The sequence below is a fragment of the Balaenoptera musculus genome, chromosome 12 (assembly GCF_009873245.2).
Source record: "Balaenoptera musculus isolate JJ_BM4_2016_0621 chromosome 12, mBalMus1.pri.v3, whole genome shotgun sequence".
Taxonomy (NCBI): Eukaryota; Metazoa; Chordata; class Mammalia; order Artiodactyla; family Balaenopteridae; genus Balaenoptera; species Balaenoptera musculus.
This window is the reverse complement of record NC_045796.1, coordinates 73681461-74258176: the sequence shown is the minus strand read 5'-3', so window position 1 is coordinate 74258176 and position 576716 is coordinate 73681461. Positions and strand designations below refer to the sequence as shown.

Sequence of the window (576716 nt, the reverse complement as noted above, 5' to 3'; positions counted from 1 at the left end):
TAATCTTTTTAAATATCCTTCAGAAATGTTTTATAGTTTTCTATACACAAGTTTTACCTATATATATATTGTTAGATTTATTCCTAAACATTGTACTTGATATTTTAAATTGTTATTGTAAATAGTGTCTTTCATAGTTATTCTAATTGTTTGTTTCTGGTTTATAGAAGTATAATCAACTTTTGTATTGATCTTATGTTCAGTTGCCTTGCTCAACTCTCCTATTATTAAACTTTGTTTACTCAATTTGGGGGGGATTTCAAGTAGACAATCATATCATCTGAAAGTGATAGGTTTTTTCTCCTTTCTTATCCTTACAACTTTTAATTCATTCCTTCTTCTGTAGAACTGGTTAGAAATTCCTATACAATGTTGAGTAGAAGTGGTGATGTGTTGTTGAAATAAAAAGTTTAAAAATTTAAGAGGAAAATAAAGATGAATATCTTTCTAACCTTAGAAAGTGGTAGAAAGTGGTTTCCTAAACCATCACAAAACACTTAATAGGAAAGGAAAGATTAAAAATGTGATATTATTTATAATTAAAAACTCCTATGAGTCAATAATAAAAATACAAGAAGAAATGAACAATATGCAAAATATCTGAATAGGCATTTTATAGAACAGAAAACATGTATCACTAAAAAGCATATGAGGAGAGGCTCAATTAACTAGTTATCAGGGAAATTTTTAAAAAGTGCAGGAAAGTTATCTTACAATGGGCAAGAACTAAAAAGTTAGCAAAACCAAGTACTGCAGAGATTGTAGAGCAATAGGCTCTTATACATTGTTAATAGGATATAACTTGGAATAATCACTTTGGAAAACAATTTACCATTATTTTATACAGTTGAATATTTTCATACTCAATACACCAGCAATTCCACTCCCAGGTATTTACCCAAGAGAAGTTTAGCAAATGTGTACCAGAAAACAGCTAGCAGTACTGTTAATGACAGCACACATCTGGAAACACCCTGATGCCCATTAATAGGAGTTTGAAAAAACTGCAGCATAATCACAGAAATATTAAATATCAATGAAAATTAATGAACCAAACTACATGTAACACATGGATAAATCTTATTGTGATAATATGAATGGAAGAAGCAACTTGCAGAAGATACATATATTATGATACTCTTTTTATAAAAATCAGAAAGAAGCAAAACTAAACAAAATACTTTTCAGGACAACATATGCATGTAATAACTTTTCTTAAGGCAAGGTAAGGATAAACATAAAATTAAAAATAATGGCCACTCCAATGGCAGAGCAAAAATATGGAATAGGGAAGAGCATTTGACATAAATACACTACTATGCGTAAAATAGATAGCTAGTGGGAAACTGCTGTATAGCACAGGGAGCTCAGCTCGATGCTGTGTGATGACCTAGATGGGTGGGATGTGTGGGGGGAGGGAGGTCCAAGGGGGGGGGATATATGTATACATATAGCTGATTCACTTCATTGTACAGCAGAAACTAACACAACATTGTAAAGCAATTATACTCCAATAAAAACAATGTATATTAGATTCCAGTTCTTGAATTGGGCAATGGATTCATATAATTTCATCATATTTTTAATGAATATGTAAAATAAATGAAAGCCATGAATAAGCAATGATGGCAGTATGTCATGAATCAAAGATTATGATTAGTCCTATTTGGGGCCCTAAGGTAAAAAAATAAATGATAATAATTACAGCAGAAACAACAACAACAAACAAACAAACAAAAAAATAAAATTAATTCCATTTACAAGTTGCATCCTGCCGAACTGGTGGGAAATTTAAGCTCAAGTATTTGGATGATTCCCCAAACCACTGCCCTGCAAAAGTCCAGCAGTCTTATTATCAAGAACAAAAGCGTTGGGAAGACCCTTCCACTCTCACAGCCACTATGGTTATTACTGAGATGCCCACTGTCCAAGTTAGCTCCATGTTGTTCTTTTATCTCTATGACATGCTTTCTAGTCTATAAGCAATTTTTTCTTAAACCATGTGACACAATCCTTCCTAGAGGCAAGGCAGTACAAAGGTTTTACTACCTTCTAGGAAGTGAGCAACAGAAAAAGAAAAAAAAATACAGAGGAAAAATAACAAATTAATATCTCAAAAATTACTCCAGGGATCACTAAAAAGAAAATGTATTCTCTATTACATTTACTCGTCTGTGAGACATACTTTGGTAAGACTATACTTTCTCTCATTTCAGATTTTCCAGGTCAGGCATATTGCATTTTTCTGAATAAATTAAGAAGATTCCCACTTGTTATGCTACTAAACATTTGCTTTGCCTCTAAGCCCAACTCTTTGGTGACTGAACTTGAGGAAAAATTTAATTACAATTTTATGTGTAACCTTGTTTACTTCCAGAACCAGAAACTGTTGCAATAAATGAGAAAATGAGTAAAGGCATAGAAAACAAATTAAGAAAACTGCCCTATCAAGTGGGAAACAGGCCCTTCAGCAAACTGTTCTTATTGCTTTTTGTTCCTATTTATCTAAACATAGAGTTTATTAGCATTGTATTGCCAAATGAAGCAGCTGAGACTAGTTCAAGTTTATTACTAATATTATCATTCATTAATAATAAATTCATAAGTCAAATAAGTTTTTTGTAATATCTGCATGATCCAAACTGTGACCTACATTATAGCTATTTAACAAAGGATGATCTTGGGTCAACTTGCTAAAAATCAACACTGTGCTTGCCTTTATAACAGAACTTCATTCTCTCACCCTGGTATGTTTTTCTTACACCGATTAATGAGCGCTTCTATTTTTGTCTTTTCCATATTTAACTTGCAAAGAGAAAAAAAACATCTAAGGTGATACATCTGAGTGTCAGGTAGAGAAGAGTTGCTGAGCAGAAAGAAAGAGGTTGTGAGCTGAGGATTAAATTTGCAGGCCAGCTGCGGAAAGATAAAGGTCTAAGCTACAAGAACAGAATTTTCCCATTACAGGAGGAAGAGGGAGAGGAGAAAATAGGGAGAGGACTGCTTTCCAAGATATGATCTTGTGAAAACCTTCCTTCATTTACCCAAGTGTAAGACATCAATTTTCTAGCCCAGGACAGAACATGAATAAAATATAAAGATTTCCTTCTGTCTTCTATATAGACACTACCCCCCCTGCCCTTTTTATTATTGTAGCTCTCAAGCTGACAAATGAAAACTAAAGAGTAAATGTGGATCAAAAGGCATTTCTTGGATTAAAGCTACTCTTGAAACCTTTTAATAAACATAAGCACATGGCATATGTTTTTTAAAACTTTGTAGGTAACTATCATTTTTCATAGATGTGGCCTATGAGAAGACATAATATAACCTAATGATATATTAATGATACTATATTATTAATAATTATTTAATAGTTGCATATTTATATAGGCTTGGCCTGTGAGAAGACATAATATAATCTAATGATATAACATATTAATAATACTATATATTAATAACTATATAATAATTGTTTATTATATATTATTAATAATATTATATTCATATTATATAATAATATATTATTAATATAATATATAATGTTTAGTGTCAGTCTTCATATTTATAGAATTACTGCCCTGACCTTTTATGCCATTTCCAATGGTGTTTAATTACTTGGAATAACTAAAAAGGAAGAAAAGCAAATCCTAAAAATTGAGCAGTTATGTGTCTCAAGTTGTTTCACGTGCATGCATGCCCAAGCCTCTCCTTTCAGTAGTAACAGATCACTTTTAAATCTGTCAATAAACTTTTTTTTTTAAATTGAGGTAGAGGTGATCTACAATATTAGTTTCAGGTGTACAACAGTGATTCAAAATTTTTACTTGTGGTTTCTTTTTTATGTCCACCAACACATATGCGAGGTCCATGAGGTTTTGCCTCATTTGCCATGCATCTCGTAAATGTAAGAGAGGCCTCCAGAGCTCCAAGTGTTCCTGGTCAAACTCTCCTGTCCCAGCGACAACACTACCTGTCTAAGCAGCGCAAATGGCCTACAGCACTGATCCCGAGAAGGAAGCTATGATTAGAACTCAATACACATTTTCCCGTAACTCACAGCGCCTCATAACCTTGTTTACCTTGGGCTCTGCTAGACGCCCCAAATTCCAAGATCATCCTTCATCACCCACACTTATCCCCTCATACAACTCTGTCTATTCCCTAATCCAAAATCTTCTTCAACCTCCCAAACTTTTGCACTGTACTCTCTGAAATTCACTCTTCTAATTCTCCTCCAGATCTTTCAACTCTTCTTTAGATATTAATTCCAACTTCTTCATCTATCAGAAACTTAGCTATTCCCTGAATATGCTGTCTTCTCTGTAGCCCCAAGTCGCTGCTTTTCCTTCTCATATCCCTTGTGGTACCACAGGCCTGGAGACAGAATTGGTGTCTGTTCCTCATGGCTGCTTCTAGAAAATTTTTTTCTTCCTTCCTTTCATAAAAACCACAGACCTATGAGTCACAGCCCATCAGACTGTACCCCAGGGTACCATTCTATAGTGGTACAGTCGGTGATGCTGTGGTCACCACCAGCCTTTGGATCCCTCTGCCTCATTTGTTTTCCAAGCCACCATTACTTCCGTCATCATTCTTAGTGAGTTCAATATTCATGTCGATATCCACTCAATACCCTGACCTCTCATTCACTGACTTCCTTATCTCCAACAATTTATTTTTTTTCCTCTCCACTTTAGCAACCCAATCCTAAGGTTATGTTTTAGAAACTTTCATTAATAATTGCTCACTGCATCACTTAGAAAATCTTCATTCAAACAGCCTGCTCTCTACCAATTTCTGTTTTTCCAGATCATGTATTTTAGTACCCTAACTCCAAAGATGTCTGGATAGCGAGTCCACTGGCACAATTTTTAAAATCCTCTTATTCCCTTTATATTTTCACTTCTCTCATCTTGGATTCCATAAAACATCACTAATCGCTCCATTGCATGTACTCCCAACTCTCTTCCCCTCATCTCCTTCTCTGGCATTCTTTCCCGGAAAAGGGAAACAAAGTATCAGTGCCAGTGAAATCCAACTCCACGCTAGCTCTGCATCTGCTCTCTAACAGACGAACTTGGTTGCAGCAAAATACACAATCATTACTAAAATACTTTTCAATTTATGATCCAGATCACGTGCACAGAAGGGATAGTTCTCTGGTGGTAAAAAATATTCTGTATCTTGATCAAATTTGTGGTTACAGAGATGTATAAATATGTCAAAATTCATTGAGCTCTAACACTAAAGATACATACATTTCACTGTATACAAACTATACTTCCATCTAAAAAATAACTTTATTAAAATTATTTGGAAGCAGATTCCTTCTAGGCAAATATATCCACACTAACTGAAATTCAGAGGTCAGCTTATTATGCTGAGTTCTGTTGAGAAACTCTTCTTTCCTATGTTTTTTAATTACTGTAGTAAAAGAAATCAGAAAACCCTGTCTGTTAAATCATGTTCAAAGCCATTTTTAGGTCAGATAAGCTCACAATTGAAAATCCAGGAAAAGATAACATTAACTTTTTATTCAACATAAATATTAAAATGACATATATTCATGTATATAAAGGTACGCATGTATATACAAGTATATAATTTGATTATTTTTATGCAGTTTTTGCATTTTAGGTTTGAGAAAATTAAAAAAAAATTCTAGCTAAAACCATTTAAAATTAATTCAATCAATTCCTCAAGTATATTCTTATGGTGACATCAGATTGAGACCAATATTTGACGTCCCAGACCTGGTGCCCCTGATGAGCTTTAGGTAATAATATGAGTTCATAGAAGCTTCTTAAATCACAAAAGAACTACTGGACTGTTAAGTATATTTTACTACATTTCAATTCTTAATGTAACTGTTGCTCTCTATATAGTGCAAAAGGCAATTCCTTTAAAAAAAATTTCCATTAACCAGAATATTCTGTTTTTCAGGAATTCTGGTTAAAGAAAGAAGATAGCATAACATTAAAGAACTTTAGAAGTATGAACATTATTATTAATGACAGTTTACTTCAGTTGCAAAACAAAACGAGTATCTATGTTTACTAAGGGCTTTAGCTGGAAGCTTTGTGACTTGAGCTGTAATCCTAGCAGCTGTCTCTGGCTGAACAAGCTGTCTTCATGTGAGCCTGCTCTCCAAGTGAGCCATCGCAGTGGTTCAGGAATTGGTGGTGATGAATCACTATTGACCATTTTCCAAGAGATTCCCTATTGGAATTACACGTAGGACTCTACGTGACTTTGCTTTCTTTCTCTCTTAGCCTCCCTTTCCTTCAAGTGACTTTCTCCCAAATCCAAGTCCCTGCCCATTAAATGCCATAGGTGAGTTCATGACTGTCTTTGCAATTAAGGGAAAATATCACTTGGTAATATGACTCCATTATTTCTTCTGTGTTTGCAGACAGTGCTGCCCCGCACAGCTGTGGGTTCATCGAGAACTGCTATGTATGTGACCGGTCTCTTTCTCATCCTGGAGCCTGTGTTAGCGTCTGATGCTACACACGCCCAAAGCAAGGTATGTGTGGAAAGGGTGAACCAGCAGGGAGAGAGATTTGATGCCTCTGCCTTCATGGGAATCCTTCCTTCCTGACTCACAGGCAGCCAGTAACTTCAGGAGTACTTAGAGGATGTCCAAATGCCCTAATGCAGTGCTCCACCATGTCTGCCCTCTTCTAAAGCAAACTATCCCTCGAAATAATCTCTTTTCTTCCCCTCACATCTTGATTACAGTCAGGGCCCCAGGTTCTGAGCACAATTAACTAGATAAATCCTTGTAAAGTCGAATAATTGTTAGGCTCGGACTTCAAAGCACTACTTATGAAAACTGAATCCTAATTAGTAGAAAAGTGTCAAGGGTAAGGTACATATTTCTTAGCACAAGCCTCTTGGTTCCATGCCTATTCTGGATCCCAGCTAAGGAGTTTCCCCATTTTTGCCTCCATTCTGCTGACTTACCAAAAGAATAAGGTTCAGTGACGTAAAAGCCCATTTAGAAACTTGCCAATCAGTATTACAATGGGTTGAGAGTTGGTGTTTGGGGGGGGGGAAAACGGGTGGTTTAAAGACATTTTCATTTGTTTGCATGATATTATTGTTGAGCAGGGATGCTCTGGGTGTCTGCATTGCTTCAGCCTTCTAGTTTTTAAAATACCAAAAACTTGGTATTTGTAAAGAGTCACTGCCCTAAGCCCCTTCAAGGACTTCCTGTTCTCCCTGGCCCCTGTCTGAGGCCCCTCAAACTCCCTAGGGTCCAGCAATTTGAGGGTTAACGTGTGGGATGTCACAGTAGGGGGCCTCGGACGCCCTGCTCCAGCACTGGGATGGGTGTCTATTCTAACCGGTCGGTGCCCACAGGGCATCAGTTTATTGTTAATGTCAGGTGATGAGACCTTATAACTATATCCTTTTTTTTTTTTTTTCCTGCTAATCATCTGTGCATATAGAGTCAACTCTGAGTTAGCTATATCAATGGCCAACTGATAGTTTAAAATACAGGAAACCACATAAAATGCTTTTCCAGTTTATTCTGGAATGTGTTTTGTCATTTTCAGCAAGTTCAAATTCTTAACTATACTTTTATGCTAGTATCAAAAGTCAGTAATACAAAGTAAGTTATTATTTCCCAAATATTACAGATAAATAGCACCCAAGGGAAAGGGAGGGAATAAACAAGTACTATTGGGCACTTTTCTACGCCTGGCTTTGTTATCTCATTAAATTCTTATGAAATCCCTCTAGCAATCACTATTTCCTTTTCTCAGATGGGCAACTGAACGCTCCAAGTCGTATCTAACATGCCACAGCTCTCTCAGCACTAGCACAAAGATAAGCTATTTTGTGCTCTCCAAAAAAATGTGAGAAGCATGAGCGTGCCCATTTTATTTTGGGAAACCTAGACTCGGAAAGCTTAAGTAGCTTGCTCAGGACTACACACTAAATGGGGAACGGATCTTAGGTGAGAATTGAGGTTTTTATATTCCACATCCTGGGAATATGGTCTTGGCAGTATCAAAACTGTACTATTTGAAAAACAGATTCTTTTCAGGCTAGCTCTCCTACTTCAAGATACCTCTCGGCTGCAGCAGGGTTCCTGTGTGCTTTCTCTACCCTCCATCCCCTCAGCAACAGTCCCCACCAGAGCCCATCAGAGCTTTATTGTATGCGCCCACTTCAGAGACTGCCCATCTCTCAGGGCTGTGGGTCAGCACACACGACACACTCACACTCACACACACACACACACACACACACACACACACACACACACACGCTCCCCTTTCCTCACTTCAGCAGGATTTTGATTAGCTGGGATTTTAAAGGATCTCAGAACCTTTCCTTGTCTTAGGACAAGGCATCATTTTCTGTTGCTCACAGCCTCCCCACGGCAGAGAGGAGAGTTTAATGTTTGCAGCTCTGAGAGAGGAACCCTGATCTTACCATTATGCAAACTCTCATTCTTCCCCTTGTCCGGGTAAACAAATTAATCTAATCATGAAAGGACGGGCTAAATAAGAAGAGGCGGAGGGAGAAAGAGAAGGTGGAGGTGGAGAAAGACAGAGTTGAGGATGGGAAAAGGCAAAAAGAAAGACTCCAAACAGAGATCGCCATGGAAGAAGAAAGAATGTTTCCCAGCGTAAAGGACCCTTCTTTCAGAAGAAAACTACTTCTGGCTGCAAAATAAGCTGCCTACTGTTAGACTCTTTACCTCTGTCCAGTCTCCAGGGCTCCTATCCAAATTAATTTCATTCTTTTGTCAGGGTCCTCTCCTCTCTAGCTACCCGTCTCCATAGGTCCTCTTTGAAGGAGCGCTGGGCACTGCAGCATTAATATCCTTCTTCCCGGCCGCCTTGGGTTCTTAAGACCAATCTCTCACAGAAGCAGCTTATCCAGGGACTTTGGGAGTGAGACCTAATTAGCAAGGGCCATCCTCAATACTATAGAGAAAGCCCCAAACAAATGAAAATGCCAAGCCTGTTTTAAATAAAGACCTGTTCCTGTAACTGTTCATTCCACAATTACCATGTTATGTAGCTTTGGCAATGAATCTCCCTACTTATATTTTTCTGTAGAAAATCTGCTTTTTAGGAAGCACTTACACATGCCATGATTTAGTAAATAAAATTTGTCTGAGATGCAAACCAGTTATTTAGCTAGAATCCCCAAAACAACAGAACCATCTAGAGTGTTAACTCCAGAGGACATAATTGAGATTACCTAGTCAACCTTTGCATTTTTAGGTGATAAAACTGAGGCATCAAAGGCCTGAAGGAATCTCCCTGCTGCCTGACACAGTTAGTTACTGGTGATGCTAAGAGTAGAAATCAGATCTGAGTTCTGGTCCAATGATCTGATCCCCCTCATTGTAAAATTTAAAGATAGATAAAGCCAGAAAAGGTTTATATTTAGAACAATGTGAAACAATCTTACATTTATAATAAGCTCACAAGCATAAACATGTGACCACTTTTCAAATTCTGGTTCTCTTTCCCTTCCACCACGCAGGCTTTTTATTAAGAAATACAAGCTATTCTTCATGTAAATTTAGCAAACCTTGAAAAGGAAATGTGCTGACTCAGAAATCATATACAATGTGCTTTATAGTCAAGTCTGCATGTTTGGAGTTATCCATTCTTCTAACTTATCTTGACATTTTTCTCTTCCATTACTATGGATAATTGTGTGTTGGCTAAACTAAAAAAAAAAAAAACAACTTATGACAACTTTTTAAAACGTTGTTTTTACAGTTTCCCCAAAATATCCATTGGCACTTAATCATGGCCCCATGCATCTCCTCGCTTAATTTTCTTCATTCCAGATTTGAACTTGGCTGTAACCCCATACTACCTTGCTTCTTCTACTTTGTTCGTACTTCATCCCCTTTCACTTTTACTGAATTTTTTTCTGCCAAATACTCCCAAAATGTGAGTGCTCTCCAAGGCTGTGCTCTTAACCCCTCTGGGCAACAACCATTTCATCTTGTTTCTTAGCTTCGTCCCTTTGAAAATAAATCATCACCTTTATGTATTCCTCTTCCCCAAATTCAGTTCTCCATAATTACCCATGGTCCCTTCTCCTTTGTCACATATATGGTTAGTTACACAATCTGAACACTCTGCCTTCCATTTAATTTCAACTGAAGTCAACTTAAATATTTTCTACCCATATTTTGTGTAAAGCTCTGTGCTAGGCTCTATGTGGCATAAAAAATGAGCAAGTTGTATTCCCTCCCCAAGGTTAACCAGGCATGTGCTCTTCAGAAAGGTAAACTGGAGTTGATATAGTGTCTCCAGAGGTATTTATGAGGAGTAAGTGAAGTAGTGTATGTAGTCCTTAGTGGATATTACCTGATACTACATAACTTTTAATATTATTGAGAAATCATTTCTCTGATCCTCTCCAGCCCTAAAACGCTAAGACAAAAATATATATTGATAGAATACAGGGCTAGATGTGTTCAGAGCAATAGGAAACCTAGCAGACACCATTTTACACAAGTGATTCAACATCACCAGTAATGAGATATCATTTACCTCTTGATATGATGACTGAGAAGGGCACATCACTTTTGTGATTTTCTTGCCATAAATATATAACCTGAATCAAATTATGAGAAAACATTAGACAAAAGCAAAAAAAAAAAAAAAAAACCCAAACATTCTACAAAATAACTGTGCAGACTCTTCAAAAGTGTCAAGGTCATGAAAAACAAAGACTGGGGAGCTGTCTCTGGTTGGAGAAAATTAAAGCATGCCAGATAAGGACTAGATAAAGGACATTAGTGGGACAATGGTTGGAATCTCAGTAAAGTCGGTAGAGTAGTTAATGGCATTGGGTAATGCTAATTTCCTGGTTCTCATCATTATGCTGTGGCTATTTAAGTTATTGTGATTTGGGGAAGCTGGGTGAACAGTGAACAGAATTCTTTGTACTATTTTTGTAATTTTGTTGCAAGTATGAAATGATTTCAAAATGAAAGGTTTTTGCTAAAAAAAAAAATAGGAGCAATATAAAATACAGGTGTAAGGTAAAGGAAAGAGAGAATTCTTCCTCAATTTATGGGTCAAAGGGAGGCGAGGTGGATAGCAGAAGGATTCTGGAAAATGGAAGCATCTGAGCTGAGATTTGAGGCCACAGATATGGAGGAATGGTATTCTAAGCAAAGAAGGGCAGAATTACAAGCATCAAAAAAAGCAAAAAGCAAGGTCTATTTTGGATATAAGTAATCATGCTCCTTCAGAATTCAGTGTCTTTGAGAGGGAAGTAGTGCACAACAGCAGCCAAACTAGAATGTTCCTGTGTCTCTGTAGTCAGTTGAATAATGTGCCTCCCCTCAAAAATGTCCGTATCTCAATCCCCATAACCTGTGAATATGTTAGTATACATGGTGTAAAAGACTGCTGATGTGGTCAAGTTAAGGAGCTTGAGATGGGGAGAGGAACCTGGATTATCTGGGTGGGCTCAATATAATCACAAGGGACCTTACAAGAAGGAGAAAAGAAGACAAAGGCAGGAGGAGGAGTAGGGACAAAGGAAGCAGAGGTTGGAGTGAGATGCTTTGAAGATGGAAGAAGAGGCTGTGAGCCAGGGATGCAGATGGCCTCTTGAAACTGGAGAAGACAAGGAAACAGATTCCCCCCGATTCTTCCAGAAGGAATGTAGCCCTCTAGCATCTTTATTTTAGACTTCTGGCCTCTAGAACTGTACGAAAATAAATCTGTCCTGGTTTAGCCACTAAGTTTGTGCTCATTTGTTAAAGCAGCAATAGGAAACTAATACTCTCTACTGCCTTACTTTAGGCCATTTCAGTTCCCCCTCCATCTGGACTCCTCCTGTGGTCTCCTACCTGTTCCCTCTGCTTCTCCTCCATCCCTCCCTTCTACAAGATAATGTCAGATTTACATTTTTCAAGCCCTGGACTGATTATGTCATTTCTCAAAGGAAGCTCTCAAGGGTCCCCACTACCTTCTAAAAAACACCCATACTTACTATCCTGGCATTTAAGAATTTGGCCCCAACATACATTTTCAACTCTCTCTGTATTTCTCTGCAGCATTAAGTTTTCACCCAGGCAAATGGATTTAGTCAGTCTCCAAAGCTCTCCTCCTGTATTTCAGAATGCCAGTTTTGAAGGTCCAGGTGATGTCATCATTCTCCATATCCTAGCCCACAGTGATTTCTCTCTCCACTGAACTTCTACAGTCTTTATTGACTCTACTCTGAGACCCTCATGCCATCGGTTCTTAGTGTCCAGACCCAAAGTAAAGGGCCCCCAGCACTCACAAACAGCCTCAATGTTTGAGAACTGAAACATGGAAAAATCCCAGTGAATGGATTGATTGCCATTTGAAGACATGATTCAGGATTTTATAAATATATGTGAATCTGGGAGGCCGATTTAGTAAACACTCAAGTCAGTGAAGATGTATCAAATAGAATTCTGGAAGCAAGAATAAAACTAATAAAGAAAAAAAGATCTAGACACCTGCTCTAATGGTGCTACAGCTCTGTGGTCATGTTTTCTGGGTTCAAATCCTGGATCTATTGCTGGGCAGTTTTATTCCCATCGCTGAGACCACTACTGATTAAAATAACTGACTCTCCTCACTCAGGATGTTATCATAAGCAAACCTTCTAATTATACAATTTGGTTTCACACATAGGTCTTCCTACCAAGACAGGATCTACTGGCATGAACAATGGTCCCCATTATAAATTTCTAAATTGTCATTCAGGTTCATACATCAGTCTCTTGTGAATCTAGTTATTAAGTCAATCACTTAGGCTAAGTCCAAAATTACATAAGGAGCTGAAGCAATTTCCTGTATTGCTCCGGCCAATGACAGTAACTTTACATGATCTGCATCTGAGTTATTTAGACTGGTTGTCTGTAATGATCAAAGCCACCAGATCACTGCTCAGTTTTTCACTGTAATTTGCATAGGTAGCCTCCTGGCGCACCTGGCATTGTCCCTGGAAGTGCTGGGCAGCTGCTTCATGGAAACGAGTAACAGCTGCGAAGCTTAACTCATTTCATGTTTTAGTAAGATGACAACAACATGATATGCAAACAGCAGACAGGAAACTCCTTTTGGACAATGCTTGTTGAAAATGCAGAACAGCAAAGAGCCATGCAATACAGTTGTGTGCTTTAAACACCAGAGATAGAAGCCAGAGACACCCTCAGAGGAACTTGGTGGTCTACAGTTTCATAGTGTTGCCAAGAGTACACTACCTTAGCACATACCTTGAATCCCCTAAATCTTGTGCCTAAATGAAACAGAAGAGAATTAAGAAGCACTTCAGTCTGATTGATGATTCCCTTCGTTTTCTGGTATTAACAGTTCCATTAATTAATGTGCCCATGAACACTTCTTGATGGATCCCCTCTGTATTCTTTTTACTGAAATTCCCTCTTTGGTAAATGATTATAGAATCACAGAAAGTCCCAAAACAAAACACATGTATCTAGCAAAAAATATTTTTTGGACGATCCCATGCTTATTTGCATAATTTCTCCTTACACTATAAGTAGTATGCCACTGCAAATTAGTCCAACCAATCATGAGATCAAACTCGTAAAAACTCAGTCTTTAGAAAGCAGACTACTCAATTCAGAAAGACTCAGATTACCAGAAATTCAGAGGCAGTGGAGGTGACAAATGTGACAAGCTCTCTAGCTGACCTTTAAGTGGTTTTGATGAAGAAAAGGGCAGCTCACTTGAGTAGGAGAAAGAAGTGCTCCCCTTAGTGAAAATATTTGGCAAGCACTGGGCAAGCACCTGTCAGAGGGCCTGCACTTCGGCTAGCTTTGGATTTGAAAGCAAAGGTCTCTGTTTAAATCCAAATATCCCAGCCATGGCAATACCTCCCCACATACCAGCCAGATCCTTCCAAAATCCGATCTAAAACTCTCTCTGATCAACTATGATAAGTTATTTAGTTGCTTAAAAATCACCAGCGGATTCCCATGGTCAGGATTCTAACATGGAATCCTAACACTTTCTTAATGTGGTCTTTCATCCTTTGACCTTGACGGATATTTTCTTCTTTCTCATTCTTTAAAAGCTTTGTTTAGTAAAGTTTTTCCAATTATAAAAGTAATAGGTGTTTATTATAGGCACATTGAAATACAAAGAAGTATAAATATTAAAATAAAAATCAAGAACCCAAAATAACCACTATTATTCATATTTCATTTTATTTCCTGGCACTTGTTTTTTTACTCCGTGGATACATGTTCTTCCCAGGCCCCTCTCTTTCTCCTTTTGTTCTTTTCTATATTAGACCTTTACTCTAAGCATATTTTCATGAATATTTTCACCCCTACTACTTAGGAATTCATTAGAAAGGGATCATAATAAAACCATTTTAGTCTATGTTATTAAAGATAGCTAGCTTATAAGAGTGTGATACTTTTTATGTTAGCCAACATTTCCCACTGTTTTCTTATCTTTTTTCTTCTCCCATTTATTCAAGGACAACTACTGCCTTGGGATATGGTTGTTAGAACAAAATCCAGGGGAAAAAAAAAGTCTAATTCTTGACTCTTGAGCTTCAAACACCCAAATCTTTGAGGACCTCATTACATAAGCTTATAACCATAAAGTTTGGATCTAGAAGATTCATAGGACAACCAACTTGTCCTGGCTTGCCCAAGACTATTCTGGTTTAAAAAAGGAAAGTCTCATGTCCTGAGAATACCCTCAGTCCCAGGCAAATCAGGACAGCTGGTCACCCTAGCAAGAGCCAGTTTTATTGCTTCTTGTTTAGCTAAATATTCCATAGCATTGGAGGGAAAGAGTCTTGGAAAGCAAGAGTCCCTGAGGTGGGACTCTGTGACTTACTGGGAGTCAAGCCCTGGAAGGACTGATAGGATGGCAGGTGGGTTAGGGAATTTGAGAGGAGAACCTGTCTTCTGTTCTTTCTTTAGTAATGTCCAGAAAGCAGCCAGTGGGCCAGAAATAGAGAGGAAAAAATTCTGCTTATCTGCATTTTTTCCCCTGAGAAACTGGAACTAAGAAAGAAAGTACGAAGAGAACTGTAGAGGAAATGGCAGCTTAGGGAAATGGGAAAGGGCACTGACCAGAGACAGTAACCACAGCACAGCTGGTGGCCCTGCAGAGGGTAGGCGACCAGGCCAGTCAACACAACAATGCTGTTGCCTCCAACTATATCCGGCAGCCCGCCCCCCGCCCGGGGCTAATGAGAGGGCCCTTGAAATGACTGGCCATGGGTCCCCAGAGCACAGTTGAAAAGCCATTGCCCTAGTTGAAGTCCCTCATTTTACAGATAAAGAAACAGAGTCCCAGAGGAATACAAACTATAGTCAAGATCATTCACTTAGTAGTAGAGTCAGAACTAAAAACCAAGATTCTAAACTGGTCACGGTCATTAATTATTTGAAATACTATAACCATTCTTGGACCTATTTTATGGGTATAAATAGAAATGTTTCCAAAGTGTAGGGTCTTGAGATTTTACCCTATTTACAAACTAACAAATGGGCCTGTTGCTATTTCATAGATGCTGACAAAACACACAAGACCCCTGGGTCAGAAGCAAAGGACTTCATTACTCACGGCAAAAGCAGCGGCCAGAGCCCCGCAGCCACTTGCTTCAGGTCTCCCTTCTCTCCGGGTTACACGGGGGCAAGACAAAGGGCTCAGGATGGATGCCTGCAAACAAAATGGGTTGTGTTTAGAGGACAGAAACGCTGAGCTTGGGGATTCACTGCCTTTGTGGGAAGCAGAAGCAACCTGGCCTTGCTTTTCGGGAAGACAGTACAGTAAATCCCCTACATACGAACCTTTAAGTTGCGAACTTTCAAAGATGCAAACATGCATCTGGTTCCAGCAAGGAACCAGAACCTTTGCCATCTACGTCAGGCATGAGTGAAATTGCAGCTTGCCTTCCATCTCCTATTGCTGACGATCCTTCGGCTCTACCATCTCCCACCTCCTCTCCCTCCTCCCACCTCCTCTCCCTCCTCCAGTCAGTAACTCTTCTTGCCTGTTCACTCGATGCCAGCCCCTGTATGCCAGCTGTTGTACGGTACTATTGTACTTTTCAAGGTACTGTACTGTAAGAGTAAAAATGTTTTATTTTTTTTATGTATTGCTTGTGTGAAAAGTATTATAAACCTATTACAGCACTGTATAGCTGATTGTGTTAGTTGGGTACCTAGGCTAACTTTGTCAGACTTAACAAACAAATTGGACTTAACAAACGTGCTCTCAGAACGGAACTCGTTCATACGTAGGGGACTTACTGTACCCGATATCTCAAGATTGCTTGCTGCAAACACAAGTCTGATAAGTGGTCTAGTAAAGAGTGGTAAGTGCCTTGCATTCTTGTCCCACCCAGCGAGAATGTGCAGGGACGCTCAGGGCTCATGGCGGACTGCCCCTCCCAGTAACTATCCTTTAAACCAGATGGAGAAACAAACCAAATTGGTTTTATGGCATCATATTGCCCATCAGTTTTCCCAGTCCTTCCAAAGCCTGAGATTTGACTTACCACGTTATAGGAAATACAATGTTTTCCAAACACTGTGGTACTTTCTAAACACTTTATGTACTTCTATAACTACTTATTCTACATATCGGTGTTAAAGTATGGCTGTTACATGAGTGACATTCCAAATACGTAACATGGGCACCAATCAGAACAGAAGCGGGCTGTGAACAAGTATACTGCCTGATCTTACCAGCTGCTAAATTCTACTGAGAACTCACGCTCGTGCTTGACTTCGAATACAGGAAGTCGAACACCAAGAATTTGCTGGAGTACATAAAAAATGGACAGACATATGAATGCATGTAAGTGATGAGGCAGACATGCGAATGCACGTAAGTGATGAGGCAGACATGCGAATGCACGTAAGTGATGAGGCAGACATGTGAATGCACGTTAGTGATGAGGCAGACATGTGAATGCACGTTAGTGATGAGGCAGACATGTGAATGCATGTTAGCGATCACAGTCCTGGTCTGTTTGATCTAATTCAATTGGAAGTCAACCCAGAAAATAACTTTATGGATCCCTAAAATCCTGCTATTATACTCCCCATTTTCAAATGAATATGAAGAAACCTGTTTGCATAGAAATGAGCTTGTTTGGAAGGCCAGGGTAAAGGATGGCTTCAGCTAAAAGGAATTTTCTAGGGAGCAGCTGTTTGAGAAAGGTCAAGGAATTCTTTCAATTAAAAAAAGAAGGAAAAATAATTTTAGGGGATGTTTTTGTAGTCTTATGAGTGACTAAGGCTCTGGGGACGACACCGTGGCACTTCACATGCTTCTCTGACATATTGTCAATGGAGTCTGTCTCTCCAGGAGGTAAGATATAATTGACAGTGTGAAAAATTTCCCAAAGATATTAGGTAATTTTCGCACTCATTTGGAAGAAATGCTAAGGCTCATGCATGGCTCACAGCCACTCAATCAGCTGCTGGCAATCCCAGAAACATCTCAAGGAGAAAGTTCTTGCTTACTTTCCTCTCATCCTCTTAAGGAAAATTATTTTATGATTTGTTTCTTGGGAGTTCCCCTCAACAACATCTTCCTCACAGCTTCAGAACATCCCGATGAGAAAGGCACAAATGACCTCGCCTGGTGAGTGGAAAAAAACAAAGTACAAAAATGAAGTGCTGTGAGATTCATGAAGTTCCAGTTGTGTGGGAGGATGATGTATGAACACTGATCTGCAGAGCTATGTTAATTTCAATTATCTGGACAATTTCTCCTGTCTCTACTTCACAGACCTGGAACCACTGAGTCAGCAGAGTGAGAGGCAAGAAACAAAGTGTGTCTCAGATCTTCACTATACCCTTGTTACCACTGCATCACCAGTCCTAAAATAAGGAAAAGCAATTTACATTGGGGTGCATGTATCCTTTTGAACCTTGAATGGATAAGAAGATGTGGTACATATATACCATGGAATATTACTCAGCCATTAAAAAGAATGAAATAATATCATTTGCAGCAACATGGATGGATCTAGAGATTATTATACTAAGTGAGGTCAGTCAGAGAGAAAGACAAATATCCTATGAGATTGCTTATATGTGGAACCTAAAAAAAAAAAAAGGATACATACAAATGAACTTATTTACAAAACAGACTCACTGACTTAGAGAACAAACTTATGGTTACTAGAGGGGAAGGGTAGAGGGGAGGGATACATTGGGAGTTTGGAACTGACATGTACACACTGCTATATTTAAAGTAGATAACCAACAAGGACCTACTGTATAGCACAGGGATCTCTGCTCAATACTCTGTAATAACCTAAATGGGAAAAGAATTTGAAAAAGTATAGATACATGTATATGTATAATTAAGTCACTTTGCTGTACACCTGAAACTAACACAACATTGTTAATCAACTATACTCCAATATAAGATAAAAATTAAAACAATAAAACAATAAATAAATAAATAAAATAAAAAAGAAAAGCACATTCACCAAGGGATGGGCACCACATGAGGCATTTTCACACACTGTAACATTTTATCCCCACAACAACCCTATGGGGTGATGTTTTATTTCTATTCTGCAGATCAGAACCCAAAAGAACACATCATACTTTCTGAACTCTTCAGAATTGTATAGCCAGAAAAGCTGAAAGGGAATTATTAATTCAGCATGCATATTTGCGCTTTTCAGTTTAGAACTGGTTTTACATTAAATTACATGTGGCGGCATAAAGGCAGAAGAAGTGAGACGGTAATCTGTTTAGTTTTTTTTTTTTAACACCTTTGTTAGTTTCTGCTTTATAACAAAGTGAATCAGCTATACATAGACATATATCCCCATATCTCCTCCCTCTTGTGTCTCCCTCCCACCCTCCCTATCCACCCCTCTAGGTGGTCACAAAGCACCGAGCTGATCTCCCTGTGCTATGTGGCTGCTTCCCACTAGCTATCTATTCTTTTTAGTATTGATGAGTTCTAAAGATCTTAACCAGCCCTGGTCAACTGCAAAATATGGTGATATTTTAGTTTCTGCGGCTGCCATAACAAATCATCACAAACTTCAGGGCCTAAGACCACAGATACTTATTCTACCACAGTTCTGGAGGCCAGAAGTCTGAAATCAAGGTGTCAGAGGGGCTGCATTCTTCCAAAGGCTCTAGGAGAGAATCCTTCCCTACCTCTTCCAGGAAGCCCTTGTGGCTCCAGGTGTTCCTTGGCTTGTGGTTGCATCACTCCCATCTCTGCTTCCATCTTCACATAGCCTTCTCCTCTTTGTCTGTGTCTTCTCTTCCGTCTCTTATAAGGATACTTTTCATGGGATTTAGGGACCATCCAGATAGTCCAGGATGATCTCATCTCGAGATCCTTAATAAGGTCACACTCATAGGTTCTAGGGGGCAGGACTTGGACATATCTTCTGGAGATTCACCATTCAACCCACTACAGGTAGGGTTAGACAAGATAACTTAAAAGTCTCCTGTTCTTGTATTAATAGCATTTCAAATAACTTATAAAAACAATCTGAAAATACAATAAGCCATGTAAACAAAAAGTCCATGAGGACAAAGGTTGTGTGTTTTCCTGCTTTGCTTTGCTTTTCTCTGCTGATCCCAAATGCCTCGCACATACTAGATGCTCAGTGAACAGAGCTGAATGAAGGGGTTCGCAGGTCATATACGAATGTGTAATGGGGTGGGGGTCATTCTAGAAGAGGGAGCATTTGAGCTAGCCTTCACCGATGAGTTGCTCACTGCTTCTGAATAAAGCGATGAAGCAAGATGGCATCTCAATTCTCAATGCCCAGACTGAAAGAATAACTACAAAGACCTGGGTAGGTAGAGGTTGGAAAGTTTGTACCTAAGAGATGAAGCCAGAAGTCAAAATTTTAAAGCCCAGAGAGGTATGGTAGAAATCAGCATTGTGATCCTCTCCTGTGGGTAGACTGTAGTATGATTCTTTCAAGTGAAGATACCAAAATAAGGTGTGATACCGTGTGCAGGTTAATTTTTGCAGATTAAGACCCCAACCAGAGGTTGTGAGAGCCCTTTTGAGCAGGAGCGCTCAAGAATTAGGAAGCATCAAGACCCCAGTCAGGAGGACTGGAGCCCAGGGCTAGGATGCATTCTTAACATGGTACAACTATAGTTGTATAAAGAAACTTGCATGGAATCCCTGTTTTGCATACTGGAGAAATACAGGAGTTAAGAGAAGTCTGTGACTTAGTGGGCATGCATCCCTACAAGTTACTACACATATGCCACTAGGATGGGGGTTGTATTATTTTACGGACTGTCCTGCCCAGGATCTTAGCTTAGGAAATGATGGGGCTGAGCCCTCAGAAGATGATTCTCCATGTCAGCAGCTAGACTGGACAAGGAAATAACTGACACATTTGGCAAATGAAAATATGGAAAGAAGTACACTCCAGTCAGAGAAAACACATGATAAAATGCACAGAACCAGGGAAAGACAAAACTTGTTTGAAAAGTGGTAGGTAATGCATGGCCAGCAGTTTGGAAACAAAAACTGTAAAGTCCTGTAGGGGGCCAGTTGTGGATAGGGAAATGAAAACTAACATTTACTTACATACTTCATGTCATTTAATTTTATGGCAACCTTTCAGAGTTCCCTCAAAGAGTAAGAAACTAAAGTTATTTGGGTTAGGTAACTTGCTAGGCTTAATCAATGGAGCAGATGGGATTCCAATCCAGGGCTGTCTTCAAATAACAGACACTCTCCATGGGATGTGAGACTAGACCTGCATTTTCCCTTCAGAAATTGAAAAAGACCCCCCAGAAGTGATGAACACGATGAACAGCACAATACTGCACATGTGTATGTTTTAAAGAAGAGGAAAGGACACCAGAGATAGGTACATCTGTTAGGAGATAAATGCAATGATCCAGGTACAAGAAGATAAGTCCTGGGCTTCCCTGGTGGTGCAGTGGTTAAGAATCCACCTGTCAAGGCAGGGGACACGGGTTCGAGCCCTGGTCCGGGAAGATCCCACATGCCTTGGAGCAACTAGGCCCGTACACCACAACTACTGAGCCCGTGTGCCACAACCATTGAAGTCCACGCCTAGAGCCCGTGCTCTGCAACAAGAAGCCACTGCAATGAGAAGCCCGTGCACAGCAACAAAGACTAGCCCCCGCTCACCGCAACTAGAGAAAGCCCGCGCGTAGCAACAAAGACCCAATGCAGCCAAAAATAAATAAATAAATAAATAAATAAAAGAAAATGCATGGTATTAAAAAAAAATTTAAAAAAAAGAAGTCCTGCACGAAGATAACAACAGGAATAACATACAAAGTTATACTGGCTGAAGTCAATACTGTACTTGTACCAGAAGTCCAAGTGATACATCTAAGCAGGTAGACTTTAACTTTAAAAAAAGAAATTTACTTTAATGGCCTTAGGAGAGGAGATGGAAGAAAAGAGAAGGCACTTAAAAGGACTCCAGACATTTAAGCCTCATTCTTGTTTTGGAAAAAGTCACTGCTTGATTTTTTCCTCTTACTGAACAGAGAAAGACTTTAAAATATTAGAGAATTCAACATTTTAAATTTCAAATTTCATGAAAGTCATTAAGTAATTCCCCTACCTCCCAAATATCAGAAAATCCAACGTTTTTAATTTCAGATTTCATGAGGGTCATTTATTAAGTAATTCTCCTGCTTCCCAAAATGGTTTGATGATTTATGAATGACACAGAGATAGTAACGTTTTCAAATGAAAGGTGCTATATCAATTGAAAATACTTACACTATCTTCATCTATTGAAATAAAGCATAGCAGTGGGGTGTTCTGTAATTCAGAAATGTGGATTTTAATTTAAAAATGGAAATCTGTTTTTATAACTTTATTCTTCTAATGTCAAGTGTAGAGAGGGATAAAGATGGCAGGCAGCTGGTGAGCAGCTTGTAGTTCATTTGACTCAAATTTTTTAATCATTAAAAAAGGAATGAGGAATCTCACTGAGTGAAGCCCAAATGTGGACCTGACCCAGAAGATAGCAAAGCCCAACAAGAAGGAAGAAAACGTTGGTTGGAACGATGAATATGGGGGTCAGACTTTTCTGAGTTTGAATCTCAGCTCTGCTACTTAGTACAGTGTATCCTCAACTATTTCCCTCCGTCTTATATTCCCTTATCTGTAAATTGAAGACAGTTATTCCTATCCCAGAGAGTTGCTTTAAGAATTAAACATCATAATATATATAAAATGCTTAGCAAAGTGCTGGGCTCATTTGAAGAGGTTAACAATGGGCACTGTTATGGTTAAGTGAGACTGTTTTCTCTTTCATTGTGTTGCTGTCCTTGGAGATGCAGGATATCTGCAGAAGCTGGCAATCACACTCTTACTGGGATACCTGTAAGCAGGTTTTCTCTTTTCTAAAGCAATCAATACAACATCCTCCAACCCATGCACCAGTAACTTTCTTTTTTCATTTGTTTCATAGACTGCAACTTCCAGTAACTCATTGTAGCTGGGAGTAAAAATTAGCAGGTGCATGGATTGCATCTGGCATGTGCTGACCACATGAGGAAGGAGCAGAAAAGACAGGAAGAGCTGTGGGAATGGTAGATTCTGGAGGTTTTTCACACATGAAATTTGGCAAGAGAAAACTACAGATGGATTCAAATTAACAGGAGTAATTTCTCTCCACGTATCACAGAAGCACGCAGAAGAAGCAGGAACAGGTTCTTTGCCAGCCAGGCAGATCCGCAGCAGGTAAATGACAAGCAGGTGTGCAGATCACATGCCCTCTGAGAGCCAAGGAGATTCCTCTGAGTCTCAGGTGAATGGTGAGGGGGGCCAAGGGAAGCCTCCACTGGTGTTGGAATGAAAATGCTCCTCACTCAAAGATAAGAATGCAGAGAAAGAACAAGCTGAGGTCCGTAAAAGAATCTTCAAGATTAGAAAAAAGAAATACCGCCCAACTGATAAGTGAGCAAAAGATCTGGACATCTCACCAAAGAAGATATACAGACTGTAAATAAGCACTTGGAAAGATGCTCAACATCACATGTCATTAGGGAGATGAAAATGAAAACAAACAAAATACCACTACATAGCTCTGAGAATGGCTAAAATAAAAATTTTTAAAAACCGACAATACTAACTGCCGGTGAGGATTGGAGCAAAGAACACTCATTCATTGCTGGTGGGAATTCAAGAATGCTACAGCCACTTTGGAGGACAGTTTGGCAGTTTCTTACAAAGCTAAACAGAGTCTTACCATACAATATAGTAATCACACTCTTAGGTGTCCTAGGTAATCATATTCCCAACTGATCTGAAAACTTATGCCCACATGAAAACCTGTACATGAATGATTACAGTAGCTTTATTCAAACTGCCAAAAACTAGAGGCAACCAAGATGTCCTTCAATAGATAAATGGATAAACAAATTGGGGTATAATTATTTGGCGATAAAATATGGAATATTATTCAGTGATACAAGAAATGAGCTATCAAACCATGCAAAGACAAAGAAGGTCTTAAGTGCATATTGCTAAGTGAAAGAAGCCATTCTGAAAAGGTTACATACTATAGGATTCCATTCATATGGCATTAACTATAGAAATTGTAAACAGATCAGTGGTTGCCAAGAATTCAGGGGCTTGGGAAAGGGTTGAATAGATGAAGCACAGGGGATTTTTAAGGTGGTAGAACTACTCTGTATAATATTATAATGGTGGATACATGACATCATGCATTTGTCAAAACTCATATAGAATTCTACAGTACAAAGAGTGAACCATAGTATATACAATTAAAAAAATATTTTAGAAGGTTGTGGAATCCCAGGATGAAATTCAGACTGTGACAAAAGAATCTAACTGTATTACAAATATATAAACAACCTTACTGAAGGAAGTGGGGAAAAATATGCTAAGTAACTCTGAAAGTGAGGGACTTCCTTCACTTGGAAGGTGTTAAGAATCCACCTTCCAATCCAGGGGACACAGGTTTGCTCCCTGGTGGGGGAACTAAGATCCCACATGCCACGGGGCAACTAAGCCCGCGTGCTGCAATTACTGAGCCCACGAAACTAGAGAGAAGGCCGTGCGCCACAAGGAAAGATCCCACATGCTGCAGTGAAGATCCCGCATGCTGCAACTAAGACCCGACACAGCCAAAAATAAATAAATAAATAAACGACAAATAAATATTAAAGAAAAAAGTGGATTCTGTAAGACGAAAGGCAAAGGAGACTTCACATAAGCACTGTGTTCTAGGTGATAAAATTGCTTCCCATGAGAATTCTGGTGAACAATTCTGAAACCACTATAATGTCAACTGAAACTGACCAATTAGGTAAATGAATTAAGTACGTTAAGTAAAAGCAGATGGTGGGAGTCTGGTATCTCACTGTTGGAGTAACAGATTACAGACAAGCAAGGGGCGAAGTCTAGAATGATTCACGAGGTAAGAGATTAAAGTTGAAGTCATCAGTATGAACTCATGTCCAGATTGATATAGATACACATGGATATGAATATATATATATAAAATATATGCAGATACAGATATAGACATGTGCATGGGGTTAGTATGCACACATTCACTTCTTTGTTCTCTCAGCTGAGAGGGCCTAGAAGCAACAACACCTTAGTAACAATGAGCACACCTAGTGCCCAGATCTTGTTTTCTATTACCATTCTTGAGAAATGTCTGATTCTAGGACTGAGACAAGAAATAAACAAAATGAGCTTGGAGTACTTTGTACTGCCAGAAAGTAAAGAACTGCTCACTCCTCCGTCCCCCCCACCAATCACAGAAGAAAGTCAAAAAGACACAGGAGGCAACTGGAAGAATTCCCAAAGGTGGAAAATTTGAGCAACGAAATAAGTAGTATTGAATTATAACCCAAAGTATGAAAGAAACAGTCGTGAGTCATACTGATGCAAATAAGTGACTGAGTGAATGAATAATGAATGGAGGAGAAAGACTAATTTCCCATGCAGAAGAATTCCATATAATCTACATAAATACTCTTCCTTCAAGGAGAGGCAGCAGAACTCCCCACTCCTTAAGTGTGGGCTGTGCATAGCGGTGTCCTTCTGAAGAGGACATTCTGGAAAGGGGAGGGAGAATAATTTCACTGGAAGAACTTGACAAACATTACCTCAGCCAGGTGATCAAGGTGAATATCAACAGTAATAAGCCATAGTGATAGTATGTATCCTGGATACATTATAATCAGAATGGCACTTTCTCCCTAAAACCATTAACCCCAGTCTAATCATGAAAAATATATCAGACAAATCTCAACTGAGGGACATGCTGCAAAATACCTGACCAGAACTCTTCAAATCTGTCAAAGGCATCAAAAATGTTAAAAAAAAAAAAAAACACACAAAAAAACTGAGAAACTGGTACAGCCAACAAGAGTCTAAGGAGATGTGATAATTAAATGTAATGTGGTACCCCTAGGCAGGGTCCTGCCTTGAGTTAGGCATTTAGCCCCTCCTAGATTTCTAAACTTTGGAGTTAGGTTTCAGGGAACCTTCTGTAGTGCACCAAACACCCAACCTTTGTGCCTCAGGCTCTTTGGGCTGCCAACTGTGGGGGATCTTGCACTCTGCCCTCTCTGCCTGGGATCTGGAGAAACAGAGTTCATGTCTTGGCATTCCCCCGACCCCATCACATACACCAAACACGTTGGTCCAGTGTTTACTGCCCTCAGCCCCTTTTATTTGTCAACTCAGAGTTTGGAGTATTTCCCAGTTTCCTCAAAGACAAGTTTGCTATTTCTCCTTCTCTTTTTTTTTTTTTTTTTAAAGTTGGTTTTGACATAGAGAGAGGGACAGAAAGATCTTTATTCTAACATCTTTAACCAGTAAGTCCAGTATTACTGTAATTTCAGAGAAGAGTAAGCATTAAAGTTAACTGCAACACTCAGCACTCTTTCCCATCCTTCCCACGATCCTGTATTACTTTCACATTTTAAGACCAAGTAGATTGCAATGGTACTTTGAGGCATCTTTTTGAACTTTAAGGCAGTCTTAACAGTAATGTCCTATATACATTTTAGTATAACAGCAACTGCTGAGCTATAAGAAAAAAAGCCATCTATGTTCCTTATAATATTTTGCCAAACTTCTGGTTAGCAGCAAGGAATTCTAACAGATTGACGTGTGATTTCTTCAAGATTCTACCTAGACTTTGAAGACTTTGTAATATTTCCCATATGTACGTGTTTGTATTGCTCCGGATAGTACTTTTCCATTTAGTTATACCTCACCGTGTGTGACGTATTACGCTTCAGAAACCAGTTAAATTTGACTTTTAAACTTTTCTTGAAAATAGCACATAAGCTTGATATTGCCATCACATTTTTCCCCAAAATTGTTTTCATTTTATATTTACAGCAGTTATCTGCTAAAGATGCTTAGGAAAATAAGAACAGTAATCAAGATTTTTTTTTTTTTTTTTTTAATTTGGCCTCACCGTGAGGCATGCGGGATCTTAGTTCCCCAACCAGGGATCGAACCCGTGCCCCCTGAAGTGGAAGCGCGGAGTCTTAACCACTAGACCACCAGGGAAGCCCCAGGATTTTTTTGTTTTTTGTTTTTTAAGAAAGGTATACAGGCATGGGCTCAAATACATCAGCCCTCTGTAAAAAAGATTTAAGTGAAAAGAGAAGATGTGAGATCTTCCTATGACTTTCTACCTATTCCCAAATCTTCGATCACCTTAAATAAGTAAAGATAGTTCTATGTTAGCCTCCCTCACAATATTTGGGCAGCTAACACTGCTGTCAGAACAGCGCTGGCTACAGAAACCTCCAGAGGGGAAGGGAGAGTGTGTCCTGTGTAGATGGCACAAGATTGCATGCTTTCCTTGGGGGGAGGACAGCATGTCGCCCAGGCATCTGCCCAGAGGTTTCTGTCCAGCAGAGTAGCCTTTACTAGTGTCATTGTCTTGGTCTCTGTGTTCCTCCTCCTTCTCCTTCTTCATTGGAATTTTATTTATTTGAAAGACTTTTCAACTTCAGAGGGAGTATTATTTTAGCAGTGTTTAGCTTTAAGATTTCCATTTCATCTATACTATATCATAGTATGTATGGTCAAGTGGTCAAGATGCCGCCAGGATCCAGAGATGGTGATTTGAGCTCAAGGCCCAGAGCCACCCATTCCCAATGGGTCCCTGCAGGGGAGCCTCTCACCTGTGTGCCTCACTTTCCTCCTGCTTCAGAGGAAGAGGAAGATAATAGCATCGACCTCACAGAGTGAGTGAAAGGATTACATGAATTAATGTCAAGTCCCTGGCACCCAGTAAGCTTCTAATAAAAGCTGGCTATTACAATTGTAATTATAGGTTTCTTCTCAATTGTCGTATCCTTTTAATTTTCAAGCTTTCCAATTTTACCATTTTATCTTCTTTTACATAGGGTTTAAATTTTTTCTTATTTTATGGAATTGTAATCTTTTATTCTATTCTTTCAAAGTTTTAGGGTTTTTTTTAGTTCTTTTTGTTCGTTTTCTAAATTTCATCAATATAGTTTACTTTAGGGGCTTCCCTGGTGGCGCAGTGGTTGAGAATCTGCCTGCCAGTGCAGGGGACACGGGTTCGAGCCCTGGTCTGGGAAGATCCCACATGCCGCGGAGCAACTGGGCCCGTGAGCCACAACTACTGAGCCTGCGCGTCCGGAGCCTGTGCTCCGCAACAAGAGAGGCTGCGAGAGTGAGAGGCCCACGCACCACGATTTAGAGTGGCCCCCACTTGCCGCAACTAGAGAACGCCCTAGCACAGAAACGAAGACCCAGCACAGCCATAAATAAATATAAATAAATAAATAAATAAATAAAATTAAAAAAAAAAAAGAAGTCCACTCTTCAATGTCTGTCTGTTTAAAAAAAAAATATATATATATATATATATATAGTTTACTTTAATTCTTTCACGGTTGCATTTATTTTATTCCTGAGCCTTTATCATTTTTTTTTCCTTTTATATTTTTGCTTCTCTCTTTTTTGAACACTTTTAATTTCTAAGCTTCTGGGGGTTCTTTCTAACTTGTCTTTGTTTTAACTATATTTTATTTAATCATTTATATTGCAATCTTTTAAATATTTTTTGTTTTTCTTTATTTTATTCTTTCTGTCCTTCACCCTTTAGTCTCAATTTCCGCTCTTCTCAACCTTCTGTCTCTGCAAGCCAATCAGTCCCTAAGGCCTTCCGTATCTGATGTGGGTTCTTTAACTTCCTTCGTTGTTAGTTTCACACAGGCCCAGGAACGTGGGGTACGGAGGGTCATGGAGCAGGCACCCAACAGTGGGAACAATTAGTACTTATTTCCTTCCAGCCATCCCCCAGCTGTCCCTTGGGCTCTCATTAATGGAGCTCAAGCTCCCTTCAATGTTGTTCCAAAAAAAATTACACAATGGGTAATTTGGGAGACCCATAGGCTAAAAATCCTCCCTAGGACCATGACAAATTTTACAGATATGGTACATTTAGATTGCTTGAATAATTTCTGTTTCCTCTTATTTAAAAATTACTTTTCTTATTATAAAGGTAATAGATACTCAAAAAGATTTTTGGAAAATTCAAGAGTGTATTAAAAAAAAAACTAAAATTATCTACAATCCCACTAGCCAGAGATTATCACCTTTATACATTAATGTATTTCTGGAACTTCCCTGGTGGTCCAGTGGTTAAGACTCCACGCTCCCAATGCAGGGGGCCCAGGTTTGATCCCTGGTCGGAACTCGATCCTGCCTGCTGCAACTAAGACCCAGTGCAGCCAAATAAATATTTTTAAAAAGACATTAATGTATTTCTTTCCTTCAGACTTTTCTGATCTATATATACTTATACTTTTCCTTTAGGATTAGAGATACATCATATGTAGTAATGTAGTCTGCATTTTTCCACTACCAATATATGATTATTTTCAAAAAATAATTTTTAATGGCTCCTTACATACCACCAAATAGATACACCATATTTAAACATGCCTCCAAGTTGGTGTTACTTATCCTCATGCACAATCCAGTCTCTTTATGAGAAGCTAAGTACCCTTGGCCCATAGTCTGTCACATGTACAATACAGGGGAAGTAGCCTAGATGCACTTTTCAGAGCCAGATTACATACAGCTTAACTCTAGTAAATTAGAAACTAGATTCTCTTGGGTCTCTGGACTTGGAATCATAAACTTGAGTGGCCATAAGGAACCAGTAGGTGCCATAAATACATGGCCTGGTCTAGGCATAGTGGCAACAATTGGGAGTTATAAGGACTGTGGCCTAAAATCCAGGCCTGGTCTTCTCATTTTCTCAAGAGAAGCTAGAAATCCAAAATTTTAAATGTATTATCTGATTGTGAAGAATTGACAGCTGATGGAAAGTTTTAAGAAACATTGTGCAGGCCAATGCTATGCAAGCAAAACCAAACTGTCTGAGAGGCTGGCTCCGTCCTTGGGCCACAAGTCTGAGGCCTCCACACGAGCTGGATTCTCATGGAAGGAGCCAAATTAAGAACTGGAAAATTGGATAGTTTTTAAATCACAAAATCTGATTGACATTTAGTGCACAGCGATAACTTTGGTCTCATGCAACCATCTGTTTCAACCAGACATGTACAAAGGGTGGTTTCCACCTTTACTAAACAGATCCAGGAACACATCTATACATAAATGTCCACATGGTGAGCCCAGAAGCATTTGTGAGTCTGTGACGCACTCCTGCCTTGAGAAAAAAGTTTATATTAAGGGTACTGGGGGTGGGGGAGCGGGTCTCCTTTCTCTTGCTCTAATATCAGTGCAAATGCTACTCCTGACACAGGTGAGGAGCAAGGGAACAATGGCTTTCAGAGAGGTCTGAATCTGCCTAAGGATATGACTGCATAGCTCCTTAGAAGAAGAGTTGGAGGGGAAGAGTTTCAGAGGAATCACAGGATTCAGGGGAGATGCGATGAACTAAGGTTCACATTCCCACCTACTTCCACCGGCCCTGGTTGGCAAGGCTTTGGGACTATGTCAAAATTCCAGTACTTCCAACTGGCAAGAGGGCCTAGATATGATTCAGGGCCTAGATAAGACAAGGTCATGGAGAAATAAAAGTGGTTTACAGAGTGGTTTCTTCAAGGGCAGCTGAAGCATGGCAAACTCAGACTTGGTTGGGGTCGGGGGTCAACAATTATTCATTCAGCAAGTTTTCACCAAGTGCTTATAATATGCCAGGCCCTTCACTAGACATGGGAATTCAACTGAATATTATAGATACGATTCCTTTATAATCTGGAGATGAAGGTAATAGAGAAGGAGGCAGATAATTATAACAGGGTGTAATAAAGCTACAATAGGGAAAGTGCAAGATATGATCGAAAGACATGGAAAAATACCTAACCCAAACGGGAGTTATCACCTGATCGGAAGGATCACCTGAAAGACCTGTGGAATTAGTTAGGATTGTGTATGTTTCTGTGGTAAGGGTCGGAAACTGTTCCGTATAAAGGGAAATGCACGTGAAAATATGCAGACACCAAAGAGAGCCTGATGCCTTAGAAGAACTGAAAGAAAGAAAAAATAAAAAGCTGAAAAATGGCTGGAGAATTGAGTTCCAGGGGTCAAGGAATGAGAGCTATCTAAGCAGATCCAACATGGTTGGGCACATGAAGAGGAATCTTGGTAGTAGTTATGGATTTAAGTGAGTGTTCAATCACAGCTATTCTTTGACCCGTGGAAGTGCAGGGAGCAGGAATCTACCCACAGAAAGAGGAACGGGCTAGAACCTGGCACAGGGCCAAGAGCCACCCAGGTGGGCGTGGGTTGGGGTTGGTGAGAAAGGATCGAAGCAAAAGCTCTGTCGCACGAATTGGTCAGAATGGCTATTGAGGGCTCACTGCGGGTATAGGTCAATAGCATCACGACTAGGTGTGGATGTGACCGTGTAATTAGGATTGGTTCAGGACTGAGCTGACTAGGGAGCTTGGAGCCTGGATTGGAAGACATTAATTAGTGGTCCTCCCGTGGGGAAGAAACAGGAATTAACGAGTTGCTAGTCTAGAAGTGTCCTCCCCTCTGAGACCTTAGTTGAACTTGTTTTTTAAACATTTTTAATAAAAATTAAACAGACTTTCAGGTTCTGGAAGAGGACCTGTTTGAAATTACTTACACTTTAAGAAAGCCCAGATATACTATGTAAGCGATACTTTAGAGATTCTATTATGGAAAAATATTAGTTCAGCTGAGGCATTATGGGGGATAAAATCTCCATGTGGCAAAAGACCTTAAATAAACAAACAAGAAAGGCACACACGAAACCAACGGATAATTTCAGGCCTCAATTCTTCATGATGAAAGAGATTTTTCAATGCTTACATTACACATTCATTAATTAGAAGCACATTAGTAGCTGAGAATTGAAGTGAGCTTATACTAGACAGATGGTGTAAGCCCAATAGCATGAACTCATGCTACAGAAATGAAAATGTGTCTTTGTAAACAACCAGTAGGCATTAATCTCAAATTGCACAAACCAGTAACACAATGTGGAACTTTTTTATGTAAGCCAAGTAAAACAGTAAAATCAGGATTCACCTCTTCTCTAAACAAAAATGAAAAAGTGAACTGTGTGTCAGAGGCTGTTCTTTTTTGTATACATATGCCCAACAGTATTTTTAACAGTTATCTGTGAACGAATATTTGATGTCATCATACTCTCACCCTTAATGGAGATTTAATGGAAATATTTAATAGCATTTGTAAAGTATCATATCTCATGGTGTTCCTTCAATGCCTCCATGAGGTAAGTATTACTTAAAGCTTAGAGTAGATAAGTAAATGATCCAAGATGATGGAACTAGAACTCATGTCCAGATCTTATAAGTCTAAATACAATATTATTTTCAGACTACACATTGATATATTCTTTTATCTCTAGTGAGTAGGAATTTTCATTCCAAAGAACTGTTTCCTTTCTTTTTCCTCTTTTTAAAAATTTTCATCTTTGGTCTTTATTTTTTTCAAATTCAAACATTACACCACAAAATTTTTTCCTCCAGCTGTACATTACTGTGCTCATTTGACTCAAACAAACATGTATTAAGGGCCAACCATGCTACTGGCACTGTGCAGGGACCAATACACAGGACACCTGCCCCTACTCTCATTTTGTTAATGTTACAAGAACATATTGAGACAAATATGCACTGTCACACGATATACCTACAAAAAGTTGGCTTGTAGTGATAAGGATGAATTAATTCAAGTAACACAGCTAGTTGTCCCTCCCAACAGGTAGGATCTGGGGAAACCAAATTGAGTCAGTACATTAGGTTTGAACTTGCCTTGGTCACAGGATGTGACAACAGAGCTACCAGAATCTTAGGTGGAAATGTGAAACAGAGATGAGCAGACTATTTGATTGAGTCATGCTGTCATGTTAAAAGGGTATGGAGAGTCAACTAAACATATTTGAGCAAAAAAGATGAGGAAAAACTGATAGAACTGCAAGGAGAAAATAGTTGAAATATCACCACTATTATAATTGGAGACTTCAAACCTTTGTATCAGTAATGGACAGACCCAGCAGGCAGGAAATCAGTAAGGACATAGTTGAAATCAACTATCAGCATCATCAGTCAACTAGATCTAATTGACATCTATAGAATACACCATCCAGTAACAGCAGAACACACACTCTTCTGAAGCTCACATGGAACACTCACCAAGACAGACCACATTTTGAGCCATAAAACACACCTTAACAAATTTAAAAGAATAAAAATCATACAGTGTGTGTTCTCAGACCACAATGGAATTAAACTAGAAATCAACAACAGAAAGATAGCTGAAAAATCCCCAAATACTTAGAGATTATACAACACATTTTTTAAAAATCTCAAGAGAAATTTAAAAAAATATTTTAAAGTAAATGAAAATAAAAACACAACTAATCAATTTGTGGAATACAATAAAAGAGTGCTTAGTGGGAAATGTATACTATTGAATGCATATTTTGAAAAAGAAGAAAGATCTAAAATCAATAATGGAAGCTCTCACCTTAGGAAACTATAAAAAGAGGAGTAAATTAAATCCAAAGTAAGCACAAGAAAAGAAATAATAAAAATTGGAGCAGAAATCAATGAAATTGAAAATAGGAAATCAATAGAGAAAATCAACAAAACCAAAGCTGGATCTTTGAAAAGATCAATAAAATTGATAAGTCTCTGGCCAGGCTAGCTAAGGGGAAAAAAAGAGAGAGGGAAGACACAATTTGCTAATATCATAAGTGAAAGAGGGAACGTCACTACAGATCCCATGAGCATTAAAAGGATAATAAACTAATATTATGAACAACACTATGCCCATAAACTTGACAACCTAGATGAAACTGACCAATTCTTCGAAAGACATATCTGCCAAAACTCACACAAGAAGAAACAAACTATCTAATAGGCCTGTATCTGTTAAAGAAACTGAACCAATAATCAATAACCTTCCAAAGCAGAAAGCACCAAGTCCATATAGGTTCACTAGTGAATTCTACCAAACACTTAAGGAAGAAATTATTCTCTAAAATCTCTTCCAGAAGATAGAAGTAGAGGGAATTATTCCTAACTCATTCTATGAGGCTAGCTAACTCCAATACCAAAACCAGACAAAGACACTATGAGAAAACTATAGGCCAATATCTCTCATGAACATAGATCCTCAACAAAATCCTCAACAAAATATCAGCAAATAAAATTCAACAATATACTAAAAAATATATACACTATAATCAGATAAGATTTATTCCAGGTGTGCAAGGCTGGTTCAACAGTCAAAAACCAATTAATGTAATCTATCACATCAACCAGCTAAAGAAAAGTCATATGACTATTTCAATAGATGTAGAAGTATTTGCCAAAATCCAACACCCATTCATGATAAAAACTGTCAGCAAACTAGAATGGAAGGGAACTTTCTGAACTTGATAAAAATCATCTACAAAAACCTACAGCAAATGTTAGACTTAACATTAGAACTTTTCCTGCTAATATCAGAAGGCAGAGATGTCCTCCTCACCACTGCTTTTCAACATCACACTGGAAGTCCTAGCTAGTACAATCAGACAAGAAAAGGAAATAAAAGGTATACATATTGGGAAGGAATAAATAAAACTGTCTTTATTCACAGATAGCACTTGTCTATGTAGAAAATCTGAAAGAAGTGTCAAAAAAAAACCCTCTTGGAAGTAATAAGTCATTACAGCAAGGTTGCAAGATATGAGATTAATATACAAATGTCAATTACTTTCCTATATACTAGCAACAAACAATTGAAATTTGAAATAAAAAAAAATACCATTTACATGAACACTCCCACAGAATGATATACTTAGTTATAAATATAACAAAATATGTACAAAATCTATATAAGGAAAACTACAAAACTCTGAAGAAAGGAATCAAAAAACAACTAAATAAATGGAAAAATATTCCATGTTCATGGACAGGAAGACTCAATATTGTTAAGATGTCATTTCTTCCCAACTCTATCCACAGATTCAATATAATCCCTATCAAAATCCAGCAACTTATTTTGTGGATATCAACAAACTGATTCTAAGGTTTATAGGAAGAAGCAAAAGACCCAGAATACCCAACACAGTATTGAAGAACAAAGTCAGAGGACTACCATTACCCAACTTCAAGACTTACTGTAAAGCTACAGTAATCATGATAGTGTGGTATTGGTGAATAGACAAATAAACCAATGGAACAGAGTAGAGCTCCCCCAAAAAACTCCACAAAATACAGTCAACTGATTTTTGACAAAGGAGCAAAGGCAATTCAATGGAGAAAGGAGTCTTTTCAACAAATGGTGATGGACCAACTAGACTTCCACAAGCAAAATAAATGATCTAGACACAAACTTTACACCCTTCACAAAAATTAACTCAAAATGTATTGTACACCTAAATGTGAAATGCAAAACTATAAAACACCTACAAGATAACTTAGGAGAAAATCTTTATGATCTTCGGTTTGGTGCCTTGTTAGATATAATACAAAAGACATGATCCATGAAAGAAAGAATAAGCTAGACTTCTGTACAACTTCTGCTATGTGAAAGGCACTGTCAAGAGAATGGAAAGACAAGGCACAGACTGGGAGAATATCACTGCAAAAAGACATACCTGATAAGACCCCATTATCCAAAGTATACAAAGAACTTTTAAAACTCAACAATAAGAAAATGAATAACCTGCTTTTTAAAATGGATATGAATAGACATCTCACCAAAGAAGATATACAGATAGCAAATAAGAAAATGAAAAGATGCTCAAAAGCATTCATCATTAGGGAACTGCAAATTAAAGCAACAATGAGATACTGCTCTACATCTAACAGAATGGCTAAAATTCAAAACACTGAAAACACCAAAGGCTGACAAGGATATGGAGCAACAGAAACTCTCATTCACTGCTGATGGGAATGCAAAATGGTAGAGCCACTTCAGAGAACAATTTGAAGTTTCTTACAAAATTAAACATACTCTTACCATATGATCCAACAATTGCACTCCTTGGTATTACCCAAAGGAGTTGAAAACTTATGTCCACACAAAAACCTGCACATGGATATTTACAGCAGCTTTATTCAGAATTGCCAAAACCTGGAAGCAACCAAGATATCCTTTAGTAGGTGAATGGATAAACCGTTGTATCCCATAAAATGGAGCATATTTCAGAATCTGAAAGAAATGAGGTATCGAGTCATGATAAAACGTGGAGGAATCCTAAATGCATAATGCTAAGTGAAAGTGGCCAATCTGAGAAGACTACATACTGTATGATTCCAACTATACGACATTCTGTAAAAGGCAAAACTATGGATACAGTAAAAAGATCAGTTGTTGCCAGGGGTAATCAGGGAGGTGAGAATAAACTGATTGAGCACAGGGGATCTTTAGGGCAGTGCACTATTCTGTATGATACTACAATGGTATCTCCAGGTGTCTACACATTTGTGGAGACCCATAATGTACAATACCAAGAATGAACCCTAATGTAAACTATGGACTTCAGGCAATTATGATGTTTCAGTGTTGGTGCATGGATTGTAACGAATGTACCACTCTGGCGGGCACGCTGATGGTTGGGGAGGCTACATATGTGAGGGGAGAAGAGGTATATGGGAATTCTGCGTACCCTTTACTTAATTTTACTGTACATCTAAAACTCTCTCTCTAAAAAAAAAGAGACTACTTAAAAAGAGAGAGGGAGGTGAATAAAGTGATAGGTCCTCGAGGATTCCCTGACAACCAAGACACGGTCACAACTTCAGTATATAGTCCATCTCCCGCCTGGAGAGGCATAGGTTTGCAGAAAAGATGTCAAGGACATTGACCAGACTCTTAAATTATATGACATGAAAAGAGACTCTCTGTATCAAAAAGAGCAGTAGATTTGGAGTCAAGAGACCTAGTCTACCACTGCATAACTCTGACCTTGATGAGCCACTGAGTTTCAGTTTCCTTGTCCTTGTAAAGATTATTATGAGGATCAAGTGAGTTAGGATCTGTGAAAGTCCTCAAAAATACAAATAGTCATTCTTTTTTTTTTTTAATTTTTGAATTTTATTTTATTTTTTATACAGCAGGTTCTTATTAGTCATCCATTTTATACACATCAGTGTATACATGTCAATCCCAATCTCCCAATTCATCACACCACCAACCCCATCCCCTGCTGCTTTCCCCCCTTGGTGTCCATACGTTTGTTCTCTACATCTGTGTCTCTATTTCTACCCTGCAAACTGGTTCATCAGTACCATTTTTCTAGGTTCCATATATATGTGTTAATACACGATATTTGTTTTTCTCCTTCTGACTTACTTCACTCTGTATGACAGTCTCTAGATCCATCCACATCTCAACAAATGACCCAATTTCGTTCTTTTTTATGGCTGAGCAATGTTCCATTGTATATATGTACCACATCTTCTTTACCCATTCATCTGTCGATGGGCATTTAGCTTGCTTCCATGACCTGGCTATTGTAAATACTGCTGCAATGAACATTGGGGTGCATGTGTTTTTTTGAATTATGGATTTCTCTGGGTATAAGCCCAGTAGTGGGATTGCTGGATCAAATGGTAATTCTATTTTTAGTTTTTTAAGGAACCTCCATACTGTTTTCCATAGTGGCTGTATCAATTTACATTCCCACCAACAGTGCAAGAGGGTTCCCTTTTCTCCACACCCTCTCCAGCATTTGTTGCTTTTAGATTTTCTGATGATGCCCATTCTAACTGGTGTGAGCTGATACCTCATTGTAGTTTTGATTTGCATTTCTCTAATAATTAGTGATGTTGAGCATCTTTTCATGTGCTTCTTGGCCATCTGTATGTCTTCTTTGGAGAAATGTCTATTTAGGTCTTCTGCCCATTTTTGGATTGGGTTGTTTGTTTCTTTAATATTGAGCTGAATGAGCTGTTTATATATTTTGGAGATTAATCCTTTGTCCATTGATTTGTTTGCAAATATTTTCTCCCATTCTGAGGGTTGTCTTTTCATCTTGTTTATGGTTTCCTTTGCTGTGCAAAAGCTTTGAAGTTTCATTAGGTCCCATTTGTTTATTTTTGTTTTTATTTCTATTACTCTAGGAGGTGGATCAGAAAAGATCTTGCTGTGATTTATGTCAAAGAGTGTTCTTCCTATGTTTTCCTCTAAGAGTTTTATAGTGTCTGGTCTTACATTTAGGTCTCGAATCCATTTTGAGTTTATTTTTGTATATGGTGCTAGGGAGTGCTCTAATTTCATCTTTTACATGTAGCTGTCCAGTTTTCCCAGTACCACTTATTGAAGAGACTGTCTTTTCTCCATTGTATATCCTTGCCTCCTTTGTCATAGATTAGTTGATCATAGGTGCGTGGGTTTACCTCTGGGCTTTCTATCTTGTTCCATTGATCTATGTTTCTGTTTTTGTGCCAGTACCATATTGTCTTGATTACTGTAGTTTTGTAGTATAGTCTGAAGTCAGGGAGTCTGATTCCTCCAGCTCCGTTTTTTTCCCTCAAGACTGCTTTGGCTATTCTGGGTCTTTTGTGTCTCCATACAAATTTTAAGAGTTTTTTGTTCCAGTTCCATAAAAAATGCCATTGGTAATCTGATACGGATTGCATTGAATCTGTAGATTGCTTTGGGTAGTATAGTCACTTTCACAATATTGATTCTTCCAATCCAAGAACATGGTATATCTCTCCATCTGTTGGTATCATCTTTAATTTCTTTCATCAGTGTCTTATAGTTTTCTGCATACAAGTCTTTTGTCTCCCTAGGTAGGTTTATTCCTAGGTACTTTATTCTTTTTGTTGCAATGGTAAATGGGAGTGTTTCCTTAATTTCTATTTCAGATATTTCAACATTAGTGTATAGGAATGCAAGAGATTTCTGTGCATTGATTTTGTATCCTGCAACTTTACCAAATTCATTAATTAGCTCTAGTAGTTTTCTGGTGGCATCTTTAGGATTCTCTATGTATAGTATCATGTCATCTGCAAACAGTGACAGTTTTACTTCTTCTTTTCCAATTTGCATTCCTTTTATTTCTTTTTCTTCTCTGATTGCCGTGGCTAGGACTTCCAAAACTATGTTGAATAATAGTGGTGAGAGTGGACATCCTTGTCTCATTCCTGATCTCAGAGGAAATGCTTTGAGTTTTTCACCATTGAGAATGATGTTTGCTGTGGGTTTGTCGTATATGGGCTTTAGGATGTTGAGGTAGGTTCCCTCTATGCCCACTTTCTGGAGAGTTTTTAGCATAAATGGGTGTTGACTTTTGTCAGAAGCTTTTTCTGCATCTATTGAGATGATCATATGGTTTTTCTTCTTCAGTTTGTTAATATGGTGTATCACATTGCTTGATTTGCATATATTGAAGCATCCTTGCATCCCTGGGATAAATCCCACTTGATCGTGGTGTATGATCCTTTTAATGTGTTGTTGGATTCTGTTTGCTAGTATTTTGTTGAGGATTTTTGCATCTATATTCATCAGCGATATTGGTCTGTAATTTTCTTTTTTTTTTTTGTATCTTTGTCTGGTTTTGGTATCAGGGTGATGGTGGCCTCATAGAATGAGTTTGGGAGTGTTCCTTCCTCTGCAATTGTTTGGAAGAGTTTGAGAAGGATGGGTGTTAGCTCTTCTCTAAATGTTTGATAGAATTCACCTGTGAAGCCATCTGGTCCTGGACTTTTGTTTGTTGGAAGATTTTTAATCACAGTTTCAATTTCATTACTTGTGATTGGTCTGTTCATATTTTCTGTTTCTTCCTGGTTCAGTCTTGGAAGGTTATACCTTTCTAAGAACGTGTCCATTTCTTCCAGGTTGTCCATTTTATTGGCATAGAGTTGCTTGTAGTAGTCTCTTTAGGATGCTTTGTATTTCTGCGTTGTCTGTTGTAACTTCTCCTTTTTCATTTCTGATTTTATTGATTTGAGTCCTCTCCCTCTTTTTCTTGAAGAGCCTGGCTAATGGTTTATCAATTTTGTTTATCTTCTCAAAGAACCATCTTTTAGTTTTATTGATCTTTGCTATTGTTTTCTTGGTTTCTATTTCATTTATTTCTGCTCTGATACTTACAATTTCTTTCCTTCTGCTAACTTTGGGCTTTGTTCTTCTTTCTCTAGTTCCTTTAGGTGTAAGGTTAGATTGTTTATTTGAGATTTTTCTTGTTTCTTGAGGTAGGCTTGTATATTCTACTCCGCCATCTTGGTTCAGGCTCCTGTACCCAAATGGTCAATCTTATGGAAGATTGAAACCACAGACAGATACAGTGCAAACCTGGCTGAAACAACCCAAGTCCGCCAGGAAAAGAGGCTTAAATGCCCAGGTTGCAGGACAGGATATTGGGAGCACGAGTCAACTAGCTCTGATGAGTGAGTACTTATGGAGAAGTTGGAAATGGAAGAAGTCAATAGTGACCTCAGGATTTCTACTGGCGGTCCAGGAGAAAAAAACATGCAGTGTCCCTCAGACACAGGACAAGTTAGGAGCAGTTTTTCAGGGAAAATGGTGAGTTAGCCTCCAAGTGGAAACATCCACGGAATAATTCAAAATGTTCAACAGCGACTCAGAAGAGAGACTGAGGCCGTAGATACAGAGTCAGATGCCAACTGCTTCAAGCTGACGGGTGGAGACACAAGCCCCAGTGAGCTCTGGAGGCAGAGCACAGGGAGCACAGCAGAGGCCTGGGAATGAAGATCTCGATGGCTGACTCTGCCCAAACGGCTCCGCAGTGTCCAAGAGAGGTCGTGGGTTGTAAGCTGAAGTCACCAGACATCCATCCTCCAAGCACTGCCCTTGAAATCCTCCTCCTCCAATTCAAACCTGAGGTAACTAATCAAATGAGACAAAAACTTCCAGAGATTTGTTCTTTTACTGCACTAACCATCTCTCTCCTCCAGGCTGTTCTCCAAAGTCTTCACTGAATACTTTAATAAGCTTTTACTAGCTGTCACCTCCATATGTATCTGCCAAGGGAAGTCTTCCTGTGTGTGGTATCTAACAAGCTGGACGCTTTAGCAGGTATTGAAATAGGGCCTGAGGACATGACAACTTGTGATAACTGCTCCGGAACTCTTACAGGCAAACATCCCAAGGCTTTTTTCAGGTTATTTTTCTTTTTAAGTCCTGGACCACTGACCTCATTAGCTCCAAGGCTCTCAGCACTGTGGGAGCTCCATTCCTTTCCTTCCATTGTCAGAGCCAACAATAGCCCTGTCCTCTCTGGTCCAATTGTGTCTTAGGTTTCCTGTCATGGCTACATTCATAACCCTTCACATTTCAAGGACAATGGAGATCCAAAATTTGACCACTCAGAGAGAAGTTTGGATTTTCTTTTATTACTGATTCTTGTTCCCTTATAACTCTGATAATTTACAGTCATTCTTTGAGCTAACACGGCTTTTGGGTTTGGTTTGGTTTTTTGGGCCCTTGGCCTGAGCAAACGAACCGAGCAGTGCATTTCATCCATGTGCTTCATCCCCCTGCAGTCAGGCTCACATCTCAATGCCAGCTGTCCTGTGCCTCCTGAGAGAAGATGGGCACAAGACAGGGAGACTCAGAGGGATGGGAATCAAGCACCCCTGGAACACAACAAGGCATCAACAGGGGGGCCTTAGTTCAATGTAGTCCAAGTGTACAAACTTGGGAAATGTGCTTGTCCACAGAAATAAATACCAGTTCCCCAGCGACACCCCTACACTTCCTGTCAACTAAAAAGAGCCCCCAAAAGAGGCCAAAAAGCATCGTGTAAAATATTATCTTTATTTTAAGTGATTCAGAGCCTTTTTTCACTTTTCAAACATCGGCTCATTATCCCAGCACATTTAATAATTTCCTGCGTGTAGAGTTGTACTAGGCATTTTACAAAGCTAATTAAACAGACACAGTGCCTAACCTCTAGGCGTTTATAATTTAAGGAAGATGATGCCAGTGGAGACGGAGGAACTAATTCAGGACATAAAGAGAACTGAACGAGGCCCACACAACCGTGTAGATGAACTACAAAAGTTAATGTGTTATTGGGTGTCTCCCGGCGGTGATAGGACTAAACTAAGTTACTAAAGTTCCTTAAGACTATTATTTCTCTTTTCAATCCTGTATACTCACTAGCTAAGCCAACAAAAGTGCATAACAGACAATACATTCCTGTCCTTCCGTTTTGTAGCATGAGCTCCCCAGAAGTAGACGGACACCTTTGAAGACAGGCCCCGCCCCTTCCTTAACACAGGCCTATTTCTTTGCTGACTCAGCTTTAGTCTGTTCTGATGATTCCAACCTGGGATCCTTTCCGTCTTCTCTAGACCTTCTTCCCACAATAATCTGCCCGCCCAAAGAGGACAAGGCCCAGCTTTTTCCACCTCATTCCCAATCATGCACCTATTTCAGACACGTAATTAATAACTGGGCACAGTAAGTAAGGTCAATGAAAGGGCTGGGGTCACCAATTCACATCAGGGGTCCCCAAACCCCCAGAGAACCAAGAATTGTATTTGGACAGAGCAGGTTGGAATAACTTTGCAAAGTAGGTTAAGAAAAAGAATGCATTAGACCCAGGGCCTGACCAAGAGTTTAAGAGCCCAGGGTAAAATTCTTGTTACTGCTTTGTAGGAAAGCAGAGTTACATTTTCTATGAACAGTGGTCAGTTCTATTGTGAAGGCGTTGGTCCCTTTAAAGTGGCAGAGGGCAGTGTCTGAAGCTGTTGCTAGGAGTAAGCCAGCAGGGCCAGGCAAAGACTACATGGGACCAAAGCGCCAGATGGCCCGTGTGGTCACTGGTCCACAGTCAGCCCTGACTGGCACTGATACATGCATAGTAGAGTCTGCGCGTCCCTTCAGATCCAGCGCTCTACTGCTTCTGCGCCTCTGTGGGCAATGGGCATCTTTGGCGGGGCTGGGAACCCCTCATCAGGGTTCAGCCCTCAGTCCTGCCCTCTGAGCCACGCCACCCTCTCAGGCACTGCCACAGAGCACAATGCAAGTCCCTGCTCTTTCTAGGACCTCTGCCCAGAATCCAAGAACTCTCTTCTATCCTCTTTTTTGCATCTTCTCAAAGACCCAATCCTCTCTAAGCTGTAGACCTCCAAAACGCCTTGTGAATCTCTTCAACGGGTTTCAGCTTCCCAAAAATCCAGAAGGTGTGTGGCTTGCAGGAAACTTTGGCTTTTGGCTCAGAAACTAAACCATCCCTGAGATAAGAAGGCCCCAAAGCTCTGGCTACTTGCTTAAAATAGGGAAAGGGAAAAAATATAGGAAGAAGAAGTATGTTGCCCAGGAGGTATGACTGGTGTCGTGCAGACACAAAGAGCAGGGGTCTACCTCTGCAGAAGGCCTAGAGATGGGGCAGAAAAATGATCTTAAGATGAGTCTTCAGGTACATAAAATTTACATTTGATCTTCAAGAATATATACTTTGCAAATCAGGGAAAACCTGCATAAATTTTTTTTCTGATGTATAAATTTCACTGAAGGTGGTCCACAAATGTAGCAGAAACCACATTTTTTTTTTCACTATGTGGCAGATTTCCTAGTGATGACAATAACAGTGACAATTAAAATGAAAACACAGAATGTCATGAGCTCCTAAAAATTTTCTGACATCCAAGTATATATATTTTTTAGGTTTGCCTGGAGGGACTGTGGAGATCAAGTTTGTCCTTATTTTCCACTCGCCTTACTCCTCATGCCTAATTGGAACATGCATGGAGACTGACATGAGTTTGAGTGATTGAGTGAAATCAGACATATTGAACTTCCCAGGTCTAGTAATTAATACCTTGTCATATAGGAAGACAGTGGTGCACTCAAGGGGAAAAGCCTAGGAGTAATTATACAGTGGCCAGGTTAGGGCTTAGTAAGTGACACTGACTTATTGGCCCTGAGCTTCTGACATTGCCTGTCAAGATTGATTTATAACAGAAATGACTCATCTGCACTTCTCAGCCTCAGATCAAGTGTGTGTCCTTCGCTCAGGGAAGTCTAACTTTCTTTGGCAGACGGATGGAGTCAAAGTCTAAGTAACCTGATGATAAATCACATGGAAGCCATTGCTTATTACCTGATTCTCAGATAACCCATTCCACGTTCTATGCTGTCATTTGACTAGTCCCTACGCCTTTATAGAGGATCAATACAAAGACTGCCCTGAACTAAATTACAATATTTCTCGGAGGCAGCATGGGGGGAACAGCGTTATTTGTACAACAGAACACTGGAAAGAAGGAAAAAGAGGAGGAAGGAAGGAAGAAGGAAACACATATTGAGCATCTTTAAGGTACAGCTAGGCTCTTTCTCTTATAGTTATGTATGTTTTTACAAGTCTGCATGATCCAATCAAAGGGCCAGACCACCAAGTATAATCTGCCATGGACAGAATTACCCAGACTGACAGTACCCAAAGCTTGGACAAAAAGGGATGATTTCAAACATCTGGGAGTCTGTGGAGACCCCATGCCACTGGTAAACAAGAAATTGAAATCCAGTAAATGCTGCAAAGTTGGAAAACAACAAAATTTGTGTGGCCAATCTATGCCTCCTTGTTCTACTATGTCCCAGCTGGCAGACCTAAGATCAGGTCTTAACATCTCTCAGCCTCTGTTGCCTCATCTCAAAAACAGACAATTAAATGGCACAATGTGAACATCAAAAAGACAAATAACCCAATTAAAAACGGGCAAAGGATTTGAATACACGTTTCTCCAAAGGAGAATACAAAGGAGTATCCGAAGGAGATACACAAATGGCCAATAAGCACATGGAAAGATGCTCAACAATATTAACAGTCAGGGAAATGCAAATCAAAATCACAATGAGATGCCACTTGACACCCACTAAGATGACTATAAAAAAAAGAGGGAGACAGAAATGGGAAGCCCCATCCAATGCTGGTGAGAATGTAAAATGGTGCAGCCACTGTGGAAAACAGTCTGCCAGTTCCTCAAAGGGGTAAAAAGAGTTACCATAAAACCCAGCATCCCACTCCTAGACATATAACCAAGAGAAATAAAAATATATGTCCACACAAACATAAGTACATGAATATTCATAGCAGCATTATTCATACTTGTTAAGAAGTGGAAATAACCCAAATGTCCATCAATTGATGAATGGATGAAACAAAAAAAGTAGTATATCCTTACAATAAAATAGTATTAAGCAATAAAAAATAATAAATCAACGAATAAATGGCATAGTGTGTGTATAAAGTCCCTACTAGAGTGCTTGATAGATATTGGTTGCTCAATAAAAATGTTGGTTCTCCTCACCACCATCACTAGGATGAAGGGACTCAGCAGAAGCAGGTTGGGAGAACAAGAGAGAGTCCACACTTGGAAGCCAAGAGCTATAGTCTGAAACTCACCCAACTAGGAAGTTCAGTGGTTTAAAAACTAAAACACATTTTTCATTATATTTTCTAGGCCAAAGAGATTTCTACCTTATGTAAAATTAAGACTAATTTCATTTTTCAAAAATTTAATTACACATTCTAAACCTTCATAAACTCCATTAAACCAGTGTTTAGAATACATATTGGGTTAAGTCATACTTCATTTCCTGGTATTTTAAATGTTATTCGTGACTTGATTTTACTCTGTTTTCTGCATAGCACTCCATTTTAATTTTTTTTGAAAGGGGAAAAGAAGTCAGTACTTTATATAACAAAGTCGAGCTTATAGAAAACAGCTCAGTCTTCAAAATACAGGATGAGACTTAATTCAATTTTGGCCAGGTAGCATCCAGTCGCTTCCCAGAACAAAATGCAGAAACGATGGAAAAAAACCCTATCACTGACGTGAATTTCTGAAATAGTGTCTTGAGTTAGTCAGGATCTCAGAAGCACTCCTCAGTTAAAACAGTAATTTTCATGGCCATGGAGTTACTGAGTTTCAGAATATCTGTACAGCCTAAAGGATAGGAAGTAGCTATCAAAACCAAAGAACCTACACAGGTTAGGGCACCGAAGATAATTACCAAACAGTAGAGGCAATAAATCTCCTCTCAATTCTGTATCTGGTCTCAAAAGCCTAAAATGGGGGTGGGAGAAATCTTGGGTCTGCTAGGATTCCTTTACTGTTTGCATGAAAACCTAATTAAAAAAAAATCTCCAGCCTGTCCATACCTTCTCAGGGGCCTCCGTGTCTCCAAGAGCCCGGACATTTGGGGTGGGGTTGATGAGAGGAGAACAGGAAGAATGCAGGAGGGCTACTCTGAGGTCGTAGATGCCTTAGAAGTGGAGACTTTGGAATCAAACTCATCCGAAAAGGATGTTAAGAAATTGTTAGTCCAATGTTTCTGAACAGAATCTAAAGCACCAGGGATTTAGTGTTGGTGTAGGATTTTCTAGGTAAGATAGAAGGAGATACCCCCAGATAGACCACTGGGCTTACACTCAGCCAGGTCACTGTCACCACAGGCACTGTCCTCCTGGCTGCCACCATCATGTGACCAGAAAGTATAACCCCAGGGGCGCAGTGTGAACACCTGGGGGCTATGCCCTTCAGATCTCTCAGCTGCAGGTGATGAGGACCCTGCCCTTGGAGGCCAGGAGGGCAGTGACATTTGATAACAGTCCCCAAGGTAAGAACGGAGACAAACATCTGCCGGAAGTACAGAATTAAGTTTCCCCAGCCCTAATAGTGAGGAGAGAGGTGTTTTAGGGGTGACCTAATTTTAGTATCTCACTTAATTCTCTCCCAGAAATGTCCTTCTTTGCTCACACCATGGGATCCCCCCACATGAAATACACACTGGCAAAGAAATCAGGGGCTCTGGATTCTCTCCTTGGTTCTCTCTCTACACTTTTTTCTATATACTTTTAAAAAGTCATTTAAGCTGTGGCTTAGTTTCCATATCTGCCATCAGTGTACATCAGTTCATTGACATTCATGACAAAAAGACATCTGACCTAGAAATAAGGTACTAAAATTAGCTCTCAAATTCTACTTTGGGTCCTTAACCAGTTTATCTAAAATGACCTCATTAATAAAAAAACAACATAATATTATGCTGTTCTATAACATACTGTAAAATACATATATGGTGTGAACATCACGTGTATATTACCCAGTGAAAGCTCAGCCTAGATATCAAATCAAGAATGCAAAGACCAGGGTGGTCTTCTGGTGTTCTATTCAGGAAATCTGTTACCAAAAGCAGCTACCACTTTTAATGGTCTTTAAGGACAGCACCTAACTAAATAGTTCTGTGTTTGCCCATCGGTTTAGGAGGATTTTCAGTTGCCCGATACTGTCTATAAAGGGACAGAATTGTGATGGTGGCATATGGTTGTGTTTGTCTCAAGTAAACTGCATGCACGATGGTGGTCAGAATATGCTAAAGGACAGAGAGCTGGGACTTGATTGGGCTTATACAGCTGGTTGTATGTTCTATTTTGTGCTGGCTTTCTAATTAATATCTATTTCATAAATATCTCTATTATGGCAGAATTTGATCCGAGACCTGTGTCTTTTATGAGCTGTACCAAGGCTGGGGGGGATTATTTACCTTCATCAACTTCAGACTTCTCCAGTGTCTGTCATTATCGACCAAAAAGAACTGAAAAATTTTTGTGTGACCAATTCGCTTGTAATATGCAGCTAGTAAGAATATTACAAGTAAGATTATTAGAAAAGACTTCATTTTCATCAAGGAAGCCTTGAATTTTATTTGATAACCCAATGTCTATAAATTCTTTGTATCAGAATAAGAATTCAAATAAGAACTCTTAGGTGTCATTCAGGGGTACGTGCTTCTTCTCCCCCTTACCTCCTTTATACTTTCGAAGGAAGAGATCCAACAAATATTTATCAGACAATTACTAAGTGCAGGGTTCTATGCTGGGCACTACCAAGGGTACCATTACATGTAGCTTGTGATTTGTGAGCATAAGTAACTTCCGTGAAATTGTGGGTAAGACGGAAGTAAGACGGGGCTGTGAGTCAGGAGACCCAGGCTCTAGTCCCAACAAGCCCACCAGCACTTCCTTGGGCAAGCCAACCAACTTCTCTGAACTTCACCTTTCCATCTGACAGCAAATGGGAGGGACTACGTGGCCTCTCTAGTTTCTTGCCTTGTAACTTCTTTAATTCTATGATCAAGGTCCATGAACTTATTACTACGCTGCACCAGGCACTTTACCAGTTCTTAGGATTACAAAGGTTTGGGATTACAAAGATGAAGAAGATATGGTCCCTCCCCTACACAGCACATATAATAGTAGGAAAAACAAAGGGAATTCATCATGATAATACTATTATCCTTGTTTACACAATATTATTGTTATCACCCCCATTTTCATTGAGAAATATCCAAAGAACTTAAACCAACACTGCTGCTTTTCCAGAAACAATCGGTGAGTGTTATAAATAGGAAGATCATCTAAGGCTATAGGAGAGACAAAAACCATCATAGTTGGTTCAAGTAATTTTGACTCAGGCTATAAGGCTGGACTTTGATGTCACTCCCTTCTCATCAAGTATTGTTTAAGGAATATAAAAAGGCTTTGCCTAAAAACCCAAGCCCTGATATTTCTCCTGAAATTCCTACCATTAGGGTCACTTTTCGGCAACATATCCATAATTTTACCTGAAAGGGATACTGCACTCAGTCATTAGGAGCCTTTACTGACAACATTATGGATAAGCTTATCAAACATACAAGATAGGTAAGTTTTATCAACCTGGGAAAAGGATAAATAAACCTCTTTTCAGCTCTTCTCCTTCCAAATACCTCCATCAGGATGTCCCACCAGAACCTTCAGGTCAATATTTTAAAACCCAAGTTACCCTTCCCACCAGATCCTACTTTCTATCCCACCGCTCCAAACCAACCTTCTCTACCCGATGTCTCTCTATTAATGTCGCCATTTTTTTCCTTAGTCACGTTAACTCAGAACCTTAAAACCAGCTTTGATCCCTTCTTTTTAGTCCTTACTGCTCAAACCTTGTGGATGCACTGTTTGCCATGTTTCTCTTTTGAAAATTGTGGTAAAATACATGTCACATAAAATTTACCACCTTAACCATTTTCAAGCATACAGTTCAGTAGTGTTAAGCACATGCACACTTATTTTTGCAATCAACCTCCATAACTCTTCTCATCTTGGAAGACTGAAACTCTAAACCCTTTAAACAACTCTCCATTTTCCCTCCCCCTCAGCCCTGGCAGTCACCGTTCTACCTTCTGTCTCTATGGTTTTGACTACTCTCTACGTCAGTCATATAACTTCAGTCACGCAATGTGTGTCTTTCTTGTGATTAGCTTGCTTCACTTAGCATAATGGTCTCAAGGTTTACCCACGTTGAAGAACGTCTAAGAATTTCCTTCCTTTTTAAAGCTGAAAAAATGTTCCATTGCACATATAAACCACATTTGTTTAGCCCTTCATCCAACAACGGACACCTGAGTCGCTTCCACGCTTCGTGTATTGTGAATAGTGCTGCTATGAACAGGGGTGTACAAATATCTCTTCAAGACCTCGCTTTCAATTCTTTTGGGTATATACCCAGAAGTGGTATTGCTGAATTGTATGGTAATTCTAGTTTTAATTTTTTAAGGCGCCACCATACTGTTTTCCATAGTTGGCCGTGTCTCTTGCCTCTGCAGCCCCACTATCACCATCCTCATTCAACCTCACCATCTGTCCCTGCACAATAGAAGAAGCCTCCAAACTCTTCTCCTGTTCCCATCCGTTGAGCATACTACTGCCAGACTCATTTTCCTTCAAGTGCAGTTCTGATGTCATTTCTCTGCTAAAACAATAACAACTACAAAACTTCAGTGGCCCTATTACCTGCCAATTGAAGCACTCTTTGATCAGATTTCCAAGGGCAGTCAAAATATGGCCTCACCATGCTCCTACGAGGCCATGCTTCAGCATGTCCTTTCCTCTTTCACTGCCCATGTTCTCTGCCTTCCGGTCAACATCTGCTCCACCTGCTGAAACATCCTCACCCCTTAGAAATGATTTTACTTGGCACTTGCACTAAATAGTTAAAATGCCTCTACCAAATCTGAGTGCCTATCAGCCTAGGATTCATCTACGTAGCTCCCGTGTATCCATGTACCAGAAACACTCACTACATTCCACATTTCATAGGCAGTGTCTTCTCCACCACACTGAAAACCTTAAGGACAGGAAAGGGGTCTATTTTATTTGCTGCAAAACCCCCAGGGCTCTACAATGTTGGGCATTTGATAAACAGAGAAGAACTGATGGCTGTTTCCTAAATATGGACTCTTCTCTCTCTCTTGAAATTTCAACACTTTTAGAACTGAATCAGGTTTATCAACGAGCCCTCTGAAGATGCTCTGAGGGCTCTTTATTTAGGGCCTAAATTAACCAGTTTGACTGTCTGTGTTGATCAGACCAAAGAGATAATAGCTAAATAACTGCTTCCCTTGAGCAATATAGAATCAGTCATCACTGGATTTCATATTGGACTTTCTGCAATTAGTTCGTTTTCCCTTAATGATGGTCATTGTCTTCCAAATGCTCTATGCTCAGAAATAAATTATGATTATCTAATATTCCCTGAGACTCATGGAAATAGATTCGAGGAATATTATTCAGTAGGCAGAGTATTATTAACTCAGTGAGAAGTTTATAAGTTATCTCCTTTTTAATTGGTTTGCTTTATTATTCTTTTCCTGCTCTATTGGACAGAATACAATAAAAAGAATCACGACTTTTGCCAAGGAAAGACAACATAAAAATAAGTTAAAACAGGAGGCAACACGACACGCATGGTACAATTTTAAACTAAAATTATAATACATAATAAAACTCAAAATGAGTTGCAGCTGGGGTTTAAAAACTTCCCTGTATCATTGGAGAGAAAATTGACTAATAAACAATCTCCCCCATACTAACAAATCAGTGTACATATGCAAATAAAATTAATCCACTCTATAAAAGGCTGAAACGAAATCCATAAAACGTGTAGGACGTTTTTTTTTTTTCCAGAACGACTGGAGGAGAGAATCAGAGGAGGGCAATTCCCGTTGAGTTTGGGGGACGGAGGACCAGAAGAGGCGGATGAGATCAGCAAGCTAGGGAGAGGAAGGCAAGGCAAAGACAGCAAGTGGGACCCAAGGCGAGCAACCCAAAGGCCTGCCGGAGACTGAACGGAAGATGAGAACGAAGAAGGTAGTTGAGAGAACACAGTGAGGAGAGAGGTTCCTGCTAATGAGTCACACCATGTAGCTCTTTGGTTAGGGAATTCTACATTTCTCTGACGGCGCCTGACACATCTTACCAGGCCAGACGCAGCATCTTAAAGGAGCCCGAACCAGGCTGTACAGACCTGTCTTTTACCTCCTATTCGATTATAAGCTCCTCGAAGCCAGAATCTGTCCTTGACTCGTGTTTGTACACAGCACAAATATGCAAGCATTTGCACACCATAAAGCGCTTGGTGCATGTTTAAGACATTAATATGTGAAGTACCACAATATCCCAGAGCCCACCTTGAATTATTAATTCAGATTAGTCTGTGATCGGTAACCTAGGTCTTCATATACTCCAACTTGCCTGGGATAGTTCTAGTTAACACCTGCTGTCCCCGCAGAGCTCTCCCTTTCACTCTCAAAAGTGTCCATGTTTGGAAGATAAATTTTATGGTAATTCTAGTTATAACATAGCCTGAAAGTTGATTTCTAGAATTCCCTGTCACCTTGTTTACTGGCCACTGTCTCTTTCCGATCAAAACAGAAAATAGACTATGCAAACTAACATTGCAAATACTGGGACTCTGGATTACAGGTAAACGAATTTAGTTACCGTTATTCTGACATTAGCAATGTTTTCTAGAGAAACAGTTTTCTAAACTCAATGAATATGTATCGCTACTTAGTGATTTCTATTATCAATTTTTTCCAGTGTGAATGTATAGCAGAAAGGTTACTACCTTCAACTTTTTGGGATATCAGTATAATACATTCTTAAATACGGAGCCACAGCCATATTGAAAATAAGCTACCTTCGTGTATGTGTGTGTACACATATTTACTTGTGGAAATAGAAACATATATATATATATATATTTTTAATCAGTCATCAATTTTATACACATCACTGTATACATGTCAATCCCAATCGTCCAATTCAGCACACCCCATCCCCACCCCACCGCAGTTTTCCTCCCTTGGTGTCCATACGTTTGTTCTCTACATCTCTGTCTCAACTTCTGCCCTGCAAACCGGCTCATCTGTACCATTTTTCTAGGTTCCACATACATGCGTTAATATACGATACTTGTTTTTCTCTTTCTGACTAACTTCACGCTGTATGACAGTCTCTAGATCCATCCACGTCTCAACAAATGACTCAATTTCGTTCCTTTTTATGGCTGAGTAATATTCCATTGTATATATGTACCACAACTTCTTTACCCATTCATCTGTTGATGGGCATTTAGCTTGCTTCCATGACCTGGCTATTGTAAATAGTGCTGCAATGAACATTTGGGTGCATGTGTCTTTTTGAATTACGGTTTGCTCTGGGTATATGCCCAGTAGTGGGATTGCTGGGTCATATGGTAATTCTATTTTTAGTTTTTTAAGGAACCTCCATATTGTTCTCCATAGTGGCTGTATCAATTTACATTCCCACCAACAGTGCAAGAGGGTTCCCTTTTCTCCACATCCTCTCCAGCATTTGTTGTTTGTAGATTTTCTGATGATGCCCATTCTAACTTGTGTGAGGTGATACCTCATTGTAGTTTTGATTTGCATTTCTCTAATAATTAGTGATGTTGAGCATCTTTTCATCTGCTTCGTGGCCGTCTGTATGTCTTCTTTGGAGAAATGTCTATTTAGGTCTTCTGCCCATTTTTGGATTGGGTTGTTTGTTTCTTTAATATTGAGCTGAATGAGCTGTTTATATATTTTGGAGATTAATCCTTTGTCCGTGGATTCGTTTGCAAATATCTTCTCCCATTCTGAGGGTTGTCTTTATGTCTTGTTTATGGTTTCCTTTGCTGTACAAAAGCTTTGAAGTTTCATTAGGTCCCATTTATTTTTATTTTTATTTGCATTACTCTAGGAGGTAGATCAAAAAAGATCTTGCTGTGATTTATGTCAAAGAGTGTTCTTCCTATGTTTTCCTCTAAGAGTTTTATAGTGTCCAGTCTTACATTTAGGTCTCGAATCCATTTTGAGCTTATTTTTGTGTATGGTGTTAGGGAGTTTTCTAATTTCATTCTTTTACATGCAGCTGTCCAGTTTTCCCAGCACCACTTATTGAAGAGACTGTCTTTTCTCCATTGTATATTTTTGCCTCCTTTGTCATAGATTAGTTGACCATAGGTGCATGGGTCTATCTCTGGGCTTTCTATCTTGTTCCATTGATCTATGTTTCTGTTTTTGTGCCAGTACCATATTGTCTTGATTACTGTAGCTTTGTAGTACAGTCTGAAGTCAGGGAGTCTGATTCTTCCAGCTCCGTTTTTTTTCCCTCAAGACTGCTTTGGCTATTCTGGGTCTTTTGTGTCTCCATACAAATTTTAAGATGATTTGTTCTAGTTTCGTAAAAAATGCCATTGGTAATTTGATAGGGATTGCTTTGAATCTGTAGATTACTTTGGGTAGTATAGTCATTTTCACAATATTGATTCTTCCAATCCAAGAACATGGTATATCTCCCCATCTGTTGGTATCATCTTTAATTTCTTTCATCAGTGTCTTATAGTTTTCTGCATACAGGTCTTTTGTCTCCTTAGGCAGGTTTATTCCTAGGTATTTTATTCTTTTTGTTGCAATGGTAAATGGGAGTGTTTCCATAATTTCTCTTTCAGATTTTTCATCATTAGTGTGTAGGAATGCAAGAGATTTCCATGCATTAATTTTGTATCCTGCAACTTTACCAAATTCATTAATTAGCTCTAGTAGTTTTCGGGTGGCAGTTTTAGGATTCTCTATGTAAAGTATCATGTCATCTGCAAACAGTGACAGTTTTACTTCTTCTTTTCCAATTTGTATTCCTTTTATTTCTTTTTCTTCTCTGATTGCCGTGGCTAGGACTTCCAAAACTATGTTGAATAATAGTGGTGAGAGTGGACATCCTTGTCTCGTTCCTGATCTTAGAGGAAATGCTTTCACTTTTTCACCATTGAGAATGATGTTTGCTGTGGGTTTGTCCTATATGGCCTTTATTATGTTGAGGTAGGTTCCCTCTATGCCCACTTTCTGGAGAGTTTTTAGCATAAATGGGTGTTGAATTTTGTCAAAAGCTTTTTCTGCATCTATTGAGATGATCATATGGTTTTTATTCTTCAATTTGTTAATATGGTGTATCACATTGATTGATTTGCGTATATTGAAGAATCCTTGCATCCCTGGGATAAATCCCATTTGATCGTGGTGTATGATCCTTTTAGTGTGTTGTTGGATTCCGTTTGCTAGTATTTTGTTGAGGATCTTTGCATCTATATTCATCAGTGATATTGGTCTGTAATTTTCTTTTTTTGTAGTGTCTTTGTCTCGTTTTGGTATCAGGGTGATGGTGGCCTAATAGAATGAGTTTGGGAGTGTTCCTTCCTCTGCAATTTTTTTTTTGAAGAGTTTGAGAAGGATGGGTGTTAGCCCTTCTTTAAATGTTTGATAGAATTCACCTGTGAAGCCATCTGGTCCTGGACTTTTGTTTGTTGGAAGATTTTTAATCACAGTAGAAACATATTTTGATGCTCCCAGAAACTTGAGACTTTGCATCATGGTTGTTTTACTTGGCAATGACTCCATTGTCAGATTTTTTTAAAAAGTATGGAAGTTCCTCAAAAAATAAAAAACCTAGTTACCATATGACCCTGCAATTCCACTCCTGGGCATATATCTGGAGAAAACTATAAATCGAAAAGATACATGCACCCCAATGTTCATTGCAGCACTATTTACAATAGCCAAGACATGGAAGCAATCTAAATGTCTATCAACAGATAGATGGATAAAGAAGATGTGGTATATATATACACAATGGAATGTTAGTCAGCCATTAAAAAGAATGAAATAATGCCATTTGCAGCAACATGGATGGACCTAGAAATTATCATACTAAGTGAAGTAAGCCAGACAGAGAAGACAAATAATCATATGATAATGCTTAAATGTGGAATATAAAAAATATATATAAAGAACTTATTTACAAAACAAAAAGAGACTCACAGACTTAGAAAACAAATTTATGGTTACCAAAGGGGAAGGTAGGGGGAGGGATAAATTAGGAGTTTGGGATTAACATGTACACACTACTATATATAAACTAATCAACAAGGACCTTCTATATAGCACAGGGAACTATACTCAATATTTTATAATAACCTATAAGGGAAAAGAATCTGAAAAAGAATATATATGTGTGTGTGTGTATATATACATAACAACTGAATCACTGTACTGTACACCTGAAACTAGCACGGCGTTATAAATCAACTATACGTCAATTAAAAAGATAAGGGGTAGTTTTTGTCATTTTAAAACATTTTTAAAAATTGCCTTTAAAAATACCCTCTTCAGGGCTGCTGCAAGCATATGCCATGTGATTTGTAAGAATGAGAAAAAAAAAAATCACCTCTCTGGATGGATCAAGTGGAAAAAGGACCCTCTTTCCCCAGCTGCATGGGGGGGCTGAATCAGGTTGGATTTCACAGCTAGCTCACCCCTGCGAAGAGAGTGGTGGTCCTGACTGTAAAACTAATTTCTCCCACTTTACAAAATAGATGCAGCCACATAAAGGTTGCCTGTGAAGTAAATCTCTGTATCTTACATCCAATTTTTTTCATTAAAACATTTTAAAGGTGTCTACCTGAGAGAAAAAAAAGAGCCAGCTTCATAACGTGTGTATGTGTGCAGAGGTGACCGGGGGATTCCCCTTCACAAGGCAGGAAAGCCATCGAAATCTCCAAGTTTAAAGAAATGTAACAAACATTTGGTAAGATCTGACATCTACAATTCAAATGAGCAAAAACACCTATGAATTAAAAATAGCTAGTGTGCTTTGATTTTCAGGATTTTCTGCCAAAGACCAAAAGATTAAGGGAATAGACCAAACTGAGCTTAAAAGTTTCTGGTTTTTAATTAAACCTCTAAAATACTAGAAAATGCAAACATGCTGGTCCCTTCTATGAATCTCAGATCCATCTTCTCAGCAGCTGTCAAAGGAAGGCTGTTAAAATCACCGTCATCAGTCAGAAAGAGAAAAACAAATACAGTATGCTAACACATATATACGGAATCTACGGAAAAAAAAAAAGGTCATGAAGAACCTAGGGGTAAGATGGGAATAAAGACACAGACCTACTAGAGAATGGACTTGAGGATATGGGGAGGGGGAAGGGTAAGATGTGACAAAGAGAGAGAGTGGCATGGACATATATACACTACCAAACGTAAAATAGATAGCTAGTGGGAAGCAGCCGCATAGCACAGGGAGATCAGCTCGGTGCTTTGTGACCACCTAGAGGGGTGGGATAGGGAGGGTGGGAGGGAGACGCAAGAGGGAGGAGATATGGGAACATATGTATATGTATGACTGATTCACTTTGTTATAAGGCAGAAACTAACACACCATTGTAAAGCAATTATACTCCAATAAAGATGTTTAAAAAAAAAATTAAAAATCAAATCAAATCAAATCACCATCATCATCATCATGAAAAATATTAATTAATCGATTGCAAGATTGAAGAGAAACAAAAACAAATACATGAGAGACTGTGGCTCAGAATGTGGTAGAAAGAAGCGGAGGAAAGAGATGTAGCGCACTGCCTACAATCCACACAGTGGTCCCAGACGCAGTGGAGCTGAATGCGCACCAAAACTCCACGGCGGAGGAGACCCCAAAATTCTAAAAGCAAGTCCGGGTAAAGTACACGCAATCGCTTCCCTGATTTACAGCCTATGTAGGCGTCCGTTTCCGTGCATCCTGTGCCTGGATGAGGAGACATCCCGATAGCTTTCCATTATTACCTCACGCTGTAATGGCAACATAAAAATAAAACTGCCAGACGGGCTTTAGCATAGGTGTTTAACTGGAATGGTGCTGCGTCAATGGTATCTTTATATGTTCTGAACAGATCTGTCTGCTCTTTATTTTCACTGTCACAATGTCCTCCAAATCTAAATAAATGTCTAAAATGGTATTATTTTATCAAAAGGCTTGCAGTTTCCTAGAGTAAGGGAAAACCATTCCAGATCTTGCTGCACCATTTTTACTGACTGGGAAACCAAATAACATCCCTGGCACTTAACTCTGAGAAGTTGAATCTAGAGAATGCAGCCCCTTCAAGAGTCATCGCTGGTTGAATTAGAAAGAAATCACATCATTAATTGTTCTTATCACCGGATTTTCTTTCGGTATCTGACTTTTCTGTACACATTCAACTTGAGATTTATTTACTCAACAGTATTTGGAATGGATTTGTTTAAGAAAAAATAAATAGACAGATTATTTAGAATAGGAAGTCCCAATCACTCTCCATTAAAGATTTTTTTAACATTTTTTTCTTTTGATACTCTTTTTAATTGAAGTATAGTTGATTTACAACGTTGTGTTAATTTCTGCTATACAGCAAAGTGATTCAGTTACCCAAGGTTCTTTTAACATCTTAATGTATCTTACAGGTGACATTTACACTTTGTGTGTAGAGGCCGGTGCCTTTGGTGTCTCTCCTCTTCATTGTAGTACTTTGAGACCTTATAACATGTTGAAGTGTAGCTTTTCTTCCCCATCCCCACATCTGCTATCATTTGGACAGCCACTGTGCTAAAACCTATTGATTCATCTGCTTTTTTCCCCAAAACTATTTCTTTTCAATTCATAAACTTCAAGTTAAAACTAAGCTCCCAGCCCTTCAGGCCACGCAATGGCTCAGCAGCCAGTCTGGGCACTGGTTCTGTTCCTTGTGATGTTTGAGACACACTCTAGGTGGCTTGGACCTGTTCCCACACAGTCACTGAAAAGAGCACGTCCTCAGAAACATTGGTAGCAACGATTAGAGGCCGTCAAGAGTGCCTTTAAGAGGACAGGAAAGGGAAGTTATAGCGCACAAATAAAGTACTAAAATAAACTTTACTGGGAAACCTAGTGTCTCTGTGAGGAGGCTTGCACACAGAGTGGGGCAAATGAGTTGAAAGGGAAGAGGAGTCACGCAGACACTGCTCTGTGCTCGGAACCTGCGAGTGTAGCCCCGTCACTGCTCCTTAGAGGGACCAAGGGCACCCACACTCTGGGTCTAGAGCAGTACAACCACACTTCAGCTAGCAGACCCTCTGAAGAGAAACACCTTCCTACCAAAGGAGTCTGTTAAGACAAAAACCAAACAAAAAAATAGCCTTATTTATGAAACATAATCTTGGCTTTCATCTTTGGGCTCAGGATGCACATCCTGTCAGGATGAACGTGCAAAACCAACATGTCACTCACTGAGCACAGAATCGATGTTTTCAGTCTGTTTTCATTTTTTAAAAAGAAGTATATGTGTTCGGTTGCTCATTAAACCAAAAGTTCTTTAAGGAGGGCAACTCAGTGTTCATGATTGCTACATTGTGTGCAGATGAATGAATGAAGGCATAAACGACCTTTTCTAAAAGCTAGAGTGATTGACAGGTGATGGCTAAAAGTGCAGACTGGTACTAAAATAGCACCAATCACAGAATGCATACTCTGTAATAATGCTGCACTAAAGGTTCGACACAGGAGTCCGTGAAATCCCCACAATGACCCTGTGAGGTAGCTCCATAGCTAGCCCTGTTTTTCAGGTGAGATCATTAAGGCTCAAAGAAGTTAATCACCTGCCCATTTCATATAGTCAGTAAGGGCAGAGCTGTGATGACCACTGAGGTCTGTCTGATGTCAGAGCCTGAGCCACAGGCTTCATGAAAGTTTGAAAATGCAAAAACAAACCTCCTCCTTAGAAAAGTAATCATTCAAAGGTGCTTAGAAAACTCTGGATGTTTGCATGTCACCACTTAATTGTTATTTAATTTAATCTACTTTCTAAAGGGATTGGAGGCAAATTCCTGAGTACACGCTATACATACACAGATACATGTAGATATATATGTAATGGCAGCTAACAGCTTCTACAATGAATGCGTGGGAAGCAAAGCTGACGAGGACAGAGGCCTCGCTGGAGAGTGGTCCCAGACAGCACGTCATGGCAAATGACACAGACCCCTTAGTGTTGATCCAATCCTCCCTTCCCCGGAAAATACAGTGAAGTGCAAAGGCATGAAAAGCCCAAGCTGGGAGCCAATTCGTCTGGGTCCAAATCTGTGCAGTTTAATGCCAGTTTGTTAGTTTCTCCCGGTCTCAATTTCTTCATCTTTGAAAAAAAGGAAAAGATAATCATCATAGTAGTTTCCTTGAAGAGTTGTAAACGAGAGAATCCTATAAATAAAGTTCCTTGCACAGTCCTAGTACATAGGCACTCGAAGGAAGGAGTTTTTATAGCAAGAAATGCTATGAACATAATCATTGAGTAAAAGCAAGAAGACGTGTTTTCCTATACATACTCCCTCAAAAGCAAACGCTCAAATGACAAAGCTCAATCCAAGGAATGCTTCTTGATGTGCTTGAAATCTTGCATTAGTGCTCTCTAAGAACACGTTATAGCCACCAGAAGCAGAAGGGCAGGGAAACAGTGAAAGGTTCCTTCAGGAATAATGTCACTGATGCTGATGGAGCGTTAAGGCACTTATTAGGTGTTCCTTTGGAAGACGTTAGGAAAGATTGAGAATAACAACAACAGCAATGAAGGATGACCAGATTCACTGACTCCTGTGAGCAAAATGGCCAGGCACTTCCTGAGCCTATTTGAAAGGCTGAGACAGCCAGTTCAACAGAGGATCAATTTGTATCCAGTAGCCAATAAGTAGATAATTACATAAATATATGGTTTATGTTTGCCATCATGTTCTGGGGTTTCTCAGTAAATTTGGTTTACTAGTACAAGGATAAACAATCTTTAATGAAACCAAGGTTTCTTGACAAACTGCACAACTCATAAAAGGATCCCGGGAGAAAAGGTCGGTCTCCTCTCCTGAATATCCATGCATTTGTGCGATGGTTTTGTTTGTTTGTTTTTCTTACTAGGAATGCTCTTTTAGTGAATAATGTGTCATTTATCATCTCAAAGTCATATGCTTTACAAGCAACCCGTTATCTCTCCTTTATTAGTTTCTTAATCGTATTCTCTTGTTGTGGAGACTTTGGCATTGAACTGTATCAGAAACCGTTAAGTTGGTCTGAACGTCACAGGAGGTGAGGTTAATTCCACTCCTAAATGACTGCTTTGGACGGTCCAAGACACGAAACACAACTAGAAGCATATCTGATGTCACTAACCTTAGACACAGGGCATCTAATACCATTCATTAAGTAGAATTAAAATAGAAATCCAACAATGAGAACATAACAAGGAACACTGTGTAAACTGACTTTTTGAAGTATATCCTTCCCCCGATGCACATATTTGGCTCCCATTAATTTTCATGGACATAACTTGCTCATATATTAGCTGAAGGATTTCACCGGCATCTGTGTAAACTGGCTGCATAAGGAAAAAGGTGCCCACAAAGAAAAAGTGAGGCAGCTGCCAAAGAATGCCTGGATAATAAAGTCTAAAGGCATTACAGTTAATTCAATGTAAGATGTTGGGGAAAAAAATGAATGAAGAATTATTATGAAATTAAGCAAAGTGGTTTTTTTTGTTTTTTTTGTTTTTTAAAGACAGTATCTAGGAAAATAATGTTGAGGTCAAGCCATGTGTATCCTTGGCTGCTTTCCCACTCAAAAGCCAGTGCTTCTGGGGGCTTCCCTGGTGGCGCAGTGGTTGAGAATCTGCCTGCCAATGCAGGGGACACAGGTTCGAGCCCTGGTCTGGGAAGATCCCACATGCCGCGGAGCAACTAGGCCCGTGAGCCACAACTACTGAGCCTGCGCGTCTGGAGCCTGTGCTCCGCAACAAGAGAGGCCGCGATAGTGAGAGGACCGCGCACCGCGATGAAGAGTGGCCCCCGCTCGCCGAAACTGGAGAAAGCCCTTGCACAGAAACGAAGACCCAACGCAGCCAAAAATAAAATAAATAAATAATTAAAAAAAAAAAAAAAAAAAAGCCAGTGCTCCCATGCATACGAACTGTGAGCTAAAGGTAAATAATGTCTTATTCTCCAGCACGGATCTACCACACAAAAGGCACAAGGCAGATACTTGTCGAACTGAAATGGACTATCCATTGTTTCCGAAATGCTGTCCAAACTTTCACATGTCTGGACCTCAGCTCACATTGATCCCTGTGCCTGGAGCATCCTCTCACACCATCAGCCCCAATTCTTCAGTTGCTAAATTTCCAGCCAGCTCTTAAAGACCCTATCAAATGCTGGGAGGTTCTTGTGAACGCTGAGAGATCAGCATAGTCTCCAAATCCCATTACACTCTTAAACCCTACTGAAGACCTCAAAGAGGTTTTGTTTAAATGAATTATACCTAACAATAATTACCATATTAGAAATGAAAACTGAAACAACTTTTAAACATTTGTTAATTCATTAAACTAATAATAAACTCAGTACATACTGGCATAAATAATACACTTATGAAAAATAACTGTATTTACCCCCTCAAATCGTGAATAAATTGGCACTGTTTTACATTTTGCAAATCTCTTTAAGCTGGATTCTTACATCTGCTTTGCAGTTAATATGTTACAGTATATCATCTTGATGGAAACATCTGAACAAAAAACAGCCTCACATAATATGCAGTTGGGAAAGGGAGGAGTATTTTGGCAGTCTTCTCAGATAATTGTGGATATTATTTATTGATACTACACCAAAACTCTACAAGTCATCTTTCTTAAATGTTAGTTGCAATGTGGAATCGGAAACAATATTAATGAACTTTTCATACTCTTACATTTATTGCTCTATTCTGCACTTTGAATAAATCTTTTTACTCATGGACAATTTTTTAACATCATATATTGGTTATTTGGAAAATACTGATTCACTGAGTTATGCAGATCTTCCAAATGTTATATTCAATTATAAAATATTTTTAAAAATCACATTAATATCACTTCCAATTTCATCAGAAAAGCCTTCAACTATTGAGAAGTTGTCAGGTTCATGGTAGAAAATAAAGTTTTCCAAAATTCTAATTTTCACTTGAAAGCTGAAGTTTTATCCTTGGCAACAAATACTGTCAGTTGTTTCCTTTGAAACCATCAGCTCGCTTAATTCATTTTGAGAAAATGGCTGCCAAATACCCATGTCTAAATAATCAGTTTAGCTGCCAATCATTTCTTCTAGTAAAACCGCTGTGCCACAGGAAAAGCAACTAACTTAGCTCACAACAAAAACAACTGCTTTTCCTCGAGATGACCGTTATACCTCAGTATTCCACAGAAACTCCCATTTCATCACATAGGATGTTAAAAACACATGTATTCAAGGATCAAGACTTCATAAAATTAATCATTTTTACTGCTTAGTCAAGGACGTTCTTAATTGAAAATGGTATTCTGTTTTCCCGTGAGTGTCTGGCAGTTAAGGAACAGTGTGACTTGCGACATGGTTGGGAGCCGCTGCCTTGATTTCTACTAAGGTGCCAATGGTTTTATCCACCATTGCTTTTGTTCCATCACTGGATCAAAATAGAAATACAGTGAAAGAGACAAATAACAATTTAGTATTGTTTTGAAATGGTTTTAACCACACAAATCCCCTAAAAGAATCTTGGGGAACCCCAGGAGCCTGTGGTCACATTTTAAGAAAAACTGTGAGAGAGCAAAACAGACTTCAATAACCAGCCTTAAGCAAATTACTTAAACTTATCTGTAAATTGAGGATAATAAATCCTGGCACACTGGGTTATTGTGAGAATGATATACTGTAACATATGTAAAGCACCCTATGGTGCCTGTCACGAAGTCAGTACTGTATTAATTTTATTCTCCTTTTAGGTCCCTCGTGTGTACTTTGTACCCCCAGTACTTACTATGTTTAGATAACAGCTTATAAAAATGTCATCTTTTGTTTTATTTCCCTATTAGATTGTAAACTCCTGACTGCACTTTACTCAAATTTTCTATCCTATATAATGGGTCACTGGCCCTTTTGAGAACCTGATGTACCGGTAAGGCCTCTCTATCCCCCCAAAATGTACACAGACACACACATACACAATCTTGCATAAAACGGCAAACTTGAAGACCACCTGAAGTGAATCTATGTTTCCCCCAAGGAAGAGTTTCAAGGTTGATCCTTGAAACACCTGCTTCAAAATCAACCTAAAACATTATTAAAATAACAATTCCTAGGCCCCTCCCAGAGCTACAAAATCTGGACCTCTGCTAGTCAAGCTAAGAATCTGCATTTTAATAGTTCTTCAGGTGTTTCCTATAAGCTTTCAAGTTAGATTTCAAACGGAAACCCATGGAGCCTGGATTAAGAAACCCTACTCCATAGTACCTACTACATAGTTGATACTCAGTAAGTACAAATTAATCTGAGTAGACACTGTACTCTGGAAGTCAATGACATGGCTAGAGGATCACTAAAATTTAGAAAAGTGCACCCAGTTCCCATCTGTTACAAACCCTCACTGATCTTCACAATTTCTTGGGGATTTTGTTTTGTTTGTTTTTTAAAAAACAAACTTTTGCTCAGGGTCTTCTAGAGGGTATGATTCAGAAGTCATGGAGTGGGGTCTGAGTTTTCTCCAGTAATTCTGATTATCATGCCAGGTTTAACAATCACTTTGGGGGAGTCAAGTTGGCATACTAGGAGGACGCAGAATTCACGTCTCCGCACAACTAGGGCACCTACCAGGCACGGGTTGGGGACACAGACACCTAAGAGAATGGGAGGAACCCCCAGAGACCGCTTGCGGGATCTTGATTCCCAGACTGGAGGTCGGGTCCGAGCTCCTGTGGACTGAGCTCTGACTCCAAATGGCTGGACAAACCGAGAACCTCAGACCCCAGGGAATATCAATCGGAGTGAGGCCTCCTGGAGGTCCTCATCTTGGCACCAAGACCCAGCTAGAGCCAACTGCCTGCAAACTCCAGCGCTGGACATCTCAGGCCAAACAACCAGTAAGACAGTAATACAGCACCATCCATCAAAAAAAAAAAAAAATGAAATGACGAAAAATATGTTACAGACAAAGAGGTAAGGTAAAAACTTACAAGACCAAATAAATGAAGATGAAATAGGCAACATATCTGAAAGAGAATTCAGAGTAATGAAAGTAAAGATGATCCGAAATCTCGGAAACAGAATGGAGAAAATACAAGAAACATTTAACAAGGATCTAGAAGAACTAAAGAGCAAACAAACAGTGATGAACAACACAATTATTGAAATTAAAAATACTCTAGAAGGAAACAATAACAGAATAACTGAGACAGAAGAATGGATAAGTGAGCTGGAAGACAAAACAGTGGAAATAATTGCCAGGGAGCAGAATAAAGAAAAAAGAATGAAAAGAATTAAGGACAGTCTCAGAGATCTCTGGGACAACATTAAATGCACCAACATTCGAATTATAGGAGTCCCAGAAGAAGAGAAAAAGAAAGCGTGTGAGAAAATAGATTTGAAGAGATTATAGTCGAAAACTTTCCCTAACATGGGAAAGGAAACAGTCAATCAAGTCCAGGCAGCACAGAGTCCCATACAGGATAAACCCAAGGAGAAACATGCCAAGACACATACTAATCATACTATCAAAAATTAAATAGAAAGAAAAAATATGAAAAACAGCAAGGGAAAAACAACAAATAACATACAAGGGAATCCCCATAAGGTTAACAGCTGATCTTTCAGCAGAAACTCTGCAAGACAGAAGGGAGTGGCAGGACATATTTAAAGTGATGAAAGAGAAAAACCTACAACCAAGATTACTCTACCCAGCAAGCATTTCATTCAGATTCAATGGAGCATTAAAACTTTTACAGACAAGCAAAAGTTAAGAGAATTCAGCACCACCAAACCAGCTTTACAACAAATGCTAAAGGAACTTCTCTAGGCAGGAAACACAAGAGAAGGAAAAGACCTACATTAACAAACCCAAAACAATTAAAATGGTAATAGGAACATACTTATCGATAACTACCTTAAATGTAAATGGATTAAATGCTCCAACCAAAAGACACAGACTGGCTGAATGGATACAAAAACAAGACCCGTATATATGCTGTCTACAAGAGACCCACTTCAGACCTAGGGACACATACAGACTGAGAGTGAGGGGAGGGAAAAAGATATTCCATGCAAATGGAAATCAAAAGAAAGCTGCAGTAGCAATTCTCATATCAGACAAAATAGACTTTAAAATAAAGACTATTACAGGAGACAAAGAAGGACACTACATAATGATCAAGGGATCAATCCAAGAAGAAGATATAACAATTGCAAATACTTATGCACCCAACATAAGAGCACCTCAATACATAAGGCAAATGCTAACAGCCACAAAAGAGGAAATTGACAGTAACACAACAATACTTGGGGACTTTAACACCCCACTTTCACCAAAGGACGGATCATCCAAAATGAAAATAACTAAGGAAACACAAGCTTTAAATGACACATTAAACAAGATGGATTTAATTGATATTTATAGGACATTCCATCCAAAAACAACAGAATACACTTTCTTCTCAAGTGCTCATGGAACATCCTCCAGGATAGACCATATCTTCAGTCACAAATCAAGCCTTGGTAAATTTAAGAATACTGAAATCATATCAAATATCTTTTCTGACCACAATGCTATGAGACTAGTTATCAATTACAGGAAAAACACTGTAAAAAATACAAACACATGGAGGCTAAAAAATATGCTACTAAACAACCAAGAGATCACTGAAGAAATCACAAGAAATCAAAAATTACCCAGAAACAAATGACGATGAAAACACGATGACCCAAAACCTACGGGATGCAGCAAAAGCAGTTCTAAGAGGGAAGTTTATAGCAATACAGTCCTACCTCAAGAAACAAGAAACATCTCAAATAAACAAGTTAACCTTACACCTAAAGCAATCAGAGAAAGAAGAACAAAAAAACCCCCAAAGTTAGCAGAAGGAAAGAAATCGTAAAGATCAGTTCAGAAATAATTGAAAAAGAAATGAAGGAAATAATACCAAAGATCAATAAAACTAAAAGCTGGTTCTTTGAGAAGATAAACAAAATTGATAAACCATTAGCCAGAATCATCAAGAAAAAAAGGGAGAAGACTCAAATCAAGAGAATTAGAAATGAAAAAGGAGAAGTAACAACTGACACTGCAGAAATACAAAGGATCATGAGAGATTACTACAAGCAACTCTATGCCAATAAAATGGACAACCTGGAAGAAATGGACAAATTCTTAGAAAAGCACAACCTTCTGAGACTGAACTAGGAAGAAATAAAAAATACAAACAGACCAATCACAAGCACTGAAATTGAAACTGTGATTAAAAATCTTCCAACAAACAAAAGCCCAGGACCAGATGGCTTCACAGGCGAATTCTATCAAGCGTTTACAGAAGAGCTAACACCTATCCTTCTCAAACTCTTCCAAAATATAGCAGAGGGAGGAACTCTCCCAAACTCATTCTATGAGGCCAACATCACCCTGATACCGAAACCAGACAAAGATGTCCCAAAAAAGAAAACTACAGGCCAATATCACTGATGAATATAGATGCAAAAATCCTCAACAAAATACTAGCAAACAGAATCCAACAGCACATTAAAAGGATCATATGCCATGATCAAGTGGAGTTTATCCCAGGAATGCAAGGATTCTTCAATATACACAGATCAATCAATGTGATACACCATATTAAAAAATTGAAGGATAAAAACCATATGATCATCTCAATAGATGCAGAAAAAGCTTTTGACAAAATTCAACACCATTTATGATAAAAACTCTCCAGAAGGTAGCATGGAGGGAACCTATGTCAACATAATAAAGGCCATATATGACAAACCCACAGCCAACATCATTCTCAATGGTAAAAACTGAAACCATTTCCTCTAAGATCAGGAACAAGACAATGTTGCCCACTCTCACCACTATTATTCAACATAGCTTTGGAAGTTTTAGCCACAGCAATCAGAGAAGAAAAAGAGATAAAAGGAATCCAAATTAGTAAAGAAGAAGTAAAGCTGTCACTGTTTGCAGGTGACACGATACTATACATAGAGAATCCTAAAGATGCCACCAGAAAACTACTAGAGCTAATCAATGAATTTGGTAGAGTAGCAGGATACAAAATTAATGCACAGAAGTCTCTTGCATTCCTATACACTAATGATGAAAAATCTGAAAGTGAAATTAAGAAAACACTCTCATCTACCATTGCAACAAAAAGAAGAAAATACCTAGGAATAAACCTACCTAAGGAGACGAAAGACCTGTATGCAGAAAACTATAAGACACTGATGAAAGAAATTAAAGACGATGCAAACAGACGGAGATATATAGCATGTTCTTGGATTGGAAGACTCAACATTGTGAAATTGACTATACTACCCAAAGGAATCTACAGATTCAGTGCAATCCCTATCAAACTACCAATGGCATTTTTCACAGAACTAGAACAAAAATTTCACAATTTGTATGGAAACACCAAAGACCCCAAATAGCCAAAACAATGTCGAGAAAGAAAAACGGAGCTGGAGGAATCAGGCTCCCTGACTTCAGAATATACTACAAAACTACAGTAATCAAGACAGTATGGTACTGGCACAAAAACAGAAATATAGATCAATGGAACAGGATATGAAAGCCCAGAGATAAACCCACGCACATACGGTCACCTTATCTTTGATAAAGGAGGCAAGAGTATACACTGGAGAAAGGACAGCCTCTTCAATAAGTGATGCTGGGAAAACTGGACAGCTACATGAAAAAGAATGAAATTAGAACACTCCCTAACACCATACACAAAAATAAACCCAAACTGGATTAAAGACCTAAGTGTAAGGCCAGACACTATCAAACTCTTAGAGGAAAACATAGGCAGAACACTCTATGACATAAATCACAGCAAGATCCTTTTTGACTCAGCTCCTAGAGAAATGGAAATAAAAACACAAACAAACAAATGGGACCTAATGAAACTTACTTTTGCACAGCAAAGGAAACCATAAACAAGATGAAAAGACAACCCTCAGAATGGGAGAAAATATTTGCCAGCGAAGCAACTGACAAAGGATTAATCTCAAAAATATACAAGCAGCTCATGCAGTTCAATACCAGGAAAACAAACAACCCAATCCAAAAATGGGCAGAAGACCTAAATAGACATTTCTCCAAAGAAGATATACAGATTACCAACAAACACATGAAAGGATGCTCAACATCACTAATCATTAGAGAAATGCAAATCCAAACTGCAATGAGATATCATCTCACACCAGTCAGAACGGCCATCATCAAAAAAGCTACAAACAACAAATGCTGCAGAGGGTGTGGAGAAAAGGGGACCCTCTTGCACTGTTGGTGGGGATGTAAATTGATACAGTCACTATGGAGAGCAGTAAGGAGGTTCCTTAAAAAGCTAAAAATAGAACTACCAGATCACCCAGCAATCCCACTACTGGGCATATACCCTGAGGAAACCATAATTCAAGAAGAGTCATGTGGGCTTCCTTGGTGGCACAGTGGTTAAGAATCTGCCTGCCAATGCAGGGGACACAGTTTCGAGCCCTGGTCTGGGAAGATCCCACGTGCCACAGAGCAACTAAGCCCATGCATCACAACTACTGAGCCTGTGCTCTAGAGCCTGCAAGCCACAACTACAGCAGTCACCGCAGTGAAGCCCGTGCACCGCAACGAAGAGTAGCCCCTGCGCGCCGCAACTAGAGAAAGGCCGTGTGCAGCAATGAAGACCCAACGCAGCCACAAATAATAAATTAAAAAAATTAATTTATTAAAAAAAAAAAAGTCATGTACCACAATGTGCATTGCAGCACTATTTACAATAGCCAGGACATGGAAGCAACCTAAGTGTCCATCAACAGATCAATGGATAAAGAAGATGTGGCACATATATACAATGGAATATTACTCAGCCATAAAAAGAAACAAAATTGAGTTATTTGTAGTGAGGTGGATGGACCTAGAGTCTGTCATACAGAGTGAAGTCAGTCAGAAAGAGAAAAATAAATACCATATGCTAACACATATATATGGAATCTAAAAAAAAAAGAAAAATGGTTATGAAGAACCTAGGGGCAGGACAGGAATAAAGATGCAGACATAGAAAATGGACTTGAGGACATGGAGAGGGGGAAGGGTAAGCTGGGACGAAGTGAGAGAGTGGCATGGACATATATACACTACCAAATGTAAAATAGATAGCTAGTGGGAAGCAGCCGCATAGCACAGGGAGATCAGCTCGGTGCTTTGTGACCACCTAGAGGGGTGGGATAGGGAGGGTGGGAGGGAGACGCAAGAGGGAGGGGATATGGGGATATATGTATATGTATAGCTTATTCACTATGTTATAAAGCAGAAACTAACAGACCCTTGTAAAGCAATTATACTCCAATAAAGATGTTAAAAAAAAAAAGAAGAAGAAGACATGGCACATATATACAATGGAATATTACTCAGCCATAAAGAGAAATGAAATTGAATTCTTTGTAGTGAGGTGGATGGACCTAGAGTCTGTCATACAGAGTGAAGTAAGTCAGAAAGAGGAAAACAAATACCGTATGCTAACACATATATATGGAATCTAAAAAAAAAAAAAGGTTCTCATGAACCTAGGGGCAGGACAGGAATACAGACACAGACATAGAGAATGGACTTGAGGACATGGCGGAGGGAGGGGTAAGCTGGGATGAAGTGAGAGAGTGGCATGGACTTATATACACTACCAAATGTAAAATAGATAGCTAGTGGGAAGCAGCCGCATAGCACAGGGAGATCAGCTCCGTGCTCTGTGACCACCTAGAGGGGTGGGATAGGGAGGGTGGGAGGCAGGCTCAAGAGGGAGGGGATATGGGGATATATGTGTGCATATGGCTGATTCACTTTGTTATACAGCAGAAACTAGTACAACATTGTAAAGCAATTATACTCCAATAAAGATGTTAAAAAAAAAATCACTTTGTGCTCCTCTGAATGCACAAAGTTTGCTTTGCTAAAAAACACATGAGATACCTACCTCTACAGGATTTAGAGGATTTAAATGTTTAATAAATCCAGGACTCAATTTCCTTGTCAAAATTTTTTCTTTGCATTTGTAAATCATAAGGTCACTCGAGAGTAGTGGCTCTCAAACTTTTCTGCACATTGGAATAACCTAGGGAGGTTTTACATCTCCAGACCAGACCCCAATCTAATTAAACCACAATCTCCAGGGATGGACATAGGCATCAGTATTTATTTAAAACTCCTTGAATGAGCCCATGTGCAGCCAAAGTTTGAAAACGATTGCTCCAGAATTTACGGTCAGAGCCAGAAGGAATTGAAATGTGTTTCTCTCACCTCCTCCCACCAACCCCACCACCATAGTAAGTCCTTCTTCCTGTTATTTTGGATATAAAACAGAAAGAAGGAAGCTGAAGATTAGGTAAAGGAGGTGGGGGAGAAAGGTGAAGCTAGGATAAAGTAGATGGATCAGTACTGATATTTACTACTTTGTGAGTGTCTACTATGTGCTATAGATGGACACACATACATAAGCACACACAATTTTTTTCTGAACTATGTAAGATTATATTGCAATGCCTCTTTACCCACAAATACTGTAGTGTACGTTTCTTTAAAACAAGGGCTAGCCACCTATTAGAATGTCCGAAATCCAAAACACTGACAATACCAAGTGCTGATGAGGATGTGGGGCAACAGAAACTTCTCTTATTGCTGATGGGAATGCAAAATGGTACGGTCACTTTGGAAGACAGTTTCTTGTAAAGCTAAACACACTCTTACCATACAATCCAGCAACTGTACTGCTAAGTATGTACTCAAAGGAGCTGAAAACCTATGTCTACACAAAAACCTACACATGGATGTTGATAGCAGCTTTATTCATAATTGCCAAAACTTGGATGCAACCAAGATGTTCTTTAGTAGGTGAGTGGATAAATGAACTGTGGTACATCCAGACAATGGAACATTATACAGCGCTAAGAAGAAATGAGCTATTGAGCCATGAAAAGACATGGAGCAACCTTAAATGCATATTACTAAGCGAAAGAAGCCCATCTGAAGAGACTATATACTGAATGATTCCAACTATATGACTATTCTGGAAAAGGAAAAACTATGGGTAAAGTAAAAGTATCACAACACTAAGAATGGACCCTAACGTACACTATGAACTTTGGGTGGAAATAATGTTTAAATGTAGATTCATTGATTGTAACAAGTGTACCACGGTGGTGTGGGCTGTCTACAGTGGAGAAGGTTGTACGTGTGTAGGGACAGGAAGTATATGGGAACTCTGTGATTTCTGCTCAATTTTTCTGTGAACCTAAAATTATTCTAAAAAAATAATTTTTTTAAAAGGGCAAAGGCATTCTTTTATTTAAGCACAGTTCAATTATCAAAATTAAGAACTTATTCACAGGACTTCCCTGGTGGCGCAGTGGTTGATTCCATGCTCCCAGTGCAGGGGGCCTGGGTTTGATCCCTGATCAGGGAACTGGATCCCACATACATGCCGCAACTAAGAGTCCGCATGCCACAACTAAGGAGCCCATGTGCCACAACTAAGGAGGCAGTGAGCTGCAACTAAGGAGCAGCGAGCCACAACTAAGGAGTCTGCCTGCTGCGACTAAGACCTGGTGCAACCAAGTAAATAAATATTAAAAATATATATATTTCTAAAAAAAAGAAATTATTCACACAAATCTCTTACCTAATCTGCAGAATTTAGTCAAATTTCACTAATTATTCTACTAATGTCCTTGATAGCAAAAGAAAAAAGTCATTTTTTCCCATCCAGGGCCACACACTACATTTAGTTGCCATATATCTTTATCTTCTTACAGTTCCTCAATCTTTCTCTGTCCTCCATGACCCTGGCATTCAAGAAGTTCACAGGTCCTGAATTTGGTCTGCCTGATGTTTCCTCATGAGTAGATTTAGGTTATGCAGTTTTTGGAGAAATGTTATGTCCTTCTCAGTACATGATGATGAGAGGCACATGACACCTGTCTCATTATTAGTGATGTTTACTTTGATCACCTAGTTGAGGGGGCTCCTGCCAGTGTAAATCTATGTTTTTCTCCTTGTAATTAATAAATATATTCTGGGGAGCTACTCTGAGGCAACATAAATACCCTCTTTCTTGTCAAGTTTTCACCTACTAGTTTTAGGTTGCTTTCTTGATTCTTGCCTGCAAGTATTATTACTGTGGTGGTTGCCAAATGATGATGTGTCTACTTTTTAATGCCTGTTAAGTTTTCCCTTTTCTTTCAGCAATATCAGATATTTCTGTTATTCTGGAAGTGCCATAATATTAACATAGCAGTGGCACTGCTTAATTGCATTCTCAGAGTTGATCAGATTCCAATCAGTCTAATTGGGTTGGTGTCATTCAGTACCTTCTGGGGCTTCCCTAATAGGGCTGCCATCAAATAGATACCCGGAACATTGCTGGTTGGCATGTCTCTTCTGAGTTCACTAAAGATTTTCAACTGCTGTTTGACAGAATTAAGAACCTTGTAAACTCCCCAAATTTTCCTGAGTTTCAAAGTCCTTATCTCAGGAAAACAGTGAATTCCTGAGGTCCTTGAAGTGGTCATTGGTCCCCAGAAAGTCTTTAGACTAGCCACAGCTGTCATTTCTGAGGTTCGACTTATTGCACTTCATTTTATTGCGCTTTGCAGGTACCACATTTTTTTTTTTTTTTTTTTTACAAAATGAAGCTTGGTAGCAACTCTGCTTGGAGCAAGTCTATCAGTGCCATTTTTCCAACAGCATTTGCTCACTTTGTGTCTTTGTGCCACTTTTGATAATTCTTGCAATATTTCAAACTTTTGCATCATTAGTATAGTTGTTACGGTGATCTGTGATCAGTGATCTTTGATGTTCCTACTGTAACTGTTTTGGGGCATCACAAACTACCCCCATATAAGACAGTGAACTTAATCGACAAGTGTTGTGTGTGTTCTGACTGCTCCACCGACTGGCCGTTCCCCCGTCTGTCTCCATCTCCTCAGGTCTCCCTACTCCTGAGATGCAATATTGAAATTAGGCCAATTACTAGTTCTATAATGACCTCTAAGTGTTCAAGTGAAGGGACGGTCATATGTCTCTCACTTTAAATCAAAAGCTAGAAACGATTAAGCTGAATGAGGAAGGCATGTTGAAAGCTGAGGTAGGCTGAAAGCTAGTCCTCCTGCACCAAAGAGTTAGCCAAGTTGTGAATGCAAAGGAGAAGTTCTTGAAGGAAATCAAAAGAGCTACTCCAGGGAACACATGAATGTTAAGAAAGCAAAACAGCCTTATTGCTGATATGGGGGAAGTTTTCATGGTCTGAATAGAAGATCAAACCAGCCACAACATTCCCTGAAGCCAAAGCCTAATCCAGAGCAAGGTCCTAACTCTCTTCAATTCTATGAAAGCTGAGAGAGGTGAGGAAGCTGCAGAAGAGAAGTTTAAAGCTAGCAGAGGTTGGTTCAGGAGGTTTAAGGAAAGCCTTAACATAAAGTCTTCATAACATAAATGTGCCAGGTGAAACAGCAAGTACTGATGTAGAAGCTTCAGCAAGTTACAAAGAAGATCTAGCTAAAATAGTTGACAAAGATGGCTACACTAAACAGATTTTTCAGTGTAGACAAAACAGCCTTACATTGGAAGAAAATGCCATCTCAGATTTTCATAGCTAGAGAGGAGAAGTCAATGCCTGGCTTCAAAGCTTCAAAGGATAGTCTGACTCTCTTGTTAGGGGCTAATGCAGCTGCTGACTTTAGGTTGGAGGCAGTGCTCATTAACCATTCAAAAAATGCCAGCGTCCTTAAGAATTATGCTAAATCTACTCCATCTGTGCTCCATAAATGGAACAAAACCTGTATGACAGCACATATGTTTACAACATGGTTTACTGAATATTTTAAACCCACTGTTGACACCTACTGCTCAGAAAAAAGATTCCTATCAAAATATGACTGCTTATTGCCAATGTACCTGGTCACCCAAGAGCTCTGATGGAGCTCTACCATGAGATTCATGTTGTTTTCATGCCTGCTAACACAACATCCATTCTGTAGTCCACGGATCAAGGAGCCATTTCGACTTTCAAGTATTATTTAAGAAATGCATTTCCTAAGGTTATAGCTGCCATAGATAGTGATTCCTCTGATGTCCCTGGTCAAAGTAAATTGAACACCTTCCGGAAAGAAGTCAACATTCTAGATGCCATAAGAACACGGGAACAGGTCAAAATATCAGTATTAACAGGAGTTTGGAAGAAGTTAATTCCAGCCCTCATGAATGACTTTGAGAGGTTCAAGACTTCAGTGAAGGAAGTAATTGCAGCTGTGGTAGAAATAGCAAGAGAACTATTCAACAGAATTAGAAGCAGAGCCTGAAGATGTGACTGAGTTGCTGCCATCTCATGATAAAACTTTAATGGATGAAGAATTGTTTCTTATGGATGAGAAAAGAAAGTGGCATCATGAGATGGAATCTACTCCTGGTGAAGATGCTGAGAAGACTGTTAAAATGACAACAAAAGATTCAGAATACGACATAAACTTAGTTGATAAAGCAGCAGCAGGGTTTGAGAAGACTGACTCCAATTTTGAAAGAAGTTCTATTGTGGGTAAAATGCTATCAAACAGCACTGCATGCTACAGAGAAATTGTTCATAACAGGAAGAGTCCATCAATGTGACAAACTTCACTGTGGTCTTATTTTAAGAAACTGCCACAGCCACCCCAGCCTTCAGCAGCCACTGCCCTGATGATCAGTCAGCAGCCATCAACACTGGGGCACGACCCTCCACCAGCAAAAAGATTACAACTCACTTAAGGCTCAGAAAATAGTTAGCATTTTTTTTTTTTTTTTTACCAATAAAGTGTTTTATAATTAAGGTATTTACTTTCTTTTAGACATAATGCTATTGAACACTTAATAGAGTATAGTGTCAACATAACTTTTATACGCACTGAGAAACCAAAAAGTTTGTGTGATCTGCTTTATTGCAATATTCATTTTATTGTGGTGGTCTGGAACGGAACCAGCAATATCTCCAAGACTGACTCTTTTTGCTTTTAAGCCTATTGACTGGATTTTTGACCCTTTAGATGATTCATTTTTCAGTTTCAGGATTTCCATTTGATATTTTTTATAATATTTATTTTCCTGATAATATTTACTACCTTTTAATTCATTAAATGAGCACATTCTTGATACACTTGAACATAGGTTTAATTGGCTGCTTTAAAATCCTTATCTACTAATTCCAACATCTGGGTAATCTTAGAGTCAGTCTTTGGTGATTGACTTTCAGGAGAAAGATCAAATTTTCTTGTTTCTTCATATGTCAAGTACTTTTGGATTTTATCTTGAACACTGTGAGTGATATACTACACAAACTCTGGATACTGTTATGTTCCTTTGAAGAGTATTAATTTTGTTGTCAGTGAAGTTGGTTGAACTCAAACTGAAAACTCTTGTCTCTTCTATGATGAGCAGCAGCTCAAATCTCACTTCAGTTCCTTTAGCCATAGCTGAACTACTTGGAACCTGCCCCACATATGCATGGTCATGGACCAGCAAGAAACTTGGGCAGAGTTTATGCACAGAATTTTGGGTTCCCCCTCTCTGGCTCTTTTCTTCCTAATATTTCTTCACTTTCCAGTAGCTGTGGTTTCTCTAAATACTGTCCTCTATTTCATTCAACAAGTAAGATTATAAGAGGTACTTTTTTGTTGTTTACGGGTTCTCCCACAAGGCTAACTGGAACCTGAGGCAAAATGCAAAAGATCTCACAAAATGATATTTCTTTCTCCCAGTGTCACCTCCTCTTCAGTATTTGCCTGCTTTTATTCAATTTCCAGTGCCTTTAGGTAGTTATTTTTCATATTTTGTCTAGAATTTTTAGTTATCCATGGAAGTGTTGGTCCAAAATATTTGGCGGTTACCAAAGGCAGAATCAATCCATCTCAATGAATTCTGCAGTTATTTGAGATAATGAATTCCTCTTTATCAAAAAACAGTTACATTTAACTTTGTCTCCTTTTCCTTCATTCATTTATCCCTTCACTTGATTAACAGATACTTTGTGTAAGGCACTGTGTTGAGTGTGGTCATGGATTCAAAAAAGAAGGCATAGCTCCCATCTTCAAAAAATTTGAAATCTAATTGGAAAGGTGAGACATAAACTCATGAAAGTTACATCATACATAACACTGCATGTGATCTAGTACCAAATGAGTGTTATCAGTGAGGGTCTTTTTTACTCAAAATGTTGTATATGGATCAGCTGCATTGGTTACCCCTGGGAGCTTTTCAGAAATTTGGAATCTTTGGTCCCACACCCCACACCGGCTGAATCAGAATCTGCATGTTTACAAGATCCCCACATGACTCCTAACAGCATTAAAGTTTGAGAGGTACTATTCTAGAAGTTCAGAAGAGGGGACTCTTTGCAGGAAGTTTTGGGGAGATTTCATATAGTATATGAGATTTCAGGCTCTGTATGGTCTGAGAAGCCAGAAAATAGCATTTTAGGTGGAGTACAAGATGGGAAGGAGTTCAAATTGATGAGCAGTTAAAGATGATTCTGGGGAAAAAATTTGAAACATACTAACTAGCCTGCTTTCATCTGCAAATTAGAGAAAACCTGACCCAAAGAAACTTACAAATTAGGGGCATCTATCATCTCACATAACTAGAAATGTGAAGGTAGGTCAGTTTGGGGGATGGCTAATTCAGTAGTTCAGCAATGTCATGAGAAAAATAGGTTCTAAAGTAGACAATCTGAATAGGCCTATATCTATTAAAGAAATTTAATTATTAATTAATAACAGTGCTTTCGAAATAGGAAGCACTAGGTCCAGATGGGTTCACTAATGAATTCTGCTAAACATTTAAGGAAAAAATTATACCAACACTTTGCAATCTATTTCAGAAGATACAAACAGAGGGAATACTTCCTAACTCATTCTATGAGGCCAGCGTTACTCAGACAAAGGCATTGCAAGAAAATAAATTAGAGGCCAATATCTCTCATGAACACAGAAGCAAAAATTCTCAACAAAACATAAGCAAATTGAATTCAACAATGTATGAAAAGAATTATGCACCATGACCAAGTAGGATTTATCCCAACTAAGGCAAGGCTGGTTTAACACTCAAAATTCAATTAATGTAATCTATCACACCACCCGCCTAAAGAAGAAAAAAAATCATATGATTTTATCAATAGATGCAGAAAAAGCATTTGACAAAATCCAACACCCATTCATCATAGAAGCACTCAGTAAACTAGGACTAGAAGGTAACTTCTTCATCTTGATAAAGAATATCTATAAGAAAACCTACAACCGACATCAGGCTTAATGGTAAGAAACTTGAAGCTTTCTCACTAAAATCAGGTACAAGGCAAGGATGACCTCTCTCACAATTCCTTTCAACATCATACTGGAAGTCCTAGCTATGCAATAAGACGAGGAAAGGAAATACAAGGTATACACACTAGGAAAAAAGAAGTAAAACCAGTTTTGTTTGCAGGTGACATAACTATGTAGAAGACCTGAAAGGATCAACAACAACAAACTCCAGAACTACTAAGCAATTATAGCAAGGTTGCAGGATATGAGCTTAATATATAAAGGTCAATCGCTTTCCTATATACCAAAAATGAACAAGTGGAATTTGAAATTAAAAACACAATGCCATTTACATTACCAACCACCAAAATGAAATATTTCACTATAAATCTAATAAAATATGTACAAAATCTATCTACAATGGAGCAAAGATAGTCTTTTCAACAAATGGTGCTCGAACAACTGGACGTTCACATGCAAAAAAATGAATCTAGAAAGAGACTTTACACCTTCCACAAAATTAACACAAAATGGATTACAGATCCAAATGTAAAATACAAAACTGTAAAACTCTTAGAAGATAACATAGGAGAAAATCGAGATGATCTTGAATATGGCAACGATTTTTTGATACAATACCAAAAGCACAATCCATGAAAGAAAGAATCTATAAGCTGGACTTCAAGAGAATGAAAAGACGAGAAACAAACTGGGAGAAAATATTTGCAAAAGGCAAATCTGACAAAGGACTGTTATCCAAAATATACAAGGACCTCTTAAAACTCAACGATAAAAATCAAGACAACAGGATTTTAAAAAATAGACCAAAGACCTTAACAGACACTTTGCCAAAGATATACAGATGGCAAATAAGCATATTTTAAAATGCTCCCTTATGTACTATAGATGGTAACAAACTATGTTTTTTATTTTAAGGTTTATAATCTTCTCTCAGGTGTTGATATTAGTAAAAAATCTCTAGAATATATTCCATGGTCTTTAAATCTGGGTTCTTGTTCTAGTGAAACGTGTGTATCAGTAAACTCAGCGTATGTGAAACACCAAATATATATGATGAATTAACATTCCTGAGGAAGATGATGTGTGCAACTTCACGGTAGAAACTCGAGCCAGATTCATTGACTACGTAGGTATTCAGTAAAGATTTGAATGAGTTCTGAGAAAAAAAAAAAAAAGCCCCCCACCATAAGTCATCAGGAATATGCAAATTAAATACAATAACATTGTGATATCACTACATACCTATTAGTGAGGGGGGGAAAAAAAACCTTCTCAGAAGCCCTTGGTAGATTTTCCTTCATTGGCCAGAGCTTTGTCACATGCACACATATAAGCCAATTACCTGGGAAAGTGAATGAGACCACTATAATTGGCTTAGAGCAATCAAGAGTTACCTCCTTGGTTGGGAAGAGCCCAGCCATTCTTGAAGGAGGTGCTCCTAGGAGGAAGGTGAACAAAAATCAGGGTTCTATTTTCAAAGAAGGGGAATGGCTGTTGATCAAATCTAAAGTGCCAGCCGCCTTCCAACTTCCTGTCCTTGTTGAGCCCTTCTCTGTAATCAGCCTCCTTTATTTGAAGAAAAGAGTGCTTTAAGAATATACTACAGCCAATAAATCATGGATAAACATATAGAAAAATGAAGAACATGATTCACGGTACTGCTCACCTGACCCATAAGAAACCCTTTTCTACCCCACATTTTAACAGACTTTCTCGATTTTACTTTCAAGAGCGTCAGCATCATCAAAACCCTAAACTATGCCAAGTTAATAAGTTTAAAATTCAGGCCCTTTTTCACCAGTTCGCATTTGCTTTTCTGATACAAAGAATAACACAAGATTTATTGAGTGACATCTGGTTAATTAAATGTCTATTTCTTCCCGCCTGTTAAAGGGATCATAACACAGAAAGACAACATTGGGGGAATAATTAAAGTGCAACCAAAGAGCAGACTAACCTTGTAACTCACTGTAATTAAAAATAAAATGAGAGCAATATGCTGAGAGAATTGCCCGTTTTTATCAGCACACGTGTCTGTACATGTGAAACCTTATACTGGAAGTCTCCACTTTGCTTTCTTCCATTTTTGTGTGCAACTTAAAAATTCCACTTTCCACTGACGTCTCTTTGGCAAACCTTTTTACATTCAACCTTCAGGGAAACTCACCTCTTAAAAGACCAGAAGGTACCTTCTACCTGCTCCTACACAGGCACAATGACCCCACGTGTCACCAGTAAAGGAGCAATAATGGGGTCAGCCTGGAAAGGGCAGTGATCCCAGGCTGTACAACCCTTCAAACAGCTATGAGCAAGTTTGCAGGTGACAGCCTAAAAGTGACCTCTTAATAAGAATAGACTAGTATGAGACGTTCAGGTAAATCTCCTCCATACATTAATAACTACATACTTTGTGCGTTCTTTGTTTCTAAGGGAAGAAATTACCCTCCTTATATTTCCAAAAAGCCTATAGACCAAATATCAGAGGAGATATACCCCAAAAATGTGTCCCAAAAACTTTGCCTTAGAGAAAAGGGAAATGTAATTTTAAAGAGATTAGAGAGATCTCACTCCTTCATCCCCAATCAGAGGCTGTCATAGCTCTGTTCCAAAGTGGGGTGCAGACAGATATGGAGAACAAACCAGAGGTTACCAGTGGGGGGGGGAGGGGTAGTATATGGGTGGGAGAGAGGGAGGTACAAACTACTGGGTGTAAGATAGGCTCAAGGATGTACTGTACAACACGGGGAGTATAGCCAATATTTTGTTAATAACTGTAAGTGGAAAGTAACCTTTAAAAATTGTATAAAAATATTTAAAAATTAAAAAAAAACAGAAAAAAACTGGGGTATAGATCCACAGCTCAACACACTATATTTGAGTCTTGACTCTACCATTTTCTAAATATGGGGTACTAACCACATCATTTACCCTCTCACAGAATCACTTCCCTCATCATGATAATGATAATTATATGCTAATTGTACCTAACTATATATTGTGAGGATTAAATGGGAAAACATATGCTAAATGCTTGCCTCCTAGTAATGGCATCTATTATTATTCCCTTCCATTTAGCCAAAACTATGATATAGTGTTAGGGGCTCAACTGCCTCTCCCAAATTCATATGTCGAATTTCCGACACCCAATACCTTAGAATGTGATCGTATTTGGATGTAGGACCTTTAAAGAGGGAATTATGGTTAAATGAGGTCATATGATATGACCAATCCCATATGACTGGTGTTTTTTACAAGAAGAAAGAGACACCAGGGATGTGCATACACAGAGAAAAACCACATAGGACACAGAGAGAAGACAGTCATCTGGAAGCCAAGGAGAGAAAACCCGGGAGAAACCAACCCTGCTAACACCTTGATCTTGGACTTCTAATCTGCAAACCTGTGAGAAAATCACCTTCTGTTATTTAAGCCACTCAGTCCGAGGTATTTTTATTATGGCAGCTGTAGCAAAGCAATATACATAGTATAGAAAAAAATCTCAGATCCTACCACTAATCACACACACACACAAAAAATCACTTGCATTTTTTTCTTTATATTAACATCCTAAGGAATGAAAAATTTAAAAACCCAAGAGGTACAGACACTTGTGTCATTGTTTTGTTTTGTAAGTAAACTGAGTTTAGCAATGGCCTGGAAATAAGGAGTCGGGCTCTAATCTGATTCCTTCAATGAGTCCCCAGGGTTTGTGGAGTGGCACTTGACTTCTCTGGACCAGAGTTTCCTGAAAACATTGGATGAGAGAAGCCAGATCATAAGACTTTGAGTCTCTCCTTTATGTCATTCACTGACCAAATGGTGACTTACAGATATCTTTGGAAGAAGAGAAAGTTCAACTTATTAAGACATCCTCAACTAAAAGACTTTTGTTTCTGCCCATGATTATGTTTAAACGTTACTTCTTTAAATTTTAGTTATTCTTCCAAGTTCATGTCATATCCACTATATCCATGAAGGCTTTCCCAATCTTACCATTTCTATCTTCTTCCTGGGAACTCCCACAGGGCATTGCTTTCATTTCTCTAGCATCATCAAGTTCAACTTAGCATCGTAGTGTCTTCTGTCCCAGCCTTGACTCTCCCTCACTCCCCAAAGCAGAGTGATAAGCTACTCTTGACCCGCTTCTATTTTATATGTAATTATTGCTCCTTGAGTGCAAGAAGTAGTCCTACTCCTGTTATGCCCTGCAGCAGCCAGCATGGCGCCCTCCAACATAGTGAACACACAATCAGTGATGTTGAAGTGAACTGGGTTAAATTAAAATGAAAGAGTTTTCTTTAATGAAAATATTTGCCATGATGAGGATTCACTGTATTATAAATACGTTTCTACATCATTAACATGTCACCTTAAAGGTAAAATTATAACAGAATAAACACACACTGGGGTTAGAGGGTAGAATATCTGAAGGGAGAAAATATTACCAAAACATTTAAAAGAATCATTTTCTTTCAGAATTTCCAAGAAAAATTTTGTTGAAACCTTACATTTCTCCTGTTTGGTGACTCCAGTTGAAATAACGGTTGTGTAAATGTTTTGTAAAAGGTAAATCATTATGCAAACATCATATTTTGGAAATATTTCATATTAATGTTATACAGAACATCATTTTCTTGACTTGGAGCCATAAAACAGAGATTTCACTATGGAGGATAAAGAGATAAAATCTATTTTTGTACTTAGCCAACTTGACAGATTTATGGCACATCAATAAGGAGTATTTTATGACTTTTTTTAAAGCAAAGATGAACCACACCTTGTAAAAGATTCAGTTTTTAATATCTGGAAAGGGCACATCAGTATTTTTATTTTTGTAATGTTTTTATGCTTCCCAAGGTGATGACTACAAGATCAGTAATAGACACATAATCACTCAGCCTGAAAATTGCACTAGTTTTATCTGGTCAATTAGTTCTTGGTTATCCATACCTTTGTAGCCAGTGAACCTGCTTATTCCAAAAATCCTCCATGTTAAGGAATGGAATAGGTTTCAATAGTGTATCAAATGTTTCAAGAATATACCACAAACAAAATAACCTTTCTAAATGTCCCTACATGATCCCCTAGCTTCTCCCTTTAATCCATTTCACCTACTCCTATCTGATTTTACTTAGTCTATCCCAAGCAGTTTCCTTCTCAAAGCCTCTCTGCAAGGATGTTTGGGTTTCTAAGTACCCCTTCCACCCTAAATACCGTGAGATGACAAAAACTAGGCAGTAGCTGTGTCCCCAGCAAAAATGAATATTGACACAGAGAGCACTGGATGTACCTCTAGGACCCCTTTGGAAAGTATGTGGCCACTTATAATTTCCTAAAACATTCCACCCATCTGGGAATAGCTTGACTTGGATGAAGTGGTTACTAATTACAGCAACAGGCAATGAGCCACATTCTTTATGCAAGTTTTGTGGGATTATCTCATACTATCATAGTCTCACCTTACACTACCTATTGTATTGATACTTTACATTCATTGTGATTTTTAGAAGTCTTCTTTGGTCTTTACAATGGTTTTCTTGAGTTTGTTAATATTAGTCCTCCATCTCTCTGCAATAAAAGTAGCTTCGCATTCTGCTTCTAGCAGTTACAGCACCCAGAGCAAGGTTCACATTGGAAAACGTGATCAATTCTTCCAAAAGCACTGTAGACCTTCCCAGAAGTACAGTCATTATTTCAGTTGCTTCCATCTAATGATACTGGAAATTTTTATATGTTGCATTAGCATTTTTCAAAAAAATCCCAGATTTATTTTACCCCAGAAAGACATTAAGCTGTTTCTGCATTCAAACAATTCTTAATGCCAAAGTTCAGTATATCCCAAACCTATCTCAATTTATAATTTAATTCCCTAAATATCACTCACCTTGGTTTTCGTTACTCACAAAGGGTAAAACTTCATTTGTGCAACTTCAGGAAATATTCTTTTATAAAAAAATCTTTTTTGGCAACCAAGTAATAAGTATAGCTAAAGCTTCCCAAGGAGGTTCTATTGTATACGAAAACAAGATTTGTACATCTGTAATCTGAGTTTGGACTTCTGACTTAACTACATCATTATAACTTGGGGATTCTGTATTATTGTTGCTGTTATTGAACTTTTTCTGGGACACTCAGATGTACAATTAAAATATATGTGATGGAAGAACCAAATTTATAAATGGCTGTTGGAGAATGATGACCTAAAAAGGAAAACAGGCATAGTCATTTCTGGAAAATGAGGTGGAGTGGGGTGAACTCCTGTCTTTAAAAACTACAGTTGACCCTTGAACAATACCAGGTTAGGGCCACCAACCCTCTATGTAGTCAAAAATCCACACATAACGTACAGTCAGCGCTCCATATCACCGGTTCCACATTCTTGGATTCAGCCAACCATCAATCGTGTAGTACTGTAGTATTTACCACTGAAGAAAACCTGAGAACTAGACCCATGAAGTTCAAACCCACGTTGTTCAAGGGTCAACTGTAGTATATTTTAAAAGATGTTAAATATTAGGAAGTTCTAGAATCCATTTCACTAACGATTATAAGAATAATAGGCTAGATTGTTTAGACTGTCAAACCCAACTGAGGGTATGGCCACGTCGCATTGAAAGTCAGATGTACACATCCCCGGATACAGGGAGAGCTGGAAGTTCAGGGACAAGTGGACGGGCAATTCCCAAGTTCACAGGTAAGTTCAAGTTCAAAAGTAACCAGCAATGCCAACCACAAAAGAATGGATCTGATAGAAATAAGTTGTGGTGGAAATTTTAAGAAGCAGTGGTTATCTCAGGTGCGGATTAAACTTGATTATCATTGCAAAGACCAATAGCCTAAAATAAGTTAATTTCCACTGGAACTGCCCTAGCTCATGTCCTCTCCATCAGTTTCTCTGCAAAATGCTTTTCAGTTTTGTGTCACTGTCTTCTGATCACCCTTCCTCCACAATGCTTCTCTAGTGATATTTTCAGTGATATGCCAACAACAGGGTGGCAGGAATGGTCCACCCAGTTGCAGGCACTAAGGTGAGCAAGTCCATTGAGAGTAAAACGATAATAAAACTAAAAATGAGTCTTTTTAACATCTCTAGGAGTCAGTGCGTCTAAATAATGTCAGTGACAAACTACTCCTCCCACCCAAAAAAAAAAATTTTTTTTTCCTCACTCTAAGTTCTAAACAATTGCTGTGATCACTGGTGAGTTTCAGTATTATCTACTTGAGCTTCAAATTAGCACATTTTTATTGCATATCTTTTAATAAACATTTCTTACATGGAAATTAATTCAGAGAATTCCCAATTATACTGTCAACACCCTAAATGTGTTTATCACCTGAGTAAATCTGTAATGATTCAATACTGTTGAAGCTCACTTCAGGAGCAGTTTATATCCCAGTCCCTATGGTACTACACGTTCTCACATTTAAAGACAGGCAGTCCTTACTTTGCATGATACCGTGGGACTAAAAAACAACCATGCAAGCAGAAACCATGCAAAGCAGTCTTCATAATCAATGAGGAAAAGTATGCTTCTTTAAAACTTTTTGGTTGGCACATTAAAAGCTCTTACTGTGGGCTATAAACAAATAGCAAAATGAAAAATAGCAAAATTGATGCTTATTTAGTATGCTGTAATTTAAAACAGCGGAAACACCATGAAATAAAGGTGTTTTATTTATTTGTTTAAAAACGTGGGACTTCCCTGGTGGGGCAGTGGTTAAGAATCCGCCTGCCAAGGCAGGGGACACTGGTTTGAGCCCTGGTCCAGGAAGATTCCACATGCCACGGAGCAATGAAGCCTGTGCGCCACAACTACTGAGCCTGCGCTCTACAGCCCGTGCTCTGTAACAAGAGAAGCCGCCACAATGAGAAGCCCGTGCACCGGAATGAAGAGTAGCCCCTGCTCGCCGCAACTAGAGAAAGCCCGCATGCAGCAACGAAGACCCAGTGCAGCCAAAAATAAATAAATAAATTTATTTAAAAAAAATTTTTAAATAAAAAAATAAAAATATCAAAAATAGTTTGAACGGCATTCTCCTTCTTGTCCTAGAACTTATGATCTGGAATGAGCATTTTTGTCTATACCTTGACAAATGGTTATACTTCTTAAGTTTGGATAAGCTTCCAACATTTTTTCCTTTGCTTTTTCAATGTCATGAAATATCTCCAAGAGTTCCTTTAATGTGTAGATTTTGCTGGCGCCACTTCCTCGGGGACAGCTTTATATTTTTCATCACAACCACTTGCCTCATTAATGTCAGTAAATTCACCTTCACTGAATTCCTCTGGCTGTGTATCTAGAGTCTCAAATGATGCAGTGTCAACATTCGCATGGTCGGCTATTTCTTCTATAAACTCCACTCAGGTTAGATTTGGATTTCACTTCCAGCATTATCACTTTCGTTTCTTTCTAGCACTTTCATCTCTGTCGGCCGATTTCTCCTTTTGATTATCCACCTTTGTAAATGTCATGTGGATTATCACTGGGCAACAAGGATGCAGCATGACTACACACTTCACTGTCTGTGCATGAACTGACTTACATTCACAGTAATCAATGACCAAAGACTTTTAAAGAAGTCACTGATTGGTCACTGACCATGATCCGCATCTATTATTTATGCTGTGATTTGTGAGCTGAAGAGCCCGCACTGTAAGTCTGTACTTCATGCAATTCCGCATAGTTAATAAACTAAACTTGCAACTGAAGTTTGAACCCTGTTGTTGAGGGACTGGTGTTATTTAACTAAGCTGTGGTAACTGAAATTTGTGTCCAGGGAACTGTGCAAAGCAAGAATTACCTATAGTAGATTCTCAACAATGATAGATAGTACAGTGATTATAAAGATGAATAAACAAAACTTGTGTTACTTGAATTTTGTCATTCTGTGTGACCAGCTGATATTTTTGTGTTTAATATTTCAAACAGTGAAAGGGGTGCAAAAATAGTTGCTGTTTAGTGAGTGTAAATTTTAGTTCATACATTCTTTACTAAATTTGAATACTTAATTGAAATTTATTCTTTTTAGATTCTTGACTTTTTAAAAATAAAGAATAAAAAATAAGTCATTAATTACTATTACTGAAAATAGCTTTGTCACATACAGGAGGAATGTGTTTAAGAATGATGCACTCTGTGTGTCAAATATGCTAGGCGTGCAGCTGGATCTTTCTGAAAGGCAGATCTGATCTTACGACTCCCCCGATCAAAAATTTTCACTATCTTTTCATCACCTACATCAGTAATTCTATTTTTTTTTAAAGGAATTCCTTTGTTTTTATTATTTATTTATTTATTCATTTATTTTTTGGCTGTGTTGGGTGTCTTCGTTTCTGTGCGAGGGCTTTCTCTAGTTGCGGCAAGTGCGCGGGCCTCTCACTATCGCGGCCTCTCGTTGTGGGGCACAGGCTCCAGACGCGCAGGCTCAGTAGTTGTGGCTCACGGGCCTAGTTACTCCACGGCATGTGGGATCTTCCCAGACCAGGGCTCGAACCCGTGTCCCCTGCATTAGCAGGCAGACTCTCAACCACTGCGTCACCAGGGAAGCCCCTACATCAGTAATTCTTAAGTGTCACCTGTGAAACTTTTCAAAAACACAGATGCCCTGGTTCCATGCACATAGATTCCAATGCAGTAGATCTAGGCAAGAGCCCATAGGTGATTCACTCAGGTGCTGATCCACTGACCCAGGTCTAGCTCTGAGTTTCTTAGCATGAAAAATAAGGGCTCTTAAGATCTGGAACCTGCTTCTACAAACACATCTCCTCACATTTTACAACTTATAATTGCTTCTAGCTCCTGAATTAGCCATGTGTCTTTGTACATATTTGTTCCAACTTCAAGGACTGCAAGTCCTCCAATGCCATGCCTAGGTCTACTTGGAAAACCCTCATTCCTGTTAACTCAAAGCTCAGGTGTTTCAGGCGTTTTTCACAGAACTAGAACAAATAATTTTAAAATTTGTATGGAAACACCAAAGACCCCCAATAGCCAAAACAATCTTGTGGAAGAAGAACAGAGTTGGAGGAATCATGCTCCCTGACTTCAGACTATACTACAAGGCTACAGTCATCAAAACACGTATGGTACTGGCACAAAAACAGACACATAGATCAGTGGAACAGAATAGAGAGCCCAGAAATAAATCCACACACTTATGGTTAGTTAATCTGGGACAAAGTAGGCAAGAATATACAATGGGGAAAAGACAGGCTCTTCAATAAATGGTGCTGGGAAAACTGGACAGATGAATGGGGAAGAATGAAATTAGAACATTCTCTAATACCATACACAAAAATAAACTTAAAATGGATTAAAGACCAAAATGTAAGACCGGATACTATTAAACTCTTAGAGGAAAACATAGAATACTCCTTGACATGAACTATAGCAATATATATTTTTTTGGATCTGTCTCCTAAGGTAAAGGAAACAAAAGGAAAAATACACAAATGGGACTTAAAAGCTTTTGCACAGCAAAGGAAACCATCGGCAAAACAAAAAGGCAACCTACTGAATGGGAGAAATTATTTGCAAATAATATGCCCAATAAGGGGTTAGTATCCAAAATACATAAACAGCTCATACAACTCAATATCAAAAAAACAACCATCCTGATTTAAAAATGGGCTGAAGACCTGAATAGGCATTTCTCCAAAGAAGATACACAGATGGCCAACAGGCACATGAAAAGATGCTCAATATCGCTAATCATCAGAGAAATGCAAATCAAAACCACAATGAGATATCACCTAACACCTGTCAGAATGGCTATCATCAAAAAGTCTATAAATAATAATGTTGGCAAGGATGTGGAGAAAAGGGGACCCTCCCACACTGTTGGTGGGAATGTAAATTGATACAGCCACAGTGGAAAACAATATGGAGGTTCCTCAAAAAACTAAAAATAGAACTACCGTATAATCCAGCAATTCCACTCCTGGGTATGTATCCAAAGAAAACAAAAACATTACTTCAAAAAGATTTTACATGTACCCCAGTGTTCACAGCAGCATTATTTACAATAGCCAAAATATGGAAGCAACTCAAGTGTCCACCAACAGATGAATGGATAAAGATGTGGTATATACACAATGGAATACTACTCAACCATAAGAAAGAAGGAAATTCTGCCATTTGCAATAACATGGATGGACCTGGAGGGTACTACGCTTAGTGAAATAAGTCAGACAGAGAAAGACAAATACTATATGTTATCACTTACATGTGGAATCTAAAAATAAAACAAACAAATGAATATAACAAAACAAAAACACTCACAGATGTAAGGAACAAACTAGTGGTTACCAGTGGGGAGAGGGGCAAAATAGAGGTAGGGTATGAAAAGGTACAAACAACTATGTATAAAATAAGCAAGCTACAAGGATATATTGTACAGCACAGGTAATAGAGCCAATATTTTATAATAACTTTAAATGGAGTATAATGTATAAAAATTTTGAATCACACACAAAAAAGAATAAATGATTAACCTCCAAGATAAAGAAGGGCAGATCGTTGTGGTCATTGCTTAGGGTGGAAAAGCCAAGGGTACATACCAATGCAGAGTGACCCAAGTAACAGAAAACTCAAGCCCAACAACTTTGGACAAAAGTGAAACAAAGAAAGGACTTAATGTACGTGTCTTTATGGAGCTTCCTCCCAGAGAGTCATCAGACAGCTCCAGGCTTACAGCCCCACAGCTTCAAGTTCAGGGCGAAGAAAGCATCACAGGAGCCAGAGAAGAAAGGAGTTCATGGTCAGGTTTGGGTCACGTGGCCACCGTGGTCCGGCGGTCAGGAGCACTGCCACCCACGTTTCATGGACTGAGTTGGGGAGGGTGAAGGAGATCAGGAGTTATTACCAGGAGGAAGGACAGACGCTGAGCAGACACGAAGAATAAGCGCCACCTCAGACAGAGCCCAGAAATGAGGACTGGGCATTCAGAAGTGAGGAGGAAAGGTTAGAAAGTCAGATGTACGGGTCTAGAGCCCAGGAAGGTCTCTGAAAGCCGACCTGATCTGACTGTCGCTGCGTCACCACCACGCCACCTGGAAAAGGAGCTGGGCAGCGTCAGGCACACGTCACCTCAGTCTGTCTTTCCTTCGGTGATTATTAGATTTATAGCCCAGCAGTAAGATGACAGATTAAATCGACGATTCTCAAACACTTCCCTCAAACTATCATGAGCACTCTGGAATTTGGGCTGGGTTGTAGACTAGGAGGCCGGCAGTGTATTTCGGAGCAGCCTGCTGCAAAACTAAAATTTATTTGAAGTCCCATGCTTTTTCTTAAAAAAATGTTAACTTTGAATTTTATTCCATAGAATATCCATGTAATTTTGAAAGTGTTTTCAATAACTGACCTCTGAAAATTTCAAGTTATTTCAAATAAAAGTGACACTCCTAAATAACTTACCATTTCATTCACTTTTGCACATGGCTACTTATCCCTTGACTAAATATACTCGTGTTCAAGAAGCATGGGACTGGGCTTCCCTGGTGGCGCAGTGGTTGAGAATCTGCCTGCTAATGCAGAGGACATGGGTTCGAGCCCTGGTCTGGGAAGATCCCACATGCCGCGGAGCAACAAGGCCCGTGAGCCACAACTACTGAGCCTGCGCGTCTGGAGCCTGTGCTCCGCAACTAGAGAGGCCGCGATAGTGAGAGGCCCGCGCACCGCGATGAAGAGTGGCCCCCGCTTGCCGCAACTGGAGAAAGCCCTCGCACAGAAACGAAGACCCAACAAAGCAAAAAAAAAAAAAAAAAAAAAAAAAAAATAAAAAAAAAAAAAAAAACCAAAAAAAAAAAAAAAAAAAAAAAAAAGCATGGGACTAAGTAGGTCCCACACACCGTTTCCAACTCTATTATTCTCAGGTAGCTGTTTCTGGCAGTGACGTCCATCTATTAAAACTCCATTAGCAATTAATTTTAATGATAATTACCATCTACTGAGTAGCTTCTACATCCAAAGCAGTTTTACGTATTTTCTCATTTAATCCTCTCAGTAACTCTGAAAAGCAAATTATCCCCAAACACATGATGGTAGTGAAAGTCACAAAAGGTCACTAAATCACCCAAAGTTGCAGAGTCACATACCAGGATTGCAACACAGGGCTCTCTGGCTCTAAAACCTGTGTCTTTTCCACCGTGTCTCCCTTGCCCTCCTTTTACATTGCTTCTTTATGCTTCAGGAACGTCAACCTCAGTTATGAAACAATCCACAAGTTCAAGCAGAAAACAAAATAACTAATATCATTATCCTACACACCCTGAGGCCTTCAGTTGGGCAGTATTTACAAAAGCAGAGCAGTAGACCTGTAATCAGGAGTCTTAGGTTCTGTTGTCAATTCCACCTGCAACAAACTAGGGGGTTTTGGAAAAGTCACCTCACCTGGACCTAAGAATCTGCAAAATGAGAGTGAGACTTGGTCGCTGCTGCAGTTCTTCCAACTCCAATATGCTATCATTTCAACACAAATTGCTCAAGACTCAGTTGCTTATGTGTAGACTGAGTGTCATACGCTACTGACTGCAACAGGCCCTCCAAGGGGGACCAGAAAGATGCAGTTATAGACACACTTTCACAGGCAGTATCAGGTGAATGCTAGCTCCAGCCTCAACTTCTGAGAAAGTAATAATAACACTATGATGATGATGAAAACTACTACTTATTTATTGCTAATTATGTCCCAGTAACTGTTCTGATGTGATTATTATCTCATTTAGCCTTCACAACAACCCTATGAAGTCAGTCCCATTATTATTCCCATTTTACAGGTGAAGAAACTGAGGCTCAGCAAGTTTAAGTAACTGCCCAGGATCAAATATACAATTTATGGCAAGTCTACAAGTAAACTCAGCTATTCAGACTCTGTGGTCTGATTCCAGATTATCGTGAAAGACTGCCTCTCTCCTGACCAGGCTGCTCTCATCGAGAAATACTCACTTGAAAAGCTTCTTGGAAAAGAAAGTAAGATCTCATCACTAACGCTGTACCACAGATTGAATTTAAAATGCAGAGTGTTTTATGCTGCCAGCAGATACACACCGGAGTTGACAGGGTCCGTTAATGTCCATTTGGCTTTGTTAACCTTGTCAGAGTCTTTGTAGATGGCAATAGTCAGGTCTGGGAGGAAGACTGCCCCAGTGGGAAGGAGCCTGCTTGGGGCCAGGAGGCAAACACCTTATACAGGAGGATTCACTGCATGGCAACCATTTAAAGGCTGATGGTAAGACAGGCCATTCTTATTAATCAACACCACTTAGATGTGCATAATCATTGGCTTTCAAGTTTAAGTAGAAAATACTAAACTTGCTTTATGTTCATTCTCCAGTGCTTCCCCAAATCAGCTGAGCAGATAGGGGTTTGTTTTGTTTTTTGTTTGTTTTTTTTTTTTGTGCTCAGAGCCTCCTTTGGGACCAGTGTTCCATGAACACATTTGGAAAATTCTGCTCCATGGAAGACAGCAAGTTTTGGCCAATGGTCCCCGCCAAAAAAGAACCAGTGCAAAAGAGAGTTCTTAGCTCCTGATGCTATTCATGTGAGGGCCCTGCTGCCCCAGGGAGCTGGAGCACCAAAGAGGAGGCAGCTCCACACTGTACATCACTCACACCAGGGGCAGAACAGAAATGCCTTCACCAAGCTGTAAAAATAACCGCTACAATAACAACACAGACAGAGAGAATGGACTTGAGGACACGGGGAGGGGGAAGGGGAAGCTGGGACGAAGTGAGAGAGTGGCAAGGACTTATATATACTACCAAATGTAAAATAGCTAGCTAGTGGGAAGCAGCCGCATAGCACAGGGAGATCAGCTCAGTGGTTTGTGACCACCTAGAGGGGTGGGATAGGGAGGGTGCGAGGGAGGGAGACGCAAGAGGGAGGAGATATGGGGATATATGTATATGTATAGCTGATTCACTTTGTTATACAGAAGAAACTAACCCACCATTGTAAAGCAATTATACTCCAATAAAGATGTTAAAAAAAAAAACAAACTGCTACTTACTGAGTCACTTTGTTGTACAGCAGAAATTAAACACAACATTGTAAATCAACTAGACTTCAATAAAATTTAAAAAAATAATCGCTACTTTTACAGATAAGACACTATGATAAGTACTTTGTATATATTTTTAAGTTTGAGCATTTATATCATTTATAACTGTATGAAAGATAATTTTTGGAAAGAGAACACTTGCTGGTAACCCATACAACTTCAAGAAGACTTTTTTTTTTAAGATTTTTTTTTGACGTGGACCATTTTTAAAGTCTTTATTGAATTTGTTACAACATTGCTTCTGTTTTATGTTTTGGTTTTTTGGCCATGAGGCATGTGGGATCTTAGCTCCCCGACCAGGGATCGAACCCGCACCCCCTGCGTTGGAAGGCGAAGTCTTAACCACTGTCCTGCCAGGGAAGTCCCTAGAGGACTCTTTTCCTAAGTAGAATTATTTGATTAAAATTTGGAGGAAGGGAATCAGAGATTGATATCAGGTCATGTCCTTACCATGTTCTCCTTAAAAGAATTGTTGCAAACATTCAGCCCAAGAAAGGAACCTGATATCTTTAATTTTTATCTTCCTTTTTTTTTTTTTTTTTAGTAATTTCAGATTTCAATTCAAACATGTAACTCATTTTTGCCACTGAATTCTTTAAGAACCTCTGTCAAGAAGGAAATCTTGATTAGGTAAGTGAACCTCAGATATTTAGAGTCCTTGGAAGAAAGGTTACCAAAAAAAGAGGGAAAATGAAAGATGGTCCCTTTAAGAAATGAACAAAGAAGGAAGATAGGGTCCCAACTACAAGCAGCAAACTGAAGGAAATAGCTGGCTTCAGAATGTTAATGCCATCACTGCAAATTAGTTTCAATATAAGTAATTAATCAACTTTTGTCACTTTTTGTGATACATTGTGAACATTCCATGCGAGGTCCATCCTTCACTGTACTACTTCAAGTTTAAAAGCCTGAGGCTTTTAGAACTCGCCTGATGACATTGGCAAGGCGCTTTCTATAGGCTAATGAACTTGCCAAGAATATCAAGCTAACAAAAGATACAATGGTACCATGTTTCAGTTTTCAAGAACTTTTCCATGCTCATTTCAGGCGCCCTCTACACTTTGGCCCTTTCTGCTCAAGTACCACCCAGCTCACTGGAAGGACCAGCTGTTAATTTCACCGTGAGCGCCATCCCTCCTGGGACCAGTGACGAGGGGAAATGGTGACAACACGTTATGTAAATTTCCCTTTGTGTAACCTCTCCTTCTAGAATCTTTCAGCGCATTACCAGGAAAAGATAACTCCACACTCACTGAGATTAAATTAAGTCTCTAAGGAAAGGGCCACCGTTGGACTGGAGCAAATGTAACAGATTTCAGCGGGGATTCCTTTGTCTGCCAGTCACACGACCCACAGAAGCATTGGGGGGATCTGGAATATTGCGTTCAGGCTTTAAACTACTCCTGCTACTAAACTGCTGCCTTTTCCCTTAAAGCTTAAATTACCAATACATCAACACAGAAGAACCTACACTCGCAGGCTGCAACTGCCGTGCATAGGGATGAATGGATTTCCTAGGTCTTGCACCTAACCTAGCACGATAGAGTCTCACCAGGGGGGTAGTTTCAAATTCAATTTATTAGTATTTCCTTTATACGTGTAATTGTGCCCATTATGGAAGATAAAGAAAAATAAAAAGGAGTAAAACTATCACTCATAATATACCAGTCTTAACATCGTTGTTTCTTTGGAAACAACAACTTGTTTGTTTTCTCCTAAACTTGCATTTCACTATCACACTTCCATGGCGCATAAGCACCGTTGAGATTTTAAGTGAACCCTGACCAAATGTACTTACTGACTGTGCCAGGGTCCCCTCTCCTCCGAGACCTCATACCCAGTGAGAGCCAATGAGTTGCCCCACTAGTGTGGAAATAGGACTTGGGGCCCCACGGGAGGCACGATTTTGAGTTTCCTCACCGTCAAGCAGGGCAGACAGAGGGGTGAGGAGTAGCAACCAGAGAAAGTGGAGCTGAAGTACCTGCTCTCTCTCCTCTGCTCTCCAATTCTGTCACCGCTTCTTTGCCCAGACACGGCCTTCCTCCCCTTGCCCAGGGTGGTCCCAGCCCCAGCTGGGCATCCTCTGCTCCCCTGAAGGGCCCTCAGGGCCACACACTACTTGCAAGCCAATCACTCAATTAGCCAAGGCTCTGCCCTTGTGGTCGGCCCAGGCGGGTCTCCAAGGCCACTCGACTCACATGGGAAGCTCTGTACAAATGAGTCCTAAAATCCTTCCTTCCTTCACAGCAGTCTCTCAGAGATTTATCTTGTCACCAAGAGGAAAACATAAACCTTTCTGCTGTCACTGGGGTACTCCCAGTGCGGCTGCCTTTACCGCACTTCTCAGAAAGTAAACTGTGTGAAAAATAAAGTTTCTGTCCTAACACAGGCTTTAACATCAGATGGGTTTAAATTCTTCAAGAGACTAACTTAAAAGTGAACTGTTTGAACACGAACGAGCAGTATCTGAAAGGAGAAACTTAAATGATGAATAAACATGGGAACATAGGTTCTACCTCATTAATCAAAGGAATGCCAAACAAAGGATAAATATTTGTTTATCTAACTAGAAAAAATGTTTTTAAATTGTATATTTGATGTCAGCATTGGCTAGGATCGGGGGAGATCTGCTGGTCATACATACACTACGGGGGGGGGGGGAGTTTGATAAAAACAATTTCCCAAATACAAATTTGGGAATTTGTATTAAGAGTGGAAACTACACACACCCACACACACACACACACACACACACGACACATCATCAAAATGAGTGTCGGGACAATTCATAATGGTGGACCAAGAAGATGTGACATCAATTGCCCCCCTCAAAGAGAGCCACTGGTGGTCTGATGCTGGCCTACAACTGTTTACACAAATAAAAACATGCATCAAGATTTTAAACGTAGAAACGACACCCAATCTGACCCAGTGATTCTACTTGTGACCCTAAGGATGTAATTAGTAGTATGCATGAAGATTTATACTCTCACAGTTGACAACAACAAAAACTGGAAAAATATTGGACGATAAGGTAGTTATAAAATATGATATAGTCAACTCAGCAGAATGTTCTGCAGCCATTAACAAGATGTTGGAGAAAGGTTTGCAAACACGGAAAAAATCTAGTTACAAAGCAATACACACAATGTAAACCCATTTTTGTGAAAAAATGTATTTGTGGAAACATGAACATCTAGAAATGGGTCTGGAGAAGAGACAACAGTGGTTATCTTGGAGTGAGGTGGGATGGAATCAAGGCTAGCAGGGCGGCATGTAATTAAGGGTGAGGGTCTGGGACACATGCTTGGTGCATATTCTAACTCTGCCACTGTGGGAACTGTAGTGACTTGTTTATAGATTCCTTATCTGTAAAATGGGGATAAAGCTACTTTTTAGGGTTTGGGAAAGGATTAAGTGAGACGATGCCAGGAAAGTACAAAGTATAATACCTGATAAAAATAAATACCGATAGAATTGTAATTTTTTATGTGCAATTTCCAATTTTCTATGATGAACATGTATTTCTTTTATAATTAAATAGTCATTGCCAAAAAACTGTAAACAAATATAGAATTCTAATTAATGACATACATGCTTAATTACTCAGGAGGGCAGTATACTGATATCCACAATTTATTTTGAAATGTATCAAAAAATAAGTTGGATTGAAGGTGGGTATACAGATATTTACTGTAAAATTCTTCCAACTTTGTTATGTTTGAAAATGTTCATAATAAAATGTTGAGAAAAGGGTATTTCATCTTACATGCATTCTCTTTTTATTTACATAAGTGAAACACTCATTTTAACAAAGCATATAATAAAGACATATATAGAGAAATACTAATAATCTCCCCAGCATATTCCTCACCAATTCCATCCTCCTCTAAAGGTACTTCTGGTATCCTTCCACATCTTTATGCTCATAAATTTAAAGGAAGTTCTTTATTAGGATCATACTGTTCACATTACTTGGCAACCTGTGTCTTTTACACTTAGAAAAATAACTTTTAGGGGATGTAATAGACAGCATAAGGAATATGATCAATAATGTTGTAATAACTTTGTATGGGGACAGATGGTTACTAGACTTATCATGGTGATTTCATAATGTATGCAAATGTCAAATCACTATGTAGCACACCTAAAACTAACATAGTACATCAACTATATTTCAATTAAAAAGTAACTTTTATTTAAAAAATGATATCTACCTCTTACTAATGAATGTTTAAGTCACAAATAAATTTTCTTTAAAGATAAGATAGCAGTGAGAACATGGCTTCCTCACATATTTGATTTTTATTATACTTAAGATTTTAGAACTCTTCATAGCAAAATACTTGGTTTTTAAATTGTTTCTTTTCATATTAAAATACCACATAACTGGGTATCTGTGGGTTCCACCGTCCTGCTAGGGCTTCCTACCCACCTTCTCCTTCAGGTCCTGCACCCACTCACCTCATCCCATCTGCCGTGGCAATACCACTGCCATTACAGCTGATGCCATTTTCTGGAGCCACCCCTCCAGCCCAAGTTACAGAGAAAAACTTATCTGAGAGTCACATGCCTCTGAATATGCATAACCACGATTCATATTCACATTCGTACACACAATGTGGAGAAAACAAAACAAACAAGAGCAGTAAAACTGCATTAATATAATTTGAGTAATGAATTGTTGCATCCACCCCACAGAAGCAGAATGAACCCTACCCAAAATTTTGTTGGGATATCGAGACTGGTGATTCCATACACGGACAAAGAGGATTTCTAGGAAACATGAAAGAGGGAATACAACTGCCCAAAGTTTTAATTATTTTGCATTGTCCTTGAGTTGATAATTTGTGGAGGAAAAAACTGGACAAAATTAAAGGACCCTGTGTCCAAACATAAGAGTTCCAGGGCCTTTTGGTATTTAACCAGATGCTCAAATCTAGATGTGAGATGAATACAATTTATAAGCATGTACATCAGAAACGTGTAAAGAAAAAAAAAAAAGCAAAAGTTAGCTTTATTCTTTAAGGCATGAATACTTCACCAAAATCACCAAAAATACTGATGAATTTGCCTGAAAATACTGTAAGAGAATCAGCTTTCCATGATCCATGAAAAGAACCTATTGAGATTTTGATTGGAATTGCATTGAATCTATAGATCAACTGGAGAAGAAATGATATCTCTGCAATAATGAATCTCCTTACCCATGAACACATTTAATCTCTTCATTTAGGTCTTCTTTTAATGCATCATTCATAGTTTTCCTTATATATTACAGATATATCATTTTATAGTTTTCCCTAGAGATCTTACATATATTTTATTAGATTAATTCCTGAGTACTTGATATTTTCTGCCAGGTATTTTCCAGGTATTTGTTGCTGGTGTAAAGAGAGGCAGTTGGCTTTTATACTACAAACTTATACCTATCCACCTTGTTCAACTCTCTTATTATTTCTAATAAATTGTCTGTAGATTCTTTTGGTTTTCTACAAAAATGATCACATAATCATTTAATCTAATTTAATTAGATCACAGAATCTGCTAATAAGGACATTTTTATTTTAAAAAAAATACAATTTAACCACAAAAAGGAGCATACGTGAGTTGCATAGAATATCCCTGAAAAAATATTCAAGCAACTGGTGACACTGGTTGCTAATCTAGGCATTAAATAATTTTATACCTCATGTTCTTTCTGAATTTTGAGCCATTTTACATATTACCTATTGCAAATAACTAAAATAGGTTTTTTTCCCCCCAAAACAATACAACCTTTAAGGCAGTTAAAATATGACTGAAGAGCTAGGCAAGTTATAGGCTCTCTGGGCCTCAGTTTCCCATGTGCCAAGTGCCCTCACTTGGACTACATCCAAAGTTACAAATTCAAGTCCCTTGACTTAAATCTGGCCTGCAGACATGTTATGTTAGGCGTTCACAGTGGATTTTTGGATTTTGGTTTATCTAGTTGCCAACATTAAAAAAAAAAAACCCACCAGGTTTCAATTATAAGTTCAGGCTTCCAATGCTCTCATAACACCTGGCAACCCCAGAGCTGAACACTGGCTCTTCCCTGCAGACAGGGCGGGTGTGGGCTGTATGGTTTGCCAGAGTCCACCCAGCGGGCTTTAGTCATTTCCATGCTCGCCTGTCTAGGTCCTTGCGGCCACCTGACTTTAGCATTCATTCATTCGGCTGCACTGGATCTTTAGTTGCGGCACACGGGATCTTCAGTTGCAGCATGCAGGATTTAGTTCCCCGACCAGGGATGGAACCCAGGCCCCCTGCACTGGAGCACAGAGGCTTAACCACTGTGCCACCAGGGAAGTCCCTGGCTTTTCAACTTCTTGAGGACAGGTCCCTGGACCCTTCCTGTTGTGGCATATTACTATCTATGCTCTGAGACACTATACCCATAAAGTGTGTGTATGTTTCAGTTAGCTTGTAAGGTAGATACCATTTAAGGGAACAACAGCCAACTGGTAAATGACTTTTTTAAGAGGAAAATTATTAATGACTGTATTAATAAAGTGTGTAGTGAGATGGAAAATTTACTTATCTTACAATTCAGATTTGTAAAAAAAAAAAAAAAATACGGGCCTATAATTTTTTCTATAATTGAACTTGCTCATGAGAATCATCCATTGAGTTGCAGGGAGGGAACAAATGATTCGGTCCCGTTCAATAATGTCGATTCAGCAATGTGATGTGTCCATAAGGAACTCAGACTTGGCTTATGTAAGTCAGGAAAATAAAGTCTTTCAGTGCTCTTTCCTCCTCTGCTCCAAAATGATGTTTGGGTGTGTGGGCAAAGGAGTGTAGCTAGACAACCTCATGGCCTTACTCAAGGAGGGAGACCTGGCCCCCTGCCCATATACTTGACTATGAGCTGTCTGTAGAGGCTGCTAAGGGGAGGTTGGTCTGGTCTTGCCTCCCCCGGCATTCTGTTGTCCGTTGCTAATGTCAGGGATTGAGAAAGAACAGATCATGAGAGTGCCAATTAGGACAAAGCTCTATGATTTTTCCTGCTGAATCAGCCTCACCTTAGCTCTCACTAGCATGTCACCGCCCAAGTCTGGCCGCAATTTCCATTAGTCCCCTGTCCAAGGTACTCCACAGCCGTGAATGATTCAATGCCCCTTGAAATGCAAGCTCCCTCTGGATGACTCTTCAGCCAGATCCTTGCTACTCTGAGATCCCATCCACACACAGGCGAAGTGGAGACTCAAATGCCAAGGTCTCCCTCTGCTGGGAGGGCAAGTCTCGCTTTGATTCAGGTGCTTAGTGTGCTACTGGGTAGGTGGTTGTTTCTAGACCTTTTCAGTAACAGAGATAGGGAAAATATATATATTTTTAAAGATAAAATATATCACGATTTTATACTGGTCTCTCCAATTCAATTCTTTCTTTAAAATTTTTAAAATTTATTTTTAGCTGCATTGGGTCTTTGTTGCTGCACGTGGGCTTTCTCTAGTTGCGGTGAGCAGGGGCTACTCTTCGTTGCGGTGCAGGGGCTTCTCATTGCGGTGGCCTCTCTTGTTGCGGAGCACGGGCTCTAGGCGCACACAGGCTTCAGTAGTTGTGTCATGTGGGCTCAGTAGTTGTGGCTCACGGGCTCTAGAGCGCAGGCTCAGTGGTTGTGGCGCATGGGCTTAGTTGCTCCGCGGCATGTGGGATCTTCCCGGACCAGGGCTTGAACCTGTGTCCCCTGCATTGGCAGGCAGATTCTTAATAACTGCACCACCAGGGAAGTCCCAAGTCTATTTTCTTAAGTCTATACACCATACTTTATAGTTAAGTCTCCACTGATATTTAAGATGTAGTTAATTATTAGAAGACTGTTTTAATAGTTTTTAATAGAAAAGCCATAAGACATGTAAGGTAAATTATAAGATAGGCTTTTATGCTTAAGTAAAATGTAAGTATTTACTACAATTCGATTGAGTCTGATAGCAACTTTCAGCTTCTTCTCAATAAGAACCTAGCAAAGATCCTTAACTATGCAAAGGTTGTCAACCTTGACATATAAAGATTTGCCTGGGGAATTTGTTTAAAAATACAGATTTCTTGCAAATCAAAACCACAATGAGGAATAACCTCACACTGGTCAGAATGACCATCATCAAAAAGTCTATAAATAACAAATGCTGGAGAGAGTGTGGAGAAAAGGGAACCCTCCTACACTGTTGACGAGAATGTAAATTGGTGCAGTGACTATGGAGAATAGTATGGAGGTTCCTTAAAAAACTAAGAATAAGAATTACTGTATGATCCAGCAATCCCACTGCTGGGCATATATCTGGAGAAAACTCTAACTCCAAAAGATACATGCATCCCAATGTTCACAGAGACACTATTTACAGTAGCCAAGACATGGAAGCAACCTAAGTGTCCATCGACAGATGAATGGATAAAGAAGATGTGGTATATATATATATACAATTGAATACTACTCAGCCATAAAAAAGAACAAATAATGCCATTTGCAGCAACATGGATGGACCTAGAGAATTTCATACTAAGTGAAGTCAGACAAATATTATATGACATCACTTATATGTGTGATCTAAAAAATAATACAAATGAATCTATATACAAAACAGAAATAGACTCAAAGATATAGAAAACAAACTTACGGTTACCCAAGGGTAAAGGGAGGGGAGGAGGGATAAATTAGGATTATGAGGTTAACAGATACAAACTACTATACATGAAATAGATAAGCAACAAGGACCTACTGTATAGCACAGGGAACCATATTTAGTACCTTGTAATAACCTGTAATGGAAAATAATCTAAAAAATATATAACTGAATCACTTTATTGTACACCTGAAACTAATACAATATTGTAAGTCAACTAAACTTCAATTTAAAAAAACACAGATTTCTTGTCCTGATCACCAGAAACTCCAATTCATTAGGTTCAGAGGGGGACCCAGTAATCAGCTTTATTAACAGCTCTGACCTTCCATCCCCCAAGGCACACAAACACACACATACACAAATGTACACACACCATCTCCACCTGCACCAGCACTACCACCTATACACACCAGGAGATTCTGACACTGATGTAGACTGGTCCAGTCTTTCAGAAACATTGAAACAAAGGGATTACCTCTTTAATCTCACCTGGGCCCATCTCACTCTATGCCCCCAACCTTGGCCAACAAGAGAAAAGATGAGCTCATACTAAAAGGGTCTCTTTTTCTATAGATGGGGTTTCAGCCTGGCTCACTGGCTGTTGTATCATTATGAGAAACAGCCTGGTCATTTAAGCACATATGCTAGAGAAAAATTTCCATCCTCCCAGTTTCCAGCATACTTGATGTGGGAACTCAGCAGACTTTTCTTATAAATATAGAGTAACTGCTCTGCAGTTGCTTCCAATGTCATAGAGTATCTATACCAATCTCTACTCCCTTAGGTCCTTCCCAAAATAGGCAAACAAACATATAGCTAGACTTTGCCCCTCCATGATTCAGGATCCATGGGCAAATACAGATGGTCTAAGGCAGCACTGTCCAACAGAACTTTCTATGATGGTATTCTATATTTGCATTGTCCAATATGGTAGCCACTAGCCACATGTAGCTATTGAGTTCTTGAAATGTGGCTAGTATAAATGCAGACTTAATTTTTTTATTTTACTTAATTCTAATTAATTTAAATTTAAATGGTCACATATGGCTAGTGGCTACTTTATTGATCAGTTCATATCTAAGATCAGTCAGTCATAGGCTTCATACAAAAAATAAAGATTAGGGGCTTCCCTGGTGACGCAGTGGTTAGGAATCTGCCTGCCAATGCAGGGGACACGGGTTCGAGCCCTGGTCTGGGAAGATCCCACATGCTGCGGAACAGCTGCGCCCGTGAGCCACAACTACTGAGCCTGCGCGACTGGAGCCTGTGCTCCGCAACAAGAGAGGCCGCGACAGTGAGAGGCCCGCGCACCGCGATGAAGAGTGGCCCCCGCTTGCCACAACTAGAGAAAGCCCTCGCACAGAAACGAAGACCCAACACAGACACAAATAAATAAATAAATAAAAATAAAATAAATTTAAAAGAACAAGGCATTACAATGCTGGTTGAAAGGCCTGCTGTATAGGGCCTCACTGTAGGGCAATCAAGTGGAGATACAACTCTTTCATGGAGATACCACCAAAATACCTCAGTTTCTGAGTTTCCTAGGAGAGGAATCCTTCTATCCCCACCTTGGGGTAGGAGTCTGGCTGCTGGTACTCTCAGGTTAGATGTTGGAAGGGCACTAGAGGCCTCCTGTTAGACATGCAGAGTTACTTGTATTTCCACTGCTTTCCATCCAGAACCAAATCACTGCCCTCCTCTGTGCTTGGTACCCACAACTCCAAAAACCATTTCTGAAATTTCTCCAAGAAACGCATCTCTCAACTGTCATTAGGATACAGGAGGGGTAGTCATATAACTTCTCAGAATGAAGGCAGGGCTTGGAGTTAACTGCTCTTTAAACTGCTGTTAACAGACCTCTTGTTTTCAGCCTCCTGATTCTCCTCCACCCTGTGCAATACCTGATGCTCCTAATTTCTAAGAACTCCTGGAATTTGGCAGGGTCAACCCGCCAGCTTCTCATTGGTAACCTCCCCCAACTCCACACACCCCCTCCTTTAGAGGCAACCTAAATGCAAAGTGGGTGCGTGAATGTTCAACCATCTTCATATTATTATTACACAGTTTGCAGTTTCAGATATTTCCTGACTGGCTCAAAGGTAAAGTTGAACACCCATAATTTTGCTGCTGTCGTTACGGTTCTTGTTTTGTTAGCGACTTTTGAGAGGAGAATCGGTCAGAGACATTTTACTTTTACTTCCCATCGTGTAAGAGCATCAGTAGTCTTCTCAGTATAGGAAAGTTTCTTATTTTTTTAAGAGGATAGAAAGTTGTTCTCTTCTAATCAGAAGAATCCTGTCATATTAGTATTTCTTCATATTCTCAGCATGAGTTCTCACCTAAATGACTTATTGATTTCCTTCGTTATATGCCTAATACGTAGAAAGTAAGAAAAGCTATGGCAAGAAATCAAAAAAGCAAAGTTCTTTTCGTCTGTGGCTGTTCCTTCAACGATTTGGGCTTTATATATTCTCTCCATTAGCGGAGAGAAGGGGAGAGAGAGAGAAGAGAGAGGCCGAGTTAACATACAAAGCCAAAACTTTTAAGGAGATGATTGCCAAGAGAAGCTAATATCTACATATAAGAGTGGGCGCTTTCAACCCAAAGTTTTCTTTTTGGAACACCAAGGAGAAAAGGGAAAATAATGAGGAAATAATCACGCTAGAATTTAATGAGACAGGTACCAAACTTCGCCGGGCTGTTTATCTCACAATATTTTCGATGCTATATTCTAAGAACAGAATAGCCATCTTCCCCTGAGTAAGCAGAAGCCTATGTGACGCAAAGGTCTCTCAGTCACGCCCTGCCGCCACCACGCTTCTAATTGCGCTCAGAACCACTTCTCTCCCCGTTTGGCTGCCATTCATCAGAAGCCCCTCCCACTCTCCCTTTGTCTGAAAAAGCTCTCACCTTGTGAGTCCTGTTGAGAGGCCGAGCTCTCTCCCATGATCCAGACTCAGCCTGTCAGATTCTCACTTTCCCAAGCCAAGGGTGCTGGCATTTGACCAAATCAGGCGCACCTGCTCCAGCTAGCAAGCTACGGGAGCCAGGATCACGGAGGGAGGGGAGGCCGCTCCTGCAGCCCTGGCAGCGTGCTGAGCTCTGGGCCAGCAGGGCCCACTTTGCAACCTAAGTGCGGCCCCTAACACTCTACAGCTGGGCTGACCGGGCCTCACAGCCATGGAGCCTGAGCCAGACTTCAGGCAGCTCTCTCCAGGACCCACTATCCTTTCAGTGAACTGCCTTTCTGCTCAAGTCAGCTGGAACTAAGACTCTGATACGTGCAAGTTTCATATTTGGATTGTTGAAATAACTGAGGGGGGGCTTCCCTGGTGGCGCAGTGGTTGGGAATCCGCCTGCCAATGCAGTAGACACGGGTTCGAGCCCTGGTCTGGGAAGATGCCACATGCCGCAGAGCAACTAAGCCCGTGCGCCACAACTACTGAAGTCCGCACGCCTAGAGCCCGTGCTCCGCAACAAGAGAAGCCACAGCAATGAGAAGCCTGCGCACCAAAACGAAAGGTAGCCCCCACTCGCCGCAACTAGAGAAAGCACACGCACAGCAACGAAGACCCAAAGCAGCCAAAAATTTAAAAAACAAGTAAATAATTAAAAAGAAATAACTGAGAACTGAAGGTGCAAATCTTGATCTAAGAAATGACAACAAATCCTATAGACAGGTGGGCATCTCAATCTATTTTAAAACTACAGACAGGTAGGTGTTTCTTTTGGTATCACAATTTTCTTATCAGTTTGAATAATTTAAGCCTGTGTTTTCAGAGTTCTACTCCAAAAAAAAAATGGCTAATATTCCTCTAATCTTGCAGATTTGAGATCAGACTTTAGGTTCTTGTTGGGACACGTGAGAACCAAAATGAGTGAGCCAGCTAGCCTCCCTCATCATCGTGAGCACCTAGACCCAGCCCTCAGACACCAGTGTGCTTTCGGACCTCCTGAGTCTGTACACCTGCCTTCAAAATGCACATTCAGGCCAGCGAGCGAGCACGGGTACTCCAGCAGGTAGCTAATAGCTGTGGGAATCCTATCTGAGCCCTCTCTTAATTAGGCAAAGCTAATGAGAGCCAGTGCCTTTTTTTAAGCAGTATCCAGATGGTGGTTTTAGGTTATCATTACTATAATTAAAGGTAGTGTAAGCTTCAGGGAATTAGAGGTTAAATTCCTGAGAGAACCTTATTTTCTACTCAGGATTTTAAGTAAGCAACTCAAAAAAGGAGAGGGAGGCAAAGGAGAAATTTTTTTCAGTAATAAATAGCTGTTTTATAGAAGTTTAAATAAAATATTGAGAATTAACACAGTGCAACCAACACTTCCGGGGGCAGGGGGTGGGCGGTGGCGTCGATGGTACCACATTAGGGGCTGAAGAGAATCTAGAGATGAATAGGGCTTCGGCCCCATCTTTACCTCAGACTGACAACCTGGGTGGGAGTCAGTGGAAAAGTGGAAGAGGGATGTGAAAACAAGAAGATACATAAGTATGATAAAGGCAGAAGGTCATGAACCAAAAGAGGGGTGGCAGGAAAAATATTTTTTGTTTTTTTAAAATTTATTTATTTTTGGCTGCTTTGGGTCTTCGTTGCCACGTGCGGGCTTTCTCTAGTTGTGGTGAGTGGGGGCTACTCTTCGTTGCGGTGCGCGGGCTTCTCATTGCAGTGGCTTCTCTTGTTGCAGAGCATGGGCTCGAGGTGCGCGGACTTCAGTAGTTGTGGCTCGTGGGCTCTAGAGCACAAGCTCAGTAGTTGTGGCACAAGGGCTTAGTTGCTCCGCAGCATGTGGGATCTTCCCGGACCAGGGCTTGAACCCGTGTCCCCTGCACTGGCAGGAGGATTCTTAACCACTGCGCCACCAGGGAAGTCCCCTTTTCACTTGTTTTTAATTGTTTCTATTTCTCATTCCCAATCAAATGTGCCACCAGGGCTCTCCACACACTAAGGCTGAAGTGCACATCATTTTGGGGGATGAGTGGATCGGTCTAGATTTAAAAAGGCACAGCCACGCTATGATTTGTTTTTTTCAAATTTCCAGCTTTCAGACACAAAAACCCCCGGCTTTCAATTGCAAGAGCTAGAGATGAAAGAGAAAGCATTTTTCCAGAAATCTCAAAGATAAGCTTTGAAATACCCATTGGCGCGGCACAGAGGACTGAATTGTAGAGTTTTAACTGCAAACAGAGTAGAGGGATGGTAGGAAAAGGGCAGGGATTTGAGGAAAGCCCATCCTGAGGCTGGAGGAGGAAATGTAGGCAAGAAAGGGAAGAGCCAGAGAATTGAGACGGCTCCGTCTTGGGCACCTGTGGGCTGAAAGCCCGGGGTGGGGAGGGAGGATTCGGAAACAGATAGGTTGAGAACCTCAGAATGCAGGAGGCTTGAGCGTCACTCCCTTCCAGAACTCACCAAGTGGTCACCCTGGGCAGTAGGGTAGAAATGGGAACAACTTGTGTCTAAGCTGACAGCATCTGAGATATACCCCCATCCTCTCCTCCAGCACAAAGTGAAAACAAACCAGAAGATCTCTGGAATCCTTTCAGAGGGGCATGAAGACCTCTGCGAATAAACGACACAATCCTTCTCTCTGTGTTAGGGGTCCTCGAGCCTGAGAATGCTGTGTCGTGGGGAACGGGGACCCTCAGCAGAGGCTGCAAGTCCAGGGGACGACGGGGTCACCGAGCAGCCCTGGTGGGAGCAGAGCTGAGAGACAAGACGGTGGGAAGAGAACAGATGGCCAGCAACTCCAGCCAGAGGTACCTCCAGAACAGACACAGTGAGACTTCCCAGAAGGCCAACCGGGCACACCTACCTGCCTGCCCTGTGCCATGAGGTTCCCGTGCCGCGCAGCCCCCGCCGGAGCTCCTTCCTGGGTGCTGGAAGGAAGAAGGGAGGACACGTAAGCGGCTACACCAACCCTGATAGGGGGGGTGAACCAACAATGACTGAATTTAAGTCCTGATTTAATTAGTGATTGAGGAAACCTGAAGTGGCAAAATCATGTGTTTTCTATAGGTGATTGGTGGCTGATGAGTTCCTTAGATTCATTTCTGGGAAGCTACTTCTATTTCTACCCACGAGGCTGTGTGCACACAGGGCTCAGAAAACAAAGGTACACACCGAATGCAGTGGGGAAATGGAAGGAAGAAGACATTGTATTAAGTTGGAGGGCAGATTAGGCCAGTATTTATAACAGGATTTTTAAAAAACTGTGCCTTAATGAATTTATGGGCTTTTGACAAGTAGAAATGAGGTGGAGGCATTCCAGATGGCAGAAAAGAGATGGATCAAAGTCTAGGAAATGGGAGGAGGTGGGAAATGCTCAGGAAAAAATGATGGTCCAGTTTGGCTGGAACCTAAGCTCCTCTTTAAAAATTCCACACATGCTCTGCCAGAGCCCTGTGCTTTGTGCCTCAGTGACGGGAAGCATTTTGTAAACATCTCCGGTATGAAATATATTCGGAGCTGAGTGATGCCTGGAAACATACGCCCGTTCCTTAGGAGGCCTGTTGCCTCTGTCTGCTTCCTCTTCCTTCCTGCACACGTAGTAAACAGACTTGTCACCAAATGATGCCTCTAGTGGGAAATACTCTTCTCTCCTGCTCTGTGTGCAGCCCTAGCCCACAGGGAAGGGATCTTCCATTCGTATTTCATCCTTTCATCAGATGCTCGGAAAGCTTTCACCATTCTGCCTGTCCTTACTCCTTGGATGGAGGCATGGCTACTACAGTGGAAGGTGGTGGTTCGTTGGTTGTGAGGTGGCGGTCCAGGCATTTTTATTTTGACAAATCTCCAATGGCGATCCAGATCTCCTCTTTTCCTTTCTACACTTTCCTTGCCTCCCATCCATTCCTTCATAGAAATTTAGAACACTACCTGGTACATATTTGGTGTCTATTAACGATTTGTTGAATGAATGAATGAATGAATGAATGAATGAGTTGACAGGCACACCACCCATTTTTCAGACTGCAGCATGCGATGGAATCAGCAGGAGGGCTGGTTAAAATCTAGATTGCAGGAATTCCCTGGCGGTCCAGTGGTTAGGACTCCGCGCTTTCACTGCCGAGGGCGCGGGTTCCATCCCTGGTCGGGAACGAAGATCCCACAAGCCTTGTGGGGCGGCCAAAAAAGAAAAAAATATATATAGATTTCTGGGTCCACCTGAAGAGTTTCTGATTCAGTGGGCCTGGAGCAGGGGCTGAGAACAACCCCCTTCCCCCCAGCCCGCTAACCCCTGCCAGGTGATGCCCATTGCTGTTGGTAGGGGGAGGGGGTACACTTTGAGAACCACTGGTCTATATATAGATCAATACGGAAATCCCCTGAATACTTTGACCATAACCCGAAACTGATTGGTACCTTTGAATGTTTTGTCTACCATATTCCTGGAAGCTTTTAGAAAAAGATGTTTCCCTATGTTTTCTTACGTAAGTTATGAGAGCAACTTAATAGCATAAATTATAGCCATTGAAAACTGTTTCTGGAAGACATGGAATTTTGATTAAGAATTCCAGGAATTAGAGACCTCTGAATAAAATGTTATCTTTTTCCCATTCAGGGGTTGATGTTTTAATGATGCAGTAAAATTTTTAAAGCCATAGGACTGCTATTAGTTTATCTTGCACTGGCCGTCTTTAATTTCACAACAAAGCAAAAATCAGGCCACCCTTTCTGGAGTGATTGAGAGTTGGATAAAGAGGAGTGTTTCTGTCCACTACCTGGAGGAGAATCCACTTTAAGAATCTGGGACTGCCCTATTGTCTTTTTACCCCTACAGGGAAAACGAAACGAAACCACATTGTTTTCACATTATGTCAAGTACCCATAAGAGGCCAGGTTTTTGCCTTGTTTTCCAGGCCCTTGTAAAAAGTCCAGAATTGCTTAAATAAGAAAATCTTCTGTAAGAAAAAAAAGTTTTTTTGTTTTTTTTTTTTTAACTTTTAAACTCTAATGTTTAATAATCACGTCGGGCCATAGCTCTCCTTGGGAAGATTATTCTTGAACTTTCCTAACCTGTATTTCTAATTCTATTAGTTATCTTCAGAGTCAAAGACATCCAAATTTTGTTGGATCACTGTAAATAAAAAGGATATACTTTATAATGGTTTACCATGTGGATTCTCACTGCTCAGAAATTTAAATGGTCAAATGCCCTTGTTCCTGCAAGCTCCCTGACAGCCATTAATTCCAATTACACCTAACTAAACATAGATTTTAGAATTCAGATACACAATATTTGAGCTACAAAGGCATGGCTTTTTCTCTCTCAGAGCCAGGCTACACATGAAATTCCCAATAAAATGTCTGACACAGCTCTGAACAACACAGCTCCTAAAATTTATCTGCAAGTCTGGTTTTTATAGTCCTACAGTGGACAGAAATGAGGCTCCTAAGGGCAGAAAATATCATTTGTCTGCAGAAGTGTTCATTGATCTGGCCTTTTTATTAAAACTCTCACTTATTTAGGTTAACATAACTTCTTCCAGACTGAGACTTCAGCTTCAGATTTCTTTTCCTTGCTGTATTTTATAAGACATGCAAAATTAAATACGCCTATATGTAATTATTATTATTTGTAATTGCAGGTTGTATTTTGCATGTTGATTGCTCCCTGCTGCCCCTGTGTTCCATGAGGATATGTAATTTTACCTTATACTCTAATTACACTTTAGAGAATTTTCCATTTATCTGCCAATGGGTTACTTTATCAAAAGGCAGGCAGGCATAGATATCAGAGGCCTTCACAGCAATAGCAAAAACAGAGCTTGATTAAATCACTTTTAGGAAAGGAAAACTAACCCTGTTTTCACATAATTTGGTAGAAATTCATAACTCGGTCTCCCAAGTGAATGGAGGCTAGCAGAGGCGGGTGGAAGTCAGGAGAGGGGACAGACACAGAGCTCAGGCTTGAGAGTGGAGAGCATCAGAACGGATGAGGGTCAAGACAGACACGGAAGATGCTGGCAAGTGAGTAACAGGACCAAGAATAGCAGAACACGGCTGCAAGTTTGGGAAGCAAGGGTGTAGGATGAATGGGATGGCCGGGGAAGTAAGGGTACCAGGTGAGCATGCAGAGGGGGCCTGGCAGACTTATCAGGGGAGTAGGAGGGTGTGAAATGGGCAGATCTATGTAGAAGGTAAGTATCAATAAATCAAAGTTAGAGTCAGAGACTGGCAGCTAAGGCTACGCATGTAAAACTAACGGAGATGCAAGAAACTGAAGATGGAAACAGAACAATCTATTTTGACTCTCCTAATGAGCCTTAATTAACAGCTCTGGGTGAAAACCTCCCGTGACAGAACCCAGAAGCCTCTAGAGCAGCTTGAAGAAACTGTCAGGATGCAGATCAGCTGTTAACTGAATACGTAGCTTGAGTTTCCTTTAGCCAGTTGTTTTCCATTGTGTGGGTAAATGATCAAAGGTGTGAATCTGAATCATCAGCAAGTAAACCGGATGCAAAAAAAAAAGCTAGGAATTGTATTTATGTTACTAGCAGCAACCTTCCTTAGGGAGGGTTAAAATTAATATTTCAGGAGATCTCATTACTAAGTGTTTAGAACCATCTCTGCATAAAATTTTGAATTCCTCAGGCAAGGAAGTAGGTTAGATGTAGAAAAACCCACCAGCTGCCCTGTAAGTCGTATTCACCTGTCGTTTTCAAAGATGAATGAAGGTGGAATTGAAGCCTTAAGTCAGTGGCCCTCACCCAGATGGCATATTAGAATTATAGAGGAAGATTCTGATCTGTCCAGGGTAGAGCATGAGCGTCAGTATTTCTTAGAAACTCCCCTGGTGAATAGAAGGGCTGGGAACTACTGCTGCGTGGAAGAGACCTCAGTGAGAAGAACACAACTCTACGTGCCACGATATTAAAGCATGTCCTAGGAGGTAGCCAGGATTTCCCAGGACCTCATGCAACCTTTGATTTTACTTCTTTGTACAAAAGAAGGCATATGGTGACTTTGGCCAATATCAAGAACATGGCTCACCTCCTGAGGTCACTATGACTCTTTCTTTCAAGAAAAAGAAATATGAGAACTTGTTGCTTAATCATGCTTTGTGACTATATCTGATAAGTTTCAATCGTTTTGTAGGCCAGTATTGATGGAAGCTGTTGCACCTCTGCTCATTACGAGATGTACAGCCTAATTCCTCCTCCCAGTTTCTGAGTGTGTATCCAGTGATTTGATGTAACAGAAAGGGGAGAAATGTCTATATTTCCAATAGATAAATGTAGCAGTGGGATGTTTTCACCAAGGCAATGGTTAAGAAGTAAAGAAATGGTTTCATACCCAAGATAAATAGATATTACAACAGAAGAATGCTTTATAAAAAGTAACATTGGGAAAGGGAGGCAACACAAACTTTTGCAGACTCAAGAAAGTCATTTTGAGCCAAAAACAGAGCTACCAAATGATCTAGCAATCCCACTCCTGGGCATATATCTGGAAAGAAATGAAAACTCTAATTTGAGAAGAGTTCAAATGCACTCCAATGTTCATAGCAGCACAATTTACAATAGCCAAGACATGGAAATAAGCCAACTGCCCATCAGCAGATGATTGGTTTAAAAAGATGTGGCATATATATATATATATATATAATATAAAGATGTGGCATTATATATATATATATATATATATATATATAATGGAATATTACTCAGTCACTTAAAAGAATGAAATATTACAATTTGCAGCAACATGGGTGGACTTAGAGAATATCATATGAAGTGAAGTCAGACAAAGACAAATATTATATGACATCACTTATATGTGGAATCTAAAAAGCAATACAGATGAATCTATAGACAAAACAGAAACAGACTCACAGACATAGAAGACAAACTTGTGGTTACCAAAGGGGAAAAGGAAGAGTGAGGGGCAAATTAGGGGCTGGAATTAACAGGTACAAACTACTATACATAAAATAGATAAGCAACAAGGATTTACTGTATAGCACAGGGAACTATATTCAATACCTTGTAATAACCTAGAATGGAAAATAATCTGAAAAAATACAAATATTATATACGGAAAACTGAATCACTTTGCTATACACCTGAAACGAATACAATATTGTAAATCGACTATACTTTGATTTTAAAAAAATTCACTTTGACATAGCAACAATGTCTAACAAAAAATTAGAAAATGTTGGTTAATAAAACATAAGTTTATAAATATGGCTAGAAACTCGACTAACTTTGAGATCATGTGTGCATATTAATTGGTTGATGAACACTAGCCATGACCTACAAATTTAAGTGGAAATAAAAATCCTGTCAAGGATTGGATAAAAAGAAATCTTTAAGTCCTATGAAACACTATATGCATATGAGGAGAGTAGTAGCATAATGTCAGCAGGAATGTTATTCATTTTGATTTCTGAGTTAAATTGTCTCCAGGTTCCAAGGTTACATACCAAAGGGATATAGTATTCAAACTTTTCTAAGGTGTAAAACCCTCCATCTAATAAAAAATCCTCCAAGAAAACACAATGAATAAAAGCCTGCCCTGATTGAAACTGAGCTCTGGGTATAGAGCTCCACGTTTAACTTCCTTTCGGCCCCTTTGAGCCCTCGTCCACCAACCTGAAACCAGACTTTTACTTCCATCTCTCCCTCTCATAGATTGAATTCTTTACTATGAGGTTCTTTGGTTTGATTAAGTAAAGCTCCACTAAATCCTCCTAGAATCAGAAGGAGGAAATAATTTCCTTTTAAGCTGGGACCCCTGCTACCCGAGATATTAAAACAACTATATTATTATTTGGCAACAAGATTGGGATACTATTTAAAAAGAAAAGTGCTGAAGAGCAGGCAGTAGAAATCTAATTTCAAGTGTCTCGGTAAGAAAGTCTACACTGAAATTTGAATGAACTCAGTGCAAAAGGACTTGTGCAGAAAACAAGGGAGGACAAAAAGGAAGGGAAATAACCACGTGCCAGACAGTGTGCTAGCCGGTTACATGCACCAGCTGACTTAACGCCACTGCAAGAGCAGTTACTATCTCCTTCACACAGATGAGGAAATGGATGCTTAGAGAAATTCAGCAATTTGCCCAAGTTCTCACAATTGGTAAGTGGCAGACCTGGAATTTGAATCCAGGAATATCTCACTCCCATGCCCTTCTTCCCCACCGTATTGGCAAACAAGGGGCCTCCTGGGAATCATATTTTGAAATCTATTTTGAACTCAAAACCTAGTGACAACATGGGGAACATAGCCAATATTTTACAATATAATAACTGTAAATGAAATATAACCTTTAAAAATTGTGAATCACTATATCGTAACTTATATAATATTGTACATCAACTATATTGCAATAAGAAAAAAGATTTTTAAAGAAATTTATATCTAGTGAAATTCAAGTATGAACCAGGTGGTCTACCTACAATTAAAGAAAATGATTGAATTATTAAAGAAACACTTCACAACAATCATCCTGCCTCCTGGGATTCATATGGTAAAAATATTTCATCCAATATTAAAGTAAATAAATGAGAGAGAAAAATCCAGCCAGAATGATATCTTAAGATGTAAAATAGGGTCACAACCTATAGAATGGAGGATCTATTGCTAGAAGAAAACAAAGGAATCAAATGTCTCCTGCCCCTTGTAGTTCCCGATGGTATTAAGGACAAGACAAGAAATGGGTCTAGTTTGTTGGTACATGGGGTCCAAGGAAGGACATAGGCCAGGATGCTTCTTCATTGTGGTAACAAATTCCTAAAGAGAAAATCTGAAGCTGTAGCCTAAAAAGGGTGATAAAGTTAAATCGGGATAACAAAGCAAAAAATGATATACCAATTGATGGGCAAGAGATTAAAATGTAGAACAAGGTATGAAGGGGAGCAGTGGGAGTGGGGTGTGTGCATTTGTGGACCAGGTATGTCCTGCTTCACCAAAGCCCCTGCTCTAGGAGTTATTCCCAGTCACAGCCTGGTGATAAAAGGGCTAGGAGGCCCCAGCCACAGGTGGCAGTGCTTATTGAGTGTGATTCTCCCAAGCAACATAATTGTTCCAGGGACCATGATGGTGGGGGAGGGTGAGAGGCAATCATATTCTTCTTGTAGAAATGGGGATGCTGAGAGCCTCAGTCTGCTGTAAGACAAAGAGAAAGGAGAGCACCTGAGCGAGGAAGTACTGGAAAGTCCATAAACCGATTGCGAGCTCCCCAACACTGACCCAGGGCCTGCTCTTTCTAAGGACCAGTTGTTCAGCATTTTCAGGACTTCCATGAGGCTTCTCTGTAGCCTTAATAATCACACTTTTAAAAACTGAGATAGTCTGAGGAGGTGTCTTAGTCCATTCAGCCTGCTATAACAAAATACCACAGACTAGGTGGCTTATAAACAACAGAAATTTACTTCTTACAGTTCTGGATGCTGGAAGCCCCAGGTCAGGGTGGCAGCATGGTCTGGTGAGGGCCCTCTTCTGGCCAGGTCGCAGACTTCTTGCCGTGTTCTCACATAACAGAAGGGACTAGGGAGCTCTGTGGGATCTCTTTTATAAGGGCACTAATCCCATTCGTGTGGGCTCCACCCTCATGACCTAATCAGCTCCCAAAGGCCCCACCTCCTAATACCATTACATTGGGCATTAAGATTTCAGCATATGAATTTGGGGGGGGACACAAACATTCAGACCAAATAAAATAGCAGTGACTAAAGTGAGTGGCCTGGGTGTATTACAGAGATGGAATTCTAAGGCCCTTAGATGTTTCCATGCTCCTGGCACTCAACTGATAAGGCAAGCTTGGGTTGGGAGAAACATTTCACTCTCTTTCCTTTTTTACACCAAGAAAGGTAACATGCGGTTGCACGAATCCATTGCTTTGGAACATCCCTCACCTTTGGTTATCTAGGCTGCTTAGATGGTCCCTACTCCTGCCTTTGGATGAAAGAGGCTAAAGGGAAAGCCTTTAGATAGATAGGTCATCCAGTCTCCCTGAAGTGGGAGCCCCAGAAGGAATCTGTAGAAAATATTTGCCTGGAGGACTCTTATACCTAGGAATTCCTACAGTGATGAGTTCTTTGCACATCCAATTACACAAAATGTTTTCAAATGAGACAGGTTCACCTTGTCTCAATATTCAAGGCCAAGAGCATCTGAAGATAAAAAGACCCAACAAATTGAAGTTGTTAGAAAAATATTTTTAAAATAATAAGCATGATAAGTTAAAAGAGGAATTCTTAAGGAAAAGATTAGAATATAATACTCTCCATAAAAATCCTGAAACAATTCTCAAAAATAATTCAAATGGGAAGGTACAATTGAAGGGCTTTTAGGGCAGGTTAGTCATGAAAGGCAGAGAGCAACCATCCCTAAAAGAGAGCTTGCTGTACACCAAGGAAGGGGCAAGAGAAACACAGTCAGCCTATATGAGCCAAGGAAAGGCCACAGGCAGTCAGAGAAATTAAAGAAGCACCCAGTTTGTATTTTGATCTTGTTTCAGCATTGTAGGACATAAATATTTCCTTCATGGAGCATAAAATAAGGGAGTTGGAAGACAAAATCTTGATTTTTTTGGTAAAGTCATTTGACATCGAAATGTCAGAGTTTTTATTTATGTGGATATGAATTTGAATAAGTGCATTGGTGTTCTATTGCTTCTGTAACAAATTACCACAAATTTAGTTGCTTAAAACAGCATATATTTATTACCTGACAGTTCTGTAGGTCAGAAGTCCAGTACAGGCTTCATCAACTGAAATCAGGTGTCAGCAGGGCTTGTATTCCTTTCCGGAGGCTCTACGGGAGAATCTGTTTTGTTGACTCTTCCAGCTTCTAGAGGCTGCCAGCACACCTTGGCTCACAGCCCCTTCTTCTGTTTTCAAAGCCAGAAACATCCCATCTCTGTGACCCGTTTTCTATGACCACATCTCTAGGAAAGGGTCTTTGATTTTAAGGACTCATGAGATTAGACTGGGCTCACCTCCCCATTTCTAGGTCCTTAGCCTTAATCACATCTGCAAAAGTCCCTTTTGCTATGGAAGGTCACATAGACAAAGGTTCCCGGAATCAGGCATGGACATCTTTGGGGAGCCATTATTCTGCCTGGATCTTCTGCACAATGAGCTAAGCCCACAGGTATCTTCAAGTTGTCCAGACACCATCAGATGCCTAAGCCTTCTCCCCAAATTGATGAGGCATTTTCCTTTCCCCTTGTAATTCATAACTTCTAATGTCCTTCAAGCTGTGTTCTTTAATTTACTAAAGGAAATGGTGCCTTCTCCCTTTCACTGAATAAAATTTCACTCAGTATACAGTTGATATATTTGCTGTTCCTTGTACTCAATTAAAATATTGCACTTAAGAATTTGGTTTTTTGTCCTTTGTTGATCTGTAAACACAACTGCTATATCAGACACTCTCCCAGAAACAAGTGCTGTATATTTAACTCTCTTCAGATGATTTCCACACCATTTCTGCATCATGGAGATAGAGGATTTTATTGATGCTTTTATCATTTAACAAGCACATGGTAAAACAAGTATATATTTTATAGACAGAAAACAACAGATACGTGGTTTTTTTCAAGTCAAGCTATCAAAGCACATCAAATTAGGTGAAGTTGGAGAAAAGAACTTTCCAAAGCAAGTCACTAAAAATGTCCTTTAAAAACCATTTTTGTCATGTCTAAAATACAATTTTCCACACACATGCTTTTTCAGAAACTCACTTGCTGCTTAAAATGAGGTACCCCATTGATTATCACCTTAAGTTCTCTACTCGGCAGAGAAAGGTCACAGATGCCATAGGAGATTGGAGCTGGAAGGAAACTCTGAAATCTAGTTTCTCCGTTTTACAGATGAGGAAACTGAGGCTCCATAAGGTGAAAAGAATGAAAGCATAAGAATCACATTGGTTTTACGGGTTGGATTTCCTGTGAACATGATTCAGAATTAGGACGGAAAGGGAAAGATACACTCCCAGGCTTCCAACTGACAACACTTTTTGTTTGTTTGTTTGTTTTATTGAAGCATAGTTGATTTACAATGTTGCGTTAGTTTCTGGTGTACAGCAAAGTGATTCAGTTGTACATCCATATATTCTTTTTCATATTCTTTTCCATTATGGTTTATTACAGGATATCGAATAGTTCCCTAATCTATACAGTAGGACCTTATTGTTTATCCACCCTATATACAATAGCTTGCATCTACTAACCCCAAACTCTCAATCCATCCTTCCCTTATTCCCCTCCCCCTCGGTAACCACAAGTCTGTTCCCTATGTCTGTGAGTCTGTTTCTGTTTCCTGGATAAGTTCATTTGTGCCAAATGACAACACTCTCGTCCACAGCTTAACCTTGAGAATGGGTGATGGCCACACGCCAGTGGAGAAGGCAGAGGATCGAGGGGTGTCACTCACGCTGGGGGGCTGAGCACAGCGACAGTAAATGAGAGCCTGTACGAGGTCCTGAGGCCAACCATAGTTCAGCATTGTTTCCCCCAAAGAGTCTAAGCTTCAGTTAAATCTTTTCAACCACTGCTTGCTTGATTTTTAATAAATAGGCAAGCTGATCATCTTTCTTCCGAGAATTTTATTTCTGGTGCTAAAACGAATTGAAATCAGCATGCTATGTCATTGTACCTTTTCACCTGAGCATAGAAACATGCAGGAGCAAACAGCTAACCTACTCTCATAGCCTTTACCCATCTCTCACCTCTTCCTCGACCCTCTCCTCACACATGTGACAGCAGCCAAGACGCTAGGCAGTGTTTTCAGTCATGACTCGCTCATGCTATGCACCGTCAGGCTCTGAAATCTTCGTTCCCACCCATTCTCCTGTCTCAGATCTCCTAGACCCGAAGACAATAGGAACATGGGAAAATATACAGGCTCATTAGACAAACACAACATCCCATCACATGCAGTGATAACAGTTGAATTCAGGCTTACTGCCAGCAAAAGTTTCACATAGGATTCACTCCCGTGTTTTCACTCTCCCACCGTCCCCAGTCACAGGAAAAGGCTCCAGAATGGACACCGTCTGGGCTTCCTGGATCTGGATTGGATGTCTGTTTCTTTCCCTAGATTAGGAAAGTTTTCAGCCATTGTTTATTTGAATAAGCTTTCTTCCCCTTCCTCTCTTCCCCTTCTGGGACCCCTGTAATGTGCAAAGTGGTCCATTGGATGTTGTCCCATAAGTCTCGTAAGCTATCTTCACTCTTTGTCATTCTTTTTCCTTTTTTGTTCCTCTGATTGGATGAATTCCACTGCCCTGTCTTTGATTTCCCTGATCCTTTCTTCTGCTTCATCTATTCTGCTGTTGAACCCCTCTATTAAATTTTTCAGTTAGTGTATTCTTCAGCTCTGTGTTTTGTCTGGTACTTTATATATTTTATATCTTTGTTGAAATTCTCAATTTGTTTATGCACTGCTCCCCTGAACTCACTCAGCATCCTTGTCACCATTATCTTGAACTCTATCAGGTAAACCACTTATCTCTATTTCCTTAAGATCTGTTTCTGGCGATTTATCTTGTTCTTTTGTTTGGGACATATTCCTGTTTCTTCATTTTCCTTGACTCTCCATGTTGTCTCCTGTACATTAGATAAAACAGCCAGCTCTCCCAGCCTTGACAACGTGGTCTCACGTAGGAGATGAACTTTATCCTCTGGCCCCACCCTAGCTCTCGGCTGTCTCTCATACGTCTGTGATCGTCCAACTCATCTCTTTTGTTGTTAGTGGCTCCCAATAGTTGAGGGTTTGCCGAGACCCAACAGTGTCCCAAAGGTGAGGATCCCATTCAGTGCCTAGACGTAGGCTGATTGGAAGCTGTACCCGCAGGAGGCAGCTGGGAAAGTATGTAGTTAAGCCCTGTCCAGGGAGAAACTGGGAGAAGGGCTTTTCTTACCTGCTCTCTCTGCATTAGGCTCATGTATATAGTTGTGAACGAGGGGTGCTCTTGCACCTGTTCAAAACCGCTTCTTTGCTTGCTGGACCACGAACGGAAGCCCAATTGCTATCAAAGCCAGGCAACCCAGGGGCCCATCCCTTGGGCAACAGAGCAAAAACTGGGGTACAAGCATGCGTGCAAGCTCTTTCCAGGGAGATACTGAAGATACATGAAGAGGGCTATCAGGAGATAGCAGAGGAGATGTCCATCAGTTTCCCTGGTCTCCAAGAAGGATTGCAGGCAGCATCTAGACGTGGGCTAAATTAGAAGTCTGATCCTCAGGCAGCAGCTTTCAAAGTATGCAGGTGGAGCTCCTTCAGGGAAAGACTGGGAGACGGTTCATCTTGCCTGCTCCTCAGGGCAGAGCCCTGGGGAACAGACACAATGAGGGCTTGTGCCCTTGTAAACAGCTGCTCCTTTGTTTGTTATAGTCTTGGCTTTCAGAGCTAGATGTTTTGGGAGCCTGTCTCTCAGGTAGGAATCTTAAAAGTTGGGACACTAAGTATGGGTTCCAAACCCCTCACTCATCAGAGAGAAGCTGGGAGTTGGGAGGCCCCCCATTGTATGGTGCTGGGCCACGGGTGTGGTTTATGGCAAGGGTGTGTCTGGCCTTTTCTACTCATCTCGATGGGGGTATTTTCTCATTTTTCCATTGTGTAGGAGTCCCTCAGTTCGTTTCTGGACTTCTTGCAGATGTGATTGCTCTGTGTGTGGCTATAGACGTCTAGCTGTTGGTGCGTCCGTGGGAGGAGAGGTGTTCAGGAGTCACCGATATCAACATCTTGGTCAACCTCTCTCTCCTCCAGAAAGTGTTTTTTTTAGTTCCCTGAGAATCTCTTTATTTCCTGGGTCCTTCTTGCAAACAAAGGCTTTAGAAAGTCTGAAAGAGCTGAGGGTCAAGTTGGGAGAAAGGGCAAAAGAAATCCATACACAGGGCACACTAATATTACAAAGTGGTTTATGAGAAGTGATCTTTTACAATAACAGCTTCCTGCTGTTCCTGCTGCATCTCAGGCTCTGGGATGGATGCTGAGATACAGTGGGGAAAACACAAGCCTGGTCCACGGAGTTCTGAATCCAGTGACAACTGACCAAAACTAAATCTCATGAAAAGAAATGGTCTGCATTTAAGGTTGAAATGAGCTTTATCACCTGGTTTGGACTGGAGGTCAAGACAAACATTACCACCTGATGTGAACCAGAGTTTGCTCATGTACATACATTTGTAGGATTAAAATGTTTTCTTTTCCATTTTTTTGTCTCCTCTATAGAGGGGCTAAAGATGTCTTTATCATCTGAATAATTTCCTGAACCCAAGGCAATACCAGAAATATAGTATATATTCAATAAATCTTTGATGCATGGAAAAAACTACAAAAGAGCTTCTGCTCTAAGATTTATTTTTTTAAATTTCATCCAGGAAGGTCCAGGATCCTTTAAGATAATAAAGCTGACATAGGATTGACAAAGACAAAATAAAGGTCTGTCAAAGGAACTACGCCGGGAAGGGCCTATAGATGATCTGGTCACTAGAATTTTGAATAAATAGAGTGAATCAGGTGGTGGACAAGCCAAGGTAAGAAACAGAAGGTCTGTGGCTCATTCCCCAGTGTCTGACTGCTTACTGAGGCACTGTGCATAACTTTCCACCTGCCAAGATTCTGGACCCTTTTCTTCTAAGCCCTTGGGATCATCCCGATCCATTGGAATCAATTTACTACTCATTGAATTCATCCAGTCCAATACCCCTCTTTTGACTCTACCTAGTAACCCCCTCAGGCCCAGACATCCTTGTCAGACATCTCCTTGCTGGCATGAACTTCCCTCCACACTGAAATCATAAAAAGGAATAGGAAAGAGAAAAGGAGCCCCTCAAAAAGACAACAAAGGAATAGTCCTAAAAGTAGGAGAAGTAATACAATGTGCTATCATGCAAGGGATGTGTTATAAAAGGGTGTGGGCAGACTTCCAAGTAGGGTGCAAGTGGTTAAGAGAAAGAACTTTGGAGACTCGCTCTGGTAAACAACTCTGCTCTTTGCCAAGTGGGTTAACTTGGCCAAATTATTAATTTCTCTGGGTCCTAGCTTCCATAGATGAGTCGTAACACCACTTACCCTCATGGCAGTTTGTGACGGCTAAATCAGTGAATACATTTTAATATCTGGCACACAGTATGTTCTCAAAGTTGGCTAATATCATGATAATCACATCACTTGGTCCTTGACCCTTTCATAAGTGTATGGACATATATAAAAGATCTTAAATTTTCCCTTAATAATTACCAAGCCAATGCCATTTTTCTTTCCAAGGGACCAAAAAAGTATTAGAATATAGGAAGGGCGCCTGCTTCACCCTCTTCATTCACAGTAACACATATTTCTTCCTGGAAGAGAGAGTTTGACAGATTATGATGTACAGATGTTGTCAGGAGGGCAGAACAACCTCGCAGTAAATCAGTTTTTAATTTGTGTTTTTGGAAAATTGGGAAAATGCTTTAAACTGTTACAGCGACAGAATACTTTCCCTTTCCTCTGTGGCAGCAACTCCCCCAAAGAGAGCAAGCAGACCTGGTCCTCATATTGTAGATGGGGGCTGGGGAGCCTCATCTTCCAGTCTCTAGGCTGGGGAGGCTTGCCTCCAGTGGAGCCACTCCTGTCGCGTGAAAAGTCATACCTGGGCCTCCTCTGAGCAGCAGTGCTGAACACGCCTGGGCTACTGTTTCTGCCCTCACATCGTCTCCCCTGCTCAGTTCAAGCCCCTGGGTGATGACGATGAAAATAAAATGGGAACGGACAAGAATCTGGCATAAGGGATGGAGAGCCATCAGACACAGCTGGGTTTTAGACTTTTCAAAGTTGATGCCAAAGTCAGTAACAAGAAAAGACCAGATGATGAGTTCCTAGGAAGGTGACTCACTGGGCAGAGCACAGGAATCTTGAATGGGAGCCTAGAAGCCTCAGATGGTGAGAGTGCCAGGGAGAGGATTAATGAATAAAAGAAAAAGACAAATCCTGCTCAGAAAAACCAGGCCACCGAAAGCACCAAGAAAGACTGAGTGACAAATGAAGTCTCTACAGCTCTAGTACAGACTGTGTGCCCAGAAAGTCTACTTCAGGAAAATGCTACTGGGGGACATAAGAGACCTCCGGGGCCAGGTGGCCGAGCAGTTTTAACCTGGAACCAAATAGAGAAGGGAGCTTGCTTGTCAGGTAAGCAGAGGCACTGAGAGAGAGCAGTGCATGAGCCCCAGGTAGACTGCATTGTTGGTTGGCTGCCCTGCATCTATTCCTTCTTTCTTCCTTCTTAACAAAATCTCAATTTCTTTCCATGGATTTTTTCTTGCCCTATACAGTCTCTGAGAAGGCTGACCCCATCCCCAATTCTAGGATGGGTCTTAGCTGTCTAAAAGCAATCCCGTCCTCCTTTCCAGAGGTTGGTAAATTGTCGTGTGATCCACTGAGACCAGGGAGAGGCTTCCTGGGGCTTCTGCTAAAGCTCTACCCTGCCTTCTGGAAGACATTCTGGACATTCCTCAAAAATTGTTCTTTGTGATGCAAGGCCCAGAGCTGTTGCCAACCTGGGAATGAAGTCAGTCCACTAAGGAGCAAAGAGCTAAAGAAATACAAATATAGGGGGCAAGGGCCGTGGGATTAGGTCACTTGGAAGCCGTCTTACCTAGGATTTCCAATTTCACAAGCCCATAAAATCCTTACGGTGGAAGCCAGTTTGATTTCAATGCTTTTGTCATAGGTGATAGAACACCCTCTAGAAGAAGAAAGAGGAGAAGGAGGAGGAAGAGGAGGAATTATATGTAAGACTCAGAAAAATTATTGCAACTTGCAATAAATCATACTCCAGCTCAGGTCTAGCTGACTTTGGAAGCCTGTCTTTGTCCACTCTCATTTCACACTGCCTTTCTACTGGTGAGCAGAGAGGACTGCATGCTTCATTTCCTGCCTCAGTAGGGTGTGCCCTAGACCTCCACACCAGCTGGTAAAATAACTTTTGCTTGAGAAAACAAGGGGCTGTATATAAGAGGAAGGGAAAGAGCCCTAATCCTGGAACCCAATCTTGAAGGGAGAAGCCCAGATCCTATGGACGTGGCAGAGACAGAAAGTGCTGGCTTCCCTTCTGTTCTCTGGCTTCCCTGGGTCACGTTTCATCACAGTGCAAATTCTGGCAGGAATGGGAAGGAAACTGCTAGCAACTCCTGTTCTCAAGGCCTTAGCAGAAACAAGTCGATGGAGAAAATAAAATGCGACCAGTGGAGTCAAATAGGTAGAGAAATTGATTGAGTACACTTTTGCAAAAAGAGCAGGGAAAGTTGCACCCTTAACTTCATTTGATTTTATTTTCCTACCCTTTAAGGCAAGTGAAATAAGGCATATATTTCCCCAAACTTTAAGTCATGGAAATTCAGTATGAACATGCCTTTTTATGCACTAAGTACTTTTTCCTTGGAAAATGGTTTATTAACTGCATAGGCAACTTGATTATCAAAGAACACTTTGATAATCCAACTGAACATTCTATTGCCAGGAATGCAGTTACCTAAGATGGAGTTAGCATAAGTAATACAGTTACCTGATGTAGTAACAGGTGGAAAGAGGCAAGAGCATCTATTTTAGAGTAGATTCCCTCCCTGCCCAGCTCAGAAGGTTACCTCCTCCCCCCAAGGCAATGGAAGACAGAGATTCTGATTCCTCCAGCTCCAGGTAGGGAAGAGAGGAGTGGGGAGGGGGAGGGAAGGGAGGGCACTCCTGACCCTCCCACGATGGAGCTCCCATCACTTCCCGGTAACAGAGGGTCTGCATGCCACCACACAGTCCAAGATTCTCATACAAAGGCTGTAACCAGGGGTAGAAGTCACATGAGAAACGTATCAGACACCACAATTCCCTCACCTCTCCTTCCATGGGACTCATCTGGAAATACCTAAACTTCGTTATACTCACTGATCCTTTTCTGTTTTTTTCTGGCTGTGCTGCACAGCTTGGGGGATCTTAGTTCCTTGACCAGGGATTGAACCCAGGCCCTCAGCAGTGAAAGGGCGGAGTCCGAACCACTGGGCTGCCAGGTAATTCCCCCTCATTGATGCTTCTGCTCTGCATTTGTGCTCAGCAGTTACCTGATCTCACTGTGAATCTGTGAGCCCAGACCTCAGGTGGGTCCCAGCGCTGCCTGGCAATCCTGCTACATTTCCCCTATGCAATTCACTCCCTCACTCTTCCAATGATTCACTTTTCTCTCCTTAGACCTCCCACATTCCCCTCCCTCCTCATTCTCAACCAATGGCTTTGCTTCTTACTTCAATGAGAAAATAGAGGCAAACAGAAGAGAATTCCATATCCTCCCATTATCAAGTTTACCAATTTTTCATACATAGCAACGGACCTTGTGCTTATCTAGGCAATCCCTCCCCTTGTACACAGAATCTCAGCCCCTCTCAGCTGCTCTTAATTATGAAAGAGCCTCAAGGGGTTGGTGAGACTCCTGAAAATATATGCAAAACGTCCTGTGTATAAGTATTTTATTCTGAGGAAATGTCCATAGTTTTCATAAAAATCTCAATCAAAACATTTAGCTCCACTATTCTAAGAGCTAGTAATTGCCAACATTTATTGAGCCTTCACTACGTACCTAGTACTAGCATGAATGAGCTAAATTAATTCTTTCTTTTTAAAATAAATTTATTTATTATATTTATTTATTTTTGGCTGCGTTGGGTCTTCGTTGCTGCTTGCCGGCTTTCTCTAGTTGCGGTAAGCAGGGGCTACTCTTCCTTGCAGTGTGCGTGCTTCTCATTGCAGTGGCTTCTCTTGTTGAGAAGCACAGGCTCTAGGCGCACGGGCTTCAGTAGTTGTGGCACGTGGGCTCAGTAGTTGTGGCTCACGGGCTCTAGAGCACAGGTTCAGTAGTTGTGGTGCACGGGCTTAGTTGCTCCGTAGCATGTGGGATCTTCCCGGACCAGGGATTGAACCCATGTCCCCTGCATTGGCAGGTGGATTCTTGACCACTGTGCCACAAGAGAAGTCCAATGAATGAGCTAAATTAATTCTCAATGCAATCTTCTGATAAAAATATTACGTACTGAGATACCTATATCACAGGTGGGAAAACTGACGCTCAGGTGCTCAGAGAGTTTAGATAACCTATTCAAGGTTGTACAGCTCGAGTTGCAGGGCTGGGATTTGAGCCCAGACGGGTGCTAAAGCCCATCACACTAGAAGAACTGGCCACCAAGGGATTAAAGGATTTAGGATTATTTTTTCCTTCCCCTCATCTTACCTTTGGAAAACTTATACAAAAACATATATATAAATTCTCATAAAGGAAATGCTATTTTACAGTCAAAATTATTCTAATAAAGCACAAGGCCAGGGGAGGTGAATGGCTTTACTTCATAAGTAATTTAAATGATATATTGTTTTCTACATTGTACATCATTTTTTAATGAACTATTATGAGATATTATGCAAATGAAAAGTTATCAGCCTTCCGTAAATAACAAAAAAGTACCTCAAATATTTAATCAGTGATTTATAACTGCTCAAGTGATGCAAGAAGGTGATTTAGCCTGTTCCTTGAATTCTGTGTATTTGGACCATTAAAACATTGTTTGGTTTACATTCTAAAAAGCCAAAAGGTAGGTCACTATGATACATCCTTACTTGTTACACCTTGGTTGATATTTATCCTCACTTTATGTCTGCAGGTCAAGGGACACATGCTCAAGACATTCAACTGCCCTGCCTTAAAGCTCATTTGTCCTGGTTCTCAATGAAGAAAACTAAATATTGCTCTGAAAATAAGACTGCCAAGATGTAGCTCCCTTTCCACTGCTTCATACTGCTTGGTCTTCATTTCTTGCATTGCAGAAGTCACAAGCAACATATCCAACTATTTGGAACAGATAGAAGCATTTTCTTGAGTTTCTACTATTTGTCACAATACACAGAGTCTTTGAGAACGCTTGTCTTTCCATGTAGTAGGTATGTTCCCAGTTATAAGATGATGAGAGAGGGATTTACTCCAGAAAACTAATCCAGGGAGAAATCTCAGTTCTCATGCTCTGCCTCTTTGCAGACATGTTTCTATATCCAGGAAATATATGACCAGGGATCCCTAGACATAGGTGCTCTTCAGTCTTTAGCCACTACTTACACCAACACCTGGAAAGTGCCAAATATATCCCCAGATCTCTCAAACCTCCCAGTAAGTTCCCTTACCCCTTACACTCCACACTCCAGCTATGCTGAGCTTTGCCATTCTGCAAAACCATTCTGCTGCTGCTAGATTTGCTGCTGCCTCTGCCTGGAACACCTTTCCTTTCCTCTTTCTCCTCCTTTATTTGACCAATTCTTCTTCCTCAATCACCACCTCAGAGGTGCTTTCCTTGAGCACTCCCCACCCCAACTCAGGGATAGGTGACATCCTGTGGCTCCCCTAGTGCCCTATTTACTCTTAGCAGCAAACTGTTGTTGTGGCCTACTGTCTGTCCCCCTTGCTGGACTCTACCATCCTTGGGACAAAGAACTGTTTCTGCCTTGTTAAAATGTTCATCTTTTATGGTAGCCCAGTGCCTGGACTAGAATAGATGATAAATAACAATTACTTGTTGAAGGAATGAATGACTGTCCTCATTTATCATTATCCTCTGTTTAGGGCTACATGCCTGTAGATGCATGTAGGAAAGAGGTATGTAGAAGCAAGTGATACAGGGACACAGATAAATTTAAAAAAGAGTGAGAGAACAAAAGCCTTACCTCCCCTCTACAGGAAAGAAGTATACTCATCAGGTGAAAACTGCCCTCTGAAGATAATCACTTCCCTATTCATCTTTATTTCTATTCCTCCTCCTACACCACTACTTCACTGGTCCTTACCATATGCCCTCCTGCTTTCTCATCATTTTGTTTTTGCCATATCTTCTACGGCCAACTCCTGATCATTCTCACAACTTGCCTTTCTCTCTACTGTCTTCTAATGACCACTTTCATCTGATTCAAATAGTCTGTTTCTATTTAGATGTCAAAACAGCATGGAAATAATTTTGCAAATAAATGTGGTGTACAACACATGGCACACACTAATTTGTGCCTTACAACACTAACTATGATAACAAGATATATTTTCTAGGTATGCTGCCAGAGGACACATCCCTTGATAGCCTGCTCTGGTGTCCAGTAGGACTTATGTGCATGGGTTCAATGGGATGGTAGCAAACAAACAAAAGAAACCCAGTCCTTAACAGCTATCACCCCAGGGCTCAGCAGAGAGGAAGCAGACAGAAATTCCCATCTCCCAGTCTTCCCCTGAAAGAGATATATTTGCATACTTTAAGAGGTGAAACCTGAGGGCCCACCTTCCAATCACCTTGAACCTAGCTGCTGACTGAGATCCTCCCATTTGGGACACTGACAGGTCTTGGCACATCCTCAACTAGGGGGAGCTATTAAAAATAAAATAGGCTGCTTGGACAATCATAAAGGTTTGAGAGACAACCAAGAGCTCAGACAGGGGGGAACCATAAGATTCATCTCCTGGGCTTCCCTGGTGGTGCAGTGGTTGAGAGTCTGCTTACCAATGCAGGGGACACGGGTTCGAGCCCTGGTCTGGGAAGATCCCACATGCCACGGAGCAACTAGGCCCATGTGCCACAACTACTGAGCCTGTGCATCTGGAGCCTGTGCCCCGCAACAAGAGAGGCCGCGATAGTGAAAGGCCCACGCACCGTGATGAAGAGTGGCCCCCCACTTGCCGTGGCTGGAGAAAGCCCTCGCACAAAACGAAGACCCAACACAGCCAAAAATAAATAAATAAATAAATAAAAAATCCTTCCCTCTAAAAAAAAAGATACATCTCCTACATAAGACCACTACTTCAAGACTGGGAGACGTGGCTGTTTTATCTAATGCACAGAAACCAACACAGAGAATCAAGAAAAATGAAGAAACAAAGGAACATACTTCAAACAAAAGAACAAGATAAAGTCTCAGAAAAAAAAATGTTAACGAAATGACGATTTAGCTGATAAAGAATTTAAGATAATGATCACAAAGGTGATTGCTGAGGTCAGGAAAGTAATGCATGAATAAGGTGAGAATTTCAAAAAAGAGACTGAAAATATTTAAAAGTGCCAAACAGAAACACAGAACTGAAGATTATAATAACTGAACTGAAAAATTCTACAGAGCGGTTCAATAGTAGACTAGATGAAATGAAGAAAAGGTCAGCGAACTTGACGACCGGGCAGTGGCAATCATCCAATTAGCGGAGCAAAAAAGAAAAAACAAAGAAAAAGAGTGAAGATAGCTTAAGGGACTTACAGGACAACACAAGCAGACCAATATTCACACTATAGTGATCCCAGAAGGAGAAAAGATAGAGGGGCAGAAAACTTACTGAAAGAAATAACGGCTGAAGACGTCCCTAATCTGGGGAAAGATCTCAAGTAAAAAACCTAATGAAACACCTCAAGCAAAAAAAAAGAACAAACTAAGCCCAAGTTAGTAGAAGGAAGGAAATAACAAAGGTCAGAGCAGAAATCAATAAAATAGAAATTAAAAAGCAATATAAAAGATCAATGAAACTAAGAGCTGTTTTTTTGAAAAGATAAAACAGACAAACCTTTAGCTAGAGTTACCAAGAAAAAAGAGAGAAGATGCAAATAAATAAAAAGAGAAATGAAAAAGGAGACATTACAACCAGTACCACAGAAATACAAACAATCATAAGAAACTACTATGAGCAATTATACGGCAAAAAATTAGACACTCTAGAAGGAATGGATAAATTCCTAGAAATATACAACCTACCAAGACTGAATCATGAAGAAATAGAAAATCTGAATAGACTGATTACTAATAAGGAGATTGAAGCAGTAATTAAAAACCTCCCAACAAACAGAAGTCCAAGACTAGATGAATTCTACCATTTAGAGAAGAGTTAACATTTATCCCTCTCAAACTAGTCCTGAAAATTGCAGAGGAAGGAACACTCCTGAACTCATTCCATGAGGCCAGCATCACCCTGATAACAAAACCAGACAAAGATCACAATAAAAAGAGAATTATAGGCCAATATCACTGATAAACATAGATGTGAAAATCCTTAACAAAATATTAGCAAACTAAATTCAACAATACATTAAAAGGATCATACACCATGATTAAGTGGGATTTATCCCAGGGATAAAAGGATGGTTCAATATCCACAGATTAATCAATGATACACCACATTAAAAAATTGAAGAATAAAAACCATATGATCATCTCAATAGATACAGAAAAAGCATTTGACAAAATTCAACATCCATGTGTGATTAAAAAACTCTCAACAAAGAGGATATAAAAGAAATGTACCTCAACATAATAAAGACCATACATGACAAGTCCACAGCTAACATTATACTCAATGGTGAAAAGCTAAAAGCTTTTCCTCTAAGATCAGGAACAATATAAAGATGCCCACTCTCACCACTTTAACCAACACAGTATTGGAAGTCCTAGTCAAATAAATTTGGCAAGAAAAAGAAATAAAAGACATCCAGATCAGAAAGGAAAAAAGTAAAACTGCCTCCATTTGTAGATGGCATGATATTACATATAGAAAACCCAAAATAATCTATCAAAAAATTATTAGAATGAAAAATTCAGTAAAGTTGCAGGATACAAAATCAATAAACAAAAATCAGTTGTGTTTCAATACACTAATAATGAACTATCAGAGAAATTAGGAAAATGATCCCATTTACAACTGCATCAAAAAGACTAAAATATCTATAAATAAATTTAACCAAGGAGGTGAAAGACTAAACACTGAAAAGTATAAAATATTGATGAAAGAAACTGAAAAAGAAACAAATAAATGGTAAGATATTTCCTGCTTATGGACTGTAATAATTAATATTGTTTAAATGTCCATACTGTCAAAGCAATCTACAGATTCAATGCAATTTCTATCAAAATCCCAATGGCATTGTTTTCACAGAAATAAAACAATCCTACAATTCATATAAAAGACCTTGAATAGCCAAAGTAATCTTGAGAAAGAAGAACAAAGCTGGAGGAATCACATTTCCTGATTTTAAACTATATTACAAAGCTATAGTAATCAATACAGTATGGTACTGGCATAAAAACAGACACATAGATTAATGGAATAGAACAGAAAGCCCAGAAATTAACCCATACCTATACGGTCAGTTAATTTATAACAAAAGACCCAAGAATGTACAGTGGGGAAAGGACTATCTCCTCAATAAATGGTTATGGGGAAACTGGAAGCCACATGCTACTGGACCACTATACACAAAAATTAACTCAAAATGGATTAAACTTGTACGTAAGACCTGAAATCATAAACCTCTTGGAAGAAAACAGGCATTAAGCTCCTTGACATATGCCTTGGTGATGATTTTTTGGATTTGACACCAAAAGCAAAGGCAACAAAAGCAAAAATAAACAAATGGGACTATACCAAACAAAAAAGCTGCACAGCAAGTGAAATCATCAACAAAATGAAAAGGTAACCTTCCAAATGGGAGAAAATATTTCCAAGTCGTATATCAGATAAGAGGTTGATATCCAAAATGTATAAAGAATTCATACAACTCAATAGCAAAAAGCCAAATAATCCAATATAAAAATGGACTAGACATTTTTCCAGAGAAGACATACAGATGGTCAACAGACACATGAAAGATGCTCAACATCACTAATCATCAGGGAAATGCAAATCAAAACCACAATGAGAGACCACCTCACACCTGTCAGAATAGCTATCATCAAAAAGACAACAAATAACAAGTGCTGGTGAGGATGTGGAGAAAAGGGAACCCTCATGCACTGTTGGTGGGAATGTAAATTGGTGCAGCCTCTATGGAAAACAGTATGGAGGTTCCTCAAAAAATTAAAAATAGAACGATCATATTATGCAGCAGTTCCACTCCTGGGTATTTATCCAAAGGAAATGAAAAAACTAACTCAAAAGATATATGTACCCTCATGTTCACTGCAGCATTATTTTTTTTTCTTGAGTAATTTTATTTTATTTTATTTTTTGCACATCTTTATTGGAGTATAATTGCTTTACAATGTTGTGTTAGTTTCTGCTGTACAACAAAGTGAATCAGCTATATGTATACATATATCTCCATATCCCCTCTGTCTTGAGCTGATCACAAAGCACCGAGCTGATCTCCCTGTGCTATGCAGCAGCTTCCCACCAGCCATCCATTTTACATTTGGTAGTGTATATACGTCAATGTTACTCTCTCACTTTGTCCCAGCTTCCCCTTCCCCCACTGTGTCCTCAAGTCCGTTCTCTACATCTGCATCATTATTCCTGACCACACAGTAGGTTCTTCAGTACCGTTTTTTTTTTTAATTAATTAATTAATTTATTTATTTTTGACTGCGTTGGGTCTTCGCGTCTGTGTGAGGGCTTTCTCCAGCTGTGGCAAGTGGGGGCCACTCTTCATCACGGTGCGCGGGCCTCTCACTGTCGCGGCCCCTCCCGTTGCGGGGCACAGGCTCCAGACACGCAGGCTCACTAGTTGTGGCTCACGGGCCCAGCTGCTCCGTGGCATGCGGGATCTTCCCAGACCAGGGCTCGAACCCGTGTCCCCTGCCTTAGCAGGCAGACTCTCAACCACTGTGCCACCAGGGAAGCCCCCCCGTTTTTTTTTAGATTCCATATATATGTGTTAGCATACGGTATTTGTTTTTCTCTTTCTGACTTACTGGACTCTGTATGACAGACTCTAGGTCCATCCACTGCAGCATTATTTACAATAGCCAAAACATGGAACGAACCTATCTATTTATCCAGAGATAAATGGATAGAGTGTGGCATATATACCCAATGGGATATTACTCAGCCATAAAAAGTGAGGAAATCATGCTATTTTCCACAACATGGATGGACCTTGAGGGTATTATGTTAAGTGAAAAAAGTCAGAGAAAGACAAATACTGACGATCTCATTTATATGTGGAACCTTTTTTTTTTTAATATGTGGAATCTTAAAAAACAAAACAGAACTCATAGATTCAGAGAACAGATTTGTGGTTGAGGGGGTAGGGTGGAGGTGCAAAATGGGTGAAGGAGGTGAAAAGGTACAAACTTCCAATTATAAAACAGATAAGTCCTGGGGGTTTAAAGAACAGCCAGGTGACTAGAGTTAACAATACTGTATTGTATATTTGAAAGTTCCTAAGACAGTAGATCTTAAAAGTTTTCATCACAAGAGAAAAAAAATTTGTAACTATGTGTGGTGATAGAGGTTAACTGGACTCATTGTGCTGAGCTTTGCAATATTACACATATCAAATCATTATTTTGTACACCTGAAACGAATATATATGTCAATTATGTCTCAATATAAACAAAAACAACTAATTTCTATTTTACCTTCTCTGTGTTTTGAACAAAATCTTGAAATAATTGGGCAACAACCGGATTTAATACTTCAGTGTTTTCTCTCCAGTTCTTCCTTCAGTCTAGTTCTCGCTGGTGATTCCTGCGTAGGTTCTGGAAGAACTATGGCGGCAGCAGCAGCTTCCCTACTCACTCTCAGAGTCTGCCCAGCTGGGCTGATGTCAGGAGGATCTGAGGCTCCGCCCCTGCCACGCCCACACAAGCCTGAAGTGTTGGAATTTTCCCACTGAAGCCCGTGGAAGGGGGATGTGGGCCACTCACCAGGCCCCAGAGCGCACTGCCGGTGCTGACCACTAGGCTCTACAGCCAAGCAAACACGGGGAGATTACAAAGAAGTCAAAACCACACCAAAACCCAGTAGGAGGCAAAGCCAAATTTCCAAACTTTCCAACCACAGATCCTGGGCATCCTTTTTGCCATTGCCCGAACTTAAGCAAGTAAAAAAATTAACTTAAAAAATAATAAATATGTATTAAGCTCCTACAGTGTCTAGGAACTGTTGTACGAACTTGAAATACAGCAGTGAACAAATTAGACAAATTCCCTGGCCTCCTGGGTTTTACATTCTAGTGGTGAGACAGAAGGGAAAAAAAAAAATCAATGAACAAGTAGTTGTAATATAATATTACAACTTCCTTTAAGAAAACTAAAGAGGGCAATAGGATAGAGCAAGATGAGGACTGTCAACCTATTTTAGATGGGATGGTCAGGAAAGACCTCTTTGAGAAGGTGACATTTGAGAGGAGATCTGAATGGAGTGAGGTAATGACCTCGTAGCCAGCTGAGTGAATGGGAGCAGTTGCAAAGGCTTTGAATCGTAGATTTCCTTGGCGGCTTGAGGAGCAACAAGGAAGTCAAAGTGGGGGGACAGAGAGGACAATGGTAGGCAATGGGGTTGGAGGGGTAGCCAGAGAGGACTCTCAACCCTCACTGTGCCTCTGAAACACCTGGGGAACTTTAAAAATTCACAGATGCTAGGTCCTGATCCCAGAGATCTGATTTCAGTTGATTTGCGGTGGCACCAATCAACAGTAATTTGTCAATACTCCCCAGGTGATTCTAATGTGCAGACATGCTTGAGAACCACTGATGTGGGGCCTTGTACCAAATGTGATGGGAAGGCGTAGTAGGTTTGAGCAGGGGAGGGAAATGACCTGATTTACATTTTTAAAGGATCATTCTGGCTGCTGGGCAGCACAAGAAAGCAAGTAAGGGGACAAGAGAAGAAAATGAGAATCCCAAATAGAAGGCTATTGGAACAGTCCTGGTGAAAAAGATTATGGTGATGAGGGTGGTGGAGGTGGAAGTGGTGAGAAATTGTCATATCTGTGATATATTACGAATGTAATGCCAACGGGATTTGCTGGTAGATTGGATGTGGGATATGAAAGAAAGAAGACTTAATGATGACTCAAAAATGTTTTGGGTCTGAGGATCCAAATTTATGGTGTTAGTGAAGTGGGGTCCATCAGTGGTGGGATGGGAAGAAAAGAGTAAGTTTGGTGGGAGAAATCAGAAGTTGATGTGAAAATAATTACAAAAATAGTGTTATCAACACTTTTCTATATCTTTGCCTTCTTCCTTTCTCTACTTAACTTTCATTTGGCCCTATCCTAACTCCCACCCTGCCTAAACTTCATACTGTCTCATCTCTTTCGTGAATCCAAAGCTCAAAATGTCTCCCTACAAACCCCCCTACACTGTTGGTGGGAATGTAAATTGGTGTAGCCACTATGGAAAACAGTGTGGAGCTTCCTTAAAAAACTAAAAACAGAATTACCATATGACCCAGCAATCCCACTCCTGGGCATATATCCAGAGAAAACTCTAATTCAAAAAGACACATGCACCCCAATGTTCATAGCAGCAATATTTACAATAGTCAAGACATGGAAGCAACCTAAGTGTCCAGCAACAGATGAATGGATAAAGAAGAAGTGGTATATATACACAATGGAATACTACTCAGCCATAATAAAAAGAATAAAATAATGGCATTTGCAGCAACATGGATGGACCTAGAAATGATCATACTAAGTGAAGTAAGTCAGACAGAGAGAGACAAACACCATACTATAAAATGACACAAATGAACTTATTTACGAAACAGAAACAGCCTCACAGACATAGAAAACAAACTTATGGTTCAAAAGGGAAAGAGGGTGGGGGAGGGATAAATTAGGAGTTTGGGATTAGCAGATACAAACTACTAGATATAAAATAGATAAACAAAAAGGTCCTACTGTATAGCACAAGGAACTATATTCAGTATCCTGTAATAAACAATAATGGAAAAGAATATAGAATAGAATATGTATAAATATGCAGAATCACTTTGCTATACACCAGAAACTAACACAACATTGTAAATCAACTATACTTCAGTTTAAGAAAAAGTTTCCCTACATTAATATTATATCACTATAAAATAATGTACCTATATAGATATTCTAAAGATCTGAGGAAAGACGTATCTGGCTATGCCTATAGCTCCTGGAAAAGACATTACAAGCATATCCACGGGAAAGTTTTCGCTCTTGTCAATGTACTCCTGGGTGCAAGTTGGCAGTTAAAATTTGGTTTAGTCAAGTTTCTGAGAAGGAGTGGTCCCTGAAGCTTTTAAGGGTCAGGTCAACTGAATTTCAAGAAGTACCCAATCTTCTCTGTTACTGTTGTTGCATATAAAATGATTGCATAACTTAGATTTTGCAAAAATGAGATGCATTTCTTTATATATTATAAACAAGGCTCATTACATGTTCCTTTCACTTAAAGAAAATGTTAAATATCCCCATGTTTTAGAGAAGACTTGAACTTCTGACCCCTCTTCTCATTTTAACATGAGGTTTTCAGATTTCTAAAAAGCAATATTGAATGTTTAAGTTTTTCTAGTGGCTGATTTCCAGTCTGGAATTAATTTGGCCAGTCTATTTGAAATTACTCTTCTGTCTGCAAAATATGTTAGAATAACTTTCCTTTCATTAACTCCAAAATGGCACTGGATGACAACAGCTTTAGCAATACTCATTTCTCTAAAAAAAAAAAGAGTTGTACTACTTAAATTAAGAGAAAATATATTTTTATCAAATTTTCTTTAGCAAAACAAAAAATAATTTAAAGCTGAAAAATAAAAGAAAGACTTTAAAGGGAATTTTTAAAATAATAAAATATAAAGACTAAATGAAGATTAAAATCATTTTATAGATGTATAATAACAGGACAGCTAGCTATAAATATCACTTTTCATGTTCTAAAGATGGTACCAACCAAACCTTCTTAGTTAAACAAAAGTTAGAGATGTCACAACCAATAATTAGACTAAATTATTTCAGAATCAAGGTAGAGACCCACCATTCTGGATTTTTAACTTAATGGGAGGGGAAAAATAAACAAGGTGTCATAATAATGCTAGTGATAAGAGTTTGCTTTTATGTACCAAAATATTGATGAAAGAAGCTCTTCAAATATTAAAAAAGGATTGCATGTATGTAATGAAAAACAAACAAGCAAACTAACAATGTCTATCTCAGAAAAACTGACTCAGATATGAGGAAGTTGGGGCTACAAATGAAGCTTCAAGAGAAGAGAAAGTCAAAGAGGAACATATAAGCTCCTTTTGACTCAGGGAAGAAAAAGATCAGAAACATATTTTCCCTTTTATGACACTGAGCTTCTGAACAGTGTTTTCCTTGCCAGAAAAACTGAAAGCAAAGGAAAAAGCATTTTAAAGTGACAAAAAATTTCCCAGCAATGTTATAGAGTAGACTGATCCCATATATACAGCAATATTTTCTTGAAGACAAAAATTCATCTTGTGCTAATAAATTTACTGCTTTATTTTTCTGCTAAATTTCTGTGCCTTTAGTTTCAATGCTTTTGAAGCGTTGCTCAATTACATAAGTTGTAAAAGCAATTGTTAATGTGAAAAATTAATGATGTTTATAAAATTATGTTGATATACACTGAGGCAAGCTCAATTTTTTATAAAAATGTAATAGCTTACTAAACCTTTCTTATAAATACATTTATTCAAAACATGTAAAGGTCTAATTTATCTTAATGGTGTTAAGGCAATATTAACTTGATCATCTACATAATACTAACTTGAACAGTGAATTTTTTTGTTTCAATCTTTTAATTTTTAAGAAAATTATTGAGATTTAATCGACATATAACATTGTATTAGTTCAAGGTATACAAGGTATACATTGTATACACTACAATATACTAATAACACTGTATTAGTTCAAGGTATACAACATAACTATTTGATGTAGGTATATATTGTGAAATGATTACCACAATAAGTTTAGTTAACATCCACAATTTTTTTTCTTGTGATGAGAACTTTTAAGATCTACTCTCTTAGTAACTTTCAAATATACAATAGTGTATTATTAACTATAGTCACCATGCTATACAATACATCCTCCGATGTCTCTTTGATAAGGGCACTAATCTCATTCCTGAGGGTTTCAGCCTCATGACCTTACTACCTCCCCAAATCCCCACCTCCTAATAGCATCACATTTGGGATCAGGATTTCAACTTATGAATTGGGGGTGAGGGGACACAAACATTCAGACCATAGCAGTGCTAGAATTGACAGAAGTTAGAAACTCAGAATAGAGGAGTCTAGGGAAGAAGCCAGAATGACTATGTGGTTTCTGAGAAATTGATTCTGGCCACTGAATTAGGGTAAAATCGTTTTTAATGGGAAACTGAAGAGTTTCATTTTGGAATTTTCCAAATTTAATTCACCTGTTGTACATCTGACCAGCAACCTGAAACAAAGGTCCGAGATTTAGCAGAGAGCTAGGAATTGGATTTGTATCAGAGAAATGTTCACCAAAGAGAAAAAGATTTAAAAATAGTGGGTACAGTAAAGATTGCCCAAAAAAATATGGAAAAAAAAAAAAAAGCTAAGGATACAGCCCTTAAAGACCACATAAAAAGTGGAGATTAGATGAAGGAACTATAAAAATGTATTGGAATCATCAAAGAATTGACTGCCCAAAGAGAGCTGTGCTCTGAAACACTGGAACCCAAAGAAGGAATCCAAAGAAAGAATGATTTCAACCTAGAGGGGAAGGATGGTGTGCTGCTTCACTTTATGTCAACTCCATTGGGCTAAAGGATGCCCAGGTAATTGGTAAAACATTATTTCTGGATGTGTCCGTGAGGGTGTTTCCGGAAGCGATTAGCATTTGAAATGGTAGACTGAGTAAAGGAGACTGTGCTCTCCCATGCAGGAGGGCATCACCCAATCCATTAAGGGTGTGAATAGAACAAAAAGGCAGAGGAAGGGAATCTGCTCTCTTTGCCTGAGCCTGGACGTCCACATCCTCCTGCCCTCAGTCATGGGGGCTCCTGGTTTTTAGGCTTCTGACTTGTGCTGAATTATAGCATGGGATTTCCTAGTTCTCCAGCTGGTTGTCAGCAGACCATAGGCCTTCTGAGCCTCTATAGTTGCATGAGCCAATTCCTATAATAAATCATATATATATATACATATATATATATGTATATATATATGTACATGATATATAATCATTAAATCATTATATATATATATTGGTTTTGTTTCTCTGGAGAACTCTGACCAATACAATGGGTCTTCTGAGGAGGGCGAGATGGAGGCTTGCTGGAGAAATCTGTGAATCTCTCCAAACCCCCACACAAAACAGGGTAATAGAACAAGAAGGGGTGGGAGGGAGAGAGAGAGAGAACACTGATGAAAAGGAATCCTCCAGAGACAGTAGGGGTGGGGCAGGTCTCTCTCTTTCCTCTCTCCCGGTCCCCCAGCAGCCTGACCCTGCAGGTAAGTGGTTTTAGGAAAGCAGCAGAGGCAGAGGAGATCTGACAGTCCTGAGCTGGGAAACTGGAAGCAGGCCACCGGGAATCACACCCATAAGAAGAATCACACGCCAAGCGGGACACCACACAACCTACGGGGGATCCACAAGCTCTCGTTAGGAGTCTGTGCAGAAAGGCTCGGCACCCCATGAGGGCAGCAAGGAAGAGGGCAGGCAGGGCAGGAAGGGGGTGATCTGAGCCATCGAGATCAAGGCTCTCGGAATCCTCAACTGAAACTTCCAGATGAACAAAGCAGCGTCCTGAGATAACACACTGAGAACAGAATCTGAGAGCAGAAGAGAGGCCACATTTTTTAATGCCTGGCAACAGCCATGAGGCCAGGCAAGCTTTCCTGGACCACTCCCACCTCTTACAAAGGAACTAAAAAGACAGGAAAACTCAGCACATTTTGCCTTGAGTAACACAGAGGATGGTGTTGGGATCCCATGCAAATTATAAGAAAAAAGGAGGAATGGCCCAAGTCATATACTGGGACAACTACCACATCCCAGGAAAAAATACGTGGGTCCTAGAACAACTGATGACTGTAATCTAATATTTCAAAACGAGATAAAATAAATTAAGGAAATGGGAGAAGCTATGAAGGAACAGCATAACACTCACAAATGGTGCACCGAGAACACAGAAGGGTATGAACACAGAGGTGGCAAAGCTCATAGGCTACCAAGCAGAAGAGAAAGGGCACAGAAATGGCAGAGAGGGACCCTGGAGACAAATGTCACAGAAGTCACCGTTTACAACCCCATTCTCACTTAGAGAACAAATAGGGGCTAAGATCCCTAGCTAATGAAACCTCTGTGGCTCTGTCTTGGATTCACCCCTGCTTGCCTTTGCCTGTCCCCACCTACAGCATTACGTAGCCTCTTCTGTATCATCCCTTAGGTGTTCCATCTTGTCTCACGTACTCTCCCTAACACTCTCAGAGCCATTCTCTATGCACGTGTCTGGTATTATTACTTTCACCAACAAAGTCCATGGTGTCCATGCTCTACAAAGAATGAAAAGTCTTAACCTCGACATCCTTCTTGCTCCCTCAAAATCCTTCACCCCACTCCAAGCAGTAAGTAATAATTCAGACTTTGGCTACAGAAGCGACACTTGGCAACTGACAGTTTCTCTTAGCAAATGATCACAGGATAAATGGAATAAATGCGACGTGGATGGAGTCAACTGGCAGATGATGTAGGTTTTATTTATTTATTTATTTATTTTAAACATCTTTATTGGAATATAATTGCTTTACAATGGTGTGTTAGTTTCTGCTTTATAACAAAGTGAATCAGTTATACATATACATATGTCCCCATATCTCTTCCCTCTTGCGTCTCCCTCCCTCCCACCCTCCCTATCCCACCCCTCTAGGTGGTCACAAAGCACCGAGCTGATCTCCCTGTGCTACGTGGTTGTTTCCCACTAGCTAGCTATTTTACATTTGGTAGTGTATATATGTCCATGCCACTGTCTCACTTTGTCCCAGCTTACCATTCCCCCTCCCCATATCCTCAAGTCCATTCTCTAGTAGGTCTGTGTTTTTGTTCCCATCTTGCCCCTGGGTTCTTCATGACTGTTTTGGTTTTTTTTTTTTAGATTCCATATATATGTGTTAGCATACGGTATTTGTTTTTCTCTTTCTGACTTACTTCACTCTGTATGACAGACTATAGGTCCATCCACCTCACTACAAATAACTCAATTTCGTTTCTTTTTATGGCTGAGTAATATTCCATTGTATATATGTGCCACATCTTCTTTATCCATTCATCCCATGATGGACACTTAGGTTGCTTCCATGTCCTGGCTATTGTAAATAGAGCTGCAATGAACATTTTGGTACATGACTCTTTTTGAATTATGGTTTTCTCAGGGTATATGTCCAGTAGTGGGATTGCTGGGTCATATGGTAGTTCTATTTTTAGTTTTTTAAGGAACCTCCATACTGTTCTCCATAGTGGTTGTATCAATTTACATTCCCACCAACAGTGCAAGAGGGTTCCCTTTTCTGCACACCCTTCCAGCAATTATTGTTTGTAGATTTTTTGATGATGGCCATTCTGATCGGTGTGAGATGACATCTCATTGTAGTTTTGATTTGCATTTCTTTAATGATTAATGATGTTGAGCATTCTTTCATGTGTTTGTTGGCAATCTGTACATCTTCTTTGGAGAAATGTCTTTGTAGGTCTTCCGCCCATTTTTGGATTGGGTTGTTTGTTGTTTTGATATTGAGCTGCATGGAATATCTTTTTCCATCCCCTCACTTTCAGTCTGTATGTGTCCCTAGGCCTGAGGTGGGTCTCTTGTAGACAGCATATATACGGGTCTTGTTTTTGTATCCATTCAGCCAGTCTATGTCTTTTGGTTGGAGCATTTAATCCATTTACATTTAAGGTAATTATAGATATGTATCTTCCTATTACCATTTTCTTAACTGTTTTGGGTTTGTTATTGTAGGTCTTCTCCTTCTCTGGTGTTTCCTGCCTAGAGAGGTTCCTTTAGCATTTGTTGTAAAGCTGGTTTGGTGGTGCTGAATTTTCTTAGCTTTTGCTTGTCTGTAAAGGTTTTAATTTCTCTGTCAAATCTGAATGAGAGCCTTGCTGGGTAGAGTAATCTTGGTTGTGGGTTTTTCTCCTTCATCACTTTAAATATGTCCTGCCGCTCCCTTCTGGCTTGCAGAGTTTCTGCTGAAAGATCAGCTGTTAACCTTATGGGGATGAGGTGGGTTTTAAAACTCTCTTTCATGTATGTTGAATTGACCTTAAGTAAGCAATAATTGGAATAATTGAAGTCCAAATATCATGTGTATCACAAGTAGCCATATTTAGCCACTTGCGCTGTCATGACAATGACAATCAGAGAGAGTGGTGGCATTATAAAATTCCAGGGACACCAGTAATTCCAGAGGGAAGCATTTCTCCCCTGGGATCTCCTCTCTTTTCTGCTCACTGTACAGCCTCCCAGCAGCCTGAATTTCACAAGGTAGAACACTCTATTGCCAAAATGTGGTACCATGTTAAAAAGGCCAAGAGAAGTCACTGGGGGAAAAAAAACATTTTTCAGCAAGCAAGGAATAATGCTGTGATTCTTTTTAAGTAAGAAACATCTCTGATTTTGTAACCCAGATGATAGAAATCTTAATTCCCCTATCCCTCTCTGCCCTATCCTTTATTTTTAAAGTTTCACTCTGAATTTTTCTCTTCGTTAGGGATATTAAAACCACCTTGAGACTTGGAAAGCTATGATGATTTAATTAGCACATAACTGAACTTAATATCTAAACCAAGAATTTCTAAAGCCTGACGGATTTTATTCCAAAGATGACAGTCCATGCTCCCAAAGAGTTCTCTGCCACCGTGTGGATAAGAGCCTGACCTCTGAGGATTAAAGTTGGCGATGATGAACTTCCAACTCTGCTCATAGACGTCTAAGTAAAGTTCAGGTAACATGATCCAACACCGATAAAATGAGATGGCATTTCTGATCACATCGCAGAAGCTGGGCAGGACCGTTCAAGGTTCCCTGCATGCAGGCTGCAACCGTACACACTGCAGATGGATGTCACGTACAAGCAAGAAGAAACCCATCGATTTTAATTTAGTGGAATAAAAAATTGTGAGAATGGCACCCAAATCCAAACCAGACAATGGCTCAGTTAGTGGAGGTGGGGGTCAAGTGCCATCAGGATGGTTTAAAATAGTTCATTTTCTATATAAAGAAATGTTGATGTGTGGAGAATGCCAGTGCGGACAGCCTGTTTCTATAGTAATATCCTAAGAGCTGGGACACCTCCTGGAGAAATTATTTCTCTTTCTGCTCTAGCTGGTGGTATATGAAACCAATCACGTCCAAAAGAAAACACGGAGAACAGCACAAAATGTAAGCGCAGAGAGAAGAAATGTTATGTGGCTACCTCCTGATCCCAGGGAAGGACTAGGAAATTGAGCTTGTTTTTTGCATCAACTTTTGTCCACTGAGTTGCAGAGAAGAACCAAAAAAACCTCCTTTCTTCCTTTTTCTGTTGTTAGTGAATTTCAGAAAAGGACAAATACTGCCAACAAGAGCTGAGAACAGAGAGCTGTCCTAGGTGAATGATTACCAAAGGCTCGTTTTCCCTCTCTTAGTCTCCCTTCTAGGTTAGATCTTGAGATTTTTTTTTTTTTGTTCAGAAGCTCTGTTTGTAAAGTTCAGTAATTATTTTAAGAAGAATAGCTTCTTAACCTAATATAAATTAATAAAAACATTATTAATACATATAATATCCCTCACTGTTGTTTAAATTAACTGAACTCCATTTTGGGTCCTTCAGTTTCATTAAATCAGAATTCTGCTAGCAACAAAGCTTCTCCCAAAATAAGTATGGTGAGGACAGTTGCTGCAGGTGAAAAGTCAGGGGAATGCCCCTCCACCAAAAGACTTTATTTTGTGTTTCAATTTAATTAAAGCCAATTCCTGTTTTCAACCGCCCTGAGACACCCAGAATTTTTGGAATAATCTTACTGTTTAGTACTCCAGGGGGAGCCCAGAGAGAGTGCAAAGCTGGGGGTTGAGGTGGGACATTGTTTTCTTTTCTTTCCTTTTTTTTTTTGTTTTAATTAAAAGTCCAGCAAAATTTTATTTAGAGGTAAACAGAAAATTCACAGATATTATCATTTATTTTCTGCATTGGTATAAATTTTTACATTCCTGTGTAAAAGAGAATTACTCTGTTGTACTATAGAATTATTTCATTTCTTTTTTTCCTTAATTTTTTAAAAAAAATTATTTATTTATTTATTTATTTGTTTGTTTGCATTGGGTCTTCGTTGCTGCGCGTGGGCTTTTCTCTAGTTGAGGTGAGCGGGGGCTACTCTTTGTTGTGGTGCGCGGGCTTCTCATTGCGGTGGCTTCTCTTGTGGAGCACGGGCTCTAGGTGTTCACAGGCTTCAGTAGTTGTGGCACGCGGGCTCAGTAGTTGTGTCTTGCGGACTCTAGAGTGCAGGCTCAGTAGCTGTGGCGCACGGGTTTAGTTGCTCCGCGGCACGTGGGATCTTCCCGGACCAGGGCTCGAACCCGTGTCCCCCTGCATTGGCAGGCGGATTCTTAACCGCTGAGCCACCAGGGAAGTCCCAAGAACGATTTCATTTCTAATCGCAGCATGACAGACAATAGCTCCTGCAGATATTCTGACTCCATCTGGCTGTGACAGGGATTTTCCCAGGTTCCTCTTGGATTTTCAGATCATCATGTACCCAGGTTTCTTCAAAGGGGAATTTTTAAATAAAAATTTCTGAGTACTCTGATTCCACTTTTAAAGCAAACTTTACTCTCAGGGAACCATAATGTTTACACTGAACTTAGCAGAGCCTTCTCATCCTTGGTCAGGAAAGTATCATGATGGAATCCATCCAGCCTTGTGGGAGGTCCTTGAGGCTGCTGAGGTCGTTGGTGTCTGTTGAATGGCTTGTGGAAGTCGTGCTGCCTTGGGTGGGGGGTTAAAATCGTTCTCGAGGGGAACGTCTCTGTCCGAAGAGAAAATGAGTTTAGCTCAGAGGTCCTTGTTTTCCTTTCAATCAGAATTAGGAAACGCTTCCCGCTCTTCTAATAACATGGTGGATGAGAAGACGTCTACTGGAGACTGTCTAAGCTGTAAGGTTATAGCAGCTGCGACGCCCGAGTCTTTGATATAAATGATCCAGTCAATACAGGGTATAAATGCAAGCTCTGCATCGGATGGTGTGACCACAAACCGCAAGCACTATGGAAAAAATGCAAAAGAATTCATTGCTAATTACTATGAAAATGCAAACGTGGTCTTTATCAAGGGCAGGAAAGCCCTGACTCTGCCCAGGAGAGACAGAGGAGGAAGAAATGAAGGGACAACTTCAGCCAACACACTGTACTTTGTTTTGTCCTAAGCAGAATATATATGAATACATTAACAGCATGGGAGCCAGCCAGCAATACCATTATCCACAGGAGCATAGAAAGTGTGTGAACACTGTTTGAGTCTCTCAGGATATTCAGGTTAGTATGAGATTATAAATACCTCTTCTCCCCCGCCCTCCCCACCATCAGAGCATGAGTACCTTTGCACGAATTATCAAGGCACAGAAATACAGTCCTGGTATTAAGGACAGCCTATAAAAATGGGCTCAAAACAAGAGTCGCAGGAAACAGTTCGTGGCAACACAGTTTAGCCTGCTACCAAGTAGAAAGCCCGATGAGCATCTTCTTGCACTTCAGCCATGAGACAAGAAAATCAGACTGAATAGATTTTATAAAATTCCTAAATGACAGCTAACATACCTTTCCTTGGGAAAAGCCAAGAAATAAGCCATTAACTTTTTCTTTATCCCTAACTTAGCCAGCATCCAAAATGCAGTGCCACGCAGGATATTTATCCCACCGTCCTTTGCACAAATACAGATTTCCATAAAATCAATTAATCTTAGGGGTGAAAGGGGTCTTGGAGGTCATGAAGCCCAACCCCCTCCCCCTCCAACACTCCCACAGCCAGGAGATTATCCAGCCTGTGTTGAAAAACCTCCACTTGGGGAGCTTACCACTGTTTCAGGCAGCCCCTTCCACTGATGAAGAGTGACAGTTATTAGAATGTCCTAATAGCAGACTGAGATCTGCCTCCTGGTAATTTCCACCCACTGGTCCTGGTTTTCTCCTCTGAAGCATTTCAGAGTCTAACTCCCTCATTATCCCCATGACAACTCTTCAAATACTGGAAGGCAATGAGAGCCTTCTTCACCCAGGCTGTACATCCCCGGTTATCACACATCTTCATTTAGAGATAAACCCTTCATTCCCCCAGGACACTAACCTTGACTATATCCTACGTGGTCAATGTCTGCGTTAAAATACACTGACCAGAATGTGATACCATATTACCTTTGGGCCCTGGTGCGAAGGCTTCTGCCCTTTTCCAGGAACACACATTTTCCTACATGAGAATAAAAATTTTGTTCAATCACTCTCCGTAGTAATGCCTGCTACCAAAAGCATAGGTGGTTGGACTCAACACTAATGTCCCAAGAATAGGAGTTTTTCACAGCAAACATTACGTTATAAGACTTACTTCAGTTTAGTTCAATACATGGTTTCATACACTCATGATATAGAAGGCTTTACGCTAGTGGATATGGAAAATACAAGATGTTTACATGGAGTAGGAAAAAAATCAGAAGAAAGCACAAATAAGCTATAAAACAATACAGAAAGGGATAAGTACCCTAAAAGATATATACACAATTGCTATTAGATACAAAGGAAGTGGAGGGAATTCCCTGGCGGGCCAGTGGTTAGGACTCCGTGCTTCCGGTGCAGGAGGCCCGGGTTCCACCCCTGGTCGTGGAACTAAGACCCCGCAAGACCCGCAGTGCGGCCAAAAAAAAAAAGGCAATTGAAAAAAAGAACTATAGAAAGAAAAGGGTACAATGGCACTGGGAAAATAACAGCCCAATCAAACTGAAGTGCACAAAGCAAAAAGGGAAGGAATGGGATGTAAAGCTTCAGAATCTATCTGAAGAAGTTGGACATGTTTTAATAAATGCTTACTGATTACGCTAATTATATAAACTTGACAAATCACCTAGTCATGGCTGAGGACTTTTTTACTCAGTGTGGGAATCTCTGAGATATTCATTTCCATACTCTTAATATAGTCAAATAAAATTTCAGCCACACAAAAACAGTTAGAACGGCCATCATGAAAAAGAGGTAACAAATGCTGCAGAGGGTGTGGAGAAAAGGGAACCCTCTTGCACTGTTGGTGGGAATGTAAACTGGTGCAGCCACTATGGAGAACAGTATAGAGGCTCCTCAAAAAATTAAAGTAGAAGTACCATACCATCCAGAAATTGTACTTCTGGGAATATATCCAAAGGAAACAAAAACACTAACTTGAAAAAATCTGTACCCTGATGTTCACAGCAGCATTATTTATAATAGCCAAGATATGGAAGCAACTTAAGTGTCCATCCAAGGATATGTATATATATAGCAGGTATGTATATATATATATAGTAGATATATATATATAGTAGAATATTATTCGGTCATAAAAAACAAGGAAATCCTGCCATTTGCAACCACACACATGGATGGACCTTGAGGGCGTTATGCTAAATGAAATAAGTCAGACAGAGAAAGACAAATACTGTGTGATGTCACTTCTATGTGGAATCTAAAAACAAAACAAAACTCATCAAAAAAGAGATCAGATTTGTAGTTACCAGAGGCAGGGGCCTGGGGGTAGGGGAAATGGATGAAGGTAGTCAGAAGGTACAAACTCTCAGTTATAAGATAAATAAGCACTAGGGATGTAATGTACAACATGATGTCTACAGCTAACACTAAATCCTAAGAGTTCTCATCACAAGGAAAAACATTTTTTTTCTTTTTTGGCTTTTTCTTTTTTTATTACATCTATATGAGATGACGGATATTAAGTAAACTCTGCAGTAATCACAATATATGTAAGTCAAACCATTATGCTGTATGCCTTAAACTTATACAGTTTTATATATATATATATATATATATCAGTTATATCTCTATAAAACTGGAAAGAAAAACTAGAGGTATAGTGTATATAAATATTTTGGCAAACACAATAACAGCTAACATACTTTATTTCATACTATTCATATGTCAGGCACTGTACTAAGTGCTTTACATGAATGAACTCATTTAATACTTATAATGTCCATATGAAGTAGGAATTGTTATTTTCTCCTTTTCATAGAAGAAACTGAGGCACAGAGAGGTTAAGGAACTTGCCCAAGATCACACAGCTAGTGAGTAGGAGAGTTAAGACTTGAACCTAAAGTCTGGCTCCAGAGCGAATTTGCTACACCATGCTGCCTCTCACATTAAACATGCAGTTACTTAGTCTAACAACCTGTTTATAACCTTACTTATTCAGGCTTTTAAAAAGCTGTTTTTAGCCTACAGGATGAGCTCAAGCAACTTTTTGGGTTTATATCTATCTGTTCGTCTTCCAGAACGCTTACGCTATTCTGGATACTGATTAAGGGGCTCATTTAATGCGCTGAATCCCAAGAACTCTGAATCACCATGGAGAACAAGTCATTTCTCTATGGCTAACCACAGGAAAACTTGCCGGTGGTAAAAGTATATCTATAGACCATACACAGTTCCCCTCATCCCTCCTCTAGAGCAGTGTTCGTAATTAACGGAGACTCAAAGCTGCCACTCCCTCCCCACTTCCAGGATGGCTCACAGCTGAATGACTAGAGACAGATAAAAATGTAACCTGCTGTGAAAATCTCCAGGAAAGAAAATTCCACAGCCACCCCCCAGGTAACAAATCCCCTGGCCTGACCCCTTGGAGTCATGCCTATTCATCAAACGAGAAAGTTTATTTACAGACTTGCAATGAAACGGCTTTGTCCTCATTTCCTCAGGGGCCCTCAGGTCCCTGCAAACCTGCTTTGTTCCCCAGCAGCTGGCTCCGGCTCATTCTACGATCACTTAATTGGGTTGTGATCTGGTTTTCTGGTCCTGACTCTTCTGCCACCAAGGAAACTTGCTGAAGTTAGCAGACCCAGCAGAGGAGACTTAAGGGAATTTGGTCCCCCAAAAGAGAGATGTTCTCACTGACCAAAAATCTGCGCAGACATACAGATCCGAGGTTGCACCCACCCAGGAGGCTTGCCCTTCCTCCACCTTCGTCTCCGTGTCAGCTAAGCTGTCTGCTCTGATCGATCCTCCTTTTGGGGGGCTCACTGACTTTTCAAGTCCTCAGACACTCGCAGGACTGGGTTACACTGGGTAAGAGAGCCTCAGAGTCTGAACGGCAAGAAGCTTCCAGACTCTTGTAGTGAACACTCTTGCGCAGATCCTCAGGGCACAGCTGGGCCCTCCGCATCCTCCCACCAGAAGGAGAGGAGCAAAGGGCACAGTCATCCCTCCTTTCATCTCGTACTGATGAGACAGGAGGGGAGGGGGGCAGGGCACAGCCTTTAAAATAATGACACGGCCGTTGAGGATGTGACATAAACTGGTTAGAACCTACTAGGTCCAAGATGGCAGAAGATTTGACTTCCTGTAGACCTTGAGCCGCACTATATGCTCATTATAACACAATAGCATCCAAATGACACACCCACAGATGCCATGACAGTTCTGAGGCCAACCATAAAAGGCCAAATAGTGGGCGGTGGCCCAGTTCCCGGAAAGCCCTGCCCCTTCCCCAAAATAATTGGAATAATCCTCCCACTCAGCCTATGCAATTACGCAGCCCATATTTCGGGGCCCCTCTTGCCTTCTGAGATGGACCACATTCTATCTGTGGAGTGTATCTCCCAGGGCCACTCTCACCTTCTGAGACGGCCCGCACTCTGTCTGTGGAGTGTATATCTCTCTCAATAAATCTACTTCTTACCTATCACTTTGCCTCTCGCTGAATTCTTTCTGCGCCGAGATATAAAGAACCTGAGCTTCACTAAGTCCTGAGACCAAGTGAGTGATTTCAAGGAAAAGACAGTGGGTTTGAGTCGAGCCCATGGGTTCAAGCCCCAATCTGAGTTTTGGCTGGGATCGAATCCCATGTGAGGCACGATTGGGTTCGAGTCCCAATCTGAGGAGTGTGGCTTCAGCTGGGGGTTGAAAAGTTCTCCTGGTATTGCTGTGTCTGGGAGGCGAGTATCCCACTATGAATGACTCCACTCAGAACAGTAGAACCTCACATCACCAGCGTCTCCCAACTCCAACCAGCCCCTGGCTGGTTGTCAGTTCACGAGGGAGAAGGATGCTTTCACATTCCTCTACGCTTTGTTCATTTATTCAATGAACACTTATCAAGCATCTACCAGGTTGCCCCAGATACTGCACCAAATGCTTGGGGGCACAAGGACGAGTAAGTCACTGCCCGTACCTTCCAGGTGAGATAGACCAATTATAAAATGAATCACTGATTCAGAGTGGTGTGAGCCCTATACCTGCAGTGGTGTGCTCACAGGTCATGCAAAGGCACAGCAAGAAATAAATAACTGCCTGGAGAAGGTGCAGGATGTGAAATTTCAGCTGAGCCTTGAGAATGGAGGGGAGTATGCGTGAAAGGCCAGGGGAATCAAATACTCCTGTCAAAGAAAGCACCTTGAACAAGATACCGAGATATAAAACTAGGTGCCATATGAGGGAAGAGAGAGTCTACTCTGGTGGGTAAGGGTTGAGGCAGGGAGGAGAGGCCAGAGCGAGTAACTTGAAAGATAGGTTGTGACCGCGCTGTGAAGGCCTTGCCAAGGAATCCGGTCCATGCAGCGGGCCACAGGATGCAGGCGAGCCAGGAGTTTTACTCTGCATTTTAGGAAAATCCCTCTGATATGGACCAAGTACTGGAGGTGGAGTAAATAATTAGAAGCTCATTCTAACACTCCAGATGCCTTTCTGTTGTTCTCCGTGCCTACACGTGCGGAGGGGGTTGTGGGGAGAGCGTGACGGCTGCTGTCAGAGGCTGGAAGGCGTGTCCTGAGGGAGAGGGCTCGGCCCCCTTCTCTAGAGGCCCCGCATGGGATGAGTCCCCGCGGAAGAGTGAGATTTCCCCTCGAGAGGAGGTTGGGCAGTGAGGATGCAGAGCGTGTACAAGCGGTGCCAGGCCGCGGACTTGGAGAGGGTGGTTGTTCTACTCCATGCTCTTCTTAAATCCACTTAGAGTCACACACTACGCTCAGGACCTACAAAAGGATTCCCCCAAGGACGGCCCTATATGAACCTCCTTCTGTGTGTGAGAGATACACTATGTTTTTAAATTTTTTGGCTAAGAGACAACACAGAGATTGGTGGCTAATATAAAAACTGCTGAATATTACTTAATGTACATTGCACGCAAGAAGGAGCCAGCAAAGCAAATATTTACTAAGCCCCTTTTGAATGCCAGGGCCAAGTCCATAGCACAACTCAGCTTTTATCTTGAAGGCTCTAGTTCTAGCTTGCCAGGGTAGCTACCTTTATTGATCACCGACTCAGTGCCAGACTTCATACTAGCTGCCTTATCATACAAGTCTTAATCTGCACAAACAGCACACGAAGAAGGTATTACTGTTCCTATTTTACAGATATTGAAAAGGAAGCACAGAGGGTAAATAACTTACCTAAGTCAAGGTGCTGGAGGGTTTCAGAGAGGGGATTGGATCTGAAAGCCGGTTACCTCCAAGTCCTACATCTTGCCCCAAGCTGCCACCTTGGGGAGGTCAGGTGAGCTCTGAGAGGTGTTCTGACCCAGAACACGGAAGCCGATGTTGGAGCTGGGAAAGACAAGAGATGCAGGGTGTGGCTCTGGGCAGCAATACTCTTTAACCTGCTTTTTCTAAGTGACGCTGCTATCATTTCAGGGTTTTTCCAACCATCTTTTAGGATAGAATGAGGAATGGGTCATCGACCCTAGGAGGCCAAAGTGACTCACCTTCTAGCTCTGCCTTTAGAGCCTCTTTCTTGGGGAGCATAACCCAGGTCAGCATCCCCCAAAGTGTGTTTAGGGAAATAACGTTCCTGAGAAGTAACTTTTTCAAAAAGTAAAAAAGCTTATTTAGTTTTGTGTAATGCAACAGTTCAAAAACTCACTTGACCACAAAGCCTTTTTTCCATACAACACTTGGCACCCTGCAGAACCGACAGTTCCCAGAACACAGGGTGACAAGGGCTGAGAAGCAATATTCCCCAAGGCAATCCCAATATCCAGATGTGAATTAGCCTCTCGGGTGATGATTCCACCAGAGCCTGCTGCAGGCGCTGTGGGTGTGAAGAGCTGGAAAGGTGCCATGTTCTGATGACTAATCAGGGGAGTCACTAACTCCTTTGAGTCTCAGTTTCCTCATCTGTGAAATGGAAGCAGCATGAAGTTGTCTCGGGGATTAATGAAATAATGCATTGAATGGGTTAATATAACTGCCTGACACATAATAAGACTCAAGGAATGTTAGCGATTACCTTTTAAAATCATATGAAAAGCTGGAGGTAAAGTTACATGAGATTTGTGGAAATACTCTATAAACCCAATAACACTGTTAATGTCAATTATTATCAAACATTCCTGGTCTCTGTAAAATGCCACAGTTCCAGGTACAGTTCTCTGTGTGTAAAGAAAATACCCAGTCGCTGAAGGCTGATCACTCAGCTTGTTAAGGCTTCATTATTCTCGCGGCCCTGACCCGCAATGGAAAGAAACAAAAATCCTCCTTTTCCCCCTCTATAAATGGAAATTACTTTTCAAGAGGCCACTTCCTTTTGAGTGAGAAGTGGAAGTACTTGGGTAGGGGTCTTTGTAATGAATAAAGTGTATGAAAGCTAAGAACATTTATGCACATTATAAGAAAGTTTTAATAGAGTAATCTGCTCTATTCTCTACAGTAGAACAACCATCCTCTCCAAGCTAGAGTTTCTAGCTATACACTAGAATTTCAAATATCCATGGAAACAGGCCTTGCGAAATAATCCACTGTGTGAATATTCCGCAGCAGGCCGGGCATGGAGCTTCTAGAAGCAGCGGTGGGCCCTCTCTCTGTATACATAGGCTCTGGTGAACAGTTTTCTCATGTAAGCAGGAGCTCTGTGAATGTATCCTTTTCCACAGCTCTTGTTTCCTTGTCTAGACTCTAGAAGGAAGAAGGTGACACCTTCAGCCTAAGTCTGGCAGGTTGGGGCCCAACAGGGTGGGATCCAGACACCTGAAGAGTTTAGCATCCTTCCCGAAGGGGCTAACTGCCTGCCAAGGTGCCCAGAACATGCCGGAAGAGACTGCTCTAAGGCACCGTGGGCACTTGATACGTGAGCAGCACCCAGCACCCCCAAACCCCCCAGATAACTCTGCTCACTTGGTCAGCAGCACCCAGATACTCCAGCCCCTAGTTCTCCCGCAGGTGTGTGGGCAGAGCACGAACTCAGAAACAGGAGCCCCTGCTCACGCCCTCCTGCTCCCTGCTTTCTTCTCTCGTCTCCTATCCTGTCCACACCCCTCCACCTTCCTCGCTCTCTTTCTCTCTTTCCCCCAAAGAAAACGTCTTACCCATGATAACACTTCCCGGTCTACAAGGCAATTTTACAATTGCCCTGACACATGGGCTTGGGAGCCAAGAGAGGATTCTGTGTTTCAATCTAGCTCAGGACTCACCAGCATGTGCCCTTGGGCACATAAAAGTCAGCTAAGAATACCTACCTCACAAAATTGTTGGGAAGACTAAATATTCTAATAACGTATTAGAGAATTTTCCACTGGGATTGGCATGGAGAAAGTACTCATTTAGTAGCAGCTATTAGTATTATGTCCCTCTAAGTTAGGGGCTAATAGCACCATTTTACATAAGAGCAAACTAAGGCATAAAGGGAGGATGGGATTGCCCAAGGCCATTCAATTAATAAGAAACAGAACTAAACTGAACCTAAGGCACACGACTCCCTGGACAATTTTTACCAACACAAGAAATGTATCTCTTAGTAACACAGATAATGATTCTGTGAGATTGGCTTTATTTTTCTGGCTCTAGCGGCCAAGAACTGACATGATTCCCACCATCCTACAGTGGTCGGGAAATTATGGTCTGATTTGAACAATTCATAGCTTTACACAAGAATATATGTATATATGTATTATACATATATGTGTGTATATTTGTATATTAAACCACAATTTTTTTGTCTAAGAAAACTGTAGGTAGGTTAGGGATAGAAAATCTGCAGTGACATTCAGGGGACATTCAAGAACAAAGCACAGACCATTCAGCGATGGGAGAGGAGAGAGAAAACAAATTCAGCCTCCATGTGATTCCAACGTTGCTGCAGCGTTGCTGAGTCAGGGTTTTCATTTCTTCAAAGAAATGTTTGCTGTAGCTCTTATATTTCACCAGCCAGCCTGTGCTCAGTGCTTCATAAATTCAAAATAAGAATACACACCTTTTTAAGATGCAAGAACACACAATAATACTGCATAGTGCTGAGAAAGCACCATCATTTGGTACAATATAGTTGATGTATAAGAGAAGAACTTTTCCGAATACAGTTTGGATAGTTATTATCTTAGAACTTGAGAAAATACACATAAACAAAGACATTATCAAATATAATCATGTTGAGAAATCAGAAAACTTTACTAGAACCTAAATAAAACACTCACAAATAAAAACTACCTTTTATTACAACCTGCCTGCAAACTAGATGGACAACTGCTTTCAGGTTAAAATCAGGAGCCCTTTAAAATGCATTAATTAATACTGGACCCATTTGAAAACCCCAAAATGTAGAAGCTGGGGGAGGGGAGTTGCAAATAGTTTCCTGGATCCTCTGGAACCGCCCCATGAACTCTCGATCCTGGGTATTCTTATACTCTGACTTCCTAGAGCTGCCCAGGTCTTAGCGCCTTATAAGGAGAGGAAGGCCTGGGAAATCCAAAGGCATCTCCATGGAATCACTGTATAAATGAGTCATTTCACTCAAAGTATATAGAATTTTATTTCCTATAATCAGTATACTTCTAGTATCTAGTATTAAATATACCTTTTTTTTAAATTAAGACTTTAGTTTTTTCAGAGCAGTTTTAGATTCACAGCAAAACTGAGCAGAAAGTACAGAGATTTTCCCATCTACCTTCTGCCCCCCACACGCACAGCCTCCCCCATTACTAACATCCCCACCAGAGTGGTGCATCTGTTACAATCGATGAACCTACAGTGACACGTCACAATCACCCTAAGTCCATAGTTTGCACTACAGTTCACTCTAGGTGTTGCACGTTCTCTGGGTTTGGACAAGCATATAATGATATGTATCCACCATCACAGTATCGTACAGAGTATTTCCACTGCCCTAAAAATCCTCTGTGCTCTGCCTATTGATCCTTCTCCCTCCCGCTCCCCACCTCAACCCCTGGCAACCACTGATCTTTTCACTGTCTCCATGGTTTTGCCCTTTCCAGAACATCATATAGTTGGAATCATGCAGTATGTAGCCTTTTCAGAATGGCTTCTTTCACTTGGTCATATGCATTTAAGTTTCTTCCATGTATTTTCATGAGTCAATAGCTCATCTCTTTTAGCACCAAATAATATTCCATTGTCTGGGTATGCCACATTTTATTTATCCATTCACCTACTGAAGGATAATAATATACTTTTAATCACAAACAGTGCAAATAATATGGAAGTAGGATGCAATGTATAAACTCTCAGAGTTTTAGAGTCTAAGAGTTAAATCATTTCAGAGTAGAAAGCTAGGAGGAGATAGGTTTAAATCTTGGCTTTACTACTTATGAGCTATGCACTTTTGCACAAAACATTTATCCTCTACGGGCCTTTATTTACTCAGTTATGATATAAGGATAATAATACATACCTCCAAAGTGCTATGAAGAATGGATAAAACCACATGCATAAAAACTCACAGCTGAACAGACAGCGAGAGTTCTGTAAATGGTGGTTGAATTTGAATCTGAATTGAATCTGAAGCCAGACGTGTCCAGTTCTTGACAGCAAATACAGGTGGCTTCCAGTTCCCTCCCTGCCCTCACCCCACCCTGAATCCCTGGAGTCACATTCAGAGAATAGGGGTTTTCAATTCATCTGAGTGATCTTTCCTTCAGAAGATCTCAAAATTCTTAGACATAACTTCATTCTCAGAAAGTAAAGAATCATATATTTTCTTTGAAAGCACCAGTTTCCAAACATGAGGGGGTTTTATTTATTTTATTTTGTTTTGAGGAAGACAATCTTTATTAAACTGAAATTTTATTTTGAAGCACGATATCTATAAAATCAGTAAAATCTGTGTGTACATGATGGTGAAGGCTTGTGAGTTTGGAACGGGGTAGGGTCTGGCCTCTAGCCAGCTTGTCTTCTCTCCAATGACCAACCTCCTCTACATTCCCCCAAACCCCCCAGATAACTCCCAGAAATCCCTAGGATGGTTTGAAAACTTCTGTTCTAAAGGAACAGATAAGCCTTCTCATTCTAGGGTAGGAGAGCTGCCAGGAATATTCTGCTACAGCAATCATGACCGTGATCCTGTTCTTTCATCAGTCAGATGAAAATATATGTAATCCTGGGAAAATCGGGACATTAAATACCAATGGGGTCACCATCTATTGAGAATTCACAGCCAAATAGAGATCTGCCCCCTTATTTCATTTCAAATTCTTGTGATCTTTAAAACTATCTTGGGTCAGTTAATTAACAAAGGCTTAAGGTGGGATTTACTTCAACCTGACTTGTTAGCCCATCCTTAGTATTGGTTTGGTGATGAGTGAAATAAATGAAGGTCAAATAGGGTATTTCTGATTTGGGCACAAGAGAGCAAAACTGGATGGGAATGTAAGTTGGTACAGCCACTACGGAAAACAGTATGGAGGTTCCTTAAAAAACTAAAAATAGAGTTTCCATATGATCCAGCAATCCCACTCCTGGGCATATATCTGGAAAAAACTATAATTTGAAAAGATACATGCACCACTATGTTCATAGCAGCACTATTCACAATAGTCACAACATGGAAGCAACCTAAATATCCATCGACAGATGAATGGATAAAGAGGAAGTGGTATATATATACAATGGAATACTACTCAGCCATAAAAAAGAATGAAATAATGACATTTGCAGCAACATGGACGGACCCAGAGATTATCATACTAAGTGAAGTGAGCCAGAAAGAGAAAGACAAATACCATATGATATCATTTATACGTGGAATCTAAACTACGGCACAAATGAACTTATCTATGAAACAGAAACAGACTCACAGACATAGAGAACAGACTTGTGGTTGCCAAGGGGGGAGGTGGGGTGGAGGAGGGAAGGATTGGGAGTTGGGGATTAGCAGACGCAAACTATTATATATAGAATGGATAACAACAAGGTCCTACTGTATAGCACAGGGAACTATATTCAATATCCTGTGATAAACTATAATGGAAAAGGAATATGAAAAAGAATGGCTATATATGTATAACTGAATCACTTTGCTATACAGCAGAAATTAACACAACATTGTAAATCAACTATACTTCAATTTAAAAAAAAGAGACAGCAGAACTGCCAGATTCAATACTCTGCAGGTTTAAATTCATCTAATGGTTAGTACCTAGTGGCAGACATCCTCCAGAAGACTATAAAGACAGATGCAATCCATTTGGGTCTAAATTGAGCAAAGTAGGCACAGTGACATAAGAGTATATTATAGACGAGGCCTTGCCCTGGTGTCGAGTATACTTCAATCTCCCAAGCAGAAGGAATAAAGAAAGTACCATGCTTTAATTTGGTGGCTATTTATACATCTTTGTAATTACAGTTGTGAAAGCAATGTCTTTTGTAAGGGAGTTTGGGCTAAAAGCATAGTTGTAAGAATCTGGATAATAGCTTTCCAGTAGCTATTTGTATTTCTCTTCACATTGACTATTGGTAGTAACTTTAGACTTTATTTACAGAAATGTGCTCCATGCTGTTTAATCTAAGATTACTTCATTTCAGGAAGGAGAAAGACCCTCTTTACTTGGTTGGAAGCAGACAGAGGATATCTGCACGAATACTCTGTAGCCCTGAACATTTTCCCCAGGGCCACGCATAACACACAAACCCTTTGAACTATCAAGTAAAAGTGACTACACAGCACTTTGCAACTTAAGCTCTTCTTTTAAATAATACATATTACTATTTTCAGTCATAAATTCACTTTCATGCAAACCCTACTTATAAAAGCTAAGTGTTAATGATACACAAGCTGCAGTATTTTCTACATAGCCTGTTATCCATTAATAGAGCTTGCTTCACTCTCTTGGAAAATGGGCCTTTTCAAATCAGTGAGTGGCTCTAATCTAATAAATTAGATCAGTCTGGATTTTTTACACTCTGCTCTTTTTTTTTTGCCCTTTTCCATCTTATACTTAAACTAAAGAGATTTATTTAGTCCCAGACTTTGTGTTTGCTCTTGGAGAGATGCAAGAAAAATTTCCTGGAAGCATCACATTTTCCTAGTTGTGAACTGGAGAGAAGCAGTGTGTGTGGGGCTGTGAGACACCGAGCGGGCAACCTGGAAACAGAACCTGCCGCTCAGCGTTATGGCTAAAGATTTGGAAGTGCCAATATTCTGGTCTGAACGGGTGGCTGAGTTTCATAAATATCCCTACTGTTGTGTGATTAGCCACAGAAAGGAGAAACTATGAGTCACGGAAATGCAAGCAAATTAAAACGAACAGATAAATGAAAACCCAGAAGAAAACAAAACTGTGATTCAGTGCCGTATGCAGGAATAAAATGCTGTGTCGTTGCCAGTGGCCACAAATCACACTCCAATGCCTGCTGGAGAGTTTAGGAATTCACAGGACCGGACTCAGATTCAAGATGGAAGACCAAGCTGGTCTGATTCCGTCTTGCGCGACTGTTCTTTCGAACGGTAGTCTTTTATCTCCGTCCATTTTCTCTCCTACCGAAGTGCGTGCCACCAACCCATGGAAGATTCGATGGACATGGACATGAGCCCACTGAGGCCCCAGAACTATCTTTTCGGTTGTGAACTAAAGGCCGACAAAGATTATCACTTTAAGGTGGATAATGATGAAAATGAGCACCAGTTATCTTTAAGAACGGTCAGTTTAGGGGCTGGCGCAAAGGATGAATTGCACATTGTCGAAGCAGAGGCAATGAATTATGAAGGCAGTCCAATTAAAGTAACACTGGCAACTTTGAAAATGTCTGTGCAGCCAACGGTTTCCCTTGGGGGCTTTGAAATAACACCACCTGTGGTCTTACGGTTGAAGTGTGGTTCAGGGCCTGTGCATATTAGTGGACAGCACTTAGTAGCTGTGGAGGAAGATGCAGAGTCAGAAGATGAAGAGGAGGAGGATGTGAAACTCCTAAGTATATCTGGAAAGCGTTCTGCCCCTGGAAGTGGTAGCAAGGTTCCACAGAAAAAAGTAAAACTTGCTGCTGATGAAGATGATGATGATGATGATGACGACGACGATGATGATGAAGATGATGATGATGATGACTTTGATGATGAGGAAGCTGAAGAAAAAGCTCCAGTAAAGAAATCTGTACGAGATACTCCAGCCAAAAATGCACAAAAATCAAACCAGAATGGAAAAGACTCAAAACCATCAACACCAAGATCAAAAGGTCAAGAATCCTTCAAAAAACAGGAAAAAACTCCTAAAACACCGAAAGGACCTAGCTCTGTAGAAGACATTAAAGCAAAAATGCAAGCAAGTATAGAAAAAGGTGGTTCCCTTCCCAAAGTGGAAGCCAAATTCATCAATTATGTGAAGAATTGTTTCCGGATGACTGACCAGGAGGCTATTCAAGATCTCTGGCAGTGGAGGAAGTCTCTTTAAGAAAATAGTTTAAACAGTTTGTTAAAATTTTCCGTCTTATTTCATTTCTGTAACAGTTGATATCTGGCTGTCCTTTTTATAATGCAGAGTGAGAACTTTCCCTACCGTGTCTGATAAATGTTGTCCAGGTTCCATTGCCAAGAATGTGTTGTCCAAAATGCCTGTTTAGTTTTTAAAGTTGGAACTCCACCCTTTGCTTGGTTTTAAGTATGTATGGAATGTTATGATAGGACATAGTAGTAGTGGTGGTCAGACAAATGGAAATGGTGGGGAGACAAAAATATACATGTGAAATAAACTCAGTATTTTAATACAGTAAAAAAAAAAAAAAAAAAAAAAAAAGATGGAAGACCAAGCACATGCATCAGCCTACCTTACCTCCTCTTGTGTCCTACTGAAATGGGAGAAAAGTTATTTGTTTTTTAAATGAACCTATAACTGTGCTGGCAAGAAAGGAATCAAGCAGAAGAACAGAAAGTCTGAAGGAAAGAGGAAGAGAGAAAGCAAATATGGTCAAATGAACAAAGAAAACGAAGTAGTGAAAACAGCACTTCAAAACTACAGTGCTCAATGAAACTTCAAGATTTAGGTTAACTAATGAAACCAAAAGGGGACCCTGTATGGCTACCGGATACCAATACTTCAGTCCCCCTCCACCACCCCGCCATTTCTTGTTTGTAGGAAATAGGCTTCATTCAGCCTTCTTGACTTTCTCTGAGTTCCAAAGATTCAAATAGTTGCTAATCAGGGAAGGGAGGGGATGCAGAAACAAAGGAGGAACAATCAAGAAACTACAGGGCAGGGGTTAAAGCAGGATCCTGGTTCCTCCTCAAGGAATATACATAACACTACCTTTGAGTTCTGCTGCAGAACTAAGGCCCCCAACACAGGTGGAGGTTGGCAACTTAAGGGTGAGCACAAGATTCCTGGAGCACCGCCCTGTTACCACCAACCAATCAGAAGAAAGTCACACACCCTGCAGCCCTCATCCCAAATTTTGCCTATAAAACCTTCTTCCCCAGAACCATCGGGAAGTTTGGGGTTTTTGAGCTTGAGTCACCCATTCTCCCTGCTTGGTTCTGCAATAAACCTTTCTCTGCTCCAAACTCCAAAGTGTCAGTTTATTTGGCCTCACTGTGCACCAGACACATGAACTTTGTAACACTAATACAAAAAGCAGGAATGAGACCTGGGGCACTCATCAAGGTAATTAATACAAAGCTGAAGGCAGGGGCTTCCCTGGTGGCGCAGTGGTTGGGAGTCTGCCTGCTAATGCAGGGGACACGGGTTCGAGCCCTGGTCTGGGAGGATCCCACATGCCGCGGAGCGACTAGGCCCGTGAGCCACAGCTGCTGAGCCTGCGCCTCTGGAGCCCGTGCTCCGCAACGGGAATGGCCACGAAAGTGAAAGGCCCGCGCACCGCGATGAAGAGTGGCCCTCGCTTGCTGCAACTAGAGAAAGCCCTCGCACAGAAACGAAGACCCAACACAGCCAAAAATAAATAAAATAAATAAAGTAGCTATTAACTTAATTAAAAAAAAAAAGCTGAAGGCAGAACAGCTGAGCCAGCTGGCCCCTTGCAATTTCCAGAATTATAATGGCTAACATTTACCGAGGACTTACAAAAAGCCAGTTGCGCACTGAATCTTCATAATAACTACTTGAAGTTGGTATTATTTTCATCCTTATTAAATAAAGAAACTGAGGCACAGAGAGTTTGAGCTCCGTATTTACGGTCACATGGCTAGTAAATGATCAGACAGGAACTCAAACGCAGGAACAGTTTGCAGAAAACATCTTTCTAATAGCCGTGTTATACTACACTGCCACAGAAGGCCAGCTAAAAACTGTTCCTTTATGAAATTGGGGGGCTTCAGATTCAGCATGGCAGACAGAGCCTCCCAAGAGGTAACAGCAACAAAATTTTTAGTATTCATTTCTTCAGTGAAAAACAAACAATGCATCCATAGGACCAGAAACTCTGAGGACACCTGAAAGACGGAAGTCAAACGGGATCAGATTAAAGAAGAAAACCACAAACCAAAGCAGATGCAGAAAAGGACTACTGGGAAAGAATAAACAAACAAACAAAAAGGAGGCCAAGAGTGCTTGAAGCCCAGATTCAGCAGCTACTGGAGAGAGGAATGGGTCTTAGGGCAGCTAAGAGACAAGTGCCCCACCCTGCCCTTGGGCAATGCTGGTGAGCAACAGAAATGGTGACGCCGATGAGAATTATGTCTATGGGCACTTGGGTCATGGACACAGAGCGAAACCCTGGGTAAAAGTGTTAGGGAACCGTTGACTGAAACCGCGGCCTTGGCTGGGCATGATGAGAACCACTTGCATGAGCTGTCTCACAACAGGAGGGCCCCATAAGGAACATGGTGCTACCGCCGGAAACTAACCAGGAGAATTTGGGAGGGGCCAAAAGGAGGGAGGAGACGGCAGCCCAAATGTCCTACCAACCTCCCAGAATCCTTTGTGCTGGAATCCATCTTGGCTGAGAGATGCACGTGCCACCAGGAAGGACCCTGAGTCAGACCAAATATGGGCACAGGCAAGATGATTGGCCAGAGACAACCCAGAAAGCTAACCCTGTTAGCATAAGCCCAGAGACTGCGAGCCACATGGCAGAGCAGTTCTCCTGGGTTCCCTTATCCCCCTGCTCTCTGCCCTGGCGCCCCTTCCCAATAAAGTCTCTTGCTTTGTTAGCACGTGTGTCTCCTCGGACAATTCATTTCTGAGTGTTAGACAAGAGCCCACTCTTGGACCCTGGAAGGGGTCCCCCTTCCGGTAACAAAAGGAGGGGAAATGGGTATCTGCTAACCCAGAAAACTGGAGGAGGGGCAGATGTGCTTATATAAATATAGGCACATCTGCCCCTCCTCCAGTCACCAGAGAATACAAGTCATCAGACAGCACATGTGACCCTCTTCCAAAAGCAGGTTCCACAGACAGGCTGACAGGGAAGCTGGAACACAAAGAAGAATGCAAAACCAGGAGTCACCAATACTTTGATGTAGAACAGCACCAAATATAACAAATGGAAGCACTTGCATCCTGAGGAAATACAGCAAACAGAATAAACCTTTAAGATGGGTTAAATAATATCCTCAAAGACATAAAAGTGAGTATGACATCCATAAAGTGAATCAAGTATAGATCTTGAAAACTAAAAATGGTTACTGACTTAGTGTACCTGAGACTAAAACAGAGTCTCCAGACTGGGAGAAACAAGATTCAGCTGAGGGACGGGTTACCATATGAATAACAGAGAAGTGAGTGAAAGTCTAGGTACATACAAATCTTGAGACCCACTGCCCTGTTCCCAGGAGGATCCCAGAATGTTTTCAGGAATGGTTCACCCTCCAGACAACACACTAGGAGATTCTCTGGGAAATCAGAACAGCCCCAAAGAACAGACCAAGGAATTAAACTGCCTGATCAATGGCACTAAAAAGCCCCTTAATTAAATGAGCTTAGAACCAGAAATCAATATATATCTGAGGAAAGGAACGATCAAAGCCACATCCAGAATGAATAAAGTTGGAGGAAACAGTCTGTTTTAAAGAAAACTTTAAAAAATACTGTCATTAATATTCTTCCAGAAATAAAAGAAAATATATTCATAAAATAAGATTAGGATGCTTTTAATAAGGAGCATTCAGAGCAAAAAGAGATCTTAAAATTAGATATATGATGGATAAATATTAGAATGCTGGGAACAAAGAGAAATTCTAAAAACTTTCAGAGGGTAAAAACAGTTGTGGGCAAAAAAAAAAAAAAAAAAAATCAAAACTGCATCAGCCTTCTCGAAGGCAAAAGTGGAAACTTGAAGAGAATGGAGCAATGCCTTCAGAAATTCTGCGGGAAATGGATTCCAACACAGAATTAATTTCAAATCCAGCTAATCATCAATTAAGTATGAGGGTAGAATAAAGATGTTTTCAGAAATGTAAGGTGTCAAAACGTGTATCCCATGCACTGTTTCTCAGGAAGCTTCTGGAGGAGATGTTCCTCCAGAATGAGTACATGAAACAAGTCAATGAGATTCTGGAACAGGAAATTCAACGCAAGTGAGGTGAGGAAATTCCCAAAGTGATGGTGAAAGGAGACCCTAGCTAGGCAACAAGCCTGGGAAGAGATAGGTCCAAATGAGAGAAGTTCAGAAATTTCCAGTAGAGAATTCTCCAAAGATACAAAATTGATGGTGTCCCACATGCACTCAAATATATGTATAAAGGATATTTAAACAATTTGCAGAAAGTTTGGGTATAAATTAAAGATAAATGTATTTTAAAAACTTAAATGAAAAAGGAACAACTGCAGTGAGAGCAAAAAGATGTGCAATAGTTTTAAATAAAGTTACCATGGTCATAATCATAAAAATATAATATTGATCTAAGCAAAATTATGTATAAGTTCCTCAGAAAGACAGGAGGAATGGAAGCCTGCTTGCAGAATTAATAAAAAATGATAAATCTTCAATTTCCATAATAAAAGATCAATAGGTAGTTCTCAAAACTAAAAACAAACAAAAAACAAGAAAAATTGGCAGTAAAACATGTTATTTAATACTCTTTTTAGAGCTACTTGGCTCTTAATCAACAGCAACAATTTGGAGGGAATCATGAATCACTTTAATAAAAAATAAATTTTTAAAGACTCACATCTACCTACAAAGAAATGAGAAATAAAACTGGCAACACTAGGTACTAGAATACCAAGTTGTAACATTGTCAAAGGTCAAGGGAAAACAATTTTCAACCTAGAAATTTATACCTATGTGAGTTGTCAAATATGGTGAGAATAAAATAAAAAGTTTTCAGCTATATATGGATTCAGAAAGTTTACATTCAGGCATCTCATATGAAAACTTCAGCAAAAGAAAAAGAAATGCAAGAAAGAAAATGACATGAGAATCAAGAAACCATGGTAACTGAATATTACCTAAAAGATGAAAAGAAAACTGAAGATGCAAATTCATTGTTCTTTGGCAATTGGGATATTCTTTTCCCAGTAGTTACAGTTCAGAGACACAGTATGACAGTTTTTTTAAGAGCAAAAAGAAAACTTGGCAATGAAGAATATTTTAATACTGTAATTGTTACTTTTATTTGGGGTTAAATTTAAAAAATCAATCTACAGATAAATCAGAGAATGCTGATTTCTAGTTAAAGATCATACTGTAAATGTCATAAACTTTGACCATAAAAAATAAGAATAAAACTTTTTTTAAAAGCAGGAAATTGAAGGGATTGCAGTTGAGGTACATATATACTAAGTTCCTCATCTTCCATAGTTGAGAATTAAAAGGTGCCATCTAAATTGTGAATTATGAACTATGAATCATAAATATTTTATTTAAATTATAAAGGAAAGCAACAAAAGATATAAACAAAAGCAGTTAAAAGTAGTACTAGTACTCCCTTTGAGAAAGGGAATTAGTGGTAGGGACAGATGACAAGTATTATTTTTCATTTTATATATGTTTTCCTTATGGTTTGAGTATTTTTACTATGCTGCTATGGTCTGAATGTCTGTATCCCCACCCCCCACCCCCAATTCCTATGTTGAAATCGTAACCCTTAAAGGTGATGGTATTAGTAGGTGGGGACTTCAGGAGGTCAACAGGTCATGAGGGTGGAGCCCTCATGAATGGGATTAGCGCTCTTACAAAAGAGACCCCGCAGAGCTCCCTAGCCCCTTTGGCCACGTGAGGACACAGTGAGAAGTCTGAGACCCAGAAAGGGCCCTCACCAGACCATAACCACACCCTGGTCTTGGACTTCCAGCTTCCAGAACTGTAAGAAATAAATTTCTATTGTTTATAAACTACCCAGTCTGTGGTATTTTGTTATAGCATCCTGAACGGACTAAGACATATACCTAAATAAAAATTTAACTTTTATAAAAGACTAGCTTAAAATGAGAAAATAAAATGAAGATGGGCCTTCACCACAGGGAATTGGTAGCATCTCCTCCAATAGGTGGTAATGTGTCCACGCGATGGAATCCTGGCAGATGCTGGAAGGACAGAAGGGGGACTGAAGTCCCTCAGAAAAGGATGTCCACAATGTGATGTTGGTGAAAATGTTTTCCATTCATTTACTCAAAATTAATCAAGGGACTCTTATGGGCCTAGAACTGTACTGGGTGTACACTGGAGAATAACAGTTCTTACGGGACTGACAGTCTGGTGGAGAAGATAAACTTAGAAATAAATGTATAGTTACATTAGGACTTCTGTACAGAGACTGAGTCCTACGCAAAGGCCTCGCAGTGGCAGAAAGTAAATACGTAATATGATCAGTGTGTGTTAAAATATTATATAAATATAAAAGTATGAATTATGGATGTAGGTAGGAAGAAGACCAGGAAGATGTACACCAAGAGGTCAGAATAGGGAGCAGTCGGTGGAGGAGGGGAAAGAGTTTCATTTTGTACTTCCTTATTTTATAATTTAAACATTAAAAATAACACAAATTCCTGGTTAAAATAAGCAGAACTCAGTTAAGAAAGTGGACAACTGAGCAATATGCTATTCATCACTTCTGGAGGAAAAAATTAAAACATTCTTTCCATGGATAGAAAGTTGTTAGCATTATTCTCCTACCAAAAGGAAGAATGCTATTATTTAGCCAACAGGGCTTTCTGGAGCATTAATTTAGAGTCCTTTAAGAGTATTGAATTACTCGGGCATTGATACATATTTCTGTATCATAGACTTCATGCTTCAGTTAAGATAAATTTTTTGTGGGCCAGCTCAGTATTTGGCAAGTCTTTAAATTCTAATCATTCAATTCACTTAGGTTCAACAAACTTTTGACAAGAGTCTTTGTGACTGGACCTTTGTTAGAACCTGAGGGTCACAATGATGAGTAAGACACGAAAGCAGCTCGCGGGAAATTCGCAGGGGAATCTCAGTGTCTATACAAGGATAGCACCCCCTCTTGAGAGCCCTGCAATGTTGCTCTCTTCTTCTAGTAGTCTGTGGCTCTCTTCTTCTCATTTCTGTATCAAGTTATTAGGTTATTTTTCAAGGTAGCCAGGAGTCCTGCGGTTCTTCTGGTTAATGGAGATTTGAAATGTGGCCTTGGAGGCATGAAGCATAGTTTGATTCTGTGCTCTGTTCTGGTGAGTGATATCAACAACCAAAATTAGAGTTATGCGGTTCCCAGGACCTGGATGGAACCCCATCTGTGTTACCAGTGGTACAGTTTTTGCCTTCTCATTCCCAGCTGGATTTGCAGGTTCCATGTACCAACTCTGCGTAGGTGGAATATTGGCTTTACCTCCTTGAGGGCTTCATTTTGCCCTGATTTGAATGCAGCTGCAGATAGATCTCTATCAGGTGACTCTGAGCAGGTTTAATTGCTCTTACATAGCTCCCCGTCACTGGAGACCAAAAATATACAGCACCCCAGTGTCTGTACCTTTTTATGGCCCCCAAGGTATCACGTATTAGTTTCTATGTTTACATGTTTCTCTTCCCCTCTAGAATGTGAGTTCTGTGAGGGCAGGGGACCTGTCTTAACTGTTTTTGGTCTCTCCAGTACAGTACAAACTTTCTGGATATAAATTTTTGATTAAGAAGTGTTTAATGAGGGAATTCCCTGGCAGTCCAGTGGTTAGGACTCCAGGCTTTCACTGCCGTGGCCCTGGGTTCAATCCCCGATTAGGGAACTAAGATCCTGCAAGCTGTGTAGCATGGCCAAAAAAAAAAAAAAAAAGTGTTTAATGAATTAAAAAAAATAAGATTACTTAGGGGACAGTTTACCCTGCATGTATGATACGAAATATTTCTTGTTTCCATACACATCTACTTCCTCAAAGTACTGAATCTTTGACTCAGTATTTGAAGAGCATTCTATGAGAATCTAGCCCTGATTACAGTAGCAACATGTACTGATTCCTTTTTATGTTCCAGACCACGTGCTAAGTGTGTGTGTGTTTATGTACACATTGTGTTATTTTATATTCACGACAATACATTAGTCAGTTACCATTTCTCACCACCGCACACATGAAGAATCGAGGCCTAGAAGTAACATGTCCCATTTCAAGACACAGCTAATAAAGGGCAGACACAGGATTTGAAACCACACCCTTCTATCTTTAGAACCTATATTTAGTTACTGCATTATACAAAAGGTGGAGTTTTCTGGACTCTGAGAAAAAATAGTAAAGAAATGTATTAATCTCACGAAGTGGTAGAGACAGGCAACGCCTTTTAGAAATGTCTGGAATGCTAATCTTTGGGTTTGGTAGAAGTTTATTCTACCCAAGTAGAATAAGAAGTAACATGAAATCCTTTGCTTCAACAAGAATAATGGACTTGAAAAATCATTCCATTACGTTTCTCAAGCAGCATTTAGTCACTTAACACTTATTTACATCACGGGAATAATTACAACTCATTTTGTAATTTGTACAAATATGCATAATGAACTATTTACAATATTTAGACCCATGATTGTACCACGTAATCGTAGCATAATTTTTTTTTAACAAGCATTGATAAAATTAATCTTTTGGGTTTTTTTCATAATGCCTTTAAAAAAATCCCAATGTTTAATTATTAGTATTTTCCTTTCTTCCTGTCTAACATTTTTAGTAAAACTTCTTCCCCTTCCCATGGAAGTGTTTTTAAAGCTTCAGAAAAGCCTGGGTTTACATCTTGGTTCTGCCACTCTACTTGTGTAACATTGGACATGTTATTTAACCTCCCTAAGCTTCAGATATCCACACATAAAGCAGGAAAAAGATGTCCTAACTTGCCAAGTTCTTTGAGAAGAAGAGAAAAAATACACAAAGCCCCTTGCACAGGGACCCAGTATTGATAATTACTGGAACACAGTAATGGTGAGAAGGATAATGAGGATGAGAACAACATTTACTGAGGGCTTACTATTTGCCAGGAACGTTTCTAGTGCTTCATATGAATAAACTCACTCTATAAAAAGTAGTGGGCAGTAGTCCCTGCAACAGTAGCGCTCAGTTTGAAGACTGTATCCCATGCCACCATTTCCCTATGGGAAACACAGTGATGGAAGGTTTTAAAAGTCATTGCCGCTCCTTGGTATTTACCCAAATGAATTGAAAACCTAGGTTGACACAAAAACCTGCGCATGGATGTTTAAAGCAGCTCTATTCGTAATTGCCAAAACTTGGAAACAACCAAGATGCTCTCCAATAGGTGAATGGATAAACGAACTGTGGTACATCTATGCAATAAAATATTTTTTAGCAATTAAAAAAAAGATCAAGCCACAAAAAGACATGCAGGAACCTGAAATACATATTGCTAAGTGAAAGAAGCCAATCTGAAAAGGGTACATACTGTGTGATTCCAACTACATGACCTTCTGGAAAAGGCAAAACTATGGACAGAGTAAAAAAAGATCACTGGCAGCCAAAGGTTCGTGAGGAGAGAGGCAGGGAAGGATGAATAGGTAGAGCACAAAGGATTTTTTAAGACATTAAACTACAGTTGACCCTTGAACAACACGAGTTTGACCTACACAGGTCCACTTATATGCAGATTTTTTGCCATAATAAATACTACGGTACTGCATGTTCAGAGGTTGGTTGAATCCTTGAGATGCGGAAGTACAGATGCAGAGGAACTGCATATATGGAGAGCTGGCTTATAAGTTATCTGCAGATATTCAACTGTGCAGGGGATCGTGCCCCTAATCCCAGGGTTGTTCGAGGGTCGACGGTATTCTGTTACGATACTGTCTGTAATGGGGGATGCATGGCATTATACATTTGTCAGAACCTGTTAGGGAGCCATTGATCAAAACTCCCCACCTTGGCCAGGCACGGTGATAAGCACTTGCCTGAGTTGTGACAGGAGGGCCCGATAAGGAACATGGTGCTGTTGTTGAAAACTAAGGGGAGAAATCAGGAGGGGCCGAGAGGAGGGAGGAGACGCCAGCCCATAATATGTCTGCCCACCTCCCAGAAACCCTCACACTAGAATCCATCTTGGCTGAGAGATGCGTGCGCCACCAGGAAGGACCCTGAGTCGGACCAAATGTGGACCAAGCAAGATGACTGGTCGGAGACAACCTGGAAACTCACCCCATTACCATGAAACCTGAGACTGCGAGCCACGTGGCAGAGCAGTTCTGGGTTCCCTTACCCCCTGCTCTCTGCCCGGCGCTCCTTCCCCATAAAGTCTTTTGGTTTGTCAGCACGTGCGTCTCCTCGGACAATTCATTTCTGAGTGTTAGACAAGGGCCCTGGAAGGGGTCCTCCTTCCTGCAACAAACCCACTGAATGTACAAAGAGGGACACCTAATGTAAACTATGGACTTTAGTCAATAATAATGTATCAATATTAATATTAAATCATCAATTGTAACAAATGTACCACACTAAAGCAAGATGTTATTAGGAGAAACTATGTATTTGGGGGGGTGTGGAGAGTAGTATACAGAAATTCTGTACTTTCTGCTCAATTTTTCTGTATATCTAAAACTGCTCTAAAAATAGTCTGTTAATCTGTAAAAACATATCAGCTTGAAAAATATAGAGTTCTTTCAGAGAGTTAATACAATTTTTTTTCCTGAAAAAAAAAAAAAACAGTCTTTGTAAAAAAACTAAAAGTTGGGAACTGTCTTACTTAAATAGGATTAGATGTAATTGGGTTCATTACCCAATGTTATTACTGCTTCTTTTTCACACATACACACATGGGAAGGGGAGGGGAGGGAGGGGAAGAGAATAGTAAAGAAGAGAAGGGAAGGGAAGGAAAGGGAAGGGAAGGGAAGGAAAGGGGGAAAAAAAGAAAAAAAGAAAAGAAAAGGAAAAAAAGATATTCAAAGATTAAATAAAGGGAACCCACCTTGAATGCCCAAACCCCCCCGGGATGAGCAATCTCAAACAGAGGAATCTCACATCAGTGATTCCTAAGGTGTGGTTCCCCCCAGCAGCTTCCCCTGGGACTTGTTAGAAATGCAAATTCTCAGGTCCACCCAGACCTGCTGACTCAGGGGGCAGGGCCCAGAATCTGTGTTTTCCCTCCAGGTGAGTGTGATGCTTCCTAAAGTTTCACAGCTGCTACTCCAAGTCCGTGCATCTCTATCCTTTTAGCAGACACAGAAACTCACAAGCAAAAGTCTCCCGTGTTTGATAATGGGGCTTCAGCATAAGACTGGGACTAGGGTGAGGCAGGTAAGGTGCCAAAACACGCAGTAATCAAGATACATAATACTTCGATGCAGTGTTTTAAAAATCATAATTAATGCAAAAAATCTACAATGAACAAAATATCAAAATTTTCAGTAAAGACAGGATAAGTGTGACTGATCTTCCCTTTCTCCTCAGGCTGCAATATGGCTCCACAAGGTGCGGCTTCAGCCAGGGGTGGAGGTAGGGGTGGAGGCTCAGGGCTACCATCGCTGAGGCCACTTCCACGCCTTTCTCCTGACTGATGCACAGACCCTGTGTCACACCTTCCTCCTGCAGTCACTGCCTCTTCATTGCCTGTTTAGACTTCCCTTCACTGCACCCATTAAAAAATGATACTAATTGAGTGGAAACTGTTAGCATTTCCAAAAGAAATTAAATAAATACTGTTCTCCAGAAGCTTACTATTTCTGTGGGAGACTGAGTTCACACACAGAAATAAATAGCAGAGAACCCATAAAATAATACCTCTACATTCAAGCAACAGCAGGGCTGAGGGTTTAGATTCTGGGGAATCACCAGGGAGAAGACTGAAGTGAGCTAAATGGTTCATGCGATAACTTCATGAAAGTGCTTTGTGAACTGCACGTCCGTCACTGCAGGACTCTTAGCTGTGGCTATTCTCCTCCTGGGAGAGATCAGCTTCAAGCCACGTTTGAAGGAAGTGAGGTCTATATATTCAACACTTGGCAGAGGGGATTAGAGAAGAAACAAAATCTACTAGAGCGGGAAGAAGAAATGAGAAAACTGGAGAGTGCGGGAAATTAAAAACAGATTTGCTTCGCTCCTGTAGGAATAAAGAAAACAGGCCAAAGAGGGAAAGCAGGTGTCAGAGAGAAAGGGCAAAGTGGGGCAAGGTGTGTAGGGGGGAAGGCACAGCTTGTGACTAAGCATCGCTCGGCCGAGCCTTAACCTGAATTCTGGAAGCTGAGACACTGGAGGCCCTGATTCACGTTACAAGTGGCACATCATTAAAAGGAGCAAATGACATTAAAATGGAATTAAATGATCACTGTTAATTTCAACTGAAGGGAGACGTCAGCACGATTCAGACTTGTTCTCTGGAGTGGTGGTTGTGCGGACGAGAGCAGTTGTTTTTCTAAAGAATTGAAAACAAAATGAACGGCAGCTCCATGTGGGAGCCCTGACCGATCGATCCCTGGACACCTGAGTCATTCTGGATGGAGACGCTCAGCAGCAGCATTGCTGTGGGAATCTGGTGACCGTGTCAGGGCTGATTTTTGGCAAACTGTTTTCTTTTTGGAGAAATGTATTTGTCTTTCTCAGTAATTGTTGCTGAAGACCTGCAGCTGAGACCCACAGCGGCTGCAGGAACCAGAGCAGGACAAGACTCAGAAGGTTATAGGAACAAGGGCTCCGGCTCAAGCCGCGAAAGCAAAGAGGAATCACACTGGGCGGGGTAGAGCTCATCCTTAACCTGTTGCTAAGAAGTAAATGGCCAGCTGAACTAGGGTGAAGTAAAAATTGAACAGCAATGTCATCGCTTTTTGAAACTGAGAAGGAAAGGCACTCCTCAGGGTTATTGGCATAGCTTATAAGAGCCAGAATTATTTAAGATCTATTTCTCAGGGGCGGCCCATTAGGGATTTCGTGGAGAGGTGATGGCACTGGAACAGAGCCTAGAAGAGTATGATTATTTATAGGGATCAGGGTTCGTCTGTCACCTCTGTTTAGCAACTTGCATGGACTTTGTGGAATAGGAAAGTGGAGGGGATGAGTTCCGACAGGCTGGTGCTCACGGTGCCAGCCCATCACAGCTAGTGACATGTGGGCGGTCCTGCTCGGAACAGTCTTCATACAGGAGGTCAACACGGACGGACTGACCAGCTCCAAGAGAGGAATCCACTGGCCAGAGCTGAACTGAAGCCCAGTTCTGTATCTGAGGAGATGATGACCCTAGGACCATGCCAAGGGAGAAAAAAACATAGGTTCTGAGAGGGATAGAGAATTCTACCAGCCTAGAGGCCATGCCCACTTCAGGGTTGAAGTGAAGGAAAGAAATTCAAGGCTCAGATCCTACAAGTTGTATCAATAGGTAAGATAATGATTTTCCTAAAATTGAAAAAAAAAAAGAAAAGCTTCTTCCCCCCACCCTCTTAGAGTCGAATAATGGTCTTCTTTGAAAATACTAACTTGTCTCTGATAAATTGCAAGTAAATGATTTTTGTTACTTCTTGAAAATGAAGACAAGGCCAAAAAGTCAAGATCTTTGCATTAGAGAGTGAAGAGTTTTCAAGATTCTTGAGTTATCCAGTGACGTGATGAGATCAGTCTTCAGTGAGAAAGATCTGAGCAGCACTGCACAGGATGCGTTAGAAGAGAAGACTGAAGATGGAAAGCCTGGTATTTCAGGCTGTTGAAACGATGTAAAATCTAAGACAATAATTGCTAGGACTTGATGGTAGTAGTATAAAGGGACAAATCTCTAAGAAAAAAAATGTGCAGAGCTGCATGTAGGTAGAAAAACAGGAGAGATGTCTCTGTGTCCTCTGAAGGGGGGACGAGAAGAATGTTGGCGCTCTTGACAGCGATGAGGAAACTGGGCTGAAGTGACTGTTTTTTGGGGGGAGCAGATAATGAATCATTTCCATGTTAGGTTTCAGGATAACTGGAACATCCATATTTTGTGGACAAACTAGAGCTATGGAAATGGAGAGAGTGAGAGGTCAAATAAAATTTAGAAAAGAAAATAACTGGCTTGAAACTACATGCAGAGTGGTGGAGCAAAGAACCAGAAGCACAATAATTATAATAACAACATTGGTAATTACAACTTCCACTACTTACTGAATAGCTCCTGTGTTCTAGCTGTTGTCCCAGCCATTTTACCTGTTTTATCTTTAGACACTATGAAATAGATGTGGTTGTTTCTATTATAAATGGAAAACTGAGGCTCCAAGAGATTAAGAGACTTACTTAAGGTTACACATTAAAGAAGTAGGAGTAGACTTCTATCAACTCCCAACCCACTCTCTCCCCATAGCCTGTTTCCTTACATGGATGGGGGTTCAGTCCCCTTATCATAAAACGCCTGAGGTGGAGCTATGAAAATATGGATATCATGAGAGTACCACCGGAATGACTTTAAATAGAAGAGGGTAAAGGAAATCAGGGTGTAAACACAGGCTGGGCCCAACAGATGCACAGGTCTGGTATAGAAGGTGGCCAAGAAATGTGTCGTGTCCTCGTAGGATGATGGATAGTCAGTAAAGGAAGCATCTTCCCCCTTGTCCTAAACCTGACACAGCACAAAGACAGAACTTTGAAACAGAATTTGGTTTTGAAACACTGAATTGCCTCCCCCATTGATGCAAAGGGAAAGAAGAGGTCCAGACAACAGCTTTAGAGAGAAGCAGAAGCTCCACCCGGGAGTTGAGCAGAGAGAACCTACTGCTATACAGCTTCACTGATAAACTCCCGGGACACTGTCCACATTCACGTCAGTTACAAGCCCCCCCCCCCCAACCAGGTCCTCCTCTCCTCCCTTTGGCCCCACAGATCCCAAAACCAAATGTAGGCAACTTTTATTCTATTTTCCTAATACTGAATGTAATAATTATATGTAAGTCTTAAAGCCAAATGATAAGGTCCTTAAACTGATGCCGTTTAATAAGCTTTTATAAATCCGTCAACATGTGCTAATCTCTGGTCAAGAGATAAAGTAGACATTTACGGAGATAAAGTAGACATTTCCTGCCTTCCAGAAACTCACCATCTTTACATAGGCACCAGTAAATCATACCATGTGATGAAGGCTACAGAAGTATGAACTAAGTATTCTGGGCATTTAAAAAAAAAAAAAATCAAACTTGGCCTGAAATGGCCAGACAGAATCTCATCAGGAGATAATGTTTGTTCTGCGCCTTGAAAGGTGAGTACCAAATTTCTGAGAGGCTCAAGGACACAGAGGAAAGATGGAGTATTTTAATTGGGGCAGAAATGGAGGCTGGAGTAATTGACCAGACTAGAACTGGGCCCAAAGGGAAATAACCCACCACCTAATGGACGTGTATAAAGGAGCCTGAAGGATGGGTACCCTTTTGCAGTCCTGATATGGAACACGGTCCCATCAACTGGGGTGTGGGGATCAACAGCAGAGCCCAGGCAGCAGGGAGTGTCTGAAATCTGAGGGTCAGCAGAGCCGTGATTCCAGGGCTCTCTCCCTGGCCCTGCGACCCCAGGCCTGGGAAAGACTTTGACAAAGGCTTAGTCATGAGCTCAAGACAGAGTACCGTCCCTCTCAGTGTTGGAGAGCGTAAGGAGCCGAGGTCCACGCAGAATGGTCTTGGCCATCCCACGATGAGCAGACCACCAATGTCTAGAATACAGCCTGAGAACATCAGATACCAGGTCTCGGACAATAAAATTAATCTGTGACCCCACCCAGCCAGAATAAGCTAGTTCTTATTATCTTTACTATTTCCCCAAATTGCTACTACAATGATTTACAAGAGGTAAGTATTCAATATATATTTTCTGAACAACTACACGAATGTGTTTTTCTGCTATACTAAACTTGTTTTGTTTCTATTTCCTGCAGGACTACAGGCTACATTATCATCACCATCAATCATCATTATAATCATTTTACTAGCTACCAATTATGGTGGGTTTACCATGTGCCACATGCAATGCTGAGAGCTGGAGATCTCTAATCCTCAGACAATCCTACAAGACAAACGTTATTAGCCTCATTTTACAGATGGAGAAAGTCGACTTTAGAAAGATTATAGATCTTGCCCAAACTCATATATAGCTAATAAGTGGTAAAATAGTGGGACATCAAAGCTGTGTTCTATCCAGTATCAAAATAGCACACTTTGATGGTAAATAAGTCATTTTTATAAAAAATTTGGTGAATTAAAAGGAAGCAAGAGTCACTCTGTTCAGTTGGTATTCTGAGAATGAAACAGTTAAGTGAATTTTTTAAAAAATATTTATTTATTTATTTGTTTATTTATTTATTTATTTATGGCTGTGTTGGGTCCTCGTTTCCGTGCGAGGGCTTTCTCCAGTTGTGGCAAGCGGGGGCCACTCCTCATCGCGGTGCACGGGCCTCTCACCATCGCGGCCTCTCTTGTTGCGGAGCACAGGCTCCAGACGCGCAGGCTCAGCAATTGTGGGTCACGGGCCCAGTTGCTCCGCGGCATGTGGGATCCTCCCAGACCAGGGCTCAAACCCGCGTCCCCTGCATTGGCAGGCAGATTCTCAACCACTGCACCACCAGGGAAGCCCCAAGTTAAGTGAATTTTTCAAAGGTTTTATTAAATTTATATACAGAAAAGTATACAATTTGATGAGTTTTTACCAACTGACAATATTGATTTTTCACATTTTGGTTGGATGTATTCGAGTTCCGTGAATATAGCACAAAAATCCCATTTTCTTTGTCTATTACAGCTTTCTTACAAATAACAGGGAAGATGTAAGTTTCTAGTCTATAGACTTGTATGATCTTATTCTATAATTTACCAACAGACTTCTGGGGCCATAACTCAAGTGTCTTCTCTATTTTTCTGCCCTTCACATGTTTAAAAATTCTAATTAGTTAAAACGTGCAATCAACTCCATCACCAAGAACTTCTACACTGACCTGAAGAGATTTTATTCCACTACATTCATGTTATCTTTCCCAAAGAAATATCTCAATTTTCTCCACTGTCTCCTAAGGAAACTCAGCTCCCCTGAACTCCACTCTGAGTGCTTCAGAAGTTAGAGACCTGGTGGAACCCCAGTCGCCCCATTTATTCTCATCAAACAAAACTGTGAAATGTAGCAAGGAAGCTACATCTGACTGGCAAAGAGCCTCGCAACATTCCATTTTTAAAGTGTCCCTGTCTGTCAGGGCAGATGAATTATGATCCTCTACCCCCATAGCTAAGCCTGTCCCCTCTCATGGAGGTGCCAGCTGCTGCCTGTTCACCAGCAACAGCTCTGTCACTTTTACTTTGCATCTTAATTAAGAAGACATCGAGAGACACATGGAAGAGCAGGTACCAGAAGGACTGTGCTATCTGTCATACTGTTCTCCAGTATGTTCTAAGGATGCCTTTGAATGTGGATGGAGGAGACACGCAGAAAGAACGCCGGTGCCATGAAACCTTTCCGGGGCTACTTTTTAAAGAAAGACAACAACCAAAACACTACTAATGGGAACCTTTAGCTGGAGAACTTCTTATGAAAAGCATTTACCTGCTCTCGGAGGAATTCATACAGATAAATACCATAGTTATGCTACTTATTTTTGTTCTAAAATGCACAATTATTTATCCTTCCTAAATAGTTTCCTCCAAATACTAAGAGAGCTCATTAAGATAAGAAAGTTATATCACCAATTAAAAAAAAATTATTCTGTAAGCTCATGAAAGCCTACAACAGGAATCATTTCCCAGAAAGGTTTTTAAAACTTCCCAAATATTTGACGGGTAGCTGCTGGTATTGTATGATAGGGGAATTGCAAACAGAAAGTTTTGAAAACTGGTGCCAAATAAAATGAACTTCCCAGTTGGTTATACCGCTAATTCACTTTTTAAAAAATACTGGGCTTGCATGTAAATCAATGAAGTTAGAACACGCCCTCACACCACACACAAAAATAAACTCAAAATGGCTTAAAGACTTAAATATAAAACATGACATCATAAAACTCCTAGAAGAGAACATAGGCAAAACATTCTCTGACATAACCTGTACCAATGTTTTCTTAGGTCAGTCTCCCAACAGAAATAAAAGCAAAAGTAAACAAATGGGACCTAATCAAACTTATAAGCTTTTGAACAGCAAAGAAACCATAAACAAAAAGAAAAGACAACCTACAGACTGGGAGAAAATACTTGCAAACGAAGTGACAAGGGCTTAATTTACAAAATATACAAATAGATCATACAACTTAATAACAAAAAAACAAACAGCCCAATCAAAAAATGGAAAGAAGACCTAAATAGACATTTCTCCAAAGAAGACATACAGATGATCAATAGGCACATGCAAAGATGCTCATTATTGCTAATTATTAGAGAAATGCAAATAAAAACTACAATGAAATATCATCTCACACCAGTCAGAATGGCCATCATTAAAAAGTCTACAAATAACAAATGCTGGAGAGGGTGTGGAGAAAAGGGAAACCTCCCACACTGTTGGTGGGAATGTAGATTGGTGCAGCCACTATGGAAAAACAATATGGAAGTTCCTCAAAAAACTAAAAATAAAGCTGCCATATGATCGAGCAATCCCACTCCTGGGCATATATCTGGAAAAAAACTATAATTTGAAAAGATACATGCAACCCTATGTTCATGGCAGCACTATTTACAATAGCTAAGACATGGAAACAACCTAAATCACCATCAACAGAGGAACGGATAAAGATGTGGTATATATGTGCAATGGAATACGACTTAGCCATAAAAAAAATGAAATAATGCCTTTGGCAGCAACGTGGATGGACCTAGAAATTATCATACTAAGTGAAGTAAGCCAGAAAAATACAAATACCATATGATGTCACTTACAAGTGGAATCTACAATATGACACAAATGAACTTATTTATGAAACGGAAACAGACTCACAGACATAGAGAACAGACTTGTGGTTGCCAAGGTGGGGGAGAGGGATGGATTGGAAGTTTGGGGTGAGCAGATGCAAACTATTATCTATAGGATGGATAAACAAGGTCCTACTGTAGAGCACAGGGAACTATATTCAATGTCCTGTAATAAACCATAATGGAAAAGAATATGAAAAAAAGAAAAAGATATTGGGCTTAGAGTACTGTGACACACCCCCACACCCTTCTCCACAGGCACTTAATAGAAGTTCTTGCTTTGGATACATGTGAATTACAGGAACAAAAAAAGGAAGAAAGAAAAGGATCCAGTCAGCAATCCTTAGATTTTCATTTTGGCAGCAGGTTTTGTCTTTGAGGGGGCCAGGCTTTACTATAACTGTGGGGTACATTGTTCTATTTGCTCTGAAGTATAAGATGAAATTGAAAGGTATGCTTTTCATAAGGAAATGATCTTGAGCAAATTTCAATCAGTGTTGGTCTCATCCCCTGAAGAGAAAGACTAATTAATAAAATGGTCTTTTAAATAGAAACTCTGTCAATTCTGTCCAACTTCATTATTCCAATGACCCTTTTCTCTACCCCCAAAGAAAAATGAACAATTTTTACTAATTTTCATAAATGCTGTACCATGCAATCAGGAAATAATTAATTTAGAGCTCTTCATCAGTAATGGGGATGAAGTTCCTTAATGAGCAGCCTCCCTTTTTTTTTTTTTTTTGCAGTCTCCCTTTAATTCAATGATGAGACAACTATTACTGAAATATTTATTGCTATAAAATTATATCAGGGAAAGAAAAAGAAGCAATTTTTAAAAAACTTAATCTAATCTTGAATAAGGTATAGCTGATTGCTTGTCCTTTTTATCACCAAAGTAATGAATTTCTAAAGAGTACTAGCACTTTAAAAAATATTCCTAAATATTATTTTTGTTAAGAATAACAGTCAAGTTTCTATGCATCTTACATTAAATGCACTATATTAAAAGATATGGAGTGATACAAGTAAAAGAAGATTTTCCCTCAAGAAAATTATCATCTAATTCAGATTTTCTCAACAGCAGCACTATTGACATTTTGGGCTGGATAATTCTTTGCTGTAAGAGCTGTCCTGTGCATTGTAGAACGTTCAACAGCATCCCTGGTCTTTACCCAGACAATAGCACTACCACTCACCCCACTTAAAAAACCAAAAACCTTTCAGACATTACCACATGTCCCCTGGAAAGTAAAATCACCTCCAGTTGAGAACTGACTAATTGAAGGATCTAAAGCTCAAAAACCTTCAAGCTCATAGTTTGCATAAGTGGGATACAATGATAGATCAAAATAATAGCTCAGCATCAAGTGAAGCATCTAAAGAGCTAGATAATTGCGTGATCTAGTGATAAAATGAGCTCTGACTGTAAAGTCGGATGGCTTAGGTTTAAATCCTGGCCCCAGCTTTTTCTAATGTAGGCAGGTTACCTGTCTTTTCTAAGCTTCAGTTTCCTCCTCTACAAAATAGGGATAATAGCAGAATTTACACATAGGGTTGTTTTGAGGATGAGATAAAATAAAGCAGAGAAGGATCTCAAATGAGTCATATCGCCTGTTATTATCATAGATGGTATTCAAATTTTTGTTGAATTGGATAGACTAGACCTATGAATATTTATCCATTATTTGAATAGACTAACAAGTGCAAAATAACTGTGAATGAGTATTTTAGTGCTAGTGGAAAATGTAAGCATTTTTTATACATTGGTATAATGCTACTTACATTTTAAATAATATGTTTTATAGCAAATATGACATGTCTAATCTCATGAGTTTTTCCTTTAGAGTAAAGGGCACACACTGACCCAGGAATAATTAATCCAAAATGATGAAAATTGAGACATATCCAGGGACTTCCCTGGCAGTCCAGTAGTTAAGACTGCCTTCCAGTGCAGGCGGTACAGGTTCAGTCCTGGGTCGGGGGAGCTAAGATCCCACATGCCTTGTGCCAAAAAACAGAAGCAATATTGTAACAAATTGAATAAAGACTTTAAAAAAGGGTCCACATCAAAAAAATCTTTAAAAAAAATTGAGACATATACTACAAAAGTTATTAAAGTTCAAAAACAAGCAAAAAATTTGGGGGGCAGCCAGGCAAAAAACCCCCAGGAATATATGAAGAGAGGAAAAAACAAGGCTGATCTCAGATTTCTCCATAGAATCCAATGCCAAAAACAAGTAAATCATTTCCTAAGATTTTCAAAGAAAGAGTTGTGAGCTTAGGAATTTATATTCAATCAAGCTATCCTCGGAGTTTTATAAAAGCTTCAGTCAAACCACTTAAAAATATGAGAAAATTCAGGGAATATTGCCATGATCCCTCTCTGAGAAACTGCTGGATGACAAGTTCCATCCAACCAAAATACAGATGGGAAAGTATAGCAAGAGAAATGATGGTGAACATTGAATGTATTTCACTGTAAACCAAAGAAAAAATATTTTAACATGGTACCACTAACAAAAATTTGGAGAGAATTGTGAAGGAAGGTGATAAGAAAGTTTTTTGATTACCTCACCTTTAATATTGAATACCTGGAAATGAAAGGATCTCAAAGGCAACAAAGTCAAGTAATATGTTTCAACATACTTACAAGTACAAAGGGAAACACTAAGAAAGCTAATCTTATTGATTGAAATAAATTGATAAAGTAAAAGAGGAGCAGGAGAAGGAACAGAGAACATGTTAATTTCAGTGCTGCATATACTAGGAAACTAATAAGTATAGTCTAAAAACATGGAGGAATTAAAGGTACTACATAAAAACATAATGAAAAGGTAATTAGAACAAAAATGCAATCTTCTTAATATCAGAAAAACTACACATAGGCAAACAATGAAAAAAGACCACAAAGTGAAGTACTCTTTAAAATCGAAAATGTTGCATGAATACAGCAGAATCAAGATCAAGTATAGCTGTCATATCAATATATCTAAATGGCCCACACCAATTAAAAGACAAAAATTGAATCACACATAAAAACCCAATTCTATATACATATATATGAAAACTAAACTAAGGTGATTTATAAAGTGAAAATAAAGAGATAGGCAGCATTATAAAAAGCAAAAGCAAATAAAAAGAAAATTAGACTTAAAGGTTTCACAGCAGGCAGCATGGAATCCAAAGCAAAAAAGCATTAAACAAGACAAAGAAACCTATTTATGATGACAAAATGTAAAATTTACATTGAAGATACAACTGCTAAAATATTTCTGCACCAAATAGCATAGCAGCATTATAACCGGAGCAGAAATTACAGGAGATGAGAGGATAAATACCTAGAAACACATTAAAGTAAGAGATTTGAAGTTACTTTTCTCAGTCCACTGACAAATAGTGTAGAGGAAAAATATGTAAAGTCATAGAAGAATAAAATAAAAATTAACAACAGAGATCTGACTGGTAAATATAAAATTCTGCACCCTGAAAATTGAGACAATACCTTCATTTCATATAAACATAAACATTCACAAAGATTAACAACATATTGGACTCCCAAAATAAACTTGTAAATCCAAAAAGTAGAAATCACAATGCCATTAAAATGAAAATTCTATCTAGAGATAGTAAAACTTTCCGTTAAACAATGCTTGAGTACAATAGGAACTAAAAAGCAAAATTTCCAAATTTCTAGAAAACAATGGTTATAATAATGCACCATATCAAGATAAATGAGATATAGTCAACACAGTGCTAAGAGAAAAATTCATACCTTAAATGCCTATTTGAATAATAAAGAATAAAGACAAATGACACAAGCATCCAACCTTAAAAAAGATGATAAAGTGGAAATGTAAACATAAGAAATTAAAGAATCACAAGAGACTAATTTGCATAGAATTTGGTGAATTCTATGAAAATAAATTTTAAAACCTGTATGAAATAGATAACTTTCTAGGAAAGGACATTTGTAAAAGCCGACCACAAAAGAAATAAAAAATCTAAAGTGATAAAGAGCTTCAAACAACAACAACAAAAGAACTAAGCCCAGTTTATTCACAAGATAATTCTAACAAATCTCAGTGATTTTAAACAGCTCAAATTATAGGTATTGACAGATGTATTTAAACTATTTTTGTGAAGCAAGCTTAACATTGATAGCTACACTGACAAAAGAGCATAAAAAACGAATACTGGAGACAAATCTCATTTATAAATATTAGTGCAAAAAATCCTAAATAAAGTATTTGCAAACAAAATCTGGCAGCATGTTACAAGAATAATATAACATAACCTCATGAGATTTATTATGGAAATTATATGAAAATAATTTAATAACCATTCTTGAAAGAATAACACTCAGTAAAATAGAAAAAGACAGATACCATCTTAACATGGCCCCAAAGCCAACCACATGCTTAATAGGGAAACACTGGAGGCATTTTCACAAAAGGCAGGAACAAGAAGTGATGCCTGTCACCATTTCTGTTATTTAACATTTCACTAATGTTACTAGCCAATAGAATTGCAAAGAATAAAGAGTCAGAGGTATAAAATATCGGAAAGGAGAAAGTGAATTTTTTTTTTTTTTTTTTCAGATGATATGGCTGTATATTTGGAACATCCAAGCCAATTAACTGCAAACGGTAAGATAATTCAGTAAGGGAGCAAGGTGAAAAAAATAAACACAGTAGTAATCAATAACTCATGTAGTTAAATATAACAGATAGAAGGTATAATAGAAGAAATGACTTTATATATCGTATCACCAAGGAATAAAATTAAGAAGAAATGTACAAGAAATTATGAAGAAAAGTTTAAAATGCTACTGAATAATACAAAAGAAGGTATGAATAAATGGAAATGGTCTTAGACAGGATGACTCAATATTACAAGGAGGTTGATACTCCCTGAGTTAATCAAATATTTAATAATATCCCAATAAGAATACCAGTTGATATCTTAAATAAGCAAGTGGATTCTAAAGTCTGTATTTAAAAAAAAGAATATGCAAAAAACTCTGAAAATGAAGTAGAAACTAGTATCACTAGATTTTTATAAAATTATAAAGTCTCAATAATTAAAAACAGTGCTCTGGCATATGAGCAGATAAAACAATTAGTTGAGATATAGACCCAAATTCATTAGGTGATTTAGGATGTTACAAAGGTGATATTTAAATAAGTGAAAAAGGGAAACGGTGCTGGGGAAAATGGGTAGCCATATGGAAAACATATCCACATCTTGAACCAGGATCATTTCTAGATGGATTAAAATGTTAAAAGTAAAAAATTAAACATAAAAATACCTGGTGAAATGTCATGGGGTAAGTTTTTATATAACTTACAATTTTCTAAATTTAACACAAAATCCAGAAGTCATAAGAGAAAAGACTGATAATTTCAAATATACAAAACACAAATTTCCACATAGCAAAGCCAAAATACAAAGGAAAAAATGGTAAAAAAAAAAAAATTTCACACATATCCCAAATGGCTAAGATTGCTCAATTAAAAGGACCTCCTGGACTTCCCTGGTGGCGCAGTGGTTAAGAATCCTCCCTGGTCTGTGAAGATCCCACATGCCATGGAGCAACTAAGCCCGTGCGCCACAGCTACTGAGCCTGCGCTCTAGAGCCTGAGAGCCACAACTACTGAGCACATGCGCCACAACTACTGAAGCAGAATACACATTCAAGTGCAGAGAAACATTCTCCAGGATAGATCACATGCTAGGCCACAAAACAAGTCTCGGTAAACTTAAGATTGAAATCATGGCAAACATCTTTTCCAGCAACAATATGAGACTAGAAATCAACTTTTAAAAACTGCATAAAACACAAACATGTGGAGGCTAACAATATGCTACTAAACAACCAATGTGTCACTGAAAAAATCAAGGAGGAAGCCAAAAAATACCTGGAGATAAATGAAACTGGAAATACAACATTCCAAAATCAATGGCATACAGTAAAAATGGTTCTAAGAGGGAAGTTTATAGTGATACAAGCCTACCTCAGGAAACAAGAAAAATCTCAAGTAAAAAATCTCACCTACACATAAAGAAACTAGAAAAAGAAGAACAAACAAAAGCCCAAGTTAGTAGAAGAAGAGAAATAATAAATATCAGAGCAGAAATAAATAAAATAGAGACAATAAAAAACAATGGAAAAGGTCAATGAAGGTAAGAACTGGTTCTTTGAAATATAAACAAAACTGAAACATGTTTAGACAGACTTATCAAGAAAAAAGAGAGAGGCCCCAAAATAAATGAAGTCAGAAATGAGAGAGAAGTTTCAACTGACACATAGAAATACAAAGGATCATAAGTGATTATTACAAACAATTATATGCCAATAAAATAGACAACGTAAAAAATGTGGATAAATTCCTAGAAACATACAGTCTCCCAAGTTTGAATCAGGGAAAAATAGAAAATATGAATAGGCTGATTACCAGTAATGAAACTGAATAATCAGCCAAAAAAAACCACAAAAGCTCCCTACAAACAAAAGTCCAGGAACACAGAGCTTCAGACATAAAGTCTACCAATCGTTTAAAGAAGAGTTAACACCTATCCTTCTCAAACTATTCCAAAAAATTGAAGGGGAAAGAATGCTTCTGAACTCAATCTATAATGCCAGCATCACCCTGATACCAAAACAAAGACAGACACCACAGAAAAAGAATATTACAGGCCAATATCACTGACAAACTTAGATGCAAAAATTCCTCAACAAAATATTAACAAACTGAATACGCTTGGGATTTATCCCAGGGATGCAAGGATGGTTCAATATCAGCAAATCAATCAATGTGATACACCACATCAACAAATTAAAGAATAAAAATAATATGATCATCTCAATAGATTCAGAAAATGCTTTTGACAAAATTTAACATCCATTTTTAATAAACATTCTCAACAAAGTGAGTATAGAGGGAACAATACTTCAACATAATAAAAGCCATTTATTACAAACCTACAGTCAACATCCTACTCAATGGTGAAAAGCTGAAAGTATTTCCTCTAAGATCAAGAACAAGACAAAGATGCCCACTCTTGTCACTTCTATTCGGCATAGTATTGGAAGTCCTAGCCACAGCAATCAGACAAGATAAAGAAATAAAAGGAATCCAAATTGGAAAGGAAGAAGCAAAACTATCATTGTCTGCAGATGAAATGATACTATAAATAGAAAATCCTAAAGACACCACCAAAAAACTATTATAAATAATAAATGAATTCAGTAAAGTTGCAGGATACAAAATTAATATGCAGAAATCTGTTGCATTTCTATGCACTGATAAACTATTAGAAAGAGAATTTAAGAAAACAATCTTATTTACAATTGCATCAAAAAGAATAAGATATTAAGGAACCAATCTAAACAAGGAGGTAAAAGAGCTGTACTCACAAAACTATGAAACACTGAAGAAAGAAATTGGAGATGACACAAACAAATGAAAAGATATACTATTCTCATGGATTGGAAGAATTAATATTGTTAAAATGACCATGCTGCCCAAGGCAATCTGCAGATTTAATGCAAGCCCTATCAAAGTACTAATGGCATTTTCCACAGAACTAGAACAAATAATTCTAAAATTTGTGTGAAAACAGAAAAGACACCAAATAACCAAAACAATCTTGAGAAAAAAGAACAAAGCTGGAGGTATCATTTTTCCTGACTTCAAACTATACTACAAAGTTACAGTAATCAAAACAGTATGGTACTGGCACCCAAACAGACACATATATCAAAGGAACAGAATAGAGAGTCCAGAGATAAACCCACACTTTATGGTCAATTAATCTATGACAAAGCAGGCAAGAATATACAATGAGGAAAAGACAGCCTCTTCAATAAATGGTGTTTGGAAAACTGGAGAGCCAAAGAATCAAAGTGAACTCGTTTTCCATACCATGTACAAAAAATAAACTCAAAATGGATAAAGACTTGTGTTTAAGACCTGAAACCACAAAATTCCTAGAAGAAAACAGAGGCAGTATGCTCTTTGACATTGATCTTACCAATATTTGTTTGGATCTGTCTCCATAAGCAAGGGAAACAAAAGCAAAAATAAACAAATGGGACTACATCAAACTAAAATGCTTTTGCACTGCAAAGGAAACTATCAACAAAACAAAAAGACACCCTACTGAATGGGAGAAGATATTTGCAAATGATATATATGATAAAGGGTTAATATCCAAACTATACAAAGAACACATGCAACACAACATCAGAAAAACAAACAACCTGACCAAAAAATGGGCAGAATACCTGAATAGACATTTTTCCAAAGAAGACATACATATGACATACATATGAAAAGATGTTCAACATCACAAATAATTAGGGAAATGCAAATCAAAACCACAAGGAGATATCACCTCACGCCTGCAGAATGGCTATCGTCAAAAAGAACACAAATAACAAATGTTGGCGAGGATGTGGAGACAAGGGAGCCCTCACGCACTGTTGGTGGAAACGTGAATTGGTGCAGCCACTAGGGAAACAGTATGGAGCCTCCTCATGAAAATAGAACTACTACAGGAACTAGCAATTCTACTTCTGGGTACTTAACCAAAGAAAACAAAAATAGTAATTTTAAAAGATATATACACCCCATGTTCACTGCAGCATTATTTACAATAGCCAAGATATGGAAGCAACCTATGCGTCCACTGATAGATAAATGTATAAAGAAGATGTGACACATATCACATATGTACATATATGAATATTACTTAGCCATAAAAGATAATGAAATCTTGCCATTTGTGACAATATGGATGGACCTAGAGGGTATCATTCTAAGTGACATAAGTCAGACATAGAAAGACAGATACCATGTAATTTCACTTGCATGTAGAAACTACAAAACAAACCAAATAAACAAACATAACAAAACAGAAACAGACTCATAGATATAGAGAACAAACTGGTGTTTGCCAGTGGGGTGGTTGAGGGGATGGAGGAATGAGTGAAATAGGTTAGAGAGATTAAAAGGTACAAATTTACAGTAATAAATTAAATAAGTCATGGGTATATAATGTACGGCATAGGGAATATAGTCAATAATATTGTAATAACTTTGTAGGGTGACATATAACTAGACTTGTCATGGTGATCATTGTATAATGTATAAAATATCAAATCACTATGTTGAACACCTAAATCTAATATAATATTGTAAGTCAATTATATTTCAATTTTTTACAGGTAAGAAAAGAAATTCAAGGAAGAGAAAAAAGAAAGAGAATAGGGGTTTATTTTACTCTATTTCTCAATAGGAACGTATGTTACATTTGCTCATATTTGGAGAAGAGTTTAAAAGCATAAAAGTGGATAAACAGTAAGTAATCATATAAAAAGAGAAAAAAAGAAACTAATCACATCTGACAGCATAATCCCAGAAGAAAATTCTTCTTTTTTTATTGGAAGGGTTATGGAAAAAATCACCTGGTGTTGACTCCCAAATTACTCTATAGATTCAAATCTCTTTTTTCAGTCCTTGAATGATCCAAATTTCTCAGATTTGAAGGCTTTTTGACCTTCCCGTAATGTTTATATTGCCAACCCACACAATTTCTTATATGTGTCTCACTCTCAATTAAATCTGTAATGGGTTTTGATCAATCTGAGCCCTCCTATTTCAAGAATTTTTTAGTGACACATTTATGGAACCTAGTGCAAATGGTATCTACACAATCACCTCATTTTAAAGTTTATCTTCCCACAAGGCTACTTCAACTTCTCACCATATAAACTGAAATTACACAGTATTTATTGGACTGTTTATCTATATACCCTGGGCCATTATTTCATATAAAAGGTTTTTGGTAAAACAAGAAGCATGTTCTCTTGAACCTTGCCCTTTAATTAGTGTAAGCTCATTAGGGCCTGATGGTCTGACTTCATAGCAGGTAATAGAATGGATCTAGGCAACAGTGCTAAAATTAAACATTCCTTCCAAATGTTTCAGGCAACCCTAAGCCATGAAATGCCTGCCAACCCGTCCCCCACCCCAGAAGATCAACAGAGCAACCGCTGGGCACATAAAGTAGAACCGCCCACTGCAAAGTCCAGTTAATGAAAATCCACAATGGGTAATAGGTCTGCAATATAAGCACATTCTTACAGAAGAATGGATTCCCTTTATCTGTGCTTCTGATTCCAGAGGATGGTCCAGTGAGCAATTAGACCAGCAAAAAACTAGTACCCATCAGCACTAAACTGATTAGATAGCTTCACATATATAAGATTAGATTATTATGGAGTTCTTGCCTTTAGAAATCACTAGAGTACTGATCTTAAACACAAGCATTCTAGGGTCATATTGAGTTACAGGGCTTTTTTTTCTTTTTTTTTTTTTTAAGAAATTCAATTCAAATCAGCAAACTTTCAGATCGCCTTTTGTAGAAAAAAGTAATTTGTCTTTTACTGACCAGCACATTTATCCATGTCCTTTGGCTTGCTTCATTAAATTCAATGCACATGTTTTGTACATTTTTTAAGAGGAGAGACACACTCAAGTGTTACAGGCTGTATCCACTTTGCAATTCTGTATGAGGTTAGAATCCCTCTTTCAACAGCAAGTTATTTATCTTCCTAACAGTCTATCAAAATAAATATCTCCTAAGGTAGAGTATTATTAAATATTTCTCACAGCTGAAATTCTCCAACCCCCTCAGGCAGAATTAATAGTTCTTTGCTCAGATATATATCATGATGCTTCTCACCTTTTTAATGGGTGCTGTTGTTGACGGATCTTTTATTACTGCCAGATTGGGAACCCCCTGAAGGCAGAGAACATGTCTTATTCATCTCTGCATAAGTCCCAATGACTTTCACGGTGCCTCCCACATTATAGGTCAATAAATAATGACAACTTGTAGCTGGAGGTTTGTAGTTCTCTCTCTCTTCTGCCTAATCCCCATGGCACTATTGGGATGGGGGTGGCCAGGCAGAGAGGGGCAGAGGGTTGAAGCACTTTAGACTATTTCTCCTGAGTTCCTATCAATCCCAAAGCCCTAGTTCTCCTTTCCCTTTCAATTCTATTGCTATTTTGACTCCTAGATTCACAATATAACTCTCTTGAATGTGGCAGTGCTGTGCAGAATGGAAATTTAGACCCATGACAGTTCAATGCCGGAACAGGCAGCCTGGAGCACTAAAATTACCCAGTGGCACCTGAGGTCCCTGTTGGTGACACACTCTCATGCTGCCCTTGCACAGCCCTCTTTTCTTTCTTTCTTGCACAACTTCTCCTCTGTCCCTTCCTCTGGTTCTACTCTGTGACTGTCTTTTCTTCCCACACCCCACTATTTCTATTCCCCTGCCTGTGGTCAGAGTAGCCCATGGGCTAAAAGTATTGCTGAGTAGGGCTGGAAAATAGCCAGCAGAGTGCTGCCACTCTTCTTTCACTTGGCCAGAACAAAAATCATTAATCGATTTTTAAGACTCTTGTCTGCAACCCCCAAATCCTAAAACAGGGTTAGAGACGGCCACCACCAGTTAATACGAGCATGCGTGGGAGATGAAATTCACTTGCAGTCTCTAGGGAATTTTTATTCTCTTGGCAATAGAAAGTATTCATTTATTTAAGCCTTAGTACTGAACTGTCAAAATAAAAGCTTTCTTTTTTTTTCCCTTAATCTGCCCCACCCCCACTTCCATCCTGATTGACTGGTAGCGACTCTCCTGAAGCGCTGTGTTTAAAGTGATCAAGAGATCGCATCCTGGCCCAATAATAAAAGGTGCTGTAATGCATTAGCAACGTCTTGCTAAGAAATCAAGAATAGAAAGTGGCAACATACATGCTAGATATTTGCTGCATTTGCCCTATGCTCTCGTCTGGTAAAGTACTATTCCAGTATCCTCAGTGTAATCATCAGGGCTTGCAAAGTTTATTTCATTCATTCCACCAATGAACTGAACTTGAGTTTGAGTTAGCTCATTACAATTGAGTATGAGCCGGCACTATTAGACATTAGATGTATAAAGATAACTAAACACAGTCCTTAATGTCAGGCAACAAATACTCTAGCTTCTAACAACCACAGTATTCCATTTGTGCTTCAGTAAAACCAACCAGTAGGCAACGTTATCTATGGTCTCCCAGTTTAAGGGAATGGCTTGCATGGAACCATACTTTTATTTAAACCATGAAATCTTAACCTTGGATTTCCAAAAGCCTAAGCCAGTCACAGATATTTCAGAAGGTCTCCCAAGATTTTCTTGTTACATTTGAAAGGGCCTAGGTGATGTAAGTTCAAATAGTTAAATATTGTGTTCCCCTCCAAAGAGTTTGGGAATCTGTGGATTACATTTACATAGTATATGATATTGGTGACAATCGCTGAAATCAGGACAAGCCCACAGAAAATAACAGAGTAAAGCAATACAGTTCTGCACAGATATGAATACAGTTGACCTTTGAACAACTCGGGTTAGGGGGGGATAGGGGTGCCAATGCTCCACAAAGTCAAAAATCTGCCTATAACTTATAGTCAGCCCTTCTATCCCTGGTTCCTCTATCCTCAGTTTGGCATCTGCAGATTCAACCAGGCACAGATGGTGTAGTACCATAGTATTGACTATTGAAAAAAATCTGCCTATAAGTGGACCCACGCAGCCTAAACCCATGTTGTTCAAGGGTCAACTGTACATGCCATGCAAGCAGTGACTAACTTTCCAGAATAATCAGTTTAGGGTGAGGTGTGACTAATGTAGGAACTGTGACATTGACACATCCATGATGGGAGTAACAGCCAGCCATCTGTGCTCAAAAGAGCTGTTTCCCTGCAAGAGGAGCATCTGGTCAACCTGAGAACTGGGGCAGCAGCAGGGCGAAGAGTGAAGATCAGAATGGAATATATACACGCTTAGTTCTCTGAGTTGAATCACCCTCTGCGATCAAGGTCTCCTCCTCTCTCTATCAAATATCATGGTGGTTTCAAACCCAGAATCCTCCCAAGCATTCGGCTTCTGTTTTTTAACTAGGTACAGCCCAATGTGAAATTGGGGGATGGTGTGTCTTCCTCCAAACCAGCCAAAATAAATCCAGGAATTGGTTTATTTTCAGCTGTTGCTCTCTACTGCAAGATGAGACGGGTATTGCCCCTCTTTTACCTCCCTACCCCCCCCTTCATTAAAACCAAATGGATCCACAAGATAAGGTACTTCTCAAGGTGCAGCCCATCGACCACCTGCCTCAAAATCGACCAAGGAAACATTAAAATGAAGATTCAGGGGCCCCACCCAGGAAATATTAAGGGCCCGTGAATCTGCATTTTAACAATTTACCAGACAATTCATAAAGGAATTGAAGTGTAAGGATCCTTTCCATTCTCGGGTAATGGATTCATGGGAAAGGGCTTTTCCCATCTAGTTCTTAAAGGCATCTAAAATATATCAGAAAAACTGGTCATATCTGAGCAGTGGTACCAGGGTGACGCACGGTTCAGATCACTGGAAATTTTCCGAAGGTTGACATGAGGCCTCACCATCAGCCTGGTGGGCCCAGAATAATCCTGTTCCCTGAGTACACCAGGCGTACGGAGGCCGGATGGCTGGATGTCTGTCGCGTGGTGATTCGAGGCCTATTTACAGACAGGGCACAGATCTTCGACCCTCAGAGGGCCTCTGGCAGCCAGGTCTCGGCCTTCACGGGAGAGGCAGAAGCTGACGTAGCTCCTTCCCAGTGCCGGGCCGCCTGCCTTGCTATTTACTGACGGATATTCCTGGCTCAGGGAGGGTAGCTCCCAAAGCGAGTCACGGAGGGATTTTTGCCTGCATTTCTGGCCAGAGCTGCTCAAAGCCAAGCACCTATCCTTCTTCCTGCCCCCATCAATCAATAGCAGACACAACATAACATGAACCAGGAAAGCTTCAAGTTCAAACACGGCCACTGAGGGAAAGCCCACTGTCCACTGATTCCCTGCTTCCTTTTTAAGAAAGAAGACATCAGAGATAAATAGAGAAAATCATTCCCTTGCTATTTTCAAATATCTAACCTTTAACTTTGTTTAACTTCAATAATTGCCTGAGTTGAGACTACTTTTAAAACCAGGTTCAAGTTAAATACTAAGTTCTCTATTTGATTTTATTCACTCTAGATTTCCTTTTCCATCACCTCAAAAAAGCAATCATTTTGATTCACGCACCCTTATCTCACACCACACATTTTAACACCCAAACAAAAAAGCCCCCATGCTAATGCTTCTATAGAATGAAAAGAGTTGAATTTGTGCATTTCCAAAGTATTTGTAAATCTCTTGGTACTCCTACCATGCTTCTAGCAAATACACTTTACCAGGCATATTCAGAACATGATTTTGTACAGAATTCTTACCTTGTCCAGAACTGCACCTACAGGAAAGATCTACAGTCAATGAAAGAATTAAAAAGTTAGAGAAGAAAATGTCTAGAATTTAGTGGACAACTCTCATTTTTGCAATGAAAGAAAATGGATCCTGTAGGATGAACTCAAAGTTTCCTTCCAGCACTGAAATTGTGATTTGCCTTGTATGGTGGAAGCTGTTGGCACCCTTCATCACCAGGGTCGCCACACAGGCCCACAGCATCCTACAGCGAGCACCTGTGTCTCTACCTGCCTGACTGTTTTCTCTGGCCACAGGAGCCAACTGAGTTTATGCATAGGTAGGAGGCAGGTGCTGGGGAGTTAACGCCTCCAGACAAACTCTCAGCCAATGACACAGGTAGCTAGGTTAACCAGCTCCTCGCCCTCAGATGACACAGCCCTGAGGTGTGCTTCACACCATCTCCCAGAAACAGGTAACCTGCTGACATACCTTGTGTTGGCTTCCCTGACCCACTTCCCCACTCCCTGACATACTTACCCTCCCTTATACTCAAATTCTTGTCTCAGGATGTAATTTCTGGCAGAGTCCACCCTAACACCCAAGGTCCCACAGTTATGGCAGAAAGGGAAAATCAAGCCAGTTTGGTTTTGTATTTTTTTAAGAGAAATGTATTGGGGAACACAGACGAAGAAGTCAATAGCTCTGTCTCAAACAGTGTGAGAGGTGTTCATCCGGTTCTTAACAAGTGCCAAGTTTTCAGAATCTTTATCTCAATTAATACTAGGGTGTTATTCAAATGCTGGAGAGGGTGTGGAGAAAAGGGAACCCTCCTACACTGTTGGTGGGAATGTAAATTGGTGCAGCCACTATGGAGAACAGTATGGAGGTTCCTCAGAAAACTAAAAATAGAGCTACCATGTGACCCAGCAATCCCACTCCTGGGCATATATCTGGACAAAACTCTAATTCAAAAAGATACATGCACCCCTATGTTCATAGCAGCACTAATTCACAGTAGCCAAGACATGGAAACAACTGAACTGTCCATCAACAGATGAATGGATAAAGAAGATGTGGTTCATACATACAATGGAATACTACTCAGCCTTAAAAAAAGAACAAAATAATGCCATTTGCAGCAACATGGATGGACCTAGACATTATCATACTAAGTGAATTAAGTCAGAAAGAGAAAGAAAGACCATATGATATCACTTATATGTGGAATCTAAAATATGACACAAATGAACCTATCTACAAAACAGAAAGAGACTCATAGACATAGAGAACAGACTTGTGGTTGCCAAGGGGGAGGATGGTGGGGGGGTGAGGGATGGACTGGGAGTTTGGGGTTGGTATATGCAAACTATTACGTATAGAATGGATAAACAACAAGGTCCTACTGTACAGCACAGAGAACTATGTTCAAAATCCTGAGATAAACCATAATGGAAAAGAATATAAAAAAGAATGTATATATATGTATAACTAAATCACTTTGCTGTACAGCAGAAATTAACACAACATTATAAATCAACTGTACTTCAATTAAAAAAATACTAGGGTGTTATTAAGAATTGAAGAACACATATCAATCAGGCTCACAACTAATTTAGTGACCAACTTTGAGGTAAAACTAAAAAAGCAACCAAATTTCCTCAAAGCCAAAAGTAGCATTTGGGATACTTGCTGTAAGAGGGCAAAGTGTTAACAATTCTGTAGATGTCTTCAGAACTAATATTTAGTCTGAGTAAGCCCAGTGTCTCTATTTGGTTCACTATGTTTCAGTTTTGCTTTAACCAAGACACTTTTGCAATATTTCATTTAATTTGTGTTGGAGTAACCCTACAAATACTTGCTGGAAAACTTGAGTTTTTATCTTTTGTTTTTATTAACCTGGCATTTGGTAACACTTTTGTCTCTGTAACAATACACAATTTTTATCAGATAAGTTTTGTGGGCAATTTGCAGGTTTTCAGAACAAAGGCTTATCCCTCTTCCATTGTTATATTGATGGATACATAAAGACACGAAAAGAGGATTTCCAATTTAAGCCTCCACTCCACTGAGTCTGAGATCACCCAAAAGATTAATTTAGGATGAAAAATGTAGTAATATGGTGTACTGGTACAACTTTCTTCCCAAGGAAAGATATTAAATATCTTAAAAATAGTCATTGCTGCAGCAACACTGACAGAAGAAAAACATATATATCCATGTTTTCCAGAACAAACCAAGACACTGAGGTTGCAAGTGAGCAAGTGAATTGCTGAGACCACTCTGAGTCAAAAGTGTAAATGAAAACAGGTTGCAGGACCCTAATTCCAGATCATGCTGTCTAGATAAAAAATTTGATTATTTAACTTCACTGCCAGACAGAGGTGGATTTACCCCCAATTCAGTGAAGCTTAAACTTCAGGACCCTAGATGTGCATGCATCACTTCCAGAGCCCTGGGTGACCCCCTCATATGATCTCACGTGGTGATATAATTTTGTAAAATCTGCAAAAGTACCATTATTCTAACTGTAATTCATTAAGATCAATCTCCTAAAGAGGACCTCCCCAAATTTTTTAAGCTTCAGATTCTACAAATTTGGAATCCTTTCTTCTGCTGGGTCTACATGAACATTACATGTATTTTTCAGCTGAACACTTACCCTACAACTCACAAACCCACCAAGAAGTTTTCTTCTCCCAAAGAGACTTTTTATTACAGCATTAGCTCAGGCCTCACAGCACCTCCCACAAATAATGACTTCACTAATCCACGGACCTAGAGAAAATATTTTACAATTACTCTGAACCTTTGTGAGAAACTTAGGAAGCTTTAGTGCATCAGTGAGCAGTTAACATCTGTGGGTTCCTACTGAGATCTGAGGTTTAAATCAATTAGTGTTAACCTGAACTCTCTGCAATGGGTTTTCATAGAGAACAAGCATATGCTAATGTTTTAAATTAAAAATGTACTCTCCTGTAGAGAATGTCCACCAGCATTCTCCTTCTTTGGCCCATGTAATTCTTATTGCATTTTGCACTCCAAGAGTGGTTATGGGACTCATGGAAACAATGAATCCCAAAAGAAAATATTTCTTTGTAAGAAACCATAACTCTTTGAATCCCATTATTTTGTGGACTTTTAATCATGTAGCTCTTTTTATCTTTGTTTTTTCATAAGCCCCTGCAGCTCTTTCTTCATTCTCCACTCCCAAATCCCAGCCAAGATACTAGATAAAAAGAGATGAGTCCTAATTTAATAGCAGGACACCCTGGTGTTACCATGCTTCCAGGCTAAGGGGTAGACCTGGAGAGCAGCTGGCAACTCAGCCTTCTTTCCAACTCTTAGTATTGTAACTAGTATTGTCAAGTTGCCTGCACAGGTTTCATTATCAATAATAATAGCTAACACTTATTGAGCTCAGATTATAAACCAGGCACTACCCTAAGCATTTGGCATGTATTATCTCATTTGAGCAGCCCAGTAACTCTAGAGCGTAAGTAATCTTTAATGTCCCCATTGTACAGATAAGGAAACTGGAGGTCAGCACAGTTAAGTAACTTGCCCATAATTAGTTTTTACAGATATCTACTAGCTTGAGTTGGCATCTGTTATTTGCAACTAAAGAGTTCTAACCAAAACAACTAAATCTTTCTCACACCAAACCCAAGTTCTTAACTATGAAAATTTTCATTTTTCTTTCTGTTAATGGAGACACAATACAAAAACATGTAAATTGTGACACCAATAACATAAAGGTTGTGTATGTGTGTGTGTGTGTGTGTGTGTCTGTAGGGGGGAGTAAAAGTGTAGAGCTTTTGTATGTGATTGAGGTTACGTTTTTATCCGCTTAAAACAGACTGTTAAAATTATAAGATGTTTAATGGACTCCTCATGGCAACCACACAAGAAAATCCCTATAGAAGATACATAGAAGATAAATAAAAAGTAATAAAAGAATATCAGTACAAAACATCAATGAAACACAAAAGAAGATAGCAAGAGAAGAAAAGAGGAACAAAAGAACTACCAGACAGACAGAAAATGGCAATAGAAGTCCTTCCCTATCAATATTTACAATACTTTAAAAACTAAATGGATTAAACTCCCTAATCAAAAGACATAGAGTGGCTGAATGATAAAATACAACAGTCAACTATCGCCTTCTACAATAGACTCTCTTTAGAATTAAGGACACACACAGGCTAAAAATAAAGGAATGGAAAAAGACATTCCATGCAAATGCTAAACAAAAGAGAGCAGGAGTGGTTATACTTATATCAGACAAAATAGATTTTAAGTTAAAAACAGTCACAAGAGACAAAGAAGGACATAATATAATGATAAAAATATTAATTTATCAGGAAGATATAGCAATCATACATACACCCAACATCAGAGCACCTAAATATATAAAGCAAACAGTGACAGAACTGAAGGGGAAATAGATAGTGATTGTAGGAAACTCCAATACCCCAATATCAACAATGGATAGAACATTCAGACAGAAAATCAATAGGAAATGGTAGTCTTGAACAACACTATAAATCAAATGAAGCTAACAGACACAGAATGTTCCACCCAACAGCAGCAGAATACATAGTTTTCTCAAGCACACACAGAACATTATTCAGGATAGATCACATGTCAGGACACCAACAAATTTAAGAACACTGAAATCATACCAACTATCTTTTCTGACCACAGTGGTATTAAATTAGAAATCAATAACAGGAGGATCACTGGAAAATTCACAAATGTGTGGAAATTAAACAACACACTCCTGACAAAACAATGGATCAAAGAAGTCAAAATAGAAGTCAGAAAGTGTCTTGAGACAAATGAAAACAAACATACAACATTCCAAGATATATGGGATGCAGCAAAAGTAGTCCTAAGAGGGAAGTTTATAGCAATAAACATCTACATTAAAAAAGAATTCAAATAAATAACTTAATTTTACACCTTAAGAAACTAGAAAAAGAAGAACAAACTAAGCCCAAAGTTAGCAGAAGGAAGGAAATAAGAAAGATTAGAGGAGAAATAAACACAATACAGACTAGAAAAACAATAGAAAAAAATCAATAAAACTAAGAGCTAGTTTAAAAAAAACAAAGTTGACAACCCCTTAACTAGACTAAGAAGAAAAGAAGACACAAATAAATAAAATCAGAAGTGAATAAGGAGATAATAACTGATGCCAGAGATATACAAAGGATCCGAAAAAAACTAGTATGAACAAACTGGATAACCTAGAAAAAAATGGATAAATTCCAAGAAACTTACAACCTACCAAGACTGAATTAAGAAGAAATAGAAAATCTGAATAGACTAATTACTAGCAAGGAGATTGAATCAATAAACAAACCCTCCCAAAAAAGAAAAGCCCAAGACCAAATGATTTCATGGGTGAATTCTACCAAAAATTTAAAGAAGAATTCACACCAATCCTTCTCAAACTCTTCCAGAAAACCGAAGAGGAGAGAACACTTCCAAATTCATTTTATGAGGCCAGCATTATCCAGACACCAAAGCCAGACAAGGACACCAGAAGAAAAGAAAATTACAGGCTAATATCCCTAATGAACATACATGCAAAATTCTCAACAAAATACTAGTAAACCAAGTTCAGCAGCATATTAAAAGGATTTTACACCATGACCAAGTGGGACTTTTGCCTGGGATGCAAGGATGGTTCAACAACTGCAAATCAATCAATCTGATACACCACATTAACAGAATGAAGGATAAAAATCCTATGATCATCTCAATATATGCAGAAAGAGCTTCGGACAAAATTCAATATACATTCATGATCAAAACTCTCAACAATTTAGGTATAGAAAGAATATACCTCAACATAATAAAGGCCATATATGACCTAGCCCACAGCTAACGTCATAATCAACAGTAAAAACCTGAAAGCTGTTTATCTAAGATCAGGAACAAGACAAGGATGCCCACACTTGCCATTTCCATTCAACATAGTCTTAGCCAGAGCATTTAGACAAGAAAAAGAAATAAAAGGTATTTAAAATGGAAAGGAAGAAGTAAAATTATCTCTGTTCACAGATGATATGATTTTATACGTAGAAAACAGTAAAGTTTCCACATCCAAAATGTTGTTAGAACTAATAAATGAATTCAGTAAAGTTACAAGACACAAAATCAACATACAAAAATCAGCTGTTTTTCTATACACTAACAACAGACTATCTGAAAAGGAAATTAAGAAAAAAACCCCATTTACAATCACATAAAAAAGAATAAAATACTTAGAAATGAACTTAACCAAGGATGTGAAAGACTTGTACACTGAAAACTGCAAAACACTGATGAAAGAAATTGAAGAAGACATGAATCAATAGAAAGACATCTGCCTTCATAGGTTGGAAGAACTGATATTGTTAAAATGCCCATTCTACCCAAAGCAATCTACAGATTCAATGCTATCCCCATTAAAATGTCAAAGTCAATTTTACAGAAATTTTTAAAAATTCTAAAACTCATTTGGAACCACAAAAGTCTCAGAGTAGCTAAAGGGATCTTGAGAAAGAAGAACAAAGCTGGAAGCATCACATAGGCATCACACTTCCCGATTTTAAAATATATGACAAAGCTACAGTACTTAAGACAGTATAGCATAAAAACAGACCATATAGACCAATGGAGCAGAATAGAGAGCCTAGAAATAAACTCATGCATAAACAGTCAACTGAATTTGATAAGAGTGCCAAAAACACACAAGGGGGGAAAAGACTAGTCTCTTCAACAAATGGTGTTGGGAAAACTGGATATCTACAAGCAAAAGAATGAAATTGGATCCTTATCTTACACCATACACAAAGTCAACTCAAAATGGATAAGACTTAAATATAAGACCCGAAACTGTAAGACTCCTAGAGATAAACATCTTGACATTGGTCTTGGCAATGATTTCTTGGGTTTGACACCAAAAATACAGACAACAAAAACAAAAACAGACAAGTGAAACTAAATCAAACTAAAAAGCTTCTGCATGGAAAAAAGAAACAACAGAGTGAAAAGTCAACCTAAAGAATGGGGGAAAATATTTGCAAACCACATATCTGATAAAAGGTTAATATCCAAAATTTACAAGAAACTCCTGCAAGTCAACAGCAAACAAACAAACAAAAAAACTCAACTAAAAAATGGGTACAGGATCTGAATAGACATTTCTTCAAAGAAGATATACAAATGGCCAAAAGGTAAATGAAAAGGTGTTCAACATCTCTTATCATCAGAAAATGTAAGTGAAAATCACAATGAAGTATCACCTCACACCAGTTAGGACGGATATCACAAAAGAGATAAGTGATAACAACATCCTGTAGGTAAGAATGTGGAGAAATTGGAACCCTTGTGCACTATTGGTGGGAATGTAAAATAGTGCAGCTGCTATGGAAAATAGCATGGAGGTTCCTAAAAAAATTAAAAAGAGAACTACCATACGATCCAGCAATCCCACTTCTGGGTATATATCCAAGAGAATTGAAATCAGGATCTCAACTTTTAACCAATCCCCTGCTGTCTGGAAACCCCCATTGTAATAACTCATCATTGTAAAAGTTAAACAACTTCCTCATTTTCACTTTATAAGCCATCCTGTAATGTCATGCCCCTGAACTTCATATCAATGTTTGAATTTGAAAGCTCCCAGTTTGTGAACTGTTCTTATATGCATAACGAACTCCTACTAAATACTTTTTATTGATATGGTGGTTTTAATTTTGCTATTTCTAGATTTTTTGACAACATTATGTTAAGTGAAATAAGCCAATTGCAGAAAGACAAATACTGCACGATTCCACTTATATGAGGTATCGAAAATAGTCAAAATAATAGAAGCAGAGGACAGGTTGGTTGCCAGGGGCTGGGGTAGGGGGAACTGGGGAGCTGTTGTTCAACAGCATGAAGTTTCAGTTACGCAACATAAACTCCTGTGATACAGTGCCCATAGTCAGCGATCCTGTGTTGTACAGTTCAAATTTGTTAAGAGGGTTGATTTCATGTTCCTACACACAGACACACACACACACACATACACACACACACACAACACACAAGAAGACTTTTGGAGGTGATGGATATGTCTATTTCCTTGATTGTGGTGATGGTTCCATGGGTGTATCCCTATGTCCAAACTCATCAAATTAGGTACATTCAGCGTTTTTAAATATCAATTACACCTCAGTAAAGGTGTTTTTTAAAAAAGGTTGCCAATGAAAGAAGTATGTTTTCCCACTGACTTCCATAATAAATCCAAAGGTGCATCTATGAATATGGATTGAAGAAGGCCTATTCTTGAATGGAGTGTCCTACCCTCAGAGATTTTGATCTAATTGCTCTACAATGTAGCCCAAACATCAGGGCTTTTTGAAACTCCCCAGATGCTTTCAAAGTGCAATCATAGTTGAGATCATCTGATGTACATCAGGACTTCTCCAACATGAATAAATGTACACCTCACCTGGGAATCTTGTTAAAATGCAGATTTTGATTCAGGATGTCTAAGATGGGGCCCAAGAGCCTACATTTATAAAAAGCTTTAGGAGATATGAAGGTTGCTGGTCTGTGACTCACTCTTGGAGCAGCAAGACTCTCATAGGTACCAATATGTAACCAAAAGGGTAACTTGGATACAAGAAAAGTGGCTCCTGTAGAAAATATAAACAGTACTTCTTGGCTAGTGTGGGGTGACTTTGTAAGGAAATCCATGAGTGGGACTCCATCTTTTTCATTCTGTTTCCCTAAATTTATCAAGCACCCACAACATCACTGATCTGTTGTAGTGCTCTAAGTCAACCACTCTTGGGATGGGGAGAGAACATCTTCCTTTTATGAGTAGAGACACTCTGGAATGGGAAAGATGCATTCATCTTTTTTTGTATTGCACCCGCCTGTGACAAGCTGTAAACAACAGGGGAAGTCATGTGGCATTTTACCTGCAGCCATTTGTCAGGTGTCATAATTCAATGAAAAAAAAAAAAAAACGCCTTTGGGAAAGTATAATGAATGTATTCCTCACTATCGAATTTCTATTTATGCTACTATCTTTTTAGAGTCTCAAGTATTATCTGTATTGTAACATTATTTTAATATTAATATCATTAAGCTTTTTGGAGAATACTTATTTGATACACAAACAGAAGGTATTTTTGGTAAAATAAAACAAGTATAACATTTCAGGATTTTCATTCTCCATAAAGTTTGTTCCTAGAAATAACCAGAAAAGACATACTTCTCACATTTATGACACTATTAAAGATTTTATGGTTATTTTTTTTAAAGATTTTTTTTATGTGGACCTTTTTTTTAGGTCTTTATTGAATTTGCTACAATATTGCTTCTGTTTTTATGTTTTGGTTTTTTGGCCACAAGGCATGTGGGATCTTAGCTCCCCGACCAGGTATGGAACCATCACCCCCTGCATTGGAAGGCAAAGTCTTAACCACTGGACTGCCAGGGAAGTCCCTTACGGCTATTTTTTAATGTCATAGAAATGTGAGTGCTGGTTTTAATTTTCATGGAAGATGCATAAATGAAAGGACTTAAATGTGACCTCAGGAGGTTTCTTCTAGATCAGTGGTTCCCAAATGTTTCATCGCAGGACCCCTTTCCATCCTTAAAAATTATTGAGGATAAAAATTGCTTTTGTTTATGTTGGTTATTTCTATTGATATTTACTCTTTTAGAAACTAAAACTGATATGTTTATATCCTTATTAATTCATTTAAAAATAACAATAGTACACCCATTACATATCACATAAATAATATATTTTTTAAAAGTTTATTTCCAAAATACAAAATATTTAGCAGAGTATCATTTTTTTTTCTACATTAAAAAAAATCCCTTTTGAGTCTGTATTACTGGACATTCATATCTGCTTCAGCATTCAATTAATTTTGCTATGTTATATTTATTAAAGCATATAAAGAAAATCTAGCATCTCAAGATCTAGGATCTGGAAAGGAGAGAATATTTTAGCATTCAGATAATTGTGGGTCTCTTTCTTTGATACTACACTAAAACTCAACAAGTGGTCACTTCTGAAAGGTTAACTACAACATGGAATCAGAAACCTTGTCAATAAACTTTCATTCTGTGTTACATTAAAATCTATTGGTCTAGCTTGCTCTTTGAATGGATCTCTTACCCATGCATGATTTGGTAACATTTGGAGCATACTGATTCACCGAGTTATGGCAATCTTCCAAATGTTGATGCATTTCATTATACAATATCAAAAACATCAATTAATATCACCACCAATCTCATCAGAAAAGTTTTTACATATTGGATTAAGCTCATGGTGGCAGATAAAAGTTTTCCAAAATTCAAATTTTCACTTGATAAGTCAGAAGGAGAAAGACAAATACCATATGATATCACTTATATGGTGGAATTTAAAATATGGCACAAATGAACATATCTACAAAACAGAAACAGACTCACAGACATAGAGAACAGACTTGTGGTTGCCAAGGGGGCGGGTGGAGGAGGGAAGGAGTGGGAGTTTGGGGATTAGCAGATGCAAACTATTATATATAGGATGGATGAACAACAAGGTCCTACTGTATAGCACAGGGAATTATATTCAATACCCTGTGATAAACCATAATGGAAAAGAATATGAAATAGATTGTATATACATATGTATAACCGAATCACTTTGCTGTACAGCAGAAATTAACACAACATTGTCATCAACTATGCTTCAATAACATAAGATAAAATTTTATCATTGGCAACAAATGATGTCAGTTGTTTTCCTTGAAGTGACAGGACCAATTCATTCATTTCTTTTTAAATGTCAGCTAAATATTCATGTCTCAGTACCAGTTATCTGTAGTCATTTTATCAAGTGAAAAGGAAACATCTCCTGGTGTTCCAGGAAAAACATGTCTAGTTCAGCTACAGCTCAACTCCACAAGTGATTTTCTTCAAAATAGCCGTCCTACTTCACATGCAGGAGAAGTGTTTGTGCATAGTTTCCATTTACCCACATAGATTATTAAAAATATGTGTGCTCAATAGTCAAGATTTAATAATAATAATTTTTACTGCCCCATTGAGAACATTACTAAGTAAAATTGGCTTTTTGTTTGTTTATTGTTGTTTTACTGCAAGTGTGTGACAGTGAAGAATACAATGACAACTAGTACAGCTTGGAGCCACTCCCTTGATTTGTGCTAAGGCACCAGCAGTTTTACCCACTATTTGACTTTGCACCATCATTATTTGACCACAGAAAGTGTTCATTTATTTCTTGAAAATACTACTATTTTCTGCAATGGTGTTCCATGGAACACATTTGGGAAAACCTGTATTAAATACCCGCTTTATTCCTTTCCTACTTCTAAATCTATGAAAGAATTTATGGTTGCACAAATCTGCCATTATCTCTTTGAACTGACATATTTAGGGGGTGGGGACATTTTTACCAGTTTTCATTAGGCTTCAACGTTCTTTCCTATAATTTACAAATCAAGTTTTGACGCAGGTCTGTAGTACCTAACACAGTGCCTGCAACAAGAGTATGTTCTGAAAATGTTTATTCCGTTATACTTTATCATTTTTAAAGAGGATTTGAGGCATTTTACCAAAACATACAATATAACAAATGCATTTTTAAAATCTGATCAAACAAAAAATTGCAGCATGTCAGGGCCCGCAGCGTAGTGGATATGCAGTATGTTTACAACGTGGTTAATGCTCCTGTTCTGACTGATGGCTGTGATCAGAAGAATTTTTGGAACTATTTGCTTTTCAAGGATATAGAAACAGTCATTATATACCTCTCAATAAAATTCTAATACACAAATAGCCATATGGAAATTATAAATTTAAATCCGTTTGGGGGGCTATGTTAATCACAGATAAAATCAGTCTAATTAAAGCTGGGACCCAGCCCCACCAAAAGTTGCCTCTAGGAGAAATCTGAACTATTAATACTTTACCTTACTGTACCATACAAGTACCATAGAGAGGAAAGAGTAATAAACAGAATAAAATAAAATTTTTTAAGAAGTGCAGCATGAACACTTATAAGAAGTGAGTTGAAAATTTGACTCAGAACTTCCTCATGGTCAAAAAAGCCATTAAATCTCTCTCAGAAAGAAAAGCCACATTATGAACTTGGGTTTTAATAAGAATTAGGCAAAAAAAAAAAAAAAAGAATTAGGCAGAAGAGAAGTCAGGGTCATAGAAAGTGGTCCCCATCCATAGCCAGAGGGTTGAGACAGTTTAATCAATATTAGATACAGATTTCTGTTTCAATTTATGAGTAGTAAAATATTACTTCCCTATAATTTTATTATTTCACTCATAATTATAATAAAATCTACCTTTTAAAATAAAATCTACTTATGATTGTAGCTGTGAGGAGCCAAGTTGTCCAAGTGTCCAAGGGAATTATCTGTCTCATTCACTGAACAAGTTAAAATCCCTCAAAGTTTCACTACAATAACTCAAGAATCATAATAGCAGCACATGCCAATCATTCTAGAAGGATTAAAGTTTGTAAAGAGGTCTAAATATATTTGTTATTCTATTAATTTACTTACTTGGGAAATATTTACTGAGTATCTTTTGTGTACAAAACCACTGGCTGTGAGGTATGAGCACCAACATAAGACTTTCATGTTTCCTTGGAGTCAGGTATCCAGGTGTGATAACTCATGCAAATAATTTTTCCCCCAAATATAAAGATACTTGAGAAGTAGCTAAGAGCAAGCAAATTTTGCATTAACTAGGGATCATCTTTGACCATTGTGTACAGGGCTTGGATAAGAGCTCATATTAAGTAGATGTGTTAATTTAGATTTGGGACTACATAGCACAATGTGAAATGGAGACACACACCCACACACACACACACACACACACACACAGAGGAATATTACTCAGCCATAAAAATGAATGAAATAATGACATTTGAAGCAACATGGGTAGACCTAGAGGATATCATGCTAAGTGAAGTAAGTCAGACAGAGAAAGACAAATACTGCATGATTTAACTTCTATGTGGAATCTACAAAACAAAACAAATGAACAAACACAACAAAACAGAAATAGATCTATAGATACAGAGAACAAACAGGTAGTTGCCAGAGAGGAGGGGTGTAGGGAGAGTAAAGAAATAGGTGAGGGAGATTAAGAGGTACAAACTTCCAGCTACAAAATAAATGAGTGAAGGGGATGAAATGTATAGTGTCAGGAACATAGTCAATAACATGTAATATTTTATCAGGTGGCATATTTTAACTAGATTTATCATAGCAATTATTTTGAAATGTATAGAAATATGGAATTACTATGTTGTGTACTAGGAACTAACACAGCATTGGGGGTCAATTATACTTAAAAAACAAACAAACAGGGGCTTCCCTGGTGGTTCAGTGGTTGAGAATCCGCCTGCCAATGCAGGGGACACGGGTTCGAGCCCTGGTCTGGGAAGATGCCACATGCCGCGGGGCAACTGGGCCCATGAGCCACAACTACTGAGCCTGTGCGTCTGGAGCCTGTGCTCCATAACAAGAGAGGCCGCGATAGTGAGAGGCCCGCGCACCACGATGAAGAGTGGCCCCCACTTGCCGCAACTGGAGAAAGCCCTCGCACAGAAACTAAGACCCAGCACAGCCATAAATAAATAAATAAAATTAAAATAATAATAATAATATTTAAAAAAACAAAAAACAAAACAAAAAAAAACCCACAGAAAAAAAGATCAGATTTGTGGTTACCAGAGATGGGGATGGGGGAGGGGAATTGGATAGTCATTCAAAAGGTACAAACTTCCAGTTATAAGATAAATAAGTACTAGGCATGCAATGTACGACATGATAAATATAATTACCACTGCTGTAGGTTATATATGAAAGGTGTTAAGAGAGGAAATCCTGAGTTCTCATCACAAGAGGAAAGATTTTTTCTATTTCTTTAATTTCGTATCTTTATATGATGATGGATGTCTGCTAAACTTATTGGATAATCATTTCATGACGTATGTAAGTCAGATCGTCATGCTGTATACCTGAAACTTATGCAGTGCTATATGTCAATTACCTCTCAATAAAAATGGAAGAAAAAATCAATCCGTTAATTAAAAATCTCCAACTCTGTCAGCTAACTGACCAAGGAGGATTTATAATTAAGAAACTTAAGAATGTGTCTTACTTGTCCTGAGTAGCATTTTGAGGGCTGGAAGGAATTACATATCTGAAGGATATATCCAGAGCCTCAGGAATTACATCGCTTACCACAAATGGGCCTCACAAAAACAATGATGGTAGATGACTTGTAGCACGGTATTTTGTGATTTGTACTGAACAATTTATTTGAACAAGAATAAAATTCAGGCAGAATTAGACTTGCTGAAATTCTCTAATAATCATTAGAAACCCTGCTACCATTTTTGGTATGATGTGTTCCAGACACTAGCAAATCTCTACTAAATGAAACTGATGTTAACATCACCATTTTACTGATGAAGAAACTGAAAATCAATCAATGAAGTAAATAATTTGTAGAGGTCATATAGCCAAAAAACAGAAGAGGTAGGAAACAAATACAAGTCTGTCTAATTTCAAGTTCCATGCTTGTAAATGCTATGCAGACCCACCCTTAAAAAACTATTTATATTCTGCCAATTTCTGAAGAGGATTTGCAGGTAAAACCTAGGCTACTTGGGAAGCTGACATAATTTTAATTTACCTTCCTCAATGCTCCTTTGTGGAATCCAAATAAGGCTCTCCCTCTATACATAAAATTATTTCTCCTAACATTTGTACAGTCTTACCTTGGTGTTGAGCTTTCTGCCCAGAAGTTAAAGCAAGCAATTTAGCTATGACTGTGTTAGAGAAACGACAGAGAAGAAAACATGACTAACAAAAAGGTAATTTTTGTCTTGGCTTCCATTCATTTAACAAATATTTCTTGAGTAGCTTCTTCACATCAGGAACTGTTCTTATGCACTGGGGATACGATTGTAGGCAAATAAAAGGATCTTTGCTTTCATAGAACATGTCCAGTGGGCAAGAAAGACATTTAACAAAAATAATATAATGTGAATAAACAAAGAAACAAAAACTAAGAAAGAGTCTCTATGGAAAAAGAATAAGAATCTATGAGGGCCTATAATGAATGAAGGCTTTAAATTCAGGGAAGCCTTCCCTGAGGAAGGGACCCTTTAGCTGAGATCTAGGTATGATACGGTACTAACACTACATAAAGAGGATGAGGTTCGAGAGACAGCATTCTATAAAGAGAGACTTGGTTCTTCCCTGGTGGTCCAGTGGTTGAGACTCCGTGCTCCTAATGCAAGGGGCCCGGGTTTGATCCCTGGTTGGGGAACTAGGATCCCGCATGTCGCACGGCGCAACCAATAAATAAATAAATAAATAAATAAACCAGTGGCTATATAAATCAACCACACTTCAAACAAAAATAAGAATAAAAATAAGAGAGACTTACTTGTGCAAAGGCCCTGTAGTTGGAGGCAAGATGGCAGCATTGGGAACCTGAAAGAAGGCCCTGTAGATACAGGGAAGAGGGCAAGAGGAAGAGTGTGAAGGGAGTTGTAAGAATCTGTGAAAGGTGGCATATAGGACCATAATGATGTTCTTCTTTATTCTAAGAACAATGTAAAGCTAATGGAAGATTTTAAGAAGAAAGAATGGGCTGACATAGAATAGATGTGGATAGGCCACATGAGAAGCAATTATGATAGGTCAGACATGAGTGCATGGTAGCTTGGACAAGAGTGAGGCTGGTGGAAAGGGCGAGAACAGGAACATTTTGAGAGATATTCTGTATGATCAAATAGACAGGACTTGGTGATATGTTGGATGTAGACAGTGAAGGAAAAGTCACCATCAAGAAAAACTCATGGGTTTCTGGCTTGTGCAAATGGTCTGATGAGATTATCATTCAGTGAGATAAGAAATACTGAAAGAACATCATGTTTGGGGAAATGGCAAGATTCTAAGTTCAGGGCTGGACATGTTGAGTTTAAGGTACATTTGAGGGTATCCAAGAGAAGTCAGTGGGCAGTTGGACATATGGGACTGGAATTAGAAGCGAGATCTTGAATGAAAATAGAAATTTCCAGTCATCTAGACATCCACAGTAATTGAACCAGAGTTCTATCTGAGATTCCTTAGGGAAGGACTAGAGCATGAGAACAAAACGGAGGGTGGAGAACAAGCCCAGGACAGTGCTTCGAGGGAGATGAGTATGTATAAAGAACGCAGAAGAACTGGCCAGAAAATATGAGGGAAACAGAAGGATATAAGAGGATATCAAGGGGGCTTCCCTGGTGGCGCAGTGGTTAAAAATCTGCCTGCCAATGCAGGGGACACAGGTTCGAGCCCTGGTCTGGGAAGATCCCACATGCCACGGAGGAACTGGGCCCGTGAGCCACAGTTACTGAGCCTGCACATCTGGAGCCTGTGCTCCGCAACAAGAGAGGCCGCGATAATGAGAGGCCCGCGCACCGCGATGAAGAGGGGCCCCCGCTCGCCACAACTGGAGAAAGCCCTCACACAGAAACGAAGACCCAACACAGCCAAAAGTAAATAAATAAATAAATTTTTTAAAAAAAGAGGCTATCAAGAGAACTAAGGGAAGAAATCATTTTAAAAGGAGGCTGTGGTCATCAGTCATTGAGTGTCAAGATTATCAATTGAATTCGGCTACATGGAAGACATCATGACCTTCACAAAAGGTATTCTGGTGGACTGATGAGAGCATAGTTAGATGGTAATGGTTTTGAGAGTAGTAAAGAATGGAGCAATGATTATAGACAGCTCTTCAAGAAATTTGGTTGTGAATGGGGAGAGGGGAAATAAGATAGAAGCTTCTGGGGATATGTGACGTTTAAGAATTTACTTTACCTGGGAGAGACCTAAACAAGTATAACCGTGCATAGATACGATCCGTACTCGTGGTGGAAGTGAAGACTGTGATCCAGGTGCCAAAACTGTCCACAAATGAAAGAGACCCAGAAGCTTCCAGATGACAGGAACCAGGAGGGGGTGGGGTGATAGAGCTGAATGGCATCGGCTTTAAAGAAAACAACTTTTCTTATAAGCAAGTAAGGGAGTACTAAGTTAGAAGAAGCAAGGAGAACATCAATTCCATCTCTAAACACAAGGTATGGAATGTGAGTGGTAGAAGAGTAAAAGGCACCACTTTGATGGCCACAAGGAATGCCCTATCCTTGGGGAAAAGCCTGGTTTCTATTAAGGCAAGAGGGTCTTGGGAAAACTATGAAGAGGCTATGACATAAGGGCATCTGTCTATTAGACTGTGAGAGCCTTGAGATCAAGGATTATGTCTGTATTGACAAAATAGTTTAGACCTATGCTTCTCAAACTTTAGTATACATCAGAATAACCTGGAGGACTGGTTAAAACAGTTTTTTTTTTTTTTGTCCCATCCTTAGAGCTTCTTATTTAGTAGACCTCAAATGAACTCAAGGATGTGCATTTTTAATAAGTTCCCAGATGGTGCTGATGCTGCCAATATAAAAACCACACTTTAAAAACCACTGAGAGTTCCATTCTTAATGTTTTGAGGCATCTCCATTCATGATCAAGCTATTCTACTTCTGGGTATTTATCTGAAGAATATGACAGCATTAATTCGAAAAGATACATGCAACCCCAGTGTTCATACAGCATTATTTACAATACCCAAGATATGAAAGCAACCTAAGTGTCCATCAACAGATGACTGGGTAAAGAAGATGTGATACATATCTTCTTTAGTCCAACTGGGATGGATAGCTCTTCTAAGCAGAAACCCAGGAGTCCAAGTTACTGCTTCCTTGTAGTGATGCCATCTGGAACATGTGGCCTCCAAGGTCACATGGCAAAGAAGACAGACCTGGAGAGTCATGTGATATGTTCTCAGGGGTCAAGTCTGGAAGTAGTTTATATCATCTCTGCAGAGATTTCATTGGCCAGAACTTAGTCACATGGTCCAAACATAACAGCGAGGGAGTCTGGGAAATGTAAAGAAGAATATGGATGTCTTGTGAGCATAAACAATCTCTCTCAGAGCATCTTCTGTCTCTAACTTCAGCAGAGAGAACAATGTTAGTCAAGATCCAGAGCTCAGTATATGTTGACTACTGGTTTAATAAATAGAATTGAATTGAATAATTATTGACTGAAACCTGGGTTTTAGTTTTCCTTTAGACACACAAAGCACCCCTTACAACTAACCATTGTTATCCACGCATACCCTTCAACACACACACACAAATCATGCCTTTGCTGAGTTAGCTTTTCTGTCCTTTCCAGGTTCAACTTTACATTGCTACATTTGGGACATTCACAGATTGAAGTGATATGATCACGTCGAGGTGGAAAAGAAAATTACACTGATGAAAAAAAAACAACCTTGAAGCATGTTCACTCCCCTTTGCTGTGAATTTGGACACTTGAAGGAGAGTATTTAGTTCAACAAGCAGCCTCCTTTTTGAGCAGCTTATGCCTTTGGGATGCTTCACTTCCTGTATTACCTTCAAGGCCTTTATTATATCTGAGGACTGGTGATGGCTGAGTGACAGGAGAGCTGACAGTTCTATCAGCTGTAGAAGCAGGACAGGTCAATCAAGACTTTTCACATCTCTAGGTAATGAGCTGAGTTTCCGAAGGCAGCCCAGATTTCAGCAGGATGAGCTGCAGAGTCTTGTTACAAGATGAAATGGGCTCTTGAAGGCTGCTTTTACACTCAAGGATCCTCGGTCACTGCTTGAAACGGACAGTGTTAGTCCTGTTTCAAACTTGCCCTGCCAGCCTTTGGGAGCACCTCGTGCAGAGGACAGAAACACAAACTGGGAGGGAGAGAGCAATTTTCTGGGTTCTGAGGTGTCAAGAGAGCACACTTCATCCTCAACCACTTGTGGTCTTTCAGGAAGGAAAAGATCTTGTGATGGGTACTGAAGATAAAAGAGGTTATGTTTTAATAATGTACATCTTATTTTGAATCACCAATTGAAGCACAGGTCTCACAATGCTAAAGAATTACTTTGTTCAACACGCACATCTATTGGGGAGAAAATGAGAAAACTTTATGAAAAATAGTGAAAGACATTCCAGTGTGAAGTAAAAATGTATTATTCGATGTCTCAGTACAATTTGTGTGATGGGGCAATTCTAGTTAAAAAGTAGTTAGATTGACATTTTATCAGAAATATAATTTTCACAGCATATCATAGATAGACAATGCATTAGAACATGTAGTATCTAGCTGTGGCTTTGAATCTTTGCACAGTACAAATCTTATATATCTTCAAGTTCTCATGATAGTGACCAAAGGAACAAAAAGTTCATTTCTTAATACTTGACCTTGGTGAGATGCCTTTCAAAGGGAAGCTGAGACAATTGTAGCGACTGTCACTGAGTTCCCTTTTCAGGCATAAAAATATAGTGAGGTTTGCACAAACACGGTCAGCCTTCAGATCCCTACACACCCCAGGAAATGACTGGCTGAATGAGACTGTATTTGTAAAATGCCAGTGTGGCTTAAGAGCTCCTTTGCTGGGAGAAGTTGTTATTTCAGGAATGAATGTCTTACTTTTTGATACTCTGCTGTGGAGATCTGGGAACCAGCGCTGTCCAAAGATCTCACCAACACACACCACACCACAGGTCATGCTTATTAAGGTGTTATTGTCCTTTAAAAACATGAAAATGGTATTGTTCTGGAATCAATTCTGCACTCAATAAATATTTATTGGTGCCTATTATGTCCAATGAAAATAATTCTACATAATTTTTAGTGAGTACATAGAAAAGTGAAACCATGAGGCTCAGAATCAGGGCTCACGTTTCAGTACACGGATAGAGAGAGCAGTTCTAAGAAAGAAAATACGTCAAATTGCATTGGAAGGTTTGTTCAGGGACTGTCGTTGCAATGGAAAGCGTTTTTATGAATTTTTTAATTAGCAAGACTTGGGTTTCTCCATCATCCTATCATTTTCTATTTGTGGGATCATGGGAAAATTACTTAAGGCTCAGTGAGCCTCAGTTTCCTCATCTGTAAAAGAGACATAATATTATGTACCTTGTAGAGTTGCCATGAGGATTAAATGAAAGATATATGAAAAAGCCAAGTATGTAGTAAATGCCCAATAAATAGGAGCCATAATTGAGCTATAGTTGTTATTATTCAGCCTTCTGTGAAGAGGTGACTGTATTAAATGTTCTTTATCAAAAAGAATATAATTTCTAAATAAAAAGTGCTATAGACTGAATGTCTGTGTCCCCCCATAATGCATATGTTAAAACCCATTCCTCAATGTGATGGTAGTATTTGCAGGATGGGCCTTAGAGAGGTGATTAGGTTACGAGAGTGAAGCCCTCGTGAATGGGGTTAGTGCCCTCATAAATAAATGAGACTCCAGAGAATTCCCTCACCCTTTCTACTATCTGAGGACACAGTGAGAAGATGGCCACCTATGAACCAGGAAGCGTGCCCTTACCAGACACCAAATCTGCCAATGCCTTGATCTTGGACTTCCCAGCCTCCAGAACTGTGAGAAGTAAATTTCTGTTGTTTATGAGCCAGTCTATGGGATTCTGTTATAGCAGCCCAAATAGATGAAGACAAAAAAGCTTTCTTTGTAAAAATTTTAAAAGGATCTAAATGCATGATAATATATTTGTATAACTGCTAACATCAAATATACATTAGCTTGTAAAGGCTTGTTAACCTGAAGAGCTGGTTTAAATTTCAAAAGAAATGAGGATGAAAAATAAGAGGAAATGAATTCTGACTTGCTATTTGATTATACTTTCTATTGTGTATTTGAATTTTTAAATTTCCATTGACCTTTAAATTAAACTGTTTATGTGTCACAGACTAGATTTGGAACATTCTTTTAGACAAGTCCCTAGGCAATTTAAAAGAACCAGGCTAAGGCTGGATATGAACTACAGTATACACACTGAAATTTATCAAACACCATATGAGAGACATATGATTCCTGAGTCACAGAAGCCAAAGAATTGCAAAAGTAGAAAGTTATTTTAAAATTTGCTCATTTTTTAATTAGCTCCTATAACATCATTCATCATAAAGTGTGAGAGACCTGTTCACAAATATCAGAATTTGAAGGTCACATTTATAGATAATATACCTGCTAGGCTTTCTCTATCTGGCCAATTGTCCAGAAGTAGGTTGTTTTTTCGCATGGACCAGACATACATTTTTAGAGTTCTCAAAAAATTTCATTTCTAGAAGGTTATGGTCACAGTTCCTGAAAGAAGAACTTTTTTACTTAGAAGCCTATCATCTTTTTAATGGAATAAAAAAGGTTTATCTACCTCAATATTTGCCCTCAATATTTGCTTTCCTTTTTAACAAAATTATTTGATTACAATAAACCTAAATCATCAGGAAAAGATACATTATATTCAATACAGATTTTAATACATCTTATATTTTATAAAATGTTCTTTTGCAAATTATTTATGATATTTCTTGGAGTAAGCATCATTTATTTGCAAGTTTAAGGAACAAGAATTTTTAGAAAAAATTTAGAAAATTTTTTAGAAAATCATGATCTATTTAATATTAACATATAATTTTTATGGCCACATAATTTATTCTGAAAGAAGAACTTTAAAAGACACATATTGTAAAGAAATTAATATGTCTTTTACAATATGAAGGTCTGGATTTCATCTTCCATACTGTTCGACAGAGTTAAATGTCAGAAATCAGGAACAAAGCTTAAATGTTCCATGCCATCTCTGACAAGGGTGTAAATTTAAAGGCTGTCAACACATTTAGTTTTAAAAACGAAAGTAGGCTTCCTGGCAGTCACATTTTTCCACCACTGATGACTCTGACTGTATCCAGAGAGGATGTGAACCAGCAAAGCGGAGCCAGGCAAGGAAGGAGAAGGACAAAAGGAAGTGAGAAGCATAATAAGGGAAAGAGAAAGAGAAAAAGAACAGTTTGATAACCAAGAATAGAAATAACCATGTTATTTTTCCAACTGGCTCAAATACAAAGAGAATTGAAGAAAATCAGAACTATTTTCTCAGTAAGATGTGATAAATAAACAAAAGGAGGCACCCCTTCAGGTCAAGTGTTTTTAACTTAGATGCGATTGTCCTCGTGTGGGAAGAGGCACCCAAGGCCAGTGTTTTAAAATCACATTCTAAATAGATTACGTTTCATATTTTAGTTTTAGGAGTGGCCATACATTTGGTCTCTTATCAAATCCAAGCCGTGGACTCTAAAAGTAACAATGTGACATCTCTAATGAACTGATTTAAGGAATGAAAGCAGGATTTGGGAAACTAATTGGATTTCTTATCTAATTTGCCCTGTTAGAAATAAATGAGATTCATTTCTTCCCCAGAAGTAAATTTTAGAACTAGGACTCATCTATGCTAATTTATATACAGATATCTGGTTGTGTTCTGTCCTTTATACACATTACTACATCTGTATATTCCCTTATAAAAAATACTAAAATGAACAACCACATTGAAAAGATTAGTGGTCATCTGTTCAGATCACACATTTCTATAGAAGCCAAGCATGAATAGGTAATCGTATTTATATTGTTACGATAGGATACTATTAAAACAGATGGATTTAGACATACTGTTGTCAAAATATATCTAAATACAACTCCTCACTGAAAGGAACCAGGGCTCCTTGGTAAAATGCTTAATTCCACGGCTGGAACAGGCAAAACATGAGCCTAGAACATCTTGTGCCAGAAAATGCTCACAGAATGAATGAGATATTTTTAAAGGACAGAGAAATCATCTTGAAGGCGCCCCCACTGGCCAAATTGGAGACAATTAGATCATCAAAATACATAATAGTGGTAATAGATTATAACCCACTGAACTAAGAAAACCTGAGACAAGACAGTTATAAATAAACAAATAAACTGAAAGTCTGGTGAGGAACTGGCATTTACATAGTCTCATGGCACATCCCCACAAAATATTTGGTAATTACAGAAGGAAAAAGAATAAGCCTCTGGGAAACCCTGGCAGACACCACCTTTATCAAGAGAAAGTGAACACCATCGGTGATGGGACAAATCAGGATTGGTACCACCTAACAGGATGCAATGAGAAGAAACCAGCATCACTTCTGTGATGTTCCTGCTAAGATGCTAATCTGAATCAAATCATGAAGAGATATCAGACAACACCACCTTAGGGACATTCTACAAAAATACTGACCTGTAACTTCAAAAGTATCAAGGCCACGAGAATCAAGGAAAATCCGAGAAAGCGGTCCAGACGGAATGAGACTAAAGAGACCTGGTAACTAAATGCAACCCATGATTCTGAGCTGGATTCTTTGGCTATAAAGGACACTATTGGGACATTTGGCAAATGGGGTCTGAAGACTAGATAGCAGTACTTTATCCACGTTAATTTCCAGACCTTGATGGTTGTTATGGGCTGAATTATGACCCTTCTCAAGTTCGTATGTTGAAGTCCTAACTCCCAGTACCTCCGAGAGTGGCTGTATTTGGAAATAGGGCCTTTAAAGAGATGATTAAATTAAAATGAGGTTGTTGGCGGCGGGGCGAGGCGGGGTATCTATTCCAATCTCACTGGTGTCCTTATAAGAAGAGGAGATTAGGACACACGGAGAAACACCAGGGATGTGCGTGCACAGAGAGTAGGCTGTCTGCCTGCCAAGGAGAGAGACCTCAGAAGAAACCAAGCCTGCCAACATCTTGATCTTGGACTTTCAGCCTCCAGAACGGGGAGCAAAATAAACTGCTGTTGTGTAAGCCAGCCAGTCTGGGGTATTTTGTCATGGCAGCCCCAGCAAACTAATACCATGGTTATATTGTGGTTATGTAGGAAAATGTCCTTGTTTGTAAAAAAAATTAACTAAAGTAACAGGGTGCTTACTCTCAAATGGTTCAAGAAAAAACATTCTTTGAAATTGACCTGTAAATGTTCTGTAAGTTTGTGATTGTTTCAAAATAAATAAAAATAAATATATATTTTAAAATTTTATATATATATATATACATATATATATATATATATATATGTATGTATATGGGCTTAAAAGTCCCCAAAAGAAGTGTTTGCAGAGTTGAGAGAAGAAAAGAAAGGTTTCTGACACACACAAGTGCTGCTTTGCTGTTCCAGATCACTGCCAATGACAAGCTGAAAGGAAATGGGTTTAAACTGAAAAATTAAATATAAGGGTGGAAATGTAAATAATCTTTTTTTTTTTAAAGACTTGAATTTTTTTTTTTTAAGATTGAATCTAGGTGATAAGGTCTAATTTCTTTTTTTTTTAGTATTAATTAATTTATTTTTATTTTTGGCTGTGTTGGGTCTTCGTTTCTGTGCGAGAGCTTTCTCTAGCTGTGGCGAGCGGGGGCCACTCTTCATCGCGGTGCGCGGGCCTCTCACTGTCGCGGCCTCTCTTGTTGCGGAGCACGGGCTCCAGACGCGCAGGCTCAGTAGTTGTGGCTCACGGGCCTAGCTGCTCCGCGGCATGTGGGATCTTCCCAGACCAGGGCTCGAACCCGTGTACCCTGCATTAGCAGGCAGATTCTCAACCACTGCGTCACCAGGGAAGCCCTAAATAATCTTCTTTTAATGAAATAGTCTATAAAGGCCTCTATAAATAGAAAATTCCTTAAATTTTATTCCCCTCCTTAACTGATTCAGGCACCCGCCTTCATCCTCTTTAAGCTGTGGTTTCAAACTCTTTCAATCTTGTGAGGGTCCTCGATTATGTCAACCGGTCAAAATGGAGTCACTCTGGATAAAATAATGGTTCTGGATGAAATAAAGTCACGTTCACTCAGCCTACCTTTTCCTTCCCTCTTGAGCTCAGGAATTCTGGGATGTCCACAAAGTTTGTGAGACCTCTTCCTATAAGGGCTCCTTTGGCTTTTTAGAAAGAGCTGTGTAGATCCTAGGTCTTTATCACTACACACACCCAGGATTTCGTGAGCATAAATATGGGTCGGGGAGTGTCCATGGCAAAAGGTTGGCACCATGCTGACAAGAAGGTGGCACCGACACCTGGATGTTGCTGACCCTTCAGGGCTAGCCTTCAATTCCCCCCCAAGGCTACACCTTGTCCTGGTGGTCCAGAAAACCTCTAAAGCAAAGATCATGTTGTAGTGTCTGTCTGGGCCTAACCAGAATACTTCTGAGCCTACCTTGGGGAGTTAGGGCACTCTGGGGCATTGACAGGAGTGGTACGTGTTGGAGAACTGAAGACCTGAACTGCCCAACTCAAGATGATCTAGACTGGGAGTTGGCACTCAGAAGGCTTCCAAGATAACAACGAGCTACTGAGTCTCTCCTGCTCTGAAAACCACATCCCTCTAAAACAGCCTCAGGAGCGCCGGGGTGGACGGCATTCTTGTTCAAAAGTATTCACTGCTCCTCTCCGGGGAAAGACTATACTTTCCTACCCCATTGATGGCAGCCTTGGTCTCGTGATTTGTTCTTTTTTTTTTTTTTTTTTTTAAACATCTTTATTGAAGTATAATTGCCTTACAATAGTGTGTTAGCTTCTGCTTTATAACAAAGTGAATCAGTTATACATATACAATATGTTCCCATTTCTCTTCCCTCTTGCATCTCCCTCCCTCCCACCCTCCCCATCCCACCCCTCTAGGTGGTCACAAAGCACTGAGCTGATCTCCCTGTGCTATGTGGCTGCTTCCCACTAGCTATCTATTTTACATTTGGTAGTGTATGTATGTCCATGCCACTCTCTTACCCTGTCCCATCTCACCCCACCCCCTCCCCATATCCTCAAGTCCATTCTCTAGTAGGTCTGTGTCTTTATTCCCGTCTTGCCACTAGGTTCTTCATGGCCTTTTTTTTTTTTTCCTTAGATTCCGTATATATGTGTTAGCATACTGTATTTGTTTTTCTCTTTCTGACTTACTTCACTCTGTATGACAGACTCTAACTCCATCCACCTCATTACAAATACCTCCATTTCATTTCTTTTTATGGCTGAGTAATATTCCATTGTATATATGTGCCACATCTTCTTTACGTGATTTGTTCTTGGGTGTTAAAAAATGTCAAAGTGACACGTCACTTCTGGACAAAAGCTTTAAGAGCCAGTACGTGATTTGCTGTCTCTTTTCCCTCTGTTACAAAACGGGCAATACTCCAGGTAGAGGCTACTGCATCAGCCTGATCCCAAAGATGATGGGGAGCAGAGTTGTAGCTTACTCAGGAGGGACCTGTACATACTGTTAATGTAGTGTGGATTAAAAATAAATCTTTGGGTTGTAGGCCATTTAGATTTCGGAGTTGTTTGTTAACACAGCAAACCTAGCCCATACTAACTAATATACTATCCAATTACCTAGAATCATTTCATAAAAAGCACAAAGTTTATTGTTCTAATAAGTACATTGGAAAGTTCAGATTGAATACCATATATTTAGTCTGGCATTTTAAAAGAGATTCTGTAAAAACTTGTGCTGTATTGCTTTGGTCTATGAAGTCATCATTTGCTGGAGAGCTAAAGGCAACAAGGTTTTAATATCCATAGTTTGGGGTCACAAACATCACCTCAAAAGTATACATTCAAGCAGGGCTTTTCTCTTAACCTGCCAGTCAAAGAACACATGCTCATTTTTTGCCCTTCTTTATATCACAAGTTACGTTATCCACATTTTTGGAAACAATTGTCCCCCAATCACAAATACCTGGAGGTCATAAGATTTTCTGTCACTTAGAGACCCATGACCCCAGCTATGTCTCAGTCCTAGTGAACTTTAAAGCACCAGAAAGTTCATGTTTCTAACCCCCATCTGAGAACATGGCATTCAAAGGCCCTGTGTGGGTAAATCACACTATCACAAGCAGGGGGGAACATTGGTCTTAGCCACTTTCTCCTACATTTGACTAGAAAAAAGATCCAATTCAGACGATTATCCTCCTGGGAAATGACTATCTTACTATACCAAATTATAATAAAATTCATTTCTAAAACTCAACAGTAAGACCTAGACAATGTCCTTTTACAATTTGTTTAGTGATTTTTTTAAACAAAATTAATAAAAATAGGAAAAATATATGTAACCATGACTATATAACAAAGCAGTTAGAGTTCTTCCATGGAGAAGAATTTGTTTTTCTTTCAGTGGACTAGATGTTAATTCCCAAGGGAATCATTTGGAAATTTAAAACAGGAGGTAACAGATTGTCCCCACTGGCTCAGAGAGGTTATTTGGCTGATATGATTGTGTTAATGACACTGGAATTTCACCCAGAAATAATAGCTCAGCTCTGCCAGGGACTGATAGGATTTTCTTTAATTCAAAACGTCAGGCTAAGGTTTTTCTTAATTTCTGTAAAACAATATTTCTCAAACTGTACTCCTTGAAACAGGATTGTCCTGTAAGCTATTAATAAGAATTATGTGAGAGAGGGATGTTAATGAGTATTCTATGAGAAATTTTCAAATAAATTTGTGAAATATTGAATACCATATCATCTCCTTGTTCCAACTGACATTAGCATATTAAGACCCTGAAAAGTCTTGCAGGAAAGGAACCTGCTTAACATCGTTTAACCAAGTGATTTACAAAATTATAGGGAGCACCGTATAACATCCCTGGGAACTAATAATTCTCTGGATGTACTAAAAGATTAAATCTGTATAAGTACCACAGAATGGTCAGCAGGGTAGAGCCAATCCTCAAAACTGTCTCAGGTCCCCAGGGAATTCAGACTCTGTGTGACCAAAGACATACTAGTTGGAAGAGACACAACTTGGAGCAAGTGTAGCCCACATGATATCAGGCATGAAATGATAAAAGAGAAATGCTCCTAAACTATTCCTGTGGCACTGCAAGTAGGGAGTTGTTGGTGTCACATAGGAAGTGTCATCGGGCTACACAAGAGGTGGATCCATTTCCAACTTCCACTGCAATTTGCAAGTGGTTCCAACCAAGAAAGATTCACACCCTCTGTTACCACCCCTAACCCCCAGCCTCAACACCGTAGTATGTAGAATGCTAATCCAACAGGAAGAGCATAGTTGGAGAGCGTGAGGATTAGAGATACAGACATCTACCACATGCATCACAAAGCCATTCCTGGGGTTACCAGGCAATCAATCATATGCTATGTGATTAGCATTTGAGAGCCAGTGACTTCAACTGATTGCAATCTTCATCTCCGCTGGCTTTGGTTGTTCAGAACTGTCATGCTTCCTGTCCAGTATGCTACATGGGCTTCTGCTATGTGAAGTACAGATCCTTAAAGCTCTATCATCTCCTGGTGTCTTGAGAGTTCAGTAGACTCTTCTGAAGTGAGAACACAAATGTTTCCTCCAAGGAGCACTCTTACTGGCTGGGGAGGGACAGATTCAAGTGTGTGTAACAGCCTCTGTGTTAGATGTGCAATCACAACTTCCTCAGACCCTGTGCATCTCCAACATTGTTTCACAAAACCTGCATTCCATCGTCTTCCACACCCATTATCCACAAGACATGTCTGTAAATCTCTGAACTTCCCTGGAAGTCACAGTTCAAGACAGGTTGTTAATACTGTGGTTTTCCAGATTCTTTGGTCCCTATGTACGTCACTGGGTGCAAACAATTACTTGAGGGAATTACACATTTCACACATTACATTCAGTCCAGTCTCAGTTCCAGACCATTTATGACTCTTTATATATATGTGATTTTCATTTCTGTGTATGGGTTTAGTTATTCTTAACAAAATTGTTATATGGAGATGCCAGGATAGGCTGACTACCTCCTTGGCCAATAGAGTCAGGAGTCTGAGTCACTTTGTAGAATGCTCTCCGGGCATGCTGAACATCACACCACAAAACCACAAGTTTACTGTTTTTTTTTTTCTCCCTGGGGCATTCACACCCACACAGAAGTACTCTTTTTTTTTTTAAGATTTTTTTTTTGATGTGGACCATTTTTTAAGTCTTTATTGAATTTGTTACAACATTGCTTCTGTTTTGGTTTTTTGGCCACAAGGCATGTGGGATCCCAGCTCCCTGGCCAGGGATCGAACCCACACCACCTGCATTGGAAGGTGAAGTCTTAACCACTGGACCGCCAGGAAAGTCCCCACACAGAAGTACTTTTAATTTTCAGGTCAAAAGACAATATCAGTGAAGCCGACTGGCCCCCATAAGCTTTAGCACATTCGCATTTCAATTTTGCTACTCCCTTTCTCCTGTTTGCACAGGGAGTCCACCTTAAGAAACCACCCTCTCCCACACAACACTAATTTTTTTCTACCCTCTTGCAACCTGAAGATTTTCTCTCCTGACCACCTGAGCCTGAACTTTTCATCCCAGATCCCAAGTTCTCATTCACATGTGAAGTTACTGTCTTTGTTTAGGTGCTTCCTCCCCTTATCTGAGGCAACGATCAGAATCTCTCAAGGTTTCTGTTACTGAAAAGACCACCAGCCTTGCAGCTGAAAATTCTAACTGGAAGCAATAATGAATTTACAACACTTAGACCAAACTCTTGAAAAATAATTTAAATATAATTGATTGACTTTAAAAAAAACTTTGCAAATCATTACTAGATGGTATCTTAATATTTTGGCTATAATATGTTGTTCCTAAAATTTTTTTTCAAAATATTATTGTGACTAAATATAACAGGGATTTGTTAATGATTTTAATTATATTTTATTTGCACATTTAATAATAATTATTTATTGTTTTAAACATATATAATTTTATTTATAGTATTTTTAAATTATCCATAATTATTTTATCTATTTTTTATACATATTCAAACTATACTTAGTGCTATACTCTTTTTTAAGACAAAGAGCTTCACAAAACATAAATCTTTGATGTAATTTTCCTCACATAGCAACCTTATTAGCAACAACTATACATTTATTTATTTATTTATTTTAATTCTACATTTGTGTTTTCTTTTTTTTTTCAAATTTTATTTATCTTTTTTGGCTGCATGGGGTCTTCGCTGTTGCACATGGGCTTTCTCTAGTTGTGGTGAGCGGGGGCTACTCTTCGTTGCACTGTGTGGGCTTCTCATTGTGGTGGCTTCTCTTGTTGCGGAGCACGGGCTCTAGGCATGCGGGCTTCAGTAGTTGTGGCACACAGACTCTAGAGCGCAGGCTCAGTAGTTGCGGCGCACGGGCTTAGTTGCTCTGCGGCATGTGGGATCTTCCTGGACCAGGGCTCGAACACGTGTCCCCTGCATTGGCAGGGGGATTCCTAATCACTGCGCCACCAGGGAAGTCCCTCAACAGCTATACATTTAGATTCAATTTCTTTCACATTCAAAACGATTTCCTCATAATCAGGCAAATCCATTTGGAAGTTATTACTTCTCTAACACTGGAGTAGCATTTAGTGAGCCCAAAGAATAATGTTCTAGGCACTGGGAAATGGCTTAATAACTGCCATTCCTATGTGATGAAGAGGACCTCAATAGGTAAAAAACTTCTATAGGTTAAAAAAAAACCCAACAAACCCCTCCCCCCTGCCATTTCTAGTTATGGGGAAACGATGACATACCCTTCCCTTAGGCACTGATACTGCCTCTCCCTGTGGAAGTGAGGTTAGCCATCTCGGCTTTTCTTCAGGCCCCAAAGTCCTCCTCCAGCCTAAATTGCCAGACACATTGGAGAAGGGGAGAGGAAGCACAGAGAAATACTGGGACATGAGTGGAGAACACACAAGATAAGAGTTGCTTCTTTTTTGAGCCAAGGCCAAGAAAAATAGCCATTGGGGGAGAGGAACAGCAGGTACATGATATTAGGAGAAGGTAGTCAGGGAGATTTTGAAATTATTAAGCATTATCTTAGTGCATTCAGGCTGCTATAACAAAAATATCATAGACTGGATGGTTTAAACAACAACATTTATTTCTCACCAGGGAAATGGCTGGCAAGTCCAATGTCAAGGCATCAGCAGATTTGGTGTTCAGTAAGAGCCCACTTTTTTGGTTCATGGACAGTCACCTTCTCATTGTGTCCTCACATGATGTAAGAGATGAAGGAACTCTGTGGAGTCTCTTTTATAAGGGCACTAATCTCATTCATGAGATTAACCTAATCACCTAATCACCTGCAAACTGGTGCAGCCAGTTACACAAACTAAAAACAGAGCTACCATATCATCCTGCAATCCCACTCCTGTGCATATACCCAGAGAAAAACATGGTCTGAAAGGATACATGCACCCCAGTGTTCACCGCAGAGCTGTTTACAATAGCCAAGAAATGGAAGCAACTTAAATGTCCTTTGAGAGAAGAATGGATAAAGAAGATGCATATACAATGGAATATTACTCAGCCATTAAAAAGAATGAAATAATGCCATTTTCAGCAACATGGATGGACCTAGAGATTGTCATACTGAGTGAAGTAAGTCACACAGAGAAAGACAAACATTGTGTGATATTGCTTTTATGCGGAATCTAAAAAAAATGATACAAATGAACTTATTTACAAAACAGAAACAGACTCACAGACTTAGAGAACGAACTTATGGTTACCAGAGGGGAAGTGTGGGAGGGAGGGATAGTTAGGGAGTTTGGAATTGACATGTACATACTGCTATATTTAAAATAGATAACCAACAAGGACCTACTGTATAGCACAGGGAACTCTGCTCAATACTCTATAATAACCTAATTGGGAAAAGAATTTGAAAAAGAATAGATATATGTATATGTATAACTGAATCACTTTGTTGTACACCTGAAACTAACATAACATTGTTAATCAACTGTACTCCAATATAAAATAAAAAGTTAAAAAAAAAAATAAGGGCACTAATCTCATTCATGAGATTAACCTAATCACCTAATCACCTCATAACCTAATCACCTCCCAAAGGACCCCCCTCCCCCTTCCTAATACTGTCACATTGGGGGGTAGGATTTCAACATATGAATTTTGGAGGAACGCAAACATTCAGTCCATAACAAGTATATTTAAACAAATATAGTGTCATTATTTCAGGTACACACTACCAGGAAGCAGGGCAAGGAACTATAATTACATAAAGTTTCTTAAGGGAATTGCTTTCAATAAAATCTGAGTGACTTACAGTTAATGAATCAATTATTTAAGGATAAATGGGTATTTCTGAAGTGTGTAAGGGTGCTTAAACTGTTTTGTTCTCCTCGAAATTTCAGCAACTGCCTACAGTTTTGTTTATACCATTTATTTTCGGAGTAAAACTTTCTTTACAGCTTCACCCAGCAGTGGCCTCCACTCTCCCTAAAATGGGCTCTACCACAACAAGGTGTCAACCATGAGCTTCACCTTGAGCCTCCAACTGCTCTGGCACCAAGGCACTTTATCACTGAGTTCTGTTAAAACCTTGAGGCCTGTTGTCTTCCTCGGCCATGGCCCGAAACAGAAGCAACTCTTACCTTCTTTGTTCTCCACTTGTGTCCCAGTGTTTCTCTGTGCTTCCTATCCCCTCCCCACTGCTTCCCTCCTTCCCAAAGTTTTCCACTGAAACAAGCTCTCCTCCATCCTTTAACTATTCAAAGAAAGCATCTTCCATCTCTTTTTCCTGGCTTAAAAGCTTTCTCCCCTTAGATTGTTGCTCCCAAAGATTTTCAGGCTTCAGGAGACCATTCTAGCTTATTTCTTACCCACTTTACAGCTGGAGGTTGGGAAATGGGGTTAGCATTTTCTTAAATCACTTAAGCCACTTCCAGACCATTATTTTTTCCTATTTAATAATAATCCCTGCTTAGTTTAGGATGCTGCCATTTGGCTACACCACTTTGGCCCTTCCTCATCTCTGTCAGTTCTGATCTCCATTCACTCCACTCTCTTCTGCACAGTTTATGGCTCTAATTCTTCCTCAACTCTCCAAGTATAGCCACCAGCCTGTGTGACTTCACATGGGTGACCATCCAGGGCCCTAGACTCCTGGTTCCTCAGAGTTCCATTGATGGGAGCCTCTGTCATTCCATCTACTCCTTCTTACATCACACTGAGGACATCATCATGTCTCAGAATTGCTCCTCTTTTGAATTCATACTCTATACTCTCTCTAACCTCCTGGCCCCCCTTCCTTTAATCCCACTATTAGTAGTTCAGAAACCTCAGCAAGATTTTTATCCCCCTAACATCATCTTCTTCCAAACTATCAGTTTTTAATGCTGTCTTGGGTCCCAGTACCCATGGTCTATCACTACCCCTTTACCCTCCTTTATATTATTCTTCATTATAATAATTAGAATTGGAATCACACTAGTTATTTACTCGTCTATGACTCTTCCACTAGAATATAGCCTCCTTAAGGGCAGGGACTCCAGTTCACTGAGGCAACCCCAGAGTCTAATAGCATGAACCACTAATGAAACTCACACATAGTATAGATTCACTAAATATTTGTAGAAGGAAGAAAAAAAAGGAGAGAAGAAAGGATACAGACTTTTCTTCAATCTAGAGACTAAGATCCCCTTATTTAGTCCAACAAGTTTAAACCTGAAACAACTTTTCAGAAATGTGTATGTTAAAATGATTCAGTAAATCTAAGAATATATTATTCAACATTAGAGGGTTGATTTAATCCTTACTGGTACATCTATATAAGATAATACTGGGCAGTCAATGGTAAATGACTTAGAAGAATATTTAACAACATGAAAATTTACATATATATGGATAAGTATAAAAAGCTATTACAGTACAATATAGACTATAATCTCATGTTGATATAATAAAAAAAGACTAAAGAGAAAAACCTATGTGGCCTTGGATTTGGTGATGACTGTTTAGATACAATACCAAAATCATGATCCATGAAAGAAAACAATCTGACCTTATTAAAAATTTTAAAATCCTCTCTGTCAAAGGCACTGTTAAGAAAACCAAAAGACAAGCCACAGAGAGGAAGAAAATATTTGCGAAATATTTTCACAGATCTGATAAAGGACTTACATCCAAACTATGCAAAGATCTCTTAAAACTCAACAATAAGAAAACAAACAACCCAATCAAAAAATGAGCAAATAATCTGAACAGACACCTCACCAGAGAAGGTATACAAATGGCAAATAAGCACATGTAACGATGCTCAACATCAGTTGTCCTGAAGGCAATGCAAATGAAAACAAGGATGAGATACCCCTACACGGCTGTTACAATGGCTAAAACCCAGAAGAACTAACCATCCCAATTACTGTTGAGGATGTGGAACAGCAAGAACGCTCATTAATCCCTGGTGAGAATGCAAAATGGTACAGCCATTCGGAAGAGTTAGGCAGTTTCTTACAAGCCTAACACTCTCATTCCTAGGAGCATAGTCACAAGATTTGAAAACGTATATCCATTCGGAAGAGTTAGGCAGTTTCTTACAAGCCTAACAATCGCATTCCTAGGTGCAGAGTCACAAGATTTGAAAACGTATATCCACACAAAAACCTGCATGTGAATATTTACAGCAGCTTTAAAGTAAAAATCAAAAGCAATCAACTTGTCCTTCAATAGATAAATGGATAAACAAATTTTGGTATGATTATCCAGTGACAAAAATGTGAAATATTCTTCAGTGAGGAAATGAAATGAGCTATCAAGCCATAATAAAATATACATGAATGTATCTTAAATGCATTTTGTTAAGTGAAAAAGTCAGTCCGAAAAGGGTACATACTATACGATTTCAATTATAACATTCTGCAAAAGACAAAACAATTCTAAAAAGAGCAGTTGTTGGCAGAGATTTGGGGGGTGGGTGGGTAAGAGGGTTGATAGGTGAAATAGAGAGGATTTTTAGGGCAGTGAAACTATTCTATATAAAATTATAGTGGTGGATATATACTACCCTTGTCAAAACCCATTGAACTTTACAGCACAAAGAATGAACCTCAACTGATGCAAATTTTTTAAAAAATCACTTAGGAGATCCTGCAGATCCTAGCATGGAATGCAGAATGTGACAAAAGAATCTAATTGTATTACAAATGTGTGAAACAACTACAGTGAAAGGAGTAGGGGGAGAGGTGTTGAGTAAGTAACTTTAGAAATGAGTGAAAACCATAAGACTAAAGGCAAAAGAAACTGCACATAAATACTGTGGTCTAGTTAATAAAGTTGGTTCCCATATGAATACCAGTTAACAATTCTAATTCTGCTATACACGTATGCTAGAACTGAACCATTATGCCCTTGCTCTGTCAGCTGAAAGAGCTTAAAAGCAATGACACCCCAGTAACAATGAGCACACCTAACACCCAGATCTTGCTTCCTAATACCATTCTCTAAAAAAAGGACTAGGATTCCTTGGAGAAATGGCTGACTAGGACCAAGACCATGAAGATAACCCTACACCATCTTGCAGTACCAGAAGGTAAGGAAGTACTCAAACAAACAAAACCGCTTACAATTAGGGGGTAATGTCAAAAGGCAAGGACACAGAGCCAACTGAAAGAGCTCCCAATAGTGAAAGCTGGAAAAATTTGTGCAAGAAAAGAAATAAAGCAGTATTGGATTATAACCCAAAGTACAAAAAAAGTATATTCATATGTATATTCATATACTCAAAGTGTATTCATATGTTCACAATGATAAATAAATAAATAAAAATAAAGCTAGCTAGCTAGATAGATGGATGAAGAGGAAACAAATCTCTCATGCGGAAGAATCCCAAATAGTCCATATAGACTCTCCATTCTCAAGGATGTGCAGCATAACTTCCCACTCCGTAAGTCTGGGCTGTGCATAGTGACTTCCTTCCGAAGAGGACAAGATGGCGAGAGGGAGAGAAAAGAGTCACTTCACAGTGGAGACACCTGACAACTACTCCTTCATCCAGGAGGTCAAGGTCAACATCAACGGTGATAAGCCATGTGTATAGCTTGCATCCTTGATACCATGGGATCAGAACGCATTTTACCTCCATGGTCTTCCTTTCGACAACCCATAATCCCAGTCTAATCATGAGAAAACATCATACAAATCCTAGTTAAGGGATATTCTATAAAACGCCTGATCAGTACTCCTCAAAACTGTCAAAGTCATCAAAAACAAGGAAAGTGTGAGAAAATGTCATAGCCAAGCAAGACCTAAGGAGACAGGATGACTAAATGTAATGGGGTCTCATGGATGGGATCCTGAAACAGAGAAAGGATACTGGGTAGAAACTAAGGAAATCTGAATAAAGTACATTACTTAATTGACAACAATATATAAATATTGGTTAATTAATTTTAACAAAGACACCATACTAATACAAGATGTTAATAACAGAGAAACTGGGTACAGGGTATATAGAAAACTCTATATTGTACTCTCCTGGAAACTCGTCTGTAAACCTAATACTTTTTAAAATGTATATTTAAGAAGGAAGAAAAAAACTGCAAAGATAAGCCCTAAAACTTTATCAGTGACTGTGCTTTAGTTATGGAATGACAAATGGCTTTCTTTTTGGTTATCTATATTTTAAAAATAATACTATTGGATTTTGATTTTTAGCTCTTGAAGGCTTGACATTAGCCTAATAGGTTTAACATTTGGTCTCTTGCTTCTTCAGATACAGTTTTGGCCCTTGTTAAGCAAGTGACACCTGTTACCACCTCCAGGGAAGGAGTCCCACTGTGCTGAGGGTCCCACTACCAGGAGCAGGAGTCCCAGAATGTCAACCCACTGCATGGTTTGCAGGTTGCATGGGTGGCTGAGAAAAACATGACTCCCACCGACGCTGGATGGAACAACACTCACACAGAGAACAGACAGAGCCAGATCAGCCTTGATAGCGAGCGTGGGTGCCCCACGGCCAGTGCATCTCGCCCCGCAGCTGACACAGGTCTGCACACACCCCTTCTGTGATACAGGCAAAGGACCCCCTTCTCTCCCCACCAGGAACAAACACAGCAGTGGGGTTGTCCAGGTGCCATAGGCACACGATTGAAGCAGAACAAAGAGGTACACATCAAACCCAGAACAGGAAAAGAGATTCACAAATAAGGCAGTATGTTCAGCACAGGCGGTGAGGGCTCCAGGTAAGGAAACGTTCCAGGCCCGAGGCACGCTCTTAAGCATCCCTGCGAGGTCAGCAGGCTCTGCGTGACCGCCCTTCCCCAAACCCCTCATTCATAGCAATATACCCCAGACAGTGTAACTTCCTTCTGAAAAATGAAATAAACGAAGTATAATTATCTCCTAATGAGTGATAGAAGTAAGCCATTTTAAACATCAGGGGAATACCGTGAGCCATTATTTTTAGAGAAACAATTATTTCTGCAAATTAAATTTTAGGAAGCATGCCAGAAAGATAGCTGCAAAACTAATAACGCCTAGTAGAAGTAAAATCTCAAGCTCTTCAGAAAGACAATCCTCTACATATGTTACAGAAGCCAGAGGGAGACCAACAGAGCAGAATTTCTTTCACAGAGGATGGCAGTGTGTCAGAGGGGATATGAGCAGACATCAGTCTTACCCTTGGTTGATAAAGGAATCCCTCTAAACTTGCCCTTCACATCTGCCTGAAGTGCCAGACTCCAGTGACAGCAAGTTTATTTGCCATCAACGTGGCTGGTTTTATTTCCAGATAGATTTCAAAGCCAAGTTACATAAATTAAGACTAAATTACTCTATGATGATTTGTTTGCTGTTTGTAAACAATCAGTCAGTGAAGAATAACTGTGAATTGAGGAGATGAATATTACTTATAAAATGTCTACTGTCTGTTTGTTCAACTCTAGAAAGGCTATATAGAGGCACAGAAGTTCAGAACATACATTCATATTCTACCCTGAGCAATTATTTAACTTTTCAGTGCCTCAGTTTCTTCATCGGTAAAATGGAGATATTTGTAGTCCCTATCTCTAGCTGCTGCAAGGGTTCCATTGAATTAATGCGTGTTAAGTGCTTAGAATGGTATCTGGCACGTAGCAAGTACTATATAAATGTTAGCTGTTAATTTAAGTAAAGGCACTCAGTGGCTTTTGACCGTCTCCCTTTTACTCTTTCACGTTCCACTCAGATCTCCAAACCCAACATCACTTTGCCCGCACCCCTTGTCACTCGCTTCTGCGTGGCCTAGCCGTTCTCTGAGTTACACGGGGACAAAGCCTACTGATTCTTTCCTTTCTCACTCCTTTTGCCGTGGGAATTGCTACATCCTTTAAGTCTCCCTTTGGTTATGGTTCTTGCATTTTTTTCCCCATTGCCATCACTAACACTGAAATCAATAGTCTATTAACCTGTTATTCTACTTCCCTCATCCACCCCAATCACTCATACTTCGATGCCAGGTTAAATTTTCTTTTTAACTTAATAACAACTTTGTTGAGATATAATTCACATTTCTTAAAGCTCACACTGTTAAAGTGTATTACTCAATGGTTTTTAGTATATTCACAGACTTATGCGACTATCACCATTATCTAATTACAAAATGTTTTCACCAGCCCCCCCCCAAACCCCATAACCATTAGCACTCACTCCTATTTTCCCCCAGTACAGCCACAGACAACCCCTAATCTGCTTTCTATCTCTATACACTTGCCTACTCTCACATCCTCATCAACACTTATTACCCATCTTTTTAATTACAGCCATTCTATAGGTATGGAGTGTTATCTCATAGTTTTGATTAATATTCCCCTAATGCCTAATTTCATGTGCTTTATTGACCACTTGTATATATTCCTTGTATGTAGTCTTTAGAGAAATGTCTATTCAATTTTTTGAAACTGGGTTATTTGACTTTTTATTGTTGAGGTGTAGGAGTTCATTACATATTCTGGATACAAGTCTCTTATCAGATAAATGTTTCACAAATATTTTCTCCCATTCTCTGGGCTGTGTTTTCAAGTTCTTGATGCTGTCCTTTGAAACACAAAGGGTTTTCATTTTGATGCACTCCAATGTATCTGATTTTTCTTTTGTTGCTTATGCTTTCGGTGTCATATCTAAGAAACCACTGACTACCTAAGGTCATGAAGACTTACTCCTATGTTTTCTTCTTAGAGTTTTATAGCTTTACCTCTTACATTTGGGTCTTTGATCTGTTTTGAGTTAATTTTTGTGGAAGAAGTTAACACTCTAGCTTCATTCTTTTGCATGTAGATAGCCAGCTGTCCCAGCACCATTTGTTGAAAATAGTATTCTTTCCCCATTTTGAGTGGTCTTGGTACCTTTGTTGAGAATCTGTTGACAATAAAGGTAAAGGTTTATCTCTGGACTTTCAACTGTATTCCATTGACCTGTTTGTCTGTCTTTATGCCAGTACCACACAGTCTTGATTACTGCAGCTGTGTGGTAAGTTTTGGAATGAGGAAGTATGAGTGAGTTCTCCAATTTTGTTCTTCTTTTTCAAGATTACTTTGGCTATTCTGGGTCCTTTGCCTTTCCATATGAATTTTAGGATCAGCTTGTCAATTTCTTTTTTCTTTTTTCTTTTTTTTTCGCCATGCTGGGAGGCTTGAGGGATCTTAGTTCCCTGGCCAGGGATTGAACCTGGGCCCTCGGTAGTGAGAGCACAGAGTCCTAACCACTGGATCACCAGGGAATTCCCAGCTTGTCAATTTCTGCAAAAAAAACCAAAAAAACTGGCTAGGATTTTGACAGAGATTGCATTGAATCTGCAGGCCAGTTTTAAGAGTATTGCCATCTTAACGTTGCGTTTTCCAATTCATGAACATGGAATGTCTTTCCATTTGTTAGGTTTCTTTAATTTCCTCCAACAATGTGTTACAATTTTCAGAGTACAAGTTTTACACTTCTTATGTTAAATTTATTCCTAAGTATTTTATTCTTTTTGATGCTATTGTAAATGGAATTTCCTTAATTTCATTTTTGATTGTTTCATTGCTAGAGTACAGAAATACAATTAAATTTTCTATATTGATCTTGTATCCTGAAACCTTCCTGAACTCATTTATTATTTCTAACAGTTTTAGGATTCTTTAGGAAAAAGGTCTACATACAAAAAATCATGTTATCTTCAAATAAAGATAGCTTTACTTCTTCCTTTCCAAGGAATACCTTTTATTTCTTTTTCTTGCCTAAGTGTCCTCTCTAGACCCCCAGTACAATGTTGAATAGAAGTGGTAAGCACAGACATGCCTATTTTGTTCCTGATTTTAGGGAGGAAGTCTCCAGACTTGCACCATTTAGTGTAATGTTTGCTGTGGGTTTTTTATAGATGGGCTTTCATAGATGGATGTATTTTACACTCGGGAAGAGTGTGAATTTGGCGAGGAGGTAAGAAGGCAGACTATGGTAGGCAGAACCTTTCTGCTCTAATCTCCAGAACCTATTAATATGATGATGTTTCATTCCTGTGATTATGTTATGTTCTTTGGCATAATCTTAAGAAAGGAAGATAATCTAGGCAGGCCTGAACTCATCACAAGCCCTTAAAATCACGGCGCTTTCTCCAACCAAAAGCACAAGAGGAAGTCAGAGAAATTTAAAACATGGGAAGAACTCAGTGTGCCATTGCTGGATTAAAGATGGAAATGGCCTCATGAGAAGGAATGCAAGCAGCATTTAGGAGCACAGAGCAACCCCTTGCTGACAGCCAGCAAGGAAACAGGGAACCTCTGATCTACAGCCTCAAGGAACCAGATTCTGCCAACAATAGGAATGAGTTTGGAAGCAGATTATCTCCCAGAGCCTCCAGATTAAGAGCCCAGCCCAGCCCTGCCGACACCCTGACTTCAGCCTTGTGAGATCTCATACATAGGATGTAGCTGAACCCACCTAGACTTCTGGTCCATAGTACTGTGTGCTCACCAGTGTGTGCTGCTTTAAGCTTTGAAAGTTGCAGTCATTTGTTATGCAGCAATAGAAAACTAAGACAAGGACTGATAAGATTCATTCACTGCAGCAAAGGAGGTCAGCACATTCCTCAAGAGTAGGGTGTAGGCAGTGTGCTAGGCGGCCCCGCGGCCCCGTCTCTTGCTTCAACAGTGTTTGGGTGGAACAGACCCACAGGGACATCCCGTGCTCCAGCCTCCGATCACCCTCCAACCTTTTTTCCAGTCGCAACCTTCAGAATCAGCCACTCAGCTACCCTTGGTCACCGGGACCAGCCAACACCACTTTTTGAGCTGAACTGCTTACTACCGATCAACCACGAGCTCCCAGATTCGTCAGAATTATCCCACTGCGGCGGAGGCCGCTGTCAACCCCCTGGCCGACACGCATCTGCTGGGCCTCCTACACCTCCCTCTCTCTGAGCTTCTATTTCGACTGCGACAGTGTGGCCCTGGAGGGCCTGGGCCACTTCTTCCGTGAATTGGCCAAGGAGAAGTGCGAGGGCACCAAGCATCTCTTGAAAACACAAAACCAGCGTGGCGGCCGCACCCTCTTCCAGAACGTGCAGAAGCCATCTCAAGATGAGCGGGGTAGAACCCAGGATACTACGGAAGCTGCCGTGCTCGTGGAGGAGAGCCTGAACCAGGCCCTGCGGACCTGCGTGCCCCGGGTTCTACCCGCGCAGACCCCCGCCTCTGTGACTTCCTGGAGAGCCTTGTCCTAGATGAGCAGGTGAGACTCATCAAGAAGATGGGCGACCACCTGACCAACCTCCGCAGGCTGGCTGGTCCCCAGGCTGGGCTGGGTGGGTCTCTCTTCGAAAGGCTCACCCTCCAGCACGACCAGGAGCCTCTGAAACCAGCGGCCTTTGAGGAGCCCCTCTGGTGTCAGGGTTTCTGCCTGAAGCCCCTCCCTGCAGCCACTAGGCAGCTTTTTAACCACCCTGGAGCGCTCTCCTAAGCCTTGGACCAAATGGAAACCATAAGACTTTCTACAGCAAAAAAAAAAAAAAGAGTGGGGTATAGTAAGTAATGCATTATGCTTGGAATACATTGGAGACACATGGAAAAGCAAGCATTTGCTGGCCAGGAGGTTTCTCAGCCATGTGAAATCCTTCCTTCATCTGGAAAGTCTTGGACTTGGAACTGTCACTGGTGTTCCTATAGTCTGGCACCTCAAAAGCATGACCATTTAATTTTATTCTCCACAGATAATTTACAAACAGTCAACAAGGGAAGGAAATGGAAGCAGGAAAATTTTTATAACTGGCTTCTTTGGTCAGAGGAATTGTGCTTGCTTGCTACTTTGTAATTTGCCCAGTAGAGACTAAAGGAAAACTCATTTGGATGTGTACCAAATAAGAAGCAGAAGGTTGTAACTGGATATTATAACTGTCCATTACTTATCTTATTAAAGAGGGATTCAATTTTTCTCAACAATCAAAAGTGGAAACCACACAAGTGTCCATCAACAGATGAATGGATAAACAAAATGTGCTGTATACATACAGTTCAATATCATTCAGCTTTAAAAAGGAAATAAATTCTGATATGCTACAACACGGATGATATTATGCTCAAAGATATCATGCTAAGTGAAATAAGCCAGTCACAAGAGGACGAATATTGTATGATTCCACTTATATACGATATCTAGAGTAGTCAAATTCACAGAGACAGAAAGTAGAATGGTGTTGTCCAGGGGCTGGGAAGAGAGGAATGGGGAGTTGGTGTTTAATGAGTTCAGAGTTTCAGTTTTGGGAGATGAAGTTCTGGAGATGGTTGGCGGTAATGGTTGTGCAACAATATGAATGTACTTAATGCCAATGCATACATTTAAAAGTAATTAAAAGGTTAAATTTTATGTTATGTATATTTTACTGCCATTTTTTTTTAAAAAAGGGATTACATCAGCTTCCCTTCTTCAGAAATCATCATTCAGTTGTGTTAAAGGAATTTCACTGTGGGTGACTTTCTATAATAAAACTCCTTCTATTCTCATCTACTTATTTGTGTGAAAAGTTTTCTCAGGATTTACATCTTATAAAACACAAAATAGGAATATAATTACTGCTAAACCTTGTGTCTTTCTAGCAACTCTTGGATACATAAATTAATTGAAACCAAGCAATACTGTCCCAATAAATGATGCATTTGCAATAAAATTTTACTTTGTATGTTTAGTTATATTGGTCAAAATGTGGAATACATGTGTTGTTTTGACCAATGGTGCACTAATAATAAGTGTAATAGTAATTAAATTTTAATAAACTAAAGGGACATATCATAGGAAATAAAAATTAATATTAATCTATACCCATAATTATGGAAAGAGTTGTGATAGATCAGTTAAAAACCTTCCACCAGGAAGTATAGTTGTCCCTCAGTATCTGAAGGTGATTGGTTCCAGGTGCCTCCGCAGATACCAAAATCCTCAGGTGCTCAAGTCCCTTGGTAGTACAAAGAAAAGAGCTGGCCCTCCATATCCGTGGGTTTCCCACCCACAGACTAAAACCACTTTTGATCCACAGTTGGTTGAATCTGAGGATGCAGAAAACTGCGGATACAGAGGGCCAACTATATATTATTATAACTTTTGAAGGAAGAGGGAAATGCACAGATACAGAGAACAGACTTGTCATTGCCAACGAGGAGGGGGGTGGGGGAGGGAAGGCTTGGGAGTTTGGGGTTAGCAGAGACAGACTATTACATACGGGATGGATAAACAACAAGGTCCTACTGTGTAGCACAGGGAACTATATTCAATATCCTGTGACAAGCCATATGGAAAAGAATATGAAAAATAATATATATATGTATAACTGAGTCACTTTACCATACAGAAGAAATTAACACAACATTGCAAATTAACTGTACTTCAATAAAATTTTAAAAAATATATCAGGAAGAGGGAAATGGAAATCTAGCCTAAATTGAAAACTAGAGCAATGTAAAATTTCTGCTTATTAATGACAATCTTGTTCTTGTATCGTTTAAACAGGTGATGGTATATCTCAAATGCTATTGTACTTTGATTCCATACTAGTTACATTTAAAACTAATGTAAACAATTTTATTTTAAAATCAAACTGGAAGCTATGCACTCTTTCTGATAACTGTACTTTCTTCTGAAAATTTATACTGTTGATTTCTATTCTTCTAGGGGTTTTCCTTGAAATTTTATGGTGAGTACCTAGCACAGTGCCGTCCATGCTTAACACATTGACCTTAACCCAGATGATACAAAGATCTAAAAACACTTTAATTTTAACCACCCCTCCCAATTTACATAATATTAGTTGTCAAGTATTTTAATTCTGCCCTTTGTTTAATTCTCACAAATTAGATACGATTTTATACAGATCATGTTTGTTTAGACTTATTTACAGGTTTATCAGTTTCTTTGTTCGCCACTCCTTGCATGCCTTTTAGAATAATCTTTCTTCTTCCTTAAATGCTTCCTTCACAAGTTCTCATGTGTAGATCTGTTGATAAATTCTCTCCATTTTTGGTTATGAAATGTCTTTCTTTTGCCTTTCTTCTTAAAAGGTAGTTTTGGTGGATACAGAAAGGTTTTTTTTTTTCCCCCCAGCACTTTGAAGATATTATTCCACTTTCTTCTGCTTCTATTGTTGCTATTGAAATCACTGTAGATGTCAAATGTCTAATTGTCTTTTCTCTCTAGGATTTATTTTTGGGTTTTGGTGTTCTACTTTGATTATAATCTTTCTAGGTGTAAATTTCTTCTGGTTTATTCTTCTTGGTATGAATAAGTGAATTCATGTCATCCATCAATTCGTTATCTCTTCGAATATCGCTTCTTCCCCATTCTCTTTATATTCTCTCTCTGGGATTCAAATTATAAATTTGTTCACCCAGTTTCTCAAACCTTTGGGTACATATGAACCACGTGGGGAGTTTATTGACCAATGCAGATTCGGATTCAAGAGGTCATCAGTGAGGCTGAGTCTGAATTTCGAACAATCTCCTAAGCGGGGCTCTTGCTACCGTTCCATGTATTATACTTCAAGTAACATGATGTTAGACCTCCTCTTTCTATCCTCCGCATCTCTTAACATTTCTTTCCTATTTTATACCTCCTTATTTCTCTGTGTTGTATCCCAGTTAATTTCTTCAGGTCTGTCTCTCAGTTAACTTATTTCTCTTATCTTATATCTAATTTGCTCTTTAACCAATCTGTTCATTTTTCAACGACTACATTTTTCATTTCTAAAAATTGTATTTCATACTGTTTTATATATGCCCAGACATTTTAAATAGTGCCTTGTAGTTTGCACATTTTGGTTATTCCATCTTCTATTTTTTCTTAATTTTATAAAATATCATTTGATGTTCTACATCTTGTGGAAGTCTATTTTATGATTCCCATGTTCAGAGTCTTGAGGGTCTAATATGTCATAGGCTACCTAGGCTAACTCTCACTTATGTAGTTTAGTTCCTTTGCATGTTTAGTAATCTTTGATGGTAGGCTTATATTTGGTTGATCTTAATGAGTGGAAACCTAAAAGCCTGCAATGAAGATATTTAGCAAGAATTTGGTTTCCCTCAGCCTTGAGCTAGGATAGGCTACCAACCTGTGACCACTCAGGCCACCTTCAAGTTTCCTAGGCTTATTCTGGACACTCAGATTTAGCAACTTCCCACCCCTACCTTGTCACCAGGCCAAGGCACAGTTTCTTGGAAGCAGTGACAATTCGGTTCCTGACTTTGGAGAAATCCCTACTTTCCCCTGTGTGTTTGTTGTTTGCTGACTCCTCACAGATTTTCTCTTTTTTTTCTTTTTTCTTTTTCTTAACCCTAGATCTTTTGAGATTACCCTGAATTCCTTCAAGCCCCAAAATACCGAAAATTATGTCTCATGAAGTATCTAGGCTTTTTCCCCAATGAGAAGACCCCCTCCACAATACACACAGATATAAATATTCAATATGTTATACTCCAAGAAGTTATGAAAAGAATTTTCACCCAAGACTCCCTCACAATTGGGTATGTGTGACTCATTACATGGTTATTTCCCCAGGTCCTAAACATAATGTTTGAATACATTTCAGTAGCTGGAAAAATAATCACAGTAGATTTCCAACTCATAGAGTAAGAACTATAGAAAATAGGTCCACCTGGAGCCTATGAATCTCTTTTTGTACAGAATAGTAAATCAAGAGCAATACTACACCCCTAGGAGCATAGAGATTATTGCTACCATTGAAGGCTAGAAAATGCAGGGTGGTAATTCTAATGTGCCCAGTTTAATTCTCTAGTTTAGTTAATGCAAAATATCATTGATTCTGAGAAAGCAATAGTGAATTTTCATAACTTGAGCTAGCTGATGATGCCAACAAATGTTGCTATTCCAGATGTACTTTTTCTTTTTTTAATTTTATTTTATTTTTGGCTGCGTTGGGTCTTTGTTGCTGCGCGCAGGCTTTTCTCTAGTTGCGGCGAGCAGGGGCTGCTCTTCCTTGTGGTGCACGGGCTTCTCATTGCGGTGACTTCTCTTGTTGCAGAGCACAGGCTCTAGGCACGTGGGCTCAGTAGTTGTGGCTCGTGGGCTCCAGAGTGCAGGCTCAGTAGTTGTGGCGCACGGGGTTAGTTGCTCCGCAGAATGTGGGATCTTCCTGGACCAGGGCTCAAACCCATGTCCCCTGAATTCGTAGGTGGATTCCTAACCACTGTGCCACCAGGGAAGCCCCAGATGTACTCTTTTTAATGGACTAAATTAGTATAGCCAGTGACACCTGGTAAGCAGCTACTGATCCAGTGATTTTCTTTTCAAATCTCCACAAGCAGAAAAAAACACCAGAAACCATTAGATTCCCCTGAAATAGAGAGTAGTACATCTTTGTTATCCTGCCTCAGGAAACATCAACTCCCCAGCCCTGTGCCACAATTTAGTTCCCAAGGATCTTGACTGTTTCCTGGTCTACAACATATTTCACTGGTCCACCATATTGATGATAACAATAATATAACCTGAAGAGCAGGAAGTAGCAAGTTGCCTGGAGGCTCAAGTTAGACACAGGCTCATCAGAACATAGGAGGTAGGTGTCACAAAGTTACAGGGATCTGATAGTTCAGTGAAGTTTTTGGCAGATGGGCAACCTGGTACAAGGCAGGATATCCCCTTCAAAACTAAAAATAAGTTGTAGTTTCACGTACATACAAGTCTTGGTGGAATCCTTGCATTTTGGAAGCTATATATACTATATTTACAAGGTAACTTGCTTATACGGTGATCTGACACTCTACTTAGTTTGAATAAGGCTTAGAGCAAGAGAAGAGTTTTTATCTTGTCCAAGCTATACTGCAAAAGCTCTGTCCTTTGATCCCCATGACTCAACCAATTCAATGGGGTATGGCAGTTTAAATGCCTTGGGCAGATTAAGATAATGTATTAAGCTTGTGGCAAAATCCCAGCAGAAGAGTCACAGTGAAGGCTCCCAAGGATTTTGAAGAAAGCCATGTCCCCTTTGGTGTATCACTACTTTTTTGGAAAACAACTGTTTGCTTGTCACTGAGTCCTGCTAACCACAGAACATCTGGTGATCAGGAACCTCAGTTTGTTACTGAGTCCAAACGCGTACTGCTCACTGCACAACAGGGCAATAAATCGAGAGATGAGTTGCTGGGGCAAGGAATAGAACTTTAATAGAAAAGCGAGCAGACTGAGAAGACAGTGGACTCATGTCCCAAAGAACCATCTTGCCTGAGTTAGAAGTCAGGCTTCTTTTATACTAAAAGGAGAGGGAGTAAAGTCAAACATTTCCTGGTTCTGTTCAGCCTCCAGAGAGGATGTGTTCATTTCTTCCTTCCTGCAGTCGTTCACAGATGGGCCTGGTCAGGATGTTTCCTGTGAGCTAAACAAAGGTATTTTAGCTTAATGCTCATTGCCTGGGAGGCGGGGTTCCCAGAGATGGGCCATTACGTATAATTTAAGCTTTTGGCAACATCCCTTTAGTGATTAACTTGTAATAAAATACAAAGGTTCTTTCCTATTACAAGTTGACCATCATAAACTTGGAGTTTTCAGATCTACCTAGTTCTAAAACTGGCTATAAGTAATGTACTCCACAATCAAGGAGAAATTGGTGTATTAGAGACCAGCCTTAGGAAGATCCTCAAGGAAAAAACTGAAAAAGAACATTGTCCACTTTTCTAGCAGGGCTACATCTCCCAAGCTGCTGTCTCTCCCTCAGCTCACTTCATGGGCTCACACTGCTTCATGGGAAGTTTCCTATGACTAGCTGATATGAAAGAGAAATCTGTCGCTGACAGCAGGCAAAGGTAGACCACCATGATATTAGAGCCCACCCTGGGGTGGACCTGAAGAGAAATGAAGTAAAGGAAAGAAACAGTCCCAGTGGGCAGAGCTTCAAGTACTTTTTCTGTCCACGTTGCCGAAAGGAAGGTCCTGATTGGTTTGACTGGATGGGTTGTCAAGTTCTTAGAAGAGACAGGATCAGAGGACTGACAACAAAGAGAATATCTGTATCTCATATTGATGCGGATTATAATGCCTTTACTGCAGAGAAGATGCTTGGTAATTAGGTGGCGCTCAACTAGCCTGTGGTACCACTTAGCCTCTTTCTCCAGCCTGGCAATCCTGCTCACTGGGCTTCTGCACAGTCATCCATATTGGCAGGGACAGAGGTAATACACAGACTCATCAAGAAGGACCTATTCTGGCTATTGTCTGGCTATTGTCCCAGTCAGTCAGCAAATCTGCCAACTACAGCCCATACCCTCCAATATGGTAGAACACTTAATTGAACCATGAAGCCATCTTGTGGCAGATTAATTATGCTGAATCCTGCTACATCCCCTGGAACAAACACTTATTCTGAGTTTGGATGTGCCTTTCATGTTGGACAGTCTTTTCAATACCATGGACTTACTAGATGGGTTTTTCATCCTAACAGAATGTCACACAACATTGCTTCTGGCCAAAAAAAGTCCTTTTATTGTAAAAAGAAATAAGTCAATGCAATAAAAATTCACTGATCACATCTGTTTCCCCATCCCCCAGATGTAGCTGGAATTGCTTACTAAATACCCAGCTATCATGTCAACTGCTACATAACATTTTTCAAGCTTGAAATGCTGTCCTAAAGGATATGGTAAACGCTCTGAAGAGGACTGGCTAGAAGACATGAGTCCCAGCACCAGAGGGGAATGAGATGGGCACATCTTTTAGTTACACCCAATGACTCATTCACAAAATATTTGCTCCCAATCTCCATGACTTTTTACTCTGCTGACTTAGAGTTTTCAATATCCAAAGGAGAAATGATTCTATCAAAGGATTTAACAGTAATCCCCCTAAATTAGAGGTGGCAACTACCATCTATTCATTTACTCCTCCTGGGGATGCTAGATAAAGCAGCAAAAAAGTGATGCTAGGTCCTGGCTCCCTTGGGGAAATAGAGTGACTGCTGCAAAACAGGGGCATGAAGGAGTATGGCTGGAACCCAACTGATCCTAAGGTGCCTCTATTAAGTCAAGAGGTAAAGATTAATGGAAGAGTCCTGCAGTTCAAGACCGATTGGACATCAAGAGCCCAGATGCTCAGGAATGAAGGTTTCAGTAAGAAACCTAACAATCGGAGGTGCCGGCTGAAGGCAACATCAACCATGGCTCATGCCAGCTGCGTAATTTCTTCTTGCTGTGTTATGCATACATTAATATACCTACATAAATGCCCTTCTCTTTTTTTTTCCTTTTTCCTCAGGATTAATTTTACTACTTTGTACTTGTACTATATTGCAGCATTTGAGATGGTAACCTAACTGAGATCCTAAATAAACTTTAGATTCTTCCCTTTGAGAGTTTCTGACCATTCTAAGGATGATAACATAATATTAAGCAACTTTTTGGAAGTGTAAGTATGGGATTAGATTTTTATTTCTGTGCACAAAGCACATAACACAATATAAAGGCAGAGTATATACTTGAATAAATGTTTAGTGACTGAATATATGGGAGGGAAGGATTAATGATTAGGTGGATGGATGAATGGATGGATGTGTAGTAATAGAAGAGAATAAATGTATGTGATCTTTTCTCTTAAGGGGAATTCTACCCTCTGTTTCTTCCATGTGGAAGTTGTATTAGACATATATGTTACAGCAACTCAGTCTGTTCTTTATGTCTATCTGTAGTTCATATCATCCATAATTTTAATTGAGTTACATTATAGTTTTCTTCAGATATATTTTTCAATTCATTAATTCACTTTTCAGCTGAATCTAATATTCTGTTTAATATACTCTCTGAGTTTTTATTTAAATGATTACATGTAAATTTCTAGAGGTTCTCCTTGATACTAGCCATGTCTTGTTCTTTTATATTTCTTCTTTTAATCATTTTAATTCACCTTTTTAAAGTCTGAGACTGAACCCTCTGATACAGTTTGAGATTTTTAAATGTAACATCTGAGTTTCTTCAGGTTATGATCCTGATGTTTGTTTACTGCCTTTGCTGATTCTAGTTCAGGGTGAATTATTTCCTTAAATATTTTGTAATTGTAGATTGTGAGCTCATCTTCAGAGTGTCTATTTCTGTGGGAAACCTCTGTGGCCTGGGCTGGGTGTTTGCTCTTTCCAGGTACTCATGGGTTTCACTGACCTGTGACCACTTCTCATGTTGATTTTCAACTTGTGGGTTCACAAATCATACAGAGCAGTATACATCTGAACCACAAATCCACAAGATTAACAAGCCAATGATTATGAAATTCTTCATGGAAGACTGACCTACAGCAAACATGCTTAGTTTTAAAAGAATCCTTGTGAGAGTGAGATTTATTTTCTAGTCTCCCTTTTATGGAGGGTGTTGCCCTTCAAGAGTCCCACCATAAAGGTCTCAGTTCCAATCCCTACCTCATATAGGCCCCAAGCCTTGTCATTGGTCCCCCCATGGTGATATAATCTAAATCCCTAGCTTATCATGATTACTGGAAACCATCCCTCTCCTACACACACACATACACACACACACACACACACACACTCAGAGCAATTAGTGTCAGATATGGTTTTTTATTCATTTGTCCCTTAGAGATTATGTTTTGTGAACTCATCTAGGCATTTATAGGGGAGGTTTAAAAAATTGTTCATTCAGAGTTTCTAGGTATTTTGTCAGGGGAGGATTTGCAGGTTATTTCATATGAAATATTGTCTGAAAAGGAAGTCTCAGGTGGTGAGAAACTGAAAGGTCTGTGACATGATGCATCTTAGAGAAGGATTTAATTTGCTGAGAAAGAGAGAGAGTGAGACATGTGTGGAGGGAAGGAGGAAAAAGAACCCAGGCAGGAGAGTAGCACTTGTAAGAAAAATCCACAACAGGAAAAGATAAAGCAGCTGGATTCCATGACTGAAAGGAAAATCATTGACCCAGGCAGGAAAGACTGTTAGACAAAGGGGCACAGAAGGGATGGTGTGTGGGGGATTGTGTGTTTTTCTGGGAGGTGATTGGAATTTTATATCAAAGATCTATCAGGTCACTGTTAAAAGAAATAAACAGTACATGCCCACATTTCCAGTTCCATGGGGAAAGAGACAGAAGAGAAAAGCCTTGCAGCTTTTAAATGGAAGTTCATTTGACCAAAGGAGATCTAATAGAGCTAGGAGGTGACTGCTGAGGTCCAAAAGGAGATTGAACCCTCTGATACAATTTGAGATTGAACAAGTGTTGATAGATTAGCATCCACAAGCATTTCTGACAAGATATGGTTCCCTCGGGCTGTGGACAAACCTGGAAGTGGGCAACCGACAGCCTGCAGTACACTCACCACTTCCTACCACCTCGTCTGCATTTTATGATTATGAATCAGTTTTCTTTGACATGCCCCATTTTTCACTGCAGCGTCTTCATCTCAGTGCCTGTATCAGTTATAACTTCATCAGAGCATCTGAGTGCACCATTTACAAAATTGCTTTGCTGCTGAAAGCGAGGGAGTACAAAGCAGTGCAATTCTGCAGAACAAAAAAGAGAAGAAAGAAGGACTACCCGGAGATGCCAGCACAGATGGCCTTCATTTTTCTAACAAAACACCCCTGTGAGGTGTTTTGCCAATAAATATCTTTATGTGTTGCAGTAAGATGAAACTACCATTGAGTTGCTAATGCATGCAGGTTTTCTCTATAGGTGGATAAGGGAAAAAAAGTAAAAAGGCCTTCCATGGGACACGTGCACAGAGAAGCACTGGAGTATGAAGAGTATCTACATGCAAGCTTCTCTCTCAAGTCCTCCAGCTCATAATAGATTCGCTTATTCCTGTTCCAAATGAGAACTCAGTTCTCTTGACAGGCAGCTCTATTTTATGCCCTTCCCTATCTGTGTCCTTAGGCTTCCCTAACATACTTACTACAAGGCCTAGAGTAGAAGACTGGAAAATCTTCTGCTTTCTCGAAGCTGCATGCACCATCCGTTCAGTTTGGGCATCTTCAATTGACAAAATGTGTGTGTACTTATTCTATCATCCCATGCATTAATGTAATATTAATCACCACAGTATGATCAGCTGCAATGGCTTCATTCACAATTGACCTGTGAATAATCTATAACCCATGAATAAATAACCTGGTAAATATTATTTATGGAAGCAACATCATGTCCTTAAAGTCACAGATTTCTCCAGGTATCAGTCATGGCCAACAGGGGCTGGCATTTGCAATGTAGCGTTTGCTATGCCTCAAAGGTCAGCTCCCTGGGACCAGATCAGCTTCTCTGTGTTCTAATCCTCTCTGCCACGAAGCCACTCGTCCAGAGCAGGTAATTTACCCTCTTTCTGCCTTTGTTTTTCAATCAGCAGAGTGATGGTAGGCTACTATTTGCAACTGGGCTGACAGAGTTCAATAACTGTCGTTGAGTGCATGACTAGAAATTTCCTTGAAATATGCCTGCAAATGTACCAGATGTTATTGTCCTAACTGCCAATTACTTCAAATTGCAAATATTTGGTTTAAAAGTTGAATCGAGGCCATTTTTATATTCCAGAGCCACTTCATATAACAAATTATCCTAGCTTAACACAAAATAAACACCTGTCACACTTGGGTAACCAACCAAATCCCATCCCCCCAACAAACATGAGCCACATAATTTATTCAGCCCCCCCCCAAAAAACAAAATAAAACAACCCTCCAGCTGCCCTCATGGAAAGTTACTGCCCAGATGATTGTTAACTCCCAAGAGTCTTAGATTGGGTGGGCAGCTAACCCTTTCCTGAATCTATTTTGTATCCAGTCCAGTGAACAGGAAACAGCTAATGATTATTGAACGCAGACAGCCCTGCAGTGACCGGAAGCAGCAAGGTGCCCATCTCTGCCCAGGGGGTCAAGTGATTCACAGGTGAGGCTGCTGTAGTCCTGCAGTTGTTGTGCTTTTTCTCCTTTTTCCCCTTTTTTGGCAGTTCTAGCAGATGGATTCATCAAAGCCCCAGATGCCCTGTGCCCCTGAGAGTCCTATTAGACCCAATGTGTGAATAAATCTCTCCTTCACCGATGCTCATTTTTCATTGGCAAATAAAACTCTGTTGATTGAGTAGGATGGTTGTTAAGTCAACACTTCTCTGGCTTTTACCAGTGAGGATGTCTGCATAAGCTATGACTTATTCCATCTTCAAATCGCTTTCCCCTTTTCTCCCTCTAATCACCTTCAGATTCAGTGTTAACGTTTCTGCAGGAGCGTCCATAGTAAATGTTTCATGAGTGGCCTTGCTCAGCAGCTCTCCCTGCATCACTTACCTTTTTCCCCAGCAACTGCCTCATCCCAGGGATACTGTTTGGTGGAGGCGGGGATTCATGGCACTCATACACCTGATCTGGCAGGTCACAAACCTGCCTGGTTATAAAGAGAAAAATCTATATCCTTTTGAATAGTCAATGCCTTTTCTTGACCTGCATGTTATAAATAAACTGTGTGCCTCCCTCTTAGGATGTATCCTGAACCTTCTCTTAAGTTAACTCCTTTTTCCCACTGCACTGGCTGCATCTCACGTATCCTGTCCTCTGTATTTCCAGATATTTATCTTTGAAGCACAATTTCCATAAAAATCTGGAAAACTGACTTAGTAAAACCAATACCTATCAGTTCCGACATCACCTCTGGTCTTTAAAAAAATACCACAGCAAAGAATTTTGCTCTGCTGTCTTGGCCATGTCACTGTTATTCTACATGTCACTTAGAAAGCCACCAAGGGCAGGGGCTCTGCTGCCGAGTCAGCTCCACCCTGGCCCTCGCCAGCCCGTAAAACCTCAGGGTTCTATTTATAGTGCCCACCCAATCCCTGGCCCAGACCATTCCCCCAAAACCGTCCGGCACAGGGTTCGTTCTTCCCACCTCAGTGGCTGTATCCCATACCCCTCTCCCTCTTCTCAGGAGCAGGCAGGAATTTTTCTGTCCCTGCCAGGTAACACAAGGACCCAGGATTTCTCAAAGGAGCTCAACCCAGACCCTTCTTCCTGTCTGCAGGGACTTCTATCAGAAGCACCTCTGTGGTCAAGTCCACTAAACGTTGATATATTAAGAATCAGAAAATTCCTTTGTCTTAAAGCGTCTGGCTTTTAAAGGTGTGTCTTCTTGCAAAACACTATTTCAGATTTCAGGAGCTAATTTAAAACTTTCTTGCTTTTCTTTGTATCTTGTTCTCCCCCATCTAGCCCCACCCTTCCACTGCCCTACCCCTTCACACCCCTACCTCAACACACCCCCATCCTCCTTTGTATGCCTGCTATAACAATCTTCAACCTCCCCAAGACAAAGAATGCTCTCCAGAATAGTACGAGGTCGGGGGGAGGGTGGAGATGCAAAAGAGAACTTACACATATATATATAGTTTTTAAAATTATCCCCCTCACAAGCACCCGTCCTATCTGCAACTCAGTTAAGCTGCCTGACGGCTGCAGCTCATTGCTTTATTTCTCTCAGGTCCTCCTAATGGCTTGAGCAATATCCTCTGTACTTCTTTCTCCTGAAGTCATTCCTGGTACCACCTTCATGTTCCCTCTTGCTCTTGTTAAATCTTTGCCCCTTACACACTCTGGGGATGGAGTCTTTATCATTGCCTGAACTTCTCTTTCTTCTCCTCTCCTGAACTCTAACCGAACTTCTCACTTCTATTTTAATTTTTACTATTTTGACTTAAATTTCATCACCTCCATCCGCCCCACCCACCATCTTCCTAAGTGCTTCTATAGCTGGGAATATACATTTTAATTTTTCAAAGGCTTCAGCTTCATTTCTTCCCTCAAGTGCTTCTGGAACACAGCGGGGATATTTAATGCTGTGATCCAGGAAGTCTTAGAACCTATGTAGTGGACATACATTTTTTTTTTTTTTTAAATGAAATGAGGTTAAGGATATGTGTTTTTTTGTTTTTTTGTTTTAAGACAATCAGATGTTTTTATTTATTTATTTATTTATTTATTTATGGCTGTGTTGGGTCTTCGTTTCTGTGCGAGGGCTTTCTCTAGTTGCGGTGAGCGGGGGCCACTCTTCATCGCGGTGCGCGGGCCTCTCACTATCGCGGCCTCTCTTGTTGCGGAGCACAGGCTCCAGACGCGCAGGCTCAGTAGTTGTGGCTCACGGGCCTAGTTGCTCCGCGGCATGTGGGATCTTCCCAGACCAGGGCTCGAACCCGTGTCCCCTGCATTAGCAGGCAGATTCTCAACCACTGAGCCACCAGGAAAGCCCTATACATTTTTATCTAAAGCTCCACAACAGAAAAATCCCTTAGCAAGAAAAGGCCCCTACTATCAAAATGGAGGACACAGCACTGGCCACAGTACCCAGCTAAAGAATACTCAGGTGAGAAAGAGCTACAACAGGGTCTAATAACAGCAAGAGGCAATTTTTCAAGTTACAGTTTTCCAGTAAGGCAGGCATTTTGCAGAGCACAGTGAAGCAAAAACCTCTATAAAGACAGCACTTAAAGTGAGCAGTTATCACTTGCATATTCATTGACTGGAGGCAATTTGCAACTAATAATAAGAACCCTGAAAGGAGAGAGAAAAACCAAACCCCACCGCTAGTTTTTGAGTGTTTACCAAATGTGTTGGGCAGAATGCAAAATATTTTACACGCGTTACCTTAATTTTCACACCAACCATATGAAATTGAACTATTACTTTGACAATCTCACAGAAGAGGAAACTAAGAATCAGAGAGGTTAAGTGAATTGCCAAAAATCACACAGTATATATGTGACAGAATCCAGGTGGTTTTAACACAAAGTAGTCAGAAGACATAAGGTGATTTGGATAATACAAGGAGAGGAGCAATCCAAAACAGAAATCCTTCTGGGACATCTGGATAAGGATGCTTATCTAATATTTAATTTAAAAAAACATGATATTGACATCAGAACCCCACTCAATAGTATGTAAAGCTAATGTATATATTTAAGCTTTAAAAATGTATAGTAGGGTCCAGACAGCAGAGTAGGGAAACCATGAGCTCACCTCCTTCCATGGGCATACCAAAATCACCACTATTTACAGAGCAACTACTAATGAGAACAACCAGAAGACGAGCAGAAAAGTGTTTGGCAAAATGAATTAAACAGAAAGTAAGGTTAAAGGAAAAAGAAGAAGAAGAAGACTAGCAGAAAAGATTTTTTTCACAACTAAAGATATAAAGAAGGAAAGACAGCAAAATGGGGAGAAGGGACAGAGACGTGGGCTAGTCAAGACCACTGGGGAGATGACCCACAAATGGGAGGATAACCACCAGTGCAGAGGTTCTCCCCAAGGAGTGAGGGTTCTGAGCCCCACATCAGGGTCCCGAGCCCCACATCAGGGTCCCCACCCTTGGTGTCCTGCACTGGAAAGATGAGCCCTCAGAACATCTGACATCGAAGGCCAGAAGACCTTGCATATGGAAGAGCTGGAGGGCTATAGGAGACAGAGACTCCACTCTTAAAGGGCACACACAAAATTTCACAAACTCTGAGTCCCAGAAAAATGTAGTAATTTGAAGGAAGTCTGATCAGTCCCAGTTACTGATCTTGGAAAGCCTCCCAGAGAGGTAGGAGACAACTGGGATTCCCCCTGGGGATTTAGATACTAGTGGCAGCCATTTGAGGGAGCTCATTCTACCACAAGGACACTGGTACTGTCAATGCCATTTTGGATTCCTACCTCTAGCCTATTAGCACCAGGGGCTAACCCATCCACCAGCAGGCAGTCTAGTGAAACCTCCCAGCCAAGCAGCCAGCTGCAATGGGGACCCAGATGTACCCACCATTGGGCAGAATGAACCCTGGGCCCCCTGGGCTGTGAGGCAGCGACACCAGAACTTGGCCCTGTCCACCAAGGACTGGCACCAGTCTCACGAAGCTCTGGGTCACACAGCCAGCCACACCAGGACCTGGCCCTGGCCAAATAAGGCAGGGCTAGTGGCCAACTGAGCAGGGGACCAGCCTCACCTACCAGCATGCCTCAATAGAAGGGCCCACACAGCCCACATAGTGGGCACCCTTAGAGTTTATAGATCTTGTGATCAGAGGAGAGTGTGCTGATGAGCCCCATAGGATGTCGCTGACACAAGGCCACTTCTCTAAGACAAGAAAATGTAACCAACCTACCTAATACATAGAAATAAACACAGAGAACTAGGCAAAATGAGGAGAGAGAGAGGAATATGTTCCAAACAAAGGAACAAGACAAAACCTCAGAAGAAGAACTAAACAAAGTAGAGATAAGTAATCTACCCAATAAAGAGTTCAAGGTGTGATCATAAAGATGCTCAATGAACTCAAGAGAAGAATTTAACAAAGAGAAAATATAATGAATAACCAAACAGCTGAAGAATACAATAACTGAAATAAAAAATACACTAGAAGGAGTCAACAGCAGATTAGATAACACAGAAATACAGATCAGCAAACTGGAAGACAAAATAGTGGAAATAACCCAAGCTGAACAGAAAAAAGAAAGAGAATTTTTAAAAATGAGGATAGTTTAAGAGACCTCTGAGACAATATCAAATGTATTACAATTTTCATTATAGGGGTCCCAGAGGAGAAGAGAGAGAGAGAAAGGGGCAGAGAACATACTTGAAAACATAATAGCTAAAAACTTTCCTAACCTGGGAAAGAAAACAGACATCCAGGTCCAGGAAGTGGAGTCCCAAATAAGATGAACCCAAAAAGTTCAAGAAACATTATAACTAAAATGGCAAAAATTAAAGATATAGAGAGAATCCTAAAATAAGAGAAAAACAACTAGTCACATACAAGAGAACTCTCATAACACTGTTAGCTACTTTTCAGCAATAACTTTGCAGGCCAGAAGGGAAAGGCATGATATATTTAAAGGGCTGAAAGGAAAAAATCTAAAACCAAGAATACTCTATCCAGCAAGGCTATTATTCAGATTTGGATGAGAGATCAAGAGTTTTACAGATAAGCAAAAGCCAAGGGTTCAGCAACACTGAACCAGCTTTAAAGAAATGTTAAAGAGATTTCTCTAAGTGGAAAAGAAAAGATCACAACTAGAAATATAAAAATTATGAAAGGAAAAATCTCATTGGTAAAGGAAGCAGATCAACCACTTATAAAAGTAATAGAAAGGTTAAAACACAACAGTAGTAAAATTATCTATATCCACAATAAATAGTTAAGGGATACACAAAACAAAAAGATGTAAAATATAAAGGAAAAACATTGTATGGGGTGGGGAATGCAGGGTTGTAAGAATGCATTCAAACTTAAGAGATCATCAACTTATAATAATCACATACATGTAATTACATATATGTAAGTTGTTATATTAAGAACCTCATGGTAATTACAAACCAAAAATCTATGCTAGATACAAACAAAAGAAGAGACAGGGATCCAAACATAACACTAGAAATAGTCATCACAAAGGAAGAGAGCAAAAGAAGAAGAAAGGAATGAAAGAGAACCTCAAAAACAACCCCAAAATGATGAACAAAATGGCATTATGTACATACCTATCAATAATTACTTTAAATGTAAATGGACTAAATGCTCCAATCAAAAGGCATAGAGTGGCTGAATGGGTACAAAGCAAGACCCATATATATGCCACCTACAAGAGACACAATTCAAATCTAAAGATACACATAGAAAGTGAGCAGATGGGAAAAAGTATTCCATGTAAATGGAAATGAAAAGAAAGCTGGGGTAGCAACACATATCAGACAAATAGACTTTAAAACAAAGACTGTAATAAGACAAAGAAAGACATTACATAATGATTAAGGGATAAATCCAACAAGAATATATAACAATTGTGAATATGTATACACCCAACATAGGAGCACTTAAATACATAAAGCAAATATTAACAAACATAAAGGGAGAAATTGATAATAACACATAATAGTAGGGGACTCTAACACACCACTTACATTAATGCACAGATCATCCAGACTGAAAATCAGTAAGGAAACACTGGCCTTAAGTGATACATTAGACCAGATTGAGTTAATAGATATATAAAGGACATCCATCCAAAAGCAGCAGAATAAACATTTTTTTTCAAATGCACATGCAACATTCTCCAGGATAGATCACATGTCAGGCTACAAAACAAGTCTCAATAAATTTAAGAAGACTGAAATAATATCAAGCAACTTTTCGAACCACAAAGGCATGAGACTAGAAATCAACACTAAGAAAAAAACTGCAAAAAACCCACAAACATATGGAGGTTAAATAATATGATACTAACCAACCAGTGGGTCACTGAAGGAATCAAAGAGAAAATCAAAAAATACCTGGAGACAAATGAAATGAAAACTCAATGATCCAAAATCTATGGGACACAGCAAAAGTAATTCTAAGAGGTAAGTTTATAGTGATACAAGCCTACCTAAAGAAATAAGAAAAATCTCAAATAAACAACCTAGTCTTACACCTAAAGGAACTAGAAAAGGAAGAACAAACAAAACTCAAAGTTAGGAGATGGAAGGAAATAATAAAGATCAGAGCAGAAATATATAAAATGGAAACTAAAAGAAACAATAGAAAAGATCAATGAAACTAAGAGAGGGTTCATTGAAAAGATAAATAAAATTGATAAACCTTTAGCTAGACTCATCCAAAAAAAAACACACACACACAAAAAAAAGAGCAAGAGAGAGAGGGCCCAAATAAATAAAACAGAAATGAAAAAGAAGTTTCAACCAACATCATAGAAATACAAAGGATCATAAGAGATTACCATGAATAATTATATGCCAATAAAATGGACAGCCTAGAATAAATGAATAAATTCCCAGAAACATACAATCTCCTAAGAATAAATCAAGAAGAAATAGAAAATATGAACAGACCTACTACCAGTAATGAAATTGCATCAGTGATTTTTAAATCTCCCAACAAACAAAAGTTCAGGACTAGATGACAGGTGAATCTGACCAAACATTTAAAGAATAGTTAACACCTGCCCTTCTCAAACTATTTCAAAACATTGAAGAGGAAGGAATGCTTCCAAACTCAATCTACAAGGCCAGCATCACTCTGATACTAAAACCAGACAAAGACATCACACACACAAAAAATTATAGGCCAATATCACTGATGAACATAAATGCAAAAATTCTCAACAAAATATTAGCAAACTCAAATTCAACAATATATTAAAGGGATCAAACACTATGTTCCAGTGGGATTTATCCCAGGGATGTAAGGATGGTTTAATAGCTGCAAATCAATATTATACACTGTATTAACAAATTGAAGAATAAAAATCATATGTTCTTTTAGATAGATGCAAAAAAAGCTTTCAACAAATTCCAATGTCCATTTATGATAAATATAAGACCTGAAACAATAAAACTCTAAGAAGAGAACATAGAACACTCTTTGACATAAATCATAGCAATATTTTTTTTGGCTCTGTCTCCTAAGGCAAAAGAAATAAAAGCAAAAAGAAATGGGATCTAATTAAAAGCTTTTGCACAGCAAAGGAAACCATCAACGAAATGAAAAGGCAACGTACAGAATGCGAGAAAATATTTGCAAATGATACATCTGGTAAGGAGTTAACATCCAAAATATACAAGGAACTCATACAACTCAACATCAAAAAACAAACTGATCAAAAAGTAGGCAGGGGATCTGAATAGACATTTTCCAAAGATGACATACAGATGCCCAACACACATGTGAAAAGATGTTCAACATCACAATCGTTAGGGAAATGCAAACCGAAACCACAATGAGATATCAACTCACATCTGTTGGAATGGCTATCATCAAAATGACCACAAGTAACAAATGTGGGCGATAATGTGGAGAAAAGGGAACTCTCATGCACTGTTAGTGGGAATGTAAATTGGTGCAGCCACTATGGAGAACAGTATGGAGGGTCCTCATAAAATTTAAAACAGAACTACTATAGGAACCAGCAATTCTACTTCACGGTATTTATCCAAAGAAAACAAAAACACTAATTTAAAAAGACAGATGCACCTCTATGTTCACTGCAGCATTATTTACAATAGCCAAGATATGGAAGCAACCTAAGTGCTCATTGATAGATGAACAGATAAAGAAGATGTGGTATATATAATTAGTGGAATATTACTCAGCTATAAAAAAAAGAACGAAATCTTGCCATTTGTGACAACATGGATGGACCTAGAGGGTATTATGCAAAGTGAAATAAGTCAGATGGATAAAGATAAATACTGTATGATTTCACTCAAGTGGAGTCTAAAAAATAAAACAATGAATGAACAAACATAACAAAACAGAAACAGACTAAGATACAGAGAATAGACAGGTGGTTGGCAAAGGGGAAGGAGATGGGGAATAGGCAAAATTGGTGAAGAGGATTAAGGGGTACAAACTTCCAGTTTAAAAATAAATAAGTCACAGGGATGTAATGTACAGCATAGGGAATACAGTCAATAATATTATATGGTGACAGATGACAACTAGACATGATAGTGATCACTTTGTAATGTATAAAAATATTGAATCACTATGTTGTACACCTAAAACTAATATCGTAAGTTAATTATACTTCAATTAAAAATTATATAAATATATGTCACTCTCTTTACAGAGCGTGGACTCAAGACATTTCGAATGAATTATTTTTACATCTTCATAACATTATATGTTCAAGAACCCCTCTAACTGTCATCAACAATAGATACATAAATATTTCAGTCAATACTCAGGTAGCAAAAATGGAAAACCAGGTGAATAGTTCACTTCTTACAGAATTATATCTTAAAGAGTGTTTTAATTTGGTGTGTCAATTAATACTCTATTTCATACCGTGTTACATAACACCTTTCTTATACTATCCTGAAAAGGGACAAGATGTTCTTGCCTTTAATCATTTAAAATCATATGCTAACATTATCTCTTGTTTAAACAAGAGATTTTTTATTCTCTATGTATTCTTTGCAAAGTATTCTAGGTCCGAGAAATCATTTCAGCTATTCCAAAGCACGATAAGAAAGAGCAATTATTTTGCATTATATTTCATAACTGAAGTTCTTTTTTAGTTTGTAATTCTATTCTTTTTGGTCTACTTTCTTTTTTGTAAATATTTATACTCCAAGTATTAGCATACGTACCTAAATAAATACCTTTCAGTTCTCCCTTCTTGCAGTCTGATTAGAAAATGTGATGGCACCATAACAATGTTGAGTTTACAACAACTTATTTTTAAACTCCTTGAGTTTACAACAACTTATTAATGGTGTCTGGCAAAGTGCTGCATGCACTAAAAGGTGCTACTTTTAGTAAATATTTATTTACAGAATTTTGGCTACCTCTGGGCTTAATAACAATAATAATAATAGAAATAATAATGAACATTTCCAGAGGGAAAGTAACGATTTACTCTGTGTTTGGCATTGTGCTAGGTTTTAAATTACTTCTCTCATGTGAACTTCATAGCAACACATTATTTCTACTTAACCAATGGGGAAATTAAAATTTGGGGAGGTTAAATGTGCCCTTCCCAAGATCACACATCCCATAAGTGAGAGAGCCAGATTCTGCCCCAGGTGTATCTGTTTCCAAAGCCCACCATGCAAATAGTTTACAATACTATCATCTCCCTACCTTTTCGACTTTCCTAAAAAGCTCCTGAATAATTTTTTTTTTTTTTTTTGGCTACACTGCGCAGCATGCAGGATCTTACCTCCCCGACCAGGGATCAAACCTTTACCCCCTGCAGTGCAAGTGTGGAGTCTTAACCATTGGACCGCCAGGGAAGTCCCAAAAGCTGCTGAATAACTTTTTAACCTCACCATTTCCTTTCATATTTCCTTGCAAGATACAAATATTTACCAATTCCAGTCCCCAACTCCCCTCCCATTCAAATCTATGCCCCTGCAAAAAAAATGTCAGATCTTATTACATATGCTCGTTATTTATGATTCTTCTCAGGGGTGTGCTGGTAAATATCTGACAGTCAACTCTGAGAATGGAGGTTGGGAGAGGGGCCCTGATTTGTAGTGTTTGTCTGATTTCCATGGCATAAATCCTGCTACCATGGATAATTTCAAGCCACCGAGGTGATGTCACTGAACACAGAGTTGGAAAGAGATGCGTACAGCTCACTTTCTGCATCTGGTGCAGGCGTGCTTCAGCACACACCACCAGCTCTTCTTTCCCATATTGACTAGTGTACGTTGAAAAAAAAAAAACATTAAAAAAAAGTCCTCCCTGTTTGGACTAACTTTGGATGACTAACTAGGAAACACATCTATTTTAAACACTCACGTACTGTTTGATGAATTAAACTGATTTTTTGTTCTTCCAGACCAGTGGTTCTAAAAGAGTGGTCCCCAGGCCAGCAGTATCCGCATCACCTGGGAACTTGTTACAAATGCAAATGATGCGCCCCACCCCAGACTTACTGAATCAGAAAGAGGATGGTGACGGGGGTCGGTGGGGGGGGGGGGTGGTCAGCAATCATTATTTTTATGAGCCTCCAGGTGATTCTGTTCCTAATTTCAAAATCTCTCTTCCATTTCAGCCCTGTGAAACTAAAGAAATCTAGGTAGAGGAAGCTAATGAGAGGAACGCAAGGTCAATTTTAATGGAAACAAGAGCCAGGGGTGGTCAGAGATCTGGTAAGTAAGTGTGTAATGCAGACTGCAGAGCAGAGAGGTCTCACTCATTTACCATTCACCCGATTATCACTCACATCTGGGTCAGGAGAAGTGACTGTCAAACCTGTCTGCAGACAGTCTCTCCAGAACAAAGAAGCAGCTCATTGACTTTTTGAGACTCATCCCAGAAGCACTGGGATGGATCCAACTGGAAAGCCTCACTCCTTAGTGTACAGCTTGGGAAGCTCTACACTTTACCCAAGTGAGTTAAAACACAAGCTTCCGGAATTTCCCCGGTGGTCCGGCGGTTAAAACTGCGCTCCCAATGCAGGGGGCCCGGGTTCGATCCCTGGACAGGGAACTAGATCCCGCATGCACGCCACAACTAAAGATCCCACACGCGGCAATGAAGATCTCGCATGCTGCAACTAAGACCCAGCACAGCCAAATAATTAAATATTAAAAACGAACAAACAAAAAAACCCCACAAGCTTCCTACCTAAACAGCACCTGGGTTTACCTGGGGGTAATTTTTTTCTGTCTTCCTCAGTAGTTGACCTGCTTCAGAGTCTCCTGGAGGGCTTGTTAAAACACATATTGCTGACCTCTGTCCCCACCCAGCTCCTGATTCATTAGGTGGGGCCCGTACATTTGCATCTGTAACAAGTTCTCAGTGAGGCTGAGGCCGCTGGTCTGAGAACCACAGTCCACACTCTGAGAACTACTGGCTGTACCCCGTGCTCTAAGTTCTCTCCCCCTCTGGATCGTGTTCTTGGATTGTTAAGGAGCTGTTGGATTTTACCCTGAGGCTGGCCTGATGGAGTGGTTGGTGGGGAGAGGTACACAGTGGAACTGGCAATAGCAAAGCTTTCATTTTAGTAAAGCCATCACTGCAAAACAGAAACACAGTTTAACCAGAGCCATAATTGGTACACTGCACAAGGATTTTCATTTATTCTGCTACATCTCATTTGACTCTGAAGAGGCATTTACTGCAGACAGTTTTTAAAGGAAAGTTTTTATAATTAGAGAATGCTTTATAAGTGTCATCAATTTTGGCTTAATGGGAAGGCTTTTCTAGAAATCAAAATGCACACTGGCATTAAAATACAAATATTCCAGAAACAAACATTATGCGATTGGCAAGGTATTCATTAATATTCGAATATACTATTTCCAGCATCTCACTCAGGAATGAGTTGATACTTTCTCTGTGAAGACTCAGTGTTCCTATTCCTGAAATGACCCAGAGTCATTAGTACAACTTGTCTTCTTCATTCAGCTCCAAAGCACATGAATAACCAGATAGCAATCATTAAGTTTGCAGGTGGCATCAAGCTAAGAGAGAAATTATCCCAAAGGAGAAAAAAAAAAAAAAATTAAATACAGCATGACCTCGGTAATTTAGAGCAAAGGAGAGAAAATACAGCAAACATTATCTGAGCAAGATATACATTGAAAGAGAAAATCCAAATTGCAAAATAAAGGTCAGTATATAAGCAAGTTTGCCATTTATTTATACATTTATTCAGCAATTAATTATTGAGCACCTACTATCTGCCAGGGTCTGGGGATACAGCAGTGGGCAAAACAGACATTGTTCCTCACTCACGCAGCTCAGAGACAAGAGGGAAAGAGCCCTTAAACAAGTAAGCAAACAAATAAAACTTCAATTTTCTAATTATGATATGTGCTTTGAAGGAAAAGAGCAGAGGAATATGAAAAAGAATAGCTTGGCGTGAAAGAGGGATTATCTAGGTGGAGTGGTTACGGAAGCTTCTCTGAGGAGGTGACATGAGCCGGAATATAAGCGATGAGAAGCAGTCAGCTGTAGGGAGGAGACACTGTTCCAGGCCAAGCGAATGTCCTGTGGTTATTCCCAGGGCAGGAAGGGTCTAGGAACTGAAAGACCAGTGTGGCTGGAGCACAGGGAACAAGAGAGAGGTAGAGAGAGGTGAGGAGTGGGGAGGCATCCAGGTAAACATGCATCAGCAATACAGTGACATTTTAAAGCAGGGGCTCAGCAAACTTTCCCCCCAAAGGGCCAGAGAGTAAACAGTTTAGGCTTTTGTGGACCATAAGGTCTGGGTCCCAAGTTCTCAGCTCTTCAGGTGTAGTAAGAAAGCAGCCATAGACAATACTTAAATGATGCATATTCCAATAAAACTTGATTTACAAAACAGGCAACGGACAGACTTAGCCTGCAATCAGAATTCTTTCAGTTGCCAACCCCTGAAAGAATAAAAGCAGGAATAAGACTGGACTAGAAAACATAAGCAGGAGCAGGACATTCATCTTCTAAATGAGTTAGGAGATTCATCTTCTAAATGAGTCAGTACTCGTCAGACCATCACTCGATAAAATGTCTTCCTTAGGCTCAGCATTTAAGTGGGGTTTGATAAAACATGCATAGGTTCTAAAATAGTGATGATTATAGCTTTGGAAAACTCTGACCAAGTGAAGAGTTTAATTGAGTCGACTTATCCAACGTGAACAACAGAGAAAAGGTAATAAAATAGTTTTCACATGTTTGAAGTGTTATTTTTGCTGAGGATGTGTCCAACTGTTTTCCATGTTCACTGAGTAGAGAGACACGGGAAACAAAGGGAAGGGGAAAGTGAGGCATGGGAAGGAAAAGGAACTAGAGGAACAGAATGGCCCGACAAGGTAAAAACTTGTAAACATGGTCCCCGCCAACTCTCCTCCCTGTTTCTGTGGCAGACATGTCTATTCAGGACTAAAGGAGTATTTTCATCAATGTGTCTCAGGTATACCACTGTTTAAAGGAACGCCACCACAGGGAACTATACTCAATATTTTGTAACAACCTAGAAGGAAAAAGAGTCAAAGATAATAGATGTATATGCATATGTATAACTGAATCACTGTGATGTACACTTGAAACTAACATGACATTGTATGTTAACTATACTTCAATAAAAAAAAAATGCTATATGTACACTTGTCAAGTGAATAGTTGCCCCATAATTTATCTTCTTTTAAACACTGCATCTTCCTTTCTAAAAAGAAGCTCACATGTATTGATCAATTATTTTACACCAGGTGTGCTAAGCACCTGGTATGCATTTTCTCATTCACCCCTCACGATACTCCTAAGAATCAGTTTTATTCTCATCCTCATTTTACTAAAAACTGAGTCCTTGCTTTTATTGTCCTCATTGCATAGAAAACTTAGACTTAAAATAGTAAATAACTTGCCCAAGGCCTAAGAACTAGTAAATGGTAGACACAATTTGTTTTACTTTTAAGGTGAGGCAGATTAAGGAATAGCTGTATTTACATTTCTTTCGTAAATAGCACTGAGCGATATAAATCATAAAATTTCCACTTTTTTGTTTGGAGGATCAAAGTTTAAAGAGAATGTACTTTTGACTAGAGCCAACTCAGCTCATCCACAACTCTGAAAACATTTCCAGAAGATCAACGATTTTTATTTATTGTCTATAGGTATGTATTATGTGAAGAGGCTCAAATCTTGGAATAGTCTAAGATGTTGATTCACTTTTCTAAGCTCTCCTAATATCTGTGGTAGTAATTAGGGGTTTGATTTCTTTAAACATAGGAAACATAGTTGTTTTGCCACCTCTCTCACACTTCCAATATCTGAAGTATTTGTGGGTCTGTTTCTTATTCTGTTGGTTCTTCCTCTCATGTCTGATGTCCTTATGTGCTTAGGTATCTTTTACTATATGATGTTCATTTCCTTCAGAAAATTCTTTGTGAGAATTCTTTGAGGCCTAGGATGAAGCTGCATTCCTCCGAAGAGGATTGGAATTTACTTCTGCCAAGTGCTTGGAGGGACCACTGGTTTAAAGCCAATTTAAACAAAATTCACAGGCTGCGTTTTATTGGACCGCAAATTTGGGAAGTTTGGGCTGCAAATCTGTGTCAGGATCAACTTGTCGTTACATCTCATGTTTCCCTCTTTCCATCACTGCTTGGTGCCAAGGTAAATATCCTGGCGTTCTCTTGGAGGAGGATGTTAAGTGAATATTTGTGGTTTCCCCTTTCCCCCTGAGGTCCCAGAATGATGACAGAAGGGTCTACTATTATATTTCCCATCTCAGGCTTGGTCTGATTCCCCACACCTCTGAGGCCAGCTGGACAAGCACATCAGGACTAGCAATTGTCCTTAAAGCAGGGATGGCTTCAGGGATTTGCCTACCTCTCTGGGTCCCACCCTCACTTAATCTTGGCCTAATAATTCTGTTATCTCATCAGGTCTTTGATGCTCTTAAAAGAGGGGTCTTAAATATTTTGTATATTTTAGGTTGTTTTATAGGAAAGAATTAACCTCACTCAACGAGGGGTCTGGCCTTTGCTCTTGGCCCCTGGGAGGTGATCTCTAAGCTCTTGGAACGTCCTGCCTGATACGAGTGTGTCTTGGTTACCTAAGGGCCTTGGGTCACACCAAGAGCCCACTGTGGAGGATGTGAGTCACTGGGTATCAGCCACACAGGCTTCAGCCATGTCTAAGTGACTAAGTCCTTGGAAAAACTCTGGACACCAAGGCTCAGGTGAGCTTCCCTGGTTGGCAATACCCTGTGCATATTGTCACACATTGTCCTGGGAGAAGTTAGCCCTACACATGACTCAACTGGGAGTGCAAGGGAAGCTTCACACGTGGAACTTCCCTGAAGTCTGCCCCTGTATCTCTGTTCTTGGTGGATTTTAATCTGTATATTTTTGCTGTAATAAACCATAACCATGAATCAAACAGCTTTCAGTGAGTCCTGTGAGTCCTTCTGGCAACTTATCAAACCTGTGGTATCTTAGGAGCCCCAAATTTTCAACTGGTGTCTGAGGTAAGGGTGGTCTTGGGGACTTCCCGAATTCTGCAGTTGTATTCAGTGGAAAGTTGTTGCTTTCAGTGGAAAGATAGTCTCATTACCTACCCATAATGATTGGAAATGAAAGAGTCTGTAATAATGAGGAAATGCATTTTCCTGCCTTTAGTCCATGTTTTCATACAAAACTGTTTACTTGAGTTAAGCAATATGACTGAATTAATTTTAATCAAAATGTCGGAACAGGCTTTTATGAATCAGACTTAGTCAAATACTGACTACTTGGTTTTTCCAACAAAACAAATGTCATCATATGTGTGTGAATATATAAATATATATAAATGTAATGTATGTATATATAGCTATGTCTGTATGAATATACCTGATTAACAATAAAGCACTACATTAGGACTCAAGACATGTGGGTGATACTTGCGTAACTGATTTTACTACTTTCTGGAAAAGCCAACTTTAGTGATTCATTTATTTTCTTGAGCCTACTTCCTTGTAAACCTAGTAACATAGGTCAGGGGTTCTCATTGGGGGTGATTTTGCCTATGAGAGGCCATTTTGAAAATGGAGGGGGCGACATTTGGTTGTCACAACATTTGGGAGAACTACTGGTATTTAGGGGGAGTCAGGGATTTTAAATGTTCCACAAGGCACGGCACAGAGCTGCCCAGCGAAGAACTGTTCCACATCCTACACAATTTTTGGATGTTTTATCAGACATTCATTTAGGTGAAACATTTGTTTAAAACTATCGGAGCCTAGAATCTATTTTATACATAAAAACAACATATGTTTTGCATGATTTTAATACCTGTGGAATTTTCCAGATTTACAACTACTATGTAATTGAGAGAAGACTGCACATTGTCTTGTCTGGCATTTTCCCAGCAATGCCACTCATGGGTTTGAGTCCCTCAGACCACCCACCCACCTGCATGAGTCGGCATGTGTGCCCGTCACACCCATGGTGCAAGCACAGATGGCTTCATCAGGTCCTCAGTGTGGTCCTAAACTGAGCATTTGCCTACTGAAATGTAGGTTATTATAATTATAAATCACGTCTTTCATGTCTTCTCTGTACTGCAGTTAGTGTACTATAATTACTTAAAATTAGGTATGTATGTAGGTTATCATATCTATGGATTTCATTTCTGTGTGGTGCCCTGGTCTGCCTGTCAAATTTTCCCTAGGCCACTTGTAAACACACACACACACACACACACACACACACACACACACACAAATGGAGAATGATTGGGATCTCCTTTTTCATTAAAAGATATTCCACATTAAGACTATGCCAAGGTGGGGATTGGTTCAAGATGGCGAAGTAGAAGGACGTGCTCTCACTCCCTCTTGCGAGAGCACCAGAATCACAAATAACTGCTGAACAATCATCGACAGGAAGACACTGGAACTCACCAAAAAAGATACCCCACATCCAAAGACAAAGGAGAAGTCATAATGAGATGGTAGGAGGGGCAAAATCACAATAAAATCAACTCCCATAACTGCTGGGTGGGTGATTCACAAACTGGAGAACAATTATACCACAGAAATCCACCCACTGGAGTGAAGGTTCTGAGCCCCACGTCAGGCTTCCCAACCTGGGGGTCCAGCAACAGGAGGAGGAATTCCTAGAGAATCAGACTTTGAAGGCTAGTGGGATTTGATCGCAGGACTTCAACAGAACTGGGGGAAACACAGACTCCACTCTTGCAGGGCACACACAAAGTAGTGTGCACATCGGGACCCAGGGGAAGGAGCAGTGAGCCCATAGGAGACTGAACCAGACCTACCTGCTAGTGTTGGAGGGTCTCCTGCAGAGGTGGGGGGTGGCTGTGTCTCACCGTGAGGACAAGGACACTGGCAGCAGAAGTTCTGGGAAGTACTCCTTGGCATGAGCCTTCCCAGAGTACGCCATTAGCCCCACCAAAGAGCCCAGGTAGGCTCCAGTGTTGGGTCACTTCAGGCCAAACAACCAACAGGGAGGGAACCCAGCACCACCCATCAGCAGACAAGCAGATTAAAGTTTTATTGAGCTGTGCCCACCAGAGCAACAGTCAGCTCTACCCACCACCAATCCCTCCCATCAGAAGACTTGCACAAGCCTCTTAGAGAGCCTCATCCACCAGAGGGCAGACAGCAGAAGCAAGAACTACAATCCTGCAGCCTGTGGAACAAAAACCACATTCACAGAAAGATAGACAAGATGAAAAGGCAGAGGGCTATGTACCAGATGAAGGAACAAGATAAAACCCCAGAAAAACAACTAAATGAAGTGGAGATAGGCAACCTTCCAGAAAAAGAATTCAGAACAATGACAGTGAAGATGATCCAGGAGTTCGGAAAAACAATGGAGGCGAAGATCGAGAAGATGAAAGAAACGTTTAACAAAGACCTAGAAGAATTAAAGAACAAACAAACAGAGATGAACAATACAATAACTGAAATGAAAACTACACTAGAAGTAATCAATAGCAGAATAACTGAGGCAGAAGAACGGATAAGTGACCTGGAAGACAGAATGGTGGAATTCACTGCTGTGGAACAGACTAAAGAAAAAAGAATGAAACGAAATGAAGACAGCTTAAGAGACCTCTGGGACAACATTAAATGCAACAACATTCGCATTATAAGGGTCCCAGAAGAAGGAGAGAGAGAGAGAGAGGACCTGAGAAAATACTTGAAGAGATTATAGTCGAAAACTTCCCTATCATGGGAAAGGAAATAGTCACCCAAATCCAAGAAGCGCAGAGAGTCCCATAAAGGATAAACCCTAAGAGAAACACACCGAGACACAGTAATCAAATCAAAAATTAAAGACAAAGAAAAATTATTGAAAGCAGCAAGGGAAAAATGACAAATAAAATACAAGGGAACTCCCATAAGGTTAACAGCTGATTTCTCAGCAGAAACTCTACAAGCCAGAAGGGAGTGGCATGATATACTTAACGTGATGAAAGGGAAAAACCTACAACCAAGATTACTCTACCCGGCAAAGATCTCATTCAGATTCGATGGAGAAATCAAAAGCTTTACAGACAATCAAAAGCTAAGAGAATTCAGCACCACCAAACCAGCTCTACAACAAATGCTAAAGGAACTTCTCTAAGTGGGAAACACAAGAGAAGAAAAGGACCTACAAAAACAAACCCAAAACAATTAAGAAAATGGTAATAGGAACATACATATCGATAATTACCATAAACGTGAATGGATTAATGCTCCAACCAAAAGACAAAGGCTTGCTGAATGGATACAAAAACAAGACCCATATATATGCTGTCTACAAGAGACCCAATTCAGACCTAGGGACACATACAGACTGAAAGTGAGGGGATGGAAAAAGGTATTCCATGCAAATGGAAATCAAAAGAAAGCTGGAGTAGCAGTACTCATATCAGATAAAATAGACTTTAAAATAAAGACTGTTACAAGAGACAAGGAAGGAAACTACATAATGATCAAGGGATCAATCCAAGAAGAAGATATAACAATTGTACATATTTATGCACCCAAAAAAGAAGCACCTCAATACATAAGGCAACTGCTAACAGCTGTAAAAGAGGAAATCGACAGTAACACAATAATAGTGGGGGACTTTAACACCTCACTTCCACCAATGGACAGATCATCCAAACAGAAAATTAATAAGGAAACACAAGATTTAAATGACACAATAGACCAGATAGATTGAATTGATATTTATAGGACATTCCATCGAAAAACAGCAGATTACACTTTCTTCTCAAGTATACACAGAACATTCTCCAGGATAGATCACATCGTGGGTCATAAATCAAGCCTCAGTAAATTTAAGAAAACTGAAATCATATCAAGCATCTTTTCTGACCACAACGCTATGAGATTAGAAATCAATTACAGGGAAAAAAACGTAAAAAACACAAACACATGGAGGCTAAACAATACATCACTAAATAAGCAAAAGATCACTGAGGAAATCAAAGAGAATATCAAAAAACACCTAGAAACAAATGAAAATGAAAACACAATGATCCAAAACCTATGGGACGCAGCAAAAGCAGTTCTAAGAGGGAAGTTTATAGCAATACAATCCTACCTCAGGAAACAACAAACATATCAAATTAACAATCTAACCTTACACCTAAAGGAACTTGAGAAACAAGAACAAACAAAACCCAAAGTTAGTAGAAGGAAAGAAATCATAAAGATCAGAGCAGAAATAAATGAAATAGAAACAAAGAAAACAACTGCAAAGATCAATAAAACTAAAAGCTGGTTCTTTGAGAAGATAAACAAAATTGATAAACCATTAGCCAGACTCATCAGGAAAAAGAGGGAGAGGACTCAAATCAATAAAATTAGAAATGAAAAAGGAGAAGTTACAACAGATACCGCAGAAATACAAAGCATCCTAAGAGACTACTACAAGCAACTCTATGCCAATAAAACGGACAACCTGGAAGAAATGGACAAATTCTTAGAAAGGTATAACCTTCCAAGACTGACCCAGGAAGAAACAGAAAATATGAACAGACCAATCACAAGTAATGAAATTGAAACTGTGATTAAAAATCTTCCAACAAACAAAAGCCCAGGAGCAGATGGCTTCACAGGTGAATTCTATCAAACATTTAGAGAAGAGCTAACACCCATCCTGCTCAAACTCGTCCAAAGAATTGCAGAGGAAGGAACACTCCCAAACTCATTCTATGAGGCCACCATCACCCTGATACCAAAACCAGGCAAAGATACTATAAAAAAAGAAAACTACAGACCAATATCACTGATGAATATAGATGTAAAAATCCTCAACAAAATACTAGCAAACAGAATCCAACAACACATTAAGAGGCTCATACACCATGATCAAGTGGGATTTATCCCAGGGATGCAAGGATTCTTCAATACATGCAAATCAATCAATGTGATAAACCATATTAACAAATTGAAGAAAAACCATATGATCATCTCAATAGATGCAGAAAAAGCTTTTGACAAAATTCAACACCATTTATGATAAAAACTCTCCAGAAAGTGGGCATAGAGGGAACCTACCTCAACATAATAAAGGCCGTATATGACAAACCCACAGCAAACACCATCCTCAATGGTGAAAAACTGAAAGCATTTCCTCTAAGTTCAGGAACGAGACAAGGATGTCCACTCTCACCATTATTATTCAACATAGTTTTGGAAGTCCTAGCCATGGCAATCAGAGAAGAAAAAGAAATAAAAGGAATACAAACTGGAAAAGAAGAAGTAAAACTGTCACTGTTTGCGGATGACATGATACTATACATAGAGAATCCTAAAGATGCCACCAGAAAACTACTAGACCTCATCAATGAATTTGGTAAAGTTACAGGATACAAAATGAATGCACAGAAATCTCTTGCATTCCTATACACTAATGATGAAAAATCTGAAAGAGAAATTAAGGAAACACTTCCATTTACCATTGCAACAAAAAGAATAAAATACCCAGGAATAAACCTACCTAGGGAGACCAAAGACCTGTATGCAGAAAACTATAAGACACTGATGGAAGAAGTTAAAGATGATACAAACAGATGGAGAGATATACCATGTTCTTGGATTGGAAGAATCAACATTATGAAAATGACTCTACTACCTAAAGCAATCTACAGATTCAATGCAATCCCTATCAAATTACTAATGGTATTTTTTACAGAACTAGAACAAAAAATCTTAAAATTTGTATGGAGACACAAAAGACCCCGAATAGCCATGTGGTCTTGAGGGAAAAAAACGGAGCTGGAGAAATCAGACTCCCTGACTTCAGACTATACTACAAAGCTACAGTAATCAAGACAATATGGTACTGGCACAAAAACAGAAATATAGATCAATGGAACAGGATAGAAAGCCCAGAGGTAAACCCACGCACCTATGGTCAACTAATCTATGACAAAGGAGGCAAGGATATACAATGGAGAAAAGACAGTCTCTTCAATAAGTGGTGCTGGAGAAACTGGACAGCTACATGTAAAAGAATGAAATTACAACACTCCCTAACACCATAAACAAAAATAAACTCAAAATGGATTAGAGACCTAAATGTAAGAGCAGACACTATAACACTCATGGACAAAAACATAGGCAGAATACCCTTTGACATAAATCACAGCAAGATCTTTGTTGATCCACCTCCTAGAGTAATGGAAATAAAAACAAAAATAAACAAATGGGACCTAATGAAACTTAAAAGCTTTTGCAGAGCAAAGGAAGCTACAAACAAGACGAATAGACAACCCTCAGAATGGGAGAAAATATTTGCAAACAAATCAATGGACAAAGTATTAATCTCCAAAATATATGAACAGCTCATGCAGCTCAATATTAAAAAAACAAACAACCCAATCCAAAAATGGGCAGAAGACCTAAATAGACATTTCTCCAAAGAAGACATAGAGATGGCCAAGAAGCACATGAAAAGCTGCTAAACATCACTAATTATTAGAGAAATGCAAGTCAAAACTACAGTGAGGTATCACCTCACACCAGTTAGAATGGGCATATCATTAGAAAATCTACAAACAACAAGTGCTGGAGAGGGTGTGGAGAAAAGGGAGCCCTATTGCACTGTTGGTGGGAATGTAAATTGATACAGCCACTATGGAGAACATAATGGTTGTTCCTTAAAAAACTAAAAATAGAACTACCATATGATCCAGCAATCCGACTACTGGGCATATACCCACAGAAAACCATAATTCAAAAAGACACATGTGGGCTTCCCTGGTGGCACAGTGGTTGAGAATCTGCCTGCCAATGCAGGGGACACGGGTTCGAGCCCTGCTCTGGGAAGATCCCACATGCCACAGAGCAACTGGGCCGGTGAGCCACAATTACTGAGCCTGCGCATCTGGAGCCTGTGCTCTGCAACAAGAGAGGCCACAATAGTGAGAGGCCCGCGCACTGCGATGAAGAGTGGCCCCCGCTCGCCACAACTAGAGAAAGCCCTCGCACAGAAACGAAGACCCAACACAGCCATAAATAAATAAGTAAGTAAATAAATAAATAAATAAAATGGGAGGAGTCATTGTATGCATTAAAAAAAAAAAAGACACATGCACCCCAATGTTCATTGCAGCACTATTTACAATAGCCAGGACATGGAAGCAACTTAAATGGATAGGATAGACGAATGGATAAAGAAGACGTGGTACATATATACTATGGAATATTAGCCATAAAAAGGAATGAAATTGAGTTATTTGTAGAGAATGGATAAAGAAGACAAATGGATACAGAAGAAGTGGTACATATATACAATGGAATATTACTCAGCCATAAAAAGGACCAAAACTGAGTCATGTGTAGAGACGTGGATGGACCTAGACACTGTCACACAGAGTGAAGTAAATCAGAAAGAGAAAAACAAATATCATATATTAATGCATATATGTGGAACCTAGAAAAATGGTACCGATGAACCGGTTTGCAGGGCAGAAATTGAGACAGTTGTAGAGAACAAATGTATGGACACCAAGGGGGGAAAGCGGCGGGGGGCGGGTGGGATGAATCGGGAGATTGGGATTGACATGTATACACTGATGTGTATAAAATGGATAACTAATAAGAACCTGCTGTATAAAAAAATAAATAAAATTAAATTAAAAAAAAAAGAGAATATGCCAAGTTAAAGAGTTCTCTGAAATCTTCCCTCCTTCATTCCATTAATTCGCCTGGTTTGGACTGTACGTGCCGAAACACTTTGGGAATGTTTCTAAGCCACCCTTCCCCATGTAGCACCATATCCACCTGCTCCTTTAAGGTGTGGTCTATAACCGAGGATGATCCTCTGGTTTGGAGAAGAAAGAAATGCATCAAGTCCATTCTTTTTTTTTTTTTTTTTTAATTACTTAATGTGGAAGTTGTTGAAGTTTATTTTAAAGTTAATGGGTTATTTATTTATTTATTTTTGACTGTGTTGGGTCTTCGTTTCTGTGCGAGGGCTTTCTCTAGTTGCGGCAAGTGGGGGCCACTCTTCATCGCGGTGCGCAGGCCTCTCACTATCGCGGTCTCTCCTGTTGCGGGGCACAGGCTCCAGACGCGCAGGCTCAGTAGTTGTGGCTCACGGGCCCAGCTGCTCCACGGCATGTGGGATCCTCCCAGAGCAGGGCTCGAACCCGTGTCCCCTGCATTGGCAGGCAGATTCTCAACCACTGCGCCACCAGGGAAGCCCCCATCAAGTCCATTCTTAAAGGTAGCCTCTGCTCAGGATCAAGTGAATGTGTCTTCATTTCAGCATAATTCATTTCAGTGAATTTACTACTAAATAGTAGAATCACACGGGTGACTGACGATCAGTGTCCTTCATCACAAAGGGCTTGCCATCTAACTGGGGAGAACGTTTTAAGCCCAAAAGGCCATGACATCATGCAGCAGATGGAAGAATCTGAAGGGTGAGGGAGAAGCAAAATGCTGTGGGGGAGCTCGCATGGGGATAACTAATTTGACCTTGGAGAAGATGAAAGGTTTTGAGAAGTGGGAGGGGGTGTTTCAGGTAGGAGGCACTCCATTAACAAGGGACCAAGTGGAAGTTAGAAAGTGTATGGCAGGCCATGGCAAAGCCTGGTCCATGGTCTCAGAAATTTCACATCAGTGAGGAGATAAGGACAAGGTAAGGCTGGAAAGGTAGGTTGGGACCCGATCGTGGAGGACCTTGAAAGCCAGGCTGAGGAGACCCGACAGGATTCTGAGGCAATTCTGCAGCAAGCCACAAAGTTTTGAGGACAGTGATATGATCAGAGCCCTGGTTTCTGAAAATATTCTGGCTGACCTCTGCAGGATGCACTGGGGGCTTGGAGGAGGTACAGAGAAAGACACGTCGGTCGGTAGGTGGTTGCAGCAGTCCAGGTGAGACTCCCAGGTGAGAGGGTGGGAAGCAGAGCAGCAGCAGCTGGGTTGGGAGAAGAGGGCAAAGAGAGACTTACAGAGAAGAAGGGTGGTGAGGGAGGGCTCCAGCCTGGGTACCCAAGTGCAGGTGATGATGCTGCAGCCTGGATACCGACAGCCAGGGGAGGGTTGCCCAGGAAGATGGAGGAGATAATGAGCTTGGTTTTCAGACCAGTTGGATTTGAAGGGCAGACACTATATTCATGTGGAGATGTCCAGCAAGCAATTAGAAAAAAAGGGCTGAGTGCTCTACAGTTTCCAGATTATCTGTCACTTCTCTACCACTCTCTCTTCCTCCAAGAAAGGACCTCTCCTCTGTCATGACTGAAAGGTTACACATAGCACTGTGGATAAGAACTCATGCTCTGGATCTGACTGAGCTAGAGCCCAATACTAACTCTGCCACTCTCTAGCTGTATGACCTTGGGTGAGTCATTTGATTTCTCTAAGCCTTGGTTTCTTCATCTATAAAATGGTGCTCACAAAAGTATATTCTGTATAATGTGGGTTTTTAAAATATATGTATTTATTTTATTTTTTGGCTGCATTGGGTCTTCGTTGCTGTGCGCAGGCTTTCTCTAGTTGCAGGGAGTGGGGGCCACTCTTCGTTGCAGTGCGCGGGCCTCTCATTGCAGTGGCCTCTCTTTGTTGCAGAGCATGGCCTCTAGGCGTGCGGGCTCAGTAGTTGAGGCTCGCGGGCTCCAGAGCGCAGGCTCAGTAGCTGCAGCACATGGGCCTAGTTGCTCCACGGCATGCGGGATCTTCCTGGACCAGCGCTCGAACCCCCATCCCTTTCATTGGCAGGCATCCGGATTCCTAACCACTGAGCCATCAGGGAACTCCATAATGTGGTTTTGACAAACCAATGAATTAGTACCTGGTATATTGTAAATGTCTAAAAATGTCACCTGTTATTAAACCAGATGACTTACCATTCCACAAACATACCCCAACTTTCCTACCTCTGGTCATCTGCCCCTGCTGCTGTTCTCTGCTTACAATGTCCTCCTACCTGAGCCTGACCCATCCACTAACAGATATCATTCCTCCTGTTCACCTTGCTCCCTACTCAAGATCTTGAAATCTTATTTATCCTTGACTCTAAGAGCTGGGGTTGGAATTTGGAATTAACGAGATTGGAAGAGTTTGCACACTCACTGTGATGATTAAACAAAGTCTTGGCTGGCTCACAAGGGGAAATGCAGATTTTATTCTATGACAGAAAATACTCTGATTCTGTGAGACTTTTCTAATACGTTTTATTTAGTTATTTATTTAGAAAAAATTTACTTATGTATTTATTTATTTTAGCTGTGTCGGATCTTAGTTGTGGCACGAGGGACCTTCGTTGAGGCATGAGGTATCTTTCGTTGTGGTACATGCGCTCCTCTCTAGTTGTGGCGTGTGGGTTTTCTCTCTCTAGTGGTGTGAGGGCTCCAGAGCTCGTGGGCTCTGTAGTTTGCAGCACGCGGGCTCTCTAGTTGAGGCGCGTGAGCTCAGTGGTTGTGGTGCTTTGACTTAATTGCCCCGCGGCATGTGGGATCTTAGTTTCCGGATCAGGGATCAAACTCACGTTCCCTGCATTGGAAGGCGGATGCTTTACCACTGGACCACCAGGGAAGTCCCCTAATATGTTTTAATAGAAGGATCATATAGCAAGCATCTCGCCAAACACAGCCTTTATCGAGTATGAAAAGGAGAAAAATGAAATCTTGGGAAGCCCAGACAAATTTGGTGCTGTCTAATGTTTGCTATCCTTTTATCTTTGTGAAGAGCTGAGTACTTTTTCCTTGGCACTTCTGTTTTGGTTTCCTCTTTGGCAGCATTTTCCCAGAGAGAAAGTGCTACCAGCCAGTTCTTTCCTGTTACCTTCCACCCACGCTTTGTTTTGGCAAAGGTAACCTGCCTGGGAGCTGCAGAAATGCTGCTCTGCACACCTCTCGTGCCAAATTGGAAGAGACGTTGTTTTCTGTAAAATTAAGATAAGAGTTCAGAAGGGCCAATCTGCTTCAAAATATGATTTTAACCATTTTTTAAGTTAACTGAAACAGTAGCTCCATGTCATTCTTTGGGTTTCTACTTATTACAGTATCTTTCTTTTGTTTTCAAACAGTTCCTATAGCGATATAATGAAAATAACCTTTATTTTTTTTTCCAGCTGCAAAGAGAGAACTATAAATTATTCCTTACCCTAGTTTCCTTTCAGCACATACCAAAGCCAGTGCTTGCTCTGCCCCAATAAATCAAAGCTTCAAAAGGGCAAGCCAGCTAATCAGAGAACACAGCTTCCACTAACTAGACAATAAAATCCTGCGTCTGTCATCTTTGGAATTAATAAGAGATAAAGTGCCACTTTACACAAAGTTTCCAAACCAGGTCAAGAAAGAGTCAGGACACAGAATGGATTTGCAAACCTGGTCATTATATTCATGTAAGAAGATATAATTCAATCAAGATTGAATTTTCATCTGCATTTCATAGCCATGGGTTAATGTCTTCAATGCATTTTCAATAGAACCAAAGACTTAATCATTTTACTTTTGAAAAATATATTTCCAAAGGAGAAATATTTTTGAGCTGATAAGGAAAATGTTTCTAAGAGAAAGTGATATTGAAAATAAACCTTGAAGGATGTAGAAGTTTTTAACAGAGATGCACAAACATTTTGTAAGAATGGATAGACTCAAATCATAGGGTCATGCCCTATTGATCTAACTTTTCTAGTTTTCCAATATTATTGTCCCCAATAGAGTAATTAATGAAGGCAACAACTTACTGAATGCCTTCTCTGTACCAGGCACCATGTTGAACACAGGGTTAAGGAGACGAATAAACACTGGACCTGCCCTCAAGGAGCTTTTAACCTTCAAAAAATTCTAACTCTTGTTTAGCTTTATTACACAAAATAAAACACAAGAATCATTATAAATTGATTCTGAAGTTCAGTTGGAAGCTCTACATGAAAGTTTTGCTTCATAGCAATTTTCTCTGAAAATAAAATTGAATGACCTAAGATACAAAGAAGATAGCTTTACTTTTTCTTCTTAATTTTCATACTCTTTTAATTTAAAAAAATTTTTAATGAATAAATGCGTGTAACGTTATATATGGTTAGGGTGTGCAATGTGTTACTTCGATACGTTTATATTCTCATATTGCCAATGTAGTGATATTTATCACCTTACACAATTATAGTACAATATTATTGTCTATATTCATTATACTGTGCATTAGATCTCTATGGCTTATTTATTACTCATTATAGGTTTGTACCCTTAAACACCATCATCTTATTACCCCAGTTCTCAGCCCCTAGTGACTACCATTTTACTCTGTTTTTTACAGGTTTAACTTTTTATATTCCACATATAAGTGATATCTTACAGTGCTTGTCTTTCTTGAAGACAGCTTTTCTAGGACAGAATGTAATTGCAAAAATCAGCTGGATTCCATAAATTTTCACCATAACCATAGCCACAAATTTAGTAATTCTACACAACTGCTTGAAAATTAAAACAGAAGAAAAAATTGGTTAATGCTTAAGTTACAACACTTCTGTAAAGGTAGAATAGTCAAAAATATATAAATGTATTGGAGTCCCATCTTCATCCAAACAGTGGCAACATCTGGGTCCAAGAAACTTCCTGGGAGAAAATCATTTCAAAAGAAGAGAGAATTCTGCATGTGGGCTTGGTTCAAAAGTGGCATTTTAGTGTGTTGTACTCAAAATTTGTCTTTAAGTCCAGCTACAGGATGGGGACTTCGAATTTTAAAAATTGATAAGCAGTTTTTACTAAAAACAAACTATAGACACTGGGGTGCAGGGAAACACTGCTTTGGGATTTCTGTCACAAAGTGTAACACAAAATGGAGACACTCAACATTCTCCTACTTCTGCACCGTACACAGAGGACCATTGGCTTATCCAAGTTTCAGAGACAACTGCACCCTTTTGCTCCAATGGGGGGCATCCAGGAATAAGGGACACCATGCTCACAGACAACAGCCCCACCATGGACACCTTAGCAGTGGAGATCACCAGCACCAAATGATGCTGGATAAAAGAAGAAGAAACTGGCAGATGCCATAGGGTAGGTGATAGCTGGTAGATGATTTATATGATCACCACCTAGATACAGAAAATTTTGCAGGGAGCTGCAGGACTTTCAATAGCAGGTGAAGATAAGAACCAGAGAACTACAGTTTATTCTTGCTCGTCTGACCCCATTTGTCTACTTCCCTATGCTGAAGTTGACTACAGTAGACTACATAAACATATGTTACTCAAATATTAGGTCCTAGTTCATTTCAAGAATATGCTGAATTATTCTCTAAGAAGAAAAGTGATCACTTATCTGAAATTTAGTAACATATTCAACAACTTCTTTCCCATCTGTGGTATTTCTGGTTGAGTACTCATATTTTACACTGCTGCGACCCCAGAGCCTGATGCCTGAACATAAGGGAGGGAGAAAAATACACAAGAAAATTAAGAATATAAGGGAATAAGGCTTGTTCACCATGAAGACTCCACCCTGTTCTCCTGAGAACCAGTGGCAATGAACAATGAAAAAGAACTTCTGTTACTTTTGGAAATTATATAGAAGGTAAATTGAACTGGTCAGAAACTTTTGGGCTGGCTTCCTTTCCTCTCTTAAAGAGTTTTGCAAAAGCTTTTCTGATCACAAGAGAATACTGAGAAAGAACTCATTGTAAAAAGTCTATGCGAAAGTGCTGAGAATGGGTTATCCTGCACCGTGGTAGATCAGAGCTGACTGCAGATGGAAAGTATGTATCCTACTGTACTTTTAATGGCCTTCAAAAATAATTAAGAACTGAACAGGAAAAGCATTGATGAAGTTCCTCCATCAAGACTCTCTTTGACAGTTTTTTTTGGAATTGGAAAGCCTCTTCTTGTTTTGTAACGATAGATCTTCCTTTTCTTCTCAATCTACTGGGTGCTCTGCTACCAGCTTAATTTTCCTAATGTACCACCTTCACCATGTCATTCTCCTGCTTAAAATCTCAGAAAATAAATTTCATAGGCAATGGGAAGGAGGAGTGGCAAAGAATAGCTAATAGAATAATAGCTAATAGAATAATAGCTATAGCTAAAATGTATGGTGCACGGTGTGCCAGGCACTCTTCTAGACACTATGAGTATGTTAACCCATGTAATACTCAAAAATCCCTATGACATAGATGCTAATTTTTTTTACCCCAATTTAAAGATGAGGTTACAGATGGCCAAAAAGCACATGAAAAGATGCTCAACATCACTAATTATTAGAGAAATGCAAATCAAAACTACAATGAGGTATCATCTCACACCGGTCAGAATGGCCATCAACAAAAAATCTACAAACAATAAATTTTGGAGAGGGTGTGGAGAAAAGGGACCCCTCCTACACTGTTGGGGGGAATGTAAATTGGTACAGCCACTATGGAGAACAGTATGGAGATTCCTTAAAAACCTAAAAATAGAGCTACCATATGATACAGCAATCCCACTCCTGGGCATATACCCGGAGAAAACCATAATTCGAAAAGATACATACATCCCAATGTTCACTGCAGCACTATTTACAATAGCCAAGACATGGAAGCAACCTAAGTGTCCATTGACAGAGGAATGGATAAAGAAGATGTGGTACAATGAGAAGCCCGCACACCGCAAGGAAGAGTAGCCCCCGCTCGCAGCAACTAGAGAAAGCCCTGAGAGCAGCAATGAAGACCCAATGCAGCCAAAAATAAATAAATAAATAAATTTATTAAAAAAAAAAAGAAGATGTGGTACATATATACAATGGAATATTACTCAGCCATAAAAAAGAACAAAATAATGCTATTTGCAGCAATATAGATGGACCTAGAGATTGTCATACTGAGTGAAGTAAGTCGGACAGAGAAGGACATATATCGTGATATTGCTTATACGTGGAATCTCAAAAAATAGTACATATGAACTTATTTACAAAACAGAAATAGAGTCACAGATGCAGAAAACAATCTCATGGTTACCAGGGGGGAAAGGGAAGGGAGGGATAAATTGGGAGATTGGGATTGACATATACACACTACTATACCTAAAATAGATAACTAATAAGGACCTACTGTATAGCACAGGGAACTCCACTCAATACTCCGTAATGACTTATATGGGAAAAGGATCTAAAAAATAGTGGATATATGTATATGTATAACTGATTCACTTTGCTGTACAGCAGAAAAGTAACACAACATTGTAAATCAACTATACTCCAATAAAAATTTACAACAAAACAAAACAAAAAATAAAGATGAGGTTAGTAACTTGCTCAAGATTATAGAGGTGACATTTCAACCCAAGCAGTCTGACTCTAGCGCCTTTCACTCTTAACCACTGCAGCTAAATCCCAAATCAGGGGCACAGAAGAAAAATGTGTCTCTTGTTCATGTTGTGCTCAATCTGGAGAAGTCAGAAGGAAGATTCTATGGTTTCATGATGGCATTCAGTGCCTTCCACCATCTAACAAGAACTCTTTTTCTATCTTATTCACTCTTCCATCTCAACTCCTCCAAACTAGCCAAATGTTCTTAATATCCTGAAATGCTCTCCTTCCTGAGTGTCTCCATCTTCCTGTCTTTACAAATTTAATGATCATTTAAGGCCCACATCAAGTCCTGCCTCATCTAAACAAGGACATCTTCTCCAGCCATATTCATTGGGAGGGACCTCTTTGAACTCCTACAGTCATTGCGGTCCACACCAGGGGTTTGCTCTCATCACTCATTTGTGATGGAATAAAGCAGAGGAACAAATAAATACAAGTATCGAAACAGGCTTTTCTAAAATTGCCTTGAACAATTATCACAAGGTTGGAAAGAAACATAGGAAATGTGTTTTATTGATCGAGTCTCTTTGTTTCCTCTAGTGATTTCTAACACATATATTTCCAATTGGCTCATGATTTCTTTAAAAAAATTTAAAAATATATTTCAACTTATTTTTCTCTTAATTTCAACCATAAAACAGCATCTTCTGCTGTGCTAGATGAGATAGAACCTTGGCCACTTTTTCTTTTCTTCTTGACATCCCTTCTCAGGTTTAAGTGAATTAAAATGCAGAATTTTAGTTCAATTCCTTTGTTACTTTATGTACTACCTTATTTCAAGAATTCTTAACATTTGCACTAAACTTTGTAATCCTATGAACAACTGAGAGAATTTATAGTGACCTCTGTCGAGTTTATTATTCAGAATATTTGTGGGGATGGTATACTCTCTGAGTCCAATATGTACTATTATGGAATGATGACTAATTTTGATACTGTCACCGTTCTATGAAGACAAAGTTTCAAGAGAAGAGGCCACACCAGTTTCCAATCCTTAAGCCTTTTTTTTTTTAATTGGAGTATCATTGCTTTACAATGTGATGTTAGCTTCTGCTGTGCAAAGTGAAGCAGCCACATGTACACATATATCCCCTCCCTCTTGGACCTCCCTCCCTCCCATCCCCCCCCCCCCCCCCCGATTCCCGCCCATCTAGGTCATCACAGAGCACCAAGCTGACCCTTAAGTCTCGATTCTGGAAGGGAGTATAGGAGTAACTAAGGCACGTGCTTCTGGTTCATTTTCCTAGAAATGGTGTTGCTTAAGGACGGACGGGGAAGGGGGTGGGAAATGTAAAGGGAGATACAGGTCAGAGATCTGTTTCCTGTTTCCAAGCACTGGTTTCCTAAGACTCAATGAAGAAACAGAGATTCCATTATTTTATGGGCACTTACAAAATGCTTTGCTTCTATAATTCCTTTCCCAGCTTAGGTCTGCAGAAAGCCTGCCAATGGCCTCCTCAAGCCTGGAAGGGTTCTGGGCAAAGGGTAACAAGTCCCATTTTTCTTGAGTTTAGAAAAGGTTCAGCCAGAAACTCCAAACAGGCAATTTACTGCTGCAATCGTTTTGAATTAGGTTACCTACTTGTTCCCAATTTAGGTCTTTTGGTAGATGTACTGAAATTTGCAACCAACATACTGATGGAGTGTGTATAAACAAACTTTGGCCATAAAGATTCTTCTCATTTTTTTGCCTCCAAAACAAATAATAAAATAGGAGGAAAAAGTTTTAATCCATGAAATGTTAAGAGATCAAATAAAAATATTAAAGAAAGGCTGTGGAAGGTCACAGATAGGTCTACTACAAGGCAGAAAGGGGACACAAATCCTGCACTCTGCTAATTGTACCCGGTAGCCCAAGGACCCTAGAATAATTGTGGGCCCCTGAAAATGGGTTTCTTAATTTATCTATAACAGGATTGAGAATGAATTAGTTTTGTCTATTCCTCAATGAAAATGGACTCATGTTTTTAAAAGAATATTAGGATAGGTTGGATGCTTTTTAAAATGTTTTGACCAAATGTTTCTCTTGTCATTTTTCTTAAAACTAGAGAATTTACCTCTTAAAAGAACTTATTTCCATGTAAGTCCCCCCAACTTTTTCTCCCAGATTAAGGAATGATGAGCTCGATTCAATAGATAAAAGCTGGAAGCATCTCAAGAGGCAAACGAAGAGAAATCGTTATATTAAGTCACACTGAATGCCATTGAGTATAAAGATTATTTAAGAATGTGTAGAACGCTTAGATAAGCAGTTAGTGGGAATCACCCCTCTGATGTGTAAGATAAATGTTAATGCTTTTCTAACTCCAGAATAAGATGTACCAGTCATCCCCACATCCTGAATTACAATGAAACATGAGTCCCAATTAATCTTTGTTATATGCTAAGAACAAAAACAAATGTTACAGGGTCAGCAACTAGGCTGGCTTTTTCTATGCAAAACCATTTAACCTTGTCAGCACTTTTACTACACGGGCTACTGATGGGTTTAATTACCAAAGTGGTTACTACAAAGCCAATTTCATCTGAGTTCTAGTCGGCTCTTCTGCAATCAATGAAATCAAACAAGCTTTGCTAACACTGGTGTATCTTGTTTAGTCAAGCTACTTTCGGCAAAATGATGTAAGTTTGTGGTTTCTACTCAATCTGTTGGCATTTAATGATGTGTCTCCACAGTCACTTTTCATGGAGTTGAAATATTTTGTACACTTTAGGCTCAAGTTGGACCTCCCTTCACTCTCCCTTTACCCAGTTTTTTCTTATTGTATTTACTATTTTTAGAAATTATACTATTGTATAACATAGCATTTTACAATAACATATAGTACTTTTTTGGTCAGCTCCCCCATGAAAATGTAAGCTATGTGAGGGTAGGGAACTTTGTTTTATTGATTCCATCTGTTGTACCCATAACTGTGCCTGGCATGTAAAAGGCATTCGATAAACACATGTTAAATGAAGAAACCTCAGAGACTGGTTTGCCAAAATGGGTGGCCAGTAGAAATGTTCAACAGGATCTATGTACTGTAATTATACTAGATGATAATAGGTTCACAAAACCACTTATTTAAGCAATATGTGATTTAATAGATAACCACTTTGTCAACTTAAAAGAAAAAGCACACAACATAAGGGTTGTGAGTTTAAGTTTTACTCAGGGTCTTACTGAGGACTATAGCCCAGGAGACAGCCATTCAATTAGCTCTGAGAAAACTGCTCCAAGGAAGTAGGGGAGTGGCCCATTTATATACGACTTCTGGTGAGGTCATACATGCAGTCTAGCACACACCTTGGTAAAAGATTACTGCTAATCGCAAAGAATAGATATCTCAAGTTCATGATTTTAGTGCCTTCCTATGTATGGAAAGATGCAACACTCTGGGTTCATAAAATTCTTCCTGAGATATGCATCTAACTATCTAAGGAGGCTGCTTGTTTAAGCACAGAGTGCCTCCTCTGGTTTTCCATCCCGAATTCCTCTCAGGGTGCACTGCTGGTCACACTGCAGTGTGTTACCACATAACCCTAGTAGGATGAGGGGTGAGTGATGCTCGTTGATCTTATTTGTTCACAACTTACTTAAGTGATTTAAGTTTTTAGATATTAAAAAAACGGACTGGAAATTGATATTTTACTATGCTTCTGGTCCTAGGTAACCTCTTACTGTTCAAAATTCTCAGTACCATTATCTAGGAATGCTATGGAATAGATTCTGGAATTGTATTCACAAGACACAGGAGGCTAATGTGGAACGATTTTCAAGGGCCAACATTAAGGTTGTACAGCCTGTTGCAATTCTCTCTAGCCCTCCTAACGTGGTTTACTAAATTCACACACACACAGACACACACACACACACACACACAGAAGCAATTTTCTCTGTACAAATAGGAAGTCGGATAGAAAGTCTCCCATTTCCCTTGTTTTCCCACCCCCTGTGGCCCCAAAGAAATAAACTCTCCCAGGTTTAGACATGTTATTCTCAGGCCTACCCAGTGACTTGATGTTTACATTCAGCTCACTCTGGGCACTAGCTGAGCTGTACTGGCACCCCACTCCCCCACCCCCCAGCCCTGGGAGAATCAATGGAGACCGACTGAGCTTGAGAACTTCACCATGACAAGATTTCAGGTGCCATGACAGATGCAACTTCACCCATGGTAACTGCAGCGTGTGGACAGAAATCTGCCGTGCGTTTGTGTGTGTGTGTGTGTGTGTGTGTGTGTGTGTGTCCCCTCCTTTGGCTCCCACCCCTCCTTCAGAGTCCCTCACAGCCACTCCACCTTGCACTGCCCCCCTCTGCCAACAGAAAGGAGGTGGGTGGGCTTACCTCTGATTGGCTTGGTTCCCATTCAGACCCCAGACAGAGGTGAAGGGGTGTCACTATATTTGACTTAACCTGATTTTACTTAGACAAGGTTAGTAAATCAGAATACCTTTCTAGTTGGGTTTTGTTGAGTGGTAGAGTTATCTTTTGAATCATGAGCACCTTTACCATCTAAACTAAACAAACATTAGTATGGTACAGGTTTCTTTTCCAGAGGGAGAAAAACTATCTTAGAAGGAAATTCTATTTTAGGCACAGGTTGAACTCTGCTTCATCTAATTTATTCCAATCTCCAACAATTAGATCAAAACAAACTGAACTCTTAAGAAATAGTCACACAGTGGTATTCATCAGCAGTGTCCATTTGCGAAAACAAGATTATACTAAAGCCAGGCCACGTGCCAGGAAAAGACTCAGATTTTGTAATGACTGTGTCATTGGCGATACACCACTATAGGCGACCACCAAATGTTGTTCTCAGGATACATCCTCAATAGCAGTGGTTCTCAACTGGGGTCAATTTCAGCCACCAGGGCAATGTCTGCAGACATTTGTGGTTGTCACAACTGGGGGAGGGAGCAACTGGCATCTGGTGGATAGAGGCCAGGGATGCTGCTAGACGTTCTCCAATGTACTGAAGGGTACCAGGATATGTCACCCCAAAATATGCCACTTTGGCATAAGGATTATTTTGAGCTCAAGACAACTGAGAACGAGCAGAGGCAAGAAAAGCTTTTTAACCTCCCCTTAACTGCCTAAAAATAAAGTCTAAATTTCCCCATTTGTAAAGGAAATTTACATTTATAAAGGAAATTCCCATTTGTAAAGATGTCTCTGTATCAGGAAAAGATCTACACCTGGAGACAACTCTTATAATCGGAGAAACTATTACCAACAAAACAAGACAACCCTTATTTACCACGTATCTCCTCCCCTCACGTTCCTAGAACTTGCCTCCCCCTGCCCAGAAGCCGCAAACTCCCTTTTCTTTGTTTATTCTAAGATGGTATATAAATTTCAATCATCTGGCCACTTCCTAAAGTCTCATGTCTTTGTGAAACTTCTGTGCAGATGCATGTAATTAAGCCGGTTTTATTTTTCTGTCGTTAATCTGTCTTTTGTCAGCTTGATCTGCAAGCCCCAGCCACTGAACCTAGGAGGGTTTTTAGGAAGAAAGGTTTTTCCTCCCCACAGCACAGGACAGTCTCCAAAACAAAGACTTATCGGGGCCCAAATGGAAATAGTGCCGAGGTTGAAAACACTGCTCTATACTGACAGACAGAAATCTAAAGCACCAAAAGTCAGCAAGGTGTTTGGGAGTTCAGTAGCTTCAGTGATGTCAAACCAACTCTCCTTTATGGCTGTGAGTCTTGGATATAATACTAAGAACTTTAATGTTTCAAACTGTGCTTAATAAAATGACCCTGCAGGATCAGACAGAGGGGTTTTCTTCCTCTGTCCGTTCACCAGCCACAGAATTAGGAGCATTACACACCACTGCTCTGCTGGTAGGACCTGTGTTTTGGTTAAAACTACACGGAAGAAGAAATCATGAAAGGTTCACTAAATCACAACGCCAGTGACCCCTATGTTAAGGGTGTTAGGAAATCAGGGGACAGAAAACTTTTTGAGTAAAGAGGTATTAGGTGGTCCGTAGGGTAGGATTAATGCCAATATGAAACAAAGGAGGACCCTCCTGGGTACAATTCCTTTCCATGTCTCCCATTTCTTGTTTGTAGGAAATAGGCTTCATTCAGCCTCCTAGACCTTCCCTGAGTTCCAAAGGGCAGATTCAAACAGTTGCTAATCCGAGAAGGGAAGGAATGCAGACACTAAGGATGAGTCAAGAAACAATAGTGCAGTGATGAAATCAGGGTCCTGGTTCCTTCTCAAGGGATATACATAACAATATCTTCTGCAGGAGCTAAGACCCCCCCATCCAAGTGGAGGATGGTAACTTCAGGTTGAGCACAAGATCCTTGGAGCACCGCCCTGTTACCTCACCAACAGCCAATCGGAAGAAAATCTGCACACTCTAGAAGAAAATGAAGACTCTGACCCCCTCCCCAAATGATTCTCCCTTTAAAAACTTTCATGGTTGAGCAGAATCTTTGAGTTTGTTTTTGGACACAAGTCCGCCATCTCCCCAGGTTGCTGGCCTCCTGAATAAAGCAGGCTTTCTGTTCCAAACAACACTCATCTCTGGAGTAGTGGCTTTCAAGCAGCGAGCAGCCGAACCTGAGTTTGGTAACAAACAGGCTTGATGAGAAGCAGATATAGCTGCAAATCCAGAGACTGTCCTCCCTTGAGGAGTGGGCAGGGAGGATCTGCTTGGCTCCGGCCCCAGAGTTGCTCCTACTGTGTGATTACCAGCAGGTCTGAAACCTTCTCTGTAAAATTAGGAACGGGGCCTATGCCTTGAAGGACCCCCTCCAGCTCTGTCATTCTCATTCAGTGGTTTCCTCACCAGCTGCTCTGGCACACAAGGACTCAGACAACTCTGTAACAGGATGCCAGTGAGGTATATTTATTGATCTGAAGCAGTATTTGGTAAAGGAAATAAAGAACAAAAGGAACACATACAGGTTTGCATAAATGGGAAACCCTTTAATTTGATGATCACGCATTCAACAAACATTTATTTACTGAGCATCTCCTCTGAATAAGGTATACAAAATTCCATATTTTCTTTTAAAAAAAATGCTTTTATACGAGCCTGCGAAGTTCTCTGAAAGTTTATGTCCTAAGATTTGCAGCAGCTAACATTCAACTCCACCAGCGAAGCCCCTTGCTGCATTCCGCACAGGACAGATGGGTCTCCACCAGCTCTCTCTCTCCAGGTGGTGCTGACGCAGCACATATTTGAACACTCCTCTCGGTGGGAAATAGAGACGTAAATTCTATACTTATCTCTCAACCTGCTACTATGACTTTCTTCACAGCCTTGGTTTTTCAAAGATTTCAAGTTAACTCTTCTCTCAGAGAATTTATGCAAGCAAGTAAACTCAAAACTGCAATGCCCTGTTCTCATTCTGTAGCTGGGTTCTTGTCTCTCTAATTGCTGCCCACTGGGCTGACTGCTGGCTGCCGGTGCACCCCGTGCTGTGGAGAGGGATGTGTCCGCTCCCGCAGTTACATCTTCAAAAAGGCCACCTGGAAGAGGAAGAAAAACCCACAGTGCTTTCCTTATATAACGTGATGAAATGGCTGAGTGCACATCAAACCTGAATCAGGTAAGTCTGCTCGGTAAGAATGCTCGCCGGTCTACAAAGAAAAATGACTCTTTAGTCGGGCCAGACGTTGCCATTTCACAGCAGGAGCCAATTAGTCCTTTTTTAATGAACCATACAGTAGTTAAAACAATTCACATGCACTTTAAAAGAAAAAAAAAAAAAGTTTAAATTGACACTGAAGTTGTATTGCCGTGAAGTAATCCAGTTCTCTTTCCCATTGGTTCAAATGGCTGCTTTGGATCTTCCATGAGCATTATTCCAAATCCCGAAGACTCCTGGGCAATTCCAGTTTCTCATTACGATTGGTAATTACACCAGTCTCTCTTCGGGTCATGCCAGTGCTTTCAATTGCATCATATTTATTGGGCTTGCCAGCGGCAATTTATCTTAAAACTCGGTTGTTTTAAAACATTTTAATTCATACAGGCTTAGGTACAAAATATTTTCAGACTATTTAATAAGGTCCAGATCAAATGCATCGAATTTCTCAATAGTTTTAGCTAAAGGAGAAACAAACATCATAAAGTCAATCATAAACACTTAGAAAATTCTAGTTCAGGGTTCAGGGGTGATAATAAATTGGGAGGGTGCCAGCATCAGGAAGAGGGTGGAATGTAGGTTAGAGATAAAGATGGAGAAACACGGGGCAGTTAGAAAGCTCGTCCCAGGCCTTTTGTGGGGAGAAAGAGAGAGTAGCAGAAGGAAAACATTCTACTCTGGGACATTTGGTACTTAAGTCCCCAAACGCAATTGAAGGAGGTGTGTACTTAATGATCCCTGTTAAGGGGATAGGAAAAGTGAAGAGTCGTGCAGGGCAAAAGCCATCTGCTTTATGTTGAGTAATTCAGAAGGATGTTACTCTTCATACCGTGCTGGTGAGAAAGGCCCCTGCTGAGTTTCCATATCAACTTCCCGCTGAGTTTTTACATCAAGTTCTGCAATGAGAACAAAGTTGAAGGAGCAGGCAAAGAAGAGAGGTTAAGATTCCTAAACAAAATATAAACATGGAATGCGGAGGGGACAAGATAGGAGAGTAGAAGGATGTGAGCTCACCCCTTCTTACGGACAATTGATGCAAACCTCAAGGGCTCACTGTGAAGAGTAAATGAGATAATGCTTATGAAAATACTTGTGTTTCTCTCCCTGGCCTCTCAGATGATAGACATTAGGAGCCCATGAATATTCTGATGAGAAGGGGCTGCTGAAGACAGACCAGCTGGGTCCTTTAGGGAATGATCACAGATCCCAGGGAAGGGGACTTAGGGGTCGCTGAGGCTGACTTCTGGCTCACGGTGGTTAGTAGCCCTGTCGGGACATTCTGCTTCTTCAAGAACAGTTTCCAGGGAGATTCCCAAGATGCCAATACCACTGCTGATACTCAGAGACACAAGGACGATGGATAAAAACCAGTTATCTCTTTGTTAATTCTGAAAACTGCTGTGTCATGGAGTATTCCAACCAAGAACTACTTAGAATAACTGATGCTGATAAATGTCATCATAAAAATGGTTAAGAACTTTGGCTCTGGAACCATACAGACCAGTGGCTCTCTACTTGGGACAATTTCACCCACCAGGGGACATTTGGTAGTGGCTGGAGATTTTTTTTTTTTTTTTTTGTCACGGCCTGTGGGATCTTAGTTCCCAGACCAGGGATCGAACCCAAGCCCCCTGAAGTGGAAGCCCGGAGTCCCAACCACTGGACCGCCAGGGGAGTCCCTGGAGATATTTTTGGTTGGCACAACTTGGGGGATGCTAATGGCATCTAGTGGGTAGAGAGGTAGGGATTGCTGCTAAACATCCAACTATGTGCAGGACAGCTCCCCATAAGAAAGAACTAGCAGCCTCGAAACATTAACAGTGCCAGCGCTGAAAAATGCTGAAGTTTAGAATTAGATCTTTCTGTGACCTTCGACAAGCTTGTTAACCTCTCTCAGCCTTTCCTTGTCTGCAAAATGGGAATTATAACAGGACCTGCCTGAAACCTGTAAAACACTTTCCTATTTTGACTCTTTTCATCCTCAGCACAGTCTGGTGATTTAGGTAAAGCAGGCATTTGAAACTTTGTTTTACAAATGAAGAAACAGAAGCTCAGAAAAACTAAGTGACTTGCTCAGGATACAAAGCTAGTAAGTGGCAATGATGGGTTTAGGAAGAAATTTTGATTTCTAATCCATGCTTTTTCCCCTGGTAAGTTTACAGATAGATGATCAAGATAAAACTGCACAGGTTGGGGGACTTTTAATCCTCATTATTGTCTCAAATATGAAAGATGTATTTTCTTTTGCATGCCTGTGAATATGGACACAAGATGGAGAAAACCACATGAGGCTGAGCTCATTAAAACAAATAATGCAAAATGGAGTCCCCATCAAAAAAGAAAAAAATTTTAATTTGACCTAATATATCTTTTTTTTTCATCGTTCGTTTTTATAGTGCCGCCTGCCAAGGACACTATGTGTTTTGCAGGACTTAATAACAAGAAACTGCAATCATCCTTGGGAACAGGTACCGTACAATGCATTTTAGCTTCTTTTTATTTAAAACACTGTGAGTTAACATATTTCAAATGTTGATTTTGTGTTCCCTAGCTTTTATCCATGACAGGAAAAATTGCTTTCCCTAACTGTCATTTATTTTAAGAGAGGATAATTTTATTTTGTTCTACTACACTGAGAAAAGTCTCTGTATTTCATCTTTTTAGTTTTATTCCCCAAAGTAAAAAGTTTTAAAGCTTTGCAGAGTCTATGAGTACAGCTACAGCTTCAGGTTCCGTTGTTACATTCCTGGAATATATAGTTACAAAAGTATAAATAACTATTAGAAACTAGGGAAGACAGGACTCTTTGGAGTTGGCTGTAACATTTGACTCTCCCTGTTCTCTCCTCCTGAATTTGGACACTTGGGAAAGGAAAAGGGGAGAGAGAGTGAAAATGTCTAAAAATAATGTCTCTGCTTTGAGTCACCATCTAAAAACAATCTTCTTAAACTACCATAAACAGGGCCAGGCTGCTGTAATAGCTGACCAAATGTTCAGTTTATAATGCTTCTGTACAATTGCGTAAATATGTTAAACACTTTTGAATGTTCTTGTTATCTTAGTTAACAAAATTATACTATGAAATTCTATTTCTCAACATAGAGCTGGAATTTCAATCAATAAAAAGACATGCTGTCAAGGCAGACTGCACAAGATAAAATTAACATTAAAAAAAAATCCTACATAAATGCTTTGAGGTGCACTAAACAAGACAGATGAAACTGTAAAATACTGGAAACTGTGAGTTTCATAATAATTGTGAGCTTTAGAAAAGTCTCTTTAGAATAAGTAGCATAGCCATACACAAATGTTCCTTTTAAAGGGTACTGTAGACTTAAAAAAATAAATATTTAAAACTATTCCTTAAATATATATTTTTGTCTAGGTACGGCTCCTGTCCAAAGTTATGTCTGAAATAAATGTTATGGCATGGAAAAAAAGTTTATATTACAAAATCCAGTTCCTAGGCTCAAACTTCATTTACAAAATAAAATATACAATATAAATGTAAATATAAAAATAATAAAAGAAAATGACCTTTTCAAGCATATTATTTATTTCGAGTCTTAAATCCTACTGGGGTACAAACCATTTACTAACTCACTAATTCAGCATCGATCAGGCCTCTGTTGATGACACCTGGACTCCACTCTTTGTGCTGAATAAATAGTATAAGATTTTCCTCTCTCTGGGCTGGCAGGCTGTCTTCATTCATTCCATTCATTCAATGATTAAGTACCATCTATGTGTTGTGACTGTCCCGTCACAGACCACAGTGAGAAGGCATTCCCTCGTGGCATTAACACGTGAGTGGGGGAGAAAGTCAAGTCGTGAGATGATTCTAATAGGTTGGAATAAGTCTAAGACGGACGCCTAACGCCTGCTGGCAGAAAAAGGATCATTCCTGGGTTATGAAAGGAAGTGCGATTTCTGAAGCAGTAGCCTGAACAAGGTAGTTATTACTCTAATTATGAATAGTGTGTTGGCGAGGAGAGACGATAAAACCTGGCATGGCACTGAGTGGGATATACTTTGTTCCCACCAAAAGATGCTGGCTTCGCTAAATGAACTCCTAGCAAAGAGGAAGGATGGAACAAAGGACCAAAGATGTGAGAAGCAATACAATGAGGAAGAAGGTCTTATCCCACCAAAAGCACAACGAGTGTGTGGACAGAAATACCAGACCAAGGAAACATCAGCGCGGCCTTCCAACTCAAATTCTGTAAAAGCCTTTAAAAGTGGGGGAGAAAAGCAAATAGGATCAGTGTCTTTAAAGGGATTTAAACCCTTACCTCGTAGTTTATTTAGGCCATGGATGCACTAGGATAATTTACAGGTCAATTAAAAGCTTGTGATTTTCATCTACCGGGAACCAGTGAAGCAAAGCACAAGCTGTGTTTTCTAGCGGAGGGCAGCGTGTGAAGTACCAGAAGACAGAGATGTGAGTGGGGTAAAGACGACTGATGCCTCTTCCTCTCCAGATGGGGCTGGACACACGGACAGTTCCTGGGTCCTGAGCCTATTCTTCAACAACGCAAGCTGACTGCAGCTGGAAAAGTATGTATCCTACTGTACTTTTAATGGCCTTCAAAAATAATTAAGAACTGAACAGGAAAAGCACGGATGAAGTTCCTCCATGAAGACTCTCTTTGACAGTTTTTTTTGGAATTGGAAAGCCTCTTCTTGTTTTGTAACGATAGATCTTCCTTTTCTTCTCAGTCTACTGGGTGCTCTGCTACCAGATTAATTTTCCTAATGTGCCACCTTCATCATGTCATTCTCCTGCTTAAAATCTCAGGAAATAAATTTCATAGGCAGGGGGCTTCCCTGGTGGCGCAGTGGTTGAGAATCTGCCTGCCAATGCAGGGGACACGGGTTCAAGCCCTGGTCTGGGAAGATCCCACATGCCGCGGAGCAACTAGGCCCGTGAGCCACAATTACTGAGCCTGCACGTCTGGAGCCTGTGCTCCGCAACAAGAGAGGCCGCGATAGTGAGAGGCCCCCGCACCGCGATGAAGAGTGGCCCCCACTTGCCGCAACTAGAGAAAGCCCTCGCACAGAAACGAAGACCCAACACAGCCATAAATAAATAAATAAGTAAATAAAATTTAAAAAAAAAAAAAAAAAATTTCATAGGCAATGGGAAGGAGGAGTGGCAAAGGATAGCTAACAGAATTAGAGGAACGACTCAAACACAGTTCTTCTAACTCCTAATCCAGTGCCTTCATTTCTGGCCACTGCAAAGTGAAGACGCTGGTCTAGGGTATCCAAAAGTCCTTTAAAACAAACATTTTTTTTTCTAGATGACAACAAGATTGTCAAAACAAGGGAGAAAGAAACAAATTATGTCTAGACCAGTATCTTGATATTGATATAGATCGGACCCAACATCTACAAAAAGAGGACTGAGTCCTTTTTGTTAGCTATCTAGAGACTGAAGGGGCCAAATCTCTCAAACTGACCCACTGTGTAAAGCTAGTCTAGTCAGAGTTGAGAGAATGATTTTTTTGGGGGGGTGGGGTGGGAGGGGAGAGCTTCTGATATGCCCTGATATAGTTTTCTTTTCTAAATCTACTTAACATGGGCATCTTTAGCAAACTTATTTGGTTCAGGTAAAGAAAATTGTCACAAATTTGACTTCAGAATAAGCTGGTAAAGAGGAAATCTCCCACACATTGCTTGGAGTATGCCTATAAAACAGGATAGACGTTCTAGAAAACAGTTTGGCGGTCTTTAAAAACTAAACATGTACATAATTACTGTATGACCCAGCAACTGCAGTCTTGGACCTTTATCCCAGAGAAACGAAAACTTTATGTTCACACAAACAGCTGTACATGAATGTTCATGGCAGCATCCTTTCAAGAGCCAAAACCTGGAATCAGCCCAGATGAATGCTTAAGGGTGGGCACATCCATACTGCGGATGCCTATTCAACACTAACAAGCAGCGAATTGCTGATACATGCAACGACTTGGAAGATTCACCAGGGAATTATGCCGGGCTCCAAGGGTTACGTACTGTAAAGTTCCATTTATACAACATTTTTGAAATGACAAAATTTCACAAACAGAGGACAAGGTAGTGGTTCCACAGGGGTTGGGGATGGTGAGGAGAGGAGGGAGGGTGTGATTATAAAATGGCAACAGGAGGGATCCTGGTGCCGACGGAACTGTTCAGTGCCTTGACTGTGGTGGATGCACAAACAGACCCACGTATACAATTACACAGAACGTCACACACTTGCACACACACACGCAAAGGAGTACAAATACAACCAGGGAAATCTGAGTAAGATGGGAGGACTGTGCCATGTCAATACCCCAAGTACCATAGTTCTGTAAAATGTTACCATTGGGGGAAACTGGGCAACGTGTGCAAGTGATCTTTCATACTCTTTCTTACAGCTACGAGTGACTCTATAATTCCTTCACTAAAAATTTCGACTAAAATAATGCCACAATACTTTGCAAATGACCTTGTCTAGCTTACTCCAATCCAGCTACCTAGAGTGTCGTTCTGAGATGCATTATTCAAAGTCTTGTTCACACTGATGTTATGCTTAATATGTCATTGTGATCCCATTTTCCTCAGTGGAATGACCTGAGTAAGCTGGTAAGTTAATTTTGGAATGAGTCCTGAAGCAGACGGCTACAGTGAGACACAACACCGTTATATTTAACACAGGTTGGGCTGACAGTCTGGCATTAAATGCTTAGGTTACACATAACAGCACCTGAAATCTTAGGTTGTATATGAAGTACTTATTCTAAATAGTCCACTAAGCACTATTTTTTGCTTTTTTATTGCCATGGAGTAAATAATGAGAAAAAATTCTGGCATTTTTAAAACCCAGAATTGCTGTAACAAATTTCCCAGACACATAAGAGGCACTGGACAAATATTTTTTTCAGACTGAATACATTAGATTAAAACTCTAATTTTAATCTTAAAATTAACAGTATCTTACAAAAGATTTGGAGAAAGAGGAAAACAGAGTTAGAGCGTTTGTTTGTTTCTTGTAATTTGGTTAACTGTGAATTCACGTCCTTTTTTTTTAACCTACCAACAGGAGGCTTAATTTTTTTAATAGTTTGTATAAGCCCTTTAGTAAATGTTAATATGTTTTTTATGCAGTGAAGAAATTAAGTGCATTATTTTTTCCTGTTTCCCCAAATACTCTAACATTATTATTATGTGGGTCTATTTCCATATGGTTTTAAGATGCATTTTTCTCATACTGATTATCACATGTGCATATTTTTTATATCATAAACATTTTTAGGTGCTGCTCAGTAAGTCTTTATTCTTATTTTAATAGCTGCAAAACAGTCCATCATAACAATCTATTACAAATTTAAGTTGTTCCCAGGTTTGTTAATATCAAAAGTAATAGTGAAGTAGTTACTATCATGTTTATAATTTTTTTCAATTTTTAGAATATTCCCTTAGGATAGAGTTCCAGAAATGGGACTATTAGATTGAAATGTATGAGTATTAATCTAATTTGATACATATTTTTTCCAATGAGCTGTACCAATTGGTAATGCCACCAGCATCCTATCTTTTTTTAAAAAAAATTAGTACTAATTTAATAAAAGGAAATGACATCTCAATGCTTTTTGAATTTATTTAATTGCTATGAGTTTAAACATTCTCCCAAACGTTTGTTTAATAACATTCTCCCAAACGTTTGTTTAATAAACATTCTCCCAAACGTTTGTTTCTTGTAATTTGGTTAATCGTGAATTCACATCCTTTTTTTTAACCTACCAACAGGGGGCTTATTTTTTTTAATAGTTTGTATAAGCCCTTCAGTAAATGTTAATATGTTTTCTATGCAGTGAAGAAATTAAGTGCCAGGCAGCATCTCATTAAATCTTTATAAAATCCACTTGAATTAAATATCTAATTTAATTGTCTCTGGATTATAAATGGGGAACTGAGGTTCAAAGAAGCTGAGTAACTTCTGCTCACTGCTATAAGCTAGTAACAAGGCTGGGTGTGCAATCGGGTCTTTGTTTCTGAGCCTAGTATTCATTCCGTCATCAAAGCTCCCTTCCATCTAATTATGGTGAGAGATAATTGCAAGTAACTTTAGTTGAAGAAAGAAACCATAATATTCCAATTTTAAATCAGATTTAGTAGCAGTTGAAATGATGCAGTCGCTCTCATTTGTTAAGCAGAAAGCAGATTACTTCTTTACGGTTAGATGTAAGGAGGAGAAAGAAAAAGACAGAAGAGCAAATTAAAGCCCTTCTTGTAAAGAGAAAATAATTCCTTGATTAGAAGAGAAAGTTTCCGGCAAGTGAGGAGAGCCTGCAGGATAAATGAGAAATCAGCCTGAAACCTCAGAGAGGAATTTCTGTCTGTAAGTTTAGCAAGCAGGATAAGTTACATTGGCATAGTTTAGTCAGTTCAGTAGAAAAGATTATAACTTGGAATAATCAAACAGCAGTTAAGGCCTAGTGAGAAATGGATCAAATTGGAACCAGATGCTTATTTTCTTTAGCCACTTACTCCTTAGACATTACTTTGAAAATATAATGTTAAAGATACACGAATCTTTAAAAAGGAAAGCATGCTAATATATCCATTTTAAAATAAATACCATTTATTTCCTTAGCCTCTTATTTGGAGTTGCCGGAAATAAACAGGGCTCATAAAACTGTAATTTATTTATTTTAAAGGAGGAGCATGAGGATATTATAACTACAAAATGAAACAATAGTATATGCGTGAGGAAGGGAGCACACTGAAGAGGACAAAGCTTTGTGATTTTTTTTTTTTTTCCTTTTTGCTTTAAGCCACGTGGAAAGTAAAGAGGGGCTCTTGTATATAGAACTGTTGGTGGAGCGTCTCCAAGTCAAGAACAGCTCAGTGTATGGGCACAGAAAAGGGCACCTACTCATCAAGGGCTCCCAGGGTTCAAAGTGGTAAGTTTTACACCTGCCATTCTAAGCTCCACGAGAAGCCAGAGGAAATCAGGTGGACACGAGCAAAGTGCAGACTGGTGAAGTCTAACTGATGTGGAAAGACTGGAAAGCTGGAGACAGAGTATACGAAGCCGAGAAGTAAAAACAGATTGGTGTGAGAAGGTGGTACTCTGTACAGAGAGCAAAGATTCAGACCAAGGGAAAGATGAGACTGAATCCCTTCCCTGACTCCTCCAAGCTGAGAGCCTCCTCTCCCTCCAGTTCTGCCCACCGGTGGCCGTGGGGACTAGTGACAAAGGACATCAATGGCCTGGCAGGCCCTGGAATGGGCAAGACCCTCAAAAACTGAAAGAGACGATTATTATTATTATAACTGTACATTAATGTTTTATGTATTTTAAATATTGCTACAGATGCTGTTCATGAATAAATTCTTCTCTGCTGTTCATGAATAAATTCATGCTTCTTTAATTATTTTTAAAGGAAGAAGCACAATTGGCTGATTGTGTATAAAAAACCTCCAAGGCTTACATAAGGCTTTCTCTCGCTTATACTATCCTATAACAATAGTATCTACCAGGGACAGGGACTGACACCGCACACATTGCCTCTGAAGAAAAAACTGCAAACCTACAATGTTTGCACACGGAAGAAGGTAGATGGCTTAGTGTAAGATATCACCAGCTACTAGAAAAATAACTCCGAGCCCAGAGGCCACTGATAGGATTGTGTAGAGAGGGTGTGTGTAACGGAAAGCACTCCAAGTGGTTCAGACCAGCACATCCTTGGTTAGAGACATAATTCACTCCATAGAAATTCAGTTCTGAACCCAGGATTATTGACTAAGCCATGGGTCTTTAATACATGAAACTATCTGGCTGAATTTACCAATAATTAGGCTTCTCCCCAATATATCCAACTGATGACATTAACTAGAAAGAAGAGTCTGACTGATTATTCATCAAGGCACTCTGTAAAGCAGCGGGAATGAATGGATGGACCTAAACACGACTTATAACCACTCATCATTAGTGTATTACAATGTGGACTGGACTTTTCTGGCTTCTGGGGCATTGAATACTTGGAGATGACCAGTGCTCGACTATATTTTGTTGGGAAATACCAGTAACCTTTAAAATCAGCTAACTGCCTTCAAATGCTGGCCTTCGGAGTTCACTATGAGTTCACCATGCCAGCTTTCCACAGAAATGCACGTTCTATGAGATGGCATCACAGATTGACTGAAGAACTTGCATACTTCAGCATACTTCAATCAAGTAACAGCTGGCACAATTTATAGCTGAAAGAGGCTTCCTGGCTTAGGAGAAAGACCGTATGTAATTTCCAGAGGCAACACAGTCAGGTTACCCAACCTCTGTGCCTGAGTTTCTTCATCTGTAAGATGGGGCTTCCCTCTTCCTCTGGTGGGTCAAGGATTGTATGAGATACTGTGATGTCTGTGACTGGACCCAAGGAGGTCCTCTCTTCCCCACACGGATGATGAGGAAAGCTCATTCAGCCAAAAGCCTCCCTCCATCTACCTAAATGGGGTCTGAACATCATGACTCACTGAGCTGCAAAATTAACATCAAATATCTACGGGTGCTTTACAACAAAGTGCGAAATAATTTTTTCAGGATTAGAGAAGTTCTGAGATGAGACACAGAAACAATTTTGATCTGCGGAGAAGAAGGACTGGGAAGCCATGAGAAAATAACGTACTACATTTTGATGGGAAGTGGAGAAAATTTGGAAACTCATATATTGTTTCAGGTGTCTTTAACTCACCTAAATTGCTAAAAGGTGGTGAGCATAAACAAGTATTCCACAGAGTCTGCTGTGTTCTCAGAACTATTCCATTTGGTATTTTTAAAGACAAGGCCTATAAACACTTGAAAAATGTTCTCTATTTTCTACTGGTTTAGGGGTAAAAAAATTTTCTTTGAAAAGAAAAAATATATTTTTTAAAATTCCCCCAAATTTTCTTTGAGGTCATCTTTCTAAAGTATGAGAAATGAATGGAAAAGGAGAGTGGGCCCAGTTGGGGGGTCCCTCAGTAAGGGTTTTTGGACAACCAAGATCCCATATGAGATAAGCGTGCATGATCTCACTCCTTTTCTCGAGAACCCTTGGTTCATAACATTAGTGTGATGCAAATGTGGAGAGAAAAATGGTGGGGACTGGTTACATCAATGAGTTACTATCTTTTCATTTTGACAAACTTATGAACAAACCCGTCAAGACAGGGCACCTCTTTGTAATGTATAAAAAATATTGAATCACTGTGTTGTACGCCTGAAACTAATATAATATTGTAAGTCAATTTTACTTCAATTAATAAAAAAAGACAGGGCTCCTCACTCAAGTCCCATCATCCCCAGAGGTCGCCTCTCCCTGTTCAAACTTCTGCCGGTTAACCCATGACACCAACAACCTTCAGGGCACTTAGCTGTTTTTTGTTTGTTTTTAACTTATAAAAGATTTCAAATATTAACATATTCTCTAGTCAACAGAATAGTATAATAAATCCACAAATATTACCCAGAAACAATAATTACCAACTCATGGCCATTTTGTTTCATCCAAAGCCCTGCCACAGAACTCTTTTGAAGCAAATCCCAGACCTATTATTTTGTATATAATTCAGTATGTGTCTCTGAAAGAGAAGGACTGGGATAAAAATAAAACCACAATGCCATGACCACATCTAAAACATTAATAATAATTCCTTAACATAATCAAATATCCATTCAGTGATCAAGTTTCCCCAACTAGCTCATAAAATTTTTTAACAGCTGGTGTTTGTTCAAATCAGAATCGAAACATGTCTAAGTAGTGTTATAATGGATTCATACGTCTTTTAAGTTTCTTTTAAATCATAAGTTCCTCTGCTCTTTTTTCTCCCTTTGATTTTTATGTTTTGAAGAAATCAGATCTTTTGCCTGCCGGGTTTTCCATAGACGGGAATGTGGTGAGTGTTTTTTGTTTGTGTTTTTAGTGTCATTATAAACTCATGGATTTAAAATACATCTGATACACTTTAATCTACTACAGTCATTATTTGTATTAATGCTCACATCATCCCATCTTTGTCAGTGAGAATCTCTTCAACTCAGAGCCTAAGTCCTGAGGACATGATCATAGTAGTTTATATTAGTTTTTTGTTTGTTTGTTGGGTTGGTTGGTTGGTTTGCTTTCTGGTAGGATGGGACTCAGCCTCATCTTATCCCAGACATGGAATCAGCCATTCTCCAGAGGAGCCTAGGTCCTTCAGTGAGGAATGGTATTTGGAGATAAGAACTAGAGCACCTTACTGCTTCCAAAGTTCCTTGGACACGTTACCTCATGTGTACACATATACACCCGCTACCCACCTCTGGGGCCACCATGTTCCCTTTTCAAAATGCACTCAGACCCTATTCAGAAACCAGGTCCTCAACTACTCAGAGATGAACCTTTTTGTCTGGTTACCTAAGGAGGACAGGTTAGAAAAATACCACCTTAGCAACAGAGAGAGAAACTGAAACCAAAGAAAGATCATGAGTCCCTTCCTTTTCCACTGGAACTAAAAGGAAATAGTTAAGATCTGTTATCAGAACTTAGACGGAAAAAGGAATCTTTCTAGATAGAGAACTTAATTTTTTTTTTTTTTAACTAGGTAAAGACCTTCCTGTATGAGTAAAAGAAAAATGCTTCCAGAAAAAGGCTGATCAAGAAGGTCCCTTGGGCATGGAATGATAAAGGTGACTCACTGCCTTGAGTGGACAGGTCCCTGCTGTTAATCTGTTTGTCAAAGCTGTGGAAGAATGAGGGGGGGACGGTCATTCCGTGGAGGCTGAGCGCTGGAAGTCCGTCCCAAAGACAATAAAAGTCGTTTTGTAAACTTGTCTGGCTAATTAGGAAGAGTATTTCTGCCCTCACTAAGGGAAAATACCCTATAATCCTCACAGTATGTCTGGAACAGAGAAAAAAATGAAAAAATGGAAGGGCATGCTTCACAGTAATTTTGATAATTTACAGCAAACTTATTCAGATGGCAAAATGTTTCCCAGCCCCTGAGGAGCAGCAGAAGGTTCCTGTAAAACCTGAACCTATTATCGGGGGTGGGGTCTGGGGGGGGTGTAATGGGGACTCCTCCAAATCAACCATTAAAAAGTCTTAACAACAGACACTTCACAAAAGAATGTAAATAACCAAAAAGCATCAGGGAGATGCAAATAAAAATCATAATGAGATGCCCACCAGAATAGCTAAAGTAAAAACGACTGGCAACACCACATGATGACGCCGTGGATGGTGATACGGAACAACAGCAATGCTCGTACACAGTTGCTGGGAGTGTAGAATGGCATAACCACTTTGCAGAAGTGTCTGGCAGTTTATTAAAAGTTAAACACACATTTACCCTACAACCCGGCAATTCCATTCCTAGATATTTACTGAGAGAAACGAAAACATGTCCACAAAGAGCCTTTATCAGACTGTTCACAGCAACCTTATCAAAATAGCCCCCGGTCAGAAACAACCCAGGTATCCATCAAGAGCAGAATGTATTAACAAATTGTGTTTTTTTCATACAATGGACCACTATTCTGCAATAAAAAGAGAGTGAACCACTGATAAATGCAATAATGTGGGTAAACTGCAAACACATCACGTTAAGTAAAAGGGACTAGACCAAAAAACAGAGTATACACTGTACGATTTAATTTATACAAAGTCCAAATATAGGCAAAATGAATCTATGATGATAGAAATGAGAGACACTGGTTGCAGGGGAGGGAGGATTAATAAAAAGGCCTCAAGGGAACTTTCTGGAGGAATGGATATGATCTATATCTTCTTTCTGGATGGTAGTTACATGGGTGTATGTACAGCAGTGGTTCTCAACCACGGGTGGTTTTGCTATGCAGGGAACATGTGGCAATGCCTGGAGACACTTTTGATTGTCACCCCCCAGGACGGGGTGCTACTGGCATTTAGTGACTAGAGGTCACGGATTAACAGGGCAGCTTCCTACAAGAAAGAATTACCTACTCCAAAATATCAACCCTGCCAAGGCTGAGAAACCTAGTGTATATACAGTTGTCAAAACTCACCAAACTGAACAACTAAAATCTGAACATCCTATTGAATGTTAATTATTACCAAAAGGAAGAAAGAAAAAAGAACTCAATAACCTCTCTCCTCACCCCAAAATATAGGTGAAGGACAAGACTGGGGGGAAAAAGAATTTCACATTTCAATTCTGTGAGTTCAACTGCCCAAAAAACACATTTCAATATCCAAATCACGCTCAGTTAATTTTGATTGAAATTTTAAAATCTTGGGCAAACTTCCAGTTCTGCATGTAAGGAGCTTGGAAGTTGCCATTCCATCCTAACAAGTAAAAAGCTGAACAGACTGAAAAATCAACAGCTCTTGGATCCATGAGGGAGAGGAGGACACAGGGCAGACGGAGGCTGGAGAGACAGGACAAGGCGGGGATTCAAGGCTTGCTGGAGGAGAGATTTACCAGAGGGAGCCAGAGCCAAGGTAGGAGACCTGGGCTGTAACCGACAAACCGCTGGAGGCTCAGTGTGCACCCGTCTGAGAGTGAAAAACTGCAGGGGGATCCAGTCATAGTGGGTCCCACAGTTGTGCGAGATTTACCTCCAGAGGCTCGACCCAGGTTCTCACAGTAAATATGGGAGAAAAGTCCCCTTGAGCTTCCAGAGAGGAGAGGGGAAAAGGAACCATTCTGAAATATGCCAGAGTCCTCTGCTGTTAACAAGGTCTGCCCTCGGGGGGTTGGGGGGGGGGGCGACTAGTTAACCAGAATCTAACCTGCTGGGTGTTATTAGAGCCTAACTGACCTGGGGAAAGGGAAGTGACCAACTCCAGCCCAATCTGGCCGTCCCGTACCACTGAAGGAGGGGAGAAAAAAAATTAAAACTTGATATAAAAATGTCCAAAAAAATTATACCGGGGGAAAGATGGACGGGGTATGGGCAGTCCTCTCCACAACTCTCCCTGCAAACACACCCTTCCTATCTCCCCTCTCCCACTGGTAAAACGCACACCTTGGGCTACTGTACTTAAAACTTCCTGAAGGAATTACATTTGGGCCTCAGGGGAATGTTGATATAGTTGTGCACAGACAGCCCTGGGTGATAAAGACAGTGGGGGGCAGGGCGCCCGCCTGGCCCTTCAGCCGCAGCATCTAATCACCCACCCCAGGCTCCACGCTCTTCCCGCCCATGGCTCTGAGCTCACGTGGGAGGCAGCCGCGGGGCGAGGCAGGCGTGGAGCTGGGTGAGGGCTTCCCGCTACCTCACAGGTCACAGTGACAAGCAGGCAGCTAACTTCCACGGTTCTCTCTGAATCTCAGGAAATTTCTGGTACAAAGTAAAACGCTGTTCTTAAGTGGAAAGAGAAATGGATCCGGAAATGCTATGCCGTAAACTAGTTTACGGTACAGGTGCTGTTACCGCTGATGTTTTGCAGAAAACAAGTAGCTCGTGACTCAGGCTACTAAAGTTGAATTTCAAAAACATTTTTTCCCTCGGGGGGAGTCTGAACTGTATACAATTAGCCTTCGTGCCAGGGAGTTTCATTCCCTACTTACAGTGGCACCCAGAATACATTTTACACTAAAGCCTGGAGGCAGCCCTGAGTCGGCTGTGCCATTACCTGTACACCTAAGCCAGTCAAGAGACAGATTACTCAGAAATGCCTCCGGAGGAGATGCTGCAGAGCTCCTTCAATATTCTGGCCTTCTCCCAGACCGAGAACTTATTCCTGAAGTTTGAATTAACTGACGTTTAACACAAGCATGCACGTCTGCTTCCCTTCCCTTTATGCAGGAGGAAGTAGCTGCTTCAACTTCTGGCCGGGCGAACGAGAACTCCCAAGTTAGAAAAACTGCCCTCAAAAACTGTATCCCTCACTCACTCGCAGAAGCCTGAAGTTCTGTGCTTGTCTCTAACCTTCGCGTTGATTCTCCAGGAGGCGAGCTCTCTGACCAATGAAGCCCATTAGCTAAATTCTTTTGGAAACCTGACAACCTCACGCTGCGCCCTGGTTCCTGTGGGCACATCTGCTGCCCAGCAGGGGAGTGAAATTGGATGTGTTTTAGACGCACATCTAAAGAGAGTTTTGGACGTGGTAGGTGGTGGACAAGAAAGGCACCTTTACACTTTGGCCACCATCTCTGACATATTCAGATACTCCAGCTTTACCATCGTCCATTCAATACTTGAACTGCTGATTCCAGGGAGCTACTTCGTAGGGTGGGATTCACAAAAGAGACAAAGCCCCAGTGATTTTTAATTCCCAAACCTTGCATGCAACACAGCTCCATGGAATGTTCAACAGCCCTTGCCCATGCACATGGACACGGGGGGGGGGGAGGGAGACGGGGGGGACTACATGCCTCTTCTTGCTGACACTTGGTGTTTTCATTTTCCCAGTAAAAGCCATTTTTATCCACCCACCCTCCACCCCACAAAAGGCAAACCTGCAATGTGGGATAGTAATGTCTTATCTAAATTTCTGTCTATCCCTCCATGGGGTCTTGCACGCAGGAGGTTTTCAATAAATATTTGTTGGCTGAAATGAATAAATGATTGAATTAATGAGTTACGTAACTAGAATCCAGGCTAAGTTCTTTTCTATGGAGGTGTCAAAAAAAAAATAATGTTTAATAGGATGGAGCTAAAAACAGACTGGGAATTTTGATATTTTCAACTCTAACACTTCCATGCTACTGGGCAAAGCCTCACCCTGGCCAAAATGGGACTTGGCTTAGAAAACACTGCTTACAGCTTTGCCCAGCACTGCTTCACAGGCCTCAAAGTTGAGATCGAGGGGCAGAGACCCTCATTGCCCTTCCCAGCTCTGTGAAGAGGTAACTATCAGAAGGTAGGGGCCTGGGGATTCCGTGGTGATTTTGTTTCCTACAAAAGTTGCTTGTTGGGGTAACGTTGTAAGAATCCAAGAATTAGAATGGGGTGATAACCATTTTCATGATGAAAACACAAACTTAAAGACAACCTCAATCATCAAGTGATTTAAAATGCAGAAATTTAGGCGGGTGGTGACATTGACAAGGTGAAGATGTTCCAAGTGTGATTCTGAACACTGAGGCACCATCTGGGTCTTAACAATGACCATGGGGACCTACTGTATAGCACAGGGAACCTTTCTCCATAGTCTGTAATGACCTATATGGGAAAAGAATCTAAAAAAGAGTGGATATATGTATATGTATAACTGATTCACTTTGCTGTACAGAAGAAACTAACACAAAATTGTAAATCAACTATACTCCAATAAAATTGAGACAAACAACAAAAGAACAATGATCGTGGCTCACCAAGTTTACAAGGGTTTGCCTTCCATGCACAATTTGTGTCATCCTCGTCTAACTCAAAAGATCTAATCCCACAAGATCACCTATAATTAGTGATGATGCACTCTTAGAAGACAAATATAGACACCAGAGGTGATGCATCAGCGGTCTTAAAATAATTAATGCTTATCCTCACAAGGCCACCCACACCAAGGCACTTGGGAACAGTTCACCATAGCCATGTCATAGAAGGATGGCAAAATCATTTTTCTTACCTGCAGAAGTAGGTCACAGCAAGAGCCTTTGGCAAAGGAACCAGAGTGGACATGAATGGGTTTTGTGACACAATCTTTTCATTTTCCATCTCAGTGCAAGACTCATTCGTTGGTTCACTGTACTCACTAATCGTCTCCCTCCATGGTAACAGGACCAGAATGAGGCTTGGAAGTGCAGTATTTGGGGACACAGCAAAAAGCCCCACTACCAGAATACTGCTGCTATATTGAATAACCAGAGCTCAAGCATTTCAGGCAGCCACTGGGTTTTGTTGTTTTATTTCCAGTGATATGAAAATAAAACGGATCATCATAAACCAGCACACCAATCCAGAGTCTGAGCTAGGCAGTACAGAAGCACAGAGGCTAAAGGTTATAGCATTTCACACAGCAACCTTTTAAACTCCGCATACGGCCCCCATGTGGGACATTTTATTTCTGTTGAGACTTCTATTTAAACTCAACCATTCAGACTTTCCAAAAACAACGTTGAGTTATGTGCATTTCACTAGGGCTACTGCCTTCTAAATAATGAATGCCTTTCCCAATGAGGATGAAGAAGGTAGAAAAAAGAGGTAGACAGTAGCAAGAAGGGGAACCATGACATTCGCAAGTACTGTGTGATCTCAGGAAACCTCATCAGAGGGGCTGAAACGCACCTCATCTAAAGCTTTGTCCTGCCATCCCTCAGAAAGGCTCAACCTGCTTCCTATACCAGCAGCTTCTCCCTGGCTAATGCTGTGTCTCCTGACCATCAGGCACTTGTGTTCAGACTAACTGATGGTGGACTTTCTTCCTGGGGCACGGACAAATTGTCTCTAGGACACCAGGCTTCTCTGCTAACTCTGTGGTCTTATCGACCTACCTTTTTTTTTTTCTTTTAATTTAAGTATAGATGATGTACAATATTATGTAAGTTGCAGGTGTACAATATAGTGACTCACAATTTTTAAAGGCTATATCCCATTTATAGTTATTATAAAATATTGGCTATATTCCCTGTGTTGTATAATATATCCTTGTAGCTTATTTTATACAGAATAGTTTGTACCTGTTAATCCCCTCTCTCTATATCACCCCTCCCCCCACTGGTAACCACTAGTTTGTTCTCTATATCTGTGAGTCTGCCTCGTTTTTGTTATATTCACCATTTTGTTGTATTTTTACCTGTTTTTAAAGGGATGTGCTCTGAAATTCTGGTAAGGGCTAGAACCCATTCTTTGGCTCCAATTCAGTTACTCATTTGGTACAGTCCTTCCTCCCTTCCCCCCCAAAATGCACTAAAAAGCTTTCCTCTGTCCTTTTTCTCCCCCTTACTTTCTTCTTGCTCAGAGCAATCCTATTTCATTTTTCACAGAATATGATTTTCTGTGTTCGCTTTATCATTTTTACCCCCTCAGTGTCATTAATGACCTTCGAGCTATTAATAACCTTCAGTTATTCTATGTTTTTTCCTTCCACCTTCATCCTTATTTTGCCCCCATTTCAGAGCTGAAGGACAACCGTACAATGAGTAAATTGTAAAGTTGTGTCACAGTTCCCCTAGGGACAGTCTCCTTCCTTGCGCTATTAAGTTGGAAAACGGCTTTTTAAAAAAAATCAAGGTTTTGTCACAGAGCAGGTGCAATCATTACGATGTGAAATTAGTCCTTTTTCCAGTGAAAGTGGTGCAATACTTTACTTGTAACTGCACAAAGGGATTTAGGAAATGGAATATAAAAAAAACCTATCAAGAGCTTTAGAGGGTTATGTGCAAAGTTATATGATAGTTTGTTCCTGCAATATAGACAATAAAGCCATGCCGCTGTGGAATGCCAAAGTTTTGCTTTCTGGATTCACCAATGCAAAATCAGTTCATTTAAACTCTGGAGAATGACCTGCTTTTCATTCATGCACACATCCATGTCGTCTCTGTTCCCCACGTTCACTGGGCTCCTCCAATGTGCCAGGCAGAGTGATGAATTAAAAAAAAGCAAGAGAAAAAAGAAATCTTTTTTATCCTGAGAAGCATGTCGATGGTTATCCTCTATGCTAGGCAAGCCGCTCACTTCAAAAATTATCTCATAAATTGTATTTACTTGCAGAAAATGAGGCGGCACGGTAATAATAAACCTGCCTGCAGGCAGATTCACTAAGGCAGATGTGGTTTTACAGCACTCTGTAAAACCCATGACTGTTTCGCTAGTTAATAACTGGCAGCCCAGAGGGCTTGGACCACAGTGGGAGAAAAACAACCAGCCCTTGGATTCTTGCTCTGTGGTTTGCCACTTGTCTGGCTTTGACTTAGCCTCTCTGAGCCTCAGTTTCCTCCTGTGAAAAACAGGACCAGCTGCACCAGTTTCCAAAGAGTGGTTCTTAGGATTGAATGAGATAAAATCCACAAGGCTTCTATGACTGTGCCTGTTACAGTTTCAGCAGCATGATTATCATGACTGGAGTTTACAGCCTGGGAGACATGACAGCCCTAAATCAAGGCATTCCTTTTTTCTCAGAAGGAGAATGACAGGGCTAATTTCAAGGAGGCAGAGGAGACGGGTTGAAAATTAGGGTCTCCCTCCCTGTCCTAGCCCCGCCCCACTGCTCTGAGTTGGGCACCTACTTCCTTCACCTACATACCCCAATTACTCATTATCTCCATGAATGCCCTTCTACATCAGCACCCCGGTCACTGATCCCTCCCTGTCATCATGATCTTTTCCTCTATCTAGCCCAAACTTATTTAGAGATAGCTTAACTCAGGGAAGTAGCTGACCACTTTAAATGAGTCAAAGAAAGGGAAGAAAATAAATCAATTTTCTTTTTGTTTGGGGATGGAGACGACGGAAGAGGAAAAGAAGAACACAGAGATAACTGGACTAAAAAAAAAAAAAAAAAAGGGACTTAATAATCCAAACTTAACAACAGAAACTGATGCTTGCTTGTGGAGAGGCCTATCGATTTCATGTGTTCGCCTCAATTTGGCTCACAGAATTATAGAACGCTAGAGCTGGAAGAGATCTCAAAAATCATTCAGTCAAATCCCATCCTTTTAGAGCTAAAGAAACTGAGGCCCAAAGAAGTCTTATATGATGTGCTGAAGGCAACCCAGCTCATCGCTGCAGACCTACAACTAGACTAGGTTTCTTACAGTTTCATTCCAAACAGAATTTCAAATGATTTGGGTGTAGTATGTTTAGGTGGTTGAGGTTATGATATTTTGTCTCTGTTTCTTTGTTGCTATTGTCTTCATTTAGCATGAAAAAGATGCAGTCTGACTTGATAAGTCTGGACTGGTCGGATGTACTTTAAGTGCCCGGTGATGGTGGTGGAGCGGTCCGTGAATGCTCTGAAATTGCAGGCAGAATTGTAAGTGGATGGACGTTTTTCTAGGAATAGGGTGAAAAGCTTTAACACGCTCTCAAAGGTGCCAGCGAGCAAAACAAAGTTAAGCGAGTGGCCTGGGCAGGGAAGAGAGTGGTGAGTCCAGTGTTTCCACGCTCTGCAGGTGCAGACCTGGGGGGTGCAGGGTAGGGGGAAGCTGGCTGGCACAGCAGACTCTGCCATCCACCTTGGCGTCAAGCAGCATGGCATGACTTCCTACCTTCTTTCGAAATTCATGTTCTGCTCAGCTTGCTGAAAGACAGTTTTCTGCTGCTGGGAGTCGGGAGACTGAAAACCACTGTTACAGCATGCCTGTAAAACCTCAGCAAAGGTGTGTCCATAAATTATGTGTAAATTATTCCTGTCCATAATAATTTACAGCATTCTGCCAAGAGCGCCCCTTCTCCTGACTGTCTTTGTTGCTGTTCTTTTACTCTCGTGTTTAACAATCAAGATGATAGATACCTCTTGCCTTCTCAACATCTTCATGAGTTCCTGCCGGTGGCAAGAAAATAAGGGCCAGGCATTGGAAGTGGCTAGAAAAAAAGAGCCTGAGTCCATCCTTTCTCATTCTGAGAGGATAATGGAAATTACTTTTTCTGTTTCCCTGGCATCTCACAGGCTGATCTTCATCCCAAAGGCCTAGGTGCTGCTATAGATGTAACAGAATCCCCGAGGGATTGTCCATCTTTTTCTTTTTTAATCACCAGAGAAATGCTCTCCCCTCCATTTTTCTCAGACAATAAAGAGTTGAGGGCATATATTTACAAACAAGAAGTTTTAAGTTTTACAGAATGTTCATTAACTTGAATTATGGATGGGGAAAAATGAGAACTAGTAAAAAAGCAATAATGTTTAGAAAGCAATATATTTGGTCATTTTCACCCCAAATTAGAACTTCATGCCCCTAAGACACAAGTCTAAATAATGTTGTTTGTGTTGCATTAACCTTAAGCTATACTATGGCAAAAGTAGATTACAGGAGATCACAAAAAAATAGTTATAACATTAGCAGCAGCTAGCAGGGATATTTTGGCAAGCAATCACTCTTAAAGATTCAGTTATAAACATCAGGATCACGGTCTGGGCCTGTGTGAGTTTGTACGATATTCGAGTACAAATATATGACTTCAAAAATAAGTATCATACTGAAAATTGACCACCCAGAAGACGTTTTTATATTTGAGGTGTTTCTCTTCTTCTGGTTTTACCCCCTGACTTCATGTGTTTATGAAGGTTGGCAGAGCCTGGGGTTGGAGGGGTACTTAGCAATCAGCTGGTTCACTCTCTCTCTCCCATTCTCCCCAAGTCTAACCATTTCTACTACTCCATATGGCCCCCTCCCCTAGAATTAGAATTTTTAAAGCTATTCTCTCATTGAATAGCTGGGCGGACACCCAGCAATGTTCCGGGCATTGTGAATTATATTATACAAGTATAAGGTAATGTTCCTGTTTTCAAGGAATTTATCATCTCACTGGAAACCTTGGAACTACATTTAAGCAGCTGTCATACTAACTGACAGCAGCCAGAGCAGGAAGTGATGAAAACGCAGGAGTTAATCTTATTGTCTTCTTTGGGATACTCTACAGTACCTAATATCAGGTTTATAACACGGCTTGTTGAGCCAGAGTGGTACAGACAACAGAGCATGGGCTGGGAGATAAGGGGCCACGTCTCCAAGAGTAACAGAAGTCGATGTGTAGAATTAGAAACAGAGGGAATAGTCACAGGGATAAAAGTAACAACCATTTATTCAGCATTTATTTTTTTTCCAAGTACTTCTCATATACTCATTGACTTTATAATTACAATACCCATAAAGTAATACTATTAATATATAGATGAAGAGACAGAGGCTAAGAGGGGTCCTACAGTCAGCATGATGTGGAGGGGTTGAACTTTCACACCACACCTGTCTGATTTCTAAGCCCATGCTTAAAAATGCATCTCGACTCCTAAGTCCTATCATTTCCGAGACTCTGTAAGTGTGTTAAATACCTAGTATTTGATATCTTATTTAATTGTGAAATATAGCAAAGCTCATAAAGTATTCAGACATTTCTGCAGAAATTTTACTGATATCTAAGTATGTAATGATTGTCTAGTTCTCACATTAATATACCTTAAAGACTTTTACTGTAGCATCCTTAAGATAACAACAAACCCTTCACAAGTCCAAACTTCTTCTGTTGTTTATATGCATGACTGAACTGCTATGGTTACAAGGTTTTTAAAAGTCACTTTACAAATGAGAAAATGATGGTATCAGGTATTAAGAAACACACCTGAGTTTATTTGATGAAAAAGTTCAAAAGTAGACCAAAGCATTTTCCAGAACAGATTCCTAGTTTAGCTTAGCTGAAGTTCCACGGAAGCATAAGGTTGGGTATAACGAGATATAAACCAGTGCACTGTCTTCTTTGCTGCTATGGATTCATTCATGAAAGAATTATAAGATAGTTTTCACTCTCCTCGACTTCCCTCATGCATAGAAAGAGCAGAAAGACCCTAGTGAGCATGACTCTGGACCTTCGTTACTCCCCCTTGAGGCTAGCGCTTCCAGAGGTCAGGGCAGTGGGCAGCCCCACAAGGAGAAAGTAGAATTCTTAGGATGCAAGTCAGGGGAGGGGTGGGTTAAGTTCCAAAGTGGTGGCGACTCCTGCTCTTCATATAGTTCCTGGCTGTACAAGTGTCAGGATCTGGGAGGGCAGATGATTCTAAGGTCAAGGTCCTTAGCGAAGGTCCCAGAGGGAGCAGCACGGATCTCAATGACTAGCCTGGCACAGAGGGAGTCAAAACCCCAGGGAAACCATTCTTCTGGATTTGGGCAGAGTGCCTTGCCAGGAATCTTTTTCCTTGATTTTCTTGGACTGATAAAGATTGGTTACTTGTAAGAGAATCAATCGACTGATTACTTTAGGAGAGAGAAAACTTGCCTGAGAAAAACAAGCAGACGTTGTAGTTTCAACGTCTATCCCCAAAATGGCAAACAGGAAGCAACGTCTCACACACAAAAGTTCACTGTAAACATTCACTATCTGAGAAAACAGTACTTCAAACATCACCATATGAAACTACTAAGAAAAGTCTCATTTTCCAAGTCTGATTCCTAACATTAAGGCTCAACTGCTAAAAAAAATGTATATAAATTTTTAAAAAACATATTCACAGAGAGAACTACTATATATTAACACTATAACCAAATACCACACAGTTGGCTGGAGTCATGGGAGAGAAGTGTTTTGGGATGAATTATGGAACAAAGGGGATCCGTGTCTAGCAATTAATCTCTAAAGTCCTTCGCCAAAGTTTCCCTTCTCATCCAGGCTGACAGATGCATTTTGGGATTTGATATCCAGAAAATCCTTGGGAGGAATTCTAAGAGTAATTTTTCTCCGAGGAGGCAAAGTAGTAAAGAAGGCAAGGTAAATTGCCTTCAGTACTCCTTTGATATGCTTCCCTTTTTAGTACGGTAACAGCATGCTGATCTGCAACAACACAATTTAAATGGAAGTTTAAGATATATTACACATTTTGCTGCTCTTAAAAACAGCAATGCACCAAGCCTAAAAAGATTTCATCAGGCACAATTTAACCTTTTCCTGATGATCCAAAGTCAATATTATGAATTACCTATTAGTTCTGTGGTCTCAGGCAAGTCACGGGAACCTCTAAGCATAGGTGTCCTCTTTACCATGTGAATGACAGTACTTCTCTCATAGAATGGTGATGGTGGATTAAAGGAGATCAACCCTGTAAAACACTTAGCACGGAGTCCTTTGCATTCTTAAAAGACTCAAAATGGTAGCTACTGCTACTTTTAACATATTTCCCTGCTTTTGGCTGTGATCTAGAAAATTAGGTTGACCTATGAGTGTAACTTCTGAAGAAGTTACTACATAGGATTTAAAACTTTAAAAGATTTATTTGTCTTTTAGGAAAACAAAAGATCTAACTCCCATTTCTTCCAATATGGTAGACTTGATGTCAGAAGAAGCCCTCTCAATATAAAAGACTAAAAATGCTGAATAAATATTTTTTAAATCTTTAAAGCCCATAGCTGAATTGTCAGGAGAATAATTGAACCCTCCGGTGGGAAAAGAATCCTGCACCTCTTGGTAAGCCAGGGTGGAAGACAGAGTTTCCCAGAGGCCTCTGCCTATCCTTGAAGGTCTCGACTAGAGTGTGAGCTTTAACCTGTGGAATTTTGGGGGTCCGAGGACAAGCCTGGGGCCCTGAAAAATAGAAGGTTGGATCAGAGACCCCGGAGATTCCTGCCCCACCCCACAGTGAACAAACTGGGGAAAAATATCCACGTTCTAGAGGCAGACTGTGGGTGAGGCTACTTGCCTGCCTCGGCCTTGACGCAGAGTCTGGCATGGGGGGTTGGGGAAAGGCACCCCTGAGAAATCCTGATTGCAGGTCCACACTAGAGCGTTAGAATTCACCCTGTTTGGGATCAGAATTCACCCTGTTTATGGGGCCTCACAAATAATCCTCTCTGCAGGAACATACTTTCCACCCAGGCCTCAAAGAACTCCCACAGATAAAGTTCCAAGGAGAGCGCGAGCTTGCCAGTACAGTTACCCAATACGTGAGCAGCTGAGCAGAAACAAGGTGCAGAGCCAGACCCGCAAAGCTGTAGGGATTTTAATTTTGGAAGAACATATAATAAGTATGTTTAAAGAAATAAAAGAAGTACCAAAAGTATGTCTAGGGAACATGAGACTTTCAAAACTTCGGGCAGATCTGAAAAAGAAACAAACAGTATTTCTGGAAATGAAAAATATAAAAATTGACATCAGAAATCTAATGGATAAGGCAAAACATGAGATGGGATATCGCTGAAGAAAGATTAGTGATTAAGACTAAATAATAGGGATTTCCCTGGTGGTGTAGTGGTTAAGAATCCGCCTGCCAATACAGGGGACATGGGTTCGAGCCCTGGTCCAGGAAGATCCCACATGTGAGGAGCAACTAAGCCCGTGCACCACAACTACTGAGCCTGCGCTCTAGAGCCCACGAGCCACAACTACTGAGCCCACGTGCCTAGAGTCCGTGCTCTGCAACAAGAGGAGCCACCGCGATGAGAAGCCCGTGCACCACAACAAAGAGTAGCCCCTACTCGCCGCAACTAGAGAAAGCCCACGCACAGCAACAAAGACCCAATGCAGCCAAAAATAAATAAATTAATTAATGTAAAAAAACAACTAAATAATAGTTGTAGCAGGCATAAAAGGTATATTCTGAACAACTTTCACCAAAATTCTGAAAATGTAAATGAAATAGACAAATCTCGAGAATATAAATTACTGAAAGTGATTAAAGAAGAAATAGAAAGCCTGAATCATCCTAAACCTTTACTTCTGCTGAGTCAGCAGTTAAACATTTTTCTAACTTGGAAAACACCAGGTCCGGTTTTACAAATGAGTTTTACCAAACAGGTAATTTCAATCTTATTATAAAGTCTTCCAGAAACAGAAATAGAAGAAACTCTCTCTCCAAGTCATTTTATGGGCCTATCAAAACCTTGACACCAAAACCCCACAAAGACAGTATAAATGAAGAAAAGTACAAGCTTGTCTCAACTCTGAATATAAATGCAGATCCTAAACAAAAGATGAGCAAACTACAGATCATGACCAAACTGAGAGTAACTCAAGAGTAAGTTTAACATTTGAAAATTTCAGGTAATTCACCATATTAACAGAGGACATGCAGAAAAAAATTGTGTGCAGCCAAAGCCTGGAGTCAAATGTAAAAACATAAATTAAGCTTTGTAATGTTCTTTGTAGGCTAATTACACCTTCCCTGCATACCTGGTAATTCACAGTAGGTAAAGCAGTGAAAAGAGGCTAATTTCTTTCTTAAGTAGAAACATGCATATGCAAAAACAGCATATAAAGAAAAGCCAGACAGGGGAAAAAACATACTTAAAAGAAACTAACACACCATTGTAAGGCAGTTATACTCCAATAAAGACGTTAAAAAAAAAAAAAGTCCCAAAACAGCCATCATTAAACACATTTCTCTCTTTATTCAAAACATCTACTGAGCCTCTAACTGTACACTGAGACACTGTACTTGACAAGATGTACAGTAATAAAAGCAAAAAAAGGTAACAGCCTTTTTCTTGCATAGCTTACAACTACTAACTGATAAAACAGTATATTTTGGTGGAAAAGTAAATTGATGTGAACTTTCTGGAGAGTGATTTGGCAAAACGTATCAAAACAAAAAATATTAAAAATATTCATAACCCTTTGACTTCAGAAATGATTAGAGATTCAGCCAAGGCTTATGGACAAGAATTGTTTCTATAGCATAATTAATTTTTTGTACAAAAAGCTGAATTTATTGTTTCTGAAAACTGCTGAGTAACTTTAGTTTGTTTACAGTCTCTAGTATCACAGATTCAAAACACTGTATTTTGCCTCTCAATCCAATTATATGATCTAAAAAGTGATTAGGCAACTTGTAAACCATTTATTACCATTTATAGAATATGTTAAAAAAAAATCCTTGCCCAGCAGGATACTAGCTTTATTTTGAAAATTGCTGAATCTTTGCATAAATTTTTTAAAAGGCACACATATTTCATTTTCTTCTGTGTTTTAAAAAATGCCATCACTTGTTTCCTTTAAAAATTTTTCATCCATTTAAAAATGTTTTGAAGTTCAACTGTTCAATTTAAGGTAGAATGTAGAAATTTCATAGTATTTAAATTAAACCTTACCCTTGTCTTGACTGAACCTAAGAACTCTGCTGGAGTCCTTGCTGGCCTCTTGGTCATGCTTTTCCTAAGATGTGGAATCTCATCTTTACTGGTTGTCACCTGCTATGTCTAAATGAGCCCATGGAGAATGTGTGCTGTGCCTGGACATGACCCTGCAGACCTATATTGCCCACTGTTATAAACAGCAACGAGCTGACAATCTGTAATCTGCCTTGTACAACGTTCAAATAGAGACATCCCCCAGACATGGTCCTCCATTTCAATGCTGGCCTCAAGTAGTCTGGTATGCCACCAGTATGAACTGGTAAAAATTTGAGTGATACCTGTCACCCCCCCGCTCTGACCCCCAAGCTATGTCTATGGCACCTGTTAAGGTCGAAACATTTCTGACGAACTTTGGATTGAAGATGTGCACATAACAGAGAATGTCAGCTAATATCCTTGGCTCAGCATCAATGTTATTGACTCCCCAATATGGTCTCCCCATTCTTGGCTCTGATGACACCTCCTGGCTTGAAGGCTTAGGCTTGAGGTGACGTCCACAGAGAGGGCCAGACCTGTTACATTAAGTGGCAAGCTGAGCTTGTGGCCGTCACAATGGCTGAGCACACGGCAGCTCCTCCCATGTCAGCCCTCAGGAAGTTGATGTTTGCAGACACCTTGATAAGATTACCACCAGGGTCAAAGGACACCCCCTTCCCAAAAATACGAGTGGCACTTCACTTGTATTGAGGCTGCCCCTGTAGTGAATCTGCAAGAAGACCACATGTTCATTCCGTCATTTGGCCACACTTTAAAAAGATCCAATTTCTGGGTCTTCAGTCCAAGACTTAGGTGTGATCTAGACCTGAGCTTTACTCTTAGAACTTTAAGATTCTTCTCCATTATTTCTGCAAATATGGTAGGTATCTCATAGGCTGGTGTCTCCATCAAAAAGGAGGCCAAGCTCTGCCCAGAAGCAAATAGGACTCCCTTCTGCCAGGCCTGCAATTCCCCACTTCCACGTAGCTCAGCAGAGACAAGAGTTTTGTCTTTCTGTTTCAGCTCCTCACATTTGTATAGACGAAGATATGCCCCTCCCACTGCTGGGCAACCCCATGGATACTCCTCCACGGATGAGATCTCTCTGTCATGAAGCTGCCTGCAGTCTGCTGGAGTAGCAACGCTGGATTTTTTTGCCTTCATTCTGGTTTTCCTGCTCATTTGTTCCATCTGCCTTTTTACCCAGGATAACAGGATGGTGGAGAAGTCAGGACGCAGGCCATAGAAGGTTTGTGTTTTGCCTGCCTTCGGAGGTGGTTCAGAATGATCAAATTTCTCTTGATATTTCAGAAATCAGTTTATCACGATTATCTCCTGTCCACGTAAACTGTGAAGCAACTTCTCTTCCTTTGGCACAGATTCCTAAAACAAGGCCCTTTTTTATGGCTGTGGTAGGGAGACCCTAGTCCCAAAGATGCTTTATGCCCAGGCCCAGAGAGGGACTCTGTTTATCATCTTAAAAACTGGAAACAGCCTCAGACTTCATACAGATAGTCATACAAATGAATATTATTCAGTCATTAAATATTATGTTTGCAAATCACATTAATGGCCAGGGAAACTGTTCACAAAAATAAAACATTAAGGGAAAAAAGCAAAATCAACACTATTCATGATTGAATATCATATAGGCATCACAAATCATGTTTCAAAGTGATAGAAGTCAACAGCATAATTGTTAAAAGTCACAGACTCTGGAGTGAGATCTGAGTTTGAATCCCGTCTCTATCGCTTACGAGCTTTGTGAACATGGGCGAACCCCGTCTCTATCACTTACAAGCTTTGTGAACTTTGAAAATCTCTCCGTGATTCAGTTTGCTCATGTGACAAAGGTAGACAATGACAGCACTTATATTAGGGACTCTTGAAAAGATTCAGTGAGTTAATATGTATAAAGTGCCTACAAGAGTGATACCACGTTGTAAATACTCAATAAATATAAGCTATTCTTATTAAATGATATAAGAAACTATTAATGACATAAATGAAGAAAGCAGGATTTAACATTATGCACAGTATGATTCTAGTTTTGTAAAACCAACTGCCTTCTCTTTTCACCACTCCCCCCCACAGTTCTCCCCTGCGTATATGCAGAGAAAACTCCGGAAGGCAAGACACTTAAATGCTAACGCTGAAGGATATGATTCAGGAACTTTTTTTTTCCTTTTTAGACTTTTTCATTTTAAAATGTCCAACAAGCACTATATATTTCTTTTAAAATTAAAGAGAAATGCTTTTTTTTTTTTTAAAGGACTCCCGTTTCCTCTTGTTGGGCCACGGTACTCTGCCTCAGTGCTAGTGTGCTCTTTTTTTTTTTTTCCACAGAGATCCAACTTAGGGACATAACTTTCAGGTTAGTAGGTAAGATAAGAGAAGGACGACTAGAGGAAAACATATCAAAAATACCAGAATGATGTCTAAAGGAGAATATATCAGAAAGGAAAAATTGGCAGGTGCCCACGTCATGGAGGAGAAAAGTAATTTCCATATTTCCATGTAGAGAAACGGGTCAGCTAGTGATGACACTCATGATGAAAGTTAGCACAAGGCTGGGGATAAGGAAAATGAGTTTTTCCCCCATCTAGCTTGATTTGCTTAGGTTTTGTGTTCACAGCCTACCAAAGTCAAGATGTCCCATATATTACGTAGGGACAAAAATTTGAATGATAAGGTTAAGTGACACAGATATGTCTGAAAACAAAGCTTACTTCTTTAAAAAATAAAATATATGATTTGAAGAAGGAATAATACACCAAAGTCACCTTTCTTTTAATTTGAATATATTTTTGTCTTTATAAATCAATCTACTGTAACAAAAATGTCCCTGGAGCGCTATCATATTTTCTGCCTGCCCAGCATCTTTTGAACACCCTTGAAATGTCTGAGGAATTTCTTTCCTTATTGGCCCTACTTCCCTAGGTCAGAAGCCAGAAAACTTGTTTCCCCAGACGCCTAAGAAGCTTAAAGGAGGAAATCCCAGCTTGCTTTACCCAAGCCCTTTCTCAGAATTTTCAGTCCATTTCACTGTGACTTGTAAACCTGAACGTAGAAATGGAGTGGGATCCATGTAAAAAGTGAGTAAGAATGCAACATTTGGTCAGATGCTAAACTGGATCCTGGGAGCCACACATACGAATGACTTTTTTTTTTAAGCCAATTGCTATCAACCACAAAAAACCAAAACAAGTCTTCAAATCTCTCATGGACGTCTGAAAACATTATTAATGATGTTACATGTATCATAAAAAGCAGAGGAACAGGAAATAATCTGAATTTTTAAAAATACAGTTCAACTACATCCTGATTTCTGTAATCAGCTCTATACTGCAAATTACCACTTCATCATAGTAAATTTGCAAATGTATGGGGAAGCTTAAAAAGATCTTTTAACACCTGTTTTAGGGACACCAACCACCTTATACAATCACCTCTGCACATTTAGAAAACAAGATTCATTTACCAAGTCTGCTTAAATTTTAAAACATGAACGCATTCAGTGATAATTTTATTTTGCAGAGCAGAAAGAAGCACAAGGGAGCTTCTAAATGTTGGCTCTCATTATACTTCCAATTATTTCAATTATTTCAGATCATGCATAAAGCAATTTCCCCTCTGACAAAATACTGGATAAAGATATCCAAAGGAATCCAAATAGCAGCAGTCTTTGTACATATGGTAAATTATCTTCTTGGGGGGAAAAAGCTGTAAGTTAGGTGATGTAATATGAATTTGATTTTCTTGTGGAAACACTATTATAACAAAGGCTTGAGTAACTAAATCTATTCCAACTTTAAATATATGACTACAACCACTGTATTTAATCAATTCTTCTGTAATATTTCAAACATGATTCTAAAAAACCAATACGGCAACCAAAATAATAAGACCATGCCAAGTATGATTCCTGATTGAGTTCATGTTAAAAATCAGAGGTTAAAGAAATAAATCTTTCTTTGGGTAAAGGTAAGATATCCATTTAGCCCACAAGCCAATGAACCCTTTCTTAACAACTTTCTCACTTCTTAGGCATGGCTTTTCAATAGCCATGTTTGTCCTGCATACCCTGGGCCCTAATTCTATCCAATGTAATAAACACTGACCTACTAGAATTGTCTGTTGCATCATGAAACTAAGATTTTTTTGGGGAAAGGGTCACTTCAATGCTTTTAGAGAAAATGTCATTTTTGCTAAGCTTCTTTTATAATTAAAGGACTAGATAAGGGCTTTCTATAACTAAAAAACAGAAGATTTCTGATTTTCTTAAGAGTCTAGTTCCTCAACACCACCATCTATACATTAAACCTAATGTTAAGTCATGGATGTCTTTAAGCTGAAGATAACCAACATTTACTTCTTCAGTATTTTCTATCCATCCTTCCAACCCTCAAAGTGTGCATTTATACCATCAACAAGCTTAAAAGCTTTGAAATAAATGATGCCCACACTCAAAAAACAATTAATTATTGTGTATATATCAAAACTTTCCACCTCAACCTGAAGTCTTATATGTTATCTTACATATTATAGTAATAAACTATAATCAGTGTGATGATTTCTTTTTTATTTTATTTTTCATGGAAGTACAGTTAATTCACAATGTTGTGTTAGTTTCTGGTGCACAGCAAAGTGATTCAGCTTTACATACATATATGTATATATATATATTCTTTTTCATATTCTTTTCCATTATAGTTTATTACATGATATTGAATATAGTTCCCTGTGCTATACAGTAGGACCTTGTTGTTTATCTATTTTATATATAATAGTTTGTATCTGCTAATCCCAAACTCCTAATTTATCCCTCCCTCTCCCCTTTCCCCTTTGGTAACCATAAGTTTGTTTTCTATGTCTGTGAGTCTGTTTCTGTTTTGTAAATAAGTTCATTTGTATCATATTTTAGATTCTACATATAAGTGATATCATATGATATTTGTCTTTCTCTGACTTACTTCACTTAGTATGATAATCTCTAGGTCCATCCATGTTGCTGCAAATGGCATTATTTCATTCTTTTTTATGGCTGAGTAGTATTCCATTGTATATATGTACCACATCTTCTTTGTCCATTCATCTGTCAATGGACATTTAGGTTGCTTCCACGTCTTGGCTATTGTAAATAGTGCTGCTATGAACACTGGGGTGCATGTATATTTTCGAATTATGGTTTTGTCCAGATATATGAACTGGAGTGGGGTTGCTGGATCATACGGTGGTTCTTTTAGTTTTTTAAGGAATCTCCATACTGTTCTCCATAGTGGCTGCACCAATTTACATTCCCACCAACAGTGTATGAGGGTTCGCTTTTCTCCACACCCTCTCCAGCATTTGTTATTTGTAGACTACTTAAATGATGACCATTCTGACAGGTATGAGGTGATACTTCATAGTAGTTTTGGTTTGCATTTCTCTAATAATTAGCGATGTTGAGCATCTTTTCATATGCTTATTGGCCGTCTGTATGTCTTCTTTGGAGAAATGTCTATTTAGATCTTCTGCCCATTTTTCGATTGGGTTGTTTGTTTTTTGGTTATTGAGTTGTATGAGCTGCTTGTGTATTTTGCAAACTAAGCCCTTGTTGGTATGTGAGGACTTCTTAAATTGTATCCCTGCTACCTCCTGGCCCAAACCCTCAGATGCAGTCTGGCTTCCTTCTAACACCTCTCTTCCCTACATGGTACCAGGATTTTCCCTTTCTTAGGGCTCAAAAGATACGCCTTAGTCTAGCTTCCCACTTTGCATAGAATACCTTTTTTTCATTTTTTGGTATGCCACTCATTATTTTCAAACTTTTTTATCTTCAAATAACTTTAGACTCAGAGAAAAGTTGCAAAAAAAAGTACAGAGTGTTCCCATATGCCCCTAACCAGCTTCCCCTAATATTAACATCTTCCATAACCACAGGACAACTACCAAAACCAGGAAATTAATATGTGTACAATATTTACTAAGTAAACTACAGACCTTATTCAACTTCATCAGTTTTCATTTGTTGCACTTAGATCCCTAATCCATTCGGGGTTTATTCTTATGTGTGGTGTGAGATATGGATCAAATTTTACCTTTTTCCAAATAGCAACCCCGTTGTTCACAACAGCATTATTCATAATAGCCAAAAAATAGAAGCAACCAAAATATCCATAAACTGATGAATGAATGAATTAAAATGTGATATATCCATACAATGGAGTATTACTCAGCAATAAAAAGGAAGGAAGCATTGATACATGTTACAACATGAATGAAGCTTCAAAACATTATGGTAAGTGAAAAAGACCAGTCACAAAGACCATGATGCCATCATTTAAAAAAATTCTGCAATTTCAATATATATGTCCCTTTCAGGAGTTGTTTAATAAGAGAATTTATGAATATCCAGGTATAAGGGCTTTCCTCTTTTTTGTTTTTGTTAGAAAACTGTGACTTTTAGCATTCAAGAGCGTCCTTTTTCATATTTAACGCTCTGGGGCTTACATTCTGTGTTGTCTGATATCAGGATCACTACCACTTCTTTTTCTTTCCATTTATACAGTACACTTTTGTCCATCCTTCATTTTTAGAATATCTATTTTAGCTAGGTCTCTGATATAGAACATATATTTGGGTTTTATATTGTGAACCAAATTGTAAATCTTTTTCTTTTAATAGGTAAATTAAGCCTATTCACATTTATTGTTATACCTGATGTGTTTAGTCATAAATCTATCATAATATTTTATAACCATAAATTTAAAAAAATTTCCCTGTGTTTCTTTCCCCACAAGAAGTGTATACTGACATTTAGGAAAGTTTCTTATTTTTGTTCTAGTGTCTACCTTTGTAATTATTCTTTATTTAAAATTTTATTTATTTAATTTATTTATTTTTGGCTGAGTTGGGTCTTTGTTGCTGCGCGCAGGCTTTCTCTAGTTGCGGCGAGCAGGGGCTACTCTTTGTTACGGTGCGCAGGCTTCTCATTGCGGTGGCTTCTCCTGTTGTGGAGCAAGGGCTCCAGGCACACGGGCTTCAGTAGTTGTGGCTTGCAGGCTCAGTAGTTGTGGCTTGCGGGCTCTAGAGCACAGGCTCAGTATTTGTGGCACACGGGCTTAGTTGCTCCGCAGCATGTGGGATCTTCCCGGACCAGGGCTCAAACCCGTGTCCCCTGCATTGGCAGGCGGATTCTTAACCACTGCATCACCAGGGAAGCCCTGTAATTATTCTTTTTAAACATCCTTTATTTAACTAGTCACCATCTGGATTATCAGGTTTTGCTTTTGGTAGGAGTATTCTTTTTCACCCACTTACTGCCTATACAACAATGAGTTTTTTCTGTTTTCATTTTTCCTTCTCCCTCTCCTCCCGCCTTTTAGTTACATTATTTCTACTTTGCACAGTATGTAACATTTGTGCATTAGTCTTCTACCATCATTCCTGTCACTGTTCTAGTCTAATACGTGCATCTTTATATTTTTAAAGGTCATGATCAGGGCCAGTCCTATGCTGAATTTTTCTCAGCCATTACCAGGGAATCCTCTAGAATAGGAGTCAACATACTTTTTCTATAAAAGACCAAATAGTAGAGACTTGAGGTTTTGTGGGCCATATGGTCCCCAGTGTACTAAAACCCTGCCAATGTAGCACAAAAGCAGCCACAGATAATATGTAAACAAAGGTCCGTGGCTGTGTTCCAACAGAACTTTATTTACAAAAACAGGTGGCAGTCCATGGTTTGCTAACCTTTCTCTAGTACATTCTTCAAGAGGGGTTAAGTGCAGGATTAATTCTGTATGGTAAAACTGTTTCAGCATTGCCTTAACATCTGAAGGACAGCTTGGTTGGATATAAAATGCTTTATTCACACTTTACTGAGGTGTTTCTTTGGTTTTGGTTTTTAAATGCTGCTCCACTGTTCCTTTGATTTGTAGTGGTTTTGTTGTTGTTGTTGTTGTTTTGTTTTGTTTTCATTTTTTTTGGCTGCAACATGTAGGATCTTAGTTCCCTGACCAGAGATCAAACCCATGCCCCCTGCATTGGGAGTACCGAGTCTTAACCACTGGACCGCCGTGGAAGTCCCTGTAGTTTTTGGTGGTGGTGGTGGGTTGCTTTTTTTTAAATTTGTAGACTTTTAAGTCTGATGCTAGTCTAATTCTTTTGCCTTTGTAAGTTATTTGACCCTTGGGTCAAGGTTTTAGAAAATCTTTCTAAAATCTGTTTTAGTATGATGTGTACCAAAGTTGATTGCTCTAGGTTAACTTGCCCAGGTGCCCAGTGAACCCTCTCAATGTGTAGATTCAGGTCTTTTTCTATTTGTGGGAAGTTTTCACAGGTGTGTGGATTCAGGTTTTTCTATATCTGGAAAACAATTTTTAATTATAGTTTTATATATTAGCTCTGTACCATAAATTTTTTTTAATTAATTAATTTATTTATTTATTTTTGGCTGTGTTGGGTCTTCGTTTCCGTGCGAGGGCTTTCTCTAGTTGCGGCAAGCGGGGGCCACTCTTCATCGCGGTGCGCGGGCCTCTCACTATCGCGGCCTCTCTTGTTGCGGAGCACAGGCTCCAGACGCGCAGGCTCAGTAATTGTGGCTCACGGGCCTAGTTGCTCCACGGCATGTGGGATCTTCCCAGACCAGGGCTTGAACCCATGTCCCCTGCATTGGCAGGCAGATTCTCAACCACTGCACCACCAGGGAAGCCCCCATAAAATTTTTTAATGACTCTGTCTGCCTCTTTCATTCCCAACAGTTTCTCTTGGACCTGAAGGATGGCAGAATATACCATCCCAAAATATACTGCTTTGGCATAAAGATTATTTTGAGGTAAAGGCACTTGAAAAACAGCAAATGCAAGAAAAAACACTCTGACTTTCCTTCTTTTTCTTAAAAGCAGGAGATGAAATTCCCATGTGAAAGATGTCTTCACTGAACCAGAAGAAAAGTAACATTTTTATCATCAAGGAATGTTCTTATCATCCAGACTGAAAGAATTCTATACCATCAGACCTTGTTAAAATAATTATCCTCCTTTAGCTTTTCTACATAGTTCAGTTACTTTTCCACAATTGCTTCTCTCTGCTCAACCTACTATCAAAACATGCAGGTTTGCCATTTCTTTGGGTTTTCATTCCTTATGACGGCTCTTGTGCCATGTAAAATTCATATAAATTTGTATGCTTTTCTCCTGATAATCTGTTTTATGCTACTTTAAACCTCAGGGACAGCCGAAAAACCCTAAGAGGGTAGAGGTAAAAATCTGCCTCCCTTCAGATACTTTTTAACTTCCTTCTTTATGTCATTTTTCATTTTCTTGGTTATTTTCCTATCTTTCTTCAAACCCCTTATTAAATTTTCATTAGAGTATTTTCATTTGGGCACTTTTTAATTAATTCTTCATTTCTGAAATAATTTTGTCTTTTTCTTCCATTTCTTTTCTGAGTTCAATTAAATCCTTTATTTATCCTGGGCTTTGTCCATTTTGCAATTCTGACTAAGGGTGACTTTTCATATCCTCAAATGCTTGTTTGAGAATCCTTAATTCTATTTGGAGTGTGAACTTACAATTTTCTTTTGCATTATGGGGAGAATTTTCCTGAATTGATGTTTGTGATTTTTCGTTTTCTGATTTTCTTTTTCTTGAAATAAACACATTTATTTATTTATTTATTTATTTATTTATTTATTTATTTATTTATTTATGGCTGTGTTGGGTCTTTGTTGCTGCGCGCGGGCTTTCTCTAGTTGCGGCGAGCAGGGGCTACTCTTTGTTGTGGTGCGCAGGCTTCTCATTGCGGTGGCTTCTCTTGTTGCAGAGCACAGGCTCTAGGTGTGCGGGCTTCAGTAGCTGTGGCATAGAGCACAGGCTCAGTAGTTGTGGCTCATGGGCTCTAGAGTGCAGGCTCAGTAGTTGTGGTGCACGGGCTTAGTTGCTCCACAGCATGTGGGATCTTCCCAAACCAGGGCTCGAACCTGTGTCCCCTGCATTGGCAGGTGGATTCTTAACCACTGCACCACCAGGGAAGTCCCCATTTTCTGATTTTCTGTAAAGCTTCTCTACTGACTTTACTTTCCTTTTGTTCATTTTTATGATACCGAAAAGCTTTATAAATTCCCATTTTAACAGGTGCCCTTTTCTGTCAGCCTAGCAAAGTCCCAAAGCTTTAGTGGGGTTTTCTGTCAGAGTGTTTCAGTGGTGGGAAAGAGGTATCAATCCTCTGTGTGATTCTCTTTTATCTTAGAGAACCCTAAATTTCCCTTTTCTCCTTCATCCTCTAATTTCTAAAAAGTACTTATTTTCTTTTTTTCTCTTCCAGAAGTTATACTTCTGGAAGACTGCTCTGTTAAGTGATGCCTACCTTTTAAAATCATGCTTGCCCCTTTAAATCGTGTATGTCTTTAAATGGTGCACCTGGTCCTGTATTGCATCTGGCCCTTTAAATCACATGCACTTTAAAAATCCCTTCCCTAATCTCTGTGCTCTGATCTGCTTGGACATTTTTCTAGCATTTTAAACTTTAGGCTGGATTTAATCTTTCTAGTGGCCATTCCAAATAGCTCTTAGGTACCTTTGCTAGCCTCTCCTGACTTCTCTGCAGTTTTTTTTAAGTCTGCTTTTGCTCACCAAAAGCCTTGTGGCAGAGTGGAGATGGGGCAGAAGTATAAGGCATTAAGTGCTGGAATCTGTTGATTTTTTTTTTCTATTTACTCACAGTCACTTTGCAGTTCTGGCACTCTCTGTCTCCAGAATAATGCTAAAGGTGTGGTTCTGTGTAGAATTTTCACAGTTGGGCAGTTGTTTAATGTTGTTTTCACTTTGGGAGACTGATTACTACGCGGCTGCCATTGTTTTCTTATGTAGAAACGTGCGGGGAGCATTTTTAACCTCGGTGATCAGAGAATGGAGAAAGAGAGGGAGACAAGATATTCAATTGAAAAAATGGCCAGTTAAAGGAGAAAAGCAGGGCTCTAGCTAACTGTTGCCAAGATTGTGGCAGCAAGAGAAGAGGAAACCTTTAATTTTTGTATCCAGGGTCAAACTCAGGCTGGGGCCTCTCTGGCTGGTTCTTAACACCTGATAATGCACAGTTTTGAGGTTTTTTTGTGGGGGAGGGAAGGACCTAAACAAAATGGTTTACAAAACTGATAAAAAGCATCATCTTCACAGTGAGACTCACCAAGCCTTCTGCATGATGAGATGAAAGTAATCAACTGAAAGAAGAAATTTAATAAACTCTTAGAATACCCAGAGCAGGTTTAGTTTAAATGGATTTTTTTAAAGCACCTAAATATCAGATAGCAAGTTGTGTTTTGGACACCATCACTGGGTTAAAAAAGAAACAATAAAGTTGAGAAAAAAATGAAAAATCCAGTGAATGGTTGAGCTAGTTCTACTGTCATTAAACACAATTTCCTTTCCATTTCACACAAGTCTAAAAGTAAAAACAAAGCCACAATCCATTTGCCTCTAGAAACCACTCTGTAATTTGTGACCTGAATCGCTGACAACATTTAGTAGAAAACTAAAAACGTGGGGATATTTCACTCCCTCACCATGCCACTCACCCACCCCAAGAAAAATTTGACTCCAAAGATGTAGAGTAGTGGTAAAATGTGATACTAATTACATTAATTATAAAAATGGCCACACCTTGCCTATATGATTTACAAAGTGCTTTCACATAGGAAGGGTAGCTGTTATTCTCCTTCTATTGATGTAAAAACCAAGGTTAAATCACAGAGAGCCAAAGACGACACTAAAAGTCCTTGCCTTGAATTCTTCAAATACATGGCAATGGCGGACAAAATATAAAGTGAGAAAATTCCAAACCATAGCTACACTCAACGAGCTAAGCATCTCCTTGGACCAGAAGAACAAAGCGGGGAGTCAGAGCTGAAGCCAGGGATCTGATGGGGCTGAAGTCAAAGTCAGGCTCCAGGGCGGAGTAATAGCCACGAAAGGAGACCCAAGAAAGTCGCTACTGACACCTGCTGGAGGTTACGACTCACACGGACTCCACAGCTACAGCAATGGCGAGAGGCCAGGCTGCCTGCTGGTTCAGGGGGTAAATCTGCAGGAGGCCCAGGAGCAGCACAGAACCACCCCCACCCCCCATTCTGGACTCGGTTCTGGACGAGGCAGGTTGAAGTAGCTACGAAACTACCTGGAAGGCGGGGCAAGCCCGGGAGCACTAAGAGGAGAAACTTACACAAGGTGAGAACTTAAACAAAGTGACCTTGCAAACCAACATTCTAAAACACACGAAGAAACGGAACCCTGAATTAGGCCACAAAATGAACAACTAGAAGATTAGGCGACTCCAGACAAAATTAAAAGAACAGAACAAATGAAAAAGACTTAAAAGCGGGTATATTTAATAGCCTCAGAAAGATTTTTAAAACTTGGTATCATCTGAAGAGAACAGATTGATAATTGCCAGAGGCAGGGAGTGGGAGGGGCATGGGGGGCAAAATGGGTGAAGGGGTCACAAGGCACAAATTTCCAGTTATAAAATGTCCTGAGGATGTAAGGGACAGCATGGTGACTACAGTTCATAATACTGTATTATATACTTGAAAATTGCTAAGAGAATGGATCTTAAAAGTCTTTGTCACAAGAAAAAAAATTTGTAACTGTGTATGGTGACAGATGTTAACTAGACTTATTGTGGTGATCATTTCGCAATATACACAAATACTGAATCACTACACTGTACATCTGAAACTAACATAACATTATATTCAATTATACCTCAATTTAAAAAACTTGATGCCTTGGAAATGAAAAATATATCCATTGAACTAAAACTCAATAGTTGGGATAAACACCAGAATGAGTGAACTGGACAACCTAGAAGTAAGGAATTTATCCTGAATGCGCACACGCACGCATACACACACACACAAAAGAACATTTAAGAGATAAGCAGAATAGACTGAAAGACTCCAATATAAGTCTAATAGGAGTTCAACAGAGGAAATGGGGGCAGGGGAGATAATGGAGATTTCGTATATAATAGCTAGTGATTTTCCAGAACTAAGTTAAAGACAGGAGTCCTCAGGTGGAGTCGTCTCAGAATACTAAGTAGAATACATTTTTAAAAATCCACACCTACACATCACTGTAAAGCTAGAGTACATCAAGCATAAAGATAGAATCTTACAGACCAGTAGGAGAAAAGAGATGGATTCCATCTGCAGAGCAACAGCAAATAATGTTATAATAGCTGTCTTATCAACAGAACGAGAGGGCAGAAGGCAATGAGTGATAGATCTTCAAACTGAAAAGGTGTACAGAATTCTATACCTAGCTGAGCCATCATTCAAGAACAAAATGAAGACATTTCAGACAGAAAGTCTGTGAAAGGAATACTAAAGGATATGGAATGTCAGGAAAGAAAACAAAAAGTATGACACTGATATGTATATATGTAATGAATATTAAAATGTTTAGAATCAATCACTAATTTATTTGTTTTTAAGTGAAACAAAGACAGTAGACGATAACAATGTGACAGATGTGGGGTATAGGGAAGGAATGTGCTTAACAGGTAGTTAAAATATGGGAAGGCACTTGCCTGTTTGAAAAAGGTAAAGATATTGAACAATTTTGTTTTTACTACAACACTTTACATATGTAAAAATTCTAAGAGCAACCACTAAAAGAAGAAACCTGCAAGCTATTGCTTCCAAGCCAGCAGAGGAAATTTTTTAGAAAGGGATGAAAAACCTATCAAGACAACAAGGAATAAGAAATAAGGAAAAAAGAAGAAAAGATCAAGTGTGACAACGAAAAAACACACACGTACACCCAACTGTATTATTAATCACGATAAAGTAAGTAGATTTAACTCCCCTATTTAAAATAAAAATACCAAGAGCCACGTCTTCTGTTTGCAGCGCTCTGATTTCTGTTAAAATTATTAGTGCATTTGGGGGACTTAGTGCTGAAAAGCAGCTGATGGTTCAAATGGACAATATCTGAAATGTTTATGGCCTTTACAAATGCGTTTCAAGCTGAAGGTAAATAGGAAGGAAACAATAAGACCAACAGAAACAGAGTCAGAAACATTGGGACTAGAGATAAATGTAGTTGTTTATAAAGAACATCAATCAGCTCTAAAGAGACAAGAAAAGGCACCGGTACTTAAACATTACTTGGCTAATTGTTGACTTCATTTTAGTCTGTTCTGTTATTACAGCTTCGGACAACATACCAGACACCCTCTTGTAGGCTACAGATTTATCAAACCACCTTAAATTATTGCATGCACGCTAACTGCTGACGCTCACTGCGTGAAGCCCAGGCTGAGCTACAGAAATACTCTCCCTGCTGTCCCAACGTCATCGCTACTCTGGGACCTTCATTCCCAACTTGTAACCTAGAAGGAAGCAACGTGCTAAGGGGGATGCCAGCCTTTCCTCTTTAGACTAACTTAATCCACAAGCTCTCACACTTCTGTGAATCCTTCAACTCCTGACACTTAGCATCAGTGGATTCCTGAGCCAGAGGGATGAGAAACCTGGGGTCTCGGCAGGCAAGTGACTTGTGCCCAGATGGACCTGTTGCAGGTACAGTAGCCAAGACCAGAACCGAGATCCGTCTCCCACCTCCACGCCAGGGCTTTTCCACGCTACGTCGTATGTCAGGTCTACGAGAGTGAGGACCGAAAGGATAGTAAAGTAACTCCATTCTTGTTCCTCTCAGCTGCCCTGGACTGGTCCTCCACACCTTCTCTGTTCTAAATCTTCTCTCTGCTGAGCAATCAGTGGTTCCTGGGTGGGCTCACGAGACGTTCTCAGCTGAGGCTCAGGACGGTGTCCCTTCCAATCCACCATTCCCTTGAAGGCCGGCATCCTCCCAGGCTGCCCTTTCCGCTTCGAGCCAGAAAAGCTCCTTCAAACACACGGTGGCTTCCTCCACGGAAGAAGCCAGTGCGGTCATTTCAATCTTGATGCAACTTTGTTTCTAAAAGCAGACATGTAGCTTTAGTTGCCTCTTCAAGGAAGCAAGACCAGGAAGCCACTTGGCTAAACACAGCCATGCTCAGTGTGGGAAAGAATCAAGTCCCTTTGTGAATAGCTCTGGGCAAGGGGAGAGTCTCACGTTTTAGAAACCTTTCTTGGAGTAACCATACTTACAAGTAAAAGACATGCAAACGCGAAACCACTGGAAAATTCCTAAGCCACAAATGTTTCAATGTGGACCTGGATCAGGGTCAGAAACAGAAGTTGAAACCGAAAGCAGAAAAGGCCTGAGGGAGGGTAGAGAAGAAGAGAGAGAGGCAGAGAAATCAAAGGCTGAGCAGAGAACATTCCAGGTTTCTCCTCTTGCTTTTCTCTGGCACACAGCCTACCTGACAGTGTTTTCCCCTCGCCTGCCTCCGTAGGAAAGGGTGAGCCGGGTCTCTCAGGCGGGAAGAGCCGAGGGCCAGACAGCACCGTCATCCCATCATTCCTGACCTTTCTTTGTGGCTGGTAGGAAGATCCTGTGACAGAGACCCCATTCTCTTGGAGAGCAAAACAAAAACAAAAACAAAAACCCTACATTATGTGGCTTTATCTATGCTTTCCTTCAGTTAAACACTTTCGAGATGTTCAAAAGAAGTAAGGACTTAGTCCCCTTAAGGAATAGCGTTATATTATTCAGTCTGGGTGAATAAATTAGGAACAGCAGGGAACAGACAAAATGACTCTGTGTGCATCTACTTTCAAAGGAACTTTAGATCTTAACCCAACCCCCTCATTGCACAGACAAAGAAACTGGGACCCGCAGAGGTTACCTGGCTAGGCGGGGTCACAAAACCCAGGTGGTGGCAGATCTGAGACTAGAGCTTGAGTGTCCTACATCAGGGTGAGTGACTGTCTTAGGACACCAGCCTTGCTATGAGAAGGAGAGGTTACAAGGGCTGCACGGCCCTGAGGGAGAGAGTATGCTAAGTTCATGCTGAATGGCACAAGGATGAGTCACAGAGATAAATGACCCCCGGATTCTACCAAGCACCTGAGTGCGGAAGGGAAAAATCACGGTAGAAGAAAAAAAAAAAACAAAAAACAGCAAAAGAAAAAATACAAACTGCATGACAACAATTCAGTTTACTTCATTTGTTAGGGACTGTGTAAGGTGCAGATTAATAAGAAAAAGTGAAGAAAAGAGGAAAATAAGCTACTTGAGCTGATGACTAGGTGTTCATCATAACTGAAAGATTTTCGTCCTTTACATTTCTCACTTCGGTAGGAATATATTCCATTTTCATTGAAGTGTTTCTTACCTTGGTTCTCAAAAACCTTTTTCAGAAACGTTTTGGGTGGTTTTTTTTGTTTGTTTGTTTTTTTGCTTTCCAAAAATTAATTTATTTTTTTAGGGGTGTTCGTTATAATGCAGATCCCTGGGCTCTCCTCCGGAGTTACTGAAGCAGAATCTCTGGGGCTCTCACTCGGAAGTCTGAATGTTGAACAAGTTTCCTATGGACGCTGCCATACAAGAAGCAGAACCATCCATAATCCCGGCGCTGCAGAATCAGCCAAACCCGTCGGTCCTCCAGGCCTCCCCTCACCCACTTCACAGTTACTGAGTCTGAGGCACAGACACAGTGAGTGCCCTCCAATCACAGAGGCTCCCCGGGCCCTGCCAGGCCTGCTCTCGCCGCCAGGCTGTGAAGGACTGAACCTGTTTGATTTGAAGATTCTATACTTTTAGGCTCAAAGTGCAAATAAGTATTGCTTTGCTAATGAAAAACATACCAGATTTTTCTGTCATGAGGATGTATTTTCCCTTCAAGGTCAGGGGAAAAAAAATTACCTTATTAAAAACAAACAAACAGGGCTTCCCTGGTGGCGCAGTGGTTGAGAATCTGCCTGCCAATGCAGGGGACACGGGTTCGAGCCCTGGTCTGGGAAGATCCCACGTGCCGCGGAGCAACTAGGCCCGTGCGCCACAATTACTGAGCCTGCGCGACTGGAGCCTGTGCTCCGCAACAAGAGAGGCCGCGATAGTGAGAGGCCCGCGCACCGCGATGAAGAGTGGCCCCCACTTGCCACAACTAGAGAAAGCCCTCACACAGAAACGAAGACCCAACACAGCCAAAAATAAATAAATAAATAAATAAATAAATAATTTAAAAAAAAAAAAAAACAAGCAAACAAAACAAGAGACAGAATGATTGACTTTCTGGGCTACGCCTCGTTCCTACTTCTCTCAATAAGGCCGAAGCCAGGGCGTCCCAGCCCTACCAGGCTCCCCACCAAGTGGTAGCCCCTCAGAGTAAAGGCCATGGAAGGCCTGGGAACTGTCCCGCTTTGCCTACAAGCCCAGATCCTTGGAAGGGATAGAAATTTCTGAGGAGCAGCGCATGTGGCGGGGAATCTGGGACAGGGGAGCAGCCTCTTGAAAGAAGCAGTGTAGCAGCGGGAAGACTCCTGGGCTCGCTGACCCTCTGGGAGACCTCCAGGCTCTTTCCTGGCCCCTCCGTGTATTCTCTAGAATGTGGCCAAACAGCACAGTCCAATACGAGAAGAGACAGAGGATGGAGAATTCAGACTAGAGACCTGTATGAATCTAAGGATACCTGCTTATTTCCCCAAACCACAGAACGCCCCACGGGGCAGAAAGGAAGGTTAGGGCAACATCCTTTTCACATCCAAATTGTTGAGGCAGTTCTCAGAAATCTGTTTTAAGGAGAGAGATTGAAAATAGCCAGAGCAGTAATCACCACCTTCGAGACTGGATCCCCTAAATATAATGAGTGGCACTGAACCCCGGATTATCTCTGCCCACTGAGGACGAAGGCGTTATAGAAGGAAAGAAAGAAGGCCTACGTGCCTTGGGACCTGAGGGCACCAACGCTGCATGCTCTCGAATCTCTGGACGGTGCGTGCGGATCAGGACAATTTCTATCTAGCAAGCGCCTGCCCATCTTGATGCGGGTCTTCCTGCCTCCTAATTCCATCTGCAGCAACCCTTGGACATCTGGAGTGGCTCGCAGCCTCCCTCCCCTCTATTCCCACCTGATAACAGGACCCCGGTTTATAAAGCCCTCCTTTGACAGTCTCCGGGAAGGCTGACTGTCTTCATGCCAGTGACAAAACAGAGGAAAAGGAAGAATACAGCCAGTAATTGAGTCCCAGCATCTCCAACGAGGCCAACTTTATACCAAAATATATTTGTGTGTGTGTGCGTATATATACATATAGAGAACAAGAGACACTAACAAGAATTACTCTAAAGTGTCAATCCTGGTGACTCCCAGTGATTTTCACTCCCTTTACATTTTTCTGTATTTCCCAATTTTTTATCATCAAGGTGATTATCTTTTTATAATCATTTAATAAAACGTTACCTTAAAAGATAATAAAGGCTATAATTTACCTAGACATGAGCATGGCATATGATAGACAAGACCGTTTACGTAGTGTAACGTCTGAAAGTAGACAGGAAAAAAATGGTGTAGAGATAGAATCCTCACTTTCCCTTTCTGTAGCCCCTTTGTTGCTCCTCATCTGTAAAGTTCCTGGGCCCCTGCCTACCCATTTCTTGGAGCCCCTATATAGACTGCATATACCTATAAAAAAGTTCTTAAGTTGGAACCACAACTTCAAACTTCCATACAATCAAAGCCTTTCACCTGAGATGCCAACTAATGGCCAAATGACTAAACCAAATTTTTATGTGTTCTTTTCTTCTCTTCTTTGGATACAGATATTAAAACAGGTAGTGAAAAAGTAGCTGGATGGGAGAATTATCTGTAAAATGATTAATTTCTGAACAATTGAGAAGTTGAATACAGCTGACCCTTGAACAACGTGGAGGTTAACCTGTGTGTAACTCATAGCTGGCCCTCTGCATCCGCAGTTCCTTTCCATTGGCGCATTCGACCAACCACAGACCACGCAGTACGGTGATATTCACCATCAAAAAATACCATGTATAAGTGGAATCATGCAGTTCGAACCCATGTTGTTCAAGGGTCACTGTATACGGTTTTCACGTCATGGAAATGTTGACACTGGATATCAGTGTGTTTCTTAAAGTTAAAATCAAACTGCAACGAATTGTGAAATTTTTTGTTCTAATTCTGTGAAGAATGCCATTGGTAGTTTGACAGGGGTTGCGTTGAATCTGTAGATTGCTTTGGGTAGTATAGTCATTTTCATGATATTGATTCTTCCAATCCAAGAACATGGTATATTTCTCCATCTGTTTATATCATCTTTGATTTCTTTCATCAGTGTTTTATAGTTTTCTGAGTACAAGTCTTTTGCCTTCTTAGGTAGGTTTACTCCTAGGTATTTTATTCTTTTTGTTGCAGTGGTAAATGGGAGTGTTTCCTTAATTTCTCTTTCTGAATTTTCGTTGTCAGTGTATAGGAATGCCAGAGATTTCTGTGCATTAATTTTGTATCTTGCAACCTTACCAAATTCACTGATTAGTTCTAGTAGTTTTCTGGTGGCATCTTTAGGATTTTCTATGTATAGTATCATGTCATCGGCAAACAGTGACAGTTTTACTTCTTCTTTTCCAATTTGTATTCCTTTTATTGCTTTTTCTTCTCTGATTGCTGTGGCTAGGACTTCCAAAACTATGTTGAATGAGAGTGGCGAGAGTGGACATCCTTGTTTTGTTCCTGATCTTAGTGGAAATGCTTTCAGTTTTTCATCATTGAGTATGACGTTTGCTGTGGGTTTGTCATATATGGCCTTTATTATGTTGAGGTAGGTTTCCTCTATGCCCATTTTCAGGAGAGTTTTTATCATAAATGGGTGTTGAATTTTGTCAAAAGCTTTTTCTGCATCTATTGAGATGATCATATGGTTTTTATTCCTTAATTGGTTAATGTGGTGTATCACACTGATCGATTTGTGTATATTGAAGAATCCTTGCATCCCTGGGATAAATCCCACTTGATCATGGTGTATGATCCTTTTAATGTGCTGTTGGATTCTGTTTGCTAGTATTTTGCACAAAAACAGAAATATAGACCAACGGTACAGGATAGAAAGCCCAGAGATAAACTCACGCACATATGGTCACCTAATTTACAACAAAGGAGGCAAGAACATACAATGGAGAAAAGACAGCATCTTCAATAAGTGGTGCTGGGAAAACTGGACAGCTACATGTAAAAGAATGAAATTAGAACACTCCTTAACACCATACACAAAAATAAACTCCAAATGGATTAAAGATTTAAATGTAAGACCAGACACCTTAAAACTCTTAGAGGAAAACACAGGAAAAACACTCTGACATAAACCACAGCAAGACCTCTTTTGACCCACCTCCTAAAGTAACAGAAATAAAAACAAAAATAAACAAATGGGACTTAATTAAACTTAAAAGCTTTTGCACAGCAAAGAAAACCATAAACAGGACAAAAAGACAACCCTCAGAATGGGAGAAAATATTTGCAAATGAAACAACAGACAAAGGATTAATCTCCAAAATATACAAACAGCTCATGGAGCTCAATATCAAAAAGACAAACGATCCAGTTAAAAAAATGGGTGGAAGACCTAACTAGACATTTCACCACGGAAGACATACAGATGGCCAAGAGGCACATGAAAAGATGCTCAACATCACTAATTATTAGAGAAATGCAAATCAAAACTACAATTGGATATCACCTCACACCAGTCAGAATGGCCATTATCAAAAAATCTACAAACAATAAATGCTGGAGAGGGTGTGTAGAAAAGGGAACCCTCCTGCACTGTTGGTGGGAATGTAAATTGATACAGCCACTATGGAGAACAGTATGGAGGTTCCTTAAAACACTAAAAATAGAACTACCATATGACCCAGCAATCCCACTACTGGGCATATACCCTGAGAAAACCATAATTCAAAAAGAATCATGTACCAAAATGTTCATTGCAGCTCTATTTACAATAGGACCTAGAGTCTGTCATACAGAGTGAAGTAAGTCAGAAAGAAAAACAAATACTGTATGCTAACACATATATATGGAATCTAAAAAAAAAAAAATGGTACTGATGAACCTAGTTGCAGGGCAGGAATAAAGAGACAGACATAGAAAACGGACTTGAGGATATGGGGTGGGAGGGTGAAGCCGGGGCGAAGTGAGAGTAGCATCGACACGTATCCACTACCGAAGGTAAAATAGTTGGCTGGTGGGAAGCAGCCGCATAGCACAGGGAGATCGGCTCGGTGCTTTGTGACCACCTAGGGGGGTGGGATAGGGAGGGTGGGAGGGAGGCTCAAGAGGGAGGGGATATGGGGACATGTGTGTGCATACGGCTGATTTGCTCTATTGTGCAACAGTATTGTGAAGCAATTGTACTCCAATAAAGATCTATTAAAAGAAAAAATCAAACTACACACAAGTAACATAACTGAGAATTTCCTGCTCTGGAAAAGTATACGCGACCCTTAGTCAAGGCGCTTCATCAGCTTCACCTTCCCCCGTGGAACAGTCTATGACTTCAAATCCATCAAGAGCTGAGGAAGCTTCCCTGACTAACCCTGTCAGGTGCAAATAGATAAGCTCTATAAAGCTCTTTTGCTTCTTCTCTTCTACAAGTTTTCACTGCATTATGCAACCACACAGCATATACATAAAACTATAGTCTGATGAAGTTCAACTTATTTGCCAGGATCCATACTGCTCATACTACTCCCTTGGCTGAAGGTTGTGGTTCTCTAAAGGATGATATTAATAAAAGAGATACTGTTGCTGCCATATGGTAAAACTAAGATGCGCAAGACCCAGGGCAATTAGAGAGGACCATTTGGTACCTTCTTTGATGTAACTGCCATGAGATGGAATACGTAATAGACCCAGAACTAGAAGACCTAGGTTTGAAACACAGCCTTGCGTTTTGGTAGTGACGTGATCTGCCTACATTACTTACCTTCTACCCCTTTATTATTATTATTATTTTTTTAAACAATCTTTTTTTTTGTTTTTGGCCATGCTGCACAGCATGCGGGATCTTAGTTCCCCAACCAGGGATTGAACCTGCACCCCTGCATTGGAAGCATGGAGTCTTAACAACTGGACCACCATGGAATTCCATGCCCCTTTAAAATGAGGGTTGTTGTGAGGATTTTAAAAAGGATAATGTCTGTGAAAACATTTAAATTACTGTAGGATGTAGCAACTTACCTGGGTAAGAAAAAGAAGCCTCAGTTCTGGGGCTCTATGGCCTGGAAAATCCCATCCACACAGTTTGGATGGCCGGGCGCAGTGGGCAGAGCTTGGAGTTAGAGGTGAGGTATGCGAATGAACAAAAGGGGCTTCCTGAACTCGGAGCTCAAGGCCGTAGAACATTCCTACTCTCTCAGTTGAGTGTAAGCTCCCAAGGTAGACTCCCCTCGGGAGTTCTCGGTGGGAGTCCAGCCATCGGTTAGGAGAGAGACGGAGTTGAGCCAGATGGCCCCATCTATTAATGGGAGCCCTTGCCATATGACTACCTAGCGACGCTGTGTTTAGACTGGATGAGGTCCGAGCGAAACGGAAGGGGCAGCAGGTGCAGACCGGGAAAGCAACGCTCAGCCAAGGGCCTGCTGGGCCTCCAGGCAGGGTCAGTGTGTACCACAAGGGGCCACAGGCACATCTTGTTCCTGTTGTACCTTTGGATCAAGGTGGCCCAGACCAGGAGGTGAACCACCTAGTCACTAAAGGGAGAGATGCTATCCTTCTGACAATCCACTAAGCCTGCAGCACTACTTCTCTGGGAGATAAACAAGGCTGACACAAAGACTGAGAATGTGAGCGCTCTGCCTCCGTCACTGTCATCCAAATCTTTCAAGATCGGACAGGACACTGTCTCCCCATCTGTGCTCTGAGAGCATTAATCCCATAAAACGCCCCGAGGAAAAGTCTTCCTGATATCAAGTTTTAAAAGCATTTACTACATTCTTCAACTAGGAGGGTCACACTGCCTCCTCCGTATACACTTGAAAGGCCCTGAAAAGTCTTGCAGCTAAAAAAAAAAGATCTAACTTTGTTTAACGAAACTTCTTTTAATAGGCAACATTATCTGGTGGTTAAGAATGGGGGTGGAGGTGCGGTCTAGAGCCAGGCTATGAACCTTCTGTTCCTCCACTCACTAGCTGTGTGAGCGTGGGTGAGCAAGCTAATCTCCCTGGCTCAGTTTCTGTACCTGCGGAATGGGAATAATATTGATAATATACCTTCCTCATGCTGTTTCTCATAAAAAATGAAATGAACGAATAAGTACAAATCGTTGAGAACAGGGCCTGGAATACAGAAAGCACTGAATAAATATTAGCTATTAGGGCCTCCCTGGTGGCGCAGTGGTTGAGAGTCTGCCTGCCAATGCAGGGGACATGGGTTCGAGCCCTGGTCTGGGAAGATCCCACATGCCGCGGAGCAACTGGGCCCGTGCGCCACAACTACTGAGCCTGCGCGTCTGGCGCCTGTGCTCCGCAACAAGAGAGGCCGCGATAATGAGAGGCCTGCGCACCGCGATGAAGAGTGGCCCCCACTTGCCGCAACTAGAGAAAGCCCTCTCACAGCAATGAAGACCCAACACAGCCAAAAATACATAAATAATTAATTTAAAAAAAAGAGAATGGTACAAAATATTAGCTATTTTAATTTGCATTATTATTATCTGATGATTAAATATCTCATGGTTTTTTATGAGTGGCACCTATTTATATGCTAAGCAACTTGTGTCCCACGGAACAGGGAAAATCAGGTGTAGCACAAAAAAGCCTAACGTAGGAATCAGAGTTTCAGTCTCCAATAACAACTTACCCTTCCTGGCTCTGCCCTTTATTTATAAAAGTAAAGTCATTAGACTAGTTGATCCTTCCAGCTACAATAGTCCAAGATTCTAAGAAAGAGGCACAGAACCATTAAACCCAGCGGCCCCGACCCAGTCCTGGATCCAACCTGGGTGCTCTAAGGTTCTACCTTCCAGAGACCTTGTTCAGATTTAAAGTTGCCACTGCAGGACTTCGGGTTAAAAAGCCAGATGCTGCTCACCAAGATGGATACGGAAACTGCCTTCTGCCACCTCCCCCCAGAGCTCTGAAGCTCTCAGAGGGGAATCAAACTGGCAGCAGTTACAGTGGCAGCAGCTGCCACCCGCCCCCTCCAAAGGAGCCGTCGACACCCCCAGTCCCCTCTGCCTCAGCTTCTGGCACCAAAGCATCACTCCGGTTTCCCCTCCTGTGGTCTCCAGGGCCCAGAGGGAGCCTGGACCTGTCTACTGGTCATTCTGCTTATCTTGGATCCTGCCAGCTCCTTCCAAGGTCGACCCCTTCTTCAAGTCTTTCTCATTTGTACAGAGCTCCGGGCTGTCATTTCAGACACCCGTCTATGCTCAGTCTTGTTGACGTATCTCAAATCTGGACCTTACCCTTGGAGTCCACCGTGTCCCGGCAGGGAAAAAGCTGCTGCTTCTGCCCCTGAGGGTGTACCGCCCATGCCTCTGCTTCTCCCTAGCTCAGTCCCTTGGAATTCTCTAGAATGTCAAATGGCCACGCCAGTTTGCATTTTACTTGTGCATCTGTCCACCCATCTCCAGCCAGCCAGCCAGCCAATATTTATTAAATGCTTCCTACAGCTGAGCACTGCCCTAAGTTCTGTGGATGCAACACTGAGCAAAAACAGACATTCTCCCTGTTCTCATTCAACACACATTTTTGTACAGGAAAAAAGACAAACAAAAAAAATGAAAAAGCACTCTAAATAGTGAAAAGAGCCATGAAGAAAATAAAACAAGGTGAGATTATAGAATAATGGTGACAGGGAGCGGGGGAATTTAGTAAGGGGCAGGGGGTGGGGGTGAGGTTAGGCTTCTTAGGGGAAGGGACACCTGAGCTGAGACCTGAAAGACAAGAGGACCCAGCCATGCAAAGCTCTGGTCCAGAGTATTCTCCTGGAAGCATAGAGAACAGGCAGTGCACAGACCCTGCGGCCAGGACCAGCTCGTGAGAGGGAGCAGGAAATAAGGCCAGTGTGACTGGAACAGAGTGAGTGAGAGGGAGCGAGCAGGAGATTAGGCCAGAAAGGGAGGTAGGGACAGATATGCTGGGCTTTGTAGGTCCGGATAAGGAGTCTGGATTTTGTTCTCACTGCAATAGGAAGTCACAGAAGAACCGTAAGCGGGGAGTGATGTGGTAAGTCCATCCTTCTTGGGGCTGCAACAACTATGGTATGTGATTAGCAATACACCAGTGATTCTCAACCAAATCCTACATTCTGTTTGCTCAGAATCATACCAGGGATATTACGGTACTGGACCAGAGCGGAAGTGAAAAGTATAACAAAACCACCCAACGATATCCCTGTTAGCCTGGGAGAAATGTTGCACTATAATTTAAGAAGTTAGAATTTCATATACATTAATGGCTCTAACTAATAAGATAAACCTTTCCTTCTGGGATTTGGCAGTGATAAGAGCTCAGGCAGTAGTGCTGTCTGAATCCTCAGAAACCTAAAATAACATTTTTACAGAAAAAGCAGCATTGCTCACAGTAACTGACTCGCCCTGGAAAGTTAGAGAACTGGAAATGTAAAGATGGTATCTTTAACAAGTGTCATTCTACTATTTTACAGCTCTTGCCAACACAGCTCTTTAAAAAAACAAAAAACAAAAAAACGCGCACTAAAGTGAGTTTCCACTTGAAGAAATAAATCCCCAACACGGGCAACATTAGCAGCCCGGTTCCTTGCCATTGTAATAACTGATAAGGTAGGTGTTCTGAAGATGAAAAAGCAGAGCATCTCTTTCTAATCCCGACAGACAGCCTTCCCTGTTCACTGATCCTTTATCTTGGAGTGAAGACCTGCGTGGGGAAGTCAATTCCTGGCGTGTCCTTGATAAGAATGCATCTTTCCAGGGGTAACGGCAGGGACAAGATCTCTTCAGCAGACATTGTTTGTGAACCCGCGCCCAGTTTCTCTGTACCTCTGAAACCGGGAAAAGCGTGTGTGTGCCGCTGACAGTCATGCTCAGCAAATGCAGTGAAAGTGGAAGAAGCGCAGTCACTAATAGAGAGGGACAGTCAGCAATTCACGTCCTGACGGTGAGAGCGCCTGTGATGAGAGGTGCAGGGAGCGAGCACGGACGGCACGCAGGACGGGCCAGGCTTTCGTACCTGTGTGTGTATGTGTGCTCGAGGTGAGCGCCTTGAAGGAGCTGGTTTTCCTCCGTCTCCCGGAGAAGAAGTACAGATTGGGCCTCCTCTCAAATCCCCCACGCCCGACCTAGATTACTCTTTTACCTTTAATCTCTTTAAGACTTGCGTGGAGGCTACCTTGTAATAAAATGATTCTAGATTTATATCGCCCATGGATGACGGTTCTATCTCCCCCAGTAGGCTGTAAAATCCTCCAAGTCCGAGTCATCTCTTTTGCTCCTCACTCACCCGTCATATAAAAACTTCCAACAGTGTAGAAGGGAGTGAAATACAAAATAATTGTCTTCCAGTCTCGCTCCCCAAAGACAACCACTATTAAGTTTCTCGCATCTCCCATAAAAGTTTGTGGGCGAACTTTTGCGTTCAATGTTCAATCCAAAGAGCAAAACTTAGAAGAAATATGGATTGATACACAGAATTTTAAATCAGTTCCAGTTCAGGGCAGTAGACAAATAATTACAATAATTACATAATAGGGGGGTGTTGTGGACATTCCAAGGCAGATATGACCACTCACACCCCGTCCACCTCCTGGGGCTTCCGCGAGCACTGAATTTGGGTAGCGGAAGCTGTTACCCAGCATAAGCCTGGCGAGTCCAGCTCTGTCTCTAACATGCTGGCTACTCCCTGGCCAACTGACTCCATCTCTCTGGGTCTCAGTTTCCTCTCCTACAAAATGAGAAGGTGTTCTCTCTGGTCCTTGAATCTAGGACCTTCAAGCTGATAATCGAGTAATGATAAATTCAAACAGGTATGCCACAGCCAAAGTCCGAAATGTGTGTATCAGGAAGAAAATCACAGAGACAATCAATGTAACAGAGTACCAGGAGAATACGGATGCAAATTATTATGGAGCAGTTATTATTATTATTCTTTTTACCAAATTCCTGAGCTATATTTCATAGGAAAATCCACGTCTTGTTTTACCACAGAGATGCACCAAGCAATATCCGCCAATTCTGAAGTTATCTCAGGACACATCAGCAACCCTTCAGAAGCAGAAACAAGCCACCCACGTTCAGTCATTTCTCAGCAACGCACGTGGCCTGCTCAACAGGCTCAGAGGGCTTGGGAATATTTTTCCAATGCCGAGAGTCACAGATAAGTTCAATAACATTCAGTAGCTATATGGTCACAAGTGAAGTGACCAGCCAACATCTGAATTCTCATATGCCACCTTGGTGACAACTAGCTGCCTACCAGGGACGGCGTCTTCCTGCTGGTCAGTCCATGTGTGTTGTTCTGTTCTGTACTGCTCTGACCAGGAGCACAGATAAATACCCAGAGAAGGGAGGGAGTGGGGAGAGAGGGAAAAGGTGCCGAGAGTGGGGGGGGGGGGGATGCAGCCACTGTTAAACCTCCATTCGGCAATCTGACTGCAAGCTAAAAGCAGCAAAGATCCTAATGATGGCCGAAGATCCTTGTTCTAGGGCAAAGCTGGGAAAAAGGAAGTGGCATTCACAGGTGTCTTTGCCAAACGTTCTTGCCTCCTCTCTCGGAGGCAGGAAAGACAGAGATGATGAGAACAAACCCCGGGTTAGAGAGACATGGGTTCGGCCACTACTAGACAATTATCTAATCAGTTCTGAGGCTCCATTTAGAAAGAGACAGAACAAGGCAATACATGCGTTGTGCTCGTTATTACTATCCTGTGAAAACGTGGGTTTCCGTGGGCTAGCGCCTGGTAAAGACAGGATCCTTAAAAAATGATAACGAGTCAAACTGAGAAATCACAGTGTGGTAAAGGAGCCACGCCTTACCTGGAAAGAATTCATGCAGCGGAGGGAGGGAGGCAACGTGGCATTACTCCTTGACAAGATCAACAGCAGCTCCAAGCAGGTTGCAGAGGGCAGGGTGAGGCAGTGGACACTGATGTCACTTTCCCACGAGCTGGCGAGCCTGAAACACACCAATGGGTGCAACTTCATCACTGCATCCGGTCAGACGTATTTCAAAAACCTGATGTAAGGAGAAAACTTTTGGTTGTGGGAGAGAAAGAGCGATGTACAAGAAATAGAAATAAAATGGTTATACTAAAAATTCACAGAGAACATGTACAAGACATTTTTATAGTGTTTTTGAGAGAAAACAGAGGGATTAGGCAATTTTTCTTCAGGTCAACAGCTCATACTCAAAGTTTAAGAGTTGTATGAAATGCAGTCTCATTTGTGAGGGACCTTTTGGGGTGGGGGGTTAATAGCTAACACATCAAATGCTTCTTTTGTTCTATGCCCTGTTCCACATGTAGTAATCTTGTTCAACCCCCAGATAGCTATGAAATGGAACTACTGTTATCCCATTCTCCACATGTAGAAATTCTTTCTGACCTGGATATGCCCCATGAAATATCTGGTTCTGTTTTTTTTTTCCAGACTTTTAAAAAGTGATAGCATCCTTTTATCAATAATTCTTATAAAAGCCCCTGTTCATAATACAAACGAGAGTGAAGCTGCTCTCTTGCAAGGGAAGGGTTGGCGGAAGACCCCGTCATCTTCCAGAGAGGCCCGCGAAGCAGCTCTGCTACTTCCCGTGGGACCTACTCGAGAATCCTCTCACCAGGGACATGAGGGAACGGAGGGCTAGAAGAGTAAAGAGACCTGTCTGAGATGAGGCAGATGTTTAGAAAACGCTGTGGCTGGCTCTGAATCTTGGTTTCCTGACTTCCCATCTAGTGCTTAAAGGGAAAATCAGGAAAGCATTATGAGGATACAATGTACTAAGAAGAGCACGAGTCTTATTCTATCAACTCTTCTATTTACTTGAGTATTTCCTGCCTGCGCCCCTACCAAAGTGTCTCTTATCGCTGTCCTAATTTTGAAAGAGTAATAGACGTGTATTTTAAATATATATTTTCGCTTAAAAATACATGTTTGCCTTTCCTTAAACCTCCCTCTGTAAAGGTACCTTTAACCAAATCAGTGGTGACTTCTGGAAGTTGAGAGGGCATCAGTGGCTGAGGGCATAAGGGATTTAACACTCTCTATGACGAGCCACAGCAGATGCTTTAGCTGTGCGGTCCGCCAGGTTACTTAGGCTGATGCATCTCTGATGTGTGGTAGGGAGTTAACTCTGCAGCACTTGCCTACTGGCTGGACTGCAAAAGGACACTGTCCACTTTCCTAAAAAATGGTCTATTTCAGCAAGTGCACAGTTGAGTGCCTTTTCTATGTTTTAAAAATTACTCTTTTCTATTGATTGGCGAAGTTATTCTTTCTGCTTTTACCAAGTATATGACATTCCCAACATTTCACTGGCATGGAAGTAAACATCTTGCTGTCTTTGGTAAAAGTCAAGTGTCATATTAGTGCGGTGGCTTCAAGCTCATCCCCCCCTCCCCCTTCCTTAGGACCCACAAACCACACGCTTACTTTCCATTCCCTGAACTGCAATATACTACACATGCTGTGTCTTGCTCCTACAGTCTTCTGGGCCTAGAAGGCTGTTATCCTTACTGGTGAACTTCTGTTCATCCTGCAAGAACCACTTAGGTAACACTTCTTGGAAACATCCGCCTGTTTCCCTTACGAGAATTAACTACTTGCGTAATACCGTACTTGCAGCTATTACAATCCTTAACCACCGCCCTCCTTGCATTCTTATCTGGGCTGTGTCTACATCTCTGACTCATCGTAGATCAGATGTGAGCAACCACGGCCTGTGGATTCCTCTAACTCCACAGCTAGTGTGGAAATAAAGATAAGGTTAGTGTTGTTGTTCCTCAGATACACCCAGGTATTGACTTTTTTAGTGGCTAAAAGCAATAGTGATTTTTCACTTTTATTGTATGTTCAATCAACAACTTAAGTTTTCAGAATTGATACCGCCTGTCCTATCACCCACAATAGGGCTGACTAAAGCTATTTTCATTCTGAAATTTTTTTCAGTGTCTTGAAAAGGTATTTGCTTTTTCTGAATTGGATCTCTTGCCTCGACAAGAGGAGGCCTGGAGCATGAATGTCCCTTGGGGACTCATCTGTGAAACCCCCAAACCTAACCCTGGCTCATCATGCCGCAGACCGTCAGCAAGGGTGTCCCCCAAGACGCAGGGAACACCGCAACCTGGACCGGGGCTGCTGCAGCTCATAGTTAAGGGTCCTGCCAATCAGAGATCAACTTCAGCCACTTTCACTTTTCATCATTTTCTTCTCCTCTTTTGGCAGTAATCATATTTGCAAGAGAAAGAGGAAATGGTGAATTATACAAATAAATCGTTTCAGAACAGAGTTATCTTGGCTTATGGCTATAACATGCTCTCCACATTGAATGCTTAAATTTGACAAGTCTTAGGCCTTAGGTTGCTTCTGACTATCATCTCACCTGTGCCTACCCATCCAGACGGCGGGCCAGGCACTCTATTGACGGTTGTTGTGTCTAATCCTACAGCAGCCCTGAAAGGCAGGCATGTTCATCCCATTTTAAAGTTGAGGAAACCAGAGGTCAGAGAGTTTAAGTGATGGTCCAGCATCACACAGCTAGTGGGTGATGGGACCAGGATTCACTCAAGCGAGCCCGAATTCAAAGCCTTGCTCTCTCCCCATCGTACCACACTGATCTCTGAAGACATCGTAAGTAGCATTACCCTCTCCAAACAAACCACAAGCAGGACCTTAGTAAAGGAATCTGCCAACGCCTGTTTCTTCTGCATTTTAACTCTTTAGCTTGTAAAAGATAGAGTTAAGAGTATCTTCATTTTTCTGTAGGAAATTATTTTACCCTTTATAAGCTGCTACTTTATTACATATATATTCTAAAACTTGAATAAGAAAGGTGGTAAGATGAACATGGGAAAATACACCTATGTCACGGTAAGCGAAAATAGTTCTACAGTGAGAAAAAAAATTAGGAGGCAACACAAATATAAACGGTTATTTCCATGAGAAGAATATAATAACCTGTTTTTTACATTTTCTTCTTTAGTCTTTCTTATTTTCCAAGTGTTATTTTTTATAATCAGAAACAAGTTAATGTTATGATGTGTTGATGTGATCTGTGGTGCAGACAAAGGAAAGTTTAAATGCTGTTTAAAGGTATCAACATGCTGCTAAGTGGCTATGGTGTGACCTATCAAAAAGGACACTCAAATAGAAAATAAAATACATTAGCACTGCCTTGTCACTCACCAGCAAGTGATCTTGGATACGCCAAGTTTCCTCATAAGATCTTGGAGTTTATACATAACCTAACCAATGTGTCAAACCACCAAAACCGTTAGTCATGTTTCTCTGTAATTATGTGTATGGCATGTAAATCCAAAACTGGCATTTTTAATCCAATCTTAAAGTATTCTGTGATTTAACAATTTTTATCTCTATTGAAGCTCAGAAAGGTGAAGAACATTGTCTTGATCACATAGTCAGTAAGTGATGGAGAAGAAACTCAAGCATGTTCCTCTCCATCTAAATCTCATTCTTTTTTTGCTATATCATAAACAGAGCAAAAGCATAGTAGATATTTTTTAATAAATTTTATCCAAAAATAGAGAAGCCCAAGGGCAAATAATGGGATAAATTTTATTTATTTTTTATTTTTTTGCTTTACATAAATTTTATTATTAGAGTTTGCAAGCAGATATATCTGATATTTATCAAGTTTTGCAATGAGAGAAGGAAATTTTACTTACTCTGATCTAAATCCTATCTCCTGAGTCCTCTTTGGGATAAATTTTAGATATCTCAGAACATGTCATTTTTTAATACTTTGAACAGCCTTATTTTTGACATCAGACAATCCAGCTGGACCTAATATGGCTCTCAAATCCTAATATTCATCCTATCCTTTTTTTTTCTTCAGTATACATTTCATTTGCCCAGGACTTATTTTTTTAGTGTTAAGATTTATAAATTTTCTTTACAATTTTAATTGCATAAAACATTAATCACATGAAACATCCATATCTGTGGAGAAAGAGAAAAAGTAATACATGAAAAATGAAAATAGCTGTTTTGGAAAGTTAGAGCTACGGGTAAGTTTTCCCCAAAACTTCACTTAATGTTTTTAATTTTTTTTTTTTTTTAATTTAGGAAGAAAGAAATGAGAACAGGAAGGGAAGAGGGAGAAAATTCAGTTTATCTTAATCTAAGTACCAAACTCATTATGTATTATTTAGGGCATGTGTTGTTTAAGCCAGAGGTGATACTTGAGACTATCCACCCATGGCTCAAATATCAATACAAGTTTCTGTTAATGATATAAACATTTTAAGAAACAGGATTCTAATAATCCAGAATCTGGATTATTTCTGGTATTTCCTACAAAGACATCATAGACCTAAATCACATTAGACCTATAAAATCAACACGATACTTCAAACAGAATAATGAACTAAGTATCAATTGAAACCTATTTCTGTGATTTTTAAAGCACTGAAGAGGAAAAGCCTTCCTAGGAGACCAGAGCTGTCAGCCAGGTAACCTCAGTCTAAGAGACCAAATGCGAGTAGAGGACACACCATCTTTATTTCTAAACTTCTGCCTTGACAAAATTCCTTAGAGAAGCAGCTATGGCCTATCTATTTTAAAAGAGGCAATGAGACGGAGAAAAAAAGTCATTTTCCATCACTTCTAACAAAAATAGTGAAACTGAGAATCAATCAAACACCAATCAATATTAAGAAAAGAACTTGAGAAAATAGAAAGGTGATACAGTCTTCTAGGAAACATAGAGGTCATCTAATGTAACAAAGGCAAAAATGACAAATAGAGATCATATAACACCTCTACCAAAAATTACAATTATATCAAAAGAGTCCAACACACTGTAATACGGTATAAAAGAGCTCAACTTGAAAATATTTAACTTAAATCTCATGTTTCTCATATTTTAGTAGTTGATTTGGACACTTCAGTCCTAGAAAGACCCAAAAAAGCAAATAGCCTTCATTAATGATGTTGAAATATAATATTGTTTATACCTGTAGATTCTTAAAATTCAATTTCAAAGCTTTAACAATGATAATCTCATTAATTTAAGCTGTCAAAATACCAAATCAGGCAAATGACCAAAACTTAGTGCTAGAATCATTAAAAACATACAACCATTTAATACATAATTTGGACAAAGAGTCAAAAATTTTTAAATTCTTATATTGTCAAGAACACAAAATTCTGCAACAACTAAATATACTGGCATATCTGTTATGATAAGCCGTATTAACTCCATCATATTTAAATATTTAAAAAGTACTAATTCATAAAAATAGAACTTGAAAAATACATATACCAACTACTGCTTATAAATTTCAAAATAAGGTTCATTAAGTGATGAACAGTATTTCTTTGAAATTACAGTGTTTTCTTTGAAAATCACAGGAAAAAATGAGCTTTTCAAATCACAAATGTCAAAACCGTTCTTCAACTCTCTTTGAATTAAAGGGCTCTTGAGAGAAGAGATTTTGGTACACAATTCCTGAAAGCTATGGCTTTCAAACTTTGCTCCTAAGACCTATAAGCTTATCAAAAGACAGATATAAACTTCTTTCTCTCTCCCACGTATCAGAAAGCACAGGGAAAATGGTTCTGCTTAAATAAGATACCAACAAGGCAATCTCAAAATTAAGTGTATTAATTCATGCCAAAAAATAATAAGAGATTTTGCTTTTTGTAAATGACTGTAATATTGCAAGATGCCGGTTGTTGAGAACATCGGACTGGCATTATCCTTATTACTAAAGAAGAGAACTGACCCTAAGAACATGCGTGCCAGAAACTTCATAATTAGAAGTAATATCATTAGAGATGTCATAATTTAAAGAAGTCCATCTAAAGAGGCCAGCTAATTTCAGATTTTTTAAAACTTTTTGGTGTAGAAAATGTCAAGTATACAAAAGGATATTTGGAAGAAAATAAATTTAAAAACTTCTACCATATTCAAAATTAAAGTCAAGATGTGTTAATGGCGTAAGTGTAAAAAACAAATCTATAAAAAAGAATCTTTCCAGAAAAATCTAAGAAACTACAACAAACTCATAAGCCATAAGGGCTTTATTTTTTTTTAATGGTATTGTTAATAAACAAAAAATCTTTAAAATCACAGGCAGAGGGCAGAAACCATTGTGATAGAAAGAACTACTACATATTTATAAAAGGAGGACAAAGGATACAAATTCATTTTTTAAAAGGCTTTCAAGTAGTGATTTCCAAACCATTTGAACGTCACAGGTTTCCATGATAAGATGATTAAAACTATGAAGTCTCTCCCTACAACGGTGTTTATTTATACAAAGAAAATTTTGCACAGAATTTTGATTGTTTCTCAGACCACCCAATCCCCCAAGCCCATTCATGCCCTCCTTTCATATGTACATGGAATCATACAATATATGAACTTTTTTTTCCTGGCTTCTTTCACTTAGCATAATATTTTTAAGATTCATGGACCTCAGCGTAAGAACCACTGTTTTTTAGGTCAAAATCTGATTTCTAATTTACCATATTTGATAACATATTTTAAAAGTTCCAACTAATTATACATCATAGTATTTGTGTTAGCATATTTTAGTAAGTATAACCAGTTAGAAAAAATTTTTGAAGCATTTTAAAGAGAAAGTCTCCTGGCTCACATTTTTATCTCAATACATTACCAGAGGAATTTAGTTGAAAAGGAGACTGAGAAATGCATTTCCAATCCTTTAATCCCTTTCCTGAGTAACTGAAGTCAATGTATGAGGTTGGGATGTAATAAATTAGGTCCACTCTGATGACATTCTCATAAATAAACCTCACACTGGGCCTCCCTAGCTTCCCTGTCCCATCAGGTGCCACCGCAGCCAACATGTCCATTGATCAACACTACCTGCTCTGTCCCACAGTTTAAGTCCTTTGCCAGTGTGGATGGAAAAGTGCTTATGATGCATGAATTACAAAGCAATGGATTAAGACTTCTTCTTTTATTATTTCCTAGACCTGGTATATTTCCTAGACCTGGTATAACAAACAGGTTATCTTCATTTCTCAATTCAAATCGGTTGGCAGTGACCGTGTTGAGATGTCCAGTGAAAACACAATTGGTCTCAGCAGAGAAGAGACAGATGATCTATCGGAGCTGTATCAGCCCGTGGCTTCAGAATGGGTGTTTCCTGGTGGTTTGCACCATCCCCCCCTCCCCTCCTCTGCCTTTACTGAATACCGTCATCTTCAGCATCCCTGGCTACTCTTTACAACTCCTCCTAAGTCCACTCTCAGATGGCCTTCTTTTGAAAATCCAGACACTCTTCCTTCACGAGAGGGCAGCTGGCAATGGTGTAACTCATTTAGATGAATCAGGCCTGGCCAATCTTGGTATCCCAGCTATTAGTAACTCGACTGCATGACCCTACATCACAAGTGGCGCTCTCTGATTCATCAGAAGACGCATCCTGATGACTAAAAATTCTGTCCCTCTATGAGGAGAGATGAGAATCCAAATGCCAAGATCACTAACTTAACATATGTCAAAGTAACTCTGGTAACATGAAAGCCCAGATGGCCACACCCATTTCAGGTAAGGTCAGAGAATCAATTTCCAAGTTATCTTGCATAGAGAAAATTCATTTCTACCAACTTAAATTCAATTCCCCTGTAACAATTTGATCCTTCTGTACCTTAATAAAATGAATATAAACCATAAGATCTACAAGGTCAGGCCATAGAGTCTCCTAAATTTTATACCTCTCATTTACCCATTAGTGGATCCTAAAGAGATGTGATTATGGAGACTGGCAAGTATACTCCAAAGTTCTATTCAAAGGTTTTATGGATTAAGAAGTACCCCCTAGGTGAGCATCTTGAGTCAAAGAGGGAAATGTTTGACTAAATTTTTCCAAGGCAGAAAGAGATCTTGTTAAATGAAAGCTTTTGGAACCTGAGAGCAATTTCACTGAAACCCCCAAAGGCCACAATTTTTTTTTTTAATTATTAAATATATAGTTTCCCTTTCCTTGCCACCATACCCTTGAAATGAGCTATCTCTGATAACTGGCTTTCACTATTCTACATTCTGTTCATTTTGGAGAGGCTAGTCCCAATATTTGGGACCAAAGTATGAAAAAAACACTGAAAATGTGGGTAATCATTCCCTGTATAAGTGTGTGTGTAAGTGGGGGTGGGAATGGGGTATTAAATGTGGGATACTCAAGAAATCAGTATTCTAGAAAGGTTTTCAAGTTATTCTCAGGAACTGATGAAAGGCAGTTAAGCACCTGAATTTACTGACATTAGGGGAGCTACAAAAGCTAACTTGTCTTTTTTTTTTTTTTTTTTAACAGCAATACAACACACTGTGAATAGAAAAATGTTGCCATCCTCCAAACAAATTTATACTATAATAAGAAATTATTTGTGAATGTTAAAATGAGGAAAGCTTGCATGTTTTAGCCTAAGAAATAGGAAGATAGCAACACAATGCTTCTTGATGGTCCAACCAGAAAAGCTTTTGTTTAATTCTTTACTTTAAAATAACAAAAATATTTCATTTATAACCAAAGTTTTTTTGTTAAATTATTATTACTTTTTATTTACTTTTTATTTTATATTGGGGTATAGCTGATTTACAATGTTGTATTAGTTTCAGGTGTACAGCAAAGTGGCTCAGTTATGCATATACATATATCCATTCTTTTTAAGATTCTTTTCCCATTTAGGTTATTACAGAATACTGAGTAGAGTTCCCTGTGCTATACAGTTGTTGACTGTCTATTTTATATATAGTAGTGTGTATATGTTAAACCCGAACTCTTATTTATCCCTCCCCCCAACCTTTCCCCTTTGGTAACCATAAGTTTGTTTTCTATGTGTTTTCTGTGAGTCTATTTCTGTTTTGTAAATAAGTTCATTTGTATCACCTTTTTACATTCCACATATAAGTGATATCATATGATATTTGTCTTTTCTCTGTCTGACTTACTTCACTTAGTATGATAATCTCTAAGTCCATCCATGTTGCTGCAAATGGCATTATTTCATTCTTTTTAATGGCTGAGTAGTATTCTATTGTATATATGCACCACATCTTCTTTATTCACTCCTCTGTCAATGGACACTTAGGTTGCTTCCATGTCCTGACTATTGTAAATAGTGCTGCAATGAACATTGGGGTGCATGTGTCTTTTTGAATTATGGTTTTCTCCAGATATATGCCCAGGAGTGGGATTGCTGGATCATATGGTAACTCTATTTTTAGTTTTTTAAGGAACCTCCATACTATTCTCCATAGTGGCTGTACCAATTTACATTCCCACCAACGGTGCAGGACAGTTCCCTTTTCTCCATGCCCTCTCCGGCATTTATTGTTTGTAGACTTTTTGATGATGGCCATTCTGACCTGTGTGAGGTGATACCTCACTGTAGTTTTGATTTGCATTTCTCTAATAATTAGTGATGTTGAGCATCTTTTCATATGCCTCTTGGCCACCTATATGTCTTCTCTGGACAAATGTCTATTTAGATCTTCTGCCCATTGTTTGATTGAGTTGTTTGTTTGATATTGAGCTGCATGAGCTGCTTGTGTATTTTGGAGATTAATCCCTTGTCGGTCACTTTGTTGGCAAATATTTTCTCCTATTCTGTGGGTTGTCTTTTCGTTTTGTTTATGGTTTCCTTTGCTGTGCAAAAGCCTTTAAGTTTAATTAGGTCCCATTTGTTTATTCTGGGTTTTTTGGTTAACTTATTGATACAAACTTTCAAAACCTGTAAACTTGCTTTAGTTAGTGAAAGAAACATATATTTTCAGTGAAAATATACTTTTGATACCTAAGTTCATCTCTTATTAACATCCCAAGCATCATCTTCAATTCTGCTTTCTAATTACTTACAACATTGAGTTTTAGAAACTAGCAAAAATAAGTCACTACTTCAAAATATGAAACGCCCCAAAATGAAGACCTAAATGATGACTGCAGATCTATGTTGAATGGAAAGACAGTCACACGATTTTGACAAGTTAAAAAAAAAGCAAAAGAAGAATAAAGAACAATATATATAGCTAAAATTAATTCATATAAAACTAAATCTTCTAACCATATCTTTTTGTGTAATGTACATGAAGAGGTATATACAAGGAAGAGTGCCAAAATATTAATAGCAGTTTCCTACAGGGACTGAAATTATAAGAATTCTGCTTGCTCTCTTATACTATATTTTCCTGTATTGTTTCAAATGTTTACAATGAATATGACTATTTTGGTGATCATATAAAAAGTCAAGCTATTTTCATTTTCAAAATATATGAAATGAAACCTATCTCTGAATGTTTAAAATATATATTAACATTACATAAAGTAAAATTAGTTTTTATGCAAGAAATCAACCAAATCATCTTACAAGTACTTTCAATCTTTAACTTAAAAATTTACTGAAACTAACCTAATCAGCCGTCTTTTCCATGAAAGAAAGTACTTGAGATGGTAAATTTGGAACCCAAGATTTTCATCACCGTTAGCGTCACTCAAACTGCTCTAGATATTAAAAATCTGTTGCCTGCAAACTGACAAACTTGGTGGTTGCTATTAACAGCATTTTTTGCTTAGAAAACAAAGAATACAAAATAAATATACAAATGACTGACTGCTTGAGGTGACTTGAGCAGGTATATTATGTATTATTAGGAGATAATAAAGAGGTGTGAATAAAACTAGGGAGACTTTTTTTTTTTTTTAAGTGCCAGGAACAAAAAGCTTGCATCCAAGGAACATACGGCAAAATTATTTCAGGTAATTTCCATGAACTGGGAACAAGGTAAAAGCCCATGACAGTTGCTTTTGCACTTTGCCAAAATAAACAAGAGAGCGTGGTTTCTTCGGAAAGTCAGTGTCCGACCCCGCAATCAACCTAGCATCCATTTATCTTTTTGTTATGTCCAATAAAATCATAATAACAGCCAATCTGCCTGGTGCTATGATCCCATTAGGTTGTGTTACCTAAGCAGAGCCAGCTTAAGTCTAATCAGACCAAACAGCTGTTTTAACAGTTGGGTTTCTCCAAGATTAAAATATTCTATTCCTGACAGTGCCTAGCAACTCAACTGTTAACACAGCTGCTCAAGTTGAAGAGTTAAAACCAAGTGTGCATACAGTCTTCCTCCCATTTGCAACTGCTTTGAGATTCTTCCAGAATAGAAGTTCCTAAACTTAAGTGCATTTTGACATTTCCCCGACCTGTTTAAATTTTCATGCTTGTACTGCCTCTATCTCTGGACTTCAGCCAGCATTTCTGCCATCAGCCTCTCTCTTGGTGTTTGCCTTCTGTCACCTCCATACTCTGCACCATAACTGCCAGCTGGTGGTTCTGTGCTTCCCTCCTTAGAAATATCATCTGTGTGTTTTACACCCTTATTCTTCTCTTTATTGTCTCAGAATCAGAGGTGGAAACTCAGAAGTTCCCAGATTACACTAAGTGATATACTACTTCCAGTGACTTCCATTAGTACTATTAAGGTTAATTGTTGAAGAAAGATCCTTAAAGATAATCCAAAATTGCTCACTGGCTACAGGTTTTCATTTGTGGTCACTTCATACATGTCTTCAAAATTCTGCATTTGTCACCATGCTCTCACTCAGATGTGTCTGTTTGCCCAATTCTTTTTACTCATTCTTTAGCACAGAAACCTATCCACCAACAATCATGTTATCAACAATAAGTTTTATCTGTCTATCCATCTCTCTACCCTACCTTTCTATCCATGGATTCATCCATTTATCCGCTCACTTTCTCATCTTAAAATTTCTACCAACTGGACTGGACACACCCAAGCTAAATTGACTCTGATAAGCATTTCAAGCCTGCAAAAGATCTTGCCCCTGATTTTGTAACATTTGCTTTCTCCCCTCACAATGTCCTCATTCCCCATAATTGTATTGCATCACAGATAATTTAAAATCTTAACTCCCAGGGTCTGTCTGAGAACAGATTCACGGCAGTACCCAGACTCATCAAACCAGAAGATACCTACGAAGAAGCTGAACAAGTTTCAAGATGGCAAAATTTTTCCTGCGGCAGTTTCGGCTCTTCCGCTGGGTTACGTACAGAGTGATTTGGGCACATTAACCTTAGAAACAACTCTCTCCCATGGCCCACTTCTCAGCATGGGAGGGCAGAAGTCAAAGACTTCAACAAGTGCAGATGCCGTAAATGAAAAGGGCTCACAGACCTTGTACCAGGCGACACGGTTCTGGAGCAACAAGACTCCGATGGAGACACTGGAGTGCTCTGGGAAACAGGACTCTCGGGCTGGAAGCAATTTCAATAAGTCACGCCACACCCTAAATTACCAGCATAGTAGAGCTGAACTTTTTTAGTTAAAGGAGACTTTGAAATACTGGCTCCGCTGTCACTGTCCCATTCGCATCACATCAGTGCTGAAGACTCTAGCCCCAAAGTTCCTGCACTTTATTTCTGAGTCAGTCTGCAGAACAGGATTCATTCTCCCAGCTTACGGTATTGTTAGGATCAGTTTTGCTTTCCAGGGCTAAACATAGAAAAGTTTTCATTTTTAATAAGAGCTTAGATAAGTAACCCTAAATCCCAAAGGACCTCGTTAAAGCAGCCTCATAAAAGTTTTACACTTGCATATGAGTTTAAAAAAAAAAAAAAACCAAAAACTGTCTACCTAGCGGTTTGAGCTCCCACTGACTTCTCTAGCCTTGGGGAAGTCATTGTTGAAATTCATGTCTTGCTATTTCAGACGATTTAAAGCAGTCTATTATGATAAGTCACCATGAAATACACCAAATGAAAGACACTGTTCAAACAAAAATCTCAATTTTTAAATACACAAAATACACACAATGCACTCATCCATATGTTTAAATAGCATTAAGGTTCTGGTACGGTACTCATCTAGCCACATATTTTATCCTCAGAGCCTATGATGCAAAAACATATTTTGTATGAGGTGATCTGTTTTCCCTTTCTTTTCTTTAGGAGGTCATTTCAACACATTCTGACTCTACCCTGGAGAATTAAAGTCTAGGCAGGAAAGTTCCAACAAAATTGGAAACTAAATCAGTTGGAATAACAAGAACGTAAGTAGTGGGCAATGTTAACATTTTGTCATCTCTCTTACCAGACCTGGAATGATCCAGACTGACACGGGATACATTTAAAAGGTGAGAGAGTGGTTGGAAACAGAACAGAATCTCATAGGTTCAAACAATGAAACACCAGAAATGGCTCCTTAAAAATGCCTCCGTACCTAGCACATCACCTTGCAACATGGTAAGTGTTTAATAAATATTTGCTAAATGAATTTTTAAAAATCATTTTCTGCCATTTTTATTCCATTACAGGACTATCATCCTCAGTACTTCTCACACCTTGGAATCAGTGATCAGGAATCTTAACCCAATTCTAAAAGTTTGTTATATTTCAACAATAGATCCCCAAGAGTAGAAACCTGAGAGGAATTAAACCCCCCTGCAATATTCCTAACATGTGACTGTACGGTCTTGGCTTGACTATCTCCAGCAACAGGGAGACTCACTGCAAAGAAGTTCTTTAAGTGAAATCTCTTCACAACTGGAGCCCTTCAGAAAATATCTGACATCTAACTCTTTCTCCTGACTTTTCCCTAAGCTAAACATTCCCCATTTCCTCATATCATATGGATGAGTCTCATTACCATTCTAGTTTTTCAACTTGGTGACCATTTATTAAAATAGCCCTACCACGATCTTCATCTTCAGTGCAGAATGAAAGTTTGCATAGTACCTCTTATGTTATCAGACACTTTCAATATATTAGTTCATTTAATCTCCATAATAACATTGAAAATGGGGTTTCATTACACTCATTTTACGGACAAGTAGGCTGAAGTTCAAGAGTTTAAATGACATGCACATGGTCTCACAGAAGAACCAGGACTCAACTCCAGTTCCTCCAACTCCCAAGTGTTTTCCATTACTCTTTTGAACCTCAGTCTTTTCAGCTGTAAAATAGGGGTAATAATATTTGCCCTTGTAACCTCAAAGGTTTCTTGTGAATATCAAATGAGATAATATATGAAAAACAAGCATAAAAGGCAGGTTTTTATCACTAAGATCATTCATATGTAGATAAATTCTGCTGTTTCAAGTATTTAATTTAAGAATGGGAGAGGTCCAAGTCACAGGTGATGTGAATGTTATTGCTCTTTGCTTCCAAAATTCAAAGCATACGGCAACTAAATGATCCAGGAGTATTAGGAGACTCAGTCCTATAAAGATGTAGGAAAGTCACTCATCTTTTGGAGTTCTGAATTCAATTAAGAAAGTATTTTCCTAACAATTAAATATCAAGAATACAAACTACCCAATCAAAAAATGGGCAGAAGACCTGAATAGACATTTCTCCAAAAAGACATACAGATGAAAATATCTCAAGATCGCTAATTATTAGAGAAATGCAAATCAAAACAACAATGAGATATCACCTCACACCTGTCAGAATGGCCATCATCAAAAACTCTACAAATAACAAATGTTGGGAGGCGATGTGGAGAAAAGGGAGCCCTCCTACACTGCTGGTGAGAATGTAACTTGGTGCAGCCACTATGGAGAACAGTATGGAGGTTTCAAAAAAAAACTAAAAATAGAACTACCATATAATCCAGCAATTCTGCTCCTGGGTATGTATCTGGAAAATACAAAACACTAATTCAAAAAGACACATGCGGGCTTCCCTGGTGGCGCAGTGGTTGAGAATCTGCCTGCCAATGCAGGGGACACGGGTTCGAGCCCTGGTCTGGGAAGATCCCACATGCCGCGGAGCAACTTGGCCTGTGAGCCACAACTACTGAGCCTGCGCGTCTGGAGCCTGTGCTCCGCAACAAGAGAGGCCACGATAGTGAGAGGCCTGCGCACAGCAATGAAGAGTGGCCCCCACTCGCCGCAACTAGAGAAAGCCCTCGCACAGAAACAAAGACCCAACACAGCTAAAAATAAATAAATAAATTTAAAAAAAAAAAAAAAAAAAAAAAAAAAGACACATGCACCCCAATGTTCATAGCAGCACTATTCACAATAGCCAGGTCATGGAAGCAACCCAAGTGCCCATCTACAGCTAAATGGATAAAGAAGATGCGGGGAGTGTGTGTGTGTGTGTGTCTGTGTGTGTGTGTGTGTGTGTGTGTGTGTGTGTGTGTGTAATGGAATATTACTCAGCCATAAAAAAGAATGAAATTCTGCCATTTGCAGCAACGTGGATGGACCCAGAAAATATTATGCTTGGTGAAATAAGTGAGACAGAGAAACACAAATACTGACTGTATGGTATCATTTATATAGGCAATGTAAAAAATAATACAGGTGAATGTATATGCAAAACAGAAACAGACTCACAGATATAGAAAACAAACTTGTGGTTACCAAAGGGGAAAAAGAAGAGGGAGGGGCAAATTAGGGGATGGGATTAACAGATGCAAACTCCTATGTATAAAATAGATAAGCAACAAGGATATATTGTATAGCACAGGGAATTATAGCCATTATCTTGTAATAACTTACAACAGAATACAATCTACAAAAATACTGAATCACTGTGCTGTACACCTGAAAGTAATATATATTGTAAATGAACATATTTCATACAAAAAAAAAGTGTTTTCCTAGAAAAATGATGTAATTTTTGCCTGTACTGAACCCTTACTACTCTGTCAGTTTTGCAGATTATACTATATTATGGATTAATAGATTTTTGTGGACTGGACTGGAAACCTATTTGATATTTATAACATTAATTCTATGAGAAACATACTTCTAGTTCTAAGGAACTGCCTTAGAAAGAAGCTTTTGGAATATACCCATTTATAAGTGAGAAGAGACTTTTTTCACTTTCTTCTGTAAGGCCCATTAATGGTTTTCTAAGGCATGATAGAATATTTTAAAACATTATTTTATTCTCATTTTTCAAGGGGAATAAAGTAGTAGTGTATACTCTAGATCTAGTTGCAGAATGGCAAGCTGATTCTCAGTTCAAGTACAGGTTACCCAGTGCTGCTGTGGGAACACCACATTAAGAACAAGACTTCCTTCATTAATGATTGTTTTCTAGAAGGATGGATTGATAAACGAATAGGCAGAAACCTATGGTAAACTACCTCTGTTTCTCAATGAAAATCATTTCACCTAAATTTAAAAAAAGTTTTTTTTGCCAAAAATTCAAAAGGTATACAAAAGTACAGAGAAGAGTGTAATAAACACCCATATCCCCATCAGCCAGCTTTAACATTACCAATTCATGGTTAATTTTATTTCAGCTATATTCCCCACCAAATACCTTCAACCCCTGGATTTTTTTTAAAGCAAATTTTACAAATGCTATCATATCATCTGTAAATACTTCAATATGTACGCTAAAAGTTAGGAACTCATTTTACACTAGCATAATCATAATATTATCATACCTGAAAAAACCTAACAATAATTTTTCCATCTCATCAAATGTTCACATCTCCTCAACTATTTTTTTTAAAGGTTTTTTGATGTGGACCATTTTTAAAGTCTTTATTGAATCTGCCTCTGTTTTATGTTTTTGGTTTTTTGGCCCCGAGGCATGTGGGATCTTAGCTCCCCAACCAGGGACTGAACCTGCGCTGGAAGGCGAAGTCTTAACCACTGGACCTCCAGGGAAGTCCCTCCTCAACTATTTTAAGATTCTTTTTTCAGTTTGTTTAAATTGAGATCCACATACAGTCCATATATTACAACTGTTTGATAAGTCATATGTTCCTTTTAATCAATAGGTTCTCCCCTCTATTTTTTTTTTTCCTTTGCTAGTTTTTTGTTAAAGAAACCAGGTTGTTTGCCTTGTAGAGTTTCCAAGTTGGGATTCTTCTGATTACAACCTGATGGTATAATTTAACATGTTTCTGTCTCCTGACTTTCCTGTAAGCTGATTGTTGGATCTAGAGACTTGATTGACCAGGTTTGATGCTTTGGGGAATATCACTTCATAGGTAGGGTTATATACTTCTATCAGGAGACACATAATCAACTCCCCTTTTCTGTCTTTCTTCTGGTGATGTTAGTATCCATAGATGACCATCTCCAAGTCCCATTATTTCATGATGGGTCAGGAAATGGTGATATCCCAATTCTATGATTTCTTTTTCATTTATTGGCTGGAATCCTTCTATAAAAAGAAACTTTGCCTCATGATCTATTTTGTTCCACTGAGGTGCAGTTCAGAGAGAAAAGGCAGGATAAATGCTAGATGTTTTATCCCCCTTTTCAAAGCAATGAGGTGGTTCACTGGCATCTTCCAAAGGCAATGACCAATGAAATTTCTTTTTGATTTTTTTTTAGTATCATTATGAACTCATGGACCTAAACATATTTATTGTTTTATTCTTATTATTAAGCCATTATCTTTATTGACTCAGATTGACCCATATTTAGCTAGTGAAGCCTAATTAAGTTGTCTCCTGAGTCCTTTTGACATGGCCCTGATAATACTTGATAACTTCTTTTCTGTTAGAACAAGATATTACAAGTTCTTCTCATTCACTGCCTGTACATACCTGGAATAATCACTTCCGGCTGGAGTCCTGGTTGCTTTTATCGCAAAATGGTACATAGAGATCAAATACTCTGGGTTTGATGGATGCATTGCCAAAGGTTAGTCAATATTTTTAAGACTTTCCAGTGAAAAAAGCTAAAAGGGTTTTTTTTTTGAGATTAAATTAAATCATGGATACCACTTATATGTGCAATCTAAAATATGACACAAATAAACTTATCCGTGAAAAAGAAACAGACTTACAGACATAGAGAACAGACTTGTAGTTGCCAAGGGAAGGGGGAGGTGGGGGAGGGATGGATTGGGAGTTTGGGATTAGCAGATGCAAACTATTATCTATAGAATGGATAAACACCAAGGTCCTACTGTATAGCACAGGGAACTATATTCAATATCCTATAACAAACCACAATGGAAAAAAGTATGAAAAAAAAAATATATATATAACTGAATCACTTTGCTGTACAGCAGAAATTAACACAACATTGCAAATCAACTATACTTCAATAAATTTTTAAATAAATAAATAAATCGTGTATTCATTTTAATATACTATTTCAAATGCAGGACTACAGAGGTTTTTAACCTCTTCAGTCCTGCATGTATATCTTCTTTCTCCCTTGCCAAAAATCCCAGTTCTCATGACACCAACATAATTACTGATTTGACTTATCCTAAAATGCATATAACAACAGCCTCAGTATATCAGCCACATGATCACCAACAATATGACCAGTGAAAAGCCTTTAAGATGTTTTTGTAGTTTCTTTTGTCATGAGGATATATCCCAAGAGAGACGTACAGTCCACTTACTGTGTTTTAAAGTCACTGGAGCGCTTTCTCTTCATGTGTTTACGCTACCAACAGTACATGTGCACTTAGGTGCCCCCCGCCCATGGATTTTTAGGGATGGCTTTTTAAAATCGTATTTTGTCTTATAATTATGTAAAATACGTGCACAAAATCTATGAAATCTGGTAGATTTTTAGAAGTCTAACTTCTACCCTTACTCTACTCACCCTCTTCTCTTCCTCCTTTTATATGTTATTTAAGGTTTTTATGTTTTATCCTTTGACTTTTTAAAATATAAGCAAATATATTCATATTCTAACCATTCTTCAATAAATGATAGAATACTATATACAATTTTCTTCACCAGAGCATACTGTACATACTTTTCTTCACCAAAAAGTTTCCTCACATTTTACAGTCATATGGTTCTTAATTGCAAGAATGCAGGGACTTTCCTGGTGGCGCAGCGGTTAGGAGTCCACCTGCCAATGCAGGGGACACGGGTTCGAGCCCTGGTCCGGGAAGATCCCATATGCCGCAGAGCAACTAAGCCCGTGCACCACAACTACTGAGCCTGTGCTCTAGAGCCAGCAAGCCACAACTACTGAGCCTGTGCACCACAACTACAGAAGCCTGCGTGCCTAGAGCCCATGCTCCGCAACAAGAGAAGCCACCACAATGAGAAGCCCGTGCACCACAACAAAGAGTAGCCCCCGCTCACCACAACTAGAGAAAGCCCACACGCAGCAATGAAGACCCAACTCAGCCAAAAATAAATTAATTAAATAAATAAATTTTTAAAAAAAAGAATGCATCACATACGGATGGGCATTTAGGTTGTTTCTTTGTTTCTTTATTTCTTTCATTCATTCATTCATGCTACTAACAGTACAAATAGTACTACATTGAATAGTCTTGTGTATATATGTCCTTTCATTTTTGGCCAATGTGTCACTGGAATAAATTTCTAGAAGTGGGATTGCTGCAACAAAAAGGAAATGCACTTGTAATTTTGTCACATTCTCCTGCATCAGGATTGTACCATTCTGCATTCCAGCATTGTATGAGATTTCTCATTTCCCCACAGTTTCATCAGGAAAATATGTTGCCAAACTTTTGGATTTTTGCCAATCTAATACAACTCAGAGGAGTTTTATTTTGCATTTATTTTATCCGGAGTGAGACTGAACATCTTTTTACATGTTTAAGAGTTCTTTGCATTTCTGTCCCTATGAAATATGTGTGAATATCTTTAGTCTATTTTTCTATAGGGTTGTTAGCCTTCTCTGTAGATTTTCATACATTAAGGTTGTTAGCCTTTGTCTGTGGTTTAATTTACAAAGAGTTTTCATAGTTATTCTTCTTTACCTTATGATGCTCTTTTGTTGTACAAAAGTTATTTTTGTTAATGTAATCAAATTCCTCATTCTTTCTCCTTATTGCTTCTAGATTTTGAGTCATAGAAAAATTTGCCGCACTCCAAGGTGATGGAAGGATTCACTCATATTTTTTTTTAAAACCTCTGATCCATTTGGAATGTATAGAGTGCAGGATGTGAAGATTAAAATTTTATCTTTTCCCTTGTTTCTGCCCCATTATCCCAACACAAATTATTATAAATTCTGTATTTCCTGATTTGAGAGGCCATCTTTATTATATATTCTATTTCCATATGAGATCAGGTCTATTTCTACTGAATTCCAATGGTCTGTCCATTCATGGGTCAGTCCCATACTATTTTAATTACAGTACCTTAATACACTTTAATAGCTGATAGGTCTAGTCTCTCCCCTGGTTTCTTTCATTTTTCAGGGTTTCCCTGACTAATTTCGTTTGTTTCCAAGTGAATTTTGTAAATCAACTTGTCTGGCTGAAAACAAAACAAAGTCTGATGGTATATTAATTATTTTATTTTATTGGGTGTATACATTAATTTAGGGATAACTGGAATCTTTATGATTTTTAGCTTTCTTATCCAAAAGATAAGAAAACTTTTTGTTTATGGCAACTTTTGTGGTCTCTTTCTTTTACAATTTTCCTCATACAAGTTTTGGACATTTCTTGTTAAGTTTATGTATCCCCTCTCTCTCTTGCTCTTTATTAGAAGTGGGGTATTCCCTTTCATAATACATTCTAAGTGATTTTTGATTGTATACTAAAAAACAATAACCTCTACATAACTTGCTAATTTAATAAATTATTTTATTGTCTGCAGTCGTTTTTTCCTGGATACTTTTGGATTTCCTTGATACAGTATCATATCACCCTCTAAGAGTTTTATTTCTTCCTTTCTAATTCTTATGACTGTAACTGCTTTCTCTTGTTTAATTGCATTAGCTAATATCACCAACACAATGGTAAAGAGTAAAAGTTTAAAAATAAAGTCAGTGCTCAATCACACTAGTAATTAGGAAAGTACTATTTATAATAATGAAATATCAAAATTGGCAAAATTAAAAAGTGTTGGCCGTGATGTGAAACAACAGGAGTGCTTATGACGCTGTTGTGAGTGTAGATTTGTGTAGCTACTTTGGACAGCTACTTGGAATTAGCTAATAGTACTGAAAACGTACTCTAAGACCCAATCATTCCACTTCTTAGTGTAAAGAAGAGAAAAGCTCACGTACATTAATAAGACATATGAATAAGAATGCTCAAAGCTGCATTATTTGTAATGAAAAAAATTGAAAACAACTTAAATGTCCGCTGAAAGGATAACAGATAAATAAGTTGTGCTATATTCTAACAAAGGAATATTTTACCACAGTTAAAATAAATGAATATAAGTTTCAACGTGGAAAAGCCTTAAAAACACAATGTTAAGTGAAAAAAGCAAGTTGCAAAAGAATACATACAACCTGATACCATTTACATGGCATTTAAAAACACACAAATGAATAGTATTAGTCTTAATATTTATATTTTGTAAAAGTAAAAAAGTACACATATTTTGTAAAAATATGAATGGTGATCAACAGCATATAAGCTTCTTATTTATAAAAGTATGCATGACAATGGTAAACACCAAATTTCAGAACTCACATTTTCTCTGGGGGAAATGAAAGAGGGTGGATTCAGAGGAAGCTTCAACGGTATTAATATCTTATTTTCAAAAATTACCTATCTATCTATCTATAACAAATATGGCAATGGTAAAGTTTATTAAAAACTGGGAATAAGAAAAAGGAAGTTCATTACATTATTCTCTAACTTTTCTTTTTGTTTTTTTTTTTCAGCCGTGCCGTGCGGCTTGCGGGATCTTAGTTCCCCAACCAGGGATGGAATCCGTGCCCCCTGCATTGGGAGCACAGAGTATTAACCACTGGACCACCAGGGAAGTCCCATCTCTAACTTTTCTATAGATTCAAAACAGTTCGTAACAAAAGGTAATTTATTAGATTATAAGTTTGGTAAGAACTCCTAGGAAATTAGCTAAAGTACTCTGGGAGACTGGCTTCCTCACTGAAGTTTAAGATGTAAGAAAACGAATACTCTCTCAGCGGCATAACCAGCCATACAGACAGAACTCTTCAACAACTGGCTTTGAATACAGATGCATGAATCTGGTAACTGCTCCTCCCTGCTGAGGACATTAGCCAGTGTTCGCATGAGGTCGATGTTAGTACATACAACGGTATGGCAGGTATCATGCTGGAGGTAGAGCACCTGGGCAGTCACGGTCAGCAGAAATAAGACAAAAAGACTGTACAAAACACTGACACAAACTACTATGTGCCATTTCCTTCTGAGATTTTTTCTGAGCTGGATATTATTAAAGCTTGAGAAATGTCTTAGACATGAAAGAATAAACATTTAGCACAATGGAAACCAAAAGTACAAAGCAAAACCAGCTGTTTCCAGGAAGTTAACTTCAAGGAAACAGAATCTAACCTGAAGTTCCAGAAGGAAGCCCAGTACTGAAGGGAATATCACTTTTATCTGGAAGAATCGATCAGCAACTCTTAGTGACAAGAGAGTTCACGATACTATACAAAACAGAATGGAAATAGACTAGAATCTAGCCCTCAAGCCTCTTATTTCAAAATAAAGTATGCATCATTTATAGATCATTTATGAAATTTTTGGGGGAAAATAAGAAAGATGTCAAGTCATCGAGATAAATACAGGGGAAGCAAGAGCTTTATAGTAACAAATTACAGCAAGCTCTCCTACTTATACCCCTTATAGCTAAAGAGCCACTTTGAGCAGTTCAACACCCTGGGGTGTTCACCTCTGATCCAGCATCATTAACCCGTGCCCTCTGTTCTACAAACCTCATTTCTCCAGGAGCCTGTCCAGATAGCCACTTCTTCCTTAGACCAGGATGGTAATCCTCCTATGGGGCCCGGAGAGTAACTGTTAATGGATTACCTACCTGTAACAGAGTCTGCTACATGGCATGTGGTGTGTTCACTCATCAGTTGGAAAGATGCATCTTAGCTACTACTTTTACCCCACAAGAATGCCAGCCTCCTCTCAGCATTCAAAAGATCAGCACACTTTTTCATACAGGGTCAGATAATAAATATTTTAGCCTCGTGGGACGTCTGTCACAACAACTTGACTCTGCTCTTATATGGCAACAGCAGCCTTAGACATTGTTTATACAAATGCACGTGGCTATGTTTCAATAAAATTTTATTTACAAAAGCAAGGGAGTGGGGGGATCTTGAACTTGTCCTGCTGGCTATAGTCTGCCCAGCCCTGATCTAAAACAACCAAACACATTTTGAAAGAGAACCGTCCCATGTGACCGTGTAAATTCTTTTCACTGTTTAAAGCCCAATTCATTCCAGGTTTCGTCAGCAAATACACATCAATTACTTATACGTAAGAGACGTTTCCCACAATGAAACCTTTCTATCTATTTCTCTGGGCCCTGCTGCTCTATTTCCTCTGAATAAAAACAGATTTAGAGTCTTTCAGAGATTAAGGACTCCTTTTAGAAACTGATGAAAGCTTTGAATACTTGCCAAGAGAAATGCACATGCATAATACACACATACTTTTCTATCCCATTTCATGGGGCTCACCGACACCCTGAAATTTGCTGGAGGTGCGGGTAGCAGGTCCCAGGCCTCCAGGTTTCTGTCTTATCCCTACAGTTAGTCATCTGCTACTGCTTAACGACCACTCCAAAACTTGGCAGCTAAAACAACAAACATCTCACGGTTTCTGTGGGTCAGGAACCTGGCAAAGACTGAGCTGGGTGGCTCTTGTTCAGGATCTCTCACGAGCTGGTAGCCAAGATGCCAGCAGGGCATCATCTGAAGGTTGGGCTAGGGCCCCAGTGTCCTCAGGCTGGCAGGTGGATTCCCCCAGAGCGAGTGATTGGAGACCCAGAGCAAGGAGGAATCCGCTGTGCCTTTTATAACCTACTCTCAGAATCCACACTCGGGCACATCTACTTGGTTCTACACATGAGAAGTAAGTCAGTAGGTTCAGCTCACACCGAGGGACAAGAGAATTTAGCTCCACCTCTTAAAAGGAGGAATAAAGAATTGGTGGACATACTTTAAAATCATCACACACCATCAGGTAACCCAAATGATACCGAGAAGGTGGGATTATATTTAATCTGCCAGGAATAACTCATTTTTCCTAGCACCATGCTTACTAAATGAATACATGGCACTGATTGATTAATATACTGAGTTAGGTAGGGATCAGGTAGTTTTTCATTAACAATCCTGTGAATTGGGTAGCAAACCATTTTTACAAGTATCTAAATAGAACCTTTAGTTGTTTGGCTTTCACAAATGAATTAAACTATACAATGAAGAATGAATGATGATTCCTGAGCTATGCTCCCAGGGCTTACAAGTTAAATCTGCCTTCCCCCCCCCCACCAATTTTTGCTAAGGAAGATCTTATGTAAGAAGGTAAAATGGATAAATTCTATTGATAAAAAAGATTTATTATTTTGAAGATTTAAAAAAAAGAACACAAGCATAGCAATCCCTAACCAATTAACATTTACCTTCTAAACTGGCTGAACAAAAATCATCTTCCCCTGAGTACTTCCTGAATTCCCAACTTTTGGAATTTTCCCTTAAGGTTTTTCACCAAGCCTCTGATTATCCATAATTCTGCCAAGGACACAGCCTTAGGAGGTAGAACTGCCACGCATAATCAATATGGTTTCAGAGAATTAGATGTACAAGTCACATTAGCATTAATTAGCATCGCCTGCAAAAGTTCCAAGTGAATCAATAAAAAAATTAAGATCTTCATGTTAAAAAAAACAGTTGTAAGTTAAAAATTTTTTATTAAATTTTCTTTTGTTTCCATAGATTTCAGCGCAAACACACACAGAGTTTATATAAATATGCTAACATGTCAAATAAGCCCTCCAAAATTTATAGGTCATGTCTCCATGGTAAAAAAATGGTATCTGTAGTTTGTCTCTGTAAAAACATCTTGCATTCTTTAGGGAAAGGAGGGTAAAGTAGGAGAAACTGGGTTTTCCAACGGAAGTGTGAGTTGGAAGCAGGATGACAGCTTTGGGACGGCTCGTTACCTGTCCACCCTACAGGCCACGGGCACTAGGGTAACACTGGCTCTGTGCGTGCACTCGCATAACAGACCCAGTAGTTTTAACCCCTCACAGGGTAGTTTACCTGTAGCTACAATCCTGGGAACCCAGCACACTGGACAGGGTCCAATAAGATAGGCTAGTGTGCACAGAGGTACTGTTGGACATATTTTGTATTATAAGCCATTCTAGAGATTACTTCTATTTGAGTCCTTTACTAAGAACCGGCTTTGCCTTTTGGGTTTTTTCCATGCAGTCACCAGGTAAGTGGTGATACTCTTCAAAATAAATACTAGATATAGATTAGTCCCATTCTTAGACTGTATGTTCTACAAGAGCAAGAGTCTTGTAGCTTTTATTTACTAATGTATACCTATCCCCTGACACACCATCTATTAGATGAATTCATGAACAAACAAATAAATAAATAAACCTTCCATCTTACCTGTGTGTACAGTAGGGCAGGGTTCTTGGGAGTGTGTGTGAGCAAGATAAAATTCATTATTTAAGTGGTTTAAAACATATTAACTTTAAAAGTGTAAACAGATATAAATTCTTTTATGAACTGTTTTCCTTCGGTAAACAGGCATTGTTGGAAATGACCGACATGTAACTGCCCTGCTTTAATCTATTCCCCTTGCTGGATGTAACCAAGCCATACTTGGCGCACACTGACACCTACCGGCTGGCAAAGAAATGGCTTCTGTGTGAACATACACATTCTTCAGTCTCTTTCTTCCTTAAACTCTTACTTGCCAACTTTGGTTCAACTAATATCAGGAAATCTCTCTTTCTATATTCACTCTGTTCCTCTGATACACAGGATCTTCTTGTGCAACTTCTCAAAAATATACTCTTTGGACCTAGCGTTCCCATGGAAAAGGGTTCCATGATCATGTAAGACTCATAAATGGTAAGTGCTATACGTTCCTCTTAGCAAGTCATATTTACCTTTAGAATATTAAGGTGCTAAGCAGTATAGCAGTTAAAAATATCTACATATACAGTTTCACTGAGCCACTGATTCACAAATTTGTTTAATAACAAAATGGTCATAATAATAGGCAACAATAATTGCACAGTAAAAATCTCAAATAGTATTATTTGACTTTGGCATCATTTTCTCCCCTCCAAAATATCTATTAACATCTTTTCAAATATATTTTGGGAAATACATCCTGTAATTTTCCACCTTTGGTCAGACTCTCTCCTCTTCAACCATTTGCCCCCATTATCTTTCCATTTCTTCATTCTCAGATCAAATGCTACCTTCTCCATGAAATTTTCCTTAATTAGAAATGATCAGAAAGTTCCTTGTTTGTCTATCATAGGACATAGCCTGTGTACCTTCTAAAGCTTTTATGTAATTTGCCAGCTTCCAAGATTAAACACTGAGACTCTGGAAGCTAAAATTCTGTCTTCTTTATATTTTTATTTTTTATATCTCTAAGCAGAAAGTTTTACACACAGGAAGCCTAAGTGAATGCCTGTTGAAATGAATCTGAGACTAGGGATTGCATTCATTAAATACTTGTAGCAAGGGAAAATTAAGCCTTCAGTTTATAAGAAAAACTAAACACAACAAAGAGCTTGAGGTCACACTCTTTAAAATGCTTATGTGTGTCCCAAAGTTGTGGTATTGCAGAATGTTAAAGTATACCCATCCCAAAAGATGAGGAAATTAAGGCAGGCCCAGAGAGGACATGTCACTTGTCCTGCCAACGTAGCTAGTCAATGGAAAATCTGGGACTAGATTCCACGTCTGACTCCAATTCCATACTCTTCCCATTGTAAAATGTCAAATGCCCTCCTACAACTTCTAAGCGCCCCAAATGCTTCAGGTCAATATCAAATACCCTGACAATCACCCCAGCTATAGATGGGGGAATCACTCCTGTGGCTGTCCTACTTCAGAGTGCTGAAGTCCCACACCAGATAAGATTATTAAATTTAAGAAATGCATGTCTACAACTGCACCACGAAGCCCCATGCAACTTTTTCAATTAGAACATAGTATCATTACCTTAATCTTGTTCTAGGTTCCTACTACTCTTCTAGAACACATTTGCTGAGTTATATGTAAATTTAACTAATCATTTGCATATATTTATAAGCATCTAAAGAACTATTTAGGTAAGAATTTTGCTAAGAACAAAGCATTTCTAAACAATCTCCTATCCTAAAGTTCTGCTTTTGTTGCAGGTGTTTATAAACACAGACCAAATGGTTTCATCAAAGAGGTAAAAAGTAGCTGGTAAGCCAAGATGGATCTGGAGGTTTTACAGTGACTAAGTCAGTTACCCCAATGGGAAAAGGATGAGGTGAATAATATACAAATAGCTATTGGAATTAGGTCCAAAGACCAGGGAAAAGTAATGAAGCAGTAAACCTAAATGAGAGCTCACGATGGAGAATATTGGAAAAATAAAGTATTTGCAAAGGAGCCCTGCCTGTGCATCAAATATGGAAAAGAAAGGGAAGGGGGTCAGCCCAAAAAGCACCAAGATGGTTTGAAGCCATTAGTGAGTGCATGGTAATGGGGAAATAAACTAAGATGGGCTCAAGGGGCAGCCAATTAAGGCTGCTATTTGCAACCAGGAGGGAAAAAAGAGTAGGTATTGAAATTAGGTTTAAAGGCAGTAAGTAGCCAAGTTTAGGCTTTATTAGGTAGATAAAAAGAATGGATTAGTTACACTTACTTGGGGGTTTAAATGAGGTTTGATGTATAAGTCTAGAGTGCTAAGTAAATAAATCCACTTCCACCACTATTTTTGCTTCACTGGCAGTGGCTTTAGATGCTAGTCCTTTAAGACTAATACAAGGACACGTGGCAGACATAGCCCAGGGTTTTGAAGACAGACTGTTTTTGAATCCTAAGTCTAATACATCTTAGCTGTGCCTCACTGGGCAAGTAACCTTAGTTTCTATAAACAATGGGAAGCACAGCATTTCCACACAGAGATGATATGAAGATTCTATGATATAATGTATTAAAAAGCTTAGCACAAGCCTGATGCATAATAAAAGCTCAATCAGTGAGTTATAATTATTACTGTTAGATCACTAAAACCATAATATTTATCCTTAAACACTTTAAAGAGGAGGGGATTTATATCAAGCTTACAAAAAAAAAGAGTACATAATGCACAGAAAACACAAAAATATTAACCCCAAGGAAAACTGGGAATGGTCGTCCACAGTGTCCATATAAATCTTATTTGAACTTAGAGACAATTCTATTCAGAAAACTCAACTATGCCTGAAAAACTTTTCAGCATTAACTGGAACAACCTAGCATATAAAATGTCAGTTATGCCTCCCAATCTCTCCGTTTTGGCCTTATTGATTTAGAGACAAACTTTGTGATAAAATTAGTAAGGTTAAGCCACTTCACTGGTAAAGGTATTATTATTTTATGTTGCTAAAAGGAGAAAAATGATGGAAATAAGAGATGTTAAGGACTTTCTTAAAAATCCAAGAATCCACAGGACCTAGAATAAGCTTCTATATATTTATTTTTATGTAATTCCCTAAGATGTAAAGAAGAGTTTATGAGCCATGGATAACAGAAGAAAAAATTTTTATAGGTTTCTTACTGAAGACCTTACCCATGCAGGACTACTTACAAAGACATCATTTTCCGTATCAATCCCTTTCTGATGGAAATATTACAAAAATCACACGTATATTGGTTGAAACGGAAAGCTTAGAGTCCTGTGGGTAATTATATACTCTTAACAAACACACTTAACTATATATGACCTGCACAGGTGAGTAAATATTTGAGAAGTTGCAGAACTCCATTCTGATTGGACATGACAGAACATGTGACAGGCAGAGGAGAAGGCAGGGCTGGGGTGGTGAAACTGGAGCAGGCTGTGGAAGACCCCATATACTAATCCGAGGAGATAAAGGCTTTGGGTACATAAAAGAAAGCGGGGGAGGGATATGATTGGATGACCGGGCTGGCTGCAGAATACAGGCTGGACTAGAGAGTTCAAATAGGTTGAAGAAACACTTATAAACTTCACATGAAGAGTGACAAAGTCTTGAAGTAGGTTAACAGTAATTATAAAGAGAAAAGAAAGAATAGATATGAAGGAGATGTTAAAGGCAGAATGGACATGACTTCACAACTGGTTGGGTGTGCGGGGAGCAGGAAACAGTCGAAGGCCAGCTTTAGGATTTGAGCCTGGCTGACGAGCAGGATCGTAATGCCATTGACAGAGACACAAACAAGAGGAGCGTATGTTCACCAGGAATGTTAATGAGTTTCTTCTACCTTGGCCATACTGAATTTGGGATATGGGATCAATGAGATCTACGGCAGAGACAACCTAGACAAGATGGAGACATAAGCACAGAATATAAGTGAAAGGGAGGACTGGGAACGAAGACTTGAAAGGTTTTACTCAACAGAAATTAGAGTTTCTACCACGAGAGCGGATGAGCTTCGCAAAGGGGAAGAAGGAGTCGGGGAGAACACAGTTAGCAGGGTATAAGACAAAGCAGATGTGGCAGGAGAGGATGAGAAGAGGTCAAAAGAAAGAGGAAAGGGAAGAGGTCAAAGAGGTCAGAACAAAACCAGGAGAACGCCAAGGCACACACTTCCAAGAAGAAATGGTGAATAATGCTGGGTGCTAAAAATTGAGAAAAAGCAAATGATTTTGCTTAGCAGGTGACCACCTGAGATCTTTGGATCAGCAGTTTCAGTAGATGATCGGAGTAAAAGCATGAATGGCCATGTTAGAAAGAAGATCTCCTTAAGTGTGATACAGAAGCGAAAGACTTCCAATTCTAATTTTAATTTTGATAGGATCAAAATGTAAACTTCTATGTATCACAAGGCATAATAAACCAAGTTTAGAAGTAAGTTACAGGGTGGAAAATATATTTTCAACAGATAAAGAATTTATATATATATATGGCACAATCTATAAGAACTCCTAATACCAAAGACACACACACAAACACACAGACTCACAGACACCAGTTTAAGTAGGCAAAGGAATATGAACAGGCTATTCATGGAAGAAGCTCGAATGGCTAGTAAACATAAACAAAGATGTTCAACCACACAATCAGGGAAACACTCACTTAAAAAAGATATAATTCTGGGGCTTCCCTGGTGGCGCAGTGGTTGAGAGTCTGCCTGCCAATGCAGGGGACACAGGTTCGAGCCCTGGTCTGGGAAGATCCCACATGCCGTGGAGCAGCTGGGCCCGTGAGCCACAATTACTGAGCTTGCGCATCTGGAGCCTGTGCTCCGCAACAAGAGAGGCCGCGATAATGAGAGGCCCGCGCACCGTGATGAAGAGTGGCCCCCGCTTGCCGCAACTAGAGAAAGCCCTCGCACAGAAACAAAGACCCAACACAGCCACAAATAAATAAATTTAAAAAAAAAAAGCTTGCACTTAAAAAAAAAAAAAGATATAATTCTGTCAGATTGGCCAAAATTATTAAACCTAATGTAATCAAGTACTAGAACAGGTATGAGAAGTAAAAGTGCCAATTAGAATAGCCCCTAGGAGAAAAACTGGGCATTATCTAAGTATTAATATTTAATTTTTAATTTTAATTTTAATTTTAATTTTTTCCCAATGCAGAGGCCAACTGTGTTGGCATTTTCCTTGGGACTTTCACCAATTTTGATCGTATTTTGTCTTTCTTATAATATTTTGTCTTTAGCTTTACTTTGGATAAGGATCACCTGTGTCATTCTAGAACTTGTATTTGGTAATGCTTCTTTGTTTTTTTTTTATGTCCCTTCTGTCCTCAGGATGGAGAGAATGCATAAAGCTACTATCCATGTCAGGATTTCTTCTATTTATATCCTATTACAATAAAATTAGTGGCACTTTATTCATAAATAAAAAAAAAAAAATTAAAATGCTAGCAGTAAGGATCACTTCCGTTCTCCAACAAAAAGAACCAGGGCTTCTTTTATGGCTGATTCCAGGGCTGGGCTAGGGAAAGTATAAGATGACTCTGGAGCATTTTGTAGTATCAGAAAGTAGGAAGGTGATCAAAAATTAAAAGTATGAGGGCATGTCAAAGGACACAGGAAGCCAGCCAAAAAGGGCTCCCAATGTCCAAAGATGAAACAACTTGAGCAACAGAATAAATAGCAAATAAATAAATAAAATAAATAACATATTGTATAGCACAGGGAATAGGGCCAATTTTATAACTTTAAATGGAGTATATAAAAATACTGAATCACTATGTTGTACACCTGAAACTAACAGAATATTGTAAATCAACTTTAATTCAATTAAAAACACGTGACTCACAGGGACTTCCCTGGCAGTCCAGTGGTAAAGACTCTGTGCTTCTACTGTAGGGGGCACAGGTTCGATCCTTGGCCGGGGAACTAAGATCCCACACGCCACATGGCACACACAGCCAAAAAAAAAATTCACAAAGAAAATAAAATCATTCACGTTGTTGCACAGATCGGTAATTCATTCCTTTTTCATTGCTCAGTGGTATTCCACTACATGGCTATTACAATGTTTGTCCATTCATCTGCTGATGGACATTTGAGTTATTTCCAGTTTGGGGCTATTAAAAATAAAACTGCTATGAATATTAAAAAATAAATAAATAAATAACATAGTGTTGGTTTATAACCCAAGGTATGAAATAAAAATACATGAATACATCGGATAAAAATAAGAGGAAAAGAAACAAATCTTCCTTAAGTAAAAATTTCAAATAATATAAGTAGATACTAAGCCCTTCTAGGAGGTGGAGCTTATCTTCCCCCCTCCTCTTTGACTGTGGGCTGGACTTGGTGACTCGATTCCAAAGAAAAGAATATGGAAAGGGAAAAACAGTCACTTCACAGTGAGGAAGCCTGGCCAGCATTACTTTAGCCAGGTGACCAAGTTGAACATTGCCAGTTGATGGCTGTGGATTCCATGCACCCCCTGATATGATGTGATGTGATAGTATTCTTTTCAAAACCTATAACCTCAATCTAATCAAGAGAAAAAAATCAGACAAACCCAAACTAAGGGACATTCTACAAAATGCTTAACCAGTACTCCTCAAAACAGTCAAGGTCATGAAAAATAGGGAAAGTATGCAGAACTGCTATAGACCAGAGGAGACAAAGGAGATGCACCGAATCAATGCAACGTGGTATCATGGATTGGATCCTAGAATAGAAAGAGGACGTTTGGGAGACCTAGTGAAATCCAAATAAAGCCTAGAGTTTAGTTAACAGCAATGTACCAATGTTGGTTTCTTAGTTTTGACAGAGGTGTCATGGAAACGTAAGATAACATCAGGGGAAACTGAAAATGGATGAAAGGTATGTACACAAGAACCATCTGTACTATCTTTGCAACTTTTATATAAATCTAAAACTACTCCAATAAAAAAGTTTATTTTAAAAAATGTAAAATAAATATATTCCAGGAGCAGCAACTCCACTTCTTTCTATTCACTTGAAAGAAGTCCTTGCAGAGGTGCATAAAGATGTATGAACACGGTCTTCACTGCAGAATTGTTAGTATCGGGGAAAGATTTTAAATAATTGTAATAGAATGGCTTAAGAAATCATAAAATACCTACATGATGGAATATCAGACTGCAGTTGAAAAAATGAGATATATCCACATGCACTGAGAACATATAATGTCGAGAGAAAAAATAAACTGCAGAAGGATACTATATGACAAGAAAAAGAAAAAGAGAACACAAAGTATTTCTACGTATATTTCTGGGGCATACAGACACATATGTCTATGTTTAGATAAAGTCTGGCAAGATACACAGCAACCTGGCTACAGTGGTGACTTATGCGGGGGGAGGTGCTGGAATTGGAGATGGTGGCCAAGGAGATGTGAGCTTTACCCTACGATGCTGAAATTATTTCACAAGGACGAGAGCTTCATCATTTACCTGGGGAATTAGTAATGATTTATAAGGTGGGAAGACAATTTTCCTCTAACACAGGAGAGAAAATGGCTAGAGGAGGGTTCTGGCAGTTGACCTGGTGCGGTGGCACGAAGGCATCCCATGGAGACCAGCAGCATTGTTAGAGGCCCTTGGCCTGAAGCCCTGCCTGGGTCCCTGAGACAAGTACTTGCTGTCAGGTGGATGTCACAGAAGAAGCCAGCCTTAACAGTGGAGAGGCCAACAATGGAATGTTCAATTTATCTTGGTTTTCAACAGAGGTGCAAGCGCCCAGAGGGCTCCTACAGCCATATTAAAAAAAAAAAAAAGGCCTCCAAGTGATATTGAAAGAAACTGACTTCTTCCCTCTACTCCAGATGACCTTAGAATCGAAGGTTCATTTTTCACTCCCGATGCCTAGAATAAAAGCAGAACCAACCAAGACCATTGCAGTCGCTTTACATGACAAATGTCAAACTAAAACTCTCGCAGACTTGAAAAACTATGCATCTTTTCCTTTATACTTGTCCTCCCATGTTAGGTCAATAGATTTCCTTACAAAGTGGGATTACAAAAATCCTATGGAAAATTTAACTCCTCAGAGCATACATTTAAATAAGTGCCAAAGCTCCATTTTAAAGTATACAGCTTTCCTTAACATATTTTAAAGAGCTCATTTCCCATCAATCTGGTGTGCTTTAAAAGAACACTTTAGAAAAAATAAAATAAAAAAACAAACAAACAAACAAACAAAAAAAACAAAAGAACACTTTAGAAGCTTTAAATATGTAATTAAAAGTCAATTTCTTCTCTACCACAACTAAGTCTCAGTAAATGATTGGAAGCTATGGCCACTTTCCAACCCTTGATCTTCATTAAAACAGGCCACGTAGATTCTGTGGTCCATCGTCCTAATGATACAAGAAGAACACAACACTCTTTGCATTGAGACAACACAGTTTTAACCCTGATGAACCCAACTCTGCTTTCTGAGTTTACACTCAAGTAGATGATAAGCTGGAGAAAGTCACACTGAGGGGAAGATTCGTATCACCATAAATTCAGGATGGCAAACCTCAAATGGGCAATGAACAATGCCTAGTGATCTCTCACCTGCTCTCCAAATGATCATTTTTCATCTCCTTTATTCTCTTCCAACCTCCAACTGTCCGTGACCCCCACCTCTTTCCCTCGTGCCCCTTCCCCATCACGTCTATGTTACAGATAAAACAGAGGCCATCGGAAGATGAGTCTCTCATCTTTCCAAAACCTAACATGCAGACCTGTTCCATCCTCTTCAATTCTGATCTCCTTCTGTCCCGTCACAGAAAGGGAACCATCTGTGTTCCTAAGGCTGGCTGCTACATCTGAGCCCGAGGTACAGCCCTATCTTGTCAGAATCTTAGCTTACCAGGCATCACTTCTTTCTCCTCTCTCGTCAATTGCTTCTTCTCAACAGGTTCCTCCCTGTTGGCTTTTAAGTAGGCTCGAGGGGGCCCGACTGAACCTGCCTACCTTCAGTCAGCTCCCCACCCCCTTCCCATCCCTCCTACCCTTCAAAGTCAAACTTCTTGAAACGGTTGCCCATACTTGTTGACTTTGTTACTTCACCTCTCACATGTTCCAATCCAGTCCCCAGCCCTGTCACTTGACAAAACAACCCCAGTTAAGGTCTCTAATGACCTCTGTAATCTAAATCCAATGCACATCTACATTCAACCTCTTACCTGACCTCTCAGCAGCATCTGACCACTCCCTCCTTCTTAAAGTACTTTCTTCCCTAAGCGTCTATGAAACAGCACTCTGTAGCTTTCCTCCTTCCCCTCCAGCCACTCCTCTGTCTCCTTTCCAGGCTCATCCTCCTTTATCTGGCCCAGAAATGTGGTAGTTCTTCATGGCTCACTCCTTCCATCCTCTCTTCCTAAACTACAGAGGTGCAAGCACCCGGAGGGCTCCTGCAGCCATCTGGATTTAAAAAAAAAAAAAAAAAGCCCCCAAGTGATACTTCAGTTATGCCCTTGGCTTCAATTATGACCAATATGCAGATGACTCACACATTTACAAATCCAGCCCAAACCTTTCATCCGAACTCCAGGTCTATGTATTAACTTTGTATGTGCTATTTCCTCTTGAGTGGCTCAAATGTACCTCAGACTCAACATGTGTAAAACTGAACCTCACAATCTTCTCCCCAAACCTGATCTTCTTCTAAAGTTATCTATCCCAGTAAATAGTGGTTCATCCCCCAAATCCAATCAATCACCAAGTGCTGCAATATTACTTACTCTCAATTCTATCTTACCTACCATCACTCACTATAATCATTTCTCTTGAGTTTCTGCAATAACTTCCTATCTGATCTACCATATCCAACTGTTCTCTAGATGGCTGCCAGAATAATTTTTTGGAAGCATAAACTAAAACCACCTCGGGGCCTTCCCCAGAGGTCCAGTGGTTAAGACTCCGCGCCTCCACTGCAGGGGGTGCAGGTTCAATCCCTGGTCGGGGAACTAAGATCCTGAAGGCCGCACAGCAAGGCCAAGAATTGAAAAAATATATAAAAAATTGAAAAAAAAAAACCCACCTCACCCTTGTCTCTGGATAAAATTCTTACTGATCTTAGGATAAACACAAAGACAAAACTCTATACAGTGTCCGTTAGGATGCTGGGTTGGTCTGGCTCCTCCCGACCTCACCCTCATTCTCACTCTCTCCAGCCACCTTCACCTTCTTCCCATCCCCTGCACTCACCGTGCTCTCCCATCACAGGTCCTTTTGTACTGGCTTTTCCCCATTGCCTAGAGACTCTTCACACAGAGAGCAGTCAAGCAACAGTTCTGCATGGAATTCTCCATGGAATCTGGACCTGGCTGGTCTCCCTATAATTTTGCTCTCACAGCACCATTTATCTCTTTTTCATAGCACTGATCAGGTTACAACTTTGCATTTTCCACTAGACTCTGATAAGGTCTATTCTGCAAGGCATCAGATCTCTTTTAGCTCAATATTGCCCTCGCAGTACCTAGCATAGTGATATGCATTTAATAAGCATTTGTTGAATGAATGAATGACCATCTTCAACACCTCAGGTGGAAAACTTTTCTGTTTAATGTCCAAATTCAATGGAGTCTTGAAATCCAGTCTAGTTTCACTGAACACGCCTTCTTCCCTTTACACCTAAAATTACCTAAAACAGCCATGGAGGAGGAATCCCTAGCTCTAGCTTCGCCCCAACCCACCCTGTCTACGTAAAGCCGACAGGAGGCAGTGGCAACATCTACAGGCAATCAAGATGCTCACCAGGGGAGGAGACCTTCAAGATGGCGGAGGAGTAAGACGTGGAGATCACCTTCCTCCCCACAAATACATCAGGAACACATCTACATGTGGAACGACTCCTACAGAACACCTACTTAATGCTGGCAGAAGACCTCAGACCTCCCCAAAGGCAAGAAACTCCCCACGTACCTGGGTGGGGAAAAAGAAAAAGGAAAAACAGACACAAAAGAATAGGGATGAGACCCGCACCAGTGGGAGGGAGCCGTGAAGGAGGAAAGGTGTCCACACACTAGGAGCCCCTTCGCGGGCGGAGACTGCGGGTGGCGGAGGGGGGAAGCTTCGGAGCCACGGAGGAGGGCGCAGCCACAGGGGTGCGGAGGGCAAAGCGGAGAGATTCCCACACAGAGGATCAGTGCCGAGCAGCACTCAGCAGCCTGAGAGGCTTGTCTGCTCACCCGCCGGGGCGGGCGGGGCTGGGAGCTGAGGCTCGGATCCCAGGGAGAGGACTGGGGTTGGTGGCGTGAGCACAGCCTGAAGGGGGCTAGTGCACCACAGCTAGCCGGGAGGGAGTGCGGGAAAAGGTCTGGACCTGCTGAAGAGGCAAGAGACCATTGTTTCGGGATGCACGAGGAGAGGGGATTCAGAGCACCACCTAAACGAGCTCCAGAGACGGGCGTGAGCCGCGGCTATCAGCGCGGACACCAGAGACGGGCATGAGACGCTAAGGCTGCTGTTGCCGCCACCAAGAAGCCTGTGTGCGAGCACACGTCACTCTCCACACCACCCCTCCAGGGAGCCAGTGCAGCTCGCCACTGCCAGGCTCTCGTGATCCGGGGACAACTTCCCCGGGAGAACACACAGCGCGCCTCAGGCTGGTGCAACGTCACGACGCCTCTGACGCCGCAGGCTCGCCCCGCCTCCTCCGTACCCCTCCCTCCCCCCTGCCCGAGTGAGCCAGAGCCCCCGAATCAGCTGCTCCTTTAACCCCTTCCTGTCTGGGCGGGAACAGATGCCCTCAGGCGACCTACACGCAGAGGCGGGGTCACATCCAAAGCTGAACCCCGGGAGCTGTGCGAACAAAGAAGAGAAAGGGAAATCTCTCCCAGCAGCTTCAGGAGCAGTGGATTAAATCTCCACAATCAACTTGATGTGCTGCATCTGTGGAATACCTGAATAGACAACGAATCATCCCAAATTCAGGAGGTGGACTTCAGGAGCAAAGATATATATATTTTTTCCCTTTTTCTCTTTTTGTGAGTGTGTATGCGTATGCTTCTGTGTGAGATTTTATCTGTATAGCTTTCCTTTTACCATTTGTTGTAGGGGTCTGTCTGTCCGTTTTTTTTTCGTTTTTTGTTTCTTGGGTTTTTTTAGTATAGTTTTTACTGCTTATTATCATTGGTGGATTTGTTTTCTGATTGCTGGTTGCTCTCTTCTTTCTTTTCTTTTTTTAATTACTTCTTAATTTTTTTATTTTTAATAATTATTTTTTATTTTAATAACTTTATTTTATTTATTTATTTTTCTTTCTTTCTTTCTTTCTCCCTTTTCTTCTGAGCCAAGTGGCTGACAGGGTCTTAGTGCTCCGGCCGAGTGTCTGGCCTGAGCCTCTGAGGTGGGAGAGCTGAGTTCAGGATGCTGGTCCACCAGAGACCTCCGGGCCTCACATAATATTAAACAGCGAAAGCTCTCCCAGAGATCACCATCTCAACGCTAAGACCCAGCTCCACTCAATGACCGGCAAGCTCCAGTGCTGGACACCCCATGCCAAACAACTAGCAAGACAGGAACCCAACCCCACCCATTAGCAGAGAGGCTGCCTAAAATCATACTAAGTTCACAGACACCCCAAAACACACCACTAGACATGGTGTGGAGGTAATAAAAGGAAAAAGAAAAACCCAAACTCTTCAGACATGAAAGTTTAAGATAACTACTTCAGACCTGACTTATAAAGATACCCAACACATGATCAGAAAGCATAGAAAAGTGAAGAAACAATTTCACATACACATTCCCCTCCTTTCCTTTATCCAATCCTTGTTACCCCACCCCCCTGCCCTTTACCACCACAGGTCAGGACAATACTTATCTCACGTTCTTTCAGAAGAAAGAAACCGGACTGTCCCTCTAGAAAGCAATCCCAAGAGATGAACTACTTCTCATAGGAAACGTGCTTGATTGGAATCTCTAGGAAAAAACACTCACTCTTATTATAAGTCATGGTCTTATTTCCTGTATCTTCTTTAATGATTATAAATGAATTCGTGGATAATACAGGAATTCCCAATAAAATAGGCTTGAATTTAGGCCACTGTACTTAACACAGTCCACTCAGAACTGTGTGTGCTCAACTTGCTTCATCATGAAGAGTGGCCCCTCAAAGTCTTGGTGATAATATGGTATTAGCAGATAAAAAGTGTGAAAAGTCTTTTCCAAAGAAGCATTTATATTTTCCTAGAGGTACCTGATTATTTTCCTGTATTTTTAGATTAACTTTCTTTCAATGGATTCCTGTTCTAAGAAGCTAAGGTGAGGGACTTCTGAAAAAAATCACATTTGTATCCTTAAATTCTGACCTGTAAGATCAGATATGAACACAATATAAATCAGAAGTTTCTGCTACCAAAGTTACATATTAATATGTATAAATATTCACTGAGTGTAATAGAGTAAGCAGTATATTTTGAGGTGTAATCAAAATGCTGACACATTCTAAACTACCACAGTGACAGTTCTTGAGAAAGAGTAAACATTTATAGTGACATTTTCAGGTCCCCTAAAAGGGACTACAGGATATAATGACAAAGCACTGGATTTGGAATCATAACAACGTGGCTCTAATTGTGGCTTTATCACCAATTAACAAACTGACTAACTGTAGTCATTTCTTTTACTGCTTCTCAGTTTCCTCACTTATAAAATATAACATGTGTACATTCATTTCTGAAGTGTAAGTTTCTCCTACTCTGCAAAGTCAGTGTCCCTAATTGCAGTGCATGGACAATGTCACCATGTGACTCCTATGTGGGGACGCAGAAGACGCTCACTTGAGATGGTTTAATAAAGTACTCTTGAGGGGCTGGTGACACGTATCAATTCATTCATTCACTTGTTCATTCATGTATTTATTCTAGCATCGTATTCACACACTATCCACATAAGCTCATATGAAGTGTTTCAGCAGGTTATGCAATTAGTAAATAACAGGTCTTGGATGTTTTGTTGGATATAAAATTAGCATAAATTAACATTTGATTTATGTTTTTATCAATCAAAAGGACAAATTCCTCTAAATCTCAAAATCGCTTATTTTTATCTCCAAAGTATTTCAGGCAATGATAGTCTCTGGCGCATCAGGTGTAGAGCTTCAAAACTAAGCAGAGGGCTTCCCTGGTGGCGCAGTGGTTGAGAATCTGCCTGCTAATGCAGGGGACACGGGTTCAAGCCCTGGTCTGGGAAGACCCCACATGCTGCAGAGCAACTAGGCCCGTGAGCCACAACTACTGAGCCTGCGTGTCTGGAGGCTGTGCTCCACAACAAGAGAGGCCGCGATAGTGAGAGGCCCATGCACCGTGATGAGGAGTGGCCCCCGCTTGCCACAACTGGAGAAAGCCCTCGCACAGAAACGAAGACCCAACACAGCCAAAAATAAATAAATAAATAAATAAATTTTTTTTAAAAACCAAAAAAAACTAAGCAGAGTTTGGCAATGATTTCTTAGCTATGACACCAAAACCACAGGCAACGAAAGTGAAAATAGACAGATGGAACTGTATCAAACTTAAAGCTTTTGTGCATCAAAAAACACAGTCAGCGGAATAAAAAGGCAACCTATGGAATAAGAAAAAGTATTTGCAGATCATATGTCTGATGAGGGGTTAATATCAAAATACATAAAGAACTCCTACAATTCAACAACAAAAAAATCAAATAACTACATTAAAAAATGGGCAAAGAACTTGAACAGACATTTCTCCAAAGAAGATATACAAGTGGCCAAAAAGATGCTCAATATCACTAATCATCAGAGAAATGCAAATCAAAACCACAGTAAGATACCACCTCATATCCATTAGAATGGCTACTATAAAAAAAAAAAAAACAGAAAATAACAAAACATCCAAAAGAATTGAAAGCAGGGTCTCAGCTATTTGCACATCCAAGTTCATAGGAGAACTACTCATAATACCCAAGAGGTGGAAGCAACCCAAACGTCCATAGAGGAATGAATGGATAAACAAAAAGTGGTATATACATACAATGGAATAGTATTCAGCCTTAAAAAGGAAGGCAATCTTGTTACATGCTACAACATGGATGAACCTTGAGGACATTATGCTAAGTGAAATAAGTCAGTTACAAAATGACAAATACTATATGATTCCACCTACATGAAGTATCTAATGTAGTCAATGTGATGAACTGAATTGTGGCTCCCCCAAAATTCTTGTGCTGAATATGAATACAGTTAGGGCTCTAACCACCAATGTGACTGTATTTGGAGATAGGGCCTTTAAGGAAGTCCTTAAGTTAAATGAGGTCATAAGAATGGGGCCTTATCAGTCCTTATCAGAAGAAGAGACACAGAGATTTTTCTCTCTCTCTGTGCATGCGCAAAGAGAACAGGTCACGTGAGGACACGGCAAGATGGTAACCATTTACAAGCCAGGAAGAGAAACCAATCCTGATGGCACTTTGATCTTGGGACTTCTAGCCTCCAGAACTATAAGAAAATACATTTCTGTTGTTTAAACCATACAGTCTGTGGCATTTTGTTATGGCAGCCCTAGCAGATGAATGCAGTCAAACCCATAAAAACAGAAAATAGAATGGTGGTTACCACAGGCTGGGGGAAGGGGAAAACGGGTACAGTTTCAGATTTGCAAGATGAAAAAGTTCTGGAGATCTGTTTCACAACAATGTGAATATAAAGTTGACCCCTGAACAACATGAGTTTGAACTGCGTGGGTCTACTTATATGCAGATTTTTTTCAATAGTAAGTACTACAGTACTACGCGATCCGTGGTTGGTTGAATCCGTGAATATGGATACAGAGGAACCTCAAACACAGAGGGCTGATTATAAATTACAAGTGGATTTTTGACTGCACAGTTGGTTTTGTTCAAAGGGCAACTGCACTTAACATTTCTGAATTGTACACTGAAAAATGATTAAGATGCTAAATTTTATGTGATTTTTACCACAATAAAGAAAAATTAAGCAGAATTTCAAATTTCCTTCTGAAATAAAGAGGAAAAAGAGATTAAAAAATACTACTTCACAAATAGAAACAACTAGTAATACTATTTTATGCATAGGAAATGTATACGTGTGCAGTTTATATGTTTGTTTTTCTTTTTCATTAGCCCTATTGCATTTATGTTCTCCTTTTAAAGTCTTAAACTTATATACTGTAGACTATACATTAACATAGCCCACAGATTTCATTTTATTTTTTATTTATTTATTTATTTTTAAAAATACCTATTTATTTTAAAAAATACCTATTTTTTATTTTATTTTTTTATAAGATTTTTTTTAACATCTTTATTGGAGTATAATTGCTTTACAATGGTGTGTTTGCTTCTGCTTTATAACAAAGTGAATCAGTTATACATATACATATGTTCCCATATCTCTTCCCTCTTGCATCTCCCTTCCTCCCACCCTCCCTATCCCACCCCTCTAGGTGGTCACAAAGCACAGAGCTGATCTCCCTGTGCTATGCGGTTGCTTCCCACTAGCTACCTATTTTACGATATGTGTTTTTATTTCATTAGAAAAAGCAATAATGATGACTATCTTAAGGCAAAAACAATACTTCTGTTGTAGAACCAATATTTAGCCAACAGAGAGAAACCTACTTAGTTTATAAAATTTAATTGCTAAATTCTACTAAAATTAGGGGTGAATATAACATATCATCAGCATTTCCCTCAATACCTTTTGCAAGAAAATGCTGCTGTTAACAGTAGAATATAGAGCAGTTCTTATCAGTTCAAATTTTCCATATTCCTAAATCAGACATTGTATCTTTTGAAAAAGGTGGAAAGAACCACTACCAATATTAGGACTTATATAATTTATACAAAAGAGACTTCAGCTTAGCTTAAAATAAAAAAAAAAACCACTTATTTGCACTTAATGAATGCATTCCCCTAAGATCTCTTCTCTTAAAAATATGAAAACAAAGGACTTGATATCTATGAAATTCTTTGTCATTGTTTAACAAAAATACATCTATTCTTCACGTTTGCCCCCCCATAAAAGAGAGGAGTGTAGCAATAGTTACACTATATTTTACCACTTATCCTGTTTTATTCTAACCAAAGTTAACATGTGGGATTATAGATATTTTAACCCATGCCACAGTAAAATTTCCCTTATTTGCTGGCCTAAATACCATTTCAAGAAAAGTGTGGGTTGTGACCCCCAGAGGGAAAAGGTAGACACAGCCTGATTTCAGGAGATAATCTAGAACAGGGTATCTCAACTTTGGCACTACTGGCATTTGGGGCTGGATGATTCTTTGTTGTAAGGGCTCCAGTGCATTGCAGGATGTTTAAGAGTATCCCCAGCTCCACCTCCTACTAGATGACAGTGGTCCCTCAAGCTGTGACAACCAAAAATATCTCCAGACATTACCAAATGTCCCATGAGGGGCAAAGTTACCCCCAATCTAGAGACTATGAGGCAACAGGTGAATTACTGAATTAGCAGAATTAAACTGCAGAAGTGAACTTAAAAGAGTCCAAAGCTAAAAAGTTAATATTTAGGATCTAAACTTTGATGTGTAAACTAAAGAATGTGAGTTGTAAGATAACTCTGGCTGGGGGTGGGTAGGGTGAGGGGGATTAAATAAAAGACAATAGACTTCAAAATGTTGAGACGTGTCTATTGCTAGAAAGAACATTCTAAGAATATTACATGCCACGTTTTTGTATGTGCTCAAGGAAATAAAACCATAGTTACATTTGCTATTTTCCTCTTTTAGACTGCCATCTGGCAATCCACACTTCCACTAGGAAAAAAATTCTAGCTGATTGGACTAAAATAGTTAATATACCACCCCGTGTGCCAAAAATATGCCAGGGAGTCTACGGTTTGCTCTGTCATGCCCCAAAAGAAAGAAACTAATGTCCTTAAAAGACAAAAGTAAATAACTCACACGATGCTTACTCAACCTGCGAAATTTCCTCCCCACCTTTGGAGGACCCAGAGGCAAACAGCAGGAGGAGGAAAAACACAACAGAAGTAGGTTTATAGAACAGGCAAACTGAAGTAATAAATTCATTTACTGGATGTCCACTCATCCCCAAGACACATGGAGTTAAAAAATGTCCACTAATAAACACAGCAGAATACAATGGACTATATATTTATAGTCCATTACATCCTAGTGTCACAGGGATTTGTTAAAAATACATGAAATGATGGGACAGGTGCACTGTGTCCTTGTTAACACTCCTGAAGAAAGGCAGTGCAAAGATGCTTCACAAGAATGAATACAAGGTTCACCACCATAACTAAAGCTACAATCACTTCCTTTTTCATGACACCCAAAAGTTGTCAAAAAACGGGCACATCCAGACTAGTATCTCCTTTGAGTTCTCATTCACCAGTCCATAAAGGCAAGCTATGGTAACAAGAACAAACAGTCACCAATAGATGAACATTAATTATCAAATACAAGGACAAGCAGAAAACTATGTGTGATTCACTTCACAAATGTTTCATAGACGTAAATATAAATTGCATGTTTTGAGCACTTCTACAAGCACTCATCTAGATGGAGTAATGAGCAAGACCACCAAGGTCCTGGCTCACCTGGAGTTTACAGCCCAGTGCAGGAATTCCAGTAAAATCATCAAACATTTGGGAAAAGCAACACCATGAAAGGCAGTACCAAACACAATGGTTTTTTTTCTTTTTTCTTTTTTTCCAAAAGAGAAGAGTTAATATCCAAGGAACAAGAGTTAATAGAAAAAACAGAAGACTTTAAGTATAATTATGATTCTCACAGAGACTGAGGACAGATTATGACATTAGAGAAAATCTTGAATAAACACTTACATTTAGACACCTCTGAAAGAAATCTTAGAAATCAAGGATAAAGAGAAAATTCTAAAGGTTTTCAGAGAGACAAAATAGGTACAAGACATTTTCAGATATTCAAGGATTGACTACAGTCCAAGTTTAAAAGAGCTATTAGACTTTATCAAATCAAACAATTGGAACAAAGGATCATGAGTTTAAAAAAATTGTAAAAATATACATACAATATAATACTATTTGTAAATATTTTTAAAACCATCAAGCAATCCTGTATGTTTTTATGGAAACAGACTTACACAATAAAAACATAAAAACATTTATGGTCATAATGCACGAGTATAAGTAAGAAGTAAGCAAAAGGGGTAGAGCTTTGGCTTGATACTTCTTTAAGAAGAGACAACCACCATCATCAGGATCACAAAGGGAGAGAGTGCATTCGGGAGGGAGCAAGAGAGTGAATGTGAAACCCTGTTAAGAGTCGTTTCTTGTTTTGGTGAAGACAATGGATACTAGATAAATCTAGATATTGACAGCTTTGAAAAAAAAGTATAAGGATATGTATTAAAAATTTAAGGTTAACCATTAAAAATCATTTTGAAATAGATTTTTTTTTTACTTTCAAATCATTACAGGAAAGAAATGACACAGAGAAGCCAACCAATGTAAAAGTTAGCAGACTAAGTTCAACTACATCAATAATCACAATAAATGTAAATTAATTAAGTTTACTATTAAAATAAACAGACTGTCACATTGGAGTTTTAAAATATCCAGCTACATGTTGTTTACAAGGTTGATGTTAATAAGATATATACCTAAGATAAAATAACACACAACTGAAAAAACACAATTGGAAAAAGATCAATAATTTTTTAAAAAGGAAAGTAAATTTAGCAATAATAACATCAGATAAATTAGAATTAAAGAAAAATAACATAAAATGAAAGGAGAGAAAAATCTTATTGATAAAATACACAATTAGTCAAGTCGTTATGGCACAAACCTTTCAAGTACCTAATTACATAGCTTAAAATATATAATGCGAAAAGAGGCATCAAAACCAGAAGAAAATGACTTTTCCATAATCACAGTGTGAGATTTAACATACCCTTCTCAAAATATCCACGTTTCAAATAAATAAGAAGAATAAAAAGTTTTAATAAATTTGACTATATAAATCTAAATACATAAAGGTACACACCACACACACACAACCCTCAACAAAGTCCCCAAAGCATCAAATACATAAGCCATATTCTCTGATCATGCTTCAATAAAACACAAGGAGAGTCAACTGAATCTGTTTCGTTTAGACTGGCATCAGATGGGCAAAAACCTACGTAGCAGCTTGGGTGAGGGTGTAGGGAAATGGGCATTTATAGAAACTTTATGTGGGAGTATAAATTTGCAATGCCTTTTTGCAAAATAATTTGATATTACCTATTAAATTTTAAATGTTACACCCTTTGACTTAGTAATTCTACTTTTAGAAATACCTCATAAAAAAGTACACATAATTGCAAAATAAATGTACAACATACAGTGGAATACTAATTATAGCAGCAAAAAAGTAATAACCCAAATATCCATCAACAGAAAAATGGTTAAATTACTTACAGTATATCCATTTCATAAAATGTCAAGCACTGACATGGAAAGAATCTCCAAGACACAGTGTGTTGTTGTTTTGTTTTTTGTTTTTTTAAGTGTAAAAAAATACACATGCATCATGCAAATTATGTTAAAATGCAAAATAGAAAAAAAGTGGAAAAATTCACAACATACTTTTTTCTTCTGGAGAGAGACATGATGGAGAACTTTCACAGTTTACTTTATGTAAGTCTCTACTGTTTGAATATTTTATGACTTGAACTGCTTGCATAATTCAAAGAAAAGAAAAGACAAGCAATAATTTTTTAAAATTTCTTATTTACTTCCCAGAAGAAGACTGGGATCTTTCTGTTCTTAGTACAAATTTGATCAAACCCATCAGAGAGTACAGGACAAGTATAAACTTCCAATCTGTTTAAATAAGAACATTTTCTGTTCCCTCTGCCAAGAATGCTCTTCCTCAGATATGGCTCACTCCCTCACTGCCTTCAAGTTTTCCACTTAAATATCATTTTATCTGAGGAACCTTCTCTGACTTTTCAGTACAAAATGCCAACCTCCTACACCCTACTAACTTGCTTTACATTTCACACCTGTGTCTCAGTGTCCTTGTCTTTAAAATGGGGTGATAAGTGTACCTACCCCACAGGGTTGTTGTTGGGCTTAAAGGAGCGAGAAGCCCTCAGATGAGCGCCTGACTTACAGGAAGAGCCATATCAGTCTTTGATGTTTTGTCTGTTTTGTTTATGGCCTGCCTTCTTTCTCCCTATGAGGATGACAACCCCAGGAGGCAGGGGCTGCGTTTTGTTCACAGCTGTATCCCAAATGCCTGGAAAGTGTTTATCAGTAAATAGTCATAGCTGTTGAAGCCTGATTTAGTCCTGCAGCTATATGTACAGAAAGCTGAGATTACAAAAAAAAAAAAAAAAAAAAAAAAAACCAATTATTTTCAGTAAAAGCATGCTTTCTGCACATTAGCATGAACAACCTGTAATGATTCAACCCATTTTTAAAGCACAATGGGTAGCAGTATGATTGCCAGAAGCATCAAGTAGGGAAGTGGTACAGTCCCATTTAATTCCTTAATTTCTTAACACCAGTGTGGCAACAGAAACGAAAACAAATGTGGAGGGAGAAAACCAAAGCATGACTTACTCTGCATTCCTGCTTTTGATGCATGGCTGGTAGAGGACCTTGACAGCATTCCAGGCAGAACTGGAATCGGCCTTCAATAAGTCTTCCAACAGAGGGAATTTTTTGATACTTGTGGAACTTTCCAAAGCTTCAATCACCAAACTGTCTGAGTTTAAAAGCCATAGCTAAAGACATGGAGAGAGAAGTCCAAGTACAAGAATATCACAACCCTATTCATACCTCATACCACCACTCAAAAAAACAAAAACAAAACCATAAAAAAAAAGACAAAACTATAAAACACCAGAAAAAATATCACATATATAACTTTTAAGTAGGGTAAGCCTCTCAAAGTATAACCTTTGGTAGAGCCACTGACAACATAAAGTTTTTAAAGAAAAGACAACTGATTAGGAGAAAATACTTAATACATACAAAGTTATGATCCATAATATATAGAGCTCCTGGCAATCAATAAGGGAAAAAAACCCCAACAAAACAGCCCAAGAGAAATACAGGCGAAGAATATGAACAGAATTGAACAGAATATAAACAGAAGAAATAAGCAATAAATATATAAAAATGTTAACACAACTAGTAATAAGGAAATGCAAAATTTTGTGCCACCCCTTTTCACTTATCAGATTGGCAAATACAAAAAGACTGATAACAGTCAGCTCAGAAGAGGGGTTTGGAGCAGGTACTGCCACATGTTGCTCATGGAAGACTGTTTTGGGATTTGGACACAGGTGATTCACTGAGGAAATGCTCTCAGGAGAAAGGGAGGGAGGTCAAGAAGATAAGGCAGGGTAGCCAACAATGTGGACTCAGCCTGATCTCACAGGGAGCTCTGAAGCCTGAATTCCACCTACAGAGTCTGTCCCATCTTGAGACAGGAGATGGCAGGTTTTGTAGCCCAGGGTCGGGTCATCGGCACTGGGCTGAGTAGGGCAGGGGTGGGGGACGGCGGAGGACAGGAAACTCCCGGGCCAGGCAGCATCTGTCAGGATGGGACAAGTCTCTGGAGAAGAGGATGACTGTGAGCTGTGAGCAGGCAACATTCTCAGCAATGGGAAAGGGGGGGACCAGCTGAGGAGAGGGGACATGGGGGGGGGGGCACCAAGAAGGTCTATAAGGGATAAAGGATGTTCATAAGGGATAAATTAGTCCAACTTTTTACAGGTGATAATTATCAGAGTTTAAAATGCACAAATTCCTATACTGCATAAGATGAGAAAGATCTGTTTCTGAAGTACTAAAATACATGTGCAAAGATGATTTTCCCTGCAGCACTGTCTTTACCGGCCATACAGTGGAGTTCTACTCATTAGTAAGAGTCCAATCCATATTTACGCTAACAAGAAACAAGCCTCATGATACCTGGTTGTGTGAAGAATGCATGTTGAAGAACGATGCTAATCACATCATTATGTTATTTTTACAAATACCTGTGGGCGTATGTACATAGAAGTGTAAACAGGGAAAAGAATGATGAAGTACACATGTCAGACTGTTAATGATTACCTCTGGATGGTATGACACAGCGGGGCAGAAGAGGGGACAAGACAGGGGAACTACCACTTCTTTTATGTTCTTCATGTTTTCAGAATGTATTTCAAGAATGTATTACTTTTATAAAAAAGAAAAAAATTTTAATTTAAATATACATTAGCAGTAAGTTTAAAAAGTTCCTACTCCTGATTTTCAACTTGAAAACTTTGCAATAGAAGGAAATTAAGGGAATTCCCTGGTGGCCCAGTGGATAGGACTCCGTACTTCCACGTGCAGAGGGCACGGGTTGGATCCCTGGTCAGGGAACTAAGACCCCGCAAGGTGCGCGGTATGGCCGAAAAAAAAGGTGAAAAAAAAAAATAAGACTGATTTCAGACTAGGACTGTGAGGTATACTTAGTATCAACCTGAGTTAGAAAATATTTTAGCTTTGAATAGAAATTATGTGGAATTAGAGAAGCATGTGGTCCCTGTGACGGATGGACAGACACAGAGCAACACCTAATAACCACCTCAATCCCTCTCTCCTTTTAGCTACCGTGCTCCCTTATTAGCTTGCGAGGTCCTCAATGGCATTTTGGTTCTATCTTGAGCACCCAGGACAGTGTCTTTCAAATAAGAAGTGCTCAATATATGTTTACTGGTTGAATAAAACAGGCGTGGAGGCAGAGAAGAGACGGGGGCCCTCGATCTTGGATTTTCACATTATGTCCCCAATTGTTTTCTGCAGAATGCTATTTTTGACAGGAGCAGTTTAATATTAAATGCTTGTGGTACGTGTAGGGGATGATTCTGCTAACTGCGGAGCCTTTTCTCCAAAACTTGCTACTACTTCTCAAACATCCAAGTGCTGAAATCAGGATCTCAAAGAGATCTCTGCACTCCCATGTTCGCTGCAGCACTGTTTACAATAGCCAAGATGCAGAAACAATCTAACTGTCCACCAGTGATGAATGGATGAAGAAAATGTGGTACATACACCCTATGGAATATTATTTAGCCTGTAAAAAGAAAGAAATCTTGTAATATGCAACAGTACAGATGAACCTCAAGGACATTATGATAAATAAGACAAGTCAGACACAGCAGGATAACACTACATGATTCCACTTACATGAAGAATCTAAAATAGTCTAACTCATAGAAGCAGAAAGTAGAATGCTGGTTGCCAGGCACTGTGGGGAGGGAAGAATGGGGAGTTGTTAATCAAAGGGTATAAAGTTTTAGTTGGGCAAGGTGAGTAAGTTCTAGAGACCGGTTCTACAACACTGTGCCTATAACTAACAATGCTGTATTGTGCACTGAAAAATCTGTAAAGAGGGTAGATCACGTTAGGTGTTCTTACCACACACACACAAAACAATAAAAACAAAAACAGGAGCAACAGAACGTATTTTAACCATAAGAGTATCAAATGGGGAAAAAAGTGAGAAAGACAGAATTGTGTTACACTGACCAAGAAAGCCATTAAAAACTAAGAGTAGAAAAACTTCATCTTGTGGCATGAGCTTCTACAGAGGGATCAGGTTGCAGTTGTCTCTAAATCCCTAGTACCTAGCATGCAGAGGCACTTAAATCACTTGTTCAATTAAGGGGATTTGATTTGTGAATTAAACTGAGATTAAAAACTCAATTTTTCATCATTTATTTTCTAGACCCGAGAATTAAGAAAAAAGAATGACAAAAACCAAAGAATTTCTGAGACCCTGGATTACTAGGCTACAAAGAGCTGGGTGAAATCATTTCTTACCAAGATGTACGTTTTGCCGTTGTGTCCTTGAAGAGTGAATCTAAAAGTGCTTCTAGCAGAGGAGAGTTCCACCAGGCACTGGGCAATAACACTCTGTACAAACTGAGACCTGTTTGAACACAAACGAGTTTTCACAATGTGCCTCTAGTAATAACTCTACCTGGCAGGATGAGCCAAAAATACCCACAGGGCACCTGTAAGGCAGAGGTGGGTGCATGCTGGACTTTTCTATATGCTGCCCATCCCCTCACAACCTATGCTAATTTTAATCTACTGTAATGTATTTGCGTTTGCACCAGTCTTCCTATAACCCATTCTTTGATCCTTAATACATTTTCCACCCCAAACCTAACTATTCCCCCCACTAAAGAAAAAAATACTGTTAGACAAGTCAATAATCCATTTGTGCTGTGGCACATTCAACAGTGCATAACTAAGTTAAAAAAGAAGGTAAGAAATTTCCTCCCAAACGTTGGACAGTATTATCTCCAATGTTTTCCATCTGTATCCCCTCAGAGGGTCAGATCTGAGGTACAGAATCAAAGTATTTATAGGAGGATAAAGTTCAAGGTTATATTCAGAGAGCCCTAATTTTTAGACATCAATAAATTAGCTGAAATAAAGACATACTACAGTTAACTTTCATTTGCAAGACTAAAAAGATTCTAAGAAAAGAAACACTAATGGATTGAGTGGCTAAGTAACATTCTTTTTAAAAACACACAAGTCATTTGAAAACTAACCCATGTTTCAAGTAAGTTAAATTAAAACCAGAAATAATTACTCAAAAACCTATTGATGATTATATTATAAAACCTAGGGTATCTAGCACATAAAAAGAAACACAAAAAAACTTTCAGAACTAGAAGATTTATAAGAGCACATTTGTCTATACCATTATGGAAGCAAACCATAAATAAATCCTCAAATCTTTCATATCTGTGGTTTGGTTCCACTACCTAAAAACCTTTCCAAAGACGTTTATCTTTCCTTTCCAAACAAAGAGGGGTATAAATAAAAATGAATTCCCAAATAACCACTTACAATAAATAGTTATAATTAATAATTCCCAAATACCTATCTTTCCTTACATGTGAAATTACAGAACACACTTAATTAGCTATTTGTACCTTGGTATGATGGGGAAATTTCTTTCAGATGGCTGGATAATTATCTCTGTCATATAAAACTTAGTGGTTTCTAGAAACAAAAAATAAGAATATTAAAAGATCTCCCCAATACATTAATATTTCTGTTGTGGACACGCTAGTTTCAAATTAAGACATTCCAAACCAAATATTCGTTACACTGGTACAGTTACCATTTAGTAAAACTTTTCCAAAGATGACTTAGTGTCAGAAGACAAAGCAATGATGACTACAAGGAGACAGTCTGAGACTTCAGATAACGCCGCGTTGTTTTAGCAGAGCACGTGGCCAGGTGAGCCTGGTGCAGTAAGACTCTGCTCACATGTAAGCAAGGTTATAGTAACTCGTCACATCACAGCCATAGCCCACTCACCTAAAAGTTAGTCACCTGGTTTCCTCATTTCTACAGAGTAGCCACAAAACTAGGAGTCACTGAAAAAGGCTTCTTAATCACAGTATTCTAAAGCCCATGAACAGAAGCTGCGAACCTCACGTTAATATTTACCCAGAATCTCACTGAGTCGATTAATGTGCAATTGTTACCAAATCTGGTTATCTGAGCCCTTCATTTACAGAAAAATTTAAACAGTAAACTGAATATTTAATAGAACTGAATATAAACATAACCATTTTGGATTTTTTTAAAAATCCATGAAAAACGTTCACCCACTAGTAATGAAATGGAAATTAAAATATTTTTCAGCATCAAATAAATAACATATTTTTGAATGATAAAGTGCAGCAGCAATGAAGATATGGAGAATTGGATACACCTACTCACATTCTGCTGTCAGGAGTGCAAATAATAAATTTCTGGAAAGCCATTTGGTGAAGGCCTTAAAAGTGTTTATATATTTTGACACCATAATTAAATGCCTAAAAATTTATCTCAAAGAATTACTCACAGATATCTGTAACATTTATCTATTAAGGTGCTTATAATATTAATAGAAAAATACTGAAATTTCTAAAAATTGCGGATGGTTGGATTAAATAAACAACTATACATTTAGGCAAGAGAATTATATACAGTCATTAAAAATGCTGTGCTAACAATTTTTTAATTGTTTTAATAAGATGGCAAGTTGTTCCTTGTAGATTTTCTATAAATGTTTACAACTGCTCAGTATAACACACAGAAAAAGGCAAAAAAACAAATTTAAAAGTTTAACAGATTATTATATATCTAGAGTCATGATGATGAATTTATACATTTCCCCTTGAAGTCCAATTTTTCACTTTACTATTCTGAAGTCATGTTATTAGATGCAGAATTGAACCTTTTAACATTATAAAGTGATCCCTTTTGTCCCAGCTGTTGTTAAACTATAATTTAATTCCATAATTTTAATCCCACAAGGTATTATTGATTTACACAGTTAACATTCATTTAGTGTCACCCACATATTTACCACTTTCTTTACCAATCCTTCTTGAACTTAGACTTTCTATCTGGGATCATTTTCTTTTACTTAATATACAGGTAAAATTTTTTTTCATAAGAAACCAGACCATTAGAATTGAATTATCCTAGCTTTTGTTTGACAGAGAATATATTTATCTTTGTCTTGATTCTTTCATATCAGGACATTTTCTCCTGATATAAAATCCTAGGTTAGCAGTGTTTAACCTTTGTGCACACTGTCATTCCACTTCATTCCACTGTCTTCAAACCTCCATTTCTGCTGTTCCTTTGAAGATGATGTCATTTTTCCTCGGTCACTTTTAAGATTTTCTTTTCTTTTTTTTATTTTTCTGCAGTATCCCTGATGTGTCTAGCTATAGACTTCTTTTTATTTCTCTTACTTGGGCCTCATCTAAGTAGAATTCTTTGGACTTCAAACTACAAACTGTTGTTCTTTGTCATTTTTGCAAAATTCTCAGCAACTATCTCTTCAAATATTGCCTATGCTCTATTCTATTTCTCTTTTCCTTCTAGAAGTCTGATTAAACATACATTAGATCTCCTCTGTGTTTTATGTCTCTTACCCTCTCTTCTATATTTTTTACCTTCTTGTGTCTCTGTGCTGGATTACAGATTTTTCTTCTCATCTATCTTCTGTTCATTAACTCATTCTCCACTTTGTACCTAACCTGCTGTTAAACTACCCACTGAGTTTTAAATTTCAATTATATTTTTTAGAAATTTTTTAGAAATTCTTTTCCAAATATGCTTACTGTTATAGTTTCCTTTTCCTTTTGATATCTTCAAACCTGTCTTTTGTATTGTTAAAAATAGTAAGCATGGTTGTTTTACAGTTTACGTCTGATAATTCCAATAACATAAGTCTGTTTCTATTGTTTGCTATTTTTGTTAGCTCTTGTGGATGGATGTTGTTTACTTGTGTGCTTATTTATGTTTGGTTGTATGGTAAACACTGTACTTGACAAATTATTTGCGGGAATCATATGAGTTTTACAGTGAAGGTATTTTCCTCCAGAGGTGACTTGCATTTGATTTTCCCAGGACCATGGCATTATGTCTAGTTCAACACAGACTAAGTTAAAGACTTGAAATTCCTAATGTCCCGAAGAACTGATACCTGTCTGTAATTCCACAGGCTTGTTTCACTTCTGATTCACCTTTACTGTGTGAAGGTGAATGGTACGGCCATTCAGGGTCTCATGTTTTTGTACAGTCACCTACTAGGTTCTTACTTTGTGTAGTCTTTGACTTCTGTCCTTACTTCTCAAAGCAATCAAAAGTTCTACTTTTAAAGAACTGGCAAATGGCAGGGAACAGGTGGTTTTCAATTTTATGCTAACCTCTTTTGAGTTTGCTTTTGTGCTAATTAACCCACATATTTTCCACTTATCTTCTCTTCATTCCTTCCTGTGGATTCCAATTACCATATCTTTCCTTAGCATTGTCAGCCTGAAGAACTTTCCTTAGCATTGTCTGCTAGTAATGCATTATTTCCATCTGTTTATATAAAAATGTCTTTATTTTGCCTTCATTTTTGAAGGAGAGCTTTGCTGGATATAGATTAGATGAAAGGTGTTCTTGTTTGTTTTCCTCCCAGCATTTTTTTTTAATAAATTTATTTATTTTATTTATTTTTGGCTGTGTTGGGTCTTCGTTGCTGCGCGCAGGCTTTCTCTAGTGGCAGCAAGCGGGGGCTACTCTTTGTTGCGGTGTGTGGGCCTCTCATTGTGGTGGCTTCTTTTGTTGTGGAGCACGGGCTCCAGGTATGTGGGCTTCAGTAGTTGTGGCTCACAGGCTCTAGAGCGCAGGCTCAGTAGTTGTGGTGCATGGCCTTCGTTGCTCTGCGGCATGTGGGATCTTCCTGGACCAGGGCTCGAACCCATGTCCCCTGCATTGGCAGGCAGATTCTTAACCACTGCGCTACCAGGGAAGCCCCTCCCCCAGCATTTTGAATATCTCATTTTAGTGTATTTTGGCTGTCATTACTTCTATAAGAAGTTGGCCTTAATTCTTAATGAAATCCCTATATGTGATGTTTTGTCTTCTCTTGCTACTTTCAAGATTCTCTCTTCACCTCTGGCTTTTATCAGTTTGACCACAACGTGCCTGGGTGAAATGCTCTTTGTGTTTATCCTACTTGAGATTCACTGTAGTTCTTGGACCCAAAAGTTAAAATGTTTCACCAAATTTGACAAGATTTCAACCATTTTTTTTCTACATTTTTTCCCTGACCCTTTCTTTTTCTCCTCACCTTCTACAGCTTCACTTACACATTTATTGAAACAGTTAATATTGTTCCACAAATCTCTGACAGTCTCTTCATTTTGAGAATTTTTTCTCTGTTCTTTGGATTGGTTAATTTCTATTCATCTATCTTCAAGTTCAACATTTTTTTTCTTCTGTCACCTCAAATATGAGGTTTTAGTAATCTAGTGAATTTTTCTTTCGTTATTGTACTTTTCAGCTCTGTAATTACCAACTGGTTCATTCTCTGAAGTTTCCAATTTGTTGAGATTTGCTATTAGTTCACTCAAGAGGTTTTTTGTTTCTTGTTTTTTTTAATTCTTTGCCATATTTATAATTAGCTACTTCAACATCTTTGTCTCCTAATTTAATATTTGTGCTTACCCAGCACCTATTTATTGAGTCCTGCTTTTTCCTTGAGTATGAGTCACTCCTTTCTCTTTCTCTGCATGGCTAATAATTTCTGTAAGAAAGTAGGACATTGTATGTAATACATTGTACCAATTCTGGATTTTGTCCTTTTTTTAAAAATTAATTTATTTTTATTTATTTATTTTTGGCCGTGTTGGGTCTTCGTTGCTGCGCACGGGCTTTCTCTAGCTGTGGCAAGCGGGGGCTACTCTTCGTTGTGGTGCGTGGGCTTCTCATTGCAGTGGCTTCTCTTGTTGCAGAGCACAGGCTCTAGGGTGTGTGGGCTTCAGTAGTTGTGGCACACGGGCTCAGCAGCTGTGGCTCGTGGGCTCTAGAGTGCAGGCTCAGTAGTTACGGTGCACGGGATTAGTTGCTCCGCGGCATGTGGGATCTTCCTGGACCAGGGCTCGAACCTGTGTCCGAACCCGTGTCCCCTGCATTGGCAGGCGGATTCTTAACCACTGTGCCACCAGGGCAGTCCCTTGCTTTGTCCTTTTAAGGGTAATTTGTTTATAGGTCAATTACCAAGCTTGGACTTAAACCGGGAAATATGTCTTCCCACGGTGTGTAGTCACTAATGTCTCTGCTCAGTTCTATTTTGTTTAGCCTGACTCCCTAGAGAGTATTCACTATCTCTGCACAGTTTGGTTGTACGCAAATTTGGCGAGAGGTTCTGCTCAAATGCCTCAAGCCATTACGGCTTCCATCTTCTGCTGCCCAGGTTGTGTGTGAATCGAGGAATGCAATCCAAGGCACAGCAAATTTTCTGGTCTCCCCAAGCTTTCAATTCTTACTGGACTCCCTGGCATCTATTGTATGCGTGTATAGTTTTGCAATCAGCCAGAGCCGGGTTAAGAAGTTATCAGCTCAGCCCCTCCACGGCCCTCTTGCTTCCAAAATATCCCTCTTAAATTTCTACTTTCTCCTTTGCCTACCCTGAACCAAACCTACCACCTATAGATAATAAAGCTGTGTTTTTTTTCCTGCCCAAGTTTGGGGGGTCGTGTGAAGTATGACAATGATCCCAAGCAAAAAAGGTCACAAATTTGCCCTTCCAACCCAAGGCAGTAGCAGTTTTTGATAACTACACCTCTCAAATCATTGCTTCATTTTGGTTATTTTCTAGTAGCTGTTCTTCTGAACTTGTACAGTTCAGTACTTGTTTCCTACAGAGTAGAACTATCCATTCTCTTTATGCCACCATTTTTGGAATTGGAGTCCTACTAATTTACTTTTAGAGTAGATGTGGATATAGCTCTCTTACATCACCCCACACACATATTCACATACAATGACCTACTAATATACTTATATATTACATCATAAAGATTTTTGGTTAAATTGATATTCAGTGTTCACATTGTTGTGCCCATAATGATACCATGGAAGTGCTTCTTTTTTTGTTCAATCTTCTGTTTTCCTGCAGCGCATAACTGCTTTCTTTTTCATGTGTTTAGTTTTTCCAAACACCTTTAGTTAATTCTTCCCATATGATGAAATGGCTTGTCTCAAGATTATTTGTTACATGTGGTTAAACAATTCAACAAATTTACCAGTTTCAGTGTATAACTGAAAAAGTCTTTATTACAATTTCTCTCCCCTTGCTTCAATCCAGGCTGTAATGCCTGCTGTACATCCCTCACCCTGGGACTTCCTTATCTCATTCTCCTGTGTTGAACGATCTGTTCCCCAAATCCCACACTTTCTCTTTTGAGGTTAAATCCCTAGTTTTGGTGATGCACACCTTATGGTAGATTCCTAAGGAAAATATAACTTTGAGGTCCATGTTTTGAGACCCTGTATTTCCAAATGTGTATTTATAATCTTCATACTTGACTGACAGTTTGACTGTCTACTGAATTATTCTGGGTTGAAAATCTTTTTCCTTCTAAATTATGAGGGCATTCTTCATTGTCTTCTAGCTTTCAACACTGCTATTAAGAAGTTCAGTGCCATTCTAATTCCTAATCCTTTGTATATTACCTGCTTTTTTCTCTCTAGAAACTTCATCTTTGGCATTTGGAAAGCACTCAATTACGTGGCTTTAAGTAGCTTCCCTGTCACCCCTCCATTAATTATATGAGACACTTAGTGGGCTCTTTCAGTTGAGAAACTTAAGCCCTAGCTCTGGGAAATACCTTTTTAATGTGTTTTTGGTATTTTTGTTCTTTGATAATTTCCCCCACCCTGTCTCTATTCTCTCTTTCTAGAATTTCTCTTAGCTAGATGTTGGATGCCCTAAAAGGCTCAATTCATTCACTTATTCAACAAATATTTACTGGGTACCCATTATGTGCCAGATATTGATCTAAATACTGTGGTTATCATGATAAATGAGATAGACAATATTCCTATCCTCAGGAAACTTACATGATCATTTTTTTGAAATTTCCTTTCCAATTTTCAACCTCTGTCTTTTGGTCCTTATTTCTGAAATAGTTCCTTAATTCTATTTTCCAGTCCTTTGGTTAGTTTTTTCAAGCTATTACATCTTTAATTCGACATTCTCCGAATTATAGAGATAATATTATTTCATTTCTCCAAGGACATTTATTATGGTTTTTAAAAATATTTTCTTCTGTTTTATACATAATTTGTTTCTTCTCAATGCGTCTACTCTGTTTACTTGATTATTTATTTGCTTTGGACTCTTCTTAACATTTACTGATTCTCAGCAATCTATTCAGATTTAAGTGTAAGGTAGTAAAATGCTGAGAGGGAGCTCTTGTGTGTAGATATGAGGCTTGTTGAGAGTAGGATGGCTGAATATAAGCTCACTTTTTTGCTGTTACACGACTCCTGAGAATCAGTGTCTGCAGATCTTTTCTCTGGTTAGTACACTTCCATTCCCTTATTCCAAGAAAGGCTGCTCCAATCTCTTACCTTGAGAGCATAAGCAAGTTGCAAGGAGAGAAAGAGTCTTAGGAATCTTATGGCTCCATATACAAACTTGGCATTAATCATCCTGCTCTCAGGCCCTTGTCCCTCTTACCTGCTACCTCTAAACTCTGGCCAGTTCTGGGGATCTGCAGTGAGAACTGGCTCACTCCTTATCTAAATGGTCTTCTGCAGACACCAAGGTTGCAGCTTCCTCCACACTGCCAAGTGTGTTCCTAGCCATCTCAGCTCTACAGCTTCCAAAAAAAGTTTGCTTACACCTCTATTTCACATCATTGTTTCCTCCCCATTTCTCTTTGTCTCTGTGGATGTCCTTCTTTTTTTTATTCCTTAACTGACATTTTAACTGGGCTTCAGGGAGGAGAGAAAAGCATGAAAAAAATCAATTCACCTTATTTAAACTGGAAGCCTTAAGATTTTCTAAGTCATTGCTTAAGGGACTTGTTTTCATTCTCCAAAAATGACATTGAGGGTGGCATCCTTTACTACTACTCATTCTTCCTTTTCTGTTCTCTCAGAGCAAGTTATGAGACTCTGATGATCTTAAAAAACAAACAAAAAAATGCCACCATCTGCCTTCCCTTGAGTACAATAGTTTCACTTAACTCACATCTTCTAATTAATTCTATTAAAAACAATTATTCTTCACCCACAAAGCTAACACAGCATGCTGGAGCTCTCTAGACATTTTTAAACCATATCTTTAAAGAGTGATGCATTTTAATTATCAGGATTTCATTATTATATTGGAAAGTGGTATAACATAGGCTTTATGTAAAATATAATTAACGCTATTGGAAAAAAAAGAACAAGGAAGAGAGTATAAAACTCAGAATGTTTCAACAGGTTCTCTGCACCCCCAACCTCCAAGCCTCAAAACACAGCCCTGAGGCAGACAACAGCCAGGAAAAGCATCTCCTCCATCATCTCTGGCAACCAATTCTTCTGACTGTGGAGCTGTACTAAGAAAAAAGCTCCAATCTTCTTTAAGATAGACCCAAGTACAAGCTTTATACTATTGCTTTATATCTACAAAGAAGATATGAAATATTGAAAATGACCCAACTTCTTAATGCTTAAAACTCAGTACTATGTACTTACAAAGGTCAAAATACACAAACTTCTTGGCATATTGGATGATATATTAGTTGATTTCTATTTTTAAAAGCATCAATTCTACAACATGCATTAGTTGTCTTTCATATATATTTCCTATAAAATCTCCTTCTACCGTTTTTTTTTTTTTTAACAAGAAGGCAATCATTTTGGCTTTTTTATTATGAAATTCTTACCTGATGACACAGTCTCTCCCAACATTACCTTGCAACGCTTACAAATTACTTTGGTATTTGCCTTTGGTTTCTGTAGAACAGAAAAATGTCATTTAAATGTCATTCAGCTTTTCTTAAAAGGAATATATAATTTTAACATGGTCTCTAGAGTATACATTGAACTTTACATTTTATTTTGCCATCTACTAAATACTGGGAATACATTTAGCTTGTATGCATAATTCACATGCACAGAGATCACTTTTTTCAAGTCTAAAGACAAAATGAACAGAATGATTTTTCCAAACTAGTCACCTCCTGATAATCTACACGTTGCCAAGTAATTTGAACAAGAAGCATCTTACATTTCTAAAAAACACCTCCAAACATCATTTAGAATAGGCAGATGGTGGGCAACAAAGGCAGAGAGGGTAGGTGGCTTGCCCCAACTCATGTGTCTAGAAAACAGAAGAATTAGAACTTGAACCTAAATTATTTTGACTCCTAGTCCAGTGCAATGTATGTAAAAGTAATCTATAATTCATAATCACCATTGGAAGTTAAAAATGCCTAACCCATTCATATAATTCTATCTTTCCATTTAAGATATGCATTGTACCTGGAAAGATACCATTCTGGAACAAATTTCTGAAACATTGTTAAACTTTGAAAATCCAACTTTATCATTGGGGATACAGATTAAAACAGCTAGCAGTCACTTAACTATTAAGAAAACAAAAGACTAATCTTTTAGACATACAGAACAGAGGTTGGCAGGGGTGGGCAAAAATGAGTGAAGGTGGTCGAAAGGTACAAACTAATTATAAAATAAGTCATGGGGATGTAATGTACAGTATGGCAACTGGAGTTAACAATACTGTATTGCACACTTGAAAGTTGCCTTAGTAAATCTTACAAGTTCTCATCACAAGAAAAAAAAGTTCTGTAACTAAGTATGGTGATGGATGTTAACTAAACTTATTGTCATGATCATTTTGAAGTAAATACAAATACTGAATCGCTATGTTGTACACCTAAAAGTAGTAAAATGTCAATTATACCCTAATAAAAAAAATCTTACTGACTTACAGTTTGTTATAAGAGATGATATTATAATTAATATCATGGTGGTTAAGAGCCTGGAGTCTGGGGCCAGACTTCCTAAGTTCAAATCCCAGCTCTGTTACTCACTAGACATGTGACCATGGGCAAGTTAATTAACCTGTTTTGGTTTCTTCATCTGTAAGATGAGATCGACAGTAGTGTTAACTCACAGAGCTGTTTATTAGGATCTAAAACGGAGTGCTGTAAAACACTCTCCCTGGCACATGGGTAACTGCTAGGCAGATGTTACGTAAATAAAATACACTTTTGGCACACTTCATTCAAGAAATGGGCAGAAAACCCATACCTTCCCACAAAGGTATAGATTTTTTTGTCTGGATGTGCTGCTAGTAACTAATAGAGCTGGTATTTAAATCCAGGTCCCTTTGATGCTACAGCTTATGCTTCCTAAGCACTATGCCAAGTGTTTTCCAAACTAATTCATAGAATCAATTCAGTGGGTGACACCCTGAATTTTTAAAGAAATATGAAATAGAATGGAACAGAAAATATCACCGTGCTTCAAACATAGTGTAAGTAGTTCTTCAAGAAACATCTACTTGAGGTGCATCTGTGTCTCTGTGTGTGCATTATCAGATCTTAATGTAAAAAAATTATTATATAGTTCTTACTTTAGTTAAAGGTCAAAAAAAAAAAAAAGTCAAAAGCCACAGACATAGGAACCAAGGCAGGTGCCAATTTGTTTAGGTCCAGGCAAGGTTACAGGAAGACGACAGCTTAGAAACCAAGCATGCTCAACTGCAAAGTTTCACATTTTGGCAGTTTCATGCTTTCTTACAATAAAATCTATCTGTATGGCTCCAAATTGGTATTAAAGACACTTTTTAAAGGATCCTATTTCGTACAAGTTAAATCAGACCATCCTCATTAAATCTTACCAAATACTAAGGGCTTTACTAAAAACTAATACAGGTTATTGGAGTAGCAATGCTTAAGAAGAAGGGATTTTTCTGTTCGAAGCAAAAAATTTTTTGTCAGGTGCTGTTATGTATTTCACTCTTATAGCCCATTTTGCTTTGTCTTTCAATGAAGCGGAAAAAGTGGGTTTTGTTGGTTGGTTTTTAAAATAAAATTCTACCTTTTCAACACATGGGTAATCAGGATTTTAAAATCTGATCAATAAAAAAACAAATTACGTCAAACAACCAAATGTGTGAATTTTGATTCAAACAAATTTTACTGACATCAGAAGATAGTTCTAATAAAATTTGTAAAATCTGTATATGGTCTGGTATTGTACCATCGAGTGTTCATTTTGTCTGTTGTGAAAATGACACTGCGTTCATGTGAAAAAGAACAATCCATATGGGGTGAAATGACATAATGTCTGGGATTTGCTTTAAAGCACTTCAGCGAAAAACTAAAAATAAAATGGGCAGATGAAGCATACTTTATGAATCAAGATTACTGGTATACGGAAGTTCATAATTCTATTTTTTACGTTTGGGAATGTTTACAAAGTTCAACACGTTATTCTAAGAAAAAAAAAAAAAAGAGAGACCCTAATGGATTTAACAAGACAAACAAATAACCAAAAAAAAAGGTAAAACTGTTACTCATACTCGCCAGCTAAAATACCAATGTTCAATTTCATTTGTTCTTTAAAATATAGGTTGAAGTCATCAGTGTGGCTATACTTTCGTCTAGAATAATAATATGAATCTTATAAAAGATTGAGGTGCCACCTTTATCAACCTGTTGTAAGACGCAAAATTTTTATTATGTTGGTGAAGTGAAAAATATTGTGAAATAACAAATAATCAGTAGATGTCTTTTGAAAAGCAAAGATATATACTGTCACGTTCACAGAGGCACAAATAACACACTGTACACATACGGGGTTATTCAAGGAAAGGAATAAGTGTTGGACTTTGTTTATGCTGTTTCTTTGTCATTTATGAATATTTTAGTTCAAGAGATATGCTTTGGAGTAATTCATTGTCAAATACTCCTTAAGCAGAACTAAATATACATTTCTCATGGTGAGGTGAGTTATCTCTTAAAATCCCTTTCCACAATTAAAATAGATTTTTATAATCTCTCACAAGCAGAGGCAGAAATTACTCCCACCAAACACTCAGAATACACACAGAATGCACCATTAATGTCTGATAAGCTAAACAGTCTTGACCTTTTAAATTAACATATTACAATGCTTTTAATTCTGTTAAAGAGAAACTCTGCTTTGCAGTGCATTTTTCTTGACCTACGCTTAAAGGAAATAATAAAGCGAGTTGCGCAAAGAAGCAGCCTAGCAGTGTAGGAACTCTACAGAGCAAACGTGAAAGACAGACGTTGTTGTGGACTAATTAAATCAATATATCTGCGAGATGGCACCGCGGCTCGGAGAGGTGAGTCAGCCTCCGGTCCTCGTTTTTATTTTCCTTTGTGTTGCTTCCATTTCTAAGGACCCTTGATATTGTCTCGCCAAAAAAATGTTTCCCAAGAGATGCCATTAGGATGCTGTGTCACCATGTGACATTTCAAAACCCTGCTAGATGGCTAGACGGGGTGATATGAGAAACAGGTTTTCAATAGCACAGAGAAGCCTTGTTCCCACAAGACCCTTGAGAGTACTGTTTAAGGAGTCCCTCCAAATTTATGTTACTATTTTGGTCACAGGCATATTCTTTCAACTGCAGCAATATGCAATTAAAGTGAAACTTTCATCTAGGTTAACTTGAAAACAATCTTGTTAACAGCAGCTTGTCATGATGATAATTTCCCACAGTCTCCTTGATACTTAAAAAACTGTAATGTCTCAATATGAAGGGTCTTCCTTTAACACGTGGGATGGTTGTTCACAATTAAGAGGAATTCTTATAAATGGCATCACATAACTGATAAAGACATAAATGTGAGGAATCTACTCCCATACAGAATGCAGAGTTCATCTGAAAGAAGGAAACTCATGGTTTTTCTTATTTAATCTTTCCCACTCCTCTTCTCGTACCTTCCAAACATTTAAAAAATTTATAGCTTAATCATAAAAATGAAAGTCAAAATACATAAAACATAAAGTACTAGTACAGAAATTTAGATTAAAATATAATTTTACTATAACCATATTAAATATAATTAAACCATAGATTTATATTATGTGCTTACCATTTATCTTTTAAAAATATAGAAGGCTATAGCACTAGAATTTGCGGGGGGGATTCTTATACATATATATATACATATATATACATTAGAATATATACATACATTTTATCTAATGTATATTATCTAATACACACACACATATACACACTGAAAAGCAGTGGAGATCAAAGGAAATATGAATGGTTATGATTTTACTAAAGGTAAAGATACATATAGAGAAAGAGTTGGGAGAGAGGAGGAGAGCGAGAGACAGTAAACTACTACAATTTTAAATAAAACTAAAGGTAAAGGGATTTGTGTTTATGGTGAAAGATGAGATACTTACATAATGTAAACAGATAACAGCTTAACCTCGATATTTGACAAACTTCCTTAATCTCCCGCAAATTAGAAAATAGTTCTATAAACTAGCAGACAACCTAAGAGCTGCGGACTGCTGCGTGTTTCCTAGAGTGGCTCAGTTCTCATTACAAAAATTAAATGAGTTCTAAATGAAACTTAACACACAATGCTTTCGTTCCTACCAATAATCAGATGTTAAAGTGAAGGTTCTCTGGCAATGATTTTCTTACCTTTTTAAATGACATCAGTATTGACTTGCCATCCAGGGAATGATTTCTCACAAGGGCCAAGTCAATGGCACTGATTTTCTTTTAAAGTAAGGTAAACCACCTGTTCTCTGCAGTGAGAGGAAATGGCCTTCTCCCTCCAGCAACTTTGAGAGGAGCTGCCTGACCTCGCTCGTTAAGCATCAGCTTGGAGCCTGCAGTCCGAGCTTTATTTCCACGCTTGGGCTCCTCCACTTCCTCTTTTGCCTTGACGGCATCTGATTGTATGACACCAGCAGAAGTCTAGACTAGGGGCAGACACAGGAAAATACCTGGACCTATCAGGACAGGACATATCTTGAAGGCAAAGAACACATTTAATTTAAATCAGACTGTGAGGATAAAATGTACATGGATGACGGAATATTGTCCTAAAAGCAAGGAAGGAGGGCATTTTGGTTTGTAAAACGGTAACATTCCCAGAGTCTACGCGGGAAGAAGTCCTCTTCCCCTTCTTCCTCCCGCTCCCGTGGCTGTTTAGGTTTAAGGCCACAAGCTTTTTCCATAACAAAAGAGCAGAGCTGGATGATGAAGGCAACTGAAAATCATGGATTTTGGTCTTTAGAACTGTCTGTCACATGCCCTGAATGAAGAAAAGACTGGAGAAGGCAGTTTCTAAACCGACCTCTAAATGAGCATTTATTTTGAAAGATACATTACCATTTTTAAATGGTTCTCAGAAGAAAGACAGCGCGTCTCCACTGGGGCTACTGCAGGTCTCGGCTGCTGTAAATCATGTCTTAAGTTCACCAAGAAGAAACAGTCTCCAGTGAAACAGTCATTCTCTTGTGGATGAAGTGGCTTATTAGCAAAGGGGTTGGCATGACAACACCACTCGTCAACCAGAGCACCCCAGTTTTCGTGTGGCAGGGGGAGCAGTCTCAGGAGCTTCCTAGTGGAAAGAGGAAAACAATGCTTTACAGGACAAAATGGAACTGTGACGTTCTCTTAACTAAATCAGCATAAAGGATGAAAGAAACTCATTAACCACATTACTTGCAGTGTTATTTTTGCCCCTGATGGCACCAGTAATATATACTCACTATAGACAATTTTGAAAACGCAGGGAGGTATAAAGCAAATAAAAACCATCCTTGGATGGACCTAGAGATTGTCATACCGAGTGAAGTAAGTCAGACTTACTTCACTTATTCCTAAGACAAACATCATATGATATCGCTTATATGTGGAATCTAAAAAAAAGGGCACAAATGAACTTATTTAGAAAACAGAAATAGATGTAGAAAACAAACTTATGGTTATCATAAGGGGGGGGGAGGGATAAAGGGGAGGGATAAATTGGGAGACTGGGATTGACATACACACACAACTATATATAAAACAGATAACTAATAAGGACCTACTGTATAGCACAGGGAACTCCACTCAATACTCTGTAATGGCCTATATGGGAAAAGATTCTAAAAAAAGAGTGGATATATGTATATGTATAACTGATTCGCTTTGCTGTACACCTGAAACTAACACAACATTGTAAATCAACTATACTCCAATAAAATTAAAAAAAAAAATCCTTTCTTTACCACCCAAGGACAGGTAGCTATTTTTTTACATGACTGTATTTCTTTGCCAGCCTTTCAAGAGAGACAGCTGTACACAGGCACACAGTCTGGGATCAGAGGAAATACACAAACTGTATCTTGCTTTCATTGTTTTATTTAGCTATATCATGATACTTAATGACTGCATTCTACTCCATAGGTATGCCAAAACTTTTTAGATCATTCCCTCACTGTTAGATATTTGGGTTTTGAGTATTTCATTATCAACAACCCTGAGATGAACAGTCCTAGAAAATTTGTATACAGATCTGATTATTTCCTTGGGAAAGAAATCTTGTAAGTGTGACATTACAAGCACAAACGATGTGCATTTTTTTAAATTAATTAATTAAATTTTTTTTGGCTGCGTTGGTTCTTCATTGGTTCTTTGCTGCTACGCGCAGGCTTTCTCTAGTTGCGGTGAGCGGGGGCTACTCTTCGTTGTGGTGCGCGGGCTTCTCACTGAGGTGGCTTCTCTTGTTGCAGAGGACGGGCTCTAGGCGCGCGGGCTTCAGTAGCTGTGGCACGCGGGCTCAGTAGTTGTGGCTCACAGGCTCTAGAGCGCAGGCTCAGTAGTTGTGGCACGTGGGCTTAGTTGCTCCACGGCATGTGGGATCTTCCCGGACCAGGGCTCGAACCCGTGTCCCCTGCATTGGCAGGCAGATTCTTAACCACTGCGCCTCCAGGGAAGTCCCAATGTGCATATGTTTTAAACTCAATTCCTATATTGACAAACTGCTTTCCAGAAAGGCTATACCAATCCATGATTCTTCCACTTACTTTTTTCAGAATTGAACACTATCATTTTTCCATGTAATTGGTGAAAGTGTTCTCAATACTGCTGTAACTGGCAATTCTTTAATTACTGGTGAGATTGAACTGGCTTTCATATTTATTCGCCACTGTGTTTCTTCTGTGAATTACGATCAATGGCTATTTTCCAGTGAGATGCTAGTATGTTCTTATTAAATTGTACAAGTATATTCTATATTAAGAATATCAGTCCTGGGTGGGATAGGGAGGGTGGGAGGGAGGGAGACGCAAGAGGGAAGAGATATGGGAACATATTTATATGTATAACTGATTCACTTTGTTATAAAGCAGAAAGTAACACACCATTGTAAAGCAATTATACTCCAATAAAGATGTTAAAAAAAAAAAAAGAATATCAGTCCTTTGTCTAAAATCTGTGACAAATATTTTTCCAGTGTTATTGCCTCTAATTTGATTAACATGTCTTAAATTTCAAATCATCCAACCCTTTCTTCTGTGATTTCTCTCATTACTATTTTCTATAAACTTTTTATTTTGGTGTAATTTTACGTTTACAGAAAAGTTACAAAGATAGTACAAATAGTTCTCATATATACTTCACCCAGCTTTCCCTAATGTTAACATCTTACATAACCAGGGAGGGTTTGTCAAAACTACTGACTTTATCTGGATCCCCCTAGTTTTTCCACTAAAGTCCTCTTTTTCTGTTCCAGGATCCAATTCACAACACACTGCATTTAGTCATCATGTTTCCCTCATCTCCTCTGCTCTGTGGCAGTCTTTCCTTGTTTTTCAGGACCTTGAGATTTTTGAAGAGCACTGGTCAGGTATTTGACAGAATACCCCTCACTTGAGTTTGTCTGGTATTTTCTCAAGATTAGACTGAGCCTATGGGTTTGGGGGATGTCTACCACTGAGGTGACTTCTCATCACACCAAACCCAGAGAAGACACTGTATCAGTATGACTTACCCCTGGGGATGTCAACCTTGATCACTCGGTTAAGGTGGCATCTGCAAGGTTCCTCCACTAGCAGAGCTCCTGTTTCTGCCTTTGCACACTCTATTGTTTGGAAGTGAGTCATTAAATCCAGGCCACACTCAAGGGAAGAGAAATTAAGCTCCACTCTGTCATTATTACTTATGCTTAGAACATCCTTACAATTAAGTAGCCCCTTATATTTGCTCCCAGTTTTTGTTTTAATGGTTTCATTTTTTTCCTGTAGAAATATAGACACCTGAGACTTCTCCATGGTTTACCTCTATTTTAATCTAAATTGGGAAGATTTAGTCTAAATTTACCTCTATTTTAATCTAAATTGGTCTAAGGGGTGAAGAAATGTGGGCAGGATGATGAGGACATTTCAAAATAATTTATCCTGAAAAAAAAAACAAAAACCAGAATACAAACATGCTTCTGGTCTTCCTAATGCCTTTGAATATTGTGAAAGCTTAAAGCACCCTGAATACTTGCTCACTTCTGCTCCAATCGACTGGACCATTTGCCTGCTAAGGATCAACTGTATTTGATCACAGACCTGTTTATGCTACTTATGCATGTTTTTTTAGTTACATAATTTAATCAAACATGTTATTTTGTTACATGTTATTTTAGTTACATAATTTAATCAAACATGTAAACCAAAGAAATATGAGTTGCTATTCCTCTGAAAGCTAAACATTTCAGAGAAGAGGAAAGTCAGTTATTAAAAAACAAAATCACTGGTGGAATGTGGGAGATACAACTATAAAAAAACTGAGGCGAGGGGAAAAGAATAAAAATCTAGAAGAATTCTGCAATCAGACTGCTTCAGTGTCTAACTTCTCGTTCCACTTTAAAGAAACCTAAACTGGAAACTCTGGATAATGAATTTAGGATGGCATAAGTGACAAAAACTAAAAGAGTCCACAGCAGCAGACTCATATTCAACAAAAAGATATTAGTTCCATACTAAAATACTAGTAAGTTAATGTACATTTGCATGTTTTAAATGAAAATATTTAAGATGCAAATGTATCGTTTTTAAATGATTCCCTCACATGAACCCTTTTTCTTTGATTTCCCCAATCAACTCTGAGTCTCATAAAAGGGCAATTATAACATGGAAGAGGGTAGACATTTAATTTTAACTCCAGAGGACAGAAGTAGGAACAAGAAAGGCTGATTTTAGTTTAGTAGAAGCAAGAACGTTCCCTTTTAAATTAGGAAATGCTGCACCACTAGCATCATTCAAGTTGCTGAGTCTATGAAGGAGATTTAAGAATCGATTCTTTCAACATATACTTTCTGAAAGTCCACTACTAGGAGTCAGGCATTCTGCTGACACAAAATATTAGTACATACAGTCCCTTTGTCAAGGTATTCACATTCTAGTGGGAAATATACATCTATGAACAAATAACAAAACCAGAATATAATAAATGCTCATAACAGAGCAGCAGTTCTAAATTCTTGGGAGTTGAGAGGGGAAAGGGAGGGGATGGCTCAGACCCCTTTGAAAATCCGATGAAAGCGTTAGCCCCTTTCTTCAAACATACATTCCCACCTGCACACAAAATCTGCATATTACTTTAGGGGATTCGTGGACTCGCAAAAACAATCCATGAATTCAGGGCAATATGTACAAAGTGCTAGGGAAGTAGAGTGCCGCTGGACTTCAGAGAAGAGGTAACATCTGAGCTGACCTTTGAAGGATGAATAGGAGTTCTCCAGGCACTGAAAGGAACTAAGGGTGTCCCAGGTGTAGGAAACAATATGAAGACAGGCACCATATATGTTTAACTTGCCACTGGAGTCCCGGTGTCAGGCACAGTGCCTGACTCACAGTGTAAGCTCTTAAATAAAGGAATGAACTAGCATGCGTGGATAACTATAACATGTGAGGCCCCTGGTTGGGTCTGCAGCATACTCGGATGAAAGGGTTAACAAATATTTTCCTTTGCTTGAGAATCTGACCTTTGGTTTAACCACCTAGACATGTTACCCCGGAAGCCAGGTAGATGGTAGGCATTGATTATATTGCTAGGCAGCGCTGACTATGGTAAAAATGATCCTTGATTGGTATATCACATCTGGACTAGGAGGAAGTTTGAATGAGCTGTAAATATTAGATGAGGATGCCATGCTTTAAACGTCCCTGAATGCAGGTCTTTGTGGGGAACCCTAGAAACTATGCCAAAGAATTATCACAAGAGCTATTGGCTGTTTAGGGCATGAGGCTTCTTCTCAGGGTAGCTCCTGCACCTGCCAGATATGAATCTTGCACTTTGTACCTGGAACCGTGTCACATGGGGAGACGAGAGTCCCCAGAGGGGTATGTGACCTGCCATTTGCTTGGACTGCTGCAGGCCCTCTGCTGAGGTGAACTCCTGCCACCGCCCCGAAGGCGCGAAACGTGGCCTGCGGTTGTGTTGTGAGCCCACACGTTTAATTGAACTTAAGAAAACCTCAGGTGGGCACCTCCCACACCTTATTCCATGTAATGCTTACTACAACTTTGTGAGGTGAGAATTTCCATTCCCCTGTTACAGAGAAGGAAAGGGAGGCTCAGAAATGTTAAATAATCTCCACAAGTTCACAGAGTCAGAGCTGATGAAGGAAGGCAGGATCTTAACCCAGGTCTTCCAGACTCCAAACTAACTCTCTCCCTTGGAATCTATTCCCTCTCCTGGTAACACAGAACATCAGTAAAGGGGACAGGGAAGGTGGGATGGTACAGACTACATGGGGTGTGACACGTCAACCGAAGGGGCGGGAACTTGGTTCTACAGATAGCTAGGGAGCGTCACAGAATTTAAGGTGCGGGAGTGACAGGTCGGATTTGAATTTTTACAAAGATGAGGAGGAAGACAGACAAAGGTGCCTGTTCAGAGTAAGAGTTGGGCCTAAACAGGCTCCTAGATCTTCTCCATCACTAAGATTCTCTGTCCCTTGACATTTTGCACGTAGTGCCAATAAACAGATGCTCAATACAGTGTCAAAGGCAGCAATGTCAAAACCTCATACATGATCAGAAATGAAACTGCACCGAGACTTAGAGAGATCTGGGAGCGTTGATGCACATTCGCACACAATGTGATGTTTCAGACTTAACTTGACCTTGTATCACGGTGAATAAAAGCTATACTATATCCCATAGCTATCTCTGTAAGACATCGAGCAAGAAAGAGCCTAATTCACAAGTCATTGCAAAGATAAAAGTGTTTTTACAGCAGAAAGAAATTTTCTGATGTTTGGAAAAAACATAAAACCTTTAAGAACAAAAGATGTATTTTAATCACAGCTCTCCTGAAAGTGTATCTATCGAAAACCCTGAAACTTTGATATGATCTATTTCCCAAGAGAACTTTCAAAAGAAAATAGATACCACATTTTTTTCAAGGTAGTTTTTACGTAAAAACCTGCTGAAGCTCAGAAAAAGAGTGAAATGATTTCTTGAACATTCTCTCAGCTTAAGATTCTATGATGAACAGCAACACATGCTTTTAATTAATTAATGTTTTAGTTATTTTTAACGTATCTTAAGCATAAGCTTTGGGGGCAAAAAACTTAAAATGCACAATTTTATTTTATTTTATTTATTTTTTTAAACTTGGTCAATGATTATAAACAATTTTTAATCTTTTAGTTCATATTGCCAAACTGCCTTCAGAAAAAAAATGATCAATTTAAAGATCCACCACTAACATTGAAGAGTATCCATTTTACTACATTTTAAAATGCACAACTTTAATAAATGTTATTGATTGATGGTGTTTATTTAAAACTTAAACATATACAAGAAAATGAAATGCCTTCACTTTAAAATCAACCATTAATCAGTGATATTAACAATGGTAATACAGAGATTTCACATTGGATTAGAACCAAGTGGGCAATAAGAATTTTAAGAAAAAATCAAATATCTAAAGCTCAAGATACAGCCACTAGAATATAGATAAGCTGGCATTATTATTTATTCCAAAAGTTTGTACAATGTTACCAATAATTCAGTGTGTGCCTGTCCTCTCTTTCCACCTCTTTGTTCTCTTTCATAGAAAAGTGACTATTCATAGGAGTAGTTATTTTCAGACTACAATAATAGCTGGTCTGTCAAGGGACCAATCAACTAGTTGGATATTCTGACATCTCTTATGTTTCCGTTAAGTTCATTCTGCTTGTTACCTGCTAGAGTTTCAATGCCCTCATAGTTGCTGGGCTGACACCCAGCTCTGCTGGTGCAGGTGGAACCGGGAGGGCCTTTCCAGAGACCTTGGGAGACCTCTCAAATGACTGAAAATCAGGCTGATGTTTCAAAAGTGTTTGGCCAACCGATATAATTCAAGTCTGACATGAATTTATTTCTAAAAGACATAATAAATTTCAAACATAACGACCATTTAGCTGTTTCTGAGACTGATCACAATGAACTAAATTTTATTATTATTGTTGCTTGATATTAGGGACTGTTAACAAGAGAATAATCAAAAATTGTATATGTTTGGACAATTTTTACAGAAAAACTCTGCTGAACTGGTAAGAATGCAAATTGGATAATTTTATTGTAAAGAAAGAAGGCATTATTTTCAAACAACCAAACAAATGGCTAGGAACGTGTGATTCTGAATGAAGAAAAAAGACTGCTGTAATTAGCAGATTTCATGCACCCCGGTGCTAGTAAGTATTAAAAGCCATTAATGAGTCTTTATAAGTTAAACAGTCTTCTGCACCTATAATTTGCTTGACAAGAATCTTTTTCATTCAAAAAAAAAAACAGTAACAAGCATTAGTCTTGCACTATCCAAATAATCATGATTCACAGAACTCAAGGTGCAACTTTCTGAGGTTCACTAAGCACAGAATTTTCATGCTGGCAGGACTCTTACAGGTCTATCTAACTGAACCTCTGAATTTTGCAGATGAGGAAACTGAGAATCAAAGTGACTTGTTCCCAGATAGAAAGGCTGGCCGGTAAGCAGATCTTAACTCGGCTCCATTGCTCCCAATACAAGAGCTCCTGCTAAGACAAACCACCATATTCTAAGATGCCTTCCTGAAAAGAATGCCGACAATGAGTTGATTACAGCACATACAAGCCTCCTTTGAAATACCTTTGGTTTTACTTTCTACTCAACAAGCACAGATGTCCTTACCACCTGCGTGGCACAGGTAACTGAGGGAGAAATGAGACGACCACTGGGCTTGATGCAAACAGTCAGCGTGACATCCTTGTGCAGACACAGGAGGAAGCATGTCTTTCCATCAAACAGAGAGCCACGGGGCCTGCTGCCTAAGAGTGAAATGGAAGCAAAGCCTTCCGTCGCCTACTAAGGATTTCTCCGCATTGCTCAAGAGGCCCCCAGGTGCCAGGCGCACATGTGTGACAGACAAAGGCGTCCAGGGAAGCCTTGTGAAGTGATCAAGGCCTAAGTCACATCCACTGTGGACCTTCTCGCAAAGAAAAAGGGAGAGAGGGGTTCATTTCCCTGGCACACCTAAAAAATACGGAGTCCTGCGTCAAAAAGGCTTGAAACACTGTACTAGATAATCTGCTAGGTTGCCAATAAGGCCGATTATGGAAAAGGGGGTGGAAGGAGGCTGTAAAGCCAACTAAAAGGAGCTTGCCGAGTATTTACTATTATATATGTCACAGCCTTAAACGTAAGAGCGTTTATTCTCTTCACAAGTTAGGAAACTAGGCCATCTTACATCTACATAAGAAGCAGCGGAGGTGATATGGACAAGGTTCCCCAGCCTGTGGTGGTAAAGCTGGAGTTCACACCCAGGTCCCGTTCTCCCGCTCTGCCTCTCACTCCACGGCCTCCCAATGGTCAGGATTAGGGAGAGCGCATACGGTCTTCCAGTGTCAGCCTCTAAGCCCTCCTAGCTCTCAAGTCCAGGGTCATAAACAGGACTGACACAAAACAGAAGATGCAGTATCAGCCAATGATGTACGAGCACACCCTTCAGGCCAAGCACACCAGGACAGTCCGTTACTCTAGTAAACTCGCTCCTCTGTGACTTCCAGGTCTCTCACTGTTGTAGAGGCACACGTGTTTCAGAAACTGCGTCTGAGAGTTAAACCAAAGCCAGAAATAGACTGAGAGAAGGAAGACTGTCCTGGTTAAACTCCAGGGTAAGCTGGGATCCTCTGGACCTCCCAGGCTCAAGCGGGCCTATCCCTGACAGCGTGCCCTGCGGCCACCTCAGCCTTAAGGAAACTGAGCGAGGACGTTCTCCCTGCCCTGCAGATTCAGAGTCACCCCGTGGCTTCCCCAAGATAATCACTCAGAGGGTGCTCTGCTCACAAGCCCCCCACTTACACTAGCATAACTTTCCGCAATCTCATCTACCCGGGATGCTGCCAGAAATCAGAGAGCAAGCAAGAGAGGCTGATGGAGGGCCCGAAGAAGCACCCTAACGTGTACTCGAGTCAACGCGGCAAGAATTTTTTTTTTTTTAATTTTATTTATTTATTTATTTTTGGCTGTGTCGGGTCTTCGTTTCTGTGCGAGGGCTTTCTCTAGTTGCGGCGAGCAGGGGCCACTCTTCATCGCGGTGTGCGGGCCTCTCACTGTCGCGGCCCCTCTTGTTTCGGGGCACAGGCTCCAGACGCGCAGGCTCAGTAATTGTGGCTCACGGGCCCAGTTGCTCCGCGGCATGTGGGATCTTCCCAGACCAGGGCTCGAACCCGTGTCCCCTGCATTAGCAGGCAGATTCTCAACCACCGCGCCACCAGGGAAGCCCCGGCAAGAATTTATAGAGAATGCACTCTTCTTCAGGCAGCGAGCCTGCTGCTGGGGGCGGTGATGATGAAGATGGTGATAAGAGCAAGAATTACAGCAGGAGCTATCGCGTACTGAATGCTTAGCGGTTACACTCATTCGCTCCTCCCCCGAACCCTACGGGGGTAGCTCTTATTGTTACCTGTATCTTTGCAATAATAAAAAAAAAAGAAAAATGAAGGCACAGAGTGGGTAAGTAACTTCCCCAGGGTCACAGCTAGTAACTGGTGGACACAAACACAGACAGTCTGGCTTCCGGGTCTGTACCACCAGCCACTACACAACACTGCACTCTAAATATGAGCGAGGAGTAACATGCGTTATGCGTAGGACTATCCCGCACCCAAAGCCTCCAGTTTAGGCGGGAAGACAGGCGAATAAACCTCCGAGGAGCACAGAAACCAACCCAGGGTTCAGGAGAGGCTCCCGGCAGAGATCTGCTGAATCTAGGTAGGCGCTAACCAGCGGGAGATGGGGGAGGGGGGGGTGCGTTCCAGGAGCGGGGTAGCTTTCACTAGGCACTAGGGTGGGGAAACCCATGAAGAGACCGTGGGACTGCAGGCCGAGCGCTGGGGCTGTGCACAGGACGTGTGTAGGGAAGGAAGCAGGCGGGCGAGGGCGGGCTGGAACGCGAGGGTGCAGAGGTAAGCAGAGGCACGCTCACAAAGCACCCGGCGCGGCATGCGGAGGGCTTACGGGGTTTATCTCGGAAGACGTGGGAGGCCACGGGAGGGCCTGAACGGGGGAAGCAGGCTGCTCTTGGGAACAATCACTGGGCGGTCTAGACGTGATCAGAGGGGGTGAACCCAGGGTCAGGCTGAGCGCGTGAGGAGCAAGCAGCAAGGGCTCTTCGGCGAGAGAACAGTGGCATCGACTAAGAGGTGGAGGAAAGTGGAGAAACGCGGAGAAGGAAGTAGCAAAAGTACCCGGTAACTGGCTACCTGCAGGGGGACAGAGAGGAAGCCTAGGCAACAGCACCAGGATTCCACCCTGGGGACACAGGGAGAGAGAGGTCTGGTGTTCATCCCTCCACGGAGACCCGGAACACTGGAGGAGGAGGGGTCTCATGTAAGTCTCCAAGGAAACCCATCCAACAAAGAGCTCTAAATTCTTCCTTTAAATATTGTCAACAGGGACTTCCCTGGTGGTGCAGTGGTTAAGAATCCACCTGCCAATGCAGAGGACACGGGTTCGAGCCCTGGTCTGGGAAGATCCCACATGCCACGGAGCAACTAAGCCCGTATGCCGCAACTACTGAGACCACGTGCCACAACTACTGAGCCTGCACTTTAGAGCCCACGAGCCACAACTACTGAGCCCATGCACCACAACTACTGATGCCCACACGCCTAGAGCCCGTGCTCCACAAGAGAAGCCATCGCAATGAGAAGCCCATGCACCGCAACGAAGAATAGCCCCCGCTCACCACAACTAGAGAAAGCCGGTGCACAGCAACTAAGACCCAACTCAGCCAAAAACAAAGTTAAAAAAATACTGTTAACGATAATAAGGGTTTGCTCTGTCTTTCCAGCCTATGAGTGATTAGAAAATTCAGAGAGCAGGGTTTGCGCCCAGGAAACAAAGAGGCTGACAGGAGGAGAGGATGGAAAAATAATTAAAAGAGACAACGTGGGAATACAAAGAATACAGCAAAGGGCCCTTCCCATCTCAATGGGGTAATCACAGCACACCTCGAAGGCAGGTTACAGCATTAACCTAAGCATGGAGAAAAGGTTAATTTGTGCTTTATATGCTGTTTTAATAAGCAGGGAAACAGGAAATGGATTTTAGAAAGGCACTAAGAGAAATAGTTCAAGTACAAAATTGTGCTGCAAAAGCTTCTGTTATTTAGAAAATTCACTTAATGTGGAAAAGTTCATTCACCAGGATGATGGCTAAAACGTGTGACAGATGCCGTGTGTTTTCAGAGGAGAGGGGCCTATCTCTACCGGCTATTCCACCAAGATAAGCCTTCCTCCCTCAGAGCCAGCACCCTATTGTTCCCCTTTGTCAGCTGGAGAAAATCTAGCTGCTCCGTGATTGCTGGAGAGTTTGGGGGCTGGTTTGGTTCAAAGTGACATTGAGCTGGCTCTCATTTGAAGGCCACAGACTGCTCCCTTGGCAGTTCCTTCAAAAATTCTGAGAGAAAAAGAGAAAAACCATTGCCAGGCACAAGATGAACCGGTGTTGACTGTGTTCCTTACCTGTTCCTTATGATGATTTCACCGCAGGACTGGCAATAAAACGTGCAACATTCTTGGGCTTGGGAGCTTTGATTAAACACTGAGATCGGTTCTAGAGGAAATCAAGGAAACAGCAAATCTTAGAGGTTTGGGACAAATCCATTAACATACTTAGAGTTTAATAGCCGCAATAAATTACCACCAATAAGCACTGCTTATGATCTACCCAGAAGTACCCATTTAGTTAGTATTATCTGATGACTCAAGCAGAAGCAAATATTGGGAAGTGTTTTCAAAAACAGATTTTGCTACATGTTTCAGAGTTAGGTATTGCCCTAAATTATCTGTGTAACATAGATAACTCGTTATTTCTCTCATTCTGGAAATACCAACCAACATTAAGGATAAGAGAAAAGGAGCTATTTCTTTCACATCCAGCTGACTACTCAGAGCGTCCCCGTTCTCAGCTTTCCTCTGCTACGATTAGGGACAGTTTTTCATCACTGTGACTGCTGGTAAACAGACTTCTTAAATTTAATTCGATTTAAACAAGGTTGATGTCCGCTCTGGCATCTTACCAGTACGTACAAACAAAATCAATCTTGAAATTGGTCTTTATTGGGCAGGTCCCGGGGAATGAAACGGCTCCTAAGAAGAGTTCCATCTTCCAAGAGTGAAACTCAATTTCTGATTAAAGCTGTGGGAAAACATATATTTCCCATAGAATATGAAAGAGCAGTATAAGACAGTATGTTTCCTTAGTTTCCGTTATTTCATTCACGAAGGAAACTTTCATTTCCAAAAAAGCTCAAAATACAAAAAACCAAACCCACAAAAATATTTGTCTACTAAAAAAAGTCTGAAGAAATGAGGTTATATCCATTAGAATCAAGCAATTTGAATTTGGTTTATGTTACTTTATATTTTAAGATTAAAAAAAAATAATTGATGTGAGAAAGTTTAAGCCTTAAGAGTTAAAAATTCTTCTGTTTAATTTCTAGGACTGCCCTGTAGCACTAAAGTGAAACAAACAGTATTCTTTAGCTCTGAGCAGATAATAAGTAGACCTGGGTAAGACATCCAAAATTTTCTTTTCAGAACCAATAAACAAATTTTCAGTGACACACTGCCCTCTGCTGCTCACCCAGGATGATGCAGGCTCAGGTTCAAGTCAGAGCCTTCTGATACAGGGGCATCCTGGGAAGCACTGCCTCCTGGGGATGAATCTAATGCTGGTGCTACATCAGATTTTACTGCAGCCAGTTCTGGGTCAAAGGTCACGTCTGACTTATGCATTCAAAACAGTGTAACAATATGTCTACTGTAGTCCTTAAAAGAGCATTCTTACAGTTGAAAAGTCAACTTTGTAAAAACCCTGAAACATAGATTGAATGCTATAAATGTTAAGACTCGCTTCCTACCACAGATTTTGATTCACGTTTACATCAGTATGCACCTATTTGATATTTATTCATTCGGCAAATATTTATTCACCACCTATTATGTGGAAAGCACTAAAGCAATTAAATACTGAGGAATCTATTTTGCATACCCCTTCATGCACTGCGGAACAGGGCTTTGAATGTTTTTCCTTTTCAGACTGTTGAGTAAAATATGTGTTAAAAATGTAAAGAAACTGGAGACCCATGAATGCCAACAACAGATGCAAACCAACACACAGCAGTCAATTTATTTTGTCCAACAGTTAAAACTAGACAGTAATGTTTGCTGATTTAAATTTTTAAAAATAGTTCAAGTTTTGCTATTTAACTGTTATAGAATACGGGTAGGCAACATACCAATTCTGTCTCTGGAAGGTCTCCGTACCTCCTCATTATAGGACCTAAAATCATGGTCCCAGAAAACTAGCAGAAGATCTGAAAACACTCCACCGTGGCTTTCACGCCTGCTTTTCTCCAGTTTCCTGATGTGACCCAAGATTCCTGCTGTGGGTACTGTTCCTCATCGCTAAAGACAGGTGATGACGTCACAGGAGCCAGACTCCCAAGGCTTCTTCCCTGAAACAACACTTCCCCTGCCCACCATGAGGCACCCTCAGAGCATCTATCTCCCCTCTTAACGGCCCCATTCTTCTTTCCATGGTTATTCCAACAGTCATTCTCAGGTTTATCCTATGCCACTTCAGCCCCAGGACATTTCTTTCCTCAAACCAACCCTGCTCAACTCAGACTAGTTATTCACTAATCCAGCACTTGAGCAAAATCATTCTCCAACAAAAAAGGAACGGAACTCCCTCTACTTCTCTTTCCTTTCAAAAGCCAGGACAGAGATGCCAGGGAACACCTGGCAACTCCTAAACAGCGCTTCAGTACAATCCTGTCGACCGCCCTTGGGGCTGCATGGAGAAATGCAGATGAAAGGCTTCGCATCCACGAGGCAACAGGGAAATCTCAAGTGCATCTATAAGAACTATAATCCTTCTCTGAGAACAAGTATCACATCCAGCTGTTACAGCCTCCGTTTCCCCTTTTTGCATCATTTTTAATCCGCCGAAGCATATCACTCACATGGCAAAGAGGCGATGAACCAGTGAGGTCATTCGATAAATTATTGCGAGAAACATTTCTACTGCCTTTCTGAATCAACGTGCCAACAACAAAATATTGGAAGTATCACAGGCATAGCAACAATCAAAGTCAAATGATGCATCAAACTCAATTTCAGAATCTTTATATGTACTGTTCTCTCTAGTTAGAAACGTCCCGGACTTCCCTGGTGGCGCAGCGGTTAAGAATCTGCCTGCCAGTGCAGGGACATGGGTTCGAGCCCTGGTCTGGGAAGATCCCACATCCCATGGAGCAATTAAGCCCAAGAGCCACAATTACTGAGCCCGCGCGCCTAGAGCTCGTGCTCCGCAACAAGAGAAGCCACGACAATGAGAAGCCCATGTACCACAATGAAGGGTAGCCCCTGCTCACTGCAACTAGAGAAAGCCCACATGCAGCAATGAAGACCCAACGCAGCCAAAAATAAATAAATAAAATAAATTAATTAATTAAATGTCCCTACATGGATGCAATCATTTCCATCATTCAGTTCTCTGGTCAAACGCTGCTTTCTCAGAGTGGCCTTCCCTGACCCTCATCTGCCCCTAGTCACGCCCTATCCCACTATTCTGCTTTACTTTGCCCACAGCACTTACCTCTGTATCCAAATAACTTGTGTGTTCATTACCTGTTCCCACTGATTAGAATCTTAAGCCCCATGACGGCAGAGACCTTCCTAGCTTGCCCACTTCTGTACCCCAGCAGCTAGATCAATGAGCTAATATTTGTTGAATGAATGAATTTCTACGTAATGCTTTCATATCAACCAGGTCTTGCGCGATTGCCACGTGATTTCATCTTCCTATATCAACTCTGTGAGCCAGGTTTTTTACAATTAAAGAAACAAAGCAGGGAGTATGTGGGAAATCTCCGTACCTTCCGCTCAATTTTGCTGTGAACCTAAAACTGCTCTTAAAAAAAAAAAAAAAAAAGGGCAGGCTATTAGGAAAACAAAACAAAACACTTAAAAAAAAACCCAAAGAAACAAAGCCTCAGAAAGGTTAAGTAACATGTTCAATTGCATGCAGCTAATAACGGGCAGAGCTGGCAAAAAAACATACGTCTTCTGGACCCCCCAGCTCATTCCATGCAGCTGATGAGCAGTGATTTTCACCTGGGAAAAGTTCAACCTTTCAAAGGAAAAAAAAAAAAATCACCTCTGACTTATAATGAGAAAGCAGATGCAGAAACAGGACCGCCAGCACTACTCACTTGTGCAGAATTCCGCCCGCGCCTGCAGGCGCAGGTGCAGCCCGTCCCCGGCCACGTGCTGCAGCCCGCGGCAGGAGGACGGGACAAGCCTGACCCCTGCTGGCAGCCAGAGCTCCGTGCAGCCGCCCGGGCTTTTCATCTGCAGCGAGGTCGGCGTTATGCAAACATCCATGGGCAGACCGCCTTCGTTTGGATCGCTGGGAATGAAAAATAACACACAAGAAATTATTTCTCATTGATGAAAGCCACATTATGAAAGAAACAAAAACGGCCAAGGAGCTCTCTGTTCCTCTTCAATAAGGGCCCTGAATTTAGTCTCTGTCGTGGAAAAACAGCAGTGAACTGATCGTAAAGGAAACTAATCTATACTAGGTTTAGATGAGGTCAGGGAGTACTTTTCGCTGTCACTGTAACAGGAAAGTTCAGAGACATATTTTTCATTCTTGCTTCTCCTTTTTTTATGGTAACGATGCATTTTTAAGCATGTACTCTTTCCCACTGCCAATGATCCTGAGTGCCAGGATCTCTCCTCTATCCCAGTACTTCCTCCATCTACTCCAGCCCGGACCTCCCCCTGGGCTGCTCCTGGATCTGCTGCACAGCCTGCCACTTCGCTTCCCCACCCCCGACTCTTCCCTCCCACCAGTCTCCCCGACTTCAGCTTCGGCAAACCAGCACAATGGAATGCTAGTCTGTCAGGCACCACGCACTTGTTCATCAAAGTATTTTTGGTCAGAGAATTCAACAAGGCAGCGTTAAGACGGTGGCTTATGCACCTTTGCATCCCTTGATCCTAGCACGATTTCGACATTCATTCACTCACTCAACACACCTTTTTTGAGTTCTACCATGTGCCAGGTACTGGAAATACAATGATTAACAAGATATTTCCTCTGCATCCCACACCCCCAAGCAGGGGACAGGCTAGTAAACAGGAATGATCAAGGGAGCATTAAAACTACGTTGCACTTATTCATAATACAGGGGACTAAGGAAGCACGTGGAGGGGGGCAGCAACTATCCTAGGCCAAGCACTAAGCAAATGTTATGTGAATAATGAATGGATGAGTTAGTGACATATTCCTGCTTCTGAGACCAGCATTTCAACGTTTTACTTTACTTACAGTAAATTAGAGTAAAGCATTGGTATTTGATATACAGGATTTCGAAAAGGAAGCCAGGATTACGCAAAACAAAAGGTACAGGAGAAAAAACTTTGTCGATTTTAAGAATAAACAAATAATGAAGAAAACAATCTAGTGATGTACGAATACCAGGCATGAAAGGACTTACTAATCTAGTCCACGGCAAACACAAATCACTTGGTGTGGGCAATAGAGTAAAACACAGTTGCTGTCTACCAGGCACCAAAAGGACAGAAGGGTATGAAGACATATAGAGATGATACTCCTACGAAGTTGAAATATGCTCAGCACTGCACCGGAGGAGCAAAGCACCTGGACCCCCTCTTAAGTGCTGACAGCAAGAGCAGGCCATCCACTCAGTGTCACTGAAGTGCAGAAGGTGGGCCACCCACTTGAATGTCATCCAAGTAGAGAGGTCATACCGTGTGTTCAGGTGTGAATCTTGGTCAGGCCTCCTATTTCGCCTTAGAAAATTTTAAAACTACTTTCTGGCTAGTTCCTTTTAGAAGTGTGTAGATCTGCACTTAATTGGCAACACAGAATATCAAGAACCTGAGTCTTGGGACTTCCCTGGCGGTCCAGTGGTTAGGACTCCACGCTTTCACTGCTGAGGGTGTGGGTTCGATCCCTGGTCAGGGAACTAAGATCCTGCAAGCTGTGCAACGTGGCCAAAAGTGTTTTTTTTTTTTTTAATTTTTTTGACGTGGACCATTTTTAAAGTCTTTATTGAATTTGTTATAATATTGCTTCTGTTTTATGTTTTGGTTTTTTGGCAGCAAGGCATGTGGGATCTTAGCTCCCCAATGACCAGGGATCAAACCCACACCCCCTGCATTGGAAGGTGAAGTCCTGACCACTGGACCACCAGGGAAGTCCTCCAAAATTAAAAATTAAATTAAATTTTAAAAAAGAAATTATTAAAAAAATAAAACAAACCTGCGTCTTTTCCAGGGAAGACAGACTCAAACTCTTGAGTCAAAAGTCTAGTCTTCAGAAATGATGTTTAAGAAATAATAATCCTCTAAAGTAGATGTCAGAAAACTTTTTATATGAAAGGTCAAATGGTAAACATTTCAGGTTTTATAGACCATATACGGTCTCTGAGGCATAGTCTACTTTTTTTTCTTCCTAATGACCCTTTAAAAAGTATAAAATCCATTCTTAGCTCATAGACTGTAACAAAACAGGCCGTAGGTTAGATCTGGCCCATAGGCTGTAGTTTGCCAACCACTGCTCTAAAGATACACAATTTGTTCAGTTTGGTACTTCAGTGATTTTCAAACTAGACTGTGCAGTTGGCACTTGGAAGTGTCTCAAGGGAAACCACTGGGTTCCTAAGTCCCCTGCCTGCCCATCTCTGGCATACCACTCTTTCCTCCCTTCCTCTTCCTGAAAAACGCAGCCCATTACATAGGGCGAAGAAAGATAGGTATCTTCGAAAGGGTGGGAGAACCACTGAAGCCTGGGGTAGATCTGAGAAACCCAGCAGGGTGAGGAGAGCACCCACCAGGAGGGCCATCCAGCAAGGATGTCAGGTTCCCAGAGGAGAAAGGAGGAAATGTGAGCAGCAGGTGGGGGGGGGGGCAGCTCAGCATGGAGTTTCAGAGCCTGTCTTAGTCTGCTCAGGTGCCTATTAACAAAACACCACACAATGGGGGGCTTAAACAACAGACATTTATTTCTCCTAGTTCTGGAGGCTGGGAAGTCCAAGATCAAGATGCTAGCAGTTCTTGGGGAGGACCCCCTTCCTGGCTTGCAGACGGCTGCCTTCTCACTGTATCCTCACATGGCAGAGAGAGGAAGCCCTGGCGTCCCTTCCCATAAGGACACTAATCCCATCATAGTGGCTCCATACTCGTGACCTCATTGAAACCTAATTCTCTCCCAGAGGCCCCATCTCCTAATACCACCACATTGGGGTAGAGCTCTAACATATGAATTCTGAGGGAAAAGAAACATTCAGTCCGTAACAGAGCCCAAGCAGCTGAGGAGAGTGTCGACACTGAGCGGAGGGAAGGGAAGTGGCAAAGGAGGCCAGCGGAAGATTAATTGCATAGAGTGGAACTGACCAAGTAAATACATGTCATGAGGATGATGGAATCCAGGATTCTCACTGTGGGAGAAGAGCTACAAAGAGGGAAAGGGAGAAAACCAGAATGGATCCTATGGTGGTAGACTAGAATCTAAAATACCTGGGTGAAGTCATGGTTTCCAATGCATATAAATAGATACAGTAATATATAGAGATGTATATGTATGTGTATTATGATATATTTACAAACACACACATATACATGCATACATAAACACAATACGTATGTCATACATACACACTCTAGTTCTGTCTGCTAGTGGGTCTGGGAGAAGTGACACTGCAATAGTAATGAGCACACTCTGTGCCCAGATCTTGGTTTCTAAAGGTCATTTTCCACTTAAAAACAAAATGAACAAAAATGAAACAAAACACGGTTCCTTGGAAAAATAACTACATCCAGGGCTGGGACAGGAAAAGAATGAGATGAGCCTGAGCCTGGCATATCTTGTTGTGCAACTAAGTAAAGAAGAAATCAAAGAATGTCAAAACAAACAAACAAACAAAAAACCAACAAAAAACAAAAAACACAGAAATCATCTTGAAGGGACTCCCCCTGGCCACATCTGGTTGTAATTTGAGAAAAAAGTAACCGACTGAATGAAACAGAGCTATGGGTCCATACTGATATGAATAAATGAATGACTATACTTCAATTAAAAATAATAATAAATGAATAAAATGAAAGTATGATGAGGAACAGGGCATTTACATAGTCTCAATTAATACTTATTGATAATGAAAAGAATTATTAATATCAATTAATACTTATTGATAATGAAAAAAAAAGGGCAATTTATGGTGGAGAAGCCTGGCAGATACCACCTTATTTAAGTTCTCAAAGTTAACGTGAACTTTAATGGAACAAATCAAAATCATGTGCCACCTGACAGGATGCAGTGAGAACACAGCATCAATTTTGTGATATTCCTGCCAAAGATGTATAACCTGAACGTAATCTTGAGGAAACATAAGACAAAACCAAATGGAGGAATATTCTACAAAATAATTGGGCTGGAGTCTTCGAAAGTGTCAGGATCATTAAAGTCAAGGAAACTGAGGACCTCTTCCAGATTGAAAAACGAAGGAAACATGAGGATGCAATGCATGATTCTGAGCTGGATCCCTTTGTATTACAGATATTAAGTAGACAACTGGAAACACTTGAATAAGGTCTGAGTATAAGATGGCAGTAACATATTTCCCAGTTTTGAGTGTTGCATGCTGGTTTTGTAGGAGAACGTCCTCATTTGTAGGAAATCCACAGTAACGTATTCAGAAGTGACAGCAACTTACTCTCAAGTTTGAGATTATTCCAAAACAAAGTTTTTGAGACACTAATTGCCCACACTTTTTATATGTGAGGCTTTTGTCACTATTCTCTTGTATTCTTTCAGGTGTCACACCCTGCTTGAAACTATCTAATAACCTCACATCTCAACTCTGAGTCCAAGCTAAGGTCCTTTCAATGGTCTCTAACACCCAGTAATACACTAGAGGCAACTGTTAACATTCCAGGCATTTTGCAAGCCAGTTGACCTCACTTTGGTAGTTTGATATCATCTATGGTGAAAGTACTCCCACCACAGGAATCAATAAGTGCTGCAGATCAGGAAGAATGTTTTTGCCTGTTTGGTTTTCCTGGAGAACAGGTCATTGAACATTTTCCAGCACACCACTGCAAGACCCTTTGCTATGTGCTTCACCAGCCCACCCACATCTCTCTGAACTAGGCACCACCTCATACTTTCTGTTCTCTCACAGGGCAACAGTCTTCCACTGGGAATAATACAGTCCCAGATCTCACCCCTTTCAGTTTATTGCTCCACTGTTGCTTTCTCATTCAGAATAAGGGGTTGGAATTTTTTTCCCTACCCCTTTCTGTTTTATTTTCTGCTAGGTACATGTCTCTATTCACTATAACATATATAAATATTTGTGTATTTTCTGCCTACCTCTTGCCACCATTAGACCGTAAGCTCAATGAGAGCAAGCATTTTTGTCTTTGCTTTGTTCTTAGTGTTCACAGCCATATAACCAGCACCTGGAATCTGAGTTTTGGGCCCTAGAACAGGAACTCAGTAAACGTCTGTGAATTTAATAAATGAATGGCCAAGGTTTACCCCAGGAATGCTAAGATGGCTTAATATAAATAGATTGTTTCTAATGCAATTCACAGAAGTAAAGACTAAAGGAAAAAAATATGACCATCACAATACACGCAGAAATCATTAAGGAAAACACAGTATTTTTCATGATGAAAACCCTTAGTAAACTAGGAATAGAAAGGAACCATGGGGCTTCCTGGGTGGCACAGTGGTTAGGAGTCTGCCTGCCAATGCAGGGGACGTGGGTTCAAGCCCTGGTCCGGGAGGATCCCACATGCCGTGGAGCAACTGGGCCCGTGCGCCACAACTACTGAGCCTGCGCTCTAGAGCCCGCGAGCCACAACTGCTGAGCCCGCATGCCACAACTGCTGAAGCCCGCACGCCTAGACCACGAGCTCCGCAACAAGAGAAGCCAATGCAATGAGAAGCCCGCACACCACAGGGAAGAGTAGCCCCCGCTCGCCGCAACCAGAGAAAGCTGCACACAGCAACGAAGACCCAACGCAGCCAAAAATAAATAAATAAATTTATTAAAACAAAAAGAAAGGAACTATGCAGTCTACCAAACAGATGAGCCAAAAGTCAACATCATCACACCCAATGATGAAATGCTAGAAGCAGTTCTTTTAAGATTAGGGGAAGAATAAAAATCATATCATTTACATTAACTGTAAATAGACTAAAAATTCTAATTAAAATGCAGAGATTGTCAGAATGGATTTTAAAAAACTCCGCCCAGTACATGCTTTTAAAATTTTACACATAAAGACACAGGTTGAGAGTAAAACGGTAGAAAAAGACATACCATGCAAACAGTATAGTCAGCTGATTTCTGACAAAGACATTGAGTTATATCAGTGGAAGAAATGACAGCCTTTTAACTAATGGTGATGGAACAACTGGGCATCCTTATAGAAAAGCAATGAACTTTGACCCCTACCTCATGCCAAATACAAAAGCTAATTTGACATAATCACAGACCTAAATGTAAAAGCTAAAACTATGTAACTCCTAGAAAATAAACATAGGAAAAAAATCTCACAAGCTGGAGGTAGGCAAAGATTTCTTAAAGACACAAAAAACACTAACCATTAAAGAAAAAAATGCAATAAACTGGATTTCATTATAATTAAGATTTTCTGTTCATCAAAAGACACAATTAAGAAAATGAAAAGTTACACATTGGGAGAAAATATTCACATACTCACAGGCATAAATGAAAAAGGTCTTGTTTCCAGATTATATAAAAAATAAATAAATAAATAAATAAAGTAGCTATAAAATTAAAAAAAAAAAAAAACTATTTAAGTTCAACAATAAGACAAACAACTTGATATTAGAAGACACTTGACAAAGGAACATATATGAATGACCAAAAAGCAAATGAAAAGGTACTCAACATTATTAATCAGGGAAATACAAACTAAAATGACAATGAGATACTACTTTATACTACCAGAATAGCTAAATCGAAGACTGACAACACTAAATGCAGGCGAGAATGTGAAGCCATTGGAATTCATTTTTTCTGGTTAGAGTGTAAACTGGTACAATCACTTTGGAGAACTGTTTAATGGTTTCTCATGAAGTAAAGCCCCCATCTACCCTATGACCCAGCAAAAATACTTACACAAAAATGTATGGCAGCTTTGGGAATTCCCTGGCAGTCCAGCGGTTAGGACCCCACGCTGTCACTGCCAAGGGCCCTGGGCTCAATCCCCAGTGGGGGGAACTAAGATCCAGCAAGTCGCACAGTGTGGCCAAAAAAAAAAAAAAAAAAAAAAGTATGGCAGCTTAATTCATAACAAGCAAGCTCTAGAAACACACAAAATATCCAGCAATAGATGAATGGATAAATGAATCGTCGTATATTCATACAGCGGAAAACTACTCAGCAGGAAAAAAAAGAATGGTCTATTGATATATGCAGTGACATAGATGAAACATGAATCTCGCAAACACTGTTGAAGGAAAGCCGCCAGAAACAAACAAGTACATATTGTATGAATCCACTTATACATAGTTCAAGAACTGGCAAGCTAATCCTCGTTGAATGAAATCAGAACAGTGGTTGCTTTTAGGGTTGGGGGAATTGACTGGTGATAAAGCTCAACAGCCAAAGGCCACCAGGGACAAAACAGGAGTCCAGCAAAGTTAGGTTTCTTAACTTGCTGAGAGAAGGGAGAGTTATCCAGGGGAACCATGAAGGGCCCCTTTGACGAGAGGAAGGAGGGAGGTTGTCTTGTTTCGTTTTGCGTAAGGTGTGGGCTCCGAATAACCTTACAAGGTGAATTTGAGTTGGACGTGCAGCACTTATTTGAACTCATGATTTGAGAAAGGGCGGGGGAGGACGCAGGGGAGAAAGAGAGAAAGAAGAGTAATAAACATCGTCCCCATTTTACAATTGAAAACATTCAAATGAAAGGATTCTACTCTGGTGAAGAAGCTAGGATTGAATCCAGTTCTCAGGCCAAATCCCAAACTGCCACACCAGACATCCGGCTGGTTTCAGGAAAAGAGAAGGCTAAGCATCAGTCTACCTCGGAGTGGCGCTGTGTAATAAAATGTTCAGGATTTTAACGTCTAATTTACTCTGTTTGAAACAGTGGTCACAAGGGAATAGTCGAGGTCCCATGTACTACCAAACCAAAAAAAGAGAACACTCTTCCTAACAGTTTCTTATTTGTGTAATGAATAAGCAAGTTAAACGCGTGCAGACTTCGCACTGGAACTCCGAATATGAATAGAAGAATGAGCTCCAATAAGAAGTCTGCAACCTTGGTTAGTCGTTCACTGAACACACGTTTACTGAATCAGTGTGTCCGTTCCTTTGCACAGAGAACAGTTTGGGGAGGAAAAAATAACACCGGAGTTTATTTACGAAACAGGAAGCTCTCACATTGGAACAGATTTCTTACAACGGGGATCCCAAAGAGGCAATCAAAACATTTTTTGCACTGTTCTGTTGGAAACGCAGGGCACTGTCAACGGTGTGGTACATTAGGTATCCTCAAACCTTAATGTGCATCTGAATCCCGGGAAACGTGTTAAAATCTAAGTTCTGATTCAGTAGTGCTGATGTGGAGCTAAGACAATGCATTTCTAAAAAGTTCCCAGGTGATGCTGACATTGCCAGCTGAGGGGAGACTAGGGGCGCGCGCGGGGGCGAGTAACTCGACTTTGAGTAACCCAGAAGCTCTAAGCAACTGGAAAAAAGAAATTCAAAAACCCGTCCTTCCGAGGGAGGCGGAGCCTGCCTGGCCAGCGGAAAAGCGAGCTAGGCTTGCGCGTGGGAGCCCGCACTCCACCGCCCGCCTTACCCCAGGATTAGCAGCGCGCTCTGCAGCCGTCTCCGCACCTCCAGGAACACGCGCGCCTCCGCCGCAGCCGCAGCCGCCGCCATGGCGGGCACCCAGCCACGGGCTCCGGCGACGCCGGGCAGCAGGGCCGGAAAGACGCTGCACGTGCGGCCCGAGCCGCAGCAGGAGCGGCAGCGGCGGCGGTGTGGGCGGCGCGGGCCTCCGGGACCCGGAGGTCGGCTGCCCGCCAGCCCACAGCGCCACCTGCCGGGAGAAGAGCGCGCCGCCGCGAGGACTCCATCTGGGGGGCGTGGCAATTTCAAATCCCGGCTTTGGGTCTGAGCGCGGAGAAAGATGGGCGGGGGGCGGGGGGGGGGGGGAGCCGAAGTGTCCTCCCCGGGTGCCCCCTGATGCATCCGGCTCCCTGGAAATGACCTTCAAAGTCAGACCCCCAGTGCAGTGCTTTGGGTAGCGTGGGTAGGGAGGAGACTGGACGAGAGGGAGATGATGGAGAGGGGTCGTCGGTATAGCCGAGCACTGTCCCCAGGAGGCCAGAGAGCCGAACTCCCCACCCCAAACACACTGTATCTTGGATTTTTTTGTTTTTGTTTTAATGAACTACGGTCGGTTTTTGTTTTTTCTGTGTTTTAATGAACGCTAGTCGGCCGTTTGGTAGCTCTGTCTGAGGCAACAAATGTCCAGGACTGACGTGGCATTGCTTCTCAATTTAGACCCAATCGCTCCAGGATGGAAACGATTGCAAAAATGTGAGAAGTTTTCTGTTATCTATGCAGAAGAGAGTGTGGTTAAATCCAGTATCATGAAGCACAGGATCAAGCATTCCCATGACTTTTGAAAAGAGGAAGATGAGAATGACTCCATATGTACATTTCCGCTCTTCACTTTTGCAAAAGTAAAAACTGACTCAGGGAAGTTGTACTATCATTGCTACTAGAAGATGTTTCTGGAAAGTTTGACCCAGTAAAGAAAAGGATCTAATATAATGTAAGTACTTATCATGGGAGAATATTAAAATATAAGGCCATGGTAGTATTATAATGAAAATTCTTTTCAAACAAGAGGCTTTAAAAAAATAGAAACAATGATTGCTTGTATGTAGAAAATCGTATGTTTATTGATTTTCTACTTTATCATTTCAAGGTCACAATTATCACACACCAAACGTATTAATTTGAAGATTTTCCAAATAAATAATAAAGCCATGTCCCTAGAGATACTAGTTAAAGACAATTTTTCTGAAATCTATATTTGGAGTTTTTAAAGTTTATTGTTTTGCCTCACAAATTCCTGTATCCATCAGAATAATTAAAAATCATGGATGGAGGTAACACAATTAAAAGAATTAAGTTTACTGCTATTTCATCTCAATGGTGATGAAGGGTGATGGTTTTGATGGAAGAAATTTTCACATATTAAGATATAGGGAAGTCATTCTGGCTTATACAAGGTTTAACTTGAACTTTAGGCTAACCAAAACAGCCTATCTGTGGCCTATTAAATACGCATTGAGGACTTCCCTGGCGGTCCAGTGGTTAAGACTCTGTGCTTCCACTGCAGGGGACGTGGGTTCAATCCCTGGTCTCGGAACTAAGATCCTGTATGCCACCTGGCACAGCCAAAAAAAAAAAAAAAAAAAAAAAACATCGTGCATCTACTTTAACGATTAAAGAAAACATGCATTAAAAAAAAAATGGAGTAACTGTGGTTCAGGCATTCCAAATGGAGCCAAGGTGGTCATTGTGGACATAGTTTCAGACACGTTCTTGTATTACTGAGAACTTAAATTTTCTGAACTGTATCAGACTCAAGGACGCCACCAGCCATTCTCAAAACAATATCTACTAGCAGCTGCCAGCTGCAAACTTATAGTCTCAAGGTCTCCCCTTGTAACTACACAACCATTTCAGACCCCAACCAATCCTTACGTAACAAGCACCCGTACTTCTTGCCAGCTGCAATCCTAATTCTTGACAAATAATTTATGTAATTTTGGGCCTTTTCCCTTTATAAGCTGCCCCCATTTTGTAGTCCAGTGGAACACAATTCAAGTGCTTCTTCAATCTGTGTCTCCCAGGCTATAGTCCTCAATTTGGCTTAAATAAAACTCTTTTTTCTTTCTAATATATATGATATATTGGTTTATTGATTATTTCCCTCCACAATTTCGACTCCTTATGCCTTCTACCTTTAATTCTCAAAGCTATTAAGTGCCTAAATACTGACACATTATATTGAAATATAACTTTTTTTTTTTTCTTTGTGGGCCACTCGTCTTGCGAGATCTTAGTTCCCTGACCAGGGATTGAATGTGGGCCACGGCAGTGGAAGTGTGCAGTCCTAACCACTGGACCACCAGGGAACTCCCTATATACCATTCTTAACACAGCATGCTCTTCATAATTGATGTTTCATTATTTTTAAGAATTGTTGTATTTCATGTATTCATGTATTTCACATTCGCAAAAGAAATCAATCATTTTTTTCACCCTACATTTTAGGCAAAAGGGTGCAATTCTTGTAACAACATGATTCTAGGGTTCTAGAATGAAAATATCTCCTAATGTGATAACAACTATTTGTCTCCTAACTTCACAAGTCCTTTAACCTCTCTGTGCTTGGGGTTCCTTAATATTGAGGAATTAAACAATTAGTTAAACAATTTAAACAAATACTTAAATAATATTTAAAAGCTATTTTCAACTCCTAGCATCCCTTCCATCTCTCCACCCATCATGATGGGGCTGGCGTGTGGAAAACACCTGCTACACCCCTTTCCAGGTCCACTCCCTCAATTGGTGGTGGTGATGGGCCGCTTCCCCGACAGTCCGCTTGAGGGCGCTGTGGCTACAGCTAGCGCCGGGAGGCAAGGAGCGGACCGGGGGCGGGGATCGAGGGCCGAGCACGTCGACGCCGGCGTGGGCGCGAGCGCGGTGCACGCCGGGAGCTGTCACTAGGCCCTCAGGCTCCTGGCCTCCGTGTCGCTGCCGCGGTTGCCAGGAGAGCGGCGCCGGCAAGGAGCGGCCGAGCCCCGGCAGGTAACAGCGTCCCCGCCCCCAGCGCGGTCGCGAGGCCGGCCGCCGGCCCCGAGCGGCCTGCTCTGCCCGGCTCGTTCCCGAGCCGCCGGGACGCCCCGCGGGTCGGCTGGTGGGTTGGGGGTGTTGCCGCCCCGGCCCCGCCTGAACTCGCGAAGCCGGCCGGCCGCCTTCTGGTTTCCGTGGAGGCTGGAGTTGCGCGGGTACCGGCGGGCCGGGGCCGGGCAGCGGCGCCGCGAGGAAGGCCGGGGCCGGCGGGGCCGGAGGCGGGGCCGGGGCGTCGGGTGACCGGGCCGAGCCTCCTGCGCAAGGGCCGCGCGGTGCGCGAGGTTGGGGTGGAAGTCGCACCTGTGCGATGAGAGCGCGCGGATGCGCTTGTGTGTTGGCGGAGTCGAGGCTTCGTGCGGTCTCTTGCATCTGGGGGGGTGGTTTAGGATTGAGGAGACACAAATGCCCGCCCTGGTTCATATTACATGCGGGGGGTTGGAAAGGAGTGTAGAAGTTTATTAGAGGAAGTCAGATCAGTTATAAGGAAGTTGTTAACAATCATCACCTTTGATTCTCAAGACTTTTAAAGTTGCAACATAACAATAGTCGCTTGTTCGGTCTCCTCCATTCTCGGAGGGGGAAGGGGAGTTGGCACACAACTACTTTTTTTAAAGCTAAGTAAATTGTGTTTTGATTATTCTTACACTTTCTTAGAGTTCTGTGGAGTTTGAGAAATATAAAGATTGGAAAATTCTGATTTGGAGATTGCAGTTAAAGCAATCAAAACTTTTTTTGTGATTACAAAAAAGATAGGAAACTAAGTTTTTGCCTGAGAAATAAACCCCGAACTATAGAAAGACAAAATCCTTCCGTTTCGATGTTGTTGGTTGTCTTGATGTAAACATAAGATCTCGCGTTTTACTGTGGATAACATATGTTAGCTTTATGTTGTAAGTAACTCTCCACCTGATAAACAACAGTGATTTTGTTGAGCTGACAGAAGTTGTAACAGGAGTAAATTAAAACCAGTTGTAGTACAAATGCTTTATTTTGAAGTGATTACTTTCAGCCACTCTGAACTAAATCATTACCCAGAATTACTAAACAATAGATCTCCAAGTGACCCTGATTATTAGGAACCCGAGACTCAAAGAATTAAAAACATCTAAGTTAATACACAAACCTGGAAATGTAACACCATAACCAAAATGTTAAATGTAAAGTAAATGTTGTTAATTAAATGTTTGACTATATGCAGTCAAAGGAGTCCTATTTAATAGTTAAACTAGTGGAAAGAACTCTTGCCTGGGAAGGAGAGCTTTCATTCAAGTTCTTTGTTCTCCTGATGACCAGGTGTGATCTCTCTAGGCCTCAGATTTGTCATCTGTTTAAGGGAATTTCATAGGTTCACATTTTTCCAAACTGTTTCCCCTGAACACTGTTCTCAATCCATTAATACTCTTACTGCCCCAAAACAGTGTTCCATGGCAAATAATTTGGGAGCACATTGGTTTACATCAGGCTTAACTTCTGATTTACTTTTAACCGCAAGACTTTTCAAAACCTTTACTACTCTACTAATATGCACGTACACCTCCAGGGTGTAAGCTTCCCAGGGAAGGTTATCCAAGCATTTCCTAAACTTACCTGGCCAGAGAGCACATTTTCTCATGGCCAACCTGTTAACGTCTCCTAGAGTATAATTACATAGAATACCAATGTGAAAATTACTGTCGTTGAGCTGAGTCCCCTTTCAGCTCTAAAATTCCCTACATGATGTGCTTCTGTGGTGTTCAGCTTAAGCTTGGTGGAGCATGAAACCAAAAAAGCTTCTATTTGCCTTAGTAGGATATTGAGGATTCACATAGGTTTCTGTGAACCTTAATGCTTTAATTTATGGCGGAAGAGTATCGTCTTTTTTCTGGTCTCTTGATGCTCTTCTATAACTGTAATTAATTCAAGTTTGGAATTTGATTTTATGGTCAAGTTATTGATTTTATTAAGAATGGCATTATAAAGTTCCAAAAGTAAAGACTTGTTGATAATGGCATTGTTTTTTACAGTGATTCCACTTTCTGGTCACGAATTCTTAACCTATGAAATGTGATAAAAGCCACTTGAAATGTACTTAATAACTAAACAATTTTAAGAGCTTAGATCGTTGAAAAGAGTTAAAGGTTAAAATGTAAATACTAAGGCACTTATTTCTAAATTGCTTACAAACAAGGTCTGTGTTGAATACAATCTCAAATCATCTTGCTAAATTCTGTCAGGTGTCAGTAGCACACAACCTGTGTGGCTACTTCTGTCTATTCTTTGTTACTTTGTTAGGGGTGAGTACTGTTAATGTGCTCCTTTGTTTGAGGGGGTGGGGAACAGTACATTTAATTATAATAGGTAAGCCTTAATTCAGGTAAGTTCTGTCCCTGAAATGAAACTATTAAGTAGAAGTATGGAGCTGCTATTTTTGTGTAATAGCTAACAGCTTTTGTTGCGAATTTATTATATGAAAATAAGTACTTTTGATCCCCTTGTCTGAATTGGGATTTCCCTTCTCCTTATTGTGTTTACCTCCCCTTCCCAAACTCTCCAAGCCTGAAACCTCAATGATTTTCTTTGCATAGGTCAAAGATATGGTATCACCCTTATCAAGGAAAAATTTACATGTAATAATGTGCACTCGTTTTATGTGTACATTATATACACACCCATGTAACCACCACCACAATCAAGATTTAGCACATGTCACACACTACTCAGGCCTGTATTGTTATGCTTTTGTTCTCTTTGAATGTTCTCCCTGTCTCTGCATGTCTAAATCATACCTGTTAAGTTCTAGCTTGAATGCCACCCTGTCTGTGAATCCTTTAATTACCTCATTTTGAAGTAATTACCTTCTTTTCTGACTTTCCTGTTTACATTTATTTGAACATTTTTTCTGTCCTTCATGATGGCAAAACCAACGGCATGCTCATAGTAGGCAGTTATATTTGTTGACCAAATGGAAAGTATAGTATTTCTCAAACTTGACTAAGTCATTCTTATATCATCTTCAGAATTTTGGCCATATCTGCATACTTCCTGTATACTTACTTTCTTCATATTTATCAATATAATTATTAACATAATTTTAAAGGAAACTTGAAGTAACCACCATAAATAAAAAGCAGGTATCTGAGATTTCGTGATGTAGTCAGAGGAATTGAAAGAGAATGAAGGGAGGAGAACTTCCTCGCTTGATTCAGTGTCACTTAGCCCTGTCCTTGGGCCGCATAAAATCTTCTCCCATCTGATTGGTGGTCAAAATTTGGGAGATACTGGCTTAATCAGGGCCTGAGAATTCCTTAGAATTTTATCTGTGAAAGAACTGGGAAATAAAGCCTCAATTGCAAATTAAAAGGTGTACTGAGTTTCATCTTTGTATTGCATTTTTAAAGTTAAATAGGATCATTATTGAATCGGTAAATGTCTTTTCTTCAGAAATGTTTTTAATATTAGTAATGTTACTTTTACCAATAAAACACCTTTTTGTTATTATGGTACATTAGCTTTAAGATAAACCTTTGACTGTAGAGAAATAAATCTAAATTTAAAACCAGTTAAAGGCTTTTATATGACAAAGTGATGACTGTTGATTCAGGAGTGATGAAATGTTAATAATGTGTTTATCTGGCAAAGCTCCTATAAGAGTAGATGGCAAAGCTCCTATAGTCATTATAAAAGAGTCTGATAATCTCCTCTACTTCTTCCTCTCATCAATTCTCAAGTTTGAGCTGTATATTTTTATTTCCATCTTGCAGAAGACATGTCCAGCCTTTTTTCTTCTGAGGTAATGAAAAATTCTCTCTTAATGGGGTTTTATATGAACAAGAAAGAAAATAAATTCCCTACTCTTGTTCTATAAAATATACTTTGTATCTCAACTTGCTGACGTTATTTACCGGTGTATATCTATATTATGCACTTAATGTTTAAATTACCATTGTTTCGTGTTTATGAACAAAGAGTTTACGTAAATAGACCATTTACTTTGGTGCTACTGTTTTCCAAAAACTACTTTACCTGAGTGGTAATACTAGGTAATCTAAAGTTCTGGAATGCAACCTCAATTTGGAAATAAGACAAGAGCCCTTTGGATGAATAGTTTTTATTTCATAAAAAACCCTTCACCCAAGCAAGTAGTTTCTTTCCTGTGTCTGTACTATAAAATAAAGCAGCATTATAGAAGCAGTGCAAATAAACTCTTATCATTTAAAAGTGACAGCAGACTGGAATCCGAAAAGCTATAAAAGCATAGCAGGCTTAGTCCTTTGCATTATACATATAAATAGCCCTACATTTCCAGTTGCTTTTGCTTGTGCTGTTATTTTATGAAAAAATACAGTAAAGTATCAGCCACCCGAAGCCCTTAGTATATGCGTTATTGTGATCAATCAAATTTTCCAGATAGTTGCAGTTTTTTATATTATATACCACAAATGCCATCCCATTCTGTAGTTATACTTTTTGCTTATCTTCAACATGATGAAGAGTCATCACTTGGCACAGTGGCTTCTCATACACACATACATGTCTTACAGTGTTTCTCAATTTTTTTTTGCATTTCTAATTATGTTTTTTATTGAATATTGATGTACAATATTATATAAGTTACAGGTGTACAATGTAGTGATTCACAGTTTTAAGTTATACTCCATTTATAGTCATTATAAAATATTGGCTGTAGTCCCCGTGTTGTACAATATATCCTTGTATATTATTCCATATATAGTAGTTTGTACCTCTTAATCCCCTACCCCTGTTGTCCCTCCCCCTTCCCTGTCCCCACTGGTAACCTCTAGTTTGTTCTCTATATCTGTGAGTCTGCTTCTTTTTTGTCATATTCACTAGTTTGTTGTACTTTTTAGATTCCACATATAAGTGATATCATACAGTATTTGTCTTTCTCTGACTTATTTCACTTAGCATAATGCCCTCCAAGTCCATCCATGTTGCTGCAAATTGCAAAATTTCATTCTCTTTTTATGGCTGAGTAGTATTCCATTGTGTTCCATACATGTACCACATCTTCTTTAACCATTCGTCTGTTGATGAACACTTAGGTTGCTTTCATATCTTGGCAATTGTAAATAATGCTGTTCTGAACATTGGGGTACATGTATCTTTTCCAGTTAGTGGGGTTTTTCCTCAGATATATAGCCAGGAGTGGAATTGCTGGATCATATGGTAGTTCTATTTTTAGTTTTTTGAGAAATCTCCATACTGTTTTCCATAGTGGCTGCACCGATTTACACTCCCACCAACAGTGTAAAAGGGTTCTCTTTTCTACACATCCTCACCAATATTTGTTATTTGTGTTCTTTTTTTTTTTTTTTTTGACTGCGTTGGGTCTTCGTTGCTGCATGTGGGCTTTCTCTGTTTTCGGCGAGTGTGGGCTACTGTTCGTTGTGGTACGCGGGCTTCTCACTGCAGTAGCTTCTCTTGTTGCGGAGCACGGGCTCTAGGCACGTGGGCTTCAGTAGCTGTGGCTCGTGGGCTCTAGAATGCAGGCTCAGTAGTTGTGGTGCATGGGCTTAGTTGCTCCGCGGCATGTGGGATCTTCCCGGACCAGGGCTCAAACCCGTGTCCCCTGCATTGGCAGGCAGATTCTCAACCACTGCGCCACCAGGGAAGCCCCTATTTGTGTTCTTTTTGATGATAGCTGTTCTGACAGGTGTGAGGTGATATCTCATTGTGGTTGTGACTTGCATTTCCCTGATGATTAGCAGTGGTGAGCATCTTTTCATGTTCCTGTTGGCCATCTGCATTTCCTCTTTGGGAAAATGTGTATTTAGTTCTTCTGCCTATTTTTAAATCAGGTTGTTGGTTTTTTTGATGTTGAGTTGTATGAGCTGTTTATATACGTTGGATATTAACCTCTTATCAGTCATATTATTAGCCAATATTTTCTCCCATTCAGTAGATTGTCTTTTTGTTTTGTGGATGGTTTCCTTTGCTGTGCAAAAGCTTTTAAGTTTGATAAGGTCCCATTTGTTTATTTTTGCTTTTATTTCCTTTGCTTTAGAGACAGATCCAAAAAAAATATTGGTACAATTTATGTCAAAGAGTGTTCTGCCTATGTTTTCCTCTAGGAGTTTTATAGTGTCTGGCCTTACATTTAGGTCTTTAATCCACTTTGAGTTTATTTTGTATATGGTGTTAGAGAATGTTCTAATTTCATTCTTTTACATGTAGCGGTCCAGTTTTCCCAGCACCACTTATTGAAGAGACCATCTTTTCTCCATTGTACATTCTTGCCTCCTTTGTCATCAGTTAACTGACCATAGGTGCGTGGGTTTATTTCTGGGCTCTCTATTCTGTTCCATTGATCTATTTGTCTGTTTTTCTACCATAACATACTGTTTTGATGACTGTAGCTTTGTAGTATAGTCAGAAGTCAGGGAGTCTGATTCCTCCAGCACCGTTTTTCTTTCTCAAGTTGTTTTGGCTATTTGGGGTCTTTTGTGTTTCCATAAAAATTTTTAAATTGTCCTAGTTCTGTAAAAAAATGCCATTGGTATTTTGACAGGGATTGCATTGAATCTGTAGACTGCCTTGGGTAGTGTGATCAATTTAACAACATTAACAATGTTGATGTTAAACAATTTTAAAGTTCCCTTGACAGAGGTTTTTCTCCTGAGGAAAAAAAGAAGATATGGTACTTGCTTTAAAGTTAATGTCTGTCATTTTGGAAGAAGAATAAATATTTAAATGACTTCCATACTGTATACCACCAGTTTCATAGGTGTTACACCAGTTAATCAGGATTTCACCCTTGAGCCTGAATGAGGGGTTCCAGCAGAATTACTTATCTTTTTTTTAATGGCAACTGGCATTTTATTGGAAGGCTGTCTTCAAAACTCTTTGCTCCAAGCCTACCTGATTCTATAATTTGAAGCTGCCAATTTTATGTGATCTGTTAACTACTTTTTAAATTATGGCTTTTAAGTTATAATAGAGGTGTGGTTTAAAAAGGAATATATTATTTGAGAATAAACTTTTTAGTTTTCTTTTGCTACGTAACATTATCTCAAAATGTAGTGACTTGAAACAACAATATAAATCTCAGGAGGGATTGGGGAGCTGCTTGTCTCTGAGGTTCTGGCTTGAGGTTTTGTGAGGTTGCAGTCATCTAAAGGTTTAATTGGGATTGGAGAACCCCCTTCCAAAGTGGCTCACTCACCTATTGGGAAGTTCTTTCTGCTTGTTGAAGGGAGGCCTCAGTTCCTCCCACAGGGGCCTCCCCACAGGGCTGCTTGAATGTCCTTTTGGCCTAAAGGCTAGCTTGCCCCAGAATAAGAGATCCAAGAGACATCAGGGTGGAAACCACAATGTCTTTTATGGCCTGGTTTTCACTTCTGCAGTATTCTATTTATTGTTCACATAGGCCAGCAGTAATTTCGGGAGGAGACTACACAAGAGCTTGAGGATCATCGGGGGCCATCTTGGAAGCTAGCTACCACATCTTGTAAAGCTAGTATGTGAACATGTCATTAAGTAATAAGCAGTACATATTTACTCAAAATGCAGTTTATTCACAGCTCATGCTTTTAGAAAGGATATTCAAAGATTAACTTACCATGCCACTTGAAGATTACTAAACAAAGCAAGTACTTTATCAACAAAATTCTTAGTCTCCATGGTTCTTTGGGAATGATGAGATGACTGGGTTCAGATATAACACTGAAGATACAGGTTTTATTCCTTTTGATTTTCTTACTTCTTATGAGACGAGGGAGGGGGAAAAAATGCCACATACTACACAGCTGCTATTTGATTTTCTTTAAGGTTACTATTCATTCATATACCTTTAAAAAATTAAACTTATTTAATACCATAAAGAGGGAATAAATCATGTGATTTTAAAAGTATAAAAAAAGTATGCAGTGAAAAGGCTCCATCTCCCTGGCCCCCATCCACCCAAGTTCCCACCTGGCCTCCAGGAAGTAATCAGCTTTACTATTGTCTTGTGTGTTCTTTCAGAGCTATATCATATGTGGGCAGATTATATGAATATATATTCCCCCCTTTTTATATTAATGGTAGCATTCTGTAAACACTATTCTGCACCTTGATTTTTTTACTTCATATGTCTTAGGAACATTTTCTAAATCAATTAGACTTTATTCTTTTTACCACTGGAGTATATTCTATTGTCATTCAGTTTTTAATATTTATTGGCTTTTTACTGTAGGTCAAGCACTGCTAGGAGCTGGGGATGTGAAAGCTAAAATGATAGATAAAGACTGTGTCACAAGGATTAACACCCCTGGGAGTCACAGTTCGATTACAGTGAAGCAAAGTAAGTTTTATGATAGGAGATGTACAGTGTATAGTTGGAGTCCACAGGAAAGATGTATGTATGTGAATGTTGGGGAGATGTAATGGTCAGGGAAGACTTCCCAAAGAGGGTAAAATCTGAGGCCTGAAGAATGAATAGGTACTAGCCAGGTTAAGTTGTGATTCAGTGTTTCAGGCAGAAGGAGTTTTTTAAAAAGACTTTATAACATATTACAAAGCTGTAGTAATCAAAACAGTGTGGTACTGGCATAAAGACAGAATAGAATAGAAAGCTCTGAAATACACCGTGGTGTATATATGATCTTTGAGAGAAAAGGAGTTGTTGTTTAGTTGGTATAGAGTTTCAGTTTTGCAAGATAAAAAAGTTCTGGAGATTAATTGCACAATTTGAATATACTTGATAACACTGAACTGTACACTTAACACTTGTCAATGTGGTAAATTTTATGCGTTTTTACCACAATTGAAAAATTGACATTAAACTTTTCAAAATGTGGCATATATGCATTTTTAAATACTATCCTGTAATGTAAGCCATGTTTCCAAATATTGACAAATGGTACTGTTTAAAGAATGAGCCAAGTCAGAGGAGTTGAATCAGAAGGTATTGTGCAGAGACATAGCATTTCAAATATAGTTTGATAGAAAAATTTTAGGTGATGAAAAGGAGTATGGGGCCTATCTAGAGAAGAAATAGCATATGTAAAAGCACTGAGGTGGAAGGGAGCAAGTCTTTGAACAGTTGACTAGTGTTAAAGAAAAAATATTCAGTGACACTTCTTAAGATGGTAAGGCCAGCCTTATTCAGTATCATCATCATAGGTGTAGGGACCACTGCAGTGGGATTTTACAGTGGAAGAGAGAGATTGGCCTCAACTCTCAGCGTGGGCATGTGGGACTTTATAGCCAAGGAGTAGTTGAGGGTCAGTGGATGGAAAACTACTCTTAAGAGGAAATATCAGGAGTAAGAGGGGATTCTGGTTAAAACCAACCTAACAGGATTCTTGCTGCAGACAGACCAGGATGATCAGTAGTTGGAGGGTGAGGACCCTGATCAGATATTGAGGGAAATCAAATATTGAGGGTGGAGGATTCTGGTTAAACTGACATAGCAGTGTTCTTGAAAAAGCTACATTTTATAAGAAAGTGCACAGACGGGCCTAGGAGAAGGTTCAGAACCCTGGCCAAAGTTTGGTCAAGCAAAGAATCTTTGTCACTAGGTTTTGCTTAGCTAGAACAGAAATATGTATTGTAAGATTGAAAGAATGGGTCTAGTTTATGAAAAGACTTTAATCATATGATTAAAAGCTTGCATGTATATACTTTCTAAGTGATTGAATGTCACAGCTGTAGCAGTGATGAGAGTACTTCCTACCTGCTAAGTAAGCACTGGGCTGAAGTGCTTTTCATGGTGTATGAGCTTATTTTTCTGAGCTTCCAGCAGGGAGTTATATGCTCAAACTCTTTTTTGCTGTGTAAAATTAATTGGCTCTTAGAAAGCTGAAGGTAGTGAAAGATAGATGGCTATTGTAATAGTCCAGGTGGAAACTATTCAGGAGCCATGGTTAAAAGGCCATTCTGAAATATACTGTCTACCACAGTCAACTTCAGCTGAAGGAAATTTTTTTAAAAAAGCTGAATTTGTTGATAGATTTGAATATGAGAATAGGGAATGAAGCCAAAGCTCATGCTTGTGTGATTGTGTGATTGGGAAGATGATGGTGCTGTTTTACTTCAGTAGTGAAGTAAAAAAAAAAAGACGACGTTCAGAGAATAATAATAGCAGTGCTTGACAGGTTTCTTGTATTGGAGTGATATCCTAAAGAAATTTAACAGAGTAGAGTGACTGTGAAACAGAAAGTAAGGAGAGTCTAATAGTAATGATAACAGTTGATGATTTTATCAGTGCTTTGGAGGGTACCTAGTTTTCGTAAAGGGCCTCTGAATAAAGATCAAGCAATACCTTATTTTGGTTCTGATTCTATTAGGTGCTTCAGAATTTACCAAAGTATCTAGAGTTAATTCTCTTGCAGAGTAATAATACCTCAGCAAGGTTTTGTTCTTTCATATGTGTGTTATTAATACTTTTGTTCTATTTTTACCTTAACTATAAAACGTGAGAGGGAATGAACATTGGAAGAGATGTAGAAGAAGCAAGGCAGGTCCGCTGTAGGTAGCACTCATTTTTCTCTGTGAAGTTTCCTGATGTCCTTCAGATTAATTCTAGTCTCTTTCCTTTACCCATCAAAGGTTTTAACACTTACAAGGCTACTTACTATGTAGCACCATTGTTTCATAGCTTTGAGCAAACCAGTGTGCACAAACACACGCATGGTTTGTGTACAGTGTGAATGCTTTTTTGTAAATCCCTGTGTGTAAAATTAGTCAGCTAAAATGTTGATGCCTCCCTGCTTGCGTAATATTTTGATCCTATCCTTTATATGCATAGGCATTGATTGAATCTGCATCTTAATGAGCATGTATGTGTGTATGTTTTACTCCTCATGATTATACTTTTGGAGCAGTTTCAATAAAATTCACAAAGGAAAATAAACCTTACTGTGTAGGATTTTTTTCAGCTGGGAAAAAAATTATATCTTTTTTCACAGGTAATAAAATTTGTTTACAGATACTCGAACTTAAATACATTACAGAAAAATTTGTTTAGTATATACAGTATAGTATTTTTATGGTAATTTGTATAGCAACCAGTCTATTTTAAAGTTGAATAGTAAAATTAATAGTATATTGTTCATTAATTTTTTAATGCTGAGACCATTATTGTTAAAGTACTGATTTTAAAAAAATGAAATTTTATTTGAAACAATTGATTAACTTAATATGGTGGGTTTAATTGTACTGTAAAGATTATTTTTGCTTCTTTTACTTTGTTTCTAGTAGTTTATTTTAGTTAAGAAAATATTTCTTTCAAAGTTTAAGCAAAATCATTATTCTTCATTGTTAAATGAAGAAAATAGCTACAAATGAACATATTTATTTTGAGGAAGATACTTTCTGAAAAGTGATTTTTTAAATAAACTTGGAAAAGTACTTGATAGGATAGCTAAAAGTTAGATTTGTCCTTTATCTTGTTTCACATCTTTCTTTTTAATCACTCTGACTAGCTACTCAGTTTTATCATTATTGTTCTTATGTATAAAAAAACAAGCACTGTTTTCTTGCTTCTTCCTAATTGAAAACAAACCAGAACATGGTCAATCTGGATAATTTAGATTTTCTTTAAGTGTGTTATTCTGATATTTACTCTCAGGCTGACTTACCCTTGCCACCTAAAACATTTCTGTTTCATCCCCCCTCCCATCCCCATCGATAGGGAAATCAAGCAGATTTTAATATTAGCAAATGCTAAACTTTAAAAAGGTATGTTTTAAAAAGGCATATGATAAGTCCCAAAGGCAAAATTTAGTTGTTTTAGATTCTCAGTTTTAAATTATCAACACAACCATTTCTTTCTATAGATATGTTTAATACAAATATGACTAAACTAGAATATGTAATTGAATTATCAGTGATGCCCATAGGTTTCATTAAAATGTGGGAAACTTCTTTGAAACACTTATTTTCTGAACTATTATTTTGTCCCCTCCTACTTAACAGCCCTCATGAATTATATATCCCTTTCCCAAAAGAGAAATAAAATAAAACCTGTCTTTACTGGGTCTTGTAAAGCATCCCTTGGGTGCTTAATAATAGAATTTATAAACTAGATCCAACAGGATTCATCAGCCCTGGGCATCATTAATTTGGGGAAGCCACACCTGTATTGTTTTTGGACACACAACCCAAACCTGTAGCACCTCTCTAGGATTTAATCCCACTTGAGAGCATATTTTTACTTGTTTAGAATTGTTTTCTCAGGCATGTAGATTGTACACACTATATATAGTTCTTGTACATACTATATATATTATATATAACAATACTTGTATAGTTCCTCTTCCACTCTAGTCATTTATTGAATTAGAATCACTGTTTTACATGTAACAACCAAAACAAAACCCTTTTACATCAGAATTTATAGTCATTTAGCCTTACACTTTAACCTAAACACTTGCAATATCAAGCAATGAGCTAGGTAGGGGTATTCAGAGTTGAGCTTTTGTCCCTGTGCTTAACTCAAGGTCTGGAAGGAACGACAGAGATATATTATGTACTTACATTATTACAGTTTTTGTTTTGTTTTGTTTTGTTTAAGAAATAAGTGCAACAGGAAAAGAAAATACAATGTCTAAAAACTGGGGAGGTAAAGAGTCAAGAAAGGCTAGATAGCCTGAACAGGTTTTTGTTTGTTTGTTTGTTTTTTAATTATTATTTATTTATTTATTTATTTATTTATTTTTGTCTGTGTTGGGTCTTCGTTTCTGTGCGAGGGCTTTCTCTAGTTGCGGCAAGTGGGGGCCACTCTTCATCGCGGTGCGCGGGCCTCTCACTATCGCGGCCTCTCTTGTTGCGGAGCACAGGCTCCAGACGCGCAGGCTCAGTAGTTGTGGCTCACGGGCCTAGTTGCTCCGTGGCATGTAGGATCTTCCCAGACCAGGGCTCGAACCCGTGTCCCCTGCATCAGCAGGCAGATTCTCAACCACTGCGCCACCAGGGAAGCCCTGAACAGGTTTTTGAAAAATGAAAAAGAGAGGAGAGGTAGGATATGCCAGGCAGAAGAATTAAGAGCTGTGATTTAAAAGTAGTTCAGAAAGATAGTGATTCAGGGCCAGATGCAGGGGTCAGCCTGCCAGAGTTCTGCCAGGTTCCTCCCTTTACTCTCTGTGGAACCTCAAACACTAAAGCATTCATATGTACGTGGACCCATGAGCATACCTGCCTCATGGATTTGTTGTGAAGATTACATGAGATAATTCGTGTACAAGAGCTTAGCGTAGTGCCTGCCACGGAGTAATTAATTCCTAAGTCAGTTGCTGTAATTATCATCATCTTGAATAATGTATGGGCAATGTTTATTTGCCTGGTGTGATTTGGGGGCAGGATGGTTATCTTTAACTGAAGGGCATATGTTTAGTGTTCACTATTATAGCTATTTACTACTTAATGCTTACCGTAGAATCCCAGCTACCCAATAATGGATCATTTTAAGTTGTAATATGTGCCCACGCTTTTCTATTTTCTAAATTACTTTTCTTCATATTGCTTATGTGTCACAAAAATCACAGAATTTAAAGCTACAAGGAACCTTAAGTTACCACGTTTATAGAATTCAAAGACTATTTTTAACAGATGTATAATTTTGTATATGTCTATTGAAAGAAAAAGCAAAATTAAATCAAGTTTGCTGTTTTTCACTCTGATGGAATGCTGGGATTCTTGATTTTTCATATCTTAGGTTTTAATTTTTATAGTTTTTACTGAAAGCAAAAGTGAAAATATAGCTAAATATAGTAAAACTCTTTGTCAGAATTTTCTTCAACATGAGAGTGTCACCTAATTAATTTTAAAAGATTAGACCTCTGGGAGTATCATACTTAACAGATTTCCTTTCACAAGGGCTAGAATGACATCTTCCACATTAAGAAGTTATGCCTAATACTGATGCTTAAACTGAACTAATTTATAATTTGGTAAATTATAAATATAAATATAAAATATAATTGGATACAACACAATTTTTATAGGTGTTCTTAGGAGAATCTTTTAATTTTTTAAAGCACTTAATAGCAATTTTGAATATAGTCCGTTTGAAGGGAGTGCATGTTGGCTACGCTGGTTAGAAAAATAGAGCTAATTCTACTGTTTTCTACAAAGCTTTTCTCAGAGAAACAAAGCAAAATGGTTTGTGAACTGTGTTCACATTGACTAATTCATTTATTCAAAGCATTTGAGGGCCTACTATGTGTTAGTCACTTTTATGGGACTGCTGATACAGGAATGAACAAGTCCAGTAGGGCTCCTGATCTCGTGACATTTGCATTCTAGTGAGGGAGGGTAGATAGGAAACAAGCAAATAAATAGGATAATTTCAGACTGTAATAAGTGCTAGGAGGGTAATCGTGTGCTATTCTAGAGTAGATGTTAAGCTTGTGGGCCGAGCGTGGGCTACTTGAGAAAGGCTTCTCTGAGGGTTTGATATTACTTGGAGATGGGAAGGAATTTGCCTCACAAAGAGTTGACCTAAGAATTTCCGCGTGTGGAAAATAGCAAATGCAAGATGCCCTGCAATGAAAAACATGTTGCTGTATTTGAGTTTGGATGTTCTTATAATGATATAATGTGATTTTAAAAGATCTCTGGCTTCTCTGTGGATGATAGCGCTCAAGAATAGAAGCAGGAAAAAAAAAAAAAAAGAATAGAAGCAGGATTCAGTGGCGTGCTAGAGTTGACACCAACCAGTTAGAAGAACAGAAGAGGAAATAATAGAAGAGGTGGTAATATATTTAGGCTACATCAGTTAAATGCTATTTGAAACTGTAGAACTAGAGGAGATAACTTAAGGGAGAGAAGAGAGGAGAGCTCCTGATTGAGCCTTGAAGTACTTCAGCATTTAAAAAATAATAAAATAAAATAAAATTCGAATAGAGAAAAGAAGCCAACATAGACTGAAAAAGACTGGTTAGAGAAGTAAGAACATACCTTGAGAGCCAAGAACAAAGTACTGAATGCTGCTGAGAAGTTGATTAAGATGATGGGCTAGAGAAGTGACCTTTGGTCACTTTCCTGGTGACCTTTACATGGGTGGTTTTCTTGGAGGGACAGCATCATGAAGCATTTTTATTTATTTATTTATTTATTTATTTATTTTATTTATTTATTTTTGGCTACGTTGGGTCTTCGTTGCTGCGCTCGGGCTCTCTCTAGTTGCGGCGAGCAGGGGCCACTCTTCATGGCGGTGCGCGGGCTTCTCATTGAGGTGGCCTCTCGTCGCGGAGCACGGGCTCTAGGCACGCGGGCCTCAGCAGTTGTGGCACGTGGGCTCAGCAGTTGTGGCTCACGGGCTCCAGAGTGCAGGCTCAGCAGCTGTGGCACACGGGCCCAGCTGCTCCGCGGCATGTGGGATCCTCCCGGACCAGGGCCCGAACCCCTGTCCCCTGCATTAGCAGGCGGATTCCTAACCACTGCGCCACCAGGGAAGCCCACATGAGGCATTTTTGAGTGGGCTGAAGAGTGAATAGGAGATAAGGGAGTGCAGTAGTGAGTATAGAGAAATCTTTCAAAAAGTTTTGTAATAATAGAGAACAGAGAAATGGGTTGGTAGCCAGAGAGCCTATGGGGGTGAAGGGGAGACTGTTAATTTTAGTTTTTCACCATGAGAGATTCCAGGGCTTATATGTAGTGTGATCCTGTAGAGAAGGGGAAACTGGTGCTGAGAGAGGAGAGAAAGCCAGTAAAGCACTTGGGGAAAAGTCTTGAGAAGGCAAGAGGAGATGGAATCCAGAACGCAGCAAAAGGAGGAGGGTCCTTTGTTCCTCAGAGCAGGAGGGAAAGTGGAGAATATGGGTATAGGTGGAGATAGGTTTGTAGATTTGTTGGAGGGAATGTAAGAGTGTTCCTTTTTCTTCTGTTTTCTTACATAATTTGAAGCTTGGTCTTTAGCAGTGATGGAGAAAAGGTGGTATTAGAGCTTTGAGAAGAGAAAGTATGAAATAGTTGTGTCAGGCAGGTAAGGTTATAAAGGAAACGTGGTGGATTAGAACAGTGTTGAGTGTTTGAGGTTTATGTTTCTCAATTTAAAGGGCAGTTGGTCAGCCTGGTTGTATGATTTTTCTCTAGCGATGTTCAGGTGCTTGGGTTTAGGCATAACTGAGCTCAACCAGAATTGGAATTTCCAGGTAAGTGTTATAGAGGGAGTAAGAAAGACACTTCACTCCCTGGCCCTGAGGTAGGATTGGGTATAAGAAGGAAAAAAGTCTCCATGAGAGTGAAGAGCCGTGGTTCAGTTAGAACGCTAAAGCCAGATTGCGTAAGTGTAAATCCCTGGCTCTGCCATTTAACTGTGTCACATATATCTCTATGCCTCAGTTTCTTTATCTGTTAATGTTGACAGTAATAATGGTAAGTACCTATACCTCAAAAGATCGAATAGGATTAAATGAATTTAAATATGCAAAGCATTTGAACAGTGCCTGGCATTTAGTTAAGCACGATATAAGGTTAGCTAAGATGCTGCTACCTCTGCTACTTTGAAGGTCTTATCCTTAGAATATACTTAAGACCAGCAGGTGGCAGGACCTGCAGAGAAAAGCTGAAGATCTGTTGATCCTGTGTTTGGAGTTTCCTAGCATATATACCATTTGAAGGTTTGAGATTGGGTCAGATTGGTGGAAGTACAGAGCGTCAGGGTTCTAGTGGGTGATCTTAACCTATTTGTGAAATACCTGGTAGGTGTGTTCTTCTATCTGTATTGTTAGCCCTCCAGGGAAGTTACTAATTTTCTGGAGTAACTAGCTTCATAAATTGGTTAAATAAATGATTTGCTAAAGATTATTTAGTGAAAGTGTCAACATTGAAATTCAGAACTTTTGATCAAAATGAAATAGATTTGTCAATAATTGCCACATTCCTTTGTTAGATGGTAACAATTACTGGTTGATAATTTTTCGTTTTGTCAAAAAATTTTGGAAAAAGCATTTTTATAGCATTTTTTAGGTGCTTTTTCTTTCATAATCAACAAGTAGGGTTTTTCCCCTGCATTGCATGATGCCTTAAATAATTTATTCATATACATTCTTGGGATGTGGTAGAACGCTTGGACAGTCCCCAGGTATATCTTTAGAATTGGTTAATACTGAGTAGTTCCTGCTGTCTTCAGCCCTCCTCTTATCTTTCATGGCAAAGGAGGGAGGGAAGTGGAGAGCTCAGTGATAAGCAAACCAGCCAAAGTATCGTTGTGTAGTTATTCTGAAATTAAGTCTGCTCATTTTTTATAACCATTTAAACAAAACTTTTTTAAAATTCAGATGCTCTGTTAGAATGTTTTATTTCTTACTTAAATTTTACCTTTTTACACTGTAAAGTGTGAAAAAATAAACCTGTACTACCTGATCATTTTCACAGGGCATAATTTGCCTAGAGAAATTTATGACTTTATTTAAACAGCTATTTTGTTTCATTTTTATATTTGAATGACAAAGCACTATACTAAACATGTTTCATGACAAGTTGGGTTCAATTTATCTGAGTTAACAGTTTGAAAGAACTGCAACTAAATTGTCAAGTGGACTATAGATCAAGTCAGAAAAGCTACTTATTAACAGCTCCTGAAAGATTATAAATGCTATTTTGACTTTTCTATATCACTTTAAGAAAAAACAAGTTAGAATTTTTATTTGTATTTATTTTTATATTTTCACATTTACTAGTTATATTAGTTATTGTATCTATTGGGGTACAACAGATTGGTTTTTTTAATTTCAGACCAAAAACTCATTTGATGGAGGTGATGGATATTCTTGGTTTCTTGTTTAGAGTGATGGAAATGTTCTGTATGTTAACTATGGTGAGGAATCTTCAGTGTCATGGTGGTTTTATGGGTGTATGCATTAGTCAAACCTCATCTAACAGGTGCATTAAATATGTGTAGTTTAATAAAATAGTAAAAAAAAAAAAGAAAAAACCAAAGCACGTTTGGCAATGATACATTTTAATTTGCATTCATGAGACAATGGGAGATAAGTTAGTGAGAGTCTTCAGTTTCCCATTTGGCTGCCAATAAGTTCAGAGCCATATCTGATGCTTAATTATAATTTATTAACCCTTATAATTAGCATAATTGCTTCCTAGTACTATGTTTTGTTTTTATTGGTAATAATTTTGTTTTTAGAGCATTTTCTATGCCGGGCACTCTGATAACTTTAATAGGTTCTTTTTTTTTAATTTTGACAACCACTGAGGTTGATATTATCTCGTTTTACAGATGAGGAAATGGAAGCTTGGGGCATCTTGCCCAAATTCATACAGCGAAGTAAGTGTAAGAACTAGGATCTGGATTCCCAGCTATATTGACTTTAAAACCCCTGTGCTTGGAGGCCCTGCCCTCTATTGCCTATCTTTCCATGGGCTGGGTTTTCCACAAAATACTGTTTTGTTATTGAATATGAGTATTTTTTGCCATGTGCCACCACCCTTTTGGACAAATTGCAGCATATAAAGTTTCCTCGATGCAATAGGAGAATATGTTACATTTGCATTATGATCTAAGCCAGTGATGTTCGAAGTGTGATTTGTGGACCATTCGTAAATTCTTTGTTAAGGAAACATGAGACAAGCGCAGAGAAGAAAGTAATCATTTAGAAACATTTATAGAAATTTGATGCCACTGCAACAATTAAATACATGATTTTATATTTTAGAAAAGCATCAGTCAGCAATGGGTTGTGGAGAAAACTGGTTCTTTACATAGATAGAGAATTACTGATCTAAGCTTCTTTAAAATAAAATATGGGAGGAAAAACCCTGAGAACTGGAATTTTCATTTATTATATATTGGATGGAAAATTCAAAAGTGGTGCATCATCCCCAGACTTCTCTTCTGAGATATAATAAGTAATTTTATTTACATTAAAATCACTGAGGAAGTATAACGAAATCTGACCATCTTTTCACACGAAAGAAAATACTACAGCTCACTGCTGATGAAACTTCTATAGAATGTCCTTTCTTAGTTTTCAACTGTTTTCATAAGATTTTGCTTTTGATGTTCTACCTAGTATTATATGTGTCCCATGCTGTATGTACTCTTTTTAATCATATTTAAGAATTTAGAATTTTTTTAGCTAAATAAATAAGAAAATCCAAATTTCTTACCTGACTCAACTTTTTTAGCTGTAAACATGTACAAGAGTTATAAACCCCAGAAACTTAGCTGGTCATTATTGGTTGGGTTTTTTTTTTTAATATATATATACCAAATAAAAAAAGTATGTCTGAAAATATGTCAACTGAGGTAACTTAGTTTCACAATTATATTAATACCCCAATTACAGATAACTCATATTTTCATTGTTAGAAATTACTAGTAAATTGATTTTCAGATTAATCTTCCCTATGCACAAATATTGTATATCTTCAAAACAGATGTGTTATCTCTTATACTGGAAATACTGCTAAGGAAAAAAATGTACCTCTCAGTAAAATTTATACATGTGCTTTACTCTGTCTACCACTAGTACATTCTTAGGTTTATCAATTAGAATTTATAGTTATTTTATACTGTTTTTATACACCTTCAGAAAATCCAGTCAAGTTGATTTTTTTTCCCCCAAGTTTAATTGGTTTTGCAGTTCTTTCTTCTCTTTCAGAAGAAAAATTATAAATGTTTTATAAATGTTTTAGTTTGTGTTCATTCTAACCTTTCTTCCATATTTCACTATGTATTAATATTTATTAGTTATCAAATTTTATAGCTTTAAATATTTTCGTATGTCAGTCTTTTGTATCTGAAGCACATATTGCAGTGTCTTTGTTTATAGTTGTGGTTAAATCTAGTTTAAAAAATTTTTAGAAACCATAGATTAATGATAAAACAGCTTGCAGAATTTTTAATTTATTCCCAGTCTTAACCATTACACTTAAACCACTTTGTATGAATCCAGCTTGAGCTTCACTATTGTAAGTTATGCGCTGTGCAGCATACGAATATATATAAAACGTAGTTCCTGCTCTCAAAGACGTCTACCCAAGTAGAAGAATTACACATCCAACTCTTCTATAAAACAAAATCAATTTTGAAATGGAAGGTAGTTGAGATAATTTTTGATTCACTTATTTAAATTTCACAGTCATCTTGGATTTCGCAGAGTAGTACTTCAAAATACTGCTTTATGTTTGGTTTGCTGCTTTGAGAGTCCAGACCATGAAGATATAACTATAAAGTGGGTTTTTTCCCTCATAAACTTTGTATTAAGCTCCTAGGGTCAAATATCACAGTTTTAAAGAGAAAAGCAGATTAACTGTCTTAAAGGATTTACTTTACTTTATTCTCCACTCCCACCACTCCCAATGGGAAAAGCATCAATAAATCAGGTATATTCTCTCTAGTCAGCATCCAAACATACTGCTTGGCACATGGTGCAGTGAAGTGAATAATTTCATATGTCAAGTGACTCTATATTTAAGGTGATATTCTCTCCAAAGATGGGATTTAGGATTTGTCTGGTTTTGTTTTTATGGATTAAAGAGTTGAGATAGAGAATTGGGAAGTGCGTATTGCTTCTTTTTGGCATAACCTTAACCAGGGAAATTTTGATTTAATAAATTAAGAGATTTTTAGCTTTTTTCAGGCAAACAGGTTTTTATTAATATAGAGTACATTCTCTAGGGTAGTGATTCTTAGCCTTTTTGAAGATTACTTTAAAAAACTATTTTTGAGAATATTATAAAAGTAGGCTATTCCCCAATAAAATGTAAGATGTAAATTTTGCATGTAATTTGAGGTAATGCACAAATCCCTAAAGCCCATTTTTATATGTATACATATATCTATATATGTGTGTATATTTTACATATATAGATATATATCTTACATATATACACATATATATAGCTCTATACCTTTATTGAGATATAATTCACATACTATACAAGTCACCTATTTAAAGTATAATTTAGTGGTTTTCAGTACATTCACAGAGCTGTGTAACCATCCGTATAAACAATTTTTTTATTGAAGTATAGTTGATTTACAATGTTGTGTTAATTTCTTCTGTACAGCAAAGTGATTCAGTTATACCTATGTATACATTCTTTATTTATATTCTTTTCCATTATGGTTTATCATAGGCTGCTGAATATAGTTCTCTGTGCTGTACAGTAGGACCTTGTTGTTTGTCCATTCCATATACAACAGCTTACATCTGCTAACCCCAGCCTCCCACTCCAACTCTCCCCCAATCCCCTCCCCCTTGGCAACCACAAGTCTGTTCTCTATGTCTGTGAGTCTGTTTCTGTTTCATAGATAGGTTCATTTGTGTCATCTTTTAGATTCCACATATAAGTGATATTATATGGTATTTGTCTTTCTCTTTCTGACTTCACTTAGTGTAATAATCTCTAGTTGCATCCATGTTGCTGCAAATGGCATTATTTTGTTCTTTTTTATGGCTGAGTAGAATTCCATTGTATATATACCACATCTTTTTTTTTTTTCTTCTAACTATCTGTATTGTATTTAAAAAAGGTTAACATTTAAAAACAAAGAACCATTATTTTCTTTGAAATCATTAAGCTTCTTGCACATCTTAAGCTTCCTTCTTCTGCCTGCGTTCTTCTGCCAATTTATTCAGAAATTTCTTTAATTTCTGATAATGAGGAAGGCTGCTGCAATGAGTATTCTTTGCAACGTCTTCATTTGTGTAAAAGAGTGAACACAGCTTACAGTAAAACCCTGTTCTAGGTATCACATAGTCTATACCAACAGGAACATTGGGCTGATATGGTCCAATTCTGTACTCATCTGGGATTGTATAGTCCTCCTTGTTTTCATCACTTTGGCCACCTGCGTTTTCACGTATCTTTGTTGGGATCATCAGCATTCTCAGCAGATTCAGCACCTGGTTCTGTATTTTCCTCATTTTTAATTCCATTTTCCAACGCTGCTTCATTTTCTTGGTCAAGTTCCTCGATCTTGTCCACCTTAATTTCAACCAGACCATCATCATTTTTGTCACCAGATTTAAATGCCATGCCCGATTTACGAAGTTTCTGAAGTTCCGAATCTTCCTCATCACCAACCTCATCTAGAGTGACAAAACCTTCCATACTCCCTGGGAAACGACGCTTTTTAAGCTTTTTCTTCGCAGCTGCTGAAGCACTCGCATTTGCATCTTTTTTCACAATTTTGTCTGAAGGTTCCTTTTTCCCATCAGATGCCACATCCCCTAAATTAGCAAGATCTGTCTCATCTCCCACTGAACTGCCACTTTCTAGCAGTGCTGCTGCTTCTTCTTCTTCATCTACAAGTAGCTCATCTTCAGGTTCAAGAAGCATGTTAGGTTCTTGTTCTGCCTGGTCATCCTTTGTATCTTTTTCACCATCTTCTCCTGATTTCTCTTCTTGTTCTTTACCTTCGGTTGTACTTTCAGTCTTTTGGGAACCATCAGTTTTGGATTTCTTATCACTTAGAGATTCTTTGCCATCTGGAGAGTAAGATCTTTTCCGGGACTTATCTTTTTTCAGTAAGTCAATGCCTCTGTTGGGGATCCTGAGTACCAATTTTTTGTATTTTTCAGACAGGTCAACTTTTACACATCTCCCTTGAAACCAAAGGGCCTTTTTCAAACAGTGGTCAACCATTGCCATTGCATCTTCTCTGGTCTCCATCTCAATAAAGGCCTGACTTTTCATCCTCATCAGTATATAATTCTTAATTTTCCCAAAAGGCTCAGCAAGCTTGAGGACAGCACTGTCAGAATAGCCAGAATGAGGTAAATTGCCGAGATGTATCACACATCCAAGCTCTTGTTTTTGATCAAACTTCTGGTCTGGCTTCCCTTCAGGTTTCTTTATTCTTTTCTTTTATACTTCTGGGATAAATGAACTCTCACTGGCTTGCCAAATACTAATGCTGGTGGTTGTATAATAATCCACTGCAGCCTGAGCATCTTCTGTGGTTGCCATTTCAATAAATGCCTCATTAATTTTATTTAGAATCAGATGATTTGAAATAACTCCAAATGGTTCCACCAGCTGTAATAGTTGATATCTCAAGTTTTTCCCTCGCTGGAAATCCATGATGTGAACAACTCGGCTAGTTTCCACTCTGCCCTTTTGCATGTGTCTTGGTCCTTGCAGGTTTCCATTTCCAGCACCCAGATTTCCTCTTGGTCCAACTGCTGGTCCCCCAAGATGAAATGAGGGAGGCGGAGGTCCCAGACTTCCTGGTGCTGGGTTTGTAGATTGCTGCAACATGAATGGATCACCCATTGTGTGTCCTGTATCATTGTCAGGATTCCATTCTGGGAAGATTTCAAGAAGAAGCTGGCATCGACGACTGTGACTTGCTCCATTGATATGTTGACTCCACTCCTTAAGGAGAGGGAGAGGGAAGAGGAGAGGTACCTCTCTCCAAGCGAGCGGGACGCTGAGGCTCCCCACCACACCACATCTTCTTTATCCATTCCTCCTGTCGATGGACATTTAGGTTGTTTCCATGTCTTGGCTATTGTGAATAGTGCTGCTATGAACATACGAACTTTTTGGATTAGAGTTTTGTCTGGATACATGCCCAAGAGTGTGATTGCTGGATCATATGGTAATTCTGTTTTTAGTTTTCAGAGGAACCTCCATACTGTTTTCCATTGTGGCTGCACCAACTTACATTCCTACCAACAGTGAAGGGGAGTTCCCTTTTCTCCACATCCTCTTCAGCATTTGTTACTTGTGGAGTTTTTAATGATGGCCATTCTGACCGGTGTGAGGTGGTACCTCACTGTAATTTTGATACACATTTCTCTAATAACTAGTGATGTTGAGCATCTTTTCATGTGCCTATTGGCCATTTGTACTCCTTCTTTGGAGAAATGTCTATTTAGGTCTTCTGTCCATTTTTTTGATTGGGTTGTTTGTTTTTTTGTTGTCGAGTTCTATGAGCTGTTTGTATATTTTGGAAGTTAAGCCCTGTCAGTCGCATCATTTGCAAATATTTTCTCCCATTCTATAGGTTGTCTTTTCGGGTTTTTTTTATGGTTTTCTGTGCTCTGCAAAAGCTTGTAAGTTTAATTAGGTCCTATTTGTTTATTTTTGTTTTTATTTCTATTGCCTTGGAGACTGACCTAAGAAAACATTGGTCCGATTTATGTCAGAGAATGTTTTGCCTGTGATCTCTTCTAGGAGTTTTATGGTGTCATGTCTTATGTTTAAGTCTTTAAGCCATTTTGAATTTATTTTTGTGTATGTTGAGAGGGTGTGTTCTAACTTCATTGATTTACATGCGGCTGTCCAACTTTCCCAGCACCACTTGCTGAAGAGACTTTTTCACCATTGTGTATTTTTGCCTCCTTTGTTGAAGATTAATTGACTGTAGGTGTGTGGGTCTTATAATTAATTTTAACATTTTTGTCATTTCCCAAATGACAAAAGAAACCCTGTTAAAAGAAACCCTGTTCTCATTAGGAGTTGCTTTCTGTTTCTCCCCAGTTCACTCCCCTTTCCACCCTAACCAAAAGCTCATTACTTTCCATCCCTAAAGACTTGTCTATTCTGGACATTTTATATACATGGAATTATAAAATACATGGTTTCTTTCACTTAGCAGAATGTTTTCAAGGTTCATCCATGTCATGGTATGTAACAGTACTTCATTCCTTTTTATGCTTGAACAATATTTCATTGTTTTTTATTTATCCACACATCAGTTGATAGACATTTGAGTTGTTTCCCCTTCTTGGCCATTATGAATAATGCTTCTTTGAACATTCGTGTACAAGTTTTTGTGTGGACATGTTTTCATTTCTCTTGAGTATGTGTACCATACCCAGGAGTAGAATTGCTGGGTTGTATGGTAATTCTATGTTTAACCTTTTGAGAACTGCCTGACAGTTTTCCAAAGCAGCTGCACCAATTTACATTCCCACTAGCAGTGTACAAGTGTTCCAGTTTCTCCATATCTTTGCCAATACTTATTATTGTCTTTTTTATTATAGCCATCCTAGTGTGTATGAAGTATCTTGTGGTTCTGATTTGCATTTCCCTGATACTTAATGATGTTGAGTATCACTTCATGTACTTTTTGGACATTTGTGTATCTTCTTTGGAGAAATATCTATTCATATTCTTTGCCCATTTCACAGTTATTTGTCCTTTTATTATTGACTTGTAAGAGTTCTTTATATATCTAGTTCAAGTCCCTTATCAGAAATATGGGAGATATATTTTCTTCCATTCTGTCAGTTGTCTTTTCACTTTGTTGATGGTATCTTTTGAAGCAGAGAAAGGTTTTTAATTTTGATGAAGTCCGGTTTATTTTCTCCTTGCTTGTGTTTATATTGCTTATGCTGCTTTTAGTGTTATTTCTGAGAAATCCTAAGAAGACCTAGCTCTAGGCCTTGAGGATTTATTCCTGTATTTTCTTCTAAGAGTTTTATAGTTCTAGCTGTTACATTTAGATCTATGATTCATTTTGAGTTGATTTTTGTATAGGTGTGAGGAAGGAGTCCACTTCATTCTTCTACATATGAATATCCAGTTATCCCAAAGCCATTTGTTGAAAGACTTTTAACCCTCATTTAATTGTATTGGCTAGTTCTTAGATCCTTCTGCAGATCCACAAACCCAGCTCTAGGGAAGGGTGCAAAGTTAAAAGTCAGATAGGACACCAAAAAGGTGGAGAGGCCACATTAATTAATTAATTAATTTATTTATTTATTTTTGCCTACGTTGGGTCTTCATTGCTGCACACGGGCTTTCTCTAGTTGAGGCGATGGGGGCTACTCTTCATTGTGCTGCGCGGGCTTCTCATTGCGGTGGCTTCTCTTGTTGTGGAATACAGGCTCTAGGCGCACAGGCTTCAGTAGTTGTGGCATGTGGGCTCAGTGGTTGTGGCTTGCAGGCTCTAGAGCTCAGGCTCAGTAGTTGTGGTGCACGGGCTTAGTTGCTCTGTGGCATGTGGGATCTTCCCAGACCAGGGATCGAACCTGTGTCTCCTGCATTGGCAGGCGGATTCTTAACCACTGTGCCACCAGTGAAGTCCCCACGTTGATTTTTAAGTTGAGCCTCAGTTAAATCCTTGTTACTACTGCATATTAGTTATCTATTCTATTGCTGTGTAACAAATTACCCCCCAGCTCAGTGGCCTAAAACAAGAAAATTTCTCTAGGTCATGAATTTGAGAGACTTAGGTAGTTCTGGCTCAGGATCTCTCATGAAATCACTCAAGATGTCAGTTGGTACTGCAGTCAAACCAAGGCTTTCTTAGGGATGAAGGATCTGCTTCTAAGGTGGCTCACTCACGTGGCTGTTGGCAGAAAGCCTCGGTTCCTTACCACAGAAACCTCTCCATAAGGTTCCTTGAAATGTCCTCGTGATGTGGCAGCTGGCTTTCCCCAGATCTACTGATCTAAGAGAGAGAGCAAGGAGGAAGCTGAAGTGCTTTTATGACCTAGTCTTGGCCATTACAAATTGTCACTTCTGCCTTACTATTTTCGTTAGAATTGAGTTCCAGAATCCAGCTCACAGGGCTGGAGAATTAGGCAGTGCTTTTTGAAATTAATATCAAAGAATTTGTGGACATATTTTAAACTACCACATATACTCATCAGTTTTATTAAAAGTTTTATTAATTCCAAACAGCTTATGTTCTTTCATACTATATGCCCATTATCGCTTAGTAAAATAAGATGATCTCCAAGTCATTCATTTCTTTTTCTTTTTCCTATGTTGTTGTTGTTACTGTTTTAATGTCCTTGATGTTTCTAATATAACCAGTCAGTGCATTTTAGGATCAAAACAAAGTAGAGGAGTATGTGTATCAGAATGTTATATCAGCAAATATGACAAAGAAATAACATTATTTCTAAATTGAAATAAGTACAGGAATATTTCCTCCTTTATAAATCCCTAAGTCCTCACAGCCATTTTTCCAGTTCCTAGAAAGGAACACATGAATAGTTATCTTTGAAGCTGTCTTTGAATACTTCCATGAACCTGCATACTGGCTGACTGAAGTTTTGATCACTTCTAACTCAAGAAACATTTTAAAGTTAGCCATTAACTCTGAACCCATTTTAATACTTTACTTTGTAACTTTGGTTCCTCCTGCAGACTTTTTTGTAGGTGATGATTTTACATGACTTTGGAATTTGCCTCTAGTGGGACGCTGTGGGAGGATGAACACAGAAGAGCTGGAGTTATTGAGTGACTCCAAATACAGAAACTATGTAGCTGCAATTGATAAAGCACTAAAGAATTTTGAATACTCCAGTGAATGGGCAGATTTGATATCGGCACTTGGAAAACTTAATAAGGTATGTCTATCTTACTCATTTCATAAAATAGAGTAAAAATCAGAAACCTGCGTCTGTATTTGCTGAATTTCTCTCAACCTTGAAGTAAAGAATTTAAAAACATAACTAAACCTCAGAATTACTTTTGACTCTGCTATTTTACTTCATGAGTTGCATGCCTATATAGTCAGACTTTTTTTTTTTTTTTTGAGGCCAAAACCACAACAGTACTTGAAAAATATAGTTATTCCTTTATTACCTATAAACACAAGACTAGGAAGCAAATATGCTAACCATGAAGGTTAATAAGTTTCTGTAAATGAGCATCAGATATGGTTCTGGAGTTCCTAGCAGCAAAATGAAAAACTGCATGTGGAAAGCAGTAACTGCTGTGTCCTTTCCAAATGGTATGTAGCATTAAGAAAACATTTTATGTCCAGGCAGTTCTTAGTTATAGTCAGTACTTTTTACAAAAGTGACAAGCAGTTGCTTAGGCCTTGGAGCTTGGCCTTGAATGATCCTTCTTCACGGGTCTGGTTGTTATCCACTGTTATTGTGGTGGCATCACTGATCAACTTGTAGCTTTAAATTTTGACCCCCTTTTTTTTTTTTTTTAAACTTAGATCACAGTTTTCTCACTTCACACACATAGTTTTTATTTTGGGGGCTTTTGGGGTTTGTTTTTAATATCTGTTATTGAATACAAATGCTACTAAATATTAAGTGGACTAGGGGAGCAGATAGGAAGAGCGAGCTCTTCCGGTAACTATTTTAACATCAAACACTCTAGCATACAATTATTAGGAAAGAAATTTGTCTTAAAATATATACCAAGAACACTAGTTTTCAATCTCATACTATAGATAATTACCCTGATATCTTAAAAAGAAAAGCCTTCATTTCCAATGCCAAGGATTTATCTTAAAATTAGATGCACAAACTTCTGTTTGACATGTTAACTTCTAACATTTATCATTTGAGGTTTGATAAATTCTCAAAACTTTTACAATATCCCCAAGAAATTGCATCCAAAAATATAAGTTTGTTTAAAGGTAGTTAGGTTCTTTCTTGTCCTGAAGGGTCTCTTTCTGAAGACTTGTTAGGAACTACGTGTAAAAGCAATTCATTAAATTGTGGAAATTAATTTGCCTAATTAAGTACATAATTAGTTTTTTATACTTAATCAATATTCATGAAAACAGATTTCACTGTATCCAGATAATATAACATAGGATATACAAGGCATTGGTGAAACTTACCTAAAATCATGGTGAAACAAGGCAAGGGTTATATATATATAAATTTGTTGAAGTTAGTCTAAATATGTTTTAGTATAAAATTTTATTAGTTATTTATATACTAAATTATTATACGTCATTTATACAAGTTTTCTAACTCAAATGCTTTTAGAAAATAGTGCTATATTTTGCTTTTTTAAAAAAGTTTTATTTGGTATCAATAGAATTTCTTTATTGAGGCATTTTGTGTTACACATCATTAAGTTTCCTTCTATAGAAGTACTTCTGGTAATAATTATACTTTTCTTTAAAATATATGTAAATATTGATTCTTTGCTCCTGCATCCAAAATTCAAAGTAATATTCTAGAAATGGAAGGCAGCTAGTTTCAAAAAATAAAAATGTTTTGTAGTTGAAGTCTTATTAGTGTTGTGCCCTTGATTTGCTTTGCATTCGCAGCTCTAATTTTATTTACATTCATTACATCCAATTTAAAACTGGATTGAAGGCTTGTAGTGGGAAGAACATTGAAAATTTTATATCTAAGTGGACCTCAGACCCTCCGCTTTTTTTATGAAATGGAAAATCTAGTGCTTCTCTTCTGTACTGCCTTTGGCAGATCATTCATTTTATATATTTTAACCTCAGTTCTTTATTTTTTAAAATAAAGGACTTCTTTTGTGTTTCATCTAAATTCCAGTTCTAGTCTATTATACTGTATTCATTCTGAGTGTTCATTTTCTAGTATTCTATCAGCATTTTGCCATAATACTCTGAAGAACTGCATTTGTAAGTCTTTTATCACTTAAATAATTAATCTCCTTTGAGTGATTTGTGAGATAGCATCTTCTTCTATAAATTCTGCCTTGACCATCATCTCTAAAGAAATGTAGTGGCTGAATAAATACAGCAACATGTATTTGGCCGAATTGGGAGATTAGTAAAAGCAAATGGGCAATTATAATCTCATGTATGTTCTTGTTAGCACTAGAGTTACTTGCTATAATATGATATACTACAGCAGTGGTTGTTCCTCTTCCAACAAAGTATCTATGTTGAGGTTCGATTTTCTTCATGTATTTCAAACACTGTATCAAAAATAGGTTGAAGGCTGACTGACATTAAAGATTTGCAGACATCTAAAACAGTGCCTTTCTTCTGAACAAATTTGTTTTGGAAAGTATTGTTATTTTTCATAAAAATGTTATTTCTGTTAACACATAATGAGTTTTTTTTTAACAAATTAATAAATATTTTTAAATCCTCAGTTTTCATTTTAAATCCAGTATTGACAGATGTAACTGACAAAAACAAACGTTTTTTGACATCCTCTATAATTTTTTCAGAGTGTAAAGAAGTCCTATGAGGATTTTTGGTAATACTATGCTAGAAAATGGAAATAAAATGAAATGTAATATTTTTTCTCAACTGAATTAAAATGTTTTCTTCAAGGTTTTACAAAATAATGCAAAGTACCAAGTGGTACCCAAAAAACTGACCATAGGCAAACGCCTAGCTCAATGTCTACATCCAGCATTACCAGGTGGAGTTCATCGGAAGGCACTTGAAACATATGAAATTATCTTCAAAATCATTGGACCTAAGCGACTTGCCAAAGATCTTTTTTTATATAGGTGAGAATAATTTTACTATCTATTTGCATGTAAGTAAAAAGTATTTTTAGCTATTATGCTTTTTGCAGTAAAAGGTAAAAAATTGAAAAGTCCTTAATGATGAAAGTTTTCAGACGTCAATCTTAAATATTTTGATAAATAAGTACTTCAGAAAAATTTACAGTATTTCTTTCTTTTTCTTTTTTTTAAGATTTATATATTTATTTATTTTGGCTGTGCCAGGCCTTAGTAGCAGCATGCGGGATCTTCGTTGCAGCATTCAGGATCTTTTAGTTGCAGCACACATACTCTTTTTTTTTTTTTTTTTTTTTTTAACACTAATTTCAAAGTGTCCCTTCCATCATTCTTTTTTTTTTTTTTTTTAATTAATTAATTAATTTTTTTTTTTTTTTTTGGCTGTGTTGGGTCTTCGTTTCTGTGCGAGGGCTTTCTCTAGTTGTGGCAAGCGGGGGCCACTCTTCATCACGGTGCGCGGGCCTCTCACTATCGCGGCCTCTCTTGTTGCGGAGCACAGGCTCCAGATGCGCAGGCTCAGTAATTGTGGCTCACGGGCCCAGTTGCTCCGCGGCATGTGGGATCTTCCCAGACCAGGGCTCGAACCCGTGTGCCTTGCATTGGCAGGCAGATTCTCAACCACTGCGCCACCAGGGAAGCCCCAGCACACATACTCTTAGTTGTGGCATGCGGACTTCTTAGTAGTGGCGTGCGGACTCTTAGTTGCAGCATGCATGTGGGATCTAGTTCCCTGACCAGGGATCGAACCCGGGCGCCCTGCATTGGGAACGTGGAATCTTACCCACTGGACTACCAGGGAAGTCCCCAGTGTTTGTTAATATAAGAATTTTTTCCTTCTCAGATGTCATTTTTGAAAAGTTTTTTTTTTCAAAATTGTTGAGACTACAGTACATTCTATGTTTTTAAGCTAGAGAACTACCCTGAGAAAAAATAGATACCTTGATCTCGTAACACCTTTCAACATAGTTGACCATTCTCTACTTAAAATAGTCTTTTTCTCTTGCCTTCTGTGATACTGCATTCTCCAGTTTTGTTACTTTCTCAATCTCCTTTGCCAGCCTTTTCTCCTTTCCCTAAACTCTACATGTGGAGTTCCTTAAGGCTTGCTTAGTCCTGTACCTAATGTTTTCATTTTATATTCTCTCCTTGGGCATGCTTATCCAAGCCATGATTTATCTTTTATGTGCAGACTCCCAACTTGGTGTCACTAGTGCTGACTTCTGCTTTAAACTCCTGGCTTATTCACCACCTCAGTGTGGATCTTTAAAGGCAACTGAAGCTCAACCTGCTCCAAACTAACCTCACCTTCTCCCATAAACCTGGCCATCTGCAGTGCACTGAAGCTCAGTAAATGGCACCACCATCCATCCATTTACACCTGAAATCTGACTTACACTTGACATCTTGTTTTCTTTGCCCATATTCTCCTTCCTCTCATGAACATTCTGTCGCTAAGGGTTCTATCTCATGGTGGTTAAGAGCAGAGGCAGTGGAGTCAGACAATTCATATTTACAGCTAACTGGCTCTGTGATCTTGAGCCATTTTCTTCACCTCTGTCTGTATTCTCATCTGCAAAAGTGGGAATGAGATGATCAATTTCATAGTATTGTTAACAGAATTAAGAGAGTTAATATATGTAAAGTGCTTAGAACAATGTACAGCATGTAATAAGTACTCAGTAACTGTTAGCTACTGTTCCGTGTTCCAAATACATCTACCTCTCTCTACCCTTGCTGGTAGCCTCCACGCTAAGTAAGCACCATCTCTAGCGGGGTCCTTGTTACTGGCCTCCGAATAGTCATACAACATCTGTTCTTATTCTCTTACACCCTTTGCTCCACATAGTATCAGAGTAAACTTCTTAACACATTGAATAGATAATGTCATTCCTCTGTTAAAAACCTCCACTGACTGCCTCCTGTCACTTAAAAATAGAATTCAAAGCCCTTACGATGGCTTTTAAGGCTTTATATACTTCGGCCCAGTCTGTGTCAGTGACCTCTTAACTCCTACCACTTTCTACCCAGTTTGCTCCATTCTGACAACATAGGTCTGTTTGCTTATTCTTCCTCATTTTCTTTGTTTTCCTCACCCTGTAATGCTTTAATCCAGGTCTCTGATCAAATACCAGCTCCTCAGAGAAGTCTTGCCTACTTACTTCTACATCTTTGTCATTAGTACTCTGCAGTTTTACTGCGATGTATTTACAGGTAGATATCTTTTTCTTTATCCTGGTTGGGATTCATTGGGATTTTAAAATCTGTAAATCAATACCTTTCATCAATTCCGGAGTCTCTTTAAATTGACTTTACTCCATGTATTCTCTCTTCCTTTTTTGGAACTATGATAAAACATATGTTAGAACTTTTCATTCTGGCTTCCCCATATCTTATCCTCTCTTCCATTTTAGTTTGATGTAGTCACACTTGTTTATTTTTGCTTTTGTTGCCTTTGCTTTAGGTTTCTTATCCAAAAAAATCATTGCCAAGGCCAGTGTCAGGGAGCTTTTCTCTATGTTTTCCTCTATGTTTCCTCTATATTTTATGGTTTCAGGCCTTATATTTAAGTCTTTAATCCATTTGGAGTTAACTTTTGTAAGTGGTGTAAGATAGGGGTCTAATTTCATTCTTTTGCATGTGCATATCCAGTTTTCCTCTATCATTCGTGACATTGGTGATGCAGACATCCTTTTTTACTTTGGTTAGTCTTGTCATGAGTTTATCAATTTTGTTAGCCTTTTTAAAAACAAACTTTTAACTTCATTGATCTACTTTACTGTGTATGTGTTTTCTCTTTCTTTAAATTCTGCATGGATGTTTTAAAAATAGAACCTAAAGTCAGTAATAGGTATTTTTAATACTAATAATAAACACTATATTCCAAGGAACAGTACTTTTTAATAAAAAGCTGAAAATTGCTCAGTTACATGTAATAACTGATAGATTCCTTTCTTAAGGCAAGACTTTTCTTATGTAACTCATGCCTGCTATTTTTTAAACAAATAACAGAAAGTTTAAGAAACAGCTATTTTACAAAGTTGCAGTATATCTAATTTTATTAGCAATATGCTATATAAGAATAATAAATTAATTCTAGAATACCGTGTCTAAATATGGCAGACACTCTTACATACACATACCTTATGGAGTAAAATTGTTATTCTGTATTTTTTAGAGGTATAGCTAATTTAAAAACTGAAGTTTATATTAATGTTGGACTTTTTATTTTTTATTAAGTAAGTTAATCTCAAGGTTTATGCTTTAACATAATTAAATACAAATACTTTTAAAGTTCTATAACCTATTATATGGTAAAATATCATATTGTGTCTTCAAACTTATTTTTTTTAATATGATACAGTACACAGAGGTGTTACTAAGAAGGCTAGACATGTAGTTTGAGCAGCATAAAATATTAAATGGGTATGTAAAGTAAACTTTTGATAGTACAAACCCAGACTTCAGGCTAGAGAGATTTTAGAGCAGTTAGTATTCAGGTGGCAGTTGAAGCCAAGAGAATGATTGAGATCACCCAGTACATTGTGAATAATAAGGAGGGAAGAGGAATGAGACCATTCTGTGAATACTTAGGAGTCACATTATTTAAAGAGCAGGTGGAGGAAAGTAGTCATTGAAAAGGAACTAGAAGAATCAGAGATAGAAAATGTACCAGGAGACAGAGCTCACCTGAAGCCAAAAGGGGAAAGAATTTCAAGAGAAAGTTGTGGTGAATAGTATCAAATATTACCGGCAAATGAAACAGTAGGGACTGAAAATAGACCATCAAATCTGGCAATTAGTAGACATTGGTGACAGTATGGAGAACAGCTTCAGTAGAGCAGGTAGAAGTGTCGTGATTGAAGATCAGATGGGAGGTGATAAATTGGGAGAAGTGCTTTTTTTTTCCCCCCAAAAGTTGAAGTAGGAAGGCAGCTTCAAGCCAGGAGGTAGTTAAGATAAAGGTTTGGGGATTTTGTTGTTGTAATTTGTTCTCTTTTTAGAGTCATAGGAAAGATTTAAGCACAATTGTCAGTGGAGGAAGAAAGAAATTACAGGAAAGAAAAAGGATGGTAGACAAAGCAGGGCCCTGGCAAAGGCAGACATTGGGCCCTGGAGCGAGGTAGCTTTGAAGAGGTTACTACTGTAGCTTTAAGTCACACTGTACCTAAAATTGAAGGCAGGAAAGTGGCAAGTTGAGGGAATTCCCACTAGATGACCTCTGTTTTCTGTATAAAGTAGGAGCAAGACAGATTCTTAATTCATTTGTTAAGCACTTTGCAAGTGCAGGACTTGGTGTTAAGGATTTAGGATACAGAAGTAAAAAGAGAGTCATGGTCTCTTGCTTTCTGATATTACAGAATTATCTATTAGAATTACTCTTTTTTTCCCCCAGTTTTATTGATAAATAATTGACATTCCTCACTGTATAAGTTTAAGGTGTACAGCATGATGGTTTGATTTACATATACTATGAAATGATTACCACAATAGGTTCAGAAAACATCATCTTTTCATATAGATACAATAAAAAGAAAAGAAAGAAGAAAAGAATGAAGGAAAAAAATTTTCTCCTTATGATGAGCACTCTTGAGATTTACTCTGCTACAACTTTCCTATATATCATATAGCAGTGTTAACTGTAGTCATCATGTTTTACATTACATTCTTAGTACTCAGTTATCTTATAACTGGAAGTTGGTAGCTTTTGACCACCTTCTTCTAATTCCCCCTCCCTCTACCATTGCCTCTTGTAACCACAAATTTGATCTCTTTTTCTATGAGTTTGGGTGTTTTTTTGTTTTGGTTTGGTTTGGTTTGGTTTAAGATTCTACCTATAAGTGAGATCATATGGTATGTCTTTTTCTGTCTGACTTATCTCAGTATAATACCTTAAAGATCCATCCATGTGGTTGCAAATGGTAGGATTTCCTCATTTTTATGGCTGAATAATATTCCTGTGTGTGTGTGTGTGTGTGTGTGTGTATACACATACACACAACTTCTTTATTCATCCATCAGTGGACACCTAGGTTGTTTCCATGTCTTGGCTATTGTAAATAATGCTGCTATGAACATGGGGATTCTTTTTGAGTTAGTGTTTTTTTACCTTTGAATATATTCCCAGAAGTGGAATTTTTAACTTTTTGAGGAATCTCCATACTGTTTTCTATAGTGACTGTACCAATTTGCAGCCCCTCCAGCAGTGCACAGGGGTTCCCTTGTCTCCACATCCACACCAGCATTTGTTATATCTTGTCTTTTTGATGATGGCCCTTCTGTCAGGCATGAGATGTTATCTCACTGTGGTTTTAATATGCATTTCCCTGTTGACTAGTGATGTTGAGCATCTTTTCATGTACCTGTTGACCATTCTTGTGTCTTCTTTGGAGAGAAGTCTATTCAGGTCCTTTGCCCATTTTGTAAATAGGTTATTTGTTTGTTTGCTATTGAGTTGTACAAGTTCTTTATGTGTTTTAGATATTAACCCCTTATCAGATATATGATTTGCAAACATTTTTTCCCATTCTGTAGGTTGTCTCTTTACTTTGTTGATGTTTCCTTTTGCTGCTGCAAGGAATAGCATTACTTTTTTTTTTTTTTTTTGCTGCACCGTGTGGCATGCGAGATCTTAGTTCCCCAACCAGGGATCGGACCCTTGCTCCCTGCAGTGGAAGCGCAGAGTCTTAACCACTGGACCGCCAGGGAAGTCCCTAGCATTACTTATTATTATCACAGCAATAGAATTACTTACTGTTGGTAAGAACAGAATTACTTATTAGAATAAGTGTTAGGCTCTATGGGAACATCAAATAGGGAGCCTAACCTAGTCTAATTAGGAGACAGTCTCCTCAAGGAAACAGCTTAGGCTGAGTCCTGAAAGTCTAGGAATCATCCAGACAACAAGGAGGTTGTAAGTAAGGGAGCAGGAATTGTATCTTTCAGAGCAGCATGTGCGAAGGCCTGCTCGCTAACGAGGGTGTGGAAAGTTCTAAAATGAACTTGAGAGGAATTGTTCAGCATAGCTGGAGCAGAGGTTGCAGGAGTGATATTGGTGAGCATGCATGGTCTGTACAGAGGTATGTCATAGCGAGATGTTAAAGCCACATTAAGCATTTAGACTGTATCTTAAAGGCAGCAGGAACCCAGTGAAAGGGCTATCCTGAAGCAGTACTTGGTAAGACATGGTGATTGAGATATGATGATTGGTAAGAGATGATGACTGAGATATCTTGGTGGTCTCTTCTAAGGAACTATCTGATGGAGATGGAGAGAATTTATTATATTCAAAAAATATGTAGGAGAATGGCTTGGAGAGAAAACTTGATAATTGATTCCGATTTAAAGTAGATTTTTTTAAAAGGGTCAAGGGTCACTCCAAGATGTATAGCTTTTGGTCAACCAGATGGATGCTGATGCCGTATTTTGAAATGGAAATTACAGGGGAAGGATCAGGATTTTGGGTGGGGGGAGAGAGGGAACTCTGTTTACGAATCGTGAAATTTGAAGACCTTTGTGAAACAGCTAGGTGGCCACTGGGTTTATGAGTATGAAGCTCAGGTGAGAGACCTGGGTTGGTTACATAGATACAGAAGGCATCACTATACAGGATACCATTTTAAGCTGAGCAGTATAACATTATTTCATTTAAAAAAGATTTATACACACATGTTGGTACATATGAATTAATATTTTGTAGTTATTTTATCCCCCACTTTTGTTTTTATTTTTTAAAACAGTTCTGGACTATTTCCTCTTCTTGCAAATGCTGCCATGTCGGTGAAACCAACATTGCTAAGTTTGTATGAGATATATTATCTGCCTTTGGGTAAAACACTGAAGCCTGGTCTACAAGGATTGCTAACTGGTATTCTTCCTGGCTTAGAGGAAGGATCAGAGTACTATGAGAGGTAAGAGAGTACTGTTACTGCTGCAGCTAAGTAATCAAAGTCATGGATTTGTCAGCAAGCATCCTTAAATCAGTTATATTAACATCACAAAAACTAATTATTCTTGACACTTCAGTATATCACCTGAAGATTTTTATAGCAAAATAATTATTGTAGTGTGTCTAGTTTGTATATCACACTGAAAATTTAGCTGAGTAATAAGAGCACAGACTTGGAAGGTAGATGGACTAGGTTCAAATCCTAGTTTGACAGACACTGTGTGAGCTTAGGAAAGCTTTTTCTACATTTCTGAACTTTACTGAGTTTTCTCATGTATAAAAAAGCATAACCTATTTCATTGTGTTACTATAATATTTCAATATCACTTAGTCTAGTGCCTAGCACATAAAAATCACTCAAAAATTTGTGACCCATAATTTAAAATAATAGTACAATAGATAGGACATTTAAATTAATAAAAAGAATGGGAAATTGGGCCATGTACCATCAATTTTTAAATTGTTAATGGTGGAAAATAGCCTAGCACCAACCTATTGACATGATACTCTTGATATTTTAACTCTTCAAAGAAAATGATTTGATCTGTTTTGGAGCCTGTTATTTCTTTGGAAGTTAATAGTGGTAGACAATGCAGGGTAACATTAAGTATCTTTAATATCTCTGTTACTGATATTCTTACCAAAAAGGAAATTATGAATTAAGGTGGCAGAAAAAGAAAATGCCAAACTTTCTTTACGAGTACACGTAATGATTTAAATTTAAATAATTTATTCCAGTGCATTGACAAGCTACTCTATTTTATTGTATTTCATCTGCTCCCATAATGCTGTAAGAATCTAATCCTGAAAATATTGGATTACTCTTATAAGCTACTTTGAGAAAAAATACTTTTGTCCTCAAAACTTATCATTTACTTTTATTAACTTTTTTACTTACTTGCTTACAGTTTTAGAAACACAATGTGAGATTATTTTGTTAAGTTTATGAATCAGTCTTGTTTTAAATTGTTTTATTAATTCTCCTAAGGGAAGCATACAATGAATACCATTTTATAAATCTGCTAGTTATAATTAAAAATTTAACGTAGCAATTGAATAATCTTTATGACTGTGGTATCTCTATGATTTAATCTTGTTATGTGCCTTAGTCCTTTGGGCTGTTGTAACAAAATACCACAGACTGGGTAGAAATTTATTTTCAGAAATTTAGAAATATTCAGAAATGCAAAAATTCAGAAATTTATTTCTCACAGTTCTTGAGGCTGGGAGTCCAAAATCAAGGTGCCAACATGGCCATGCTCTGGTGAGAGCCTTCTGCCTGGTTCATAGCTGGAACCTTTTCCCTATATCCTCATCTACTGGAAGGGACTTTGGAGCTCTGTTGGTATTTCTTTCATAAGAACACTAATCTCATTCATGAGAGCTCCACCCTCATGACTTAAGCACCTCCCAAAGGCTCCACATTCTAATACCATCACTTTGGGGGATCAGGGTTTTAATGTATAAATTTTCAGAGGACATAAACATTCAGACCATAGCAATATGTTTTGCCAGTTATTTCACACAAGTTCTATAAAGTGATATGAAAACGTGTTCTTTTAATGCGTAGGTAAATTGAGGGATTAGAAGGGATTACAGTGTTAGTATTAAATCACATAGTAAGTTAACAGTAGAACTCGCCATCAGATTCTCTTGATTCTGAATTTGCTATATAGCAATGTAATAATTTTTGTGTATTGCATTATCTTATGTTTAAAACAAATATAATTATTCTTTAAATGCAGTTCTTAATAAAGCAATAATGCATCTCTGATTTTGTCATAGGATAATTCATTGAAATAGTGAATTACATAATGTGATTTCAAAGACAAGGAAATATTTAGAAATAGCCTTTAAAATTTTGTAGAAAATCAACAGAAGATATGTTCTGCTATAGGATTATTATTAACTATAATGTATGTGGGTTTAACAACCCACTGAGGCAGATGAGACTTGTGGTGGTGTTTTTGTTATCTTCATTTTACGGATGAGGAAACTGAACTGAAGAAAGACTAAGGGATTTCCCCAGATTACACAGCTAGTAAATGGGAGAGCCAGGACTTACACCCAGTTCTCTGACTCTGACGTGTATGCTTCTTCCCATCTATGGAACATATGACCACGGCAGGGATGCTTTCATACATTCTGGGAGAGGATAATGATTTGTGTTTAACATCGTGAAACTAAATATTTCCCTTTTTCAACCACTTTATTTTGTACCTCAGAACAAACACATTATTGGAAAAGGTTGCTACTGCAGTGGACCAGTCGGCATTCTACAGTGCCCTCTGGGGTAGTCTTCTTACCAGTCCTGCTGTGCGTTTACCTGGAATCACATATGTTCTCGCCCATTTGAACAGGAAGCTTTCCATGGAAGATCAGCTTTATATAATTGGCAGTGATATTGAGCTAATGGTAGGTATACGTGTGGTTGCTCATTTAACTCATACTTCTTTATAGCCAGACACAAAATTCCAGATACTGAGAATCGTGCCACGAATGAAGTTCCTGTTTTCATGGAGCTTACATTTAGACCAAAATAGTCGCTAATTATTATTAAAGACCAAAATAGTCGCTAATTATTTTTTTGAAAACCTACAAATTTTTTTTTTCATGGAAAAGGAATTGTTATTTATATGTTATCTTTATTATCTGTTATTCAAGCAAATAAATGGTCTTTATTACCATCTTGCTAACTGACTAGACCATTGTTAACATAGCCACATTCATTATATTATCCCGAAGTGTACCTTCTGTTGGATCATAGATTTCTTTATAGGAAAGACAGATTTTAGACAAAGTGATAGCCAGATTCTGTATGGGATTTATGCAAAATGATGTATTACTAAAGCAGATAGTGAAAGATAGTTGAAAAAAATCACATTGATTGTTTGCTTATACTTTTTAATTTCAAGATTAAGAACAGAAGGAAACCTTTTATCTCTGTAGAGTGGTGTACTCTTAAAATGAGCAAGGAGTGAAAAACAAAGAATCCCTTAAGGGTCATTTTGAAATGTTTAAAGAAAAAGGTTGTGATTAATCATCCTTTACTTTTTCCCCATATGATTATGAAATGACAGATTTTTATGCAGATTTTTGGTTATATGTATTAAAGTGTAATTAACATACACTGAAATTAACTCATGTGTACAGTTGTATGAATTTGACAAATATATAGTCATTTGTCAAATTCATACATACTATAGTATACTATACATACTATATACATATATACATACTATAAAATCAAGATAGAGAACATTTACATCACCCCAAAAAGTTCTTTTTTGTCCCTTCGTAGTCACTGTCATTCCCCTACACTCCCAAGCCCTTGTAAACACTGGTCTATTTTCTATTCCTGTAGATTGTGCTTTTTACAGAATGTTACATAATAGAATCATGCAGTGTTAGCTGTTGTCTGGTTTCTTTTACTTTGTACAACATGTTTGAGAATCATCCATGTTTTTGCATGTATCAATAGTTCTTTTATATTGCTATGTAGTATTGTATGAATATACCATAGTTTGTTTATTCATTCACTGATTAATGAACATTTGAGTTCTTTCCAGTTTGGGGCAGTTATGAATAAAACTAATATAAACATTTGCATACAGTTATTTATATAGACATATGTTCTTTTTTTTCCATTTACAGCTATTTCTCTTTTTTTTCATATTTATTTATTTATTTATTTATTTGGCTGCGTTGGGTCTTGGTTGTGGCACACGCAATCTTTTGTTGCGGCGCACGGGCCTCTCTCCAGCTGTGGCACTCAGGCTCTAGAGCGCACGGGCTCAGTAGTTGCAGGGTGTGGGCTCTCTAGTTGTGGTGCACGGGCTCCAGAGCATGTGGGCTCAGTAGTTGAGGCACGCAGCCTCTCTAGGTGTGGCTCACAGGCTCTAGAGGCTGCAGGCTTAGTTGCCCTGCGGCACGTGGGATCTTAGTTCCCTGACCAGGGATCGAACCCGCGTCCCCTGCATTGGAAGGCAGATTCTTAACCACTGGACCACCAGGGAAGTCCCTCTTTTTTTTAAATTTTTATTTTATATTGGAATATAGTTGATTTATAATGTTAGTCTCAAGTGCACAGCAACATGATTCAGTTATACATATGCATATATCTATTCTTTTTCAAATTCTTTTCCCATTTAGATTATTACAGAATATTGAGTAGAGTTCCCTGTGCTGTACAGTAGGTCTTTGTTGGTTATCTGTTTTAAATACAGTAGTGTGTATATGTTACTCCCAACCTCCTAATTTATCCCTTCCCCCCATCTTCCCCCTTTGGTAACCATAAGTTTGTTTTCTAAGTCTGTGAGTCTGTTTCTGTTTTGTAAATAAGTTCATTTGTATCATTTTTTTTAAGATTCCTTATATAAGTGATATCGTATGATACTTGTCTTTCTCTGTCTTACTTCACTTAGTATGATAATATCTAGGTCCATCTATGTTGCTGCAAATGGCATTATTTCATTCTTTTTAATGACTGAGTAATATTCCATTGTATATATGTACCACATCTTCTTTATCCAGACATATATTCTTATTTCTTGGGAAAATACCTAGGAATGGGATTCCTGCTTTATAAGGTAAATATATGTTTAACTTTTTTTATAACAGCTTTATTGAGATATAATTCACATACAATGAAATTTATCCTTTTGAATTGTACAGTTCAGTGGTTTTTAGTATATTCACAAAGTTGTACAACTATCACCACTAATTTGAGAACATTTTCGTCACCCCAGAAAGAAACCCCATCTGTACCCATTAATCACATCACATTTTCCCCTCACTCCTGTCCCTAGCAACTACTGTCTATTTTCTGTTTCTATAGATTTGCCTATTCTGGACATTTCATATAAATGAAATATATAATATGTAGTCTTTTTTTTTTTTTATTTATGGCTGTGTTGGGTCTTCATTTCTGTGCGAGGGCTTTCTCCAGTTGCGGCAAGCGGGGGCCACTCTTCATCGCGATGCGCGGGCCTCTCACTGTCACGGCCTCTCCCGTTGCAGAGCACAAGCTCCAGATGTGCAGGCTCAGTAGTTGTGGCTCACGGGCCTAGCCGCTCCGCGGCATGTGGGATCTTCCCAGACCAGGGCTCGAACCCATGTCCCCTGCATTGGCAGGCGGATTCTTAACCACTGCGCCACCAGGGAAGCCCAATACATAGTCTTTTATGAATAGCTTCTTTCACTTACCATAATATTTTCAAGATTTGTTCATATTGAAGCATGTACTTCATTCCTTTTAATGGCTGATTAATATTCTATTGTGTGGATATAACACATTTTATCCATCGTTCAGTTGATTACAGTTTGGGTTACTTCTACTTTTTGGCTATTAAGGAATAATTCTTTATGAACATTCATGTATAAGTTTTTGTGTAGACATAAGTTTTTGTATCTTCTAGGTATACACCTAACAGTGGGATTACTGGGTCATATGGTAACTATGTTTAACTTTTTGAGGAACTGGCAAACTGTTTTCCAAAGTGACTGTACCGATGTACATTCCAATTAGCAATATACGAGAGTTCCCTTTTCTCTACATCCATTTCAATACTTGTTATTGTCTGTCTTTTTTATTACAGCCATCCTAATGGGTGTGAAGTGTTATTGTGGTTTTGATTTGCATTTCCCTGATGACTAATGATGTTGGACATATTTGTGGTTATTGGCCGTCTTTAAATCTTTGGAGAAATGTCTGTTCAAATTCTTTGCCCGTTATTTAAATTGGTTTATTTCTCTTTTTGTTGTTATGTTGTAGGAGTTCTCTACACATTTTGGGTATTAAATTCTTATCGTATATATGATTTAAAAATATTTTCTCCCATTCTCTCAGTTGTCTTCTCACTTTCTTGATAGTGTCCTTTGAAGCACAAAAATTTTAATTTTGATCAAATCCAATTTATCTGTTTTCTTTTTTGTCATTTGTGCTTTTGGTGTTAGATATTATCTAAGAAATTGTGTCTAATCTAAGCTCAAACAGATTTACTTCTATATTTTCTCCTAATATATGTTTTAAGGTTATAAGAAACTACCAAACTATTTTCCAAATGTATTGTTACATTTCCTTTTAATGACTTAATGGAAGTTTTAAAGAAGTCATTTTTTTAAATTTCTTTAAAAAAACAAGTGCCATAATTGGAAAACTGTTTATAATACATCACAGTCAAAGGATTAACCTCCTTATTATTCAAAGAGCTACATAAATAAATAAGTAAATATTAACAGTCAAGTAGAAAAATTGATTTGAACAGAAACTTAACCTAAGGAAATAAAAATAATTCAAAGGTACGAAAAAATTCTCAATGTTATTTATAAGAAGGGAAATAAAAATTTAAACTGTATGAAGATACCCGTTTTCATATATCAGATTGGCAAAAACAAAAAATGTGTGGGTAAACACGGAAAAACAAATTGTCACACAGAGCTGGTGAGAATATAAATATACATAACCTTAAGACAAAGCATTACACTATTTAAATTGCAACTGCGTATATCACAATATCTGGAAATTCTGCTTTGAAAGATTTATCCTATAGGTGTGCTTGTATATTATGTAAGTATATTGCAACATTATTTACAATAGTAATTGGTTGTAAACAGTATAAATGTCCATCATTAGGAGCCTAGTTAAATTAGGATTCATCTATGAAAGGAAGTATTTCTTCGGATATAAAAAATGAAGCTCTTTATGTAGTGTTAAGGAAAGCTCTTCAGAGTATGTTGTTAAATGAAAAAGGCAGAGTTTGGGATTATGCATGCATGTTTTTATCTACTTATATTTACAGAAAGTATTCAGTAGTCTTGATTGTTTACACAAACAAAACTGGGTGGTTGGAAACAGATGGGGGAGAAACTTTTGGCTGTGTACTCTTTTGTACTCCTTAATTTTAAACTATTATATTTACCTATTCAAAACAATGTAAAAATGTGTAATTAGTGATATAAGAAACTTGGAAGCATACTTCTTTTTTTTGAGGAAAATGAAGCATTGTTACATTTTCATGGTAACTATTTCCCAGGGTAATACACAATAGATACTAAAGACTCTCTTATTTTAGGTAGAAGCAGTAAGCACTTCGGTGCAGGATTCAAGTGTACTGGTACAGAGAAGCACACTGGACCTCATACTCTTCTGTTTTCCATTCCACATGAGTCAGGTAAAACAATAATGCCAATATCAACATAAGGCATTCTTTCGAAATTCATAGATTCCTGATGTGTAGTTATTTTTAAAATTGGATTTAAGTTGGATTCTTTTGTTTTATAAACCAGTAAGTACATAGAAAACAAGTTCCCTTTTTAAGGAGTGGAATTTGTGAAATTTGGGGGAAAATAAGATTTATTGATTTGGATAAGAATATGAAGAATGAAATAGATTATTTCATACCTTTAAAAAAAAGTTTTAACCTTTAAAAAGCAAGAGGTACTGTTATTCATTGCTAGCTGTGAGTAAGCCAAGACTCTGAGACCCAGGCCTTCTACCTAGCTGTTATCTCTGTCCTAATGTCATCTTTTCTTGGTTTGGTGATTTTGGGGATGTATGTCAGACCCTTAGCAGAGTTGGCTGTAATTTGAAAGCCAAATATTTAGTTACTCTGACATTCTCTAGTACAGTTGAAATTTGAACGAGGGTTTGAACTGCACAGGTCCACTTATATGCAGATTTTTTTTCAGTAGTAAATACTACAGTACTACAAGATCCACGGTTGTTTGAATCCTAGGCTATGGAACTGCGGATATGGAGGGCCGACTGAAATTATGCTTGGATTTTCCATTAACTGTCGGCACTCTTAACCCCCTCTTTGTTCATGGGTCAACTGTACTTTCATGACAGATGAGAATAGCTCACTTAAATTGTAAATGAAGCTGGAACTTAATTTAATCACTATCCTCATTTTTTAAGGAAGTGATCTAAATTCTTTTGAGTTCTAAATTCTGATGAGCAATTTAGAGCACCAATGTGTAAGTATTCAGAATGGTGGAACTACATACCTAACAAATGTAATAAGAAATGGAAAACTTTTACCTTGGAAAAGTAAGTTTGTTTCTAAAATGCCATTAGCAGAAAAGACTATTATTTGGGATTTTGTAAGAGCTGTGGTTAGTAGATAACTAGTGAATTTTCATTATGATTGGCCATGCTCAAATTTTTCTTTATTACTTTATTCAGTTTGAAATTGTTATTAATAATTGAAGAATCTTACCCTTCATTGCCTATACTGTTCCCTAGTAATAGGAACAGTATTTTTATAGGGGTGGGACATAAACCACCCCCAGTTTCTATTTTAAGACTTGCCATCCTTAAGCCAGGGGCCTTTATTCTGCCTCTGGCTTTTCACAGAAACGGCTGCTGGGGCATATCAGTGTAGTCTAAGCTTACCAGTAGAGAGGTGGGCAAGCAGCCCGCAAGGTAAGAATGATTTTTTTACTTTTTAAAAAGCTTATAAAAGAAAACAAAGGAGATTATGGCAAAGAAATATATGTGGCTCAAAAGCCTAAAATGTTTATTAAAGAAACTCTTTTGTACTCCTTAATTTTAAAGGTATTAACCTTTGCTCTTAAACATTCCCATTGCTTTCTTCCCTTTCAAACTTTCAGCGCTATTAGTCCTTCAGTATACTAATAGATGATTCAGCAAGATCTAAAGAATTAAGTCATGGTAGACTTAAATTGAGAAGAACAGTGTAATCTCACTAGACCAGTACTTCTCAGCCTTTTTTCAGCCTGAGCTTCTTTCAGTACTTTCTTACTCTACCACCTCTGTATCCCTACCCACCAAGAAGATTTTCTCTGCCTTCCTTCTGTAATTTGTATTATGAAAACAGTAGCTGTGTTGAATATGTTTTTTAAAAGTACATGCTCCACCCAGACCCAATTCTAATACTCTTCCCCCCCATTACTATACCATATTATTAGATTACCTGAGAAAAAGGATCAAAGGATCATGACAGAGTAATCTTTGTTCCCCACTTTCCTCCTTTACATGTCTTGCATGTAATAAACTCATAACAAGTATTGATTGCAATGGTAATTTAAGAGAGCCTTCATTACCTTATCCCAAAAAGAGTGATTGCTGTTAGGAGTGTTAGCACTTTACAAGTTTATTAGACTCTTTTTATTAATTTTATGGAAAGTTGACCCTAATCTCTAGAAGTTAGACCTTTAATTGAGATTATAATAGAATTTTTTTCCATATTAGCAATACGTAGTGATGTCAATAGTAATCAAGAAGTGACTTCTTACTTTCTTAGGAAAGTAAGCTTTTCTCTCAAAATAAGATTGGAAGACATTAGTACTTTTCATATCTTGTGACAATATCTGTGACCTACATATCTGAGGTTAAATAGGTAGATCAGCAGTTCTTTGGTTTCAGGACCCCATTACACTCTTTAAAAATATTGAGGATCCTAAAAATTCTTTTGGTTATGTAGGTTAGATCTATCTATGTTTATCATATTATAAATTAAAACTGACAAATTTTAAAATATTTACTAATTCATTTAAAATAATAACAAAGTTATCACATGAGTACAAATAATATTTTTTGAGAGTATTTTCCAACATGTTAAAAAGAATTAGTAGATTAGCATTGTTTTATATTTTTTGCAAATCTCTTTAATGTCTGGTCTAATAGTAGAAAGCAGAATGCTTGTATCTACTTCAGCATTCACTCTGTTGTGATTTTTTTCTTTTGATTGAAGTATATGGATAAAATTTGTTCTCACACAGATACTAGTTGGAAAAGGAAGGAGTATTTCAATAGTCTTTTTTGTTAAAATAGTATATTTTTCTTTGATACTACACCAAAACTCAACAAGCTATAGTTTTCAAAACAATTAGTTGTAATATGGAGTCTAAAACCATATCAATGAACTTTTCATAGTGCGTTTCATTAAAATCCACTGCTCTGTCTTGCACTTTGAATGGATCTTTTACCCATACATGCTTTTGTAACATCATGATTGGTTGTTTGGAAAGTGTTGTTTTACTGAATTATGCATATCACCCAAGTGTTAACACAGCAACAGTCACATTTACTAGTATCACCACTGATCTCATCAGTAAAGTTTGTTAGGTATTGGGAAGCTTTCAAGCCAATTCAGTTCAATTCAATATAATTTCAAACCAAATACAAATTTTCCAAAATTCTAATTTTCTCTTGGAAGCTTAAATTTTATTATTTGTAACAATGAATATTAATTGTTTTCCTTGAAGTGACAGGCTCACTTTGTTTATTTTTGAGAAAATGTCTGCCAGGTGTCCAAGCCTGAATAATCATAGATCATATCAGTCATTCTTGCAGGTAAAAGTGGTATTCTGTGACAAATAGCTGGTAGTTCACCTCACAATTCAAATAGTCACACAAGTGCTTTTCCTCGAGACATCCATCATGCTTCAGTTTACAGTAGGAGTGCTTTATGTATACTTTCATTACACAGAATATTAAAAGACAGGTACTCAAGAGTCAATATTTAATAAAAATAAATGTTTGCTGTTTAATCGACATTCTTAAGTGAAACTTTTTTCTTTTTTTGTTTTTGACTTTTACTGTAAATACATAACAGTAAAAAATACAATGACTACAAGTACAGTGGATGCCACTCTGGTACTGCTTCTTTTTGTGTTAAGATGCCAGCAGTTTTACCCACTATTGCATGATCAGAGCAAATGTTAAAACATCAAAAAAGGCAAATAACATCTTGGTATTGTTTTATAATTTTTTTTTTACCTTGTGGTCCTCCTGAAAGGCTCTTAGAGATCCCCGGGAGTCTGGGAACCACCGTTTGAGAATTGCTTAGATGAATAGAAGACATCTGTGTTCAGATGAGTGACCGTATTTTGGCAGCTGCTGATGATCTGTGTTCTGTAACGTGTCAGTTATTTCTCTAAGATTCCTTTAAAATAAGCAAGTTGGGTGAATTCCTTTCTAATATTGGCTGTCAAAAAGCATGGTGTAGTAAAAAGTTGGGTAGTCTGATTAAGGAGAGGTGCATACTCTATCAGCTGGGCACCAACAAGGCATTTAAGTACTTAGGCCCTGTGAGGCTCTGGTCCTTTATTCTAAAGTGGTTGTGAGACTAGGTGATTTCTACCATACCTTCTAATGCTCAAATTCCAAAATTCTATTCTAAAGTGATTATCTAGTAATATTCTTAAAATTGACAGCAATTTAATTAACTGCTTTCCTTTTTTCTTTTAACTTGAACTCTTTTAGCTGAAACCAGATCTCCTTTAGTAAATCATATTTTAAACATCTAATTAAGGCTATTAGAAAAGAGGCAAAGAAAAAAGTGAATTATTTCTCTTTAAAAGACCTGGAGTAAAATGAAAAAAAGATATTAAGATTTGTTAAAGCTGGGTGATGGTTACAAAAAGGGTTCATTATATTGTTTTCTGTATTTCTCCGTGTTTGAAATACTACAGGATAAAAATTTTAAAAAGAACAGGAAATGAAAGACTTGGAATTGATGAAGATAGTGAACTTCTGAACAGTTTATTTATAGTCAGTTGACACCACTATGAGTGTGAACGACTAAAGGCATATTATTTTCTTGTGTCTGTCCCTTCTGGCTCCAATTTCTTTGTTTCTGACAGATTTTGCTAATATTGGATAAGATAAAGAACTTTAAAATGGAAGTTAAACTATTTCAGTTATAGTTTTAGCTATGCAATTAAATAGCTGTGTTATCCAGCTTTTCTGTTTCCTAATCTGTAACATGGAAGTAATAATTCCTGTGTTTGAAAGATCAAACGAGATAATGTTGTATGAAAGGACCTCATAAACCCTCAAGTTCTGAATGTACTGTGAGGTATTATTTTTTTAAAGAGGAAAGAAAGTAATATATTTTTGTATGTGATTAAGTACAACCACATTCCCAACTGTTGCAGGCCACTCGACCAGACATGATAAGGATCTTGTCAGCAGCCCTGCACGTAGTATTAAGGAGGGATATGTCCCTGAACCGAAGACTTTATGCCTGGCTTCTCGGTAAGTGTTTGATGTGTGTGGTCTTAGCTAGGAAAGGATGAAGGGAAATTTTCCATACATAAGTATTATCAAGTTTATGTATGTCCTAAATTAAGAAACTAAAAGTTTACTTAAATAGACAATAAAAATAAAGACAGTAGGAGTTGTGTATGGTATGAAGAAATCTCAAAAGCTTCTTAGTTGAAGAAGCTGTTTTAATCTATAGGTCATGTTCCCTTTGACAAGATTTTTTTCCCCTTATAAATTGAGGCTGTTATACTCTAAGTATGTAGACAAAGAAGGATAAATTCATAATCAAAATAATGACATAATATCCAAAACTTGAAAGGAATCAGGACTAGTACTACTGTCCCACACATGGTACCTGTCTCCCACTCAGGCAGTAAAATATTGTGTACACTTTGTTCTTCCATACTTTTTGTGAGTGTTTGGCCTGTCTTCACAACTCTTTACTGCCTAGAGTGAGAAGACACAATATAACTTATTTTGGATTTTCTGAATCTTCAGTTATTTCACTGATTGAAAAAAACCAAGATAATTCTGGAAGTTTACTATGATACTCACTTATGTATTGAATTGGTTTCCCTTTATTAAACTATCTAAAATGATCTCTCTTGCTGACATTGATTGGGCTACTAATTGGTAAGTGTTTAGTGCTGTTTTTGAGATATTTGCTGTTTTGGTATTTAGTGAACAACAGTTTTAAGAATTCCATTTTAATTTATTTTACAATTTGTTTCCATGGAGGTTTTGATAACAACGGTGCTATCATAGGACCCAGAAGCACAAGACACAGCAATCCTGAAGAACACGCCACTTACTATTTCACTACCTTTTCAAAAGAATTGTTGGTTCAGGTAATGGATGCTTTCATTTCATTTTTTGGTTACTCCGTGACCACTGTAGTTACTCAACAAATAACAAATAAGACAGAGTCCTGCCTTAAATGAATTAATTTACAGTTGAAGGGGTGGAGACAGGACTCACAAACTTCCTAAGAATGACTGTAACAAGCAAATGGCTGCAATAAAATAAGTAAGTAATGGTAAGCTAGACTCACTTCTGTGTCAGTCCTGAGATCTTTTTCTTCATTTACTGTGTTTTCATGAGTTCATCACAGCATAGTTGCAGCTTCTCACCTGTCTGTCCTATGGAAGTTGGAGCTCTTCCAAAAATGAGCCAGGACCTGTGTTATTTACTCTGAAATTCCAGGGAAATTTGGGTTGCAACAAGAATCTAAATGTTAAAACTACTTTTGTAATGGAAATATTAAAATGATCTATAGGCTTATTTCATATTATTTTTACTTCAATTAAATTTATTCAAGATATCGTAAACTGAGAGAGTACATGGTATCTGAAACAGTTTGAAATAAGTGAGGTTATAAGAATACAGTTTTGAGTTACTAATGGGAAAATAATTGCATAATAGTAGATACTGCCATGATAACGAGTGATAGTTTGGGACATGTTGACAGTCAAGAGGAACATTTTTATCTTTTAGGAAATCAAATAATTCATGAATTTATTTTTCTATATTTTCTTTACATTTTCTCTAGAAAAAAAGGTGGAAAAGTTAAGCCCTTTTTTTCTTCTGTCAAGAGAAATGAGTATAACTTTTCTTTTCCCCCTAGCAGAGGAAAAAAGCCAACTTCAGCAAAAGAACTTCAGAAAAGCAATAGGAGATGTAAATCTCTGTTTACATATGCTTGTATATAAAAATATTTTTCTTAAGAAAATATCTTTGAATTTGTTTACTTAAATGACTAATGTACTTTTTCTTCTTTGAAGGCAATGGTGGGGATCTTACAAGTGAATGGATTTGGAGAAGAGAGCACTTTAATGCAGGATCTAAAACCTTTTCGTATTTTAATCAGTTTACTGGACAAACCTGAGCTAGGTAATATATACTATCCTAACTATCCTAGGGCATAAGATCATAAGTGGTTGTTTTGTATTGCTTCATGATAAAAATAAGACAAAGTCATTACTTAGAAAAATTGCTGTATTTTGAGGTGGCCTTTTAAATACAGGTTCTCAACAATTTCTCACCTAAAATTCACTCTATTACATTAAGAAGATACAGATGTACATTCAGCTGGTATGTTATCATATGTCTACCCTGTACTACATAGGTAGCAGAGGAGTCACCTTAAAGGTGCTATCTAAGCTCCTCAATCCTGATTAAGGTACTGAAATCGAAACACTGATGATCTGTCATGACTATCTTATAGTTCACAGAACTCAAGGATTTGAGCAAAAATATTTTAGTCACATCCCTCAACCTTCTTCCCCACATCTGCTTTGTTTTATGTGTTTTCCCTTTCTTCACTGTGTACTTCTTATATACTAGATCTCTGGGAAAGATAGTTATGGCACCTGGGGCAGAAATTAAGAAAAACTGAAAATATTAGCAACGATAAAGTGAAATAATAAAGTATGTAGTTTTATTAAATTATGTGCAGAAGTTTTCGCAAATATGCATAAGTTCTCTCACCAAGTCTTAAAAGAAAAATGAAAAAATTTAAATATAAAAATAACTTGATTGTACCAGTGGCTCTGTTACGTGGTAATAGATGGAAGTTCAGGAAGTTTTCTGAGGAGATTGGATCTCTTATAGCAGTAAAGTTTAGCCTTGTGCACTTTTGTATTATTTTAATTAATAATAGTAATGTAAGTTACATTCATTGAATACTCATTATATTCTGGGAACCATGCTACCCATCTTACAGAATTTTTCCTAACCCTTACACTGATGGTCCCATAAGTTTGCTATTATCCTCATCCTGCATGAAGAAACTAAAGCTCAAAGAAGTTAAATAACTTGTCCAAGCTAATAGAGCTATTAACTGGGAAAACCAATTTCCCGGATTTTGTAATTTCTATTAAGTCAACCTATATAGTTAAATAAACATTTGTTCAGTCATTTACTATTTTAGTGTTAGCCTCTCAGGATGTGAAGTTTAGTTTCACTTCTGGAAAAAACTATGTTTTCAAAATACTTGTTTTAAAGCATACTTTAATTGTGCCAATTTGTAGATAATCATGATTTGTAATATTAATTATTGTCTTTAATATGTATATTAATTTTAGGACCTGTAATTCTAGAAGATGTCCTCATTGAAGTGTTTAGAACATTATATTCTCAGTGTAAAGCAGAATTGGATCTTCAGATGGAACCACCCTTCAGCAAGGATCACGCTCAGTTAAGCAGGTGGATTACCAAAATATTATGCACGGCACAAAGGTCCTCCTTTATTAATATTTGTAAAGTAGACATTGCTATATGAAATTTGTGTTATGAATGAGTGAGTTTGATTTAAAGTATCACTATATTTTAATAATGTGAACTCTCATAATTAACTGCGCTGACCTTTCAAGCAGGCATGTGTAGCATGAGTGCTGTGTACAATGCCAGCACCTTCCAGGGTTGCTTCTCAACCTCACCAGTTTAGAAAACTAAATTTTAGCAGTTAGTGTGAAGATATAGATTCCAGGGAATTCATCCACACTTACCAAACTCACAAGAGATTAGCTTTCACATGTCAGTTAATAATGAAAGCTGTACCTTGCTTGGTAACCAGGCCTGGTAGTTTGCATGGGGTAGTGCCCTCTTGGTGCCTTGACACACTCAGGAGACCAAAGTATAGATCAGAAAAAAGACTTGAACACAGAATTAACTGAATCAGGGGGCACTAGGCGTTCTTTAAAGACTTTTTTTCAAGTGATGGTTCTTTCTTCTTTCAAATTATTTCTATATGTATATATGTGTGTGTTTATATATACACATATTTTTTTTAATCCCTGGGAGAAGTCATATAACATTAGCATATCCTCTTCTCTAAGTCAGTGGTAGACACATGCTGACAAAGTCTTACTTTTTCATTTCTTTTCTACTTTAAGGAGCCTACCTGTTTTCCAGTCTCATCTATCATTATGACAAAGGGTCCAAGACAACAATTTCTTTTACATAGTTTGCATTTTATTTAATTAATTAATTAATTAATTATTTTTGGCTTCACTGCGTGGCTTGTGGGATCTTAGTTCCCTGACCAGGGATTGAACCTGGGCCCTCAGCAGTGAAAGTGCAGAGTCCTAACTACTGGACCGCCAGGTAATTCTCACTTTGCATTTTATTAGTGTCACCTTGGTGACACTTTGGAGATAACCTGGGCTTTCCTAAAGCATACTTTTATATATTAAAACTTTTTAAGACAGTTTTTGATTTCTGATAAATATAATCCCCTCTGATTTTTGTTTGAGCAGCTAATATTGACTAACCTTGTACTCTGTTTCATTCTGTACACTGCCTGATAATTTATTTTGTCCCATAGAGTGTTTAATTAGCCTTTCGTGCTATAACATGCTAGTTATATTGACAGTACATCACTATATAGAAAAATAATTATTTTAATTGTTAGGAAGGGTGACAGGAGATGGTAGTTAGGTGGGTATTTAATAGGCTAGAGGGCTCCCACTTGAAATAACAAAGTTATTTTTCCCTGATGGAATTACAGTAAGAGTGGCTATTGACAGTATTACTTCTTTTTGTTGTTATTGTTTTTCAAGCTAAAAATAATAATTTGATTGAAACTCACCAAGATAAACTTAACCTTTCTCAAACAAATCCTGAATAGTACAGGAAAGCAGACAAAATTCTTTCAGAATCAAGGCTGTCAAAATCAAATCACTGGGCCTTCCCTGGTGGCGCAGTGGTTAAGAATCCGCCTGCCAATGCAGGGGACACAGGTTCGAGCCCTGGTCCAAGAAGATCCCACGTGCCGCGGAGCAACTAAGCCCATGCACCACAACTACTGAGCCTGCACTCTAGAGCCCGCAAGCCACAACTACTGAGCCCGCATGCCACAACTATTGAAGCCCGTGCACCTAGAGCCCGTGCTCCACAACAAGAGAAGCCACCGCAATGAGAAACCTGCTCACCACAACGAAGAGTAGCCCCCGCTCGCCACAGCTACAGAAAGCCTGCACGCAGCAACGAAGACCCAACATAACCAAAAATTAATTAATTAATTAATTAATTTTAAAAAAACATCACCACTCAGTTTATATGTGCCAAGGGAAACAAAGGAATTTAATGCCAAATTCACCATCAGGCTCTCAAAATAGTTCAAAAAGAACTTCCTGTTCTTCTGCTGGAAGCACAGCTATTTTTCTTATGCAAGGTTAATTTCTGATCTTGATCATACATTTGAGTTATGAAAACTCAAATTTGGAAAAATAACTACACATAAAGTGATAAAGTGGCAGTAGATAAAAATTATTTGTTGCAATATTCTGACTAGCAAGTTTTCTAGCAAATACTTAGGAATATGTACTCCCCTAACATCATTCCACTCACATTTAAATTTGAAAAAGTAGATGTTATATTTATCAGTTTTTGTTTTTTCTTTTTTTTTTAGTAAATTAAGGGAAAATAAGAAAACAGCAGAACTGATTAAAACTGCCAACCTTCTCTTTAATTCCTTTGAGCCTTATTATATGTGGGATTATGTTGCACGTTGGTTTGAAGAATGTTGTAGGTACGTTAAACTGTTTTATTCATTTTCATTTAATAGCATTCAAAGCCAGTCTTTGTTATTTTTTTTTAAGTTCTTGAGTTTAAAGAAAAGAATGTTCTTTTATACATTTTACTACTACTACTGACAACTATCATTTAATGGCCATAATCTTTCTCTACCATGTCACTCTAGAATACAGAATCATTGATCGTATAATCTTAGATTTGAAAAGGAGTTTAGAGATGAGTTATTCAGTCACCAGCATAGATGAAAGATTTTCCCTCTCCAATCTATAGTAATCCAGTTTTTCTTTGTTGTAGAGAAAATAGCAAATTTGTGGCTGGTGCCTCAGCACACTTTCCCAAAATGCTTCTCACTTTGAATAACAAAAAAGTCCTCGGTCACTTTTATGTTTTTAAAAACACAGAACCAGCCCATATTATCATCCACTCCTTAGGTCATAAAGCTTAAAAAATGCTCTGAAAACCCAGTAATACTAGTGAACCTGGGTAGAATTTCTGTCTGGATTCTAGACCAAATTCTCTCAGCAGCAGATTAACCTCTCAAGCCTTGGGAGCATAGAGTCAACAAGTAAGCATTTATGATCTCGGGATTAGAAGTCTTTTAAAAATATAAAATTAATCCCTTTAATGATTTAGAAACTTGCTTGTTTACTCATTGAACAGCTACTGCGCACCCAGTGGAAAGGCACTATGCTAGACTTATAGACAGTGCCTGCCTTCAAAGAGCTCACAGCAAGAACAAGTAAGACATGCTCATGCGTATTCCTAGTACTGTATTAAATTAAAGGTTACGGGTGCCTTAAGAGAGAGATTAAGATGTGGTAGGAATGTAGAGGAATTGTGGGTGTCTTTTCACCACCTGGCCCTGGCCCAGGTTTCCACTTTGTTTTCACATTCACAAACATACACATATACCCTTCTTTAGCTAACCTGGACTATTCCTTGAACAACATTAACTGAGCCTTCAGTGATGCTGCTGAGCCTTCACTCATGTTATTTTTTCTAAAATATTCTTCTCCCTAGCGCATCTGGTAAGGTCCTGTAAAGGGGTCACCCCCTTTCAGAAGCCTTCTATGACTCCCTCAAACCTCCCATCAGAATCAGCTTCTCCTACCCTATCACATTGTTACGTTATTTGTCTATAGGCTTATATTTCTTGCTGGCTAGGGACTGTAGCATATTCTTACTTTGTGTCTTCAGAGTGTAGGGCAGTGTATGGGCAGATAGGATTAATGTGATTTAATGCACATATTTGTTGGAGGAATAATCTCTACTACCTGTATCAGAAGAGGCTTCTTGGAGGAGGTACCGTTTGAAGGATGGCTGCATTCTGGATGTGAGAGAATGAGGCTGGGAGAGGGTGCCTATCCAGGGGGACAGGTTGGTATGAACAAAGGCCCTGAGGTTAGAAATCAAGCAGCAAATAGTCCATTTTAACTAGGAGATGACATCTGTAGTGGGAGAAATAGGAAATAAGTCCCAAATAGAGAGAACCAACCAGAACACTTGGAAGTTCAGGATGGGTGTCATAGGGAGAGGTTCAGCCTAGGAATCTTGCTTTGGGAATTTTCCATGTAGAGATACAGTAGTGTCCTAGGGGAAAGGGAACATACTTCATCACAAGAAGTTAACCGTGTGCATCCCAATGTTGACATGACTCATTTAGAAAACAATGATGTCATCACATGTATTCACATCACTTGATAGGATACTTGATAAAGTGAATTTTGTCCTTTTAGGAGGACACTGCATGCCAGACTTCAGATTGGGCCTGGAGATATTAACGACTCATCTGAGTTACAGCTGACCAATTTCTGCTTACTGGTGGATTTTTTGTTGGATATAGTTTCTTTGGTAAGATCACCTTGGTGAAAAAATATTGAGGAAATGTAATAACATAGTTCAAATATTTCATTTTGGAAATAGACCTCATCTTCAAATAAATATCATTTTTAAAATCAAATTGATTTTTCCCCCTTTTGGCATAGCATTTTAAATAAAATTTTTGAAGTGTTTTGTCCTCTGACATACATTATATATAATACATATACAATTCTTATATAATACATGGAATATACTTCATAATTGCATGTTATTGAAGTCTTACATGTTTAGTATATAATAGTCTAATGCTGCATTTGTATTCATTAATGATTCTATTAAATGAAGACTGTTGGAAATCTTCTCCCCTTTTCTCTCCTCAATTCTTTGCTTTCTCATGTTGAAGCCCACTAGAAGTATGAGGGTGCTGTGTCAGGTATGACATTCAGCCTGTTTTGTTTCTAACTGATTGTATTCACTTTCGTTATGTTATAATTTCAGTAATGTAACAGATAAAACTGGGGTTCTTTTATAGTACGTGCTTCGAAGTACTTAAATTGAGAATTTGGGAATAGAAATTTTACGTCATTAATAATAAATGACCCTACAATGTTCATTAAGAGCATGGTACATATAAAATGAGTAAAATTATTTCTTTTTCTTATATATTAATAAATTAAAAATTAAATAACATAACTTTGGAGTTATACACTGTATAAACTTTTGTCACTTGGCTTTTATTTTCAGGAGACTTATATTGAAATCCAGACAGAACACTTGCCCCAGTTGCTGCTCAGGATGATATCTGCCCTGACAAGCCACCTCCAGACATTGCACTTGACTGAACTCACAGATTCTCTCAGGCTCTGCTCAAAGATCCTTAGCAAGGTTCAACCTCCTCTGTTATCTGCCAGCACTGGAGGTGTGTTGCAGTTTCCAAGTGGGCAGAACAACTCAGTCAAGGAGTGGGAAGACAAAAAGGTAACGTTTTGCTGTTATTTTTGGTACTAGACCAATTATATTTCTTCAAGGCAGAACAGTTTCTAACTAAAATCACTTAACACATACTCATTTAAGTATTCATCAGTCTTTCCTAGTTCCCAGTGCTGTGGCAGTAGACCGTCTTGTAGGCTTTTTTTTGGCTCTAGTGCAATTTAACTGTCTATATCCACACTTTCCAAAAGAAATATAACACAAGCAACGTATATAATTTAAAATTTTCTGGTAGCTACAGTAAAAAAATAAATAAATAAATAAAACAGGTGAAAATAATTTTAATTGTATTTTTACTTGGCCCATTAGAGCTAATAATATATTACCATTTCAACATGTAATCAATATAAAACTGATGTAACATAAAAAATACTAGTCAGATATTTTACATTCTTTTTTGTACTGTCTTCAAAATTCCACTGTGTATTTTATGCTTACAGCACATTCAAATACTAAATTTTTATTAGAAGTACTTAATCTATACTTAATTTCGTAAAATTTACATTTGAAAAATTAAATTCACATGCCTAGGTTGTTCGAAACATGCTTAAAAGTTTTCTCGGAACTAAATTAAGGATCACTTTTAAAATTTTAATTAAAGTTAATTGCATTAAAAAATTTAGTTTCTTTGTCAGATCAGCCACATTTCAAGAGCTCAATAGCCACATGTTGCTAGTAACTATCCTATTAAACAGCAGGTTTATAATCCAAACTTTATTGGTCCTTTTCTTATATATACACTAAATTTTTGACATGTTCTTCTTGAAATCCAGAATCTTTTTGCTCTCCTCAGTCTTCCAGATTCTTAATGCTTACTTTATGATGTTGAACAGAATTGTAACACAGTTGACCCTTGAGCAACACAGGTCTGACTGAGTGGGTCCACTTATATGTGGATTTTTTTTTTCAATAAATATATTGGAAAATTGTTTGGAGATTTGTGACAATTTGAAAAAACTCTCAGACAAACCGCATAGCCTAGAAAAATCACAAAAATTAAGAAAAAGGTATGTCATGAATGCATAAAATATACATAGATATACATATAACATACAAAATATGTTTTAATATATTATTTATGTTATCAGTAAGGCTTCCAGACAACAGTAAGCTTTTAGAAGTTAAGTTTTGGTGGTATCAAAAGTTACATGTGCATTTTTGACTGTATAGGGGTTCGGTACCTCTAACCCCTGCATTGCTCAGGGTCAACTATAATTTTAATGTCTGGCACTAGTACCATATTTAAACACCTATGAAATGGGTGTGGAAAAATCAGCAATTTAAAAGCTTTCAGGTTTATAATATTACATGTACTTTTTAGTAAATAGTAATGAAAACATTCACGGAATCACGTAATTCCGTTGAATTTAGGCACAGGGGCACTATGTCAAAAAAAAGATTTAAAAATTTCTAGCATATAAGGTCGTTACCTAAATCCTGTGGTCGTGTAGTTGCCCTTACTTTTTTTTCAGTTGCTTTTTAATTTTGTCAGCCAGGCAAAATACATTATCAGGATGATCTCATACAGCCTTGTCCATCAAGTCTTAACCCTAGAACTTTTTTCTTGGACCTTCTAAATATACTGCTTTTCATGTATGAAATGAACATTACCCTCAAACAATTTAAATATATCCCAGGATTATCCCACATAAACTAAAACTAGTCTGTCTTATTTTCCTTCCTACCTGCTTATTATTTATATGTGAGAAATATTGATTCTGTTGTTGGACAGTTCATTTTGTTCTGCTGTTTTTCCTTAATTTATGCCTCTAGGATCTTCTTAGGAATAAATCTAAAATAGATATTAGCTCTTATTGGTTTGGTTTTTATTTGAATGAGATTAGTGAAAGCAGGGGAGGGACCTTAGCAGTCTCTCAATAGCATATTCAAGTATGTGAATATTTACTATGTAGAAAACATTTGGAGGCACTTTATTGGTGGTTACAGGTAAAGTAAATGGGAACACCCATTCATATTAAATGAAAGACAATTAAATAATATACTTTTTTAATATAATGGTTGATTAACCTTAGATATGCTTCCCCCCCTCCTACCCTTTGGTCTTCCTGCCTGTTCCCAGGGTTTCTACGTTCTTTTCTATTTTTTTGCTGAAGCACAGTGGTATTATCTTCACTGAGATGTCTAATATTGATCATATTTGAAAGCTGAGAGTATTTTCAGTGTTCCTTTTTTTGAAATTGTAATTGAAGGAATGATTCTTTTGAAAATTATAAATCTAATTTTTTCTCCATGCACTTAGTACATTTTTGTAAAATCAGTGTATTGGATCTCTATACCCAAATGTAATTCCTTTCTATTTTCAGAAAGATATTTTACTATAAAATAATCTGAACTATAGTTATGTAATATAGACCATACAACTAAGTGTTATAAATGTATGCAGGTGTAACTGAATTTATAGCACGAATTCTATTAATGTAATATCATCCATTGTTTTATAATCCTTATATGAGAAAGATTAATACAGAAATAATAATAAGCTAATGACAATTTGACCATTTAAATAAGACTTATTTTTTTTAAATGTATTAATTTCAAAGGAGAAAAATTGACAAGTTCAGTTCTGTTGCCTCTAAACTTTGGCATTGTAATGTGAAAAGTTCTCATGCTGTTATAGAGACAGTGATCTGTGGTGAAAGGAGGACGAAGTTTAGAATCATCTCATCTGAGCTCTTCTACCTACTAAGTTTATTTGCTATGACCTTGGGCGAGTTTTGTTTTGAACTTCCCTGAGCCTCAGTTTTCTTACCTTTGAAACGGAGAAAACAACCTCTCTTTGTTCGGCACCCACTCTATGTATCCAGCAGTGAACTAGGCACACCTAGGTGAACTCTGCCCTTCCTGACCCTTTCTTTCTGCTTGGGAGACATATATTAAACAAATAATTGCATATTTAATTATAGTTGTGATAAATGTATGAAGGAAAGAATGGAGTGGTAGGAATGTGGAAAAGGATCAGACCTAGATTGGGGGCCACGAAAGACTTTCTTGAGGACGGATTGTTTGAGTGAAGCTCTAGAGGAATCCGGGCGGGTGAGGTAGGAAGAAGAGAGCCCTTGACAGAGGAAGGAGCATTTGCACAGACTCTTAGGCAAAAGGAGCGCTGTGCAGACAGGGAGGGGAGGTGCTACTGTTGAGGTAGGCAGGGACCGAGTCTTACGGAGCCTTTTCGCTGTACTAAGGCTTTTATTCTTGATCTTCAGAGCGATGGGAAGACACTGAAGGGAAAAAAGCAAGTGACATAATCAGATTCGTGTATTTGAAAAATTAGTCCGAGGGAGGGGATATGGGGATATAAGTATATGTATAGCTGATTTACTTTGTTATACAGCAGAAACTAACACAACAATGTAAAGCAATTATACTCCAATAAAGATGTTTAAAAAAAAAAAAAGAAAAGAAAAATTACTCTGGCTGCAGTGTGGAGTATGGATCTGAGAAACAGAAATGGATGTGGGGAGACCTGCAGTAGTGCAGATGAGAGATGGTGGTAACATGTACTTAAAAGATGGGGGAGTAAAGACAGAAATGGATGGATTAGCCACGTATTGAGGAGGAAAAATCAATAAGCTGTAGTAATGGATTGGTAGGATAATGAGCGATCACTAACATTTATTGAAGGTTTACTAAGTGGCAGGTTCTACGCTGTCTTACTTAATCCTCATTGCAACTGTAAAATGTGGGAATTTGCCATCTCAATTACATAGATTAGGAAGTTTGGAGAGGTTCAGTAACTTGCCAAGGTTCGGAGAGGTTCAATGACTTGCCAAGTGGGAAAGTGGCAGACTCTTAGCTGACTCATGGCCAGCACCCTTGACCACTGTACTGGAATGGATGTAAGGAAAGTGTGTAGGAGAGGTAGAGAACGTACTAAGAATCGCCCCTAGATTTCTGCCTTCCTGTGTTGATGAATGGTGGTGTCATTCACTGAGGCAGAGAACACCAGGTGAGGCCCAGCTTGTAGCATCAGAGCATTTAGTGTGTATACCTTCATTGATCTTCCATAAGATCACTTTTTAGTGATCTTATTCAACTTCAGATTATGCTCTGGCACAATCACCCAAGGAGTTTGTGATATGTATAGCTTTTGTTTACTTAAACTAAGCCAGAAAATATGCTTGATGATTGTACTCATCCTATCTTTATAGAGAGGGAACAGTTAATCATTATTATTAATAATGATGAAGTTATTCTACTTCAGTAGCTGGTTCATTTTTTGTTTATACTGTAATTGTCTCTTCTCCTCTAGATTATAAACAGTTCCTTTTGTTCCAAATATCTAATGTGGGAAATAATGTCGGTTCAGTAACTGATTGTTGAAAGAATGTAAGCTTAATAACAAACACTTAAATAGTACTTTACATATTTTAGACAGAAATTTCACTTCATATGGTCCCAAATAGAAGACTTATTAGATTTTATTTCTAGTTTTTGTTTTTGTTTTTGTTTTTGTTTTAACATCTTTATTGGAGTATCATTACTTTACAATGGTGTGTTAGTTTCTGCTGTATAACAGAGTGAATCAGCTATACATATACATGTATCCACATTTCTCCTCGCTCTTGCATCTCCCTCCCACCGTCCCTATCCCACCCCCCTAGGTGGACACAAAGCACCGAGCTGATCTCCCTGTGCCTTGCGGCTGCTTCCCACTAGCTATCTGTTTTACATTTGGTAGTGTATATATGTCAGTGCCACTCTCTCACTTCGTCCCAGCTTACCCTTCCCCCTCCCTGTGTCCTCAAGTCCATTCTCTATGTCTGTGTCTTTATTCCTGTCCTGCCCCTAGGTTCTTCAGAACCAGTTTTTTTTTTTTTTTAGATTCCATATATATGTGTTAGCATACGGTATTTGTTTTTCTTTTTCTGACTTACTTCACTCTGTATGACAGACTCTAGGTCCATCCACCTCACTACAAATGACTCAATTTCGTTTCTTCTTATGGCTGAGTAATAGTCCATTGTATATATGTGCCACATCTTCTTTATCCATTCATCTATCAGTGGACACTTAGGTTACTTCCATGTACTGGCTATTGTAAATAGTGCTGCAATGAACATTGTGGTACATGACTCTTTTTGAATTATGATTTTCTCAGGGTATATGCCCAGTAATGGGACTGCTGGGTCATATGGTAGTTCTATTTTTAGTTTTTTAAGGAACCTCCATACTGTTCTCCATAGTGGCTGTATCAATTTACATTCCCACCAAAAGTGCAAGAGGATTCCCTTTTCTCCACACCCTCTCCAGCATGTATTGTTTGTACATTTTTTGATGATGGCCATTCTGACTCGTGTTGAGGTGATACCTCATTGTGGTTTTGATTTGCATTTCTCTAATGATTAGTGATGTTGAGCATCCTTTCCTGTGTTTGTTGGCAATCTGTGTATCTTCTTTGGAGAAATGTCTCTTTAGGTCTTCTGCCCATTTTTGGATTGGGTTGTTTGTTTTTTTAATATTGAGCTGCATGAGCTACTTGTATATTTTGGAGATTAATCCTTTGTCCGTTGATTCGTTTGCAAATATTTTCTCCCATTCTGAGGGTTGTCTTTTCGTCTTGTTTATGGTTTCCTTTGCTGTGCAAAAAGCTTTTAAATTTCATTAGGTCCCATTTGTTTATTTTTGTTTTTATTTCCATTCCTCTAGGAGGTGGGTCAAAAAGGATCTTGCTGTGATTGATGTCATAGAGTGTTCTGCCTATGTTTTCCTCTAAGACTTTTATAGTGTCTGGCCTTACATTTAGGTCTTTAATCCATTTTGAGTTTATTTTTGTGTATGGTGTTAGGGAGTGTTCTAATTTCATTCTTTCACATGTAGCTGTCCAGTTTTCCCAGCACCACTTATTGAAGAGGCTGTCTTTTCTCCATTGTATATTCTTGCCTCCTTTATCAAAGATAAGGTGACCATATGTGTGCGGGTTTATCTCTGTGCTTTCTATCCCGTTCCATTGATCTATATTTCTGTTTTTGTGCCAGTAGTATATTGTCTTGATTACTGTAGCTTCATAGTATAGTCTGAAGTCCAGGAGCCTGATTCCTCCAGCTCCGTTTTTCTTTCTCAGGATTGCTTTGGCTATTCAGGGTCTTTTGTGTTTCCATACAAATTGTGAAATTTTTTGTTCTAGTTCTGTGAAAAATGCCATTGGTAGTTTGATAGGGATTGCATTGAATCTGTAGATTGCTTTGGGTAGTATAGTCATTTTCACAATGTCGATTCTTCTAATCCAAGACCATGGTATATCTCTCCATCTGTTTGTATCTTTAATTTCTTTCATCAGTGTCTTATAGTTTTCTGCTTATGAGTCTTTTGTCTCCTTAGGTAGGTTTGTTCCTAGGTATTTTATTCTTTTTGTTGCAATGGTAAATGGGAGTGTTTCTGTAATTTCTCTTTCAGATTTTTCATCATTAGTGTATAGGAATGCAAGAGATTTCTGTGCATTAATTTTGTATCCTGCTACCTTACCAGATTCATTGATTAGCTCTAGTAGTTTTCTGGTAGCATCTTTAGGATTCTCTATGTATACTATCATGTCATCTGCAAATTGTGACAGTTTTACTTCTTCTTTTCTGATTTGGATTCCTTTTATTTCCTTTTCGGCTCTGATTGCTGTGGCTAAAACTTCTAAAACTATGTTGAATAATAGTGGTGAGAGTGGGCAACCTTGTCTTGCTCCTAATCTTAGTGGAAATGGTTTCAGTTTTTCACCATTGAGAACAGTGTTGGCTATGGGTTTGTCATATATGGCCTTTATTATGTTGAGGTAAGTTCCCTCTATGCCTATTTTCTGGAGGGTTTTTATCATAAATTGGTGTTGAATTTTGTCAAAAGCTTTTTCTGCATCTATTGAGATTATCATATGGTTTTTATCCTTCATTTTGTTAATATGGTGTATCACGTTGTTTGATTTGCTTATATTGAAGAATCCTTGCATTCCTGGGATAAACCCTACTTGATCATGGTGTATGATCCTTTTAATATGCTGTTGCATTCTGTTTGCTCGTATTTTGTTGGATTTTTGCATCTGTGTTCATCAGTGATATTGGCCTGTAGTTTTCTTTCTTTGTGACATCTTTGTCTGGTTTTGGTATCAGGGTGGTGGTGGCCTCGTAGAATGAGTTTGGGGGTGTTCCGCTCTCTGCTATATTTTGGAAGAGTTTGAGAAGGATAGGTGTTAGCTCTTCTGTAAATGTTTGATAGAATTCGCCTGTAACGCCATCTGGTCCTGGGCTTTTGTTTGCTGGAAGATTTTTAATAACAGTCTCAATTTCAGTACTTGTGATTGGTCTGTTTATATTTTTTATTTCTTCCTGGTTCAGTCTCGGAAGGTTGTGCTTTTCTAAGAATTTGTCCATTTCTTCCAGGTTGTCCATTTCTTCCAGGTTGTCCATTTTATTGGCATATAGTTGCTTGTGGTAATCTCTCATGATCCTTTGTATTTCTGCAGTGTCAGTTGTTACTTCTTTACTTCTCCTTTTTCATTTCTAATTCTGTTGATTTGAGTCGTCTCCCTTTTTCTCTTGATGAGTCTGGCTAATGGTTTATCAGTTTTGTTTATCTTCTCAAAGAACCAACTTTTAGTTTTATTGATCTTTGCTATAGTTTCCATCATTTCTTTTTCATTTATTTCTGATCTGATCTTTATGATTTCTTTCCTTCTGCTAACTTTGGGGGTTTTTTGTTCTTCTTTCTCTGATTGCTTTAGGTGTAAGGTTAGGTTGTTTATTTGAGATGTTTCTTGTTTCTTAAGGTAGGATTGTATTGCTATAAACTTCCCTCTTAGAACTGCTTTTTCTGCATCCCGTAGGTTTGGGGTCATAGTGTTTTCATTGTCATTTGTTTCTAGGTATTTTTTGATTTCCTCTTTGATTTCTTCAGTGATCTCTTGGTTATTTAGTAGCATATTGTTTAGCCTCCATGTGTTTGTATTTTTTACAGATTTTTTCTGTAATTGATATGTAGTCTCATAGTGTTGTGGTCAGAAAAGATACTTGATACAATTTCAACTTTCTTAAATTTACCAAGGCTTGATTCGTGACCCAAGATATGATCTATCCTGGAGAATGTTCCATGAGCACTTGAGAAGAAATTGTATTCTGTTGTTTTTGAATGGAATGTCCTATAAATATCAAGTCCATCTTGTTTAATGCATCTTGTTTAAAGCTTGTGTTTCCTTATTTATTTTCATTTTGGATGATCTGTCCATTGGTGAAAGTGGGGTGTTAAAGTCCCCTACTGTGACTGTGTTACTGTCAATTTCCCCTTTTATGGCTGTTAGCATTTGTCTTATGTATTGAGGTGCTCCTATGTTGGGTGCATAAATATTTACAATTGTTATATCTTCTTCTAGGATTGATCCCTTGATCATTATGTAGTGTCCTTCTTTATCTTTTGTAATAGTCTTTATTTTAAAGTCTATTTTGTCTGATATGAGAATTGCTACTCCAGCTTTCTTTTGATTTCCATTTGCATGGAATATCTTTCTCCATCCCCTCACTTTCAGTCTATATGTGTCCCTAGGTCTGAAGTGGGTCTCTTGTAGACAGCATATATACGGGTCTTGTTTTTGTATCGATTCAGCCAGTCTGTGTCTTTTAGTTGGAGCATTTAATCCATTTACATTTAAGGTAATTTTCGATATGTATTTTCCTATTACCATTTTCTTAATTGTTTTGGGTTTGTTATTGTAGGTCTTTTCCTTCTCTTGTGTTTCCTGCCTAGAGAGGTTCCTTTAACATTTGTTGTGAAGCTTGTTTGCTGGTGCTGAATTCTCTTAACTTTTGCTTGTCTGTAAAGGTTTTAATCTCTCCATCGAATCTGAATGAGATCCTTGCTGGGTAGAGTAATCTTGGTTGTAGGTTTTTCCCTTCCATCACTTTAAATATGTCATGTCCCTCCCTTCTGGCTTGCAGAGTTTCTGCTGAAAGGTCAGCTGGTAACCTTATGGGGATTCCCTTCTGTGTTATTTGTTGCTTTTCCCTTGCTGCTTTTAATATTTTTTCTTTGTATTTAATTTTTGATAGTTTGATTAATATGTGTCTTGGCATGTTTCTCTTTGGATTTATCCTGTATGGGACTCTCTGCGCTTCCTGGACTTGGTTGACTATTTCCTTTCCCATATTAGGGAAGTTTTCAACTATAATCTCTTCAAATACTTTCTCAGTCCCTTTCTTTTTCTCTTCTTCTTCAGGGACCCCTATAATTCGAATGTTGGTGTGTTTAATGTTGTGCCAGGGGTCTCTGAGACTGTCCTCAATTCTTTTCATTCTTTTTTCTTTATTCTGCTCTGCGGTAGTTATTTCCACTATTTTATCTGCCAGGTCACTTATCCGTCCTTCTGCCCCAGTTATTCTGCTATTGATTCCTTCTAGAGAATTTTAAATTTCATTTATTGTGTTGTTCATCATTGTTTGTTTGCTCTTTAGTTCTTCTAGGTCCTTGTTAAACGCTTCTTGTATTTTCTCCATTCTGTTTCCAAGATTTTGGATCATCTTTACTATCATTACTCTGAATTCTTTTTCAGGTAGACTGCCTATTTCCTCTTCATTTGTTTGGTCTGGTGGGTTTTTACCTTGCTCCTTCATCTGCTGTTTACTTTTCTGTCTTCTTATTTTGCTTCACTTACTGTGTTTGGGGTCTCCTTTTCGCAGGCTGTAGGTTCATAGTTCCCGTTTTTTTTGGTATCTACCCCCAATGGGTAGGGTTGGTTCTGTGGGTCGTGTAGGCTTCCTGGTGGAGGGGACTGGTGCCTGTGTTCTGGTGGATGAGGCTGGATCTTGTCTTTCTGGTGGGCAGGACCGCGTCCGGTGGTGTGTTTTGGGGTGTCTGTGACCTTATTATGATTTTAGGCAGCCTCTCTGCTAATGGGTGGGGTTGGGTTCCTGTCTTGCTAGTTGTTTGGCATGGGGTGTCCAGCACTGGAGCTTGCTGGTCATTGTGTGGAGCTGGGTCTTAGCGTTGAGATGGTGATCTCTGGGAAAGCTTTCGCTGTTTAATATTATGTGAGGCCCGGAGGTCTCTGGTGGACCAACGTCCTGAACTCAGCTCTCCCACCTCAGAGGCTCAGGCCTGACACTCGGCCGGAGCGCTAAGACCCTGTCAGCCACTCGGCTCAGAAGAAAAGGGAGAAAGAAAAGAAAGAAAGAAAAAAATAATAAAATAAAAGTTATTAAAATAAAATTTTTTTAATAAAAATATAAAAAAGTAATTAAAAAAAAGGAAAAAAGAAGAGAGCAACCAAACCAAAAAACAAATCCACCAATGATAACAAGCGCTAAGAACTATACTAAAAAAAAAAAAAAAAAAAAAAAAAAAAACAAGAAAATACGGACAGACAGAACCCTAGGACAAATGGTAAAAGCAAATCTGTACAGACAAAATCACATAAGGAAGCATACACATACACACTAACAAAAAGAGAAAAAAAAATATATATATATTTTAAAAAAGGGGGCTTCCCTGGTGGCGCAGTGGTTGAGAATCTGCCTGCCAATGCAGGGGACACGGGTTCGAGCCCTGGTCTGGGAAGATCCCACATTTCGCGGAGCAACTAGGCCCATGAGCCACATCTACTGAGCCTGCACGTCTGGAGCCTGTGCTCCCAACAAGAGCGGCTGCGATAGTGAGAGGCCCGCGCACCACGATGAAGAGTGGCCCCCGCTTGCCGCAACTAGAGAAAGCCCTCGCATAGAAACGAAGACCCAACACAGCCAAAAATAAATAAATTAATTTAAAAAAAGAAAGGAAAAGAGCAACTAAATCAATAAATCTACCAATGATAATAAGCTCTAAACACTAAAATAAAATAAACATAAAACTAGAAACAAATTAGATGCAGAAAGCAAACCCGAAGTCTACAGTTGCTCCCAAAGTCCACCGCCTCAATTTGGGATGATTCGTTGTCTATTCAGGTATTCCAGAGATGCAGGTACATCAGGTTGATTGTGGAGGTTTAATCCACTGCTCCTGAGGCTGCTGGGAGAGATTTCCCTTTCTCTTCTTTGTTCGCACAGCTCCCGGGATTCAGCTTTGGATTTGGCCCCGCCTCTGCATGTAGGTCGCCTGAGGGCGTCTGTTTTTCCGCTCAGACAGGATGGGGTTAAAGGAGCACCTGATTCGGGGGCTCTGGCTCACTCAGGCCGGGGGGAGGGAGGGGTACAGATGCGGGGCGAGCCTGCAGCGGCAGAGGCCAGCATGACGTTGCACCAGCCTGAGGCATGCCGTGCGTTCTCCCGGGGAAGTTGTCCCTGGATCACGGGACCCTGGCAGTGGCCCTCTGCACAGGCTCCCGGGAGGAGAGGTGTGGATAGTGACTTGTGCTTGCACACAGACTTCTTGGTGGCTGCAGTAGCAGCCTTAGCGTCTCATGCCCGTCTCTGGTATCCGTGCTGATGGCCGCGGCTCGCTCCCATCTCTGGAGCTCGTTTAGGTGGTGCTCTGAATCCCCTCTCCTCGCGCACCCGAAACAATGGTCTCTTGCCTCTTAGGCAGGTCCAGACCTTTTCCCGGAGTCCCTCCTGGCTAGCTGTGGCGCACTAGCCCCGTTCAGGCTGTGTTCAGGCAGCCAACCCCAGTCCTCTCCCTGCGATCCGACTGAAGCCCGAGCCTCAGCTCCCAGCCCCGCCCGCCCTGGCGGGTGAGCAGACAAGCCTCTCGGGCTGGTGAGTGCTGGTCAGCACCGATCCTCTTGTGTGGGAATCTCTCTGCTTTGCCCTCCGCACCCCTGTTGCTGTGCTCTCCTCCGTGGCGCCGAAGCTTCCCCCCCCTGCCCAGCCCCCGTCTCCGCCAGTGAAGGGGCTTCCTAGTGTGTGGAAACCTTTCCTCCTTCACAGCTCCCTCCCCGAGGTGCAGATCCCCTCCCTATTCTTTTGTCTCTGTTTTTTTCTTTTTTCTTTTGCCCTACCCAAGTACGTAGGGATTTTCTTGCCTCTTGGGAAGTCTGAGGTCTTCTACCATTGTTCAGTAGGTGTTCTGTAGGAGTTGTTCCACATGTAGATGTATTTCTGATGTATTTGTGGCGAGGAAGGTGATCTCCATGTCTTCTCTGCCGTTTTGAAGGTCCCCCTATTTCTAGTTTTTAAAATGTCATTTTTTTTAACCTTACATGTCTCATTCCATGCATTGCTTAGACATTAGGAAAGTGATTTCATGAAGTAGATTGAATAAATTATTAGTAGTTTGAAAACAAGGATATAGATCCTAGAGAGTTTTACATATACGTATTTTGTCCTCAAGAACTTAAGCTTAAGTTATGCATATAGCAAATAATAAATATTTATTGAATAGCTTTATATTAATATATTAATTAGAACCGTATCAGTATTTCCTATTAGCATAGATATGTCAATCAATTGTAGAAACTCTTAAGATTCAACCAAATATATAGATTAAGTTGTGAAATGTGAATTAGGTTGTGAATAAGTCAAATCTAAAGCTGACTTCTTTCAAAGTATGACTTTTTAATTTTAATTTCTAATATAATACATGTAGTTACTCAGCCTTCTCTTCTTTTTACACTCTACCAGGTATCATCAGTTTCTCTTGAAAATCCTACTGAAGTGTTTGAAGATGGAGAAAATCCACCAAGTAGTCGCTCCTCAGAGAGTGGATTCACTGAGTTCATACAGTATCAAGCAGACCGAACTGATGACATCGACAGAGAACTGAGTGAGGGACCGGAGGCAGCTGCCATCCCAGTTGGTAGCACATCCTCCGAAACAGAAACGGCCTCCACTGTGGGATCTGAAGAAACTATCATCCAGCCCCCTTCCATAGTCACTCAGGGGACAGCACCCCAAAGTGGGAAGACAGCCCAAAAAACTGCAATGCAGTGCTGCTTGGAGTATGTCCAACAGTTTCTCACCAGACTTATCAACCTCTACATCATTCAGAGTAACTCTCTCTCTCAGGCTTTGGCTACAGAGCATCAAGGGGATCTTAGTCGAGAGCTAGGAGAGACTTCAGACTGGGACAGGGATTCCCACGGTGATGTAAAAGAGAGGAACATAAGTAAACAAAAAACTTCAAAAGAATACCTTTCTGCCTTCCTTGCTGCCTGTCAGCTCTTCCTGGAGTGCTCAAGCTTCCCAGTTTACATTGCTGAGGGGAACCATACCTCAGAGTTACGTTCTGAAAAATCAGAGACTGGTAAGGTCATCTCTGTTTTATTTATTTAAAAATATTTTTTATGGCATGCTTTCCCCTCCCCCTTTATTTTAAGGAACACTCAGATATTAAAACTGGGATTTTTTTAGCCTCTTAATTTTTAAAACTTTTATTTTATTTATTTATTTTTTTTCACACACACACACTGTATTTTATTTTTACAAGAGATAAATAGACTGACACCAAGCATTGTACATGGATGACCACAACAAAAGCAACAATGATTGCAATTACCAAACATGAAACACACTCATACTATGTCATAATATTGACATTCAGTCCAGTAATCCTCCACTGTAATAGCTCCTTTGCTTTGCAGTGAAAATTGATTTGTATATTCTTTGCCTCTGAGTCCTTGTGGGATTTTTTTTTATTTTATTAATTCAAACAGAAAGTCACAAAAATTATACTCATCCTCATCAGTTCACTCAGTCCCATGTAATTAATTTTTTTTTCATCTTGATCTTTTGTTAGCACTTTTATGAGTTCATCAGTTTTTCATTAGAGTTCTGAAAATGCTTATTCATTCAGTTCAGCAGTACAGTCAGTTACCAGAAACCTGTACTTGTCAGAGTCTTTTCCATGAATTTCTTGAAGATGAAACCCTTTTATAGAAACATATTTGCAAAAGCATCAGAGTACACCCAGAACTGTCTGTAAATGACAAAAGACTTAAAAATGACCACGGTTAAAGATTTGATGAAAGTTCATAATAATGCAGTTGACAAGAAAATGAGTTATTTCTGAGATATACATTTTAAAGTAATAACTAGGATTATGACTTATAACATTATACCAGAATATATAATAAAACTTTTATTTTAATTTGTAGATTTTTTTTCAATGAAATACTGTCATTATGGGGAGATTGATATGTTGGAAAATTTCCTGATTTCCTTTATTATAACTAGCATCATATGTGTTTACCTTCATTTAAATTTTTATTTATATATATACACACACACACACACACACACACACACACACACACATACATAGTGCACACACATAGTGCAGTGAGTACTACATAATGTTAATTGATTAATAAACTTTTTTTAGGACAGAAAATAGATTGTATGACTTGGCATAAGAAAAATACATACTAAAAAAATTTTATGAAATTCCTGTTGCTGCTTTATTTTCTTGAAGCTCTAGTCTAAGTGAGAAACCATGGTTCTGTTCACCGAGCAAGGCCTAAAGTTATTTGGTAGAAGTGCTTTGTGTTTTGAAATTAACTTGGAAGATAGAGTGTGCGTGAAAGGTTCGGTGTGGTGAACTGTGCTGGCTTCCGGCTTTTGTTTCAGACTGGGAGCACGTGCAGCCTCCACTGTGGCTCCAGACGCTGATGAACGCTTGCAGCCAAGCAAGTGATTGCAGTGTGCAGAGCATTGCGATCTCACTAGTGATGGATCTGCTAGGATTGACTCAGTCGGTGGCCATGGTCGCTGGGGAGAACATCAACAGTGCGGAGCCTGCACAACCCTTAAGTCCAAACCAGGGAAGAGTCGCTGTGGTTATTAGACCTCCCCTCACTCCGGGCAATCTGAGATACATAGCTGAGAAGACTGAATTTTTCAAGGTGAGCTCTAAGAAATACATTCGTGACTAAGATGATACTTGAGCTAATTTGCGTAGCAGAGATTTTAAAGAAGATAACCAAGCTTAATTAAACACCTCTTAATATCATACCATATAGGAAAAGACACCACCCTTGATCAGTGCTGCTTGGCCAGTCTTCTCCCCAGTTTTGAGGAGAAAAAAGATAAGGATGAGGGGAGTTAAATTAGGGTAAAGAGAAAAGTTCATTTATACAGTAAAATGTATTCCCAGATAAAGTGGTTGTGACACTTTTGCTTTTCGTAGAGTGCAACCTCAGCTCTCCAAAACACCCAGAAAAAGTTTTCTGACTCTGAATTGTCTGATGATCATTTGTGATGCATGATGTCATTCAAAAAAAAAATGCAGTCTTTGATCTCTGTCACAACAGTACATATGATATCCTCTACATAGAAAGAACATCAAGTGTATTTGACTTAAGCAGGTAGATTATTTATATATAAAAATTTTTTTTTAATTTTAATGTAATTTCAAGTTACTGTGCCCCTCCAGATAGTTCCTCCTGCTAGGTTAGAGCTGGGTTCTACAATGTTGTGGTGAACCCTGATGATTGTTGCATTTTTATTAATGCTGTCATAGATCATCAAGTGCTGCATTAACACGTGTAGCACTGAAATACATACAACCTATTTTGTACGTTTTAAGTAGTTTGCATATTTGGACTATGAATTATATTTCACTTTGCAGCATATAACTGTAAACATTAAATCGCCTTCAATGTGGGATTTATATCCCCTTAAAGATAACATATTCTAGCATCACTTCACTAAGCATCTCTAAAATAGTGAAATGGGGTCTTATCTGGACCCTGTAAAAAGTGATTACATATCTGCTGTTTAAGATAAATATAATTAAAGGACTATCATAAGAGGTTCTAAAAACCTGGACCAGAAAGTAAGCAGATGGAAATCTGCACTTTTAAATCTCATTCCAGTGGCATAATGAGTATTAAGACCTTCCAGGTCTGGCAGTCAGAGGCTTGTTTGTACCTAATAGGAAATGTCTGTTAAATAAGTTTCCATTTGCAATTTTGTAACTGTGACTTTTACATCTTTTTTTATAGCATGTAGCTTTAACATTGTGGAACCAGATGGGAGATGGGACACCTCAGCACCACCAGAAGAGTGTGGAACTGTTTTATCAATTACATAACTTGGTTCCTTCTTCTAGCATCTGTGAGGATGTTATAAGTCAGCAGTTAACCCATAAAGATAAGGTAAATTCTTCTCTTCTTATCCTGTGCCCACCCTACCTCCTGCTCGCGTTATACTAAAAGGTAAATTAAGGAAACTCTAGGAAAATTATTTCATCTAGTATCTGAATAAGAGATAATATGAATTCATTCAGTGATCATCAAATCTTTAAAATACATGTGTTCTATTCTTTTTAGAGGAAAGTTCTTTACATAAGCGTCAGTAATATGAAAAATCAAGGAACCCAAAATCAAATGCTGGGTTTATTTCTTGGTTCAGGATACCACCTGTAGGGAGTGATGATTAAAGTTGGTGGTGGTCCAAGTTCTTGGGTCGTTTAAAGATGTATTCGGTGGCCTCAGTTATGAAACTGGTGGATACATTAACTAATATATGTGAAATGACATTTATAAGCTATAGAGTGTTAGTATGTGAGATTATATTATTTGCCTTATAATAAATTTCCAAAATAAGGATTTTGTATCCTGATGTATATGAAGTGTGATACATACGTCAGTTAGAGTAAAGATGGCTGAGTCATGACTGGGCCTGAGAAGAAGCTAGAACGATCATTCTGATTGACCTGTTCAGGGTAACTTAATGAAGTTTGTGTTCTTCCTGTATCTGCTCTCTAATATTAATTTTAAGAAGATTTTATTGAACAGCTTTTAGAAGTGGATTGCCCCCATTTTGAGAAGTTCTCAATGCTAGTGAGTTTGAATGGGTTATGTTCAAAAAGGCATTGTGTAGAGTAAATGCAGCATTTGGCAGGGGGACCTGGCAAATGAAGGAGTAAATGAGAGGACTGAAAAGTTTATTCCAAGAAAACTGTTAAAATTCTAATTTTACTTCAACACATTCTTTCAGAATTGTTCAGAAAATTTTAAATAGAGCCTTGTATTTCAGTGTAGTAATTTGCTTTACATTAAGTATAAATCTAGGACAAATTATATACCTGTTTACTTGTATAACATTTCATTTTAAAGAAATACTAAGCGCTGAATAAAGATATTATATATCCATGAAAAAAACCTATCTGTTATTACTTACTTTTTTTTACATGTTTATATTGGTTGATGTACAACACAGGCTTCATTGAAAAAACATTTATTAGGCCCACAGAAAAAGCAGGCACTCCTCTAACCTATCACAAACAGTTTAGACAGTCGCAATCCCGATTTCAGCGGTCTTTTACTTGAAGGATTCCACAAATGCTGGAGGAAGACTATAAAATTTTTGGTAATATTACAATTTCTTTTTCTCTGTTTTTTTTTTAAATTTTATTTATTTTTTTTATACAGCAGGTTCTTATGAGTTATCTATTTTATACACATCAGTGTATACATGTCAATCCCAATCTCCCAATTCATCCCACCATCACCACCACCCCCCACCACTTTCCACCTTGGTGTCCATATGTTTGTTCTCTACATCTGTGTCTCTCTTTCTGCCCTGCAAACTGGTTCATCTGTACCATTTTTCTAGATTCCACATATATGCGTTAATATACGATATTTGTTTTTCTCTTTCTGACTGACTTCACTCTGTATGACAGTCTCTAGGTCCATCCACATCTCTACAAATGACCCAATTTCGTTCTTTTTCATGGCTGAGTAATATTCCATTGTATATATGTACCACATCTTCTTCATCCATTCGTCTGTCTATGGGCATTTAGGTTGCTTCCATGACTTGGCTATTGTAAATAGTGCTGCAGTGAACACTGGGGTGCATGTGTCTTTTTGAATTATGGTTTTCTCAGGGTATATGCCCAGTAGTGTGATTGCTGGGTCATATGGTAATTCTATTTTTAGTTTTTTAAGGAACCTCCATACTGTTCTCCATAGTAGCTGTATCAGTTTACATTCCCATCAACAGTGCAAGAGGGTTCCCTTTTCTCCACACCCTCTCCAGCATTTGTTGTTTGTAGGTTTTCTGATGATGCCCATTCTAACCGGTGTGAGGTGATACCTAATTGTAGTTTTGATTTGCATTTCTCTAATAATTAGTGATGTTGAGCAGCTTTTCACATATCTCTTGGCAGTCTGTATGTCTTCTTTGGAGAGATGTCCATTTAGGTCTTCTGCCCATTTTTGGATGGGGTTGTTTGTTTTTTTAATATTGAGCTGCATGAGCTGTTTATATATTTTGGAGATTAATCCTTTGTCCGTTGGTTCGTTTGAAAATATTTTTTCCCATTCTGAGGGTTGTCTTTTCATCTTGTTTATAGTTTCCTTTGCTGTGCAAAATCTTTTAAGTTTCATTAGATCCCATTTGTTTTTGTTTTTTTTTATTTCCATTACTCTAGGAGGTGGGTCTAAAAAGATCTTGCTGTGAATTATGTCATAGAGGGTTCTTGTGTTTTCCTCTAAGAGTTTTAAAGTGTCTGGCCTTACATTTAGGCCTTTAATCCATTTTGAGTTTATTTTTGTGTATGGTGTTAGGGAGTGTTCTAATTTCATTCTTTTACATGTAGCTGTCCAGTTTTCCCAGCACCACTTATTGAAGAGACTGTCTTTTCTCCATTGTATATCCTTGCCTCCTTTGGCATAGATTAGTTGACCATAGGTGCACGGGTTTATCTCTGGGCTTTCTATCCTGTTCCATTGATCTATATTTCTGTTTTTGTGCCAGTACCATATTGTCTTGATGACTGTAGCTTTGTAGTGTAGTCTGAAGTCAGGGAGTCTGATTCCTCCAGCTCCATTTTTTTTCCCTCAAGATTGCTTTGGCTATTTGGGGTCTTTTGTGTCTCCATGCAAATTTTAAGATTTTTTGTTCTAGTTCTGTAAAAAATGCCATTGGTAATTTGGTAAGGATTACATTGAATCTGTAGATTGCTTTGGGTAGTATAGTCATTTTCACAATATTGATTCTTTCAATCCAAGAACAATTTCTACGTGATTTCCATTAACACATTTTCATTATCTAATACCAAATACTGGTCTTTCTAAATAATTTATTTTTACATTATTCTATCCATTGTTATCTTAACAGTTAATCTTTTCCAAATAATCCCAAAAGTGATGTAATATTTTTCTTGTAGAAATAGTTTTTTTAGGTCCTTAAAATTTTTAATCTAATAAACCAGCTTTGTAAGTGATGATAAATTCATTTGGGATTAACATGTAATTTCTGGGAGCAAAAGCAAAGTATGTAGTGCCGTAAAATTAGTTTTGACTACTGTGTATTTATACATTAAAATGAGGGGGAAAGTGCTTCCTATACTCAGAATATCATAACATGCACATTATTAGGTTTTTCCATCCCCTGTTATAAAGTAATCTAGTAAACTGATTACCTAAACTAAATAATAACTTACGTGGCAGCATGAGATGATCCTTTAGGTTTAATATTTCTTTATATATTTAAGTATTTTCCACTTTTCTACTTCCATAAAAAACACAGCTTATTTCATCGTGTGTTGGAGTTCTGTGAACATTGAACATAATACAACAAAATACTCTGTCTTAAATAACTACTTTGTTTATACTAAAATCACTTAATACCTTCAAAGGATAATAAAATAATCTCTCATATTCATCCTCAGAAAATAAGGATGGAAGCACATGCAAAATTTGCAGTTCTTTGGCATCTAACAAGGGACCTCCATATAAATAAGTCTTCATCTTTTGCACGGTCTTTTGACAGGTTGGTTACATTTTATATTCTGATATCTTAATGTTTCTTTTCTTGAATCCCCTGGCCTATTCGGTAGGGGAGAGAGAGCAGGGATAGGAGAGAGCAATTTGCGATTTTATAAAGAGAATTTATAAATTATTTTTTAAAATCTAAGCTGTGTTAAAAGGCATGGCGTTTTCATTTATCTAACAGATTTTCACCTTTCATGCTCTGGAGTACCCAGTGCCCCTTCCTTTCATTGGATGACTTCATCAAGTTACTTCTATGTGCCAGGAGCCATTCTAGGTGTCAGGGTTACAGCAACAGATACAGCCTTCTTGAGTTTATATATATATTCACATTCAGTGAAATTTCATATAAACAGTAGATTGTATAAGTGTTTCTCTAGTAATCATTCTCAGTCTTCTGCCTGAACCAGACTTATTAAAATCTACAGCAAAAATACTGACAAACCGCTTCCATGGATTAAAAAAATCTGTAGTTAACTGCCTGAGAGTTTGTCTAGACTACACAGATGACCCATACCCCAAATATGAGATTTGCAGTAACTTCCAAGGAGATGCCATTTATAGGTAAATTTACATACATTGGCATAGATAGCAGTCTCAGCAAGTCTCATAGAGGTGGCCCCAAATCTAACTACGCTCAAGCCCCGCTCAGGATCACATGTGGACTCTACTGGATGTTATTTCAGCTGGTGGTTTTTCACGCAGCATCACCATTTTAAAACGGTCTGCTGTTGAACCCCTGTAATGAACTGGGCCCTGGGCCTAGGTACTTTACAGATACCATCTGTAATTTAATGACCTCCTGTCCTCATCATGTGAGGCAGTGAAGGCCCCAGTGAAGTTAAGTGATTTGCCCAAGATCGTTATACACGAGGTGAAGTGGATGGCCCAGATTTGAATCTTGGGTTGTCTGATTCCAAACTATACCTCCACACCTTTCACAGAAGGTCTTTCCTTGAATTAAGCACATCGCTTCAACTGGTAAAGAGAATGGGAGCAGAGGGGCACAGACCAACATGAAAGTAGTGTTGACTTGCAGACGGTTCAGTATTTGGTGCTGTGAACAGTAATATGTTGCTAAAACGAGACTAATTGTCTAAGGTTTTTTTTTTTTCTGTTTTTTAGTATTTATCTTTTAAAAGTAATGTATGCTTGTGAAATTTCAAAAAACACAAGAAAAGAGAAAAAACTATTTCTCCTTTCTTATTGTATCTACTGAGACTGGGGATTAAGATTATTAAAATGCTGTGGTCAAAAGTTATTCTGAAGTATGATTACTTTAAAATAGTTAATTCAAAGCAAGAAACACAACTTATAGTAATGTTAATTTTAGAAAAATTAGAGTGTTACAATTAAAGTAGGTATTTTGCTCGTTGTTTTAATTATTGGTGTTTATTGTAGGTCACTGTTCATCATGTTAGATAGCCTTAACAGTCTCGATGGTTCCACCAGCTCTGTGGGACAAGCCTGGCTGAACCAAGTCCTGCAAAGACATGATATTGCAAGAGTTTTGGAACCACTGCTACTGCTCTTGCTTCATCCCAAAACTCAGAGGGTTTCAGTGCAGCGGGTACAAGCAGAACGTTATTGGAATAAGGCCCCCTGTTACCCCGGAGAAGAGAATGACAAGCATTTCATGCAAAACTTTTCCTGCAATAATGGTGAATATCACACGGAAGTAGAACAGCTTTATTTAGAATTAAATTATTAAAATAAAATGAAAGGCGAACACAACAGTGATTGTCAGTAGAACCGAACGTGAGAATTTCTCCATGGGCTGATGTTCTCCCCTCCGCGTGCACTAGCAGTGCTCACGTGGGCTGTGTCAGTATGTACCTTATCAGTGACCATCACAGGGGACTTGGATCTCTGTTATCAGTTGCTTCTTTCAGGGGAGGACTCGGCCCAGCTCTGGGCAGAAACATTCTTCAGTATTAACAAATAACCTTTAGAGTTTATAATCCTGGCCCTGCAAGGCTCTGTAGATACTTCACTGGGAATCTTTAGTAAGCTTATAATGCACGTTTATATTTCATGCGTCATTTTCCTCATCTGTAAAATAGGAATGATAATACCCACCTCTCAAGGCTTCATTGTGAATGTTAGATATAGTAATGTTTGTGACATGTTTAGTGCAGAGACTAGTGTAAATATAGTCTATTTGATATATTTGAATATATATTTGAATATTTGATAAATATTCTCCATTGCTGGAATAAAGTCCGCACTTCACAAATTGTCAAATGATACCCTCTGTAATAATACGCTGATAATGGCCCACTTGGATTATTACACCTTAGGGACAAAAGACTCAATATTTCATTTGTATCTCTTGTCAAATAATCCCGTGAGGTCAGTAATGAAAGGTCATTTGAGCGAGCGGGAAGCTGACGCTTAGAAGGCTGTGGCTTTCTCACAGTCCCACAGCTGGTAGGCGGTGAAGCTAGAGCCAAACTGTCGTGCTCCTGCTTCATCATCAGTGTGTTTCTGCAGAGCCTTGCTTTCTTTCTGTAGCTGCCTTTCCACTGCTTCCCCTGAAGCTTCTAAGAACATGCTCTACCCTGCTTATTGCCAGAACTCTCGTGTTAGCACTTTGCCTGCCATAGTTCCCGCCTGTCAGCTGAATTCTCATCTGTCCTCTGAGATCATTCTCAGACCTCACCTGTGGTGTCATGACGCTTTTCCTGAATTTGAAGCATCTGATTTTGCACTGCTTGCATGGAACTAAGCCTCTCTAAAAGAATGTCCCCCAAAAAGTACCGAAATGGATGTTTGTGATGTCCTGCTAGTTTTAAACTTCTTAGAGAGAACAGTGATGACTTTTCCTTCCCTCACCCTCCTCTCCTGGTTTAGGGCCTTACTCAAACTAGATAATTCATAAATTCTTGCTGAATTTTATTAAAATCAAGAAGATGATGTATTTATTTATTAACTATATACGAAATGATTTTAAAAGGATGTCGTATTGGGGGATAAGGGCAAAGTTTTATATTTTATCTGTTAAATGTGCTGTTTTGTTTAATTCAGTTGAATAATAGGCCTTCTAGTATTGAATTGTCTATTGAATTCTAGCTAATGGTCATCTACATAATTTTCTAACTTAAAAAGTCTAGCATATTAATAAATATTTTAATAGGAAAATATAAGGAGGTAATGAAAGTAATGATTAAAAATCTTGTTCAGTCTACATTTCAGTTATTTTAATATATTTTATATTTTTCCTTCACTCTTTTTCTCATATTCCAGTAAGCCAAGTACAACTCATTGCATCGAAAGGAAATGGTGAAAAGACGCTTACCATGGATGAAATAGAGAACTTCAGTCTTACTGTTAATCCATTAAGTGACAGACTGTCCCTTCTAAGTACCAGCAGTGAGACAATTCCAATGGTTGTGTCTGATTTTGATCTTCCAGACCAACAGATAGAAACACTTCAGAGTTCTGACTCTGGATGTTCTCAGTCCTCTGCTGGGGACAACTTGAGTTACGAAGTTGATCCTGAAAACGTGAATGCACAAGAGGATTCCCAGGTGCCAAATGCAGGCTCCGCAGATGAGGATGTTCAGCAGGTGGTCTTTGACCTGATACGTAAAGTCGTCAGTGGCCTCGAAGCAGAATCTGCATCAGCGCCATCTCAGTTAGAAATGGAAGACATGCCCCCAGAGGATGATGATGTAGATCCAGGCGAGGAGGTGATTGAAAGTGAAGATCAGTCCGCTCAGCAGAGTCAGACGGCTTTGCCGAGTGACGAAAATTCTCAGTTTTTGTCTGTGTCTGCAGAGGAAGGCTGTGAGTGTGCGCCGAACGGAATCTCCAGAAACAGCTCCTCACCTTGTATTTCAGGAACCACACAGATTTTCCATGACTCTGCTGTTGCTTCTACAGAAACCAGATCTAGACAGAGAAGCCACAGTAGTATTCAGTTCAGCTTCAAAGAAAAATTATCAGAAAAGGTCTCAGAGAAAGAAACAATTGTTAAGGAGTCAGGTAAACAACCAGGAGCAAAACCTAAAGTAAAACTTGCCAGAAAAAAGGATGATGACAAGAAAAAAACTTCAAATGAAAAACTCAAACAAACCAGTGTTTTCTTTAGTGATGGTCTGGATTTAGAGAACTGGTATAGCTGTGGAGAGGGAGAAATTTCTGAAATTGAGAGTGACATGGGTTCTCCAGGATCACGGAAATCTCCCAATTTCAACGTCCATCCACTCTATCAACATGTGCTTTTGTATCTCCAGTTGTATGATTCATCGAGGACTCTGTATGCTTTTTCTGCCATCAAGGCCATCTTGAAAACTAACCCCATTGCTTTTGTAAATGCCATTTCAACCACTAGTGTAAATAATGCATATACTCCTCAGTTGTCTCTGCTTCAGAATCTATTGGCCAGACACCGGATTTCTGTTATGGGCAAAGATTTTTATAGTCACATTCCTGTGGACTCGAATCATAACTTCCGGAGTTCTATGTACATAGAAATCCTTATTTCCCTCTGCTTATATTATATGCGTAGCCATTACCCAACTCATGTCAAGGTCACGTCACAAGATTTAATAGGCAATCGGAACATGCAGATGATGAGCATCGAAATTTTGACACTCCTCTTTACTGAGCTGGCAAAAGTCATAGAAAGCTCTGCAAAAGGTTTCCCTAGTTTTATCTCTGATATGTTATCTAAGTGCAAAGTTCAGAAAGTGATTCTTCACTGTTTGCTGTCATCTATCTTTAGTGCACAGAAATGGCACAGTGAAAAGATGGCAGGTAAGAACGTGGTTGCTGTGGAAGAAGGTTTCTCAGAGGACAGCCTGATCAATTTCTCAGAAGATGAATTTGACAATGGCAGCACACTCCAGTCACAGCTTCTTAAAGTGCTTCAGAGGCTCATTGTTCTAGAACACAGGGTAATGACTATCCCTGAAGAGAATGAAACGGGTTTTGATTTTGTGGTATCTGATCTGGAACACATCAATCCCCATCAGCCCATGACTTCTCTTCAGTATTTGCATGCCCAGCCAATCACATCTCAAGGCATGTTCCTCTGTGCGGTGATACGAGCTTTACATCAACACTGTGCTTGTAAGATGCACCCACAGTGGATTGGTTTAATCACATCTACTCTGCCGTACATGGGAAAAGTTCTGCAGAGAGTGGTTGTTTCTGTGACACTACAGCTTTGCAGGAATCTAGATAACCTAATTCAACAGTACAAATATGAAACAGGATTATCTGATAGTAGGTAAGGGATGATTTTTAATTTTGTCGTTAACATTTTTTACATATATTGCTGCTTAATCATCTAGTAAGTCAGTTGCGATTTGGGGAAGTAAATTAGTGGTTATCATTAGGTTACAAACTACCTTATTTTCATAAAGAAGAACATTGAGGAAGAGTATCAACAAAAGAATCAGGAGTGGAAAACAGAAGGAATATATAAACAGGACTTTTTTCTCTTAAGAGCTGAAATTAATTTTGATGCTCTTAACAGAGCTGGCAAAAGTAATAGAAAGCTCAGCAAAGGGTTTCCCTGGTTTAATCTGATGTGTTTAAGTGCAAATTAATTTCACACTAAAATTAATTTAAAATTACAAATAATTCTTTTCCCATCTGATTTTACTTCTCGTTTAGAATTTTCATAGTTTGGTGGTGAATTTTATCTGTATCCCCAGGCCATGTTCAAAATTAATCTGTCAAAATTATCCAGATGTTTAATAGACTAGTGTCTGGTTTATCTCCTGTATAATCTCAGGTACTAGATATAAAATATAAGAAAACTGCCTGTATCCTTTAATATTGATATGCCTGCCATTACATGGTTGCTAGAGATTTACTGGCTGTATTTTATTTTGTATAGAATTTATTATCCAAAAAGAACTTTAGTACATTTAATGTGACTCACTTATTTTATTAGATGAGGATATAAAAGCTCCTAATTTATTCATTTAGTTATTTATTTATATAATATTTATTGAGCACTTACTGTGTGCCTGTCACATGCTGGACATTTACTACTGATAAAACACGAACTTCTCTTTCACAGAACTTGTGTTCAAATGGATACATTTTATTTCAGGCCTCTGTGGATGGCATCAATTATTCCACCAGATATGATTCTTACCCTTTTGGAAGGGATCACAGCCATTATCCACTACTGTTTGTTGGACCCTACTACACAGTATCACCAAGTAAGACCGCACAAATATTTGACTGCTTTTTAAAGACTATGAGGCCTAATAAGTCCCATTTGTAAACCTCAGGAAGTGATATGTTTTCTTCCCCCAACTTTAATAGCTTTTGGTCAATGTAGACCAGAAACACCTGTTCGAAGCCCGCAGTGGAATCCTCTCGATCCTTCACATGATCATGTCCTCTGTGACACTGCTTTGGAGCATACTGCATCAGGCCGATTCTTCGGAAAAGATAACCATTGCTGCATCCGCCTCTGTTACCACCATTAATCTTGGAGCCACAAAGGTTAGATAATTCACACTTCATCTTTGGTGCTCAAGAGGCTAGTTGAGGCTTCTCCCAAAGATTATGTTCTGAATTTGTGAATAATTTGAGTAGTATTTATGATACTCTGCATGGATTGCGTAATTAGTTATCAAGTAATTTTCTAACCGTTTTATTGAAATGACATAACACAAAATTCACCCTTTTTAAGCATTTATAATTCAATGTTTGTTTTTGTTTTGTTTTTTAGTAAATTTACAGAGCTGTAGTACTGTCACCACACTCTAATGTTTGAGCATACCCCTCACCACAGAAAGATGCCTCATGCCCATCTGCAGCCCCTCGGTTCCCATCCCTAACCACAATCAACCACCCATCTCTTTTCTCTGTACATCGATTTGCTTTTTCTGGCCATTTCCTGTAAATGGAATTATACATTATTTGGTCTTTTGTATCTGGCTTCTTTTGTGTGACATAATATTTTTGAGGTTCATTCATACATGTTATAACTTTGTTCCTTTTTTTAGGACATTTCAAGCTGACATTTTAATATGCAAATCTCTCCTGGAAAACAGTTTAGCAATATGTACAGAGATCTTTAAGTTTCATAGTCTTTGACCTAGTAATCTACTTTAGTAATGAATTCTAAGGTAATCAAAATTATGTAAATATATACATAAAATATTTATTATAGCCTTATTTAATGGCAGGAAAAAGAGAGATCCTAAACAATAAGGGAATGGTTAAATAAATTATCTGTTCAGTGTTACACTATGTAGCCACTGATGTCGTGGTTTTGAAGAATTCTTAGTGAATGGAAAGTGCTTAAAAGTTTAGTGAAACAGGGATGTTACATAATTAAACAAATATTGTATTTCTAATTATGTAAAAAAAAATTTATCTGCAGAAAAAGGAATAAAGAAAATTCACGTGTTAATACTGATTATCTTAGGATGATGAGGTTAATGGTTGATTTAAAAAAAGTGTTTTTCTTCTTATACTCTTAGGTATTTTCCAAATTTTCTACTTTATATTTAGAGGGAAATTATGTGAATGCTTAAAAGCATGTTACGCTATGGCAGGTTGTCAAATTGATATCCCTCAATTACCTAATCTTGCTCCTAGATCTGGGAGTCATGGGAGCACACCGGGCACCGCGGGGGAGGGTAGAAGTCATGGGAGCACACCGGGCACTGTGGGGGAGGGTAGAAGTCATGGGAGCACACCAGGCACCGCGGGGGAGGGTAGAAGTCATTAGAAAATTTTATTTAAGTCCTGATGTTTGGATTAAACTATTATAGGGATGTTTTTTTTCCATTTGAATTAAAATGACCATGGTTGCATCTCTTAACACTATTAAAGTTTCCTCTACCATTATTTAGGTAGTAAAACATACAAGTTCTGTATATTATTTCAAGAAAAACTAAAAGTGCAGTCCAGTTATTAATGCTTCCATAATTTTTAATTCAGTTGTCATTTGCTTAAATTTTTTTAGAACTTGAGACAGCAGATCCTAGAATTATTGGGGCCCATTTCAATGAATCATGGTGTTCACTTTATGGCTGCCATCGCCTTTGTATGGAATGAAAGAAGACAGAACAAAACCACCACTAGGACCAAGGTATGTGTTTGTCTTTTCATTTGGTAAACATGTGGTGAGCACATGCTGATTTTCAATTCTCCATTAGTTGCAGTGGGGCTGGGATAGGGTGGGTGGTGGAAAGGCAACAACTTTGTGTACAGGTTTAGATAATGATATATTGCCTAAATTTCTTAAATAAATATAAAAGATATTTTATGTGAAGACAAGTAATTAATATGATATCAAAACTGTAGCTGTATTTTACATAGAAATGGTAATATAATACAATGTGTTTTTTAAATGATAGTCATTCAGGACACAGAGCAAGAATATGGAGAGAAATTTTCATCTTGACTAGTCTTTCATTACAATGTGACTGCTTAAATCATTTCTAAATGTAATTCATATGTTGTCTTTGGATTATGTATGTGAAAATTTTGTTGCTTTGTGGGTTTGAAAGCTCAAAAAAGTGTTCTGGGACTTCACTGGTAGTCCAGTGGTTAAGAATCCACCTTCCAATGCACGGGATGCGGGTTCGATCCCTGGTTGGGGAACTAAGGTCTCACATGCCGTGGAGCAACTAAGCCCGCGCACCACAACCAGAGAGCCCATATGCCGCAACTACAGAGCCCACATGCTCTGGAGCACGTGCACCACGACTAGAGAGAAACCCACATGCCACGACTAGAGAGAAGCCTGCGCACCGCAGAGAAAAGATCCCACGTGCCACCACTAAGACCCGACGCAGCCAAAAATAAATGAAATTAATAGATAAATTTGTTTTAATCTGAAAAAAAAAAGCTCAAAAAAGTGTTCTATATTGGATATAAATACTAACTCATTAGAATACTAAGGCTATTAAATAATTTATGTTCCCATAAGATATATGATTTGTCCAGCTAAAGGTTTCTAATCTGTTATTTTTGTGCTGATTTCACATTACATGTAGGCTGACATTTCTAAAGTAATAAAAATAAACATTCCCACTTATATGGCATTTTGCATGTGAGGATTCAGTAGTAGATATTACATTGGACAGAACTGAGATCCTAGACTGTTTAAAATCAGTCAAGCACACGTGGTTTAACATGGCAAATTGAACACATGCATTTTTCTCTGCTTTCTTCCCAAAAATGAGAGTAAAAAAATTTTCAATGACAAAAAAATTGGGAGAGGTCACCACAAAAAAATAAGAGTCAACAAAATTTTGCAAGATGAAAAACACATGTCTGAGTTGTAATTGACTTGGATATCAATATCAGCTTTCTCTGCTCTACTAAGTTGCTGCAAGAAGGGGATCAGTTCCCACTGTAAAACTATAGACAGTTTCTGGAAGTAGAAGTATCAGGTACTTCTTAAAGGCAGAGAGTTAGGATGGGGCTGAAATCTGGAGGACTGATTGAGAGTTTATAGATCCCTTTTTCCCAACCCAAGCAACCAACCACCCACTTCTCTTACCCTACCCCATCAGGAGACTGGAGTCAAGTTTACTATGTGAAGAGTTTATCAAGAGAGGCTCTTGGGCTTACTCGGTGGTGCAGTGGTTAAGAACCTGCCTGCCAATGCAGGGGACATGGGTTCGAGCCCTGGTCCGGGAAGATCCCAGATGCTGCAGAGCAACTAAACCCATGCGCTACAGCTACTGAGCCTGTACTCTAGAGCCCGCGAGCCACAACTACTGAGCCCACGCACCACAACTACTGATGCCCACATGCCTAGAGCCTGTGCTCCACAGCAAGAGAAGCCACTGCAATGAGAAGCCCGTGCACCGCAACGAAGAGTAGCCCCCGCTCACCACAACTAGAGAAAGCCTGCTCGCAGCAACAAAGACCCAATGCAACCAAAAATTAATTAATTAATTAAAAAAAAAAAAGAGGGGCTCTTGACCCAAGGGCATAAGGTTGACACAGGTAGAAATTAGACTTCATGCTGAAACCAGCATTCAAAAGTCTACATTTTGAAAAATGGGAATCACCCTCACCCCAGTGAGATGGCAGGAAGCTATTATGTCCCTCAGGTAGGAGTTTGGAGGATTCCTCTCTAGGAAAATGACCTGACCAAGAAAAAAGATCTGTAGCTACTGAAGTTTTTGAGTCTCCTAGCAAAAACAAACTAGGCTGCTATCACCACACAGGAAGGCCCACCTATCCAGTAGTCCTGCACACAAATGCTTGAGTTCCCATCATGTTTTACTTTCTTTTTGAAAGGAAATAGTAACATAGTTGTTAAGAGCACAGACTTTGAAACCAGATCTCTGGGGTTCAAATATTGACTTCTCCACTCACTAACTATATGACTTCTTCAGGGTAGCAATACTACTTCATGGGGTTGTGAGAATCAGAAAAAAAGTGAGAGAGAGAGAGAGGTGGGGGGGGAGGGAGGGAAGGAGGGAAAGAGGAAGGGAAGAAGGAAAAAAATATATATGGCACTTACCAATGCACAGCACTTAATAAGCACTCTATAAATATATATATATAGTTATATAATTATTACTCACATTTAAAATTGATAGAGAGCCAAGTCATATGAAGAAAGTCTCAAAAAATTAGACAAAGACCGAAACAACTAAATAGAGAAAGTCAAAAGAAACAATGCAGGTAACAGAAGAAAATGTAAATAATAGTAATGTCCTTCAAGAGGTAAAACCATACTGCATCCATGAAATAAGAAGAGATTATAAGAAAAACTATTGCAAAATTTTTAAATGATCTTGAATGTTAAAAATTTTTATAGCAGAAGCAAAACAAAATCAGTTATTAAGGGTTGGAAAGTGAAAGTAGATAAATACCAAATATAGAATGTAAATTTAGAGATATGGAAAAATAGGTGAAAGGAGATTTAAAAATTAGGGAAATGATACCAGAGGCTCAATATCTTTTTGAAGAAAGAAGGAATAGAAAAAATGAGGGGAGAAAAGTATCTAAGAAATAGTAGAAGGGATTTCCACAGAAATGAAGGAAATGAGTTTCTACAGGCACTGTAAAAAGAGATCTGTCTACACAAAGATCAGCAAGTAATTTCAAAACACTGAAGATAAAAAGGAGATCTGACAGTCTTCTAAAGAGAAAATACTGGTCATAATCAATGGAATAATGATAAGACTTGTCAACAGCAGCACTAGAAATTATGATGGGAAAATTAGTTTCAATCTATAATTCTAACCGAGCCAAACTGTCACTCAAGTGAGTTTTGACCATGAAATGTCTCAAAAAAACAAAAAAATTGTGATCAATTCACCCTTTCTCAGCTATCGTAAGATGTATCTCCACCAGAGGAGGAAAAAAACAAGAAAGAAGGCAACATGGGATCCAAGAAATAGGAGTTCCAACACAGAAGAAAAGGAAAGGGAATCTTTAAGACTGATGGTCACAGGAGAGATATCAAGATGTTACTGTATAGCAAGCCTAGAGAGTACCAACCCAAGTAGAAGGTAGAGAGATTATCTGATGTTTTTGAATACGCAATTAGAGGACATTTACTGTCTTTGGCATGTTTGTGGATGAACATGTGATAGAGAAAACCAAGCAAACAAAAACAGTGCAGACACACAAATGCACGTGTGTGGGCACACACGCTTCTGTTAAACACATTGTGACAATTAAGGAAGTTTTTTTTAATAAAGGTAGAAAAATCCAACTGAAGTCATACTGCTTAGTGATGACCATGTTTTCTTGTATATACTTTCAGATTTTTAAACACATTTACATATAAAATATTATGAATACGGGCATTGTATTCCTTTCCATTGATGTATATTCATTTTTTTCATCCATCTGCTGGTTGATATACAATTATTCATACATCTTTTATTTTTTTCATCATGATTTTAGTGAAAAGAGGAAATTTATATACAAAATATGCATAAATAATTCTTCATATCATAAACAACTCTGAAATGAATGAAAGTGCATACATAGTTCATCATATCCAGTGTTTCTTTGTGGAAATCCTTAAAAAAATTAAATTAAATTAAAAACAATTATATTTCTTTGAGGCAAATTATTAATCTAGACTCATTGAACCTTATCATTGGAATGAATAATGAAAACTATTTTAAAGATTGGCAAAAGAAAACAGTTTAACTCTAGGGAAAACAAAAAGTTGTACAAGAAAAGACATGCAGTGATAATACACAGCATAACCATAAGTAGTCATGTGAACCCTAGATGTTGATTTCAATGAAGTTATGATGTAACTACGTTGGGAGGATAGGGAGAAAAGTGTAAGAGAGCTAAACCTTTGTCTTCTAAAGTAGGAAGTCAGTAGATGATGTGTAAAATTAAAGAAAATATTGTGAAGTAGGAAAAGTAATAACAGTGTATATTACTCAGAAATGATAGAAAAGAGCTAAGAGTTGAGCATTGTTGCTTTGGGGCATGAGAAGTGCAAGGGCACTGCTATTTTGTCTTAAAAGGCTTCTTGTCCTATTTGATTTTTTGAAATGATGTACAGGTATTATATTGATTAAAAAAAGAAATTTTACCTAAAGAAGAGGCCATAAAATATTCTCTCAATTCTGTGATTTGTCTTGAAAGACTTAAATATACATGTACATAAGTGAATACAATGATGTGTTCTCCAGGTTATTCCTGCAGCCAGTGAAGAACAGCTTTTACTAGTAGAACTGGTTCGTTCAATCAGTGTCATGAGAGCAGAAACTGTCATACAGACTGTGAAGGAAGTTTTAAAGCAGCCCCCAGCCATAGCCAAGGACAAGGTAAGAAGAACTTCGATTTGTTTACAGTTGTATTTCAGAAATGACCCTGGTAGGTAAGATATTTTTTGTACAATACATCCTTTTATTTAAAAGAATTGCAGAAATGACTGCATGTGTTTCTCGAATCGCCCTGATAAAAACAGTTCTCAGTATCTGCAGCGACTTGCTGCTGTGATCATCCCTGTGGCCAGTGAAGAGCCGTTCACTGCTCATAGCTCTCCATATGTACATCTAAGGCAGTTAGGAGCTGTGTGACCAAATTCTTAGGTGAAATTTTCCTGGTCATGTAAAGGAAGAGCACAGAAGCCAGAGCCCAAGGGCTGTTTACCTCAGTTGTTGCCTTTTTCACAGCTTCTTACTGCATTCTCTTCAGAATGAATGTCTCAAGTCTGTAAACTCCCCACATTTTGCCATAACCTTAGTTCTAGTCAGTGTCATTTCTTGACCATGTACAAACTGTGCTTTGCAAGGGCTACCAAAAAATGAGTAATGAAGCCTCTACATTCACAATGCATTGTCTCTAGTTAGGCAGACATAAAAGTCTACAAATTAATAAAGTTATGGACTTCTCTACTTTTTTTGCTCTTTGTTCCAGCAACACTAAGAGGTCCTATTTTCTTAAAAAATATTTACCAACTGAAAGCATTAGATTTTAAGCCAAGGCAAAATAGACCTAATCACTTCCTTAAAAGAATTATTACACATATCTGAAAATATTAAATTATTTTTTCTATTGCCTGAAGAGTATACTACTTGTGTGTGTGAATAACCAGTGTCCTTATTAACTTTTTTTTCTACTGTGAGTTTATTTTTTTTAATTTAATTTAATTTATTTTTTTTAACATCTTTATTGGAGTATAATTGCCTTACAATGGTGTGTTAGTTTCTGCTTTATAACAAAGTGCATCAGTTATACACATACATATGTCCCCATATCTCTTCCCTCTTGCATCTCCCTCCCTCCCACCCTCCCCATCCCACCCCCCCAGGCGGTCACAAAGCACCGAGCTGATCTCCCTGTGCTATGTGGCTGCTTCCCACTAGCTATCTATTTTACGTTTGGTAGTGTATATATGTCCGTGCCACTCTCTCACTTCGTCCCAGCTTACCCTTCCCCCTCCCCGTGTCCTCAAGTCCATTCTCTAGTAGGTCTGCATCTTTATTCCCGTCTTGCCCCTAGGTTCTTCTGATCATTTTTTTTTCTTTTTTTTAGATTCCATATATATGTGTTAGCATATGGTATTTGTTTTTCTCTTTCTGACTTACTTCACTCTGTATGACAGTCTCTAGGTCCATCCACCTCACTACAAATAACTCAGTTTCGTTCCTTTTTATGGCTGAGTAATATTCCATTGTATATATGTACCACATCTTCTTTATCCATTCATTGTTGATGGACACTTAGGTTGCTTCCATGTCCTGGCTATTGTAAATAGAGCTGCAATGAACATTTTGGTACATGACTCTTTTTGAATTATGGTTTTCTCAGGGTATATGCCCAGTAGTGGGATTGCTGGGTCGTATGGTAGTTCTATTTTTAGTTTTTTAAGGAACCTCCATACTGTTCTCCATAGTGGCTGTATCAATTTACATTCCCACCAACAGTGCAAGAGGGTTCCCTTTTCTCCACACCCTCTCCAGCATTTATTGTTTGTAGATTTTTTGATGATGGCCATTCTGACCGGTGTGAGATGATATCTCATTGTAGTTTTGATTTGCATTTCTCTAATGATTAATGATGTTGAGCATTCTTTCATGTGTTTGTTGGCAATCTGTATATTTTCTTTGGAGAAATGTCTATTTAGGTCTTCTGCCCATTTTTGGATTGGGTTGTTTGTTTTTTTGATATTGAGCTTCATGAGTTGCTTGTATGTTTTGGAGATTAATCCTCATATTAACTTTTTAACAATTTCCTTACTGTTCTGAAATCACCTCTGGGGCATTTGTGATAGGATTTTAAATTTGCATGTGAAAGCTCAATTCAGCTTAATATTTTGAGCATCTACTTGTGCCCGAGATATTGGGCTAAGTGTGAAGGATATGAAAACAAATAAGAGCAAAGTCTACACCTCTCAACTGCTGTGCCCCCTGCTCTCAATATACTAAATTCTGAACTTTTCTTTATATGGTAAAAGGGGAAGTTTTCAAGGGAATAGTTCATACTAAAAAGTAACGAATTGGTAAATTTCAGTGGACATCAGTATTTCTTGCCAATTACTGATTTTTACGGACAGGTGTGTTCTTTTTATTATATGTTACACTCAGCACTACCTTTAGTTAAAGATTACATTTTAGGCTGTTAGGAGTTAGTTCAAATTTGGGACAACTACACTAATTTAACAGAAACGTGTGGTAAAATAGATTTAAATTCCCATTTCATAAAAAATTTCAACCTAATTCTGATAGCCCCAGCCAAGCATAGGGTGATTAAAATAAAAATAGTGTTGATGCTTACAGAGTGAATGGATCATTAAAAGTAATGACTGGGGTATCAACTTCGGATATGGGGTGGGGGGGGACTGAGAATAGTTTGATTTCTTCTGTCCATTTTCAACTTTTAAAATAGCTTTTGTTTTGTGTTTTCCCTACTACATGGAAGAGAGCTGCGTGGTTTTTATGACAACCTAGTGTTTGATTTTGTTTGCTTTTCATTTTTTAATTTAAAATTGGCAGTAAAATACAGAGTAGTTGCAACTATGAAAAGGAAAGGCAGCATTTTTCTTCACTATAAAACTGATTTCTTTTGTTTATAGAAACATCTTTCTCTGGAAGTCTGCATGCTTCAGTTTTTCTATGCTTATATTCAAAGGTAAGATAATTGATGTGGATCCCTCCTCATTTCATTTAGCAATGTATAAAGGTTAGGATATATAGGAGAAAAGCACCTGAATTCTTTCAAGAACTTGCTTATTTTTTTCCTTCTAAAACTAAAAGAAATAATAGTAGAAACAGAAAAACATTGTTTAAGGATATACTAATAAAGGTCATTGGTCTCTTAATGACCCAGTCATGCAAATCCTACAAACATAAACACCTAAGTGTATTAAAGATACACTGGACATTAAAACACTGAATTGTAAGAAAATCATTTAAATATGAATGAAAAGCTACATCCTACTCTTGAAACCATGCCTACTGCCACTAAATCCATTATTTTGATATAGGCGAACACATGGTAATCTAATCTGTTTTTAATGTTAGGAATGATGGTATGAAAATATCTTCTTTTTGTGGTATTCCAGTTTTGCATTTAACTGACAACTGAACAGAAGTTAGTTGATTTGAGTTTTGATAAACTTCTTATTTAAGAACCTGAATCTTAATCCTCCCTTATAGGGTAGTTTCCATTTTAATCATCAAGCTTGGCAACAGTTTGTGATCTATGATTAACATTTATAAAGTTAGGTTAAACTGGTTGTGATTTAGAGCAAGGACTGCCTAAAAGCTGAATTTAGATACATAGAGAGGAGTTAGGGTTAAGGTCAGCCAGAAACAGAGGTAATAATCTTAATTTCTCTAGAGATGATTGATATTCAGGATAGATTGACGGCTCTCCCTTAGATGAGATAGAGACTCATAGGTGAAGGAAAAAGAGCCAATATAAGAGAGATGTGGAGAGAATAGGATTGAGTAGGTAACCATGATGGCAGTAAATAAAGTGAGATTTATTGCAGTTGTATTTTACTTTTGAGAGTCCATGTGATTAAAAATTGGTATTTCTATACAGCAGAATTTCTAGACTAATAATTTCCACTGGATATTTTCAGTGTGCTTGGTTTTCTTTTTATATATAATATTAGTAGAAAATATAAAGCTTTTAGAAATGTTCTATCACAGTCTATAAATATTCAGGAAATGTTTCAGAGAAAGTAGTAGGAAAATATGGCAAAGACTGGGGAAATGTAGGGAAAATTAAAGTTGATGTTGGCTTTCTCTATATATAGAAGCTATGCTTATCTTGCAGAATTCCAGTGCCCAATTTAGTGGATAGCTGGGCATCATTGTTGATACTTCTGAAAGACTCCATACAATTGAGCCTTCCAGCGCCAGGGCAGTTTCTTATACTTGGGTAAGCAATTTCACTTAAAAATATGATTTCAAATAAAAGAATTATGTTCATTGTCTGATTGCTGAATAACATGTTTTGGGTGACTGTGTGACCTCTACCTTCTCATAGGATTCTCAAGGTACAGAACTAGATGTATAATATGAGGCCAGTAAAAAAAAAGGGGGGAGGATTTGGAGGGAACATTGTGTGTTTATACACATGGAAAATGTAAATGTGCTAACATAAAGCTGTTGCAACCGTAGTCACTTAGGAGAAAGTGTGGGATTGAAAGGGGTAAGGGTGAGTAGGATGGCTGACGGGGAACTTCCTAGAGGAGGGTCATTTGAGTTCAGGGCCCTAAACATAAAAAGATTTGGAAGAGTCATTTTCTCTCTGTCATGTTGTTTCCTGATCTATGTTAATAATGTGTGTGATTATTTGATAAATTCCAGTAACCCTTAACTGCATGCACCATGATGTCCTAGGCAATGTCTGTCTTTTGCTCTCCATTATTCTTGGTTCATAACATGTCCCTAAGAAGTATTTGCTCAGTGAATGGAGGTGGTAGGAGCAGAAAGCCTTTGTGCAGCAGGAAGGGGAGGGGTACACTGGGCAAGGTACCTTTCTGGTTTGGCTATGAAGTAGGGCACAGCAGTGGAATGGTGGGTGGATGAAAAGGGAGACAGGAGCTAGAAGGGGGAAGGATTTTGCATTTTCATTAAGAAGTTTGGTCTTGGGCAGGGGGTGGGAGTGATGGCAGGTTTTGAGGAGGGTCATGACTGGCAAGTTAATAGTAGAATGGATCAGAGGGAAAAGAAGACGGACTATGAATTGTTTCTAGTGGGAGGTAGCAAGTTTGTGTGCTGTGGATGGTGGGATTGAAACAACAGGACAAAAAACAAAGGAAAGGGGGCCAGCAAAGGAGACAGAAAAGCAAACATTGAAGCATCAGAAAGTTAGAAGAAAAACAGGTATATTCAATGTTCTAGAAGCAAAGAGAATTTAAGAGGGCATGGCTAACCCCTTCAGAGAGATTAAGGAAGATGATAAGAGGCTGTATTTATTGATGATTTGGAGAGGATTGGTGATTTAGGAGAGAGGAGTTTGGTGAGACGATAAGCACAGCAAGGGTTAGAGTGAGAAAGTAAGTGTGGATTATTCTTTGAATGTGTGATCATGAGAAGAAAAAGACAAGGTAGAAGGAGGAAATGTGATTTGAAAATCATCATTAATGGTAAGGAAGACCTGAGGATGTTGAGTAGTGAACAGCAAAGACTCTTCCTGGATTCAGATCCCATCTCCTTTACTTCTTTGCTGTATGGCCTTGGGCAGGTTATTAACCTCTCCATCTGTAAAATGGGGACAATAATAGTGCCCCCCTCATAAAGTTGTTACGAGGATTAAATGAGTTAATATTTGTTAAATTCCTAGAATAGTGCCTGGCCGATGATAAGTGTTATATAAGAGGAGAGTGCTGGACAGAAGATTGTAGACAGAGTGGGGCTCCTTGATAGCACCAGATTCCAGAGACAGCTGGGAGGGGATGGAGACCAGGGAATGGCAGGTGTAAGAGTGAGAAAGAAGGCTGCATTTTTAAAATTTATTTATTTATTTGGTTGTGTCAGGTCTTAGCTGTAGCAGGCGGGCTCCTTAGTTGCAGCATGCACGTGGGATCTAGTTCCCTGACCAGGGATCGAACCCGGGCCCCCTGCCTTGGGAGCGCGGAGTCTTAACCACGGCGCCACCAGGGAAGTCCTGCTGCATTTTCTCTAAGACTTTGCTACTCAGAGGTTGATCCTTCAACCAGCAGCACTGGAGTCACCTGGGAGCTTGTTAGAAATGTAGAGTCTCAACCTCCACCCCAGACCACCAGAATCAGAATCTGCATTTTAACAAGTCTCAAGTGATTTGAGTGCACCCTAAAGTTTGAAAAGGACTGCTTAAGACAGAAGAGGGGAAGGAAAGGGAATACACTTTTCTCCAACCTGGGTTACCTTATTACCTCACACAGTCAACATGTTATCACGCTGAATGGATGTAAATTCAACCAAGTGCAAAGAACTTTGACCTTCTGTTCAACCTCTGTAGCTCTGATGGTAATTTTATTTTTGGCTGCATTGGGTCTTCATTGCTGTGCGCGGGCTTTCTCTAGTTGAGGCGAGTGGGGGCTACTCTTCGTCGCGGTGCGCAGGCTTCTCATTGCAGTGGCTTCTCTTGTTGTGGAGCACAGGCTCTAGGCGCGCGGGCTTCAGTAGTTGTGGCTCGTGGGCCCTAGAGCGCAGGCTTAGTAGCTGTGGCTCACGGGCTTAGTTGCTAGTTGCTCCGCGGCATGTGGGATCTTCCCGGACCAGGGCTCGAACCCATGTCCCCTGCATTGGCAGGTGGATTCTTAACCACTGCGCCACCAGGGAAGCCCTCTGATGGTGATTTTAAATGGGTAGTTGTCGGGATCTATATACACAGACTTAGCTTCTCTGTTGTCCTTAAGGGAACTGGTGATTCTGGTTTGGCAACCAGTGGTCTAGAAAATTTTGAAGTGGAGGGGAGGGAAAGTGAGGGCTCTTTAGTAAAATGGCCTCAAGTGTTCCGGTAAATGTAGGAGTGTAGTCTTCCACCAGGAAGCAGAGAAGGGGTGGAGAGACAGTGATGAGAGCTGGAGGAGAGTAGATCAGCCTGTAGAAGCTGAGTAACACTGGGAGCCCAGCCGGGCCACAGCGAGCTAGCAATCCTGCTCAGGAACCTCAGGGGTCACGATGATCCCTAGACCCTCGTGCTGTCTATTTTCTAAACCAAAAAGCTGAAGGAGTTTTAGCCATTGAAGGTGTAATGAAAAGAGCAGTGGACTCAATGTCTGCAATTCCTGGATCAAAGATTAAGATAACTAGTGTGTATGATAATTTTTAGTGATGACAGATAACGGTAAACACTGGAACTCAAACAACATTCTCGTAAAGATTTCTGATTCTTATCTTCTGATCTCTAGTTCTAACCCTCATCTCTGGCACCCTGGGTACATCAGTAAACTTCTCCAACACTATTTTCCCGTCTGTCAAGAATAACAGTACCTGCCTTACCTACCTCTGAATTGTTCTAAGGCTCAAAGAGGGAATATGGACAGTTCTTTGAATCATCACCAAATATCCTGCTGGCTGATTTCATTAAAAATTAAGGCCATCTATTATGACTTGTAGCTTCTCCCCCACAAGATTTTACTGTTTCCTCACCTGTTTTTTTCTTCCTTTCTTGTTTCTCAGATAATGGAGGATCCTACCTCCTTCTCAATGTGTGTATCTTCTGAGTGTTTAAACTAAAAGTTGGACATTTTCCATTATACTAGAAAATTCCCTATTTAAATTTCTGGTGGCTTATTTTTTTTCCCCAACCATTCCACTGATCCTCTAAAAATTCCTAATTATAAAATAGAAATTGATATGATTGCTCTTCAATATCACTTTTCATATTAGTTTGGAAATAATTATGCATATAATTTATCTTAATAAAAGCAAGTCAAGGTAAATATTGAGTGGAATTTTAGCAAACAATGGAAATGGATTTTTTTCCATTCATGAAGTATTTTTAATCTTTTATACCTGTCTGTCTATACACACACACACACACACACACACACACACACACACACACACACAAAAGAAACCATTTTTATATTACAGTTTAAGATTGGTGGGATTTGGGGTATTTTTAAAATTTTTTGTTGATGTATAAAACACATACAGAAAACATACAGATTATAAGTATACAACTCCACAAGTTATTATGAAGTGAACATACCAACTGTTCAACCACAAACCTAAATTAAGAAATAAGACATCATATGTCCCCTCAGGTCCCCTCCCAATTACTATCCTTTCCCTTTGCCCCAAGATAACCGCTGTTCTGACTTCTAACAACACAGATAAATTTTGTCTTGTTTTGAATAATAATTATACATAAATATTTTATTTTGTGTCTACTTCTTTCACACAACATATGTTTATGAAATTTATCCACGTAATTTCATGTAGCTGTAATTTATTCCTTTGCATTGCTGTTTAGTGTTTCATTGTATGAATATGCCACAATTTATCTCTTCTGCTGCTGGACATTTGGGTTCTTTCCTGTTTTGGATTTTACAGATAATGCTGTTATAAACATCCTTGTACAGGTCTTTCATGCATATGTTTATGCATTTCACCTGAGTCATAGGATATCCATATATACATACATTCATTACACATATAAAATAGAAATTCAGGCCACAAAACCACTTGCTCACTGTGAAAAATTAGATTGCATCACTTTCTTTACACTGATATTTCCTGTTTGTTTTTTCCTTTGGTCCTTTTAGGGTTTTGAATGAGTTTATTATGAAAAACCCTAGTTTGGAAAATAAAAAAGACCAAAGAGACCTCCAGGTAAGTCATTCTGAATTGAGAGCTGTTGCCCAAACTCTGTGTTTCTCAGTACCTCAGGTCTAAAATGGGGAAGTCAGATAAGATCATCTGTGAAGTTTTGTGTGTGAGCCTGTGTACATACATAGATATCATGGGTTATCCTTGTTTCTTCAGGATGTGACTCATAAAATAGTGGATGCGATCGGTGCAATCGCTGGTTCTTCTTTGGAACAGACAACATGGCTGCGGCGAAATCTTGAAGTTAAACCTTCTCCCAAAATAATGGTAGATGGAACCAATTTGGAATCTGATGTTGAAGGTATTGATCTCAGACATTTAAGTTTATATTGGTAGGCATCTATTCACTGAGAATTTATTGCAGTCAGCACTGTAGGTACAGTCAAATCGTCTCTTTTCTTGTGTTTAGCAGGTAGCTTTTTTCAGTGGGAAAAAAACCTAACCATATCTTTACCTGTCTTTTCTCTTGCTTATTAGATATGTTATCACCTGCAATGGAAACCTCAAACATAACTCCTTCTGTATATAGTGTCCATGCATTGACATTACTCTCTGAGGTAAACAAACATCATCGGGTTTTTTCACATGAACTTTCAAGTAAACAGTTTCACAATTAAATATTAGCAAGTAATTCTTACAGAGAAGATTTTAATTTGAAAAACTGTTTTGTACTTCAAGAAATCACTATATAAAATAAAGTTTTGACTTTGTATTCAGATTAGTAGTTTGTTAAATATTAGTGATAATAACTTTAGATATTGCTCCCCACCATGCACTGTTTTTTAAAAGTGTACTTTTTAAAAATGGTTAAGTGCTTTTGTATCACAGTATGGTAGGGAAGGGTGGAGGTGGTATAATGATGCTTGCCACTACAAAGTATTTACAGTTTACCAAACATTTTTATATACATCCTCTGACATGCTCTTTTTTATACCCTGTTATCAGGTCATTTTTGTTTCCCCTTTACAGATGTGGGTACTGAGCCTCACAGAGATTAGAACAGTATGACTAAGACCAAGTTGACAGAGTTGCAGCTCAATTCATGTGGTTGGATTTTTCCCAAGCCACCTCGTAACTCAGTCAGGGAAAGAGAATACTGAGTTTCTAGTCTTAAATTTGCTGTTTACTCACTGTCACATTGGAAGGTTCTTAACCTCTCTTTTTCTCTTCTTCCTTGTCTTGGTTAGAAATAGTAAAATTTGCCCATATTTATATCCTATAGTTATAATGGAAAAAAACGCAAATTGTGGCAGAAACCATTCATGTAAAAATGGCTTAGGGAGATTTGATTTCAGGTTTTTCTAATTTTAAGGTATTCTAGGTTTTCTTACAGACTGAAAACCACCTCTAAGTGCTGTCAGTTTCAGCTCTCAGATTATACATTCCATTTCATTTCTTACGTTTTTTTAGGTTTTGGCTCATCTTTTGGATATGGTTTTCTACAGTGATGAAAAAGAACGGGTTATTCCTTTACTTGTAAATATTATGCATTATGTTGTGCCCTACCTCCGAAATCACAGGTACTATTATTATTTAACTAGATGTGTTAGTTAACTCATACTCTGTTAAAAATAAATTGTGTTCCTTTATTGCCATTTTTGGAATTACCACAAAATGACTTTACTTTTACCTTGAATTATAGTGATAAAAAAAATTATTTCTCCTATAGTGCTTTCTATTTCCCATCAGTGCTTTAGGTAAATGTGAACACTTAGGTATAACGTAATATGATGATTAAAGTTATACCATACAGGTTAAAGTGGTCTTCCTTCCTCCTAGTGCACATAACGCCCCTAGTTATCGAGCCTGCGTCCAGCTGCTTAGCAGCCTTAGTGGGTATCAGTACACACGGAGAGCCTGGAAAAAAGAAGCCTTTGACCTCTTTATGGATCCCACCTTCTTTCAGATGGATGCCTCTTGTGTTAATCAGTAAGTCATCTTGCTTCTATTCAACATGATAATGCACCTCACAAAGTCTGTTGAAAACTACTATCTGCAAAGTAGAACACTTTTTTAATAATAATAAACAACAACAAAATCTTATTTACATATCATAATCCTTGTCTCTTTCAGTTGGAGAGCAATTATGGACAATCTGATGACACATGATAAGACGACATTTAGAGATTTGATGAGTGAGTATTGTGGGGTGACAACCTAAGCAGTGTCTTTCCTATACAGGATCCATTCGTATTTACTTTGCTCTTTTCTAGAAACTGTTGAATTAGCTCTTTGTCAAGTTATACTTAGTACCCGATAGGAACATAATGTTAAAACTTAAAAAGGACAACATAGTTGATAAATAATAAGTAAAACTATTTGGCCATGTCAAATTTGTCTCCAGACTGTTTCCTCAGCACATAACGTAGAACATGGCACTCAGTAATCATTGAACGAATGAAGGACTGACAGGTAGGGAGGCCGAGAAAGGCAGGCAATAGGAACAAACCTAGCAAACAACTCCCTCTAAATCCTGGGGCTCTGGGGACTTCCCTGGCGGTCCAGTGGTTAAGATTCCGAGCTTCCGTTGCAGGGAGCACGAGTTCAATCCCTGGTCGGGGAACTAAGATCCCACACGCTGCATGGCTCAGCCAAAAAAAGAGTCCTGGGGCTGTGTTTATCTTCTCGGAAGGAAGAAAGAGAGGGGCCAGGAAGGCCAGAATCCCTCCCCACCCCACTTCTTCTCCATCTTACTGGCTTATATATTAGGTTTCCTCATAGTATCTAATCTGGAAAAAAAAGGTTTTCTTGGTTTTTTTAAAGTTTGACAGTTATTAAACTAATGACCTCAAATAGCAGTGAAGCTGGATGAATCTGTAGAATTTCTTGTCAGTTCTTAACCCAAGCTGCAGTTTCCCCCTCCCGAAAAGGGACAGCGTATTCTCTCTAGTCTTCACAGGTTTGTTTTAAGGTTCAGATTCATCTATTTAACAGTTATTTATTAAAAGACCAAAATGGGCCAGACATTATGCTCACCTTAATCCAATAGATAAGATTATTTGCAATAGGTAAGAAGTTGTGAAGGAAATAGGGTGATACGATAGATTTTAAATAACAGCTCAAGAGCTCATATTTGATGTGAAACTAAAGAAACCAACCATGAGAAGGCCTAGGGACAGAGTATTCCGGGAATAAGGGACAAAAATAATAAAGGTCTCAGGGTAGGAACAAGCTCAGTGAATTCAAGGAAGAGCAAGCAAGACAGTGTGCCTGCAGAAGAGGGAATGGGGGTGAGTACAAGACGTGAGGAAGGAGAGCTAGGTAGGCTAGGCCTGGCCAGGCCAGAAATTTTTAAAGCAATGAGAAGGATTTCGGCAGATGGCCTAAAATAATAAAGGGTTTTATAAAATGGCATTGTTAGTGATTTTACCTTCTGAAACCTACAGCTCTAAATTTTTTTCTTTCTCCACATTGCAATTCCCGCCCCTTGGTCTTTGGCTTGTATATGCTAGATCTGTTTGCCAGTCCTTCTGCCTCGGAGAGGAGCCCCAGGTCCTCTACTCTCAGGTCCTCTCTCCCGGATGTCATAGGGTCTAGACATTCTTAAAAACAAAAAGCAGAATCATCTTTTTTCAAATCGCCTGATGACTATATCACAGCCTCTCTCACTTGCTTTTGTTTTTTTCTTCCAGCTCGTGTAGCTGTGGCTCAAAGCAGTTCACTTAATCTCTTTGCAAACCGTGATGTGGAGCTAGAGCAGAGAGCCATGCTTCTGAAAAGATTAGCATTTGCTATTTTTAGCAGTGAAATTGACCAGTATCAGAAATATCTTCCAGATATACAAGGTAAATAGTGGAAAACTATTTTCTCTATTTTCCAAATATTTTGGTTCCTTAGAAATTACCTTCCGTAAGTTGTAAGTTGGGGTGAAATATACGAAGTGTTGGTAGATGGAGAATGTTGTTGAATTCGAAATTTGTTCTATTGAAACGACAAAAATTATCGTCACCACTATGTAAAAGAAATCAAACACTGAGTTTATAGGACTTGCCTAAACATGGTCTCCATTTTATTGTTTGGGTCAAATTTCCTAGGAATTCATGTTTGAGAATGAGGTGTAAGACTGTTTTACTGCAGACAGGCATATTAGTGGGTTTTTTTGTTGTGGATGAGAGGTTATACACCTTTAAAGGAGGGGTCTGAAATAGAGGCGTAGCCTCTATTTTAGCTAGAAGTAGGTGGGGATCTAGAGTTTGGGGCCAGGGTAGGGGGTTGTGTAAGGTTTTTGATAACCTTCATCAAATGGGTTTGGTGGCTCTCTGTGTCCTGAAGGGTATCAGGGCAGTCATCGCCCTGTGCCACCAAATGGCTCCATGGTGGGAGTGAACTTGCCCCAGGCAGTATTGTTTGCTGCTGAGTCAGTGTGCTTGTACAGCAGCCAGCCTCAGCAGGCTGTGCGGGGACGGGGTTGGGGATGACAGTTGTCATCTCTTTACTGAGATTATTTCTCTCTCTCAGAAGATAAGTGACTCCTCCTTTTCTAACCCTTTATACCTAATGTCCAGTGTGCAACATGCACACTATTTGTCCTGTGATTTTTTTTTTAAAGTCGACTAGATCGGTGCTACTCAAAGTGTGGTCCATGGACCAGTATCAGTCTGTTATTCCATCCATGATAAGTTCAGAAATGTAGAGTAAGCATTTTAAGCCTTTATAGCAGTGTGATAGAATCTGTTGAATCTAGCAATACGAACATGGCATTGTATTTTATTTATCTTTTTTTAATTTGATTTTTTTCTAGTAATTCATTTTTATTATATTTTATGAAAGTATCGATCTGCAACAGACTGGAAATTATTTAAAAAGTTGATCATCATAGATAGTTTGAGAAGTACTGAACTAGATTATATAGAAAAGTTTATATGAAAATGATTCTATTTTGATATTGAAAATATACTGTATTTCTTTCAGAGAGATTGGTTGAGAGTCTCCGTTTGCCCCAGGTGCCAACTCTTCACTCTCAAGTGTTCCTGTTCTTCAGAGTGTTACTTTTAAGAATGTCTCCACAACATCTTACCTCACTCTGGCCTACCATGATCACAGAACTTGTGAGTTAATTTTAATTCAATTAGGTAATAAATCTAAATTATAAAACAATGTGACAAGCATCAACATGCTTACTGGATAAAAACTAATCTTGGAAGAGAACTGAACTCTAGTTAAGCCTGTTACTGAAAATTTGTACAGATGAAAATAGTAAACAAGTCAGATTCTGTCTCCATACAGCTTAAACTTTGAAATATGCAACATTAGCGATTATTAGCTCCTTGCGAATCATGACCTCTTCTGATCTGGTTTAGTTCATTCTCAACTACACCAAAGTTTTAACTTTGTCATGGCTGCCAGGCCTGGTTCCTGCCTTTTGCAGCACCTTGAGAGTGATTAGAGATGGTTTAGCTAGATTTAGGTGGCCTGACATAGGCCATGTGTCACTCTTGAAGTGCAGCACTTACCCAGGTAAGCTGCTTCAGAGAGACTCTGACAAGATTTTGTAAACCCCCCAAACAATAAAACCTTCCTGAGTCCCACTACACCAGTCCGTTCCCCTCCCAAACCACACCGTCGCCCTCATCTGAACAACGTGGGGAGCTGGGGAAAGAGATGAGAAAGGAAAGGGACAGGAATCTGTAACTCCGAAAACCCAGCATTGTAACTTCCCCACAAAGAAATTGGCTTTAATATTTTTCCTTTTTTAATAACTGTATCTCTGTTCCATATCACCAGATAAGACCATGCTTTCATCTCACCTCTGCCAAATTAGTAGCAAGGCTCTGTGCTGAATTTTCAGTTTTACTTTTAGAAACTAAGTATAATTTAAAGATCCTAAAGTTGTATCATAAAATCTGTATTTGGATTAATGAAAATATAGCCTAAAGATAACTTGAAAGAAGGATTATATAAACATTTGACACTTTTTCCATGGTCTTCAGGTACAGGTATTTTTACTGATGGAGCAGGAACTCACTGCTGATGAAGACATTTCACGGTAATATGTAATTCATTTTGATTTAGTCTTGTCAGTGTGTAGTATCCTAAAATCATCCAGAATGTTACTTTACAACTAGGAGGGTATAGACACTATTTTATCTGAACACTTTATGTATTTAGTCCATTATTATCCAATTGATCATATTTGGATATAATACAGTTTCATGTATTCCTTAGGTATTTTAGACTGAATTAAACCATCAACATGTGTCTTTGGCCTCTAGACACAAATTTAGTTTAAAGCAAAGCAATACTGTTTCAGCTATGTGAGCAGTATTGGTTTTAGTAGGTCAGATCTTTTTCCTGAAACATTCAGCAAAACCTATTATGGCAGGTAACCTGTAACTAAGGTATACAAATGTCCATATCTTCCAGGATGATCTCAATTTAATGTACTAAAATTTTGGGTTTTTTTTAGCAGAAGCAGTTTATTAATATGTGACTAAATATAATTTATTTTTATTTAGGAATTTTTGTACAAATAAGTTTATAAATTAAGAAGGTCCTTTAACACTGTGTGTCTTGAATATATTTTACTCTTCTTTAATCCTAGGTTTATAAAAGAGAGTCTCCTATACTAATAACTGTGTTGATGATTATAGAAAGTTTCCCTCCCACCATCCTTGCAGAAGGACACTGAGTAGTAGGGAGGCCTCTTGGTTTTACAGCTTGTATTTTTATACTTCTCGAGTATAACAAGTTATTCTCTACTATTTTTACATTCTTAAAATTTAAAGAAGAAAAATTCATTTTTGATTTGAGGACAGTAATATTAACTTAAGTCATGAACTTGCTTAGCAATTTACTGGTACATTTATCAGAATGATTATGAAAAATATTAGCTGGCATTTTGAGATTTTCCAGGAATTACCTGTTAGTAAGTGGGTCCAACTGCTGACAGCACCGTCTCCTGCTTATAGGACTTCAGGCCCCTCTGTGGCTGGTCTGGAGACGACCTACACAGGAGGTAATGGCTTTTCTACTTCATATAACAGCCAGCGGTGGTTAAACCTCTATCTTTCTGCTTGCAAATTCTTGGATTTGGCTCTGGCATTGCCCTCCGAAAATCTTCCTCAGTTTCAGATGTAAGTAAAAGTAAGGATATTAAATGGATATTTTTGAAATGCATTTGCTTTGGTTGGTGACATCTAAGATAAAGTTTTTTGTGTAAGTTGAAGTATTCATAATTTTTATTAAAATGTCATTGTTTTGGCAGGAGGATGGTAGGGCAACAGTTGTTGGAAGTTATCAGAAATGGTCGTTGTGGGTATATTCAGACTGACAGACCATTCAGTCAACAAGTTGAGTAGGCAGCACACGTGAGGCAGGGGGATACATGACTTAAGAGCTTCAAGTCCAGTGTAGGAGACACGCCGTTAAACACAGCATGGGTGTTCTGAGAGCAGCCGTGCAGGATGCTGTGAGGCCACACAGCGGAGACCCCTCCGGGCTCTAGGGGTCAGAGCAGGCCTGGGGGGAGTTTTACACTGAGGAGGTGGGGTGATGGTTGGGGGAGGCGGGGGTGAAGACCTAGAGGTTGGATGGCCCTGGTGTGTCTGCAGTGTTGAAAGGTCAGTATTGCTGGAGCAGCATGTTGAGATATGAGGCTGGAAAGGGCCCGAGTTACATAAGGACTTAGAAGCTATATTCAAGAACTTGGACTTGAACTAAGGACAGTGGGAAGCTGCTGAAGCATGAATTTTAAGGAATGAAGTGATGCTATCAGTCTTGTATTTCAGAAATTTTACTTTGGCTGTGCAGCTTGGAGAAAGGATGGGAGGTGGGCAAGACTGGAAACAAGGAGGCTCTTCTTTCAGATGATAGTGAATTGAACTAGAAATGGCAGAGGGGAATAGGGAGAAAATTAATGTAAGTTAAATGCCTTGTTCATTAAGTGCTCAAAAGTATTTACTTATGATTTTTCATATTTAAATTTTTAAAATAATAGGCAAACTATATAAGATTGCTTTATCACTATGTAGTTAATTTGAGAATTTATCCACATGATCAAATATGTATTTATATAATATATAAAATTGTGTTATATTCTTCTTCTGGAATGGAATATTAATAGGATAAAGAGTAAGATACCAGAATCTTTTTTCTATATTTGGATATACTTAAATCTCTAAAAATTTGTTGCACAAGCTTACTTTTCATTAAATTTAATGGTAAGAACTAGAAATTTTTTTACATTAATTCCAGTTCCTTTCATTTTTTTTTTTTCCATTTGAAAACCATATATATCCACTTCTTAATGAATTTCAGTGGTTGGGTGTCTGTTAAACTGATGTTACTCCTGAAGAAGTTCAGAAAAGAATACTAAGCAGAACTGTAGGAAAGTGGCCAAAATTAACTAGGATGCTTATGTTCACAGAGGTAACAGAAACTGTAGTCTTCATGCTCTAGGAAGAATATTATGCTCACAGCAGTGACCTTTCAGCTTCTGTGATGAGAACCAAAATGAGTTTGTCCTCTTTACTTGTCAAGATATAGTTATAGAAAAGAGATAAAAATGCTGTAATATCAACTACAGTTTTTTTTCTTTTAACTACTGTCTTTTTTAAAAAAATCTGTAAGGTAATAAAAGATAACATGGAGAATTTAATAATCTTGAAAGGGTAATATCTTTCTAAGCATGATTTTTTTTCAAAAGTTTAAAATATTTCATAATTTAGTTACATACAATTTTTAGTCTCTGTGTGACTAAACAATACCATAAAGATTAAAAGGCAGCATTGAGTTGGGAAAAGATATTTACAATGTATATGACCAAGTATAAGTTGCTTAATATGTAAAAATGGATAACACAATAGAAAAATGGGCCAATGACAGGGTTAACAAATAGTTCAGAGAAAAGGAATGGCTTGTAAAACACAGGAAAAGGTGCTTAGTCATACTCATAAGAGAAATTCCAATTAAAGTTACTAATAACTATCAGAATGGTAAAGATCTAAAAGTACTTCCTTTTACCCTTAACAATAGACACATTCTTACTCTTGTTGGAAGAGTACATTGATATTGTCTAATTTTTCTCCAAAGAGGTTTATATTTACCAAAATTCAAAATACAGATTCTCTTTAGGCCAGTAATTCTGCTGTATCCAAGGATTTCCCCAATCACTGTCCTCTCAGACATGCATAAAAGGCAGCAGTTATACAAGCGTATCCATTATGGCACTATTTGTAATAGCAAGAAATTGGACAATCTAGGAGACTGGTTGAATCAGTACCTTCCAACACTGGAGTACTATGTAACTGTTAAAAAGGATGCTGTTTTGTATGATCTTATCTCCAAGATGTGTAATTAAAATAAGCAGCAATCATTTTATTTATTAAAAGAGGAGGGGATTGCTTGTGTGACTGTGTGCTCTTTTATGCATAAACTCTGGATGGATATATACGAAACTGGCAATATTGGTGGAGCCTGTGGTGGGAAGGAGACTGCCTTTCTTTGGTACGCCCTTTTACACTGTTTGAATTTTTTCCATAGATATTAATTTTACTTACTAAAGACAAAATTTAAAATAAAAATACAATAGAAGCATGAAAGAAGTCCTACTTAAATCTTTCTTAAATCCTTTCAGTTCTTTGCCCCCTTAGTGTGTAGGTAGGGAACATCTGGCCAAGTATATGTTGGAGATTTTTATCTATATAGTAATGAATGAGCATGGAAACATTTGTCAAGTTACTTGTGTTGTGCTCATGAAAAAAATGGTGTTGAGTACTTTCCAAATTTCATTTGTTCATTACAAATGTTCACGTACTCATTTCAACTCTATGAGGTAGTTAATAGTGTCTTTATTTACTGATAAAGGCTCAGGTTAAGAAACATGCCCAAGGTGACAGGGCTACAAGTGGCACAGCTGGTATGTGAATCTGTATAAGTGGTGGGGTCATGATGTGTCTGCTGGATTTATGTGGCCTTGTCTTAGACGGCACAGCGTGCATCTTACCGATATTGGTATCATTCTTCTATACGTAGGTACCGATGGGCCTTTATTCCAGAAGCTTCAGATGATTCCGGTTTGGAAGTGAGAAGGCAGGGCATACATCAACGAGAATTTAAACCTTATGTAGTACGACTTGCAAAACTTCTTCGGAAAAGGGCAAAGGTATTGCGTTCTTTTTTAAATTTGTTTTTGTTAAGTGTAAGAAGATAAAATTTGTAAAATATACTTATATCGTTATCTATGTGCATCTTCCACTGTGTATCAGGCTAATTAATTACAGATCTTTACCCAAGAAAATAGTAGTGAGTTTCTTACGTTCATCAGTAGGCCTTTGTTACAAACCTTTTGTCATCTTTTCCTTGCATTCAGAAAATTTCAAAAATAAATTGTACAATTTGGGGACGATCTGGGTTGTTTTGCGAGCCCTAGTTTGTAGTATGTGCTTTGAGTGCTCAGAAATTTTCCAGTCTTCTGGGGTCCCCTATTCAGGCAGCAGCTCCTCAACCACATTCCACACGCTACAGAGATGGAATGGAGGACAGTGATTTAAAAGGAGGTTGTCCTTGAAGGACATGCGGAACTTGATTTAAAATCAAGTTGTTTCTTTAGGGACTAATAAGTAAAAGAAGAGATGAAAGATGGAAGTTGAGTCCAGAGTTTAGGAGAGCACTTGGGTACTTTTCATGTTGATATTGCAGGGTCGGAAAAAATAATCATGACAACAAATCCAGAAGCAATGTGATTACAGGCACATGTACTTTGTCATCCCTGCATTTCATTAGTAATGAGAGTTTTTATAAAACTCCTCCCTTATCTAAGGGATAAACATGACAGTCTTTTTGCACAACACTTGTCCCACAGAATAAAAAACGTTTCGATTGGAAAGCATTTTCCCATCCAAAACACCTTAAACAAGGTCTTCATGGCCAAGCCCACTTTTCACTGGAGCAAAGGCTATGAGTTCTCCTCTTTCCTTCCACAGGACAAGGAGGAGGACTTTAAGACAGTGATTTTGGAGGGACTGGAGATGGCCAAGCATCAGGTGAGGGTGGCTTTTTGATGCCTGTGGTATGGCAGCAAAAGTTGCCACCTCTGGACCAAATCTTGAGACACAAACCCAGGTGTGGATTTCAACAGGACAAGAGAGGTAAACAGGAAGGAAGTCTTTCTTCAAGTGTAGACTGTTGCAGTGAAAGGAGGAATAGTTCATATGGAAACATGTTTGACTTGTTAATTTTATTATTGAGGAGGTGGTGTAGTTCTGATTAAGAAAAGCAGAAACACTAAAACCAGTGCACTGTTCTTGGTCAAGAGCTTAGCAAAAAAAAGTCCTCTTAAAGGTACATCTTGACAAGAATTTAAACAAAAGGTTACATCATAGTTTCCTTACATTTGAAAATCAGCTATGTAGAGGGTTCAAGCATATTACTCGTTTCCCTTCAGAGTAAATTCATTTCTGTAGACCCTTTAATGACTATTGAATTGCACTTTGACTCAGGGGACTGAAGGTGGTGTGGGCATCAGTCCCGGACTGTCATTAAAGCCAGTGTTATTAGGTGAGAGAGAGGAAAGCGGTTTCGTGCTAAGAAATAAACTAATGGGTGTTTTTTCTTTTTTTTTCTTTTTTTTTTTTTTTTTCAAATTTGGCCATAGATAAAGAACTAGATGATCTTTTTTTCTTGTTTGCTCCTGTAGACTTCTGAGAAAGGAAAATAGATTTAAAGCAGGATTTTATTTTAAAATAAGCAAACTTTATAAGCACACACAAGAAAATAAGCTGGATTTTGCATCTGTTTTCTCCACTAGGAAACTAGTGATATTAAAATATTAAATAAACAATGAAAGTTTCTCAGCAACATCTCATCTTAGAAGGCAAACTCCATTTGTCAACAAATATGACAGACAATAATTCTGCTTCCTAAGTCCCACTTGATAGTTTTTTCTATCTAGTTCATTGTTTGTTTTCATTATCTTTACTCAATGTGTTTTCATATCTATGATTCTGCCCCAGTTCACACATCTTCAGTTCTCTCAGAACTTTCTCTAGATAGACTGATGTCTACAACTGTGTGTGTACAGTTTAGCTGGCTTCTCAAACTAGCTACTTGAAGTACGTAAATTGTTGTGTTTATGCAGTTGACAAGAGTTTTCACATACATTCTCTTCATCACCCCATCTTGCAAGTGAGGAACTGTTCTGTACTTGCCCAGGACACCCACAGTAAGCGAGCGGCAGAGCCGGGGCCCTGACCCTGGCGTTATTCTGACTCCAGGTCCAGCTTTGCTCCCATGTGGTTTAGCACAACACAGAAGCGCATGGCAGGGTCTCTCCTGAGAGTTCCTTTCCTTTCTCTGTGCTGATAGTAATGATTCACTGTGGACTGCTGCTGTCTGTGGCAAGTTTAAGCCACTTGGCCACAAGGTAATTGACTGACTTACTAGTAGTGAAATGTATAAGACTCTCTGTCCCTTCTTCAGTCATTTTGACCTAGTCCTCAGGTACATTAGTGGGGATCCAGAAATCTGGGAGCTTTTTGAGTATATGCAAAGCACAACATGAACTTTTGGATTTGACAGTCCCTATGCAAAACTAATTCAGCTAATAACTAAGCTTACTTGTGCATTCAAGTTGGAAAATATTACTACAGTGTCAGACCCTCAATGTACAATTAATAATTGGCACCAGAAGGCCTCAGTCAGAAGCAAACGTTTTAGCAAGTCTGGAATGGAGACTTAATGTCATCATTTGTATTCATTTCTTAACTCTGTTTGCTGATGCTTATATTCTTTTAAGTTTTCTCACATACTGCATCGTCTGTTGGTAACAATCGCCTTTTTGTTTTCTGCAGAAAAATCCGGAGGAGGACAACTCAGGGAGAGCGCTGGGCTGGGAGCCGGGGCACTTGCTGCTCACCATCTGCACGGTGCGCAGCCTTGAGCAGCTCCTGCCGTTCTTCAACGTGCTCAGCCAAGTCTTCAACAGCAAAGTCACCAGCCGATGCGCAGGACACTCAGGGAGCCCCGTCCTCTACTCAAACGCCTTCCCCAACAAGGACATGAAGCTGGAAAACCACAAACCATTTTCCAGCAAAGCCAGGCAAAAAATAGAAGAGATGGTAGAAAAAGATTTTCTGGAAGGGGTGATAAAAACTTGAGCAACATAGTGGTTCCATTTAGTTTAAATGTAAATGTAATTATTTAAAACAAACATTGCTCTGAGTTGTATAGTTTCTTTTTTTTTTTTTTTTTTTTTGTATGTAACGAAACACATTTCAGGTTGTATTTAATTTAAATATTTGTAAATAAGAACGAATGTCTGACTGTGGCCTGAATCAAGCTTAAATATTATGGGCGCGTATTGATTATGGTGCCTAAGAGAGATCTATATATACATAAATAGTCCATTATGGTCCAGTGTTTTCCTGTCCTGAGTTGTCTTAAACCTGCCAAATACACACTGCACATTTTTTTCTATTGGTTTCAGGCTTGGTTTAATTTAGATTGGTTGAGGATTTTTTTTCTTTCCCTTATTAACCCACATTCTAGTATCAGAAAGGCGTCACTTCTCTGTCAGAGGCTTGGTAATGTATTACAACTCGTTTCTCCCACATACCTTCACTAAGAGGAGTAAAGAGTAATTGAAGCCTGGGCCACACATCCCTGTAAGTGTAGCACGAGCATCTCAACCTCGGTACGGAGTAGAGGTGTGTTCAGCCTGCAGAGTCACAACTCTGAATTCCTGGTGATGTTAACTGAAGAGAGGTAAGTCATCTAAGAATTGTTCTGGAGACTCTGCTGTGAAAAAATTGGTTATATTAAGTCTTCTCCAACCTCCTCATTTGTATTAACAATGGCAAATATTAGTACTGCAAAACGACTGAGGTAACGACGACGGAAAAGACATCAAAAGGAATTGGTAATAAATAAAGTTTAATTTTCTAGCAGCCTTCATGAATTTTTCCTTGCATATATTATAAAGTTAATGACTGAATCATATACTTAAGCTCCAGTATTTTACATTAGTGTGACTGATATTAGAGGTAAATTTCAGTTTTTTAAAAAAACTAAATTTAACAAGTATAAGAGCTTACCTATTTCTAAAGAATGAATAATCAGATCTAGAAATAATCCAGTAAGGTGCAGTCTAAACATTTATGATTATAAATGTGTTTGAACCTGTCACAATAATGGCAGTACTATTATCCTGTGAAAAGTTTTTAAAAATCTAGTTTCTAAAAAATATAAAAATTGTCCTCAGAAACCTGGTTGAGGTCTTTCTCCAATCCCTCCAGCCAGCTGAAATACTGCCAAGCTCACTTCATATGCAAGGCTGTCCGCATTTTCCTGCAAATTACATGAAAGGATATTAGATGAGAAAGACACAGCATCTACCAGGTTACTTGCAACTTTAGGGGAGGGAGCTTTCTGATTTTGTTTCACTAACAAACATTCAAATGAGAACTTTTTTTCATCTTTCAGTAACAAATTACAAGACCCTCAGATAAATGGAAAACAAGTCACATTCTTCTAAATCAGGTAAGTTCCTAGTTAACTAATTTTATAAGCTGATTTGATTATCATGCTAAAGCTCTGAATAAATTCAATAGAACCTAGTCCTTAAAGGCAAGAAGGCCACAATCAGCCTAAAGAGTAAGTAACTCTTAAGGCCCCATCCTCATCCACTAGGGATATTTATTCACTATATTCTGGGATGGCCTAAGCTTCTGCAAAAAAGCTACTGTATAAGTTAACGGTAAATATCTCCTTCTGAGAGCTATTTACCTAGTCACCCCACTCTAACTTCCTCAGCTGAGCAAACACTTTTAAGTCTTTGACCCTATCAAGAAAACAGAGGCACAGAGCAAGGCTGTCATTTAAAGGAAATACTTTGAAAAACAAATTGAAAGCTCCGCGACAAAGATGAATTTCAAGCAGTATGGATGACGGTACCAGTTGATTTAGAAATGGACTTGAAATAACCAGCTATTTTCATAAAGCAACAGGACGTTTTATAAATGAAGGGAAAAAGGTTTAATCCACTTCAGGATGCATAAGCTTAACATGTGTCAAACTAAGTATGGTTTAGTACACTAAGTATTTATTAGTTATTCACGCAGCAGTTAGAAATATGACACTTTCAGGAAATCTAGAATAAATTAAAAATATTTGGGGGAATTCTGTTCAACTGTGTAACTACTACTGATGAAAATAAGAACCTAAAAGACTCCATAAATCTCAGACATTAGAGATTCCAACACCATTAAAATAGTTTTCTCTCCTGCTGCCTGCCCCCCTCCTCCGCCTCCCCCCTCCTCCACCTATGTTAGACTCCCACCGCACATTCCTTCAACAGAATTGTCCCAGCTTACCTGCGAGTCCGCTTCTGCATAGACTCGGACTATGTCTTCTGTGCCAGAGGGCCGGACAAAAGCTCGAGAAAGCCTGTACTTCTTCACCAGCTCATTGATGGCCTCCTGGAGTCCTGGAGGTTTAACCGCTTGTCTTTCGGCATCTGTGGTGCTAATAACTTGCCTGTCTGCAACCTAAGCACAAGCATTTCACGTTTGTTACCATATTACACTCCCTTTCAGAAGCTTACCCCATTCAACATAATTCCCACCAAAAGATTATGGCCATTTCATGTCAACAGGAACAGACCCACATTTCAGCTTATTGTACCACAAAGTGTACAGCACTGAGATTTCCACAGGCTGTATTATAGTTATTACTAAAATAATGGCCAGTAAGTACTGTATGACTTAGTCATTGATCAAATAATCTTAGGTATTTAAAAAAAGAGGGTCCTAAGAATCTCTGGAAAAAACTGATCTGAACAATCAGCCACTTCTGTGAGCTCTGGCTTCCATAGCTCTGTCTTTCGAAAATTCGGTTGGTGAATGTGTAACCTGGTATAAATCTGTATAGAAATCAACCAGCAATTTATCTGAAATGCCTTTAAAAAAAAATTCTCTCCCTTTCAGCCCCCAGATTCTACCTGTCAGCATCTAGCCTCTGGAAGTACTCTGTAAACCAAGAATAATGCAGAGGAAATATTTACAGTTGACTCAACAGGCTATCCAGGACTCGCTTCAAAATAATATTAGGGACATGGAGAGCACTTGTTGAAATCTGTTCTCTCTACACATGTATCTTTTAAATTTTTTATAATAAAATCTTTTAAAGTGATACATAACATCATTTATCGTAAAGTTGGAAACCAGATACTTCTAAATAACAATAGAATGGTTAAGAGCGATTCTGTAATTTTTAAAGATGTGAGAAAATAGTCTTTTCTATGCAATATCATCTATTTATAGAATGCAATTGTTTTAGTTAATTTTCAGAAAAGAAGTAATTTTAAAATCTCGCTCACACCTTAACTTTGAGCTGTCTGTTTGGAAGATCTGCATAGAGGGCGTCCCACTGCTGTACGGTCAAGCCCTTCAGAGCCAAGATTGCCTCAATCACCAGCATGTCAGAAATAGCATCACCAGTTGCCTGCAAGATGCAGAAGCAGAATACAAGCAGAGCGCAGACATGAATGCTTCTGTCTCAGCAAACCGATCGCCATGTCCTGGCTGCCCTCCCCCGCGCCCGCCGCCCCCAGTGCAGATAACTGACGGGGGGTAAATACAAACTACAATGAGGGAAAGGTATCCATGGAAGACAGCAGTAACAGGTCTGCCAAGAATACTGAAACGAGCCTGCCTTTAATCATCTTCCTGCTCATCTGTAAAGTGTAACTAACTCTTAAGGTTCCAGCATTAACAAACAAACAAACAAACAAACACTGTATGACTCAAAATTTTACTTACAACTAGATCCCTTTTGAGGTACTATGCCATGATGATGGAAGGCCTTATGCATGGTAAAGTGGAGAAATAGGCGCTTTGGTGGTAAGACACACCTAAAGTTGGATCCATACTCTGCCACTGAGTTGCTCTAAGTAAGTCTTCGTTTCTTCATTTATAAAACAGGAATTATAGTGACCCCTCTCCCTCTGTTACTGCAATACACAGTGAGGTATGGAAAGTGCCCAATATGTGCAGGACCCTCAAATATTAGTTCTATTGCTTTCTGCTGACCTACACTTCTTTGCTCTTCCATTGCCATATTCTCCACTCCAATCCCAATAATCTGACCCACATATGTGCCTTGTCAGAGACTATTTTTCCTGAATTCCCTTGAGAAGGCTGGTTTCAAAACATGCTTAGATACATTTAGTAGCTGAATCTGTTGACTCCAGCTATAAGCTACTCATTAATTACTTGAAAATTTGAAGCACATAAACATTGTCACTGCATTTCAGTATAAATCTAAATTGTTGCAAGGAACCTGCCACAACTTCTCCACTTTGATGTTTTATACAGCACATTATTCTGTCCATCTTCTGAATAATGTAAAAGTAACCAAGAGTCCACCACCCCCTCAGTTCTGACCTGGTTAAACAAGTCAATCACATTTTCAAGCATCTTAGCAGCTTTCCTTTTCTTATCATCTTCTTCCAATTCTTTTGCTAGTTGTTTTATCTTCATTTCAGCAGCTTTACTAAACAGAACCTACAATCAATCAAAGCATAACAAAAATCACAAAACACTATCCATGCCCCAGCCTTAAGTACCATCATCCCAACTAAACTGCTTTTGAAACTCTCAATGAATCTGGAGAAACTGAGGGAAAAATGGCAGCCTTAGAATGTATGAAATCAGTATACTACTAAATCAGAATTCAGACGATATTACAAGGGGGGGGGGGGAGTTCCTTTATGGATTATAAAATAATTGGGTTATCAAAATATAAAGATTACAAATAAAATATCACATTGGCAAAGGTGAATGCGCATGGCGAGTTTATGACGTTGCCCTCAGCCAGCTAAGCCAGTTCTGGGCAACCAGGGCTCCTTAAGCCTTATCTGTATCCATTTTACTTTGAAGAATATAACTCATTGCAATTAGTACAGTTTTCTTGTCCTAAATTTTTAAGGACATAAACTAAGCAAAAGTAGAAAAGAGGTTCATCTTATATATTACATTATGGCAAACAGTGCCATGGATATTTAGTATGATAAACATCATGTTGCTCAGGATTCCTGCCATTTTGAATTGCCTTGCCCATGCATGATTTTAGTGCCTTCGGAGGCCCAATACGAAAGAGGAATAGCTACACTACATTCAGCCACTTGATGATTGATATACAAAGTTTGTTGGTAAACTAAGATGAACACTGGTCACTTGTTTTGTGGAACCATGGCCATTTCCATTCATTTACCCTCCACCAGGAGATCTGAGCAGATGCGACAGACCTTATGGCCTGTGAAGACTGAAATATTTACTATCTATCTATCTATCTATCTATCTATCTATCTATTCAAAATCATTTACCAACCCCTGCATTAGATCACTGAAGTTATATTTTAATTGCATTTTCTAGGAACTCATTTTTCTTCTCATATTCATGGCCTCTAGAAGCCAATTTTGAATTAATGAAAATTATTTGACCTAGATAACATTTTCTGTTAGCCACTTCAAATCCATTTATGAAATGAGGCTAGGTATAAAAAACATTTAATAAAGAAAAATTCTGAACGTTATGAATATGCTAAAGACCTATTAATACACGTTAAAATAGTGAATGTTACGATACGCGAATTATATCTCAAACCTTTAAACATTTTCTCTGCTAAGAGCCATAAAAAACTTTATATGCCAATTCTAATTACTTTAAACTCATTTCTAGTTGCTAGTAACTTAATTCTCAACCTTTCCAACACTTTTCAATTCACCATAGCTACTGAACTTTCCTTTTGCCACATATGGCCAGTTGAAGGAAAATATTTTAAAAGGGATGTACAGACCATCTGGTTGTAGGAAAATTAAGAACTGCATGTTTCTGAAGAAACTATATTATGGGAACAAATTAGTATTATCTCTTCACACTCAAAGGAAGATCATTACAACCTAAAAGAGCCATAGTTTCACAGAACATAAGAATATATTAACTAAATCTTATTCTATCACCATCCCAATCATTTCAACAAAGTGGAATATAACCTATTACTACCCAGATACAGAATTCCATCGTTGACGAGAAGTGCCAGCTAAAGCCAGATGTCACTGCTTACGAGAACTTACTGTGCCATGCCCGTTTGCTTCAAAATAAACTCCAATGTCAAACTCCTGAGCCTTGTGATGCAGATGTTTTACACCAGTTTTAGTACAACAGACTGGTACCTGTAACACACGTTTAAAGAAACAACAGCAGTTATTCAATCAGCAAATATTCACCGTGTACCTATCATCCCAGGGAACATAGCTTCTGGAGCTCAGTCTAGCGAGGAAGACAGTTAAGCAATTGAAATACTAAGCGCTAAGTGTCACTGCGGGGGAGTGGCTGCACTGTAGAGGCACACAGCCGGGAGAAAAGCAGGGCGAGAGTGAGAGGTCCCTTATAAGATAATGAAAGATCCCAAGCTGGGGAGTGACATGATACAACTGTTTCAGAAAGCTCCGTGTAGCTACAGTGTGGAGAACGGCTTAGAGCAGGGGTCTGCAAGCTTTTACTATAAAGAGCCAGATAACTAATATTCCAGGCTTTGCGGGCCACGTGGTCTCTGTCACAGTCGCTCGATTCTGCCACTGTAGTGCGAAAGCAGCCACAGACCATACGAAAACAAACGAGCACGGCTGTATTTCAATAACACTGGAAACAGCTGGCCAGCTGGATGTCGCCCACAGGCCACTGTCTGCTAAGCCCTGGCTCAGGTTAGGTGGTTTCTAGGGCTAATCCCAGTAAGAAATCACGGTGGTTGGAACAGCAACAGTGGGTAGCAAAAGTCTCGGATGGATCTGCGAGACAAGCATGGCTAAGGAAAGACGGCAGCAAAACTGCAAAAGAGAGCAAGCTCAAATAAGTCTGGCATTTAATGGGATTTAGGAGACCTCAGGAACGGCTAGGGCTGAAAATATTTAATCCATAAGAGAATGTGTTGAGAAGGAATAGCTACTGATGTTGTTTCTTCAACAGGGCATTTTACTATAAGAAATTTTTGAGACAGAAATTAAAATACTAAAATAACCCAAACACTGAGAATCCCTATGAAAGGCAGGCAACTGGGCCCCAGATGGAGTCCCTTGAGTAAGTTTACTGTGACCATATATTTAAATCCGGGCACAAACTAGCATCCTCCAGATGTGTTTTACTTGGCCACCCACTATTTCTTTTAAATTCTGAATCAGCTGCCAAGACTTAAAAGGCAGGAAATTCACACAACAATTCAGATTTCCAGCTTCTCCTGAAGACTTTGCCCGGAGGGGGCAGCAGCTGGCCTGGGCACACCTTCCTACTCCTTGCCCGCCTGCTGGCTTCATTCACTTCCCCTACCCAGATCCTAAAGGAATCTGACTTTGTCACTCCTGCTCTAAGAAGAATAGAATGGCCACAAAAACTACTAAAATGCAGACATTTGAAAATGGATACACAAATGTTGGAAAATATTACACTAGCCAGGGAAGAAAAGAATAAAGGCAAAAAGACCCAATTTGGGCCCTGCAGCCTCTAACTCTTAAAGCAGGTAGCATGGTACAGAGGATAGTCACCTACCTGGTGGATGCTGGGGGAAAAATTAGAAACAAAATCTCCCACCAACCCAGACAACATCTCCACAGAAGAAGAGTAAGACAAGTTGTATTACTGAATAAGCATTAAGCCAGACTGTGATGCACATCTCAGGCGATCTGCTAAGAGACGGCGAGGACAGAAAGAAATTCCACCCTTCTGCAGAGCTAAAGATAACTAGTGACCAAGATCTCTCCTCAACCGAACGTGAGGGAGGCTCCTTTGAGCCTGAATAGGTCCTGTCCTTGGCCGTGTCTGCAAGAGCCCAATTTTATCAAGAATCTTTTGCTAAATCACTTTAGCCAGAACCCCCTACCCTCAATATCTGACTAAAGTCCCTACTCGGTCCCATCTGATCACCCAGGCCTGCCTTCAGCAAAACTCCTGTTAGGCTGGTTTAGCCAGAATCCCCCCTGGCCGCCCCCGTTCCTCTTCGTACTTTCCCATCCACCAACCCCTCCCTCACACCTTATTCCTTGGCTACAAAATCCCCACTTTTCCTTGCTGTGTTAGGAGTTGAGCCCCGTCTCTCTTCCCCGCTACAAAACCCCATGGCGATATATCTATTGAATAAGCCTACTTCTTAGGAAGATGTCACAGTACCTTTTGTCACACGGAGTTTGTCCTAAATCTACCTGATAACTGGAGTGGCCACTGGTGTTAGCTAACTGCCCTTCTGCAAAGGAATAGTACAACTTCTCATATCTCTCTGTCAAGGAGACAGGTGTCTGGCTCTAAGTGGTAACTAGGTGAAACTCTCAGGAGGCTGAGACATGGGATGCTATCTTCCTTGATGTTTATATTTCAAAGAGGTGACTCCAGGCCCTTATGGAAAACACTTCTGAACTGGAAAACTGGCCTATTTCGCCTAAAAAGGTTGATATTCATTCCAAAAGGACAGAGAAAAAAAATTGTAAGTTTTCTAAAAGAAATACTCTCAGAAAAAGGAGGGAGGAAAGTCTCTTTCCCTTTTTGCATTAGGGACCATTTAACTTTTTCTTATTTTTGATTTCTGTTTATCCTTGAGTAGACGACAGCTCTGCTTCATGCACTTCAACCTATTTATTTTTGTGAGGGCATTATTTTCCTCACAAGTGTCTTACAATAGAAGATAATGATGAAGAAGCTACCAGAAAATGGAAATGTTTCAATACCTTCATAACTTCTTCCAGGTACCGTGTTGAACTTCCATTGGCATATGCAGTTTGTACAACACCGAGACTCAAACTGTCTCCAATCTAGACAAAAACAAGGACAATTACCTTGCCATCAAAAGTAAAGACCCTACAAAAGCAAACCTATAATCAGAGTTCTAAAGGATGACAAAATTATGAGCCAGTTCAGCTGTGCCTTAGTGTTATGCAATAAATGACTCACCAAAAATTTACATGTATGCCAGAAAAAAAGCTAAAATACTTTTGAGCATTATTTAAAGCAATTCCACATGGAATCCTTTTTTTTTTTTTTAAATCACCTGATTTCGTTTATATTACTCCACGGTTTATATTAGGATTCACCCTTAGTGTTGTATATTCTGCGGACTTGGACAAATGTATAAGGACGTGTTTCCATCTTCACAGTATCACATAGAGTATTTTCAGCCCTAAAACTCCTCGTGCTCCACCTGTTCATCCCTCAGCATCCACTTCCCCCCAGCCCCTTGCAACCACTGATCTTTCAACTGTCTCCACGGTCTTTGTGGGATTTTTTTTTGCAGAATATCATATAGTTGGACTCATACTAAAATACACAGCCTTCTCAGATTGGCTTCCTTCACTTAGTAACATGCGTTCAAATTTCCTCCACGTCTTTTCATGGCTTGATACATCTTTTTTTTTTTTTCCTTCACTGCTGAATAATATTCCAAGGTCTGGATGGACCACAGTTTATTCGCCTATGAAGGACATCTTGTTTGCTAAGGAATCCTTTTCAAAGAAACCTGTGGTTTCTTGATCTCTTTCTCTTTCGTTTTTAATAAAAGTATACACTGAATTCCTAACCTGAGATTTCCAAAATAGCAAAACAAAATAAATCTCACGTTACTAAGCTTATCATAATCATAGTAAATAAATCCCTCAGAGGAGGAGATTTTCTATTTAAACTTGAGGCTCTGGGGAATGATGTTCGTGGAACCCTCATTAAAATATCAGTTACGAAGAAACCAAAACTTCATAAAGCGGCAAATCATGAAACTTTTTGCCAGTATAAAAAAGAAAAGACTGGGCTTCCCTGGTGGCACAGTGGTTAAGAATCCGCCTGCCAAGGCAGGGGACGTGGGTTCGAGCCCTGGTCCAGGAAGATCCCACATGCCTCGGAGCAACTAAACCCACGCGCCACAACTACTGAGCCCGCGTGCCACAACTACTGAAGCCTGCGCGCCTAGAGCTTGTGCTCTGCACACAACAAGAGAAGCCACTGCAATGAGAAGCCCGCGCACCGCAACGAAGAGGAGCCCCCACTCACCGCAACTAGAGAAAGCCTGCGCACAGCAACGAAGACCCAATGCAGCCAAAATAAATAAATAAAATAAATTAAAAAAAAAAAAGAAGACAAGACTACTCTCTTCAGGTTTCAAATCAGAGCCCCAGTGTTGAAATGACTGGAATGACCACTTCTCTGTGTGTTTTCTGGCCACTTCCCATGATCGTGCCTCAGACATTCGAATGACTGCCTAATACAGAACAATCTCCCCAGTGAGTCTTGCTTGAAAGGGCAGTCCGTCCCCGCACCGTACCTCCAACAGGGGTTCCTTAAGGAAACTGCTAATGAGTGCTGCTATCTTGTCTCCGTCCACGAGATGAAACTGACCATCTGCACCATGGTAGTAGTAAACTATTCTGTCTGCATCTCCATCGAAGGAACAGCATCTTTCATTGGACTTCATTTCGATTCCTGCCACACAGAATAATTCAAAATGAATAATTCAAATTAACTGAATAACTCAAAATAATTCAAAATAATTCAAATTTCTTCAGTCTAAGAAAGGGGGATAAAACTCAGTGTGAAAAGTTTTCGGTTTTTCTCTCACACCAGTTACAAGGGAAAATTCTTTCGGTTAAGTATTGATCGTAAGTGACCTTCTGTGTTACATGGAAGCATGTCCACTGTGACTTTTCAAGAGGTGTTTAAAATTATCCTTCCAGGGCTTAAGCAAAATTAAACATGTGCTAGGCAAACAGAGCCTGTCCTCAAGATTTACAAAAATCAAATGTCAGTTGAACAAAGTTTCTCCCCATTTGTAAACTGAAGCCCACTTGAAAGGAATGAATGTCTTTATAACTGCAGATAAAGAGCCATTACTATCCTTACATGATCGAGCAGAGGGTACAATCAAATATAAATAACTGGCGTGTTTTGTCAATGAGGAGAATCCTGACCATTTCTCCCGTCTGAAGCGCTACACAAACATATGTAATTGTTTCTGTACCTGAATGGAGATAATAGCTTCAAAATCAAGGGAAGAGGATCCATTTAAATGGAAAGAGAACAACATACAAATAATTATCCTTCCAAACAAAAACCAATGTCTTAAGCTTTAAATAGTATACAGGTTTACTGTATACAGGGCAAATTCTTTCACAGCTAAGTAAAAAAAGAGCATTCAAAATCTACCTAAGCTGAAACCCGATATGATACTAAAATAAAATTCCATTTTACAAGCCAGAGGTTTGGCAATACAGATTTCCCACATAGTGTTTTGAAAGCTACAGGTATTGAATTGAATGCAATTTCCCTAGTACCACAATGTCCTTTCTCATATAAAAAATAATCGGCAGTAGATGAGGTATGTGCTTGAATCCTGAAAAAAGTGATTTTTATTTGTTAACACCGTCAATAACAAGAAACACTGGTCATTAAGAGCAAAGAATTATAACCTGTGAGAGACCAATGGCTTGTTTAACTTGTGTAAAGTTACTGAAACCCCAACAGCTGTGTCACATCAAATTTTAGACAATGTGGCTGTTCCTTTGCCATGACAGCAGCGGATGGACAAACCCACCCCAGACCTACAGAGACTGAAACGCTGGGACAGAGCCCAGGAATCTGTGAGCAGACCAGCCCTCCAGGTGATTCTGATGCCTGCTAAAGCTTGAGACCACGGCTCTAGAATCCCACTTTGATTGCTTTCTCCACCAGATTTCCTGCGCCCGGTGAGGAGTCCTGTGACTGTCAGGCACAGAGCAGCCTGTGCTCCATGTGGCACTGAAGAGCGGGAAGAGGCCCGGATGTGTAACAGCGGCAGGGCTGGGACCAGCTGCATGACTCTTACTCACCTGGCCAGCCTGTTTGTGAGACTGGTTTCAGGGAGAGCGCGAAAAACACATCTTTCACGTACCCTGTGGAGGTTTCTGGTGACTTTTCACAAAGTCAGCCCCACATAAATGATTGAGCTTCCCTTTGGTCCCATCGTTAAACAGCTGAACTGACAGCCCCTGGGAGAAGTAGTGTTTCATTTCTCTCAGCTTCAGGGCCCCTATGCCGTTCGCACAGTCAACCTTAAGTGTTCTTTGGTCATCTCCACTGCAGAAGGCCTGAAAAGGAAAAGACATACGCAAGAAAAATTTCAAGTTGTAAAAGTGAAGCATGGCATATATATGTATATATAAACATCTTCCATTATTTCAGTTAACTCGTCTGCTTTAACCCAGGAAACAAAAGGGTACACGCATTCAGATGAAAATTGTAAAACGCCAAAGTAAAATGTTAAAACACCTTTTTTCAGACACAGACACTGCAACACTTTCACTGACTGAATAAATGATGGAAATGAAGCTTTATTAGAATTTAGCCTCCATTAAGCAAGGTCTCTCACAATATTATAGTCTGTATTACACGGCAGGCATTCAAATATGGCATGAGTACACAGATGAATGAGCAGTCATAACATCCGTCATCTCCTCAGAGCGTATTACACCACCGGGCACGTCTGCCTTCTTTCCTGTCAGCCTCCTCTCCTACCCTTCCCCACCCCAGAACGTAAGTTCTATGAGAGCGAAGGCTTGGGTTTGGTTAACTATGCCTGACAATGACATACACTCGATATTTGCCGATCAAATGAATTACACCCCTCAAACCTCGTTCAGGTTTAGGAGGTAATTCACCTCGAAGAAAGGCTTTCTCAACAGTAGGTGCCTCAAGTATGACGCCAACAGCACCTACAGTAACTCTAAGACCAAATTCCTCTGAACAAACACAATGATAACCGCAAGGACACCACTCTTCTCCCCCCGTGAGCTCAGAACATACTACATGCCTTGCCGAGTAAATGCCAACACAGATTAGCAGGATACAAGGCCCAGACCTTGCAGAGCCCTAAAAAGAAAAAGGAGACACGCCACATTTTTGGAAGAGGAGGAGGGGTAACAAATATCTAATTAAAGTAAATTGTTCAACTGATGTTATTTTGGTCATCTGCTTAAACTCCAACCACATTCAAGAGACTTTCACCTGTTTGGTAAGTTCCACAAAGGCTGTAGAGAGTTTCTGGTAGTAACCTTCTGTGGTTGCCTTTCCATACTGGCCGCTGGTATTTCGGCAGTACACCATGTAGTGCAGTTGGGGCGTCGTCAACAAGCCATAATCTGTCACAGAAATACAAAAAGCAATTTACCACATTCCTTAAGAAAGAAGAAAAGTTTAGGACTCACACTGTGTGAATTTCAGGGTGACAAATCCTCTTCAAAAAAAGACATCTCAGAAAACAAGAAACACTAACTGTGAAAACTATCCGGAAATATGTATAAACATCCACTGAAATCATTATAACTGCATGTCACACTGTGACATCATGCTTTATAATAAGAAATATACATTTGGTCTCTGTCCCCATTTCTGGCACAGCCTCTAAACCCTTGGAACCTCCTTAACAATAAAGGTGTCTTCTGTTAATGAGGTGACTTTTGGACAGCCCTTAGAAACTTTAGGATGGGGGCTGGCTGCCAGGGAACCAACCACAGGATTAGAGAACTGAAACTTTCAGTCCTCCCCACCCTCCTCCTCATCTCCTCCCTAACTCCAGGGAGGGGAGGATGGAGCAGCAAGAGATTGAGTTGTAAATCAACTATACTCCAATATAAACACCAATGGCCAGCGATCTAATCAATGACGCCTATATAACGAGGCCTCCATAGAAACCCTGAAGGATGGGGTTCCAGGTTTGGGGAGCAAGTGGAGATTGGGGAGAGTGGCCTGCCCAGAGAGCACGGACACTCCACACCCCTTCCCATGTAAATCTCTACCATCTGGCTGTTCCTGGGTTATACCCTTTATAATAAACTTGTAATCTAGTAAGTAAAATATTTCCTTCTATGAGCCTATCTAAGCAAATTAATCGACCCCAAGGAGAGGGCTGTCAGAAGCCCAAGTGATAAATTAATTAATTAATTAATTAATTTAAAAAAGCAGCCCAGGTGACTGGCATCTGAAGGGGGGAGGGGCAAGGCTTGTGGCACTGAGCCCTTAACCTGTGGGACGTGACCCTAATTCCAGGTAGATAGTGTCAGAATTAACTGGTGGTGGAAAAGGCACACATTGGACACATACTTGGTTCTAAAAAAAATATGAACTACTACTGATAGCAAAAACCAATCATTTAGTATAGACGGGTAGCAGTGTAAAAATAAAGCAACGTAGAAGAGTAAAAACTGAGTTCTATTTCCGGTAACATTACAAACTATGTAATTCAGATGAACCCTCCTCCCAAAAACAACCAAAAATGCTGAATAAGAGAAAAATCTCTTTTTATTACAGTACCAACATTACAAAGGAATTAGGCCAAAATTTACATGAAGAGAGAACTCCAGGATGTGAGCTAAGGGAAGCCAGTTTTGCTCTGAGGACATTCCTCTAAACAGGAAGTTGAGCAATGGTTCTCAGTGCAAACAGTCCATGCTGGTCTAAGATGTGCAACTGGGGGAACAGGCTCTCATGAGGCTGAAGCCCCAAAGGACTATTCTTCAAACCATAATTCGAAAAGATACAAGCACCCCAATGTTCACTGCAGCACTATTTACAATAGCCAAGACATGGAAGCAACCTAAATGTCCATCGACAGAGGAATGGATAAAGAAGATGTGGTACATATAGACAATGGAATACTACTCGGCCATAAAAAAGAATGAAACAATGCCATTTGCAGCAACGTGGACGGACCTGGAGATCATCATACTAAATGATTAAGTCAGACAGAGAAAAACAAATATCATATGATATCACTTACATGTGGAATCTAAAACAAAAAAAAAAAAATGAGGGGCTTCCCTGGTGGTGCAGTGGTTGAGAATCTGCCTGCCAATGCAGGGGACACGGGTTCGAGCCCTGGTCTGGGAGGATCCCACATGCCGTGGAGCAACTGGGCCCGTGAGCCACAACTACTGAGCCTGCGCGTCTGGAGCCTGTGCTCCGCAACAAGAGAGGCCGCGATGGTGAGAGGCCCGCGCACCGCGATGAAGAGTGGCCCCCGCTTGCCACAGCTGGAGAAAGCCCTGGCACAGAAACGAAGACCCAACATAGCCATAAATAAAATAAATAAATAAAATTAAAAACAAACAAACAAACAAAAAAAAAAACAAATGAACTTATTTACAAAACAGAATAGACTCACAGACTTAGAAAACAAACTTATGGTTACCAAAGGGGAAACGTGGCGGGGAGGGGTAAATTAGGAGTTTGGGATTAACATACACATACTATTCAATACTATATATAAAGCATATAATCAAAAAGGACCTACTGTATAGCACAGGGAACTCTACTCAATATTCTGTAATAACCTACGTGGGAAAAGAATCTGAAAAAGAATGGATATATGTATACGTGTAACTGAATAACTTTGCTGTGTACCTGATACTAACACAACATTGTAAATCAACTATACTCCAATATAAAATAAAAATTAAATTAAAAAAAAAAACCACAAAGGACTACTCTTCAGTGCAAGAGTGAGTGAGAAGTGAATCAGCCCCCAGGGCCTACTCCCCAGAAAGCTGTCTTGACGCCGAGCAGAGCAGAGGGGGAAGCCCACCCCGAAGAGCTGTCACCACAAGCACAGGCCTCCCACGGACACCCAGTTCAAATTCACATAAACACAGGATCCAGAAGAGCCCTGGCATCAAAGAACCTTGTCACCCACCGGCCAGGTAGTACCCCCAGGCCCCAGCAGAAGGAAACACTAAACTCAGCCAGGGAAATACACCTTTATCATAAACCGCAAAAATGTCCCACAAATAATTTTCCCAGAAAACAAACAGCTTACAGTCAAAAACAGCTAAACACACAAGAAAGGCACCATAAGCAAGAAGCAAGAGAACAGCAAAAGTGGACCAGGATCCAATAAATATTCCGTGACGAAATCCCTCAATGGTCTTCAAAGGCAAGCACAAGACTTTGGACTGGAAGCAAGAAGTCACTTTAAGTTCTTGAGCCCTGCAGTTAGGTAACAGAAACGGTATTTTGTGAAGGCAACTTTGGCTCCGGTATAAGGATTAGGTGAGAGGAGGTGGAAAAGCTCAAAAAAAGTGAGTAAGAGCTTAGACTAGCTTAATGGAATTGTGTAAGGAGAGAAAAACCATATTCCAAAGACACATACTGAAGGATGAAACAAAAGGATTTTGTGATCGATATCAAAATTACCAAATAAACATTTACTAAATGACTATTATAGACAGTTACTCAGTAAAAAGCATCACTATCTATTCCACGGAACAACCCAGAAACCTAGAAGCCATTCTTCACAGCTCTAGCCTCACCACGTATCACAAAATCCTTTGAATTCATTACTAATTCCACCTTTTTCCATTTCTCTCACTAGCATCAGTCTTGCACGAACTACTGCACAGTCCCCCCCTCTCCTCCCCCCTCCCTCTCCCCCTCCCTCTCTCCTCCTTCTCTCCCCCCTCCTTCTCTCCCTCTCTCCCCCTCCCTCTCCCCCTCTCCCTCTCTCCCCCTTCCCTCTCTCCTCCTCTCTCCCCCCTCCTTCTCTCCCTCTCTCCCCCTCCCTCTCCCCCCTCCCTCTCTCTCCCCCCTCCCTCTCTCCCCACTCCCTCTCTCCCCCCACCTCTCTCCCTCTCTCCCCCCTCTCCCACTCTCTCCCCCCTCCCTCTCTCCCCCCACCCCCCTCCCTCTCTCCCCCTCCCTCTCTCCCCCCTCCCCCCCCCTCTCTCCCCCCCTCCCTCCTCTCTCTCCCCCCTCCCCCTCCCCCCCTCCCCCGCTCCCTCTCCCCCCTCCCTCTCCTCCTCCCCCCCCCTCCCTCTCCCCCCCTCCCCTCCCCCCTCCCCCCCTCCCTCTCTCTCCCCCTCCCTCTCTCCCTCCCCCTCCCCCCCCCTCCCCCCCCCCCTCTCTCCCCCTCCCTCTCTCCCCCCTCCCCCTCCCTCTCTCTCTCCCTCTCCCCCCTCCCTCTCCCCCTCTCTCTCCCCTCCCTCTCTCCCCCCCCTCCCTCCCTCCCCCTCCCTCTCTCCCCCTCCCTCTCCCCCTCTCTCCCCTTCCCTCCCCCCCCTCTCTCTCCCCTCCCTCTCTCTCCCCCTCCCTCCCTCTCCCTCTCCCCCTCCTCCTCTCCCTCTCTCCCCCCTCCTTATCTCTTCCCCCTCCCTCTCCCTCTCTCCACCCTCTCCCCCTCCCTCTCTCCCCCCTCTCCCCCTCCTTCTCTCCCCCCACCTCCCCCCTCCTCCTCTCCCTCTCTCCCCCCTCCTTATCTCTTCCCCCTCCCTCTCCCTCTCTCCACCCTCCCTCTCTCCACCCTCTCCCCCTCCCTCTCTCCCCCCTCTCCCCCTCCTTCTCTCCCACCTCTCTCCCCTCCTTCTCTCCCCCCACCTCTCCCTCTCTCCCCTCCCTCTCCCCCCCCCTCCCTCTCTCCCCCTCCCTCCCTCTCCCCCCTCCTCCTCTCCCCCCTCCTTCTCTTCCCCCTCCCTCTCCCCCTCTCTCTCTCCACCCTCCCTCTCTCCACCCTCTCCCCCTCCCTCTCTCCCCCTCCTCCCCCCCTCTCCCCCCTTCTCTCCCCACCTCTCTCCCCCTTCTCTCCCCCCCCTCCCCCCCCCTCCCCCTCCCCCTTCCTCCCTCTCCCCCTCCTCCTCTCCCCCCTCCTTCTCTCCCTCATCTCTTCCTCCCCCCCCCCTCTCTCTCTCCCCCCTCTCTCTCTCTCCCCCCTCCCTCTCTCTCTCTCCCCCCCTCCCTCCCTCTCTCTCCCCTCCCTCTCTCTCCCCCCCTCCCCCCACAACAGCTAAAGGGACTTAAAGTGAAAATGTGATCCTATTCTCTGGCATAAAGCCCTTCAACAGAGTCCCACTGCATTTGGAGTAAAGCCCCAATTCTCACCACGACCTGTAAGGCTTGGAATGACTTGGCCCCTGCTTACCTCCCTAACCTTATCTTCTACTAGCTTCCCCCAGTCTCTCTGTGCTGCAGCCACATCAACCGTCGTTCATTTCCTGAAATACACTAAGTTGAGGACAGAACTGAGCAAAAGGTTTAAAGAAAAGAAAAAAAAAATCACTCTCAAATTTTTCTAGATTAAAATCCTAGAAAACTGATGGTTCTAGAGATAGAATGACGGTACTGGAAAGGTCAACCATTCTGGGGATGACAGAAAGAACACAGTTTGGGGCAGGGTGAGACATCACTCAGACCAACGCTTTCAAACCTCAGGCCAAGCCTGTCAACAGGTCATGGAACCTACTTAGTAGACCCAGCCACCATTTCTGCATTTTTTTAACGAAACAGATGAACACATGTCACTGAGTATGGGTAAGTACAGTTCACTGAAACTTTCACTTCAGTCATACACGCAAGCACACTAGAGACATGTCATGACACAAAATCGGTTTCTTACTGTAGGTTGTGATGCACAGTGAACCAGACCCCTGCAGGGTTGTATGCAGCAGGTAGTCAAAAATGGCCGATCAGCTGATGAGCAAGTGAATAAAAGAACATATGCAGCTGGAGCTGTGGCAGTGAAGACACTCATTCAGAAATGAGGCAGAAGGAAAGCGAGAAGTGAGGAGTGCCACGTTAGGAGAGACACAAGAGGAGCCCGTGGACAAGACCAGTACACAGCAGTGGCCAAGGGGGTAGAAGTTAAAGAAAGGGAGAGGTCACAGTGTGGACTGTTGATGTTATTTCAGTTGATGTCTCTTCACAGACATCAACGGAAATAAAAACTTTAAAATATAAATTCTGAGTGTTACTCTTAGATCACAGACCCCTTTGAGTATCTGACAAAAGCTATGACCCCTCTCCCTAGAAAAGCGCACGTGCAGGTAACACAGCACGCTGTATCCAGAGGCCCACAGGATCCCTGCAGCTTGACCAAACACTCCCCGGGAAGCCCGGGCCCCAGGTCAATTCCCGCTTTATAGCAGATTAGTGTCGGGGGAGACATTTCCCTGCAGAGGCAAGGACGAGGCTCACCGGCTTAGTAATGTAGGCTGAGTAGGCTTAGTAATGATGAGAAAAGCAAACAGAGAAGCAAACCAGGTGAGTCCCGGAAGAGGCCAGGTTAACCGGGAATGAGGGAACACACAGGAGGTTGAGGGGATCAAGAGAAGGTATCTTAAATGAGAGAGGTCTGACTCCAGGAAAATTCACCTCCAAGCACAGTGGAGTCACTGCATTCACATGGTGCACAACCAACGTGAGAAGAGGATTCCAGCCTGTTTTGTGGCACTTAATTCTTCTTCAGTTGATACAACAGGAAAAAACACCTGTCACAACTTCAAATCATGATTACAAGTAGGTCAAAGATATTTTCCATCATTATTTGACCTGTTAACAGCTGACTCCACACGTGATCAGCTATTCAGGAATACCTGATATTGACAAAAACTCCCCGGAATCAACATCTTCAAGTTACCTCAGGGCTTATTTTTTTTTTGGTAAACATTTTTAAAAATTTATTTACTAATTTATTTTTGGTTGTGTTGGGTCTTCGTTGCTGCGCGGGGGCTTTCTCTCATTGTGGCGAGCAGGGGCTACTCTTTGTTGCGGTGTGCAGGTTTCTCATTGTGGTGGCTTCTCTCATTGCGGAGCATGGTCTCTAGGCACGTGGGCTTCAGTAGTTGTGGCACACAGGCTCAGTAGTTGTGGCTCATGGGCTCTAGAGCTCAGGCTCAGTAGTTGTGGCGCACAGGCTTAGTTGCTCCACGGCACGTGGGATCCTCCTGGACCAGGGCTCGAACCCGTGTCCCCTGCATTGGCAGGCGGATTCTTAACCACTGCACCACCAGGGAAGTCCCCTCAGGGGTTTTTATATCAGGAAATTCAGCCTTATAAAGGAAGTTGTCTAAGATCAGCCTTGCCTACATATTATCTCCTACAGATAAAATATAATACGCAAGCCCAGAAAATTTTTTTTAATTTTTTTTAACTTAAAAAGCTAGTAGTTTAGGGCTTCCCTGGTGGCGCAGTTGTTGAGAATCTGCCTGCCGATGCAGGGGACATGGGTTCGAGCCCTAGTCTGGGAAGATCCCACATGCCGTGGAGCGAATAGGCCCATGAGCCACAACTACTGAGCCTGTGCGTCTGGAGCCGGTGCTCCGCAACAAGAGAGGTCACGATAGTGAGAGACCTGCGCACCGCGATGAAGAGTGGCCTCCACTTGCCGCAACTGAAGAAAGCCCTCGCACAGAAACGAAGACCCCAACACAGCCAAAAATAAATAAATAATAATTTTTTAAAAAGCTAGTAGTTTATATCTAGGAGTCCATTTTTTTTTAACTTTATCTGTAGCTTCAAACTTTTCTAAATTAAATATATATTTATTTTGTGATATTTTTAAAAAACTTTTTTAAAGATTAACTTGCAAGTCAGGATAAATACATACCATGGAATTGACCTCCTAAAACAGTCACACCGTCTATTACAGACTGTGAAAGTTTCTCACTGCTGGGCCTAGGAAAGAAAAGGAAGAAAATATTACATCCCATCCCGAGACCAACTGAGCTGCTAGTTCTGAAAGCAAATGCAGAAATTCTGTGCTACCAGTTTCAGAATAACAAGTCCATTGTATTCGAACTAAATGAAACCTGCCAAGCCTGAAAGCTCTGAAAAGATAATACGGGTAAAGCATAAGCATTTTCCATTAAGCCTTTCACAATATATTTCTTGGAAAGAGTTTGGCTTTTAAATGCATTTAGGAAATAGATATAAAGGATACACTAATTAACCTACCCAAATACCTTTTCAAGTTTGATTGTAACAACACATCCGCTGCCTGAGAACAGTAACAATAAATATTGAAACCACAGAGCGTGCATAACCCAGGGCTGGGTATTAAACCACCAAGCGTACAGAATCTAGTTTTCATTCTAAAACGTCAGAATAAATTATTTTTCTATCTATCTGAAAATAAGATATGTAAGATATATGACTGCCTTGTAGAAAAAGATGTTCTATATCATTTAAACTAAGTAATAGGTTAAGAGGCAAATACTGGGTTGGCCAAAAAGTGCCTTCGGTATTTAAGTAAATATAAGAGACACATTTTTCATTTTCACCAAGAACTTTATTGAACAATGTAATCACCCTTTTGTTCCACTACCTTCTGCCATTTTTCAGGCAACTTCATTAATTCCACTTTTCCAAAACTTTTTATCTTTTTGAGCAAAGAACTGTTCCTGGTACCTTTTACAGTCTTCCAAGGAACTGAAATTTTTTCCATTAAGAGAATCTTGTAAAGACCGAAATAAATGGAAATCCGAAGGTGCAATGAATGTCTGGTGAATACCGTGGATGAATTAGAACTTCCCAGCCAAGCTGTAACAGGTTTTGCCTGGTCATCAAAAGAAACATGCGGCCTTGCAGCATCCTGATGGAAGATCATGCATCTTCTCTTGACTAATACCGGACGCTTTTCATCGAGTGCCACTTTCAGTTGGTCTAACTGGCAGCAGTACTTGTTGGAATTGATCATTTGGTTTTCTGGAAGGAGCTTATAATAGAGGACTCCCTTCTAATCCCACCCTATACACAACGTCACCTTCTTTGGATGAAGACCGGCCTTTGGTGTGGTTGGTGGTGGTTCATTTCGCTTGCCCCACGATCTCTTCCGTTCCACATTATTGTACAGTATCCACTTTTCATTGCCCACCACAATTCGTTTTAAAAACAGAACGTTTTCATTACGTGTAAGTAGAGAATCACATGTGGAAATATGGTCAAGAAGGTTTTTTTTCACTTAGCTAATGTGGAACCCAAACCTCAAAGCAGTTTACATAACCAAGCTGGTGCAAATGATTTTCAGTGCTTGATCTGGATGTTTTGAGTATGTCGGCTGTCTCCCGCGTGGTATAACAGTGATTGTTCTCAATTAACGTCTCAATTTGATCACTATCAGCTTCAGCTGGTCTACCCAACCGTGGCGCATCATCCAGCAAGAAATCTCCAACATGGAACTTTGCAAGCCACTCTTGACACATTCGATCAGTCACAGCACCTTCTCCATATACTGCACAAGTCTTTTTTTGCGTTTCGGTTGCATTTTTACCTTTCTTGAAATAATAAAGCATAATATGCCGAAAATGTTGTTTTTCTTCCATCTTCAATATTAAAATGGCTACACAAAAATTCACCAATTTTGATAAGTCTTTTTTTAAATGCACGCTGATATGACAGCTGTCACATACAATCTAACAAAACTGTTTCGAGTGAAGTTAAAGACAACTAAGAGCTACTAGAGCCATCTTACGGAAAAAAACGAATGAACCTTTTGGCCAACCCAATACATGTGCAAGACTTTACTGTGAGATAATAATCTGCTTCAGAACATAAGTCACTTGGCTATTCTGCTACCTATAAATCCACAAACAATGGTATTTGGAAGTCCCTCTGGTAACACACTAAGGGTAAAACACCAGTCTAAGCCATTCGGAGACTGAGTAGAAATTTCCTTTAGAAAGAATCTCTGGCTAAAACCAGATCTTATGCAAAAGAGAATGCTTCTGTTTCAAAGTACACTTTTAATCTAACATTTTACAATAACACCTTTTTGTAAAGGAAGGTAAGAGCTGCCAAACGTGACAAATGCGTAGAAATAATATAGATGGTTAATGCTTTCCAATGAACTCCAGCAAGGGAAAAATGATCTATGAACCAACAATAACACAGGTTATAAACTAAATCTCTAAAAATAATGACTTACAATCACATGTTCTTACTCTATGGGGGAAAAACGTAAACCCACAGAAGTAAAGGGATGGGAGACATTTGCTAAGTGCTTCTCTTGTGCCAGGAAACAGGTGTGTTGCATGTATTACTTCATGTAATCCTCAGGAAGGATTGCATGATGTAGGCTCATCATCAACGTTGTACAGGTGAGCAAAGGTAAGCTCCAAAAGGTTAAGTGACCTACTCAACCCGTACAGTAAGTGTGAGAGTTGGGGCTCAGACTCCAAAGCCCAAGCTGCAGTGGTCACTGAGCTCCTACATCCTTACTGAAAAGACCAGGACGTGGAGAAGCCTCTCAGGGCAGTTCCACTTTACTCGACTCTTTTGATTTGTCCTGGGTGCTAAAACAGATGCAACCATCTACGTGGTGTTCCCAGGCAGCTTTCACCCGTAGCTCCGATGGGCACCTGGTGTCTCTACCGATCACCACGAAGGCATCTTGGTGCAGGTTCACAGCCGCTTTCTCGCCGATGTCCACCAACACTCTCGGCAAATCTGGTTCCTCAGCGTTTGCCAAACAGGTAGCGTGCTCCTCCCAGGACGGTGCCAACATCTCACCCAAAGGGTCAACCAACTTTACACCATTGTCTTCCTTGAAAGAAAAACAAATAATAAGCCATCGGTGCAGAGTCGTGAGGGTGAGGTGAGGAAGTAAACCCAAGCTGCTTTCCCCCCAACAAAAGACAGTGTTGGCCGGGCAGTTTCACTGGTGACCACTACCGAAGGCCAGGCGCTGCACTAGGTGCTGCACATACATCACCTCAGTAAACCTCACAACACACGTTATCTATCTAACTAAGAATCCTATGGCTACCCCAGTCTTACTTGGAGGAAACTGAGATTCAGAGCAAGTAATCTGCTTACGTTCATACGGCTAGTGTCAGTTCTGATATCAAAACATCAAGTCCATCTGACTCTTAAATCCAACAGCCACGGTGCCACACTAGCTGTTTTAAAAGGCTGTCATCTGAGCATTCACCATCAATTAACTGATGAGGCACAACTGCAGCAGACCCAGGACCCCTGGAGATCCTTCTCGCTATGGCTGGACTCAAAGAACATACTGGCCAGCGTGTCAACCAGTGGGTGGTACAGAAGCTGAAAACTGACGCGCAATTCTGGTCTGCTCAAATTTCTGGAAAGAAATAAAGTGTAGTTCAGAGTGAATGCCAAAGGAAGGAAATGGCTCAGAATTGTTTTAAGTGGTGCTTCTGAAATTAACAATAAATGTGGGGTTCTGTCTAGAAATCATTAAGCAATTAAGGTGATTTAGCCATGTAGACACTTACACCTTCAGAGTGATCCACATTTAGAAGTTGAATAAGCAACATCCTCTTGTTTTGGGGTGGGAAGGGAGGAGGTTACAATCCTTCACTAACCCACAGAGCCTTCACCTGCTGCTGATTTAGCTACGAAGGCAAAAGTCTCGCGCCCAAGCAACCAAACAGAAGCGGCGTATTAGTTATAGGCCAGTACAGAATATGATGGTTAGGGCTTCCCTGGTGGCGCAGTGGTTGGGAGTCCGCCTGCCAATGCAGGGGACGCAGGTTCGAGCCCTGGTCCGGGGGGATCCCGCATGCCGCGGAGCAGCTAAGCCCCTGCGCCACAACTGCTGAGCCTGCACTCTGGAGCCCGCGAGCCACAACTACTGAGTCCACGTGCTGCAACTGCTGAGGCCCGCGCGCCTGGAGCCCGTGCTCCGCAGCGGGAGAGGCCACCGCGGTGAGAGGCCCGCGCACCGCGGCGAGGAGTGGCCCCCGCTCTCCGCGGCTGGAGAGAGCCCGCGCGCAGCAACGAAGACTCAACGCAGCCAAATAAATAAATTAAATTAATAAATAAAATTAATAATAAAAAAATTTTAAAAGTTAAAAAATAAAAAAAATTTAAAAAAAAGAATATGATGGTTAAATTGTGTTAAGAAACTTAATTGTCGTAAACACTAGACCCATCAGGCCTCATCAGTCTTCTGCCCAGTGCTCACCTTTGGATCCCTGGAGCCACGTGTTTGGCTGTTCACTCAGAACGGGAAACTATTCCCTAGCTATAGAAAAGCTGTGTGAAAATTTTCAAACTGTGCTAAGTCTTCTCAAATATTTGCCCTCTCCCCTCCCCCAGCTTGCCTCCAATCTCCTTAATCTCTGCTAAATTAACAGAGGCAACACTTTTTATTACTGATGCTGTCTCAATACAACTAACTTGGAAGGACATTCTGTTACTTCTCAATATGGACACGCTCCAAAAAAATGACCATCTCATTTCACTCTCTCCACACCCTTTAAAGAGTCATGAGCTAAATGAACACTTGTTAAGAAAAGAGATGTTTCAAAAGTAAAGGCATATAGCAATGAGAAGGCACATTCCTAGAATTAGAATTTGTACTTTGGATCAAAGTGCTCAGAAACTAAGGTTTGGTCTTGCAAATAAACGTTTGCTGTATCGGAGCACTAAATGCATTACCTCAGGATTGTGTGATGCTGTTACCATGACTCCTATAGTAGCTTTGGTCTGTTTTGACCTCAGGACAGCTAATAATCCCATTCGAAACATGACATGATCAAGATGTTCTGCTTTCGTTCGAAATCCAGCAGTCCCATATTGAAGAGTGAGTCCATCAGGCTTGGCATGTAATGCTGACTGCTTTGTAACAGCATCTAAATCCATGTCTACAAAATTAAGGAATGTTTTTCAGGCATAAGATATCTTTCAAGGACCATCTGGTTCAAAAACTGCCAGCCCAAACTAATAGATCTGCCTCATTCTGAACCTCCCCCAAAAATCCTATGTTTGAGAGAGGAAAAAAATGGTAGAATAAGTCCCGGAGGTTAGCATTACCTGTATTGTTCACTTCAGGACAGAAATGAGACTGTCCCCAACAATTCCTGGACCCAAGGCAAACTTAAAATGGTCCATTCCCAACTAAAATGAAGATTCTACACCTAGATTCAGAGAATCCTACAAGGGATCATATCATTTTACAAATGGGAAAACTTAATTCTGGGTATCAGTTAAACAACCTAAATTTTACATGGGAAGCTGCTGAGAGACTGAGGCCAAAGGTCACATTCTCCAGTGGACTGGGGCTGCATACACAAAATATCTGGGAAATCTGTGTAGTTCTTCTGCTATTCCTCCCAGGCTACAGAGACCTATTCCCAAAGGAAAAGCAAAGCCTCCTCTCCAAGACCGCCCAGACCTCCCGATACACCTTGCAGTGGATTTTTGTATTTTCATAAGGGAGGATCAGGACACCCTTCTAAATTAAGCTCGGAAACTAGCAACATCTTCCTTTTACCTTTCATTTAAAAAATCAAACATCAGCCCTTAGCCTGCTAGTACTTCCTTCTCTGGGATACTCCAACTTTAAGTGGAACTTGGGCCTTCCAACTCTTCTTTTCTTTATTGTCCTTCACTGCGTCAATGAACAAAAGTTAAATGTTTGCTTTTGTCCAGCTGGAAAAAGCTGGCATTCAGGACGCTAATTTAGTTTGGTCTAGAGCGATCAAATCTAGTTCACAAGCATGAAGACGTTTTATTAAAAAGTGACCAGTCGTCAATGTACCGTGATTATTTCTAAGGGCGTAAACCAGCTGTTACGTCCAAAAAGTCTTTAAAAAAAGAAAGAGTCAAGATAAAATGTTTCCACCCTTTCATGCGTTTTAGGTCCTAAAACTACTTTCAAAGAGTATGTGAAGGGCTTTTATTGAAAGTATTTTCAAGTCCAAACTGTCCACTCTAAAAAAGCTAAGAACTTCCCTCCGTTCAGTCTTCAGCACCTCGTTAGTTCCCCTCTCCTCCCAGCCCCCGAATCGCCCCACGTTTCCTGGCACCCAGCCCTGAGGTCCCCACCTAGGTGATGGACGAGACCCCTTCCCCAGCTCGAGACCCTCGGGCCCGCGCCTCCAGCCCGCTCCCGAGCCGCGGTGGCGAGTAGGTGTGTCCCGCGCGGCCCGCGAGTCGGTCCGCCAGCCGGCCCGCTAACCTGGCTGTCGGCCGAACCCCTGCGGACCCGAAGGTCCCCTTCTCGCCGCCAAGCCTCGGGGCCCCGCTCACCTCTGCCGGGAGACCCACCCCCCACCCCCCTCTCACCTCCACAGCGCGGACCACCTCCCTCGCGGCGGCGGGGGGAACCAAACTAGGCAGGAACCACACTAGGGAAGTCGGCATCTGCAACGTGGCCCTGCGTGGCTTCCGGCCCGTCGTCCCGCCCCTCAGCCAATCACAGCGGGGGAAGACTCCGCGGGCCAGGCCCCGCCTCCTTGCCGGTCACGCGCGGCTCGCGCCTGCGGAACTGCGGATCCGCGTTGCGAGAGGGCTTGGGGCTGTTTCCTTTGAATGACCGGGAAGGGTGAGGCCCCCGCGGTGGCCCGGGGGTTGGGGCCGAGGGTCGCGGGCCCTCAGAGCACTGCGACCGGCAGATACGCAGCCCCTGACTCCAGATTCGGGTCTCAGAGGGTGGCAGGTCCCGCTTTCCTGGGAAGCCGGGCTTCCAAGTGGTCCTGGATGGAGGGTACCAGCCCCGATATGAGGCCTTTAACCAGGTGGTCCCGGCCCCAGTGAGCGCCACCCGGCTTCCCGCATCCCCCTGTCGATTCTCGAGGTTCATCTCCCAAACGTCTGATTCTGTGGAGCCTTCTCGTGCCCCGCCCCCTTCCCCATCCCCCCGCCCCAGCTCGCACGAAACGTCATTTTATTTATTTACCTGTAAGACCCCCTCACTAAGCCTGGGCCCCTCGGGGCAGAGGCCAGGTGGATCCAAATCGCCCGGACTCACAGGATGCCGCCCGGGGCCAGGGTGGCTCCCGAGAAAGGCGGAAAGGCCCACCCGGGAGGCGTTCGTGGCGCTGGGGCTGAGGGGCAGCAACTGGCGTGGAGCGCGGCTGGGCCCCGGAGACCCGGGAGCCGGGGGAGGCGGAGCTCCGCCCCGCCGGCACTGCGGGCTTCCCTCGCCGCAGCTGCCAGCTCCGCCCAAGCCCGACACCTGGGTGGGATTCGGAGGCTGGGCCCCTCGCCTTTCCCAGAATACAGGCTTGCAGAGCGTCTGCAGGTGGTGGTTGCCCAACCACCTGCAACGGAATAATTCGGAACACTTGTTGAGAGTCCGGATTCCCTGATCCAGATCGGAAGCGGGGGCTGGGGATAAAGGGACTGGGAATCTGAATTTTAACGACGTATCTTGGAGGATGTCGTGTATACTAGATTTGGGGGCCAGGAGGTAAAGCAGAAGAGTGTAAGTGTCCCGGTTTGTGCCCTTAGCTCTCGACGCGTAATAGCGCTCCTGCAAAGCTGCTTCCACGAAAAGGGAGCTGCAGGAAATTCCTCTGGACACCGCCGACGTTTACAAATCCAGTGTCCCTGGGCCCTTCCGGTTTTCCTGACAGGTTGATTTCAAGTCAGCATGTCCGCTTCAATGAAGGAATGCCTTCAACTTCAGCTGCTGGAGATGGAAATGCTGTTTTCTATGTTTCCTAACCAAGGAGAAGTAAAACTTGAAGATGTCAATGCCCTGACGAATATAAAGAGATATTTGGAAGGCACAAGGGAGGCACTGCCACCAAAAATCGAATTTGTGATTACACTCCAGATCGAGGAGCCCAAGGTAGGTGCCCTGAGTGGTTTTAATTGTTGCCAGGTGCCCAGTTTATATTGGAAACACTTGGAACCTGAGCTTCCTGTCCAGGAAGCAAATAGAGAATATTCCAGATGCATATATGGAATATTCTAGCAAAATATGGGATGCCCTGTAAGTTGTTTTCAATAAAGATCTTGAATTTTACATACATATGCACACCTTTGATACCAATATGCCTAGTGTTTTGTGGGGTTTTTTTATAAATATGCCTAGTGTTTTTATTAAACACATCTTGCAGTCTTCTACTGCCATTATTATTCTATTCACTCATCCATTTTTACCAATCTTGCTATTGTAGTATGGACTATCTTATACATATGATTTCACAAATCTAAATATTGTCTTTAGCAAAACTGGCTTTTAAGGAGTGAATGACCGTTTCTTTGATGGCACCATGACACTGACAGCAAATACAGATAGAAAATCTAAATTCTGAAAATGAATTCACCTTCACCTTCTGATCCATTATCTCCAGCAACGTTAGCATAGCCCGAGTAACAAAGTGGACCAGGCATCTGAGAACCGCTGTGCTAGCTACTTCCCAGTCAGCCTCTGGTCGTCATTCCCTCAGAGGGATTCCCTGGCTCCCCAGGCTGGATGCATTCGCTCTGGTTCCACCTTTCAGTGGATCCCTGTACTTTTCTATGGCAATGCTTCTCACCTTTGCAATGAAATACTTGCTGTGTATAATTACTTGCTTAATGTCTGTCTCCTTCACTAGGCTCTCGGCTTCTTTCCATGAAGGGCAGAACTAGTGTCTAGCTTCTTCACTTCTTTATTTCAGCATAGGGTACCTGACACATGGTAGGTGTTGGATGAACATGGGAATGAGTGAATGCATACATGGAAGGAATTTATGTATGGAAAATTGTGTTTGGAAGGTTGTGCCGTGCCTGGCGCAGAGCTGACACGTAATAGTAGCAGTAACTATGACATTGATCAGCATCGTGCAGTGACCACGGATAAACTAGCTTACGTGATTTTACGGTACTTAAATCTATTTGATTTTCATTTCAAGGTGAAAATTGACTTGCAAGTAACCATGCCTCACAGCTACCCCTATGCAGCACTGCAGCTGTTCGGACGGTCATCCGAACTCGACAGACAACAGCAGCTCCTTCTCAACAAAGGTCTCACTTCTTACGTAGGGACTTTTGACCCAGGTGAGCTCTGTGTGTGTGCGGCCATCCAGTGGTTGCAGGACAACAGTGCCTCCTACTTCCTGAACAGGAAGCTCATGTACGAACCGTCTACGCAAGCAAAGCCGGTCAAGAACACATTCCTGCGAATGTGGATCTACAGCCACCATATATATCAGCAGGACCTACGGAAAAAGATTCTGGATGTCGGGAAAAGGTTAGACGTGACAGGATTTTGCATGACGGGAAAGCCGGGGATAATCTGCGTGGAAGGCTTCAAAGAGCACTGTGAGGAATTCTGGCACACAATTAGGTATCCCAACTGGAAGCACATTTCCTGTAAGCATGCCGAGAGTATCGAAACAGAAGGAAATGGGGAGGACCTGCGCCTTTTCCATTCTTTTGAAGAATTACTTCTTGAGGCCCATGGTGACTATGGCTTAAGGAATGACTATCACATGAATCTGGGCCAGTTCTTAGAATTTCTCAAAAAACACAAAAGTGAGCATGTTTTCCAGATATTATTTGGTATCGAAAGCAAAAGTTCTGACTCCTAGGAAGCTATTAAGAGACCTATGCTTGTAATCTCGCTAAGTTAGTATTTCTGTTAATAAGACCAAAATAAAAGGACCAGTTAAGCATCATCTGTGGGGAACGTAGCTCCAGCATTTTCCCCTGGAAATGAAACACAGAAGGCTTTTAACTTTATAACAGTGCAATTGTGATGTTACCTCTATGTTCTTGTGTTAATTGAAAGCTATTTAATGGTAAATTAATAAAAACCTGTCAGTTAAACCAGTGAAGCCAATTTGATTAAAAAGGAGTCCAAAGCCCAGTTTAATGGCAGTCGTCAAATTGCAGCTCCGAACTCACAAATATGAATAACATTTCTCCTTTTCATGTTGCTAGCATGCAGGTGACACCCCACATTTTTCTAAGTCAAGTTTAAAATGAGAACAAAGAGAGAGCACGTGTTCACCACGTTTCTCACTTTAACTTAAACTCCCTGTTGGGGGTTTTTTCTTTTCATGAAGCCAAATCCTAACTGTAATGGTGGTGACACCACGCCGTGTTGTTACATCGGTTGATTGACGGTACTAAGGATCATGCACCAATGTTCTTGGTTGGGCTCTTCTCCACAGAACAAGATGTGGTTTCTGGTCCACGCTGCCCCACCAGTAGTGCGCATGGGTCTTCGTCCCTGTGCCAGTTCGCATCGCTCCGTGGGGCAAGGAGTTTGGGAGAGGACCAGTGTGGATGGCCCTGTACCATCACCTTCCTAGAGGACAAAAGGTGATGTCACTGCCATCTCTTCTGAAACTTTCAAGCTCCACAAGCTTCACCTGCCTTCTTCAAAATGAGAGTTTATTTTAACGATAATAGCTCCTATTTAAGCAGCTCTTGCCAAACCTTTTTATTACAAAGCATCTACCCCTCTCCAGGAATTTCTGGGAGTCTCACCTGCAGTAAGGGAGGACATGAGGTCGTGAGCTGCCTCTCTGCAGCTTCCTCTGGTTTCCCACTCTCTCTTTAGCTACTACCGCCCTCTCCCGGGGAGCACCCCACTGATGTCCTGGTCCCCTCAGAACACCAAAGCTGGGTGCTGAAATGTAGGGACATGGAGGGGGTGCTTCACTCCCCATCTCGTGATGACGTTAGATGCCAAAATTCCTGCGTGTGCTGGTGGCACTTACAGAATCTTCGATGAAACGGTCCATTCTGGTGTCTGGTTTTAGTCTGTGTCTAGGATGCAGACACATGTCCGGGCAGGGCCAGGACGTGACAAACCGCAGACCCTGCACTAAGCTGACTCTCCTAACCATGAGGCCTGGGAACACGGTCCACGCTGTCCTTCCCTGCGCTCCTCTTAGCTCCTCAGAATGAGTCTCCTTTCACGGCGCAACTCAGACCCTCAAACCAAGGCTCTTGTCGTGGGCCCGCCTTGCCTGCTTATCCGCCTTGCCGATGCATGTGTTAATCCTGGCTTTGCACGTGGCTGGGACTCAAGCTGGGGCCTCACTTTCCCTATATACAAAGGGAGGAAATAGGACTGACATTGCCAAAGACTCATTTCTCCATCTTTACCAGGACTGAAAACAACATAGTATAGGAGTTCAATTTCCCATATAATCTCCCCAAGGCCATAAGAAGTATAATTAGCATTCACAAGTTTTCAGGCCCTAAACAGATGTAACCCCGTTAACTTTTTTCCCTTTGAACTGAGACAGGAATAGATGCCATCCACCTAATATGTGCCTAAGCCACTCGGAGAGGGTTTTCTATGATTAAATGAGCAAAAGTAGCCAGCCACAGAGAGAGAAGTTTAAAGAATATGGAACAAAAATTATTTACATAACTCAAATGAAGGGAATAAATTCTGGTTTATGAATGCTTTACTGCTTCTGGAGCTCTTTCTGATGATAATTTTTCAGAACCTACTTTGACAGGTCCAATAGGAGCATGTGCCAATGCTTTTTTCCTATCAGAAGCACTAATAATAGAAATGTAGGTTTCATAGAAAAAATATATACACACGTAATGATAATTCAAAGCTCGGCTTGTATGTATAGTAGATACACTTCTGGTGTTGTTTGCCTAGCCTGATAGGAGCCAGCACCTCCCCTACCTTCCCCAAACACACACACACACTTACTCTGGTGAAATGCCCCTTCTCTGGGAGGAGAAGTGACTGGAATCAAGCTGCCCTCTAGCAGCCTCCCAGAGAGATGGTTTTGAGCTCTTGCTGCTTGAATCCCTAATGCCACCCTCCTGAATGCTCAGTTGGCCAAAACCTCCTTTGAGCTACCTAACATCTGCCCCCTTTTTTCCTTCAAAGTCAGAATCAGTCTCTATTGCTTGTAATTCAAGAATCCTGATGATGTATACATTATATTTTTAAATGGTTATTTGGAAAGGATGCTCATTATAAATGCGTGTGTCTTTTTTTTTTTTAACGTAATTAAATCAGTATTTCTTCAAATATGTTCTCTGCTTTTCATCCCTTGTTGGTCTATTATGTTAGGCTAAGGGCTGAGGATACTCGCATAATGGACTGAAGAGTGGGCTGGATGAGCTAATGCACCATAAGGACTTCGAAAACATCCCTATATTAAATCAGAAATATGTTGCCTGTGAGTTTCTATGTATGTCTGCTTACATGCCATCCTTCTGAGAACTTGAGAAGGCTTGGAGGGAGCCCATCTGAGGTCTTCACAGAACCCTCTTGAACAGGACAATTTTCTTTCACTTGCTTTTACCTCAAGCAGCCCAGTAGTAAGTTGAAAGAACAGGTATTTTCTGAAGAGGGTATGGTTTGCTCAAAAATCCTGGTTTTATACAGAATTCTGATTTGCCTCAAAACCCTAATCCCACTGGATCTCCCTCAAAGGGTCCACATGGTAGACCCACTTTCACTGCAACCTGGATTGGCTGGAGAAACTTTTCTTCCGAGCCCAGTTAAATCTAGAAGCATTTGGATCAACCCATAAATGGGCTTGAGCATCGCACATAAAATTCAAAGAGGCCCGCCAAACACTGAGGCTCCTCCTTAGTTGTAGGTGGCATAGAGCACACAATTTTTTCTTCACTATGGACAGGATATTCCAACATACACCAAAGACTAGACCACCACAAAGTTGGCTGAGGTGGCAGGATCTTGTGCTTTCCCAGGATATATCTTCTAACCCTCAGCACGATGTATCTTACCAGGTATCCAGAGAAGCTCATGACACCTGTGCTCCAGGTCTTATGAGCATATATCATCCTCAATGTGTTAGACCAGCATGATGCCCTGTACAATGGTGAGATGATCGAAGTCTGGTATCAAGAATTATATTCTGGCACACAGATAGTTAATGGAACATTAAGAGAAGACAATCTTTAATGTTGCTTATTGATAAACTGACACTACAGGTGCCCTCTCCTTACTTGAATAGAGAAAAAACAAAAAAGCACTGGCCAAATTAATAGCTACCTACTGATTTGCTCCAAGAAAGAGAACTTGTCTGCCAACAGCTACAGTTAGAATCGGCATCTGATTAAATTAATGAACCTAATGCTGTCACTCTTCGAGCCCTATCTTTCTCTTGCACATGCCAAAGATCATTTAAGTCTGGATGTGATAAAAATCACACCCTTGCTGCTTCTAAAGCTTTTGATGGTGGGACTTACCTTGGCAAATCATTTGGTACTTCTTGCCAGAATAACTCTTCTTCTATGTATCATGGATCCAATGTGGGGATGTTGCCATAGACAATGAAGAAATCAATTCTGCCTCTTCACTGGGAAGATAGCTAGACGATGGACTCATTCCTATAGCATACACTTTGTCCAGTAGATCACAATGGTTTCAGAAACTTGTATTTGTTCAGACTGTTGCCAGATGATTTCCCAAATGCCTAGTGGTTTCCTTTCTGTAATGCATTGTTACCCTAGTAAGTGGAGCCTCAAAGGAAGATTTGGGAAACATATTTATGATATTACAGAGTTCTTCACCTTAGGGGTCTTTCATTTATATCTGTGCATGGCAGTTTGGTGAGGGCCTTGATACTCTGTCTTGGTGGCTCTGGTCAGGCTTTTCCACTGTTACTGTTATACATATCAAGTAGGACTTACATGGGTTGTCCACATTTTGGTCCTAAGCCAAACTGACATTCAGCTGATATGCATTGCTGTGGCTGTATCAGTTGTATACACCGACATCTATTTTTCTTGATCAAGACCTGTGAGGTCCTAGTTCAATTTTTCAGCATCATTTCAAGCTCTGGGACCCTGTGACTTACTGGCCCCCACCAAAGATTTCTGTAGGCCAAACTATTCTGATTACACTGGACCTGATCCCTATTATGATAACTGTTTCCACCTTGTCTCCAGTTGTTAATTACTGCAAAGTGCTGCTTTTTAAGTCTCTAGTAACCCCAAGATTCTGATGTCTCTATTGAAATAAGGGGCCCACTTTAACTACAGCATTTCCCAGCTTATAGAGAAGAGTCATTAAAATGCTTTCCATGTCCTCCACAAAATATTAGCAAACCAAATTCAATAATACATTAAAAGGATCATACACCATGATCAAGTGGGATTTATTCCAGGGATGCAAGGATGGTTCAACATCAGAAAATCAATCAATGTGATACACCCATATTACCAAACGAAGGATAAAAATCATATCACTTCAATAGATG

At 39.3% G+C, this 576716-nt stretch overlaps 6 protein-coding genes and 2 pseudogenes across 16 annotated transcripts; 4 read left to right on the top strand and 4 right to left on the bottom strand.

Annotated features, from left to right (window-relative positions):
- Nucleotides 1–157333: 157333 nt before the first annotated feature.
- On the top strand, nucleotides 157334–158617 carry LOC118905330 (nucleophosmin). Its single transcript, XM_036871956.1, has one exon. It carries the CDS (start codon nucleotides 157422–157424, stop codon nucleotides 158304–158306), a length of 885 nt encoding a protein of 294 aa, XP_036727851.1. The 5' UTR covers nucleotides 157334–157421; the 3' UTR covers nucleotides 158307–158617.
- A 68546-nt stretch (nucleotides 158618–227163) lies between these two features.
- On the top strand, nucleotides 227164–233141 carry LOC118905410 (annotated as a pseudogene).
- Nucleotides 233142–282270: 49129 nt separating this feature from the next.
- UBE3D (ubiquitin protein ligase E3D) lies at nucleotides 282271–427923 on the bottom strand. 2 transcript variants are annotated; one of them, XM_036871954.1, is made up of 10 exons: nucleotides 427758–427923; nucleotides 419093–419289; nucleotides 415335–415425; nucleotides 403693–403924; nucleotides 398213–398282; nucleotides 389924–389993; nucleotides 388794–388902; nucleotides 385554–385717; nucleotides 338515–338653; nucleotides 282271–282837 (listed from the first exon to the last, which is right to left on the bottom strand). In XM_036871954.1, exons 1-10 carry the CDS (start codon nucleotides 427838–427840, stop codon nucleotides 282817–282819), a joined length of 1176 nt encoding a protein of 391 aa, XP_036727849.1. In that variant the 5' UTR covers nucleotides 427841–427923; the 3' UTR covers nucleotides 282271–282816. The 2 variants fall into 2 exon arrangements, with proteins under 2 accessions (XP_036727849.1, XP_036727850.1); XM_036871955.1 differs by lacking the exon at nucleotides 282271–282837 and adding an exon at nucleotides 283713–283852.
- LOC118905409 lies at nucleotides 307327–321274 on the bottom strand (annotated as a pseudogene).
- Nucleotides 427924–430693: 2770 nt separating the features above from the next.
- DOP1A (DOP1 leucine zipper like protein A) lies at nucleotides 430694–542470 on the top strand. Of its 8 annotated transcripts, none has more exons than XM_036870982.1 (39): nucleotides 430694–430792; nucleotides 457838–458040; nucleotides 460710–460891; nucleotides 467644–467814; nucleotides 470078–470267; nucleotides 474926–475024; nucleotides 479757–479856; nucleotides 480631–480713; nucleotides 481647–481755; nucleotides 482949–483069; nucleotides 485276–485395; nucleotides 487137–487251; nucleotides 487625–487654; nucleotides 487966–488199; nucleotides 500754–501375; nucleotides 502698–502972; nucleotides 504074–504226; nucleotides 507754–507854; nucleotides 509255–509514; nucleotides 511100–513089; nucleotides 513924–514035; nucleotides 514142–514324; nucleotides 515799–515924; nucleotides 520468–520602; nucleotides 523356–523411; nucleotides 524567–524671; nucleotides 528996–529062; nucleotides 529216–529360; nucleotides 529537–529616; nucleotides 530470–530579; nucleotides 530839–530988; nucleotides 531133–531194; nucleotides 532692–532844; nucleotides 533971–534107; nucleotides 534990–535045; nucleotides 535968–536132; nucleotides 539032–539161; nucleotides 539982–540041; nucleotides 541848–542410. In XM_036870982.1, the coding sequence occupies exons 2-39, from the start codon at nucleotides 457903–457905 to the stop codon at nucleotides 542151–542153; spliced, it is 7431 nt and encodes a 2476-aa protein (XP_036726877.1). In that variant the 5' UTR covers nucleotides 430694–430792; nucleotides 457838–457902; the 3' UTR covers nucleotides 542154–542410. The 8 variants fall into 8 exon arrangements, with proteins under 8 accessions (XP_036726877.1, XP_036726875.1, XP_036726880.1 ...); XM_036870980.1 differs by having other exon boundaries at nucleotides 480604–480713; XM_036870985.1 differs by lacking the exon at nucleotides 539982–540041 and having other exon boundaries at nucleotides 541848–542470.
- LOC118904892 (matrin-3-like) lies at nucleotides 452252–454150 on the bottom strand. The gene is given in 5 exon segments (XM_036870991.1): nucleotides 452252–452587; nucleotides 452589–452713; nucleotides 452813–453595; nucleotides 453598–453649; nucleotides 453651–454150. Coding segments are annotated over 5 exon segments (1581 nt in total). The 5' UTR covers nucleotides 454004–454150; the 3' UTR covers nucleotides 452252–452319.
- A 436-nt stretch (nucleotides 542471–542906) lies between the features above and the next one.
- PGM3 (phosphoglucomutase 3) lies at nucleotides 542907–570020 on the bottom strand. 2 transcript variants are annotated; one of them, XM_036870990.1, is made up of 13 exons: nucleotides 569465–570020; nucleotides 567223–567428; nucleotides 565173–565357; nucleotides 562424–562491; nucleotides 555061–555194; nucleotides 553949–554144; nucleotides 552347–552504; nucleotides 550767–550850; nucleotides 548130–548228; nucleotides 546438–546557; nucleotides 545374–545496; nucleotides 544368–544541; nucleotides 542907–543342 (listed from the first exon to the last, which is right to left on the bottom strand). In XM_036870990.1, the coding sequence occupies exons 2-13, from the start codon at nucleotides 567424–567426 to the stop codon at nucleotides 543253–543255; spliced, it is 1635 nt and encodes a 544-aa protein (XP_036726885.1). In that variant the 5' UTR covers nucleotides 567427–567428; nucleotides 569465–570020; the 3' UTR covers nucleotides 542907–543252. The 2 variants fall into 2 exon arrangements, with proteins under 2 accessions (XP_036726885.1, XP_036726884.1); XM_036870989.1 differs by lacking the exon at nucleotides 569465–570020 and adding an exon at nucleotides 568852–568973.
- Nucleotides 569027–574461, top strand: RWDD2A (RWD domain containing 2A). 2 transcript variants are annotated; one of them, XM_036870993.1, is made up of 3 exons: nucleotides 569027–569110; nucleotides 570144–570361; nucleotides 571413–574461. In XM_036870993.1, exons 2-3 carry the CDS (start codon nucleotides 570161–570163, stop codon nucleotides 572088–572090), a joined length of 879 nt encoding a protein of 292 aa, XP_036726888.1. In that variant the 5' UTR covers nucleotides 569027–569110; nucleotides 570144–570160; the 3' UTR covers nucleotides 572091–574461. The 2 variants fall into 2 exon arrangements, with proteins under 2 accessions (XP_036726888.1, XP_036726887.1); XM_036870992.1 differs by having other exon boundaries at nucleotides 569057–569110; nucleotides 570019–570361; nucleotides 571413–572322.
- Nucleotides 574462–576716: the final 2255 nt, after the last annotated feature.

Coding starts and splice junctions, on each gene's coding strand:
- UBE3D (XM_036871954.1), bottom strand. CDS start 427,840: ATGGCGGCGGCTGCGGCTGCGGCGGAGGCGCGCGTGTTCCTGGAGGTG. Junction 415,426..419,092: donor GCGGGCGGAATTCTGCACAA/GTGAGTAGTGCT, acceptor GATTTCCTCTAG/AACCGATCTCAGTGTTTAAT. Junction 338,654..385,553: donor ATCAAAAGCAGGAATGCAGA/GTAAGTCATGCT, acceptor GGTGTGTTTCAG/GCTCGCCAGCTCGTGGGAAA.
- RWDD2A (XM_036870993.1), top strand. CDS start 570,161: ATGTCCGCTTCAATGAAGGAATGCCTTCAACTTCAGCTGCTGGAGATG. Junction 570,362..571,412: donor TCCAGATCGAGGAGCCCAAG/GTAGGTGCCCTG, acceptor TTTCATTTCAAG/GTGAAAATTGACTTGCAAGT.
- LOC118905330 (XM_036871956.1), top strand. CDS start 157,422: ATGGAAGATTCGATGGACATGGACATGAGCCCACTGAGGCCCCAGAAC.
- DOP1A (XM_036870980.1), top strand. CDS start 457,903: ATGAACACAGAAGAGCTGGAGTTATTGAGTGACTCCAAATACAGAAAC. Junction 530,580..530,838: donor CCCTACCTCCGAAATCACAG/GTACTATTATTA, acceptor CCTTCCTCCTAG/TGCACATAACGCCCCTAGTT. Junction 531,195..532,691: donor GACATTTAGAGATTTGATGA/GTGAGTATTGTG, acceptor TTTTTCTTCCAG/CTCGTGTAGCTGTGGCTCAA.
- PGM3 (XM_036870990.1), bottom strand. CDS start 567,426: ATGGATTTAGATGCTGTTACAAAGCAGTCAGCATTACATGCCAAGCCT. Junction 546,558..548,129: donor AAGCAAACGGGCATGGCACA/GTAAGTTCTCGT, acceptor GATTGATTGTAG/GTTCTGTTTAGTAAAGCTGC. Junction 543,343..544,367: donor ATGCAGAAGCGGACTCGCAG/GTAAGCTGGGAC, acceptor TGTAATTTGCAG/GAAAATGCGGACAGCCTTGC.